The sequence below is a fragment of the Leptosomus discolor genome, chromosome 10, assembly GCF_034619465.1.
Source record: "Leptosomus discolor isolate bLepDis1 chromosome 10, bLepDis1.hap2, whole genome shotgun sequence".
NCBI classification, from domain to species: domain Eukaryota; kingdom Metazoa; phylum Chordata; class Aves; order Leptosomiformes; family Leptosomidae; genus Leptosomus; species Leptosomus discolor.
Window position 1 is genome coordinate 3,495,691 of NC_141400.1, and position 576,716 is coordinate 4,072,406.

At 42.6% G+C, this 576,716-nt stretch overlaps 5 protein-coding genes across 10 annotated transcripts in view; 1 reads left to right on the forward strand and 4 right to left on the reverse strand.

The window, feature by feature from the left end:
* The window catches only part of RANBP17 (RAN binding protein 17), a 163,072-nt gene extending 84,779 nt beyond the window's left edge, over positions 1-78,293 (reverse strand). Inside the window, exons 1-14 of the mRNA XM_086470933.1 lie at positions 78,276-78,293; positions 74,152-74,298; positions 73,083-73,173; positions 71,710-71,876; positions 68,305-68,370; positions 67,672-67,776; positions 64,775-64,940; positions 62,785-62,858; positions 62,221-62,340; positions 61,818-61,964; positions 60,536-60,708; positions 57,858-58,051; positions 53,294-53,399; positions 51,595-51,730 (exon numbers count right to left, since the gene is read on the reverse strand). Coding sequence (XP_086327059.1) covers positions 51,595-51,730; positions 53,294-53,399; positions 57,858-58,051; positions 60,536-60,708; positions 61,818-61,964; positions 62,221-62,340; positions 62,785-62,858; positions 64,775-64,940; positions 67,672-67,776; positions 68,305-68,370; positions 71,710-71,876; positions 73,083-73,173; positions 74,152-74,298; positions 78,276-78,293 — 1,710 coding nt within the window. The remainder of the gene's footprint in view (positions 1-51,594; positions 51,731-53,293; positions 53,400-57,857; positions 58,052-60,535; positions 60,709-61,817; positions 61,965-62,220; positions 62,341-62,784; positions 62,859-64,774; positions 64,941-67,671; positions 67,777-68,304; positions 68,371-71,709; positions 71,877-73,082; positions 73,174-74,151; positions 74,299-78,275) is intronic.
* Positions 78,294-84,747: 6,454 nt separating this feature from the next.
* LOC104350789 (kazal-type serine protease inhibitor domain-containing protein 1) lies at positions 84,748-93,748 on the reverse strand. Its single transcript, XM_009956715.2, has 4 exons — positions 93,292-93,748; positions 87,504-87,664; positions 85,792-85,936; positions 84,748-84,878 (listed from the first exon to the last, which is right to left on the reverse strand). Exons 1-4 carry the CDS (start codon positions 93,746-93,748, stop codon positions 84,748-84,750), a joined length of 894 nt encoding a protein of 297 aa, XP_009955017.2.
* Positions 93,749-107,524: 13,776 nt separating this feature from the next.
* Positions 107,525-120,133, reverse strand: GABRP (gamma-aminobutyric acid type A receptor subunit pi). Of its 2 annotated transcripts, none has more exons than XM_086470882.1 (9): positions 120,078-120,133; positions 118,562-118,671; positions 116,443-116,510; positions 114,206-114,423; positions 113,514-113,596; positions 110,993-111,130; positions 109,545-109,697; positions 108,823-109,016; positions 107,525-107,839 (listed from the first exon to the last, which is right to left on the reverse strand). In XM_086470882.1, exons 1-9 carry the CDS (start codon positions 120,131-120,133, stop codon positions 107,525-107,527), a joined length of 1,335 nt encoding a protein of 444 aa, XP_086327008.1. The 2 variants fall into 2 exon arrangements, with proteins under 2 accessions (XP_086327008.1, XP_009955029.1); XM_009956727.1 differs by having other exon boundaries at positions 118,562-118,674.
* A 30,026-nt stretch (positions 120,134-150,159) lies between these two features.
* KCNIP1 (potassium voltage-gated channel interacting protein 1) lies at positions 150,160-429,052 on the reverse strand. 5 transcript variants are annotated; one of them, XM_086471285.1, is made up of 12 exons: positions 209,546-209,633; positions 204,375-204,388; positions 197,666-197,674; positions 191,894-191,928; positions 176,666-176,709; positions 167,882-168,006; positions 159,223-159,292; positions 156,538-156,608; positions 154,271-154,378; positions 153,338-153,442; positions 152,697-152,759; positions 150,160-150,207 (listed from the first exon to the last, which is right to left on the reverse strand). In XM_086471285.1, the coding sequence occupies exons 4-12, from the start codon at positions 191,899-191,901 to the stop codon at positions 150,160-150,162; spliced, it is 642 nt and encodes a 213-aa protein (XP_086327411.1). In that variant the 5' UTR covers positions 191,902-191,928; positions 197,666-197,674; positions 204,375-204,388; positions 209,546-209,633. The 5 variants fall into 5 exon arrangements, with proteins under 5 accessions (XP_086327411.1, XP_086327410.1, XP_086327409.1 ...); XM_086471284.1 differs by lacking the exons at positions 176,666-176,709; positions 191,894-191,928; positions 197,666-197,674; positions 204,375-204,388; positions 209,546-209,633 and adding exons at positions 176,293-176,325; positions 428,992-429,052; XM_086471283.1 differs by lacking the exons at positions 176,666-176,709; positions 191,894-191,928; positions 197,666-197,674; positions 204,375-204,388 and having other exon boundaries at positions 209,546-209,654.
* A 112,911-nt stretch (positions 429,053-541,963) lies between these two features.
* On the forward strand, positions 541,964-551,275 carry KCNMB1 (potassium calcium-activated channel subfamily M regulatory beta subunit 1). The gene is made up of 4 exons (XM_009955707.2): positions 541,964-542,036; positions 547,379-547,548; positions 548,995-549,190; positions 551,006-551,275. Exons 2-4 carry the CDS (start codon positions 547,412-547,414, stop codon positions 551,273-551,275), a joined length of 603 nt encoding a protein of 200 aa, XP_009954009.1. The 5' UTR covers positions 541,964-542,036; positions 547,379-547,411.
* Positions 551,276-576,716: the final 25,441 nt, after the last annotated feature.

The following is a 576,716-nucleotide window of genomic DNA, read 5'->3' on the forward strand; positions in this document are numbered from 1 at the left end:
TTGTACTGACTAACATAGCTGCAGGTGTTCCACATCTCTCAGGATCAAGCCTTTAAGCATACAAAATTCAGCGATATCACATATTTTAAAAGGGTTTTGCACCGGGGTTGTACATGAGAGTGCTTTTGCACATTTATCCCACGGCATAAGGAGAGGTGTTACAGCCACCACAGCTAATACCAGCAATTTGAACAACCCTCTTTGGCAAGCCAGAAATAAGATAATTGTTCAACATAGGCTGGCTCTTCTGAAATACTGGAAGCATTGCCTGTAATTATAGACATCTGTCATTGCTAGCCACTCAGTAGTAACCCTGACATCAATATACAACTATAACACTAAACTGCCTGCAGGCACAGCAATGGAAGCCAGATACGAGAGGCGGGCAATCATCTGCCTCATCCAAACTATCTGTCAAAGGTTCCTAACCACAAATAGCTCTTACGTTTTGTATCCTTAGGATAATATGTTGATTTATTTTAGATCCTCTAATATTTACAGTCTAGGCCATCTACTAAAATAAAGAAACAAACCTTATGGCTAATGGAGGCAGTTACCGTTCAAAACCATCACGGAAGGCCATAGCTCACCAGTCCAATGTTAAACGCGGATGGCTGCTTTGAACACGCACCTGTGTGCAAACTTCCCCTCCTCTCTCCAAAATCATACATGCTCATTTCCAGCTACAAGGTACAGTGATTGTTATGCTCTCATCAGCCAACATTTTATCAACAAACCCCAAGGAATATTTACATTTTGAACCTCCAGAACGTCTGTACAAAAACGTGCACAGTCAGTTCCAGTGTCCTGGAGTTCACCGTGTCAGTACAGAAACGAGAAGTGCCCTGCAGAATTATCTTCAACGTACAATTCCGAAAAAGGAATTTCATTAAGGATATAAAGTACGGTTATAGATTAAATACTTTACTAGTTCTTAGCGGGAAGCTGACACACACTCCTAACCAAGTAACAGTTTCTTGAAATTTACAAATAAACGTGGATAATTTCTTTTTAATTCCAAGGTGAAAATCATGCCGAAACCCTCAGTCTCTATTTTGTCTTCGTTTGAAAATCAATCTCAGAAAGGGGCAAAAAAGATTGTAGGTTTAAACTAATTAGGAATTAGATCCTTACAATTATCATAATTTGTTATTAACAAAACTGAGATTTCTTAGTATGATTCACAACAGCCTCTGCTGAAGAGAAACTATTAATTACTAGACAGACAGTTAGCTTACAAGCGAGCTGCATTTTAAAAACCTCCTTTAAAATACAATTGCTAAATGCCTTACAGTGCTGTAATGTGAGACAGGTTCAAATCTTATTACTTCACTGAAATTAAAACCTAAGTTTTAATACTGTTCAAGTCGAACAATGATTCCACACTTTATTGCTTTTGAAATCCCTTGATGATCATAGGAAAAAATGCCCTCGAGAAAAAGAGACTCTGTTTTCGATAAACAGAAAATACAGTTTGCACTCTTAGCCTCTTTGTCATCACAAAAAAAGGATTTAATGCCAATTCTTTAAAAAAAGACTTTTTTCACAAAATGTGCACCTTGTGTGCCATTTGTAAAATCAGCTCACTTTCTTTTATTTATTACTGCAGCGCGGCAAGGCAATAAAGCAGCTACTGATAGCTAATAAATTACATGCCTTTTAAAACAATTCTCCAGCTACAAAAACTTGTAACTACAAAGGCTTACATTTACATGGTACATCGTGTGAAACGTCTGTATTTATGTTCTATTTAACCACATAAATAAAATCTGACCCTTTATTAAACAGCAGAGTGTGAAACACGGGCTACATGTGAGATTAAACAAAGGGTAACTTTCTAAGGCTTTTCTACAGATTTACATAATTAACCATAAAATACAACAAAACTTGCCTAAGCAGTTCAGGTGCAAGGTATTTTTAAAATAATATGCATTTTTAAGTATGCCCTTCAAGCTACCTTCAGGAAAAAAGTAATCACCGGTTTTTCAATTATTGCATGACAACACTGGTTTATTCCTGAATCTAAAAATTATGTAAGGTTTCCAATAATAATTTCAATTATAATTGCAACATATTACTGTAATATAAAACAATAATTCTCCATCACATACCATGAAAACCAGGATTTGTATTTTTAATTAAACTAAATATCAGAGCTTTGGGAAAGCATTTTTTGGTTAAAATGGATTTAAACCAAGAAACCCCCTGCAGTATTGTCTTATCATGTATCTCCCTGCAAGAAATGCTTTAAATCTATACATATCTATTAAACTCATTGAACTGCTCTCAAATAGTTTTTCTTCATGGCTGGCCTAGCAATCATAGCTCATCTGCACAGAACGCTGAGGTGCATTGTCTTTTACTTTTGTACTGCATTATTTTTAGGCTGATGTGCTAGACTATTTTCATACATTTGTTCCTTACCATTTGATTGTCTCATAAATCACTAAACTAAGCATTACATTCCTTTTAATTGTTTCTATATCATCATGCATCTAAATTTAAGATGTGTAGTTCTAATACTAATTTCCTCCCCTCGCAGTTATTTTTATAGCATCTGTGGCTTCGGTTTTGATTTGCTCGCACAACTTTTCCTCATTGCTCTAGTTCCAAAATGGCAGTTCTTTAGTTGAGCATGAAAACAAACCTTAACTCCTCACTAATAAATGAAAACATTTAAAATATTGTTATTCCATTTTAATATAAGAACCCATGACATGTTAGTAAAGATGCTGCATGATTCCGAATTCCTCACCAAGCACACCACCACTATGACTATCAATCATTTTGAATGGAGATGCTGTGGGGCAGATCTTTCAGCCTGACTGAGCATTGTTTGATGCAAAATGAGATGGAAAATAGTTTTCAGAGACTTTTCTACTCCCTTAATCCTAGGGCCACCTTTCCCTATGGTAACCAAAGGTTTACTTCGGTAACATGTGTCTTTTTATATTTCGCAGACATCATCAGCGCTTAAAATATCAAGACAAAGAGATTTGCTATCTAAAGCGGCTAAAAAGGAGGTTTAACCAACGAAGTGGCCAGGACAACAAACAGAGCAAAGCCCATGGTTTCCTAATCCAGGTTAGTCTGTCTACTTGCGGGGATGAAATATAGGTGCAATTTTAAGATGGTAGAGAATAAAGAGTAAATGAAGCCTGATGTGTCTATACGAGGAGAGTGTCCTTTGCGTAAGAGGATGCCCAGAGAGCACTGCAAAGAATGGAGAACGTAATAGGACTCTCAGAAACAATGGTTTGGTTCAAGAGGAGTTACAGATACATTTAAATACAAAAATAAGTAGTGATACTCGGACATTGAAAATTCAACAACTCCTAATTCCACTCAAGAATTTAAGCTAAAACACAGGACAGTGAAAACAAGCAAGAGCTGAGGAGAAAGGAGAGGAATGGTCTGACCTATGAACACAGAAAGTATGCAAGAGACATGTTTTGAAAACGAAGTTGTCAATATCAAGCTTTTGTTGAAATCAAGCAGCTATAAATGTAGCCAAAATTTGACAGAGCGTAATGTAAGTTAAGGAATTCCAAACACAGACATATTGTACAGATAACACAGAAATAGATCCAACTCTGGATCCCCAGCAGTGAACAGAATTATAGTTACATGAGTATTTATTGAAAAGCTTACAAAACTAATAAAAATGAAACTGATCAACCAAAATTGGTCACGAATCTTGATCGATAATTATTCTCAGTAACATGTACGAAGCTTCGGACTTCAGCCTCAGCTGTTAAAAGTCTTCTGGAAAAAAAAAAAAAGGGTGACACCCTTAAGTTGTACATTGAAAAAACATACAGCCTAAACTGTCTTGGCTCTGGCTAGAGAAAGCCAGACTACCATCCTGGCTAAAAGGGAAAAATACAGAACAAAAGGAAAAAAAACCCATGTCATGCAACACAGGGATTAGTCACACTAGAGCGAATACAGCAAAGAACACAATGGTTCATGTTACAGAGCCAAGCAGCAACACCAGCTGACTTACCAGGCAGCACCTACCACGGCCTGATGTCACACACGCACATCTACGGGTCCTGCTTGACTTGGAAGCGTGACCATATCACCTACATTGTGCATGCAGTCCTTCATGTAACCTCATCTTTTCACAGTATGACTGGTAGTAATGGTCTTTAATAATATAGAGAGCAATGTTTTGGTTCATTTTGCTGATCTCTTAAGCAAACAAGATAATCAAATCTATGCAAACATGACAGATCACAGAACGCTGTCAGACATGACTACTCGCTACAGTCAAAGAATCTGAAACACTTCAGAAGCAACGCAATCTGGTAAGGCGTACTATCAGGTGCTGACTCACGCTTATCTTAAGGCATATTGCAAAACAAAGTTTTTAGCGCCAACAGCACGTACATTTAGATCATTACATAAAAAATAAATAATATTCTAAATGTTATTGCTATTCAGCAGATTAGAATGAAATTGGTTATTAAAGAAAATGCATAAACTAGAATATACTTGTGCTCTTAAAGGCTCATTCAAAGATGGTCTATTATATTAATGCTACTTAAATCATCAGTTCCTGTGCATATTCTTACAAAATCTAAAATAATAATACGATTTTATATCAACTTACTTGTGTAGATGATATCTATACAGATAATTTAATACTTAAATTGATATTAAACCCCTGCTTCAGAAATAAAACTTCCGTTCCCAGTAGACTTCTTTCTCAATAGAGCTACATGCCTCAAGAAACAACTCGTCAGTAGTGAGAATGCTCTGGAGAAATAATATGGAACCTTCCTCATGGCCTTCCTAACTGCAGTTCTTTTGATACAAATTGATGCCAACTACCGTCTCTTCCAACAAAGAAGACAGAGATGAAACCTATGTGGAACAGATCACTGAAACACTGGGGGTTTTCTTCCTTCTTGCTTCAGAAGAATGGCAAGTGGCAGAAGACGGACAACTGTTTGCATTCCTACGATGTTTAACAAAAGTGCATTTAAGTCTCAGAAGAGTACTCTAAAAATATTTTCCTACATGTGAAACAGATCTGTATCAGGACAACATTACTAAACAATTTAGCATTACTCTATAAGCACACAAAAGCAAATGTCAGAGAGAGCTCAATAATCTGATAAAAATAATTGTGGGAGGATGTGTGTATCTAATGAAATACGAAGTATAGCCCAAATGCTGTATGTTCTGCAAATTTGATTTCAGGGTATGGAAAATGGTTATCCACAAGATAACAGTCACCACTGACCCAGCCCTTGCACTGTCTGGGTGAGACAGCTCCTTCACCGGTCAGATGCACAAAGATGAACTAGTTGTTCTGCCTTCTACTAATCCAATTAAGTGCTGACGAAGTCTGACACAAACCTGAACCAGACGCTCTCGAGAAAATGTTTATCTGCATTTTGGTTTGAACTGAAATACATGTTTTCACAAGGGGAAAACCTCCCACCTTCCTAGTTCAAGCATTCCACATATGAAACCAAGTCATACTGCTTTAAACATTAAGGTTGTCAGAGTCTCCCATTTAACAATTAACCATGAATTAGCTCTTGACTTTGCCGTATGAAAGAAATGGAGCTCTGACAGCTTTAGAACATCTGTGAATAAAGGAGACAGTTGGCCTTTAGGTGCTCCTCTAAGTCATCATAAAGTATGTCAGTAATACTCAGAAAATGTTTTTCCTTTCTCTCACCCAACTTCATATTCAATGCTTTTGGCAAAATATGTTCAAACAAGAAGAATTTCCATACTATTATTTATTACCTATCTTTACTCATCTGTTACCAACTTGAAGACAGCTAGAGATTTTTTCCAGGGTGGAAATGCTGCTATGATGGGTTATATTCCTAAGGACTGCTGAAAGAAATTTATGAAATGTCTTAATTCTGCCATTTTAGTTACAGAACTATAGATTAAAATTAAGAAGTGGATATTTTTCTTTTCTGGCCCAAAATAAACACACACAGACTCTTCTCATCTCACTCCCCAAATCTATTCCCAGAGCCGCCATTATATTAACAATGAGCCAAGACTTGACTTACGTATGAGTAACATCACAGTAAAACAGGCGTAACTACAATTATCTCAATTCCCGCCTGACGAACTCCAACTCAAGTTTGCATTGCACTCTAAACCCCAGAGTAAGAAAAGCTACCAAACTATGTAATATAAAGTAGTGGAAATGGAACAGCAGTATCATGCCATACTCCACACTGCTGTAGCTGATGCCTAATAGTGTGTGTGATTTCAGCTGAGGGCTGTGCTTTTTAAGAAATATTTCTAAGTACTCTCTTCTCCTTCCCAGCAGCATCACACTGTAATTTAAGATGGCTTTATAGGCATTAACTTGAATATCTTTTAAATGGCCCATACCATACGTGAGCCAGCACTGTGCCCTCACGGCAAAAAGACACACAGGCTGCTGGCTGCATCGGGCAGAGCATCCCCAGCAGGCTGAGGGAGGCGATCCTTCCCCTCTGCTCAGCAGTGGTGAGACACATCCTGGTTTGGTGATAGACTTGTGTTTTCTTGTAATACTTACTTTTAAGGTAGTTCCGTTCTAACTGTTAGGAATTTTAAATTTAAATCACTAATGTTAACCCAAATTTAATGTTAACTCAAATTTAATTTAAGTTTTCGCTCTGAGAATTATTTTAATCACTAATTTATTAACCTTTACATTAAAAATGAACAGAGACAGAAAAAAATGTCGATATGGATTTTTTAGCAATTGAAAATACACACAAATGAGTAAAAAGTGGCTTTCCCCCCCCTATTTTTAAATGTAGATTCACAAGTAGCAAGGTTTTACTGGAGGGTTAACCTGAATTTTCAGCTTGCTAGCATCACCAGAAGGGCACAAAGGAACTGAAGGAGTATTGCTGTATCATTTCAGAAGTCTGCATTACTAAGAATAAAATGAAATAAAATAAAAAGTGAGGGAGGCCCGTTTTACACAGCTGTACTTTCAGGCCTCCCCCATATGTCCCTGCTTTAATTCTTCCAGCACTGCCAGCGGGACTGAGGAATCGGCATCAGTCAGTCTTCCGAGTGCCAGGGCCCAAGCCAGAACGCAGGTACAAACCTGCGAGCGGTGCAGGGACAGGACAGAGCTACTAACGCCACAGGACACACAACCTGTCACACTACTCTCTCTCTTACTATTCAGTCTTTACAACCACAGAGCAACGGCATACAAAGGCAGCGTAAGGGAAGGACGGCAGCTAGTTAACTCTGACACTCTAATGAAACCCCGTTTAACAGTCCTGCCTGTAGCCTATGGACACCCAGAAGCTACACTAAATTGTTAATGGCTTACTCAAAATCTACTTTTGTCAAGCTCAGCCTTTGTGCAAAATTTTTTCTTTTCCTTCACAAGAAGGTTTTCTTGGTTTTAAATCTTTTAATCTTTATGCAATGTAACTTTTAATATCTGCATGGTAAGTGCTGCACCTTTCGATCTAAATATGATCAAATCGTGTCAGATGGGTCCTAATAAGCCCATTTACTGTATAGGCAAGACTCAGCTACTGGAGCCGCTTAGTTTTACAATTTTTCCCCTTGCAAAATATAACTCCATCAGTATTAAAAAATTCATTGCAAACATCTCAATTGCCCCAAAAGCTGCAGCAGAAGCCTAGTTTCTGGCACAGGGCTGTACCAAGGCCAGCAGGCTGCCCTCTCTCTTCCTTAGGCTCCTTTTCACAGGAGGGTGGTTCTGGTCTGCTGTTCGATCTCCTGTTTAAACACGTGCACTGCTGTACACTCTTGTACACAATTAGCTATCTAAACTTCAAACACGGAGAATGCCACTAGAGGGCTCACATATTATTATAAAGGTATCACATGATATCTATGCGTTATGGAAGTTTACAGAATCTGCATTATTCCATTACTAGAATTCTATTAAACACAGAAAACCATTGTGGCCAACTATGTTATTGGGCCATTGTCTAACTGAAATAATAGACTAAAAATGGTCAACAATCGTGTAGCTAGAGTGTTAAGTCAGCAGAGGATATCTGTATTTTCTGTGAAAACCAGACAGTTGCAGTCCTTGCTTTCTGTACAGCACAATTCACCATTAAATGCGGGTCAGAGCTGGTGTTGTGCTATGTAATGGAATACTATAATGACATCCTATAGATAGCCTTACTCACTTAATGGTGACTTAACCTTGATATTTTTTTAAATGTAGATTTTATTGGAATGATTATATTCAGTCATTACAAATGTGAAGAGATGCTGTCTCTGAATCACTTCATTAAGTGAGAACCAAACAGAACTCCATCCTGCAACCTGATGATCACATCCTGTGCTGTGCTGTTAACTGTGACAAGACTGGATGGTATAAAGCCCCACGGCGGGTCAGGCCTTAATTGCCCAGCATCATCAGTTTTCCACTTCAGAGGCCAACTTGCCCAAACCAAGTGCAGCAGGAGAGTAACTGTTGGGACTAACGTTACGTTTCTCCCATGGACAGAGTAAGAAAGGAGATCCAGCTAAACAGGAATCAGTAGGAAGGAAAAGAAATGTATTATGTATGCACTAGATATACACAACACATTTTTATCCCTGTCCACATTAAACTCTGCTTCGAGACAGAAAAACCAATGGGAATGAAATCTATCTATCAATTATTAATTGAATTAAGTTGAAAATATTTTGACGCCAAGTGATAAGACTCTAAACAAGAATTTAATTTTAGAGCTAAACACCAACACTATATATTTTAGACAAAAATATTAGTTGACAATGCACCCTGCTTGACGTAAAAATCAACTAAATAAAAAATTAACACAACAGTGTGAGAACAAAATTAACAGTCTATGGCAGATGAATCCTCCATTGCACCTGTCCTCCACTGTGCAAAGGAACATCAGCCTGCCACTGATTATTTCTTTTTGACATGATTTATCGCCTACTATTCTTTAAACTTGATAAAGCAAATTAATCTTTGATTGCAGGAGCCACTGGAGGTTGTCATTAGTCATGTAGTTTGGTGAGGCTGCATGTGTTTCATTTACCAGTCACAAAGAAATGAAAGCCCAGCAGCCATCACTGGCTGCTTCAACTGTTTTCCTCATCCACCCAAGAGAAAAGACAACAACAGAATTCAGTACATCGGATTTTAAGCAGCTACTCCAGAACTGACCCATATAAACAAAACAGAGTATTTGCTTTTTCAGAAAGAATGCTGATGCCCTAAAATGTATGTTCATAGGAAGAACATAATTGTTAATGAACAACAATCTGATGCAACTAACATCTATTTCAAGCTAGCAGTCTACTGCGTTGTATGAATTTTATGTATTAAAAAAATGAAAAATTAATCCTTAAATAATTGTGTACTCATCTAGAAGACATACTGGAAAAATCTGAGCAAGTCTAACAAATGCGTACAGACTCAACCCCCCCCCTTAAACTCCTGGATCCCTTAGCTCTCCTGCCACAGCACATTTGCAGCTATCTTTGAGCATGGTTGCAATCTCATCCTAGCTTTCTAAGCCCAACACCCTCTGCGCACACTTCCCCCCTACAGCCCCAAAGCCACCCTCCTGCCTTCAACTGGTGACAGGGGCAGCACCTGAAAAAAGGGACAAATGACAAACTGGAGTGATTTTATTGACCAGTCCTCACAGCATTGAAAAGAGTAATTCTCGAGAGAAAACAACTCTCTGGGATCTGGCTCCCCAACAGCAGGAGCAGCTGGGTCTGCAAGGTGCCTGCGATGGCCAGTAGAGCCCCAGGGTGCGTCGCAGGAACAGTCCCAGTGCAGTTTGGGGAGCTGGTGGGGGGGAATGTTGGTTCCTGAGCTTAGCTAACCAAAATGAAACACTGTACAATGCTACCTGGAGAGATATTTCCCCAGAAAAGGTCTGTATTTATTTCAGTGCAGAAGCAGCAAGGAAGAAACAGTTGTCCGGATCAGAGGAACTGTTCCAACCCAAAACGTAACTGTATGTCTGGTAATCCTACTTTGAAGTGCAAAACTGAACCAAGGATGCAACAAGGGGCTACTGGTCACAACTCCAGATTGTTAAATGACCCTTGTGAAAATGTAACAGAGTTTCAGACACCACAGGACACAGATATCATAAAGACAACACTCCTGTATTAGAGAGTAACATAGTGCAGTACATATATGTTAAAAAATTGTTCAGCTCATTTATTTCTGAATGACTATATTTAACACAAAACTCTGTCTAGGGTCCTTCCTTCAGCACCTATTATAACTGCAAGTTCTACATTTGAAAGTAGTTTATTAACTGGTGATGCACAAAACTGGCTATTTTTGAAAGCAATCACAATTTTGATGTATAAACCTCACGCAATTATTGGGCTATGCTGTCCACATTCCTTAAGTTACGTATTCAGAAAAAATAGCTTAGTCTGCTAGGAAGTTTAGAGAACTAGGAAAGGAAAGGAAGATGATCAAACAACTCTGGGTGCTCCTAAAATTCAGCATGCATTGCCATCATTATTTGTATCAACATTTTATCATTGCAACTTCACATGTTGCAGAAAAAACTCTTGAGCTTTTTGTTCTAACTGCAGCTTGAAAGTTAAATACAGATTTACAAATTGTAGTGGGGTGCTTAATTTGATGCACTACTGTAATCTTTTCATTTTTAAAATGAGTAGTTTAATTTGGAAGTGTTTATACGAAAACTACATTTTGCTACTAGAGATGAGATTCGTATTCTAGAATGAGTAGTAAGAAACACAGACAGCAAATGTAGGAAAACCCTCAAAAATATCGCCATAGGATTCTCTGTAAATATTTGAGAAAGCAGAATAAAAAGAAAGTCACTGACTGAATTACAAATAGTAGTTTCCGATATAAAAATGCATTTTAAAAAAGTGAAAACCTCTATATTCAGTAGATGTTCTGTTTTTTCCTTAGTTGCACAGATAATTCTATGTTTATTTAACAGAAATATAAGTACAATAACTTACTATTCATATATAAATACACACTTACTGTTTGGCTCCATTGAGAAGCTATAAATTTCATCTATTGAACATTAGCTAAAAAATTACATGTGTTTATCATCTGGATTATTCTCAGATTAATAGAGATAAATGACAAAACATAATCAGCACCAACTCTGCAACTTAATCATTGCATCTGAGCTATAGGAAACACTTAATTACTCTCATTTACTAGGTGCAATCTAATGAGAAGACATTAGCCAAATGAAAAGAATGCAGTACAAACAAACAAAATAGTTATACCATCATTAAAAAGAAACTCTGACAGTGCAGGTGACAGCATATGCAGGATAAATTACCATAATGTCCTAAATGCTGAGCTGTCAGCATGCTAATGCAGTGATCAGATACCCTGGGAATCTCAGCACTATAGCTGTCAGAAACAGGTATCATAAATCACCTCTCTCTACTGTACTGCTCATTATCACAGCTTTCTTATACATGTTTCTCAGCACAATTCAGTACAGACAGGAAAGAAACAGTCACCCTCGTCTAACACTAACACACAGATGCTTTCGGCATCCTTCAGAAGAGACGGAGAACACTTCCACACAGAAGTCTATGTGCTAAAGCATCCAGCATCTACCTGTGCCTTTGGACGCAGTTTCATAATAACAAACTAAAATATCTTATTGCAGATTCTTCCCTTTGCTTAAACCAAACTACAACCATCAAACCACAGTGAAGGAAAGGATATTTTCTCATTACTTACACATCCACTTGCTTCTTTTACATTAACAGTGTTATTTGCACATATTTGTATGTCGGAATCTTTAAAGGAATACTCAAATTAGGAAACAACCGTGCTAGAATTGCACACCCAAGCATGCAGCAGTGTCAGTTCTGCCTGCATGCATTCCCCATGTTTGCCAGTTATGTGAATGTAGGAAACAGCAAGTTTCTAGTGTTCTTTATGTTACATACACATAAAAAATATATTTTCTTACAAAATATATTTTTTCCTCCAGCACATCACCGGAAATACAATGAAAGGATGAAATCAGGAAACATAAAGGTATGTGTTTGTGTCTCCCACAGATACTCCTACATTTAATGCTGGGTAATGCACACATCCACTGAAGCCTTCATCCAGGCTAGAGGACAGCTAAAGAACATCTTCAAGTGGACCCCACACTCACTAGGAAAAAAAAAAAAGAAGATACACAGTACCTTGGGCTGATGAGCATATGTAGGTTAAAATATGCTTCAGGTTCTTTCCTTTTTTTACGTTGAGAGATGGGCTGATGTAACATAGTCACAGCTCAAACTGTAGATTATGAGAGATGACTTCAGCAGCTGGGAGGCCAACTGCTTGGTGTGAGAAGCACGCTGGGCTTGCCACCAAATCACACCTTTAACCTCAGATGCTGGTTACGGGATATATGAACAGAAGGCAGTAATAGGAGAACTTACGGTCATCTTGCACTAGTACCTCGTGCCTTTGATAGCAGCAGAAACAGAGTGAAAGAATTTTTAAGTCTTACACAGCTTTGGAATATGTGCATGTAACAAAAACCATTAGAAAGCAGACCTTATGAACAGGGGAACTTGCATATTCAAAATCTTCTCAGTGATGGCGTTTTATCTGATCTCCAGAACTAACTGAACCCTCAAATATTACTTATGATTACACTAAGTTTGTGTTCCTCTAAATGCGTGCTGAAGTCAGCTGTACTAGCACAAGGGGACAATTTACAAACACAGAACTGTCTCTTGTGATTTTTCTACAGCTATCTTCTACAACAGAACATAGCTTTTTTAAACACACTAGTAAGTATACTTCAAATACCTTCAAAATTATAACTTAGGATTGAAAAGTCCATTGTGAGGAGCAAATAAAGAAAAAATATAGTGCTGATTTCTCATAAGAGAATGCATGCACATCTGCACAAAACACTACCCAGTCACATTTTGTGACGCATAAACAGAACGGTGGTAGCAACCACCATTCCGTAGGGGTTTGTATAGCTCCCAGCACGGGAACACCCACATGAATTGTGGATAAAGCCTCTTGGCCATACAGAATTACAGGTGGAAAGTAAATTCCTATTCACAGCACAGATGCTTGAGTTCAAGTTTAGGGGTTTTACTTTCCCCTTTCTGTTTAATGCCACTTTTGACAAAAGTTTGCTTCAGATTGTTTTACACAACACAAAACCACAGTATCAGTCACAAATTTCTGGACACAAGTATTTCTTTGTTTTGTTTTGTTTTTTACCAATAGTGGCACAGCGATGAAAATCAGTGAAAAAGGAGGGGAGTAATACTTTTGTTTTTCATTTGACCTTTCAGATTTGCTATACCAAGCACAATAAGCTTTCATTAAACTTTGAGAACTGTAAAGTTTCAGATACCTGTGGGTGGGACCGATTTACAGTTCTTAATACATACACATTCGTCTTATCTCGCCTTTATTTTGAGAATCAAAGTCTTCAATGATAGAAATGCTAGAGAAAATCCAGCAAGTTTGAAAGATGAAACCATTTGATCTATAACAGAGCAATCATAAATCACCCTCAGATTGAGGGAAGAAATCAACTTCAAGAGCCCGAAATGATAAATCTGAGAATTAAAGAATTTTTAGGTTCCCAAATGCAAGAGAAGAGATCCTAATTTTAAAGCAACCTGATTTTCAGGTGTGTTAAATTCCTGCTGACTTCCATGACTAATAATACTCATTGCTTCCAAAAATTAGGCTAATAGGCTTTTCCATTCATGTATCTTAAATATTGTAGCAGAAGCATGACACAGGAAATATCGTTCAGATATGGAAGCCTAGTTTGTATTTTATACATTTATACTTGTGGGGAAAACTCTTCTCCTTTCCTAATTAAGATGTTGGGGAAAAAAAAACAGAAGCAGCACATTAAGGAATGCTGTTTATCCAAGATTTTGAGCTTGTCTGTGCAAGCTAAAAAGCAGCTGGAATTTTTTTGTTGGTATAATGCAGATATCACCTATACGCAAATGTGTTTGAGAGGGATAATTATTTTAACATTGTGTCTTATAGTATTACTTAAGCAACTCTTCATAGTATCTTTTAGTAAATATATTATGAAGCCATTCATTCACCAGAAAGAGAGAAGGAGAGGACAGAGAAAGGAACGTCAGAGAAAGAAATTCAACAGGTAATAAAATAATTTTGAATTCGTTTCAAAGACTCAGATTTGAATTTGTGTGACGTTTCATGCGCTAGTAATTAGTAACGGCAATCTTCTGTGACTGTCTCCACACAGCCCTTAAGAATTCTTGCTAGACATATATAATCTAACAAATACCGATTTCCCTCAACAGACTTCAGAGACACCAGTTCCACAACATACATCATTGTGGTCATGGGCTTAATGTGTTTCCTTTAAAAAATAAAGCAAAACAAACCCCACTGAATTTACCCCGTCACCTCATTCCCAACGCATCCCTTCATTTGCTCAAGAACTCCTGCAGTACCTTATGCAAAGTGTAATACACTCCTAAGCGACAGAGGACAGAGCTGAGGTTGGAAAAATAACACTCAAGAGTGGGCAGTGAACTTCTGCAGAGATAGCAGAGCATGAAAATTTACATCATTAAATCCTGACCGAAAATAAAATTAAATAATTTTCTGGGTTTTTTTTGTGTTGGTGTGTGTTTGGTTTTGTTTGTTTGTTTGTTTGTTTGTTTGTTTTCCAAAAGTAAAAACTTCTGTTACTTGAATTTCATAGTTCAGGTGTTTTTCCTATGTTCTACATAGGAATCAGTAATTTCTTTCAAGAGAATTAAATACATTTTTTTTCCCCCAAATCTAACAAGTAAGGATACAGAAAGAGATGTAACATTTTTAAATCATTTACCGTGAATGAACTACTCTTACACAAGGTTCACACTATTTTTAAAGTACGACTGTGTTTAAATTGTGGGCTGTTAAAAATACCCCAACTTTACACGGCTCCTTTCTTGTGAGGTCAGATTGTCTTCTAAAGGTCTCATACTTGTTTGCTGACGCACATCCTTAATCAAAAATATGACCCAAATGTCTTTAAACTGGTTAACAAATACTTATTGAACATGAAGTAAGGAAAAAGATTAAGGGAAGTTTAAAAAAAAGATTGCTCATGCATGGAATATGGGTATTATTAGTATGTAAAGACAATAATATGTGAAAGACTAAAAGTGTGTTACAAGTCTTCTCAAGAAAATAACATTTATTGCCTTTCAAAGATGACATATTCTAGTAATTCTGTGTTTATTTGTTTAAGTGGGTTTTAAAATCAAATTTTCAGCAGTAACAAGAGAAAAAAGTGAATAAGAATTATTGAAGCGCATGCTAAAAATCTTCTATATATTATAGACATGTAATAGGATGTTTTTCTCTATCATAAGATATTGCAGGGGTGGACAGATAAATTACTGTCTATATTCACAGAATAATAATGAAAAACTACTCTTAAAGGGAAATCCTTCCAGATCTGTAAAACACTGGTGACAGCAGCAATCAACCTAAGAAAAAGCAGTCAGTCCTTGACTGATAGCCTCATTCATTTTTACGATGAATGATGTGTATTACAGGGAAAACAAATGTAAAAGTTGGCTTACAAATACTCTGCATATTCATACAGTACTGTGGAACAATAAAAAATTAAATCTAATCAGAATATAATTTTCTTTGGATACAACAAAGTAGCTATAAAGCATTATCACTGAGTACTAATAGAAAGAAATGTAACAACTTCAGTTTATCTGAGGACAGTTAATAGACTTGAAGGATAATAATCTCAAATATTGTTTATAATTAATGATTTTGTTTAAAAGCCACAACAAATATATGGACTCTGAAGTCCCTAAAGTATGTAAAACTAGTTTTCTACAGACTGAAGGGTTAAGCATTTGCAACACGGATCAAGACATTTATATTAAAATCTCAAAACACTGTCAATTTTAAAAAAAATGTGGATTTCTTTTTATAAAACATTTCCTAATGCAGGTTTACAACAAACATATTTGTGAGCCCTGTTAAGGACAGACACACAGTACTGCCCGTGACCTTCTGTGTATAATGCACCAAAATAAGGTGATATTAAAGCTATGAATTAGATCTTATTTATATTTATTATTTAATGAATCATAAGTACTTTTCTTACTTTCTGAGGAAATGAGCAAATTATAATGTCTTTCTCTTCATAAGAAACCCTCTTTGGGCAACCATCAATTGAGTGTGACTGTAATTGATAACCTAAGCTCATTTTACATTCTGTTACAAATCCAGGTTCAAAAGGTTAATGATGGCCCAGCCACAGCTCATCCGGAAGCACGGAGCTGCTTGCTGCACGCCTGTTTAATGAAGATGTACGGCACGGATTACAGCGGCGCGCTGACAAACGAGCGGGACCTCTAACATCCCTGCAACAAGCCTTAGCATCCACTCGGTCAGTTTAACTGCCAACGTCACAGTTTACAACCCTGTCACTCTTCCATTCAGAAAATAAATTGCTCTGTCCTTTCAGATACTTTTTGCTTCACTTCTTTATTCTGTTAAATTCAGGGATCGTTAGTAGCGTCTCAATACAAAATGCGTTACCAATTAATATCCAACAAAATTAAAACGAGGAAGGATCGACCCTTCGCTACTTTCTCAGTCACTTCCTCTGTAACACTGAACTTAACCGTGCACCAAAGTAGTCTCAGCGCCTTTTAATGATACGCATATGCAATAAATATAAACTTAAAGACATCATCCAAAAATTACCGTAAGAAAACATTTATAAGGCAAGCAATGATATAACAAGCACTACATTACAGAAGAATAGTTACATGATTTCATCCAGAAGTCCAGCGTAAGACCCTCTTACACATTCGACACAGTTTCTAGTGCAGAAGAAAGGGGCTTACAACTTAACAAAAGTCTAAGATGACAGAGCAGAAAAACCACTGGACCAAAGGTCTCACTTAGCACCGCAGTAGCTGTACCAAAACTCACACTTCTGGCCACACACCCAATCCCATTACTCAAAACCAGAAGCAAGCAGAAATCTACTGCGGATGCATAGCGGGCTTTTTTCAGTCTTTCTTCCCTCGCAAATCGAGAATGAGGCAATGCAGTAATCTCATGGAGATCCTTAGCACCACAATTACCTGTTGGGGTGCACTGCAGAACGGTAACAGCATTTCCAAACTTGATTTACATTACAGAGCACAGATTAATAAAATCCTCTTTTGACCTACTGTATTGCGCTCCTTATACAAAAGGCAATCGTTGACAGTAGCTCGGAAAGTAAAACAGGCAGTGAAAAAATCATGCCAGTCAGTCGCATTTTTCCAGCTAACTGACGGAGGATGCTCCATCTGCAGAAATACAACCACCTTCTGAAGCCCTACCTTCTTTTTCTCTCCAACCTGAAAATCTCCGAGTTAGAGATTATTTTCAAGTTTTGTTTTCAGATAAAAAAGGAGAAAAAAATCTCATTAGTTATACTATATATTCATAGATTCACAAGTATTAACACAAGATTTTAAAAGGGAAATCTAAAATTAACTTCTGTACCATTCAATCGTGCTAAAGAACGGTTAAAGGACATAGAGAGACCTAAAATATACAGAAGGGACCCTCTGGATGCGGAGTACAGTTTCTTACCAATACAGGCAACCACGTCACTTAATCCTTTTATAAATCGCTCAAACTTCATTTTAAAATCTGTTAATAATTTTCCCTCCATAATTCCCCCTCTGGGAGGCTGTTCTGGAACCTCGAGCTTTGGATGAGTAGAAACCATTTTTGAATTTCTAGCCAAAGGTTATTGATAGCCATATCCATTTGTTCCTGTGCCAACAGCATCCTTAGTTTAAAAAGCTCTTTACCTCCCCAGCATTTTTAGCCCTGTCCCTTCCCCCGTGCATATTTATGGCGATCAATCACATCCTATCTCAGCACTCACTTCCAGGGCTAACCAAAGCAGCACGACAAGGTCTCCATTTCACGTTCACAGCCTTTCTGCACACACGTTCTATTTTGAATGGAGCAGACGTAACAACTGCAGTTATGACAGACTCTCCGACGTTCTGTACAAAGGTGATTAACGTTCACACATTTTTTACTTCACCTTTGCAACAGGACAGAAAAGTCTCAGATAATAGATTGCGATACCTCAGGTGCTGAGCAATTAAGCCACTAGAACACAATCTTTTGTCATCATCTCACCATGCCACTATTACAGGAACAAGCCAAATAAAAATTCTGAACCTCCAGGCCAAAGGAGGGGAAATTTTTAAAGATAATATAATCTTCATAAATGGATGTAAAAAGGAAGAAAATAAATAAATTGAGAAAAATAAAGTTTGCAACTTGCTACTGAGGCATTCCATGGTTAATCAATCTACAGAAAGCTTATTCATCTTTAGGTACAACTACATAAACTCACAAAAAAAAGGGCTAACAATCAATATTCAACATTAATATATTGCAGATACTAAAATGCTAAAAAGCATATGATGCTGAAAGGTTGAAAAACATTGAGGAGTGCTTGCTATCCAGGGAGAACCTCCAAAGAAGTCCAAACTTCGGGCCCTGAAGAAGTCTAGATGTCTCTGGCCCAGAGTCAAGTATCCATGCCTTTTCTCTTCAAATAATGAAAAAGAACTAAAGGCAAAACTTCAGCCTGTCATCACAGAGCAAGAATCGCCTGAATGTATAAAAATCTACTACAAGTAAGCAAAATTATCTACTTAACAATGGCGTATCTAGGACCTGGTCAGCTAAAATACTTAACATGAGCTAAAGAGCTGGCATATTATATGCATATTTCCCTTTTCTATGCTTCTTTGCTGTGTCTTATTAGTCATTAAAAATAGCGTCTTTATAGTTAAAGACTTAAAGTCATCTGAAAATAAGGTTCCACTCTTGAAATATCACTGCCCTTTCTGTTAGAGTTTAGTTTTACGTTAAATGAAAGCAAGACGACCTATTGCCATCCAAATCCACATACTGGAACATACATAGGAAAACGTCTATAGAGCGGTCCTGTAAGGAAGATTTTCCTTATCTTCCATGCACTGCTCTCAAATATGGGTTGAGAACCCTGTCACGCATTCGCTGGCTAATGAGTCAACATAAACGCTCACTCTACACACACACACACAGACAGACTCTTCAAGCAGGCAAACAATCCCACAGATTTCAGGAGGACTACAGCTGTACGTAAAAACAAGCACACGCTTAAGCAATGTGCTGACTGAGGTCAGATTTCTCAGCACCCTGCAGAAACGACACGTTAATCTGATCCGGCTGTATTACAGCTCCACCATTGAGCAACGCAAGGAAAAGCACAAAGCTAAACGCAATGCAGGCAGACGGGCTGCTTCACAAGAAACAAGGAGGAACTGCTTTAAATGTTTTTCGCCACTCTGTACTCAATATGGCTAATCAATTGAGATAAACTACTGAAAATATTCCATCAGTGTGTACGTAATAACTCCAGTTTAATAATTATTGAACACAGTTGTAGCCAAAGTACTGCAACCTTAAATCAAAGATCACTTCATATCAGGAGGTCTTAAGGGACGATTTTGTCTAAGAGTATATGTGGCAGGCTTAGATATTAGCATAAAACTAGAGACGCTACAGTTATTTTCAATATAAAAGGTTGTCTACAAATCAAAATTAAATCCCCTTCACTTTATTCAGTGTAAATGGCTGCATAAGGATGCAAACAAATTAACTGAAAGCTTGAAAGTCAAGTTCTCAATTACTATTTAACAGCAACTTTACTATATTTTAATATAATTTACTGTATACTTAGCTGTCTTAAAATGGAATCCAATACTGTATAATAAAAACCCAAATAGCACAACAAATGATTGATGATGATGCAAATGTATGAATACTTGGGTCTGAATAGTGCTGTCTGTGGATATATTGCTAAACACTGTACCATCCTAGGGTCTAATAAATCATTCACGAAAAGCAAAACTATACAATTTGTTGTGCAACTGCTCAGAACCTGCATCATTTCTAAATGGCTGCTGATGCAATCACTTTAGAGTAGCTTTTATTCTCGGTTATTAAAAGAAGTTGAGAAGTCTCACTTAAATAAGGCTATTTCTATTGACATGGGGAAAATAGCTAAAACTGAAAAAGTTATAAACAGCAGCCATTATAATGACAGAATAAAGACGTGAGTTCATCAGTTTAAATGCTATCAAATATACCTAACATTCTGCTGCTGACCTACACCATCCATTAATTAGCAACATTATGAAGTGGCACAACATGTCTATATGTAAAAATACGAAACATCTGCATTATCGTAGAGAGACATATATAACATCTTCTTTATAATAATGATGAAGTGTTCTATGCAGAGTGTTCTATTTGCAGCGGTGATTCATTGTGCTAGAGGAAAAAAATGCTGACACTTTGAGAAGATATTTTCCCGTAAAAGGTTGAAGTCCTTAAGCAGCAAAAAACACCAACGTCCATCATCTTTAAACTCTATTGATTTCTGGTGAAGATTTAAAAGGCTGTTTACTTATTTCCCATCATTTCTGTCAGAGCTGTAACAGTTCTCTTCCCACTGAATAAACCTCTCATGATCCTCTTGGTGATTAAGGTCAGACAAAATGTCAAACTCCTAATGCTAAGTGCTTTCACATTAAAAATTAATACCAAATCACCAAGTAAAATCCAAACAAGAAGTCAGACATGTAAACAGTACACAATAAGGGTAATACTGACCATTACAAAAGAGAGCTATAATGCATACATGAAAAAACACTTGGCAACAGGTAAGAGCACATTCTTTCACTTTTGCATCTTTAACCCCCTTTCTTATTTTAGAGTTATTGTACTATGTTTGACACAATCCTTTTAAAAATCCTTTTTCCATTAAAGCTTGCAGTCATCTCCTCTATTTACCCCCAAATGCCATTTACTGTATGACTGAAGTATTACAAGGATTGTTTTTATTTTATTCTGAACTTCATCCAGGAAGCAAGTATTATTTTTACAGCTGCTGCTGAATACAAAGCCAGTACACAGGTAACCAAAGACATCCAAAGGATACCCTAAACCAAAACCAAATTAACTGCTAATTATCTATACAGTATTTTAAACTAGAAACCATTGTACGCTTGAACATAAACATTGATGAATAGAGGAATACAGGACACGGCCCTGAAAGAGGCTTCCCATGGCTTTTTATCCAGACTGCTGCTACTTCAGGCAACCAGACCGAATTAGTTCATTCATAAACTTATCAAGTTCAATCCTAAAACTAATTACTTTCTCCAACCTTTTAAACAGTTACTCGTATCCTGAGGAAAAGCATGAAACCAACAAGTCTGGAGCCAAACTTTCACGGTGATTGGAAGCCTGCAAGTAACGATGTAAGTGACTATATAATAAACCATGAAGGTAAATCTTAAAGAAGCTACAAAGACAACCAAGGGTGAAAATACTAGTTTTGTATAACTAACTGTGAGTTTATTTAAGTAGATTAACTTCAAATTTTTGGTCCGGCTTGCCAATGTAATGACAAAAGATTGCTCTAGTTCAGAACACAGTAACAACGTAAGGGAGATATTCGCAGGCACTAGGAGGATGAAAGAATCTCTTTATACTCAAGTGGGTTCTATATGACAAAACTTCAGCCATTTTTGCTTTTGTCATGCTGTCTATAAGCAGTCAGGCACTGCGCAGTCTTGTCATCTTTGAGCTGATCCACCAAGCGCTTACACAGTATTCCCAGTTTGTAGTGGAAATAGCTTGATTTATCTACGCGTTCTTCTAACCTGTGTAACTATGTGTGTATTTTGTGCACATGCCTAGAAATTGATGAAGAAAAGAGTATTGCATGTGGACTCGCATAAGCAATATGGACTTACTTAACCCTTAGAAGAGTTAGCTCACTTATCAGCAAGAACAACTGATTTAAGACCCGGTCTTGTCAGAGCTGTGCTATGTATATGGATAAGCTACCTAATGCTGCCTGCAATTTCACTGTACTGACAGATAATAGGAGGTATGACAGGATGTCATACTCGGGGAAAAGAAGGATGATTCTGTGATAGGCTTTAATATCAAGCTAGGAACATCAATAAAACGCAATCAGTTTTCACTACAGATCATTAAAAATCATAAAACATAATAAAACCTATGTTGTTACTCTTGTAATAACCAACTGGTTAGCTTTAAAAATCAAAATAACTACACGGGGAATTAGGATTGTTACATGTCAAATTTTTTTTTTTTTTTTTTTTTTTTGAGTTCTACCTTGTTCCCACAAGACACTGAAGGGTCACAATTCTTGACTGTAAAATACCACATTAATGCAAGCTGCTCACTTCATACGCTTTGTTTAGCAGACAGGAAAACAAGGACAGATTATTAGACCTGCTTATGGCCTGGCAGTGACAGAACAGAGAAAGCAGAGAACCCATAAGATCTCCATTAGTTCTGTGATATATTTAATGAGGAATTATGTGGTCCCATAAAATACTTCCTGGGAAGCACAATGAGCACCACAACGCTACCTAAGTGTGCGTTGAAACTTGTACCTGAAACTATCAGAATAAAAAAAAAAAAAACACCCTAAAAAAAAAATCTCCATTACTTTCGCTATACATTATGGATGATACGTTAACTGCAACAGCAACATGAAATTTTATACGTGGCTATCTAACTATACACAGTATGGTTGGATAAGTATATAGATTACAATGTTTAGCCTGTATCACACCTTAAGAATTTGTTGGTCAGTGAAGTGAAACACGCTTATTCAGAATACTGAATACGGTAATGAACAGTGTATAACCCGAGTTAGGCATATTACACATTTCTCTTCATTACTACGACTTTAAAACTTGATCTGCAAATTTTATTTAACCTTGCTTAAAGGTTAAACATTATAAAATATAAGCTTAATGTAATTTTAACACAAATAATTTTCATGCTTTAAAGTACTTTATATATTTCAAGATCACTTCCTATGTGTATACTGTTTAATATTTCTTGAATACTCATTTTAGATATCAACACCTAAATGCTTTACGAAAAACCTTGCATTTCTGATCCAACTGAAAATTCTTCTATGATTTGTATTTGTTCTCTTTTTTATTGAAAATCACTAGCTATCCTGAATCTTAAAGGCTTTCAAAAATTTAAAAAAAAAATATAAAAAAATCTTTATTTCCTGCCTGTAAGGCACAAATTGCATACAAGGTGGGGTTTTTTTAATTTTAGAATGAGAAAAATTCCTAACAAAATATTGATTTGCATAAGAAAACGTTATAGTTTACCTACAAAAGAAATTACTGCTAAGAATCTTTAAAATTACAAACATTAGTTGGAACTGCTATAAAATCTTGCTATACTCTTTTCCTTGATGTTCTTGCCTTCCACGATTGGCTAGTATATTAGTTATGATCCCTATCTCAGGATCATTTGATTTTATTTGTAAATCAATGAATGTTAAATATAGACGAATAAGTAATGTGCAGTGCCAAGATGACCTCCCTCCACTCCAAACAAGATGACCTCTATGTACAGAGGTGCTTTCTTGCTCTCCTTCCAGTCCGTCATTCTTGTTTGCGTAACGGCATTGACTGAACAAGAGCAGCAGAGGACACTTCAGCACAGCCCAACTGGCAGTCCAGCCGTTGGGGCACCCACTTCACGGGGAAGAGAGGCAGACCTGGTCCCCCACCAGCCTACCACAAACTAAATAGCACTCTTCCACTTCCTGGGGGAAGCACCTGTTGGTGCTTCCAGATGGTACAGAACATGCGAGGCTGTGGAAGAAATGCGTGTTACAAGGTTTTCAGTGCAAAAGTATCTACTAAGGATGGATCAAGGAGTCTAAACGGCAACCGTAATTTTTACACTACGTGCTCATTAGGAAAATCAACGGCTGCCCTGTAAGAAACCCTATTTCCTTTGTTTTCCTCACTCCCAGAGTCCTTGCAGTTTGATGGTCTCATGCTACTGTAGGCTGTGAAGACTTCTCATCTTTTGGGAAAGACTCAAGCCCCTGGTCGAGTTTTCTAACACGAGATTTAATGGCCCAGGAGGAGAGGTCCACATAACACAGTATTTACAGCAGAATGATGTTCATGTATTCAAGAATCTGACATCTGGATTTGACTCAGTGGCCACACGGTCTCACTACCGCACTGTTGAGTCACAGCAGGAGACACACCAGCGGGTACAAGGAACAAAGTTTACGGCATCTTAATTAGCGCATACTTGATGTTGATATTATAAAGAAACCAAACCAAACCAAAATTTAAAAGATGGCATGATGATTTTTTCCAAAAGCCACAGGAAGAAATTCAGTTGATCTGAGCAGAAAAGCAGGGAGTTCTGGATCTCCAAAATGAGCACAGAATTCCTGTACTTCCCGGGGTGTGAGAAATTCTCCGGCCATCACAAACAATGAGATGTGCCACGTAACAGGAGCTCCCCAAATCCTGAAGTGAAAATGCTGGCTCAACCTCAAGTAGTTGTGAGACTCTTGCTTACCTTAATGAGATTTAACTGATAAAGTTTGATACGAAAGTAGTGTCCAGGGATTTGCTGGACTCTACAAGTTTATTTTCATTAATCTACAGTACTCCAAAGACTACTATATATTCTCAGTATCTTGCTCTCAAAACCCTCTTTGAGACTCACAGAGTCCTACTAGTGATGAGTGACCTCCTAAAGAACCATCTTTAGATGGCTAGATAACCAGGAGATAAAGTAAAGCAACCATATATTATTAGACAGAATTCATGAGAATATGTTAATTGATAATACCAAAGTTTTTTGTGTGATACCGTTTCCACTCCAAAGATGTGCCTAACTTGCCATTTTGTAGCACCTTTCTGTCACTCAAATAAATGAGACGGGACAGCCATCTTCATAGCAGACATTTATGCACACAAATCTTTACTTTTCAAAGTCAGAACACAAACCTTCATTCAATGACTATACATAGACAAAAAACAAAAAAAAAAAGGTGTTCCTTATTTCCTCACTGGAGTTTTAGATACCTGTAGTTTCCTACATTATATAAAGAAAACTAAGGTAATGGACTGTCAAAATGAAAACTTCATGTATGAGAAGAAACAATAAAACAGATTAATTCCTGCTTTTATAAGCCCAAAATTAATCAAGAAGGAATATAATTAACACCACCTAAATTACTCTTCACTAATAATGTTTTGCTTTCCACAGTTAGCTTCAAACAACAGCCCTCTCATGTACATTTTATATGAAAATCTTGCAAACCTTCTACAGATGTTTTGAAAATTTTTTTTTTTTTTTTAAGGAAAGAGAAAATTATTTAGACTAAATTAACTGGAAGCCTTTAATATCAACTCTTCTTAGTTTGAATGTGTAGATTTTCATCTACTAATGCAACTAAGTATGTGCTTTACCTTTGAAAACAGTGGAATTTAACTGTATTTGTGTTTTACATTATACATGGATAATCTACTGATCTGGAACCTCAGGGAATTATGTTACTCAATGATTTATGGCTAGTATGACCCCATCTCTCAGGAAAACAAAGTGTTTTTTCCCTCACTTGACAAATATTCAAAGGTCCTGAACCACATCAACTTCTCTGAAATTGTATTTTTCAGAAAAAAGTTACTCTTCCTCACATTTCAAACATCTTTCTACGCCAAGAATTTCTTCATCATTGAATATTTTGAAAATAGAAATGTGTTTTTCAGAGAAAACATTATGAGAATTACAAAACTGTTGAAACTGTTTAAGTTACATATTCTAATTAGTTTGGCAGAGCTAATACAAATTACATTTACAGACTAACAATAATAAAATTGAAGTACTAGTTAAATATCTAAAATAATTAAAGGAACCATTTTTAGCCTGGCATAATTAGCTAATTCACTTTACAAGCATTTATTAAAATGAATTCACATGTTATATTCCATAGGTAGTTACACAGTAGTGTTTATACAGGAAAAATATAATGAACCAAAGTCTTTGTATCCAGCCCTCCACAATTAAAACGAAGACTCCCCAAGTAATATCAATCTAGGATAGACTAATTAAGTTTGGTTTGATAACCATTCATTTCTTCTATTGCCTCTGAGCAAATTGTTTATTAGAGAAAGTTATTTTACACAAATCAAATCAAACTGGGTAAACCATTATATTTGAGAGAAACCTTAGCCATCAGTCAATTAATCCATCATTTTCTCCAGACACTTTTGTTTAACGAGCAGATCATATTATCAACAATTTAGATATCCTATGATTCAATTATGACAGAAAATTTATTGACAGCTTCTCTAATACTTTTGTTATGAATAAATATTAAATGTTCTCCACTTTCGATGAGCAAACCAAATGCAATCATGTCTTAAATCTAATAGTCAAAACCTCAGTGATACTTCCAAATGAAATGTTTTAGAAAATATTTTAAACCAAAATATTTTAAATTATTAAAAAAAAAAAATCAAACGTACCTCACGATTTCTGAGAAACAAGCAAACAAATTTTTTTCCATTAGCTGACCATATGAAAATACTTACATAAAAATATCACCTAGTATGTATGAAAAGATGTAACTAAATAAAAATAAATGGCTTCCCATAGCATGCTAGAAGACAAAAGGCATTATTATGTAAAAATGGTATTGCCATAGCATAAAGTTAGAGACTCTTTCTGCAACTACACGAAAGAATTGCCTAAAAGTTAATAGAAACAGATTCTCCAAACCTAATATGAAGATATTTGCTGTTACGAATCACGTCTATTAAAAAAACAATTTGGGAGATATTTATAATTACAGCTGTCTTAAACTCAAGAAAAGAATATTGCCTAACAAAGGTTACTCCCAGAATATCCAAACCTCGTGACAGACATCCCTCTTTGAAGAAATAAGATACTGACTCATTTAAAATTGAGCTAACCAATTCATGATGAAAGGACCAGAGGACAACGGAAAAGCTCTATCTAAACTAATGTCCATTAAAGAGATAATGGAATTACGCAAACTTCTATCAATATATTAGAACATCATTATTACTTCAAAGTATTTTTCCTTGAGACAAGGAAGTTGCTTTTACAATGAGGAGGACTGTAAGCAGGTTTACAGCTGCAAAGGAAAAGTGCTACAGCTGAATATCAGAGAGGCAAGTATCCACATAATGAAAATAGAGCACGCACTTACTGTCTGTCAGCATCTGAACAGTAAAACCTGCTTAACAGTGAATAAAAGACAGAGGTGTTCACATGAACCTCAGACAAAAGCTCTTCTTCAGATTTTCCAAGTCTAACGCATTCTACTCATAAGAAGCAAACACGTTTTTGTAGATAGATTCCGTATCAGCAATATGCTGTGACCATTTCTTAACCTGGAATGCTCTTGTTGTATATACCCTAGTTAAAAATATCTTAAATAGATATTTATGGTCAAGCATCTATAAAATACAACAAAACCATCATTTCCTCCCCTATCCTCATCTCCTATTTGGACTCTATATAACAATGTATTGTGGGTTACAGACATTGCCTCTACTTCTTTAAGAACTGAAATGACATTGTGAATGTATGCCAAATGGAAGGAAAAGCAAGGTCAAATGTACTTCATTAAAAAGCACACCTTCCCGAAACGCCCGGCAAAACTGATTTCACACCAAGTCACTTGCTGCCTGTCAGTAATTGCATACTTTACCCTGATGGTTTCATTGGTACCTATTAAGAAGTCCAGAAGCTATCATGTAGAAATACAGAATATTTCTACTATTTTATGTTCTGAAACTTGAATTGTCAGGTACACAGCAGTACATAAACTTATACCAAATAAACTGTTTCACAGAACTCAGCAGGACTCTTCAGGCACTTAAAGGCTTTTACTTCCATATAGATACAAAAGTCCTGATGCATCACTGCTGTAGCACACAATGGGCATCTCAAGATATTTTTTGTGGCAACAGCTGCTCAGCTGTGATGCATTCAACTAGAAGAACTGCATAAGTTCTTTCAATATAACTCCCGAATTCAGATGTGTTGCTTTAATTGGAAACCTGTAATTAAAACTACAAAGAAAGTTATAAAATGAGTGCATGCATTTTAAAAATTCCTTTCTGACAGCAGCACATGTGCCTGAGAATACTAGTACAATATAAATAAATAGCAAAGAAGAACAATTAATCAACATGTTTTTTCACCAGACTGCTTGCTAGCAAGACAATCACATATATGGTAGCTCCCACTTGCTTTCTTGCACCGACACTACCAATTATGCAGTCAGGACCAAAAGCTACTCCTAAAAAGAAGAAACAGTAATAACCAGGCAGCCGTAAATGGCAATGACAATGCAAGCAAGACATAAAAAAGGGCAGAATTACCTTTTCAGAGCAGCAGAGTGGTTTTAAATCAACTTAAGTGGACCACGAAACTGTCCTGGCAAACTTCACTAAGGGTGATTCCTGGAGCTGCGACATCTACACCAATTCCCCTTCCAACAGATCCTGTTTCTACCATAGGCGCATTTGGAGCACAAAATCAGCTCTTTAGTCAAATGAGACCACTCACGAGTACCCAGAGCTCCCTGTAAGTGTAAGGTCCACTTGTGTGTCTCACTGCAGTTGTAAATACAGCCTATTACTTAAGGATAGGCTTTTTCCCCCCTTGGTAAACATACTGCATCTACAAGATTAAACTTAAACCCTGACTGCTACATGTGTGACGACTATTTAATGCAAAGTACGTCCAGCACCATTTCACTAAGTGCTAGAGACAAGGAAGCTTAGAAAGGGAAGACAGACAGGAAGCCAATTGTATTTGGACTATGCATCTCAAAGATTCCTTTTACTGGTAATTCATTTTTTTTTCTTTTATTTTTTAATAATAATTCAGATGGATATTCATACAGTGAGAAAAGCCAAGTAGTAATACAGAGATTCTTACTTATGTTACAGAAAGCACCAGGTAGCTGCTCAGCAGATGAGGAGAATAAAGAAACTTTTCTGTGTAGGCACAAACGTAGATTTATCTCTGGAACAAAGCATTGGGATAAACAGACGAGGCTTCATTTTGGTAACCTCCAAGAAGTTTTAACACTGCCTGTTACCTTTTTCAGCAATCTCAGCATGAAGGTAACCAAGCCCTAAGGAGTCTGCTCTCCCAACACCTCGGCATCCAAATGCTTACAACCCTTGCTCATGTAAAAATGCAGCTACTCATAACTTCCAGAAGCAACACGTTTCTACCTTCCTAAAATGAGAAAGTTACCACGCTTTGCTGTAATATTCTAAAAAAGCCTAGAAGGGAAGAATCAAATTTTGATGAAAGATGGCATAGACTATAGCACAAATTTAGAAGAGTGTAAAGATTTGGATGCTTCTTAGGAGGCTAGTAAAAATGGTGTTACAACATCACGGAAGGATGTTGACACCTTCTTGTCACCGTAACAGATCATTATGTGTTTTTCTCTTTCAGAACCTATCTTTGAAATCTCATGGTAACAAATAGGAGTACAAAGAGAATCTTCTCTCTCAACGTCTCATGGCTGGAAGGCCTAAGTACCAAGCACCAGTAAATAAGGAGGACTGAAATTGATTTTGCTTTTTGACCTCGTCACGCCAAGCCAGGTAGGTGAAAACACATCCATCTCCATCCTAAAACACCTATCACAATCAATACTGCCCAAACTGGCTTTGTCAGGGCTCAGCTACCAACCACCACGATTTTTCAGGAAAAGCAGTGGGATATTGCAAGCTTAAGGTCTCGGATGGCAAAACTTTTCTGATTAAAGATAGTGGAGAGTATCTTTTGCTGTAACCCGCCACCTGAGAGAGCAACCAAAGGAACACAAGTTCAAGACCTGGATGTCCATGCCTGAAGAATTATGAATGAACCTACATACGGACAGAGATTTCAAGAGTGGAGAACCACATCCATGTTACAGTTTGGACAGCGTGGAATACAATCCACTGTAGTGATGATGGGGAAGGATTCTCCTAGAAAACAGAGAGGTCTTTCTGTATGAGAGGAACAGACATTATTGTATAAGCAGATTAACAATAATTTGATTTTACCAGAATGTACAGAGCTACTCTCATTTTTTCACTTATCTACAGTAAAGTATATCAACACTTTCTGAAGAAGAAAACCCTAGATTCTCTTTCTGCTCACAGGAAGGATATGGCTTAATGGACATGAAGATTTTAAACACGCTAAAGAAAATGCACTTACATTTCAAAGGATATGCCTCCTACAGAATGGGCAGATAAAAACTGCCTTCAGTTGCATCATCAGTTCAGGAGAGGTGACCAAGCTGTAACACTTTAATGATACGGAAGGCCAGAGGTTGAATTGAAAGAATACATGAAAAGCTTTGTTATTAAAAAAAATTTAAAAAAGAACTTAGAGCTAGGGGTATTTTGCCTTTACACTCATGCGGTGGGTTTGACAGAGAACAGGGTGTGAGCACACATACACCGATGTTCTACCTGTATGGCTGTAACAGCAGAGGTACTGTCATGAACTGTTCTGGTTAGAATATACTATTTGTTTACAGGATAGCAACACATGCAGAAATGAGAGAAGTTAAAAGGCTATTTACACTTTCCCTCTTTAATAACAAATTCATAATGAAAATGTTCTAACATCTGTAAGGTCACTGACTGTAAAAGACTTGCTTACACAGTCGAAGCTTTATTCACACTTGCAAAATCTAACTTTTAATAAAAACGGGTCATGAGTCACAATTAAGTGGTTGGCAGGTTAAGTGTTATTTTACTTAAATAAACTTAGCCAAAAGCCTTAAGAAATCTCATTTATCTCCAGAATGTACCTACCTGAGCTTGGCTGTTCGAAAAATTGTTGGATTGCCAACGCTTACATCAGAAATATGTTTGATAAAAGTGAGAAATCAAGCAGCGCTGTGTGGTAAGAAAGCTCTGAGTAAAGATATATTTGACCGTAATACATTATATACTTAGTAATCTGACTTTGGCTTATTTCTCAATTATACTGTTGGCAAAGCTAATTGGAATATAATTTAAAATGGTTAAATATCTACATGAACAATTGCATTAGCGTTTAAATACTCTCACTCATTCTCTCCTGTAGCTTTTATACAAAAAAAACTGTATTAAAAAAAGTCAACATTTATTTGTAACTAAGCCTTCTGACTAAAAAGTTAGACTATTTTTCAAACACAACAAGCAACCCAGGAAAATTGGAAAAAATTACACATATTTATTCTCTCACACATTATTTACATTAGACCAGCAATACAGCTTTTAAAAATTAACTTTGTTTGATTCTCTTATTCTCCCAACTCACTCAGTTCTGCATATCTAATGGGACAAATTATAATAAAGTTCTTGCATGATAGCAAGTATTACCACTGCCCAGTGAAGTGAACTTCATGCCTATATTTAGATGATTCCTCCAAAAGAAATATGTTAGATGTCTGTTTTTAATAACAGTTACTAGAATCAATGCACCTAATGCTACTTCAGACTAAAAACCAGGAGCTGGGAGCGCACAACTGAGTCCCTGAGATCTCAGCTGAGCTACAGTAGGGTAAATCTGAAGATTTATCATCACTCAGTTTTGTCATAAAATAATACTCCCAGACATTGAATCCCACTCCCAGACTGTACAGGGGTATACAGTCGTATTCTTATTTTCCTTTCTATTTGTTGTAAGGATCCCTTGTCTCTCACTGTACAGTGAGAGACAAGCTCTAAGAAGCAATAATTACTTTTTCACTATGGCTGGTAACGTCCACTGTTAAAGCAAAGTATGTTTCTACCTACCTTCTCAAAATAGCACTGACACATGTGCATCGCTATTTTGGCACCTGAACACAACCAAAGCTTGTAGGTCTTACTGAAATGCAAGTAACTGATCATCGTAACAACCTGAAACCACTTAAAAAACTTTGAACATTTCCATTACTCCTCAGCCAACAGTGCCTACTCAGCCTAGTCAGAATAAGCCCTGTTATGGAATATCTGAAATTCTACACAAACAAAACCCCCCCATGGGATTATGAATGAGTTATCTCAAATGTCACTTCAAACTCACTGAAGACATATATCACAGAAGGAACTCCTTGTGAAAGAAGCAGCAGAAAGCGAGCATGAGCAAGCTGGGAGAGAAGGGTGTGAGCAAGAACGTAGGAACAGATGTGGGAGAGAGTGAGTGGGCTTGAAGTATCTCCAGAAGATATAAAACTTCTTTAGAAGCTCCAGTTCTACCTCTGTTGAGCCTTTGGGATTAACACTGAATGACCTACAGTCCAAAATTCACTCTAAATTTTAGAAAATTAAAGTAATTTAATTTTCTAAAATACAATCTATCCTTGTAGCTAGAAAAGTAACACCTTGAACATACCCTGCAAGTCTTGGTGTGGTACAATAAAGCCCCCAGTTCTGTCACAAGATATTGTTAAATTCCCAAAGTCCAAATACAGGGTGTTTTCTCCTCTTTTAAGGTCAAGATATCATGAACTCTTTCACTACAGCTCCTAAAATTCCTAATACGTGCTTTGCCTCTATTTGTTCAGAGAACTCAATCACTTCTTAACAGCTGATGTCTGTTGACACAGTTTTTCTGCTCTGTTTCTTTTCAGCAAAATACAATCTAAGTGTGCACTGCTACGGATGTCCTATTGCCCACCCCATCACCAACACAACCACACCAGTACGCTTCAAAAGCTGGCAATCTGTCTCTGGAGTTGAATGTTGCAGTGCAGTTCCCGGGTTTTAAAAGCTTAAATATAAAAGAAGGCCATCAGAAATATGAAAAGTGTATGATTCATGAAATAAGGAAACAGTAACTCGATCATAACAAATATATTTGACCTTTAAAGTAGTAACAACGAACATTAAAAACACTCAAGTTCTCCTTTGCTGCCAAGTTTATTCTCCTCCTAAGTTGTGCCCCATTATGCTTCAATAATCCTTCATTATTCCAGTACAATAATGCACAGTCTATCGTCTACCTATAGTTGTCTGGTGTCTATTTAGTTTTATAGCAAGCAAGCAATTTGAGAATATGGTAATAAAGCCTCAATCACAGTAATGATGTATGATGGGCTGTAATTTCTGTGTGCTAATGGTTTACAAACAGTATCACAATGATGACGGGAATCTCATTGATTCATTATATGAGTGCAATAATATCAAAATGACTTAATATAGATCACTATTTACTCATGCACATACTGATAACAACCTCTATATATTTCTATATACAGATATACAGAAATAAAATTAGTATTAGTCTTTCCACATAAAAGTTCACACGGCACAAAACATTTTGTGTTGAGTTTCCTAAATCAATGTTTAAAGTTGAAATTACTGCATTGAACGGGTTCTTTGAAAAGCAACCCATTGATTTTAATCTGCTTGAAGCAATCAATTACTCCCTGTCCTCTTTATTCCAAACTGTAATGAAAACTAAACTGCGTTGTCTTGAAAACTAAATGTGAAGATGATCATAAACAGAATTTAAACTCCATGGATTATTCATATCTACCCATTTAGATTTGCCATTTCCATTATGAGTACATTTGCCATGAGCATTTAATGGACATCTAAAAGGGAATTCATTAAAGCAGGAGCTGTTGGCAGCACTTATGGGCTTCAGACTGCTTTATGTTTGCCTTTAATAGCTCACTATTATAAAAGTGATATATTGTGTTCATCCCATTAGTAGTTTGCAGAAAGGTCTGTAAGACATAACAAATCCTTTTGAGTATTGTCAGAATCAAAACTAAATCACAGGGTAATTTTTTTTCGAGCAGCATATTATGACCCCAACAATGTACCATCTTAGGTCATCTAAACTTTGATGATCTTAGCCAAGTAAGAATTTAATGACCCGACAAGACAGTTTGTTCTTTTTTTAATGAAACACGCATGAATTATTAATGCTTTCTCAAATGCACAGATTTTTAAAAATTTGTCATAACTATTAAAGTTAAGCATGCTTAAAAATGAAACATGTTTTCTCAAAAGTATTTTCTCACTTGTTTTGGGCCACAGTAGCATAAAGGCAAGTAGAAAGCTTAATGCCGTCAATTTGTAGATGAAGACACTGAAAAGCAAACAGTCTCCACCCACCTGCTTCCCTCCCCCCTGGCCCTCCGGAGATGAACAGAAGGGATATATCCGCACAAGGTACTTGCTTATTGGCAAATCAAGAAAGCAAAAGGCAAACTAGAACAAAGTTGAACTGCCTCATAATAAACTCCTAGAAGTAATCCAAGGTTCATAATAGAAACACCCCTACATATAGCTCACATCTACTTGACAGTTTTATGCCTCTAGAAATAACTTTATGCAGTTTAACATCTAAGTGTATTCAAGCTGGTAGTATGAAAGCATTACTGTGATTAAATCTCTATAGAATAGAAAACAAACAAGTATTTGATTATTCACTGCTTGTTCACTAGAACCATTACCACCACCAGTGCATCACACTGAATACAATCCTGTTTGTTAACTTGTGCTCCCTCTGCTGCCTTTCTGGTTGTAAAACATACTGTATCTTTCCTAATAGATGCTATTCATTTATTTATTTATTTGTAAAGAAAATGGTGGATATCCCACGACGTACAATTAAAACTCTCTACTTCTAAAAGTCTTACCACAAGTACTAATAAATATGAGTCATAAATTGTCTCTCTGATTCTAGATATATACTTTGCAAATTATGAACTGCATTGAAATTCTAGTTGTTTAGGAGAACACCTTCTCTCCTTAGTTACATACATACTAATATAGGCATCTGCAAGGAAAACTAAGAGATACCCGTATTTATAAGATACAAAGGTAGAAGGAAGCACGATTGCTAATGAATTATTTCCTCTGTGGTTGTTGTCTAGTAAAAATTCTAAAATCCCTTCCTTGACCTAGGAACGAGTAATTGACTTCAATGAGTTGGCATGTAATTATTTTAGATACATGTTCCTGAAATTACTATTCTTCTGTAATTCACAGGATGTGTGTTTGCTTAAATATATATAGAAGAATCACAGAATGTATTGGATTGGAAGGGACCTCTAAAGGCCATCTAGTCCAACCCCCCTACAATAAGCAGGGACCTCTCTAACTAGGTCAGGTTGCTCAGAGCCCCATCAAGCCTGACCTTGAATGTCTCCAGGGATGGGGCTTCCACTACCTCTCTGGGCAAGCAACTTCCATGAAAATGTGGAAGTCTAAAATGATGAGCTAGACATTTACAAGCTCCTCGGGTCTGTATTAGATCATTAGAAAACCCGCATCTTGCACTTATGTCTCTGTAACAAAAGATGTCATTCTCATAACAGCAACAGGAAGCAGTACATCTTATCCTCATGCAAAAGAACAGTAGATTTAGCATGACTCTCAAGAAGTCTTTGAAGGGCCTCACTTGGATGTGTGGCTGAACATGGGCAACAGTGTATGTGAGAAAGAATGATGTATGTGCGCTGCAACTACTACAAGTGCTGCAATCTCTAGTTCGTGGAAACTGACTGGAGAACTCACTTTCTGCAAGAAAATTACAAACTATCATAGATTCTACTTGGAAAACTATCCAGTGCCCTGTATAGCCAAGATCATGGACAGCACAACCAGAAAAAGTAGATGTATCATTTTTAATCCTGATCTCAGCTGAAATCATTGATTTCACAGCATGCTATAAGCACCTTCAAGAGAGTGTCATTAGTCAAAGTTAGAGAATCCAATATTCTGTTTGAAAGAAGAGCAGAAGACTACATTTAAGGAAGACCATGGGAATTCCTGAACTTCAACATATTTAAAATGGTTGACAAGACATGTAAAAAGGTTTCCAGCCTAAGCAGTTGGCCTTGCAAACATAAGCTCATGTCAATGCCTTGAAAAACTTTCGAAGAAACAGGCTTCTTCAAAATATCTATACTAACCCTACTACAGATTCCTAAACTGAAGCTCCTCATCTCTCGTGGCTTAAAATAATCCTCACTACTTTACCTTACTTGGACGGAAAGCACATTTAAAGACACTGACCTGTCACCTAGACTTTCATGAGCTGGTCCTGGATCTGAAGGTGACAGGCCAAATCTTCCCTAAGGAGGAGAATGACCCAAGGTAGGTTGGTCTGCCACAAGACCTCCCAGAAAGATGTCAATCTTCTGTGCAACACAAAAAAGGAAGTAACTCAGTAGTAATGGGTTCATTTTTCTTTTCCTGGAGAGAAAAATTATGTATGGGTACCTCTAACATCATGCCTTGTATGCTCTTTTGATTGGGACCACCAAAGCAAATCACATCAAAGAGAAAAGTCTCCATATCTATTATTTTTAAAGTATTTTCCCAGTTAAAATTGGAATTCCTTAAACTTCAATACAACAAAAAGATCTAGTCTATCTGAAAATCTTTACCGCTTTTCCCAATGTTACAATAAAATGGGAGGAAAAGTGCAAATGATCCAGATACTTAGTTGAAAGCCGGGGGAAGATCAGATTTCATCACCCAGTCAGCCTGCCTACCTTCAACAACCCATTTCTGAATAGTTTCAGAATGCTACTGGGCTAAAAAAACTCTCATACCAACTCCATTGAACTGCCTTGGTCTTTCAGTCTCTAAGTTAGGTAAACTTTTATCTTTAATTTTTGCTTCAAATTTTCCATGGACATGCAACCTCTCTCTCAAACTTTCATACCAAGAGCCCTAATACAGAAACTTCAGATAATGCTGGTTGGTTTAGTTTCTGAACTCACTAGGTCGAATCAATAGAAGATAAGGCCTTCAACAGTAACTCACAGAAAGTTGACCAAATTTCTCAGAACTGCAAAAATTCTTCCTAACATATTTGGAAGGAAATATATTTGCCAAAGGAAAGACAACTTCCGAGTATACACTTAAGTAACTTACGAAAAAGAAACAGTTCTGTTCTAACGAATACTTGCTCTGTACATTTTCTACACTCAAAATTATCTCATCACAAAGGAAAAAAAATCTGACTTTAGAATGATCCAATATCTTCCTCCCTTCTCCCCCATTTTTATGATGGTTAAGACTGTGGGAAGAAAAAAAACATCCCTATCCCACTTTTTTGGTGAAAGACTCTGCTGCTGAATCTCAGCAAATATTTCTAATGAGCACTGAAGCAAGAACAACCTAAAAAGGATGAGAAAAATAGGTTTACAATACCCAGTTAAAATTCAGATGTCCACAGAAGTCACTCACAATTTCTCCGCAGAGACTTCTGCTTTTCTGTTCCTCATCATTTCACTAATTACTTCTAATGACAGGAACAGAAGAGAATTCAGTTTCTGAACAGAAGAAAATTCAGTTTGTGAACTCCCTGGGCTTACTATAGAAAACGTAAAGCTTAAAATAGTAACTAAGAAGAAACTCACCAAAGCAACTGACTTAAATTAAAGATCCCACTAGTATATAGAAGGAACCCGCACTTAATTGATTTTGGCTAGACATTTTGAACTGCTGGTTTCATGTGTTCTTAGCACAAGAAGTCCATTCTTTCAGAAAAGTATGTTTTAGGGATTTCATGTGTCTACCATGTAATCAAAAGAAGGACTAAGTGCAGCACCCAGAAAAATAAAAATGAAGTTAGAACTTTCTGTCACTGAGATTCTCCAATTACAGCATGAACCTTTACAACTCAACCCAGAAAGGGAAATTCCCCTGCACAGAATTAGTGATCATCACCTGGACACTGTGTCCTCCTCTGGAGTCCTCAGCACAAGAAAGACATGGACCTGCTCGAGCAAGTCCAGAGGAGGGCCACAAAAATGATTAGATGACTGGAACACCTCTCCTATGAGGACAGGCTGAAAGAGTTGGGAAGGGACCTATAACAAAGATGGGGACAAACCTTTTAGCAGGGCCTGTTGCGATAGGACAAAGGAGTAATGGTTTTAAAATAAAAGAGGGTAGATTTAGACTAGATATAAAGACGAGGTTTTTTATGATGAGGGTGGTGAAACACTGACACAGGTAGAAGCCCCATCCCTGGAAATATTCAAGGCCAGGTTAGACGGGGCTCTGAACCACATAACCTAGCTAAAGATGTCCCTGCTCACTGCAGGGGGGGTGGACTAGACCACCTTTACAGGTCCCTTCCAACCCAAACCTTTCTATGATTCTATGATCTCATCACCAACTATCAATCAACTTTATTTAGTGTCTTCTATTCCTATCAGGAATTTACCACTATTGTTTCTTCAGTGTTGTTAGATCTCCTCAATCAACTTGAAGCATAAGACTGTCTATTGCAGTCATGCAGACCAGTACAAAAATATTTTCAATATTCTGGAAAATTTTAAAGCACTGAAAGACTGCACTGAGTAGCATTAAAGGTCAAGCAAATACCTTACAGGTAAAAAAAAAAAAATCTTACAGGTGGTGACTAGTAAGTCCTCAAGACTGCAAGGCCACGGCTGACCTCCTAGTCATCAGGAAGCAATGCTGCCAAAAACATTGATGTAAATTCTAAACCTCATTGTGCTTGAAGTTTGATTTATTTATTTGTCCAGAGAAGCTGTGGCTGCCCCCTCCCTGGCAGTGCTCAAGCCCAGGTTGGACAGACTTTAGGCAACCTGGTCTAGTGGAAGGTGTCCCTGCCCATGGCACAGGGGTTGGAACTAGGTGATCTTTAAGGTCCCTTCCAACCCAAACCATTCTGTGATTATATAATTACTTGACATTAGTACCAGTATACACAAGGTAGGTACATAGTAAATGAGAAAGAAAATATTGGACTGTCCACATTTATATTAATGGTATATGGCAGGAGCAAGCTAAAATCCCCTAACATCAACAGCAGAGACATCAAGAAATACCTCGTGGTTCAAGTCTTTTTTCTATATTTGCACATAATTTTCACTAAGTCCAACTTTGCCTGGAACATCTTAATTCACTAAAGTATATACATAATCTGCTGAAAGCACTGGGAAAAGAAAGTGCAGGCATTACCAAAATCTTTGTATGAGCCATGTATTTACACACAAACAGGAACAGGAGCGTGTGCTGGAAGTCCTTTCCTTGACTGAGAAAAATGCAGTTTCTGCAGAGGTTTCTATGCAAACTTTTCTTGGTAAAGTTATTTTCATACAAAAGCAAAAAAGACAGACATACGTACAACATCTCATCTGTCTCAGAGGAAACCTTTTACCTAATTCATCGTGAAGCATTTTACAACGATGTGGATGTTTTTACTACGATAATCTCAGCCAGCATATCAGGCCATTTACATAAGGTATGTGAAGCCAAGGGCAGTCTAAATAAAATAAAAAAAAAACCAACTTGATTCAGAAATCTGATGACTTCATCAACCTGGAAAGTTTCCAGATCAAAGGAACTGCAAAATAGAGGAAGTAGCTGAAGCCTCATTTATATCTCAAACCCCCAAAGGTTTCTTATAGTATATCCTGGATATGACTGCTGCTGCTCTGCAGGAAACAGTCTTTAGCAATTCAGCTCCATTGACTTTATCTCTTCCAGAGTGGAAGTGATGTATTGCTGGTTAGACTGGATGGTTAGGTGACAACAACTTGATGAAGAGAGACAAAGTTTTCTGTATACGTTGTTCCACAAACACTTGTCTTCATTTTTAAAGGATCAGGACAACATTGACCTTTCAATACAAATAACTGTAAGTCAGTCTAACAAGGATGAAAAAGAAATATGAATAAACGATCGTAACAGGAATGCAAACTATCCAATCCTGTTTCATTAAAAAACCAGGAGTAGTGATATGAGAGGAAAAGGTAAAAGGAGAAACAGAATGTTCTTTGCAATTCTGGATTATACCAAAACTTGTGCCTGTAACAAAATAAGCAGAAAATACTCCGACAGACTGACAGTTTACATGCAACATTTAACACAGGTCAGAAACTGCCCTTTTTTATAAGGTCAAAACCAACTGACTTGAAGTCACAAAGAGCGTAATTTTGTCTTTATCTCCTCAATTATCACATTTGTTTCACATGTAAGAATAAAAATGTCAGCACATAAAGCTACCTGGAAAGATTATTACTTGGGTTAAATATTTTCTCAGGAAAAAAAATATCATTAAAACCCCCAAATCTTTAAAATGAACTTGTTAGTGCTCTAGAACAATTCCTATTAAGAACAGTGCTATATAAATACATATTCCCCATATAAATCTAAAATGACAACACCTTTTAAAGGAAAATCTAGAGAATCATCTAGAGGATTGTTTTAGTAATATACCAGTTGCTGGTAAATAAATTAAGTTCTTAAGTCATTTTGAAGGAGACACTAGACAGCTGATCAGCTAAAATCAAACAAAAAGCTTTTTAGCATTGCTGACCAGTGCGGATACCGAACACAGTACCTAAACTGAATGATGTATAATTCAACCAGTATCAGCAAGAGTAATCTAACCTCCGAGGATTTTACTGTTTTGTTCTTTTTTGACAGATGTACTTATCACATGTTATTTTGCATATTTTTCCTCTCTGAATTACACAAATATGCAATAAGCAATTTCATAATTAAGTTTAACTTGAGTCATAAAAATTGCTGTAGTCTAATATTAAAGAATTATTCACTCTGCTCTGAACTCTGATGGTTAATTTACTTACTGCAAGGCCTGGGAAATTAATTCATTAAGCTACTTAAATAATGAGGATATAAGGCCAACATACAGCAATAAACCCAATATATTTTAGATGAGTAAGTCACAAGGTAGCCTGAGCATTTTTCCCCAAGATGCCCTATCTCCTGTTTATTCCTTCTTGCTAAGTTGGTATGGCATACACAGCACAAGCAGAAAGGTCCAGCAGTTAGAAGTCACTCAGAGAAGAGAATCTGTGTGAGGTGAAATAATAACTGAACTATTAAACAAAGAACATAATCAAGATAATAAATACAAACACCACAATAAATACAAGTAGTATTTAGTGATGTGGACAGAAAACCTAAGTAGAGTCATTACAACCAAGTCCAGTCATGAAAGACAAAGCAGAGGTAGGTAAGCCAAAAAGCAGACATACCTGAATGCAAAATTTGAAACTACTTTTTTAAAATAGAAAAAGGAATTATATTAAACTGTATCAGATAAAAATCACTAAGCAATGTAATAGTTCCTCTGTGCTACAAAAATTTTAAATACACTTGCATTCAAAATAAGATGAAAAGTGCTGAAGGACTGATTCTCTTTAACATTTATTCCCCCTCATCAGCATTCCCTAAGTTTCAACTTCTGAGCCAGGTAAGCAAATTAAACAAACTAATGGCTAGCACTCACATACAAGGCAACCAAACAGAAAATTAATTGATGCAAATACTTCAAGTCAACTACTATCATGCCTATTTTGTATATAAAAAGAAAATGTGGGAAAAAAGGGCATTTCATTATAGATCCAAACATCTCCACATGTGTGGAATTACTTACGGGTGACTTAATGAACTATCCACTTAACTTCACAGGAAATATGTTCTTCTGTCAGCATATAGAAATTTTCAAAAAGCAAACTAATGAACAGACTCAATCTCATTCCTCTTTAAAACATACTTGTAACGTTATTAGGAAAGCCTTTCCTGTATTCTCTTCTTAGCATGCAACAGGGTTTTTTTTGTAGTTAAACTGCTATACTAAATTGTCTGAAATGTAACTCTGCTACAAGAAAAATCAATCATGTTTGCAGCATGGACATACTGTACCACTGTTTCATCAACATTTTGCTGTTATCACAGCTCCTCTCTTGTCCTGCCACCAGTTCAATTTGTTCTGGGCACCGGCTATTAGAAAACAGTAGTCTCTCTCAAATCACAAATTATACTCACATCCCAATAACTCAATAATATATTTGCCAAACACTTAAGAAGTCAATAATTTGAAGTGGAAGCAGGATTAGTTTTTAAGTCTGCAAGTGATGGTATCAATTCTGAAACGTTTAAATATTAGTTTACAAATATTGCTTATAGCTTAATAGCATCATAGACGTAACTTCACAAAGATATTGGCTCTAGACAGTAATTATATCCTCAGCCTAATGTTGCAGTTAATGGACATACACATTTCAATGATAATTGCAACGCCTGAACATGATAATGTGCCTTTATTAGCAGCCACAAAAGAAAGCTCAGTTACAGCCAAGTGCAGAACTGAACTATGCTAATTATTTATTTTTAAGATTGCCTGATTCATGTTATAAAATTCTAAAATAAAACAGCACAGCGCTTAAACCATGCTTTAATTGCAAACACGGTTAAATAATATCTATTTAAACAATCATACAGGTTTTAGTTGTCATAAGCAATGAGCTGAAAGACAGTAAGTTAGTAAGGTAAAGATGTAGGTAGCTGAACAGCAAATACACTGCACTTAAGAAAAGGAGAAGGGGGGGTTTTAAGGATTTAAAGATTCTAAACAGCATTGCAAGAAAAGGAGGAAGACTAGAAGCATATACTGTAAAATTTGGGAAAGAGAAAACAAAACAAAAATTCTCCAACAGCAGAAGAGAAAGTGCTGTATAGTCCAAAAAGAAAAACCTATCGATTCCTGCATAAAACAACCAAGTAAAGAACTCAAGAACTGAGGATATGTAAAATGAAGAATACTTCACAAATCAACCTGATAAGGAAACAACTGTTTATGACTCTGCAAAGTTCTTAGTGTTTGCCTTTATGTCCTGATAGTTTCTTGCCTGTACAGAATTTCCAAGTAATGGAGAAATTCAATAAAGGCATTTGTAAAAGTAGTTAAAGAACAGGCATGGTGTATTGTGATTTAAAGTTTGCCAAGGCACTGTAACTAAGAATCGCCGTCTAGTCCCATGAATTAAAATGTCACAGATTCCAGCTCACTTGTTTTTTGTTTGTTGTTGTTTTTTTGATTTTTATTCTGCACTAAATACTTAAAGAATCCTTCAAAGTATTAGATTTCTTCAAAGGAAATCCACTTATTTTTCACATGAAGCAAGATGGTTGCCAGTGCAAGCCCCAATCCAGAATTAAAAATAACTACGCATTTTTATAAGCAATGGCACAATTAACTTAGCTTGTCCAATCTTTAGGCAATTAAGTAAGTTCAAATATTAGTTCAGGAATATTTGCTGAAAGCTCTTTCTCTTCGCGGCAGGATAGGAACTATAATAGAAAACATGAAAGGAGATCCGTCTAAGTAAGATTTACTTGAGTAAATCTTCTCTAGCTCCTAAACTTCCTAGAAATTGTTAAGTCAGTCACAACATGAGAGCCTCAAAGACAGAACCAAAATAATTCAGATACATATGAAGCAACATTTTTTCTGAGGACTACAATAAAAAACTCCACACCACCAGTTCTTTTGTCCAAAAAACCTGATGAATCCTGAACACCCAGGTGCTGCAAGCCAACTGGCAACTCCAATCCCACAAAAAGATCCTATACTTAGAGAAGTCTGAGCTACAGACTTGACTAGTTTTGTGGTCGTCTCCATGCTGGAAGACAGATGTTTAGTTCAAGAAACATCAAATGTTTTCATCTCATTTTTGCTCTTTAACACTTTGGAAACAAAAATTCTTCTTTAAAGGTAGGACTAAAACCACCAGGGAATTACTTGACAAATAATACAACTGTATTTGTCCATTTCAGTCTTGTATTTCCCAGTATTTTGACCATCCTGAATGCTGAGTGTATTGAAAACGCTTGAAATCTCTTTGAAATTTAAGTTAGTACCTTGTAACCTCGTAAGTTCTGTGGGTAAGCATAATATCTTACTTGCTTTATTTTAAAGCTAAAAATGTTTAAAAGAAAAAGTTTACAAAATAGTCATTAATAAGATTTCTTAGGAAGTTTGTACCAGTTCTACAGATTTGGAAAAATCCTGCAATACTTTGATCACTCACCATACTAATATCTATTCATTTTGATTTCTGTACGAGCAATTATATTCTATTTAATTCAGCACGGACTGTTACTTGAATTCGGAGGCTTTTATGACCAGCACTATACAGCGTTTCCCTCCCATCTTCTCTCTGGAAAAAACACATACCTGTTGTGTTTGATAAAAGAAACCCAGTTCTGCTTGTGACATTCCTTTCCCGCACATAGAACCACAGAGGGAACGCTCAGCTGCCTCAGAAGGAAAAGAATTTTCCAACAGCTGTTGAAGCTTTTCATCAGTACCAGATGGAGCCAAGCCCCACTGAAGTCAATCCCTACGTTCTTTTTCTATAGGAGCTGCAAGGAGATTGCATGAGGACAGTGTGGCAGCCATCTAACACAGTTAAAATGAGATTGGGCCCAGTGAAGTAAAAAATAGCAGTGACAATATTTTTCTTCTGAAACATTCTTTATTCTTCCTCAAATATGCCACAGAAGTAAGTTGTACCAAATCCTCACTGTGATGCTTCCTTAACAAACTCTAAATGTTCAACTTAAATGAGAGGCATTTCATGCAATCTGAAAAATATTCAGTTCAATTAAAAATAATTGATGCACAGTGAAATAATTCTTCCCAAAGCTGCTGTAAAATCTTCAAAAAATAAAGCTACTTAATAATTTTCATCTCCTACAGGCTAGAGAGAAGCATTATTGCATATTAAAAATTGGAGTGTGGTTTTCCCAGAGGTAAAAGAAAGTTATTAAAACAACCTATTTATTGTTGATATAACTATCCATTTGCGCTACACAAAAAGTAACAATTTCAGTACATTAAAAGAAAAGCTAATTAAGGCATAATTAGTATTTTCTATGTTTTGATAATTAAGGGTTAGTTGGCTATTTCTTTTGAAATTTCTATTTGATGTACCCCAACAATGCCTTTAATGAGCAGCTAACGGTATTGAATCCCTGATGGCTGAGGAGTTTAGTGACCACTACTACATTACTTTCATTTATCACTGCCTCTTTACCTATAAATTAAAGTAGCCCTGTAGCTATGTTGATCTACTTTATATCAATTTCTTCATCCATATCAGCTGAATATGTATGGCATTAACCTCATTTACTAGTTTGGAAAAGCTGAATTAAAATGAGATCTAATTTCTAGTGCACAGAACAATTTCAAAACTGCCTGCTAATTTCCAGCACCTGTCAGTGTTGTGATCTTCACCTCAATGTAATGAAATAAAACAGTATATATATTTTACAGCTCAGAAAAGGATAATCATTCATAAGTGTTAAGATACCATTAATCATGAAGACGCTAGGACTCAGGATCTTTTATGAGACGGACGCAGATCAACACCTTTACTTGCAAAGATCCCCACTAAAGTCAGTGGGACCGCTGCAGATCTCTGGGTCTTGTATTGTGCAGGGTGGAAAGTAGTCACGTTCTGCACCACAATGTATTTTTTTTCTCCTAGGTCATGCTTTGGTGTCTGCAGGCAATGTAATCAAAAAATATACATCTACTGAAGAAATATCAAAATAACACACAGTCAACAGAATACCCATTACACACTAGAAGACAAGCCTGTGCTCAGCGGTTACATGATACCTGGTTACATGCGGATTTTGCTTTCAGCTACTGCAAACAACATACGGCAAGGGAATTATGTTTTTTCCTCCCCTCTAAACACACTCTAGTCTAAATTCTAAACCCTCCAGATATTTTTTTTATCATAATGCAGATCTACCTCATATGTCAAGTCTATAATTTAAAAGATTTAAAGACACGTATAGATGCAACCCTAAATGTTAACACAGTAACTGGTTTATATTGACCACACAAGCAAATAAAATATGCCCAGGACACAGAAAGAAATCCCATTTGCATCCCCTCCACCCCACTTTATAATCATCCTTCAACTTATATTCATCAAGGCTCTTTATGAAACATTACTCCATACTCCTACTTCCTCCCTTCACCTGCCCTGGGCTCAAAACCAAACCGGATTCCCCTGATCACTCAACTGATGCACCTACAGCAGGTGACAGGTGTAACTCTTCACTTCTGGAGGTATCCCTCAACTTAGAGCCACCTGGTACAGATCACAATTACCTCCAGACTTCTCTGAACACATTCCGGGCTACTGTTTGATTAGAAACAGCAGACCAAGGAACCATTAGCTCCTTCCCAGTGGAGCAAAAGAGTTGACCTAAATGCATTTTAACTAATAAATTCTTTTTAATGCACAAAACGAACACCAACCTTGCAACCATAACTGTTCTGGTTAAGATCACGGGTGTGATTTCTTAAAAATTGCTCTGCTTATAAAATCATAGATTTTAAAAGCTGAAAACAAAACTCTGGACCAACGGGCACAGCTCAGTCTCAAACTCTTGCTGTTACTGATGTTGTTTTCACCACGCTGCTCTTATCTAACATGTGAGCAGGTTCCAGTTCTGAGCTGGGTGTTTCAGGAATGGCAACAGCAACCTGAAGGATAATTCCAGTTAAATAGCGCCACATGCTGTAGAAAGTAAACATGACATGTGCAAAATGAATATAAAATCTCTGATCTCGGTTAGAATGCCAAAAACTACTCGAAGTGTAAACAAGTGATATAATAAACACTTCTATACCCTAATTCTGAAACCTACTTAACACTTATTAATTCCATTAATATTTTTAATGCAATTTCTTTCTCATATATAGGACCACTGTAATTGTCCACTAAATACTTGTATTTCAATCACAAAATATTTAACATTCCCCTCAAAAACTGAAGATGCAAAGGCACTAACAATAAAAAAACTTTATTTCTGCATGCATACATTTTTCAAGAGCACACTATTAGAATAACTCTTGATCGTACCTCAAGAGAAAAGCTTCAACCAAACCCATCTTTTTCATAAAATCACCTAAGCTGCATAGATAAAAAAAACTGAACTGAAGACTGTTAAAAGTGTCAGGACTCTAGATTATGAAGACACTTCAGTGTTAAACTTGTTTCAAGTTTAAGATACAATTCTAAATTAACTTAATTCATTTTAGTAAGTAACTTCACTAAGTTGTATTTCCTATGATATATTAATTGGCAAAATTTATCCAACAAGTTACAGTTTTGATTTACTCTTGGCAATCTCTCGCTACCAATTAGAGACAGTCAGAGAGCCAAACATGCCCGCCCATGCCATCAGCTGCTGACCCAGCCTTCCCCCGGCGGGAGTCTGGAATAGATACAGTCTGAACCACTCTAGGGAAGGCTACGAAGGACAAATCTCTGATGTGTCTGGAAGCATGAAAAGGTCCAGGCTAACAAGTCTTGCCTTTTTATCCTTGTTTAGCCTAAATGAGTGTCCCAGGTACAAAAATGTTAAATTATATTTATTATCTGTGTTAACAAATACACTCTGCAGCATTCAGGCACATGGAGCAGACCTCAAGATCTGGTCTACCTGCCACAGCAAGGTAAGAACTTGCATTGTAACTCACGAAGCACCTTCTCATTAAGTGACAACTCTGCTCTAACCCACAATAAAAAAGGCAGCTAAAAATATATGCTTAGCACCCCCAACTAATTTCTTGCCATGGGAAATTATGCAGCTTAGCAGAGATGTCACCATAGCCTCTCTAAACTGCAGGCTATTCAGTAGAAGCCCCACTTGTGGCTGGATAACTAAGAAGAGATCTTCCTTAGCACAGACAAATGAGGAGTGAACTCACGTTTTGCACTGGAAAAGGAGTCACTCTCCTCTGCCAACTCTCCGTGTTCAGAAATACCGTAATTCCTGCCACTCTTAGTACTCACATTCTTTTTCCTTTTAAAAGGGCGGTAATGAGTTACTTGAAACATGCCAGGCTAAAATAAAATCCTGAAATAACAGAAAAATTCCTTATTGGTGGCTGACCGACACAACACACGATACAAACAGGGGGGCTTGCTAAGCATGCTTTTCACTGGCTAAGCCACAGCAACCAACCATGACCATTTATAACAGTCTTATTATGAAGCATGAGATTAGACCAGCAGGACTTCTGGTTTATTCTGTACTTATGGAAGAATGAATTAAGAATACCTGGACATAAATCAAAAGCCCCCATAGCATTCTGGGTAGTATGCACCAGTACTCCCTTACTGGTACAGTTAAAAAGCTTTCCTTAGGTCTTCCTTGCCACAAATTAAGCCAATTACAGCCTGTCTTTCCCTTGAAGGACACTGAAAACACCCGATCGCTAGCATTTCTAAAACAACTCTTGACATCTTTGATCTCTGTCCCACCCCAATACTCTATTTGCTAAACCAAACCGAAGCGGTATCTTCTGCATCTTATTTGTGTTGCCGTACTGTCCCATCTGCCTACAGTTTTCTCAAAAGCGTGGTCCTCAAAACTGGACACTTTTTCTCCAGCTGAAGCCCAATCAGAACCAAATACTCAGAACTGAGTAAGAAATTCCAGCACCTGACACAATTTCCCTGCTACTTCAGCCACGAAGATGTTGTAGTTTTCTCGCGTGCAAAAACAACACATGCTGCTGAGTTACCCTGCTTACTCTCCACAGCTGCTGCCTGGTTAGAATTTCCCAGTGGTAGTTGTAAGAAGGAATTTTCATTCCTAATCATGGTGTTTCACCAACATTTTAAACTTTCACATTATTTCTCCAGCTTATGAAGATCTTCCTGAAGTCAAATCCTGTCCTTTGTGATCATTTCCTCCCACTCCAGTGTCCCTTGCAAATACAAATAAATAATTGTACATTTGTTGGTATGTTAAGAATATGGCAAAGGAAAAGACTCATTCAAAACAGCAATGTTTTTTGTCTAATAAATAACACTGATGTCAGGAATCAGATTTCAATGCATATTACGCCACTTACAGTAGCGGCTAACAGTGGCACACTACAGTAATGCTCCAGCTACCACAGACAGAAGCTGAGACTACATCAGTAAAGCACAGCACAGTGCCTTGCCAGCCAACTTATTTTCTACTGCTCTACCAGCAGCCAAATCAGAAATATACCACAAAAAGATGACTCTACAAAGGCTAAGTCATATCAGCATTAAAACAAGACATGTATTGATAGACAAATAGATATTAATAGTGCTGTACAGTACCAGAGAATCCAGTCTAGTATTCAACAGAAATGTAATATATATATTCATTCAGAGGTCTATCTGATCCAAAAGACATTAGCTTGATCTATTATTCTTGTATTGGAAATGTAATGGTACTAAAAGTATATTATAGTACCATGGAAGAGATCTCCAAGGTTTTGCTGTTCCTTAGACAGCAAGCCCCAGTGACTGCTTAATAAGAATGCATTAATTTACCCAGACAATTTTCTTTTTCTATAATGAGTTTCCTTTTATTATATGCATATACATAAGAATATGAGTTAATTAATGAACAAAATTTGTATATTTATACAGAAGACTTCTTCTACAATTTCAGACTATTCAGCCTTCTCTAACCATTGTCCGTTTTTCTGTATGCAAGCGTACGATCAAATAGAGAAATATTCTCAAAAATTATTTCAATATGGTTGAAGTGTGCAGAATTTCCATTATCCATTCTGTAAATAAAACAACTCAAGCAATCCTGAATATTTATATCAATGTATATTAACTTAGTCATTTGATATACGTCTGATTGTTCTGCTTCCAAGTGCGAGCCTTTTTATTGCATATTTGTAGATAGCTGCCAGCAAGACAGTATCAGAGGATTTACAACTGCAAGAGTAGAATGCCATCTGCTGCTATACTTGCTGCTACAGCAGGATACAACAGAAGAATCATACAAGTGCTGCCTTCTGCCTTCCCCTTAACTGTAAAATGTATAGAACCATCTCATTTTGTTTTATTAAAAATTTAAAAAAAACACGCAAACTGGGAGCTCAGATGCCTTTACCACAGCTTTTGTTACAAGATCTGGTAAAATAATGGGATATGGATGATGGGATGCTATCAACGCAAACAAGAGGCTGCTGTATCAGGCCTACTAGAACAAAACAAAAAATAAAGTGTAATTTGATTGCAAACCATGTAATCAAACCATAAAAAACCCAAACCACACTTTGAAAATGCATTTGCAGTGAACTACGGAGTTGCTAGACTGGGGCTAGAATTTTGAAACACGCCTTGAACTGTTATGCCCCATGAAAGCCTTGCAAAATTCCCACTTTCCAAGTCTGGTTATAGACAAGACACACGTCGGCAGCAAAGGCAGTATACAGAGTATGATACGTTACTAGTTTGATTCACGTTCACTTATCGGAGCAGGGAGGGAAAAACCAAAATGATGTCACAAAAGAACACAAAACTGTTTTCTTAAATTCACCCTACAGTTTTCCCACATGTCCTTCTGGTAAAAGTCAATTCTTTCTGTGCAGAGTGCTCTTCAATAAATCAAATGGAAACATTAGCCAGCATTTTACTCGGTAATTAACCATCTAACCTTCCACACACATCGCAATCGCAGAGGCAGTCTTAGGTTATTCAAACACATTGCTGAGCTGGATAAACTCATAGGTACTGAATTCTGGCATGGCTGGCAGACTTTCAAGTTTCACATTTTTTTCTACTGACAACGGAGCTGCAGGTGAAGAAGTATAAATAATGCACTTTGGTTTTTTGCCTGCTGTTTCACCCAGACGCAAACACTTCTTCCAGCTTTCTATAGGGATGCACATAAAAAGCTTGGGTATACAATCTCCTATAACAATCTGCTATAGCATACTATACACTGACAGGGCTTCTCCACACAGCTACACCTCCATCAGTCAGAATATAAGGTGACATGAAAACTCTCAGAATCAGATAGAAAGAAATAATAATCCAGGGATTACAGATCAGAATAACAACTGCTGTACAGCCATGTTCCCTTTGTATTGCCATCAGCATGAGTTTTGCAAGAAAATTCCAGGAGCATGAGTACATTTTTACTGTGTACCTTCTGTTACTTAACATTAGAGCAGTGCACCATATTTAAAAATAACAAAACAGCTTTGACAACTGAAAGGAACACCTTGCTTTCATGAAAAAGTAATTCAGCATAGTGTAAAACTTTATTTTTAATATTAAGTGAGGAACCATTCAATAAAGTTGAAGCACAGTTCAAACCTGAAGGGATAAAAGAATCCTTGAGATTGAGAGCGCTTACCAGAAAGCAAGGATAGAGTACTACACAAGTAAAACCAAATCTCAGTCACTGTCACAATTCTTGCTGAAGATTTGCTTGGGGCTCCAACAGAATTCTTTCAGTCTTTCTCAAGATCAATTGATCTCATCTTACTGACATTCTCTTTATAAAATCTATATTATGACTGTCCCCTACAGTTAAGGTGAATTAACTGCTGCTTCTTCAAAAATGCATCTTACTTTTCCCTCTTCCCTATTTAAAATGCAGAAAAGCCAAGTAATGTGAGAAATACAGTGGAAACCACATAAATGACTAACTGTCAAAAGAACAGAACTATTAAAAGAATAAATCTTGTGTACCCAGCTGTGAAATATAACACAATATAGCAGAACCCAGCTAAATGTTTGAGATAAAAAATTGAAATGCAAAGTAACCTAAAGTTGTTTAATGAACATAGCTGTTAAAATATTAACTCCTAGAGTGCCAAAACTCAAAAGCATACATGGTAGGAAGCCCGCTCAGATGACGCTGCACTAATAAGTTATCTATCTATCCATCTATCTCTCCATCTGGCCAATCAGCCCCCAGCTAAGCTCAACAGCTTTTAGGTGTAAGATACATTGGCAGGTCACTCTCTGCACAGGCTTTTTTTCATTTCAAATGATGTGGTTTACAGCAAGTATTTACCTTTGAGGTGTGCTGAAGCTGGTCTCCCACATACGTTTTACGGAACTGATCCAAGAACCACAGAATTGCCAGTTCCACTTTTTCATTACTAGACTGTGGTAACTGGGCATCCATCAAAGATATCAGCTGAAAAACGCTTAATGACAGGAAAAAAATATTTTCAGGAAGAATTCTCAAATGAAATTATATTGTCACAGCTAATTTCTTTAGGTACCCATCAGCCATTTTTTGTCTGCCTAAGTTTCTTCTAGGATTTTATTTTGTTTGGACACTAATTATGCTAATTGACCACTATTAAACATAAACATCAACATCATACTTTTCTAATTACTTTGTCACTTGACATTTTCTCAGATACCTATGTTATACTGTGGTGAGTTTGCAAAATGTTTTTTTTCTTTCTTGGAGAATCAATTCCACGATGAAAGAAACAAAGAAATTTGAGAAGCATGGGTCTCAAACTGCAAGTGCAAGATTAGTAGAGCTGTTCAAGTTCCCTGGAAATTGAAACTATTGCACTCACTAGAAGTTTACATACGCAGTATATAATGCACTGTTTGCCTCACTTCTTCCCACTGCTGTCCCTCCTAAAACATCTGAACAAACATGTAGTTTCTGACCTAAATCCTTACTTGGTATATACCTCCATATCACCAGGACTCATATAAAAAAAATCAATTTCAGCCTTTGTGAGGTAAGAAAATGTAATACCTTTTTTTTTAAAAAAAGGAATAGTCCTTTATTTAATTTCCCATGTTCTTCTGCCATCTATTCCTTGAAATCCTAATTCCCTAGCAATTCAAAAAATTATTCTCACCTTCTGTCCATTCTGAAATATTTAGTCGCTGGATTAGAAGTCAGTAGGTACTTCATCTATAAGTCTGTATATTAAAACCTCTCGCTTTTAATAAAAACATAGTGGAAGACTTCTAACACCACAGAGCCCCAGGGTAGATTAGGAAGGCAAGAAACAAAGACGAAAATGTAAAGCTTTTTATCCAGTTCTAAGTTGTATGCCCTTTATCATGTCTTAGCTAGCGGATGTAAATAACAGGATCAAATATGCAAGTCTTTTTAACATACTTGTGGGTGAAAACAAGGATTAAGGAAGTGTTTGCCACACAGAATACATATCTTTCATAATAAGCCCTAGCTTACCCCTTGCCCTAAAACTTGCAGAAAGAAGACTCTAGCACAGACATTTTTATACCTAGAGCCTTCTTTTATATTTCAAACTCTAGTCTAAAAATAAGTCCAAATTTTCAGTAGTTGACCAGCAGTTCCTCTGCACTTCTTCACCTGCAATAATAATATAAAGGGAGTAGTGCAGAAAAAGAGCCATAACTCACAAGCAATAAAATTAACACTTGCATACAAGTATCATGCACAAACGAAAAGAGGTAGCTACACGGACATATCTAAACACTGCTTACAGTAAGAGACATATTTGCCTTTAATCCTCTTCCCTTCCTCTGAAATATAGTTCTGAAATTATAGCCTTAATAACCCCTTCACTGCTTAGAATGATGAATCAGGAAAGATCAAAGCCAGTGCAATGGTCTCAGTCCACAGGAAGTCAGTATAGTCTTTGAGCACTCACCATCCAAGAACCGGACAAAACCTGAGATATTTAAATTCAAAATATCTGCTGATATTAAATGTCATTTAAAAAAATCAAATTAATTCAAGTAATACTTACCGACAGGATAATTCTCCATCCATGGCATCGTGTTCATCAGTACTAGTGTATGTTAATCGTCCTCCCACAAAAGTACCCACAAAATACACAAGCCATGCCAGACGTCCTAACATTAAAAAAAGAGAACAGTTAACAATTAGAAACCATTATGCTAGTACAATACATTTCCATAAGGTATCAGCAGTCCTGACTGTGGAATGCTGTCAAGAGAATGGTTAAGTTTCTCCCTTTACCAGACTTAAAGCCTACCCAGACAAATCAACGAACAAAAAGTTCTGAGCAGAACTGACAGATAAAGTAGAACAGCCTATTAACGCGGACATGCTTATAAATAGAACAAAAAGAATTAACCTAAAATACAAATTAAGCAAACTCAGCCTGGGAAGATGAGATATACAATTAATCTAGTATCCTCACTTGCCTCCCACAAGTTACTTCAAGGCATGGAACAATTTTATCTACTGTGGAGCTGTTACCTCGACTTAGCATTACAAAGTAATTGAGACTCACTACAATCTACTTGTTTCTTAGTTCTATTTAAAATAAAGAATTCCTTGTAACATTAACCTACTGTCTGAAGTGATTTGCACATCAGAAAATATTCATGTCGCAAGTCAGACGTATTTTTCAAGAAAAGAGTTTCTGAAATACTGTTTCTGTTCTATAGGTAACTGGACTGTTCTCTACAAGGGTTTGAAAGACAGAGCTCATCCATTTCAAGCCATGCCTTCCGATCTTCCAGAGTATTTAGCTGTCAGTTTCCACTGAAGCACTTATAGGATCCACTGGCAAAGTCTTGATTGAACGAAGTACAATGTAAGGATCATAATTTCTGTAAAGCTAAGGTCCCATAAATAACTCCTTGAGTTTGTGCATGTAGTGTATTTTGTACAGACTTTCAAATACTGAAATCCCGCTTTATAAATATGGAACACTTAAATTTACCAACACTGAACTCGGGGGAATTCTTCTGGCCTCTCTCTGCTGCCATGTTGCAAAACCTGGATTATTTTAATCTCTCTGGCACATTAAGGTGAAATATCTTTAAATTTGACCTACTGATACCTACTCAAGCCATGCAGATTCCTGCTTCAGCTTTTTAAGCTGTGAATCCAGTAACTAATGTTATCCTCTCTCAGCAAAGATGCAATGTATTTCCCTAAACTAAGATCAAAACTAAGACCTGAATAGCAAAGTAACATATAGACTTGTTAAAACTTCAGGATACTGCTAAAGGTTTCTTCCTCAACTGAAATGCACCAAGACTATAGGACCAAAAAGCTACTTTTAGACTCCATCTTCATTTGGCAAAACATACTTCTTAATAAATTAAAATGAATTGGTTGAAAGTAACACAGCGAAGACAACTTAGGAGAGTTTCCATTTAAGTTAAATCAATGTAACGGGTCTGCCTGAGGTGCAGCCCTCACCGTGCTGTGCAGGGGCAGCTGGATAACACACCAGTGTTTCGACTGCTGCTGAGCAGGGCTCACCCAGCACCAAGGCTGTTTCCCCAACATTTCCCCAGTAGGCTGGGGGTGGGTAAAAACTTGGGAGGGGCTATAGCCAGGACAGCTGACCCAGACTGTCCAAAGGGATATTCCATACCAGTGATATAAGCTGGGGAAAACAGGAAGAAGGGGGGGAGACACATTCATTTCACGTTTGTTGCCTGGAGCAACCGCTACCGGAGCCCTACTTCCCAGGAAGTGGCTGGACATCGCCTGCTGATGGCAAGTAGAGAATAAGATCTTTCGTTTTGCTTTTGCTTCATTAAACTGTCTTTATCTGACCCACGTGCCTGTTGTTATATTTTCTCTCCCCTGTCCAGCTGAGGGGGTGAGAGTGATAGAGTGGCTTTGGTGGGTACCTGGCCAGGGCCAAACCACCACAATTAAGTTACAAACAAGGCTTCTCAGTGAGATATTTACAAAAACTAGAAGATGTCTTGCCCTCCTTACTAGGATTTTACCAAGTGACAACAGCATAACTTACAAGAGTGAAGACAGTACCCTGATGAATAAAGTATCTTCCGAACTCATTTTGAAGTTTGACATAAGGTATAAACTACAGATAAACAAATAAGGTCACGTTATGACTGTGAAACTATAATTTATGTTGGACATTTCTACATAGGTATCAGGACACGCACAGTATCTACCAAAAGTCTTGAGGCTTTATTTTGTATTAATTTCAAATCTCTGATAAACTAGTCTTCATTTACATAACATTAAACTTCACTTAATTCCCCTCCTGTTTTGCATTGTTGTATTTTGAAAAATGCAGAACTGAGAGAGCACTGAACACTCTACTTCCTAAGCTCCTTCAACCAGAAACAATTAACACTTCTGAGGTGTTCTGGTATCCTTATGGCCTGTGCCTAGTGACTAAACATCGTAAGTAATTCTGTTTCAGTCAGAGGTATATAGTGCAGTGTGTTCTATACATAAAAAAGACGCTGAGATCAAATATATACAAAAAAAAATGCAGAGTATGGAATAACATGCAGATGCTTTCAACACAAGTACAGGACAGCATTCAAGTTTATCTTAAATCTCTGTCTTATTTAAAAAAATATACCACATCAATACATAATACAGCCTGAGATCTGTAACAGGAAGCACTTTGTGACAGGGAACAAATGTTGACTTTTTAGACAAGATATCTAAATATCTTCTCATATTGTTCCTGTTCCATTCCTAATGATCTGGAAGGACAGTATCAGTTATCCACAACCAACATATTTCCCTGTTTCAAGACCTGTGCTGCTTCACAAACAGGACACTTCCAAGGAAAACCCCATCAGACACATTACATGTTGCAGTGCAAACACCTGTTAACTTAGGACACTAAGAGATTGCACCATCATTAGCAAAACACCAGGGAGCTGAAGTGTCTAAAAGAACAGACATTGCTCAAATGAATTTAGCGGTAACAGCTACTAAAGAACAGCCATTTGAAGATGGTATCAAAAAGCAACTGCAAAGCGGTGCGAGTTAGTTCAAAGGGCAAGACTCACCACTTAGGCCAACAGCCTTTTTTAAAATAAAAACTTGTCTTCCTTTTTACAAATTGCAGTAGCTCATTTTTAAGTACATAGCTATTTTTCTGTTGATAGCCCTCTTCTCTTAGCCCAATACCAGTTAATAGGTATGACTTCTTTGCCTCTTGTATACCTTCACTATTAAAAATTTTCAGTGCATTTGCTTTTGCAATTACTGAGGCAGACTTCTTTTAGAAAATAATTATTGGTGTAATAATCTGTAATTATGGTTTATAACAGCAATAATCCCAAAGAAATCAGTCATTACCATATATCATAAGTAATCATTAACTACTGTTAATGACCCATTTCTTGGGGATTATTGTTTTAGTAAACCATGACCGCATCGCTATTGATACACAGAGCAAGACAGTATAATAAAATGAGATCTTAATATTACATTAACTTATTTCGTAACATTAAAAGCCATTAAATGGCTAAATTTAACTATGTATATCTAGGGGATATAACAGTTATTGTTCAATACGTGCACAAATGTTTAGTTTGCAGAAAAGAAGCACAATATTTAAACTGCATCAAATGTTTTCTAATGCAGAACAGCAATCCCCAGAGCACTGACACTGTAAGATTCCAGCAGACTCTTTCCCTGTGGCCCCCCCGTGACTGGGGAATGGACTATAAATTCAGGCTGCAGCTGGTCAATGAAAAATCAGGCCATTAATGAAAGTTCTCCCAAATAAAAGTTGATAGGTGCATGGAAGAAAGTAGAATTAATAAAAAAAAGGTAAGTAGGCGGTCTTATATAAATCAGTGAAAAAAGGCTCCTACATAGAAAAAAATCAGCATATTCAAACCCAATAAAAGAAATAAATCACAAACATTTAATAGCATGCAAAAAACCAGCTGTATTATGCAGTAACCTGTCTCACCTTTTCAAAACAACACCATTTATCCATGTAAAGATGCAACAGCCATAAGATAACTATATTAGGAAAAAGCCAGTAGTTATAAAGACAATTTAAGTGAGACACAGAGAGGACCAAAATAGGTATATGAAAAAAATATATTAAAAGTACTTATTGTTTTTACAACTTACACTACAATAAATAACTTGAGCTTCTTGAAAATTAGGTAATACACCTTAACAGAGTTGTATAAAATAAATTAAGGTTTTTAATGTTACATTAATTTTTACAGACAGATAAATGCAAAAAGAACTAAAGAGAACATATTCATTTTCAAAAAATGTTCATCAAGTTGCACCTGGTCCTGTGAGAGCACCTGAGGCACTAAAATGTTGATTTTCAGACATCAACAGTTTCTACAGCTCTCATGCTTGTATTCTAAAGATGTAACAAAATGTTAAAACAAACACATCGACTGCCAATATATCCTACTTAATACAAAGACAACTAGTGATCATGTGGTGCAAGGTGACATGGATCATTAATTCCTATTTTGAAACAGGTCTAGTTACATCTGCCGTCAGATCACCGCTCTTTTTCATATGCAAGTATATGGTCATTGGCACACAGTCTAAAAACTCAATTAAATACTAACCTTCCTGAACTGTGATTTCTAATGGATTCCTACTAGAAGAGTGCAATAGTTTTTGGTAGTTTTGTGCATTTTGGTCAAACAACTGTACAAGAATTGTACAGGTCTTTTCGTATTCACACCTGCTAACTGTGCACAGTTGCTCCAGCTGTTGGAAAACTGTAGCTGTATCATCCAGGGGATCTTCTAAGCCATCTCTGGAATAGAGAGGAAAAAGTAACCACTTAGCCACTGTTGCTTAAAAGCTGTTTTCCCATCCAGATCTTGTACCAGTGTCACTGAATTGCTGAACTATAAAAGCCTTAGCAGCTGCTGAATATAACAGACAGACATAAGATCTCATTTTATTTACAGACATACCCATACACATCCACACAAACACAGAACAGTATTCTATTTGTGCCTTCCTCTTAAAGTGTATTTTAAAAAGCAGAGAAGAAGTTGGCAGTAGGAACACATAAAGGTAAATCCCGAAGAACTAAGGTCCACTGCGTCTCAACAGAACACTAACAAGCAGCATCTTCCTCACAAGATGATGGGAGGAAAGAATGGAATACTTAGTAGAACTGGGTTTTGCATGAGACCATGATCCCAACGCCAACAAGCAAGCTTCAGCAAAATTCCATGCAACTGCTTTATAAATCTTTACTTTATTCTGCTGTGAACAAGCTGTGACTCTGTGGAATGCCTATAACAAAGAGACCAACAGCTCTTGCCATAAAGTGTAACTACACTTATTACACAAATCACAACAGGAAAGGTTTATTCATCAGGTTATCCTTTTGTTGCACAGGAAACAAACAATCTATAGATAAAGATAACATTCAAAAAGCTAACGAAACTAACAGTGCTAACATCCAAACTTTGAAAGATATACCGCAGCCGAAAATCCTGATGTTGAAGACAGACTGACACAGACCTCAGGTATTTTAAAACATCTGAAATTAAAGTTCTCCTTCTAGTTTGTAGAAGACCATCCTCTTGCAGACCCTTTGAAGAACAATCATCAGTTCCTCACTCATCCTTACTCAAAAGGGAGAATAGCTATTCAAAGTCCCCAAAAGGATAAAGGTGATTTTCCTTCCATTGTTCCAAGCTACCTCTTTCTCTGTCTGAAGGACCAGATGGATGGCTCCTGAATGGAGGGCGACATTAACAACTACACTGGTTTGTTAAGAAAAATGGTTTCAATTAAAAAGAAAAAAATATTCCAATTAATCTTGGAGCAAACAGAAGGAATCTTATGAAACCAGCTCCCAGGCATCCCATGTTTCTCAAGAATGGTCTGGATGTTTGATATTAAAAGTCTACATTTGATACAGCTGTCTACAGAAATGCTTCAACTGAGGATCTTCATCACATAAAAGAATACGACAATACAACAGTGGTATACGAATCACTTAGAGCTAGGAATGGATACATGCCAACAGCATGACCAAGATTGTCTTGAGAATGATACAGGGGGGTAGAAGAGAAGATCAGTACTTTCCTCATCTTTTCCCTGTCGGCTTTTTTCACAGACTAGAAAGCTTGCTCCTCCACAATGTAACAATGACATCCAGAAGAACCTCTCATCAGTTCCAAACAAAGCAAATGAATTCTCAGTGCTGACAGTGATGCTCACGGAGACAACAGTACATTTCAGTGGAGCTGGTCATGCCATACGGCATGCAGCTCAGAAGCTCAGCCCTACTGAGTACTTCAAGTCTGGAAGCTGATACGGAATGTACCACTCAGCGGAGAAGAAAGCTGAGACATGAAGGTTCAACACTGAGATTCCATTACAGAAAGGCTGAACAGAGAAGGTAACTTAAAAACGCCAAAAGAAGTGTAGGCCGGTTGAGAAAAGGCTGCCTGGTGATAACATAAGGCAAATAACACCAACTATAACTTAGTCACTAAACAGTAAAATGACAGACTACACTATTTGCAGACTATTTGAGATTTCGGCTAAATTGAGACAAAAGGACGACAATGGTGAAGTTTAACGCACTTCCTCAAACAAACTGAACAAATGACATCTCGTTAACGTAAAACTGAAAAGGAAAACCAGATGTGGCTTGTTCTGCAGTCCCACAGTCTGACAGGAGATCCTACCACCAGGAATTCATAAAAGCCCTTGAAGAAAAGCTCTTTGGCAATCTAAACACATTTTTCTTATTTGCTGTATTATAGTACGGAGTGTAAGGTCACTTACTTAAATGATTAAAAAGAAGATTCGAACCATGAAATTTTAAATTGGCCCACTTTAATCTTGCCACTTTCTAGCTTGTTCTATTCAGTCTCACCCTTTCTTGTGCGTGGGTTTCATTTTGCTTTCCCCGATTACTCTACCCTCCGTGGCCCTAGAAAGTGACTCATCAAGAAAGCATGTCACAGCTGAACAATACAGTTAATTTAGACAGCCCTAAAAAAAGGGAGAGGGAGAAATAGGCTTTTTTTCCAAAACACAAAGGCCCGTGAGAGGAAAAAACAATTAGAATTTACATTTTATTTTAGCTTGGATTTAATAAGCAAAAAGAGTAAAATGGTATCAGCCAATTAAGATAATCTAAAGAAATCGCCATGGTAATCAGAACCAGCGTACTCAGATTTTAAACACAACCAAAATATAATACGCCAACAAATCAGAAAATTAAACATTCAATAGTACAGTTTTAAAATTGCAATTACATGTTTACCTTATAACTACAGGAACACATTCCAGTCTAGAAGTAATATAAGCTTTTGTTATCTCAGGTGCATATGTATCTAAGAGGTGGGGTTCTGCCGTTTTCACAAAAGGTACAGATGCTACCATTCTTTGCCACAGAGTTAGCAAATAATGAACACTATTTGGAGCGAACTCCCAGTGCTATAAGAAAACAAAACATACTTCTGTTAAAGCATCCCAGTGTGAAATTGTAGTTGAGAAACATGATGCTTTTATCTTAAGTAGTCTTATTCATTCACATAACTACTGAAGGACTCAGTCAGAACTGAGACATACTATGGTACACATTATAGAGTAGATCCAGAATTACTTGTAGGCACTTTCTCCTCCTTCAAGTGAAATCCACAATTCAAAACTCAGAGTGAGGCCTAGATTCTTACAAGTGCATGGTGAGATTCAAGTGCTATAAAAGGGCCATTCAAAAACCCTAAATCGAGTGGGAAACTGCCTAGAGCCACCTAACAGGAAATGTAAACAACAGAAATGCATCTCAACTTTCTTATCTCTTCCAAGCTTATGGAGCTGCCACTGGCAACTCAGGAATTCAAATCTTCTCCTAAAGGTCACTATCTTCAGCTGTTATTCTGAAGACCAGAGAAAGACTCTGGAGGAAATGCTAAAATAACAATTTTGAGTATTACTCGAACAGTGTGCATGCCTTTATCTTGGTGTGTTTCAAATGTAAAATTTTTAACACTAAGAATCTTGAGCCTGTGATGTATGTCCTTCTCATACAGAGGTGGGTCCCTCAAAAATTTAGACCTTTTTCCACATAGCTTCTGAATCCAGCTCAGACAGCAACTTTGCACTCAGCAGCTCAGCATATAGGCAATGGCGTGTGCATGTGTACGTATGTATGCACACAAAAGCAGAACTCAAGAACCTGGTCAGTGTAGGCACTTCAAACTGAAGTGTACCTGGGAGCATAGCCATAAGTATTTTAGGGTTGGATAAAGTCTGTTGGATTTTTTGAGGGTGAGGACTAAGGCTGGAGAATTAACATCCACCTATCTCCTACCTCAGTTGTCATTTTCTTCTTTATATCTGCTCCCATTACAAAACTTAATAGGAAGAGCAGGAACCAGTTCTAGAGAATTTAGAAATCTGAGTCACATCACTGACAAAATGTATTTTTACGTAAAGACAAGCCTCACCACCTCCTCAAAAAACACCAACACAGAGAACCAGGATCAGTCTTCTTTGTCATTCAAGAGTTGAAGAAAAGAAAACACTTCTGCATATATTCTTACCTGTAGGCTAGTAATAGTAAAATTCGCTATAAGTTGGATGACCTCTGGATAATCTTTCACCATTACTAGCTCTCCTAGTTGATAGTTTGTCTTTAGCCGAGCCAAAAACCGACAGAATTCATGGTAATTACCCGGATCAGATAAACCCTAAATTTGAAGAAGCAAATTTTTAAAAGTTAACAGCTTAATCTAACAGAAATTTTATAAGCACTACTGTTATTTGGGCATCAATTTCATTTGCATAGGAATTTTGCTTTGTTTTGAATAGAAAATCAAAGCAAACAGACGTCTGGCTGAAAGCGGTTTTGATAGATTCAGTAGATTAATGAAGACTGTAACTGGAAAAACAAATCCACAGCTGTTTTAGTATTTCAAATAAATAAAATAAAAAATAAGGAGATACCTGTGGATTTTCAAGTATTTGTTTGACTCCTTTGATTAGGTTACCAAGATATTTGGCACGTTCTGGATTGCTGAATAAAGACCTCCTTGTAGAAGCAAACTGAACTAAACAAGAAAGTGCCTGAAGAATAAAAAAAAAATACTGTAAGATTAAAAAACCCCCTTAAAACTCTCAGCATAAGCATCTCAACGTTTGGAGCAATCCAACCTACTGCTGTGGCTGAAGATTATTTTTGCAACAATGTCTATATGATCATTGAACTCAAATATGGTTCTCTTAAAATTCCCTTTTACAACAGCTTCTGAGTTCATCAAAATAATTGGGTGGATGTTTTCTATGCGGCTGAGTAGTGCTGAACTGGAGGAGGAAGGATTTGAATGCTTTCAGATTCCGAAGTGAAAACTGGGGCTCAAGTTCAAAGAAAAGACATTGTGATGGGGCACTGAGCTGGGGAATCATAACATGCTAATGCACAGAATAAAACACGGTCTTCTGGACAAACTATAGATGTAAAAAGACTATTTTCCATAACTACTTGAGTGCAAATAACCATGTGTCACTTACTAACTGAGACAGCATTGGTGGAAGGGAATGATACAAATCAAAAAACAGGTCCAAGGTCTCTGGCTCCAGAAAGACTACGGAAAAAGATAAGTTGGTTTTATGACTCTCTATAAGCAACAATTAAGTATCTTTATTTTAATAGAATCAACCTTTTAACAAAAACAGCAAGAGTGAGATATCACTGTAGTCAAGAATAAACTTCGAATAGATTAATTATTTTATATGTATTATTATTGTACAATATTAAACAAAGCACTATTCTCTTATCACATTTAATCTATGCTATAGCTCACAAAGAATACTTCCTTTAAACTGCATATGATGCAATACTTTGTCAGTTGCTTACAGAATGCTGTTCTGTAACAGATGTAGGTAAACTGATTTCTTCAGGTTACTACAGTAGCACACTGAGACAAAACAGGTCCCAGATACTAAGGATTAGTTTAGTCTGTATTTAAACAAAGGCAAGTTTTGGACCAAAGTTCCACAGACTATCCTGAAGTCCACAGACTGATAAATGGAAAAAAATACTTTAAACACCGAGTTACCAATTCACTGTGGAATCACATCAGATGAACTCTCACATTACCCTATCTCATGAAGGGTAATGACAGGGTAGAAAAAATTCACAAATAATTTGTAATTAAGTAATCCCACAAATTAAGTACCATTTCAAAGTTGGTCCATTTATAAGTATTATTTTACATGAAGACCTCCGTAAAATAAAGTGTCACATAACAAAGGTTAATTTCCTTAGGCTAGTGTTTAATGACTAAAGGGAGATTCCCCCCTGGACAATTTAGAAGTATCTAAACCAAAATCTTGGGAAAACCTACCCCCTTCTCCTTCCTAGAGTATCTTGGGAAATTGCTTTCCCTTGCCCAAATTCAGCCTTTTGTCAGTACTCCCCTGCTTGCCATATATAACTGCTCTTCATCCTTCACACTGCAATTGGAGACTACTGTACATTAATGGAGAAGGAATGGAGTTATGCATGGAAACTGGGAGAAGGAATGGGGTTATGCACGGAAACTGACGGAAGAAAAGTATCATTGAAATAACGATGAATATCAAACACTAGAGTGTCATGCTATACAGGTAAGCCAGATTTAAACCTCGCATCTTGTGTACGGGAAACTGCATAGCTGCTTTAGCTAGATGGAACAGACTTCCAAGCAGGCTTACTTTGCCAAGAAGCAGGAAAAATTAGCCTGTAAGGACCTCTACGCTGCTAGTGCTGCATCCATTACCCAAGGTGATTTCATTAAAGCTAGCCTGGACATTGTACGGGGTTTCCACGGCGAGGTTCTGGTAGTGATGGGGCTACAGGGCTGGCTCCTCTGAGAAGCTGCTGGAAGCTTCTCCTATGTCTGATAGAGCCAATGCCAGAGGCTCGAAGACAGACTTGCTGCTGGCCAAGGCCGAGCCCATCAGCGATGGCGGTAGCGCCTCTGGGATAATATACTTAAGTGGGGGAGGGAACTCTGGGCAACAGCAATTGCAGATGGAGAGAGAGGAGTGAGAATATGTGAGAGAAACAGCCCTGCAGACACCAAGGTCAGTGAAGGAGGAGGAGGAGGAGGTGCTCCAGGCGCCAGAGCAGAGATTCCCCTGCGGCCCGTGGTGAAGACCACGGTGAGGCAGGCTGTGCCCCTGCAGCCCAGGGAGGTTAACAGTGGGGCAGATGTTGACCTGCAGCCTGTGGAGGACCCCAGGCCAGAGCAGGAGGATGCCCGAAGTTGGCTGTGACCCTATGGGATTTACTTTTTTACCATGGGATTCGATTTACTGCAAATATCTGTGTTACAGACTACATAACAATAGGAAAAGCGTGAGAGAAATGGCAGAAGAGGTTTATCAGTAACTCACCAGCAAAAAACTCTACTCCACATTAACAACTATTTTATATTTGTAAAGTATTGTGACAAAAGAAATTACACAATCCACTGGGTATAGACTTCAGTCTGCTAAACTTATGAGCCTTTCTTACTTGTTCTCCAGTTTGTTGGAATCTGCACAGTGCATAGGTCATCTGCAGATTCATCAGCTGAATTTCCAATGAAATCAAAATTAAGACAGTTTAGTACAAGCTTCAAAAGTTGCATGGCTAGACTTTGTTGCTGTTGGTCCTGAAGGGTTAAAGGTTTTGCCAAAAGCTAAGGAGAAAAGAAATCTTGTTAGGTCACCCGCACAGAACATGCTTTAAAAACAATTTTGAACAGGAAAATGTTTGCATATAAAACTGCGAAGTTCAGAGCAAGAGAACACACACTAAGAGAAAAATAAATCCTTCAATGATAAAAGCTATAGTCTTTCCTTAAAGGCAATGCGAAAATCATCATTACCACCTGAGAGACACCTTCCATTTCAGGCTAAAGCTCCCAGACTTATAAATAATTTTTAAGAGCCTGGTGAAATAATCCTTTTGCATAAAATACTTACAGGTAAAACTCAGCATGTCACTGACACTGTTTGTTAAAACACCACTGATGTTCATCGCAAAAATTAAACAGTAAGGTTTCATGTTTTTCTCTTTCAGTTACTCCAGACCAGCATGGAGTATAGCTCATATACACTGTATAGCTTAAAAAATCTCAACAATTGGCTATTTTTGAGTTTGATGTCCAGGCTGCTAAACCGCCCGAGTTTCACAGTGTGCACACTCAAAGCCTGTTGCTTTGATAAGTCTAGGAAAAACCTGGCATTAAAAAAAAAACAATGAAATGAACAGTCTGTAATCTGACTGCAGCTATTTACAACACCTGTACACATACAGCTGTCAGCATTTCTACTGCTTTATAACCCCGGTAGTGTCAGAATAAAAAGGTACTTTGTAAGCAAAACAAGCTGTTGGGATTTGGAAGTCTATACCCAACAGATTGTGAGTAAGAACACATTTTTATCTATCCCTTTCTGTAATTACAATAATTTAAATAACATTTTCTCTTAAACAAATTACTACCTCAAGATTACACCATATAAAGGTACTGAAAACAAACTTCAAATTCATTAGTCATTGAAGAAGTTCATGAACATTAAGAAGAAAACTGACATAATTTTGTCTAGAAAAACAAAAAAATAAATGCAAAGGCAACAAATTTATCTAGTTCATTTGCTCCTTATTTAGATTCAAAGTCACATCTCAAGTTTATTAACAAAAAGTTTTTAAATTCAGATGATAGCAACTAAAATCAACTGTGTGCCATTAGATGTCTCATTAACCTTGTAACTGTTGCACCACATTAGAATTGACACTAAAACACGAATTCAGCTTTAAAATCAACATTGAATTTCTGTATGTCTTGTATAAACATAACCTGTTTTGCCACCAATCCTCTCTGTAACTGTTGAACTCTTGGAATTATTTTAGTGACTCCACATTTGTTAGTTGAGTGTATTTTTCAGGGTATTCTAGACACTGAAATATTCCTCAAACCAGCTTCCTATACTAAGGTTAGCATTATAAAGATACTAATTATAATTTTCTTCAAATTTCTTTCTGGAAATCTGTGTGATGTCACTCAGACAAACCTGTCAACACATGACAGACTAAAAAGAGCACCGGTAGACCAGCTGAACTCAAAGAAAGCTAGAAGTGGCTGACACAGGATACAGGTTCTCATAGACATCTTTATTCTTTTGACGTGTAATGAGGTTTACTATATCGAAGAAAATTCTTTCAAAAATATCCAATTCTTTTAAATTATATATGATTTCTCCATTAATATGCAATTCCAACACCGATTTAAAACATCCTGCGTACATTAGCAGGGCATTCCCTCTTCAGAGGTGAGGGCTTACACACTATTTAATTCTTCTATATATTAAAAAAAACACATTGCCTGTCACCTGAGCCCCGGTAGCTGATCACATGTGCCCTTTAAACTTATTGCAAATATAAGGTATAACACACTAATTAGACTAAAAACATACTGTGAAAGAAATTTAAGCTAACACAGTTTATCTTTTTTACAGCAGTACCTCAATCGCATCTCTCAACCTTGAGAATGACACTCAGCCAAAAAGTAACTGCTACCATTACCTACTGACCCACTGTGATGGCATCCGTGTTTAAACTCTTAGCTTAAATGCTGTGTCCAAATTTCAAGACCTAATTAATTTGGTGGTTTTCAGAAAAGCTGAATAAATCAGCACTCCCAAAATAAGTCAAACAATAGAAATCAGGCAACATTTAAAAAATGAGCTGCTCTCAAAAGCAAAGAATTCCTTGAGCTTAAGAGAAGTAGAATGGTACCTCACAGTGCCACCTCCACTGCTGTGGGGGGTCTTGATCAGCATAAAACAGAAAGGGCAAATTCCAGCTCTGATCTCAGGTCAACCTACCTGGTCCTGAGAGACCTAGCTTACAGCATGCTGTTCTGCCCCATCTCCTGTCAAGGCTCTTGAGAGGCTGTAGCCTGAATTACCCCAAAATGTTACAGAGAGGATAAGGGAACTACTGAAGGAGAAAAACACCTTGGCCAGGTTTGACTGCACTGGCATACCACGACAGAGAATTTGTCTTTCTTCTTCGTCGCTCCTAGTTAATAAATAATTCTTTTAGCAAATACTGAGATTGGTAGGCCTACCAAAACTGAGATATAATTAAATTAAAAAAAAAAAAAGAGAGAAGATGAGCTCAGAATTTAGATAGTTCATCCCTTACAGCAGGATATAAAGAGAGAGAGACAGGACGGAGAGAGAGAGCAAGAGATGTGGAGGAGGAAGACTGGACTTTTTGTCTTTGAACATTTTTTTGGTCACTTGAGCTTAACTGGGTGTCATGTAATCCATTTAAGTACAGAATTCATCCACTCAGAAAACATTAAGGACTCAAACTGGGACAATTATGATGTTAACAATTTAGTTTCATATAGAGAGCCTCACCTCCTTCAAAAGAGAGCACGCAAGCATCAGTATGTCCTTTAGAGAGGTGTCACGGAATGAGGTAGCTATTTTACGATGTTTTGCTGAAGGTCTTGAATAATCAACCTAAGAAAAGTTAGGACAGAATAAACAATGCTCCCTTCTTTGCTAAAACTAGATGATAGATATATCTGGCAGATTAATTGACACTCGAAATGAAAATTATGGTCCAGCACTAAATACAGATCTTGACAGATCCCTGAAGCGCCTCCTTTTTTCCCTTCAAGATTGTCTCTCTGGATGGAAAGGTCTGAGAGACTTCCCCAGGTTAAGATGTAGGCAAAAGAAAATCATCAGCAGAAATACAATTGAAAAAGTTGGTAAGTCACTTTGTTTTACTAGTTCTAGTGACTATAACAGAGAAAATTAACCCCATATAAGATATGGTATGTATCTGGTACAGGTAGAGTCCCTGCACTAGGAACATCTTGTCTCTTTATCTATCTTGGTGGGAGGAGGAAGATGTGTTAATCCCTTCATGTCTAACAAACGTTTCTCCAACCACTTTTATGAAGGGCAGAAACTTTCCACACACTGCTTTCTCAGCTATACATACATCCCTTGCAGAAGAAAAAAAACCCCAAACATGCTTACTAGATTCATTTCCTGAGTCAGTTCTGAGAGAATCATTACTCCTATTATATAATGGTCCACAGTGCCCTATGGAAAAAAACAGACAGGATTGCTCAAACATCACACCTTATGGTTAGTATTTTCCAACATTTCTAGAATCAAGAGGAATTTTCAGGTTGAGATATCCAAAGCTGTTTAGGATTTTATGGCAAATTCTATCAACATTAATAGAATGAGACCTTCGAACTCCCTAATTAGCTCTGAAAAAAACCCCTCAGCATAAATTTTAAGAACTGTGTAGTAACAAAAACCTGTCTGAAAATAGACTCTAAGTAAACGCAATCTCTAAATCCACTATTACACATTTCTCAAAGGTCTGTTCAGTATTCCAGAACTGGTAAGGCAAGCTGCATGAAATTCAAACCATTAAAAAAAAAAATTGAACTGTACATGGATGAAAAAGATCATGGGGCACCCTCAGAAAAAAAAAAAAAAATAATGCTACCTATCAAAAAAAAACTAATTCTCTTCCCTCCACAGTAGTATACACTGCATTAGTTTGATTTGAACGATATATTCCATCTCTGAGGACTTGTGTCTAAAAAGCCAGGCAGTAGGTCTCAAATATTTGTATCTGAGGGTGCAATCTGATCATCAGTATTTAAATTCCTTGGAATGTTTATAAATTCAGATATAATGCAGAATTTTGCATTTAATTAATAAAATATAGCTGTCTGTACTGAGCCACTACAAAGCATTTATAGAAAAATTAAATCTGCTTTGTTAAAACCAATTAAAATCAACTGCAATTAGGCCTTGTCATTGGGTCAGGGGCAAGATCCCTACGTCTACTTTCACTGCTGCAGTCTGCAGCCTCAGCTCCCCTGGTACGCAAAGAGCAATGTCATCCTTGTCAAAATTTTCCTGTTATTTGTCAGAACCACACTCATTTTTCCAACTCTCACTATCACCCAAAGTTCAGCTAATGAATCTGGCTACTTACCAAGGGGCTTAACTTTTCACTGTCATCTATTTTGTATTATCACTTGCACCAAAGCAAAGCAAAAGAGAAGATTTCAGAGAACTCCCAGACAAAATCTATATTGTTGCCCCACCTGCATTCAGTAAGATTAAACATCCTATACTGTTAATTTGAACACGACTTTCCTTTACATTTCAAATTCTTTAAATAGTCTGTATGAATATTCCTTAGATCACACAAACCTGCAAAAAATGGAAAATGCAACCTCCCCTTTTTTACAGGTGTGAAAAGCTGTGTGGTGAATTATGGAGCTGGGAACAGAGCTGCAGACCTAGCTGTTAATCCCTTTTTCTATATTAAATCACACTCAAATTCACCCTGGATGAACTTCAGTCTGGAATGCCAATGCATATGTATTTGAAACTAACATATGCGAATTATTAACACGTATTAGTATTGTTCAGGGATTATTTTTTCAATTTTTATCTAAAATTTAATTCACTAGTAGATCTATGGCTTAATTTTCTTTTCTACAGGAATTCTTAATTTAACTAAAGAAATCTCTCAAGCTAAATTTTGTATTTAAATCTCTACTTTTAATGAGCTACACACTGAAGAGTCACACTGCAATCATTTTAATAATAAATGCAAAATCCAATTACAGCACATTCATAAAAATAACTGCAAAATGGTGGAGAGGTATACTTGAGTTTGTTTTTAATAAACAGAATATTGCAACTTATCTTTTATTAGACATTCCCAACGTACCTCAAGAACTACATCAACGTGAACAGTATTATAAACAAAGTAAGACTGAAAAACAAATGAGAAACTTACTGGCAAGAAACATAAACTCTTAACTTCATATTTTCTTGCTGAGTTGCCAGGATCACCAACACATATACACATAATGAATCATTTTGGAAGTAAATCTCCAAATACCTTAAATTTTCGGATTTTTTTCTCAAAGTAAGTATTAGGCTTTACGTTCAGACAGACATTCAGGAAGATTAAGCTGTACTAACTTTTAAAGCAGATAAACCATCTCCCAGAAAACTTTTTAAGAACCTTTTTATACATGTTAAATGTATGAAATAACCAAGTCTGGCTAACAACCCTTTCTCCAAACTTACTTCACAGAAGATGCTGCATATCCTGTATCTTTAGCCTCTGTGTCTGACAGTACTTACTCTAGATTTGATACGTAAATTTGCACAGTGAACAGTCCATAGCGAATGACTGCACTCTGGCCTTAGGAGAAATCACTGCCCATTTTCACATACTATGTACCAAGATTCCCGCTCTATCCTGTAACGCATCTTTGTTCTAACAGTGACCAGCGCTGTGGGGGAACAGCAAATAATGTAGAAGGAAACGTCAAACAACATTCCTGTCTCATCCAATTATTGGAGAGTGAAGATGAATGATCTTTCCTCCCGAACTTCCCCATATCCCTACCTAGAATTAATAATTTTTGTCACACATTAGATTTAAATGCATATGCTAAAATAGGTAAAGTTATAAAAACTTCAGTTCATTTATTATCTATCTCCCTATTTGTACACCATAACCCTAGGAGAGATAGCATGTCCTTTTTTTTTCTTTCACTCCTCTTCACACGTATCCAAGTACCCATGCACACAAATATCAATCATCAATTTCTCATAAAATGAATAAGGAATGGAGCAAACAAGGACCACGACCACATAACAAATATATACACTGTCTTGCAATTTTGTGCGCCATAGCTCTGTCTTCACACACTCTCCTCAGTAGCTTCAAAAGCAGGGGTATCAAGTGACCTCTGCCAAAAATTAAAGTGCAGGTGTCCCACTGCTTATACAGAAAAGCAACAATATAAGACCGTAACAGTGACCACTCCAACAGAGTTTATAAAGGTATCTTTTTGATCAAGCCTCCATGACAGGCACTTGAAAAAATACATTTGAACTAGTCCTAGAACTGAACAGTTCGGCACAGCTTTAGTGGTCATTACTACAAGAACCACAACCAGACTCGTGCTTTAAAACATTTGACAGTCTTACTCTTCAGATGGTGCAGTACCAGTGTTTCTAACCAGGTAACTGGAATTAACACTATCAGAAATGTTTCTCCACTTCAGTTGAAAAAAATTAAGGCATGATGAAATAGAATGGCTTGACAAGAGGGGCTGATGTTTTACAACGACACTGTGAAAAAGTGCTTTGGAAAAAGAAAACCAACCAACCAAACATGACAGCACTATGGATGCAAACCCCACAACCTAGCACAAGTATCAAACCCACCCTGGTTCTTCATCGTAGGGCAATCTTCTGTTTTAAGCAAGGCTCTTCACACTTTCTCCACCCATGAGTATAACAACCAAGTGACACAACATGCCAATCAATAAAAGTGAAGAGGTCCAAACAGAAAAAAAATGGCAGAAATGAACGATTGTTTCCTACCTGCAAAAATTTTTTTACATCAGCAATAATGTCTCTGAAGATGAGCTGATCTTTTAGTACCTCAAACCATCCTAATTTTGTAATTTTAGCAATGACTTGAACAAGAGCTTGGATGACAAAATGAGCCAGTTTGGGTTGAGATGCTACATAGTTCAGAATGTAATTTCCTGTAAAGAAGCATTTTAAAATCAGCAACACAAGTCTTCTGTAAAGAAAATGAATTCAATGGTTCTAATACAAACTGAAGGCATGGATTTAAAAAAAAACCACCTACATGCTTATGGTCAGTACAATAACTGTAAGTTACGTCAGATCATTAAATACAGCTAAACATTTAGTAACACAATTCCATTGCATGACCATTATTCCAGAACACATGACAACAGCTTGTGAGTTCAGAGAACACTGGCAGGTAAAACAGAGTAATTGTTCATCACAGTCCCATACACTGGGCACTGGTTATTTCACTGTGTAACAGCAGCTCTCACAGCCAACTCAAAAGCTCTTTCAGACCGGAGTCCCTACTGAATGTTCCCAATGCAATCTAAAACGTCCCTTCAGGTAATGCACATTGCAGCTGCAGAAATTCCTCTCTAACTAGAGGGAAGCTAACCTGTTTCAAAAGCTGTTGGAATGTATACAATTGCAGTTGATTTTTACCTAAAAGAACACGCTTTTATCAGAAGCAGATTCTCAGCCGTGCATTTCAGAGTACTGTTACCCACAGAACGGATACAACAGTGCACACCCTCTAAAAATCCAAACTGAATCACACGCTCCTCATGCAAAGCCTTTCACTACTAAAGTGACTACTACTTCTTTCACTACTACCCATACTTGCTTACTCTTTTAGGATATAGCAATGACTTTAACGAGGGTCCCAAAAAGTAAGCATTTTGTAGGATCTTAATCCTGCAAGTACGAACCCGTCCTGGCATGACTTTTACAAATGGTAAGAGCTGATCACAAGCAACGTCACATGTAAGTGACTGGCGAGGGTACTAGCAATAGCTTAAACTTTCAGCCTTTACAAACATGAACTAAATCTCTTTGGCGTCTTGCGGGATAAATACAAAGTCTATCTTGAAAAAAAATGAGAGGTTTTTTTGAATATGAAGTAATCTGAGCTAACATATCTATTTTAATTTTGAAACTAGGAAATGTTATTTGTAAGCTAATTGCAGAGAAATTATGAAATATCTCACAATGACCTTTATGTTCACTCTCTCACAATGACTACCTTACGAGTAACAGGCTTGGTAAACGAAGAGAACTAGAGAAAAAACAGACTATCCACTGAATGGTTACTGTGCTAACTTAAAAGTTTTAGATCCAACTAATAGAATGACATTTTAACCACAAACGTTACTTACGAATGTCAATCCTTTGTTCAATAGGTAACGGAGATGCCCTGCTTACAAGCTTAGACAGGCACGTTGCTGCTAGAAGCTGAGCATAGGATGTCTACAAAAACACATCAAAATATATAATTAAAAAAATAAGCTAATTAAAGGGAGGGACAATAAGTAAAAACCTGCTAAATAATCAACAAACCAGATTGGTTATTGGGTTTTGCTTACGTTTGTTAACTGTACCAAAAATGGATAAAATACGTGCTTTAGTAGTATCTTTGTTTCATTATAAATAAGCATAAACTACAAAACTCTAACAAAAAAGCAGAGACCTAAAAAAATCATCCCTGTTGTTGGAAACCATCCATCTAAAAGTAATTTCACTATTCAGTAGAGTCATTTAGTTTTGAAACCTGTTTTCAAATCACTTGAAAATTTAGAACCATGAGATGATTACCACGGGTCCAGCCCTGGATTAAAGATATTTTTAAATGTGTTTCCTCTTTTTCTTTCTCTCTCTTTTTGAATTATTTGAAAAGCACAGCAAGAATTATACCAGACTCAGGTTGGACTATGAAATAAGAATCAGCTCCTCTATCACTTTATCTAGAATTAACAATGAAATAAAACACCAGGAATGAAACTGAGTAATGATAAGAGAATAGTTTAAACGAACAGACAACAGACAAGCAGTGCAGGGAATTTTTTTATAATACCTTTTTTTTCACTTAGCTCACAGCTAGAAACAAGGACAAGGTGATGTTCAAACACCAGGTTATACCACACTGTGTCCCAACACTGCTCTAGAGATGATACAACCCCTGACTACAACCCTTCTCAAAGCACTGAAAGCTAAGATGCTTTCCCTTTTTGTCCCTGACATCTCTAATGCAAGGTACTGCCACTTCTACAAAGACCACCTCCAAATGAAAAAATTTCTAGAATAATGTCTGAAACAGTGTATGTACACAAAAGAGAAAAGCATTTTGCCTTCACCGTACAGACATGATAATGGCCCATGACTGAGAAATTTATGTCAGTACAACTACAACTGCTACATTTATGGATAACACATCTTTCAGCTACTCACCGTTCCTTGTTCCAATAGCAGTTGGCATTGGCTAAGGCATTCCGGGCTATCAATAAGCTCCAAGAGTACCTTCTCAGCTTGCATTCGCTGTGCTAGATCAGTTCCTTCATAGAGGTGGTTACATAGTACTTCTAGTTCTGCCAGACTCTGTCAGGAAAGAACACAACTGAGACTTCCATGAAGACTTTTCAACCACATAAGATTTCTATACATGTTTATAAACCTAGATACTACACCAGCAACACGAACTGTTACCTATGCTAAGCTTTCCAGTTGATTCACATTTAAATTGCCAAAAAATAGGAGGCTTTCTACGACAAGAAGCCAAAAATAACTCTGAAAATTAAGTTGCCATTTCTTATTCTCTCAGCTACCAAAGTATTTTTTAATACGGTTCAATCCATCTGTTTTTCTAAGTCTTCAGATGGGAAGTCCATGGCTTTTCCGAAGAGAGACGGAAAGATAGAGAACAGTGAACAGTTTGAGCTATGCTACTGGGGAAACTTCTGGCAAATTTCATTTCAAAAGCTATAATTACTCATTAAATTACTACACCTGGAAAAAAACCCAGCATTTTCTATATCTGTTGATGCAAATATCAGTGAAAGATGGGACAATTCAGAAGCTACAGTAGCAACAGAAGAGCTAAAATTCCTCTCCACTTAGAAGCTGAAAAAGTTCTCTTTGGTAACAAAGGTGCGTGGAGGGAATATCTCTCACCTATGTGAGGGATATGATTTATGTCTATTAGACACTCTGCAACAGGAGAGATGAACCCTTTGAGCATATTATGGCATCATATCACAAACAGAAGTTTTAGCATCCATCAGCTTCCCAAAGCCTACGTAACTCTCAGCAAGAACTGGCCACAGCATTACCCAGTAAATATTTCATGACTTGAGCGTGGCCTAGAAAGAAGAGGAAAAGAGAACACGCAGTATTTGACCAGCCTCATTTAAAAGTTTGAGTCAAAATCCTGTTCATCAGCCCTTCCAAAAAGATGTTTTGTATTTGAAATAAAAGATTTGGTTCAGCACAATCTACCATCACTTATACCGTAGTTCAAATGCCTTTTAAAAATCCAAGACAGTAATAGTGCTTTTCGCAACCAAAGTGCATTTGGTTTTGTCAATCAAAGCATGTAATTTCCTAGAGAAACACTTTTATTTAAAAAAAAAAAAAGGTATTTTTATTTTATTTTTCTTTTTTTTTCTTTGTTTGTTTGTTGTGCCTATGGAATCCGTGGCTTTGATCAGCTTTTTCTGAATTTCAGTAATAATGACATTTTAAGAGTCCCTGATTTTCGGTCCAAAGTAGCCATGTACTTGTTCCTTTGGAGAAATTTTAAGTAATAGCACATCTGCTTCTGGAATGAACAGATCGACTATCTCAAAGTCTGAGCTCAACAGAGACATCCTTTGTTTTTGTTTTCTTCCCCCTATGTTCAGAGAGAGTTCAGGAAGAAAAATAAGGAACAGGTAAAAATCCCAGTAACACAACTTTAAATGAAGCACGATCCATGCCAATTAAAGTGAAAATTAAGACTCATAAAATGCAAGCATATACACTAGGGAAAACATAATATTAATACAACACAAACCCCACATAATCAGGGTAAAACACAGGAATAAGGACATCTAGCAAAGATAGTCTTCAGACATAAATTACAATGCCTCTCTCCATAATGGAACAATTCCAATACAATCTGAGAAGCCTGAACCCAATTATCATGTCATAACCAGCAGAAGTTACAGACCCTCCTCTATTTGATCTGAAATTTGACTTTCAAGTCTGGACAAACTTGACAAGTTTGAGAAGTCCAGAATAAAACTACCAGCCCAATCACCAAGGTCTAAATCATCTGATTACTAATTGGCAGTAAAATAGCAAACCATTCATAAGCTGGCTAAGCAATAATTTATGCACAAAGTATTGATAGTGGATTTCAAGAACAAATGCACTTTAATGTTGTGTGTTAATATGTTAAGGTTACACCAAAATTTAGAAATTTAGGCTAAGGATCAGAATGAACTTCTTGTTGACAAGTTAAAACTGTAAAGCACTTCATCTGAAGGATAATGAGGGAATTTTTAAAGCAAGCCTGAACAAAAACTAGGCGGTGATCTCCAAAGAAAAGTTGGTTTAGCCAATATTGAGACTGATGACCAGCAGCACTTTGAAATGCTTTATCTGGACACGTTTGGCCTCAGAAAACCGTTATAACAAAGTTTCTTATTGGCAGGCAGGAGGTATGGCCAAAAATCACTCACAATTCTCCAGCTGCCAAGGAGCTTGTTAGATGTCCTCTGGGTTATATTTTATAGTTACAGTACCAAGGAAACGTGCTGATTTTCCTCGATTCAGACAGTGAAACCAAAAAACACAACTTGAAATCAGCAATACAACCGTATTATGTACAATGGCAATTCAGCTGAGCCATAGAGATATATTATTTAACTTTATTAAGAAAAAAATACTTGGAGAAATCAATGAGAAGTCAAAAACGAGCTCTCTATAGGACATAGATATTTTCTTCAAGAAAACAGAAGACTGTCACAATCCCTTTTTTATTGTGAGACAGAACAGGTGAAACTGATGCCCTCAGGTACCTCCTTTACTCAAACCCTTATCAACAGCTGAAAGACGATTCCTAAGGAAAAAAAGCAATCGTGTCCGTGAAGAGTATCTAGCAGTTAGATGCTGGCTGCTTTAAGTGAGTCAGGAGTAGAAACAGACCTGTATAAGCGGCATTTTTGATCACAAAGAATTGCAGCTTTTTCCAAGACACAGACCCACATCCTAGTGAAAAAGGTTAGATGCTGTGATTTTTTTTTTTTTTCCCTGCTTGTCACCCTTTCATAATATTCAAGAACAAGCTAAATAAAGTTCTCCAGATACTTCTGGTCCCACCTCTCCAGAGCTCAGCTCTCAGAAGTCCCTGGCAGCTCTCTTACTAGCCTGTGAAAGAACTAAGGGCCAGAAATGCTGGGGGCCCAGCTCCGCAGCAACCCACCGGGCAGGCAGCCAAGGAGCCAAGCAAACTGGCAGGAAACCAGGTAGGTTCCTGATTAAAGTTTTGCTGACACTGACAAATTCCCACAGACATTTTCATTTTAATCAGCATTTTCTGACCGAAAACATTTTATTAAGAAAGTTCCACCAGCTCTACGCAAGAGCAACGGGATGGGCATAACCGCTGAAATGGTAGCATTTAAAGAAAGAAAAAAAGCCATTTGGGTACGAGGTGATAAAAGATATTTCAGTAGTCCTTTTACGCAGGATGCTGGTACCCAAGTATTTAAATAAATGCCTAAAATGGCCTCTCTAACACTGTCAAAGCCTGCTGCCACCAAGCCAGAGAAACGGCAAGGAAACCCAGATGAATGCTTAACATCTCAGCAAGCGTCTCCCGAGGCCCTTTTCCCGCGCCCCCCTTCCTTCCTCCGTTATCTGAGGCACAGCTTCATCCCGCACGAGTCCTCTCCGGTTCTCAGGGACGCGGCGCAAGGAGCCCGCCACGGCCTGCGGCAAGAAGCGGCAGCGGGACAGCAGGTGCGGCGAGCTCACCCCGGCCTGGGGCGGCCGTAAGCCCGGAGAGGGTCCGGAGCGAACACACGCCGACTCGCCGGGAAGCGCCCACCGCAGGCCAGCCGCCCGCCACCGCCACCCAGCCCCGCAGGTACCGGCACCGCGCGCCGCCACATTACCGCTCCGGCGACCCAGCACCACCCTGCACCAGCCCCGCAGTCCCCGGGCAGGCGCCGCCAGCCCAGCCCAGCCCGCGCCCTCGGGTCAGCGATCCGACCGAGCTCCCGCTCGCCTCAACGCCGCCCGCAGCTCGCCGGGCACCTCTCGCCCGCCTGCCGGGGCGAACCTCCGCGCTCCACGCTCGCCTGCCCCGCTCACCCACCGCGGCCGCAGCCCCACACCACCCCGAGCGCTCCCCACCCGCGCACCTCCGAGCCTCCCTCCCCTCCCTGTGCTCTCCCGAGCTCCCGGCCCGCCGCCCCCCACGACAGTCCCATCGCGGCCCCAGCCCCGCACGGACGTCGCGCCCCAACGGCCAGGCCAGGTCCCAGCGGCCCCGCCGCTCCGCCTGCCATGCCGCCCCGGGTGCCACTGACCTGGACGCGCAGCGCCATCTTCCCGAGCGGCGGCGGGAGCGGGCGGCGGGGAGGGGCCGCGGGCCCGGCCGGGGCTAGGGGGCAGTGCCGAGCCGCGCCGCGCCGGGGCCGGCCGGGGGCCAGGGGCGGGGCGGGGCCGCAGCGGGGGCGGCCGCTGGGGCGGGGCGGCCGTTGGGGCGGGGCCGCAGCGGGCGGTGGCAGTTGGAGCGCGCGGGCGGCGGCGGGAGGGGAGGGGCGGGGCGGGGCGGGGCGGGGCTGGCAGTGCTCGGGCGCGCGGCAGCGCGAGACACCAGCCCCGCCTCGGCCGGGGCAAAGGGTCGCCTCGCCCGGGGGGCGCCATTTTGTCCGCGCAGCCCTGGGGCGGGCAGCGGCCCTGCGGGTCGGGGCTGTGCGGGGGCTGCCTTCCTCGGTTGGTGCCCGCAGCCAAGCGGCGGACTCTCTCCTGGCTGAAAAGGCCATGATTTTCAGTAGTTACCGTATTTAAGTGCTGCTGTAAATCTGTGTTTGGCTTTGCATAATGCAGATTGAGGTACGGTTTCCACGCGTTTACTCCCAGACTGCGACAGCACCACCAAAAGGAAAGCTTTCCTTAGTGAACATGGGAGCTTCGGGTCACACAGTCCATGAGAGATTGTAAGAATATTCCCATTTTACAGCCAGCAATTCACAAGTGGCATGGATGTAATTCAATGTGGCATTGATTTCCTACATTCATAAATTGTCAATAAAGATGGGCCAAGCCATCATGATGCTGCTCTATCTGTGGTTCTTAAAAGGTCCAAACCAAAGCCCGTGGTGCTGAGGTGGTTTCTTGGACCAGGGCAGCAGCCAGGAGTTTCATTACGCTTTGGAAAGAGCTGGAAGGCTGCTGAGAGTGGAAAAACCCAAGAACGCTGCTTCAGTCCAGAAGGCCGAAGAGTTGGTGCCCAGGTGGTTACAGCTGCATCTGAAGGGACAGGTTGCTCGGTTACCCCAGAAAGGGGGGAATTCCCCTCTACAGGTATCTATAAAGGATGAAAAATTAAATTTAGAGACTAGAGTTGTCTCAGTTTCCAGTTGGATGAGATGAATCCCATTTTTGCTAGCCATTGGTACAGGGAAGAGGTGGAGTCTGTGACAGCAATTGACAGATATTTTACTTAAGTTCAAGCACTGCAAAGAAGAGTCTGATCCAAGACACTCTCTTTTAGAGTTAAAGGAATAATTCAGGGTTAGTGAGGAAAACACGCTGTGTAAATCAGAGGCAGAAGGTCAACACAGAGGTTATCCAAGTTAAGGACATAAAGTGACTCCAACATTGTCTACAAGTATATGTGTGGCAAAACCCTGTTTTAATGCAGCCAGCATCTTAACTTCAGAGGAAACGGTGTAATTGATTCTAACCACTATAAACTGAAGCTGAACAAATTCAGAACAGAAATAAGTGATGCTGTCAGTTATCCGCTGGAATAACTTGCACCAAAGGATGGTGCATTCCCTGTCACCGGATCGAGAGTAGTTGTTTTCCTAAAAGGTGATGCTGTAGGTACGTGAGCTGCTCTCTTGGGCAGAAATTGGTGAGGTTATCACGTGGGTTACAGAGCCTGTCACAGACTGTACGTGCATACAGCTTTACAACTTCTATCACCAATGAAGAAACCTAAGAAAGGCCAAAGCAAGAGAAGCATCTCTGTATTTCTTGTCCTGCTGAAGGTGAACAGTGGTACTGTACGGCATGGAGCCAAACAGAGCCCAGGGTAAAACTCACTAACATGTACTAGTTCAGGCTTCACAAGACACCTCTGGAGTCAGTGGCAAGGGGAGGAAGGAGGATTAATTAACAATAAATAATGTGTGATGGAGGAGAGGCAGTGAGGACTGCTGCTATAGCCAGCTGACAGCATTTATCAATATTGAACCCAAAAAGCTTGAAATTTTTTGTGGGCACACTGCTGTTTGATGTTTTAACACAGAAAGAATTTTTGCCTTGACCTCTGCTGCTTGGAACGCCATGGTGATGGAAAGTCCATGTCATTTTTATTCTGGTTAACAGATGATACAGGGCCTGAGCAGTTTGTGTAAAATTACTCGTGTTTCCTGCTGCTCCACTGCACGCATTGCAAAAATTCCCTTGTGAAGCCTGGTAGCCCCAAAGAGGAGGTCCAAGCTGGTACAATTCTGCTAGAAATGGATGCTGCTTTAGACCTGGAATGAAAAAATGAATGGGTTATATTCCTAGCTGGATTCACCTTCTAGCAGTGGGGTTGAGAAACAGTTATGGCACTCTAATTGGGGCAGGAGAGTAATTTCTTTGTACATGAGCTATCACAGTCGAATGATGATACAATCACTGAACCGTATGCTCTTGTACAAAATACGTCCGTTAATTATTGAAGAATGACGCAAAATCAAAGTGGAAGATGGTTTTAAATGGAGTTTCTTGTTCTCTTGCCCTCACAGCTCACTCTAGTGGCTGGCACTTCCAGAAGTCAAATGGATCGTTTTTGAAAAGCTGGCTTGGATTACCCTGCCCCCAAACAACTGCCTCAGTCCTGGCATATGCCTTAACCCAATTTTTCATCCTTCACCCTGTGAAGAAATAGAATCATTTATTTATACCATAGTCTAAAAGAAGGGAAAAGTCACCAAACAAACCAGGAGCAGAATAAAAGGGCTGGTGACAACACACAGAAGCAAGGGAACGGAAAGGATTTAAAAGAGCAGAGGGACAGATCAAAACAGAGGAATCCTCAGGACTGAGGAATAGGGAATGAAATGGTGACTCCGGAGTGAGAAAAGTCAGCCATGAATTATAATGCAGAAAATTTGGGAGGCTTTCTGATGCAATACAATTACAAGCTGTCTGAAGAGCCAGAAGCACCTCGCCACCTTCAACAGGTAAGAGGAAGCTCTTGCATATCCTTCAAAGACGTTGACGCGGCGAGCAGAGCGTCAGCTCTGGCGCTGACTGTGAATCCTGCTCCAGGTGACGGGCCATTGCCTGGGCTGTGCCGCTGGGGTATGCAAAGACGTGCAGAAACGAGGTTAATAAGTGAAATAGTTGGAGCTGAGCATAATCTCTGCTTGTGCCTTCTGCAGCAATGAGCCAGGTGCCGGTTTGTGCATTTCTTCTTGGGCAGAAACGCGCGTTGTTCCCCTCTGGCCTGGGTCTCCTGTCTGTGTCAGCGGATGAGCAAGGACAGAAGTTGAGAGCACGATGCTTGTACCACGAGGTAGGCAGGCAGCACTTGCTCAGCTGTGTGCTCAGCTGCACAGTGCAGCCATGTGACTATTTGTACCTTATTTAATCATCAGTTGAATCATTTTAATCTCTGAGACACAGGCAATTGCATTTCTATATCCGATTTCTGTCAACTATAGCCTGATTATTTTAAGGGGAAAAAAATTGGTCTAGCTAAAGAATTAATGGATTCCTAGACTAATACCTGACAAAACTCCTGAGATTTAAGACAGCAAGTAAAAATGTTAGACTGTGAAACTACCCCAGACTATGTTATAGAGTCCTAGCCCAAAGGACAAAGCTGCATCATGGAGTGTAATTTGTTTAGGAACTTTTATACAATTCCTTTATCTTTACATGGGAGGGGGAAATGACACAGTGAAGATGCTTGTGTGACAGGCATCGACAGGAGGAGGTGGTTGTGCCATGAAATTCAGACTTGTTTCCATGTAAGATAACAAAATGCTTGCTGTGTTCAGTGGAAGCTGAATTAAAGAAGGGGTTTAGGTCTGCCTCACAAGTTACGGTGGTGAGACCTCCCTGCAGTATTAATATACAGTTTCCAGCTCAAGTCTGTCTCATTTTCTGCTAGGTGGAATAAAATCAACTTCCTGAATTTGCTGTTACTTTGGATTGAGTGAATAGATCTATTGCTACAGGCAATGCATTCTCAATTAGATCCATTCATTTGCCATGCTGCTTAGAGGGCTGAGTCTTCTCCATGCCTTTTTTATTTGATTTTAAGTAACTTGATTAAAGCATATAAACAAAATCAGCCCTTTCTGTCGTATCGTGTCACACCCCCCCACACCCCCCCCCAAAGAACTAGCAAACGTTCAGGGTATCAGTGTGTCTTCTTTTTTTTGCGTCACTTTGGGATTTTTCCTAAAATGTTTTTCTCACTGAAAGGAATAGCTAATAATTTACAACAAATTATTAAATAATTAAAAATACATACAGAGACAAATGCAATATACATTTAATTTAGAACCCTTTGTTCCGGGAAGGTTAGCTTTTTTAAATAGACGTCCATCAGGCCAAACATTCGCAGACTGGTATTTTATAGGATTCTGCTACATATTTTCTCATTCAAACGGTCTTTTCTTTCTGTTTTTAATTTTACATTAACAACGGCAAAAGGCCCTGAAGAATACTAATTTATTTCTATGGCTACTGATTTCAACATTATTTTCTGTGAGATGTACTAGTCTATGCCAGTATATATTGCCACAATTTAGTCATTTGCTTAGTAATCTAATTCATTCATTTGCAATGCAGATCACAATTGATCTTTAATATATGTCTGCAGATTAAATAGTTCCAGAAAAAAATTCCCCAAATTCAGTGATTTCTACCAGACAATTTTATGTTCAAGTTAATATGTGTTGGATAAGCAAAAAAAAGTTATTAGACAGATCATTAAGACGACCAGGAAGAGCCCATAACAACAAAATCAGTAGTTAAATATGAAGCCATTTCGTACCCCTAATTAAACTTACTAATCTTTTTTCAGTGACACAGTGGCATGCTTTCTGCTCATAAGTTGACAATACTCCAGGAAGTCTGAAACAAAATCAGTTATTCTTTGCTTGTTTGCTACCTGGACAAAGATCAATAATACCTCAGGGCAAACGCAGTCTATAGCCAATCTCTTAATGTAATTCAAATTGAAAGGAAATATCTGCCTAATGGCAAAAAAGCCCAAAACAGCACATTGAAGGAGGAATTTTTGATGCACCGTATGTACATGAAAAAATCTATGCAGTATGTGTATGCATACAGTAAAATTGCCCTTAAAGCTTCCTTAACACCATTAATTTAACTTCGAATCACCCCAGTGTGTGCAGTAATCACTACATGTTACCGTGCATTGGATAAAGAAGACTGCAAATACTGAGGCTTTACGTGCAGATGCCTGAACGTTTGCTTCCTTAGTCATTAGTGTTGTTCAGTGATTTACTCCTATTCATCTGTCCTCAGCCAATGGGAAACCATAGGTGTAACTGCCTCCCAAAAATGGTTTTCATAGTTTAGTATCTTCCATCACCATTAATGCAGAGCGAGCCTTCATGTAATTAGTTAACAAAAGCAACTGGAGAAATTTTGGGGGGTGATCACTTTACACTTTGAAGTCTTGTGTTTTTGAACTGCATTTCGTTTGCTGTTTGGTTCATGCTGATCAAGAAGGGGTTGAGAGAGTTTGAAAAATTTGCACGTGTTCTGGTGGTTTTCAGAAAGAAAACGGTGCCTGCTTTTCTGCCTGCCATTTCCAGAAGTGTGGCAATGCTGAATGCACTTTAGTCAGATGTAGTATAGATGGGTCAGACACAGGAGCAAGTCTTGGACAGTCCAAGACAAAGGACAACTACTGGCTCTGCGCTGCCGATCTCTGTGTTTGAAGGGCATGCACTGACCTACAAAGCAGCCACCTTCTTTAAACTGTAGTAATTCTCACCAAACAAGACGCTGTTCAGAGTGAAAATAATTATCCCAGACCTTGAACCGTTTCCTGGGTGAGTGGGAAGAAGCTGACACCGTTAGGAGTTGTGCAAGAACTGTCAAAAGATGTGCTGATCTGTGGGAATGCACAAGAAATCTTTCTAGGTATTTCTGAATTGCTAGTAAAACAGCACTTACTTGCTTTAGACTGTGATTGCTTCATGTATCTATTAGAAGTAAAGAAAATAACCCCCCAAAAGACAGGTAATTCACCCTGGAGGGGACTAACCATGCAAAATTTCAAAGAAAGAAGTAAAATCTTGCAGAATCTTATGAGAAAGCATGAACTAAGGAGATTAAAGACTGTTTTGCCACCTTCATACTTAGGCTTGTTGCCATGTGAACAATCTCTTGGTATTTCATAGTACATTTATAGAAAAAAGGAAACTGATATGAGGTAAAAATTTTGTTTAACTATGGGCATTTTTGCTAGACAAATCAGAATGTTTGAAATAAATTATAATTTACGTTTAAAAATTAATATAAAATTTGATCCCTTCGGTATACTTGGTAGACAGGTGTATGTTTAAGAATTTTATTTAACAATCTAAATGTATGGATTACAACTGTTCTTATTTCTGGTAAGTAGCGTGATACACTTTCAGCCAAAGTTGAATTTCAGGAAGGTGGATACACAAGTGAATATGTGCGTTATCAGAGGAGCCATTTACAGCACAGAGACTACTAGTAGATACAACAGAGTGTGAAAGGTAATGGACAACAGATGTATACAAATTATTTTTCAGAGTTGTTTCAATTTTCATAGTCCCCGGATTCATATTCTTCCTCATCTTCATCATCAAAATGGTCATAATAGTCCCCATATTCAACGCTGTAGCTTGCACTTCTACTGCCAGCAGTAAATGCAAATGCAGGAGATGAGCCTGCGAGACATAATGGAATCCAGATTAAATTAGTTGTAGATGGGAACACAGAGGAAAGTGTGGGTTTGGATCTGTACGGCGAACTCAGTCTTTCTGATTGCTTTTTGTGTATTAAAAGGAGAGGGGTTTTATCCATTGACTTGACCTTGTACTACTGAAGCTCACGATACACGAGCAAATTTCTGTATCATTCACATTTTAAGATGTTGAAAATGCATTTAATCCCTAATACTAGTAAACTATGAGTTCAGATCTCTGCAGATCTTATGCACCTGAAAATATGACCAGAGCAAATAAAGCTTTGAAAACCACTTGCAGAAACAAGGTCAGTGACAAACTAGAGCAGTGACAAGCTCCTGTAGACCAGAAGGCAAATACAAGATAGTGCATCCTTATCCTGCATTTGCCAGGAAACCCAGTTCTCCCCAGAGGAAGACGGATATTATTCTGCAGGACTGGGCCCAATGCAGGACAAGAGTAAAGCTATTTCTTACATCTTTCCAAACACTCTCGTTAAGGAGCAACAACTGTTTCCTTCCTAATTTTTTGAAAAAACAGCTAAGCAGAACTGCCATGGTGCAAAGACTCCCTCAGCTACAACAGCTGTTGTTCTGAGTGCAGAGTTCCTGCTAACATCAAAGGACTTCTGTAGGATAAGGATAGTGGAGTGGCTCAGGTCCATAGCTATAATCCACAGCTTTCTGTTTTCTGGAAGCTGATATAATTTACACCAAAATATTACAATAGTAACCCGTGAGGGGATAAAGTAAAAGAAAAGCACACAGAAAAGTTAAAATACAGACATCTTTAGGTAATTTCTCATATCCTTCATTTGCATTCTGACAAACCCATCCTTTGCCGCCTGTTTGTATGCATTTTTATATTCTTTACATCCAAATAATAAAAAAAATACCATCAATGACTTTCAGTCTTGCAGAGGCGTATGTTGCACCGTGCTTATTTTTGGTGTGGCAGATGTAAACACCTTCATCTGATTTTTTGAGGCCTTGAATCTGCAGCCAGCCTGTCACACCATACTTCTGAGGCCCGCCTCTTGCCTTTAGAAGAGAAAGGAATAGTTGAAGTTAAGTAGCTAGGAAACACCATGATATTTCTCAAAATAATTGTGGATGGATTAAACATCGTTCCAACCTTTGCCTTATGTTTACTGCCATCATCCTTTGATTCTGTTTGTTCCTGCTGCCCTGTGTTTTAACTTCTTATTGCTCTGTGCCTCTGAGTTCATGTTTTCCCATCTCTACTCTTGAAACTTCATGGCCCTTCACAGTGCTCTCATTCCCATTCCTTATGCTACTGATTCCCAGCACTCCTCCTGTCTCTTGTCCCAGCACCACTTCTTGCTGCTGCTTCAAAGCAATGCGACCTGTTCTCGAGCTCATAAATTTCTTCAGGATGAGAGTGGTGGGTAGGTCTGGGTGAGCGGTTCGGGGCTGACACTCAGCATCCAGGGTTTGATGGATTGGCATGGCATACCATGAGCTTTTACACGTCAGTTACAACTGACTTGGGCTGAAGCCTCTTAAAGGGGTGAGCTTTCTTTTCCAAACAAACACAAACCCCTTAACAGAAGTTAACAGATCTGCTGAATCTAATAATGTGATAGGTTTAAAGGGTTCAGTGTAGGCTCTGAGGTGGCCAGCATTTGGATGGCTCCTTGCACCATCACTTCTGAGCAACTTCAAGTCCACTAATCCCACTTGTGTTTTTGCTGCCTCTGGAAACATTTCTAAGTAACTTAGTCTCTTAGTACTTCAGTACTTTTAGTACTTTAATTAGCTTTTTCTGTGCTTTTTGCGTCTACCTTTTTGTTCAGGTGGTGCCCCGTGTCCATTGGTTCTTACCACTCTTGGGTTGGGTATCCCAGAAGGCTAGATTTGCCATGCATTTCTCTGCATAGGCTCTGTTCCTATTCCTTGTCCACTGGGGAAGGCGTGCAGTCTGCCTGTACATCTGGCTTTGTTAGCTCATCTCCCCAGAATGTTATTTCCGTTTAAAAGAATTAGCATTTTGATTTGTTTAATTTTAGCTCAAACTTTCAGCCTATTTCTGGGTTTGCTTGAAGCCTATACTGATGCCGTGCTACTCTTTCCCCTCAGAGTAAAACAGTGTCCTCCGTAAAATGAGCAAGTTTCTTTGCTTTCCTTTTGAATGCCTCAGGGACTGGACCCAAATGGCAGGTCTCCAGAAACAGCATCTTGCAAAGGAGAAGTTTAGATCCCTGCCAGAATTGTGCTTCTGCATCAAGAGTGGAAAAATTGGTGCCAACAGCCACCCTTCCCAGAATGCACCTTCTTTTGGGTAGCAGCCTAAATGGTTCTGTTTATATGTTAATTCAGTTTTTCCAGAATCATGCCTACGTAAGGAGAATCTTCCATCCTTTCTTTCCCTGACATAGGCCAGGTGGTACCCTGGTGGTTATTTCTTCTGCTTGGACTACCAAAGCAATGGTCCTTGCACGGACTGAAATTGTAATACTTTAGTAGTCAGTGGGCCCCTATTTGGAATCCCTTTATGCAACAGTATTGTATTCTGTAGGAGAAATTCACTGATTAATCTTCCTGCTCCTCATCCCAAACCCTACAACATGGAAAACTCAAGTTTTACCTGCACTGAGATGTGGGCATCATCTCCTGGCAGGAACATTTTATTCCCCTTTTTTTTCCATTCAAGGTGTGGCATAGGATAGGCTGACACCTCACAGCCAAAAATGACATCGTTGCCTGTGAAATTCTGGGCATCTTGAGGTGGCATAGAAATAACAGGAGCTGCAAAGAACCAACAGAACGGTGCTTTAGAAGACAGTGAGCAAAAGACAACGACAAACACAAAAGCATGTAACGTTAATTATGACTTTACGTGAGGAAGCCAGGTTGCCTTTTGCCATCTCAGACATTACGAAGAGCTACATGGTTCCAAGCAGCGTTTAAAGCTCAGAACACCTTGAGTCCCATTAAAGGGTGAGCAGGCTTTTTAAAAACACTTATTTCAAAGGACCCGCCTGTCTTTCCCCTTGCACATGATTGTGAAAATTAAGCTGAAATTAGAAGTTTAATTTGTGTCCCGTGAGCTGTCATCGTGGACTAGGCTTGAGGCCCATCAGTTGAGCAGCAGTACTCGACTAGGCCTTGAGAGGAAATTACAAGAAATTCTGTAGCAGACAATCACAGAGTAACTGGACTGTACACGGTAGTTGTTCTTAATTTCTGTCACATTTTGGTTGGCTTAAAAGCTAAAGTACTGAGATCGCTAGCTTGTCAAAATTTGTTTTCTGAGTACATCATTGCCTTGATCATGCTAAAATCTCATCCTCTTCTGTTACCCATGGAACTCGTTGCAGCAAGTTGCAGAATAACAGCATTAACACTTTCACATTTATCCTCTATTGCTATCAATTTCATCTGATCATCTTGTTATGAGACAAGTACTAAAAGTGACTGAAATCCAACTATTTTTATAAGGTTTTGTGTTATGTTTATTATAATTATTAGATTTGCTCTTACTTGTTTCCTATTGTTCTCTTACCCTCATCCCCCTCCACTGATTTTTTATTGCCTTTGAATTATCCTCTCCCACTTTTTCCCAAAGAAAAAGCGGACGTTAACCACGAGAGGGAGCCAGTCCAGGGATTTGAAGACATTGAAAAAATAAACTATCACCTGATGCATTCGTCCACGATTTAAAGACCTATCCCTCTCTAAGCACGTATGAACACACTAAGTGTTAACTGGAGATGATGATCTTTAGCAGCAGAGAGCAAAATAACATATTTACTGTTATCACAGCTTTCCTGTTTTGGAGATGTCTGCTTTTTTGCCTGATCTATTTGTCCTCAGCAAGAAAAGTTTTTCCTTCTAAAGTCTGTTTTCTTTCTATTTCCATACCAGTTTTCAAAAATGAATGCATTTTCTGGGCCATTAGACTTGTATTTAATTATTACTTTTATTTTTCTACAGATCCCAGATGCTTGGAAATCAAAACTTGTAGTAAATAATTAATATGTTTTTACTTGCAATATTTGAATCAATGTGTAGGTACAGTATGTATGCTTCAGCATGTAAAATTGTAACAGCCTGTTCCAGGTTTTCAAGCAAAGTTTCTAATACATTTATCAGTTTTTCAGGATTGGTATCTGCAGAAAATACCAAGTACATACTGATTAAAATTAATTGCAAACCAATTATACAGCAAAGTGCCAATTTCCCATTTATGAATGCCTTATTGAACAATCCTGCTACTTTTCAAAAGTAAGATTTTCAAAGTAGGATAGTTAAACCTCAAATGCTTGTTCTTTTATGAGAACTGTACATTCAGAATGTGTATATTATTTCAAAAATCTTATATTCAAATCACCATTAACTGAGTATCTTGGAAGAGAATCTTTTCCCTATGAACTTATCACATAGGGTCTGATATTAAAACACACTTTGAAATATTAAAACACAGTGCAACCACACTCCTTTTAATCATACATCCACTGTAATTAAGCTTAAAGTGTAAAAAACAAACCAAACGTCTACATTGACTCACGGGTTCTTTAAATTATTCCTGTAGCGAGACAGCATGAAAAACTAACTAGGCAGCTGTTGGCTGGTTAGTGTTTCTGTTCTGCTGCTGACACGGGGGTCTGCGGGTACACTGACACTGCTGAAGTGTTGCCCAGAGCCGAGTCCTGCTTGTGTGGCTGCCCACAGAGGAGGCTCAGCCACGCGAGGCTGAGGACTCCGGCTTCACCGCGCCACATAACCACCTCCTGAGCCTCGAGGCTGCAGGGTCTGCGTTGCAGATCTGCATTATAGCTGCTCATGTATGAGAAGTTTGTCTAGCAGTGTCTACATACACCAAGCTGTAATTCCACACTGGAAATACCCCTTCCTCCATTACCTGTAAGGAGAACACAGATGATCACTTGGAATTGGCTGGATACAGTCTGAGTCCCACCCAGCTTACAGAGGAAGTTAAAGTTTTGCTGGACCAGGACTGACCAGGACCGGCATCATGTGAGATCAGACTCAGAGTGGAAGAACCACAGTTTCGATCTAATCAAACTGCCTTTTCAGAATCTGAACATACAATAAATACTTGCATTATTTACTCAAACTTGAAGTGCCTCCAGAAATAAAATAATACATCTCTCACAACACCATTTTGCTTTATTTTCGTAAGAAAATTGAAGTAATGACGTATCATTTTAACAGAAATCTACAAGCTTCATTTTTGAGTGTTTCAGATTTTGTGTTTGGCCAAATCCTCACATGCATATCTGTGTGTATTTTTTTTTTTTTTTGCATAACTGTGCCTTTAGAAACAGATCTTTACTGTCATTTTGATTCCTGGAGTAGATAAAATTTTTGATAGCTATAGAAATCATTCTGATGTCTCAGTGTCCGGAGGTGAATGTGCAGTAGTTGCTCCTTTTCCTTTTACAGTCCCAGTCACGAATTATCCTCGTGTTACAGAAGACATAAACAAGAAGCCAGAAAAGTCAAAATCCTGCCTCACTTTTCACAATCAACATTTACCCAATATCACTCCAGACTAATGAATTCGATAATATGTGTGGGGTTTTTTCCCCTCAGCTCATACTAATTTTTGCTAATCTATGTCTGATTTGATGAAAATGGCAGAAAATTTTGTGGCTTGTTTATTTGTTTTTTGCTCCAAAATTTACATGTAAAATAAATCATGTGACACAGCTAAATAGAAAGAGAATCACTGCTAGATTGTTCTGTTACTTCGTTAAATCATCAGCAAGAGAGGTTTGAATGTGAATGGGGATGGATTAAGTGTGGAGAATCTGTATATAATCAACGTACTTAGTAACCTTGGTAAATTATTAGATAAACTGATCAAAACTAGCTTTCAGGAAAAGAAAGGCTTTTTCAGTGTTTCTTTAGGGAGCTAGGCCTTTTTTCTTTGCCTTTTTCTGGTGATAAGCAGAAGATAAAAGGCTATACTCTCCTGATGAAAGGAGTTTATTGTTATTTATTTATTCATTGGTTGCTGTATATAATTAATCCATTTGGCATCAATAGGAAACAGCAGATGCTTTGAAGGAGAAATAACAAAACAAAGTACTCTGAGTTGAGTGAAGGTTATATTTATAGCTTGGTACCAAAACCCCACAGCGTTCAGTGTTTGTTTCTCATGCAAATTGGAGTCAGCGGAAAGTGAGTGCTGCAGCGCGGTTGCTACTCTTGCAGCCAGACTCCCTGTTGCCTTTTGTCATCAGTCGCAGCCATGAAACATCAGTTTAAATCACGGAGCACTTTCACTTGCCCGCTGTGCTGCTTCAGCTAGCTGCCGTGGCAAAGAGCAGCCCTACTGGTAGAGTCTTACGGGCGACGGAGGCACGGTGCCCCCGTGGCAGCACCTCTGTGCCCTGCTGCTTGCCGAAAGGCCCAGGCTCCTTCCAGGGTCTAAAACACCATCTGCAACCCCCGCATGGCCAGCTGCTGCTCGGGGATGTTGAGGAGCACTTGTGCTCCCCCGCACCGGCCAGCCCAGCACCCACCTCAGGCTCAAGTGCTCTGCTGCAGCGGGGCGCGTACGCCCGCTGGGCGCTTTCCTTGGCAAGAGCCTCATGGACGAGCCCCCGTTTTTCTTAACGAAACTCCGCGCAGCGCCGACGTGGCGATGAACTTTCCCCCAGGCTCCTGTGCAATTCAGTAAGCTGAGCAATCCTAGGAAATTTCTCTGCGTTCCTGGAGAGAGGGTCCAGGCTTTCTGGGGACCCAGGGAAGCAGTGGGAAAGCACTGGGGCGATGCCTGCATGCAGAGCAGCTGAGCTCATTCCTCCTGCTTGATGAGGGGTGTTAGGCACCTCAGGGGTGACTGCAAGGCCTGGTAGATGACAGCACCAGCAATTAAGAGTGGTCGTACTTCCAAATGAAAGCTTTTTGTACGTGGCCAGTTCTGTTTAATTAACTAGAGCGGACCATTGCTTTAGGCTTGTGTGCCTGAACAGCTACCTCTGCTGCAAAGTTGACGTCACTTGCTACTAGCGTGGGACTTCTGACTGAAATCTTCCTGAAGGGGTTTTGCTGCAAGAACTAGCGCTATTTCAATCCCCAGTAAGAACACCTACCCGAGGGCTAACAGGCTTTCAGTCGTACTGTGGGCTGGTACGCACTGAGTTTTCTGAATGTCTCTTTACGGAAAAGCCTCAGCTCCCAGCTTCGTACCCTAATGGCAAATAAGGGATTCTGTAATAGAGCTTTCTCTTGCAACTAGAGAAAGAGGAAAGAAGTATGGTATTAGCTGTTCATCGCTTTTCATTTTAAGTATTCACTACCCAGTGTTCATTCAATATAAAAGCACAGCATACAGTTTAAATTGGAGACAACAGATTGCTAGTAAGGAGTCACTAAAATGTACCTGAGTTACTCTCATATGTGGACCTTTGCTAGAGATGCAATTTCAGATTCCCAGAACCGTGACCCATTTGTGACCAGAGACCTCTTCTACTTACTTCATTTGAGAAAATATTTCACTAAACAAAAATAATAATTTCTCATTCAGAAAACAAAAGCCCATTCACTTTTTCATTTTATATTCATGTGACTTAGGTGAAAGATGCCCAGGAATAAAGGCTTGGTAATAATGTGAAGAAGGAGAACAGCATATGAACAGGAGGCAGGATTCCTCTGTAAACCCAGCTAAAAGAATCCTTCCAGCAACAGTCATTGCAGACAACTGTTCATGCACTGCAAGTGTCTTTACAGAAATTGTTTCAGTTTGATTTTATTCTAATATTTGGATTTCTATTTCATGGGTTAGGTAGATTTTATCCAATTTTGGATTATTTTGGATTTTTTTTATGAGAACAGACTTGTTAATTAAGCCCTGTCATCTTCTATTGCTGCTGCTTCACTGCTTACCATAGATACACACAGGTGGACACACACGTGCATATACATATATATACATACATACATATGTGTGTGAGTGTGTGTGCATGTGTGTATCTATACATATACATGAACGAGCTCTGCCTTGCTACCACCACTTTAATATCAGGTCAGTCTTCATATAATGATTATTATTTGTCCAGCCCTCCCAGACTATCCCATCTGTTTACCTGTTCCCAACTACACATACAATTTTTGTAGAAAATATCTCATACTCTGCTGACTCAGAGCAGAGCTGGTCTGTTGATCTATGGCTTATTAGTCACCACGTGATTTAATCCACTAGGCTAATATAGAGGCTTATAACGTACAAGATTAAGTACCAGCTACTGAACCACATGTTTAACACAAAGTAGTATTATAACAAAATAATGGTAATTATAACAAAAATGCAGTATTAGTTTAATAGACTAGAGCATCTAGTAACATATCTGAAAGTAAGAATCAGCTCTTTTTTCAGTGTGGAACTGCTCCATACATATTACCTGATTCACACGGTCCTTTATGTTTCATGCTGATATTTCTTTTCGTAGCATGAGCCTTGTTGAATTGACAGATGTTCTCATAGGTTTTCCCTTCAGGTCCGCAGATGCTCTCTTGAGACTTGCACACACATTGGGGTTCAGGGACTTCCCCAAACCTTGTTTCATCAGCATCCAACCTGCACTCAAGGTTGTCCCCACATTGCCCGTAAAAATGATTGCCCTGGTCCAAGTCGCAGATCTGACCCTCCACATTTCCACATTCAGGACAGCAGCCACAGCGGTCCAATACAGTCCCGGCTGGACAGTCTTTAGGCTCAGAGCAAAGTGCCAAATCGCATTTTCCGCAACTATCTCCTTCCCTTAACAGCCTCCACCAGCCTCGGTGGTACAAGGCAGGGAAACTCTGAGAAACCTGCACCAGTACTACCAACACTGCTGTAACCATCGGGTGCTTCATCTTGAGACTGTAACGAACAAGCAGAAAAGGTCCTTGGAGTAAAGCCAGCAAGGAAAAAAAAAGAAAAGTGTGAGCTAGTAAGAGAAAAACATCACAATCCTTTTTTGTTTTAGTATAGAAATTCTTCTGCAAACACAGGCTTTAAGAAGAAATTAGCATCAGATTCCTGATCTGGAACTGATAATAAAAACGCATACAAACCCACCGGCTTTTCTCTAATGCAGTTTGGAATGCGAGTATTGCTTGCACAGAAACCAAACTGCCCCTTCTGACAGCTGAGTTGATGCTCTCTGAAAAGCTGTTTGCTCAGTGTCTCCTTGAGCCAAATTTGCAAAGCATTGCTCTACTGAAACAACATTTATATTGCAGCTATTGTAGAACGGGGAACAGGGTAAATTAGTGTAAAATGAGGAAATTAACTGTTATGAGGGTTTTTTTTCCTCCCTTACCAGTTGAAAAAGGTGATCATAAGAAGATAAACGTGGGTATGAAGTAGCACCCAAGATACCAATACCCTAGAGCTGAGCCAGTGTGCTAGAGACTGGAGCAAGGTTTAACACCAAATTTCATTCATTAATGGTCACAGCTAGGGGCTTCTGAATTAACAATTTACTTAACAGGCTCTTTGCAAGCAAGGGACAATCCAGGACAGCTAGAATTGACTCTAAACTCTTGGATTTAAGATGAGAGATGCCTAGACCCATTAAAGAATCCATTGTTCTCTCTACATTTAGCTTCTTTTCAGTGTTTATGGGCGTCTGTGATCTGCAACCCAAAATAACGCGGTCCACATTTGGCTCTAAGAACAAAATGTGAAAGGTTTAGAACACAGACAAACATGAGCAAGCCGCCGCAGCATCTTCAGACACCCTAGAAGGAGGTTTTGCTGAAGTATTAGATGCATCGCTTGTCTTTTCATGGCACTTTTCTGCCTTTGTTTCTTAAGATATACTTCCGCTGTGAGTTATGAAGGAGGATGAAAGAGGTAACTGATTTCTTTTCCCGCCTTTTCTGTGCATAAATTTCAGCCAGTTCAGGAGATGGGCTTGCAGGGTCATTCGTCACTAAGTGTGGCACTTTTCTTTGTACATCTCAGGATTTAGGCATGGTCCCTATAATCCTACTTCATACCAGAGAGCTCTTCTCCTTCACAGTGCTGGGGAGATTCCTTGTTTATAGACCATAGGCTGCTGTTACCACCGTTCAAACCACGTGCAGCTCAGTGGAGATTCATCTTACTGTCTGTTGGAGGTGAAAGTGAAGCAGAGTGGACTTACAAACCCTGCAAGTATGGCTCAATAGCACGGGTCAAGGATCACCACTCCCTACAAATAAAACATCTTTGTGTGTTTATTAGCTTAAAATAACTCAACGTGCATCATGTTTTCAAGTTGTGCATAAGACGCTGTTGAAATGAAAGAGAAATCATACTTGTGCCTGCTTGTCCTGAAATCATCCACAAGCTGCTTTTTCTACTCTTTTATATATTCATGGTGCTTAGCTGCTTACATCAGCTCAGCAAAGGATGCGCTCTGTTGTACCAGCCTCACATCCTCTGGGCACGTGCACAAAGGGAAGTCTTTTGAGGACATGTTTACTTTCCATCCCAAACATCTCCACGGCTTTTCTCAAGTTCAGCTTCATACCTTCTGCACCAATTGAGATTACGTCTTGCTTTGAATGAAGTAGCAGTCTGCTTCAAAATAAACTTCCTTCTCCCAAACTGCGTATAATGTAGTTTCCCTCTGGCCTACATTGGTGGAGCACTTCTTAAAGCCAGCCTGGAGAGACCTACAGGGCACTGCTCATTTCCATGTGGTGGCTGTGCTCATTCATATTCTATAATGCATGTTTTTGCTTTGAACACAGAATCAGACTGTAAAGGAGTAAATTATGTGTGTAATTGATGCTTTTAACATTGAGAGTCAGGAAAAAAGTAACCACTGAATTTAATGGGAAATTGATTTCTTGTCCCACCTTCTTACTCTATTTGATGCGTTTTATTTCACACTTCCTCATCAAATTCTAATTGGACATTTAGTTTAGTTTTGCATTATAGGGTCTACTCATCACTGTCTATTTTATTGGTTTTTTCCTCCAGCTGTAAGGGATGAGTATCTGGAGGACAAGGATTTGCCATGCTCATATAAAGTAAAAAAAAATTGTTTGTAGTGGTGAAACCATATATTCAAAGTGGAGCCAAAGGAGGGAGGGAGGGCTGCAGGACAGCACTGCCCCTGTTACAGCTGAGCTTTGCCTGTTGTCTTCCAGGAAACATGTGATTTGAGGGCTGTAAAACAGAAGTATGCAAGGAAGTACCTCCTGTGTCCTGGCACTGAGGAATCCCATCATAAATATCCTAGAAATCATTTTTGGCATTTATATGACTAATGTAATCTGAGTTCTTGGTGGGTTCAGCCTCTAAATTAAGAACTGGGTGTGCCTGTGGTCTCGCTTGAACAGCTGCCCCGTGGCAGGTGACCTACAGCTGCAGGTTGTTTGGGCACTGATGCCTGAGCTCACCTGGAACAAAGTGGGGCAGGGACAGAATGGCCTGGTAGCTGTCTAAAATGTCTTTCATTAGAAAGCCGGCTGTGACAAGCCGAGAAGAGCATTGCTCTAACTCTCCACACTGGATGGATAGCGGCAGGGTCAGAGCAAGGGGGGTAAAGGGGGAGCAAGGAAAGAGTGGGATGTCCAGCTGGGTTTGAAGCGGCGCATCTAAAGGCATAGTCCCGTCTGGTTCAGTAATAAAATATGCATTACTCCAGTAGGTTTCTAATCCCCGAAGCTTGCTTTGGTGGTTAGGTGGAAAAACCATCACAAACCTTGAATTATCTTAACCCTAAATATCTCCCAGAACAAGCAGCAGTGGGTTAATGTCACTGGTGGAACAGCAAGACAGTCACCAAAGTACAGTCTACTTTTCAGCCACCATCCCCTAAATGTGGCTTGGAGAGCCGAAAGGCAGTGCAGAGGAGGCCTCCACCCCCCCTCTAACGGGAGGGGGGGGGGGGGGGGGGGGGGGGGGGGAGGTAAGCAGCTGCAGTGCATGAGAGGAGCTTTCTACCATCAGCTGTGAAGTAACTTTGGTGAATAATTTCTTTAACAGGCAGGCTGGACATCATTAGTGTGCCGCTGCCTCAGCAGTGCTAGCCGTGCAGCAATTCCTCTGGCTTTTTCTAGGTAGTTCCGTACGGTGGGATCAGTGCAAGGAGTTCTGCCACCATTGCGTGGAAGGGGCAGTACCCGGGTTGGATGATGGGCAGTGAGGGGACACGGCAAAATGGCCCAGCGATTCCCGTACCCTCAGACTGCATCTTCGACCAGGACATGGGCAACATCCTGCAGAGTAATTCCTGTAAGTGAATTGTTAAGGAAATTGTATTCCTATTAATTTCCTGCCTCCTTCTTGGGGCCCGGTGTTACGCTAAGCTGCTGACTTGCATTGCATTACTCTCCTTTGCATGTAATAGATAAGGTACATGGCTGATGCAATTTGAAATCCTATTGCTAGTGATTCCAGAGGTACTGCTCTTTCAGACAAAATGTGGTTCAGCTCTTCATTCTGTTTTTATTTGTGTCAATGTAAGTTTTACTGAAGTAAATGTTTCTGAGTCTGGCTCCTGCCGGACTTGCAGATCTGGTTCTTACACAGACACACACAGCAGCCCTGTGAGGGGTAATGACAAAACGCAAAATCTTTGAAGTGTCCCTTTACCTTCTGTGTCTTGCAATGGTTCCTGTCCTTGAACAGGTGAAGTTTGGAAACTATAGTTGTCTGTCTCTTAGGTTGTATTAAGCACCTGTTCTTGAGATTCCTTGAGAGGGAGTACATCTTGTCTGACTCAACATATTTCCATTCAAGAATCTTTATACTTGTATCACATGTATAAAGGAAGCATTAAAGAAAATTAGTGTTTAGTCTGTGGCACTGGGTAATAGCAGACTACAGGTGGCTGTGCCTGTTGGGTATGTGCTTTGCCCTGATTCTCTACCAATCTCCTAGGACAATTCCCCCCCCCCCCCCCCAGTATCCAGATTTGAGCTTCAGCTGAGATGCTCAGCTCACCTGAAAACAGTATTTGGTTTTGTAGAAATAAGTGGAAAATGGTGGAGATTAAAGACAGATGAGGCAAAAATGGTTGGATGCCACTTGCGTTTCCTAACAGAACTGCTGACCGGCAGCGAGACAGGCACAGGCAGTCCTGGGATCTCCAAACATTGCTTTTTTTGCTGCCAGTCCTATTTGCTGACACATTGCTTTCATGAATCTCATCATTAGTGCTGTAAGCACATGAAGTATAAGTTAATTCTACTGTAAGATGATTATTAAATCTATTAATCAAAGGCAGGAGATCCGTAATTAACTTATTCTCCAGCATCAAGTAAATGATTCTACTGTGAGCTTTAAGAAAGCAATTGTTCACTAATATGCAAAATACAGTGGGGCTATTAGACTATAAGGCTCTGTATTTGTATAATTAAATTATAAATTTTGCATATTTTAATAACATATTTTAATTATTTTCTTCGTGAAGTTAAAGTGGAGGGTCATTATTTTTGCCTTTTTTTTTTTTTTTAAGGTTTTACATGTAACTTACCAAAACTGAAAAAAAGAATTAATGTGTGTTTCCTGCCTGTAAGTTGACTGTTTTCATGTAAGGCTTTGGCAAGGCTTTGGTGACACAACTTGCACGTGTCTCCAGCAGTGGCTTACTATAGATTTCTCCTGTTTCAGCATCATCATTGTTGGTGACTGTAGGCATTCGAATTTTAACTTGCGAAGACAAAAGAAGGGCCTGCTAGCACTAATCTAGTACCAAATGCTTGGGTTTGATGTCATACAGACTTACTGATTCCTTTTCACACAAGTAAGTCTGGAAATCCCTTTTCACAAGCTAATATTTCCTTCCAAGGGGCCAGATATTTGACAGGTGCCTTTAAAGCCTGCTTCACATCTCTGCTATCCTTTGAGCAGACCAAATGTCAGAAAGCTTTGCAGTTTTACCCAGAAACACCTGAGCCTCCTGTCCCATAACAGGAAGGTGATAGTGGAAACATTCAGGGAGTCAGCAGTAGGTAATCAAGCATTTCTCTTAAGCCATTCTTTTGAGAGGCAAGAGTTAGAGTGAGGAGACTTGCATAGAAAGCATCACGAGGGCATTTTCCCCCACGTGTCCAGCCTGGCAAATCTTAGTGGCTCATCTTAAGCTTCCTCCATACACTTTAATCACAAGCGCAATATAGAAGCAATAGCCAGCATCGTTCTCCTTCCTTTTGAGGGAGGGGGAAGAAGGTTTGTCCACCTTCTGCCTTAATTTGAGACAGAGCTAATGGAAAAGCAGACCACAGTATTTTCAGGTGTCCTGTTTTACTGCAGAATATGCTACAGTTTAATGCAGAGTGAAACAACTTGTGCGTCAAAGGCGGTTGCTGTCTATATCAACAGTGACACAGTGGTGCTATCGGGTACAGCAGGGCTACAAAGACACAGGAGCTTGGGGAAAACACATCAAACCTCGCCACACAAAACCAGACAAAAAATGAAGAGCACAAGAAAGCGTGACTTGCACATGCACCCAACTACAAGCAGCAGGATAGCAATGGGGCAATGGGCTGGGGGTCTGGAGGCAGCGAGCAGGAAGAGGTGGGAGATATAGGTAAGACCCTCTGAAGCTTGCAAACAATGAATATAGAGTCATTTTTCTTGGCAGCCTTAATGTTGATGGATAGGACAGTTTGCCTTGTCCAGTTTATATAAGAGCAGCTGATATAAAATGACTTCATAGCTGGATATTTATGAGAAGTTTCATTTCAAATAATATAGTTTTTGCCTCTAGCAGTGCTCTGGTTTAGCCCTGTTATTACTGGGAACTAAATCTTTAGGATATTCTAACTATAACCGCAGGGCCTGTTTGATCTACCCAGCAAAGTTAATATTTTCCAAAGCAATGGAAACTTTATAATGGAAAGTCTCATTAGCAAGAGCTACCTGTCCCTAAAAGCAGCCAGGAAATCAGGCACAGAGAGGAAACTTGGGGGATTTTCCTCCAGCTTCACCTGCTTTCTCTCACACAGCAATACTGAAGAAAAGTGGTGTTTTCCATTACAGTGAATGTACAGATAGACCGTAACGATCCTTCTCTAGAAAAGCAGCTAGAAACCAATTCCTGATATAAAACAGAATTCTCTCAGCTTGTCTCTGCTGCAGATGGATCTTACATAAAACGCTCTTGAGGGAAATAGGATTCACTCCCAATGCCAGACCCTCTCCCAGGGCCAGCATTGCTCTCAGATCTATGCAAGAGAAGGGCTAAGGATGAGGTACTAGTTCCCCCACTGAAACTACCAAGGCTGTTTTTTAAAGTGTGAGTCTTTCCTGCTTTGTGCCAGAGAAGTGGTATAAATGGGATATTCTCAAATGATTCACTCACCCCTTTGGAGCGTGCAGAGCTAAGGGCTGCTGTCAGTGATGCCTGCATGGTGTTGGTAGAGTCCTTGTAGTTCCACAACAACCTGGAAAGGCTGAGTGGGACCTCCTGGAGCTGTCAGCTAGGCTGAGGCTTCCCTTTCCTCAGGCTAAACCATAGATGAGACTCCAACCTCTTCTTCCCGTATTGACAGGACAAGGGGCAACGGGTACAAGCTGGAGCACAAGAGGTTCCATGTTAACATTAGGAAAAACTTTCTCACTGTGAGGGTGACAGAGCACTGGAACAGGCTGCCCAGAGAGGTGGTGGAGTCTCTGGAGACAATCAGAACAGCCCGCCTGGACACGTTCCTGTGTGACCTACTCTAGGTGGTCCTGCTCTGGCAGGGGGGTTGGACTAGATGATCTTTCGAGGTCCCTTCCAACTGCTAACGTTCTGTGATTCCCATATCTCCTTCAAAGACACGGTTAGCTCTGACCTTACAAAGGGAAGTAAGTCTGCAACAGACATAGGTTCAGACTGTGAGCTCTGGTAATACAGCTTCCAAGTAAGTCTTGCAAAAGCCTATTGCCTCGATGATGGTGATCAGATCAAAATGACCCAGCAAAGAAGAGAGCAGGAATATGCCTCCCACCACTGTGCTTCAGTTGGAATTGTTCCAGAAGTCAACACCTCTGACGAACATTTATATTCACCCGTGACCAGAGAGTTTGAAAAGAGATACACAGTGCTGTCCCGTGGAGGGGACATGCAGGTTGTGTGTGGGGAGGGGAGGCTTTGCTGGCTTCAGTCTGGGATGGTTTCGGCACCTGTGAGTTACACAGCAGTAGGAGGTGGAAGTTGTGAGAGGGGGACAGGAGGAAGCTTCAGCATAAATAAGGACAGAAAACACCACTTGAGACCAGCTTGGAGGGGCAGCACTTACCACTGAAGGAAGGGCTGAGAGCACAGGTATTTCCTCTTGCTGTTAGACTTCCTGCTGTTCTCAGGACTTTGTGGGTTGTCTACAGGCAAACAGGACTGCATAGAAGAATCCTGCAGATTAGCACCCCTGGGCTTTTGGGCTCATGCCTCTGGTCAGGAGTAATCTCCAAACAAGAACGTTTACCTAAATATTTGGAGGTTAAAAAACAAAGAAAAAAAAAAATCAATGGTGGATCTCTATCACAAATGCTGAAGACCACACTGCGCCCCTAGGAAGATGAGGCTTGTCTAGGGATATTTGCTACTCCTACCTTTCATTAATTCTATGCTCTTGGGGTCAGGATGGGGCAGGGCTCTGGGTTGGATTTGCCAGTTTCTAGGCCCCTTTGCTGTCCTGCTGTTTCTGAGGGTCACAGTAATGTGTGTAGTTCATCTGTGATAGCTCTTAGCTTTGCATGTTTGTTCCTAGTAAAAGGCATGGAAGCTGGAAACAGCATAAAGTGAGGGAATATGAATGAAAAATGTGCATGAGTTAAAAAGTAAAGGCCTGAGTCCATTTAAATCAGTAGCCAGACTCCCATAAAATTAAATGGGCTCAGGATTTCACCCAGTGCTTTTAGGTTAGCTGGCTTCCTGTTTGAGTTGGCAGGGCAAATGTTTTTGTCCCTGTCCAACAGGGCGTACTTCAGATTGTTTTTCTGTCCAGGCTGATGGAACAGTCTTAGAAGACTCAGTCTATTCCAGCCGCAGTGTGGCTAGAGATGCCAAACACAAACATCTTGCATGCACGGAAAGTCACAATGTTTTTGCATTAAATGCTGACCTACTTGTGCTAAAGTAGATGTCTGAAAGCACAAGCTGTCTTGAAGACCTGGTCTGGTCTTATATTTGTCATTACATTTCATGACAACTGACACAAATCTAAATCTGCACTAAAAAGGCTTTCTATGAAGTGACTGCCTTATCTTGTAGAAAATACCAGTTAAATGGCATCCATTGATGTTGGAGTGGATTACGCTTATTGAATCAGTAGCGTGAGAAGGGTATTGCTGTCTTGCTGCTCTCCTGTACCACGGCACATTGCAAAGGTAGAACCACTCGTGTTTGTGCTTTACAGCCAGAGGTTGTGGGCTGCAGGGAAAGAAAATGGCAGGATATCTCTGGGAAAATCTGAACTGATAGTATAAAGCCAAAATTTACTGTCTCATTGTGGGGGCAGGGGAATAATCGCTATATTTAGCAAGGCACTGCAGGTGGGCATATGTCTTAAAGTGGATAAATTTAAAAATCTGGAGTGGTGGGAGGACTTGGTCCTGCAGCAAGTGATGAAAGCCATCTGCATGGTCTGACCCTACCTGTGGAGCTTTAATTCCATGTTCTCTCAAGTTTGAGGGTTTGATTTCTGGGTGTCTAAATCCAATAAAAACATTAGTAGAGTACCAAATTAATAAAACTCTACATGTTTTTTAATTTAGTGAAACTAAAAAAAAAAATTGAAACAAATACAGGCCATTTCCATCCAAATCCCTCTTGGGGGATCCCTCTGGTAGAGATTTGGGTAAATGAAGGGACTCTGCAGGGTGACTGAAAATAAAACCCCTACGATGTACTGCAAAAACCAAAACCAGGTGACTTCTGGATTCACAGGCTTCCAGAGGGCCAAGATCTCAGGTCATGCCTCCAGCCAGTTTTGTGCTAAACAGAGGCAGCTGCCCAGTGGACCCAGCTGAAGCCCAGTCCCTGTCAAGGCAGGAGTCAGGGCCTCACTGTGCTGGTACACCCTGAATCTGAAAATCACTTCTCTTTCAAAAGTGTGCTAGTATACACGCATCTCTGCTTAGGATCTGGGATCCCCCTGTGGAGTACACTGACAACTCTGTATCTAGAACTAAATTTGCTTCCTCTTCCCAGATTTCCCACAATTCAGAACTCTTCTGTTCATTTAGCTTACTAGCAGGGATGATCCCTCAAATGTTAGCTCCCAAAACATGGAGTTCTTGTTTGCAGTTGTGAGTAACTGCACTGATCTGGTGAAGGAAATAAGACATAACACAGATTTTTGTGCCCAATCAAAGCAGCTTGCACTTCAACGTTGAATTCTCCTGGTGAACTGCCAAGTGAGTAAGACACAATTAAAAAGAGTTTCAAACCACAGGAACTTTGAGGAAAACTGCTGTTTGAGACATGGATCTCAAAAGGGGGAAGAGAAGGAAAGAAAATTATTCATTACAGGCTTAACACTCACCTCATTAACAAGCAGCCCATTGTCTGATCCCAAGTGTAACAACTGGTTGTAATTTAAAACAGCTTTTATTCATTAATGAATAGAAAAGTTATTTCAGTGAGAATTTAGAGAAAACCTATGCCAATTACCAGCACTAAACAGTCTTGTAAAGATGTGGCTTGCTGGCTGGCTGCATGCTGTGACACTAAATACAGTAAGCAAGTGAGAATGGTTTCTGCTACCAGTTCAGTCACTAGGTTTGAAATGGAACTAACCTTTTAAAAATGCAAAGTATTCCTTACAGCAGATGGTAGTGTTTGCATATGCAAATGCCTTTTGGAAATCATAATGTAAACCACATGCTCTGAAACACAGTAGGATTTCTGAGCTGAACCCTTCATCCTTGTGAAAATGAAAAATAATGCTCTCCAAGCTCAGACTGGTGGCTGCTGCAGGAGGACCAGCTCCTGCTTATGCTCGGGTGAAGTCGGCACAAGAAGAGTTGGAGGAAAAGTGGGGGGTACGTAGAAGGAAGCAGGGAGACGTTAGGATGTACTAAGAGGTGCCATTTCTCTATTGCTCACTGCTGCGCTCTTAGACACGTATATATTATGTGTTAGCCTGTTTTAGCTCTCCTCTGTAGTGCACCTCCTTCATGTTTTAAACTGGATAAATTAATCCCCCAAACGCTTTATGCTGCTGTGGCTAGGCTGCTTTTGGTCTCTGTGCTAGCTAGGGCGACTGTCCATTGCATATTATGAGGCTTTACATTCCTCTGGGTTGCACCAGATACAAGCATTTGCATCTCTTGAAAGCCCCTCGGGTTACCCACGTTGCCTGTCTGCTGCTCACTATCTACAAAGCTTTCCTATGCTAACACACGTTCACAAGCATTTGTCCACAAAAGCTTAAAGTAAGTGCAAACATTCTTAGAGAGACAAGGATTCCAGAAGCCATAGCTTTAGGAAGTACATGGAAGGAAAGGTTACAACAGACCAGAACATCACTGCAAAGCAGAAACATCTCAAAAAGCAAGTCAGTCTTTTCCTCCGTACATTCACGTTCTGCCAAGAGCACAAACGAACTGGCACCATGGTAGAATAGTAAACATCAGGGGTAGCTTTGTCCTGTGGCTTGTCCAGAATTGTGGTGCCAAGTTCCCTCAGAGCTATAGGGCAGATGTGGTCAGTGGGAGGTGGAAGCTCCCAGCTCAGGAACCACCAGCCTAGAGGCTCTTTCAGGGGGTAGGCTGCTACTCAAACCCCTGAACCCTTAAGCAAGAGAGCTGTGTGCAGCTCTTACCTGTGCCTTGTTCTCACCTGTTACACACTAGTCCTTTATGGGAAAGGCTGATTTTCCGTTAGTGTCCATCACAGTATGGGTGCTTATCTTTGCACGCCAGTAACATGGAAGCTGCTCTGTGCTCCACACCTATCAGGATACAAAAGTCTCATCTTGAATTCAGTGGTGCTTCTAGTTTGTGTTAGACAACACCTGAAAGAGACAGGAAAGACTTGAGATTGTGCAGTGCGTCATCCTGACCGCTCTGAAGAACGTATCTGGACTCACGATGCTCCTCTGTCACTGTCCTCTGCCCAGCGTCACACGTGGGACACCAGCAACACAGTAATAACACCAGGCTGCTCCAGGACGTCAGTGCAGCTAAGCCGACTTGCTTCCCTGTAGGATGTATTGGCAAAACTCAATTTTGGTCGCTCTGACACACCCGATGTACCTTCAGTAGGCTAGAGGCTAGGTGGCTTGCGTACTTTGTCTCTTACTTTCCGTATCTGGTCCTTGCTGAGCATCAGTCTGACCACTGAAATGGCCTTAGAACCACTCTGTGTACACTCCACTGAGGCCAGAGTTACAGCAGGGCTATATAGGGAGACAGTCACGTGAGGTGTATTAAAGTGAAGTCCATCAGTGAGAAAGAAAATTCTGTGTAGGAGCAAATAAAGCAGGAGTCCATACTTGCTAGCTTTAAGAGTTTCTGAAGTAAGATGTTTCCCCTGGCCAAGCCAACAGCTCTGCAAGAATAATCTCATCAGGCTTCTGAAAAAAAAAACCTCCTTCCCCTACTACCTTCTATCCCTCCCCTCCTTCTTGAAGTTACCAAAATCAGCAATAAGTGAGCATAGATAGAACTGACACTTTCCAAGACAACATGCTGTTCGCTAGGCTGGGTCAATAAAAACCATTTCACTGCATAGAGGTATAACTTAGAACAAGTCCCGAGCAACTTCAGAGCAGCAAAGTTGTAATGAAAGCGGCGTCTAATGAAAGCAAGCCTTGAGAGTGGCAGTCTAACATACAAAGAAATTCCTTTTGTTAACATTAATATTTGGTGGCTGGTGTAGAACACATGAGGGCATTTCAGTTGGGTTTTGAAGAAAGAAATTAACACAGAAAGGTGGTAATGATTTTTTTTTTAATAGAGGAGCTCTCTGGGGGTTTGTGTTCATATCGCAAACATTCACTTTATTACATTTTATGGAATGGACTTTAAATGCCAGTATATACAAGCCAACATTTCATTATTGGAGTTTGTGTTTATTCACTTGCCATTGTCAGTTGGTTCCCCTTTGTCTTCTTGTGCTGCTCTGTGTAAAAGCTATGATTTATGAATATGTGGTTTAGAACCTTCACAATATAGCGTGGTGAAGCGGTTCGATAAGAAGTTATTAAAGTAAAAAATCAATAGTTTTGCATGCTTTGCCCACCTTCTACAGGAGCCCCTGGTAGGAAGACTCTTACACCAAGCAAACACTGTATGCGTGAGACTGTAATAAAACCTACACGCTGAGAGGCCTCACTCAGCCAAAACTCCAGCTGATGGTAGCCAGTGCAGGCAATTACAGTCCTGCCTGCATAACTGCAGGATTACGCCCTCAAAGTTATGAAAGTTGCATAGACCCAAAAAAAGGGGAGGGAGGAAATCTGCCATAAAACGTTCATTTTAAAAGCAGGAAATAAAGACTTCTAGTAGCCTTAAGCTACATAGTACCAAATGGCATTTGGTTCTCAAACGTGCTATGTATTTCGTATATCTTTAAAACAAAGCTCTCAGCCCTGGCGACTGCAGGATAAACAAAGCTGACTGGCACTATCCAGAGCCCACTTAGAATCTGAATTTCTGCAGAAACATCACGCTGTTTCAGCCTAAAATAGAGAATAAAAGGCTGATTTAGATGATCATACCTCAGCCCACGCGTGGGTTCTTCACCCAGCAGCCCTGCTGCTGACTTGCCACAGAAGAGTGGGTGACAAACTGGCCACTCTTGCATATGGCTGGCAAGACACAAGAGCTGCTTATAGCAGTGACAGCTGAAGGAGGCCATCTCCAGGGTGAATAATCATCTCTGTGTGAGGAAGATATGGAAGGTAGTAGTATCTGTTCAACTGCAGCACCACAGGAAGAGTATAAGAGATGGGTTGCAAAACAGTTTTGCTGCCTGTATTTCATGTTCCCGAATCTCTGAAAAAATGCAGCTCTACAAATAAAAAGCCGTCTGCCTCAGGGATGGATATCTTCAGCAAATGAGGATTCCCTCAGTGAGCCTGACAGGTGTTAAAAGCAATGAGGTGTACCATTGTGCCGATGCCAGCAGCACCAAAATCACCAGTCTGGCATTGCATCACCCCCGGGACAAGGAAGCACCGTGCACGGGAGCTGTTCCTCTGCGCACTGCACGCTGCTGCCTTCGCGCTCTCTTCCTTGAACAGAGGAGCTATTGAGACAGCACGGTCCCTCTGTTACTGCTATCTCTGTCAAACAAAGAATAACAGCTTTAATTCTACATTCTCTTGGGAGATCTGAACTAGAAGGTTCCAACCTGCTTCGGACTACGAAGATAACTTTGCCACCTGTAGTGCTCTGTGACCTGCCACATGCAGCCCACGCACTCGTCTCCAGCCAAGGCAAGAGGCTGGATGCTGGAGCGAAAAGCGGGTACGAGCACAAGAGCCCAGCACAGCCGCTCAGCTGAACAAGCGGTTGTCCAGAGTCAATGCTGCTAATGCCGAAGCACCAAGGCTTTGCATCTTGCGTACCTCGCACACTCTTCCGCTCTGTACCTCGGGAAACACACAGAGCGTTTTGTCCACGTTGGATTCGCTGAGGTTAGATACCGAGATGCCCATTGGCAAGATTCCTCTACTGCTGAAGTAGGAGAATGAAGCAACTCCTTTCTACTAAAAATATAAGTAATAAGCCCAATAAAACACATTGACCAGCATGAAAAACAAAGGGAAAAGCCATTTGGAGTAGTGGTCTACATTGCTGGGGTTCTGAATTGTGAAATAAGCAATAATCCTGTGCATTTTGTTTCTCAAGACATTTTTGATTTTCTCATGAGTTTTCATGGTCAGGTCACTGCAGTTAACGTTATCACTGGAAATCTCAATGCTCGTAAAGCTGATTTTTCGTTTATAGCTGGTGATGGAGCTGTTGAGGATGTTAGTGATGTTGACTTCTTCCATCTCTTTAGTGAGTTCATTTGCAGCCCCCTAGGAAACAAGATTGTACAGGTAGTTTTAGGGTTTGTCTTCTGCAGAGGAAAATTGCTTTAATCAAGGATACCATAAGAATAAAGATAAAAGAGCACAGCTTCTTATGTGTTTATCCCAATATTCAAACATGCATTTCAGCTGCTGTCTGTTTCAGGAGCGCCTGAAGTCCCAGAGATGCCTGTGTTTCCACCACTGTACTTCTAGAGTTATCTTGAGATCTTTGAGCAAGCCTTGCTCTATGTCACCAAGCAACCCAACATCCATCTCCTGCAAGACATCCATCTCTTCATGTCTACACAGTAACTTAATGGCTGGGGAACTCAGTATCGAGGTGTGAAATCTCTTTTCCCTCTGACAGGATTTGGACTCTCCATGATGCCTGGACTACAATCATACTTGACTATTTAATTTTTCACACTAAAGCAGAGCACCTTGAACAATTCAGTTTCTCTCACAACCGCCACAGAACATTGTGGGACTGATGTTGTTACTGTCTTCTGAGAAGGAAGGAAGCAATGTTCAGCCTTCCTCTGGTAGAGGAAATTACCTTCCAGATCAGTGTCCTAATCAGCCTTATTCCGTAGGAGAGCGAAGAGGTGCGTTATACTGGCTCTTCTTTGGCTGCATTTTGAAAGGAACAGAGGTGCTCCGTGCTCTCACATGAGCTCAGCTCAGGGCTACGCACCCGATTCTAGTGGTAGGCCAAAGTGCCTTCCTGAACGTGGTCCTGCCGATCTAAAGTGACGGTCAGCTAAGGCTGCTGCTCTGTTGGCTGGTCTGCAGAAGTCTGCGTCAGAGCCACAGCAGTTTAGTGATATCTATGCATTTGTTGCACTCAAAAATTTAGATTTAGTGACAATTAGGAGAAACAATTGTTACTGTCTCCGTAACAGAAAGACCATTTATCTCACTCAGTTAGTGGAGGACTAATTATTGTCGATCCAAGATAACTAGGCTTATTAAGGTAGATCAGGCCTTACCTCTTGAGGTGCTTTAGCTGCACACTTTTGGGATGAGCTGTAGTGAGCCACTGCATATTCCACAAGGGCACCAAAGATAAAGCTGAAGCAGATACCGAGGTAAACATCAATGGCCTTAATGAAACAGTTGGTTTTTGAAAGTGAACTTCGTGAGCCGATCATCAGAGTGGTCATAGAAAGCACTGTTGTTACTCCTTGGAAAGCAGAAAAGGAAAGACTTTCTCTTGTGGACACTTTGGAAAAGGCTTGGCCCATCCTGCTGCAGATGTCACTCTATTGCTAGCCAGATAGAGCACATCACTTCTTACCAAATCATCCCTCAGCTGAAATGCTTTTGTAGTGCCAGCTACTAGCTTCCCACAGGCTCTCTCTGCCTTTGACAACTTGGCTCCAATAGGCACTTGGCTCTTGTTTTTTTTCTTGCTCTCAGTAAAAAAATCCCCCCTCCAAAGCACATCACAAAGAACATGTGCTCCATCCTCTACTCTCTGCTGTGAATCTACTGGGAGCCTTGGCCACTCTGCAGGCAGGCAAGTGTGCCAGCCACAGCATATCTTCCACACTTCACACTGCTAGCCCAGCTCTGCCACAAGTGAAGGCAGAACATGGGAAGACCATTTATCACTGAGCAGAGAGCTCAACAAAACTACGTTTTTTTGTCTACCCAGCCCTTGGAGGCTCCCCTGCCTGCTTAAATCTCTTTTCCTCAGGCAATAACTCACCAATGCAGGTTCTTGCAGGCACTGAATCCAATGTGATCCAAAAAGAAACCCAGGACAGCATGACAAGCAGAGTGGAGGGCACATAGGTCTCCAAAATGAAGTAAAGGACATTTCTTCTCAGCTCAAACTGCAGTATCAGTCGTGGGTAGCTGCCTGTTTGTGAAAGGTAGAAATAGTGAACGTGAGATTCCCAAGGCCACTTGAACTGAAACTGGGACAGCCCAGCAGCAGCCCTTCGGCTGATGTACATCAGCAGAGCTGCGCTGAAATCGTGGGAGATGCGTTACTTGTACTCGCCTCAGAGGTCTGATTTATCTAACGTATCCGGGACGAGAGGACACGTACAGGCAGCATGGCTGGACAAGAGACATCTACAACAACGCGTGGCTTGCTAAGGGGCTCCTGAACCTAATTCTCGGTGGAAACATTTTATACCATGTCTTAACTCAGAGTAGAGAAGTGCTGGTGCTTTCGTCTATTTTCTCATACTCAGCACAACACATTTTTCCCAATAACTGCTTTGAAGGGGCATTGCCAAGTTCAGTCTTATCTGATGGCTGAGAAATAAACAAAAGATTTTTCTTTCGATTTCAGCAGGCACTGGCTCACGTCCCAAAGCATCCCAATATCTTATCATCACACGGCATTAGACCCCCTGTATTCATTAGCAATTTGTGATCTTTGATAACTGTGTCTTTTGGTGCTCAAAAAAAATTCAGTCAATTTTTTAAAATCAATTTGTCATAATACTGACATAAGGGTTCTGGGGCTGGATTGCTACTATTTTCAGGAGATATTTCTGCTGTTGAAACAATAGTTCCCTTTGAAATGTAGAAACAAACCCCATGTTGTTCGTGGGCTGTGTACACTACAGTAAACAACAAAACACTGTTATTTTTAAAACCTGGTCATTCAATGGAAGTTTTGCCCCCTTTCATAGTATCTGTGATTGGAGAGAAGAGTATTTACACTGATAGCGAAAAAGACATTGAATTCTGAAGTACAAAGGGATCTTATTCCATCATGATAGAACTGTAATTTACAAACAAAAGTATATGTTAAAAGTTAATTTTACTCCCAGTTACTGTAAACGTGGCTGGCTGCAGTATTTATAGTCTGCACACGTGGGTGGAAGGGAGAGAGTTTCTTCAGGTACGTGTGGAGAAGGAAAGAAGTGGAGAATTATTAAAAAAAAAAAAAAGAAATTGGAAACCCATCGAGTGAATATAGAGTATCAAAACCCCCATCTTTCCCTGGATTTCCATCTTACAGGATATCCTGATTGCAACTAATTGTATTTCACCATCTTTCTGCCCATCTCTTTTTGTGAGATTAAAATTTGCTAAAGACTTCGCTGGTTCAGGCTTGAGTCTAAAGTGACTGGCCTACAGAAGGAAAGGGAGGTGGGAGGGGACGTACTGGAGAGCTTTTCTCTTTCACCGATTTACCTGTTTCCTGCTGTGACTTCGAGACCAGGGTACAGTAACGTTCCACTGTGTACTGAGAGAGCCGCAACTTTTCTATGCCATGCACAGAGTCATTTCCTCTCAGCCATGTGAAGATGACATCATTTTCATCATATCCCCCTAAGGAGAACACAAAGACCCACATTACTGTGGTTCAGCCAGTAAAAGCCCAGCTTTGCCCTGCCCTGTCTCCCGAGTAGGAACAGAAGCACGATTCAGGCATTGTAGGCTGGACAAAGACCCTCTTAACTGCATCGGACTATGGGTGGACCTTGGCTGTTCTGTCAGTCAGGCGGCTGGGTTCAGGTTTCAACAGGAGCACACGCCACTGTGAACGATGCACAACATGCAAGGCTGCCCAGACCCTATTTCAATCATTTACATGGGATATTTCTATTTTAAAATTTTAAAAGATACTATATTCCTGTCATCTGGAGTTTGATTATGTGCAGCAGGATAAAACTACTGCAGTGATCAACCCTCAAACGTAGTCTTTTCCATCATGAGAGGAGAGCAGGAGAAACGCAGTGGTTAGAAGAGGAGAATACAGATCCCAGCGAGCCCCTTACCAGGTAGCAGGAGCACATTTCACCAGATCATTTATTCAAGTGCTTAACCATACCAGAAGAGGCATTTTCAGTTAGTCAAGAGCCTGGAGCTCAGACTGCTATGTGGTTACGAACTAGGCTCTTCTGGCTGGGTATGCATTGTCCAGAGAACTTGCTCATAAAAGCAGCTTTTTCTACAAATCATTCCTTCAATCCCCAAAGCCTTTAAATTGCTGAGGACAAATAAATACATCCGACATTTAGGCAATGCTGAATTCCTGCCTCAAAATGGTGGGATAGACGAGATCAACAATTCAAGCAGTTATCAGTAAACTCCATGTGTGCCAGCTGAGTAATTGCCTCCAGGAATGTAAATGACAGTATAACGTGACCTCAGGTTGGACTGAGGGATACTTCAGTCTGAGGGATAAAGCTTGTACTCAGTCACCAGCCTGCCATTCACTTCAAAAATTTCACTTAATTTAGGAAACAAGCCCATCAATCTCACTAATTTGATTCTTTTATTAAGTGCCCTTCTTTGAGAAAATGAGTAGGGACGGTTTGATTCTGATAATAACTTGGTCGTCCTGGTAGAAGGAATAAGATGCAGTTGCAGCTCTGTGTTTATCTAATTGTGTTTTCTTATTAGACACAAATTACCACAGCTTGAGTGTGATGAACTCCTAAATTAGGTGTCCAGGGTATGAATCCCTGCGTAGTCTCCTAAGCATATGACTTTTCAAAGTTTCTAAGCAGTTTTATAAATTGTGGTTACTCAAGAAAATTATATAATAAATGATAGATTGTTGTTAATTTGTCTGGCATGTATTTAAATAGCATTATTTCTGGGCACTTATCCTAATGAAATCTCCAGTGGGCAATGTGCCTGTAATTTCATTGGAATTATAAAGCAACTGAGCATGATGTAGGACCCAATCACTTTTAAAACTGGCCCAAACAAGCTATGCTTTAGCAGAAGAGGCCAATCATTATTACTTCAGGAGCTAAGTTAACCATGGTGAACTAATATGATTTTAATGTGAAAATAATACATGCTTCCCTAGGTGCTTCATGCTAGTTGTTAAAGCTAAAATCTGGTCTTTTCAGTACTGAGATTTTAGGTGTTTCTTCTTGTGACATGAAGTGGAAGGTGGTGGTTTGCTTGTTGTGGAGCTTCACAGATATGGAAGAGCAGCACTGCTCTTGCTGAACTCCTGGGTAAAAGCCCTATAGTGTCCTAAATTTTCCTGGAGTCTTTCCCAGCCAGCTTTGCCATGGATGAGCTGTTAATATAATTGAGAGCAGAACTCACTGCTTATTCCTTTTCCTGAGACTTCCAAGGCTCAGACTCCTCCTGTTGAGGAGGGCCCCATTATCTGCATCACTGTAACAGACGGCCCTTATGGAGAAGCGTGTACCACACAGTTGGGTTTGGCCTTGGTTTCAGTCCATCACTTTGAGAGGCAGGTTCAACTCCTATTCTAGCAAGAACCACGCTTCGTGCTGTCTTGTTACAGCAGAGGGTTGGGAGGTGCAACAAGTGGTAGACACCTAAAAGCATGAAAAGTTGTTCCTTGCTGTACCCCATCCTATGCACTTACCCCACAAGTTAGTTTTGAAGAAGCTGTGTGTGCAAAAGGGACCGAATTTGCAAAACCAGCCATTGTGACTTCATCCTTTCTGCGCAAAATTGAAGTATCTACACTTTAATAAAAATATTACTTATTACCACTCCTTATATAAAGTACACAGTGACAGGAGTTCTCTAAACTGTGGATTACAACACAACCGTTTTAAGAATGATGAAGCCAAGTTATTTTCTTTTGGACATTGGTATTTGCAGGAATAAAAATCTACTCCAGAAAGTCACTATGATGAATCCAAATATCCAAGGTGCACAGTTACATATGAATAAACAAATTTAAAGCTATTTTTTCCCCGAATGTTATACTTACAGCTTTCTAGCTGCAGTCTGCATGTTTGTGTGTCCATGGGGTATTTTGACAGGTCCATGTTACAAGCAACAGTAGTAGTGATTCTGTAGGAAGAGAAAACTCTGAAAGTTGTAATAAAAGTATGTAATGAAATATCTCTCTTTTTCATAGCAAACTAGACCACAAAGACTCCTCTCTGTTGTTTAGATAATTTTGACCTATGAAATGCATAGACTGATACAATCTCCTTGAGAAGATACGCTCTGTGCAGCCACACTGATGGAAATGTAACCCAAGGAGGAAATTTGCTTTGCTGTGGTGGGAGATGTAGTGTAGATTCACAGGTTTTCCAGTGCCACAGTTTGCACATCTTAAGAAGTCACCACTTGTCAACTGAGGCAGAGTAACTAACTGCACACATACTCTGGCTTGCTCTGATGGGGTGGGTAAATGAGTTTTACTTTGCAGTTAAGGTAACTGGGACACAGCTCTGTGAGCTGAGAAGAAATAACACCGTATGAACCGCAGGCACCGTGCTCAGGACACAGCACGTACCGTGATGGGGAATCCTGATCCCTGAATGGCATTTCCAGGTGGCCAGAACAGGGGATAAAGGATCAGAAGAGTATGACCCCAAACTCGTTACCCGTGACAGCTGGTATCTGCTCCTGGGGGTCTGTTCTGAACGAGCAGCGAAGCTAAAGGTGATTTACCTTAAGGCATACAAGATGGTGCCATTAGAGAACAATCTTATGAGGCGGTTCCCAACAGTGACATCGTGCAGGAAGGACCTTTTTGACTCCACAATGTACGTGTCTGGTACCCAGAGCAATTCCACTAGACGAGCATCTAGAGTGAAGCTCTTGTTGCCGTGAAAGACCAGTCGGGGGTCTGTCCAGCGCTGCCGCAAATAGATAGTAGCTGTGTAATCCTGGGAAAGAGGGGAAAACCTGTGGGGGTGCCCGTCCAGCACACCTGCACAGCGTGGCTTTGCGTACGCCATGTGCGGCACGAGGCAGAGCATACATTTGTTCAACCTGTCACAGCTCAGCTTCAGGTGCATGCAGTAAATCTGATAAAACTATGATGAAAATCCGTTTACTGTATTACGTTTCTCATATACCTACGCTTTAAGGTGTAGTGTTTGAGGGCTAAAGATTATACTCGTAGTACTTTTTTTTTTTTTTCTTTAAACGAGCAATTATAGTAATTGGTATTTCTGTGTCCACTTTGCAGGCCAGAAAACAGATGGGAAGTGCACACTTGAGGCTGCTCAGCAAGTCATTGACATTAAAAATCAGACATTGTCTACAGTTGGAAAATTACACACGAACTATAAATGTGATCATGAAAGAGACATGGGCACTTTAGAGAAAAAAAGGTAAGCAAATCCAACCTGTTATTTCACTGAGGTGTTAAAAAAAAAAAAAGCAACAAATGAAAACCCAAAACTTGTAGAATCTTTTTTAACAGGAGTTTTGAATCTAAGGACACTGGGATTAACTTGAGTTTAGCCTGCCAAAATCTACGATTGGAGTATTTTCACAGTGCCCCACCTTAAAAGAATAAACAGCACTCATCTTTAAAGACAATCCTTTACTGAGCCTTCTGGACCGACACAGGACACTGTTGAACTATTTCACTTCCTTATAGAGGAAGTAAATGCAACCAGTAATGCCTTCTGTTTTCAAAACATCTCTGTCGCAGACAGACCGATACTGGCGAGTGTGAGGTCGCTATGTTTCACCACAGATATGCTGCCTGCCTGTGGAGGATGAAGCAGTTCTGTTTCGTTCGAACTATTATTTGTGAAATGCTTTAAGAGAAAAGGTCTAAGTAAACATCAAGTATCAGCGTTAGCTTTTGCAACTTTTAAAACTCTACTTTCAGCCTGTGACAGAGGAAAACACACGTCAAAAAAATGCACTGTTAGGGCTTTCAATACACTGAATTATAATAGTGACAAAAGCGAAGAATCCTGGTTGGTTTTCCAGCTTTATCAAGGCACAGAGTAAGCCTCTGCAATGTTTTCCATGTGATAGGAGCAATTTAGGTGCACCATCAAGAAGAAAACCTCCATAATAGGAGCTATTTTACAAGGCCCTTTAATGAAGTTAGAGGTTTGTGAAGAATTGATTTTGTTGGTTCTGTTCCTTACCCAAAATGAATAGCTTTATTAAAGTTACAATACTTATTTAGTAAACTTGTTTAATTTGTTGGGGAGAGAGAAAAAAAAAAAGTCAGTAGTGTTCTTGAAAATGCTGAAATTAAGTGTTGAGATTGTTCCTAACTGACCTTCTGACTGTTTGGACTGAAGCTATTGGCTGAATTTACGCAAGCTGCCTGTAGTTTTGGTCAACCTGAAATAGGAGTTTTCAACAATCAGTGTTTGAAATGCAGCTGTTATCAGAAGTGGAGGGAACCAGACTTATCAGTGGTGGGAAGATGTTCTCTGTATATTTGAAAATGGGGTGGGTTTTTTTTTTCTGGCGATGACCAGTCCTTTGAGTCTCAGACTGTGTCGCAGCTCAAAACCTCATTTCTTCTCCTTGAGAAGAAACCCGGCCTGTGTCTTCCGCCAGCACCAGCGTGTCCAACAGAGGCCACCCCTACCCTACACAGAGGAAAGGTAAGGGAGAGGAAATGCCACACGGGATTGATTTTTTTCCATTTCCAAGGGGCTTGACTTCCAGGCGATGCAGAGTTTTTGACCAGCAGGACCTTTGGAGCCATCTCTGTTTACTTACAAGCCCACACTCCTACGGCATCTACGTGGTCTGCAGTCATAAATGAGCCCTGTTCTCATCACATCTCTGAAAGTGGTCAACAGACACAGAAAAACAAAGCAGCTTGAACATGACTGTCGCTGTGCTGAGCACGGAGGAATATGTGACCAGTCTCTCAGGCAGATCCTATTCATCTCTTATAAAATACAAATTCTTTCACTTACCATGTCACTCTCGGATATACTAGAAATACTTGCAATGTCCAGACTCATTGCAATTTGAACAGGTTCTCCTGTGGAGGGAAAGAAGAGCTTGAGTAGAGAGAAGGGAAGACTGAAAGGCACAGTAAAGGCGCTCAGGATGCTGGGTGGCGTGGGCACTGCTCGCAGCGTCCCACGCCGTCTCTAAAACCGCAGATGCCCAAAGGGTTACATGTAGTTTCGGAGCGCTGGACAGACAAACCACATCACTATCCAAACTAAAGTTGTGACAGTTAGGGAGCTGGAGTTCTGCATTTGGCCGTGGTGGCAGAGAGCAACCGCCGCCAGCACTGGCTACGAAGATCAGCGGTTTAGATAAGCAGCGTTTCAGCGGCACTTGCCGATGGGCAGGCAGCCAGGGCCAGCTTGTCCCTTGTGCCTCAGCCCACAGTGCCCGCATCGCGGCAAGAACGGCAAACTTTGCACAAAGTATTGCTCACACCCAGCTCTCGGAGGACTCCCCGCAAGCAGTAGCGATCGGCATCGCTGTTTCTCAGAGAGGAACCACTGAGAGGCGGAGAAATTAGTGAGTCCTGACACCATGCACTGGGGTGAAACACAGAAGTGCAGCAGCCTTTGCCTCTTTGTAGTGATTATATTACTGTTCCATTTACAAGCCAATTTTCAGCACTCGAGTCCCGAATGCCGACAGTGCCCCATTTTCCAACAGTAACTCCCAAAATCGCCACGAGAGGGCAGCTCCTCCCCGGGAAACGTCGGCGCCGGGGGCCGGAGAGGGCTCGCCGGGTCCTGCCGGGAGCCCCAGCTGGCTCCGAGGAGGGGAACCGCTGGCCCCGACACGAGCTTTCCCTGAGGCTCTGCCCGGTTTGTCTCACCCCCAGTATGAATTGGGGGCTCTGAGGAGGGCTTGGCGCTTTCCAGGACAGGCACCTCCGCCCAGGTGAAGACACAGCCACGCCTTTCCTTGTGGGACTTGCTCAAACTCCTTTTCATCATCTAAACTACGTTTAGAAAAGTCCAAGGGACACAATTTTGAGCTCTCCTTCCGGGTGGTTTTAGTTTTTTGTTTGTTTATTTGTTTTAAACTGTTGCAAAATCCAAAATATATTTCACTTGCAAAAGATGTATATTTTTTAAAGTAGCTGTCGTTCCGTGTCCTCCAGCTTGTTCTTAGATATTCAGACACTGGAAGCCCGCTCAAATTAACGACCTGTGAGGACTCAGGGCCTCTAGAGGACATCAAAACAGAGTCCTGACCATTTCTGTTTAACATTTATGGCTCTGATAGGCATAGCCTGGTGTAGCTGCAGTTAATCTCCGTTACGTTATTCAGAAGCAACTGTTCACTGATGTGACAGGATCTAGAGGAGCTTTTCTGTTTTTCTGTTGAGCACAGTTTCATTAATGGGTTCTGTCAGAAAAGCAAAATTAATAAAAATAAAATTTTTCACAGCTGTTTTTTAAATTGTCATTAATATTTTTCAGGTGCTGAATGTCATTCTGAAAAACCCTTTCGCCGAGTGGTTACAGCGCTCACTGGGAAGGTGGGGGACCTGACACCCAAATCCCAAATTGGACAACAGCCTCAGGTAAGTTCCTAAATACCTGACTGTCCATCAGGTGCTCCCTACTCCCTAGAGTTTCACGAGGGTTTAAAGCAGATTTACTTCATGTCTCAGTGTGAAGTGAGAGCATGTGTCAGAAAAATCAATATTTCTGGCAAGGAGAATGGCTTTATTCCTCTATAGCTGCAGTCTACTAAGTAGATATACGCGAATAAAAAAAGCAGAAAATCACAAGGGTCAGACTCAAAACAAAAGCATGTACAGTTAGAGCAGAATTTAGTTACTCTGTCCAGTCTTTCACAGAAGTATTGAAGTTTACAAATTCCCTGTTCTTAGTCTCATAGATGGACATGTTCTCGTGCCCCACACATGCACGGACAGTCTATTCCAGACAGCAGTGGATGCACAGAATGGAGGGCAGCCTTGGCTAGTAGCTAATTTAAAAGAAACACACCTTTTTAACCGGGACATCCTGAAGAAAGCTGAACCATGCTTTCCCCTCCACACAAGCCTTACAGACCGTTTTTCAAAGGGTCAAACGCACGGAGCCAACATACCGCCAAAGTAGGGCCTGAGGTATTTGTTGTATCCCATGGTGAGGTTCTCAAAGCCAGGGAGGGATGTTGCATCGCTGCCGCGCAAGTCGGGTATGTGACCCAAGGAGCGGCTCCTGGGGACACAAATACATACTGTTACGTGTGGCCAGGGGGGCTGGGCACATCTGGTGTGCAGCTGCAGCTGGGTTTCCAGCTTGTGCTCACACAAGCAAACACACTGCATAAAATGCTTAGTGAAAATAAGTAGATCACTGAAACCATGAGCACTTCCCACGTTGCTTATCTTGGCTGAATAAATGACACCTTGAAGAGGTGGAAAAATGGCAAATTACCCCAGCTGATAGCTCCAGGTTTGCACACGTGGTAGCTTAAGGAGATTCTTAAAATGTCCCAGACGAATCAAACAAGGTCTGTGTATTACAAGTCTTAATAATAACCCACAATCTCCCCGTTCCCACCCTTCATACAGTCTTTATAAGGAAGATGCATTTCTTTTTTCCTCCTGCTTACGGCAACCTGCGACAAATCTTACTGACCAACAGCTCCTCCTCCCTAATCACTAGTCCCCTAAAGAAGCTTTTATCCTCACACGTTAGTGTCAGGCAGTGTCCCTACAGCTACTGTCAGGAGTAAAACCGCTGAGTGTGCTGCAGGGGGAAAGGTAGAGCACTGAGCACTCCAGGGACACCACAAAGCCATGCGGGTTGAACCACCCCTACCTGCTGTGCATACAGAGGGTTCAACTCTAATTTACCACATCAGAATTCACGTTTTGGGGGGGGATGGACAATAAAGCTAGTACCTGGCGTTACGAGGCTGATGGATATATACCATCCTACAGACAGCCAGAGAGACACGGGGTTTGGACTGTGAAAAGGTAAGTTTTATGGTGCAGCGTCTTCGTGTGGTCATGGGCTCACTTAACGAAAATGTAAATGACTGAATTGTTAAGAGTTTGTTATTGTTTTGTGAGGGGCTGAAGGAGGTGGAAGGCAGTGCTTCTGCCTCTCCCCAGAGTCTCAGGACCACTGGTCAGTGCAATAAGAAACTTAGCAATGCAGTTACTCAAAGCTTTTATGAATTTTTTTCTTCTGTTCCCTTTAAAGCTGGGTTAATAGTCCCTGGAGCTTTGCTGCAGGTTTTAGACCAAAAAGGACCTTACAGCTGAACTGAACCAGTTTGTGTACAGCATAAACATAAACCATTCCAAAAATTTAGGACTTGTAGTTCCAGGGATGGTGATAACACAGCTGGGAGCCCTGTGTGGGGCATTTTGAGCGAAAACTGCGAACTGTTCTGGTCCTGAACAGGAAATCAGGGGTTGCACTGTTAACGTACGTATTGCATTTTGGGAACCTGTGCAGGTTGCTCTCTTCTATGCCACATCCCTTACTGCACCCAGCTTTCTTTGGATGGGCTGGATAATTAGAAGCATAGTTTCCTTTTGACCCACGTTATTTACATATGAAACATAATTCAGACATTCCCTGTAAAACAAAACAAACAGTCTGCTTACCTTTGGGTTGGGAGGAAAAGACACAGACTGAAGAAGGAAAAATATCTGCAGAACATCTCTGGAGATTAATTCTGTATTTGCTCTGCTTGTCTGTGAAGCAGAAAAGAAAGGCAAAGTTTTGTGGTTTAAGACAAACTATTTTAAGGGAAGGGGAAAAAAAATCCTGCACAGTCAGAACCACACACAGCGTGGTGTTTAACATTCCCAACCCACAGCGTCTCCTGCCCTTTTTTCTAACTTGTGTCACTTTTCAGCACTGTGCTATCTTAACACTTTCCACATAAAAGTCACTAGTGACAATTCAGGTCCTGAAGTCCTCGACAAGGTCATCAAACTTTAGCTGCTGCTTTGTTTTAGATAGGGCTTGCCTTCTTTCAGGACGGGGTGGCGATTAGCTGATGTTGGGAATGGCACCATGGGAAGGGATTTATTAAATAGAAAAATGTTTAGGTAGTTCCTAAGGCACTCAGGCTCTGAAGCCAAGTGAGATCCCGCCCACACGACGGATTCAGCATCTTTTACTCCAAGGCTCCACTCATCAGCTATGCAGAAATGCTGTAGCTCTGCGCTCCATTAGCTTGTACCTGGGATAAACCCATGCTATTAATAGTAACGTTGGCAAGTCACTCAGCATGCAGTACAGGATGAAATCATTCCACTTTAAATGGGTTTCGTTGACTTTTCTGGGAGTGGAACCAAATCTTAGGTTCTGGCCTGAGACTCCCACGGGCTCGTGCTGGCCTTGGAGCAGGTGCCACGATGGGCAACTCTTAACTGTGCACTGCTCCGCTCTGCGCTTGTGCTCCCTGCCCGAAAGGCTGCATCGACTGCACACCTTTTCTGGAGCGCTGCCACCCACCTAACGTGTGTTGCCACAGCAAGCTGCTGCAGCACGGGGTGGCGAGTACGACGTTGCTACAGCTGCCAAGGGGAGGCTGTTGCTCACCCATCGTTAGTTTGAGCTGGAAACACAATAATGCTCGGCCTGCTCCGCTACGCTCTTTGAAGTGCACCCCATGTGTCAGAGTTTTCCTGCAGATACTGGCAAGGCAACATCAGTCTTGGATGGATACGAGTCTTCCCGTAACGTTACAAATTGGGAATGAGTATGCAAGTCTTTAGTCCCCATGGCTTGGCAGCTGTGAGAGCAAGATCCCAGGTTCAGATTCATCATGCGTGGCGGTTAGGGCCTCAACCTCAAACCTCGCTGCTCCATCATAAAATATCAGGAATTATCTGCTTGGGTTAGATTCTTCCTGTGGTAGCTCATCACAGCCCCGAGGACACTCTGCCTTCTCAGCTAGTTGTAGGGCTCTAGTGCCACACGACAGCAGGGCTCCAGGCAAGGAGACCATCTTTGCCCATAAAGAGCCAGTAAAAACACTTTGACATTCAAGCACCACAAATGGAGGGCATCCCACTGGAGAAAGGATGTTTTTGAAAACAAAATACACTCTAGTATCTGTTCAACATCTGAATTCCTAACAAGGATTTGCACTTCTAGCCCTTTCTCTGAACACGGTGTTCAGATGTTTCCAGGTGTTATTGAGTGCTCCTCACTGTAACGTGATCACGCAGGGCTAGAGAGAATCATTTGCCTGTTCATAGCAACGTTAGACCACAGTTTTGATAGGAAAGAAGGAAGAATAGTCTGGGTAGTTTAAAGAACAACTTCTAGGAAAGTATAATTTTACAAATTAGCATCTAGTTACAGTATTTAACAGTTTTTTTGTAATTTACAGTTACAGTAATTGATGAACTTCAGCTGAGGAACCCCTCATAAGCATCCTTCACAACCATCTGTTTTGCACAGGGGCTGTGGTTGCTAGCGTTTTGGTCCATCAGAATAAGTTTCTAAACAGTTTTATTCTAGTTACTAAGACCTTATTTTGAAAAAAGCAAGCCAAATTCTATGTACTTTGATGACTGACTAATGGATGGAGACCTCTTACGTAGTAAAAAGCCTTCTTGGGGCCCTGTTGTGTCTTCAGTTAATGGAAATGAAACAGGCACTGCAACATGTGCTACCGCTGTCTAGTGAAGACAGTTGAAACAAACCAACTTGGATAAATTTATAGCTGCTGCTGCTGCCAGACCTGAGGGAACTGCACAGTTTTAATTTCACTTTGACTCCTCTAATTCTTTACAAAACAAGGAAAATCTTGTTTTCCTCCTTCAGAGGATGGCTGTGAAAATAAAGACTAACAAGAAAAAATATCAAAGACTGCGAAGCAGTGAAAGTGGGATCTGTAAGTACCAAAGAGAGCTAGAAACCAGGCACACCGAAGTACTCATGGGCAAGGAAAAGGTGACACCAGAGCCCAGAGCTGAATATAACCAAAGCACTTCTTCGCTATTCAGTGTATCAGTTCATACCATTTCAGTTCTGCTTTTATAGCACAGGAACTTTCATCAGAGGTTACCAGCTTCATTAATACAGTATACTGGGAAGAAACTGTTGTGTATTTATGTTTCTCTGTCCAGTAAAGGATTACCGTTTACTCTAATAGGAAAAAAAATAACCTTGAACACTGTTTAATCTGGACATTTTTCTATGGTCATTGTAGAGGCAATGCCAGAACAGCAGTAATCACAAAGGCAGTACTAGTACAACCGAAGGAGAGATTGCTTCCAGTGCCAAAGTTACACAAAAATCATTCATTACGTAGACTCAGACACAATGAACACCTTGAGAATATAACAGCTCACTAAGCTCTGTGTTCTCCCTGTTGGCTGTGAAAATTACACAAAGATGTGAGTATTACAGTAAAATAGATCCAACTAGAGTCCTCTGTGGAAGCCTGTGTCTGCTTCCAGAGGGTTTCATGAAATAATGCTTCTTTATACCGACCAACAGCAGCAGTATGCGTCTCCCACTGCCGCTCAGTCTATGCTTCCTAAACTCTACTTTATTCCTCTGTCTTTGGATGGGTGGAAGAGTGAAAACACAAAAGGAGGAAAAAATCACTGGCAGCTTCAATAATTCTGTTTATAGGGAAGGAGGTGTGAGGTAAGAGAGATGTCACTGTCACCTGACGGGGCCTGAAGCGGTACCCAGTCTCCTCTGCACCACGGCCAGTGTAACCCTTCGCGACAGGCTACTTCATCCTGAGCAGTAACGAACTGCGAGGGGAGCCGGCAGGAACCGCCGCAGTCCTGCGTTACCTCCCACCCGCCCTCTGAAAGCTCTGCCTGCGTCTCGCTGCGCAGAGCAGAAGATTAGCATATTCTCCCGTTTTCTGCTGGCTGATGACTTCCCCATGCCAGGCAGTAGGAGCATTTATGCGAATCTAAAAAGCCACCCAGAAAACCAAACCTGTAGACCAGTTCACCAAGCTTAAGGTAGTAAGTCACAAGGTCAAATTGCCGTGGCTGCAGAACACCCAAGACAAGCACGTGTGCATCTCAGTACGAAAGCTGGCTGGGGAAGATCGAGAAAACAAAATAAACACTGAAATAAAACCAGATTGCATTTAATTTGCCCATTTAGGTGTTGCCTTTATTTATTACAGAAAGTTACGATTTTCATGATGAACTCGGGCACGAGTTGTCTGTTCTGTTTCCCTTGCACCGGCAGAGCGCTCTGCAGGGAACACCGCAGCTGCCGGTGCTGCGGGCGAGGGGGGTGTCATGGGCATCGCTAGGGACAAGCGGTCCAAGGACAGCCCATGGCCCACATGCCTGCTCCTCACGCAGACCCTGCAGCACCCGGGACACCCTGGCACCTGAAACCTCAGCCTGCCTGAACCAAACACAAGTAAGACCATATCGGAAAATTTTAGGCAACCCTTTTCACTGGGGCGTTTTCACGAGCGCTTCCCAGAACGAGGTTTGACAGACGTTACGTGAGGATGCTTATTTTCATCTTGGACATGGAGAGATTGGACTGTTTGGCTTTGCTGAGACTTGTCTGTGCCAGAGGACCAGCGCAGCCCCGGCAGCAGCGTCACCACCTGTCCTCTGCCCAGGCCCAGCTGTGTAGCACATCCAAAGTCAACACGACCGGCACACAGGAATGGTGCTACGGAGAGAGGGCGGGCAGAGTCAGAGACTCCCCTTTTGCTCCCTCTATTCACTCCTGCAGAGTAACTTCCCAGGAGAAAGCATCACTACACCATCACCAGGAGTTTCCAGCTCCACGACCGCCCTGTGGCTGCCCCATTCTGTGCTGAGCTTTCTCTGCCCGCTGACACGAATGCAATAGTTGCCAAATACAATTGAAAAATGATGAGAGAGGCAAAAATCATCATCCACCCTGGGATCAGACTTCGCTGGCTTTGCCAAAATGTCACTTCAAGGTCAACGTATTTGTTTACCTAGAAGAGGTTTTGAGTGATTTAAGACAGCTATAATCTGTCTTCCCTTTTTTAATGTTTCTTTTTCCCCCCTGCCCAGCCTGAACTATGAGCAGTTGTCTGATCTTGAAAGACGAATACTTTGGGGATGTACGTGGGCAGGGGATTTTGTAAGGAAAGGTTCATGGCATGACAGCTGCTGTGAACAAGTCAGGTATTCTGATGATTTATTATGACAGCTGTTCAAATTTTAACTTACTGACCAAACAAATCATTAAAGGCTTTCATTTTCAGTTGATCTAAAATTATTTGCCTCTCAATTTCCACAACTTCAAACTTTATCTTGGAATTTTTTTTTTAAAAAAACCACAAACTTTAAAGCTTGTTCTTCCGAAGAGAAAAAAAAAAATCATTGTTATCTTTTTAATTTTTGAATGTTGAAAATCTATTTTGGCAGGCCAGGAGAAAATCTGAAGAAGAAAATGGAGTTAACGACAGAGAAGCATTTTTGTGCAACACTTGTGTGCAAGCCACGCTTACTGGAAGCCTTATTTGACAGTAAAATTAATTTATACCAAAGGAATACCATTATTGCAGAACTAAAGAGCTAGAGAGATCCCATCATGTGCCAACAGATGCGTAAACTCACTCCTTGGCTGGTCAGGCCAAAAAGGGACATTAGAGGCTGATGGAGGAACAGGGAATGGGAGAAACTGGACACAGCACTTGTACTGATTGTTGATAATACTGAAATTAATTGTTTCTGATCTTTTACCTTCAAAAATCTCTTTTCTTGCTTATCGTATTTTCTGGCTAAAATAAGAAATTGAGAAAAGACTTCAAGTGTGTTAAGAGAAGGTAAAACAAAGCACATAACTTTTGGATTGAAAGGAATTTCTCATATTGACTTAAGGCTGTCAAGTTTTTCTATTCTGTCAGAAACTCAGGAAGTTTCTGTTTTGGTTGGACCTGAAACTTTTTCTGTCCTGCTGCTTTCGCTGTTTGAGAAAATCCAAATTCAACCAGGTTCTTCAATAACTTGACCAAGTCTAGAAGGTCATTACTGGCCCAGTTTTTGCCTGGAAGAGCAGGAGGTGCATTTCAAAGCAGACGCTGCGGGAGCCCAGGCCCCAGCCAGGCACGTGCTGGCTGTGGCGAGGTGTGGCACCAGTGCCGAGGGCTGGCTGCCCAGTGACAGGCACCGACTGTGGTGGGCTGCTCTGTTTTTTCCAGTTGCCTCGAGTGGCTACCTGGAGTCACGGACAGTTAAACAGGTGACTTTGTGGTACTCGCAGGAATCTTTCAAGAACTTCTGTGAACTCCTGCTCGTGGTAAAGAATAGATTCTTTCCATCCACGTCACCGTCATTACATCACATGAAAAATTACCTCTCAAGTCCCGAAACAGCAGGCACGGCCGGCCCCCAGCGCCGTGTAGGGACCAGCCCCCCCAGTGGGTGACAGGGAGCAGCGCCTGCACCCACAGCCCGTCAGCAGCTGCCCAGAGGGAGTCCCAGGCTGCGTGGGACAAACCAACACCAGGCAACTTGAAAATACAGAGCCCACTCCCAGTTTCACAGGTGCTGGTACCGTGAGGGGTCCATACATTTATATATACAGACTTTACACATAGGGCTACTCTCAGGGTAAGAGAGGGGAACCAGGCCTTTTTTTTGGATGGCATCCCGTAAACTACAGGCCTGATTCCCATCTTTCTTATTCCAACGAAAGACAGAAGCAACTCCAAGATACAAGAAGGGTTTAGATAAAATTGGATTCAGTCTTTATGTAAGAACGTTAAAACCACGCCTGAGTAACGCATTTATGTTTTCAGGATGTAAACTCTCATCCTTCAAGCTGCTTGTGGGAAGTGGCAGCTTATGCTCACATCTGCCCACCCCATGTGGCCCACAGGTCTGCCTGCAGCTTGCAGGTCTGGATTCTTTAAATACATACAGAAAGTCTTAAATTATATCAAAATGAAGGCTTTTGAGATTTACTTACGTGAAATAAATTCCTCCTCCAAAATGTCAGGTTTGGCTTCTGTTTGGTTAATGCATTTACTCTGAGCAAATACAATTCACATAAACTTTATGAATAATTACAATTTTATACAGAAGTTTGGCATGCTCCAGGCAGGTCTTTTTCTCCTGCACTAGATGCCTTAAGTCTAGCTCTAATCTAAACTTGCCTGAATTGTCAGTCTCCTGCGGCTGCAGATCCGTGAGCTCACAGCTGTCTGGGCTCAGTCAGGTTGGGCAATTACTTCAGGTTCCATTCACTCGGCAAACCTGCCCCTCGCTGCAGGCAGGGAGCCAGGGCTGGGTTCATCTTCCCTCCTCCAACAGGCAGACAGATCACAAGCCCAGCAACGTTGCTGCCGATGATTCTGCTCTCCCCTTGCCAGCCCTGTGCCTGTAGCCCTATATATATGGTCCCGCCCACCTCAGCAGTTCTGCTCGCTGAGTCTCCTCCATTGTGTATGTGCAGGTATTTTATGTGAGACATAATTACTCTTGTTCCTATCAGCCGAGACAAGCATGCACAAGATTAACTCCCTCGCGGGACACAAAATGGTGCGCCCCGGGTACCTTCCGAGCTGCATATGTAAAGAGGAGGATAATGACTGTAGGTACTTGTTATGTGAAGGGTAAATGAAGCAAAGGTGGTTTACTGAGGATCTTTGCTGACTGCTCTGCTCAGTTCTAGGGTGTGCTAGAGGAGGAACTGGGAAATAAAAGGTAATTATTATGGAAAGAAGGAATGAGAGCGTCTCTTTTAGACGGAACGGAATTAGAGGGGCACAAAGATAAAGGAATACACAGAGAAAATACATCAGACATTTTGTTTCTGATTATTCTCACGTTATATCAGACCATGGGCATGGCTGATACGTCAAAAGCCCACAGCAGACACACGGACACCAAGTCCACAGTGAACATGTGGAAATTTTTCTTCCAAGCTTCCAGGCAACAGGTAAATATAAAATAGGATACCTACAGATGCACTGGGTCACTTTGGATTGCTTCACCTGGTCATCTCTGGTGGCCAAGACAAAGGGAAACCGTATCCCTTGCAGCGATGTGCTGGCCAGTCTCCATCGCCGCCTTCCGTGCCATCTCCTGAAGCGTGCGTTGTCGGCAGAGCCGGCGGGCTGTTAAGCGACACGTGTGATTTAGTTGAGCCATTGCTACATGCCCTGGCCCACCCCTCCAGGAGGAGAAGCAGGAGGAACTCGCTGACCTCTCAGAGGAGGAAAGGAGTGATGGACAGTCACTTGATTTTGTCTTCATTCTCGCTGAGCGTCTGCGTGTCGTGGTGCGCCAACCTCAGCAGCACCTTGCCGAGGAGGGGAGAGGACCCAGAGCGGATGAAGGGAGGAAGGGTGAATAGAGCTGCCAGTAACTCATTAACTGAAGGCTTGATGACACATTGACAAATGAGCATGTAAGAAAAAAATACCATATGGGGCCCCAAGGAGCACAGTTCAGATGTAATCATTCATCTTACACATATATTAGTCTGAATTTCTGTAGGGCAGTGAAACACTCCTCACCGCAGTAAGTTTTAGGGGAAAAGCACCCATGTAACGTCTGGAATGTCTCCACAGCCCTCTTCTTCCTGACACATTTATGTTGCTGTTGCAGGCAGCACAGTCAAAGCTACACTGCAGCTGCATGTCCATTCATTTTTCCTCAATAAATACTCGATACCCACACTAAAGCCACGTACATAGAATCACAAAATGCCAGCATTTGACTTGGAGCAGAATTTAGCTTTTATAGAATCATAAGGTTGCAATAGACCTCTGAGATCATCAAGTCCAACCGTTGACCTAATACCACCATGCCCTAATACCACCATGCCTACTAAACCATGTCCCCAAGTGCCACACCTACACGTTTTTTGAACACCTCCAGGGTTGGTGACTCCACCACCTCCCTGGGCGGCCTGTTCCAATGCTTGATCAGTTTCAGTAAAGAAACTCTTCCTAATGTCCAATCTAAACCTCCCCTGGTGCAACCTGAGGCCATTTCCTCTTGTCCTATCGTGTGTTACTTGGGAGAAGAGACAGAATCACAGAATGGCAGGAGTTGGAAGGAATCTCTGGAGATCATCTGGTCCAACTCCCCCGCCAAAGCAGGTCAGCCTAGAGCGGGTCACACAGGATCGTGTCCAGACGTGTTTTGAGTATCTCCAGAGAAGGAGACTCCACAACCTTTCCCGCAGCCTGTTCCAGTGCTCTGCCACCCATAATGTAATGTTTTTCCTCATGTTCAGGTGGAGCTTCCTGTGTTCCAGCTTGTCCCGTTGCCCCTTGTCCTGTCACTGGGCACCACTGAGAAGAGCCTGGCCCCATCCTCTTGACACTCAACCTTTAGATATTTGTAAGCATTGACAAGGTCCCCTCTCAGTCTTCTCTTCTCCAGGCTAAAGAGCCCCAGGTCCCTCAGCCTTTCTTCATAGGAGACCGACCCCCACCTCGCTACAACCTCCTTTCAGGCAGCTCTAGAGAGCAGTAAGATCTCCTCTCAGCCTCCTCTTCTCCAGGCTAAACACCCCCAGTTCCCTCAGCCGCTCCTCACCAGACCTGTGCTCCAGACCCTTCACCAGCTTCGTTGCCCTTCTCTGGACCCGCTCCAGCACCTCAGTTATTAGCAGATAAATGCTTTTACCTATTGCATTAAGAGGAATAATTTATACATGAATAAATAAAACTTTATACTCAAAGCCAGTGGACACACCCACAAGAGGCCGCCGCAGCTTCCTATGAACAGTTTTGGTCTTTCTTTACAACCACTGAAGCTGTCACAGCGCTTTGGCACGGCAGGTTTGCCTGGCTGCAGCGACCGGCAGGCTGGTCCCCGTGTGCCTGTTAACGGTGTGACCCTGCAGCCACAAAGAGCTTGCTGCAGGGAAGAGTCACCGCTGCTCAGCCATCGGAAGCAGACGCAGCGCTGGAGAAGTGCCCGCAGTAGCTGCCACTTAGAAAACCGGATTTGAAACCACGTGGTTGCCTTTGGCTTGCTCCACGTAGCCAGGGCATCCCCGGAGCAGAGCTGGGCCCGGCCCAGGGCCACCTTCGGACGCTCTAAATTTTACTTGAGTTCCTGCATTTAATGCTTCCCACCGACTAGGCACCTCTGTGGGTTATACGAAAACGTAAAAGCTAGTTCACCCAAAATACCAGATGGGAGGTGACAGACTTTGAACCTTTCAGGTTTGTCAGCTCTTGCCAACAGTTTGGCGGCAGCTTTGCACCACTTGCTGATGTTGTCCCCTTCCCAGGCCACCACACTGCCACGGTTTGGTACCCTCAGCCTGGGCTGGGAGGGTTTGAACATGCCCCAAACTCTGCCTGGGCCTCAGTGCTCCTGTTATCCCTTCCCTGAGACAGGCTCTGCCTAAAGGTATTTAATCTGGCTTCTTCTTTACGTTATCTTGTTTTTAAAGGCCATTCAGCACCACATTTCTTAGTGCAATGTGCAATTTCATACAGCAGTAAAACAAGCAAGAATGTTTCTTATTTGGACTTTTCTTTTATATCACTCAAGAAATAGCCTAAATGTTCCCCATTTCTAAGAATGGAGAAATTGAGGAACTCGGAGGTCAAGTTACTTGTCCCTTAACAATTATCACTAACAGCCAGACTATCTGCCAAGATGAACAAGCCTCCTGCAGAACACGTGCCAGCACCTCCTCGCTCAGATCAGTGCCCAATTTCACATCTCTTCAGGACATCCTGATCGACAGCAAGACTGCCGTGCACACGAAGCCGTCGCGGGCTTTCCCCACGCTGCTCTCCGAGCCCGGGGCTGCCGAGGCAGCAGCCACCCCACAGGTCTGCACTGCGTTATTTTTCCTCCTCGTTTCCTTCGTACCCATGAATCCCCAGGCCCTGAACCCCCTCCCAGCCGCCGTGGTGATGCGGCCCTGGGGCAGGCGTTGGTCTGCGGAGCACCAGCTTTATTTAAGATAATCCTTCATAGGAGCGATCGTCAATAACTGCTAACCTACTCCCTAACAGACACAGATCAATTGACGGAGTGTTATAACCCCTTCAAATATTAATGCCCTATCAAGGAGACAATTTCACTAGGCCTAGGGACGCTTCCATTATTAGAAATTATGCCCCAGCCTTAAATAAATTAACTCAATAAATGTCTTACCATGAATACAAATTCCTGCTTAGGGCTTGCAAATAAAATGATTTAGAGCTGTTCTCTGAGGAAAGATGAGGTGTTTAAACTTGCAAAAGAGGAATGGCTATCATATTCATTAGTCTTTTGTTTTAAATGGACTTCTTTTTTTAAACTGAAGGCATCCCTTCCAGAAGGGAGGAGGAAACCTTTGGAAAATTAAGTTGTTCCATTTTCTTACACCGGGCTGCACGATTTCAGTTCTGCAAACACGCAGATCTCTGCTCACCTCCCAAAGCAGCCCTGGGGCCGAGACCCCACCAGCCTCGGGCAGGGGCTGCCCAGCGCCATCAGCACCCCCATCCCCGTGGGGCGCAGGGGGCACAGCAAAGGACACGAGGAGGGGTGGGCTGGTGTCCCTGGCCGGCAGCGCTGCGCTGCTGCCTGCTCGCATCGGTGCTGGCAGGAGGCAGGGCATGCTGGCAGCCTGGGCACAGGCCAGTGCTCTGAGAAACTTCATCTGCATCCCTGTGGCTGGGGGGGAGCTGTTCTGCCACGGCCCCGAGGTTGAATTTTGGCAAAAAAGAGCTCTTTTGCTCACTTCCTTCGGCCGTGACCGCACGCTGCTGGCACTGGGAGGGCACTGGGAGGGCACCGGGGCTCCCGCGCGGTGGAAGCCAAGCTGCTGACCTGCAGTGCAGAGCACACTGCAAAGGGCTGCCACGCAGCGCCCTGCGCTGGGGAGGAGCCCTGGGGTGCTCCCAGGGCACTCTCGGCGTGCAGCAGCAGCCTTTCCAACCTGAAAAACTGCTTTTACGCTGTCCCTAGCTCGGGTGGCCATGGCTTGGTCAGGGTTAGATAACACGAGCAACGCTTAGTGTAGCTTTTTCTGTAATACGCCCTTAATGCTGAGACTAGGTGCCAGGCCAGACCACTGTGCTACTGTTCTCTCACCTGGCCTCAGGTCACCGAAGCTTCAGCCAAGCCCACACCATATAAAACCCGTGAGGCCCGACACGGCGCTCGTTCGTTCAGTAGGAGCCTTTCAGCCTGCAGCCCCTCATCTTCTACTTACGTGTGCCTGAAAGACCCCGCAGTTCAGAGGGTGTCTGTTAAAGCTTCAGCCTTAGCGGGTGCTTGTGATCTCAACAAAACATAAAGCACGTGCAAGCCCATTCATCACGCCAAGCCCCCTGTCAAATATTTGCCCTCTTCAAAGTGATGAATCGACGGTAGCAAAGTGAAAGCCACACCATCACGTTTAATTAGAGCTGCATTTCACACCAAAGGCCCCTGGTGTTTCAAGGAGAGTATTACAGCTTTGCATCCTTGTACGAATCTCTAGCAAGACGACCCCAGAGCAACAGCAGAGTAATACCTTGGCTGCCTGTTGTGTGTACTCCCACCGGTTGTATTTCTGGCCACAGATTTTTGGAGAAGTTAGACACAAGCACACAGTCACCGAGCCTTTTCTGTGCACTGCTGTACTGTTACAGTGCATCGCTTCAGAAACTGATTTCTCAGGTGAGCACAGCCTGTTTTGCTCTATCTGCGTTGTCCTTAAGGACAGGGCAGGTAGTCTGCAACACCAGGACACGTGCAGGTAGCACCCCACAGCTGGGTTACCTGCCTGGCAGCAGCTGCCTACCTGAGGGATGTCCAGAGCCGTGCCCACACAGCAAGAGAGGTCTGCCTAGGTCCGTGCTGCAGCAAGAGACAGGCACGACAGCGTTTCCCCAAAGGATATGCCTTATCTCAGAACACAGTGTAGAGGACAGCGCAGGCAGTAAACAGATGCCTTCTGCAGATAACAGTCAACAGGAATAGCACGGGGGAAGATAAAGTCTCTGTCTTTTCTTTGCATTCAGGTATAAATTTGATGAGATTTTGATTTTTGATAACCAAAGCGCTGCTGTTTGCTGGTTAAGAGCTCACATGACTTTCTCAGTCCTGGCTTAAGAGGATCAGAGCGTGCCTCAAACATGGATGCAATGCTTCCAGTTCTTACTTTTCAATTTGTACATACACGGACAGTTCAGTCCTGAACTGCAAGATACACATAAAAGACACAGGATGAAAAAATAGCCACGCTGATTCCACTTGACTGAATCAGAAAGGTTTGTAAAAGAGACCATAGATTCAACTTACTGCTTTTGCCTTACATAGAAATTCCATCAAAAGCCACCCACAGAGGCACTTAACCACAGGGAATGTTACAAGCAGCTCAGGGAGATTGCCGTGGCAGCAGCCTGCTCCTCAGCACTGCCTTTGCACTGTGCCCACTGCATTCCCGGCACCAGTAAGCTCTTGGGCTGGTAACAGGGAACACTCCCAGCAGGAACAGCCTCTGAATTCGCTGCTTCGCGCCTCGGAGGGCTGGGATAAACATAACCCCAGCTTACACAGGTAGGAAATTGAGAGAAAGGGAGTGTGCGGACAGGGAGCGGGGGTGCAGCCTGCCTGGGGGTGGGGGCAGGCAGGCAGTGGAAAGAGCAGCTCCCCCTCTCCCCTCCTCCCACCCTCCCTGAGCCCCCGCATCCCCAGGACTGAGAGCCCACTGCTGTGCCTTTGGGCACCCACCAGCCCCTGTGGGCTGCACTGCCACCACCACCACACTGCTCCCAGCTCAGAATCATCCCACCTGCCTCAGTTTCCCCACAGACCTCACATTTCGCAGTCACGCAGCCAGCAGCTGCCCCCAACGCGCGATGCCAGCCCCGCTGCCCAGCAGCCAACCCTCATCCGTGGACAACCCATGCAGACGCCATCAGCCATCAACCACCAGCACGGGGCTGCGTTACATTTAAGGCCACTCGGCTCTTAAGATAATGGGGAAGTGTCTCTGCGCAGTAATAACAAGCTTCCAAGCAATCTGGGAAAAAGTCAGGCTAGAGCAGTGACTTCCCAGCTCCGTGCAGGAGGCTGCAGCCTCGTGGCTTCTTGGGCGCGTGGCTGCTGGGTGGCCACCCCCTCCCAGCCGCCGCTGTCACCTCCCTCCCGTCCCCGGCACCTGTGGCTTCCCGCTCTGCCTCCAGCCGCCGGCCAGGCTCTGCTGTGCCGCGGCGCAGCCGGTGAGGATCCTCGCTGGGGCTGGCTGATGCTTGGGGAGATTATTCCTTAATAGGCTGAGCTCCGTGCTAGCGAAGGACGGAGGAAGGCAGGAACGCATTATCAGCTCTGATCTGGCACGACAGTGCGCTCGCTGCTTCGGTTCTGCCTCCCAAAAGCAGAATTAATTGCTGGGCTAGAAAACGCACATAAATCAATCAGCTCGTACCGCGTTTATGTTCTGTAGTTATGTGCTGGGCTCCTGGCAGCTTAAAACAGCAGTGACACCCCCTCTTGCTACAGAGAGGTAAAGGTCAGGCTCTTGCCAAAGACTGCCTGCAGAAAGGAGCGGTTGCCCAGCGTGCAGGCAGGGCAAGGTGGCGGCACAGCTACAGCACCAACCTGGAGCCAAACACCATCCCGCCAGCAGTATTTCTGCACCATTCCAGCATTTAAGGCGACTGTCAATCCAGACCCATTGCATAACTTGTATTTCTAGCTTTTCTAAAATAAATGCGTGAAAGACAGGATAGAAAGAGGAGGCAGAAAACTTACATGTTGAGGAAACAAGTGTCATTTTACACTGTGGACTTATTTACAGCAAACTCCATGACTTGACGACTGCGTCTACAGCAACAAAGCAAATAAAACACTCACTTGTTACCAGTATACTCTTTTGGGGTGAAATAATAAAAGCCGACACAAACCTCAAACCTGGACTCCTCAGTCTGCACAGGAACCACTTCCTGGCCTGTGTTTTCCCAGCCGGGGTCCTGCTCCCTGGCTGTGCTCCCCAGGCCGGGCTGCAACGCGGGTCAGCCAGGACCATCGGCCGAGGCCTTTTGCCAGGGAACGTGTAATAAATCTTCCCACTTCCCTTCACCAGGTGCCTGATGCAACAAGAGCAGGACACACCAACACCCTCAGTGCCCGGCTCCTGTCCCTACCTCACTTCTGCTCTGGTGTTTTCTCCTGCACTAGGAAAGGAGCTTTAACGTACCAGGTCCCTGCCACAGCTCAGAAAACCAAAGGTCTGGGAGATGTACCAAGCGTGGTTGTTTTTTTTCCTATTAATTACATGGCCGATCCAACACGGCAATTTTTTCTCCCCACCTTTTGAAGAGTTCTTAATTGATGAACTGGAAACCAAGCAAACAAACAGCCCTTTTCTCCCTGTGCCTCGTTGCCAACGTGAGCAGCAGGAGGAGCAGCTGCTGGGCTGATAACGGCTGCCTGCCCCCCAGGGCACCCGCTCCCCTCGCAGCCCCGGGTCCCCGCAGCGCGGGGCCCTCCCCGCCGCCCAACCCAGCTCCCTGCCGAGAGGTGCCCGCGCACCCTGCGCCCCAGCACAGCGCAGGACAGAGACACCCTCCGGAAAAAGAACGGGCTACAAGAGGGACACGAGCTGCTGAGCAGCGTCAGAGGTTAGAGCGAGCCTCTGTGGTACTTCCAAAGATTCCGTCATTGCTCCATGCCTCGGCTACCCACGTGAAAAGCAGAGGTCACAGCTGTTCCCACTGGCTCCCAGGGACCACTGAAGACCAAGATTCACGGAAACATGCTTTTCTGTTGATCTTCTCTTCTTTTGACTCACTCACCAGGATTATTGTGGGTTTTGGTGCCCCATCCAGCCTTGGCCCGAGTCCAGGCTGCCCGCAGACGCTGCCCCCAGCAGCACGGCATCCTACGCCGAAACAGAATTTGTGCGTCACAGAAGTAAGAGCTGACATCTTACTTTTTGCCCGGTGTTTAAAACCCTTGTAACTCTTTATGAGCTGCCAACGAACAGAGACACAGGGCGCAGGGGAACCGGGCGGCGGGACGGCTGCCCGTCAGCGCCGCTTCCTCAGCCGACGTGTGCCCGAGAGCAGCCGAACGCAGCGGGGCAGCCCCGAGCCAGCCTCGCAGCAGCCTGGCGTCCAGCACGCTGCCAAACCTTACCCAACATCCTCAGTTGTTCACAGCCTGGCCGCTATTTGCTGTAAAACACACTTCAGGCTCCAGCTGCTCTTTGAGAAACAAGCGATGCTAACAGGAAATTCTCTGCCACCAATACTGTCTCATTCTTAACAGGTCTAATGTGCCAATACTGCTGATATTTAAACCAAAAAAAACATTTCAAGTAGGGACAAGAGTGCTGGACTAATACCAGGCATGTTTTTTTTTTCCAATCTGAAACCCCATTTAATTATTTCCATTATGATGTTGCCCGTTACAACCTGCAAACATTATTTTATCTGTGTGCATATCAGCACCCAGTGTTCATGCCTATACTCTTGTGCAGCTCTCTAACTTCACGTTAAAGTTAAAACATACACTTTAAAAGTAATAAAAGGTCAGTGCAACCTCTTGCCAGGTACGGGAATGAGTCTGGGAACAGACAATGAATTGGACACGCAGTTTCAGTGCACAACATTTTGTAATCCTCTCAGATTAATGCACAATTGTGGTTTAATCTTTGGCCCAAACTCTTACCGGATAGGATGTCATACCTTTCTGCTCCCTATTTTATTAAATCTATATTTCATCCATATAAGTGACCTGAGCTGTCAAAAGCTGGGCAGATATTTTAACTGGCACTAGATTAGGATCTGCTGGAAATTATTGCTTATTTTTATGTTAGTAGGATGAAACACACTTTGAGACAGCAGGTCAGATCTAGATGTACTTACTCGACAAGCTGCAGTAAGGACAAGTTTCTGGTTTGCCTGTTCATGAGAAGAAAAGTTGATAGTGCATGTTTTTTGGAACTGTTCTGAACACCATATACATAAAAGAAGCTTAATTAAAAATTAAAAGGTTTTTTTTTTTTTTTTTTTAAATCAAGAATCTTCTCCCCAAAGGACCTCAGGCTATTATTACGCTGTTTTCTTTCCTTTTTTTGGGTAGAGGGGGTGGGATTTTTTTTTAAGAAAAAAAATTACATCCCCAAATCCTTGGATGAGTACTTTTAAGTTGCTACATGAATGCTTTATGCTTCTTTCCAAATGAGATGGCACTTACCAGCGGGACTCATCCCCTCCGCGGCACAGCAGCATCTCCCCTGCAGCAGCCGTAATGCCTCGAGGAGGGGACGGTGCAGCAGGAACCCTCCCGGCACCTCTGTGCACCTCACGAAGCGCTGCTTCAGCAACGGGCCCAGCACAAGATCTGTTGGCTTTTCCTTTTGTCCCGAACAGCCAGAGCGCCGATATGGACACACGCCGGTGTTTTGCTTCGGAAGTGGCTGGGTGTTGGTTATAAGAAGACACTATGTTGTTATTTTCACTATTCAAGAGTGATAATTCTTGCCTTAGGTTATTTTTGAGCTGAGGAGTTCTGGATAGCGGAAGACATTAGATTCTAGATTCACGTTATCCGTGTGGGATGTGAAAGCAGCACTGTGCACTCCCAGCAGATGAGTGAAAGAGAGCAGATAAATGTCCTACCTGAAGCTCTTCCCCTCTGTTACATGCCGAGCCCCAGTCCCACAGCCACGTGCCCGAGGGCAGCTCCAGCACAGCGGGCACAGGAACTGCTCCTTGCTGAAACGCCGTGCAGGCACTCGCTTGTCAGCTGCATCGGGCCCAGATGGGCGCGTGTTCCACATCTCCGCGGGAAAGGACCCCTCTGAAAAGCTTACTCCTAGAGCACTGAAGTCATTTCCAACATTAATCTCCAAGGAACAAACATTTTTTGCTTTTGGGTGAAACAAAACGAGTGGAATAATCACTTTGAGGTTCGCATGGGTTTAGCTTTGTATTTATCTTATGAAATAGTAGTGGCAGGTTTGCCACCAGAAGGGCTGGTCTCATTACCTACAATAGGCTTAGCAGTCTTAAAAATGTCTCAGCAACCGGCAACGCAGTACAGAAACATATTTTGTGTGTAATAATAGTCTCAACTGCTGTTAGAAGGGATTAAGCAATGGGTTTTTTCCTTTATCAGCACAACAGAGCAGTGCGGACAAAGCGAGAGGGTAGCAGTTGTTACTCTGTGAATGAGGAAATACTGTTTTATCTAATTTACTGCAGCCCGAGGTGAAACATTAACTCAGCTTTGAATTATGATGGGATGTAAAGTAGCCTGAACAAAAACATTGCTGGGCTTTCTTCTGAGAGCATGAACTTGGAGGCCTTGCAGTCTCACACCACACACCTTTCATTTTACTGAATTCTTCACTGAAATGTTTACCTTTGGAGTAGACTGATTTGAGCACTGCGGAAATAAGGAAAAGAAGTTTTGTATGAGGGGTGTTTCCCAAAGGACTAGGAAAGTATTTTAAAGCGATAAAAATAACTGATTGCAGACTCACCTTCAGTTTTGCATCTCAAAAGATATAGAAAATGTCTTAAGAGCGTTTACATAGTTCCATACGTGCTACCTGCAGAGCTCCCTGCCCCTTCTGTGCGTGGTGGAGCTGGCGTCGGCTTCCCACAGGCTCTGGGTCGGGGCCAGGTCGATACTCCTTGCGTGTCTGGGATAAAGTAGGTTTCAGACCACTCCTTCTCAGGGTCATTCTTGATCTTTAAAATGTGTCTGGGACCTATGCCTGCCTGCCAGGGAATGCACACACCGAGCCAAAAGGGAAATCACCAAAAGGAGGAAGAAATCTGACATTTTTGCTTATGTGATTATTCACAGTTTACGTTTGTTGCAGCATAAAGCACCTCCAGCCCTGGCAGAAATAAAATAACAAGGTCCTGTTACCAAAAATCACTGAAACACTCGTGAGCTGATGGAGAACCTGACCTTTGGTATGACACTGATGACTATCTGACACAGAGAAAACGTCTGGTGTCCTTAAAGGCCCTACAGCCTATTTACTGCTACACCTACGGTCACGTCAGACCGTCACACGCCCCTGAAGAAGTTATGTGGCATCTGGAAAAGTACTGACCAGCTTGTCCCCACGGGACCGCTGGTACCCAGGTGCCCTGGCAGAGCCCCAGCTCAATTACCAAAGGGAAGCTGCTTATGTTAGGGCCACGTATCCGCCTGCCAGCGAGTGCGCGTGCTGTATCGAACGGGAGATCGCCAAGAGAAGGAGAAAACCTGACGCTGTCACTCACGCAATTATCTGCATTTTATTTCCGCTGCCACATTAAAGGAGTCACCACTCCAACAAAAACGCCTAATGAGAGAAGATGCACCACCCCCCCAAAATACCCTGTGTGACGCTTTTGTTTCAGCCTGGCAACCTGGTGAATTGGAACCATCGTTCAGAGCTGCTGGACTGCGTGACAAGGTATGAACAGAGGTGACAGCAGCGTCCCCAGCCGCTCCCGCCAGCGGCTCAGGTGCCACCCTGGTTCGGCTGAGCTGGCTCTCTCCAAGTCTCGACTGCTAAAAGCGCTCTGGGGAAATAAATAGCTGCTTTGGGGAACGCTGCGCACTCTTCCCTGTGGTGCCCCACAACGCACGCTCCTGAGACACAGACCTGATGGCGGGTCACACTTGCAAGGGAAAATTTCACTCTAATAAAGATTAATATGTGGGGACGCACCATGACATTTTTTCTAGTTGCCTTTCATTAACATTCTCAGAACCTCGAACAAACACCAAGGCCTTTTGGTTTTCTGACTGCCAGGCTGGGACTGTACGAGGCACAGCCAGCACTTGCTCTATAGGAGCAGAACGTTTTCACTACAGACCCCTGTACTGAGGTGCTCCAAACCCTTTGGTCCTCAGAAGTCCTGTGACAGCCTCTGCTTCGCAAAGTCAGAGCAATGCAGGGTGTTTGTGAGAAAGTCTGCGCAGCGGCAGCACTGGGTCCGATTCTCATGTTGTTAAATCACTCCCCTACAACTTTTCAGCAAAAGCCCTGTCATTACTTCTTATGCTGCTTAGCTTTCGCTCTTCAGATCCTCCCTCATCCATTGCTCTAAAAGCTAAAATTCATTTTCATAACTTCCTAACAGCCCCTATTCATGGCCAAAGGCACTGGCATGCCTCTGCTCCTTTACCTGACTATCGAACACCAACAATGTCCCAAAACATCCCCGAACACCAGGCGGCTCAGCCACGGGTACCTGGTGGCTGTTCCTGTAAACTCAACGTGAACGGGGCAAGAGAAGGAGCCTTCGGAGGCTGTTTTATTTTAGTGGATGACAGTTTGGTGTTAAGGAAAAAACCACTGTACTGACACGTGTGGTGATACTTTCTAGACAATGCTGGTGACTGGGAATTGCCCAGCTCCATGCAGGGAGTGAGGGAGCACTCAGAGGTGCTTTGAGCTATGGGAAGGGTACAGCCTGTTCCCCATGGAGATGTCAGACCGTTTGCTTGTTTCTGTGCCAGCAACCCCGATATCTGAATGCCAGCCGTCTGCTGGGTTAATCCCTGACTCTGCATGTGCCGTGGGTGGAAGCGGAGAGTTTGGGAGAGCTGCAGTGCTGCCTCTCACTGAAAACAAGAAAGGAGCCTCCATGGGCAGGGCCCAGGTGCCCATGCATCAGTGCACTAGAAATACCTCGAGAGCGAAACCACCGAAGACCAGCCAAACAACATCTATTTCTCCCTTCTTTGCCAGGTGCTAAAAAAAGCCAAAGCAGAAAAATCCCAGCGTGGGGAACAGGTTTGACCAGCTTTGTCACATTTTTGTGTTCCCCCTGCTCTCTAATACAGACCCAGGCAAGGTTTTGTCCGTCCCTTCCAGATTTTGTCAGTACCGTGAGGCACCTCCGGCCCCTTCCCTGAGGGAGCTCTAGCCCACTGCGGTTAACTTTCTCCAAACCCCTACAACAGGGCATCTTCTTACGCCCTAGACTGGTCCCTAGACAGAAGGAACAGCTAATGCACAAGGACTCATCCAGTATATGAAAGACTGGTTTGGTTCCCAGCCCTGACAAAATCACCTCCACGACCCTATGGCTTTTCTCAGCTCCCACACAAACGCGGGCACAAGGCAGCACCTCCCAGCCTCACCGGGGGCTCTAGAGATTCACACAGGAGCTGGCAAGGTGTCAGGTCCTGTCCGCACAGAGGGCACACAGACGCTGTAAACCCCGCACGGAGCCCGTAGCAGAGCTGCAGTAAAGAACAGCACACCTCTCCTTGTCTGCTACCTCCTTGAACACGGCTTTTACTGCATCTAAAATTACTCCAGGTCTCTGCAATGTCACACCGATTTTTGCAATGATCTTTTTTTCCCCTCTCTGAGCAGGTCTGCTCGAGCCCTGGAATATCTGCTTCGCAGGCTGTAATGAGATTTCCATTCCAAACAGGGATTAAATGCGCTCTCAGAAATGTGAATTTTCAAGGTCTGAAATTCTGTTTTTGGACTTCGAAGCTGCCAAAATCTAGACCATATTTTCCTGGTTTTGTGTTCTTACACATTCCTTCATGGCATGCACTAAATATTCACTGCTACAGTAAGACATAAACTAAAAGCTGAAATGTTCTGTTAATTTTATTTTATTGCTCAAATCACTGCAAGGCATTGCTCTGATTAAAATCTCTTACCTTCTTTTAATTTCAGTGTCTCTTGTTTACTTGTGTCCAGCTGTTTCATTTGGATACAACAGGCGACTCATCTAGAAAGGAGTTCAATAACTCGTTTGTGGCAGATGTCCTTAAAGATCTTAGCATTATGATATCACAGCTTAGTGCAGAATAAAATAAATGTAAGGCAAATTAAGTACTTTAAGACAAATTTTTAAAAATTTGGAACAAAAATTGAGAACAACCTAGAAGCATTTTTGCAGCTCAGTTTGTCCTGGAAACACACAGGTTTTTCCAAAGAGTTCCTCTATTTATCAATTACAGCACAGACAGGTCTTCTCTCCCATCAGTCCAACGCTCACTCACTGAAATTCATATTATTTTTCCGACATACAATTTGTTGGTAACATAATGGCGAATGGTTTTCCACAACAGCTCATGCTGTGCAAAGGAAACAGAAGTCTCTAAACTGAACGCTCTAAAATTTAGAAGATCTGATCGGACAGAAAACGTTATCTTGACCTCTGTCTCCCTTGTATACTGACATTGTTCTATATTTTCAATTTATATTGATTTATAAATCAATCAATAAAGTAATTAGAACAAAAAAATTGGATAACTTTCTGTGAAAACATCAACCTAACCCTGGGATTCTAAGATCAATCTTTGATTTTTTTTAAATCAACACTTTCCAATAACTTGCTAACCTTCTGGAAGGTTCTGGATCAGCACTAACTTTTCACAGACATTTTAACAAGAGACTGACTGTACGTTACCGACAGTGGTCCTTTCACCTCCATCCTTTACCCCATCACGTACACGCTCCTTGGCTCTCCCTGCAAACGTAAAGACTAAATGCACAACCTAAACAACCAGGCTTTATCGTTCTTACAGCCCCTTCAGCTGCCGGCAGAGGAACCCAAGCTGTGGCTTGGGTTTTGGAGACACTGCGGACACGGTCCCAAGAAATCCTGTGGCGTAGGGAAGGATGGTCACGGGGTGTCATAAGGAGTGTTCAGGCTGACCAGAATGGCCTCGTTCTTATGGGTTTTTTAACCTGGTTCCTGGCCCCGGGCGAGGGCAGTAACCATCCGGGCTGGTTTTCTCTGCAGCTAGAGCCCAGAGCAGAACGGATTCCTACCAGTGAAACGTTGCTCTGTTGTGCTGCCGCCCCGGCCCCGTTCGCCGTTTCACGAGAGCTGAACGGCAGCTCCACCAGGCCTGTGGTTGCAAACCCCAACGAGCAGTAACTTCCACAGTGTCTCAGGTTCGGAAAGGAAATACTGCCCTCTCCCCCGCACCGAAGCACTAGCAGCCTCTTGCAGGAGCCCTTGTCCCAAGCGGGGAGCGCAGACTGCCCTAGGCCCAACCTTGGCTCTTCCACGGGCCTCTGCGTGCAGCCTGGGGAGCTGCCTGTGCTGGCCGAGTGCGACCCGGGGACGGGACAGCGGATGAGGTCCCAGGGGAATTTCACAATCGAATACGGCAACTTTTTCTGGGCTGCCAGGAGGCACCTTCCCGCCACGGGGGTTGCCAGCCAGAGCCCCCCAGTGATTCTGAGTCCCTACAGTAACAGATGGAGAAAGACACACTCTTCTTTTGCAAGACAAAAAGGAAAGTTTAACAAAACAGGCTGGAAATAACCACATCCATTGAGGATCTGGAGATCCTCCGGTCATTTTCCACCTCCTGGGAGGTGGGTGGGACAGGTCTCTTGTTTGCAAAGAACCAGCCTCTCCTGGCCAAGCAGCAGGGGTAGCTCCATCGCCAGCTCTCTGATTAATCAGGACATGCAGGGTTTCTGCTCATGCAGCTCCCATGCCTGGTCCCATGCAGGGCAGACCTGATGTGACGAAAAGACACAAAATTTTGCTTCAGTTCTCTATGAATTAGAAATAATTCATTTCCCCTAGATTCTGTTCTTCAAAGTTCACCTTCCCTACTCTTAGATCTATTTTTGGACATATTTTTAATGACCATGTTTATTAAAAAAGTATTACATGGACGTGCTTTTTTTTTAAGGACTCCTCAAAGCCAGCTCTCAAAGGTGTTTGTGTATGAAGGCGGTTAAGTTCGCACCGTGTGACACCCGATATCTGCCCCTCGGATAATTAAACGCGATTCATGCTGGAATCTGGCCCTGGCCGCGCCCACCAGGAGGGATCTCGGCGACACCCGCGGCTCCCTGCGACAGCCCAGCGGGCAGCACGCGCACCGCACGCAGCCTCCTCGCTGCCCGGACGGACCTTCGCTTCGGAAACCCAGACATCTACTTATTTATTGCTGCTTAAACACAAGGTATTTAAGCAGCGGCTGTAAATTACGATGAGGATAATCAATTTTTAAAGAAACAAACCTATTCTCTTAGCTGAAAGACAGCGCGTGGGGCAAGTGCCACCCACACAGCACCTGCCCATCCTGAGAAGAACGAAAATCATTCCTGGGGCAGCCTCTGTTAGCTAACCTGGCACCAGGGTCTGTGCTATGATGATATACAAGCAGTGCTAAAAATTATCATGGTAATATTGAAAAAAAAAAAAAAAAGGCAGCGTAATTTAGAGAAAACAGGAGGCTGCTCAGTTCCATTCGATTGTTATTCTTCTCTTGCCCAAATCTAAAATCAGAGCAGTACATTACATACAGACATGAGACACCTGGATTTGTTAAAGGTGAATGCAGGTGAAGGATCTAGACATAGCAGGACCTATGAACATACAGATTCACATCTTAACCTCCCTTTTTCCTTTTTTAAAATATTTGAGCGCTATCCCACAGCCAGGTTACTTCAAGGGCTGAAAATGGGGCTGACTCTTCTCAGAGGGCAATTGGTACATTTGTGCAGCGGAGCACCATGGGGAGGTGACCGTGCCTGACCCCCCCACCTAAATCACTCCTGACTTGCGTGAGGTGCACGCTTTTGGGACAGAATTCAAAGAAAGAAGCTGCCCCTGACCATCTGTATGTGTTCGCCTGTGCTGCGCCGACTGGGGTGACTGTCACCTGGGCACGTCAGGATGTGTCACCTCAGCTGGCCTCAACGCGGTCGGCTGGAGACAAGCCAACACGGGGCTGCAGCTGACCCCTGGGTCCAGGGTGATCCTGCGTGGGTCGTTTATGACGGGACGCCTGTCCTTGACCGGCCTGTTGGGGTTGTTAACCTCCCGTGTTAACCTGATGATTTAAATACGCTGAGGATCTAACATCACTATTACCGATACCTTGACAATTTGACTTTTAACTGCTTTTTTATTATTCTTTAACCTTTAACTAGTGTCACACAGACAATTAGCAGCTGTGTCTTCAAATTTGTCTGGTCATTCCTGTTTATTTTTAATAACATTTATTTATAAAGACTCCCCTCTTTCTTCCTTTCACTTGGCCTAAACAACTGAAGATCTCGCTAGGTACGTGATCCCACGGCCTTATTCGTGTTGGCTGTACTTGCCTGCCGTCACTCTGTTGCCTGTCACTAGTTTGAATTTCCTTTGCAAAGGAGCTTAAATAATCCTGAGCGCTGAACCGAGGGGCACGTGCTCTGGTTTCAGGCAGACGGCAGCTAAGGAGGCAATTCAGGATGGAAGGCAGAAAGTTAACAAGCTGCTCTCTTTCCAGCAGGAGTGCTCAGCTCCACTTGGGCTTGGACCTCCCAGAACTGATCCTGGATATTTGCCTTTAGAGATAATGATAACCTGGGATTTCTTCCCTGAAAAGCAATTCATTAAACTAAATCTAGGTTGCAGACCAACAGATAGCAGTTACCCCACCGTGCTCCCAGACACATCCGTCTCTAGCGGGATACAAGCCTCACTTTCTCCAGCATGCTGCGCGGTTTCTGCAAGTTTGTCCACCTCAGATGCATCTTCTGGCCCCAAATGGAAGAGAACCAGGCAGCTGATAACTTCTACTTGTGCAGAGAAGTGGATCTTCATGTGCCAAGATATCCAGGCCTCTTCTCTTTCCAGCTTTGCTGCACCTGCGAGGATAAGCAAAGATTGCAGAATTAATCTTGCAGTACGAAAAAGCTCTTACTGCATTCAAAAGTTACCTTTTCCACACGCTGAGATGCGGCACACGCTCCAGCTTCACCCTACCGCTCTCTGGAGGACGTTCCCAGGGATGCTGTGGGGACGGCCCTTGCTGCCACTGCACGCCCACCCTCTTCCCCACGGGCCCTTCAAACCAGCGGCTGCGACGCCCCAGACCACGCAGGCAGCAGGATGAGACACCCGGCCCGCAGTGCTGACGGGCTGAGAATAAAATCAGAGGTGTCCAGTACCTCACAGCAGCGAGCAAGGCTTCCGAGCCGCTCGAGCCAACCTGATGTTGAAGATACGTGAGCAGCGTACGCACGTGTGGGTGAGCCAGAGCGAGCCTCGCCCAGCGGCGGCTCTTCGGAGCTGAGCGGCGGCGTCAACGCCTTGTCCTTGCAGGGACGGCGAGAAGTCGGGTCTGGCATTTCCCACAGGGAACCTCCGTCCGAGCAGGCTGTGCCTCGGGGGCAGAGGCGGCTGTCCCCAGGCGCTCGCTCCCTCTCTGCGCAGCCAGGAGCGGCCGGGGGAGCCGTCAGCTGGGCAACGCGACCTGTTTAGGCACCGGAGCGAGACCAATACCACGTTTCACACAGACATCTTTATTTTCACATTTCTGCACGTGTGCAAGAGAATGTTGTTTTTCCTGGGATGTGCTGGTAGACATACTATACCCTGCAGAATGGAGTTTAGCAAATTTTAAAATATATATATATGTACACACATATATATAGTCTTGCAAAATTTCTTCTGCATTTCTCCATCTGTCAGAATAGGTGCTTACAACAAACCAGAGCTAAAGGGACACTGTGAGGTTTTGTTTCATTTTTCTTACCTCTAAAATAAAATAGTGTTTGCATTTTTCTTCAACTCAATTGTCTGTTGTGGTTATACTTAAGCAAAAATGCTGAAGAGACAAGACACACGTCTACAAGCTTTCAATTTTTACTACTCCAAGATACTATCAGTGGGGCAGGTAGAACATTTTGGAGCTCTTATTTAATCTTTCAGTTAGGTGTATGTCACTGCACCCCTGAATCAGCGATGCAAATAAATCATTAGCATGTAAATGCACAGTTCATCAGTTTATCACCCTCTATGCAGACAGATACGAGTTTGTAAGAGTCCTGCTTTTAAAAGTTACACTGTAAATGTTTAACCTGACAGCGTCCCTTAAGAAAAAAGTACATACTGGGCTTAAGAAAGGACACCCTCGTACAGGTATTTTCTTTTTATTATTAAAACCATTCAACAAAATTCCATACAAATTGCCATTGGAGAATAGCATTTGTAAGAGTGAAGCTGTGCACTGCTGCTCCATTAACATGGCTTTAGTTATCACAATTTACAGTATTTGCACATTTCCTTAGGTCTTTCATAGCACTTCCATGAAGAAAAAAGGTTGTTACGCTGCCGCTACCACCTTATCAGAGGTCACACACGGACACAAACGTGTTTGTTCTCAACGTGTGTCGCAGTCAGGCAATGCCAAAGTTCTGCCCACAGTACCTGAACCTTAGGATATCCATAGGTCAGGTTTACAGCTTGACTGGTGTTTACTCACAATATTGCAATGCATTCAAAGTAACAGGGAAACAAACATTGACAGTAACAGGCACATTACTTTTTTTTTTTTTTTTTGCATTATCATTAATCACATTCCTATTTTTCAACAGATTGTTGCCTAAAATGCATGTTAGAAAGGCTTATTTTAGAAAATGCTGGCATGAAGATGCAGACTAATGTTTGTAACTAACGAAACAGTCAGACCAGTGGTTCAGACATTATTTAAACATTCACAACTTTGGGAATATTTGCACAGCTGATAGCACTGACAGATAGTCCAACTGTAACTTCGAAGCCAGCGCAGTAACTACCTTCTGCATACTGGCAGTAGGATTTATGATGGCATGAGATTGGAATAGCATACTATGTTTTATTTAGGAAGCTGCAGTAGTATTTGCCATAAATATTGCAAGCCCCATTTATGAGCGACGCGAGGCTTTGCAAGTTTACAAAGTAACATTCACGGAAAACACAAAAAATAAACCCAAAGACATTTCCATGCAGAGTACGGTTCTCTCACAGTCACTGGATCTCTGTCATCTGTTGGCTGGAGCACACGTGCCGTACACACGTATGCTGATCACGGAAAACCCAGAGGCCTTCTCCACACAGTGATGCAGAGCAGCCTCTGGCTGGTATCAGGGGGGTCAGAGACAAAGACAGGACAAGAAATGGTTTCACAAAGGCAACCACTGCCACGGACAGAATTTACCATAAGAGCTCTGTAAAAATACCACCGTTGTGTGTCAGCAAATCCTCCCATCTCAGCGACAATGGGCTTCAAGTGGAGCAGAGAGGTAGCAACCCAGGGCTGAACATCAGGTAAGCGCAGGCAGGGTCTGGACTCCTGCGAGACCGAAACTGAAGCCACTTCTGCCTCAAGGGCAGAATCGGGACCAGCACGGCTGTCAGCATCTCCCGTTCTGCCTCACGCACCCCCAGGAGCTGAAAACTGACTCGGTGGAGCAGAAAAGGGGATGCCAACACTGCAGGGTCGCTAACGACAGCCTGATTTCAGCAACGCACTCAGGCACGTCCTGAGAGCGACACCCAAGGGTTTGAAGAACGTTGCCAAACTGGGGCCACGCTCACCAGAAAGCAGCGACAGCCCCTATGACACGGGCAGCCCCGCACTGCCCGCGTAGCGCTTCTGCTAGTGGAGACACAGAAAACATAGCTGAGGCCAAACTCACCACAGTCACTCCAGAAATGCATTGAGCTTCAGGGACCGTGGTATCACCCAACTAATAATGTTTTCTTTCTAAAAGGGCACATTCCAAACTTTTCAGGCTGTATGTGCCATGTCACAATGGGAGCAATGCTGCTGGAGGACGCAGGCACTGTGCCAGCCCAGTGCAAATCCTTGTTTCCCATTACCTTGACCACTTTTCCCTCAGCTGAGACTGCTAACAGACAGATGCTCTTTCGGCGTGGGGGAAAAGGGCAGGCTACGTATTATATTCAACTCTGCCATTCACTAAAGCGATCGCAAGAAGAATCTCGAAGGAACAGTATGAACATTACGCATTGCTTCAGCTACAGCGGATGTGGCTATCGAGTGCCTGTTCAATAACAGCCACACCGACAGTACTGGACAACTGGAGGACAAGGCTACGCTCGCAGCATTGCATCACCTCAGCGTTACTGGAGTTGCTGTGCTCTGTACCACTGCTAGGCAGGAATTCATTAATGGTGTTTGTATGAAAGGCAATAAACAGGAGAGACTAGGCTGTCGTTCCTGCATACGTGTAACTTCACTCACTTGAATGGCATTTTTGATGACAACTGGGCAACTCAAAGAAATAAAGTTAAGACTACACAGAAGAGAATGGAGGAGCACAGTGAAAGGGGAAAACATCCCATCTTGGGGAATTAACACAGCATTACACTGATCAGACCTACTTCTATAATCAGGAATACTTTGAGAGATTAAATTTTTATAAAATATAGGGCTACAGAAATGAGACATTCTATATACTTTGTATTACAAAAAGCTTCCACTTACATAATTTTTAAAATATATCTTCACTGCTAACAGCATATTTGTAATATAGTATCTGATATAATAAAAATATATGCTTACTGCATGGGAGTGATGTAGCACTACATCAAGGACTCTCCTTCCTGTGTGGTTTAAGCAGCTGGAAAAGTTGGCTGTTCCCTTCTCCATTTGCTTTCTCAGCCATCAGCTGCCTGGAGACTGCAATGACACTCTGGTGCATTAGCCTTCTTAAGGTCTTCTACAAAGCAGGCTCTGACTTGTCCCTCAGCTGACAAATAATCTACTGGGCAAAATCCAACCTCGGTGTAAATTCACTGCATGAATCTTCCTGTTTTACTAATTAAACAACACAAACCCCCAAACCAACACTCCGTTTGCCATTAGTAAGGAAATGGGACTTGTACAAGTCATGCAACTGCCTTGTAAGACAAATGATTTTGCTATAGAAAATGTTAAACTACCCAAAGGGACATACGGGCCTGGCAGCTGTTTCTGAGACTAATAACAGCTAAGTAGCTCCTAATTAAACTTACAGGGCACTTCGTGGGTGCCTACATCTGTGTGTGGAAACACAGCTGCATCGTCTGGGCCCTCTTCTGCACTAAGTAAAACTGGAAAGATTAAATAGATCCATACAGTGGGCGACACTTTACTGGAACATCCAATGGAAAAATACAAACGTTCAAATGATGAACCCAGGAAGCGTGTGCCAAACTACACCAAAAGGACCACAGCGCATGACCATGGTGCTGCCAAGATGCACCCTGGAGAACCACTTGCTGCCCCACCACGTGCTGCGACTGCAGAAGGTGGCTGGGATCACAGTGGGTATTCCTGTGCCAGCCCTTACAAGCCTGCCCAGTCTTGCAAGAATTTACTATCATTGAACAGGATTTGTTCTGTAGTTTGATATCTACGTGCAACGTATGTTTTGCTCCTTTCTGGCTCACCCTGGCATGAAGGTCCTCTGGTTAATGTGTTCAGGAAAAATTCCACTAAACTCAACATGGTGGCACCAGTGCATGTGAGAGGAAAAGCGGGATCTCTGCAGAAATGAGGATATTGGCTGCACAGGCTGTCTGCTTAATGTCCTAGGTACATTTACTGTTCGCTTTTTTTGCAGACTGCCCTGGTAGATGTGACCTTTTCCAAAGCAGATTAATGGCAAGGCATTCATAAAGTATTTTACCATATGGTAGTATAGACTGAGCTTTTCACTTGCAATAGATGGCTGAGTAAGCTATCGACATGTGCTATCGTATGTAATCAAGCTTGCTAGATTAAATGCAGGACTTGTGCCTAGCAAACAACGCTGTATATTACTCATTGAACTTTGAGCAGCAGTTCTCTCCTGCCAGGATTTATTAAAATATTCACATGCTTCCAAAACGAAACAAAGGTCCACCGGCGTCTCTTGGGAAGAAGAGGTGGGATCGGTTGCATTCAGTTGCCATTTGGTTGGAGATGTCGTACAAAATCCTCACACACTGAACATGGCTGAATTGTAAAAAGCTTTCATCCAGAAAGGAGATCTTTGTTACACAGAAAGTCTCTTGACTCCTCCAGCACTCGCCAGACACGGCTACATGACGTTCTCAAAGAGCTGTAAGGATCGCATGATATTGTCGTCCTGGAAGCAACGAGAAGATATTTTCACAAAACCAGCACTGACAAGCACAACTCCTAACTGTGCATGGCACAGGAGGGGCTCTGCAGCTGCTGCTGCAGGCTACAGCCTCGCTTTCATAGCGCTCTTCATCCTCCATGAGCTGGAATTCACTCAGTGATCAGGCCCTGATTCAGCAAAGCAGCTGTCTTTTACTTTGGTGCCTTGGTTTGAGGCATGCAAGCACAGGATCTTCGCGTAAGCTTGACACTGAGCACGGGCTGTGCTTTACTGAAGACAGCCGGACACCAGCACTGAGCTGGCGACTGTACTGAACCCTCAGACTTCAGGGCCCAACTGCGCTTCGTTGATCCTGAATATGCAAATACACACTTGGCTAATCTGCTTCAAAAGTCCAAATGAAATTGCAGGTTGTGAACTGACAAGCAAGCTGCCTTGAAGGACTGCTTCATCCCACAAGTACAACCAGCTCAAACCACTCAACCTCTCCAAAGCAATGCTAGGAGCTCACTGCCCATGGGCCATACCCTCAGAAACGGCAGAAGTAAACACTACAGCGCACTGTGGTTTGCTTTTCATAAAGAAAACAAACCGAAACATCTTAGTGTTGCAGGGCTTGCTCCCATCTGCCAGGAAACCACAGAGGACAGAGCATCAGTCAGCACAGCTCCTAGTGCCAGCACGTCCACGCAAGGAACCAGAGCATTCAACAAACTCGAACAGTCAGAAGTAAACTAAAGCTGCTTCAGTGCTGAGACCGCTCATCATACACACACATCCAGCCTGAAGGCAAGTTACGAATGTGAAGAATAATACACCACACAAATGATCAAATTAAAGAGGCAGTCAAAACCAAGCTAAACAATCAGGAGGGACCAAGAATTAACTAACTGGAAAAAAAAAAAAAAAAAAATCAGCCTTGTATTATGCATCTGCTAACAAGGATTTTGCCACCTGAAGTCCCTGACTAAGAACTCATCTGGATGCTGCCAGAGCCAGCCATAACACAGAGCCAGTGCGGAGCCAGTCTAACCCTCCACAGGGAGCATCTTCCCGTTGCTCAGGTGCAGAAGAGCTGTCTGACTGCAGAACAGGAAAGATTTTTCCAGGGAAAGTAAAATACGCAGGAGGGCTGGTACAAGACATAAACTTTCTGAAAAGCAGAGGCCATTATTGTCCTGAATAAATATTAGGGACATCTCTGAGCAAACATTCACACAGTCAATTACAGTTTAAGACAACAGACACTTGGACAATTGGCAGATGCTTCTCTTTATGCCTGTGCTGAAAGCACCAGCATATATATATTACAGGCAACCTAATGTACTGAATTTGCAAGAGACCTTATTTCCAAAATGCGGGGGGGGGGGGAATCATTACTGTGATGACAGCATTTTCTTTTAATGTTTGAACACTGGTTTTATAAGTCAGTGCTGTAATTACAAGATTTTGTGAGACCTTTGGCTCTGGGCAGTTCCACCAACATGGTACCTGCTAGTGATATCCAGGAGCAGCATACAGAGGTAACATCAGCCTCTTGAAAAATCTCAAAGCCACAAACACACCCCACCCCCCCCCCCCCCAAATCTCAAAAAAAACCCAAAAACCACAAAACCCCCCACAACTAAGGAAGTTTTAAGGGCATTATGAGCTTTCTCTAGTGTTATCTACTTGCCTGCAGAATCACAGAAGGGTTTGGGTTGGAAAGGACCTCAAAGACCACCCAGTTCCAACCCCCCTGCTATGGGCAGGGACACCTTCCACCAGACCAGGTCGCTCCCAGCCCCATCCAGCCTGGCCTTGAGCCCTGCCAGGGAGGGGAAACCACAGCTTCTCTGGGCAGCCTGTGCCAGTGTCTCACCACCCTCACAGGGCAGAATTTCTCCTAATGTCTAATCTAAATCTCCCCTCTTCAGTTTGAAACCGTTACCTCTTGTCCTACCACTACACCCCCTGATCAAGGGTCCCTCCTCATCTTTCCTGTAGCCCCCTTTCAGCACTGGAGGGGCACTGTAAGGTCTCCCCAGAGCCTTCTCTTCTCCAGGCTGAACACCCCCATCTCTCTCAGCCTGTCCTCACAGGGGAGCTGCTCCAGCCCCCTGAGCATCTGCGTGGCCTCCTCTGGACCCGCTCGAGCAGGTCCATGTCTGTCTTGTGCTGAGGACTCCAGAGCTGGACGCAGCCCTGCAGGGGGGTCTCACCAGAGCAGAGTGGAGGGGGAGAATCAGGTACTGCAAGTTCACTCAGGAAGATAAAAACACTGGCAATGAAGAGGTCCTCTCCTGTGACCAGCCTGACCCTGCTTTGCTATTCTGTCACAGGCTTCACAGAGCACCACCAGAAACTCAATCTTGAAGCTGTTTTTTTTTCACAGAGTAAAGGAAACCTGGGATCCTGAGCAACATTTTGTTTCAAATGGAGTTTGTCCAAAGGTAAAGCAGATGCTGTGGCATGAGCTAGACCTTTCATTGCAGTTGTAACTTTGTTCTTACCTCCTGACACGATTCAATAAACTCATCTAAAGTTACAACACCATCTTTGTTTTTATCCATTTTCTGCAAAATAAAAAAAAAATAAAATTGTTTCCATAGGTAACACTGCAGTTATAGTATGTCATCTTAGTTGACACAACTCGAATAAACCTAGGACACTTTACAAGCTTAGATTACAGTCCCAGTGTCATTGGGTAAATTTGCCAACCACTAAGGACTTCCTTACTCCAGTATTTGGAGCACTTTTGAGGTCATCTCCAACTGTTTCTTCCTTGACATACACAGCAACCTCTGCCCTTAATACATTGTTTATTCATTCACTGCCTCACCAAACAGCAGCCATATTCCTGTCTCTCTTTATGGGCAGCTGAGAGAAGCAGCACAGAAGGGCTGCAACACATGCAGAGGCTTCAGACTTGCTGGATGTGGCACATCCCAAGACAACAGGTCGGGCTAAGGGACAAATGAGATACCATTGGAGCCAGGAAACCAGCAGACACGGCAGCGTTAGGCCGAATGGCTGCTAGGGTTGATTTTGGGATATATAGTGCAGCATAGGGTTGAACTCGGGGCTAACTTTACAGTAAAGCATATCAGTGCATAGCTCAAGTGTTAAGAAGAACACATCAAAAATCAAGTACCTGGAAGAATACTTCTACGTGCTGCCTCGGTGCATCTTCCTTGAGCACTGGATACGTGTACTTCCCCATCATATCATAAATTGCCTTTACGATATCCATCATTTCCTGCGGCAGTGGCACGCCAGCACAAACACAAAAGGGAAGTTAATAGAAATTATAGCACATTTCTTACTTTTACTGCCCTTCTCTTCACCATCCTTCTCCTATTACAAAGCAGATAATGCCTATAACATGTGCACGAAGACAGATGCGTGGTCAGATACAAGTTCATCTATAAAACACAAGTGCTTCTTTCTGACTGTGCCATGACTTTGCCACAGCCGCGTCGGAGGCTCCTGCAGTGCTCGCTTCCCTCCTCCGGCCAGGCAGCACCGCGGGACGTGTGCTCTGACACGGCCCCTGCTGGGGATGGTGCTGGGCTGCGACGTGCTCGGTCCTGAGCACTGCGGCACTGACCTTGTCCCAGAGCCTCCTCCTCGGCCAGGGACCTTCACAGCAGTCACGGGGAACTCGTCCCTTCTCCACACCTTGCACAACTGCCACACAACTCCACGACCGGTAGCAATAACCACAAACCCTCCAGGTACGCATGATAGTTTTGAGAACATAGACCAAGATGTATTTGCAAAATATTCAAGGTTACCATGCCAAAAAACCAAGGCTTCCCCGAAAGGAAACAAGCAATACCAGATAAGGGTACTGGGGGCTTCTAGTGCTTCAGGTGAGTCCACACCATACCCCCCAGTGCAGCCAGAAACGCCTTGCGCCTCAGTCACCAAGGAGCTATTGTCACTGTCCCCCTCCCTTTCGCAAAGGTAATGTTGCTCATAGCTGTAGGTAAGATTTTGCTCCTGGCTAAAGCAATCCATTAAAGACACTGTAATATAGGAAAATACGTCTACAAAATCATTCAATATAAGATTACAGCCTTACCTCCTTGTTTATATAGCCGTCCTTATTGATGTCATACAGATTAAACGTCCATCTTAGCTTTTCGTGAACAGTTCCCCGCAACAGAATGGACAATGCCATCACAAAATCCTGGTTCAAGGCAGAGAGAGAAGTGTGACTTTTCATAACATCATTTTCTAAGTCACCTCCCTTATACAAAGCCAGTCAAAACACTTTTTAGGATGGAGCACATGGTTATCAATCTCTTCTGACTCCCTTTTCCAAAAATGTTTCCTCTCTGAACTCAATGGACGCAGCATCCGCTAAGATGACCTGAGTACTGTCACACTAATAAATGTGTATGAGGTAACCAGGAAAATCAGAAAAGTCCTCGTGCACTCAGCTACAGCCAGTGCAAAAGCCAAGCTTGTGATACAGCTTAGGCAGCTTAGCAGGGCTGTAAGAGCAGGAAGACCTAATGGGTGCTGCAGCCTTACACTGTCCTAGTCCTGAGGTGGGGGTTGTGGAGACAGCATGGGGTTAAGGGCAGATCCAGTCCCAGACAAGCAACCTTAGATCCTGAAGTTGATCGGACAGTAGCTGCTCTGGCTCCTCAGACTTGCCAGGAGCAGCACAGCATGCTCAAGGCCAGGAGCTGGGACACCTTCCTTGCTACCCATCCAAACTTACCATGGTCTGAACTCCAAATACTGCACGAATATAAGCACGGCAAAATACACGTCTGGTTTTTAAGAGCACTGCCAGATGCTCCAGTGGCCATTCCTCTCCTAGAAGGTGTCTTCTGCAAGAAGGAGTTACTCAGGTTGCCACCACCTGGTTAAACACATAGCTGGACGCTAACTGTGGAGGTAGAGGCTGATGCTTTCCTACCTCCAGATCTAGGGTGCAGGCAAAGAAGGAAGGAAGTCCAGCATTTTTTCTGTGCCCACCTTGAGAGAGATGGAAAGATCTCAAACTCCTCTAACACAGGGAGCCTCAGGTTTTGTTCTCTGGCAAAATCTGTCAGACTTGACGAGATGCGATTCCCATCACTAATCGCTCAGGCTGCGACACAGCATTCTAATTGTACGTTTGGTTTACAGTAAAGTTACTGCTTCCAATATCTTTGATTCATTGTTCATACTGCACGGTGGCTCAAGCACTGTAAGTAGCATCGCTACAGGGCTCTATTAGTATAGGCAGAGCTTCAAGCTAACAGTGATACAGTTCCTGATACCTCATTAAATGCACTTAGTCCCTCCTATGTTCTCTCCATCAGCTCTGCATGGGGCACTGCATCACTCCTTAGAAAACTTTGCTCCTTTTCCCCAAGGCTCCAAGGAATTTGAATTTGCTGAACAACACGAAAAAGGGGACAAAATGCTTATGTCTGACAACCATTAAAGAGACAGGTTTGCCAGGAAGGAAAGCTCAGCATTTTTTTTTTTTTTTTAAAATACTTATCTAAGCATTTTCCTGTGCCAGTCTGTTTAGGTTTCTGTAAGCCTCTTAACTACCGAGTAGCTGCCATATGCAAAACTCTCACTGCAGCCACCGCTACAGAGACCGCATATACGTACGGTAACATTCCCATTTTACATCTGATAAATGAACAAATTTCTCAGTCTTACCTGGAAATGACCAGAGTTCCTGGCAAAGGCAAGACTGCCTATGATTCCTTGTTTTTTAATCACAGTGAACTGCCTTCAGAACTGTGATGTTCATCCTCCACCAGTCTATGACTTAGATATCCCTTTGCTGTACTCCTACAACTGTGTGTGTGAGCCTGAAGTGCGGCTATTTGTAGCCACAGCAACAGGCCTTTTAGTTAAAGGGTGGATTTAGTTTCTATTGGGTACCAAGTACCTGAGGTGCTTGTTCAATATATCAAATAAGCTTAAAAAGCAACCCATATTCCAGCAACATACAAATGTCACGACTCAATCATGCAATGCATGACGACTGCAGGAGGCACGAGACGCAGTGGCTTTTCTTTGACATCCAGATTATGAGTGCCACTCATCTCTTTTCACGTGGGACTGTCCTCAACCACTCCTCTCTGCTACACAAATCTCTGCACTTTCTCCCTGTGATACAACACGATCTATATGCTTCTTTAGTGAAAGGAAACATGCAACTCCACCTGCATAAACTGAAGTGAACCAGATTTTAAAATACCAACTGATTTTAGGCTGAAACTTAACCCACAATCCAACAAGTCCTACTAGTTTACAATGAAGAATGGATGGAAAAATCTTAAACACACAAAACTGAGAAAGGGGCATCAAAGGAAGATGCAAAACAATTACCTCAAACTTCACGGAGCCATTTTGTGCAGTGTCAAACGCGTTAAAGAGATAATGTGCATACATGCTAGCATCTGAAAAACACAAAGGGAGGTTGGTACAACAGTTCACAACTAACGGCTCTAAACAACGTTCCTGACCTTATTTTCCTTTTGTATAAAAACCAACCTTGCAGCATTGCCAGATATTCTATGAACCACATGGACTTGTATAATCCCCATGCCCTCCCTTAAAATAGCCTTGAAATGTAAAAGCTTTTGTCACAGCAGAAGTGATTTGGATTATGGGGCTGTACTTGAAAGAATGAGCCAAAAAACCCCCAAACTGTCCAAGAGCGTCTCTGAGGCAAACAGAGTATTAGATCTGGTGGGAAAAGCAACAAAACCACCAACAAGTGATCGCAGCGCGTGCGCTTCCTTCCTCCACCTTTTTGCTTTGTGTGCGATACAGCAGAGATCCCCAGGGACTGCCCAACCTGAGAAGGGTCCAGTTCCAGTGACTTGAGTTTGGCCCATGACTGTTGAAGAGCAGTCCCATCTGAGGCATATTTTGGTCCTTTTGAATCTTAAGCTGCTGGTTTTAGAGAAATCTTTTCTATTGAGAAGAGCAGTTTAGGATAGTGAAGGATAGCTCTTAACTGGGAAAACCAGTTAACGTTATGCAGAAAAAAAATCAAATAGATGTATGACCTGAAGACCTCCACTGTCCTGTTCTCTGCTCTGGAGGCAATTCACACAGCTCTCTGTATTACTAGAACCCAACTTTTCAAGATGGAAGCAACTGACACAAAATTCCCTTAATCATTTCATTGCTATTCTAGTAACCATGCACTTTTTTGTCTCTTCTATTCTTTGCCTCTAGCACACAGCATTAATGAAGCCTGAGTCTTCATACTCGATGTACAGGTATTCAGGTGAAGCCTGGTGCCCTGTGCTATGCAGGCAGTCAGGTGGAATGACCCAGCATCTCTTTACTCTGATCTCTGTGAAATGATTAGATATTTTCACATTATTCAAATCCAGAAAAGTGTAACAGTGTGCAGAAAAATCAAATACTTAAGTTATTGTTACACCTAAGGATTGAATACACTGAACTGTAAGGAAAGAAAATTGTCTACTGCATTTTTAAGAGAAGGATTCTGAAATAAAATAGCTCCAGAAGAAAACCATAGAATTACTTATGGGACAGTCCTACTAAAGGCTTCTATTAAGCTAAACTAAACAATGAACCGAAAGTATTGAACTAGAGCTTTTATTTCAATAGGGTGTGATGAACATCAAGACATTAGGGCCATACACACAGTTTGGAAACTAAGTGAAAGAAAACAGTGTAAAATACGAAATTACATCTGCTGTTAAACTAATTTATTATTAAGCACGGTTGTACTACCATCATCGTTAACCAAGGGAGAATCACATTTCAAGGGAATGGGACACAGAAAAAAAAAAAAAAAAGGGAAAGTCTTCCTCAACTTCAGTAGAGGGGAAGAAAGTTATCTGTCCATGAAAAGGTGGAGTTTCTGTGCCTGATTGGTTTTCACACATGGGAAGGAAGGAGTCACCTGAGGTGTGTCACTTAAAGGAGGTACTGCAACTACTTGGGGGTAACTGGAATTCCCTGGACTTACATGAACATAGGTTGAAAACACAAAACACATCCAGAAATACATTAAGATGACAAATACTTATATTTTTGCATATTTGTTAAAAAAAAAAAAAATTGACTGGTTGCTTTTTATAACAAAACGAAAAGCAATCACAACAGGAAATCATCAAGTCCATACTGAAATTCAGTGTAAACTTTTTAAAGGTGTACAACGTTGAGGTCATATGCATTGCAAAACATAAGCGTAACACGCTTCGTCTTGACATTTAGTTGAAAAAACACTTGTTAACGACCTTCGTAAAGTAAACGCACACGCACACACATGCTCTTGCAGAAACTTCAGTCATCATTCCACAATGAAGGCATTCTGCAGCTACTACAGAAGGGAACATATTTGCAAAGCCTCTTTTTTAAAAAGTCACTTAAACCCATGACTCATTTCTTTCAATTTCAGAACAGCATCCCCAAAAGACATCTCTGATTAGAAGACTATCGATTCTCCATGTTTTTAGAAGGCAAGAACGGACATTATTTGAAAGGTTGAACACAATACTTCAATATTCCAATACATGCCATGACCCTTAGTCACACAAACACCAAGAGTGGATCATTCCAGGAGGCCAGGAGTTCACACATCAACTCAGAACTGTTTTAAGAATTTTAGGGAGGTTTTGATTAATTTGCAGGCCAAAATGAGATCTGGGAGTCCTCTGTGCTAGATACTGCCTGCACAGCGGTCCATCAGCAGGGAAGCAAAGACACACTCAGAGGAAGCAATTCAGCTTTCTGCCATCCAGAAAAAAAAGCATCAATCCCCAGTGTCGATTTTGGACTTGGGGAGTGAAGAGCTGGCAGCTAGAGGCAGTCTTTAACGTGGGTTCGTCTATATTCTTGTGAAATAACTGTTTAAAAGGGCCTAACTGAATTATATTACATGAACGTTTGTGTTTCTGTTTAAGATCCTGCAAAGCTCAATTCCCACTTCTTGCACAGATTACCTGAAGTAGTTTTGCAGCCAGCTGGCAGTAACAAATGTTAAGGTATGCTTCAACAAACCCCACAGACACAGAGGACTCCACTTACCTCCATGAGGAAAAAACTGTGCATAGATCTGTTTGAATGTTTCTTCATTAACAACCCCACTAGGACATTCCTGTTGGAAAATCAAAAAGGAAAAAAACCAAAAAAAGTCAAGAAAAAACCCCGGCTCTTTAAAGGTTCATTTGCAAAGCTGTACAAGCCCGAAGAGAGCAATTGAACAAATCACATTCCTGTTCTCACAGTGCTCTGGACACACAGGCTGTGCAGCTGAAAAAATTAAAGTCATTGAGACTGCAATTTCAGCTTAAGCGTCTCATAGACTTGATTCACCATTAATAACATTTCTAACTGTTTTTAGCAGTGTTTAATCGCGGTTTTATAGGAAGACCTAGAAAGGCAGCTCGTGTCTCCTGTCATACGAAGCTTTCATCTAATAATTACAATAATGTTAGTGCCAGCTAACACTTCCCTGTCTGATGCCTCCACATATATGAGTTCATTAATCCTCAGCAGAAGACTGCAGCCAGATCCCTGACACCAGTTCCGTAGGGACTAACGGTACATACTATACTAGTAAGTCCTTACCAGCAAGCATTAGCATCAGGCTGAAAAAGATTAGATAACTTAACCTGTTCATCCACTCAGTCTTCTGTGAACTTCTGAGACACCAGACTGTGCTCGTGCTCATTTTCTAACCTGGCAACCTGTGGGGTTACTTGACTTCTAAGCTCTGTTACTGGAACGTTAAGGCATTTCGTCTCCTTTAGACAAACCCTTAGGAAAAGAGCAGATTTTCTGCCCTGAACCTCCTGGCCTACTAACTAACTAGCCCCACAGGGCAGCATTCAAGAAGGGAAAAGGGGATCCCTGTCTGGAGGGCTTGCACTTGCTTTGCTACAGCCAAGCAAAATCCAAGCCGTTGCAGTAGTCTGGGGTAGGAGGTGCAGCCTGGGCAATTCCGCAGAGTCTGGACAGCACCAGTGAAAAGGCAGACAGGGCAGGTATGAGGAGCTGGGCCCCCAGGGGCTTTACCCTGGAAGTGGTACCTGAACTGAGGTCCTCGGATCTTACCCAGCAGGATGCGGGGCCACAGGCAATGGAAGAGACAGGTGAAAAACAGCACAAGAACTGCCTCCGTTTTGTGAATCCTGTTTCCTTACTCTTAACTCTATTTTAAAGCTTAGATTACTTGGACAATTCAAGTAAAATTCAAGAGCAAATTTAGCTTGACCATAGTGCTTTACCACTCCCCCCACAAGCTCAGAGAGGCTCCAGCACTGCTATCTGACTATGCGAAGGTTTCAATTATATAAAATATTTCCCAGTTGATGACACTCTTCTTCATAGATTTGCCTATCATCCAATTTTGAAAACTAAACCAGAGCAAAGATAAATTCTTTGACCCCATTCCCATCAAGTTAAACTCCTCAGCCCCAGTTGAGGCAGTGTGTCACACCAAGGGAAGAGGGAGCAAGAGCACTGCCACTCCTGGTAGGACATGGTCAAGACAGAGGATCTCCATCTGAGAGGTTAACTCAGAATCTCTCACGAAGCTGGTGCGTGTATCTTGGGTTAATGCTTATGATTAAGCTGATGGCCAGATCTGGGATCAAGTTAGTTCGTCAGTTACTGGCAGTATACTCGCTCCATGCATTCTTCTTTCTGTGGTACACCATGATTGCTGTCTCATTTTAATACAGGTCCTTCAGCAAAGAGTTTCACAGATCTATTACCCTTTGCTGCAAGGAATCACCAGCTTTCAATTTTTGGAACCTGACTCCTACCACCTTGCCTGATAGCCCTGAATTCCTGTATAGAAGAGAGAGCAAACAGTTCATACCAACGCTTTTTCTACCTGCTGCTTGTGATTTTGTAGCTCTTCCCTTTGTTATCTCTTTTCCAGGCTGAAGCCTCCCACCCTGAGAAGCACGGAAGGCATTGAACATCCTTTGAGCATCCCTTCTCTGCATCTTTCTATTTCCACCGTTCCCTTTTTGAGACAGCAGCCCAGGATTGCAAGCCTTGTTCAAGATGCTGGCACACCATTCATCCATCCTGCAGCATAACCGTGTCCTCTCCCTGTTTCTCTGTTCTTTTCCTAATAAATCTTAATTGGAATTACTGGAGAAATGGGATAGAAACTGTTTTTCATATTTTTTTCTATAATGCTAACGCTAATCCAGTCTACTGGCTCACCCTGGCTAGTTTTCAGGCAGCATATCATATTTTCCTCCTGAATTTACCTTTTAAAGCAACGGAAATTCGTTTAAGAGTTCATTCTTCTGCACTAACACATCTAGGAGGGCCATGCCTCTGTGCAGACTGAGATGCGGTGGTAGCACCAGCAAGCTTCAGGATGAACAGAAAAGGGTTTGATAGACCACAGAGCTGCACAGCCTTTACGCTGAAACACACAACTGCCACATTACATCCCCTGGAATATGCTTGTTACACCACATGATGCTGTTAAGGTGGAAACCCCCGTCATCTCCTCATAACTCTGTGCTTGGCCTGGGCTTCATTAGAGATCAGGCCTGGGAGGGCGCGTCACGGCCCTAGGTAGGTTTTCAAAGCAGGGCAGACGCCAGTACTGCCACAGTTACCCGCTACTGGCAGCCTGGAGCTTCCATAGATGCATACACTCACTACCTGTTACACCCCACTCTGCAGATCCGAGACAGACAAATGCTTATTCTGGTAGCATTACAGGTTGTTGAATTTGAGATGAGTAAACTTAGGAAATATAAGAAAATCCCTTTGAATTGGTGACACAAAAAGCTGAAGGAAGATTCAGGTCTATGACTTATTCATTGATGAGTTCTTTAGATACCTTTTAAGAACAAAAAGGACTTTGACAAGAAATTCTTCCACCATGAAAAGCCTAGAAAGGAAAAAGAGGCATTTTTTTCAAGTCTCTGATCTGCCAGCTTTGCCTGCTGATGTGCATTCACTAACCACGGAAGAGGACAGAATGAACAAGAGAAATCACTTTGTCCTGTGCAAGTCATGGAAGAGGAGGAAGGAGGGGTACTTCAGGTAACAGAGAGGCAGTTCCTTAATGACATGCCTGTTTGCTATTTAAATTAGGGTGATTAGATGCCAGTTGCTTCCTTCAATGCAGCAGAAATCCTGCTTTCTTCTACCCGCTATTTGGGTAGAAAACCACAAGAGATTTGGGAGAGATTTGAGCTAAATAAAGGATAATTTGTTGCTTGAAAAGCCCTGAAATTATCTTTTACTCTGTGTCTTCAGGTCCTGACAATTGTCCTTCCACTGGTCATGTATCCTAATTAAAACCCAGACCTGGCCCTGTGGTCTTGACCTTGCCAAGGCCATCCCTTCTCCAGCGTCAGTGTTCAAGGCTTGTTCCATAGCAAGGGGTTAAAGAGACCAACTGGACTATCTAAAGCCAGTGGCTGTAGGACCAGACCTTGTTTTTTCATTTGCAAACAAAACTAACAAAACTTTATAATTCTGTATGCCACAATTCCTGGTGAGATGAGTATCCTCAAAATGTTCCAAAGCTCATAAAGAAACAGCCGTTGCCTGGTTTCTTTGTCACGAGAAAAGTGGTTACTTTTTCATCTGTTTGTGCCACTTCTAATAAGCTAGAAATCAGTAAAAGGAGAGTAATTAACAGAAGGTAACAGCTACCATAAAAGTATTACCCCAAAGTTCATGCTTCCTAAATCTTGCAATTTAATGTACGTTAACTAAATAATCTGATATTTATTTATGTTATCTTTTAATCATAGAGATGACGAAGTACCCTGTCAACAGCCATTCTTGGGCAGAAATTTTCTCCTCGTTCACTGGAGTGCTGCTGCTCCAAGACCCACACTGGGCCTTTGCAGAACTTCAGAGTATTTGACCAAATTGTCATTCCTTTACAACTAAGCCTAGCACAGTACTTACCCATCCCCTCCAGCAAAGTGCTACTGGCCAAACACACTAAGTGAAGACATATTTCTTTCTCTCATCTTGATAAATACAACTGCTACATTCACTAAGAACTATCACTTCACATGCTTAAAGATAGTTTATAAGTGTAAGGACTGCTCATTATTTTCTCGACACTTTCCACAACTGCAGAGTCCCTTGGGTCTCTTCCACGCTCTAACAGCCTGTGTTCACTGAGCGCCAGCCCACCACGAGCAACCCTGATAATGAAGTTTCAGTCTGTGAAGGGCAGGCTGCTGCTGCAGGCACTCTCCTTGCAGAGGCAAGGTCTCCTGTAGCAGTTCTGGCCATTGCGTCTGATTGAGTTTCCTGAATTTCCACATGATCCTTATTGCTTCTGATGCTCCATCTGGAAGCCAAATGCAAGTTTGCATCACATCTCCGGGAGTGCCGGGGAGAGGCAGCGCTGGCATTGATCAGCCTGTTTAGCTCTCTATAACTGGATTGCTTTCAGACACAGATGCTAGTACCAATTCATTTGCACTTAATTGATCACACTTTTGTTTTTATAAGAGTCGAATAATGCTCAAGAGGCTTCATTAGTGCTGCAGTACTACTGAATTCAGCTGACTCGAAAGAAATCTCTCTTGTGAAAAGGAGCAGGTAAGCTTAGTGCCAGTTTAAATCCCGCTGAAGAGAACAGGTTTAGTCATTCAAGAAAAATTCCTTGGCAGTATGAAAAAGCACAGTCCTTCACCATAGCATTTGTAAGGCAGGGGTTAGATTTCAGGGAAACACCTCTCACTTCTTTAACCTATTAATTCTTTTACAATGTCTAACAAGAACAGTGAACATTATTCGTATCGTTGTCAAGCACGGAAACAACCTCTCATTTTCAAAAAGCTAACTATGGGGCATCGACAGCAAGCGTCATGCATTTGAGTCTACCCTCTCAGACTTCTAAAACACTAAACCACACAGGAGCTGAATCCGCATTAAAAACCACCAACCACACAAAAAACCCCAACCAAAAGTTGCACTTGGTGTTCTGCTGCTGTGGTCAGAAACTAACTTACTGCTTTCAAAGACACGCCACGCGGGCAAGCAGGAATCAGCAGTGGAACTTCAGTGGGGCTAAACATAACCTGCCCATCAGACTGTTCTCAGCTAACTTGGCCAGAACATGAAAAGGAGTACCTGGGGGGTCACATTTTGCTAAATTAGAGGTATTAAATTAGGTGACCACCGACAAACTCTAATGTAATCTCCTTTGGGATCCACAATCCAGGTTTGCATCCCTAAGCATTCACACACCCCACGTATTTTGTTGCTCTTACTACGTTCTCAGTTTGGAGATACGGTTGGGGACTATTAAAGTATCAGGACATTTCTACCTTGCTCATAGTGTGCGCTTTAGTGTCCAAAGACCCGTTTTGTTACAGATGATTACATCTCAAACTACACTTCATTACAGATTTGCTAAAATATTCATGCTAAAGCAAGACAATGTCTCCAACAGCCCCTCAGTTATTTTGGTTGTCTGTTTTCTGATTTAGTATTAGAAAACAACCTCTTGCGGCTAACAACCATTTCATCTAACAGCACAGAACCACCCCAACCCCCCCCAACCCCCCCCCCCCCCCAATCCCTATTCTTTTAAATCCATGCACTCAGTTCCAAAAAAACTGTAAGTCATTAGAAACATGGTCTAAATGGGAGGTACTGAATTACTGAGCTTCAAAGCTCTATCATTGTTGGTCACTTCATTACTCATAATTTTAGAAATTTAATCTTAAAAGTAATTTCTTGTTCTCCTCCCTCCCGTTCCATAACTGTTCCCCAAACTTTACTCCTCTGGGGAGTGGAAACTTTCTTCTAATTCCAGCCTATACCTATTCACGGCCAGTTTGTTCCTGTGCCAATACTGCCTTTTAGCTCAAGCAATTCTCTCTCCTGATGTATTTATAGACGGGAGGTATCACATTTTATTTTGTTAAGCTAAACCAAGACAAGATCCGCCAGAGGTTCTGTTGGTTTGTGCTGTCTCTGTTACCTTGCTTTTGCAGAACCACAGCAAAAGAAATCGGACCAAATGCCTTACATTAACCCGGCTCCAGTCTGACAGCAGCTAACTCCAAGGTGCAAAGCAGACTATTCCACATAACAGAATGCACCCTGGGGGCAGGGATAAACGCTAAGATAAAAGTGAACTTTTGGTCCTGGCATCAAGAGATGTTGGAGGACAGCACCCTTTCACAACTGGAAAAGACGGCGGAAGGCAAAGAGAAGGGGGACACTGGCCAGGCAGCAAGGACACTGGCCTGATTAGCGTGCTCTGCTGCTCTAGAGTGGCAAAGGATCTGAATTTAGTGAAAGCCTCCATCAATCTGGTGCAGAAACACCAGATCTGACCAGCAGAGACTGGGAAGATTTAGAAGCAGTGGGGAAACAGATCTCGGAGATGAAGAGTACTGAGAATTAGGACCCTGGTCAGCCAGGACACTAGTCGCGAGGCTGCCCCAGGCTGCGTTGAACTGCCCTTGGCCAAACACCATCCACCTCCTGACGACTGACCCCTCAGCTCCTGTGACTGCAGCTGAGCGGGGCCTCATTCGCTTTGTGTCCCTTGCAAGTGTCTGTAAATGGCTCGGTGATTATCCAGGTGTTGCCTCATGATTAAACAGGACCTGGGCAATCCCTGAGAGCAAGCAGTAAGTACAAGCCGGAGAGAGGAAAATGCGTGTATTCCCACAGGGATTTTGAATCTCCAGATGGCACTGTAACGCCATCCCAAAAAGCAGACGGTTTGGTACAATAGCAAATATGGTAACAGCTGAGTCGGTTTGCCTGCTGTGCATAATTACTCATCCCATTGAAACCATGATTTACAGGCTACAAATGCTAAAGCGGCCCTTTCATTTAAATTAAAACTTTAGATATTAAAGCTTCATACACATCGGGTGCACAGCGGCTGGAGAAAAACAGCCGGCTTTGTCCTAACAACCTGATCTAAAACAAGATCTTGCCAGCACTGCCAACGGATGCCGAGACTTTCAGTGAGGTCTTCGGGAAGTGTTTATGTCACAAACTAAATGCCCTATGTCTATCACTCTTGCCCTGGGAGGCAATGCTTCTGTACTGCAAAGCGACAGCAATATTGGGAGGGGCAAATGGTAAATGTCGTATCAGCTGAAAGAGCCGCAAGGCTGCCTCTCTGTTTTGCATTGTAGCTGCTGGCACTGCCACTCCTCCTCTCAGCATGGAGCAATGCTTCCCACGAAGGATTCCCACCAAACACAGCCATACAGAAAGCATTTTAGAGATCTTAGCAAAACTGTGGTTAAGAACTCTGAGTTTAGTCTCCTGCTGTAGGCAGTCATGTCATATTATGCCATACGTTAACCTGTCAAGCTTTGTCTCAAACGTCATATGATTTCTTGCCAACTGCCCAAAGCACGAAGAGGTTTCGGAATATCAGTCTTCAGCGATTAGAAAACCTCACGCATGAAATGACCTCCTCCATGCAGCAAAGGCTGTACAAATACAACACACACCCCAAACAAAAATATAGAAAGCTGAGCTGTGCCTTGACCCACTTAGGTGAGCAGTGAAATAATGGATGAAACCACCTCACTCCTTGGAGAAGTCAAGTATACACTGGAGATGCGATTCAATCAAATTTCAAGAATCTATCAGAAAGAAAGGCCCTTCTCAATGTCCAGCACTTTTCCCTCAATGCCGCCTGTATTTAAGGTAGCTCAGCTTTCTTTTGGAAAGTTTTTACCTAATAGACTCGACTTTCTCTTTCCAAGTTTCAGCATTTCACTGCGACAGTAGCTGAAACTCTGGAGCTGTCCTGCAAGACGACTTAAAACCCCACACTGTTTATTAAGCTAGCTCAATACCGATCAATTAATCATCATAAAAACATCAGCTGGCACGAACCACCTGGGTGACAAAATCCAGACCCTCAGGCAACCATGTAATGAGTATTCATTCTTCAAGGTCTAGAAGACATCTGCTCCACGTAGCCTCAAAATTCCCTATCTGTTTCTATTTATTATGATGAGTCCCTAGGAGGCAGCAGGTGATCTAGAAGCTGAGGCTCCTGGAGCCGCAGACTCCCGGCTACCAGGGAGAATATGGCCGGAGCAGCGGTTCACAACGAGGAGCACGGTGCTGTTCCGTGCACCCAGTCACGCCAACTGGCATTTTCCTGCCTTCACCTCAATCTGCTGCCTCTCTTTTGTCTCCTCAGTCTTGAGACCTGTTTACTTTTGATTTCTTTTTGGCTCCTGCCACTCCAGTGTTATTCCTTACTTATGCAGGACCTTATAGTTCTAACGGCTCTAATAACATCACACTGCCAAAAGAGCAAGGTTTCTCCAGCGAGAGAAAGGATAAAACCCCCACATCCTGGGCGGCTAATCACAAGCAAACAGTACTGCTCATATTTGAACATGAGGAGCTGACAGGAAGAATTAAGTAACCATAAAAACATTGTCAGGTTATCTTGAAGTAGTGGCACAGGTGAGAAGATGGCAGCGTGCTTACTGACATTTGGGGAACAAATTTGATGAGACTATTACGTGCCAAATATTCATCCAAACCCAGTTTTAGGCAGATTATGGTGTCATAAATGTTAGATGGAGAGGCAGATTGTGCTCATTTTGCTGTTGTAGGGGAGATCTAGCACAACACAACTAACGTTTAGCAGGGGAATGATACAAAATGCAGCTGAGCAGTTGAGGCTGGTGGGGACGTACATACTAGACTTGGTTCACTGCAGTATTGTTCTTACATTTTTAAATCCTCTGTAAAGCACTTGAAGTTCTCTTTTAGTGAAATTGGTCTGTGCTTCAAGCTGTTCCAGTCCTTCGGGTCTATGGCACACTGTAGTCATTTCTAATTCATCTTCAATTTTATCTGAAAGAGAAGACAAGAAAATATTTGTTTTGGTTGTTAACTTTGCCCTATTAACACGATGGATAGGATGGACTGGATTTCAAGAGCAACAAAGTCAAAAGAAACCACCAAGAGAACTGATCTGTATAACTGTTTTCAGCCTCTTGAAAGCAAAATAAAAGCCGTACGAGTAAAGCAACAGGTCACAACTCTTACTGGGCTGCCAATTAACTCCCCGTTCACAGTGCCGAAAGCAGTGGTGAGAACAGAAGGTCAGGCAGCAGATACACTGCTCCAAAAGGCAACACCAGATATTTCTTATCTAAATATTGAAACAGCATGGAGGAATAGGCCTTTCAAAGCACGAGCTTTAAAGAAAGCTGTGCAAATATAAGCAAGAGAACAGACACGCTTAAGCATATTAGACAATGACATTATACTGAGGGTAAACAGCGAGGGAAACTCTGCATGCTAACCAAAACGCCTGCTACAGAGACACTAAAGGTCACTTTAATCCTAGGAGAAATTCAAATGATGTCCACAGTTGCTGAGTCTGGAATGAATCCAGCCTGCATTTGCATGGACTTTTGGAGGAAAAAGATAAGAAATGAAAAAAAATTATGTGCATTTTATTCAAGAGAATGCTCTCCCACAAAGAACAAAAATACTTGAGACATATATTGCTGTAATCTGACCTCTTTTCTGATGCATGTTTTTACCTGTCAAGCCCATTTCCCCAACAATGTAGGTAATGCCCAAATATATACAGATACTTCGTGTACATCAGTTTGAGATACTCTAAACGTCAAGGAACAGATGCAGGTCCCAGCTGACATGAAAGTCCCATCTACATCCAGAAGTTGCTTGGCATAAAAGATAACACTCTCCTTATTATAAAAAATGCACAATTTATGCCCTGTAACAATATTTAAGGCTACTGGGATTGAATATAATACAGCAATGCCTGCTGAAAACCAAGGATTTCATGAGAAATGTGCAAGGAAATGGAATCCCTCTGAATAGCAAAAAGGCATGAATTTAGAGTAGACTGTCTTAGTCAAAGGACAGACCAGACTAAAGCTGTATTTTTGTAAGTTAATTAATTCTGTACATATATATATGAACCTTAGTAAGGGAGAATGCACGTGGGTGATAACAGTTAATTAACAGTGGTTCGTTGTTTCAGTATTAAGAAATCAGTTTGAAATATCGGTGAACTCAGCCATCCTCCTAATCCACTGTGTCTGAAGCTTCATAGTCAGCATTTGTGGGGCTTGAGCTGTGAAATGCATGCCTAAATACGGTGCTCAAGTCACTTGCACAGCAAGGGAATAAAGGTAAGAGACTGTAATAGCATGGGGCAGAAGGAGAGTATCACAACTCTGTGATGCAGAAAAAATTACTGAACACTGGCAAGTGGCCAGAACAGGTCTGAAGCAGCCATCTTCTTCACACAAAGGGAAAATGAAGAGTCTAGAAATGATAGCTCCTGTTAGAAAAAAGGAAATGAAAAAGGAAGTCTGCTACAGGAAAAAAAAAAAAAAAAAGAAGAGAGAATATGAAATAAGGGGGAAAAGCCATTTTCTTTGAAAGAGAACGTATGCTACAAAATGAAAGAACGCAGAAACTGTAGAGAGAGAAAAAAGTGGGGAAGAAAATGAGAGAAGGGGAATGAGTGGTTGAAAAAAGGAGAGGAAATCCATTTAGAAGGGAGCCAGGTTAGGGAGACTCATCACTAATCCACACTCCGTACATTGTACAGGAAATATCTTTTTGTTTATCTTTGGTTAACCATAAGCTACCTAAAACCCTTTACAAAACGCACGTAACCCCAGACTGCTCTCCTGCATTTCCCTGCTGTCCCCCTGTGCAATAAGCAGTTTACAGACAATCTTGACAGTCATTTCGTTTTTCCACAGAGCGCCATGCGTTTTGTGCTGTGCAGTATATAAGCAGGTTAGGCTCTGGGCCTTTCTCTGCTCTGGAACCGGTTAAACATGTCCAGCTTTTCACTGACATTTCCTATTGTTTGACTCACTTGAAAGTTCTTTACAACTTCAGTAAATATAAAATGTAAGTGTAAAGTACTGGCCATCTAGTCTTTATATCCTGTCATATTATTCAACAGAGAGGGGAAAAAAAAAAAAAGATCTACCCAACCTCATGAAAGTGGTGAGGCTAATGCGGGAAGCCAGTGTGTTGGAATACTGTGATACTTGGTTTTATTTACACTCCTGCAATGTGGAGATTCACGTGGTTTCTACAGAGGCAGGAAAGAGCCAGGTGAGAAAAGCCACACTCTTTGCAAAAGCATCTTGATATGACTGGGTTTTTTTGAGGGTATTTTATTTGCCATATACTTTCCCCAGCTCCTTCTTAAGCAACCAATTTTCCAAAACGCTTATTGGAATTTGTATTAGTATTCTAAAAACCAAGTAACTAAAGAAAAAGGTCTCACTCATGGAAAACATGATCTATAGTTCCATGATAGCTTCAAACAAAATCTGCAGAATTACGGCTCAAAACTAGTAGTTCTATGGCTTATCCAGATGTCCTTTATATAAGCAAACCCTAAATTAGTGTCTTGGAATTATTTTTTTAAATATTCTTAAATAAAATATTAGTTGGTGAACACTGTAATTTAATAACGATATACTGTCTTTTGACAATACTGGTCTCATTCAGTGAATCATTACTTCAAGGGAGTGCAATTCATCTTCTTCAGCTTGTCCTGCAAGGATACGTTTTTCCAACAATCAGCTCATGAGCTTTGGTCCCACTGGGCAGATACTTCTATGTTAAAAATAAGCCAGATTATTGTTGTAGATTTGATTCTATTTCCCATGCTGAGAAATGTGGCTTTTTGCTCTAAAAAACTGCAGAAAGGAAATTATGAAAAATTCATCCTTTCAAAGGGATGCTCTATTTTTTTCTCTTCTATTCTCTATTCCAGAACCAGCACTAATCTCTGCCTCTGAAGAGGATCTGATGGTTCCCTATGGGTTAATCCTTTCATCTGCTTCCTCTTCCTTTCCCAAGGGAAACATTTTGAAACGTAGCAAAAAAACCCTCTGAAGCTGTAGATCTGGCCAAGGGAGCACTCAAAATGACATCAGACCAACGGTTTTCCAGTAAACATACTCTAAAAATGGTAGAAATTGTTCCTTCAGTGGAACATGCCCTGACGCAACAGAGCAGTCCTGGGCATTTCTTGGAACCCCACCACAGAAAATAAATACAAGACAGGCTTGTTAGGTCATTTTGTCTATCATTTGCCAACAAACGGCTACTTTCCATAAGATTTCACGATAATACCTGTTTTAAAAGATGAAACTTATTTCAGGAGTAACTCCTTCACATTAAGAGACCTCACAGATCAAACACTCCCTTCCCTTGTGTTCATCAGATACTAATCAGATATTTACATTTACACTTTTCCCAGCTGTCATCCCAGATTCAAAGATTTCCCTTCAGCAACACCTCTGCTCATCCCTCCTCCCTTCCTGGCAAAAGGAAGCGGGTGGGTGTAGCACAGACCTTGGAGCAGGAGGTACCTGGACCCAGACACCTATGGACACAAACTGCTCTTCTGTGCAAATCAATCGTTTCCAACTCAATTTGGAACTCAACGAAGTTGGTTTTTTTTTTTTGTCGTTGTTTCTTTCAGTGTTTTTTCTTAAGCCAGCTCTTTTAAACTTCTTTCTTCCATTCTCTGACACCCTATAAATCAACCACAGTAACCTCAGAGGCAAAAAAGGAGATTGGAACTTCCTCATATGCCCTTGCCTTTTGTCACGTATATTGTATTTCTCTTATTTACATTTTCATTACCACACTGGCTCAGTCCCTCCCAGCTCTTCAGGGGTGTCACTGTACGAAATATGAGCCCTTGCATTTATAAACACCGCAATTTTATTAAACTGAAGCTCACTTTATGGTGGTGAGTACAAGCAAAAGCATATATATATAGATACCCACATGGAAATTTAAAGTTTTATTAGGAAAGCATGACGTTAAGATATTTTATCTAATATAATGTTCTTCCCTGAGCGTGGGAAAGAGGCATGCCACTGATTTTTTCGACTTGCAAGTGCACCAACAGACCTAGAGACTGACTGCAGGCACTGCACCAGCTCAGGTGAGGAGTGAGACAAGCCGCTGTCGCTTACAGCATCCCTTTTGAGCTGGCGCTAAGCCCCTGCCCTGCTTGGTGGAGACACTCACCTCAGGGTCTGGGTACCATAGAGCTGATTAGTGAAAGCCTGAACCTTAGCAAATGGGTCCAAAGTTATTATTCTGGATCTAAAGCGTGATTTTTATGGTTTTGTTTGTTTGTTTGTTGAGTTACCGGTGGTTACCGATTAGGTGGACTCAGTAACTAAAGCAGGAGGTTTCTGCTTGCAGGGATTGATAAATGATAATTTATTCTTTTTTTTTGTAGCTCCAGCACTTGTTGAAATCTTCCCTGGATTAATCCCTTCCAAACCAGACAGCTGCAGTGAGTTGTGTCCCAGGCTTAAGATCACTGCACTGTTTAGCCGGTCTAAAGACAATTTCTTTAGAAATTGTCTCTGGCCACAGTTTTACGGCTGCTTTAATAGCAGGGTATGAAGTCTGGGTCTGGTAGAAGTGCCTGCGGTAATCTTACTCCAAAGTAGGTCCAGGTTATAATAGTTATTAGCTTTGCATTTTTGTGCAAAACAATCTCTATTTGCTTAGCCCACAGGATAGGCACATTTTGTATATCAGACAAAATAAATAGTGGCTTCCCTTTACAAAGAAAAATAATCCTGACAGACTTGCATGTACATGCATATTTTATAGATTGTTGCTAATGAAAGATATTGTATTTCATTTCTCTGCTGCTTTCTCAAGAACAGAGAATGAATTTTCATTAGAGTAGGTCAATATTTTAACTGAATACACTTTGGAAATTACTTAACAAAGCTTGGTTTATACATCCTTTCGTATTTGTTCTAATTTTACCTTTTGTTATCTTTACAGTTTGAAGATTTCCATACATAGACTGCCTGCAAATGGCCCTGTGTTTCACTGCTGTAAACTTTGCTGAACAGAATTTGCATTTCTCCAAGTGATAAACTGAAGTAATTTAAGCCTGTTCATGTAAAAAGCTGTCTTGTACATCTACATGCCTATGGACAAAATTGTTTCATCATTATGGAAAGCAGGTTTTCGACCACAGCTGACTACTACACTCCATCACGGAACCAGGCAGAGGGACTCAGTCCTTTCCTTACCCGTTACAAAGACAAGAAATCCATTGATTTTGAAGGAAAAAGACCAGCTCCAGTATCTTACTTCTCTAGATCATTCTGTTCCATTGGACACAAGCACATTTATCTGCCATGTTATGGAAAACATTGTTTCACCGTCAGTTTATCTTAAAAATGCATAGGTAATGCAATGTACACACAAGACAGCTACATGAACCGAGGCACTGCCCAAACCCAACTCCTAAATTGCAGAGACCCAGTCACTGCCTTGCCAGCACTAGCAGCCGAGGACAGACGACGTGCTGCTCTCAGCACAGAAGCTGAGCCCTAAAAATCTTCTGCTGACAGCACATCTTCTAGTATTTTCTTTAGCGACCTATTTCCATATCAAAATGCCCAAGCAATATTCTTCAGATCCAACAGTCCTTTCCTCATAAACAAACGGCTTAAATTGGGCACAGACAATGCCAAAGTTGTAGCTGTGTACTATAAAATAGGAAACAATTGTGTGTTATTTATTAGCTGCTTCCTCAGCTCTGGTTTTGAACAGCCCTGGGGCCCAAATTTATTAACCTGCCTGTCCTTCCTCTTGCTGGCAGCTGCCTCTACACAAGCAACATCCTGCACAAAAGCACAGGGCTGGTTTCGCTGGGCCAAACTCCATTGTGAAACACAAGAAACATCAAACGTCTTTCCCACAGCAGCCACCTAAAATATCGCCGCGTTTCTAGCCCTCCAACGCATGTGCCTGGCAAAAAAGCAAGAGCAATGTCTCATTACGTTGTCAGGGCTGGCCAAGGACAACCCAAGGCCTAAAACACGGTTTAAAGGGAGAGTGTAAATGATGATTTAATAAAAATGCAAATGACTCTGTCCCTTGCTTCCAAAGGCTGCAAGGTGAAACCGTGTAACGCCAGGCTCTGTGGCTAATGGGAGGATTTTAAAAACATGTTGCTTATAAATTCACCTTTGTGTGACAGAAGAAAAATCAAGATGTAAAACACAGCTAATGTGCCCAGTGTTAATTGTAAAACTGACAAGCATTAGATCAACTGGGTAATTTTACAAATACAGAAGAAGGGGATTAAATTATGTGTAAGAATTATTAGACTGCATCTTATTTTTTATTAAAAAAACATTAGCTATATTTTCAGAGAAAGGACCTGAAGAAAAAAAATAACTCTAGTTTATCCACAACATCTTTGAAATTAATCTCCAGACAGAATACTTGCTTGGGCAGATCTCGCAGGAAATAGATCCTGCCTGTGGGAAACCAATTGTGAATACTTGAAAATTTCATGAAAAGAAATAACTAAAGACCTGAATCCGTAAATACTCATTACGGCAGAAAGTTGTGGGAATGGGAGTCAGGCGAGAGCTGCATTACTGACGCAGACCCTGCACATCAGCTTCAGCGTTCCCTCCCACCGGTGTAAGCGGGAGCTGGAGGAAATGCTGCTTTTGCGAAGTCCTGCGAGGTCTGTGGTTGCAGATCCCCAGGGAAAGGCAGGTACCAAGTACAGCTCCACTATCTGGAACAGTCAAAATAGTTCTGTACAGTTCCATGTGCTTCCACCAAGACAAAATCTAAGTGTTAGCCTTTAAGCGACCCCATCTGGCAAATACTTGCAAATCAACAAGGCTAGCGTGGCAGAATGACAGCTCAGCGAGAACTTAAAGACATGTACATGCACATCTGTGGATCCTAAAAAAGGAGTAAGTAAAATCTGCTCATGGTAAATATCAATAGAAAAATGTCACTAAGACACCTACTGATGTATCAAATATGAAATCCATTTAATTAAAATGGATCAGTCCTTTATTAATAAATTATTATTATTATTAATATTATTGCCTGGCCGGAGATCAATTTCCAAATCAAAGGGACTCTTTCCAGCCAATAAAACAAAAGGGAACTGATGTCTCCTGATCCACTCCCTTTTCCTGAAATGATTTTTTGACTCCTTCAGGTCCATTTTTCACCACTGAATCAGCAACATCAAATTCATTACACAGACAGCCAAACTTAGCAAGGTTGTTCTGCCTGTGTGAACCTGCAACACTACCAGTTGCAGAGAAAAGCTACGTGAAAACCCAAAAGTGTACAAAATTGAGATCTAATTAAAAAACCAGAATTTTAAGACTTCTTGGCTAATCCTTGCAATGATCTATGCAAAACGTCATGTATAAATACTTTCCTCTGCCTCTACTCTTCTAATGAGTTTCACAGTTGTATATAGGGAAGCTAGAACAAGGTTACACTCTGACAAAGGAGGTGCAGGAACAGTCAAGTGGCCATGGGTACCTCCAAAATGTCTTTCTGGCACACAACTAAGACCAGAGACAATGATCTGAACATGAGCTACAGAACAACATCAAATTCTACTTTAAATATTTCTGCAGGCACCGTATTAAGTCTACTCATCATTAGAAACAGCTTTCCTGTGGCCATTCCCAGAGCAGGAGGCAGCAGGGTGTCCTTCCAGTGCACTGGACCTTACCTGGGACAACACTTTCAATTTTCCTTGCACATTCCCACCTATCAGCGTTCATCACCTGGCAACATTTATAAGGGAAAGTGAAACTGAAAACCACTGGAAGCTTGCTGGGTGCTTTGCTGGGGGATGCTGCAGAAAACGTGCTTTTGGGACAAGCGCTTTGCACCAAGAAGCTGTTCAAAGGTGAATTTGCAAAAAAACCCACTAGAAACATTAGAAAAATCATTTCCCTCTGTCGATTTTTGGGAAATTCCCACTAATACCACCTCAAAACTTTACGTGGCGAGTACCTGAACTGCTAAGTACTTGACTTAGCATGTCATGCGATAAAGAACAGCACACAGAAGGCCTTGGAGGTTAAATAAAAGCTGAGACTGCCTTCATCAGAATAGACTCGGCTGCTCCCCAGGCTGCGGCCTTACCCAGGAACTGGGCAATTTTCAAGCACCTTTAATTTTGTTGCCAGCATAGAAAGTAAGAATAAACTCAGCCAGGAGGAACCTCTTTTCTAGCTTAAGAAATCTTTTGCTACAAAAATTATATGACCGATAGAGTCAAACTGGTTTAAATTTTACCTCTCTGATACACGTAAAACCATCGGGCAGGGTCTAGGAAAAAGTAAGAAAAAAATTTAACAAAAAGAGAGTGACAACGATACACAGCTTTGTCTTTTGTTAATTTTAGGGTGACACTGGATGTGTTCTGCAAATGCTGCAGGGTCCCCTTTCCCAGAGACTGTAGGATTGTTTCCAGGTGTATTTTCCATTTTATTCCTGAATTGCCTCTTCCCCTTACTCCAAGGGGCAGGAAAGGAAGGCAGAGCTTGCTGTCCCCTGCATGACCATGAAACTCAGGACAGCATGTGAAGGGAAGCATGCATGCAGTCATGCACCCATGCAAGCATCCATGCATCCAGCAAGACAGCAATGCAGCAGTCATCCTAGCGACTCTGACGAAGGGGCAAGGAGGACTTAGCATGCAATGTTTGAAGCCTGCTGAGGGGCAACAAGAACAGTCCACAGCCTTCTACTTCCTCTCCGTGGCTTAGCTCTTTGACAGCTCTAGAAATAAAAAAAGTGGTTAGTAAGAGTGAAGAAGTCTCAGGTGGCCTGGAAGACTCTAACTGGTGCTCTTTGTAGTCACATCACTTGCAATATGGTCATTTCGTACTATCCTCACGTCCCCTGGGAGAAAATTTCATTAGTAAATCAGGTAAAAAAAAAAAAAGTATATGGCTTCTGATGGTACCAGCTTCTTTTGACGTGAGAACCGGGTACACAGGATGATCTGCAATAGCCTGCAAAAGGCACAAGAGTTTTGGTCTTGCAGCTCCCTGGCCCTACCTCCAGCCTGGGCAGCTCCTGCCCTCAGTCCATCTGGCATCTATTTCCTTCATTTCCACACAGTCTGTGCCTCCAGCTGCCCAAACCTTCCCAAACACCCTCTCACCACACCGTCGCATCTACAGTATCTTGCCTCCTGCTGCTGTTGCCTGGGAAGAATCAGTGAGCCCACCTGGTTTCACGTGCAGTACCTTCCCATCAAATAATGAAAAATAAACATGTTTAGAAGTGAGCATGCATTTTCCTTCTGGCACATTTGAGAAGGAGGCTTGCATGCACCACACGCATTGCAACAGCATTAAGCTGTGGGAGGAGATGAACCTCCTTTCATTATTCTCACTCTGAGCTTTTTATTTTCAGCTTGCTTTTAACAGATGCAAAGCTAGACGAAATGAAAAAGTCTTTGGGTCTGGATAGTAAACTGGTGCAGGAATGGAGAGAATTTACTCTCCATTAGAGAGTTTCATAAAGTATCTGCACACAGACAAAACTGGCAGAATACGAGAACAGCATCACCTACACGATGAGGAAATGCCTGGTCAGACAGCATTGCTGAGTTGTGGTGCTTGGCCTCGCTAACTCTGGCTCAGCTGTTCTTGGCCTGAGGAAGGATCAATTAAAGAAAAAACCAAGACCAACGCAAACGAACCACAGTGGATGCTCCAGCTGGCTGCTGCAGCACAAGAGTGATGATGATACTGAGGACAATGACAGGAGATAATCAATAACGGAACGGAGTCCTGAATGACTGACTACTCACACACAGATATCATTCATAGACCAACGACTACAAATACCTCCAACACTTTCCCTTTTTGAACGGAAACTTCACGAATACTTCCAAGAGAAGCTGGTCTCAAGAGCAAAGAGCCTACAAGCAACCATGGATTTAAGTCATATACATAGACCACAACACATACTGGAGACAGAGCAGTAGTACATACTAGGAGCTTTACTGACAGCATATAAAAACAACTAGTTGAATTTAATAAACACCACATGTGGTATGAACACATTACTTCTTAACCTTCTTGATCTATCAAGACAGGTTTGCAACAAATAAAGAGAATGAGCAGGTTGCTTAAAAAGGCCCTGAATCTCTGCTGAAGTAAAAGAAGTTGAACCATTAGCCCTGAAATCACCCACTTTGGGAAATCCCACTTTGCTGGGTAACATGAGGACAGGAAAAAAAAATTAAAATCTCCCACTTCAAGTCTAATAAGGATAGTTCTAAATTTGCATGTTAACACTGGCTGCAAACTAATTTCCATTGATGAGAACAAAGAGATGTAAATGCAGTCATTAGAGATAGCGTGATAATAGCATCCTGATTTAGTAAGGGTGAAATCAATGAATAAAACGAGCTAGAGTACATGGAGAGGTCCCATTGTATACATTGGGTTGAAAAGATGAAGATGCACCAGAGATGATTAACAGATAGCAGGGAGACAATAGATGTGCTGCAAAAAAGAGAAGGATGATCTGTTTTTCTGTATTGAGTAACCTTGTGGGTTATCAAAACTTTAGACTGTAGATAACACCTTCTGGATATAAACAATGGTTTCATCTTTACAGAGACAGGAAAAAAGCCCTTAAAAGAGAAATAGAGAAAAGCTTCTTGTAACAATACGTTTTTCTTCATTTGTGAAAAACTTGATAGAGTCAGCTTTCAAGGGTTCAACTGAAAATTAATTCCCTTCCAGGTTATTAAAATTATAACTAAGTTTTTTGGTTCACAGTCTGTATTTTTTATTTAACACTGAATTGCTCTTTGAAAAATGGCACTTCTCAATAAGCTCAACAGAAAACTTCTTAATCATCATCTCAAGTTCATACGCTTACGTCTACTTAGCGTATTGAATAGTACAAGTAAGAGAAACTACAATGTTATTACAACCACTTATAAAACCTCTTCCTAAAACATGCAGAAGCAGTTACTGAGGCCTTGATTATTTGTCATCTCTTCCAAGAGGAGTCTTATAATTTTTTTAAAATTTATTTTATTTTTTTTCCTAAAAACCCCAGGTTATGGATTACTCTTTGGGCAGTGAAACAGAGCAATTTCTGAGCAACTACAGACTAATGGAAAGGAAAAGCAATTGGCAGTAACTCAGTTCACCATTTCCGAGGATTATTTCACACGTGCCAGTTGTTTGTTTACAAACAGCGGGTAATGCCATAACCAAATCGTCAGGGCTGTGCACGTGGAACGGGACCGTCCGCATGAACCTGACCAGGGTGACCTGCAACAAAACTGCAGTAGCGAAGCCAATGTAAGACTCCACTTAAACCATATAAATCCAGTTTTTTCAATGTAATTTGACTTAAAATATTTTCTTTCCTTCATAGCGTAAAGGAAGATGAAGGAAAACCAAACACAAACCTTGCACGTGCCAAAACAAGATGCAGGAAGCAGTGACAGGAAAATGGAGAAAGAAAGATTGAATCTGCAGCTACATAATCCTATTTCAGCAGCTGCATGCTAATGCTAACCAGATGTTCACACGTCCCCTGTGACATCTGCATGGCACTTTTTATTTGTGCCCATGCCCAACCCTCTAAAAGTTCACAACAGTGGATTTTATGTCATCCCAATTGTGCTGGCTGGGAAGCCATTACACACCCCAACGCTAGTGTTTGACTTTGCTCCCATCATCTGAGAAAATAAACAGGGCAGCACTTATTTTAACGCAAAGCCCAGTCCTGTTGTGGAGCAGAGTTCTGGTAAAAGGTATAAAGAAGATATTTTCCTTTTTGTTTCACTTTCAGGAAACCAGAGTACTAGAGTGCCGTAGGGTGCGATGGGACATACAGCTGGCCAGAGGTACATCTGCCTAGATCTCTTTTTATCGAGAAGGCTTTCAAAATTAGAAGGCAGTTTTTTTTAGTCTCTAAACCAGAGTAATTGTTTAATAGAATGAATTTAAATGAACTCAATAGAATAGATATAAAACAGCTTTATGCACAAACCCCTCACTGCCAAACATACTGAGTGGATGGGTCCTTAGCTCCAGGTTTGTTTTCAGCCAGCTCTGCTGTTTTCTCAGTTACAGGACCCCCAACAAAACCTCCCTGCCCTCAGAGAAAAAATAAATTTGTTTCATAAACATAATAGAGCTGGTGGAAAAACTACTGCCCTGCAGTTGTGTCACATCTCTTATGGAGGTGGCAAGTAAAAGCCTAAAACAGGAGCTTCTTTGCCCTTGGCAAACTCTAGTTCAGTCAGCTGAAAAACTTCCTCAAATTATGTGGTCTGCTGCTCCTCTGAGCAGTTGGGGGGGGGGGGGGGGGATTAAAAAATAAACCTCAGTACCTGCCTAGTGGCAGTGGAGGGCAAGCTGCATGGTTGCTGTGGTACGGGAAGAAGTAAAGGCTCCTCTCGCTGCATGCTCCCAGGCAGAGCTGCTCCAGCTCCTACGCCTCCCAGAAAGAAGCCTCTTTGTTTACAGACCCGAGTAGCACTACCATCGTGTCTGCTGAAGGTACCACTGGCTGGGAATGTTGAGGTGAACATGGCCCCCCCGCTTAAACCAGACGCCTCTCCCTCCCTCCTCCTGCTGACCTGTACAAAGAGCCTCTCGGGGTTGGATTTTGTACACTTCAGTCTTGCTCACTTTTGAGTGATCTGATGAGTAGCCTAGTATGAGCGCATTCCACTTAGAGTCACAGAACAGTAGGGGTTGGAAGGGACCTCTGGAAATCATCTAGTCCAACCCCCCTGCTAAAGCAGGGTCACCTGGAGCAAGTCACACAGGATCACATCCAGGCGGGTTTTGAATATCTCCAGAGAAGGAGAGTCCACAACCCCCTGGGCAGGCCGTTCCAGTGCTCTGCCACCCTTAATGTAACAATTTTCCTCATGTTCAGGCAGAACTTCCTGTGCTCCAGCTTGTGCCTGTTGCCCCTTGTCCTGTCACGGAGCACCACTGAGAAGAGCCTGGACCCATACTCTTGACACCCAACCTTTAGATATTTATAAGATAAGGTCCCCTCCCCTCTCAGTCTTCTCTTCTCCAGGCTAAAGAGCCCCAGGTCTCTCAGCCCTTCCTCGTAGGAGAGATGCTCCAGCTCCCTCATCATCATCGTAGCCCTCCACTGGACTCTCTTCAGTAGTTTCCTGTCTCTCTAGAACTGGAGGGCCCAGAACTGGACACAGCACTCCAGATGTGGCGTCACCAGTGTTACTCCTTACTGTTTAAAAAAATCACATATCCTTACATGGTCATAACACAGCAATTTACACCACAAACAAAGCTTCATGTGAGAAGTGAGAAGTTTACTCTTGATTCTTTTCATGCTTTGTAAGAAACATAGTACATCACTTAGCATTGAAGCAAGACCTTGAAATACCATTTGGTACCACAGAGATTCCCAACTGAAAAGAAATACAAAAAGAAAAATATTTACATAGTTGAATAATTTTTGTATGGTTTGTTAAACAAATATATTTCCTGCAATACATTTTACAGGCCAGGAAACCTGGCAGCACTTCCCATTTCACTCTGTTAATATGAACTTGTGAATACATTCAGCATCACTTCTCCAACTTCAAACCTATCAGCACAAAAGACAGCTCAGGCTGACATACGGTCACCTTCTGAGAGTAATTCTATTTTGTGTGCTTTTCTGGGGCGTTAAAGGCTATCTCCCGCAAGTATAAACAATCTAAATTCAATAGGTGGATGTATAGCTTGCAGTCTCTTAGGTCGGTGGCAGTTTGGACACAGCTCTAGGTAGTGTCTAATGAGTTAAGAGGTGTGCTCTTTCCCACACTAAAACCCTGGAACATCTGCTTGAACACCTTGTCTGGTGGGTGGCCGGGCTGGGGTGTACTGAGGGGCACAGGCGCTATGTGCAGAGCAGCACACAGACACGGCACTTCGGAAAAACAGTTTTCAGTGCTCCAAGTCATCTGCATGGTGCTCGACCTCAAGAGCTCAGGGCTGGGCTGGAGTTAGGGCAAAGGCACTGCCTAGAGCCATGTCCAAACTACCACCAACACTGCTTGTGAGTTGTGCAATGTTTTCTGCTGTTTTCCAGAAATCCTTCAGTTGCCCCAACAGCAATCCAGGCTTCCGTTTGTACAATTTTTTTTCCCAACCACCAGTAACGAACTGGAAGAGGAGATCCTCTACTCTGTCTCAAACACATTTTTATATCCATAGAGGACCTGAAAAGGTGATCTGAAGAGTTAAATCCAAGGACAAACACCCACAATCAATCCTTTTCAAACACTAAGTGGCACTTAGTAAGTCATGGCTATGAGTAAACTGTAGGACTGCAAGGGGACAGATGATGGAGCTTTTTCCCCGCTCCCCCCAAAACCCAACTCTCTGCTCCTTCTCAGATGCCCTGCAGAATAAAACCTCAAGCCCAGCAAGAAAATCCTCCCAGCACATTAATGGCCTCGCAGCAGAATTCGCAATAAGTCATTTCCCTTTAGGGGAATCAAAGAAACAAACATTAGAACACGCCGTTTCCCCTGAAAGGGGAGACTTGCAGAACTTGCAGTATCTTGCTGGAAACACAAAACAGTTCATGCAAATCAGTTCTTGCATCCTTAGCAGGACTCGGCCTGCAGAGCCCAGGTATTTGAAGAGGAATGTTTAACACAAATTGCAATGCAACCTAAAAGCCATCTTGCTTGACAACACCAATAGCTTCTTTCAGCCTCCTAGTCATGCTCACCAACAGCATCAGCAGCGTTATTTACTCACAATAATGCATTACAACCAGGAGTGCCGGTTTCACAGCATTCAGCAGCTCATGAATATGCTGCAAGCCCTTAGGAATGGATTGCACCTCAGTAGCTCTCCAGGAAGGAGTACAGGCAATTTGTAAAGCCTCATCAGTAAAATGGAAATAATAATGCTTATACATCCAGACACACTTTCCAGAGCTCCATGCAAGCCCTCTCAACTTCATTAGCATTCAGTCAATGCATCTGCCTTCGTGCTTCGGTTCTGTGCTGTCACGTAAGACAAAGCTCTACGCCAGTTATAGCAAAGACTCTCTCAAGACTTGAAGTTTTTTAGGTTGCTATTTAAGCAGTGCTTAAAACACAGTATTTGCTGATAAACCACTCCAAGTACTTCAAAGAGCAATCTAAGGAATGAAGTCAAGAGTAACAGAGTGATGAGGCCAAAAGATGACCAAGAGAAAGAGCTGATGGCAAGCACGCATCTGACTAAATAAACACAAGTGACTTATCTGAAGGAGATGCACCGGATTCCTTTGCCATATTCCCAGAGCTACTGGCAGTACATGCTGCAGAGCTTCCTTTTGACTCTAGCACTAGTATAACAAATCAGGTTTAATGTGGCTGATGGTGTATGAACACATCTATACATCCATTGCCTTACCCAGAAAAGTGGACACGTGGCTTCCGAAGCAGGGAAGCAGTCACCTTTCACGCCATGCTCTGTCACAAGGCTTCCTAACAAGAGCAGTGAATCAGCCACGTGGAAAAGTGTAACCACAGAAAAGAGGGAGACTCAGGGCTGGTACAACAGGGAAAACCCCAGCTAGCAGAGGGTAGAAAGCACTTAATCTCCCTTACCAGCATCAGCCTGAGAAAAGTGAAGTGAACCCCAGGGAACAGCTATGAACCAACATGCAAAGTGGTCGCTAATCTTGTTTCCAAAAGCAACACCACTAACTTGTCCTGAGTTGTCCGTAGTCTTTCACAGAGCAAGCTGAGCAACCCAGGGCGATTTCCAAAAAGGAGATGAGCATTCATGACAGAGGCATGTTAATCCTGTCGTTAGTGCTGCTCCTCTTCACGGACTTTCACCTCCTCAGGCTCCGTACGAGAGCTCACACTAGAGCTGTTTCCGTGCTGCAAAGTCAGGTGCTCTCTAGATCTGGAGCAGGTGCTGAATTCCAGGTAGCAAGAATCCTTTGCTGTGCAAACTAGCAGCAGAACTAAAGCCAAGTACTGACCCGTCTGCAGACCAAAAAAAAAGCACAGCATTTCAAAAAGCTGCAGTTCTTGGCACTTCGGTCTAGCACAGCATGCCCTGGGAATAGCCTTTCACAGCATTATTCTCACCTAATCATTTTCTCATTTCTATCAATCTATTCACACTTTCCAGTGTTTTCTTATTGGAAAAGGTGATACATAAGAACGGCTGTCTTGGGTCAGACCAAAAATCCATCTAACCCAGCGAAGAGAAAAAGAACAAGATGAACATAGAGTGATACTCCCAAAAGCCCCATTCTGGTCTCCAGCAATCTGAACTCCATTTCCCAATCTAGAGCTGATGGCTTTGCACCCAAGACACCTTCAGTAAATTTTGAGCCCAAGTACTTTCCTAATGTGCACAAGTATAATATAACAAACTTACTTGCTTGTTATCTGGATATGTAATCTGGATAGCGCTGAGCGTCATCACAGGGAACAATAATGTTCATGGCTGAGACCTTTACACCACCCAGCTGAGCTCACAGAGGGTAATTCCCCTTCTGGAGCTTGACTTGATCCAGTTACACCAGTGATCCTGAAGTCAGGGCCCCACCATTGCACAAATACATAGCAGGGACAGTTCCTACACCAAAGGTTTGTCATCTCAGCAGGAAACAAAGCATAAAGACCATTCTTTCCTTTTTAGCTGTCAAGAATGCGTGCTCAGAGGGGAGCAGAGGAGCTTGCCCTGCGTGCTAAAGCTGTGGCATGCCTGGGCAGGCCTGGCTTACAAGCATTTGGTTTACAGCTGCCCCTCTGCCAGGAGAATTGCAAACAGGGAGCCTGGGACAGAGCTGAGGTTACTCTGAGATACTTGCAGTCACACCTGGGTAGAGGAAGAAATCTGCTGTTAAAGGGCATACCCTATTTCCTGAAAAATTACTGTCTGGCTAACCGCAGGGAAATGTCCCTTCCCCTGACAGTCTAATAGCTGGAGATGTGACAGGCAGCAGCAGAGTGGCAGCCCCAGCTTCAGTGAGGGGCACAGAGCCCCACATCCTGAAACACCAGTTTTGCAGAGGACCTATTTCTTATTAACGGGTAACTAGCCCAGCAGAAAACTCCTACCACAGCTACTCACAGTATTAATCTAACAGCTTAAACGTATTACTGTACTTTCACTAGACTAAAGTTTAGATCAGTAATTATTGCCTGGGGGAAAAAAAAAAAAATGGTGGAAGCCTCCCACACATGTTTTGGTAAGGTGCGAAGAGGGAAAATAAAAGATACTGAGGCAGTCATCTCCTCAAGTAAGCAGCACCAAGGCACTGGCCTAAAATGGGTTTCCCCAGCCTGGAAAATGGAGGGTGAGCCAGGACCAAGGCAAGACTTTGATTCCAAGGCAGCAAGGGAAGAGGAGAAGCATGAGAACATGTCAAGCCATCAAACTGTGCTGCTTTTTCAGAAGAAATATCAGAAACTCTTTAGAGGGCACTTAATAAATGAAGTAGTCACAGGAGACTTCTGAATTATAAATGAGGTAACTGAATGTAATATTTTTTCTTTTTTGGAATAGGTTATTCATCAAAAAACCTCTGATGAGCCAAGACAATGCATTACAAATGGACTTAGTCTCTCCGAGAATTATTGCTGCCAATGTTTTTTTTCTCATTGAAAAGCAAATCAGACACTTCAAGTCCCTGATTTATTACTGCACTGATTTCCATGAACATTGGTTTGCTCTAGCTTTGAGTTAGAAAAAGGCTTTTGGAAGAACAATAATCAATGAATATATAATGTAGGGGAATCAAGCAATCAGAAATAGTAATTAGCTCAGTGCCTAATTCAAGGACGTGTTATCCTTGAGTTACTATGGGAAAAAGAATTTTGTATTTGTGCATTCAGGCAGGTTTTAACTGCAGTGTAAAAAACTAAGTTGTTTTGTCCCTCAGAGGCACTCTTCTGAATAGGTGGGATTGCATACACTTGGCACTGGCTGCAGAACGAACACGAGAACTAAGCAGACATTTGGAGGACGAAGGTGAATAGACAACGGTGCAAGGACAAACACAACTTAAACTACATAAAAACCTTATTATGGACCCTCTCAAATCACATACACAGTGTTTAAGGTCGTGATTGCAGATGATCACAAAGCTGCAGCCTCATCCGAGTTGGTTTTTTCTTTCCTGGACTGGAACTTTTCTCCTGGAGCGAGAGAACGTGTGTGTACATGCACGAGTGTGTGCGTGATCTTCTCACGGACAGCCTCACCGTGCCTTCCCAAAGGCACGCCTGTGCTCAGCCGCTGCTGCAGGCTCCCGGTGCGAGCATCTAAACGCAGCCACAGGTACGCAAGACTGCTGCAGCAGCCTCCGAGGAGGTCAGCCAAAGCACGCTGGGTCCGTCGCTGCCCGAGGGCCGGTCACTGCTGGTGCCAGGAGGGGCAGGAGGTGTCTGAGCCACCCTTGGGTGCATCAGCAGCGTGGGCTGAGCTCCCAAACAGGGCACTGGAGCTGTTTGGAATTCAGATTGTTCTGTGGGAGATGTCACTCTCCCAAAGGTGACGTTTCAGACCGGGAAAATAAATTAAAAAAAAACCCAGCCTTATTTTCCAGAAAATGGAAGTTTTGATTGTGGTTTAGAAAACTTCATTTTGCAAAAATCTTTCAAATTCCATTTCTCATAAATGTTCACATTTCATTGTAATACAGGCAAGAAGCCTCCACCATGTTTGTGGTCAGTTTGTCTCTGTCTACGGGCAGTACAACGGCTCTTTGCAGCTTTTTTTCTGTTAAGTTACCCACTTTTCCAAATTTTTTATTTCATTACTGGGGAACTACACAGTGAATGAGCAGAGCTGTAACATATATGCTTATAGCCAGGCACCTGCACTGGAATTCTGCACAACAGAAGTTTCACACTAAAGATCTTTTAAAAAAATTAGTTGCTATTTCTACTTTGGCCTTAAGTTTCAATTTCTTACAATTGGTTTGTTTGTTCAGTTTTTAAAATGAAGGTTTATTTGTCGGCTTTGTTTGTTTAACAGAAACAGAATTCTTTATTTTCCCAAGCTGAAAACATGTGGGGGTTTGCTCACATTTATTAAGCAAAAAAAAATTGTTTTGTTTTTTAACATGCACTTAATCTTGTTTGGAAACAGCAGTGTGTAAAACAGAATTTGCCATATAACTATAAGGCAATGCTAGTTTCCCCAGGAGGAGTGAATTTGGGAGCAGTTTTCATCCTATAATAGCAGACAGGACAGCTTACCACCACATTATGGCAATTCACCTGTCCAGAGACTAGAAAAAGTACAAACTGTTTTGGTTCAGGTGGAATTGAGGAGTAAAACGCCACTATTAAATACACATGCTACAGATCCCACCCAAATGAGACAGTATCACCCAAAAGCTTATTTCTTGCCATTTCACAGAACCGGTGTTTAAATTGAGCAGATTGCTCCAAAATGTGAAGCATAATTAAGCAAAATATAAGTACCAATTAAGCTGTATTTGCACAGAAGAAACTGCTCAAAAAATATTGTCCCAATACAGATCTAGATTATTCCACAGGACATGGGAAAGTTTACTGAAAGGCATTTGCTCATGTAGGAAGGCTTTCTGCTGAAATACACAGCATACAACTGTGGGGGAGCTGACAGCCAGCAGTGGGCACGGGTTATATTTCTGTAGATACGCTGTTAGAGGGCAGCACCTACACCTCAAGCATTTAAGTCGATCTGATCTCAGGCAATAGATGGAAGCAACCAGTAGCGCCCAGACTTCTTGCTCATGAAAAACACTAGCGTCCCAATTTCTGTTTTGCCAAGAAGCTGAACAAGAAGTGGGTCTTCAGAACATCCATGTAAATGGACAGTGCCCAGAACACACTTCTGCCACTAGTGTCTCTTTAAACACAGCCTACGTACTTCTTTCGGTCCCAGAGACAGAGCTGCTTTATTACCTATGTATTCATTCAAATTCTTCAGCCACATCTTTGATTCTTGTACTTAAGCATTTTGAATGCAGACAGTTAAAAATTACGTACTTGCTTTTACACATACACTGCCCAGTACTAAGGGCATTAACTCGCTGAAACTCTTCATCCAAATAAATGTCAGCTCCTGATGTTAATTAAAAAAAAAAAAAAAAGCCCATCCACCACACTAGATTCGTTGCAGTCAGTAAGACTCCAACATGAAAGCAGTAGTTTGTTTCAAGATACCAAATAGAGATTTTATTTCCTTACAAGAAATCCTCTTGCCCTTTCATCAGGGCCATACCAGTCAGTGTTGAGGCTCCCAAGAGCAGCTCTTTCAGTCAACTTGGCTGCTAACCCCTCCCCGTCCTTCCAGTTCCTCTTCTCCCCTCACCTTCCCCTGTGTTCCTACCTCTGAACTGCAGCACGAGCGTCCTCCAGGCTGAAGGCAGGCTCTTTCTTATTCTCCCCGGCTGTGAGCTGCTCTACAGAGAGGACACGATCCAGAGCAGCACCGCGCACCCACTCCTCCCAAGGACGGTAAGCGCACGCTGGGCTGCTCTGCAAAACCTTGGTCATCCACAGCCACGGGTACAGCAGGCAGCTTCAAATTTTGTATGGAGGCAGAGCAAATCTCACCGGAGCATCTTGATCCAGTTTTAAGTGTTCAGAGAATTAGCAGAAGATCATTTAAAACATCTCCCCTAGGAATGAGGTGGGAGTAAGAATAACTAAAAAGTGGTTTCTTTTCATTAAGAGGCAACACTCTTCATTAAGAGGTAGCACTCAGGGGAGCAAATGGCTTCCAGCTAAGCCTTTCCCTTCAGTCAGGAGTTCAGGCCTCAGCAGCCTGCAGTGGTCTGCTGAAAGCCTGCAGGTAACCATTAAGTGGTTCAACACGGGGAGGAGATCCCTTCTGGAAGTGCCACGAGCCGCTTGTGCCTTTCTTAGTGTGAGCAAACAGAAATACACGCACAGTGTGAAGACGTAAAGATTTTTCACATGGGTTTCTATGTCCTACTGAGAAGCATTGAAATCAGGGAGGTTGGGGGTAGTAAGGACAAAAGACCAGACACATTGGTACCAAGCAGTAAGCAAGTCCATAAAATACGAGCTAAGACCCAAGCCTGCCACACATACAGTGACAGATCACTCTGCTACAGTCAATATACCAAATATACCACTGCCATATACAAAAGCAAACAGGCAAGAAGCTGAAATCCCATTAGGCAAGACAGGAAAGTTTCAGGAAACAGACAATAGCTTAATAATTTCCAAAGCTTGCCCCAGCTAGTCGTGCTGGAAACCTTAAAACTTTGTTCCTGTGGCAAAAAGTTAATGAGATAAGCCCAAAACTTGCCCCTATTTTTCGCTGTCTTTACTCTGCTTCTCCTGGAAGTGCAATAGGAAGTGCCATGAGTCTCGACATTGTAAGACTCACCCTGCCTAGGATGTAGGTGCAACCAACTACAAGTTGCCATGAAGTCAAAATACATAATTATTTAAAGCTTTACCATGCTAAAGTTAGAAGCTTGAAATTCCACTGATTTGTCCAAGAACTTTCTGCTTCTGAAACATACTGATTTTCAGCCTGGAAGAAGGTGGCCATGAGGTTTATAGCTACCCAGGCTGGGACCTGACCTTGATCAGCCCCCTAAAATTATTGGCAAATTCAGAGATCTGGTCTGTTTTTGGAATACCACCACCAGAGAGTGATTTGAGGCTAATAAACATCAGTGCTTGTAAACACTGGAGCTGTTCTGGTTGACAATATCTGAGGACTTCTGCAGGCAGAAAACAAATACACAATTGAGAACATGACCAGTGCCAGAACATAGCTTATTAAATTTTCATGCTGACTCTGATTACTTTCATTTAGCAACACAGATGTGCAACCAGGATGAGGAGATATAGAGCCCATGAGTACTGGGAAATGGCTGGCAATATGAGCAAGATTTGGAAACCAGTCACTTGGAGCAAATGCCGCTCACGTGTGGGCTTATCAGCTCTTAGCAGTGACTTGATTTTAAAGAAGCCGTGAAAACATTATAATGTATTAGATTTCATAATTTGATTCTTCCATTCTGTTTTAAGGAAATCACACAGTAGCCCACAAATGAGTACAAAACAAAGATAGGAAAGCATTGCTAAGAACAGTGTAAAAAAAATAAGTTATAAAGCCACTCCATACACGATCACGATTAAACTAGAGTATTTTGTCTGAAACATCATCAACATATTCTGGGCAGCTCTAGCCTAGTTCATTTGAGCAAAACTGTAACAGAGCAAGGGGCACCAGAAACAGGTTTAGATGGACAAGCCATCGTGGGTAAGCTCATCCCAGTATCAAGCAGAAGAGCTGCTTGTGCAGACGAACCCTTTGGTTCTGTCCCTTGTGCTCTGGGCTTTGACACCAGGGTGTCACGGGACCACCAAGAAAGGGAAGAGGTAGCCAAATCCCACAACCTGTGTGCTGATGGGAACTTCTGCTCTAGGATCCACCTAGGGAAGCCTGACCTGTCTGTGCAAGTGCTCCCTCCTATTTATTTTAGGGAGGAAGAAACATTTAGCTTGAAATAGTTTAACTGGAGCATGTAAAGAACAAAGAAGGAAAACTTCCCTTTCTGAATGCTTCAGATTTCATCTTGTAATTTCAATTCCCCTTTCAATCATCTATGAGAAATTTAATAAAGCGTTGGCCTAATCCCAGAATAATAGAAAAACGGAGAGCTAGAGCTTTGCACGTACCAAGACACAAAGGGAGCCTCTACAGCTGGAGTCGGAGTGTGCCACCAGCCCTGCTGGGAGCCCACCCTCCTGCCCTGGTGCAGCCGTACCACCCTGGAGGTGCGGGGACAGGGCACCGCTGCCTCTCCTGGCCTTCAGGGACCCGTCTGGCAGCTTCGCCCTTCTCTTGGGGTATTGTGCCTAAGCAACCCCCAGCTCCCTGTCAGAGGAGCGCTCAGCCATAGCAGCAGACCCAAGGACATGGTGCTGCCACAGACCCACGCGGAACCGAGCTCAGCGCTGCGGGTGTAGCCACGGCCCCTCATCGCCTGTGGGCACCGCGAGCGGCTGCTTCGCTTGCCGGTCCCACTGCCAGAGGGGCTGACGGCCTGCTGCAGCATCGCTGTCAGCAAGCGTGGTGGACATCAAATGGACAAGTGAAATGTTTTACTCTTTGCACAGTGTGAAATCTCCTTCTAGGAGAGAAAGGATTAACTGTTTAAGTAGTTAAATTAATTAGGACTTAATTAAGGTACATTTGGACACGCATCCTCAATTTGAGGTTCCCATGTGTGGATTTAAGAATCATGGGAGAGGGATTAAGGTAATGTTAATTATGTTCCGTTTATATTGACTATTTAAATAGCTACCCCTTTGCAATTATGAGCCTCTACTTCTTTCAAGAAAAGCAGCCTTACCCTCAAATTCTCAAGGATGTTCTTCAGCCAAAAAAAAATGTCTCCCCCTAAAACTGTAAATTTATTTAAACCAAGTGAAATGATTCTGGATTTCAAAACATGGCACTTTAGCTCTCTTGTGGTTCTCGCAAATTTTTGAAAACAAGGAGACAACCAGGCAAACTCAGGCAGGTTAACGTGTAGATGAGTGATGCTTCATGTCAGTGCAAAGAGGTTCAGCGACAATGCAAGAAGCTGGCCCACAACTTTCATTTTGAGACTTACTAATAACAATGTGTCCGTGATAAGTTGGCAAATCAGTGAAAACGATGAGCAAGTTTTAACACCCCACCAGAGCAAAGCCATCTCAGAGACTGCCCTGGAGCCAGTGCGGGGATGCACCCTCAAAACCCAGGTAGGCTCTTAGAGAGAGCCTTCAAATTACCAGCCTCAGGTCACACTTTTCTTGTTCCTCCCACCTTAATGCCCCCTTCCCCTCCCCTCCCCTCCCCCCTACTGCAGATAAAGGTAAACCTCCTGCCACAGCCGCATGCATCGCTTCGGGACTGCTCTGCTGCTCTCGGGGGCACTGCGAAGGCTGGTACTGCTCGGGGTAACTCATTTCAGGAGTGAGAACAGAAAGCACAGCTGACTGCTCTTTTCTGGCTGTATTAAAAACGTTTAAAAAAAACCTGTTCACAAGATTCCGAACACCTTTTGTGCAATGACAAATCTAAGTTATCATTAATGATGGAAGTCAAAGAACTTGATTTTTTTTAACCTGGCTGTGTCTCTAAAATGAATGCTGTTTTCACACTCCTTAATTGCTATAATTTAAAGATGCATGGAGAGGGGAAAGAAAGAAAAAAAAGACTTATTTTCCCTTCTGCTGCAATGAGAAACCACATTTATTACATATAAAAATTTACCACCATTATTTATTAGCAGGCAGAAAGCTTCTGGGTATAATAAAAATTTGGTACATAAAGCTGCAGCTGCCTGAGGAGAGAGAGGGAGAATTAACTGTAATGAAACTGGTTTAAAGAGCCTCATAATATCACTTTAAAAATACCAAAAAGAAGGGGGTAGAAGTGAGAGGGGAAAAAAGATCTTTTTTTTGCAAATCACAAAATATTATCTGGTCTTTCTGCTAAATTCTCATATGAAAACAAAAGACAAGTTTTCTTCTCATCTTTACATTGAAGACTTATATCTGGAAGGAGCATTTTCTTCTCCACATAGGCTAACATTGAACCTCTTAACAAGCAGCAGTCTTTGATGATGATTTTTTCCTGAGTGGCAGATTTATTTATTCCTAGTTTAGAGGCACTTACTGGTCATCACACACAAGTGGCAGGCTCTTTAAGCACAACTAACCTCCCAGTTACTTGCTCCTTGGAGATATAAGGGGCCCAGCTCACAAAGCTTCACTTAGGAAAGTAATTCCAGTAACATCTAGAAATGGAATAATTTCCATTTGCAGTGCAGTGGCAGGACTGAAAAAATCAAAACACATGAAGAAGTTCAGTTATGGGGAGACTGTACAGTCACTTGTATTGCTCAAACCTGCACCACAAAGATAGCTTAGAGCAGGGTATCTCTCCTGCCCAGCTGAGCAAGGCAGGCAGTGATGCCACTTCACTTAAGGTATTACATGTTCTTACCATGTGCATTTTCTTTTAGATACCTGGCTGTATGTAGTTTTTGTGAGTGCTTTGGTCATCTCAACTTTAGCATTTGGTAAACAGCTTTGGTGCAAGTAACATACAGGTATTGAAAGTCCTCAGTGCAACAGCTATACAATTATGCAAGATCTTAGAAAGATTTACAGCACTTAAATTCTGTGACATTATAAAGGGAAAACTTTTGCACTTAAGAAAAATTATTTGTTTCTCATGAACTGATGGAGAACAGTAGGTGTCTGTGAGCTAGACCTTCATATTACCTTGTCAGACAGGCTCCACAGGCAGATTTTGCTGTGCAGCCTGTGCTGTGGTGTGTCCAGCCTGCTACGTGGCCTCATGGAGCAGGGAACCCCTGTCACAAGGTTATTCATCTTGACCTTTTTAATGTATAAAATTCAGGTCATGGTATGTCAAGCCAAAATACACTGCTACTATAGGAAGCAACTCGGACTCAACAAACTGCTGGTTTCTTATTTGGCTACTCAGCAGCTAGCCAGAGCTTTGCATTATTGAACTCCCCTATAGGATCACCTTCTAAGGCTGAAAGATAAGCTGCCAAATTTCACCCTGAAATAAATCTGCACAGCTGAGCTATAAATTAATAATCAAAACCCACTAGACAGGATCTCCATGTTTTTATATTTTTGTTTCTGAAGGAATTTTTCTCCTTCACCCTTTCCCTATGGAAAACTGCTCAGGTTCACAGCAAATAAATAAAAAATGAACTATGGACCCTGTTGTTTCAGCAACAACCCAGCTGCTAAAGCTAGCAGTAAAGTGGTCGAAGTACAGGTAGCTTTAGGAAAAAACCAAAAAATCCCTATACTATGATGAACGTTGGTGCATGCTACTACAGCACAAGACAACAATTACGTGGCAAGCAGGACAGTATTTAGATTACTGTTGCAAATGACGCCCATTGATCACAATGACCAGCCCGGATCCTACATTCTCCAAGATAAACTTAATTTTGTTTCCTAATTCTTTATTATAATTAGTATTAAGTAGTTGTATTTAGTCTACCACAGAGCCCAGACAAAGACAGAAATAGCCCAAACCTGTCACATAGTACCAGTATGAATTGTTACACATTTTGCCAAAAAAAAAGACACTAGATAAGTCTCCAGGAGAGGGATAAACATCATTCATAGCTGATTTTGTTAGCAGTTTTCCCCCAGAATCTAAAAGGATGAAACACAAAAATACAGACTAGAGATTTCATTTGAAGTGCAGAGAACAACCCCAAACCATACAGGAGGAAGTGTCATGACAGCACTTTTCCTTTAGCTCCCCCTGTATCCCAAATCCTTGATGGAACTAAGCCAAATCCTTCCTCCAAGATTTCACATGAAACAAAAAGATTTCACGCTAAACAGCTTCAGTTAAACAGCATTCAAAAAGGTATCTTCACGCCTAAGTCAGCTACTTCGATTTTCTTCCAGCTTCTACAGCTCCTAATAGGACCAACGGCACTGGGCTCTGCTTAACTTTGTGCTGTGCACTGTTATCTTCACGGTGCTTGAAGCAAAGGCAGTAGAACCTGCACCACTATTTCCACTTTTTATGAGGCTAATTATGTCTCTCCATCAGGGGAGTCTATCTCAGTAATCAATGGGCAGGTTTATGATCGAGAAAGCTGCAGAATTTGAGGATAAACTAGCTGGATAGCTTTGTGCAGACTACACAGCGTCAGAGGCAGCTCGGTCATGATCAGCACTACCCCAGCTGACTGCTCTCCGGCACCTCTCTCAACAGAAAATGGGTATTCATGAGGTACAGAGAGCTCAAAGGGACAGATACTCTTCTCACTAACATAAATGAGAAACAGGCAGAAGTCAGAGGACTTCAGCTAGAGCCAAGGAAATGCAAAGCAGGTTTTAAAATAAGACTACATCATTTTCCACTTATTCAGCAACACTGCGATTCCTATTGTTGTTGTCTGAAAGGCAGCGAAATGACAGGTTGGTATTCCACCACAGGAACCCCCTCTTCTCACAGGTGTAGCACTGTTCTCTGCTCTCAGCACTTCTGGACCTGAATGGAGGGGGCACACGGAATTCAAGAGGGACGAAGCCTCTGCGTGTACTCTGCATTTCAAAGCGGTTCTGTAGTCCGCAAATGCAGAGCCTTGCGTACAGAATCCATTTTCTACGCTATTGACTATCTTAGAAAGTTTATATTGGTGTTAATATTGCAGAGTGCTTTGATTTCATTCTGAAGGAGGTACAATTTCAGGGTTGGTGAAACGAATGTCTTTTGGCATCTTCCAGACAGCTAATTGGTATATATAAATTATTTATATTCTTACAGAGTTGTGGGGATACAAATTAAGTTTGCAGCAAAAGCAGATAAAAATGGGGGAGGGGTCTGCAAGAACAGATACATATGCTCAGCCACAAATAGTCTATATTATCATCATCACACCCTGCTAGAGAACATACTAAGATTTTCAATCATTTATACATTAACCTGCAACCAAACAATACCTCCTCTTGTGCTGCATATACCAAATCTGCACAGCTGCTACGCCTCCCCCAAACTCTATTATGTTTCAATTCCACCTGAAAAGCCTCGATTATCATCTTGCAGCTCAGTATAAATGTAAAAACGCATTTGACACCAATAGAATTTAAGACCTTCTGTATGGGAAGTATTACACTTTTCAGGCCTTGCACAGATAAGATCCATTTTATTTTTTACTGTTGCTTCTGTAAAACTGTTGATGCAAGGGAAAGAAATAAGCATGGAAATGGTGCTCTGAGAAAACTTAACTAGTGACAAACAAAATAGTCAAACTATAGTCATTATTGAAGTATTGTACTTCCAGAATAGAATGAGAAGAAAATTAAAGTAAGCTCCATTTTGGCTTCTGACAAATAATTCCCTGAACACTTTTAGCAGGGAAAGAAGTTGCATTAGAAGTTTGTCTTCATCACCCAGACCTTACTGATGGGACTGACTTCATGGCAAGTCACCCAGCAGCACAGTAGCCAGACAGGATTAAAATCCAGATCTTTTCAAGCCTCACCCCGAATTTCACCTGTCAGACAGCATTTCAAGTTACCTGCCCCATTAGAATGTAGGTAAACACCATAAATAGCTGGAGCAGATATATTCTGCTAGTTTGTTGGATTTCTAGATTTGATAAACACTCTTTTAGCATCCCCTCAGTGACAGAGCTCTCGTGCTACTCCAGTGCCTCCCGCGCAGGAGGAAGTCACCACTTCAGATACATTAAAGCAGACAGAGCACAGTATCGTACTGTGAGGACATGCACTAAGTTACCTCCAAACACACCAAAATAAGATCAGTGTATTGTTACAGGAGCCTTTAAGGCACACAAGAAATCGCTCAATTGAAAGGATGAGAAAAATGACATCACCCTGCCAGGGTCTATGTGTCACAGAACCTGAAGGCATCTGAAGTAGCTGAGAGCGCTGAAGTATCAGAGATATCTGAATTCCTTCCAAATAAAACTGGCTGACATTTCAACCCCTTTAGAGATATTCTGAAGTCTTCTCCAAAGCCAAGTCTGCCCAAAGAAGTTTTGCAAATAGACGTTTAGACAGATTTCGTGTCACAAGATGGCTTCCTTAGAAAGCCTGCCCTTGCGCTGGTGCTCTCCATCCACTCCAGCCACAGTCCACCACTTCCACATCATCTTCACCAGTCAGAGGACACAGACCAAGACTCAGACATCCATTCTAACCCCCTGCAACGTGACAAACTCACACTGCAAGGAAATAAAACCTCTCGGCATCTAGATAGACTTAGCTTTTCATGTAAAACATCTTTAACTTCCGTCTCTAACATGCCGATACTTTTTAATCAAATTTATCAGCAAAGATGTGCTTCACAGAAGATTATATCTATCCGCCTGAGGATTAGTAGATAAGAACAAGTAGAGGTTAGACTGGATCCTTCACATGTGTTGACACTACACAACTTTGCCGCTGTGATATATTTGAAAGAAAAGAAAAAAAAAATCTTCCTGCAGAAATGAAATTCCTACAGATTAGACTTAAAAATTCTGCTTTAACCTTCAGGAGGTTGCGTTGTTTTGTGTTTTGTTTTTTTTTTTATTATGTTGTTTTGGAAATACTCTCCTTGCTGAACAAAGTAACCTGCATGGAACTGATGCACAATCCTGCCTGAATCCCCCATCATCCAACTCCTCTTCCAATCTGAAATACATAGAGAAAGGTCATGAAGGGGAAGAGACAACAAACAGGGAGAGAACAGAAGACCAGGCTCATCAGGTGTACCAAATTTGACCTGTACCGACCCATCACAGACACTATAACATCCGCCAAGCAGCCTGACGTCTCTAACTTCTGTAGCCTACACTTCTACAGGTTATAAATTAAGAATAGCTTCGGCAGCCTCTCAGTAGAAATAAGCTTTGCACAAGGACAAACCCATCTTTGATGATGCCACCATTCAGTTTAGAAAATGCTGTGCGCATATTTTTCTTAACCCATCCTAGCTTTTCCTCAAAAGAAGCATCTGCTTGGCAGGCACCACGTTTCCACCCTTTCTCCACACTGACGGCATTTACCCCCACCGCCGTTTGATATGATGCGGATCCACATGTACGAGCGCCTCACGTGGCACCAAATCTCGCCTCACACGCTGTGTTGCTGAAGCGGCGAGGCTAGCTGGAGCCTGCTATCTCACAAAATGGGTGTGATGCAGCATGTTACAGTCCACAGTCTGTCCTGAAGTGCTAGAAAACAGGTACAGCATAAGCTCCTCTTTAGAAACAGGGCTTATCATCTACATGTTTTATGTTGATAAAAAGTGAAGCCAAACAAAAACCCTTGCAATGAAACTGAGGATATCCATCGAGTTTTACGCAATTCTATTCAATTTATTTTAAAATAGTCTACAGAATATTAACCTCTTCTAACATCCTCTTACCCAGCAGATAAAGTGATGGATTCAGGGAGGGAATCTGAAGGAAGAGAGGCAAGATGCAAGGGAGGATACGTAAACAGGTACAAAACTCGTGTACTATTGCATTTTTATACACATGGGGAATTCACAGAAGTACAGCAATCATAGAATTATGGTGTGTGATATGTTAAAGGTTTTGCTGTGGTATATTGGTATATTCTTTTTGCATGCCTAGCATGTTTTTTAGAAAAGGCCCAAACAGTCCCCTTTGAAGTTATGCTGAGAAAAATAACTAATTAAGACAGTTATCTAGCTGATTCATCACTACCACAGAGGTCTGCACTTTTTAAACCATTAACAAACGTCTAAGTCAGCTCAACACCCAAGTTCTTCAAACACTAACACATAAAGCACAATAAGCACTTCTACTTCACAGAGTAGTTCACTTTTTACCTCCCCCTCCAGCACTCTTGTCTATCCCACTGAAAACACATCCCTTTCTTCTCTTGGCCATCTGCTGCAGAATGTCATGGAGGGCACTTCTATCCTTTCAGTCATGCTTACTCATCCAAAACACTCCGGTGCTGTCTGCTGTGCTCTGGCTTTCTGTTGGTGGCACACACGTTGATTTGTTAACACATGTCATCTGTGCTTTCAAAAAGAGGTTGTTGTGGCCCTGTTTTCCTACACAACCCTATGTCATTCCTGCATCCTTCACCACTACACCCTGACGCACTCTCTTCACCAGACTATGAATGAAAATTTAAAAAACATTTCTTAGCCTCTATGCTACCACAGGTAAGTATTATGCAAATAGCACTTTTTTTTCTGCAATGCTTTTTGTTGAAGAAGGGTCTGGTGATGCTGAGACACTTTCTGAAGAGGAAGGGTTGCCATGCTGCACATGGAACAGCTATTGTACAAACAGACTAAAAGTAAAATCCATATCTATTCAAATCAGATCCATTAAAGCTGAAGGGGAAACACAAACAGAATACATCCTGAGGGATGACTGATTGAATTACGCCCCTGCCATAGCCCCACAAAATGTTATTGATCTCAGACTGAATGCTTACATAGTTGATTACTTTGGCAGGAATTGTAAAACACATGTAGTGTATTTTTGTCGCACGAAAGAGGAGGAAGGGCATTTTCCATCTTCTTCGTATTCCAGTTGTCCTGAAATTACCTGTTAGTAATTTTGGATGGAAAGTGTGGACCCCCAGAGACCCACATCAAAACCAGATCAGAATTAAGCAGCCACAGAGTGATGCAGCTCCTTAAGAGCTACACCAGCAATTAATGAACACGACTTGGGGGGAGAGCTAGCCAAGGAAAACGGAGCGAGCCAGCAGGCCCTGCTTTCAAATTTCTCATACAGCATTAGTACCTTGCTGTAATCAACACAAACCAGGGGGTCTGGACTAGCTGATCCTGCACCCCCATGTGATGCCTGAGGGGAGGTGACACTGCACCACCTCTTTGCACTGCCCAAAAACAGAAGAGGAAGAGAAGAACAGTATCAACCAGAGCCTCTAAAAGACAGTCCAAAACACAGGGCTGGGTAGGATGTCTCCCATCATATTCTCATCCTGTTTTCCTTCCTAGCTTACCAGGACTGGTGATCACTGTGTCTTCCCTACCTTCAGGAAACTGGGAGACCAAAGGCAGGACCTTCTGTTTTGTCCTGGAAGGAATGAACAGCTAAAGGAGAGAAAAGGATTACAGGACCACACAAGTTTTTTTATCTTTCACTTCAGCTCTCAGGAAATACTGAGCCACCAATGATGTACACTTACAAGCATGCATTACCGAGTTGTCAAAACTGCAGTGGAATAAAACTCAATTGATATAGCACACCCTTGTGCATGGGAGAGAAACAGAGAATGCATGTCTTCATCTGAGTAATACTTTTTGGCCCTGTCTCACACATCATTCTCCTCTGGAAGCTGGGGAAAAGAATGGTCTATGAAACTGCCATGAGGTAGATGGAAACTGGCTGGATAACTATTCAGAAAGCAGCTCTCAAGAGGTTCAGCATCAAAACAACAGGAGGGATCAAGCGCAACTCCACTGAGGTCTTTCCTGCATTTAGTCACGGTCAGTGTATTTATTACCGAGCTGGACGATCAAACAGAATGCGTAGCGTCACGTTGGAAAGGACTGTGGGAGACCTTCACAAATCTGAGGAAAGGCCTGAAGGTAACTAGATGGAATTCAGGGAAGACAAATGCAAAGGGCTAAAAGCTTGACAACAGAATAAACCACACAAATACAGCTAGCCAGGCTGGAGACCTCTGCGTTATGGTGGGTCAGAACCTGAACATAAATGACTGGTCTCATTGCTGCAAAGACAACAAACGCTTCATCAGAAGTACAAACAGGAATAGGCTTTGTCAGCCACGTGAAATAATCCCTCTGCCGTGCTCAGGGGCATTTCAGTCACAGCTTGAAGACAGACGTGAATTGACAATAAATACTTCAAGTAAGAGCAATGAAAATTATCAGAGGCGAAAGTCACATAACAAGCAAGGAAAGACCAAAAGAATTAGAGTTATTCAGACTAGCGAAGAGGAACCTGAAAGAACACAACACTCTTTACAAGGCTCATACGAAGATAAAAGGAATCAGTTTTCCACGTCCATTGGTAGACTGAAGACAACATAATACTTGTCGTGAGTTTGCCATGCTGACACAAACAGGTACAAAGCTGCTTTGAGACAGGAGGATGGACTAGGAGACCTCTTCACCTTCCACATCTACTTTCCTGTAATTTTATGAAGCATTTACATACTTTTCTCATAAGAGCTTTTTTCCCCGAAACCCAACAGTTAAAAGCTACAGCTTTGGCTCTGACCAGGTGAGTGTAACACCTCAGACTTTCAGTTTTGTGCCTGTGCATTAAGTTATGGGGTGCTTGTGGGATACTTGTATCTACTGATGCTAACCTTGAATTTGGGAACTAAATGCTTTTAAGTAACTGAATTAATTGTGATGTCTTGCTCAAGGAATTTGTTAGATAACAACCATGAAAGTGTCAAAGCTTTAGCATTACTGAAGATCCCTGAAGAAATATGTTTTTACTGAACAACATTTTGCTGCAAAATATTAACTGCTTTCTACTCAATTCTTTGCATAAATTAGTACAGAAGGAAGAAGCTGCTAGTCTCTAATTCAGGATTAGTACCACAGTTTATTTTGCTCTCCCTTCCCCTTTAGAAAAGGTAGAAAAAGCAATACTGTCACTTGGGAATTGGGAAAATATGATTCTGTCTGTAGAAATGTTACGATTTTTGGCAACAGCTTTAATAATCTTTATAAAAAAAATCAGAACCTGCTGATATAATTTAGGAGACATGATAATCTGCCACTTTCCACTTTTGAGTAATTAACTGTCCCCTCTAGAGTGACAGATGGATAATGTGAGCATTAACAGAGCTAGAAAAAGGGTATTGCATTAATTCCACTTCTTAATAAAATAATCAAATAAAAACAAGCTTCTGCTTGCTTAAGCAGGAAGTCACTAATCACAGTAAAAAAGGAGACACTAACACTTGCAGGGAAGACTCTGGACCAACCTATATGCTCAAGTCAAAGTAAACGTTCAGGGAAGTCTACATGGGAAAGAGAACCAGTCAGGAACTTCAATATCACTGTTTCTGTACACATATTTTGTGTTAGTCTCGCTTGAACACAGACATTCAAGTAAGCAAAAAGAGTTGATTTTGGTACTAAGCTGTGAGGACGTGGTTGCCCTGGGGCAAAGGACAAAAAGAGCAGAACTTTAGGTTCAGTCACAGGTTCTGTAAAGCAGCGACATTTATAACTTTTTGATAAAAGGTGGACGGACACTACCATGATGCAGTGACAAGGGCAGCATTTCAGATTGAACTCAGCCAGTCAACACAGCTTTGGTCCCTGAAGAACTGTACCCTGCTGTCATATGGAGACTGGGTTTGCGAGCTCCACAACCCCGATCAGGCTGCAAGGGTGCTGAGGGACAAAACCCTTCCAGAGTGCAAATGGAGGCAAAACAGCAGCTGCAGCAGCAATGGAAACAGTGTATGTATCTAGATTAAATATGAAAGCCAGGGAAGTGTGACATGAAGAACAGAGATAAGTTGATAAGCCACAAGGAAAATAAAAATTGGTATGCACGTGTCCAAACACACAAGGCAGTTTTACACAGGCACAAGGGGACACAGGACAAACAGCTCTAAAACATGGGAAGCTTTACTACGACGTGAAGACAAACGAATAAGAAATTATTACATCAAGAGAAAGGTTAGCAGTAGAGCCACTGTGATAATCAGCAAAGTATAAACAGCAGAGTAGTGCAATATGCTCTGGTCAACAGCCAGCCATGAGTAGTTACAGCTACTAACTGAAACTCCACAGATGCAGAGTGTTGAGGCAGAATCTCTGCTAAAACAAACCCCTTCTAGTCAAAAGATTTGAATTGTCTGTCTGAAAGAGTGCTGGACGCGAAAAGCTTCAGTGTTAAGACAGCAATGGCAAATTAATTTTCTCGGGGAGTGGAATGACGGCTATTAATCCACAACGTCAAAACTCTCCTACTCCTTAGCAGAGCTGAGGCTGAGAGAAAAGCCAAGAACATCAGAAGCAGCTGCCAAAAGCTAATCTACAGAGACTCCTTAAGCACTAGCAAATGCCACCAGGCCTGGGATATCAGAAGATGGTGTGCAGTGAACAAAATTCACTTCATCCCCAACTGGGAGCCAACAGCTCAGGCTGTATCAAGGCTACAAATCTTCAGGACTTCTGTGACAGACTGTATAATGAAGCCTAGGGGCTATTCTAATTGCGTGAGAGAGGAAATTCTGAAAGCTGAAAGTGCTGATGCAAATTCAGAGATTTCATTGTAGGAAGCCTGTAATAATTAGATGGAATAACTTTTAAAAAGCTAAATAGAAATAGATTATAAATGCACATAGGGCACTTCCCCAGATTTACATGGACAAAACTGTATGCAAGGGCAGCACAGACAAGATATCCAAAAACAGGAACCCTCAAGCTAATTTTGGCTGATTAGCACTAGTTTTGTCCCCTCATGGGTATAGATTACGCAATGTTGTTTTACCATATGGACATGAATATCCTCATGAAGCAAGACCGTGCTGAGAAGGATTAAGAGTAAGCAGTAGCAATAATTATTTATCTTTTGACCGCTGCCCTTTGTAATGCGGGACTTTGTCTTGCAAGTTACCCATGTCTCTGAACGAGCTGCGTATTCGGAAGTGTGGTACAACTATGCAAATGTGGACATGTGAACACAGTATTACCATGATACATCCCTGGCCAAAAGAAAAAGCGAGGTTCTGAAACCGGTAATCCACCACAGGTTTGTTGTTTGAGTTTTTTAAAATAGATTTTTACTACCATATCTCAGTCCCAGGGTCTCACTGTTTCCAGCTGAACAGTAAATAATTGCATAAACTCACTCAGACCAATATCCCACGAAAAATTTGAGATCTAGCAGAGACGCTGGGATTCAATAGTTGCAGTAAGAACCGTAGCCCAAAATGTTTACCTACCAAATTGATTCAGCTCCCCACACTCCCATGAACAGGAAAAAAACCACTATTTTTGCAGAGTCATGAAGATACGGGACCACCACAGCTCATGCATAGCATCAAGGCTAAAAGCATTCAAATCCACACTGCTGCAAGACATGGAAGTAGATAGGGCTGAGAGGGAAGTGGGGAAGCTCCTGTGCCCTCAGGACTCTTCACACAGATGGGAAGTGATCCAGGATGGCCTCATCAAAGGTTCCTCATAGCAAAACTACCGATACTTGTAACATAACTAGTTACGTGACTTCATGCGTGAGAGGAAAGCAGTTTACCACCTCGTATGCAGATGACCACATACACAAGAGCAAGAGGAAAGTTTATCAAAGAATAACATCCAAACCTCTGTCCCAGATCAAACTCTGCATGGTTTCTATCAGAGTTTGTACCGAACCACACACAAGACATCCCCCTTTCCTTGCAAAGAGCAGTCCTTTAGAAGCCCAATCGTAACAGCAGGGCCGGTACAAGGCTAACGTCACCTGAGGACGTAGGGGAACATCCTCATGGCAGTGGCATATCACAACATATTATGTTCTATTATGCAACTAACTGGGGTTTTCAGAAGCGCGATCAAGCAATCCTTAAGGCTAACAATTGTTTTCCTTAAAATAGTAGAGCGCCTTAACTTTGACAGTTTTATAGGTCCCTGCCTTTCCTATTAAAAAGTTGTGTAGGTCTCTGCCAGCAAGGCAGGTACATGAAATAACAGAAGTCACGGTCAGGAATTTTCACAAACATTTTATTTTTCACTCCCATGTATTTAAATGTAAAATTGTTTAGTTTCATTGTAGTTCTCAGCTCATCTGAGTGAGCACGACAAAGTCAAGGTAGGAAAGTCCCATACTAGAACACAGTGCAGAAAACCTTAAGAAACAAAAAAAAAAAGCAAGCAGACAGCAGCTGTCATCAGATACACTGTTTATTTAATAAAAAAAAAAATGGCAATTCATGTTGGTGGGAAAGAACAAAAGAGAAACTGCATCAAGGAACCAACAGAAACAGGATCCTGCAGTGAGAGTAACTGAGGACTGGGGGATGCAGCGCCCAGGCTCAGGTGCCTGTCACCCTGTGTTTCAGAGAAGATGTACTGTAATTATAGATTGCATTTTTACAAGACCTCTCATTTAAGCCCTTTGAAGAGAATGAATAATATTTATTCTTATCTTCCCTATGAGGTAAAAATAATTGCATGAATATAACAAATGGAGGAATTAGCTTAGTGGGGAAAGGAACTGGACTCTTGTATTTGTGTACTGCTCAAACCTCTGCCAGCACCAACACTCCTGAGGCACTTCAGAAGTGCCTCCCAGCACAGCACCCTACACCCAGGCTGCCCACACCGCTTCACGGGGGCTGAGGCTACCCCTGGCTGATAGCCAGGGAGGTTCACACCAGCTTTGTCTCTGAACAGGCTGGGGTGGCAGAAAGAAAATACGTGTTTTCTGCCTTGGATGAAGAAAAATCTGTACAAGGGTCGGAATAATTGAAAAGAAATCACTGGGAATGATGTAAAGAAATGGGCCAATTCAGCCATAATACAGTCTTCTGCACCATACAGCACTAATGGGATGAAACCAGCATTTTCGGTCCATATTACCTCACAGCTGACACCTTCACAAGGAATACCCTGGAGAATAAAGAGATTCCAGTTTTTAAATCTGCTCAAACCTCTGCCCTCTTTCCCTCACTCTAAAGTGGGGTTGAAGTTCCCATCTGTAGCTAGAGGAAAGAACATGCCTTCATGAGAGCTTTTATGTATAAGAGTATCCCTATTCCACACTTGGATTAATCAATACTTTATCAAATAGTGGGAACAAGCCATAATATACAGTTCACTGCAGGCTGGCTAGTAGCTGTAGCAGCTGGGCTCAGTGAGCCAGAGCGGGAACCCTGGTCTGCCCCTTGGGCAGAACTCATCTCCTCTTCAGAGGCTTTAAGCTTCACACACTATTAAAACCATACAGCACCTCATGAATCAAACCAATATCAGGTATGCCCCAACACTTGCAACAGTAACACAGGCAATAATACAATTTGAGGTGACCAGGTACCAGATAATGAATCTTACCTCTCTGTGGTCACTTAGGATCTGAACTCTGGCAGAGTTCTCGCTTCAGGATTCAGCTGGTTTTGTTTAGAACTCGGCCGCTGACAAGTAAAGGCACTATAAGGAACAAGCCTTTAGGTCTGAGGTCTGGATAACCTTAGGGGTCACTTGATACAACAGTAAATGTCTATCTCCTCTCCCCATACAACATCATGCACTGGACATGTCACAGAGAGACTTGGAAACACTTATTCTATTGAAGTTACAGGGAACTGGCTTTAAAACCCCATTCCATTGGCAATCTTACTGAAATTATTTCTCTCAGTGGCAACTGAAACCTACTGGTTGGCAGTATATTTTTGACACACTGTTGGATTATGTAGACACATTCAGTAACAACCTCTGAAGCATCTGGGAGAATCGGTTTGGAAATTTATTTATTCAATCAAGACAAATACTTGAGCACCTGCTTCTAATCTTCTGTCACAAAATCAGTGACTACAACTAAGGAAAGCAGGCTGTCCTGCATTAAAAAGCAAAATCCCTGACAATATACTTAACGGTATATTTTAATCTGCTTATTTTCAGGGGTTTGTACCCTGACATAGGCATTACCGAATCAATACTGAACTAGTCCAAAAGCACAATTCGTATTTACTCTGGATCCCTCTAGTTTGAAGAAATATGATCTATGACTGCTTCAAGGGTACCTGGAGGATGGATGGATGTTCTGCAAAGAAGCTGAAATAAAGCCAAACTCATAAAACAAATGTACAGCCAGAATTTATCCTCATTTTACAGAGAAAGTTTTTGGTCTCCAACCATAAGTTAGTACAAGGTTTCACCAGATGTTTCCCCAAGTTATATGCAATACATGTAATTGTTTGTGGATGCACTGTTGAACTAAAGAAAACCAATCTTCAGCTCTTAGCCCAGCCCTTTGGATGTGGTTGTGTGTAGCTCTTCAGAGCTGGGCACTAACCTAACGAGACTGCAGCAGCTCTCTGTCAAAGCACAGAACGGCAGCAAGGACACAGCCAACACACACAAACACAACAGTGAGAGAAGCAGAGAGAAGTGTTGATGACTTGTTGCTTTATCTATCAGGGCCACAAAAAACCGACTGCCCCATGTAGAACATTTCCCTGTAGTGAAGCAAATCTTGCTTCTTAGCTATATGTAGACAGTACCCGCCACTGCAACCCCCTCTTCGTTTTAAGCAAGTAGGAACATTTTAATAAAGAACTTGGAAAACACACACAGCGCAACTGAGAGAGGTCTGATCTTACCGGAGCTCTTCTGTTTAGCTGAGTTTTCGGGGAGCATTTCACATAAGCTTGCTCCAACCGCATTTCAGGTGGAACAAAAGAAATCAGGAAAAAAAAATTCTTTCCTATTGGCTTAATATTTTATTTAAAAATGCTCAACACTCTTAGGTGGCGCTTGGAGACTAAAACTGCCACTAATGCCTCTGGCTTTGGTTGTTTCCAGTCAAACACCTGAATGAACAAATAGCAAGAATGGGATCTCACCTCTGAACATAACTAACAGAAGGTGCAACGAGCAAACACACGTTCAGCTGCAGCAAATTCTAAAACCACATTTTCATATTTTCCAAATTACTGTCTACACTCTTTCCCTCTCCATAATTATTGCTTCTTATACGAGCCTAATGAAGAATCAGCACTCAGGTCTGGGAGGTTTGCTGTTGCCTTTTTTCTTTATCCTTCTTTAAGCAGGACAAAAAGAACACTGTTTAGGTAAGTCTGTTCCATCTACAGGAGACAGAATAATTCTAGTTCTAAAAAGAAATAAGAATACAACCAATTTTAGTGTCTTATTTCAGTGTTGTTTCACACAGCCCTGAGGAAGCACACAGAATTTCTAGATGTTAATAAATAAAAAGCAGTTATTTATTTCTAATGAATACAAAGATGTTAGAAATATTTGTTGCAATATAAGCACCCACTGTACCTTTCCCATCGCTGCCACCTAGCTCAAAGAAAAGTTTCATGCCACCTTTAAAGATTTCTGAGTGACTGAAACCTGCATCGCACTACATTAATGATCACCTGCATTACATTAATGTTATTATTTACACATATAAGTAATTCTTAGCACAGATACAGAGTCAGGAGGAAAATCCACAAGCTCATGTAATTTAACAGGTACTGAATAAGTGTATCTCGATCTCCAAGTGAACTATTTTGCAGCCAGAAAAAAAAAAGAATTCCAAGAAATATCATCCAAAGCTAAAAAGGTTTACAGTATCATGCTCCTACACACTGTCAGATAATCCATCAGCAATCAGGAACTTCTTGTGTCAGTAATTCTGACAGCGTTCCCTGACAGAGTTAAAACAAAATGTTACACCCTTCTACACTTGTAGACTGAGTGGTTATTGACTGATGACCACAAACCAACTGCAGCAATACAAGTTGAGGCTATTTGCTCACTTTTACTCATTTCATCTTTGAATAAACAACTTTCTCACCTGTCACGTATTTGACTTTGCTTGGGAAACACTGGGGAGACTCTTCCGGGGAAAGCAATTGCTTTGAAAAGAGCAGACACTGGAATTATAGTAATTAGGTCTGGAAAGAAAGTGTAAAAACGTTCTTGCTGTTAAATAGGTAGCAATGCAATTGCCTCAGCATTTGACTTGACAGCTTATTTTTAAGGTGAGCACTTCCGTTGCCATTATTTGAAGTTAGCTGCCATTGCTAGAGATCTTAATTTATTTGTAATTATTTAATTGAACTCCAGTGATATTCTAGGAGAAACTAAAGTCTCCTGTGATAGTAATTTTGCAATAAGGAATATCAACATTCATGTAATGACAAATACATGCCAATTTATATCTTCTCTTAGTTTAAATAAAATAAATCTTTTATTTTATCAATTTTTCAAATTGGTTCCTAATCCTGCAGGGGGATTTCTAGAATTACGTGACAGCACTGATTTTACAATAGAAAGCTTAAAATTTCTTTTCTTGCTTTTATTATTATCCAACAAAATATATTTAATATATAAATTTCCTCTACTGTTATTCAATCAGTCTTACATAACTGATATTTTAAAGATAATACTTGAATAAAGTAACATAGGTGTTTATGCCAATATTTTAGTATTGCAATTTCCTTTGCTAGATAAAACTTGGCACAGTTCGTGATTGAAGCAAGAATACACTCAGTGATTTTGGGGTCTCTTTGTTTAAAAAAAACCCCAACACCTCATTTGCTTCGTCGAGAAGTTATTTTCTTTCCAAATGCAGTGATCCCTACACCCCTTACACCCCTTTATGAATAGACACTATGATCCCCAAAGCTCACTTAATTGTTAACACACATGTGCTTTACTCAGCCAGGAAAACCTTTAAGAAAAAAGAGTTCATTACACTGGTAAGATGAAGAGAGACCGAATCTTCCAGTTCAATAGGTGAAAACAAAAATACTTGTCCCTAGGTTATTTTGCTTCTGGTTACTTTGCTAAAGTTTCTGGAATAGCAAATACAGAGAAGTTTTGGTTTATTCTCATTCATTCCATCATGTCTTTAATCTGCAAATGTCACAACAGAATTGTTTTAGGTAGCCATATGAAATCATGCACCTAATTATCAGCTGTGCTTCCATTATCCCAAGAGAGACTTTCCTTTTTCCAGGCTAGTACTAAGAGACAAAAAGAATTAACAATAAGAAATATTAATTAAGAGAATCTGATAAAATAATACACAGGGAAAAAAAAATAATCACACCTTCAGATTCTGTCTGGCTATAGTAATATACCCAAAGTAAACAAAAGTCTTCACTAAAGCATAATTTCCTCTCTGCAGCCTGTATGATTCTTGATAAAGACGAAGACAACACTGAGAATCAGTGCACTGACAGACAATGCTTTCCTTCCCACAGCCTATCTGCTGCCTACAGATTTAAACAAAAGTAAACAGGAGCTGGAAATCTTGGAAGTTCTCTTACCATCTGACAAGTCAATTAGCCCGAGGTAGTGCAAAAGTTTCAGAGAGGAGCACACCACCACCACAATCCCTAATGTCTGGAGTCCCTCCGACTCGCCTTTAGTCCACATCCTTTAAGGCACCACACAGATACGTACTGGTGTGCCTGCAAACAACTGGCAGACATCTAAAGCCGAGAAATCCTATTTGAAGCTTTTCTTCCGGCTGCTCCGCTAAGTGTACAGCACATTTCCCTCTCCCCCGCCTCATTCTCACACTCCCTCTGTCTCTCAACCTCTCCCCCTGTTTCTAGCTCTCCTCTTCCCCCATCTCTGTCACCTGCTTTTTTTTTTTTTCTTTTTTTTTTTTTCCCCTCAATATGAAAGCAATTTCTGCCCCTGAACAGCTTAGCACTATGCTGCTAACCTCAGCAACATCTCACACTATTTATGGTTTGGGTTTTTTGTTTGTTTTTTAAAGTACCTGTGATACCAGTCAACTTTTACATTTGGGATTTTCTCAGTAATTTTGCCAATACAGATGCTTTTTGTCAATGCCTCCTCTGTACTGCATAAGGGAATATGGCACATTGTAGGGGAGGAAAGGTAAGGTCTCTCCCTGTCTTACCCCCCCCCTCCCCCGATATGCTGAGATATACACCAGTGCACTTCCCACATGTGTGTCTATACCTGTATAGAGCCCAGGACCTACACAGCAACTCTCTTTGTAAGCAACAGCTCCAAACTCTGTGTTAGCTCCTGGACAGCAAAGAGTGCATTTTGCTGCTGTTTAACGCTACCCCGACCAGAGCTGGCCTGGAACAAGCATCCTTTGCAGGCAGCTAAGGAAGACAGACCGATGCACTTCACACTTGTTCATCTTCGCAATATTTCACCAGGCTGCTGGCATGGGGTAGCACTGCGGGTTGCTCTCAAGTTAAGCCAATTATGTATTTTCTCCATTATCACCACAGACGAGTAAACACTTGGCAGGTTGAGTGTTTTGTCAGGGTGGCAGATGCAAGATTGCAACACCAGTAAAAGCCGGATTTTTCAAGCGTGCTATTAGTGGAAGGTGCTGATATGCCCCATGTGCGATGTTCAGGAGAACAGAGATAGCCAATGCCTTTATCTTACAGGACTCGGAGGCTGTCATTTCCCCCCCCCCCCACTGCTCCCACACTCCCACCCCCCTCCAGGCAAGCAGTACCTCCCTCTCCCCACAGACCCAAATGATCAGGGCAGGCTGGCTTTCACCCACCCCACTGCTCCCATAACCTCTTCTGGTGCTGCCTTTGCCTTAAACTACTGCTGAACACTAACATCAGGTGCAGAACCTCAAAGGGGTTTTGTATATCACGTTAACCAAGTAATGCACTTGAACTGCTTAGAGATGTTCACACTAAAGCCAGGTTGGAGGTGCAGAGTGCTCATACATACTTGAGCGATCAAGTCAACAAGTAATGAACACTTCAGCTGAATTTGAGCTTTGTTTCTGTATGCAGGTGGCCAAGTGTGATCACTTGCAAATGTGTTATTCATGAGGGTTCTCTGTCATTGGCATCTACCTATCCAGAGCTCAATGGCATGATATCAAAGCCACTTCTACTGATGAACACTTTAGACCAAAGGATTTTATTTTTTTTTTCCTGTACTCCAGCATCTGCCACATTAAGCTTTCATTGCCCAGGCTGTATGACTGGCTACAATGCAACATTATGGTTCGTATTTCCCAGATTAACACATTCAGCTTTAAAACTATCAAGAAACTGAAATCACTGCACTGTCCGGATCTCTCACAGACAAGGAGAGGAGAATCAGGAGATAAACAGACCTCAAAATATTTAGATAACTCCTTGGTTTATCATGTCCTCTTTCCATTAAAAACCAAAAACAAATAACAGAAAAACACCCCACCAATCCCAAATGGGCAAACAAAAAAATCCCACCACATTAAGTCTGGCCAGGTATGTTGACCCCAAAACCAGCCAAGTTCCTTTGTGTCTATAGAAGAGATGTTTGACAGATTTACTTGCTGCCTGGTAGGCTTTGCACTGTTTTCTCAAACCACTAAGTTAACAGATCTTGAATAGCACACAGAATGAACAAGCCCACCTTACTCTGCCACTTATTCCCAGGCACATTATTTACTCACAGATACATCTAATCACAAAGTTTCTTCCTAGCAGTGCATGGACCTCCTGAATCTAAAACAAACCTCAAAAAAAAAGCAAAACTAAAAAAAAAAAAAAATTATATGATGAGCAGTGAAACTCAAAAAGCCTGGCTTCCCACAGGTATGCCTTCCTACACTTCTCCCACCGTAACGTCCCATCTCCGCATGTTCTAAAGCCCTGCAGCAGCACCTTAGCAAGAAACACGGGGAAGGGCATGAAAAATTGGTAGTTCCATTGTTTGTGTAACCACGATTTTATGCCAAGTCTAAGATTTTTGATTCTTTAGATGTTCCTGATACAAGCAGCTGCAAAAGAAGATACGAGATGTTCCTGATACAAGAAGCTACATTCGGTTTCAGTCCCTAGAGTCCCCACTGTACGAAGTCCTCACGCATGCCAGAAGCTCAGAATCCATTAGACAGGGCATCTAATGCATGTCAAAACCAAATCATGATTTTTGTGAGGTTGACTCACTTTTTAAACAGGCTTGGAGGGAATGCTGAAGGAAAGTTTTTCCATTCAGGACCTTCAGGCTGGTTTGGGATCCAGCAGTTCTTCCTGGATGCTGCTGCTTCTCCCTCATTTCCCAAAACAGTCATTCGGCTCATTCTTCGCTTGGTCGGTACTGCCCTGAGAACCAGGATTTCTTACGTACGTCCAGGTCGTGCCGGTGCCATGGTGTGCTAACCTCTTACGGAAGCTGCTGCTCGCTGCCTGACGGGCAGAGCACCAGGTCCCTCCAGCCAGCCAGCTTGGAAGCCACGTACTGATCTATTGTTATGGTGTACATTCATTAAAGCAGCCTTCTGCTGCTATTTAAACATTCAAATCATCAGGAGTGACTGCTCAAAGAGCTCACTACAAATGCCTTATGGGAGGCCAATCCTATGCACCCAAATGCTCATCTGCGTTTTCCTCACTATAACAACTAAAAGTAAAAGAGAGCATCCTTCCTCAAAATATTACATCCTGCCTTGGCCTGTTAGTTACAGCAACACTCATTCTTTACTGTAGTACTGAGCTAGTGAGAGAAATTGGTTCCATGATTTAAACCAAAGCAAGCTACTCAGTTTAGCCCTCCAACAGAAAACTGCACAGAAATAGCGGATCAGCTCTTAACAAGAGGCAGAAGTACTCATCAAGAGTTTATTAGGTGTTTTATTTGAGTCACTCCTGGAGCAATGGGGAAAAACTCAAACCAACGTCAAATAAATACTGGGATTAAATTTTTTTTTTATTTCTACAGAATAAATATTCTACAGCCTATAAAACATTCTGCAGCTGCCTTTGGATCGATGCTTCCCAAACATTCATAAATCTGCTGCGAAATACATACTGTTATCCTCAGAGAGGGCAGCTCAAGGGACTAAATGATTTTAACTAGAATCACATGTAAAAATAAACAGCACAAACTAGAGTGCCTGGTTTTCTACCATAGCCACTGAATAACAGATTTCATAGAACAGCAACTGGAAGAACATTTTTCTAGTTATATACAGTTGAGGCTAAGCTCACCGGTGAAGCAGTTTTGCCAAATCCTAAAAAAGAGGAATGTAAAAAGCCAAATGTTTAAAATACCAGATGTCTTGATAATAGAGATACACGTTCTTGCTAACACCTAGTGTACATATCTCTCACGTGCAGCAAAAGTGGGTTGAATGCCTCAATTAACTGTGAAAAAGGTTTATGCGGGGTGTGCACAACGTGTGCCCTCTGGGAACATAAGTAGGAAATTTATAAAGATCAATCAAAATAACATGTAATGAAAAGGATTTTCTGGTAATAAAAGAATTGCTATGAGGAATCATATAAATGATTTATGTAATCTATAATCAGCTTTTAAAATTGGTTGGGGGAAGAAATACATCATGTGAAGGTGCAAAAATCACAGCAAAATAGAGAATAATATTCCCCACAGCAGAAGCTTCTCCCAGTGACCAAACTATCTGGAATACATTCACACTCTCAAAGAGGAGGATTTGTCTCCTCGCTGTGTCTTAAAACAAATGCAGCATGACATGTTCTCATTACCCGTACCTTTAAGAAAAAAACGGTAGTATTCTATGATTAGCCTGGTATAAAACCCTAAATATTAAATTTTTGTCATTTTGATTAAATATTCCTTTGCTCTTGTGTTATGATAAAGAATAAACAGGAACATCTGATTGATTCTTCTTGTGCAGTTCATTATTTCAAACATCTCTAGAACCCCTCTGTTTATATACCTTTTGATACTTAGCAGTCCTGAACAGTCTTCTCACACAGCTATTGTCCATACATCTATTTTCATTGCAGATCTCTAAAGCCCTTCCACTTCTCTTGTATTAAGAAATGCCATAATGAGATCATTCACAGATTGCAGGTGGCTACAGCATCAAAAGTATGAAATTACTCTTCCATACATATTTATCCAATATGACATGCGCACAAAGTTATCAGGTTTGATTGCTGTTTCCATTTTAAGCTAAATAAACAAAAAATGAAAACTAGGCCTTTCTCATGAATGATTTTAACTTACCTAGTCCAAAGCAATGATCTTAACTGCTTAAACTGCAGCTTTTCATCAGCTTGCCTTGGTCAACAGTCATTTGTCTGCCCTGTCTACCACAGGTGATAAAGCCCCTTTGGTGTTTCTCAGATTTCTCTGGATCTGACTAGCCCTAAGTGATTTGTGCCATCTGCAAATTGTGTGGAGAGAAAACCATTGATTGACAACTTCTGACTACAATTCCAAAAAAAAAATGCTATCAATAAATTAGTAAATCTGATATTCAAGCAATTTATGGTTTAGGGCACCATCTAAAGTACAAACAATTTCCAGATAAACTAACAGCCATTTGGTGACAATTAGCTCAGGTCCCTTTCCCATTTGCACCACTACAATTCCACCCTGACCCCCCCTGCCTACAAATTCATCTGGCTTCATATCACACTTGTGTTTCCCAGCAGTTATTCACCAGCTAGGAGTGTTTTTCAAAGTCCTGGCTAATTACCAGTTATTATTTTTGTCACTAGAGATACATTCTGTACAACGGCAGGTGAACTACAAATGTCTCATTAGTTGGTCTAGAGAACACAGAAATTTGGATGCTTTTCTATTACCACTGCACAGGGAGCCGGGGATAAGGAGCTCAGTTCCTCAGTCTGCCATTTCCTCTCTGTGTGAGGGCAGGGACATAAGGGGCAGAAGAACCCTTGTCCTGACAAAATACAAACTGTTCTGCTCTAACAAAACCAGTTATCATTCCATCGAAAATGTTCCCCTTAGCTCAATTCTTCCGATTCACATGAAGGAGCTACTATCTTTGTTCTGTCAACGTCTCCCAGCTTGCTGGCAATGGCAGGATGTTGTTTGGTCTAAGGATCCATGGACAAGTTATGCAGAGAAGTTATTTCTCCCCTTCAGAGGACTGTTTTGAGCTAACGATTCCCAGCCTTCCGTGAGCCTATTAGCACAACTCACTTTGCTTTGAAAAATGCAGAAATAACTCTGAAAGACTCCAGAAGTCCAAGATATCATCACTGACTTTTTTCCAGGCCATCTGGAGGTACAGACAAGCACATCCTACCTTGAAGTTACCACAAACCGCTGAATGGAGGGCTCTGCTTTCCTCTGGACCTCATGGTGGCAAAAGCTGGTGAGTGTTACTGGTGCACACGGAAGTCAAAGTTAAAGCAAGCCTCCTACCAAGCTACAAATCACGAGAAGACCAGCAGCTAATGAAGCAGCCACGTAACTTTGAAGGACTGACTCGAACCATAGTTTACATGCACACTGTCTGAAACTGGGTACTACACAATTCAGGCAACATAATTTAGTGAAAGATTAATAAAAGCGTCTCCCAACTATTAAATACCATTCGCAGGAATTGAGACTGGGTCTATTGCAGTTTTTCCTTCTAAACTCCTTTAACTGGTTTTCACCTATTTCTCTAGATTTTTATTTGTAAACCAACATAGCTGCACAAACCATAGCAGCCAAACCAAACCCAGCAGCCTCCTCTGAGATCACAGATCACCAGACTCGCAGAAGTGCAATGGCTGCTCTCAGGACTGACCTGAGGAAGTTCTCCAGCATCAAACTTACTCTTCTCTCAGTGCTGCTGTTTAGGCTGGATCAACTGCTAGCAACTGCTTAATAATCTCAGCTGCACTAGGAGGGGAGATAGGGAAAGGCTGCGGGACTTTTCTCATTGTCCTAGTTTTTAAACAGACAATGGAAGATGAGGAGGACACATGCTGTGAGGAAAAGAAGAGTAGGGGAGAGGAAGTGAAAAAATAAAGAAGAAACAGAACAAGAGGGTATTTCAAGTCTGAAATAAGGAACACTGAATAAGGGGATGTAATGGGAAGAACAGATCTGGGCGGGACTGGAATGGGGCTATATACAACCTGAATCTGTGCACAAAAATATAAAACCTGATGTTTCAATTATACTGGAGGTTCATTCCCTAAACGGGGAAAACGCCATTGCACCAGCCCGTGCAGCCAGCCTGTGCTGAGCCCCACATCCAGCCGAGCATTTCTGCTGGAACCCATACTCAGAGGTGAGCACTCTCCTCACCAGCAGATACACATAACTGATGGCAGTAAAAAGCAGGCAAAAGCAGCTGTTAAAACCACAATTACCAAAACGATGTGCTTTGCTGTGGCAGTTTCTTGCTTGCTGGATTTTCTGCTACAAGCAAGAAGAGATGTGACCCCTCCCTTGTGGCACTGGCGATAACTGCTTCCAGACCCTGAACAGTAAAGAAGCATAAAGCTAAAAGCCTCTGTTATCGAGTCAGGCTGCAGTAATTTTCTCATCACGGGTGGATTTTTCCTCATATTATATATTTCCCACGGGCATCAGCTTGTCACAGCTTCATTCCCAGTTTTAATAAAAGTGATAATTAACAACGCAGAACCTCTGCTCTCAGACTTTTCTTTCTAATGGGCTTTGGTTTTCCACATTCATATTGAATTAGGTATACGAGAATGACAATTAACAGGTAGGTTACCCCCCTCTGCTGCCAAGGACTTAAAGATCCTACTCGTCACAGAAAACTGATGCGGAATTAATCACGGGTTAAAAACAAAATTAAATTTGCCTAACATCAATCATGCCCAGTTATTTGACACAGCTGCATTTATTATGACAGTTTCTACAGTGTCAAGTACCTTGCCTTTCCAATGCACGTCAACTTGCTGACAACCGCCAAGATGCTCCTTCTGACCAGGTCTTTTGCTTACTGCAACCTTATTGGGAAAGGAAAATCCCCTGAAGGATAAAACCAGTGAAATCATCCAGCACCACATATGCTTCACTACTCCTACTCCTCTCCCTGATGGATCTTCTCTTGACATCAGTCACAGCAAGAGAATAGGAAGCTGATTATTGGTCATTGTCACTAAAATGACGTTACTCTACCTGTGTCTCCAGCCACTTCATAATTTTACAGAAATGTTAGTTGGAAAGACTTAACGCATCATCTACTCCAACCTGCTGCCCAGAGTAAGAGCTGCCTCACTGCCAGCACAGCATGTGCCAGACTAGTCAAGACTTTAAGACCTTCCAGGATAGTGAGCCCACCACCGCTCCAAGAGAGCTGCTCACTCCAGTGCTGCATCACTCTCCCAGGGAAAAGGTTTCTCCTAATGTTCAATCTAAATCTCTAAGGCTGCCACTGCCTCTTCTGTTATAAAAACACATATCTTTCAATAGTGCATGCACAGGGTCACCTGTAAGCCACAAGCCTTCCTCCAAGCTGTCCAGCTTTTGCCCATGGGAAAAAAAAACAACACACAAGCTGCTCTTTGCAAGGCAGCATTTAAAGCCAATGCTTTTCAGTGCATTCTCTAGAAAAAGCCCTTAAGCATGGACCAAGTCGTTTTGCTGCAGTCTGTTCGGCTCCATTGCTGCTAGCCAAAACCTTTTAATCATCCCAAGAAGGGCTAGACTACAGGTTGAGCACAGGCTCTTCCCCATCTTATCAAAGCACTTTCAACTAAGATGCAGTGAGTTTAGCTTCCTAAATCAGTGGGCCGGTCATAAAGTTATCTATTATTTCAAAGTTCAGACTGTGAAGTGTATATAAAAGGGCACATTTTCTGCAGAGGACACATCAAGGCTATCTTCCGATCAGCAACCAAGGGAAGTGCTGGTTTGGATCATAGCTCTGAAGGCTGCACATCTGACTGCAGAATACGATTAGAAATATCAGGAGCTGTGAAATACTTTCTGCCAACATTTCACACATTGGATGTGTACTCAAGACTTCATATGTGACTCGGTCCAGAAGAACACGCAATGACAGGAGGGCGGCTTTGCACCTTTAAATCAGTGGGATTTTGCACTAGCCTTGAAGGCAACAGGATCCAAGTAATCACAAGACAGTAAAGAAATTTAAGTTTTGGAACGCCGAGAGGTTTGCAGGAACAGGAAGAAGAATGCCAGGAAGCATGGCCTTCACGAGCAGTTTGGATGCCTTTTGAAAAGCCACGGAACTACACTAAGTGTCATAAGATACATCTCTGTTGGTGACACCTGTGCCAAGCAGATACTAGGAACTCATTTCTTTGCCTCATTAAAGGTCTACGTAGTTATTTAAGGACCATGATTACATTCCCCATCACTCCACTACAGTAACACATGTATTTATTCAGCCATACAGTCACCAGCTCCAGTAGTCTCCAATCAAGATGTTAGCTTCTCACCCCTTACTTACCCCTTTCCCTTTATTTTTAAGTAGTGAACTGAAGCGTCAGTCTGCTTGGTGCATTTTTTCCTCATGCTTTAGTGGAATATTAAAATACGCTCTTATTTTTGCATGAGAATGATGCAAAATATGGCCCAGTAATCTCATACATTTTTCCTTAGTTACAACATATGTACTACAGGCTTAAGCACTGAACAACACTGCCCACTTGAAGAATACTGGTCCTTTGCCTATCATATTAAACCATGTTTTCTCACCACTTTTTGTGCTGGTCTGGTTTTCTCACTTTTAAGTGGCCTCAAGCAATGAATAGATGCACATGGTTTTCTAAATAAGCCTATATTTCTTCCACTTATCTTTTGTATAATGAAATACCTTTAAATATTCTCACTGACTTTTTACTGGCATCTCATTTTCATTGTATAATCTATGCATTCCTTGCACCTAAGGTTTTATTTTATCATCTGAAATTTGTATTCCTGTTCTACCCGCAGCTTGAAAGATTTAATTTAATTAGTTATTTGCATAATTATTCTGAAAAAGATAGTGCCACAAAAAATAAGGTTACTACTAGGAGATCAGAGTAATAAATTCATGAAGGAATTATGAAACTGTAGAAAACTAACTAGTTCGGACACATCAAGGTAAATTATGAAATAGTACCACACTAACTATTTTAGATACAGTCTCAAATCACGCTGTCCCGAAAATGTTTGGAAACCTGGTCCAAGCATCAAAACTCTCGGCAATTAATGCTTTGCAATGAGACAGAAACCAAGAACAAAACGTCAATTTATAAAGCCAGTGCCTGAAGTTTCTTTCTAAAGATGAATATCAAAGTTTGTAAAGTAAAACATAGATAAGAAAAGCTAAAAAAAAAAAAAGGCGGCAATTTATGCCGTAGTTCTAAATACACGGAAAATAGCAGAACTTTCAGAGGGATGGTTTTGCTTCTGCCACCACAGCTCTATTAGATGCATGACGGCAGCTTCATGTAACCTGCACTCAGTATAGGGGCTCAGCTCTCGAGAGTTTACCAGACCGCTTCTGACTCATGAATTATAGTTTAGCTGCTCAATGATTTAAATTCTTCTTCTCAGTGCAGCACAGGTAGGTTTACATTTATGGAAACATGAAGGTCTGACCAACAAAGCACTTTACGAGCTGCCATATGGGTGCACATGACAGAACTATACTCAGGATGTTAAAACTAAGCAGTAGCCTGAGATAATCAATGTCCAAATAAGCCTCTTCCCTTATGTGCACCTAAAAATATTCCAAGCAAGCTGGACATTGGTGATGAAGCCAGCATCCTGCTCACTCCCACGTTGCTGCGACCAGTCCTACAGCAGAGGAGAACAAAAGGAAAACAGTATGGCAATGGCATATGCTGTCTGTACAGGGGAACTGCAAGGGCAACAAGGGAAAAAGGCTCAGCCTCAGATATAACCTCTTCAAGAAGATCAGGAAGAAAAGTAAAACACTGAAAGTACAACAAAAGATAGGAGATGCATGGAAAAAAGCAGCAAGAAAAATGAAGGTGCCAGGGGTTTTCTGCAAGCAGATTTACATTCAGAATTTAAGCTGAAAGTCAAGGGCAAAAGCAAACTGAAGTAGATTTATGATCATAATGTCACATCTGGGAAAGGGCAGCACAGGCAAAAGAATGATTTGTACACAGCACACCTCAGGTCTGTAAATATTCATATTTGGGGTGCACTATGTATCATACACACTTCAGCAGTTAGAATACTCCCCCAACAATCCACAATCCTCTTGAATAACTATGCGTATTACCGTTGCATTTCTATGGTTGAAGATTGTGTCTGAAGTATAGCTTGAGGGAAAAAAAAGGTGAATTTCTTCAAAGTCCTCAACATGCAGAACTTGAAACATAACTTTTTTCCAAGAAAGCATCAGACACTTCAGAGCCAGCTCTTGATAAAAGAAACATTCATCTGCAAGAAAAGTTTGTTGGATCTTGTTGCAGAGGCACTCAGCTTCTGAAGCAAGAGAGCTGTGTGTCTCTTGGGCTAATCATCCCAGTGTCAAATGGGACAAAACCAGGCTCCAGTAAAGAGCGACAGAGTTCAGTGCATTTTAGAAGCGCTGGACCTTGGGACTGGAGGGTTTCTTCCGAAGTCTGCAGAAGAATGACAATTACATAGACTCCTACCACAGAGGTCTCCAGGGACAAACACTACACTGTAGCACATTTTACATTTGTACTACGCTATTTCTTAACAAAAATCAAATACACAGCATGCAAGGTAGGAAGATGAAAGGCCAAATCCCATTGTGGATTGTGCCCGTCCAGTTCCAGTGTCAATCTGAATTTTGGTCACTGCAAGCACCAGAAGATTATTGCTCTTCAGAACATTTTAACTGACTATCCAAAGAGCTTTTTAAGGAAGAGTTGATTAAATATGTCCATCCCAATTAACTAGATATTTTCATGATGATCCATAGTATTCACTGGAGATTTTGATAAACTTCTATTTCTACTTAAATATTCCTGTCAGTTTGCTGACTGGAACACATTCTAATTAAAGAAAAAGAGTACGATAGAAGACACTTCTTTTCCCATCCCTCCCTGCAATTTAATTAAACAGTGGCTTATTAATTGCAAGGTACAGTCTTGTGAAAAAAGTGCAATGCTTAATTGCCTTTATTAAACTAAATATCGGTTTGGATACAGCAGCGGATGCTTCACTGCTGCTCAAATACATAGCTCAGGCCTAGAGGGTAATACATTTAGATGAAATGAGAGGGTATTTCAGTTGTTGGTACTTATTCTGGTCAGAGCTCTTTCAGGCAAAGAACAAACCCAAAATCTAGCAATGATGCCAAATTATGTCCGGAGGTATCGGAGATGATAGTTTAGTTGATCTAAAACACAAAACACTCTTCAGTACATTGAAAAATTCTTGGCTGGAGCTTTCTCTATCCTTAAGCATTTTACATTCACAGTGAGTAGCTAATTATGATTAACTCTTTTGTTAATCATCAGGAAACCGTGCACTACAATAAACTTGTTTTCATGTAAGATTTATCCTCCAGTTATAGCTTAAACATTTTGAGCAAAAGTATTGATATGAATTCTAGAGATATCTCTCTAGATAAACCTCCGCCATTTCCAGAGAGAAAAAAAAGATGGCACAACTCCATAAGGAAGTACTGAGCAGTATCTGATTTCCAGCTGGTCTTGAAAACTGAAGGATGCTTCTCTGCAGAAGAAAAGCATGCAGGAAAAACCTTTGGGAAATTAAGGCAGGCAGAAGTTTTTCCAATTCTGGCAGATCATGAAATTGTTCTGCCAGTTCAGGCTCCTTAGAGAGAACTATAGCACTTCAGTGATGTAAATTTAACCATTTAAGCAATGGTATAAAGGTTTAGATTTCCTGAGGGAAGCTGGACAATCTATGCTGAGAAAACACCCTATTTTCTGCCCTCCATTCCCACTATTTTGTGCAATATTCAGTTCTCAGAAAGACAGCCTTTACAGACTTGCCATTGCCTACAACTGAATTGGAACAGAGGCTCAGCAGGCATGGTTAGCATCTTCCTGCACAGTTTCACCATTTCAGATGTATGGGCTACTTACAAGAAAGTTTGTTTTTAGATGAAAAAAAAAAGTCCATCTGTGTCTTAAGGCATCACAGAAAAACACATACATCATAATTACTTTTTTGGGGAAAAAAATCCATAAATATATTTCAATACATGAAGCTTTAGGAGCCTGAACACTATTTGCAAGACACTCAAACCACCCATTTCCACAAAGTGCGCTAATCCTGATTCAATTGCTAGCTCCGATATCACCAAAACAGGGAAGTAGAAAAAACACTTGCTTTCACACCTAAGCACACAGGTAAATCGGCATGGATTCTGCTAAATGATTGTTGACTGGATCGCAAAGCTACAATCTCTTGTGCTAACACGCACAAAAACTCGATTCCTGTGTATTTCTCCTGAATACCAAGTAGGTAGCCTGTAGCTGTTGCGATACAAGCACCAGGAAGCATTAATAAACTTAGGTTTGTTCAGACCCAGGTATAAACTCTTTTCCAGTGGGAGATATCTATCTATCTTCCTGAACAACAGAAGAGAGCCTGGAGAGTCAGTTAAGAGAAAAATAGCATCTTCACAAATAACAATCTCAAATCTACTAAAAACTTTGCTGTTATAACTCCAGAAAGAGAGGGTGAAGTTAGGATATTTATTCAATACACTCAGTTCAGTTTATACAGTAATTGTGCTCGGAGGGGGCATTAGACAGCGCATAGACTTGGAAATGCCATACGGCAGCCTTAAACTAAGTGTCAGCTGAGGATTCTGGTTAATACTTGTTTAGAGTGCTGTTAACTGCACAGACACTCAACTGACTCGAATGGCACAACGTCATTTCAGGCTTTGCTTTGGTCTCCAAACCAAACTCCAAATCACAGAAACAGGGGAATTAATTTTGCCACAAAAGCTGAACAGACAAATCTTAAACAGGGGCTTTACTTGAAAGCAAAGCTGCACCATACACAGGCGAAGGACTGCACTTTGCATTGTGAGGAATTGTCAAAGCTGAGCTTGAGCCTTCACAGGACCAATTTCTTCAATACCTCTCTCCCTCAGTGGGCTGAAAGAAGAGTATGCAGACTCCCACACACAGAGCGAGGCAGCAGCAGAGCAGGATAAACTCTTCGTGCTTTGTTTCACAGACATACACAAATGAATCATCTCTGCATCAGAGGCCCCACTGTGACTTGGTGGGGGCTGGCTGCAGATACACCAAAGCTGGAAATACAACCTCCATGGGAGGTATGTGAAGCCCTTTTCTGCATGCCTGTATTCTGCCTGACTGTCCATTAAATACCTGTTACACTAACAGCTGGGCTTTGGGAGTAGTGCTCTGTTTCTATTGCCTTTATTTTTCTCTCGGGCACACCTAAGTCAACACCACTTTGATACTGGAATTGACATTTTCTCCTTGATCTTCAGTCCTGCTTGGCTGAAATGTTGTTCTGCATCACCGCCATCATGGTACTCCTTAGTTACTACTAAGTTATCACTCACATAAATGCTATTAATGGTGTGAAGCGATAACCAATAGCTGGTCAGTGTCATGCTTTGCTGGTTCCTAACAGGCTACCGGGAGCCACAAAAAGAGAGAAGAGATGGATGTTAGCCCCAGACTTCAGAAACCTGGTTGCCCTGCTGGGGAGAAGTTGTGAAACCACAGCCAAGTTACAGAACCAAGATGCCCCAGTAAGGAGGTGCAAATCCACCCTGAGCTCTGTGCTTTGCTCCCCTGTTTACAAGCAGGCTAGAGGCACTGCCTCAGCATACTTAGTCTCGTTAGAGCCTTCCAAGTGCTGTGAAACACAAGGAAGTTACTGTATGGCAGCATTTAGAGAGTCTCGAAGCAGGCGATACACGAGTAGAGGAAAGGTCAACGTGAAACATACAATACAACAAATTGAAGCCATGAAACATCCATTTGTATCAACATAGGCCTTAGCCTAAGAACATAACTATATGTCACAAAATCTTAATAACCTCTTTATATGAATTTCAGCACCTCTGAGCTTGGCAAATCATTGCAGATTTCCTCACAAGCAGCCAAGGACACTTGTCTTCCAGGAGGTCATTTGGGATAAGACTAGATCCTTTCCCCAAGTCTCACTGGCATCATTTTGAAGAAAGTTTCTTGGAAAAAATAATTCTGCCCTGCTCTACCAACAGATCAGAAAAACACATATTTTCAGCTCACTCCATTTCAGAGACTGCCCAAACCGGGTCCCGTTTATGTCATGATGCTCAGTAAGACACCAGCTGCTGGGCATGTTGCGATACAGGTTTGCTGTGACTACAGGAGAGGCATAGACCAACATTTCCATTTTAATAAAGAAATCAGTTACCAAATATGCCATCAGGGGAAGGTAGTTCCAATAACGGGGAATTAACAAGTTCCTGTAATTAGCCAATTAATTATCTTGAATCTAATTCATTAAGAAGTTGCAAGTTCTCATTTCATTAATTTCTCCTCTCGGTCTCCACTTCCCAGCTACTTCTAATTGCAGAAAAAGGTGGGAAAGGTAAGACTCAGCAAGAGACATCTAGTTCAACTGCTACAGAGTCTCCATGCACACTCCAAAGCCAACCGACATTGCACAGTCATCCCTGCTCCAAGGAAAGCGGAATGGCCTCCCAGCAGTTGGCAGGTTTGCCTAGAGGTGCCTGCCATTACACAGAACACAGATAATTTTCAGTAGTTTGAACATGATCTTGAACTATTGATGAACTGGCCCAGATCAAGGCAACACCTGGCAGCACAAACCTCTGTGCAGAGTAACCCTTGCGTATCAAAACGTTCAGGGTGCATTATCTAGAGGTGTCTGAAAAAGCTTCTCCAAGACCCTGCTCTGCCACCGCAGCATGTGCTCAACACTTAGCAAAAATCAGCAAAGACAAAGGGACAGGCACAGAAAACCTTAAGTCACACCTTTCTATCTGCCCATTGCTGGATTCAAGCTCAAATATTAAAGCCTGATGTTTTCAAAGACTGTAAGTAGAGGAGCACCTCAGCTGTGCCTGAAAATCACTGATGTGAATTTCCTGAATTCACAGCAAATTTTTTCTAAGTTATCAGCTCAGCTCTCTGCCTCCTTTCTTAGCATTAAAAAGAAGGAAAACCACAAAATGCTGGTTTTGCTTCCACTACTTCTTATAAATCAAGCTACAGAACCTGTCTTAGCCTCTGTCTGTTAACTAGGAAAACATTCACTGGCTGTATTCTGAACAGGCACTGTAATTTGGTAGTCTTTTAGCATTGGATTATTTCTGGAGAAGCGAAGCTGATGCAAAGGTCTCCTTTTCCCCAGCTATACCGAAACGGAAATAAGTTCTGAGAACCTCCCTTTTGTAGTAAGTCTGCAGATATTTTTTCAAATTCTAGATGATTTGGTTTGTAGACAAAGTTGCTTAAATGGGCTTTAAACTTATATAGTGCACAAAATTTCAGCAAATTACTAAGAAATGGGAGAAAACGTCCACACAACCTATGAAATAAATATCTGCAAAAGAAAAAACGTGTGCAAATTCTTTAGGTAGAAATTCACCTTATGTAAACACCAACGAGGAGACAATTACCACTACTATTCTAGAGATTTCATCTATAGTTTTCAAAAATTTTAAAGAAAACTTGAATAAGGAAATGGAGAGAAAGCAAGAGAACATTTCCCAGAGCTCTGAAGGGAAGCCAGGGCCAGAAGTCAGGTTTCCTTTTTCAATCACCTTAGTTTGGTACATCGACCTCTTCCCGCTGTCTTACCTGAACCCTTTAATTCAAATTACTCAGGCTCAGGTTTATACATGACTTTGCCTTCATTTTGCTCACTCCTAATTTTAATACTGTTTTCAGTTACTAAAGTCTATTTTTCTTTTGTTCCTACATCCATTCAAAATCACCAATTTGAAAACTTCACTCTTCCTTGGCTGCCACTGAACAGTCCTATCCCTTAGAAAGCTTCAAAACTGACGAATATGCAGAGCGGGAAAAAAAAAAGGACAAAAGACAGGAGGAAATAGTGAAAACTGAAAGATAAATTGAGACTAAAAAGGAAAGAGGAGAAACATCAGATAAAAGCCAGTTTACCCACGCCATATGTGCCAGCCAAACTTACGTCGATTATTCTTCTAATCCTAAATAGAGATGCCTGCCTTTGTTATGAGAAATGTGTCAATTTACTGAACTAACCTTGAAGAAAAATGCGTTTCAAAGTCAGAGAAAAAAAGCTAAAAATAAGGAGATAGCCTACCATAGCCTCAATAAGCAGCTCAAAAAATGGGATGGATCTAAAGCATTTATCTGCATCCAAATACTTCTGGAGAAGCACAGCCTAGTGTCAGGTACTCCTTGTTTAAACCTGCAGCTACCCAACGAGAGCAATTCTGCTACCCCTGCAGACAATACTGGGCATAGACATTCACAAAGAGGAGGTCAGCAGCAGGTTCTCCCAGGAAGATTTCATTTCAAGGAGCAATTTCACAAGCTCATTTAAAATTCTGCTGAACAAAGATCATGCTTGGACTCAAAACTGAGCAAGACACAGGCAGACTGCAGCTTGTTAAAACTGACAGGGCAGTTCCTGAGGCCCTTTGTTTTCACTCAAGCAAATAACCACAAAACCATTTTGACTTCGCTGAGAGAAAAAAAGGACAAATCATGGGAGGGGGGGGTGGAAAACAACGACCACCAAAAAACCTCACAGAAGCACTAAGGCTGTAAACTGTTGATATTAACACTGAAGGAGAAAGCAGTATTATATCTGTAGCATTTGGGGGTTTGAGCTAATGCAAAACCCATAAATTCTTCTCTGAACAATAAAAGGTTTAACTTCTTTGGGAAGCTACTCGTTTCAGTGAAACAAGTAAACAGAATTTGCAAATTCTATTTTCTCTTCAAAAGACTCCTTTGGAGTGAACTCTGGTATAATACAGGAAAAGCACATGATAAGTGGATTAGCAATAATGATTCCTTTAGCACTAACGACAAGCAAATACTGCATTTGGGCTGAGAACTGTACCAACACAGATCGCCCAGAGAGCCGAGAGCAAGCTCACTTCATTTCAGAGGAAGACCAAGATGGCCAACAGACACCTCAGCGGAATAAAGAGGTTGTCTTAAAAGACAAGCTTTTTTACAAACTACTGGATATTATGCCTCCATTGATTGTTTTCTTTTCTTCCCTTGGAAGCAGCAGCAAGGGCATTCAGAGGCCAAAATAACAGCCAGCCAGCAACAACTGTGCAGGGCGGGAAGCATGCTGGGGGCCATTGAGACAGCACAAGGCACGTGCGTAGGCACAGGGGATTCTACCTCCCGTCTCAAACACCCCAAGTCAGTTTTCTAACCATTAAGATACTGTTTAGGAGAGCTGTCATGTTTGCACCAAACGTACCAGAACAGTCATGCCTGTGGGGTTTAATACGGCAGAGTTGAACTGGAGGAAATTTGGCAAAAAACCCCACAAAGGTATTGCTAGGCATCTCAACAAGGTTTCTGTTGTCTGCTTTTTATTAAATATTTGAGAGAGGGAGAGAACACAATCATCAGGAGGAATTTAAATTTACTTAAAGATAAACCAATGGAGTATTCTCAGCACTGTTACAAGAAAGTCTAAAAACTGGTCACTTTGTTTATAGTGATTCAGAATTTCCTGTCTCCCAAACTATACACGTTGTGATGGAATAGTTAGTTCTGCCCTGACACCGATTACATCCATTCAATGCAGATATTCAATAACACATTTGGAAAAGAGTAAGTCACCTTTGGGACAGAAGATCAGAATTCTCTTGCCTTTGTTCCTGAACCTGCATGTATTTTTGAGCATCCCCAATAAAAAAGTAGATTTAAACAGATTAAGTTATTTCCTTAAAATGAATCAGACCTACTCTCCCAGGCCAGGCCCCCTCCAGAAGTCTGGATTTTAAGTGAAATCTATTCCACAGCCCAGCGGTCTTCAGCACTGAATGTAAACTAGAGCTTCAGAAGCACGCTGTTAAGTTATATACATATGTGTAAGCTGTTTGTTTTAAACCACACTGAATACTGCTTAAGCCATAAGAATTTTAAGATGGACCCCTGCCTAACACCAGCTAATGCACTCTTTGTAGATACATAGAGGTATTTTAAGTTCCTTTCCAACAATATTTTTTGCTAGTAACGTAACAGAGACCTTGAAAAGCCATCCATAAGACACCTGCATATTACGCCATTTACTCAGTAATGTACAAGAAAGAAAATTTTTATGTGTCTTTTTTCTCAGAACTATGCTGGATCACTTTTCTGAGGTCATTTGTAATCACAGTCTGCAATGACTGCAATGCCTGCAGTGTTTTTCCTTCCAGGTCTTGTCTCATGTTTTCCTATACTATCCTAGGAAAAAAAAAAAATTGGTCTTTTCCAAGAAGAGATTCTTTCACTAGTACATCCTATTCTAAATTCTTATGCAACAATATTTTACTTCAACTTTATATCACCTTTATACCAACCCATAAACCAAGGAAATTCATCCTGGACTCTTAAGTTACAATCAAGAACATAACAAGGCAGGTTACAAATAGACAAAGGTGCTAATGTTTCTGAAGCCACGAGCTTTGAGGAAGTAATTTGAAATACATAATTTCTCACTGCTCAGGAGAGTGCAACAATTTTAAGTACAGAAGCAGGCAATCTGTAACAATAAGGAGGCATTTACATTTGGTGGTCTATCCAGAAAACCATTCAAGGGCAGGCACTTTATAAGAATTTCTCATTAATTATGTCCAGCATCAATACAAATGGACACTTAACTAACATGTATTTGGAAAGCAATACTTTTCCTTTTGCACAGAGAATTTTTAAAGTCCTATGTAGAGAGAGAATAAAATAGCTGTAGCTGAAGAGCTCAGTATAGCAGATTTAATAACCTTCACTCAGATACATTATAAAGCTATTAAATGTCTGCCATTCAGGTAATTATTGGAGGTTTGCCATATCTTTTACTGTCTCCAGGCCAAGACGTGAGGAAAAGGAAAGGAAAAAAAAAAATCAGGAGGGCAATTTAATGCATCCAGCCAAGGAGCTTTTCTCAGTAATTATGCCTGATTGGAAAATTGTCCGCTTCAAAGAACAGAAACCTGAGGCTTTATTAGTAATGAGAGATCTCAAGTTTCTAATTAACTGAAAACAAAAGTACCACACATTTCACATCATACGTTCCTGTCACACATAAGCCCCCGTTTTCAAATTACTCGCTGAAGGACTAATTTGCCCACAACATGATGGAGAGGGGGATGTGGAGTCTTAAAAACAAAATAAAATAAATCCATTGCTTCAGGAAATGGAGTTTGGCTTGTCTAGAAATCAAGCTGTTTAACTGACTGGCTAACTACTCTAAACCTGCCCAAATTCAAGTGCAGATGTACACTACCTTTTATGCGTACCTTCATACAAGAGGGGAAAAACCCAGGCTCACTGTGGAGCAAACCAGGAAAACTATTTGCATTACATGTTTTTCTACATAAGTGGTAAGCTGGAGCTGCACAAGGCTGGGGATCGCAGAGGGCTAACTCCTGTGCAGGTTATTTTCACCTGCACGTTAACACCCCTTCCCCTTGTACCGTAGGAAGAGCATAAGCACCTTCTTTAAGAAGCAAGTCTGTTCTTACAGGTTCCTACTCAGTGCACTGGGAATAAACATTGGGAATTTCCAGCTGAGGCCAGAAGGCCCACAAGTGAGAGACCTACTGTGAGCACACACGATATAAGAGCTTCTGCCCACAGAAGCCAAATCCAGCACAAGTATCCTCCCAACCCTTGATTTCTGTGGGCCAAGAGCTATCCTACACTTTCGCTGAGGCTGGCAAGGCAGAGCTAAAGGGCAGGACCTGGAGGTCTCCATAGAACCAAGGTGTCTGGAGGACACCTGAACTCAGCAGAAACTGGACATTACAGGTGCCTCAAACAAACCTATTTCCAAGTACCTGGTTGTGAAATTCTGTACTTGGTGTTCAATTTGCATTTGGCAGCCTCACTAGCACCTTAACTGCAATAACGCTTGGGAACAGCAACAGCCCTTGCACCTATTCACACAATGTCCTGACTTGACCTAGCTCCTAGTTTTTCAATTTCTACCCCACTTTTGCAGGTTATTAGGACACTGTCTGTCAGCATTAGAAATGGCAGAAAAGACACTACTTACATTTTCTTGCTAGATAAGACTTCAGGCAGAAAGCAATCTCATCAACAAGGAATTGAAAGGAAAAATTTAAATGCTTCCTACTGAGCTGGGCTGCTCACCACAGCCCAAGTGATGAGTTTAGCCCATCAGCAAGCACAGGAGAAATGTCCCATACTGCTTACAGTTAGTGACCTATGCCGATGGGCCAGGTACATGTTTCAGAGTCAGAAAGTTCATCCTCTTGCAGGTGAAGACAACATCTTCCGAGGCATCTCCCTGCAGCCTGGTGTTACAGAGCACACACTCAGCTAGCAACACTGGCCCTTATTTGCACACCCACATCTAGTTAGGAAAGCTCTGTACTGCACTGGACACCCTTGTCCTAGTGTGCTAGATTGTTCCCGTGGGGTTTACAAAGATGCTACACCTACTCGCTTCTGACGTCGACACCAGAAACTGCTTGAAAATCGGTACCAGATACTGCAGACCTGAGAGACACAGACAATGCAAAGCGAGTGCCCCCATTGGATGTGTGGCACAGAGCCAACGCCACTTCTGAAGCCACGTGCTACACTTCTGCCGTGCAAAACAATACAAAAAAAAGTGGTGTGAAAGAGGGGGCACTGAGGTCATCCAGAGCTGGAATTGCAACCCAATACCGATAGAGGGATAGACAATGCTGTTTTGAATCCCAAAAGGGCAGATACAGACCTGCTCCTATCCTTTTAGAGCAGAGGAAAACACAACAACAAATATCAGGCTGGGAAGACTGAACCCAAGACAGTACATAGATAAGGGTATATGGACTTACCACAGATGGAAACAAAGTGCTGGTTTCTACAAATTCATGCAGGACAGTGGGGTATGTTGAAGACTAACTGACCATGACTGGATTTAGATTAGAAAGTTCCATATGCATTTAAAATTATGGATCATGTTAACAACAGAAATTGTAATTACAACATTGCCTGGGGAAGGAAATCACGAAGAACTGCATTTTCCAGAGCATTTGGAAGCAGCTGCTGCGTGCAGAGGCTCTTGTAACACAACACTGAGAAAGACACCTCTGCAAGACTCCAGGGCTCCAAGTGATCACTGAAGGACACAGTTCTTCCACTGACCTAAAAAAAATAACCTGACAACTCACTATTGCAAGGCTAATTGCCTGTCTTTTCAGAGACTGTCCTCAGCCTGCCAAGGGATCACAAGCAATTCTGTCCCTGGAGAGGAGCTGTAACATGCAATTTCTCCTTCAATCCAGGTAGCATGGTTATTTAGATACGATATTTTTTCAGCTTTTCCGATCTCATGCAACAGGTCAAAGGAGACCATAAAGTACATGCACGTTTCAGCTCAAGTCCAACTTTACAAGGTTTACAGCACTAAACACGAATCTTCCATGCTGTTGAAGATGGCACTGGTTAAGTCTTTTTGAAGAACCTCGCTGAAATACCTAGCAAATTCTGGGCCAGGATATTTCCATGCTTGATCTGTACTGATATTATCAACAAGAACATGCATTACATCCAGCTGTGGAAGCAGACAGAGAAGAGCTCCCCCAGCCAGTGACAACTGGAGTAAGACTGCCTTATTTCACAGATGGTAAGTCCAACAGTTATTAGCTGGTAATGACAGAGCCAACATTTAATCTATCACCTACGAGGACAATTAAAGCCAAGATACCCGTCTCTACTACATGTCCAATGGAAACAATAACTACATGCAGAGAGGGCAAATCTCATTCCCCATTATATGCAGCACACAGTATAAGAGAAGATTGTAAACTTTGTTTACCCCCTGCTGGCATGATCCTGAAGTCATCCCCATGCTTCTTTCATCAGAATAAACCAGGAAAGCCTAATTTATTCCAAGATAAATATAGCATTCACTTTAAGAGATTCAGGGTCTCCTCTGGTAAATATTTGGTTTTGCAGTTTCATCTCCTCATTCTTCTAGTGTAACTTTGAGACATTATTTTTTTATTTTATTTTTTCTTGCACAGAATCACAGAACAGTTGATGTTAGAAAGGTTGGAAGGCACTGCTCAGAGGAGGGTGTACGACAGTAGGTTGCTCAGTCAGGTTTTGACTGTTTCCAAGGGACAGAGACTCCACAACCTCTCAGAGCAACCTGTTCCAGGGTTTTACCTAAAACCTGCTAGAGTCAACAAGCAACCTTCTACTGACTTCAACATGTAGCGAGTCCCTTTGCACAACCCCACTCATTTAGGCTCATAAATACTCCAGAAAGATCTTGGAGGTTTTCTGAAATCAAGTGCTTTGGCACTCTACTTCGTAAGACAGTTTGATGCAGTGGGGTGGGAACAATATATAAATCATTCGAAACAAACTGGAGTTAAATAGCTTGATGTCTGTATATTTATTGATTTTCCACGTCTCATTTGAAGATGAGACCAATGTAAATGTCTCAAATACACTCTAGTAATTTACAAGTAAAAAGCAGCGAACTGTTTTTCTCTTTTATACTGAATTTATCTAGCTATTTTGGCTTTAAGGACTTGTAATAATATCAAATAAAAAGACCTTGGCTTAAGAACAAATTAAGTATCATTGCAGTAATTGACTAACTGAATCAAACTTAAAAACATAGCAGAAAGGCTACACAGTTTATATAATCATAAAATGAAAACAGTGTCTTCAGAAAATTGGAACAGTGCTGTTTCAGCTGACTAAAAAACCAATCCACCAGCTTTTCATTATCTAGAACCAAAGCCTAGGGAAGTGTTTTAGTGCTCAGAAGACACCACTTTATTGGAAAGGACAGTAGAAATAAATAAAAAAAAAAGTCAAAGCAAATCAGTACTTAGGAGCAAACAGATTTTGACAGAGCACCAGTATTTTCTCACACCTCCCTCCACATTTAGATATTTAAGTCTATAATAAAGGCAAACCTTAGCTAAAGGCTTTTTTGCTGCCCCCCCCCCCCCCTTTATTTTTTTTTTTTGAGTTGTCCTAGCGCACACCAATAAATGCATCAGTACCATCAGAAAAAGCTAACACTTTGAGGCTAAATCCAGGCAGTTTGGACGGGAGAAGTGAATTACGCAGGGGCAAAAAGTGGCTTTGTGTCCTTTTGCCTCTGTTGACAGACTATGGAGACAAGCATGGGCTTGTCGAAGTCCCTGATTCTGGCTGATGACACCACGAGTCCAGAGCAATCTGTTTCAAGTTTCTGTTGACTCAATATATTAATTCTATTCTCCACATCTTAAGGAGGGAATAAATTCTACTATCTTTAACAAAAAGGAACTACTGTGAGATAAAAATATTACCTAAAGTATTCAAAACTGAAAAAGTTTCCGTCACATTAGCTGCAAGCTGGCTGCTTTGTCGCTAGGCTCAGCAAAGCCGGCAGTGCATTAAATCCCGTTCTACTGCAGGTGTAGCGTGGAAGGAAACAGTGCGCTTTCATTCCTTGGGCTTGCTACGTTTTGCAAGCAATCATTCCACACTTGAAGAAATGACTTTACCAGACCTTCTCCCCACCCCTCCAATGCATTATATTCCTCCCAACTCCTATTTTGCAGGGGGATTTTCAAAGAAACTTTTTACTTACTTGTTTTATGACAATATAGTATGAAAACTGTATCAAGGATAAAACCCAAGCGCAGGAACAAGATCTGGGGAAGGGGGGTGAGGGAGGCGTACCAACAAGATTTGACAGTCTGTTTGTACAGTTCTTTATTATTCACTTGGTATCCTGTGAGCGCTAAGCAATGCGCAGCATTAGCTCTTTCCCTAATGACAAACCAAATGAAAGCGATATTTTCTAGAGGGATGATGGTTTAATTAAAAAGAAAACATTTCATAACTAAGACACAGCCATGAAAAGCAATTACACAAACCTTCTGTGGTCATCCTTTTTAGCAGTAAGGCTCAATTCTGGAGTCCTTCAGCTAATTCTGTTAGTCAACATGCACTTTCTTACATAAGGCAAACTGCTTCACTCATGGTGGACTGCTACAAAGAAGTCAACATTAAGATCATCTTTTCAGCTTGGGTAGCTGGTTTATCCATTTTTCCTTAACACATCACATAAGCATCTAATAAATACACAATATTTTAAAGAGGGTTTTTTTTGTTTTTAGGAAAAGTGTTCTGCCTCAGCATGTTCAAGTTAATTATGCTGTAACAGTCAGGGCTCAGAAAAGAAACATACAGTAGCATGATTAAAAGTCAACATGATAATAGTGCCCTGCAAGTTGTAGTGCTAATTAGATTTCTTAATTGGATTGGATTGAAAGTGTTCAGTTCTATTTTTGCTGAGGGAAAAAGAAACGAGAGACAAAATGAGAAAAGAAAGACTGATCCAAATATCTAGATACAGGTTTTACTCCCAGTTTGCCTACTCACCTCACAAGCAATGTTGGACAAGTCCCCTGAGTCTCCAAGCAGCTCAAACCAACTTAGATCCTGACAACCCCTTAATGATGCAAAACATTACTCTTGGACTGATCTTCACACCGTACAGAAATTTTGCCAAAACCTTCACTAAATGAAAACAGACTTCTGTTTGCCACAAGAACGCCACAAAACCCGAAATACCAAGATGCAGTGACGCCCAGCAGGTGTAAAGATATGAGTATAACAAAATGCTTTAATATAATAAGTACTAGCTACTGTGGTCACAGCCACTGTAATGAAACTCTAAAGACGCTGTTTGAGTGATACCTCTTTTCTGACCCTTCACCTCAAAGCTGAATCTACACTTGATTGTTTATGGATAAATATCTGTAGCTCCAGCCTTAAGTTGGTGGTACAGGAACTTTCCATTTCTCTCAGCAGGTCTCAGCTATCAGTTGCACATTTGGACCTGCAGACCTGAACTGAGACGCTCCTTCTGCAGTTCTTTATAAAGGAAAAACCTAGCAAGGCCATAGCAGGGCATTGGTCCATCTGCAAGGACACAGCCACTACACCTTTGTCTTCAATGCATTGCTGTGAGCAACCTCCCTGAGCAATAAATTAACCTCATGTTGTAAAGGTGAGGGATTGACACTTGGAAGGAGTTTTAAAAGGAACACAAGGTCTCTAATTTAATCCTTAATCTTCAGAAAGATTTTGCAAGCCACAGTGAGAGAGGCTCTTAGTTCCCACTGTTCAAATGCAGGCTCCCCTGCTTTTCCCCCAAACCCAAAGGAAAGCTGCTGTCATCCTACACTGTGGCACTAGGAGTCAGCCCCTGCTTCCTGTCTTTCTGGAACTGAACTGGTATCCAACAACTGTGGGATAGCAACAGCCTAGCACATCCTTGAAGGAAAGGATTTGAAGATGAAAATGCTGACAATCCTCCACCCTAGTACAAGTTGCTGAGTTATCTCTTTCCATAGAAGGAAAATAAATACGTATTATCAAGCAGGCTGATTGATTATTAAAGTTTTGCTAAACCAGAATACACTAGGAATGAGTAGGCTCAGTTGAACAGAAGTCATGCTTTATTTCATTCAGGATTGTATTATTGATTTTCCTGAGGTCCGTGATTAATGTGAATACTGAATTATTTGATGGCACCAAAATAAGACAGTTTAAATTATTAAGTTACTTGGTACTTATGGTCACAGCCGAACTGAGATTTCAGAATGTTTCCGTCCATTGCTACAAAGACAATAAGCTTCAATTTGCCTTCTGATCAAGTTTGCAGAAAACATACATTGAACAAAGGGACTTGCACCTTTTGAGGGAAAAGAGAAAATGTGAAGTGCTAAGAGAAAACAGAAGTGAAAGCTCTAGAGATTAAAGGTCCTTCATTTATCCTCGGAGTAGGCACAACAGCACATCTCTGCTGCGTCTCCGTCCCCAGCTGCCCCCTGCGCCAGCCCTGCTCTGCAGCGCCCATCATGAGATTTATCTACCTGCTGTCTCTGGGCAATCTGTTACATTACCCGGGGAGGAGGAGGATTTAGCTACCTTCATTCAGCTGCAGCCTTGCCATTAAAAAAAAAAAATTAAAAAAAAATCCATGCTCACTAAATTGGTAAAGGAAATTTAGGACAGATTTTAAGACAACAATCAGGTCACTGAAATTCCTACCCCCCTGCCCCCGCAGTGAACACCTATGGGATTTGGTCACTTCCCCTCTTCATTCACTGAAAACTCAAAGTGTGTTTTCCTTCATGGCCTTTCTGGTAATACACGACCACCTCACAGGGGTGTTTTCGCCAACTGCTGTACGGACAGGAAAACAGCAGTTCACATGGACCACCCACCGCACGACTGTCCACTAGTAGTCAGCAACTGAGGAGTCGGGCTCCGTGCACGCCCACTCACCACAGCCCTAAGAACTGGCATTTGTTAGGCAGTGATCAACTCAATCGGTATTACTGGTATTTCATACTGAAGCCTTTCTACCACCTGAAGACCACAATTACAATTTGCTGCTCTCATCCTGTACACTGTGCAACAAGCACTGAATGCATCCAGCTCAACCACAAGCCGTACTAGAAAATAACAGGTGCAGCTTTCCCTGCATCGTGCTTTGAGAGGTGCTCCACGTTGCAAAAGTAAAAATGTTAAGTTAGGAATCAGTCGAGCTGGCAGTTATCCACTGTTGTGGTTCAACCCCAATCAGCAACTCAGCCCCACACAGCGGCTCGCTCACTCCCCCCCAGGGCATGGGGGAGAGAGTCAGAACAGTAAAAGTGAGAAAACTCACGGGTTGAGATAAAAACAGAGTCATAATTGAGTAAAACAATAATAATAATAACAACAATAAAATTGCAATGAAAAGGAAAATAACAAATAGAGAGAAATAAAACCCAAGACAGACAAGTGACACAAATGAAAACAATTGCCCACCACCACCAGACCAATGCCCAGCCAACCCCCAAGCAGCAGGCCCCCATGCAACCTACCCCCTAGTTTTATTGCTGAGCACGATGTCACACGGTCTGGGACATCCCTTTGGTCAGTTGGGGTCAGCTGTCCCGGCTGTGTCCCCTCCCAGCTGCTTGTGCACCCCCAGCCTGCTCGCTGGTGGGGTGCTGCGAGGAGCAGAAAAGGCCTTGACTGTGTGCAAGCGCGGCTCAGCAATAATGAAGACGTACCTGTTATCAGGACTGTTTCCATCACAAATCCAAAACACAGCCCCATACTAGTTACTACGAAGAAATTTAACGTTATCCCAGCCCAAACCAGCACACCCACAGAGGCAGACAACTGGGGGCTGCTGCCTCCATTGCTAAGGGGTCAAGAGAGCAGCTGGCAGTGAGGTACCACCACAGAGGGCAAGAACTTGATCTCATTTGCACCCCATACCATTCCTCTGGGTGGGAGCAGCAGCAAGCCTGGCTTCCCAAGCCGGCTGCTCCCCCTCATCCTTCTCCTCCCACTGGCCCCTTGCACCAGGGCCACACTGAAAGCAGAGGCTGCTTAGGGAGACTACCTGCTCCTTCCCAGATAAGAAAAGCAAACTTGCATACAAAATACCCACCTGTTTCCCCTTCTTCTCCCTCTTCCTCAATACATTCCTTTCTTTTCAATGACGTCTACCAGTTCAGCAGAATTTTGAGAGCAGCTCAACATTTCACTCCCTGACAGACATTCTAATCCCTTCCAACTCTGTCAGCCCTGAGAAATCACCACCTTGAAAACATTTCCTGCGTATCCAACACACAAGCTTTAATCACAGCACAGCACCCCCAGCATCAATCACTGCTTTGTAGCCCAGACCTGTGCAGGCAGCGGGGCTGTGGGGGGTGTTAGACTGCAATGTGGAGGGACGGCTTGCTGATGACTGCAAACCAGTACGGACTGGGAGAGCTGCACGGCTCTACTGGGCACTTGCTTCAAATGAGCCTGGGTAAGAGCAGGTCAATGCATTATTCACATCTCCCAGGCACTGTGCACTGGACCTGCAGAAGCTTTGAAGAGCGACAGCAGAAGCCGTGAGAGTCGGCAGCTGTAAACCAGCACAACCATTTCCTAGGCAGAAGGTCCCAGTCCAGAGAGCCTGGGGAGCAGCCTGCCAGCTTGTACTAGCTCTGCTGTTCCCCAAGGGTGAAGTGAGGGACAGATGAGATTCCGAGTTCACGAAGTTTATCCCACTTTCTTCCCAGCTATACCAGATCTAACGAAGGTAATCCTTTCCCTTACAGACTTTCTTCCTCTTTTTAACACCAGCACAGATAAACAGCGCTATATTCAGCTGGTTGTCATAAGAGTTTTGTATCAATTAGAGAATGACAATTTTCCCAAAAAATTAATTGAAGCAGGCTGGAGTGTGGCTTTAAGATGCTCCTCAATAGGTGGAGACAGATGGCAAGTGTTACAGGCACTGTACGATTTGAGAAACGACATCAGTGATGGACATCACGGCATTAGGCTTCGCAAAAGATTTCCTTCCATAGGTTGGAATAGTGCTTCCTCCCAATCCTAACTCCATTTTTCTGGCTACTCTAGAGCTGGAGTAAACCTGTAACCAGTGCATGAAGTGGTGAGGTGATGCTGGCATCTACCTTTTGAGCACTTGCAAGAAGCCTAATGAGGAAAGGTTCAGTATAGATTCTTCTTTTGCACTCGCACAGACAGATGCAAAATGTAATTCACAAAATGGTTATTTTTTAGAGGATTCCTGAAAATGCATATGGACAACAGTACATTCAGGAGAATTCTACTCTATGTTTGTGAAAGCTCAGCTATTTCATGTTCTGTTACAGTTAAATGGCACTAGTGTTTGTGAAAGTTATTGAAGCTGGCATCTTACATTTTGGGCCCCTGATGTCAGCTGAGCTTTGTCAGTCTCTTTAAATGCTAGAACTGGCATCCAAGAACAGGAAACGAGTGCTTTAAGGAAACTTTTTGGTTATGTTTGCTTGTACCCTATCAGAATTTCACTCAATTTCCTGATGCAAGTTATTTTACACACTTACTAGAACAAGTACTTTTCAGGAACTCATGCAAACACATATGGGCAGTACTGAGCTGTCCACCTACAGTGTTTGTATTGTGTGCATCTTGGCTAGAAAAGTGATTCTACTGTTATACTACTTTCTTGATGTTCAGGAGATTTTACCACACTCTTGACTAACCATGAAATAAGTTTGCTTGGAGATGACTCTGTTGCAGTATTTGTAGTGCCATTTGCAGGAAAGCTTTCCTTATTTTGCTCAGACAAGCCATCTAAGAGCCAAAACTTTGTATAATTCTGAAAGGGCATCTGGCCTAAAAATATTCAAGGGGTATTATACCTGCAGCAAGGAAAACCCAAGAACAGAGGATTTTCCCACACACATGGTTGTGGAGGAGGGGTCAAATGTCAAGCACCATTAAAATAGATTTAAAAAAAATGTTCAGTACAGGAGCCTGAAATTCTAAAGATAAGACTTACTTCTCTGCAGGAATAAGCAGTGTGATACATTTTAAAATGGAAGTTGGGGGGGGGGGCGGGGTTTGATGTAAATTCTCGTCAAAAGCTTAATTCTCAAATACATTTCACAGTTCATTCATGCTGAGAAGCACTTCTTATCTTCTGAACCTCCAGACTGTTGGGCTGAACAAAATGTGTACAATTTTCTGTTAACTATTTCAGGGCATTACGCAGGTACCAAAGCAGAATGCCAGAGGGATTTCCCCAATCTGAGCAGCAGCCATTTAAGCTGAGAAACCCAGTAAAAATCCAAGACATTTCATCTTCACTGCTATTTAAATCTAAACCAACGACCTTAGTTTGGCCATCATTAATTAAGACTCTCTTTTCTTTCTGGAAATGCATCTATCGGCTGTATTACCATTCCAGCTGTGGATTAAAAAAAAGTTAAATCGCTCACTGTAAGGCAGAGACCACAAAGCATATTGCAGTTCTACCTGTTAGGAAATGTAATCAAGACAAGGCCTGGACACTCTAGAGAAGAGGGACAATGACAGATTTTAAGCAGAGACAGAAACAGAGGAAGGACTTTCGCTCTACTCAAATTCCTCAGTCTCATGTAATATCTAGCTAATTTTACAAAAGCAATGGATTCTGGGAGATTAAGAAAATAAATCTCTTTTTACCACACCATTTTTTTCTAAACAAAGTATTGTTTACTTTGCAAAGGATGACCGTGCAACTAAGTTTTGACCTCAGTTCATGTTGCCCCCCGCCTTTATATCCCCACTATATTCTTCGCGGACAGAGTAAACAAAGAGACCTTCAGTACGGTTGCTCAGAGCAGCCCGCTGATTTATAGAGTGGCTTTTGCAGCTCTGCTTCCTCTCCCTGGCACAACCCAGATTTTTGTAAAGATGACGCCATTTTATTGTGAGAGTTTTCCCAATCAGCTGTTCTCTGCAACATCTAGATTCTTTGTTTTAATTAAACAGTTAATTAAGAAATCATTAATTTCCTTACAAGTGAAGTAACGTAGTTCCTTTCAATTTGCATGATCTTGTAAGCGTAATTTAATACAAACAACTCAGAGATCCATCTGGATATTCACACAATAAACCACGAATAATTGGTTAAGGATTGTAAAGCACTTTGAAGACAAGAAGGGGCAAATACTCTCTTCTATCCATGCATTTTCTTTAAAATTGCCAGGGGCTCTAACAGCTGAAGCACCTTACTGAGTGAAGAAAATTGCTAGTTCCTCTATTAAAAAGATGTAAAATGTGACTCTAGAACAAAATCAAAACATATATAAATTTGGGGGGGAACAAAAAAAAACAGGAGGGGGATAAATCCTGAGCACTTTTGCTGCCAAATGCCACGATGGTTAGCCTTTGTGTTGTGGGTGGTTGTTTTTTTTTTTTAAACAGTCAGACGCTAAAAGAATATTAAATAACAAAGAGATAAACCCACATTTTTGTTGAGAATGGCATTTCATCAGGTTCCTGGATTCCAATAGACACTACGAAAATACTGGTTTCTTTACAGTGTTTTAAGAGATACCTACAATAGAAGTCAGGCTTTTAAATAAGCACTGAAGAGGAGAAATTGGCTTGCTTTCAGGTGAGCAATGCTGTCCTGGCAGTCCTCAGCTCCTGGCCCATCAGCTGCTGGGCTGGTAATCCTCCAGCCCTGTGCCAGGGTGGTTCCCATCTGAACAACATTTGGGACACAAGCCAAGACCAGGCTTGACCTACCCTCACTGCAGGCCCAAAAAAGCTGGTCCTTGGGCAGCGTCAAGGATGAAAACACATAGGGCCATTCTGTCATGCTTCCGGTCAAGGGCTCATGAAATTAAGCTAGGACACAGATTATTTCTGCAGCGCAATTTAAAGCCTCTTTAAGCTCCAAAAATAACATCACTTTCTTTAGGGCATTAAAGTCCTCTACAAAGGCAAATGAACACTTTCTCTCATGCCTTGGGCCAGCAAAAGCAAATGTTCTGTCTACTAGAACTACTAAACTTCAGCACAGTTGGGGTCTACCTCAATTTTAAGTGCTCTTATTTATCTAAGCCACGCACAAAAAAAAAAAAAAAAAAAAAAAAAAAAAAAGAGTTCTCTTCAGCACACCACATGGACCCTAAGATCTCACACCTCTTCTGTTTTCATCCACACGATAACTGTCTACCTCGTATTATTCACCTACCCTTACACAGTATTTCTGCCAGTTATCTGCACATCACCCGTTTTATATATTCTGTGAGCACAGACACACATTTGTTTGTTTATGAAGTTCCTTTACCTTTTAGGAATATTTATTCCCCCTTCCCCCCAATAATACACACAGAAATCTTCCTAACCAAGAAAATATGAGTCTTTCAGAAAAAGAAGTTACAAAAGAACAAATTCAATGCACAGTTGCTGATTTTCAGTTCTCACCTCTCCTCTGGCTCTCCAAAAGCTCTGCTCCTCTCCTCCCACTTCAGAGAGACTTTTAACAGACAACATTTATTCCTGTGGACTGTATTCTATCATGGCAGCCATTTCCCTTATCATCCTTTACACTTCCCTGCTTTCAGTTTTAGAGCCTGAAGCCTCTGTCTGTATGCTAAGGCTTCCCCAGGAATTCTTCTTTTAATCCATTGAATGGAAACCTACTTGAAAGCAAATTCAAAACGATGAAATCTCGTTTCACAGTCGCTGTAAGAACCAACTACGACAATGCAGATTTAAATGCTTTGAAAGCATGGACTGGATTTGCCCTCCAAGGGCTGCTCTGCACTAGGGCTCTGCCTCAGACTAAGTGCTGGCACTGGCTGTACTGCAGCCCAGCACTAGCCGTGCTCGCTGCTGTTGGAACCAACGCGGTAACCCACAGCCACCCCTTCACTAACAGTTCCACTGGGACGTGCTCCAAACTCATCACAGCTCTGGCCAAGCCAGGGTCAGCCCCATGCAGCAGGTTCTCCTGTAAGGCTCTCGATAAGAGTCTGCTCTTCCCAGTGAGCCTCTCCCTCCATTGAGATACCTGCTTTCCTCTTCATGGGTGACAGAACAACAGAGGCAAGTAAGGCAACGGGATGGGCCAACTCTAGCTTTTCTAGGGGATTTCTCCAGCTCAGTCCAAGGGCAATAGCATTCCTCTCCAGGTCCTCTCCTGAGCAGAGCTCATCCACTGCCCCATCAGCTACTGTAAGCACCGTTCACAGTATTTTCAGCAGTCAAGGTCCATTTCTAGGATGAAAACGCGATCTCTGTGGCCTACAATGTAAGCAGTTAGGCAATTTTATATATGACAGATTGACGGGAACTAGCTTATTAACATTTCATTCAGTAGAGGCAAGCTAGCTAAAAATTACTCTAATTAGCAACTTTCTGGATATTCAGTTTTGTTTTGTTTTGGTTTTTTTTTCTGATAAAAGCCCAAATGACCATGAGTTTATAGAATAATTAAGTCTTCAGACCAGAAGAGAATCTCACAATAAAATGGTGTCAAATGATGTTCCAGGTAAGACAGTTTATTCAAAACACATCTGTCCTACAGTATTATGTTACTTCTACTGCAAACACAGCGTATTCTAACATATCTGGCACCTCAGAGATTTGTGAACATGCCCCTCTGATTTAGTCCTGATCTTTCTAGTGACACAAAGTGATAGTCTGCATTCTCTGACCAGGGCCAAACACTGAAGGAGGGTCTGTTAGCAGTTCTGAGAAACCATTCTTGCTCTGAATCCACACAATAAGGTATGAGGCTTATTTTAGAACAGAGGTTGTACAAAGAGGATTCAAGAGCTTAGGATCGAGAGGTCCATCATACCCGAGCATCTCAGAAATTTATCAAAAGCTTTTATTAGATGAGGATATGCAAATCATAGCAAGGTTAGGCCAAACCTTTTTCCACTTACAAGCTTGTTTTCCTGTAGCTCATCTAATAGCACCTAAAATAAATCAAGGTATCCAGGAAATCTAAGAGAGAAATTTATGACAGTATGAATAGCTATAGCTGGAGCTTGTCTTAGCCAGTAATTCTGACAGATACATATAGTGCAAAGTGCAAACTTTACTCAGTCGTTATCTGGATGCAAATATCGAGGTTTAATTATTCGAAAACAACAATCTTTCACAAAAAACTTGAAGAGGAACAAAGCAGAGGAAGGAAGGATAAACACACACACATTTAGACATGCACCATTTTAACTGTTGGTGTAAGTGAAACAGAACCAAATTTCCCATATTTTTTTAAATTCCAGTAATATTTCAATTGTCATGATTCAGTAACGGTTTAACAAATGTTAATTTGAGAGCTTACACACACACACTTTTTTCTTAAATGATTGCCTTCTCTTTCCAGATGGCAGAGCCATGGGAGCTGTTTGTGGCCACACAGAACAACAAACACTTCCTTCTGTGCTTCAGGGAAGGGGAGAAGCCTTACAGAAGCTCCTATAAAGTCGCCTGGTGAAAATCCTCTTATTCGTCTGTGTCACTATCCCTTTCAGAAAAAACAAACCTGAATGACATTCATCTCAGTATTTATTGTTAATCATTACTGATTCACTTTGGGTGCACTGCATTACCATCGCAAAGCCATTCAGCATCCCTGCAGGCCGGGAACATAGGCTGAGGTCTTTGCACGCTGGCCGAGAAGGATGCAAATGTGGCGGCTGCCTTTTTAACGCGGAGGTTTGGCTTTGTGCCACAGGAGCAAAGAGCAAACTACGCTGTGTGCAGCGATGCACTCTCTGCTCGTACACACCGCCCCAGAAAACAGTGCCTTGGGGAACAGGACAAAGCTTGGAAATCCGAGCACTCGTGCACCACATTTCACCTTCCTCAAAGGCTACTCAGTGGATTTTGAACAGGACAAGGTGGCTTCTAACAAGACACGTGCTGCCCAGCGGGCACCAGTCACCTTCCACCACTGTGTCACTCCATGCCACCACACAAGAAGTCTCCTTTATCTTCCCCACAAACACTGGAACAGGGCATTACCTCAACTGATACAGGGAAACAGAAACGAGGCTGGTGTCCTCCAACGTTGGCAGCAGGGCCTGACACCCTACTCCGCAGAGCAGCTAACAGTCTCCCCCTGCTTGCGAAGTCTTTTGCCCTTCAAGCTGAGAATCACAACTTTAGGTTGATTTCCACCGCCTCCATCTCACTCACTGCGGTAAGAGCAACCCCGTCCTTCCGCAGCAGATCACCTGCAAGCTACAGCCCTGTGTCCATGCACAGGCGCCCAGCACTTTGGTTGTATCTCTGCAAGGGAACAGGACCCCCCCTTGCTAAAAAAAAAACAACCAACAAAACCACCTCAGGAAGCTGAGTCAAAGGCTCTCTCAAAACTCCTTCTGAAGTCACCGAATCTAAGTGTTGTATGGCAATGATGTCATCACCCTAAGCATGAATTAACAGGGCTTACGTTGAAAGCTAGAGGGGAAGGATCCCCTTTCTGCATTCATTCCCAGTAACAAACCTGTGCTTTAGTTCCATACACCATGACTCTCCAGTGAGATCCGGCAAGAACTAACATACATTCAAGGTTTACAGTTTTCCCTTTTTTTTTTTTAAAAAAAAAAAAAAAGAAAAAGAGCTATGTCTGCACCACCATATAATTTCTACGCTCCCTCCCCTCACTTCATTTATGGACGTGACAAAGGAAAAAAGCCTCACGTGGTACAGAAAAGACAATTCCAGAAGAGTTCGTATTCTGCTTGTGCTAAAAACTCCACACATAGCACTGACCAAGTATTATGCCTTCAGTAAAAAACAAGCATCACAAAGCTAGTTTCTGCGATCTTCTGACCAAATATTATCAGCTTTCTAAATACTGCATCCTGAGTGACTATATTTTCAATATAAAACTCCGCAGCTCTGTTTTTAGAAAGTGGAAGATTGATCTCAGTTCATTTTAAATGCAGCCCGCTCTTGGCTATGATATTGCTTCACTGACAGCAATTAACTAAGGTCAGCAATATAATTTACCCCTTTTTAAATTACAGTGTGGAAACATTGCATAGAGGAGCACATAAAGCGTGAGATTTAGCAGTGACCTGGGAGCTGGATCATTAAGCACACAAGGGGGCATATTCTCTTCACTCTGAGTGCATTTCCCATTAATGCTAATGGCACGTTGAGAAGAAAATATACTCCATAAACTTTCATTACACACTTTCTCCCTTGCTCTTTGACAAACGAGTTGCTGATGTAGACTTGGAGGTAGGTAATACATCCACTTCTCTCTATGCCGGTGCTACAGAAAACCTTTCCTTGCAAGGAAAGACACTCCTACATCTCACACTGTGGATTTGATTAAATCCTGCTTTTAAGCCATTCAATTCCAGTCGGCATTTGGGTGGGACTCACGGACACACTAACAAACAGTGCCAGAAAGGACAGTCCTCTTGCTTCCCTTCTCACCCACTGTCCTCACACTCCTGTCCCCTGCATTGCACCAGCTGTGGTGTTTGTCCGATCCCTTGGAGAGTCAATTCACCCCACTAACTGATCAGAAAAATAAGAATTTGTCTTCTAGCCTAGCAGGAAACTTTGGTATCTCTAAGAGGCTATTTTTTTCCACAATCAGCTGGTATCCTGGTGTCATTCCAAGTGTATAATTATGTTCTGGCTGTTCACATTCCCATAACACTTCCCTGCAAGATTTTTTTTATTTTGTGTCCTAAACCAACTGTGAAAGAGCTGCCACGTATTTACCAGCAGACAAATGTCATTGATGAATAAGGTAGCTCTGAACAAGGAAAAATACTGGTCCAAGAAGAGGGAAAATTGTAGGTGTTGAAACATCCGCTTTGGGTGTCCTTACACAGCGCACACACAAATGGGAGATCTGGTCATTTGTCACAGGTATGAGGGACCTGTAATGGGGAAGCTGTAACAACCTCTCAAGGAGGACCATTCAGAAGCAGAGGTAGTCATCGGATGAGGCCGTCACCAGAGCTGTAGACAGAGCAGCAGTTCCTGCTGGCAGGGGAAGAAAACAGAATTGGGGGGGTGCTACCCGGGATGAAGGCATCCTGCCTCCTGCAGCTCCCTGCGACACCTACAGCCGCCGTCAGAGCTCGGAGCTGAAGCTGTCACCCTTGCGCTGTCCTTGGGGCCCAGGGCTGGGCAGGACACTCGGGGCTGGCCCAAGGAAGCCTGTTTGCCCTATCTGCCTGTTCTCTGCAGAGGAAGGGGAGGTGCAGGCAGAGGCGATTTGCTCCATGGTGCTTCTGCCAGTTCTGCCCCTCACCTCCCCACATCTGTTCTTGGCCTCAACCTCATTTCCTCTTCCCTCCTCAGCCCCTAATGAGATTGTTTTGGGGAAAGAGAGGTGGAAAGAGCACATCTGGACTAGATGCCCATCAGCATTCGCTTTATATAAGTGTGTGCTTTTGTTAGGGTGCAAATAACACCTTTATTTCTTTGGCTGCTGGATTTTGCAGAGGAAGGAGAAGAGGATGTTTCTTGGAAAACTGACTGGAAGTAAAAGGCTACAGGGACAAATGTGGGTACGTAGAGGTCACAACAAGCAGAGGAAAAACCAAGCCTGAATGTGCCTTAGCAATAGTGTCCCAGCTCTTCCACCACCCCGAACCCACATGGCTCCTTCCTGCAAACTCACAATGGCCCCACAGAGTTCAATTTGCTAAACCACAGCAGTCTCACATCGACAAAATCTAGTTTTATCCACAGTAAGGGTAAACCTTGAACCAGGTCTGACTTCATGAACCTCATGGCCCCCTTTCAATCCACATTTCCACATATTGGAAAAAAAAACCCTGTGACTAGTAAAATATAGCAGAAAATCCCACCCTCTCCTAGAATTTGTTGCTTTCTAAGCCTCAGCCAAGCCCCCTGTGCAGCCACACCACAGTCCTCTTCCGTGGAAGCTCCCAGGCCACCAGTTCATAAACTATGCCCAAGTCCTTGACACAGTGCCTGCACTAAAACAAAACAACAGAAACAGATTACTTACTTTCAACACATTTAGAGGGTTCAAAACCCTCTTAGTTCCCTTCAGAACTAAGAACAGTTTGAGTCACGAACTCAGTGTTTAAAACGTGCAAGTCTAAAACAACTCCACAGCCTTAGACAATCGATCTTTATTCTTAAGTAATGTCCACAGTCCACCAGGATTTGTGCCAGGCTGAAGTCTGGCAGGGAATCAAAACTAAGCAACACATTTAGTTCAGCTTCAGAGCACTCCTGCCCTCTGCAATCCTTACCCACCCTGTGCCGCTACACAAGCTCCCTGGCACGCAAACCAAAATTTTTACTAGGCTAAAACAATTGGCAAGTCCATTTACAACTAAGTAACCTAGTGAAGAAAAAGCAATATATAAAAAAAGGTTTCAAAGGCACTCAATACACTTAAAAAAAAAGTTTTGAAACACACACGAAAATCTTCAGCTTAAAGACATCTGGAGGAACAAACAGACGACTAAATAAATGGTCTTGCTTGAGAATAAATAATACAAACAACACCTGAAAGTACTCTACTGATTCTGAGCGTTCCTGTAAGCCATTCAAGGGTGCCAAGGTGGACAGACATTGCACTTACCCTTTTGAGCCTTTTCTTTTCTTGCCTGGTATCCAGTCTTCTGTGCCTTAGCACTCAGCTCAGGTGCTCACCTAGCAGCAAGAGCCACTCCCAACAAGGGGCCATATTTCACATAAAACCACATATTTTTTCAAGCAGCAACGTTACATTAGAAATGAATCTCCACAATAAAACTAACATACTAATAAACATAACCCTAGCGCTTAGCAGAGGAGTACCTAGACCCCCCAGAACACGCTCACACTGAGACACGCCGCACTGCAGGCACGTTTATTAACCTGCAGGACCTATCCCAGGTTTAAGGGAAACAGCTGCAAATAAACTACAAACAGGTGGGCTGAGTTACGGGCAGTTTGCTCACGGGCAAACCAGTCTGCCCCTCACAAGGCTCTGCCTGGAGCAGCTGGAGCTGGAGGGGATCCCAGCTGGGGCTTGGGGGTGCAGAGCTGGGGCAGCGGGTGAGGAAGCACGCTGTGCAGGGGGCCCCGAGGGCCCCTCCTTCACCCAGCCACGCTCCTCGCAAGCAGGTCTGCCAGTCACTTCGCTTTGCCACCAGGCAGAGCCCCTGTCCCCCTGGCTCTGGCCTCCCTTCCCACCCCCTCCCAGCCCGACCCCAGGCTCCCACCAGTGAGCATGCCCAGCACCTTCTCATTTTAGCAGGGCTCACGCCGTATCAAAGGGCAAAACAGGTTCCTTGGAATCAAAAGCTTTCAGCAGCACACACGGACGTCCAGAAAAGGAAAGCTTTGTGGAGGTAACAATTGCTGTCCGTTACCAGAATCACACATTCCTCATAAAATTCACCTGCTATGCACCAACTGGCAGCAGGTGTTGATGCTGACAGGCGTGCGAAACCACTGCCTACATAAGAGCTTTTTGTATTAAGCAGGTCCTCAGAAACCACCAATAAACTAGAATGAACTGGTGCTGCCCGGTGTTGAAAGCCAGGGTTGTTGTGTGTGTTCATTTGTTTGTTCGTTTTCCTAATTTCCTAACCAAAATTAGTTGTTTTAATGAAATAACTTGACTTTCGGAGGTACCGAAATCCATAAAATCTCTGAAAGGTTCAGGACTTCAGAAAACCAGGTTATTCCTTTTCAGGCCTAGCTATTAACATGGATAATTTTTAAAAATAATTTTGTTTATGTTTCTTTAGCAGCTATTTTAGGACACATTTCATAGTCTATCCTGACACTTGATCAATTCAAATCAGTGTTAAATCTATCTCTTTCACCATCAGTACATTCACTCCAAACTAGAAAGTGAGCATCTTGTATATTTAATCACTGAGCATACTTCTTGTAAGGTGATGCTTTGACTTGTGATACAGCACGCGTGCTAGAGATTAACTGGAAACTACTTTTAAATATTCAGTATTCTGTGTGATAGTATCAATGATCAAAGATGCAGAGAAATTCTAGTTATTAATTAATAAACCAGGCTTTAAACCACAGATACGGAGCAACCAGAAATAGGAAGCCATCATTCATGAAACATAAATCAGCATTTTCCATTTCTTTTCTCACCTAGCTAATCACAAACAGTAATCAACCATGGACAAAAAACTTAATGGCTTCGTAGGGAAAAAATCAATGCCAAAATGGCCTATTTAACCAATTGATAGTAATTGCCTAAAGAAAACTATCTAAACTTCAGTCTTCTGACTAGTAATTAGTCAGATAGGGGAACAGTAACAGGGAAGACATGAAACTAGGAAAGAAAAGAGAAAGGATTCATGATATTTTTTTATGGCAAGTCCTGCAAGGGAAAGTGAAAGTGCTAGTCATACTTCTATCGGTGTTGATATACACAGCACATTTTCCAAGCTGTATGAATTTTTATCACAGATCACTCACATACAAATATTTACTTTCTTAATGGCCACTTTTCCTTGAATGAGTGCTAAAATGTGTACTGAAGCAGAAGGTTATAAGTTAATTGCTATTGTCATTTCTACTCAATTACTGCCTACACTAAAGCTGTCATGCAGTAAAAGGCAAGAGAGAAAGAAACACACCGCTAATGGTGAATTTCCTGGCTTTTATCACTGTGTCAAAACATTATCATTCTGTAATCACAGGCTTTCACGCAAAATAGCTCAAATGGCAGCAAAATCCTGATGCAAAGCATTTTTAAATATCACCTTAGTGGTGGCAAGAAGCAGGATTAAGTACTTAAGCACTACTGAAATTTTTAGTAAGCTCGTACTTGGAGGAACTCCCAACCTTCCCATTGCCCAGGGAGACAGGTGCCTCCGAAGGGCTTTTGAATGGCTGCGCTCTGCATAGGCAGCAGGAGGGTGGTGGGACAGGCAAAGAGGACTGATCCTGTAACACAGGGAATTTGGAGCTTCCCTCCGATGGGCGGTCACTGGCATCAAGCCTTTCCTGGAACTCAGCTTCAAAGGGACAAGGAATCCTCACATTCATCAAGAATGCACAAACCCAAGTTTATACTGCTTTCCGTGACCAAGGTTTCTAAACCCAAGTTATCCTTGGAGTGCTGTTGCCAACAGACACCAGGGTTGCTCTCTGGCTTTGTGAATATTAAAGCCATCTCTAATTACCTGATGAACCTCTACTAAATATGCTGCAAGAGATCTGGACCAGAGTACCTCTTGGGGTGAGATACATTCTCCTGGGAAAGGGGAACACACACTCAAATCTCACTTCATAAAGAAGGAATTTCACCCCTAAACCAGACCAGTGCTCCAGCCTCTTGGGAGAGGCGTTTCCTCCTCAGACTCCACTAATCTAGCTTGTGGTTTCCTTAGCACCTGCCTAGACTCAACTCTTACTCTTCTGTCGACTACCTTAACTTCTAAAATAAGCTCAAATGAAATGTGTTGCGTATACGCTTCAGTAGTTTACTTTGGGCTAAAACTAGTTATTTAAAGCTGTCAAATTTATGAGTGAGTTTGACCATTCTGCTGCATAAATATTTCAGTACAAATAATTCAACACCAATTCCACAGCTGAATTCACCAACTTCCAACCCCAGTGCAATGGTTTCCACCCTGTCACGGTTCAGCCCTGAAACAAAGTCATCTCAGACATACAGAGAGCGCAGGGGAGAAGGCGTCATAGTGTTAATGGGCTGTGACAGCAGACAATGACACATCAATGTATTATTGTATTAATAGATCCGCAGCTGCAATCATTAAACAGCAGTGTAATCTACCTACCCAATTGTGCATGGATCGCACACTTTCAGACTCAGACACTTTTGTATGGCACTTGCAAACCCCCTAGATGCAAAGTCAGATGAGCATTTGTTACGTTTAATCACATCAGGGAAGCACACACACTTACCGTACCTCTGCTCATGGGTAACCTTCACTCCACACAGGAGGCTCTGCTCCTGTCTGCAGACTTTCGTACGTCCCATGTCGTGGTGGTTTGGTGTCTGGCGGGGTTTTAGTACCGGGCAGGGGGCTACAGAGGTGACTCCTGTAAGAGGCTTCGAGAAGCTCCCCTGGCTCCAATTTTGAACCAGCCTCTGTCCAAGGCCAGACCAAAGGCACCTCTACAAACAACTACTGAAAGAGTGAAAGAAGCTGTCGATTGTGTCTTTTTGTTCTGTTTGTGTTGCTGAGTGAAGGGGGATGGGAGAGAGACAACCATGGGGACACCCCGGTCAGTGAGGCAGGAGAGGGGGAGCTGTGCCGGAGCAGGGGTTCCCCTGCGGCCCGTGGTTAAGATGGCGGCTGAGCCCCTGCAGCCCCCGGAGCCCAGCGGTGGCCCAGAGGTCGCCCTGCAGCCCGCGGAGGGCCCTGGGCCGGAGGAGCAGGGACCGGGCCCGGAGCAGCCGTGGCTGCGGCCGCGCTGGAGCTGCCGGTCGGTGGGAGGGCGGCAGCCCCGGGAGGGCCCCGCGCTGGGGGGTTCTGGGGAGCTGCGGCCCCGCGGGAAGGACTCGTGTTGGGGCGGCTGGCGGGGGAATGTCTGCTGGGAGAGGGACCCCGCAGTGGGGCAGGGGAGGGCTGCGAGGGCCTCTCCCCGAGGGGGAAGGAGCAGGAAGACCCCTTGTGCCGGCCGGGCTGTGACCCCCATTCCCTGGCCCCTGTGTTGCTGGGAGGGGAGAGGGAGCAGAGCTGAGCCCGGGGAGACTGGAGGGGTGGGGGGGGGGGGAAGGTGTGATGTATTTAAGACCTGGTTGTATCTCTCGTTATCCTCGATGGTGGTGGTTGGTTGTGTTAAATGTGTGTTGTTATCCCCAAGTTGAGTCTGTCTCTTGCCCATGACCATAACTGGTGAGGGAGCCCTCCCTGCCCTTTGTCTCGACCCTCAATCTTTTGGGTTGTATTTTCTCCTCCCCACCCCTCAGGGGATGGGGTAGGGGTGAGCGAGCCTCTGCGGGGGGCTTTTGGAGACAGATGGGTGGGCTTAAACCCTGACACATGTAGATTTGCTTTCTGTAGAAACCACTAGTGTCATAGCATGACTTCCCCGAGACACAGGCCCACTTCTAAGAAGCAGAGTTTATTATAGATATATTTATATGCCTCAGCAGCTCTTTCCCCTTAAGTCACTCAGACATGATTCTTTCCCTGGAAATGAAGCGTGAAAGAGTGGGAAACTATTCACAGCTTGATGACTGCATTTCCTTAGGCCTGTGAGCCAAATTACTAGGAGTGTGTGAATACACAGAAAGCTCATTTACAAATTAGGCTGTTGGAAAACTTGGATCCAAAAAGAGGCATCTGTGTATTCTCTGAGTTACAAATACTCATGTTAGGTTGGCTAAAACTACTTGTTTCTTCGGGTACAGGGTGATATCAATTTATGAAGATGATTTCTTGTATACTTGTATCTAAAAAAAAATTGTTAAAAAGCAATTTACAAATAATAATTTCTTTTGCTTCTGAAATGTCTGAGGAATATCACTGGGTCAAACCATGAAACTGTTGTCAGACTCCCTGGGTATGGAAACCAGAGCAGGAGGGAAGAGTGTGCAGTACTGTGAAGTTCCCAGATTGGGTGTTGGAGCATGTCCAACATGGACCATTTCTCCTTCAAATTTCAGGATGTGCCTCCCCATCCCCAACCAAAAGGTAACGATAACAGAGCTGTGTGACTGATACCTTCCCCCACCGGTCTTACAAGCTGTACTGCCATTTTCAAAGTACTTGCTGTGGCACCAAAGAAAAACAAGCCTCACAAACCTAAGAAAATAATTCAGTCAAATGGCTGAAGTCTTGCATTAAATCCAGCTAAGGAGCAAACTTCCAACAAGTGTTAATTTATGGTGCTTATAGCAGTGACTACCAAATCCTCTGAGTACTCTACACACAGCCATTAAAGCCTGCCAAGCCAACCTGAGCTAGGGTTTAGTTACCGACTCACTAAAATACATGGAATGGACATGGGTGAATTTCCTTGTCGGCTGTCATAATCCCAGCTTTTATGTTTATGCTACACAAATTTTACGCACGACTAAACAAACATCAAGTCTAAAATCCAAGTTTTTAGACTTTTTTTCTTCACTTACGATCGGTTTACAGATGTATTACAGATCATGGCAAGACAAGTAGCTGGAATAAATTTTATTGTAAGCACCACTTCTTTGAATTAATTCTTGGACTAATAAGCAATTTACTTAACTACTAGAAGGGATGACAGGCACCAGAACTTGCAATAAAACGTCATTAAAAACAACAGATGTTTTATTCCTGCTATCGAAGAAAATTTAAGCCTAATGTATCTGGGTGAAAGCCAGGCTTCCACTGGGAAAACAGTAAAATATGTTTTCATTGAGTTGGTCCCTTGCATTGTACAGGTCTATGCTGGTGGTACATACTTCCCAAAATTAGGACTAATCTTCAGAGATAAAGAACAACTGAATTATATTGTTTGTACCATTTTTTTAAAAAGCAAAAATGTTTTCTCTTAGTTTATGTTGTTAGAAGAGCAAGTATTTTCATTTAAAATTTGGTAACAAGCCAAAGCCAGGTATAGCCTGTTGTGGAATCCCATACTGACCTCATGTTTATTTGTTTAATAAGCTGGTGTTAGGCTTCTCCCTACAAGCCAAATCCCATCACCTGGGAAGCTCCCAATCCTCACATCCTTTCTCAAGTCAAAGACATAAACATGGTCTGGGGAGATTTTGTTCACGTGGAATAATAGAGCGCTCATTTAGAAATTACTACACTGCAATGGATATCCCATTACACATTTTTCAAGCAAAACTCCTTTGGTTAAAAACTAAGACATGTTTTGAAAAGTACCTTGCTTTTGTGGAAATTAGCGGCAAACTTTTTGGTCAGGAATTTTGGGACTCCATTTGGAATAACTGAAACTGAATTTTCTTTCCAGCACTATATCCTGAGTTTCATGTTATTTTATGATAAGCACTAACTACAAATGCCTTTATATTATCTTTAAAATAAGGAAAGCCATTGCTATCCAGAAACAACTGAAAACCTCTTCAACTTACCTTCTTCTAGATCAAAGCTTCGCTTCACTGCATTTTCACAAGTTCCTTCCAGGTGGGGACACTGTGTTCTCTAAGCTCCATCTGACCCGTTGTTCCCCAGGCCAGTCCTGGGCGAGGGGGGTTGCAGCTCCTCCTTGCACAGGGCCGTTTGATTTCCCTCTCGCCCACTTCCCATTTTAGCCACCAAAAGACTGAACTCTTCCCAGGACATAAAGCAGAAATCCTTTTTGAATGAAGTAGGACACACGGAAACTAGAATGTCTATCGGTGCCTTGGGTGTTGGTGCCCAGGCACTGGCAGGGGGGCTGCAGGGTGGGCTCTGCGAGGAGAGGCCGGGGCTGCAGTGGCCCCACCGCCCAGCACAGCTGAGCCCCTCAGCAAAGGCGGCGGCACCTCTGGGAAAGCATATTTAAGAAAGGACAAAAGGCTGCCTGGGATTGAGGAAAAATATCTGAGAAATAATCCTGTAAGACCAGGAGGGGGACTGGGAGAGCGGCTGGGTGGGCGGCTGGCCGAGGGCAACCCACGGCCACCGGAGAAAGTCATCAATTTTTGATGAAGAGATAGTGTTGTGTGTCATTTTTCTCACAGTTGGTGTATTTAAGAACAGCAAAGAGAAGAGGAGGGGCAACAATCTCCTTACAGATATATTCAGAACAACAATGTATTTCCAGTAATAGACAGAGGTTCATACTACTGGCCCAGTTTCACCCTAGCAATGAAAAGGAGACATATTCTTTCCTGATGTCGCTGACACTCGTTTGGATACTGCTGTTAGGCTTTCTCTCCTGTCACGGGACTCCCTCTCAAAAATCCCCAAATAATCCCTGTAGACAAGCATTTGCCTTTCCAGGTTCCTCCCCATCAGGAGACATCAGGCATGTCATCTGGTCTTGTTCAAGACTTTCTCATCAATCAGCCACTGGAAATGCACCACCTCAGCCCAGACAGCAGGTTGGACCTTAACCTTTTAAAAGTTCTTCTTTTAATTAGTTGGCTCATCTCTCTTACACAAACGCTGCCAAGACTCTAAACTGGGGAGAGCAGGAAATGCCCATCACGCTGCAGAACACTGGGAAGGTCATGGAAGGCTCTGCTGCTACCCTCAACGGGCTCTAGAAAAGATGTGAATGGTCGGGGTGATGGCAAAGGCTGCAGCAAAGGTGGAGAATGGCACTTCAAACTGGTTTTACGACAAGCAGTGTTTCAGTAAACAGAAACATTCCTGCCTGGAAACACACCATGTGGTCTTCCAGCATGAGCCCTCTTTGCTCCGCTTGCTCACGCGAGCTGGCGACAGCAAGATGAATGTCTGCCCGGGCAGTAGCTGTGCATCTTTGCTCACGACACAAACAAGTTCACTCTTAAATGGCCCACTCCTCAATGATTTGATCTTGCCTCAAGAAAAAGAGATCCAGTTATGTGCATGGGAAAACTGAAGTGCTCAGACAGAATGTGTGACAGGACATGTCCTCCACCCAGCCCTGTCCTACCACTTCCATATGAGGGGATACGGTCCATCTACAGCAAATTTATAGGACCTTAAAATGCCAGAAGTCCCTTTGCCTCCGAGAGAGCCAAGCTACGGGAGGCATGGGTGAACCAACTGGGCAGAGACTATCAGGGCTAAGCAGGGAACAGATTTTGCATTTTAACAGCTGGAATGCAAAACTTCTGAGTTAGCTAGGAGTTAATCTAAAACCCTTGGCTTGAGTCAAAAAAGAAGTGACTGGGTTTTTTTTTTGCTTGTATTTTTTAATTTTTTTAAAAACAGTGCTTTAAGTATTTAAGAGAAACATAATTTCTAAATCATTCTTTAAAAGTCATTGTGAAATGCTTTAATATTTCCAAAAGCTATCTATTCGATGTTCTAGTCAAAAACTATTTGCTTAGTACTGTCTAGATTTCTAAAACTGTTGGGAGTCTCCAACTACTATTCAGGTTTCACTTCAGGCTTGGGGCAGTGCAGGGCAAACCTGGCTTCACTGAACGGCCCGCAGCTGAGTGAGGACAGGGAGGCGCTGAGGTGGGAGCGGCGGGCAGAGCCGCACTCGCAGACGTGCGGTAACACCATGTCAGTGAGGCTCACTTACTTTTATTTTCTTCACTGTTCTCTAAGGACCGAGGTATCACGAAGGTCTGTAAACTCCAGTTTGCTCATTGCAATTGCACTGTTTTCCTGCCATGCATGCTCAGGAAGGACAGAAACTCCCGAACCGTATTTTCACAGTCACTCTGTTTAATGCCACATGAATAAAGGTCTCAGTTCAGGCTTTGCTGATATTTTTAAAAGCAGATTTAATTCTATGAATTATAGGTCACCTCTCGTAATATATTTAGAATTATTTGAGACTGTCCTAAGAAACTGAGGCGTTTAGGTAGAAAAGAAATGACCTTGGTCTCTTTATGGGCTTCTACAAAACCTCTTAGAATCTCTCTATCTATGTGTTTAAGCTGTATGAGTATCTTAGGAAAACAAGTATGTCTTGGTAAGGTAGAAACAATTTCTCCAACGTTATATGCGTATATATCAAATGCAAGTGGGTTGGTTTGACTGTCAAAGACATATGTATAATTTTGGGAACCTCAGCCATTCCCTAGTCAATGGCTTTGCAGCACCAAGACAGTTGTGAAAGCTTATTTATGGCAAAGCATCAACATGTTTGCTTTGACTTTGCACAGAGAAAGGCAGAATTGCTCTGGCTATTTCTTTTTTTTTTTTTTTTTTTTTTTTTTTTTCCCCTAAAGAAGAGTTGAAACCAGGAGAAACACTTGACCAAGAAATTTCATAAAGGTAAAAAATCTACTGAAAATTATCTTAAGAGTAATGCCAAACACCAGCCCTCACAACAAGTACTGCCTCTGGTACGTGACACTCATCTAGATATTTTGTAATATGCACTGGAAAATTTTACTTAGAAAATTTCAAAGGTAACAAACATTTTATTACCCCACAATTAAATAGCAAATTAGTTGGGAAAAGCATTAAGTCAAATACTACCTTTTAGCAAGGCCTCCTGGAAGGTCTAATCTAGAAGAATTGAAAGCATCAGTGGAAATGAAAGGTTCTTGTCCCAAACGACATTTGTTACCAAGCCTGATTAAATCACATCAGAAGTTGGGAACTAACTAAGTGCCCGTTTTATGACATCTTAAGGTCAGTTTAAAACTCAGCTAAATCTTATCTGAATGTCTAAAATGTATATCTATAATAAACAAAAGCTGACAAATTACTTCGGTGGTTTCTGCACAGAACCTACACTGGTTTATGTATCACATCAGTCGAATCGTTGCAAGTGATATGTAAGCTCAAGACACACACACAATTTTTGTTAATTTCTTAAAAGTGATGTTTAAAGAAAAAATTCTAGACTTTCATGGGAGCAATTAAATATGTTATGCACAATATCTTCCTAAAGACACAAGCAAAATTCATTAATTGATTTTCATATTTGCATTGGACTAGATGATCCTCGAGGTCCCTTACAACCTGGCATTCTGTGATTCTATGAATATCTTAATTTAATTAAGCTCTTCACCATTGAAAGCTGTTAGCGTAATCTCAACGATCTAGCAGTGAAATTGGAAATGAAGCGCAAACTCAGCTTTGGACTGACAAACACATATTAAATGGAATAAATTGTAACTCCTATGATATGAGTCAGAGACCTTTAGCTGCAGCATTGTATTTCTTTACTAGTAACCGCTGACAATCAATAGTATCTGAGAAGGAAGCCGTATTACGTATGTGGGCCCTGCATCCCTCAATCCATCCGACGCTCTCTCTTATCAGACTGTGTTTTTAATTGCTCACAGCTGGGATTTTTAAGGATATGTGCCTGCATCAGGATGTCATAAAAAAACAAACGGAAAAAGTCTCCAGACAAAAAAAAAGCCCACACGCATTCGATCATGGGTAGGGTTAAAATATATTGTTTTCTCTGTTAAAAGTCCTAGAAAAGTAAGGAGGCAACATCTTGCCGTGCAATAAAGGAAACAGGAGTGGGTTTGCTTATGAAGTGTTTGCTTGGGGCACTAGATTAAAGCTCTGCTAGTGAATTTAATTATAATATTTTCTATCTTTCTGAGAGCCTGGTTTTACGATTTATGCAATTTTTGCATTGTGTCACACAGCACGTGCTCACACAAATGCTACAGGCTGTCATCGGCAGGGTTCAGAAATCACTCTTCTGAGGGCACCGCAGTCTTCATTCTCCTGTCTAGCACCTATGGAACCCTTTGCTGATGGGTGACACAGGCTTCCCCCTGCCCACCCCAGCAGGCCCCTGCTTTCCCTTCTGTTCCCTCACATGGTGGGTTTTCTCCACGATCTTTGCACAGTGATGCCTTCCAGCTCCCGCACCAGACTCTTCTCTAGCAGGTCTTCCTACCTCGGGGTTCCTTCTTGTAGATTCTTACTTTGATATTGCCTCCAGTTTAGCTCCTGAATTTAACTACTCGCTAGATCTTAGCCATTTAAATCCTCAATCTACCTCCTCCATGCCACCCTCGCCCTCACAGCTCTAGGAACAGCTCAAGCTATGAAATTTCTTTTTCTCTTATGAGTTAGGCAGGCTTTCCTTCTCCCCAGTCCCAGCCACGCACCTACCCTTTTTGCAGCCAAAGCCCTAAGTTTTGCCTGCTGTCCAGACTCTGTGATCACGGCAGTACTGAGCCCAAGATAAAGAGCAATGTCTAATGATTCACACTCAGAGCTTTGCTACCCATACGCTACTTCCCTGAATTGCAGGGACCAAGCCTCGTTGGTAACACAGCCCTGCAGTGCGGCTTTCACTGCAACAAGCATCTTGGGGTGGGTGGCCTCTCTGCCCCTGAAATACAAATGTGTCAATTCAGACAGACCAAAAATAACCCAGCTCAAAAGATAACCTTTTTGTCTGAAAACATAGCTCTTCACTTTTAAAAGGCACAGGTGGCATAAGGTTTTTCAAAATGGAGTTGCTACCTAGCTTCATTTCTAACATAGTAAGCCTAAGTATATCAGTTCTCAGTGAGTGAAATGAGTGACAGGGTTTAGAAAGAATGTTAGCTCTGAAATACTGCACTGTCTCATGGTTCAAAGAAGCAATTAAACTTGATATAGTTGGGAGAACAAATAATCCCAAAGCAGAAAGCACACTTTCAGTTTTCAATGTAAACCAAAAAAAAGTGAGAAGAATGTTGTAACAAACATACAGATCTAAACTATGCACACTGTTTCTGCTTCCATATAGTTCTGCTGCATTGCTTAATAGCAAACATTCGAAGTGAAGAGCTGTCACCAGCTGACACTGAACCTGCATTTCATCCTTTCCCATAAATTAGTGGAACTGTAAAGCTGCAACCATTACAAGCCTTTTAAACTCTTAAAATAGGCCATTTATTTTTTTCTCCCTTTGGCCAGCAAGTTAGTTCTGCAAATACTGCAAATTGATTCCAGTAGCGAAAAGTGAGGTTGGTACTTCTTTGGTATGACCTTGTCTACTTAGAAGGGTTTTCTTTGCAGCAGAAATCTGACATCACAGCACTGGTTCCAGCTACTGTGCCAGAATATCCCATTTCCAGCCAAAATATCACATCTGTACTTTTGAATTAACCTTCTTGGCTTAATTCAAGGTCACTTCATTGTCTCCTCCAGCATCATTTAGGCACATTCCTTCGCAATCCCCAGAACCTCATAGTGCTTCCAGTTCCTGCCATGTTCCTTTTCCCTTTACACCTCCTCAATTGCCCTTTCAGTCTTTTCACATTTCTAGTCAACTCTTTCCTAACTGGGCTTCTGGTTTGTGGTTCCTGTAGGTCTTGATTGAGGTTTTCCTTCTGCTTACGTCTTTCATGCTGGAGAAGGCTGTGCAAGCTCTTCTGTATCACTGCTGAACTGCTCCTGAAACAGGCCCATGCACAAAGACCACACCTCAGATCTGCACAGGGACATGTTGCCTGAGAGGGGAACACCCAAATGTGCATTGCCAGCCTCCTCCAGGAGCTGAGTGTCCAGACACAGCCCTGAGGTCCCTTTTCCTTTATCCTCCCTGACAAATCTCCAGAGCCAAGGAGGACACGACAGACTGAGATCTGATCTGCTCTGCTGCTATAGGCAACCTCTTGGTCCAGAATACAGGAAATAAACCCAGCAAATGTGGGTTTTTTTTAACATGTTCTTATCGTGAAGAAAATCAGTTGATGATGTATCCCACCCCTTCCAGTTTGGTGTCAGCTTTCAGAAAAGAAAGTTTTGCCAGAAACTTCTTTTCAGCTAGAACCGCCTATTGGCTTTTAACCTTTTCTGGTAGAGGATGGCAGGTCTGATATAAAGTTTGAATGGTGGCTAATTTGACTATTTCAAAGTAAAGGAAAGATTTGCCGAAGATATCCCCAAAGTAATTTTGGACTAATTTATTTTCTTTTCCTTGAAATAAAAGCTTGCTGTTATCATAATCTGTCACAGAGTTCACAGTAAATGCCAGTGAATCCTATAATGAAGTCCGCTGTATTTGCATATGCAATGAATACTGCATATGGTAGCATTCAGTTGTTAGTTATCTCTTTAAACAGCGTTCAGTAATCTGCACTTCAAGAAGTAACACAGCATGCAAAGCTTTTAAAGTGCTTTACAAACATATTTCATTAATCTTCAGCAACTTCTTAAAGGTGCCTTACTCCACCAATGGATAAAACTTTGCGCAAAGAATTAATGTACAATTTTTCAGAGGCATTTTGTGCTTAACCCTTAATAAGACTTAAAAACCTGGTTGTATATCAAGGTCCCAGAAGGAAACTGAAAAGGTCCAAACACTAGCAATAGAAACAACTACTGGGAATATTTCCACATGAGGAGAGATCAAATAGAGTAGAGCTAGTTAAAAGGGAATGAACATATGGCAAAGGATGCATAAGCAACCAGAGCACAACTTGCCAGCGCCTCTTCCCTCTTCATCAGGGTTTAACAGAAAGCTGCAGGTGGGGATGGACTGAAATTCCAAGGCCGATCATTTAAAAAGGAAACAACACTGCGCACAGCTAATGCAAACCCACCACCACAAAGCCTCTGGAGGGCAAGAAGGGGCTGGGGGCTGGGCCAGACCTAGGGGGACAGTGCCAGGCGCAGTGCTGGGCAGCAGCATCTCCCCTCCGCAAGGCTGTAGCTCTGGCTCAGCCTCTCCATCGGCTGTGGGAGAAATCAGCATGAGCAGCAGCTCTCATCACCCTGAGCATAGCTGTTCCCTTCCGAAACACTTGTGCTCCAAGTAACTGCAGCATGCCTTCCTCCTCCACCGCCCTGCGTAAGGGTACAAACAAAGCGAAGATACCCAATCACGTTTGCTAAGGTGCATCTGCTTCAGGTTATTAACAAGCGATACACCATGCAGAGTCTGGGAAGTACCGCCCAGGTGACAACTCACAACCGCTAGGGAAAATTTTATACTTTTCTTTTCGACCCTACCACTTCTCTTCCACTGAGGTTTCCTGCTCCTGCCTCTGCAGCTGTCACTGTAAGAGTCATCGGATCACCAAGGAGAAAAGCATGAGATGACTGACTGCATCTGTGCCTTTCAGAAGAATAGTAGGAACACAACAGGCTTGCAGCCAGGGCTGAGTGGCCCTCAGTTTGTGTGCAACTTCTCAAGTGCTCTGAAGAAGGTAATCCGGCCTGCTGCCGTGAGAGCTGTAAAGGGGGGAATTATTTGATTACTGAAAGTATTTGGTTTCTGAAATCAACAGGAAGACTACCTCATAGATGAACATCTGAAGTCCATACGGTAGGAGAAGGTGCTTGGCTGCTATCGTAGTAGAGAGTTTAATAATCCAGACTGCCAAATCAGGAAGGTCAGGGGAATGCAGCTTTTTGTGGGTGTGTGAGCACGTGAACAAATGACCTTGAGCAACAAAGACAGCAGCCTCTAGAAAGTAGTAATATACAGACACGCCTGGAAAAAGCATGATATTGCCAACAAGGCTGTCAAATTCGGTAATTTTTTTCACATAGGGGTGGAAAAACCCAACTAGAAAAGGAGGTCATCCAGACTGGATTCTAACCAAAAGTATGGAAACTGATAAAATCAATTACATGGGACTAGGTTTTTAATAGGGAAAGAAGAGGTTAGAGGATACTCAGATAAGCCAGAGGTTTTGAAATTGGCTGGGTCTGATGTCCATTCTTGGCTGATGAAATCTCAGGGCTGTTAGCAGTTATTGGCAACCCAGCGCTGAAGAACAGGAATGACGTGCAGAAGACTGAAACAAGATAAATACACTTCCTGTCTTCACAAAAGGCAGAGGATGAGGAGATGGGGAAGTAGATATCTATCAGCTTAGCTGCAGTTCCTAGAAACAAATAAAACCAAACAATTGGTAAACAGAGGAAATCACAGGAAAATGAGTGGCTGCCCGATGGGATCTGTTCAGAGTAATTGGTGTCAAACCAATCTCATTTCCTTCAATAGCAAGACAATAGATTTTGTGTCACATCTTGATTTCTCTAAAGCTGTTCATAGTATTTCATCTCACTTTCTTGTACATGAGCTAAGAAAACACGATCTGGATGAAAATACGAGGGGGTGGATGCTTGATAAACTACTCAGAGTAGTGTCAAAGGTTCATTCTCAAAAGAGAAGATATAAAAAACCCTGAGCCTCATGGGGTGCTGTCTTAAGTCTGCTATCAGTCATTATGAATGGCAGATGAATTAGTGTATTTACTATTTACTGCAAATAATACCAAGCTGCAAAAGGGGGAAAGTAGGTTGAAGATCAAATGTAGAAACGTAAATTTAAAAGTTATCTTAAAAGTTGAAGCCTGGAACCAAACAAAACCACGTTTCTATTCACTAAGAACAAACGCAGACGTCTATACCTTCATATGCACAAATGTAGGGTGGGAAAGAATTTTGCTGGTATTAGAGCTCCATAACAAAATTCAGGAGCTATAAAGAATCAAGAAACATATGTTAGAAAAAACAGGCAAATGCTCTTCTAGAAGTAAAAGCACAGAGATAACTTAGAAGACAAATAAAATAGCTCTTCTGCTCTTCTCCACACTATCAAGGCCTCGGCTGCAGTACAAGATCCAATTTTGGGTCACGTACACCCAGAAAGATATAAGCCAATTAGAGCAGAGAGAATGATCAATAGTCTAATAAACAAGCCCTAAATAAATTGAGGTTGCTCAGGAAAGGAGAGACCAAAAAGAGATGATAAATACACAAAAGACCAGTGCAGGGGGAGAGGTTAATCTATTCTACGTGTCTTCAATGGATGAGAGAAGTAACAAGCTTCAGGTTTAGCAAGGAAGAATCAATTTGGTACAAGGAAAAACTTTCCACTGGAGAAGGTAAGAAAGCACTGAAATGAATTGCCAAGAGAGACTGTGGAGCCTCCATGTTGGGAGGGTTTTATGAACAAGCCAGAAAACAGCTGCCAGAAGCTGCCTTGGGGCAGATGTATGGATCAAATTGGGTCCGCAGGAGTCTACGCTCCCGCAATGCCTCTGCTGCCTTGTGCCTGCACTGCAGCATGCCACCTCACTTTCATACAAAAAGTATGGGAAAACACTCAAAAGCAAGCAGATATTCTGTATTTGGTACGGAAACTACCTACAAAGGGTACTTTTACCTTTCCTACTGAAGTCCGCCCACACCTTAATACCATGCAATTCTGTAATGCCCTAAGCGCTAAAGCTCTATACATACCTGTAGGTATTAAGGGACATTAGGAGATGCGACAGATAGAATTCCCAGCAAGAACGTGCAAGGTCACACAGAAAGGCAGTGACAGAGTAAATAACACCTTCCTCTGGCTCAGGCATCCACGCTGTCGCCAGCTGCTCACTCTCCCCACAACTATTTTAATATGGATGTACAATATTCATTAACCTTTCTCACCAAACCAGAAAACTAAAATCCAACTCCACTTTCCTGAGCTGCTGAGGAACTTATTGCTATCTTGTTCCCATGCATAAATTTAGCACCAATTTAATTTTCTGGACAGTAAATTGTTAATTATCAGAGATCAGGCAGGCAGTAGAGCTAGGTGTTACAGAATTACAGGCTCTGTATCAGCTCGTTGCCACGGTCTGGGACACATCCATCCTGACTACGCTCTGCTAGAATTAGCACTCGCTTTACACCACAGGAAAAAAAAAAAAAAAGTAGCTGTTTGCACCTCTCTGGGCCCGGTTCCCCACACAATGTCTTAGCACAAAACCATGCTCAGCAATGAATTGATGCTGGGTTGCTGCTGGTGCATCCCGGGACACACTCCTGGGTTGCATCTGGAGGTAACTTCCTTCTTCTGCAGCACGGGCTGTGGCCTGCTTCCTGAAAGTGTCATTTATTAACCACCACCCTGCTACTGCACAGACCTCAAATTCAACGCAGTTACAGATTTTTCCTGCTTTTCTGGCTTTTGGTACTTTACTAAGTTTGCTACAGAGAGTCCTGCACGTATTCTGGAGAGTAAATGCTCTACGGGGTACCTGGTGGCCTGTGACTAGAAAGGGCTGGACTTGACATCAGCATTGTCCCTTCTCAGGTCCCTTTAGCTGTGCTCCTGGCTAAATCTGGAGCTGGCCAGCAGAGCCCCTGGGTGCTGACTCTGTGCTCATCTATCCCGCCCACCTCCCTTTTCTATTTCCATCCTCTGTGTCCTGGTTTGTGGTGGAGGGTGGCTGTCATACTGCTTCATTTTACCGAGAGATTTCTTTATAATTTGCATGCATGTGTATTTGCGTAACGGCATGCTGTGGAGTTCAAAGCTGTTTTCTCACTTTCAAAGTAGTCCTTGTGTGTAAGTTGTCCCAAGTCTGATGTGCACCAGGCTTGTATTTTTGTTCTTGATTGAGTACTGCTGCACTACATTCTTTTTAAAACTCTAGCTATTCTGGGAGAGGTGTATAATTTAATATGTTCAATAGATTTCTTGTCAAGCATTCGCGTACAACTTCCTTCATCTCGCGCTCAGACGTTTGATTTTCCACAGTAATTGGATTTGCCGCATCTGTGTTTACTTTTATGACCTATGGTAAATGCTGCTTTTTTAGCCGAGGACTATGAAAGGGTTTGCCAAAGCCCGCAGTAGCTACCATGTAGGTTTCCTGAACATTACAATAGTAGTTTTCAGGCAATTCAGAATCCTTTTTGCACAGGGTATTAACGTACAAATTAATATAGCCTCAACACTACATTAAGCAAAATCTCTCCTGTACAGCAGTAGCTGTGGGCATGCTAACATTATTATCCTGCTCTATGGTGAGACGCACAGCAATTCAGCACTTTTGCAGCGGGCCAGCCCCAAGTATCGAAGCAGAGACCAGGAAGAAAACCTTTTCTCACAGGTGTTGCTCTAAAGCCCATTCACAGGCGGGACTGGCCTCCCCACTGAAAGCAAAATGAGAAATCTGAAGATGAGGTGCAGCGGAGACCATCAAAACCTTCTGCAGGGACAGAGCCAACGGGCCAAGGAACTTAGAGCCACGAAGCTGATCTAGGACTGCAGAAAACAAAAGCTGTGAAGATGCGAGCTGTGCGACATCTGAAGCCTAGTCACACCATCTCTGCCTCTAAAACCAAACCCAAGAAAAACAATCTCCTTTGCGAGCGTTATGAGACCTTCTAAGGACCAGTGGAAGACTATTACTACGGGGATGGAGGAGCTGCCACCTCCTAACTAAGCAAGCAGGCGCTTTGCTTCTGCTGGCTTTATTAGTACATTACCTAGTGCTTTCTTTTGGAACCAGTTTCCTGTCCTATTGAATAGACGTGGGGGGGTCAGAGCTGCAGGGATGAAGGCAGGTAAGGACAGAGGCCAGGAGTAACGATGGCTTAAAAGATAGAGCTACAGGAAATCACCCACAGGGCACGCTTTTTAAGTTGTCTCTTATGCTTGCACTGGTGGTCCTCAAGTTCTTCCTACAAGTCCCATCACATTTGTTGTCTTTCTCCTTCTCAATAATATGTGCATGTGCTATCTGGGGTTGTCATTTGTGCTCAGTACTCAACGGTAGCTGCTTTCAACCTTTTCCTTTTGTATTTAAAAAGCCCAGCTGGGAATTCTAAGCAGCTGAGCTCAAAAAGATGCTTTTAAAATCAAAAAGCAAAAGTGCAAACAGCTGCAGGGAGCACTACTGAAACCTTTGAAAGGTGCAAAGGACCATAAATGCTCCAGTACAGCCTGCTGATTCACCGCTTGTTCGTGCAAGTTGCAAACCCCCCAGAAGTGGCTGCGCTCTGCATGGCAATCCTGATCGGCTTGTGCTGAGCAGAACTGACCTCAGGTTTTTCCTGAACACCTTTGCTGGGGCAATCTGGTGGTGGGAACTTGGTCCTTAGGGCGTTCCCCATCTATTCATCGAACTCTCTGGTCTGCAGGGAGGATCCTGAAGTTTTATAAACATGAAGAGAAAAATCAAAGAAAGCAAGTGTCCAGCGGTAGGTGAGGGACAGGGGATGGTGAGCAGATGGACGGCAACAGCCAACGCTCCTTCTGACAAGGAAAAACAAGCCAACATGCAATCCTGCTAGGAAATAAACTTAGGTCAACAGGAAGCAAGTGACAGGTTCGTGTACTTGGGAAAGAAAAACAGAGAAAGCAACACTGGAGCTATTCTGACTTACAAAGGGCAAAAAAGGTCATAGGGTGTGGTAGAGGAAGCAGATAAGTGATAGCACAGGCAACAGCTTCAGGTCTCCCAAGTTCCAGTACTGTGTAATGATTTCCTTTTATCATCCTAGTAAGTTTTCCGGTTGTATTAGACTGATAGAACAGTTTGCTTGCTGTCCTAGACCTTGCACTGAGTTGCAACGTATCCTCCCCTGCTAAAAGAAAGCCCCAAGATGTGTCCACCAGCTGCTGCTCACGCAGACACATCAGCCTGCCTTGTGCATGAGCACCAGCCCCACACAGGGACACCCTTGAGGACTGGCCATGGACAAAGCGGGAGTGCAGAAGGAGCCCTCTGGTCCATAACATCTCTTTGGTCCACTGAACCAGGCCCTGTTCATCCCCCAGCCTGTATTTAACCTCCGGAGATGCCATAGAAGTGCTTTTCAGGCTATTTCACTCCCGTGGGATCCCTTTCTCCTTTTTTCTGGTGTGGGAGGATACTCCTGAAGTGGGATGCTTGAGGTCCTCCTCCTCATTTCTGGGCTGTGATTTCACCCTGTGCTTTTTGGTTCATACAAGGCAACAATCCTCCACCCTCAAAAGATAACTCTGATTCTCCTATACCATATAACACTGTGATGTTTGATAGAACTACAGTGTATCACCACTGAGGTAGAAGAAAAAGATTTACCTATATTTTTCATGAAATATATTAATTCAGTGTATGTTAACCAAGGCTCTGGAAATTGGTGACCATATGTGAGACTATGTGAGCTCAAAGCATTGAAAACTGTGCTGTAGAAAGCACAGTATTTTGAACTATATGATAAATGAAAACTAAGATACATCACAATTTTATGGAGTATCTCTTTTCCTCCTCCTAAAATATGCATATTGTACAGTAAAATTTTCACAAGAATGAAGTAAGGAAAAAACCACACCTTTCTGAAGGTGTTGGAATTAGGTCATCTCAACATTCTTGGGATGTTTATTGAATTCATATTTTTCCACCTCATCAAATGACTCAGTAGAAGAAACCCTTTAAGAATAGTAACAATTCAGAGGTCAGGACAAAAGGTAAAAAAAGGGGACAATTTCGACAACTGGTAAAATCCTTTGAATCCAGGAGAACTGAACTATGAAGCAATTTTAAGCACAGAAGCATCCAGTTAGGACAAAAGTGGGTCAGGTGTTTCATAGAAAAGCACAGACTAAAGCAAAAAGTTTTTTTCCACTTCAGAGCACAGCAAACTTGGATTAAATAACAAGCCCAAAGCTAGATATAAAAATAAAATTGACATTCTGTCAATATGAGCCTGGTGTTAGAATCCTGTGAGTGCCCCAGAAAGAGGATGTCCACCACAGTGGACTCTGTGGGAATCACAGGGCCACAGAACCTCCCCTAACCTTTCAGAAAGGTCTGAGATGATGAAGCTGTAAATAAGAGACAAGCTTTCATATCAGCTCACCGTACCTTGCATCCAATTTCCACCTGCCTTGTCCTATGGTAGGACTTCTCAGCGGTACGTATGTTCCCTGGTGAATGGAGGTACAATGCTGAGACGGAGCCATGCACCCTTACGGACATGTTAACAGCAGCTCCACCAAACTCAACAGCTCGCAGTGACACTCAGAGCTCACCTTTTCTTGTGCTGATACAATCTCTCCTGGGGACACGCACATGCTAGCAATTCCTGCCTAAGAAAAGAGGTCTCATAACTTTCTGGAGACCGATTAGGCTGATAAAACCTATGCCGTTCCAGCTGTAAGCTTCGTTAAGTTTCCCCAGCTCCTCCCGAGCTTTAAAATGTTCCTCTAGAGCCTCACAGGGCACTGTCTCCGAGGATGCCCACTCCTGTATCACCATGTATTTGTAAACACAATTTTTTTAATCCAGTTAGGAGAAGAGCATGCATCGCTAGCGCGGCACTGAGCCCGGCTGTCCTCGCTATTTATTAGCTGCAGCTCAACAGCACAAATACACTCTTTACCCTCTAGCTCGCGGACCTTCTTTGTCTCTGGGTCAGAAGTCATTTACACAACTGGAGTATGAAGTGTTGTGCTATTTGTGAGGCTTTATTTATTTATTTATTAATATTATTTTTAACGCCTTTGTTGGGTGTTCAGGCAAGGAAGCTGCCTGGTGTGCACTTGAATGGACAGCGTACCAGTGGCTCATAGTCAGAAGACGCTAAGGTAAAAGCCAAAGAGGTCGTACGTGCTTCTGACTTCTCCAACATGAAGAAGCAGTGCCTCAACATGGCTGAGGGAATCTTCTACAGTTTTCATCATGTTGAAACATATAAATCTTTTCATAGTCTAAATTTTAGTGAATACAGGAAATAGTGTAATTATTAATGTGAATGTATCAACATCTCAGAAGTCTTCTCTCAATGGAAACACCGAAGAAATTAAGTGAAAAAGATTAACGAAATACTTGTTTTCTTTACAAAAGTTCTAATCCAAATCATGATACAAGTGAATTTCTGGTTGCACAAGCATATTTAAAGCCCCATAAAACAGGGTATTTTCACTAGCCCACAACAAAGCCACTCCTCATTCCCACTTAGTGACAAAGATGAAAAAATTGTTCAGCTTTCCTTAAAAACCAAACACACACAGGCACCACGGGGTATCATGGCTATTCACGCACAACGGCCACTTCAGTTCACCTGCAACTAAACCTACTTCAAGCTAAGCTGAAATAAATTATTCAAACTCTTTCGTTATCTCATGAGATAAGAACACAGAGTGGTCATACCTGTATTAAGTGGGATTTTAAAGGCCATAGAAACTCTTCAAAATATTATTTTAAGGGCCAATAAGTTAATCTTACATTGTGCAAAAGCTGCCTCTGCCTTTCAGCAAATACCTATGCCTATAAAACCCAACTGAACAACTGGACTTTATATGCAGCTTGTGCAAATATGTTCACAAAAACAGGGCAATAATACAGCATTTCCAGTTTCAGGAGAAAACCTGTGTGAAGCACAGCATGAGAATTCTGCATTATTCTTACTGAGTGACTGTTTATTTCCCTGATTTGCACAATATGTTGGATGGGCTAACTTCTGCCCTGACTTCTCTATCTAAGAAACAAGAGGAAGCACGATCACCCAGAGCACCACCAACGTATGGGCTGTTCTGTAACTCCGCACTGGACTGAAACCCTCAGCATGGGATAAGCAAGTGTGAAAAATTAAGGAAAAGGCCTTGGAATTCTGTTTAAAAAGGAGCCTGGATGAATGGGACAAAAAGGACCCAGCTCCAGAGGGCCTTCAGGCTCCATCTCACAGCCTGGTGCCCACAACTGCTTGGGCTAAGGTGGGCAGGCGACTGATCTGGCCAAGGAGAAGCCTGGATGTTTAACTAGAGGCAGTCATACCAGCCTAACACGTTCATTAACCTGGGTCTTTAATTGGCATGCTCTGCAGGTGGGTACTGCATTTCTGAGAGACTCAGCTATGTGCAAATTCCTTCAGTAGAGGAGACTCTTGTCAGGAACTAAACAAAACCCTTTCAAGTAAAGGATCCAAGGGAAGAAACGACAGTGCTAACGCCCCATGCTCTTGGATCTTCCCCAGAACACCTCAACCCAGCGGCACCCTGCGCCTGCCATGGTTCTCAGCCTCACGCTGCGACGTGTGATAGCCCAAGGAAGGAGCATGATCACAGTGTGAAACCCGCAAACACATTTCCAAGATAGGGTACAGCGTTTGAGCCTTGCCTTTCGGGAGGAAAGAAGGAAAGACCACTCAGTACTGGTTAAAATGCCTGCTTGCCCTTAGTGCTGCCGAGATCCATTTGAGTTTGTCGCGCTGCCACATTTGTCCTTAGCTACAGCTTACCCCTCGGTCTCCTCTGACACGTGAAGCAGGTTATCCCCACTTATATCTTTTCTCCCTCCACACTCTGAGCTGCCTGATGAGGAGATGTCAGGCACATCTAGCTGATGTGTAAGAAACAGACCTTATCTCTCCCAAAAAGTCAGTCCCATTCCTATCAGAATTATCAAATCCTCTCACCCTCTTTGCTGATGTCCTCTATCTAGGATGTTTGGTAAACTGAAATAGCAGCCGATACAAACACAGACTGTCTGCCAGAATAAAAATAAGCTTTTTTGCTTGATACAGAGGAAGGCTAGGAACGACAGCAGTGTGCCAATGAGGGAAATCAATGCCACTCAGCCACTGTGATACAAGACAACACTGAAAAATGCATTTAGAAGACAGAATTTTTACAATGTTTTTAGAAGTTCTCTTATCTTATGTAGTTATACGAGTCAGGGGAAGTCTATTCTTGCCCATCCTGCTCTATCTGCAGTGCTTGCTCCTCCTCACCTGAACGAAGAGGTACATTCTTCTGCACTAAACTGCTTTGCTGCCTTCACCTTGACAGCTTATTGGGAATTATACACTAAGACAGAACCTTACTTTGTTACTTTCGACATCTGGAGGAAGTGTGTATGCCTGAGGACTACACTGCATGTGAGAAAGGTGCAGCTGCGTATTTACCTGGAAAGCATCAAGCATTTTCAGTGGAAAGATTTTTCAGGTGTAGGTGACAAGCAGAGATGTAAAATATCCAGCTGATATTACAAACCAAGAACAATGTAAGATTAGCGGGAAAAAAGTTAGGATCCTGATTCTGCATTACACCCACCAAGTCTCCTGTGACGATCTCTCACCCAACTTCTAAGGAGTGAATTAGATGATCACTATGATGAGTCTGTCAGTGCTGGCAGAGCAAAGAGAGAAGTTTATTATGTGCACAGCAGTACATAATATCACACACTGCTAGATTCTTAAGGTTTAAAGTCTACTGATTTAACACCTTTCCATTTAAAGTTCAAATTATTTTATGGCAAGGTTAAGCTTGGAGGAAAGTGAATCTGATTGTTACTTTTAACTCCATTTTACATATAAATAAATTATGGAGAGAAAAAGACACTCTATCTGTCCAAGCATCATCTTCGAGAAGTGAGACGAAAACCTCTGACACTCCTGTCATGGTTAGGGTGTAGAAAACTATGGCAGACAGTAGCAAACAAGCTTATCTCTTTCTGCTCAGGAGGTCCCTGTCCTTTCGCTATTCTGTGCTCACAAACAGTGGCACAGTCCTGTTGGTTTACACGAGCGTGCACACTCAGGTGTGAGTTGCAGGCCAGAGCTCCTCTGTAGGTATAATGTTTTCTAAAGATTTCATCAGGCTCTCAGAAAGCCAAGAACATGCAACAGCTAAAAATCCCAAAGCTGGGACAGAAAACCAAGTACTTGCTGCAAACAGCTCATACAGCTGAAGCACACACCCCCAAACTAGGTTCATTAATGACACCAAACAACACCACTGAAACTGCCCATTTTTAGAGTAATTGTGATAACTTGGTGCGGACCAAAGCAGAGGTGCTGACCAAGAGCCGGGGGCTCTCTTGAAGGCACGTTGTAGTCGTGCTGTGGGCAAAGGAGTCAGCGTGTGCCAAGGGTGTACCAAGTACCAACACACATGAGAAGAGAGACAGCAAACAACCGTGCTGTAACTGCTAGGGTAACACGAAGAAAACATTACAGCTCCGATAATGATTTCCTTTCAGCCAGCGAGCATGTGACAGCTGGCCAGCTCTGTTGCCTTTTGCAAGCACAGTATGTGTCTCACAGTTCACAAAGGCAAATACATACACGGAGTTGTCTTGTTTGTTATTCTGGAAGGTGCTGCTTTGGCTCGGTCTACCCACAGACAGTCCTGTACTATTTGGACACTCAAGGACAGCCCTCTGAGCTCATTCAGGGGCACTGGCATGATGGAATTTTTTTTAAAGAGGAAGAGCAGTCACAGATGGGCCAGAAAGGAGATTAGCAAAGGGAGAAACCTGAGTGTGGGCACCGGAAAACATAAAATCAGTGGTTTCAGTCTATTCTGTGACTATATATTTCTAGCCTTTTGTTGTGTAAAAGTGCTAGTGCAGTCCGAGATGTCCCTGCTCACATTCACACACTCCATCCAGTCAGCCACACACAGAGCCACGTGTACTGCAGCAGCGTCATTCGTACCACTGCCTCAAGAGCACTGCAGCTGGCTTTTCTGAAGAACCCTTGTCCAACACCCCAGAGCTGCCAAACAGCCAGGCCAGAGCAAAACAAGGTACAGGAAGTGAGCCAGGGCCTAGGCTTTAAAAGGCACCTTCTCAAAGAAAATAAAGGAGGAAAATGAGAAGGAGCTAAAAGATTTGAGGAACAGACAGTTAAAAGTTCGAGATTACATGCTACTGGCTCCCCAAAAGATGGGAATTAATATACAAGTGTTCAAACCAGACCAAGACTGCAAGGTCCACATGGAGATTTGAACTTTGGTTGTCAAGAGAATCATCTCATCGCTCTGCCTTTCTCCAGAGACCCTTAGCATCCCTTCCCTTTTCCAACACATTGCAGCTGTACGTTGTGCACTGCAGACACTGTACAGTCACTCCTGTGCAATGTTCCCTGTTTCCATAACGTCAGCTGTCACTACACAGGGAACAACTAGACACACGCTGCCTTTCACAGGGTTACTCTGTACACCCAACACAGAGCTACACCCTTCAGGGAATCGTTTTTTCGGTACTCCGACCCCAGCAGCTCGAGCCCTCTGCGCCCACAGCGTGAGTGCTGCTGCCCCACGGGTTCCTCCCCGGCTCGAGGGGGCTGCTGCGGCGCGGGGTCGGCCGGTCTCAGGGCTGAGCACGAGCCCGGCCCCATGGGGAGCAGCTCTGTGAAATCAGCATGCAGGGATGGCTGTCAGCGAAGACGACTCCCGGCAAAGGGCCTAGACTTTATGTATTAAATGATTGTTACAAATAGTTACTGCAGTGGTGGTAGGGCCGACGGAATACGCCAGAAATGCAAAGCAGAAGACGGATTCTGGGAGAATACTGGGTGATATTATAGACCTGCCAATTCATGCCCCATGCTGATCCTTGGTGCAGATTATCCACATCTGGTCCAGACTGGCCTGCAATGAGCTGCTTTTGTCTTTAACAAAAGTGGTTTATGAGCCTGAATATTTATTCAGTAGCTGAGAGAGGAAATAAATCAGGTGCACCGTCAGATCACTGTACTTTCCAGTGGCAGAAGAGATGAGCATTATGCTAAATCAAAAAGAAAGTGTAAGTTTGGCTTTTAACAGCCCAGAATGAAATTTCAGTTTGATATTGCATGCCAAGTCATGGCCAGTACAGGAGGATTTGAAGAGGAGCTGTGGCTCCTCATCACTAAGAGACAGCAAATCTCATATCTCAGGGAAGATGGAAACTGCCTCCTGGTCTGTCAGGGGAAACATCACTCCTTCCCTTTACCCAATTCCGGCCAAATTCTGGCACCTCATAAACCACAGGCTGAAGCTGAAAGACAGTAATTTTCCCCAGGAACATCTAGTGTCGAGCAGCTGCTACAAAAAGTGTTCTCCACTGTATTTTAATACAAACGGAGCAGATGGGGAACGGCATGGAAGGATTTGTTTCTTGTAACTTTTGTGTGTTGTTTCAAAAGCAGTTTTGAATACAAACAAAAGCTCCGTTAGGAAAACTCTGAAGTCCTCCACTTTGCTCAGTTAATGACAGATGCTTTGGGCTAATGCTTTCGCAAAGCCCTTTGTAAGTTTGAGTGCTCCACATGGTGTTTAGACAGAGGCACCTTCTCAGGAGCACCAAGTCTTCTCAGCTGGCTCTCCTGTCCAGATGCCCACAAATGTTAGGTTAGGAGCAAACGGCCAGCCAGAGCCGAGAACTCAAACTCCAAGGCTGGAATACTCTTTTAGTGATGGTGACCTTCAGAAGAGCCTATTCATTACTGGCTGGAAGGGTGCAGAGTTTCAAGAAGTTTGGCATGTTTCTTCCCATGGTAGTTCTGATAAGTTTTTAGATTCTGTATTTGTAAAAGTCACTTTGAAAGTCTCTATATAGATACTAGCGATGAGTTTAAATAATGCTTACAGTGGTTTCAACATGCAGACAATACATTAGCAGTGTACTTCTGTGAGCTGTTCAGCATAAACAAGGTCCACAACTGTTTCTGGAAGTTGGGACTGCAACTATGAGTTATCTAGGCCACAGGCACCTTCCAGCTATTTCAGCTGTTGTTTGCTAGCACTCCGTATGCTGTGTTCAGATTTAGTACACACCTTTCTACTGCTGTATGTATCCGATACCTATTTTCTTTTTGTCTAACCAAGTGTGGCCACAGAAACTTGTTTTCCTCCTAGGATAACCCGCACTTGAGGAATTTATACTGGATGGGCAGTGTAGATTCCTATGTAGCAGCATAGCCTAAGTCCTACAGGGTCAAGCACAGCTACTAACATTCACAGAAGCTAACAGCAGTTAAAACTTTTTCTCACAAGAATATTAAGTATAATTTCTTTGTATAGCAACCAGCATGCAAGCATTAAGAACTAACCTATTGTAACAAACAGACAATAGTTTCTGCTGGAAAATAATGAGTGACAACATCACTTAAGACATCTTACCATTAAAACAAAGCAAGTGGTAGATTTCACAAGGACAAGAGCGTCATCAAATTGTATGTACGCTATATGTTCTTACACGAGGGTGGACATTGCAGAAGCAACTGTAACGAAGCCGTAACTGTGTATGCGTTCAAACTAGAGAGTCTGAATGTGTCAACTTCACTTGAAGTTCTAACATCTTAATATAAAATTTACTTTTATCCCCTTTTTTCAGTATAACTCACAAAGTAAATCCAATCTCCTGATCAGTATTTTAAACTTCTTCAGAAAACGTTAGACATAGACGTCATTATGATCCACTCTGAATTATTCAAATATCCCAAACTTTCTCTCTCGTTAGGGGTTAGTGGAACCAAATGTGCAATTCCCCCCTCATGAGTGTAGCTCGTAAGTATGTGAGGAGACTGGGCACTGGGAAGATGTGGCTACCCTAACCCCAAAAGTGCTCTCCTCTCTCCTAAAGCTTCCTTCTTCAATGCTCTTGTTTTTTCTTTTTTTTTTATTTATTTTTTTTTTTTATTATTTTTAAGCAAGTTGCTAAATAGCATCTGCTCTTTGAATGCATTCAGGCAGACAACAAAAGGATTCCAAGAGCAGAGGTGCTCAAACAGACCAATTCATAACGGACTTTGCTAGAGCTGGAGACAGGAAATTACCTGTACGTTGGGCACCATACAACACTTTTCTGTGACAGGAGCACACAGACTTCCGAAGGCTCACAAAAGCCACAATGAATGCCTTTTTCTGTTGGTACTGTCTTGCTTGCACAATTTGATCACTCCACTAGACCCTGTAAAGCTAGAGCTGGTATGTAAAGCAATTGCTAAAGAATTTGTATTACTGCGCTAGCATCAAAATGCTGTGCAGCATTTATCACCAGGCACCTCTTAATTCATCCAAACATATAAGACGTTAGGAAAAATAATCAAAACAGCAGGAAGGACGAGAAACAAGTACATGCATGGGAACTAAAATAAAGCAAACAACCAATGATCCAAAAGTTTTATAACTTTTTTCCTCCAGTAAAGTACTTGCTGCTAGTCTCCAAGGTTCTCTGAACCTTGTACTAAATGTTGTCAAGTAATTAGTGTGAGGCCAGCCACCTCGCCTTTTCCAGGTTGTCATGCCTCTGAAGCAGAAAGGAATAATTGTTTGGCATCTGTGGGTAGCTGAAGGTTATTTTAATACCTGTGTACTTCTAGCTTACCATGAAAAACGACCCTCAGGTTTCTATAAAAAGCAGCTGTTCAATGTGTATCGTATTCAGGAACATTTGGGAACACTGTAAATCTGCTCTTCCTATTAAACAGTGAGGCTATCTGCACAGACAGGTTTTGATTTATAGAGCTCACTGTCTAAAATTCATCCCTTCTGACTCTATTTAATATTTCCATGTTTCTACGCGAATTCCGTTGTTTATGAAAACAGAGAGGTAAGAAGAATTAAAGTATCTTTAGCACTCAGCTCCCTCAAACTACCTTCTACAAAGCATATTTACATTTCAATCGGTAGTGTTTTCCTAAAATATACATGAGACTAGACAGCAAGACCAGGCAGATTTGTTAAAGATAAATATTCTCAAAGAGGGCTAAACTGATTATGACCGAAATATTCATCCAAATAAGCTCAGTAAGGTTTTTGGATTTTCTGTTAATAATAATAATGGCTAAAAATAAGCCATGATTTTTCCAGCAATTAGAACAAACTGGGAAGTTACAATGATAAACTTACTAAAATGTAAACCCTTCTTTCATTCAGAGCTTCAGGATGCAAGCTGCAGTTTAGTAAAGCATACAGATCTGTATTGAAGTTCTTGAAACAATCTTAAACATGGTCAAAGAATAGTTGAAGATTATGTCACATTTATTTTCAGAGCTGCAATGAGAGCTACAATACTATATTGACATTTAAATACGTTTCATGTATCTAAAGAAAACATCTAAAGTTATTTCGGCTATTATTCAGCTCCTCTCATACTCAAACACTGCACATACACATACAGATTAGAGTATAATGCTCTGCAGCAAATGGCTTTCAGAATAAAATATTTTCTATTTCTTAATATCCTACCTTCATAATTGCCTTCTAGGAGACCCAGATGCTCAAGTGCCTTCACAAATCCAACAATTATCACCAGTACAACAATCATTTCAAGTCCCTCCAAGTTCATCTTGAAAAATTATTCATGTAAAAAGCATCTTTTCTTAGGGAGCGTCCTGACTTCAGAGTTAGACTTTAATTAAAAAGCCCTCCTAGTCCAAGGCATGCCACACAACCAGATAAATACAATGCTAAAGAAGCCCAGCATATTCCCACCATAAAACATTTCTATTGACAGCAAGATGGAACACAGGAATGTAAGGAAGTCAAATCTTACCATGTCTGCATCACTTGCCTGCATGGATACAGATGTTTCAGTCTCTAAGGCAACAGAATATACTGTAACCACTTTGTTTAGCATTTCCTCTCTGTCACAGCCAAAATTCACCAAATCTGTCTGATACCTAGTAAAATCTGATGCTCCCTTTTCACACTGAATTACAGTGTTAGAGAGATCCCATAGTTTAACAACACAGAGGAAAAAGTCCAAACACATGATTTGCTTGATACTAAAGTGTACTTCAGAAAACTTAAAGCAAAATCATTTCATTTAGAAAATGACCTATTGCTGTGTTTCCCTATCGAGTGAAATACAATTACAGAAGGTTAGCTATATGCTCGAGTACCTTGTTTTCCCACACTGCACACACATTTTACATCAAATACAGGAATCTAGTGAAATATTAAACATGGTAAGAAGAGGCTTCTTAGAGGGAAATCAGTTTTAAAGTTTGAGGAATATGTGAAAAACAGAAGCCTTTCCCTCTTGCTGCACCCCAGGGCTCTGGGGGCTCTGAGCAGATGGTGGAACAACTGCCCTTGCTGTAGGTCAGCTGCTGTTCCCATGGCAGTTCCAGATGAGGAAAGGCAAGAAATGGCATCAAGGACACAGTATGCCTGTGGCCAGATTTGCGTGCAACTTGCTGCTCTGCCTCAGGAAGCACTTTTCCAAGCGCTCAGAAAAACTGAAATGGTTTCCAAGTCCTTGGACCTGACAGTTAGGAACAGATTCTCTGAAGGACCTTATTCTCACCTGAGCACCTTAACAGCAGACATTAGCAAGCGCTTGTCTGGCCTGCCTACTAACCTTCACTCGGCTCTCCCTACCTGCATGTTCCAGACACGCACAGAAGTACAAGAAATCCCCACCCTTTCCAAAATCTGGCCACTTGTCCTGGCAGCTTTTGATTATTCAGCCGGCAATGGCTGCCACTTCTGTGCACAGCGTCACCTACCACACGCGTCGTTCTTTTGACTCATTTTGTGATAACCTTACTTTGAAAGCAGGATATCTATATATACACATAGAAGTCTAAACTTACATTAATATTGTAATTATTATAATATTACACTAATAATACTCTGAAAGCCTGAAATCTGACCCACTGTTTTCAGATATTGGTTTTTAACCATTTGTGGACTTCTATCTTTAGCTGACACTTTACGTTAGTGTCTCCCAGGATATTGCTATCCAGGTGCATTAAGTACTTAAAAGATGTTTCGAGGACTTGGGCCCCTGCACCTTTGAGTACCAGGGCCTTCTGAAGGCGTGCTCGCTTACCCTCCTGCAACTACAAAACGGACCCCGCATTGCTGTATGCAGCAGAATCAGTCCCCCAGACTCTTTTGAAAGCTGATAAATGCTTTCCTTATTGACTCCAACAGTGCAACGCCCTGTTGTGTAGGGTGTTGCTAAAGGCCTGAATGAAGCTGTTTCCCATATGATTATTCTAATGTATTAATATTTTACAGGTATTTGTTCATTCTCAATGTAATTAACTTCATCAGCATCTACAGCTTTTCTCAGATATTCCCATTCAAAAATAAATCTTACACTTTTCATTATTGAACTTCATTTGAGGAGCTCGCAGCTCCTTACCAGATTTCTCATTGAGCCTGAACATTCCTGAGGGAAGGTTAAGAATTTACTGAAGTATCAAATCCAATTACCATGGAAATGAAACCGCCTTCGGGACAGTCCAGACATAAGGTATTACAATCTACAACAATAAACAACGTTTTGGTACAGAAAACAAAAGAAAGAAACACTACCTGGTAGAAATGGACTGGGACAGAGGGTAAAAAGAAGAAAGTTAAGCTTAATTTTGGTCAAGTTTGAAACCTCTGCTCCTACTACAAGAGACACGAGCTACGTGATGCCAATAAGCATTCAAAATTAATTTTATTTCTGTTTGGAAAGGGGACTTCTCACAGTCCCGTGCACTTATACCACTGTTCTGGTTTGCTGCTGCTCTCAGCTGAGCCACAAACACAGCTAATTAACAAACACATAATTTCTTGTCAAAAAAAATCTATTTTGTAGAAAATAAAAATGTTCCACAGAAATGGATCTTTCTGATAAAAGCCGCATTTCCAGAGCAGTCCAGCTCCTTGACGTGTGGAGACATCCCCCCTCCCTGCTTGAATTCAAGAGGCAAAGTTCAGCTTCAGCCGAGGCAGAACAGAGAGCTGCCCTTGCTCAGTGACAGAGCTCCAACCGGGGATGGCCTCTCCCACCCCCAAAAAGTAGAGAAGGGACTTCCACAGACCCTACCTTCCTCGTGTGACACTTGTTATTGAATTATTGGTTGCTCTCCACCCTACTTTGTGGAAGCTATTTGAAAGGTTTCCTTTTTTTTTTTTCAGACAAAAAATTGCAATTTTTAAACCTTCGAGTACTTAACAGCTGTTTTCTGGCCAGCCCAAGCTACCAGTAATAGTGTCTTTGGGGAGACCGAAAGGGAGCGAGAGAGAGAAGAGGAATCTACTCAAATATACGCCAATCAAAACTTATTTAGTTTGGGTGAGCCGACAGAACAAAGCTGCAGGCTGTGCATTTCCTACTAGTTACTTCCTCATAGCAATATATCATATTTGTAACAAACTCTCAATATAATTTTCAGTTGTTCTTTTTTGAGCCTCAGCAATTCACTGTGAAGGAAAACACTTCTGTCAACAGAGAAACACAGGAGTGTTCTGGGAAGAAAAAATCTTGTTACCTCTGCCCGTGGTATCTGATTATCCATTCACCTACGTATGTGCAGTGAAGAGGTGGGCATTGCTACCTTAATTCCTCCTCTCTGCTCAAGGAGGCAGGCTCACTGCCCAGCCAACAGTGTGCTGCAATGCCAGGGGGCAAGTTATCCAGCCAAACTTCCAGGCCATCACAGAGCACAGGAGGGACACAGAATAGGAAATCCAACTCTGTTTATCACTACAATACGCACACAGAATCCAGCATGTCTGGGGGTTCATCATGTGTGGACACTAGCCCTGAGTAACTGCTTAATTAGCACCTGCTTTGCAGTTAGCTTTCACAGCAGGAGGTAAAAATGAAGGAGCCTGAAGGATAGAACAGAAAGGAGAGAGAAAGGGGAAAGACATGGGTAAAAAAAAAAAAGCAAAACGACAGGCAGCTCTTCTCCAGGCAGACTCCCTGGGAGGTGCTCACGTACAGTGCTCTGATGTTGGAGACAGTTTGAACTGGTGCAGAACTGGGCATCCAGATGGGTCTGGCAGGTAACATGTTGGGTGCAAGGCTGGAAACCACATGGATAAACGGCTTGTGCCAGTGTCCTCACCACACTTGTGAGGAACATCACCCTTCCATTCCCAGCAAACTAGGAGGGATCTCTAAGCTAACTTACACGTGCAGCCAACAGCAGGAATCGCAAAAGCCATCAGAAGAGCACCAAGGCAGTATCTATTTGTTAGTTAAATTTTCCTGCACAGTTACCCTTAAGGGCATGTCTCAGATTTGGCCCCACTGTGTCAGTTCACAGCCCAGATACACTGCTCCTCTCATTTCCGTCTGTCATTCCTCCCCTACACAAACTTTTTCTTTTCTTATCTTTTTCTTTAAACCTTGGAAGCTGGGCCAAGTCCAAAGAGGAGAAGACGACCCGGTCAGCCTCCCAGCAGCACTCTGATTAGGGTAGCAACTGACAGCAAAGCCCCCGAGATTGCCCTGCTCTGACCGAGGCCAACCGTTCCCGATGGCCTCAGAATTACATCTGCCAACCACCGAAAACAAGGCGGATCACTGCAGGAAACCTCTGCAGCGCTCGTGGGGATCCACCCCGGGATGGCAGCAGCACAAGCAGAGCTGCAGACCTTCTCTCTGCTCCCTGGCCCTTCACTTCACACGAGAAATAAAGAAGGGGACAGTGCCAGCTGTGACGCGAGACTGTCTTGCAAAGTCAGTGTATTACACAATTACACGGCTAATTCAGGACAGAGATTCCCAAGCTAGTCCATATGCTTCTGCTCCTCAGTTCTTACATTGCTTCGTTCCTCTAGACAGTAACCAGTCTCTCAGCTGAGTTGTGTTGCAGCAGACGCTGGCTGATCCATCATTTTATTAATAGCATGATTACGGTATAAATATTTCATTCCTGGTGTGTGTAGGAGGTTTCATTATGCCTCAGTATCTCTGCATGCACATCTTTTTCAAACACAGCTCTGTTAAACTTATGGCAAGTGTGTCAGTTCCAGCTCTTTCAATATTTCCTTTAAAGCTGTCAGTATTTTCTCAAATGCTAATAATGATAAATTCCAGGGCCATTTATGCAGTGAATAAAACTCACAGGCAGTAATACAATTTGTTTTCTAATACAGTCATACAAAAAGATGCAGTAAGAATTTAATGCAAGTAGGAATTAAGTCTTCAGAAAAGAAAGTTGTCATTTTCCTACTTTATGTGCTGTATAATGAAACAGTACAGTAAGTATCAGCTAGGTGTCCAGGGTGGTGTTTTCACACTTCACTGTTTCACAGATAAACTTTGCACACTCTTGGTTTGTTTTTTTTAAAGTGTCCTAGTCATATCCTTAGTATAGACAGTGTCATCCTATTTTTTGCAGGCTACTATGTTCTTAATATAGACACTAGCAACAGTGTTCAGTGATTTGATCCAGGAACAATCAGCAGGATGGACGCTGAATTACACTTTTAATACAAGCAACTGCCACATTTCTGTTTGCTGCTCCATCCCGGAGCACACTTGCAAAATATGTTTCAGTTTTCCCAGCCCCCAGAGTCTGCTAGCAGCTCACAGTGTAATTCTTTATTCTTACAGTTCTGATTTCAGAAGCAATGTGGGACTTTCTCAGTTTAAATAAATGACAAAATACTAAATTAAGATATCTCCAATAGAGATTCAATTTTCAGGCAAATGCTGAGGAGAAATTCTAACTTACGTCACAAAATGATGCTTTGATTGTGGTTCAGTGATACTTGTGATCTCCACAGTGATTACGAGGCACACGTTTAACAGTTAACATCCATACTAAACTTGTAGTTACAGCAAATGTCCTGCAATCTAAAGGGCTGCTACCTACTGCGTAAAGACTCAGGTTCATTCTGGTCACTGGCCACACCTACTTACTGGTCTTCTGCCATTCTCATGTCTGCAGCCGCCGGGGAGGTGGCAGCAAACAGCACCCTGAGGCCACAGTATGACAACTTCTCCCTCCCAGCCCTTCAGTGAGAGGTAACCGGAGCGCAGCAATGCATGGGTGGGTAGGGCAGGAACGAGCTCCTTCCCACTCCCCCCTCGCCGCTGGGCACGTCCTGGGGGCACGAGGGGCAGGACGTTCACTGGGTTCTGCAGTTGCTTTCCAAGGTCTCCTCCCTCCCTGGGAGGGATGTCTACACCAGGTACAGGCTTGTGTTCAAACTTCACTCATCCAAAGTATTGGCAAGAGTCAAGGTTCTGTCTACAACTTCACCATGAAGAGCAGTAGAACTAGGGCCTGAAGCAAAGCTTCTGACTTGGGCTGAAAACGAAGCATAAATCCGGTATCATGGCACAGGCGCCCTTTCAAAGGCACCGCTGTTCCAATGCATCAATAGGGTTTTGCACGGAAGTCTCTGCTTCCTTTAGATTCCTGTCTCATTCTGTTTACAGACTTCAGAAAGTTTCGGCACTGGATAAAGCCATTGAAAAGCCTCCTCTACACCATACTTCACTAACTTACTTAGTATCTACAGTTGCTGATGTCAAAGGATAGAGTGGTTACCCACCAACATTATTAATAACCTGTGAAAGCATTCTGCTATCACCCAGTCACCTATTTAACTTAATATTTAAATTATATATTCAAACGATATATTCAAACCTAGTGTTCAATTGATAGCCTATATAATGGCATAACGTTCCCTTTCTAGTGGATAAAAGTGAACAGGTTTATAGGTGGAAATAGTTCTTTCTTCACCCATGACTGGTAGATATTTTTATTTAAATTGCACAAGTTCACGCTTCAAACAACTAGAGAGAATCTTAATGCAAAAGAAACAACACAGACGATTCGAAATTGCCTACGAGTAGATCTCGATGTATGACTCCTCAAAGCTGATAATTACTTGTGCAAAGCACCCTGCATTTGATTAAAGTTTGTCCAATTTATGGCAGAAGTCCAAAAACTGCTGGAAACTATGGGACTGTTATCACAGGAGGTCCTGCCCTTGCCCAGGGAATCTGGAAACCCTGCCTGCCCAGTGAGACTGGTATTCTGGACATACTGGTGCTTGGGAGGATGAGAGGATAAACCACTGAGTATCCAAGATTCAGCACATCTCACAAAATATATTGCTTTTAGTGTAGTTTTAAACTGGCACCAAAATCAGGACCACAAAAATACCCTGAGAACTATCACCATTGTTCTGCTTCCAGATCCACTGCAAGTCCCCGTGATTCAGCTTTATCAGAGAATCCAAAATACCACTTCCTTTTTGAAGGAATCAAATCTTATACTTAATCACTGCTCTCTGAAATAGCAAGTTTAGCCTTTATCATATCAGATAACGTGTATTAAGAGCTTAGGAAAGCTTATCTATTAATGGAAGAAAACACTAGATTGGTTTTGAAGCAGCGTTCTGAAAGATGTATCTCGCATTCGAAGGCAGCCTGTTACGTTAGCAGCTATGTTCCTTTTGTCACAGGCCCAAACAGAACATTTAAGAAATAAAGATGCAACGAGCTGCTTGACAAGTGGAGCATGCAAAAAGTTACCTTGCTTGTCTTACGTATGGAAGCACTCACTTCTCCTATAGCATTTTCTATCAGACTTAGTAAGAAAACCATTTCAAAGTTACTCAGTGGTGAATCTTAACTTTCCCCCCTTCTCTCTCAGGAAATTAGAGGTGTCAATTGAGCTATGCAGAAGATACCAAAGTATGACCTCTGCAGCTTGGCAGGTCACAGAAATTCACATCCCAGGCTCACGTGCCACGCAGTAATTGCACCACCATGGCCCTGGACAGTTTCCAGCTGCTCCAAGCAAGACTCAAGCTGAGGGGCTGATCCTGTACATCAGCAGGAATGACAAAGTTGAGTCCACACGGCTGCTGCAGGTGACTTATAAAGACAGATTAAAAAAAAAATATTTATAACTTGACTCAGGAAAAGCTGTTAACTGTCCATTTATATTTAAAGGGCATAAATATGAAGGAGGGAGAGAAATTGTTGCGGAGGTTTGCAGAGCATAGCTGAAAATAATGGGATGAAACAGCGCCAAAGGAAAGTGCAGGTCTGACCCTGATTTTTATATGCAGGCAAGACTCCCACTTAGACCCACAGAATTTCACTGCTAGAGTTCTCTGCATCTGAGTTGAAGATTTCCTGAAATCTTCACCGAAATCTGCGCTCTGATGCAGATCATCAACAACACATTTCACTGGGACAGTCTGTTCTCTGGGAGTATTTTCAAAAGGCTGAATCATCTCTTCTGGTCTTCTCCCAAGTGGTGCCAGGTGTACTTTGAAGTACAGAAGTGTGCAGTGGAGATGCTCTCGCTCCTGCAGATGCCTGAGCAGAACCCCTGGGAAATGAAAGACCTCATCCCATGCAATGCTTACCAACACACATCCCTACGGTGTGAGGGAAAATGGATTGTGTTTTTTGATCTATTTCAATACAGTTTAGTGGGTAACACGAGGACCTGATAATGCCTGGTCTGTATGATCACCAAACAAAAAGTGTGTAAACACGGTCAGCAACCATATTTTACCCATATTTGACAGAGAAACTGTAGTTGGGTGGACACCTGCAAGAAGACAGCAGAAAAGCAAAGGGATGTTGATGCCCAAGACCACTGAGGTTTCCTCTTCAGGCTCACGACATCCCACAAGGGGGAGCTGTGAAATGTCCTTAACAAAGAAATGGCCACTCTAAAAAAGAAACAGCGTTTGATTCAAAATAGACTGCAGAATCAGAAAGGTTTATAAGGACAAAGGTGACAGGAACGGAAAAACTACAAATATAATTTTCTCATCTCCAAAACCAAATTCAACAGGCTTTAGAGATCTGAGAAACTTCCGACTGTTGTGTAACGCAACAGTGATCAAGTCAACACAGGAGAAGGACTCGCTGGGATTCTCCAGCTTCACTATTATCCACAGTTATTCTTGATGATACCTTCAAACTCCCCCATTCCCTCATGGATTGATTAATTCTTAACTAATTCAAAAGAAAATTCTGCTTTCTCCTCCCAAAGCACTAGTTGGCCTCAACTCTTTAGAGGTGCTAATAACTTTCTGGTAGGCCAAGTGCCATTCCCTGGTCTTGACTAAATTATTAACGGGCTGTAAACTCCGAGTGAAAATATGCTTTTGAATTTGGTGCGGCAAGGTGTTTAGTACTTCCATACGCTGTGCTTATATTTAAGAGACACGTCAACAAATAAACTTTCCTGAGCATGTAGATAAACACATGAGGCTAATTGACACTTCTCAGATCAAATACAAGAAAAACCAATGACTTTGGGACAACCATCTCTGAGAGATACAGAGACAGACATCCAGAAAATCTAGAAAAACTACACAGAATTAGGAAATCCTGTTTTGTCACGGTGATTGCATCATACTGGCAAATTATTCACCTGATAAACTAACTGTTTATGGCTCTAACAAGCAAGGAGAGATGAAATATCACAGACCTATATAAAGAAAAATTATGAAGATCTGCAAACTGTGGTAACACAGTCAGGTGGATACAGCAAGAAACAAGTTACTGATGAGATACTTGAACACGCAGAAGACAATACACTCCAGCCATGGAACGGAACAGATGCATCCTCTCTTAAGGCCTTTCTGCTTAAGAAGAGAAAAAATTAAATGCATTGAATTGTGGGGTTAAAGTCAGCTGGGAGCAAGTTGAAAGCAGGAAGAAAAAGCTGTTTTACATGCATGAGTCTATCTGGGATTGAGGAATTTACGCGTCGTCGGAGACTTCACAGACAGGCTGCCTTACAGCCACACTTCCCAACCACAAGACACATCGCTTTGCTTGGTGTAGAGTATTTGTCTTTTCACTGTCAAACATTTTCCCAAAAGCAAAATATTGCATTTATTGTGAGCAAAGTGTTGGTGATCCAGACACTCATAACAGCTTGAGTGGCATGAATGAATGTGTAGCTATGCTCAGTGTTTTCCATTTTTACAGGAAATAACATTATGACTGAACTAGAAAGCAGATGGGCAGTAATCTGATAGTTTTCAATCATCACAGATACATATCTGTCGGTTGTACGGATGTTGCTTTGGCATACAGGAGGCGGCGGCACAGAAAACATTTTCTTACAAATGCACTTTCCTACCTTTTTTAGTAGTGATAATTTCAGACAACAAAGATGAAAAGAAGAGATGCTGAAAGGTCTGAGATACAGGAGCCCCACTTGAAGGCAAAGCTGAGCTAGCAGGATAAGCAAATCTAACAAAATCAGAGACTACCTGATTTTGTGTTACTGAGGGGAATTTATATTCTCCATCAGAAAGGAAGGCACTATCACAAAATATGTAGCAGGGTTTGCATTCTTATTATATCCTAACACCATGAGAGAAAGTTGCACCAGGAACACAAGGTGCCAGGTTCATTCTCCTCAGAAGACCAGAAGTAATGCTGTGAGCTGAATGTATGTTATCCTGATATAGAAAGCCTTTTTGTCCTCAGAAATTCTGGTGTAACCCTACTCTCCTTGTGAATAGGACTAAAGTTCCATAAAATCTAAACTATGCTTGAGAAGGCCACAGGTATTTGCAATTTTACATTGCCACAAACACCAGAGAACAAAACAGAGTCGTCTCTGGGTTTGACGGGCACTGAGCTGTGCCTGTGTTCATGCTGTGGCGCTTAATACACATCCGTGCACTAACAAGACAGACATTATTTTAAAAGCCTGTGTTCTCCTTGCTATATTAATGATCACTGAGCATTCAACTTCCACCTCAGGAAAGAAAATGTTTCAAGAACACACGGTGAAATGGGGTTCCAATATAAAGCTTCATTTTTCACATACAATATTTAACAGAAATCTTAAGACATTCTTTGTCTTTTGGACACTTCTTATTGCAGAACCATGTTGTGGGCTTCAGAAATAGGTGGGTTATCCAGACACCCTGGTGATGTACCACTTTCCGCCATTGGTACAAGCATCAGCAGTACAGAAAAACAAGAAACTCAGGGAGAATTCTTCCACCAGGATTTTTTTCTGACACAAGGGAGACATCGTTATGGGAAAAGGAACACTGAGAAATAATGTCAAACAGTGCAAGATAAAAAAACAATCTCCAGAAAACAATCCAAAAAAGCCTTGTTTTTCTCCTCCACAGTCTGTTGCACAATAAATTTAAGCCATTTAGCTCCAAAGCACTAAGCATCTCTACTTCAGGCGGTAAGTCATTTGGTTCCAGATAGCAGTTTTGTTTCAGGGGAGATAAGCTTCTTCCTCAGCTACTGAATTACAGCAGAAAACCAAGAGCAGCCTGAGGTTTCCTCCGGGTTTTTAGTAAAGTTGGGTACTTTATATTTCAACTTAAGGTTACAGGCTAAAACATTTCCACCACTGCATTACTGCTCACACAGTGTCCGTGACAGTGGTGTGATTTTTCAGCTAGAAAGACATCAGGGAGTTGACCATCATTTCAAGGACCAGAATGGCTGAGCCTGCTTAAAGGAGATTTAAAGCACTCTGCTCTTCAGCAGCTTGCATCATATCGGTGCTTTCAGGACCATGCCTGCCAAACACAAAGCTACAGTAGGAAAAGAATGAAACTCTGACTCTATGGCTAAAGCTGAGCAAACAGGTCTATCAGTTCAACACAGAAGCCATATTTCATTTCACTCAAAATCAGAGAAGTCTTTATACACAAACACGAGCACGATCCGTTCCCTAGCCCATGGGTACTTGGAGAACCAAAGTAAAAGAAAAACTGCAGCAAACAGAACTACAGTTAAACTACCATTGCTGCTTTATCTGGGCTTGTGAGTACCACTCGGGTTCCATAACTGCAAGGTTTAAAGAACACTAAGTATACTTTCAATCTCACAACCTTTATCTTCTTCTCCTCCCAACCACATCAGCAATTTCTTTTGCAAGCGTGCCTAGCAAGCTCAATAAATCATCAAAAACACCTTTTAGGTCACATCACGCTCAATGAAATGTCTTGCATTGTGCTGTGCCTAATCAAGTAGGCAAGACTGAAATTGAAGTTAACGCTGCACCCTGCAAGGCTCTTCTAATCCCAGGACCCCAAGAAATATATTTAAGAATATGTTTAAAAATGTATTTTTAAATGTGTTACAGCTCTGCACTCCATTCCCCTAAGAACGGCGCAAAGACCCCAAACAAGCAGAATTCTCTTTATAAATAAACATAGCCCAGCCTTTATAAATATTCATTGGATATTAAACATCAGAAATAAACTCACTCATTTTTCACACTAAAATCGCATCTATCTCAAAGTAGGAATCCTCTCCACCCCTTCTTTCTGCTGAATTTCCTTGTTGCTTTTCCACTGGTGGTGTCCCAATAACCTGCCTGATCCCAAGTCTAGTCACAAGCCTCTCCTTCCTACATTTTCCAAGAGCAATAGGTTCTGACTCGTTCCCCTTCTCTACTAAAACAGTGACAAGGAGGATTTCAACATTGACGTAAAGGTATAAATCACAAAGTAAAGGCTGTCACAACAGATTTCAGAGTGCAATACCGCGCTCAATCCTCAGAGCACAGCCCACCAGGTGAGCTGGAGTAGATGCTTCCGATAACAATTCTCTTTCATATGAAGGACTCCCACATATATATACCTCCCAACGCTCCTTCTTTTGCAGCCTAATGCAACAGTGCAGCTTTCTATAGACACTACACAAGCTAGTTATTACTGAAGATAACTGCCAATCGTAGTCTTCTGGGTTTCAGGATTCATCTTCTTCTAAGGCAAAATATTTTTCTTTGTCTATTATCACTAGCCTGAGGGCAACGAAGGAATACTACTCGTTATGTGAGGCTTACAGAAGAGGTCTATTTTTAACAATGAAATTCAAAGCCTGATGAAGTCTACCACAGTGTTGAGTTCTGAGATACTCTGGGGTAAACGATGGCTATATACAGACAGCCTTTTCAAAAGCATTTGTTTTTAACTTACTCCTAAATCCATCAGCATAATTTCTGCAGCCAATGTAAGGACCATACGACCTGAATATTAATTTTTACTTCAGTGGATCTGCAGGAGGTTATTTTTTGTGTATTTCTTTAAACTGGAGCTTCTTTCCAAAACGCTGCTTATAACTTAGACTACATCTGATGTTTCTTTTTAAGGCTTTATTTTTGATTTGTCAGTATTCATGTTCACATCTAATAACTTTTCATCTGCTTACATCTAAAAACCCTTTAAAGAGGCATTTATAGATTTTAAACAGAAATGCTGAAACACAAGCCTGCTTTTGGTTGCAGCGAGGCATGACGGATGGTATTTTCACATCCAACCCCTCTTCCATTAATAGTCCCAGAGTTCCTTCAAATATGAGAACTACTACACAGCCTTGTTACACTACAGCATATTTATTCCATGGATAACGTGCAATGTGCCTGCTTCAGAGTGACACTTATTGCTCTTGAAGGCAATGAATAAATTGGTTTAGGAGTGTGGAGACTGGTCCTTGGCCAGAACTCCCCAAGCTAAGGTTGATGAGGGCATCTAAGGGAGGTGGAGGGGGAATACAGCTGGGTACCTAAGGTATGAGCTCGGTACGTCCTGTAGGAGAAGGCACAGAAGCCTCACGTGTCATGACAGAGTCAATGCTACACACACGCGTTAGTGGCTGATCAGCTGCTGCAGAGGAAAAGAATCTGCTCACCCAGGTTTTGGAAACCAAAGTGATTTCAAAAGCAAAAAATGGAAAGTTGGAATCAAAAGGCTTCAAAAGGGTCAAACCTAAAGTGTAACCCTTTCATGGTGAATTAGTTATTCAGGTGATCATGACCAAAATCACTGTAATCCTTCAGAAATAAAAAATACAGCAGCTACTACAAAACTATAGGTCATTCAGAGACAGAAATATAGCATATGTGAATCCAGTAACACATTTTGCTACCACCTCAAATCTCAGCTTCACTCCAGAAGTGAGGCACTCGCTTGCATGGGAAAATACACCCTTGTTATTTCATCCTCAAAGTGGTAGTGGTGATATAGCTGTAAAGAACATATGGCCCCTTTTCTCAGTTGATAAAAAACATCCTAACATCAGTCAACAGAAGTGCAAAGGAAAGGAAAAAAGCCAAGGATAAAGTTTCTCAGCATTTATATAAAATTCTGCTGGCTGATCTGAATGGTAATTGAAATGAGATAACAAAATGCATGAAATCCAGAGTAGTGCAGAACTAATCCATGGCTTTGCGGACAGTGAGCAGTTTTTACAGTGTCCAGATGAAATATGAAAAAATCTGCATTTGGAAAGTGAACAATTTTAAGCTTCACAAACGACTGCAAGAGAACGTGCCTTGTGTACCATTTCTGTACACTGATCATCAGTATCTGTCCTGCAATTAACACTACAATAGCACTGATCTGAACAGATACCCCAACGTGGGCGTACAGAAATATTGCAAAAATATTTTTGTTACTAGTACTGGTAGATGAATAGGAATCAGAGATTAGGACAACAGAATGCCTTGTAGCACGCACTTCTAAAGAAGCCACAGTTTGGTTTGCACAGACAACACTTCAAAAGAAAGCCAACACCAGAATTTGACAAGAGGTGAATTTAATTGTTCCTGGAGATAATGGGAGAAGGAAAGAGAGGAAGAAAAATTCAAAGGAAATAATTTTCAACTCTGACACAATAAACACAACACCATCTCCATGGATTCTGCTCATTCCAATGCAAGGAAGCTTGCAAGGTTAAGAGGTTTCTTACTGCTAGCAGGAGGTGTCAGAGCAAGGGTTAGGTAGGAAGCAAAGCATGCCAGTCCAATAGCAGTGTCTTACTGACTTCTAGCAAGTTCCTACTGCCAGGTGATTAGTAAAAGATAATCAGTTCTGAACGATCCACAAAGTAAGCTTTTCAGCATGTGACCTGTTAACCTGGCCCTGTTCAAGAGGAGGCACTGAAATTTTTATACCTGGGAATCTATCATAACTAGAGAACCCATTTAAATGATCAATGAATAAATATTATAAAAAGCTCTATTTCCATCTAGAATACCAGTAACGTGAATATTTCCTATTCTCTCCACCCAATCTTGGTTTAAGGATGAACCAGAGAACCCGTAGCCTGCATAATAATTCTCAATACCATGTATTTGTTCCGTGGCATTCACACCTGACATAAACAGGAAGATTGCATTGTGTCTGCATAGCCGTATCAATCTGCAATTTTGTTATCGTTTCCGTTTTCGTTTTAATTTAGAGCATTAGAGCTCAAAAATAAAGACAACACTCTGACCTTGTTAACAGGCTGGGACAGCTTGAAGAAGGCTTACTTTGTTCACTTACGTTCCCAATCTGCACAGTTCAAACAGAGCAATCCAGACTTACCTGCAAGAAAACAGAATACAAATTTTGGGTTACAGCTTCAAATTTAATAAAAATCTGTCACTGAGAAGTGAAAATAAATAATGGATCCCTGAAAAATTTCACAGTGCTTAGAGTTAAAATAACTTTTTGCAGTATAATTAATTACTTGACTCTACTTTTTTTTTCCTAGCCCTTAAATAATTAAGATTGGGTTTTCCATCCCAATAATTTAATTACAAAAGGTTGCATTGCCAAAGGCAAAACATAATATCTGTTGACTTTCTTATTAGAAAGCACTGTTCTGTCTGTTCGTACAGCCTTGCCACCCACCCCCAGCTTTCCCTTCCCCTGCTGCTTCACAACACAACAGAGTGTTTCAGCATTGCTTAAAACAACATGACTGAGCGCAAGGATGAGCAGATTAGGAAAGGTGGGGGTTTTATGCTTTTAATCAAGCTTTTAAACAGAAAACAGGTAATAAGCCACCAGCCACATGGTGAACTTCTGTTCCTACAATGGAAGCAAGTGCTTGGACCTCAAACTCTTGAGTGGAGTCAGATGAGCTTTTATAGCAGTGTCCTTACAGCAGTCTCCCAGGAGATTTGGGTGAAAAAACGTTTGTGAGAAACATTTTTTCCACTTCCCAAAGCACAGTAAATTCATTAATGGTGGTTTAGTAAGCATCAATGAGAAGGGCCTCGCGCACGATGGGTGGCCGGCTGCCACTTCCAACTCAAAGTGCTCCATGTGGTTTATCCCACCCTGGGTTTCACAGATTTCCAACACCACTGGCTGCCCAATGCACCAGTATGACTTAGACACCAAAGCACAGTGTGCTCCTTCCTAAATCCCAAGGATGATAACAGCACGAACAGCTGCTCCGTGCGCAAGGTCTCCACACCCCGTCACACTACAGGCCCAGGTGCTGCAATACGCATTCTCTAGCACAAGCCACACGGCAGCCACTGCCACCCAGCAGCCCTGGGGTTGCAGCCACCACTGCACGTCTCTGAAGAGACTAGTCTCCAGTTTTTCACAGTAAAACCTGATTAAGGAGATGTTTTCCTGTCCCCAGCGACAGTGTACTTGGACAGCTCTGGAGGAAACATCAGCTTGTTTTTCAGAAAGTACATTTCTGAACTACCCAGAGTGTGTTTGTCTCCCCATGGCAGCTAGGTACACCTGGTCTCCTTTCTCCTCCTCCTTCTCCTCCCCAGGAGGCAAGCCCTGCAGGGAGGTAGAAGTGAGTCCACGGTTCTTCAGCTCAGAATTGCTGGGGGAACACAGGTACCTGACATGGGGGTCTGTTTCAGTGGGGGTAGTGGGATCTACCAGGAGCCACCACCCAGAGGACAGCAATTCTGTCACCAAAATGAGAAGGGACAGGTAGTCCAAGAAATGCTCCTCAGCTGAAAACTCAACTTCTATATAAAAAGATCCTGAAACAAAATTACTTCCAGGCTCAGCACTCTGCCCCTCAGACTTTATGACAGCCCCACGCACCCGGTACTTATTATGGCGGAAAGCAACAGGTACATGTCACATGGTGCACTCCAAGGGTGTTTCCACTCCTTGGCTGATTGTGGAAAATAATTATGGCCATCATCTGCCATAAGGAGGGTGGTAAAAAGGGAAACATGGCTTTCTGGGAACTCTACTGGGAGGAGTCTGGAACAGAGGCGTGGTGAACCCCAAGGACCTAAAGAGCAGCATCCTCCACTACAGGGTGGACTGCTCCATCATGTAGCTTTATTGCAAACAGCAAACTCCCACCTAGCTGTGAGAGGAGGAGCAAGAAAACCTCAAGGAATCTTCAAGTTCAGTGGAATTTCTGTGTTGCACTATAGCCATTAATGCATTTCAGAGCAGTTGGTTTAAAGCTAAGTCAAAAAGCGGGTGGTTTGAAGTGAAGCATCTCAGCTACTACTTTTTGATGCTAGAATCACGGACACTCCAGACATGTGGACCTCCTCATTTTGCATATACATGGGCTGCTGAAATTACTTAATTGCTAAACCATTCACTTTTTTTTTTTACTTTAATAACTTTGCATAGAGAGCCTCCTAAAACCATGCCTAGCCAGCTATGGAAAGCCAGGTGTTCAGCTAACATGACATGACAATGAAATATTTTTTTTATAAAAGATTTTAGGACAAAGAGTACTACACTTTGATCTGAGTGTATGGAAAGTAGAGCCAATCAGCCTCATGTTGATATTTGGCTATACACTATCCTTCTACTATGAGGGCAGCAACTTAATGCAACTGTTTGTGGAAATGTTGGCATAAACTGTTAAGCAATTTACTAATAAAGACAAGTCTGCAGAAGCCTGTGTCTATCTCCCATTGAAAATACTGTTTCATGTTATTCTCTTGCACACTTCCAGGATATTTTTATTTCCTTAAGTTATGCAGAAATTATAAGATTCAGCATGCCTGGCCGCTGACACTAGATAGGAGACAATCTGTTGGTGATATTGCTTATAATGTAAAAAAAATATATTATCTGCCATTTTCTGAAAAGAAGAATGTAAACATTATAATCTCAAGAATAATTTAATGGCCTAACAAGCTTGTACCCAAGTTCCTGCTGTGTATCTTCTCACCATTGCTTTCACAGCATGTGTGTGGGGCCATATTCTGGTTGGCAGTTGCTATGCAGCAATTCACATTTCTGTTATCTTTCCATCTTACATTAACATAGAAAACAACATCTATGCAAGAATCCACAAAGCAAAGGGTTTCTTGGAAAGTGGGGCAAAAATATAAGCATATGCAAATCACTCCAGCAAAGGAGCTCAGGGAGGGTGTTGTGGTTGAAAGGGCTCTTTGAGAAACAGGGAGAAGTAAACAGAAAAGGATGGGTTTATACCTCTCTGATAGGGGCTCAAGAAATAAAAAAAAAGAGAAAAAAATAATTTGAAATAATATCAGGCTAAGCCTTCTGTCTCCATTTGGTGGTAAATCATTGTTTCCCTCATTTTAAGAGCTGAAATCTTTATCTAAACTCAGGAGATACACATATATATACACACAATAGACTGAAATATAACTGATTTCATTTACTGCTGTACAGAACCTGGTACTAGGAGGCTCTGCCAATGTTGCCTGGACAAATACTGAGTAATAACTACAGCGTAGTAGGAGGATAGGAGACCGGATGCTTTTTTGACCAGGTGGATATTCAGTTCTGAATATTATGGAAAAGGACATCTGCATCCGCTGATATGAAAAATGAAATATATCTAGAGATAATTCAGAAAGCACTGGAAATATTTCCCTGATGTGGTACAAAGCGTTCTTTCTATTTAGGATATGGCCTTAGTTAAAGAGATGCCGAAGGATTTTGGATTAAAACACATGAATTTCTACATTATTAGCCAATAAAAATATGTTTGTATGGCGTCAGAAGCATCGGAAATAATCAGTCTCTCAGACCTGCCAAATCCAGGTTATTCAAATGCAAACGCAACACATTACCCGCGGTAACTTCAAGCCCTGGAGGTCTCAGCATCTGCGGTAGCAGCTGGAAGGGAAATGACTCCTTCACTAACCAGCACTGAGCTCCCCCAGGTGTGAGGAAGCTCTGCCTGTTGGCTGGGCTAGCAGAGACTTGCCACATACTTCTGATGTCACTTTGGGTACATCTAGCTTGCTAAAACTACCACCCCCTCAGTGCTCCATCCACGACGAAGAGAGCACTGCCCTGCCTCGAGAGGTATTCTGAGGTAGCCAGCTCAGTGGTGAGTGAAAGCTAAACACAAAGAGACTTCTCTTATTCTCTTGGCCACTCCAACCATCAATTAAGTTTCATTTATCTGCTTTAAAATATTACCCCTACACTGCTGCTTCAGGCCCTGCCTTCCAGAGGGTACTGGAGGACGCTGTGGGAGCGTGGTCCCTCCGGCAGGTTACCGGCTGGCAGAGCTGTGCCCAGGCACGGGCAGCACCGCCGAACTCACCGACCCACCAGCGCTGTGCTTAGACACTGCTGGGGCACCCAACCCGAGTAAATAACCGGGAAGGGAAATCCAATATAAATTTTAAAAGGATCTTATCCCCACCTGGTGGCATTGGTATAATTGTCAAGAAAAGGAAGCCAGGAGCCAGCAGCCAGCCTTAGCTTGGAAATACCGTTTTCTTCAAATCGCGTGTCAGCGCTGCTGGGATGGAAATACATCGTTCGGTATTTGTCGGGCACTGACAGGCAATGGCAGACGCGGTTAAATCAGCCTCAGGTTCCTGGCGTCCGCACTGAACGAAGGGCTCGGCCATCTGGGCAGCCCTCCCCGCACCGCCCGGGTGCGGCGGGAGCCGGCGGGAGCCGGCGGGATACTGCTGCCCTCTGCTGTCACCGCTCCCGCCGGCAGCGGCACTACCCAGCGCCGCAGGGCGAGACAGGAACGCGCTCACCGCTACGCAAATTTAGGTTTACCTCCGCGAGGAATTCTCCTCCTTTCCCGGTGAATCAATGACTCCAGTTTGTGCTCCTCTGACTTCGCACACTCGCACTCAAAATTTCGAAGGGACTACTTGGCAATCCTGCAACAACGTCTTGTAGCTGTACAAATAAACTTTGATGTTTGTATGTGCAATCCTTGAACAATCTTGCCTGCCTTCCTACAGAAGTTCACAGTTGTGGCCCAATCCTCAATACACACACAACAGCAAATATGCCTCAGTGGGGGACAGCAAACAGAAAAACGTGAGCGAGGTTTCTAGCACACGCACTGGTGTGCACCTCCTGGAGCAGGAGCAGAGGCAGCCTGCTCGCCCAGCCCGACGCAGGGTGACATTAGCTGTCGCTACGAAGGTGCTCTGCCGCTGCACGGGGCCAGGCAGTGGCGGGGTGAGCACAGCCAGCAACAGGTAGAAGCCAGAGAGAGGAACGTGGAAGCCAGAGCTGAGGAAGCAGCAGGCAGAAGCAGGCAGGATCTCTCTCTTTTTGTTTTTTTATTTCATTTATTTCCCCAATCCCCAGCCAACGCAACCCCAGGCAATGGTAGGCAACTGCTAAGGCAGAGACTGCAGCCCCAGTGTAGCTCTGGGTGCCACCAAGCTGGAGCAGCCGAGACTGGCGGGCCTGCAGCCCAGGGAGACGCCAGCTCCAGCCAAGAGCATCCTTTAAGGCTTGTTTCATACCACAACCTTGCCAGGCTCGAAGTCAAAGCATTTGTAACTTTCATTCAAATGAAGTCAATGCATGTTGAAACATGCAAATTCAGTCATAAGCATTCCATCTAATTTGCATTATTGAATTTCTGCCCTTAAAAGTAACTACTGGCAATGGGGTGCAGAAAGGTGGTAAGAATGTCACAGTGCCTCTCCCAGCCGCAGGGCACCTCCTGGACCATGCTTGTCTCTGCCGTTAGCAGGATTTAAGTTGGAGCCTCTTCCAGCGAGTACAGAAGGGTAATTATCACAGAGAAGAAAGGACGAGGGTAAAAGATAAGACAGGTATAGCAGAGAGTGCGATTAAATGTAAGAAGTGTTGGTTTGATGGGGATGTGTCTAGATCAGGCTGCAAGAAGATGAAAGGATAGCTCTTGAAAACATGGATGTAGGAAGAAGATAGAGATATAAAGTCCAGACTGAAAAGAGCGAAATATACCAAGAAGCCCTCTGTGCCAGCAGCTGGCAGCATCCACAAGGTCCCTTTATGGCTCTTGCTCCTTGTCCTCTTTTGTTTAGCACAGCACTGGAATGACATCCAAGTCAGGACTATTAAAAATATTCATTTACCCCTTAAAGTTCATCTAGTCCAACCCCCCTGCCATGGGCAGGGACACCTCCCACCAGACCAGGTCACTCCCAGCCCCATCCAGCCTGGCCTTGAGCACTGCCAGGGAGGGGGCAGCCACAGCTTCTCTGGGCAGCCTGTGCCAGTGTCTCACCACCCTCACTGGGAAGAACTTCCTAATGTCTAATCTGAATCTCCCCTCTTCAGTTTGAAACCGTTACCCCTTGTCCTACCACCACCCTCCCTGATCAAGAGTCCCTCCCCACCTTTCCTGTAGCCCCCTTTCAGCACTGGAAGGCCACTAGAAGGTCTACCCAGAGCCTTCTGTCTTCCAGGCTGAACACCCCCAACTCTCTCAGCCTGTCCTCACAGGGGAGCTGCTCCAGACCCCTGAGCATCTGCGTGGCCTCCTCTGGACCCGCTCGAGCAGGTCCATGTCTGTCTTGTGCTGGGACCCCCAGAGCTGGACGCAGCCCTGCAGGGGGGTCTCACCAGAGCAGAATCCCCGCCCTCGACCTGCTGCCCACGCTGCTCTGGATGCAGCCCAGGATGCGATCGGCTTTCTAGGCTGCGAGAGCATGTTGCTGGCTCATATTCAGTTTTTCACCCACCAGCACCCCCAAGTCCTTCCCTGCAGGGCTGCTCTCAATCCACTCATCCCCCAGCCTGGATCTGTGCTTGGAATTGCCCTGACCCAGGGGCAGGACCTTGCACTTGGTCTTGCTGAACTTCATGAGGTTTGCATGGGCCCATCTCTCCAGCCTGTCCAGGTCCCTCTGGATGGCCTAAACTGAACACCTTTAGCTTTGATGGCACCCTGGGGAGCAGGAATGGAGAAAAAAAAACCATCCCGGAGTCCAGGAACTAGCCAGTTTAAAGGGCATAGATGGTGTGATGAACACACAGTTCAACTCAGCATTACTGATAGCCCACTGCACCAAAGACAAACTGTCATAGTGCAAATACTACCGGATGGGTTATATTCCACATGGTTCGCCTCTATTTAGAAAAGCATTCAGGCATATGGGTATTCCCATCTTTATTCAGAGTGCTCAAGGATATACTTAGCTCTCTAGCTGATGAGATCTAAGCACATGCCTAATTACTGATCTGAAAAAGGTCTGGAGATGCTGCAATGATGGATAACACAGAAAACCCTAAGTGAAAGCAAAATTTTCTGAGAAGTGAGTGGCTAAATTGAATGAGCTACACCCCTTGTAGCTGCTAGGTCAGAACATTTTGCAGAGTACCCAGCTGTAAATTTACACATTTCAAGCAAAACCATACAGGCCCTAGCTTTATGGTATCAAAGGCTGCCCTTAATATTGCTTTTATTCAACTAACCCAACACACAAACCAGGTCTTTTCATTATCAGCAAATAATTTAAAGCCAACAGAGACGTAAGTGTTTGGAGACTGCAGTCCCCAGAAACATCTTTTCACCCATACTCCAGGGAAACTCTTCCTCCTTGGACTGAGCCAGTGGGTAGAGGTGAATGAGGAGGGACTATACCGAAGGATATACCTGCAACCCTAGTGAAAACCATATAACTCAACTGTGCCTGCAACACCATTTTTGTAACGACATCAAACATTACAGTACAAAACACTTCCGAAAAGCATAAAGACGTGTCTGGGGAGCTTTGGAGACAGTGTCCCTCAGGTCTTTGGCTGTAGGCAGGGCAAGGCCAAAGCTATAACACTAGCTTTTCTTTTACTCTAGTCCTTCTCTCATAACATATATGGCAACAATTGCTTTTACAGAAGACCCAAACAATATGACTTTCTGTTACAGATGTGAGAAAAAGAGATAAAGATACATTTTGTCTAATCATTCTCAGACATCATTTTTGCCAATATGCAGCTGAGGAGACTCCAACCACAGAGACAAGAAATAAAACCTAGTTACCTGATTATTTGCACGTTGTTTTTTAAAAAATATTTGTGATAAGGAACGTTAAAAAAAAAAAGAGGAACAACAAGATAAACCCCCACAACTTTTTCCCTTACCCAGATACCAAGCGCAGCCCAATCTACAGTGATATTTGAACAGACTGGGAAATCCTCCTTTGAGTACATTGCTCCCTTGGTTTTGTGTGACGGTTAAAAAAAGGCTTAATAAGCAGCCTGAGAACTCTTACTGCCACTTTTTCATTTCCTGTGTTATCACAGGCAGTTGGCATAGCAGCTGATAATCTTAACAGACTGAGAGAAACATTCTTATAGAGACTTACAGGAACTAACGTATCTCCAGTGAATTCATTTCCACTTTGAGTTTTCTACAATCTCAAAGGCCATCCCCATTTCACACTCTTGGGCAGCTCAGATGATGTAAAGTGTTCTGTTGTAATAGCATCAAAGCGAGAAAAAGTATTAAATCTCCTCTCGGGTACATAGATGTTTAAAGTTCAGGAGTTTGCAGTAAATGTGAAGTTTCTGGGGTTTTAATTTCCTGTTTTTTTGGTTTTTTTTTTTTTTTTCTTTTGAGTTACTGTGCAGTAGCTAAATCACTCCCTGATTTTAAGCGGTTTGTACAGCCTCGTTGCAGTAAGATTGCTTCACAACGCGGTACACACAATTCAAGGGCCCAAAGATGAAGCCATCCCAGTGCTTCCTCTTTCGCAACCAGTGTAAGGCACCTGGTGTCCCTCTCGCCTGGGAGCCCCGCGGCGTCCTCACCCACGCTGCCGTGCTGGTGACACACCGGCATGTCCAGCAAAATCACTGCTTTGCCTCAGGTGGAATATGATTATGCCAGTGGGTGGAAACTCAGCACAGACTTCTTGACCTAAAAGGCAACTGCGGTCCTGTGGATGGCTAGATGCAACTAGTGAAAACAACTGGATGTGATGACATGTGGAAAAGAACTTTCTGCCTCAGACAATGAAGTAGTGGCTCTCAAGGACTAACCCTAGCGATTGCTGCAGGAAGGAAATGAGTAAAAAGCTAGTGCCAGGCAGGCAGAGACAGCAGAGGCAGCTGACTAACTGAATTAGCAAAACAGCTGGTCCTGAGCCCTTTCATTTAAACTTCTGCGTACAAATCAGAAGCCAAAAGATTCTCTTTCTTTCTGCTATATCGGGAAATACAGCTCACAAGAATGAAGCATGATTTTCAAAGTGATAAAGCGCACAATAAAAGGGGAGTAATTTGGATATCCTACCAGCGTGTTACAGTAGTCCACCCACAAAGCTGACTCTGGAGTGAAAGGACTCACAACTCCCATTAGCCTGAAAACATGAAATTGAAGTTGTTCTCTGCCCTGCAGGGATGGGGGACAGTATTCTTTTCCATTTTTTAAAAAAACCCTTAAAATTACCAACACTTCAAAAGTCACAGTGGAAAAAAAGAGATAAAAATACAGTTATGCTTACTAGCTCGGGGTCAATATGATGTGTTTCTGACTGGTACCAAATTCAATAGCTAATTCCAACTTAAAAATAAAAAGAAATATAAAATGTTCCAGTGTTCTGGCTTCCATTTTGAAATGACGTTGCATGACAAATTTGGCTGCACTTCACGTCTTATTTTAACTGTTTTCTCCACAGTAGAGACTCCCCTACCCTAGCCCTTCAGTGAAATTTCAGTCAAAACAATTTATTGGTAGTTTGCTTTAACTAGTAAAATTTGAATCTATCATTAGATATCTCCGGTCATAACAACAGCTCCACAGAGCTGGTATTTTAACAGCCATGTACCTCTCAGTATTTATCACCGCACGCTGGCTGATAGGCCACTAGCAGCGTTCTGTTATGCCTTGCCGTACTTCAGGGAAAAGCCACCCACCAGGTGTTTCAGAGATTAAGCTCTAATCTTACATCCCACAGCCCTGGTTCTTCTGGCATCAGCATTCTATAATGTTGCGAGTTTATTCTTCGTAAGGCAGGGATTGCATCCATTGCTGCTGCTTTTTGGATGCTCTTTTGATCCTCAGCACATCTCGCCGAGTACACAGGTCACAAGTTACTCTCATCACGAAAGCCTGCTGATTTCACGTGAAGTTGAAAATCACGCAGTGAGCCAGAGGATGGATGTTTTCCATGATGAAACAAAATTCCAACGTAGTGAAATGAGACCCCTTTCACTACTGCCCAACCTTCTAGTGTAATTCATGTGAACCAGAGCCCACTTTAAACACCCTTTTCTCCTGAGAGCCTCTGGGAGCAGTCTAGTGCCTAGAGGAATTGGATGCCCACCTGCTTCATGACCAAAAAGTGCTGTCCACCCACTGCACACAGCCTACTAGCCCTCTCCTTGTCCACCTCTGAAAGACCCTCTGTAAAGAAGAAAAACTGGACAAACCTACCACTAGAATAGGTCTTATGGCTCCTAACAGAGCTGATGGGACACTGCTGCTCTAGTTCTTCAGGTCAGCATGGGAGTGTGTTAAACTCCAACAAAGCTGTGCCTGCAAACTAGGGCAACAGTCCTGTTTTATTCCAGGTGGTGAGAAAAGCGGAGACCGGTTTCCCTCCTTTTCCAGGGCTAGCGTGACAGCTGGCAGTAGATACCCTGCTTCTCTCATTCCGTGTCCCACGGCATGACCAGCCATGTCACAAGGCCTTCTTTCAGAAAGACAGATTCCCAGAGCCTGATAGCTGTTCTTTGGGTGTGAATTTCTATAAACCGTAGCTGTAAAGTACCTAAGGCTCTCCTTGGATTTCACACCCAGGTGTATCCATTTTTCTCTCCGGAGAAGGAGGCTATTACAGCGATCAGCAGCTTTCACAGAATCATGGAATCATTCAGGTTGGAGAAGACCTTTGAGATCGTCAAATCCAACCATCAACCCTACTCTACCAAGTACACCCCTAAACCATATCACCAAGAACCACAACTAAACGACCTTTAAACACATTAAGGGATGCAAAAGTCCTGCTTTTGCAGGGGTCTCTGCAGATTCCCTCTGTGGTAATGATGACATTAGGAAGTATCCCAATGACTCCCAGCTTCCCGGCTATGTTAGAAGTGCTCATACTCTATCAGAGGCAGAAAACAGCCCATGCTGCAAGAAAGATCACTGCATGTGATTAAGAAGAATAGATGAGCACTCTTTAGCTAAACTGAGGTCTCTGTGGCTCTTGTCTGAGCTACATTTACCCCACAGACTGGCTAGGCTACATACAGACACCGTCATTTTCGTCTCTGCAGAGCTGTTGCCTTTGGAGAAGAGGAGCACCCTGCTCAGATAATTCCTTTCCTTTCAGAGAAAAAAGGTAGCAGTAGACTAAAAGCATATTTTTCTTTATGTATAGGATGCGTTATCTCAGTCTGTTGAACTGAGTCACAGGCTGCTAAGTGCTCGTGGCATCCAGCGCTGTGGGTATAGCTCCATGCAGGAATTACAGTGTTTTGGACTAGCAAAGATGGGTGGTGGGGACTGGAACGGGGGCATTAGTCACAGGGGAAAAATAGCACTGTGAGACGTGACCATGTCTGGCACATTTCTGAGGAACACGCACTGAATTACTGTCATTACTTTTCAGTGGGAGGTATTTCTACTTCTCTGCCTCCAAAGCAAGCTGTCTGATGCTATGCAGAGCTTTTTGCATAAGTCCAACTAAATTTTAAATGCAAATACCTGAACTAGGATTTATATAAAATAAAAACATAGGGATTTGCAAGTTGGATAGGTCTGAAACAAGAACAGCTAAATATAGAGATCTGGATACAGTATTTAAACTTAAAATCCTGTTTCAGTTGCTAAGCATAGAATGATATCCCTCCATAGGGGTAAGATGGTCTATGCAAAACTGGTGATTTGATATCACTCATTAAGAAGAACTGTCACTTCATATTTAGGATGAAGTAGTCAAAACAACTGCTATTTTAAGTGCAGTTCTTCTAAATTATTCTGCAAGGTCTGTGGGAGTAAAGCTAGGCCTATGCTGATTCCAGATCAATATTTGCATGGCAAGAAAAGAAGCTGTGAGAACAGAGGAAAAAAATGAGGTGACTCCTTTTTGTAGGGTTAGAGATAGGCTTGGCTAAAGCAAATTAAGGAGAATCATTACCTGCAGCAGTCCAAGATGAAGCTGAATGCGGGTGATCCCCACTTTGGGCAGAAGATGAAGCTGAATGCGGGTGATCCCCACTTTGGGCAGAAGATGAAGCTGAATGCGGGTGATCCCCACTTTGGGCAGAAGATGAAGCTGAATGCGGGTGATCCCCACTTTGGGCAGACTAGCACACAGAAGTGTGTGTAGAAATCCTCTCAAATCCAAGGCTGCCAGCCACACATTTCTGCCACAGACCACCTTGACTTTCCAAAGGCCAGCGACTGTCCCTACCCCAGCACCAGAAGGTATCTCTTCCTCTCAGGCTCTTACACTATGACCTCCTGAAGCAGCCTGTGTGGTCAGGTGGGCACCTATCCTGCCGCCTTCTGGATATTTGGAAGCAACGTGCCACTGTCCCGGGCTCTGCATAAGCATCTCTACAGGCATCACAACAGAGCTCTCCTGGTACTTCAAAATAACCCTTCACTCAAGTCAGTTATCTTAAAAATAGGAAATACGTATTTTGAACACACACATTAGGCAGAGTTAGGAAAAATGTTGCGAAGACACAGGTGCTAAAAAGGAAAGAAAAATTACACTTGAGCTACTTCACACAGCCTCATACTCAGAAACCTGCCTTTCTTTCTCATTCATCAGCTCCAGAACTGCAGACACTTACCTCAGCCTTGGGGCTTGTCCTGGCCAGCAGCCTGCACGCCTTCCCCAGCAAACTAGTTTCCATACTCCCTCCCTTTTCAGGGTTTGCCTCAGTTGTCATCCAAACATCGCAAGGCTTCCTGAGCCTTCAGTCCATCGGGAAGCAGTTTGAACACTCCTCCCTCCGCAAGGTCCGTCCTCCCTTCTTCAGAAACAAGAATATCCCTTTGGCAGACAGTCACCAAGTGCAGGACTCCCCACCTGCTACTACATTGCTACTACATAGAGAAGAAAAACTTCTTACTCATCCTGTGAGGCAACGGGTGTCTGCAGAAAACCTTTTCATACAACAAATTTATACTTTGCATCAACATGTAAATTGAAACCATAGTTGGCATTTAATATATGCAGCTCATCGCTAGCTCTTGATTGAGATGAGACAATAGCAATCAACAGCTCTGGGAAGGAACGGATTTGAGATGACCCTTATCAGGTCCTTCACTACCATTTACATGTGAATGCAAAACACACAGCGTAATCAGCAAACCTTTCCCCATTTCAACCTATTCTGATGGTCTGTTTTAGGAAGTATTCTCTGGCCTGCTTTAATCAGGCAGAGGCGATGCTCATTTGTGACTTTATTTCAAGCAGTCATTAGTCTGCTGGGATGGATAAAACCTTCCTGTTACAGTTGATGCAGAAGGGAAACACCTACCAATGTAAGTTTTATGAAAATCAGGTCCTGCTTGACTAACCTGATCACCTTCTACGACAAGGTGATCTGCTTAGTGGATGAGGGAAAGGCTGTGGATGCTGTCTACCTGGACTTTAGTAAAGCCTTTGACACCGTTTTCCACAGCATTCTCCAGAAGAAACTGGCTACTTATAGCTTGGATGGGCATATTCTTCGCCAAGTAAAAAACTGTCTGGGTAGCTGGGCCCAAAGAGAGGTGGTGAATGGAGTTCAATCCGGCTGGCAGCTGGTCACAAGTGGTGTTCCCCAGGGCTCAGTACTGGGGCCAGTTCTGTGTGACATCTTTGTGAATGATCTGGAGGAGGGGATTGAGTGCACCCGCAGTAAGTTTGCAGATGACACCAAGTTGGGTGGGAGTGTTGATCTGCTTGAGGGTAGGGAGGCTCTGCAGAGGGATCTGGACAGACTGGATTGATGGGCTGACGGCAATTGTGTGAGGTTTAACAAGGCCAAGTGTCGATGCACTTGGTCACAACAACCCCACGCAGAGCTACAGGCTTGGGGAAGAGAGGCTGGAAAGCTGCCCAGCAGAAAAGGACCTGGGGGTGGTGGTCGACAGCCGGCTGAATACGAGCCAGCAGTGTGTCCAGGTGGCCAAGAAGGCCAACAGCATCCTGGCCTGTGTCAGGAATGGTGTGGCCAGCAGGAGCAGGGAGGTGATCGTGCCCCTGTACCCGGCACTGGTGAGGCCGCACCTCGAATACTGTGTGCAGTTCTGGGCCCCTCACTGCAAGAAGGACATTGAGGTGCTGGAGCGTGTCCAGAGAAGGGCAACGAAGCTGGTGAAGGGTCTGGAGCACAGGTCTGGTGAGGAGCACCTGAGGGAACTGGGGGTGTTTAGCCTGGAGAAGAGGAGGCTGAGGGGAGATCTTACTGCTCTCTAGAGCTACCTGAAAGGAGGTTGTAGAGAGGTGGGGGTCAGTCTCTTCTCCCAAATAACAAGCGATAGGATGAGAGGAAATGGCCTCAAGTTGCACCAAGGGAGGTTTAGATTGGACATTAGGAAAAATTTCTTCACTGAAAGGGTTGTCAAGCACCGGAACAGGCTGCCCAGGGAAGTGGTGGAGTCACCAGCCCTGGAGGTATTTAAAAGACATGTAGATGTGGTGCTTAGTGACATGGTTTAGTGGTGGGCCTGGCAGTGTTAGGTTTATGGTTGGACTTGATGATCTTAAAGGTCTTTTCCAACCTAAACGATTCTACGATTCTATCCAGCCGCAGTGGATATGAATTCTGCATGGTGTTTTCCAAAGTGTTCCATATAGTTACGGGTGAGTCTGTGATCTTCCTTTGTGAGCTGCCTCATGGAGAGCCAGGCTTGAATTGGAAGCGTTGCCAAATTAATTCTGTAATGCTGTGGATGGTACTACAAGCTACACACATTATTGAGCTAAATTAACTTCTGCTGTACCTGACCTGCAGCTGGGGAATGTTGCTTACTGGGTTGGGAATAGATTGTTTGTTGGATCTATAAAATATTGTTACTTTAACAGTCCAGTGAGCTCCTCTGACACAAGTTCTCTTTCCCCTGAAGGGTTTTCTTTCTAACTGAAGTTATTGATCCCCTTGGCTTCAGAGGAAATCATCACTGCATTAGCAACCACCAAAGCGGTCTTCAGTCCCTAGAGTCTGTTCGCCGACATGTCATCGATTTCAATTTTTTGAACTGGGAACGTTAAACTCTTGTCTGATAAAAAGCACAGTAATTTGTAATATTTTACATTTGACTTTTTGATCTGAAGTTTCAAAGTGTGTGTGTGCGTGTGTATTACTCTTCAAGCATGTCTCAAGAAATTGCTGCTAAATTCTGCCTTGAAGCAGTGCTACTTTATTTGATAGGGAGGAAAACACAATCAGTGCAAAACAGACATCTCCAGCTTCAGCATGCTGGGTTGACTTTCTTAAACCTCCTGCAGAGGATCATAGCAGTTCATGGGCTAATGTTAGATTCCCTTTAGTGTCTGCTCCTTTACGGAGACGTCTGACTTCAGCTCTACCAAAAGACCATAAACATCTGGAAAAATTTGGAATTTCCCACATACTGCACTGCAATGTTAAATTTCTGTATTTGCCACATAAATACAAAATAATCACTCTTGAAATGGTATCATAGTGCTTCTACATTCACACGGTAATCTAAGCCTGGCTTCACCACCCAGTGATCCAACCACAACAGCCTGCCCTGAAGCGAGCGTATTATTTACTCTTATTCAACCCAGATAGGGGCTGCGTTTAACTGGCGACTACCTGTTTAACAGGCACTACCAACCCTGGCGCTCTGTTTCCAAGCCCTGGAATGCAGCAGCCTCTTCCCAGCATTATCTCCCAACGCAGTGCCAGAGCCAAGAGAAACATGGATTTGTTTGGTAAACATACCCGTAACTCACGTCTTACCAAGTATTGCAATGCCTTGTTTATATGATATAAAGGGTCAAGGCTGTTGATGTCAGCACAACGTAGCGGAGTGTCCAAGCACGTCTGCGGGTGCCTCAGTGTGCCGCCGGGTTGCAGGGCGCAGCTGGGTGCCTTGCGGGGTGCAGTGCCCACATTACCCTTTTGGCAAACCCATCCTGCTGGATTTGATTCTGACGCTGTACGCAAAACCAGAACAAAACAAAAGAGTTGTGCCAATCTGCCTGCAGCATTAAAGCAGCTCTTAGGGTTGTCTGATGAGCGCCCCAAATCTAAACCAAGAAGATACTCAGCGGTTTGATCTTTTTGTGGGAAATAACAGTGCAATTTTTTTTTTAAATGCCTTTGCAAAACAGTGATGTTATCTGTCCAAAGAGAATTTAACAGGCAGCTGAGGCGTAAGGGAGTATCAAATGGTCTTTATTACTGGCAGTCAAAATTACATTGGGAACAGATTCCCAGACAGCTAATCAGGTGAAAGCGAGAGTTTTCGTTCGAAGGAGATTGCCAGGCTAGTACCAGAGGTGCAGAACATGGCCACGTTCTCAGCTAGGAGGGGTGAATCTCACAGGTGTCCAGATATAAAACTGCACACACGTGCCCCCCTGCTTTGGGAAATTGTTGTCTTCATGGTGTGACTTGCTAGAATGTCTGTATACCTCTGAAAATGGAAACTGCTGGTGCTCATGGCACAAGTTTGCTATGGGAGCCACCTGCTGGATTTCAGGTTGTGTCTAGGAACCCGAAACAGTCCCATGAAGTTTATCAGTATGCCAGTACGGAACGGATAAAGGAGGGAAACACATCTCACGTGGAAACCAGAGAGCTTTCCAGAAGAGTTCCCTGCCTGTTTTTAAGACTGCATATATTTTTAAGGACATTACTAAAGAGTTTTGCTCTAACTTATCAGTACACAACTCTGTGAATCCACGACATTTACATTGGAAACATTCATTGAAAAACGTGTGATTGGGGCGCTAATGAAGTACTCTCTTGAGCTGCAACTTCATTTATGGAGGATGCAAACCATTAAAAATGGCTCAGCTTTCACAAGAACCTGCACGACCATATTTATAGACAAATTTAAGAAAATGTTATTTGCAGGACATGACTGTCTTGGCAAAACACAACAGCATCAATACTAAACTACAGCAAGGGCTCAGAGCTTTGTGATGAACCCATGTTCAACATGCCTGGCTGAAGCTGTCTCTTCTAGTATTGATGACCAGTATTGGTGAGTCAGTGTAGTTCAAAGACTAGCAGTATCTATGTTTTTCAAAGATTTGTCCTAGCAAGATTAATTACCAATTTGCTGATCTCAGAATCAGAAAACTGACCTCAATTTTCCAGTCTCCATACTGTATGTGGTACGTAATGTGAACTTTTTGAATACACACTGGTCAAACTGAATTCCTGGTGAGAGACTAATAAGCTGGCTACAGCATAAGCCTCCAGATCTTCAAATGTTGATATGGAATAATCTTTGTGATTTATTTTAAAACAGACGCTTTCCCCATGTGCGGTGTAGTGAAGCGACTTGAGCATTAGCAGCAGCTGCCCTGTATTTAAACTACCGTTGTGATGTCTCGACCGTGATGCTGCACAGTTGTCTTGAAGCAACGTAAGACCAAAAGGGAAATACCCATAGAAGCAATTACACTTGCTTTTACAAAAAGAAAGAATTTTTATGGGACATTTTGTAGATAGCAATAATTTCACGAAAAGAAGAAAAATCTTGGTTTAATCTAAATTTCACAAAACCTGGTTCCACTAGCCAGCTGCTCTGACCAAATCTGCTATGGTCTTTCTTTTTTTTATTATTACTATCTTCAGTTCATTTTAGCATCTCAGTAAACAAATGTAAATTCAAGTCAGCAATTAAAAAAAATGTTATCATAATACACCACCTCCATTAATAGACAGCAAAGTGCTGTCAAAATCCAGGCTAAACGTCAGCTTTCCTCCAAGATCAAAAAATGTCCAGTGTAGCTTCAGACACACATAACACTAGATAGCACTTTTCATACCTATCTTTTTAGGCACATACATTATTTTACGTCTTCTTATTAACGAACAGTTAATTTCCACAAACACTTGATTTAGAACCTGCAGCAGCAGGCCTAACAAGCCGAAGTCAAAACCCTGTCAAACTCCCATTTCACATTCCTCAGGTTTACACAGTAAACCTCAGTAGCCCAAATTTGTTACGGAGATGTTAAGAATTGGCCATCAAGAACATTAGCATGCGGATTTTCCCCTCTTATGCCATCTCCCCACTGTTGAGGCATCTCTGCCACTTCCCCGGCAGAGCACAGGCCCGAGGAGCAGAGATGGCAATGGTTTGTTCAGAGCAGAATGAAAAACAAGTTCAAAAGCAAAACGCACTTTTGGCAAAGCAGCAAATTTGGTTTCCGTCACTGAAAAGGGCCTGAGGCTCCTGGGGAGGGAGGGAGGAAGGAACATGCGTGTCCCAGCAGGAGCAGTCCCTGCCCAGCCATTGCCTCCTGCTGCAGCCAGGGATGGCGGGAAGGAGGGATGGTGACGGTCCTGCCCCTGGGCTGCCGAGCTCCTGCCATCCCTGTCAGCCCACATTCCCCAGCCACATGACCAGAGGGGCTGCAGCTCAGGCAAAAAGCTGTCAAAAGTCTTTTCGGAGGGAAATGTACGGTTACACAGGAGAGCAGCAAGGCCCTGCATCAATCCATCCCACTGCCTAACCCCTGTACCCCGCCAACACAACCCCTGGGGAGGCAATTATCCCCTAAATTCACATATCTAACTTACTACGTCTGAAGTGTAAATGATATGCCATGTGGGTATCACTTCACAGTGATGGCAGGGGAGGGATGTGGGGGTGCGGCCCCTGAAGTGGCCATCGCCCCACCTCAGGGGCTGCTGGCACCCCCAAGATCTTGGACGCATACTGCCGAAGCAGCCCAGGTCGTGGGAGCCTGGCAGGACCCCACCTCACACCGCTACCAGCTTCAGCAAGAAGACGAAAAACTGCTTCACCCTCTCACGAGGCAGCCTAGCGTGGGGGTGACAGCACGGACCCTCGAGTCTACAAACATGAAGCCTCGGTGGTCAACTCTGCTGCAGCATTTTTAGGCCTACAAAACAAAATGAGGATTTGTCTGTCCATCCTGCGTTGCATCACTTGCTACAGCTGGCCACAACCGTCTTGCTTTTGTCTGACTTTCTGCTAACAGGAAGGAGAAACTGTCACTGCCTGAGAGCATCAAGCAACTGCTTTGGGAAAAGCTGCTTAGCACAGCTATCGGGGATTTTGGGCTATAGTTCAGTGGTTACTCAGATTTCAGCTAGTCTGAGACACTGAGGGTCCCCCCACAAGACACTTGTAAAATTAACTTACAGCAAACAGGCCCTTCTTCCCCGACCAGGCATATCTGCGTTACACCGTATGGCAGTGGTATCTGCTAGTCTGTTCTCACCAAGGCAGTCAGCATGTTTCCAGCCAAAATGAGCTCCTCCCTGGGTGATGTTTCAGAGCAGATGAGGGCAGCTCATGGAGGGGTTTCATTTCTGAAGACTTTTTAAACTGCTTGTCTGAAGCTAGTGAGGAGGAGGGAAGAATTCTCGTTGTCCTTCAGGTCTTTTTTTCTGCCCAACTCAAAGTGATCAAAAATTAAGATCTCTGCATCTAATGAAGGAGGAACAGAAAAATCAAGCCAGCTATCTATCCTATATTAGTGCTGTTGGCCTCAGGTTTCTTGGGCTCAGTCATCTCTTTCCAAAATGAAATATCGTTCCTCAGAAAAGTTCCAAAGTTTCCCTTTTAGCTTCATGTAGGGTGCAAAGCACTGAAACTTTCCTAATAACTACACAAGAAAGATGGTTTTTGTCTTCAGCTACCTTAATTCTCTCTTATTCTGAGCCCTTATTAGAGACAACGTAACATATAAAGGACTTCTAAAGCTTTGGGCAACTCTTCAAAATTAGTTCATCAGTTTAACTTCTGGAAAGTCTATGCAATACATCAGCAGGCACTGGGAGCTGGAAGATACCTGGTGATCCCAACAGATAAAAGTCACCCGGAAACATAAGAGTTTAAAACTTGTTTTTAAAAAAGATTTCTTAAAATCTTGCTGCTTGGTTAAGCACTGTACCACTTGCAGTGAGGGGCTTTGTGAAGATTTAGCAGGATACAAATGTTTATTCCAAGCATAGGGGAATGGTCACTATCAAAAATACTGCCTTTATATGCAATTAAATGACCTTTCTGCTCTTTCATTGCCTGACACATCGCATAGAAACCACAACGATGACTAGTGGTTTATAATATTGTATACAACATTCTCTAAGTTACTTAAATGTCAAAATGAATCTACACTGCGTGTTCTTAGCATTACCCTCAGCCAAGTAGTTCTTATACACAGGAGTTTGATGAGGAGATCATACAGTTAGAAAACAACCCTGTAACCGAACAGATGTGTTCTCAAACTGTGTTTTGAAAAATTGAAGAGCCTGACATTAAGTTGCTTTCTCTCTGCAGGCTCTTTAGGCCTTCCTATGCAATTAAACACATAGTTACATCCTGCTATGAAAAATACAGGTTGTTATAAAAAAATCCTGTTGAACGGCTACTGCCCCTGATTAAACTCTACAGGGCTTTTAAAGGTTAAGACCTAACCTCAGCTTCTCTCAGCTCACCAGCTTCCACAAGAAGTTTTCAGCCACACTAATCTGCATGAATTAATGAGACTGCGAGAGGGAGCGTGTGATTTCTTTATTTCTTCTTAATTATCATTTAAAATTTTAATGTCAGGAATTTGACAAGTGTTCAAGCAAAAAGAATTATTGCCTCAACAGCAGTTAGGGTCAGGCAGAGAAATGTGCTTAATCTCAAAGAAAAGCAGTGAATTTGTCCTGTAACAGCAATGCGATTCAAATCCTCCTGCTGGCTGCTGTTGACAGCAAACGAGCTGTTTCAGAAGCCCAATGCTGCTTCCAAAACAAGTGTCTCTGGTCTCCAGCCAGAAGTAGACCCTACCACAGGGCCAATTTTAGTAACTGCCAGGCTTTTGGGAAAGGAGCACCCAACCCCACCCAAAGGGAATATGCTCCTACGACGTGAGCAGAAATCACTGGGTTGCGTTGCAAGGACATACTCCTGCAGCAGGTCACAACGTTGGTCTTGCTGGTAAGGAAGAGGCAGGAAAGGCGCTCTCAGACCTGGCACTGGGATTTTTCTCCCGGCCAAACAGAGGTCTTATCCCTAAAGTGTTAGACTGGAGCTGTCTCAGCCCCAGTGGGAGATCATGCCAGCGTGTGGCCCAGCCTGGGCAGTGAGGACAGCACAGGGTCATGGTTTAGATTGTTCCCAGGACTTGGGCACTTGTCACTGTGACTGCATGAGACCACTACATGTGTGCAAAGCTGTGTACCCTAAAACATGGGGTACTCTGACAGCATGGCCTAAGGCCAGTACTGCTCCTTGGACACTTGGGTAGACTGAGAGCCAGTGTCACACTGTCTCCTTTTCTCGCTTGCAGCACATCACACTCCTTAAGCAACGCATAACATCTTACAAAACCGCTTATTTTGACCGTAGAGATTCCAGGCCAGCCACATCCACTCATTTGACAGCCTTCACAACAATAAATGAATTCCTAAAATACTGGGGTCAGATTATATAGGGCATCTGAGGCTCTTGGGAGGAAGGACCAGGCAGTATTGATCCAAGAGATTTAAAAGAATTAGTAGAAATTAAAATGAAGATGCTACCTAGGGAAGTGGTTTACTTGAGAAGATCACCACAGCTTTCTAAAGGGGAAATCACGCCTTACAAGTTGACATTATTAAAGACATGACAGAAACTATCAATAGAGAAGAAGCTCCCCCAAAACAATCTGTAAAGTACTAAAAGAAAGAAAACAGTTGTATGACAGCATGTGTCTCTGCACAGCAGAAGAGATTTCAGTTCCTTTAGCAGCAGATCTGTTTTCCATCTAACAGCACCTTTTTGAAATTATTTCTTATAGGCAGGGTGATTAATAATATAGGTGGGAGTAGAGCAGCGTTATTCCCTGGTAGCACTAAATGAGCAGCTGCCACAGGAGATAGGCATTACTGTGTGTACTTAACCAGGGCTAATAAATGGTATTTTTAAGAACAAACCTTCTCATGGTGAGTTCTTTCAAGAGAGAATATGAGCAGGAAAACAGTCTGTTAACTCATTTAGTTGTAACTGTCTATAGAATTGCAGTGCATTTATACCACTAGCACAAAAAGCACAGCCTTTTCTTGATGGAAACAGGGTTTACGCTCAGGGTTTATGCTGAGACAGCTGGTATGACGCCAGACAAGGGGGAGAACTAAAGCTAGTGGATGCAGCAGGATACCTGTCTGGCTGAAATTCGGAGCAGAACTTCAAATTGTTTCTCTAAGACCAGGAGAACCACAAATAAGCTCATTCTCCATCTCAGCAATAACCTAAAACACCTTTTTGGCAGCGCCACCAGCATCGCCATGAGGCTGCATTAGTAAGGTATCATGCACTTCCTTAATTCTTGCTTATACTTGGGTTAAGGAGCTAAGCCATGCAATGTGCATTGAAGTCTATTAAGAAATGGCAGATTCACAGTGAAAAATCACTACCCCTCGTTTAAAACTGCCACTACACAGGCTGTGATTTCGTTAAGGCAAACCAAAGTGCAGAGCTGCAAAGACGTGGCACTCAAGGGAGAGGACAAGCCCAGATTATTCTAACACGGCCAGTTCCCCCCAAGCTGGTGTCAGTTCTGCCTTCAGTATCACCACCTGATGAGCAACCTCACGTGGACCTCTCCATCAGGTTAGGCCTTCAGCGCAAGAGATGCTCACCTGCTGCAGGCTGTAAGTGGGTACGTGAATTATGGACAGGAGGTTGAAAAGACAGAATTAGAATGGAGTGAATGTTATAATGAGTAATTTGAGTATCTCATTGAATCAATGAATAATTGAGGTTGGAAGGGACTTCTGGAGCCAAAGTACTTAATGGAGGACTAACTGACATAGGTGTATTTGTTTTCCATGGAGCACAGTCCCCCCTAATAGTTTAACTTCAACGTTTAGCGAACCAATGGGTTTATTTTTCCAAAGACAAGTATTTCTACTGTGAATTTCACACTCAGAATCGAAATTCACCCCAGACTACAAAGGCCCTGTGCTCACACTCCGACTCGGCCAGCCCAAATTTGGCTGCAGCCTCCCTGCCCGTGTCTTTAACAGCCTGAAGCCAGCTGGTAGCAAATCCTGGGAGCCTAATTACACCACTCGCCCTGCGCTGCTGCTGCAGGGGCCTCACCCCGGCACTGGTCTGCAAGACCTTGCTGCACGTACCGCTCTAGCTCAGACAACCCCAGACCTGCTACAGATAAACCATAGAGAAACATCTGTGAAAAGTTTGTAAAGGAACTGATCACTTCTGCAAACATGACTGCACGGTTCTGGGCCTATGAAGATCTATTTTAAAAGGCTTTTCTCAATACCTTGCTTCTGAAAAACATTACCTTGTGATCACAGAAGATTTTCTAACCCTTTTTATTTTAAACAATTACTCTTCCAGGTGAGAGTATTCCACTAACCCTTAATTGAGACACTTGAAACTCAAATAGCCAGATTTGCACAGCTAGATATAGGAACTTTGACTAATGACAAAAGGGATGGTGCACAGGGTCTGGTGTTTAAAACCACAGCAGAGAAAACATTCTGCATTGGCACAACAGCGGGTCCAACACTAGATTAAGGAGCTCAACATGCTATACTGAGCCCTCATCATTTGAGAACGCCTTTTGAAATAGGACAACGCAACGGAATAACTCTCTGCTGTTTTCTGCTGCCTTCTCGTTGTTTTATGTTCAGTGAATAAATGCAGCCTCACACTGTACATCTTGGGGGGGATTTAAAAAAAATTAGCAAATTGTCCTGCAGATTTCACTGAACTGGCACATAAAACAGTTCAGATGTTGTGCCAGCACTCCTGGAAAACATTTCTTAAGCATAAAGAAAGCACTTCAACTGTTTTCTACGCGGTACTGATTGATGTTGCTGTTTTGACAGGACCAAACTGGCTTGCTTCTGCCCGCTTCCCCAGGGGAGAGCAAAGGCCCTGCCCAGCTGGTAGGGGAGAGCTTTGCCCCAGGTTTGTGTGGGAAGGTACCTCAGGGCACACGGTGAACCCCACACAGCCAGAATTGCTGTGACATCCATGCTTTCAGATTGGAGTGGTCTGGGAAGATTAGTGAAGAATTACTTCTTATTAACTTAGGATCAAAATCTAGTGTAAAGCAACTGTCATTTTGCCACAGAAGTGGTTTAAATGAACCCTCAGCATTAATTCCAGCAGGCTAACCTCATACACAAACACTCTTACTTCTCAAGGTGTCCACTGAATCTATTAGATACCACATTTACTTGTCCTTGGTGCTCTGGATTTCAATCTTGCCCACCCTGAATTGTTCCAAACACCATTCTAGCTCCATAATAGCTCTAAACATGAGGCAGCAATAGAAAGAAAATCTCAAATATGTAAGACTGTGATAAAGATGTAGCTGGAAATCTTCCCTGAAATGTTATCAACAGAAGTGGTTTGTACAAACCTACTGAAAGCATATGATGCTTTAATACACTTTCAAATCATTTAATCTGAATTTCTATCATATTGATAGCAGCAAGCATAGTATATGTCTTATGGATTTTAATGCCTATTTTCCTAGTTAAGTCCACTCTTTGTGTGCCCAGTAGTATACAATGAGCAGTGTTTTAATGATCTAATCCCCAAAGAGATGCATTTAATCCTTCTTTTTTTTTTTTTTACTAAGGCTGTACTTCAAAGTGAGCCATATTCCCTTGTTACCTAAAAACTTGGCTGGAATTCTTGGGAGCAGAGAGTAATTCATATTTGAACAGCCTTCTCTCATGTTTGATCTAGGAGCAGTACAGCAGCTCAGCCCCTGCGGCCCAGAATCCGTGCTGGGGTGTGAGAGAGCAGCGTGGAGGAGCCACAGCCATGGTTTGGACACTGGCCACCTCTCAGGTTTGGGAGATGTAAGGTGTGTGGCAGGGAAGGAGAACAGTACGCATGGCTTGGAGGACCTCTCCACAGGAGATGCAGAGCAGGTGTTGCTGCAGAGAGGGTGGTGTTTAGCATCACATGAAAAATTTAGAAAGCATCTCCAAAAGCTATGAGGTTTAGCTACTCCCAAGGCAGTACACCCCATAGTACATCAGAGTCATCCTTGTATTTTATGCCCTTTGACTGTGTTATGGCTCTCCTGTTATTTTAAAGCTGTCACCCATGAGAAAAAAGGTCGTTTGTTTAAGTATGAAATTACTAGCTCCCTTATAGCAGAAACTTAGGGAAAACGAGGCTTGCAGGGCTGATTGAATTTGAGCTATTAAAACGATTACAGATTTACTGGTGATGGACTGGAGTGTGCTTGTATTAAAGAAACAGAAATTCTAATGAGACTTACTTGTTAAGATGTGAGTTAACCTTTGTATTTAATTATATTTTTTTAATAATTTTTATCTTATTTGGCTGTTGGCTTAAGCTCCAACAGTGAGATGCCTGCAAATGAATTAGTAGGTTTCTATGTGACATATTACTTACATTGTCTGTATTTTAAGTTTGAGATAGGAGACTTTAAAATATGCAGGAAATTAATCGTTGAACTTCCCTCTCCATATTCTATGTAGTGTAACTATAGGGAAAATAATTCAAAGATTTTACTGACAGGTAGATATCCAACTCGATGGAAACGACTTCTGTGCAGAATCACCTCAGATGAGCAAAGAGCGTGAGAATAACGCCAAATGATCTGTCCCCTTCCACAGTCAGCTGCACACTGAGACCCCACACTTTCACAGTTGTGGGTTTTGCCCCACTCACCACGATCCTAGCAGCACAGATGTGCAAAAAGTACAGGCAAGGCAAAAGCTTCAGAAAGAGATGCAAGAACACGGTAAACTAGAAACTCTGTCATTCCCTGGAGACCAGCCTTTCATGGGACAGAAAATCTGTGCTGCAGGGACCCTGGGAGCTGTACGGACATGCATTTTAACACAATAGGTAGATATAAAGTCAATCCAAACTGGGGACGGACTAGAAGAATCCCAATTTGCTTATTTTCAAGACTAGAAGTTGAGCTATGGGACAAGGAAGGAAGGACTCAGAGTGGTGCCTGCCAAAGTGATGCAGTTCACATGCAAAAAGAGATGCATGTAACTAGCATGTGTAAATATCTTTTGCACATGGAAGGAAGGTGTGGAAAATAGGAAGATATAGAAATATTTTAGCACACTTGCTATTTTGTGAAGCTGTTCTAGCAATTTTGCCTTTCTGTGCTTCACATACATTAACGTTGATGAAACATAGTTCCTTCCCAGGAACGGTTAAATAACAGAATTAAATAACTTAAGAAGAAAGTAGAAACTGTCATTTCATTTCAAATGACATGAAAATTGAGACTGGCCGAATTTATGTGTGGAAAAGCCTTGCCCCTTTTATAAAATTGCCTTCCCCAGAGAAAGAATAGACCGGGCACCTCGCAGCACCAGAAGCTCCCGTTGCCGACAGCAGCGGGGAAAGCTCAGGGCCTGTGCGTACCCTTGCAGCCAAATAATCAGCCAACTGTCTCTGCTCTGGGCACCTTGAATGTCAACATCCACAGTGAGATAAACCCTGTCCTCGTACTGAAGCCGGGACAGGGAGGGCAGCTGCTTTCCCTCGGTGTCTGCCTGCTTTTTGCCAGATGAGGTCAGCATCATCCAGCTCCGCTGAAGTTTCCAACCGGCATCTCCACGCACAGTGGCGCAATTTCGTCTTCGCAAATGTAAACTCCCTTTTGCTGGCTCATCTGCTATGTTTTAGACCATCGTTACATTATCCAGACTTATCAATACCAGGTCTGCAGGAAGAACAGTTTTTGCAGTCTGGCTTGTGGCACTTAAGCACGCCTAAAAAATGCTTAATTTTATTCGGAATCTCTTTTCATGATTTTTTGATCCTGCTGGAGCGTTGGTTTGCTACCCTGTACAAGCACAGAGCTGTCGCTAAGAGGAAGGGCAGGGGTGGCGGAGAGACAAAGCAGGTTAGAGCTGCAGTAATCATTTCCAATCTGTGTTTACATTTCAACAGCTGAGTGCGCTTAAAGAGCTGTTTGTTTTGGGCCTTACACATCTGATTATTTTACACCATCAGGCATAGTCTTAAAAGCCTTTCCCATTTACCACCTACTGTTCCTCCTGTTAGCAAATCTCGCACTTTCTGTCCCTTGGCCCGAAATGCACTCACTCAACATGCCTATTTCTGCAATTTTAAGACAGCAGCTCTCTTTCAAAAATATTTTCCTTAAAACAAAACCTTTAGGGCCACTGCAACCAGATTTAAGCGCCATCATTGCATCCCTGCACCACACACCTGGAGAAACTGGCCTACCTTGACCTGCTGATCCTGTTCCTCTAGAGACTTTCTTCCCTTTTCGTTGCCCATTGCACCAGAAGTGCTGGGTTTTCCCTGGAGGTACGGCAGCTCCCTGCGAGGCGACCAGTGACACAGGCAAAACAGTGTGACACAGCTCCCGGACAGCCCTGCCTACTCAATTGTTTAATTCCTTAGCTCTGACCCTTTTTGTGCAGGCAGGCACACACATACCTACTGAGCACCCCGAAATAGGCACTGAAGTAACCAAAACATTTCCCTTAGTGCCAATGTAGCTCTATGGTTTGGCTGTGCAAATCATTTGTGTTTGGATTGTTACCAGGAAAAAAAAGCAAATATTTCAGCTTGATCTCAGCTTTGGTAGAGCTAAAATCAATCATTCAGTCTGGAGGGAAAAGTCACTTTCAAGCACCTAAGAGTGTCTGGAAGCAACACCCAACTGCTGGAAGAACGGGACAAGCCGAAAATACTCTTGCAGCCCTGCAGTCAGAGGCAGGTCTGCCACGCCATCTCTGACACCCTCAGCAAGTGTCCAGACCAACTATTTCAGTAGCTGGCAGGTACAGCTGAGTTGCTCACACTGGTGATTTGGATGGTGACGGAAAAGTAATCATATAGCTTTTAAATTATATAATTATGCTATAAAATGCAGATTACAGATCTCTTGCTGTTGCTGAAATTAAATGCTGCCTCATCCTAAGCAACGTGATTGCTTCAAGAATTGTCTGTTGAGTTCATTTTCAGGTGTCTTCACTGCCCTTTACTTTCAGTTATATATATGTATACAAATATATACATACACACACACACAAATATTTCACATACCCTAAGTTACTTACAAAAGACAGCAAACATTTCTTTTTCCGCCTGTACAGTCCACAAGAAGCTGATGAAAAGAACAGGGACTGAGAATTACATGCCATGAAAGAGCGCATCATCTCAGATTGAGACAGCTTCCACCCAGTCCCAATGCTGTCTTCTCCAAAGGCAGATTTTAATTTCCCCCCGGCAAGCCAAACCCATCCAAACCAAACGCCTATATGCGGACTCCTGAGCCCGACGCCAGCGCTAGAAGGGCCGGTTGGAGCAATCAGAGTCCCCTCACGCGCCAGCACAGCCGCCGCCTCAGGCTGCGCGGGAGCTGTTTGCTGCCTTTGCAGCTCAGACCACTTCTGCACATGTTTAAATGTGCTTTTAGAGTCGGTGGCTTTTAAACACGGGGCTGCGCACATGAAAGGCACGAGAGTGACTGGGAAGACTAAGCAACATCTGCCATGAGAATTTAGGCTCCTAATACCTCCGAATGCTTTTCAAAATGTTGACTAAAATCTTGCCTGTAGAGCATCATCTCAGAGCTGAGATTTACAAGCCTCTCCCAGGCAACAAACTTTCAGTCTCACAGAATCACAGAATGGCTGGAAGGGACCTCTGGAGATCATCTAGTCCAACCCCCCTGCTAAAGCAGGGTCACCTGGAGCAGGTCACACAGGATCACATCCAGGCAGGTTCTGAATACCTCCAGGGAAGGAGAGTCCACAACCTCCCTGGGCAGCCCGTTCCAGTGCTCTGCCACCCTCAATGTGAAGAAGTTTTTCCTCACGTTGAGGCAGAACTTCCCCAGTCTTCCCGCCTGCCTAGCATCGCCAAATGCATCCAACTGGTGTCACAGAAACTAGAGAGGAACAAAGTGAAACACTCCACTTCCCCACACTGTTCGTCACATTAATTTCCATCCTTCGCTGACCCACCCATCATGCCCTGCCGAGTCTTTTATCTCAAAGCGAAACACAAATTTTGAGTAATTAGGCCAAAGCGCCTCACTGTTCCCTGAAGCTGCACTCTTGCTTATGCCCCCGCCAATAATAAAAACACTATTTTTGAAGTACATTTTTTTCCACTGCATGAAGCCATAGATTTAACCTTGTTAGAGGCAACTAGCTGCTTTTGAAGGATACTGCTTTCCGCTGTTCAGACCTAATGACGTGGGACATATCAACAATGTTATCACCGAGTACAGGATGCCAAACTGCTGCTTCCGCTGGGAGGAACAGTCGTGAGAATTTTCTTTTGAACCATCAGCTGAAGAATTAACACTAAAACACAGACTGGGCTATTGAAACATCAGAGGAAAACTGGAATATGTTGTTCGCAGGTTGGGGATTACCAGTGGAGCACTAAAATAGGAAAGGGTTTGACAGTTACGATTTGCTCCTTATGTGCTGACAATATGGCTGGCACTGTGAGAGAGAGGAGAGGGTGCTCTGCCCCCCCCGCATTCACAAAATAAGGAGTGCAAAAAAAATAATCAGAGAAGACACCCACACAGTAGGAGATCTCAGAGTAGATATAAATCCCTTTCCTTGTAAACTGCAAAGGTAATGACATGATGTATGCAGATTAGTACTTGTGAGCCTCAGAATAAATGCGTTTTCAGAAGGGATTTGACTAATGAGTAAGTGAAACTCTTCTGGCAAAAGGCATTAATGCCTAAAAAGCAATACTTTAATACTTTTTAAAGCACAGAATTCCTTTTATTTATTTCTTTGTAAAGACTTTGATATTTTTGGTGTCTGCTGTTAACAGCAAAAGCTGTTCCAAACCTGTTCATAGCTGGCTGGAAGGTGCAGCGGGCACCCTCCGTGCTGGCTGGACACAGGCAGATGAAGATGAGAGAGCATAGTGCTGGGTCCGTACGGTGCCATGTTGCAAACCTGGCAGAGGAAGGAGGGTGAAACACTCCGGCAGCCCGTGGGCAGCCTCCAGGACTGCTGCGGCTGCAGGCAGGGGCCTGGGGTTACGCGTGCCCGGAGGAACAGGAGGGTCAGAGCTTGCCTGGCGGCTGTGCTGCACAGCATCTTCACAAAGGAGAGTTAATAAAGCCCCGTTGTAACTATCTGATTTATGAGACCTCATCATTTGTAGAGCTTAATGGGGTTGTAAACAAGGAATGTGTTTGCACCATATGGCAGGGGAAGTGGTTGTAGACTTCCACTCCAAACCTGCGGCTGGAGCATCACGGTTTCATAGTTCAGTTCGATTCCTCACATTTCTCATTTTATCATCATTTTTTCCCCTTCAGTCTTCTCTGCATACAACAAAAATAACAATGTGAGAGGCTTTTCCACTAATCTTTGATCATGACAAATAATTATATTTAATTATCTCCTCTTAGAGCAGAGAAAGAACAAGTTCTCCTCATTTACATGTAGGCTAGGATTTTTATTTGTTAGTCTGGGTTCTTTTGGAAAGGGCATACTTGAAGAAGATTTCAAGGCAGGTGGAGTCTGATTTAACATAACACAAAGGACCCAATTTCAGCCCCACACATAGGCACTTCCCTAGTGCGAACAGCGCGTCAGACACTGGCTTGGAGCGCTTCCTTCACCTTTGCACCAACAGAAATCTACGCAGAAACTCCAGCGGTTCCCACTTTGCATTCTGCATGTGTCTACATACCTAATGGTTACGTTCCCTGCACCAAGCAACAGCAAATACTAAATCACAAGAGGTCAGAGGCTGTCGCCGTGGCTGGGGTGTTACAAATCTATGAAGCAGAGTTACCCGGTGCCAGGGAATGCCAAGGATGCAAGCGAAGCTGATCTCCCACTAGCAGGAGTTGGACTAGGTGGTGCCAACAGCACCTTCAGAGCCTGCAAGACTTGGGAAAAAGCTGAGCTAAGGTCTGCCAGGAAAACACGGGCAGCTTTCACTGGGGACAAGGGAGCTTTCCAGCCTGCCCCTACTCAGTAAGTTTTATCAGTGCGAGGCAGCGCACGGAGGCTGCTCCATCAGAGATGGGTGCTTCCCTGTCACCCACCCGCAGCCCCTGTGTTGATCTCTGTCGTGCCCAGAGCAGCAACAGGCAGGTTACTGGGGGTTTACGGCTCGTGCCTTTTCCTGTAACTCACAGTTGTTAAAAGCTCAGCTTGCTGTAAGTCCCCTCTCTCACAAAGTCTGGACATGGACCCAACTCTTTCAGGAGCCTGAGGTGGGTAACTACTTAAGAAAACAAGATGTGCAGAGAAGAAGGTTTCAGCCCATTTTCTCCATCTTTCAGGACAGGCAAACCAACCGCTGTAGCGCACACAAACCTCACATTCAAGGACTAAAACTCGGTGACATTTGACTTCTCTTATTCCCATTGTGTATTGCTTTTCCTCCTCTTACCACTTGGAGGGGAAAGCACAAAGGGCCACACAGACGGGCAGCAGCAGCAGCTGCTGGGAAGGAGGAGGCAGGGGAGCTTATATCAGCTGAGGGAGGGCGATGGCAATTAGTCAGCAGCACACAGCAGGGCCACAGTGTCTTAACTGCAACCCCCCCAGTGCACACAGCTATTTTAGGTACAAGCTTTTAAAAGCTCATCTGTGAAGTCAATGAACTGTGGTTCGAGATGGCTCCCTCATGAGGCAACGCCTGGATTCTTCAAACAAAAGATCAGCAGAAGATTTTCTTTCACCACATGAAGTTACATCCCGTTCTACGTTTAACTCTTGAGTAGATCAACACCATTTGCAGTCACAGCTGTGGAAAGAGTCACACCATACCAAGCACAAAAGACCAGGAAGGATCCGAGAGACTCAGGCTCCAAGAGACACGCTTCTCTAAATAAAAATCCTTTGGCAGAAGACTGTTGACGATCAGAAACTGTCTGAAATGTCGATTTTGTATCTTAAATCCTAAGATATATTATATCTTTCTAAAAGAAATCAATGTTATGCTACTGAAATCTGGTCAGCTAATGGCCCTGAAATATGTCTCTATTCCAGCTGTCCAATGCACCAACCTGCTGCTCCCTCCCTGCTGGTGGCTGTGAAGGCCATAACCAGAAGATTAATTCTCTCCCTGCTGTCACTACAACCTCTGCCAAGAAGGATGCCAAGGATGAGGGGCACAATGATGAGGACATTGGATATATACTGCCAACATATTTTTCATAAATCACTAATGAATAATAAGAGGGAAGGACCTTCCAGCAGCAGAGTCAGAGAGCACGTAGTGTCAAATAGGTGACCGTAGGTACTGACTGTTCTCAAGATAAAGTAACCACTATACGGGACTGTACACAGAGCATCAGCTTGCAGCTAGATGTAGGGCTGGTAAGAAATCTTTGGGCATAATAAATGCCAGTTTACCAAGCCCCAAACCTGCTGCTGCTGAGCACCTCTGGTCTCTGGGACACGGGGAGAGCTCTGCAACTCTCACTCAAACTCATGTTCATGCCAAGAGTGCCCAGAGGCTTTCAGGTTTGTGAAAATCCGGGTTCAGTGTGTCTCAACTGAAATCAATCAACTCCTCCACCCCAAAATCTAACACTTTGCTTCAGACTGGAAAAACTTGCTTATGAATCAATGCTACCTGTAGCTATCAGCAACTGAAGTATGATACAACTAGCACGAAACCTGCTATGAAAATGGATAGAAAATACAAAACCATGAAAACCTGGGCATCTAAATTATTTACAGGAGTCTGCTTCTGTTTCGCTAAGCTGTGACACCCAGAGGAGAACAGGGGAAAGGACCGCGAGAGCAAGGCTGTTCTGTGTCTGCAGCACGCGGGCCACACGCTGAAGGATTGCTCCAAATCCACGTTGAGTGCACAGTAATTACGGGAAGGCAGCATGCGCCCGCATTGATTGTGGCAGCCAGCCGGGCCAGAGTGATTCACTGCTCTTCACGGAGCCACCGCCACCGGCAGCCCAGGAAAGCCTTGAGCCATATAAAAAGTGAAGCTCTTGTCACAAGTTGCTGCTTTCAAAGACACTTCAAAACAAAGTCCCTGTAAAGGTAAATGTGATTTGTTTCCCGCCCTGACACAGGCAAACCTTTTCCATTAAGACATGGGTGTTAATGCCATCTTGCAAGCATGACTCGGAATCCAAATAGGGCTCTTAATTGTGTCAGAGAGGGTGGAAGAGATGGAATTGTGCTAAAAACATTTATTGTATGTAGTAGCACAGAAGTCTCCTGCAGTCTAGCACTTATATGATACATCTCTGGTCACAAAGTAGAAGGAAAAAAGCAGAGGTCCTTTAAAAAAGGCCTCTATTTCCAGGTAAGCAGCTGCAAAATTAAATCAAACCAGGATGGAAAATGTGAAAGAAATAAGAATCATAACACACCATTCTTGATCTGCAGATTTAAGTTTTAAATTGTCTTTTGATTGATAATTTTATTTCACTCTGTGTCTTTTTATCACAACCAAGTGATTAAAAGCCAGAGAGAGTTCTGTAGGCAGATGATCCTGATATGATTCACTGCTGGCAGCAGCTCAGCTGCAGGAGCGGTGCCCAGGGAGACCAGCACCCACAGCTGCCCCATGAGTTGCTCAGCCTCATTCCTGCTTGGGGGCATTGTGGGAGGGAGCATTTGGGGTGCAGCACCCTGCTTTGCCTCTCAGGTTGTGCCCCAGGTTCAGCCATTTCAGAAGTGCAGCTGAACCCCAGTTTTAGGCAGAAGAGTTCACCTCCATGGCTTTCTGCGAGCAGAAGCCTCAGCCTGCCGTAAAGCTACTTGCAGATCTCCCCAAGGCCTCACTGGTGAATGCATCCAGTACCTTGAAGAAGGCTTATCCTGTGAACTAGTTGCTGAAGTTTCACTTGCAATTAAGATTTGTGCAGAAGGAGTTGAGGCCCTTGTGATTTCTATTCATGGCATGTCTTAGAAGCAGCCAAATTAAAATCCTTACCATTAAGGAGCTGATAGCTCCCATAATTGCAGGCATCATTCTGTATTAGCTGGAGGGAGGAGCATGACTCACTGGCTAACAGAAGTAGATCTGTTCATAAAAGAGGAAAACTTCTAACCAAAGAGATTTTCCTGAGCCACGAATTACTTTAGAGAAAGTACTAATTTCAAACAAATTACTAATATAATTTGTGCTGTCAATATAAGAACTTTCCTCCAAGTAAAGAGGTTTTTTGCCATGTACTGCTCTGAATTGCCTTCCTGGCTGACCTACAGTGCATCAATTCATGATTCAAAAGAAAAATGTTCCCTGAGGCTTGAATCACGGCTCTCTACTGTCCTTCAGGTTAAACCACATTTCCCTTCACTTTCCACAGAGTACATGTTTTAAGACTTGATGAGTTCAACATTGATATGTTGATCCATTTGCCCAGAATAATCTTAAAACAAATATTACAATAGTCTCATTCCAGGCACCTGTCCCCTATGTGGCTATATTACTCTGTGAAAGAATGATCTGTCATTCAGGGAGAAAATCCAGGAGGATACCGAGCTAGTGCAGGTTTAAACAGGATTTTTCAGGTCTTTTGAGGTCAGAAAAATAAAACTGAAAGGTAGAAATAATTGCAACATGCACTAAGGGGTTGGCTTGCCTCGCAGAGTTCATTTCATGAGGACCGCAGTGCTAAAATGGGGTGGTTTTGCTCTAGGAAGATGCTGCAACATGCAGCCAGCCAGCCAACCAATTTAATGTAAGTGGTGACAGGTCAGAGCCCCGCAGGAGAGCAGCTAAGCCACTGGCAAGCCTGCTGCAGCTTCAGAAAGAGCTCCATTTAGCTACAGGCTTGGTCCAATTTGGAGACTTTAGCTCAAGACTAAAATGAATAACTGGTCGGACTGGATGAGGTGACTCTTCTAACCTGAGGACTGCTTAGACTGGCGTTTAATACAAACGTCAGATCTCTCATTTGAAAGATTTATCCTAACACTGGGGATTTTTAATGTAGCTGTGAGCTGAGATATCCAGTGTCCGCCACCAGAATTTCAATACCTTCTCTCGCTTCCCATAGGGCTCCGTATTAAAGAACGTATATTTTTAATGCTCTGGAGTCTTTATGCTTCTTTCTCCTTCGCAGCATGTGAGTGCACAGCAGCACACGGAGAGGGATGCAGCCCAAACATGAGCGAGGAGGAGAAATCCCCCAGGTCTGCAACGGGGCAAAAGCAGGACCAGGCCCTGGGTGTGGGATGGGGAGGGCGTCCACGCAGCCCCATGGCTCCTTGCCCACCCGGAACCCACAGCAGCACCCAATGCTGGAAGTCATGGAGAAACATGAGTGGCTGGAGCAGTTCTGGTGATGGAGTTTGATCTTGGAAAACACCTAAGAAGGGAGAAGAGAAATGCAAACCCTGCCGACACGGCCAGGAGCACCCTGCACCCCGGAGCAGTGGGACGGCAGCCGACGGTACGTACAACAAGAAAGCGAGCGTGCATCCTTGTTGCAGCCCTCTTGCAATCAGCCATCTATCGGTGCTAGATTAAATCGTTAAGTCATTTGGAAGACAGGCATCAGGCTTTTCTGTTAAGATGCGTAACAATTGCCTTTTGATTGGAATTTAATACGAAATGGAGCAAAGACCCCGTTGGATTGCTGCAGAGCACTGTTTTACTTGAGAAAGGGAAAACTAAACGGATTAACAAAACTGTTCTAATAGTGAAACGAGTCCTAGATCAGTTAGAAGCATGAAGAAGCCAGAAGAAAAAGCAGTCTGCATGAAACATAAAAAAAGGAAAAACCAGCTCTCAAAGCACAGAATGAGTGAGAGCACTGAAGAACAAGCAAGCAAAATTAAAGCCCTGGGATGTGGCACACAAAACCTGAAAGACAGAGGACACGTTTCTCTGAACAATTTGCCCCATCAGCCTACTACTAACTGGAGCTGTGAGAAGGCTGGGCATCGCAGCTGCATCCAGCTGTGTGTTGCCAGTACTCTGCTCCCTGCATGCTGATTTCAATTATTATTTTTTCCTTTATATGACTTTTTTCAACTTTTCCAGGAGAAATGTGAGAGATCTCACCTGCCCTGGTCCAGAGCAGGAACAGTATCTAGGGTCTCTTGTTCCTACAGCTGGCGCCATGCTGTCAGCGATGCTGTTTCCTCACTAAGTTTTCCTTGAAGAAGGAACAGCCTCATAAAAACCAGTTCTCATGCAGGATAGAAAAGGGGTGGGTGGCTTGTGTGGCTTAGGCTCAGTGAGCCAAATGCTCAACATCAACCCTGAATGTCAGGCTTACCCTAATATAATCAAAATTACTGGAGGACAAATACCTGGGGAGTTCCTGACGAACCACGGTTTGTGGAGTGCTTCCATGGAAAACTCAAGAGAAATCTGAAGAAATAGAACAATTGAAAGATTTGGTGATAAGGCATGAATTGATGCCTTTAGCTGGGCATCCCTGCTGACAGAGCCTGACTCCAGCAGCTACCACTCCAAATTCCCTTGTGTGACAACCTTTATGGAACAGACGTGCCCATTAAAAGAGAGAAGAGTCTTGGCAAAGAATATCAACATACCAGGAAATAGAGGTAGTTTGATATTTTAGGAATGGAAAGAGGAAAACACATACTATTTTACACTATTACATGCTCGAGCTCTGCAATTTCCATATAATACACAGTTTACTTCCCACAACTTAAGGAAACTTCATTGACGTGAAATAATCTTGATCAATATTTGCAATAGTAGTAACAAACGGCGTAAGATGACACTAAAATTAACCCTTTTCAGATTACTTGCACGCTGTTTTATTGTGGATAGAAGTGTTTGGTTAAGCCTACACTTTAAAAACCCAGAACCAAATGCAGCACACCACCTAGAGCTGTATGGTCTCAGGGACTGCATGTCAGGACTTGCAGCTTTATTTCGTATATTCTGCTTCCAAAGCCTACATCTGAGCTAAAATTTCCCTCCTGGTGTCACTTCATATCAGCTTGCTTTTCAAAAATGTCCCTGCTCAAGGGAAGATGATTTGCAAATTCCCAGAAGAGAGGGTGGCCTGAGGAAAGAAGCGGGAAGCTTGTATGAGAACCCAAACTTGCCACAAGAGAGTGGCAGCACAACAGCAAACAGAGCAGCTGCCCTTTGGGAAGTAATATCCCAAATAGAGACAAAATGCTTGGGGAAAGCAACCAGGATGGGTTCCCGTTGCGGCGCGCTCACTGATCGCAGTTATCAGTATCACTGCTGGAACGTCAAGCTCTGGGCAGGAGGAGCCACGGGTAAGGATGGAGATGGGTTTTGCATACAGGCACAGCTACGTCTCTCACAGTCACAGGAGGCATTGCTGCACGGGTCACAGAAAGTCAATGAGCAGCAGAGATTTTCAAACCATAAAACTTGAGTAAGGCACATATTTTGCGCCCGTAGATGCACGCTAAGGACTAGGTGTCGCTCTGGATCTCCAACCTGTAACGGCGTGTCACCCAGCAGTCACCCAGGGAGCACGGCGCTCTCACCCCGTTTCCTCTGGCCTCGTTCCCCAGGGAGGTGCGGAGGAGGGAGCCCCCGTGGCACGGCCAGGTTCAGCCCCTTTCTGCACGGGACTGCTTTGCCCAAAGTCCGTACGTGACGCCTGGGGCTGTCAGCAGCTTTTCCCTGGCATTGCTGGCTAGTGCACGTTTTCAAGGAGTTTCAAGTGCTCTGGATGTGAAGCCTCCTCGTAACACCTGACCCAGGACTGGGCGGCCCCAAGGCGGCCCGGAGCAGCGGTGCAGGGCTGTGGCACCCCAGAGCCTCTCTGCGGCATAGGATGTTGGATGAGTGTCCTGCAAGGAGGATTTTCTTGGGTTTCTGTCTTTCTATTTGGACTTCACAAACTCAGGGGTTTGAACTCGGCCCTCCCACAGCTTGCAGTGGAGCTGCACAATTTATCACAATGCGGCGGTCAGGATGTTTCTTTTCCCCATCTGCTTTGGTGAAGATGGCGTTTCTCCGCTGTTAATGTGGAATGGGGACCAGCTGCCTGTGCTATCACACAGTGCTAGCACTGAAATACTTTGCCAAGCTTTAAAATAGGATTCAGAACAGCACACAAGAACCCTTGGGCTCTCTGTGCTCTCCCCAAAGCCACAGTGGCTCTGCCTGATGTCAGGAGAGACCAGCTGGATCATGCTGGTGCTGGCCACCTTCTCCAGGCTTGCAGGGAATATGGGGTGTGAAGGCTAAGCTGAGTCTGGCTCACCAGGACCCTGGAATGAGGGAATCCCCAGGAAGCATCAATATCTTTGCAAATTCTAGTGCTAGACATTGGCTCCTTACTCCCATACTTCCTACTTCGTCCAGGCAAGGAATCACAGCCAAGCAGGAACAAGAGTCTGTCTCAATGCACATGAACAGCTAGCTACAAAAGTACCAGGGCTTTTACATATACTCAAAATTATTTATTCCATTTCTCCTGAAAAATTCTGTACAATCAAACATCAGTTCTGAATTTGCTGTACTGTTAATGAATGACCAAATACAGCAGTATTCCATTTCAGGTGCAAAAATATATGGCTTTGTGAAAATATTTATGCTTCAAATTGTACAGAGAGAGGATCAGAAAGCAGAAGTGCTGATACTCTGTTCTGGCTTCGCAAACATCACAGTTGTTGTCTAATTTTAAGATTCTCCCATATTGAATATTCAATGCCCCACCTTCCTGTCTCACTGAAAACGCAGTGGTCCAGCTCTTGCCACATAGCCCTTCGGGGCACTCCACTGCTACCGAAAACCAAAAAGTTTCTCCAGAGCCTGTTCTCCCCCTGAGCCTGGGTCATCCACATTCCCCCCAAGCACTTGAAACGGCACACTCCTGAGATCTCCACAGCAGAGGCTCCTCTCCCGATGAGTATCTGGAGCTCCTGTGAAGCCCAGCCCCAGGCTGGCTCCTGACTCCCATCACAGCAACCCCTTCTCCCTGGCAAGCATCACCACAGGGGGAAGTCTTGCAGCTCCTGCTAAGACATATTCGGACAAGATTTTGATGCATCTTGTTATAGGGCTCTCTCGTATGGCTTGTCCAGGCACATTCTTATCTATGTTAATTTAGTCTCTTCCAGGCTAATTACAACTGAATGTATAAGACAGCCTCATTAAGATCTTAGCTTAGGTTGGATATTTATATTCTCAGTATCCCCAGCAAAATTTATAAGAAAACTGGTAACAGGCACAGACATGCCTGCAGATAAAAGGGCACGTTCATTCCCCACAGCAGCAGACAGGTAATCATCAGAAGCCCAACACACGAAGGCTTGAATTTTTTGTGCCTTGCACTTGGGGGAGTTAAGTGCCCAGTTCCTCAGTGTTAAGGCTATACAAGCACCTCACTCTCTTTGAAAAATCCTGCTTTCATTTTGGTGCAAATAGAAGATTCAGCTGCTAGCAAATACAAAACTGATTGAACACCAAGAAGTGAGACATGTTGAGGTTTTGACTAAGAACAAGAGACTGTAACACTACAAATGCTTGACGGCTGAGAGCTCCTGGGGAGACAGCAGGGACAGCTGGTGAATTCCCACCGCCTGAAAGGGTTTGTAGAGGGAGGAATGCACAGGAGAGCATTGTGGTGGAAAATAAGAGGCCAAACTGAAGTATGAAACCTTTTGACCAGGTTTCCAAGGTAGAAGTCCAAGATTTTAGATTTTGAAAAATCCTTTGTAATGACTGTGATGCTGATGAAGTAATAAAATAATTGTTTGCTGAACCAATACAGGAGTGTTCTTACTCACAGGAACATTAGTCATCAGTTGAGAAGTCTGAAGAGTATTTGGAAGAATACTCACGAATTTCGTTCTTGCACAAATTAATCTCCCTCCCCAACTTCACATTGAAAACCGCTTTGTTGTTACCGCTCCACTGATGGAGCCTGAGATTTCAGAGACCTGCACACCAAGAACAGACATCACCAGGTAATTAGGTGACCCATCATTGCAGCAAACAGTCAAAAAACCCCATTTGGACTAAGAATTTCTCTCCTGCGAGTGCTTAGAAACAAACAAATGGTTTCACTGAAATCAGAACTGATTCACAAAATAACAAGGAAACTAAGAAGAAGGAGCTAAATCTGAAATAATCATTGAGGCAACTCCCTTTCACTGCAACCATTTGGTATTGAACAGCGTCCTGTATCATTGCAAATACTTGGCTTGCTTGCTTAAATCACATCCAAATCTGGTGGTTTTGCATATGAGGAGAGAAGGTTTGGGTTTTTTTTTTCCCCTCAATTTTTCTAGGGAAACAGACTATAATGAAAAATATTCAATGAAGCACAAAGGAAACAACAACAAAAAAGTGCTATGAGACCTTCTAACTTTTGAATGCCTTTTTGTTTCCATAAAACCAAAATGCTGTTTATTCACTAAAAAAAAAATAATACAAAAATAGAGGTGTTTGTGTAGCCAAACAAATGGTGAGAAATTCCCCAGAAAACACAGTCTGCAGTGACTAAATGGAATGACACCAGGAACTGAGCACACGTGCTGCAGCCTACAGCTGCTGCCAGGCTGCCTGGTGTCACGCGGGAAGATGGAACAGCAGAGGTTCGGTGAGCATATGCAGGGATGGGAGAGATTTTCTGCCCAGAGACCATAACGGCATTCGCTCTGAATGCCCAGGTAAGGAAGGTCAGGATGGGAGAGGATTACAGTTGAAAGCATTTCTTTTTCAATTGCAAATCAATTGTTATAAAACCTGTGCTTCCACACGTCTCGGCTGGTGTTCCCGAGAGCTCGGTTTACCCTTGTGCCACCAGCCAGTACAACCCCGGGAGCAGGTGCAGTCCCAGATGCAGAGGAGCCTCCGCGCCACTCTCCTCTCCGCGAGCCCCACGTCCTGCCCCACCGCCGTCAGCCGCGGCCCAGCGGGCAGTGCCTGGGGCCGGGCAGCGATGGGAGCCGGCACGTGCCCCGGCCGGGCAGCCCCAGCCCTCGACGGACCAGCGTCGCTGCCCGCAGCCACGTGCAGCCCCTCTGCAGCCTTTCAACCAGGCAGCTGGGCCAGATCAGACACACACCGTGCAGGGCACACCAGGAGTTATAGGCACATTATCTACATACAGACCTTAAACCCTTCCTCTGACTACAGTCCAATGAGCAGGTGTACAAATTGAGGTTAACTGAAGATTAAAGACTCCAAAGCAGCACCTACGTGGAACATTAAAATTAAACTTCTGTATTACTAGATCATTACAGGAGAGGCTTTCTCCGTGGGAAAAGGGAGAAGCAATCTGACCAGCAGCACTGGATCACATGCAGTGGTCAGTCAGGGACAATTGTGCAGGTGAACAGGTTACCAAAAATTCTTTGATAAACTGAAGAACAGTTTTACTGAAAAAAAGTTTTGCTTTAAGTGGCTTTTCTTGAAGGTGAAAAATAAGTTGTTAGCATAAGTAAAGGCCACTAGATTTGCAGCAAAAGGTACTATCTTTTGGTAGACTAAATGAAACAATCGGTCTAAAATAGAAAAGGGATTTGAAGTGCTTAAGCCTTCAGGTTTTGCCTTGTTTGCTGGTTACATTGGTAATAAAACATAAGACTCCTCTTTTCAAACTTTGCCACCTTGGATCATCTCAGGTAACAGCTGTAGAAGCTGCATTTTTACTGTTTGGTGTCATGATTGTCCGGGATGTTAAATTCCGTTCTCCTCTTATTTTAAAGGGAGTAATAAAATGACTTAGTCTATAGGTTTTTCTCCAGACCAGAAGTCCAATTTTTCATTAGATTTCAGTTGCCATGCTGTATATACAGCAAAAGGTAGCATTTTACTGGCTGGACTCACTTTCTTTCCCCTTCCACACATACCAGGTTGGCAATGGAGGTGGGCAACTCTGACCAAACCACAAGGGCAGCTATTTGGGTTCGCTAAGAGCAGGAAGGAAAAAGGCTTTTGCTTAAGCCATAGGAAAAGGGGCTTAAATCCTGAAAAAGTTTTCATACCTCAGGCAATGTATTGATACATCAATAAAGTTCAGCACAGGCATGTCTGGCAGTGCTGAGCTCGGCACTGCCCTCATCACAGAGCAGAGAAAAAGGATGAATCCTTCTGGATTATCAGGTTAAGCATCACCTGGAGAAAACAGACTCCTGTCACAGCCTTTAATAACGATCCTTTTGAGCCACCATCAATCTTTACTGCTCATTAACTGGATTTGCTGTTTAGCTGATAGTGCGCTAGGTGAGCCTGGGTGCACACAATCCTTTTTCATGTATTCTCTAAAGCTGAAGGAACTTGACCATAAAAACACGGCATTAGAGCGAGCAGGCAGCTAACCCCTGTGGCTGCGCTCTTCGTGTGGCTGATGCTGGGAGACCAAATGGCAGATGAAGGAAAGGAGCAAAGGAATGGATGAAAGCAAAGAAAGGCGATTCTGCCGGCAAAATGGCACCGCAGAAGTATTTGATGCTGTCTGTTAGCTGTGGTGGCATTCCCCTGGTGACAAAAGAACCACACACCTCCCACCCGGAATCTTTCATTAAACCTCAAAAAGCGAAGGAAGCCTCTGCTCTCCTGCAGACATTAAACAGGGTAAAATTTCATGGCACTTGTCAGAAAGGAGAGGCTTCAGGCAGGCTGGCTGGCACGCAGCATTGCAGCCTTTCACTGGAGCGTGGGTCTGCCCGACGGGCTGATACCAATGGGAAGCGGCTGGAAGACCCGATTGCAGGATGGGAGGGGGGCACACGCGCTACCGAGTGTGTCATACGGTGTGTCCCAAGAGTTGTGAGGCAAAGGCTCAGCGGTGCTAAAGGCATCAAGAGGGTAGTGAAGCAGGACCAAAGCTCTGTGGACGCTGATAAGAAACATTTACATTTGGAAACCTTTTCCCAAATGCGGCACAGAGATATTCGGGAGCTGCATCACCTGCACGCACAATGCAAGTGTAGGTGGCGAGAGTGGTTTTTAACTCATCAGGGAAAAAGCTTTTATGAATGAAATAGGACCTTCCATGGAATGGCTCCACCTTCTATAGCTCCTCGGAGCTACATGCAAAACACAAGGTTACCAGTTTTCAGATCAGAAGATGGGGATTCCTTTTTGCTTTTCTTTGCTTTCTATACGAGACAAAGATTTTTCTAGGAGGAGAAAAATATTCAGAAACATTTCACAAATATTTCTTGGTTTAACCTTGTGCTAAGAAAAGAGCCAGCTATTTCCAGTCCTCTATAGCAGAGCGTTAGAGGTAAAACCTTTCACACCAACATGACATACTGCCAAAAGCACACGAGGTTCTCGATTTACAGGCATTTCATAAAAGAGTGAAAGAAGAAAGAACGCAGCTAGCGGTACCCCTCCATAAGCTGTCCGGGCTCTCTGACAGATACAATTCCCAAACCTCTGCATTCACTGCCCCTTGCTGCTGCCTCCCTCCCTGGCTCCCGCTGTCCCCTTCTATCCGAAGCAGCAGCCTCTCACCGAGGCATCCTGCAACCTTGCATTCTGCCTTGCCTCTAAGCAAACCTCCCACCGTGACTGTAGGCGCGGGATACAACCATGATGCCCAGCAACTGCTCTTCTGTCAACTCCATACAGAGGGAATTGGGCAGCAAATCCCATTGCACTTAGCCCCGTAGTTTCCTCAACACCATCTAATGTGGCTCAAGGCTTGTACCTTCAAAAAAAAAACAACCAAACCCCACACCCTGCAAGAATAAAACGTAATGGAAAACCCTAGAAATAGTCTCCTAAAGTACCTCACGTTTGTACAAAGCATCAGAAGGTGATCCAACACAGTCCTGTTTGAGGAGGTATGGTGCTTAAATCTTTGCACAACAGCAAAGTTCTCCTGTGTTTTGTAACTGAAGGAAAAAAACCCCATTTTTATGGTGTGACAGCAGGAATAGCAAAGATTAACCCTGACTGCACACAGCTGAATACAAACAATCCTAACACATCCCATCCTTCCTACACAAGGTTAATACTGCTGCAGGTATCTGTCCTTCCCTAGCCTGGGATTTCATTAAATATGCTTCCATTTAAGCAGTCTTTTTTACTATTATTATTTTAAAAGAACATGGTGTGCCAAAATAAACTTATTGTTGCATAAAGATGATGTAGCTCAAACTGAAACGAGAGGAGTGTTCAAGGCCTATAAATGTTAATACTGTATTTTCCACAGAACTCTGTTTGATAAACTTCTCTATGAATATTCCAGGCATGATTTCTATTACAGCCACATTTCCGCACTCAATCGTGGATTTCATTTCACTATGAATAAGTAACTATCCAGGGATTTTTGGCAGCTTAGTGTTGTTCTAACCCATTGGTCTTGTAATTAGCTCCAAATGTTGTTGTCGTGAAGCTGTATTCTTCTTGATGTATACTAAAGTCCCCAGCTATCTTCTGTACTTAGCCTATTATATTAATGCTAGAGAACATTAATATATAAATAGCATTAAAATTGCAAAAAGCTGTTGCCTGGGTGTTTGCCAGGTACATCTTTGAAAAGGGAAGCTTTTCTAAATGTTCTACACCTGAGGATGCACCAAATCTTTATCTTCTGGAATATATTTGTAGCTTGGTATTCAGAACCACTGGGGTTTGCTCCACAAGCCTTTCAGGCAGAGTGGCTTGAGATGGTGGAGCTCATGGCATAAACAATGATCAAATCTTGCACAAATGAGCTATTCCTGAGAGGCTGTTGGTGGGCATAGCATTATACTTGTAGTTTCACCCTTCTTATCTCACATCCCGTTTTTCCACCTGAATGTCCTGCTGAGGTAAGGATACCAGCAGAAAACGTATTTTAAGACTGGTGCTGAAGTATCTGAGGGGGTGATTTCATCTGTGGTAAGGAGACAAAAGCCCCAAATGCCAGGGGAAGCTATTCACAGAGCAAGACTTGACCGGCATCCAAGTTCATCAAGGGGGTTCTTCAGTCTAGGGATCCAGACCGAACATTTATGTATTCTTTTTATATATTTATTTATTCACGTCTGTGTACATCTCATACGTATGCGTGTGTATATTCTCTGGACCACTTCAGCCTGAAAACCAGTTTTGCCCAGAAGGAGAGCTAAAGATTAACGAGTACTTACTTCAGCTTTTGTCTTTATTGTCCCCTTATCAGGTGATGCCAGGCAAGAACTGCACTTTCTGGCTGTATGTTCACATGGGGAAAGCAACCTAAACAGCAATTACACTGTGGGAGGAGAGGTGGGCGGGGAAGGGTCTCTCCATCGCACACAAGGAGGGTGAGAAAAAGGTTGCTATGGGCAAAGCACCTTACTCCGCTCCTGACTGTGACCTCCCTCTGTGGAAGCACATAAAATGATTATTTAAGGACTAATTAAGGTGAGTGGACTTTACTACTACCCAATACTGGAAAGGGCCTGCAGCCCAGGAGAGATAGGAGAACAGCATCCTCCTAGATTCCGGCAGCAGGTTACCATCAGCAACAGAGCCACCAAAGAGCATTCTTTGTGATTTAGCCCGTTGTGTCAGGAATGAGTGAAAGCATTATATCAGTTAAATACTGTTTTACAGCTTCATTTGGGTTTTCCTTTCAAAAAGGCCAGTAACCTACATGAATGGATCCACTTTATAGCAAGGACTACTCTAGCATCCCCTGAGGTGATTGCTGGACAAGTGCACTGGGTCAGCAAAAAGGCGGTGCCCCTGGAAGGTGCAACACGCTGGTGCTCAGTAGAGCTGGTCGACTGGTCTCCTTGTGTTTGGCAGCTGCCTGAAGTCACTGGAAAGCTGTTAGATGACTTTAATTTGTAAACCTATTGATGAGCATTTAATGTTAATGCAATGTTACTACTGAGTAATTCTGGCAGATGAAACTCAGTTCATTGTACATCTAATTTATTTAGTGCTAGATGTTTGCCCTTATTTTCTTTACACACAGAAAAATCAGATTTGGATAAAAACTTTGCATCTCAAATAAGACAATGCTTTAGCAAGTTAGGCAAATTTCTATGTAAATGCTTATCTTTGCGTTTCACTTAAAATGCTGCTTAGGGGCATATATCCTGCCAAGATGGAAATGGGAGGTGCAGGCTGCTCCTGGTGCCTACATACTCATAAAAGCCACAATGAAGGAGACAGTTCTCATCTCTACCAAACCGTTTCAGTAAATGCAACGGCAGCTAACAACTGAAAGAGATCTTACATGACCCCACAGGTGGGGAGGTTTCTGGCTGTGCCGACGGATCAGGAAGAGTCCGATTCTGTCATCATCAGGTACCAAATTCAGAGTATCTGTGGTATCCTGCACCATGACCGCCACAACATCCTGACCAGCCCATTTATTACATTACACACAACATATTAATTGTGGTAGCCATCAGAAAGAACAGACCACCTCAGTGTCACTAGGGAGGTATATCATGTCCTGCGCACCCGTCCTGGCATGCAGCACAGGGCACGAATGCCTGTGCACGGCAGGAGCTGCAGGAGCTGCAGGAGCTGCAGGAGCTGCAGGAGCTGCAGGAGCTGCCCTGCTCACACACACGGCTCCTGTGCACACTCCGCTGCGGTGTTGGCAGGCGATGGGATAGGTGAAGACAATCTGATATAACATTGTCCTAGGTTACAGCGTAAGATGTGCCCCCCCCCAAAAAGTATTCTATCACCATCTTCAGGAGCTGTTGAGACCAGGTGAGGCGGTGCTCCCTGCCTCCCCCCTCTGGACTATCTTGGCCCATCAAGGAACTGCCTCATGACTCCCCATCCCATTGTGAGATGCTCTGCCCGGGGGGAAGGAGCCAAGCAGTCCATACTAAATAAAAACTGAGATCTCCAACACCCTAGCAGCCTTCTTCCACTGGATTCCCAGAGGAGCTTTTCCCCCCACTGGAGTTCCAGAGGACAAGAGCTACCGGCCTACCACTGGACCTTCGGAGGAAGACCAGACCCTTTTACCTGATCGCTCCTTCCACAGAACTACATCCATCGCTTCAGGAGGACTGCAGCCAGCATCTTATCGGACTGCTACTGCCACCCTAACAGGGGGTCAGGTTGTATTTCTGACTCTGTCGGTGTAAACCAGTGGGTTGTTTTTTTTCTGGCTTGTGTTATTTATATATATATATATTAGTAAAGAACTGTTATTCCTATTCCCCATATCTTTGCCTGAAGGCCCCTTAATTTCAAAATTATAATAATTTGGAGGGAAGGGGGTTGCACTTTCCATTTCAAGGGAGGCTCCTGCCTTCCTCAGCAGACACCTGTCTTTCAAACCAAGACAAACATCTTTCAGCGGCCTTTCTCAAAGAAATATGATTGGAATAGGGCATCATTAATATTTCCCCCTGCCTAAGAAAAACAAATCCATTTTTGCTAGCACATTGTGCTATAATCCCGTGTTTTACCAATACTTTCTCTGCCTTCTACCGGCAAATGTAATCCTGAGCTAAAGAGATTTTTAAATTATATTTATTTCTAAATGACTGAGTAAACCTAGCAAAATAGAAAAAAACCTGCCCTATTGCAGATCCCTGCACAACTGCGTGAGGAATGGTTTCCAATTTGTTGTATCTCTGCCTGGGCATACTGACCCCCATTGGGAGGCCGGCAGCCAGGAGGCAGCGTGCCGCAGCCGGAGACTTGGCTCTCTGGTCCCTCAATGCTATTCATGGGCTTTTATAACGCTACTGGGACATGGCTCCATAGCAAGGTTTGGGCACACGTCCCTTACAAACTTCACCTGGTTTAAGCAGTAAGTTGTGCTCAGGGGAGAAGGGAGGCAACCCGAGGGAGCTATAGCTGTAATTTAATTGTTAGATGTTTATATGCAGCAAATCCCTAAAGGGCGATACGCTACTGTGCAACGTGTCAGCCATTAGCTCGACTCATCCCGCTGTCTTACAGAGCAAGATAAAGCACTGATGCTCCCAGCAGAGGGGAAGCTGGTTCGGAGGGCGCAGCACCTCTAACCGTTAAGCTCAGCACAGAACAAGCCAGCGAGTCCGACTCCTACTGCCAGCCCCGGCTTAGCAAACAGCTCGGTACACGGAACGCTGGAGCATCGGCATCAGCGTTACAGCTTTGGCAGAGGGTGCATCGTGGAAAAGCCAATGTTGAGGATCCTTTAGTACTGTGGGGATGGGATTTTTGCCACAGCCCCACCCCCTCACGCCCCCACCCCCAACCCCCGAAAATAAGCTGTGCTTTTCTTTTTCCCTTCTTCTTTCTCCTCTTTTTTAATAAAGGAAACATTTCATGTAATCAGAATAGCTGAAGACTTACAAGGAGAGATGGACATTGAGGCAGAACATCTCTTCACCATGAAGGGTGAGAAATAGAAATAACACGTAGTGGTTTGTTTCTTTCTTTTTTCTCATGTTGGCCAAGGTCGTGCCTTGGAGAGCCTGGACACCCTGCAGCAGGCGAAGGCTCGGGGGACAGGCACTCCCCCAGCCACTGCTAGGACGGGGCAAGCACTCAAGCACGTGGCTGATTTCCCGAGGCATTCTCTGCAACGTTAGTGAAACTTTAAGCTCAACCAGCAGCTAAAATGAAATCAAGACAATAAACAATTGCTCTGGAAAAAGAGATACCCGTGCCTGGTTGGAGTGAACAGAAAGGAGTGAGGTGGTAGGAGGCAGAGAGCTGGGAGCGCTCTGCAGGCTGGAGGGGACTGTTCGACGTGTTGAACAGATGTGCACAAAACTGAGATAACAGACAAATATAAAATTTGTTCCTCTCTGAGATTCCTTCCATATTCTTCTAAATGCAAATACCTAAGTCACCACCTTTTCTATTTGGCGTGTCTGTGAAAAGAAAACAAGGCTTTCTGCAGGTTTTCATTGTCATTCTTTCTTGCTTTTCCCTTTGTTGTGAATGTTTCTGAATGGAAGGTAGCAGGTTACAGTGCCGCAGAGAAAGGAGTTAACAGCCATGCATCCTGTGCAGGTAAATAAACAGAGAGCTTTAGCATAGAGAATGAAAGAAACATTGCACTTGCATTCCTCTCACGTTTAGTCCCCCAGTGAACTTCAACCGACATTTGGTACCAGTTTATCAATACTTTGCTTTTATAGTTGAGTGATAAATTATTAGATTTATCTGATGTGTAGCAACTATCAGTCAACTCTTTGAGACAAGATTAATTGATATGCCTTAATTTCTCTGTTGTTTTCTTCTAGACATCACTCCTCCAGAGATCTGAAATCCCTCATCCTTTGAATGAATAGTATTCTTCATCTCTGCTCTTGCGATGCCACACACAGGGATGGATGTTTTGGCAACGCATTTATATTCATTCGGTTTGTCACAACTGCATTCTGCGCCTGAGACAGCCTGAGGTACGTGATTGATGGTCCTGTCCTTTAAAACATGATCAACTTTGTGAAATCAATCAATGGAAGCTACTCTAGCAGAGAAAACAAGGGAAGCTTTTCTCAAAGCAGGTTGTGCAGTGTCATTTTATTATTTAATGTTTTGTTACTGGTACAGCAATTCTGAAGTCTCCATGATGAGCACTACTTGGCAACACCTCGCCTATTTGCCAAACTTCAAAGTAATGCCTGTAGGATTAACTATGGAGTAAGTAAGTGTAAAACCAGTAGATATAAGAAGGCATACGTCATGCAAATATAAATCACACAGCATAGATTAAATCTTTGTAATAAACTTTTTTATGAAGTGCAGGTGGGGCTGGGAGCAGGCTGTTAGTGCTGCTGCCTGACACTGCCCACTACAATGTCCTCTGCTCAGTTTCCAGTTAAAACTTGACAGAATTTGAAAAATACGTCAGCCTAATTTTTTTGTTGGTTTGGAAATTCAGCCATAGCGATTCAGCTAGTTTTGTAGATGAAGCTACAGAAAATCACCTGCTTTTTCTTTTATTAAAATAATTGGACAATCTCTTTGGCTGCTCAGCCTGGGCTTTTCCTTTCCCTTGGCTCCTGATGTGTTTCTCCCCACTAGACCTGCATTTCCAGGATTTACAGACAGGACAGCAGGGTAATTTTGTACAGAAAATATTCATTCTGGCATCACTGTGGTTTGAGTGCTTAATTTGGCAACATTCATGTTCTGCTGATGGGAAGTACCTGTCTGCATATGATGGAAGATCAACGTGCAGCCAGTGTCCCTGCTAGAAGGACCACCACGTAAGAGGGAGCATAAATCACACTTTTCATCTTGCTATCACAGCTCGCAACAATAAAGGAACTTTCCCAACAAAACCGAGGATAAGCGAGGACTGAAGGGTCGCTATTGGAGTCAGCTAGTTGGAGCGCAAACACAGGCTGCCCCTTACTTCAGATAAACTGCATCCAGTCTGTCAAGAGTGAGCATTACACGCTGCAGACCAACTCAGTGGAAACGCCACAGGAATCCCTTTATAGATACTGTTGGCCTCAAAAAAGGACTGTTCGGGAAAACTGGTGTGAATGCTTACTTTCAGTATTCATGTTTTTTACATTTGCAAACCCACCTGCTGTGCTCCCTGTTACGCAGGCTGCGCGCCCTTTCGTTGACGGCAGGAACGTTCATAGCAGGGGGAACATACGCACCACTTCATCCCTACCAAGACAAACTAACAGCTGTGCGGTGCCAGGGAAAAGGTGGACGTTTTATCTCCCTTATTCCTTTTGCATTTTTATGACAGATGCCGCTGGATTCCCTGGAAGGATTTCCCATGAGCTCAAGGACAAGGAGCAAGCCACGAGACGCAGCGTGAGGACAGACCCTTGTGCTGAGTGCCCGGAGCTTGCTGGGGGCCTGCACCCTGCCCCACCTGCACCCACGCCCATGCAGCTGAACAGGTCTGGCCTGGCTTTAGACTGTCAAAGTGGTCTCATGTGAGGTACTGGAGTCACCATCCAAAGGTTCCTGCAAAGGTACCCTGAAGCAGACACCTCATTTTTGGACAGTTGAGCAGGGAGAACCTCTGTGCCTACAGCCATGGGACAGACAGGTGCCATGCATGGCTGCGTCCCTCCTTGCTGCTCAGGGCGAGGAGGTGGTACTGGTACATGCTAAACATCTCACCAGGAACCATGATAAAGCAAGGGTACGTAAACAACGCAAGAAAGTAAGCTACATAAACATTTTAGAGGTTTATTAACAGTCACCACCTAGTTACTCCTTATATCTGGCAAAACAAACCACAGCAAACTTTCAAAATACCATTCTTTTCCACGACGCCCCCCAAACGCGATCCATCTGGCAGCACACAAGTGCCTGGCTAGCAGGGATCCTATCCAAGGAAGAAAGAGGATTGCTGGGGGTAAGTATCTCCTTCCCCTCCAGGGCACTGGAACTGCCCTTTGTGCCCAGGAGCCAGAGATTGTCCCGTGGCCCTGCTGAGGCCAGTGACAGCCCAGCCCTGGCCAGGGGCTGCACCAGAGCCCTCCCACCACAGAAATTATTGTGCACATCTCCAATGTTGTCCAAACAGTAAGCAAATAAACAACTAATAAGCAGCAGTGGAAGAAGCATTGCTGAACAGCAATTGCAGAACTGTGAATGAGATTCATGGCTGTGTTACTCACAGTCGTCTTACTACGTGTTCAATATTTTAACTCAATGGCATAAGCATGATTTTGTTCATCGCAAAAAGCCATTTGGGGGTATAATGAATTATTTATTGTTTGAAGTGTCCAAACAAACTGTTTGTCAAAACAGATTTTAAATCTTAAAGCAGAATCCCAAGTAATGAAGTGCAGTTTAAAAGGCGCAGGGTATATCCTCCACATTAACTCCTCTCTGAAAAACTGGGCAAAGTAGCTGCCTTTGAACGTTTAATTCCCAGGTACTGGTTTCTCTCAGAGCAAGCATGTGGTTGCACACGCTGGAGTGCTCCCATCTTGAGCAACAAGGGCTCTCCAGCAGCCCAAACACCGTCCTGCAAGGCACTTGAAGCCTGTTCTAAACTAGGAGTAAGTTTTTCTGCTTGACCCATCCACAGTCCCTGGCTTTGCAGAAGCACTGGAGTATCTTAAACACTGATTGATGGGGTCTGGGGGATCTGGCTTTGCAGAGGAGCTGCCTGAGTCTTTTTTAGCGTGTCAGAGTCAAACACCAATTTGCTGGGCTTGGAGCCCCAGCACCTAGGTAATAAGATTTAAAACCAACCAAACAAAACCTTTCCCATCTAAAGGTGGGTAAAGCACACTCCGGTCAGCACTCCCACCAGAGGCTTGGCACGCACTGGGGGAAGCTGCTGCCCTTCCCCAGGCTGCTCGCGGGGCACAGCCGGCTGCGGCTGACGTGCCAGCTACCGGTGTTCCTCAGCAAAGGACTGGGACACCAGGCTGTGGTCGCAGACGGGGCAGAGAGGGACGGTGTGGCTGGACCAGAGCACAGCTTCACTGGGATGTGGCACTGCTGGCAGGCAGCGGCTGCCTCCAGAAAATTCCCAGCCCTGGTTCAGTCCCAGCCAAACTCTCACTCACATGTACCACACCACTGGTATGCAAGTGACTCACTGAAAATTGCTTTAGTTGTCTCAAATCTTGTTACAGAGGCTAGCATAAACCACATCTAATTCTTATTGCTCACTGTGGCCTTGAACCAAATGACTGTGACAGAGACTAATGTAAAATGAAAGCAAAAAAAAAAAGCTTATAGAATTTTGCATAAACTATGCCAGAACATACTGCCCAACTTCTTAATTTCACTAAATTCAATTAACACACTATTGTTTACAACACGAGCTGGAGATAGCTCTCAAAGGACCAATAAGTTCATGCAGGCGGTAGGTGTTCATCTGGTTCCCACACTGAGGAAATGCCAGAGCAGAAATGTTGGCCACATACAGTGCTTTACACAATTCTGAGTGTCGTAAGGCATGCTGCACGCAACGCCATTAACCTGGACAACGGTCCCCAGTCAAATCATACCAAGATGAGAGACAGAGCAACAGGATGGGGGAATACTTGACAGCGACCTGGATCAGCTATGGGGCCTGTCTTTTTTTTTTTATTATTTTATTTGGGACTGTCCAGGAACTGTATGTCGCTTTGCAGTACAGTTCTGTTTATCTGTAATATTTGTGGTTTATTATTCTTACACTTTGTCTCTAGGTGATGAGCTTTATAGTTCTAAAGATTTAGGAGAATAGACAACACCCACCTGCAGAGCATCTGCCCAGGGAGTGGGATGGATGCTGGGAGCCTGTCTCACAGGACTCACGCTGAGGGGAAGGATGGAAACCTGCCCCTGCAGCATGAAGTCAACAAGAAGCCCACCATCAGCTGCACTGAGGGTGTTTGACAGATAAACTGAAGATCATGAAATGTGAAGCCCTGCCACATCTACTCCCTGGGGCTTCTGGCACTCCCGTGAGTCCACAACATCCTTACTGCGAGGGACCGATTCTTGCATCCGCTGCTGCGTGTCAGCACCGTACAGGAGGCTCAAGATGCTCTTTGAGCAGCACTTCAATTCTACATCCTTGTCTAAACATTCATAGGATGCTGGTCTTTCTAAAGCACGTTTCAGGCCAATGTCTACAAGTCCACCCAAAATAGCAGAAAATCTGAATATATCAGTCAGGTTTGCAAAACTGTCCCCAGAAAAATACCAGGATCAGCACCAAACCTGTTAGCAGCTTTTTACCCTGAGAGCAGTTATTCTGCAAGCTTTCACATCTGACATTTTAAATTTTATTTACAGTGAAGATTGCCAGAGCCATAAAAGAAACAGGAAGGCTTCAGCATTAAACTGATTCCTGCCGTTTTGAAGACTGGTCAGGTAGTAGAGACTTGAGTAAACAACAGCTTTTATCTATTTTCCCATTTCCCTCTTGTTACCTAGCTAATGTTTAAACATTGTTAGTAAAAAAAAAAAAAAAAAAGAAAGAGAAAGGTATTTCCCTGAATTTCATTATCAAATAATTTACTTTTCTGCTATGAAATGATCATGTTGACTTTTCCTTTGTACCACAAGAGAATAAAGATAGGGGGAAAAGAGTTTCAAAGGTTTCTTAAGAACACAAAATATTATGTCAAAACTGTGCATGGAGATACAAAATTACAAAGCTCTCCATCAAGAGGTTTTCATACCTAAGGAAACATTAAGCAAGAGGTGGAAGATCTCTAGGTGTGTTAAGACGTATGTAAAATTGAAAATAAACTAGTGAAAACTATTTTCCTTCATCTCCTGCATGCAGAAAGAAGTCATGATTTTGCAGAATCTGTATTTAGCTGAATGCAATGTTTCCTCTGCTCTACAGACACAGCTTTTACACTAGGGGCTTTTTGGACCACCTGGCATGGAAATAACAGCCGTGATTTAGCATCACTTTTTGACATGAAGGAAACTGTTTGCCAGTGTGGTCTCAACATCTCAGCTGTGTGCCTGTATCACCATTCATCATGAGATATGGCGGAAGGAGCATATGTTACGCCTTGGGGTCGTTTTGATCACAAATGCATTTTCTTCCAATTTGTTTCAGACTATTTCCTATTATACGCCAAGTCTTGGAATACCATTGGGTTCAATTATTGTCTAAAAAAGAACTGGAGCTGGAGGCAAAAGCGTGTATTGGGGACTGGGTAATAATGTGGAAAATGTGGTTTGAACTCTCTAGACCAAAGGGCATTTTTTTCTAAGTATGAATATCAGAAATCACGAGCTCTTCAACAATGGTGGGGAATGGTAAAACAAAGAGCAGTCTCAGGTTGTGGGACATGTTCTAGGAACATTTTAGAAACTTTAATGGGAAAAATAAGCAGATCCTGCACCTGGATGAAAAATTGCTCGTTGCCAGCTCAGTTTGGAGTGAGGTGTTGGAGAGGACTCTCCTGTATCTCCAGGACGAGGCTGGGCCAGTGGGGCTGTCTGGTCATGCAAGCTCTTCTTGCAGGCTGGTTGTCAAGAGGAGGAAATAAAATGCAGAGAGCTAGCATGCTCCTGGAGAAGGGTGTTACAGAGAGGAGGTTGGAACCAGACTCTCCCACGCCCTGCCAAGTGCTCTAATCGCTTGGCTAATGGGCTTTGGCAGGGGAGAGGTTATCGCCACCACACGCTAACAAAGCACCTGCCTCTCTGCTACACTGGTTTTATTATAAGGGCTTGAAAATTAAACATTGTTTACATGACAAATGAACAATTCCAGCATTTTCAGTAAACTAACTGACAAAAACCATTCCCCCGCTCTGCCCATCCTCTGCCTCCCCTACTTCCAAGCAGTTCTGCTTATTCTCTGCACACATTGCCTTTACTGCATCTAGAGCTCCTGTGAAGTGCAATTCCTTAAATTCACTGCAATTAACCCACCTGGCACCAAGTGAGAATTTAGTCCCTAGACCATCATTTTGCCCTATACCACCTAGAGTCAGCAAAAACTTCAGTCCCTGGGAGGTACCATAATCCCCCAAAAAGTGTTTCCTGATCTTGGTTGCTTGTTAGTTGCTCATCTCGCTGGCTGCATAGCTACTGAATTTCAAAGCAAAAGCCAGGCCATTTTGCAAAGAGAGAGGATGGTGGAATATCATCTCACAATGACACTGGACAAAAAAAAAAACCCATTAGCACTAAGTCATCTGCTCCCAGATAATTTCCCAGATGAATCACCATAAAAAGCTCTGAAATCGTCTCTTGCTCTTTTTCTTTGCATAACATTTCATTGTACTCAAGACTTGAGGAGCTGTAATTCATCAGGCTTTTATCTCCATCAGGACATTGTTTTTGGAAGAGTCCCTGATCACGGGAGAAGTGGCAAGGCCAAGTTTGCCAGGCTGGAGGATTAACCTGTAAGCAGCAGAGCACAAGTCGTGGATCCCCTGTAAGAGGAGGGGACTCTAATAGAGAGTAGAGCATAGCTGGGTGCCAGTGATACCTCCCATCACCTCATCTGGGCAGCACTCAAGTCTTTTTCCTTTATGGATGATCATTCATCAGGAAAGGGCATGGCACGGCATGGCACAACGAGTCCCGGGCACTGGGCAACTGCATAGCTGTTTGCAAAGCTCAGAGGGGCCACCTCTGTCTCCCTCTTGAACAAAACCGAAGCCATCATGGTAACTGCAGTGATCGGTATCGTGAGATTTTTTCCAAGTCAGACTTTTGCCTGCTGTACTCTTCTCCCTGTGCCAGCCCCCTCCCCACCCTGCTCCAGCACTGACCTCCCACACAGCCCCCAGACACCCTCCCAGCCCTCCCCGTGGCAGCTCCCCCTGAAGGCTCAGTGGCTTCTGGGGAGCAGGGTGTCAGCTGGGCTGATCTCTCAGCCAGGCCATGTCCTCCTCCACAGCAACGTCCGAGACATAGGAGGAAGCCAGCCCCGAGCCAGTGGTCCCCGTACCACGTCTGCTGTGGTAGTGGGGTGAGGTTTATTGCACTAATAACCTCTGGGTGCTGCCTGTCAGCATGAGGCCGCGGTGGCAGCAGGCTGGATGAAAGGGGACGGGACCCTCACATTGTTACTTTGCAAGCAGTACGTCTGGAAGCACTGGAGCCCAAGCCGATCTCCTTAGCACCTTGTGGTGCTTCCTCCCCATGTCCCCAAGGCTACGCTGAGCTGCCACTGCCTACGGAGATGACTGTCCCCTCCCTGCCCACCCACCGCTCTCGAGGACGCCTCCCAAAAACACAACCCTGCGCCAAAACAGCCCCACGTCCTTTCGTGACTGGCAGAAAGGAATTAAGAAAACAAGGTCTTACCATCCACAGACAGGTGGGAAAACAATTAAAGAGAATAACTGCCATGGCAGCGGGCTCCATGTCATGCAAGAGGAACGGGCCTAATTATAATCTCCAAGGCGATACTGAGCACTGCTTGCTAAACGCACCGTGTGAAATTCCGGCTGCCTCCTCAACAAACAGAGAGAAAGACACAAAATCATTTGCTCCACCTGCATGTGTGTGGTTGTTTTCTTATTCAGGGTAACAAGATGGCTACAAAGTTTACATTTTCCTGTTTACTAAAAAATTTGGCCAACTCAATAGTTTTTGACAAAAGCAAGTAACAAAACCTGTAATAAAACCAAGTGATAAGTAGATATTGTGAAATAAAACCAATTTGTGTAATTCGTCATCGCGAATGTTCTCTCACCTAATGTGATTTTGGTTGGGGAGAAGTGACACAGTGACAGCTATTAAAAGAGGGCTTATCAGATTTTTTTTCAGTGTGCAAACCATGCTGTTTGGCTTCCATGGCGGCATTACAGCTAGCTGGACCCACAGAGCCGGGGTGTCCCAGCTTCAACCTCCGCCCGCACACCACCAGGGAGCCGGCAGCACGAGTTCAGGTTCCTGCCGGCGGCTCACAGCCCCTACACCTGCCGGCCACCCAACACTGGGTGGTTGGCTGCACAGTGCTGAGTTTTGCCACTTCATCCCCGTGTATTGCCAGTGCCATCTGGCAGCAGCTCCTGCACTCCGGTTTCTGTGCAGTTGTAAATGGATCAGAGACCTGTCAGGCTGCCAAGCGAACCATCATTATCATTCAAGATATCATTTAGCACACACTCCACATGGCAGTCAATTGTTTGCGTTATAATCACCTCGTAAAACTGTGACTCCGTAGATATAATATCCCTGTGAGACAGCCTTTACCTGTTACATTAAACTTACAGGTATTTAAAATGTCAGATAATCTTTTATCTGAATTGCACTGCTGTCTAATACAGTCAATCAGCCAGCGATGGCGAGCAGAGGTTTTAGTTCTCAGGAAAGAGGCAGGAGGAAGGAGCTTTTCTACATTTGCTCACAAATGTCCCATTTGTCTTCAGCTGCAAGAAACTAATTTCGTCGTGTGTATCCCTGAATCCTTTGGATTTTACACCACTAAGTTTCAAAGATCATCTTTCAAAGACAAGGCAGCTTGTCGCGGTGCAAAGTCTTCTCTTTTACATTACCTTTGCTTTTAGCGTTGTATGATAACCTTAATTTTAAAGTAAAATTATGCTAAAAAGGTATAATAATTGTCTGTCCATTTTTTTAAAAAAGTGTTTTTCACTGTTAGTATTTAGATTTCCAGAAGTAGTATGGTTAGTAAGCTGTTCTGTGTTTCTCAAAGGCAAGACAACAGAGTACTCAAGGAGGTGAGAAGCATGGGCCCATCCCTCCTCCACAGCCCCCTCCCGCTTCAGCCAGGGTCGCTGCTCTCTCCGGCCTCTTCTGGTACAAGTGCCGCCGTGTTTGCAGAGCCACGCCAGCCCTGCCGCCCAGGTCTCTCCGCTCACAGGCAGCGCAGCAAGCGGGGCCATCACACCACGCGCTGCCGGAGGAGCCGAGCTGGCCTCTGCTATGCCCGGAGGCCACAGCTCTGGGTAAAAAGTCTCTGTGCTGGATTTCTTACTTGACTACCCAGCCTGCCGATACAGGCCACGCACCGCAAGCCGCAGTCCCCATACGAACCACAACCACCTTTGGGACACCGTGGCCTCAGCGAGGTCACCCCAGGAGCTGTGCCCGAGCCTCCCTCTGCTTATGGGGCAGGGTCACTCTTTTCAGCTCAGCCGATCTTGCCAAGCCCACACAGAAGCTGCAAACCTTCCTCGCCCTTTCCTGCCCGACTTTCAGGGGTTTTACCCGACTCCACTCACTCCTCAGTTTAGTCACCAGGACCGAACTAACAACCCTAAGTCTAAGCCCGGTGAAAGTCAGTGCTACAATGCAGATCTAGCCCTTGGCCCTCGCTGTCACAAGACGCCAGTGCCACTTCCCTTGCCATGTTCAAGCAGAGGAGATCATAGAATCATTTTGGTTGGAAAACACCTTTAAGGTACTCCAAGCAGCAAGATAAACAAGCTCAGAAGCAATGTCAATATTTATAAGAGTTCAACTCTAATCCTTGAACACGCACCTTTGATAGCCACAACACGTGCGGCACGTGGCAAACCCCGAAACCCCGCAAGCAGCAGCACCGTCCCCTACCACAGAGCCAAGGTCACTATTGCCTGAACACTGTTAGGAGGCAGCAACTGAGACAGGCATACGACTGCTGAGACCAGGGGAAGGTGGCAGTGGGGTGCTCAGCGCGCAGCAAGGGCCGAGAGTGCCCGCAGGGTGCCCAGGGAGCTGGGGCAGGCTCCTGGGTGCAGCAAAGCTCCTGCTGTCACAGCCTGCTCCCCCGACGCTCGGCAGGCATTTCATTTCTATTCCCCAGAAATGTCAGCAGGAGTCATCTCCGCCTCTTCTGTGTAACTCAGTTTACTGATAATTGTGTTTATCGCTACCGTGCTGCAGTTTACATGTCTTTGTTAGTAGCTTGCTTTGCAGGGAGCTGGTTTAATACAACATTCGACACCTGGGTTTAAAAGACTCTGTGAGCACCAAAAGGCCAACCCAAGAGACACATTGTACACTCTTGTCCAGCTCCTTTTCCCAATTCCCAGAAACGCTTAATCAAGTTAATGTCTCACTGAGGCATCTCCAGATCTGTTCTGTATTTCTTTTATCATGCAAAACATTTCACATTGGCCGCAGTGTTGTTATGGCAATACAGCATCGTAGATTTGGACAAGAAAAAGAATTCACATGGCGAGTCCCAGTTTGAAACATACAGGATTCAATTTCAGTGGATTTTGGGAAATCATTCGCAATTATGCACGAAAGCAGAAACTGTGCTTAGAATGAACGCTGGAGTTGAGCGGGGTGATGTTCTACCACCAAATTTCCCCTAAAGCTAAGGAAACGCAGGGGTGTTTAAAGGACTACGTTAATTACTGTGTGTGCACATTCAGTACTAGAGTTCACGAATAAAGCTGCTTTTTGCAGGAGCAACAGCCATTTACAAAGGAGCCTGTTGTTATAATGTCTCCAGCGCATTTTGCAGGTGGCAGGCAGTCAGCAAACCCAGCCTGAACATCTGCCCAACGCCAGGCCATGCCTGAGCTCCCATCACACCTCGAGCTGAACGAGGCAGGTCAGTGGCATTATTTCCGATAGAAATTATGTGGGGTTTGTTGCCCTTAAATAAGTAAGAATTAAGACTTCGATGTGCTATGGTCACAGCAGACCAGCGTAAGAGACTATAATTTCCTTTCTGAAGGACAACTACTATGTACCTGCAGCAGGGTCAAAGTCACTTGACTTCAGTCTGGGGGGACCATTCTCAAGCAATGCATTTCTAGCTCCCTCTCCTTTACTTTTCCACACACACCTTTCAGGCAAGATAATGAATAGTGTAGACATTCACACACTGAACCATCTCAGAGTATCATCTATTTGTTATAAGAAATAGTTTTTCTATATGCCAAAACAAAACAACCTAGTGGAGCGACAGTTCTCCTCCTCCTTTTTCTTCCCAGCCTGAGCCAAGCACTGTTAAAGACCTACACGCTTCAAACAATAAATTTGACTTCATATTTCCCATTAGCAAGGTACCTGGGAAGCTCCAAAGCCAGGCAAGAGAAGTCACCAGGCACAAGGATCTAGCTCCTAATATTTTAAAGTTCAAAACGAACTGGTGTATAAGCACGACCCAGCCTGTACAGCCTTTCTGCTCCTGGACACAAGTTAGCAGTTCTGACCTCTACATCTGCTTCCTACAGGCAATGCTGAGCCCCCCATCTCCCAGTCATCCCCATTTGCTGCATGGTGGTCTTGGCCAGGCACAGACCAGCAATGCAAGCATCCACCCAACCTCTTGGCTATTTGTTTGCATCTTTTTAGCTCAGATCTGTTCTGCTCTGTGTACAGGTCTACAGAAAGCTTGCGGCTCCATCCCTCCCTCTATTTCGAGCAGATGGCTCCTATGAAGTGCAGTGGGGCCAGCTACAAAAATCATCATTACAAGCACGGTGGGATGAGCACAGCCGTCTCACACCCAGAGTCCGAGTCCATCCTCATTTGCACTGCTGCGACGTGCTGCAGTGCTTCGTCTTCCCAAGCCCTAACGAGGTAACACGCGCCCAGGCCGCTGACTAACCTGTAGCTCCTTTGAAAGGAGTCCGGTCTTTGCACGTGCTACTTAGAGCTGCACCATTACACAAAGGACCTGATATACCCTTTCGTACGCTCTTCTTGTAAAAATCCTCCAGTAAGACGAGGAGAGGGCAGCAACTCCATTGTGGCTGGAGGACAATTCCTCTGTCATGTTCACCCCACGGATCTTGGAGAACAGATCACACAGTGACCATAGCCCTTCCACCGCAGCATGAGACAGCAACGCTGTGGCTCTGAACGTGGGAAAGCACACTGCCAAAATGAATGCTTGTAATTATAAGCTTTCCAGGGAAAATAGAGAACCAAACCCAGAGAGCTGGATTTTTGAAGAGAGATTTCTCTTCCCATGTTTTCTTTTCCTCAGAATATTCTGGCACAGCTGCACAATACTTTTAACTGTGGTTACACATTTGCTTTAAATTAATACTGATCTATTAACAGTGGTACTGTTGCTTTAGTTATTGTGTGCTCAACATTTAAATACTTCCTACAGCTGTACCTCAACAGACAGGCCTTGAACACTGTATGCAATCAAAGAATTAAATTGAGTAGGAGTCTTCCAAAAACTTCTCCAAGCACTCTGGGAACACTGCATTTTCAGTGCCACAAAAATTCCTCTTAAGTTATGAAGGCATTTCCCAAGACAATTTTCGTCACGAGAACAGGATTACATTGCTTAGAAAGTTCATTTCAAAGTGGGTGAATTCTCCAAATGCAGAAATACTACAGGTGACTGCTTCTACTGCCAACAAAACTAGGGCCTAAGGAAAAAGGAAAAATAGTGTTATTAAAAAGAGGAAGTGTATCTAAAAAAAATGATCAGCTTATTGCTCCAATATCCACTGTAAGAGATATGTTTCAATCGCAGAAGCACAATGGGTGAGGGAGCGGGCTTATTCCTCGGACTGCGGCAGTACCAGCACCCACATGTTTACTCAAACATGGACTCGGTGGCTCAGCAGTGGAAAAAAAGTGATGCTTGGTCATTTGGATCCCGTGAGGAGGCATTAATATCAGCTATGTCCAGCCGTAGAGCAGCCACTACTAGGTACCTGAGTAGATGCTCTATAACAGACTTTATTAAGCTTGAGGCTCAGTTCACACTTTGTACGTATTAATAGAAGGAAAAAAAAAAAAGTTATTCTATATCTCTCTTTCCTGACAGGTACATGAAAGTGGAATCAGCACAACGTAATAGGAGGACTTCTTAAGGAAAGGGTTAGAATTAGACACATTTTTACACCATGCCAATGGGAAATTCCAGGTATGGACCATCCAGCGCCCGTAGCTCAGCGATGGGTTCACCAACTTCAGTGTCTCCACTGAGCCCGCTACCTCAAAGAAGCAGAAGCTACAGATATATTCTTGCTTATCCAAATAATTAAGTATAGACACTATTAAAGTCCCTGGTAGCATCTTCATTTAATTGGTAATGTTTTTCTCAAGGGACATGTGGACTGGAGCCTTCTATCCAGTCCCTTTCTGGTAGCAGCATTTTCCTTGCTCCCCTGCATCATTAAGCAAGAAAGGACAGCAGTGATGAACTGCTGTTAATACTTGTCTGTATTGGCTGCAGAGAAGTCATTGTCAGCTAAAATAATTGTCAACTGCCACTATTCTTGCTGGTAAGGTCTTTCTCCAGAATGTTTTAATCTTACTGTGGTCCTTGGCACACCCTGCAGAGCTCTTATCCTGACTTTTCACTTGGGCTATTTCTAATTACTATGATGCTTATTTATAATGTCCCCGAAGGAAGACATGTGCAGACATTAATAGCAACATAGCAAGAAAGATATTGTAAAGCTCTATGAAGTAGATTGGATCTTTGCAATAACCCTGATTTTGGGCACAAAGCGGACATAGAATGAACTTCCTTGGACCTCACTGCCAAAGTCTGCAGAGCACAGAGCTGAGACAGCAACCTCGGGCCACCTACCCCAGCTGTGAGAGCAGCCTGAAGGCTATGAAGCCCCCCACAGGGGACAAATCCAGCCCCACCACCAGTCAGAAGATCAAGACACAAAAATTTCTCGTCTCCCCAGCAACAACACAGCCAGAGAGACAAAACCCCTCAGGTCTCTGAATGACCCTTTAGGCTTTGTGCTAATGAGGAACCTGTTAGAGCCTTCTCAAGAACTGATTTATACCTGTCGTGCTCGCTATCATCCTTGACAGGGAGCTCAGCTTTACACAGTGGCAGACTGCCACCTTAGACCAGCAACATATTAAGCACCAGGGCAGATCAAGTCCTTGAGTCATTTCCAAACACCTTCAGTGGGAAACACATCCCGAAGTTTATCCAGGAATCTATGTAAAGATGGGGAGAGTCTGACCCTGCCAGATTATTTCTTACAGATGCTTCCACTGATGCTAAACCACTTGCGACTCATCCCTGTTTTGTAATTAATCAGTGAAACATTAAAGCTCACTTTAGGTCTTCGATGTTTAGGGAAAGCCTCTGAATGTAAGAGAAAGGATATGACCCCCAATGGCTTTGCAGATGAAGCAGAGGGTGACTGCCCAAATCTCCACCTGTTTGATGGAGATCTGAGGACTTCCTCCATCCAAGGGACCCCGGTACAAGGCCTGCTCACCAGCTAGCTGCTGTTCCCTTCACCAATAAGGTTTGGATCCTTAAATTCGAGTGCTGGAGCCGAGTGGTGGCCCAGGTAATTGGCTTGGCAAAGGCAGGAGTGGGCAGGAGCCGGTGCTCCAGTGGACACAACCTGCAGTTTACGAAAACTCCCCCGAGGCCTCTCAGCCCCTGCACTCCACGCTGCCTGCACCGCTTTGGAGATCACAAAACCAAGTCAAGACACTCCTTCCCTAAAATGAAATTCGACATAAATAGCTATCTGGGTCTTCGTCAGCAGCTCCTCGCTTCCTCCTGCCCAGGGGCAAAGCCATAAATAAGTTTCAAGCTCTCAGGAAATGTGACAGTTATTATTCAATAACTGAATTATAGGCTCATTCTTGGAAAGGAATAACGGCAGGCGGGGAAGGGAAGGGATGGTAGCATTTTACTTCACAGGAACTGAAATACCTCAAAGAAATATTAAATCCGTGATAGGAAACACTGGTGAGTGCTTTGTACTTTGGCAACTTTCTCTCATTTTGGCATTACTGCTTTCAATTTTTAAAGCTGTTTGTGATGTACAGAGTATAGAATAGCAAATGCATTAAAAATGCATTTCCCTGTCATGTTGTATCTTTATAACATGTAAAAGAAGTTGGGAAGGCTGGGAGCTGGTGGGAGGGTAGGGAGTGCAGGCACCTACAGGGGCTATGTCCCGCACTGCCTGCGCCCACCCCAGCAGCAGCCAAACTCCAAAGTAAAGAATTTCACTTCAAATACAAAATTTCGAGGTGGGGAGCAGGGAGCTCGCTCCATTATTTTCTTGTAAAGGAAAGGACACGAGAGCAGTGAGCCCCGCACTTGCCGTGGGACGATGTGTTCAGAAACACCTGTCAGCTGGAGGGACGGTGCTGCAAGTTGAGGCTTTGCCTTTGAAAGACAATTGTGGAAGGGTGACAAACATGGGAGAGGACCTGTGACTGTCACCGTGGCACACAAATACACAGGTTTCTCTTGTCGGATCCAACTTTTGCCTGAACATATCCAAGCAACAGGAGTCCTGGATTTGGGAACAGCTAGTCAGCCCAGGGCGCAGAGGTGCACGTAGGAGTGTGGAGAGTTGGACCCATACGCCAGCACACACAGTGTCTGCCCCACGTCATGCCGCGTTCGCGTGTACGCTCACCAAACAACACACTGATTCACTCGGTGTCTGCAGGGTTTGTTTAGTTTCATTCATCATGAAAAATCTGTTCTGTGTTTACATCTCCCTCCGAGGAACACCACCTCACACCCCAGCCATTGCCTGCTGAGCCCGCCAGCATCAGCCCCCCAGTGTGCTCAGCAAAGCCTTGGCTGCTCCAGGTGCCTGAACCAGGGTTCCTGATCCCGCCAATGTCTCCTGGACAATCAAAGCCCACCTGCAGGGCAGGGGGCCAGAGAGCACAGACACCTGCACCCCACTTCCCACCAGCCACGTGGGGATCTGTGTTAGCAGTCGATGATTGAACGACAGGAGCTAAAAGCAAGCAATATTGGAAATACTCCTTTCGCAGAAACAGTAAGTAGTGTGGTGTTGATCCCTCCAAAGCCAGGGCTTGTCCTGGGAGCCCTTCAAATGAAGGCACTTCCACCCTGGGGTGCAGCCAGCCCTCCCAGCCGCAGGTAGAAACACCGGGCAGGCAGCGTGCACCCGTGGAGGCAAACAGCAGAGTGTTTGAGCTCCTGAGGAAGTTGTTAGTCTGTATGCTCCCACTTCACTTCCAATTAACAACGAAGTTCGTGGCTTCCACAGCATCTCTGTAATAAGTCAAGCTGTTTGGAAAGAAATGGGCCATACTGAAGCTCCTATTACCCGTAGAAAGAAATGATCCAGCTTCAACAAAATGGATAGTGAATTTCCTTAAGTGTAGAAAATAGCATTGCTTTAGATAGGGGAATAGCAATGGGTCTAAAACTACACGGTATTGTTAGTTGTGAAGTGATCATTACGGGGAGAAGGTCTCAAAAGGCACGGCAGACAGAATGAGGAGGTCCACAGCTCTTGAACTGAACAGACTCATCCAGACAGAACAGCCAGAAAGAGAAAGTAGGAAATGAAAGGTGTCCGTAAGTTACGAGGAGCACTGCCTAACGACTGCGTGCTAATTAGCCATTTGGAGTTGCAGTGAATCAAATTATGTCAAACAACACTCCCCTTCTTCCATCAAAGACTGTCCTTTTTCAAAATCAGATGTTTTCCAATAAATAGTTAGCATATGTTTCTGTTTTTATCCAGTTTTCCCTCTCCTCATTAATTTTGTGGTTTTCATTTAGGTCTTCCCTTTTTGGACTTTTTTTTTAATCCTTTGTAATTGCTTTTGGAAACAGCAGAGCCTAAGGCACAATTTACAGCTCTCCATTTAAGCACAAAGATTCACAAAGCAATGTGTGAGTAAACCAGATTTTTTAAAAAAAAGAAAAAAAAAAAAGAAGGAAAAATCAGAACAATAATTTTCCAAAAGGAAGGCAGGAGGAAAGCATCGTGCTTTCCTGCCGAATGCGTCACAGATTTTAGCCCAGTCTATCAGGAGGTGGCGCATGGGACGGGGCCCTGTGCCCTCAGGAGCAGGACGAACGCTGTGTTCAGTCACGACTCATGGTCTATGTCACGACGTATCCAACACAGGCACTTGCACAAGGGACCAGCGCAGAGGTGTGCGGGCTGAATCTTAGCCCCAGCCCTGGTGATATTTTGAGCTTTTTGGTTTGTTCTCCTTAACATTTTTTTTTAAATTTCTCTCTTAAAATACAATAACAATAATTTCTACAGAGCTAGGCATGGGTATTTATGGCAATAAGTAAATGAAAGCACAATCCCACTGCTGCCCCTTGCTCTGCAGTGCCTGGCAGCACAAGGAGCCTGCCCTGGGCAGCAGGGAAGCCCTGGAGCACTCGCTGCTCTGGGGATGGTGGCACCTGCGCCACTGCTGAACCTCCCGGGTAAAGGAAACCCCATGATCCTCCAGAGCCTCGTATTATACAGGTCCCTATGTCTGATTTTCTAAAGACACAAGGTGTACTGGAACTAAGTTCCAAGTCCCAAAGCCTGTCAGGGAGACTCAAACTCCTAAATCCTTACAGCCCTTCTGAAAACTGCTTTGACTGCAGGTTTGCCAATCACAGAAGGGTTTGGGCTGGAAGGGACCTTAAAGACCATGAAGTTCCAACCCCCCTGCCATGGGCAGGGACACCTCCCACCAGACCAGGTTGCTCCCAGCCCCATCCAGCCTGGCCTTGAGCCCTGCCAGGGAGGGGGCAGCCACAGCTTCTCTGGGCAGCCTGAGCCAGTGTCTCACCGCCCTCACAGGGAAGAATTTATTCCTAATGTCTAATCTAAATCTCCCCTCTTTCAGTTTGAAACTGTTACCCCTTGTCCTACCACTACACCCCCTGATCAAGAGTCCCTCCCCACCTTTTCTGTAGCCCCCTTTCAGCACTGGAAGGCCACTAGAAGGTCTCCCCAGAGCCTTCTCTTCTCCAGGCTGAACAACCCCAACTCTAACTACCTAAAGCTGCAGCTGGGTAACCCCATACCCCCCTCTGCCAGAGGTATGTACCTAGGCCTGGGGGCAGTGCTCTCTCCTTCCAGGTATTTTTTTTCTTTGATTTTACAAGCGCATTTTCAGGCTTGACTAAATCTCTGCATTTTCAGAGTGAAATGCAAGAAGCAGGATCCGTTAAACTTAGGACCCTCACCAGTTGTTCTGTGCTTTTCAGATGGGAAAGCAGCTGAAAGAACAGTAGCACCTGAGCCACGTGGTAGCATTTTGAAGCATCAGGTGCCTTGTCGAGCGTTACTGGGTACATCTGCCCTGAGCTGCGCCTTCTCCATCTGTGCTGCCAACTCAGCTGACTCTGCAAAACAGTGACTTCTGTCGAGCTGGGAGTGGTAGAGGATAACACCCGCTTCAGCACTCCCTGCCCCCCTGCACGTGAGACCAGCTCCTCCAAGGTGGCATCCCTCGAGAGCGGCTCTCACTCCCCTGGGACGCCGAAAGCCATCCCTGCAGAGCCAGAGTGGGAGCTCAGCTCCCACGTGCCACGTCTGCTCCCATTCATAGCAACTTCTGCTGCGGCTGGGTCTGTATTTCCACTCCCATGAATAATGCTGAAGCGCTTTTAGTGGAAACAGAGAGAATTATTGATGGTAACAGTAAAATTATTTTATCTACACAAGCTGGAGGCAGCTTGTATAGTCTATCAGGTGCATTTAGCCTGCCACAGAGATTAAAATGTTTCTGTTAGAAATAGCATCTAGAGCGTAATGGAGTTGGAAACAATATCTTGAATTGATCTACCACGATAAGGGAAATGCTTTCTTCTTCATGTTTGCCTTCTTAAACTCTACTTACTTAGTGGAAACAGAGTTTCACAGGCAGTCATGAAGTCACTAATTGTGCTTTGCATGCTACCCAGGTTCCCAGGGCAGGGAAAGGAAAGCACTGCTCCTCCCAGAGCAGTGTGCAGATGCAGACCTACTATGTTTTTCCCTCAGAGGGGCACAGTCTCAAGATAAATTCCAATAATAAAGAAGTCACATCAGAAGAGAATTGCTTCCTTGGTTGCAAGGGAGATAACTGGACGGGAGCTGCAGAGGTGTAAATCAGTGCGATCGGTTTGACAGAGAGATTACAGAAGGCAAATCCTAAGTTGCAGTGCAGATGCAAACGGAGTATGGTGGCCAGGATAAAATAAGCAAAACACCTTTGGAATTGAAATTCTCTCTCTCTCTCTCTCTCTCTCTATATTTTTTTTTAACAAGCTGAAATGAATGAAGTTCATTTTCCTGAGGGACTGCAGATTGCTTTTGTGGAGCTTTCGCCCCCTCTCCTCCAGAAAAGACGTTCCCTTCGCAAGCCTACTTTCTCTTGAAATGATGTTGTTAATCTGGTGCGATGGATTTTGTGCTGTAGTGAGTACACCCTCCAAAGGTACTGCTTTGAGCAAAAGAAGATATTAGCAACCCGACTCATTGGAAAAACATAAATATCTGATTAGTATAGCTTTAAGCCAAATCCTGCTGATTTTCCTTCTGCCTGAGAGTACAATCTCCTGGCTGTGCCTGCTCAGCGCACAGGAATGCTGTTGGACACAGCGTCAAAACTCCAGGACCCCACTGCTCCTGCCCTCCCAAGCACCCCAGTCCTGCCACGGGACCTTCTTGAGAACAAACGACAGATGTGACCAGAAAGCAACCTGTAACTGAGGAATATATCAGCCTTCAAGCAGCTAAACACGGGGAGTCCTGAGCTATGATTCAGTGGGTCGATGTACAGCAATAAGGGAGTTCCAGCTGGTACCTACACAACATTAAATGCCTCAGGCCATTTTGGCAAAAGTGTTAACATTTAGGTCAAAATTACTGTAAAATATGTCATTTTTATTTGCCATAATAAAAATGAACTTCTGGGAAATTACTTTATTTTCTGGGAACTGCATCTTCTCTTAAGAAAATTGCTCGAATGGGAAATTCTCAGCCAGCTCTCCCAAAGTGCCCTTATTCAGTAACAACTTGCTGAGGCTCTTTGCACACCTGCAAGGGGACCATCTTTACAATGAAATGTAAATCATGGCTTCCATTTCCTAAATTCATTTGTTATATTTTAAATTCACTTCCATCAACCCCCTTCCAGACACAGACCGCTGTGTTTCCCTTAGAAGCGGTTTGCTGCCTTTTCCATCAGCTGTGAGCTAATCAAGCGGAATGATGGCTATTCCAAAGCCAAATGGAGGAAAAGTAACGGCGAGCATGAAGTAGACAAGCACAGAGTCTGTAACCTTCCACGGCAAATACCAATTTACTTATCAAGCCACACAGCTGCTTGGAAATACTTTAGTTCATCTGTGATAAAGTTCTACTTCAGGCCTGGGAAGGAGGTGAGGAGCTTGGCCCAGAGTCCTCAGAGAGCTGAGGGTTCTGCAACAGGTCCTGCCCCAGGGACAGGAGCTCAGGCATCTCTCAGCAGCAGCAGCGCTGTTGAATACTCCTGTTGCTTTGGATGTTGAAATGTTTCTTCAGCGCTCTTAACTAAAATCTTTAAGGTAAGTATGGGTTGTAAAAGGACCAATTATTTTAACTATATTTGTAAAGAGAAAGGAGTTTATTATAATGAGAGACACTGGGGTAGAAACCATGAAAAGAGCAGGGAGTTTTAGCAGAATATACCTACACCTAAAAGGACATAAGTAATAAGAATGGATGTGTCTGGGAGATTTTTGGGGCTTCAGCAAGGTTAAGACATCCAGGACAAATGTCATGATGAAAATACAACCTGAGATTGGAAACTTCCTTTCAAAACTAGCTAATTCTGTAACAGCAGCAAGGTACCCAAGGGTGCCAACACAACCTGCCCCACTGCATCAGCCCCACAGTGGCAATCACCGTCTCCTGCTGCCCCTGCTCAGCAAAGCACTCAAGCATGTGTTTTGGACCTCCAACCTCACCCGAGTTCTAAGTGTGTTTAAAATCATTGCTGAAATAGGGCTTCGTAGTACCTATGTGGCAACCACAGCCTCAGATTTCCTTTACTAATATATTTAGCAGGCAATAAATGAACCAAAATGGTCTTTGTTCACCTCCTGAAGCAGAGTGTGCAAGGCGGGGCTGAAGAGAAAGAAAATGATAATCCCATACTGCAGCAACACGGGAGTCTTTCTACCCACACCACACAATCCAGGGGGTCCTCGTAAGCCTTCCTTAGGACTAGAAAGGGATTTTATGCTTCAGCTGCTGGGTTTGTGCTTGACTGGATCAGTACCAGGTTCAGGTGTGAGGCCATTGTAACCCGGGGCTCACAGCCCATGCTGCGGTGCACAGCCCCAGCCTCACGCGACACAGGGCTGAGGGCCAGGCCTGGGGGGGACAGCCCAGCAACGCCCCAACACTGACACCAGCAGCAAGCAATACTCCCCCTTGGTTCTCCTCCAAAACAAGCCAATCGAGCTGGTCTCTGAAAATACATGTTTCTGAAGGAGCTTTCATGGATGAGCTTAACCAAGATATCTAACATTTAAGCACTTTGCCAGGGTCTGTGAGTCATCCAGGTTCTTTCTACTCAAAGGAAAGGAAAAGCAAGTGATTCATCTCCTACTAAAATAGGTGCCCAAGGGAGGTGGGATGGAGACTTGCGTGGAGCTGCCTCTTCCAGGGAGTGCTGAGAGCACCTTCCTCACTAGCCCAGTAACAGCTCAGAACTTCTACATTTCTCATTTATGTAAGATTATTTATGCAGAATTAATTAATACAGCTACCCCTAGCCTTTACAAATTATCATTGAACAGCGTGGGGAACCACGAATAAAATGAACTAACAAAGAACAAGGCAAATAAAAATCCACCTATGTTTTAGAGAGGAACTGGAAGAAGTTTAGCAGACCTCCCTCTGCACCTGCACATGACTGGCAGAGCCAGAAGGCAAAGAGTCAAAAGTCTTGTTTTTGACAGCCTCTACTTCTGAAGCACCAGATGTTTTGACTGCTTTTGAGCTAAGTTCAGTGGGAGAGATCAAACCTCAAGCTTCAGTGGAGAAATACAAAAAAGCAGCTATTTGGTGGGACAGGCTCAGAACCAAGGTTAATTTAGTCATGGCTCAGAGGAGCAAATTCTGTGCATATCTCTGAACTCCATTAATACTGCAGGCTATTTGCAGTAAAATGCCTTCTTGTTCCTTGTTTTACTCCCATCAACTGGAACACAGCTGGATTAACTCTTGGGTCGACATTACTAGGTCTGCTCCTGAATTACACCTTTAAGGTACCGCTCACCGGCGTGACGGCTGACCTGGGCCCTTAGCCAGGATCCAGGTGACAACAGGGCAAATCCCAAGGCAATTCAAGCAGAACCAGATTTATACCCATCTTCCACGGTGCAGCTGCTTGCGCCGCCCACAGGGCTGCTCTGCATTTTATAAATCTAACCATTTTACAGAATTTCTCAATTTCATCCCAACATAAAATTAATTTGAAGGCTAAAACCTCATTGTTCTCTTGTTATACAGTCATTCCCCTATTTCTAAATATTTCCCCCCGACCCTTTCCCTCACAGCAGTAGATATTGCCAAATTAAAACCACACACAGTTGCTAACAGCACTAATTATTGTTGCTAACGGTAAAAGTAACAAGATGATGATTAAAAAGTATAGAGTACTGAGCGTTCCTTTCAATTGCCTTCAGGATAGTGATTTGCATTTCTGTTTAGCATAGACGGCACGAGGGTGAATAGTTATATTTTAATAGTGCTTATGCAAAATATAATATGGGAAAAGAAAGGTGCATAAGACTTACTTGCACTGTCACCGAGAAAGGGGTGAATATTGATCACATGCAAAACTGTGGCTAACTCAGTAGAGGAGGTAATAAAAAAGAATAACAGTATGAGTAAGGCAAAGTATGTACTTTGAAAGCTCAAATGGTTGTGGTCTCAAATAGATCCTTCTGATTTCCTAATTACCTTGATTTGCTTGGAATTTTTCTGCAAGACTACATAAGCAGGGAGCATAGCGCAGTGTGCTCAAGTTGTAAAAATGAATGGGGCATCGCCTCGGTCCCTGGAGACCAACACCTCTAACTTGCCAGCATGTGCCAATGACTTGGCACAAATTTCTTTACAGAAGCATTTTTAAACAAGAACAGATGATATTTGCCCCTGGAAGACACAAATAAACTGGGACTTTTTTAGACATATTTTTGAATCAGGGTGAGGAAGATTCTTAGTCATGCGCTAGCAGGCATTCATGAACAGACAGACCGAAACTCTAAGGAACTGTCTATTCCACTTTCCTGAGGATCCCTTTCAGCAAGCAGAAAGAAACAACCTTTAGAAATGTGTTTTTAACATTAATGAGTTCATAGTGAACTCTGCTCAGCACAGTGCCCCAGTAAGAAGTGATCTCTGATCAGCTGACTGTAACCCTGAATGTACAACAGAAATGGCCCAGCAGCACCATTACCCCGGACACAAACAGAGGCGCAGCCTCTCCCTAAGTGTACAACTGGACAAGCTGAGCCTATCAAAGTAGTCTGCTCAAAGTGAACCTCAATCAAAGCAGATTTTGGAAGTTCTGGGTTAATTTCCTTGGTTTGTCTACTTTAGCTTGCATTTTATATCAGGCTTCTTCTCAACCCAACCCAACTGCTCTTCTACGGAAAGGGAACACAAGATCCTCCTGAGATAAAACAACTATTAGAAACAGGAGTTCACACCTATGATCCATTTTTTTCTTCCTAAATTTGATTCCAAACCTCAAACAAAGATATTAACAATCATATTATTACTTTATTTATTACCTCAGAAAGAACAGTTTTGATCAAGTACAGCCTATTTTTTTTAGATGTTAAAAGCAATTTAATTAATTTATAAAGGATTTCAAACTGTCAGTACCACATCTAACATTATAATCTCAGACTTGAAAAAGACAGATGACATCACTTGTCCCCCACCAAATGTGCATACATTATTGATTATTCCAAAGCCTTATGAATAGGGTAATTTGTAATCATTAAAAATTAAAGAGAATGCTGAGGAATGGAAAACAAGAAGGGCAAATTTTGCTCTTGACTCTTACTGCCATTCCCCTGCAGTGGAGCTGGAACCGTTTTACCGCGTAAGAGAAAGAGGACGAAGGAACATTGCCTGTCTGCGTGGCAGACAACAGCTCAGGGTCGCTCAGATGGCACTGCCCAAAGAGAAACCACAGGGGCAAAGGATGTGTCAAGCCCTGCTGGCAGACCCATGGCAAGGCGGCCTCCTGTGCTCAAGCACAAAGACTCCGAGCAGCTCTGCAAGCTGCTCCGTGTTGGTTGGTGGCCCTCCTCTACCACTGCCCTCCTGCCCTGCGTTTGCCTCAGGCACAACCTTACAAAGGTAATACAGAGCCACCAACATACAGGGCATTTGTGGCCTGTGGTCACTAAGGAGGTTTATCCTATGGTCACAGCACAAACTGCTGCAGTCCTTTATTATTTCCAAGCAGATTTTTGCTCAGTAGCAATTTAAGTGTTTGGAAAATAAATGCCACTTTCACAATTATTCCTGGCAGTATTTCATAAGAGCGTCATGGTTGTCCAACACAGTCAGTCAAACCTTCCTGGTACCTGTCCCCACCTGCCTGTGCACACAGCAGCTGCTGTACCAGTCATTACCAACTCCATAAGTTATGTAGAGCCTGGGAATAATTAATTTTAACTTCTTTCTTTGTAAACACAACTGTGGCAAGGACCTGAAATCACAGTCACATTATCTAGCTATTTGTGAGGCCATCCCAATAATGAAACACACGTCCCTCTGGAAATGGTACCAGCTCAAGAAAAGGCTTTTAACTCACATTTAAATGTCAAGGTACTAGGTTAAATGTTATGGGCATTTCATTGTTCAGCCCAGGAGAAGCACGAACTCATCAAAAGCTCCTTAATTATCAACCACATTAAAAACTGATGGGCTTTGGCAGCTGGAAAGACAACTACAGATGACATGTTTAACTGGGGCTGATGGATATCTGCCTGATTCAGCTGCATGAACGCAAACCCAAATACATCTTCAGTAGGCCACAGGGAGTCTATAAAAATAATTATTTCAAGGATAATAAATTAATTCATTCTGAAAAAGCGCTATTCCCAGTCGTATTGATTCTTTTTGCTCTACTTACTGTGACCCTGCCCTTATCCTACTGGAGCCTTAAGGGCTAAAACCAAGTGAAAACTTGCTCTGTTCATCTTAAGAAAGCAGTAGCTCCTTGTCCACAGCCATATGTTTGCCTAGAAGACGGTCAGTGGTGCTACTCCTTTTACAATTTACATTTATCTGAAATCATCCATTCTCCTTGTACATGTAATTCAAAGTAAGTACTAGCAATAATCTCTCTGAATTAAAGTAATACAATGCAGTCCAAAAAATTCTTTAAAAGGTAGAAGCGGAATCAGTCACACCTGCCAAACCCAACAACATGTCTTTCAAAGCTGCAAAAATGGGCTAAACAAAGTTAAGAGTAGATAATAGACACAAAGTGCCAAAGCCACCAAGAGAGTCATGAAAGATTCAGATCGATACTTAATATTCCCAAACCCATCTCCTGAGAGCCTGCCACGGCTGTTAGAGAGTGGATCACAACAGCAGCCGTACGCGTGGTATTTGCTAGTGTTTGTTACCATTTGTTAACATTGCACAGTCATTTCTGGCAGTGTACGCAGTGTGTCAAGTTTTAATTCCCATTAGTCAGCGTTGCGTTATCGCAACCGCTGGCCCAAAATACGAATTTCTTGAGCTCACCTAGAATTCAAGCCCTCTCCCCTGGATACAGCAGGTGTTCAAAATACAGCTACTAGTGTGGGAGGTGGGGAATCAGCTCTGGAAAGGATAGGCTGTGCAGCACTGATCTCTACAGTCTGCCCCGTTGGAGAAAGGCTACCAGTATCAGGGGAAATCAGAGGGGGACAACCATCAGCAAGTTCGCGCTCCTCTAATTACCTGCTGATACTGCTACTGAGGTGGTTAGCACCCAAGCAATAATCCTGCTTCTCTGCCCTTGCCTCTTCGGTTTGACAGCTGAAGTGATGGAGGATACGAAAACACGCCAAGGTCCGCGGCCAGCCCAGACACCCATTGCTGTGGGGCAGTGGCTGTTTCACCAGACACCTTTCCTTCTTGTCCCCATTCTGACGCCTGCGGGCTCAACCAGGTCTACATTCTTTCATTAAAAACATATTAACAAATACCAAAGATTGGGATGTTATCTGAGAAAGCAAGCTGGTTTTTTCCTGCCCATCTCTAAGAGTACAGAAAAAGAGAAAATACAGAATATAATTAAGACATCTAATCTTCCTAATCTTCATTGCTATGCAAATGTAACTCCTTTCAAATTAACAAGAGCCATATATGCACATATTGTTGGGTGAGTGCCTATGTGAGGATTACATTGTGATTAAAGTAGTAAGTTAGACTTGTTTGAAAAAGGGCTGAACTGATATTAAGAATTATAGAAAGATGTAACAAATGACTTGCTACCAGGCAGTTGACAGTTCTCCCAGCAACACGCAATGCTCATCTCAGAAATGGCAGAGGTGCTGAATTTAAAAACTGCTTTCAGTATTGTCACTGATAAACGATCGTATCATGATGAACGCTGAACCGTGCATCACTGGGGATGTGAACTCAGTGCATACTCTGCTCCTTTCAAGAGCCACATGACTAATTTCTATATATTGTATAGGATTCAAAAGTTATGGAATAGTCTTTATGGTAGAGATTATTTGGCTCCTGGGATTCATTACAATATCCTTGCATTATAACACAGCTGAGTAGCAGCACAAGCCAAGAAATTTAGCAGATTTAGCATGGAGTTTCTGTCAATAGCAGGACTCGGCAGTTGTCACATTGGCAGATTTAATGAAATTCGTGGCTGGGGCAGAAAATCACACAGCTGCCATCAGCCATCATCTCAGTTTTGACAAGTTAGGCAGGATTATTATTTTGTACCTGTGCCCAAGTAGATAATTAAGCTGTAATTTTAATGATTACAGCTGATATTACAGGGCAGAAATGCCCAGAAGATTTATGTAATCCACGCATACACATCACTAGCTTTCTATGTTCTGGCTTTCTTATGAAACTGCCCTTTATGGAAAGCAATATCTGGCCGTTTAGGTCTCTGCTATGAACTCACCTACAAAGTTCCCACATTGTAGCACTCTTGCAGACTTGTCTTTAGACCTGGCTGGTGCCCTGGCTTTTTTTAACCTGAGCAGCAGGATAAATTGGTCCTGCCTCCTTCCACTCCTGGTTGTTAGGCTCAAGGATGCCAACGGGACACTCCTCCACACGTGGAAGGTGAAAGGACAGGGCGATGCACTGAGCCTTCAAAGCCCTTTGCCAGCTCTGGACCAGGGTTGCTCCCACGAGGAGCTGGCAGAGGACAGGCATTCCCCCTGTGCAGAAATAGGAAAGAAGAGAGGAGGAAGTACAGGTGCATTCTGCATGTGCTGCCGAATATCTGCCTGTGGGTGCATTTGCTGCTTCATACGTTTAAAGTTAAGAGAAAAATAGGCTCTGCAGAACAATATTGCACTCAGCCCTAACAGCCACAGCAGCTGGAGTAAGAGGACCAGGACCTTTGTGTCAACCAAGCTATTGGGGATTCATTTTTGTACAGACTAGGGCCAATATGGCATGTAAGCCCTCGATACTGTGACTGCTACCTTCTTGCTCTTAGCTGGCTTTCTATTAAAATTACCACATCACATTTCAAATCTGCGCTCAGCGTTGCACGGAAATAGCTAACAGTGGGAGCTAAAGATCTCCCTGCCTGCAGGATGCCTTTCTATGTTTTGTGCAATAATTCATGCTCTCTCTAAAAATCTCAGTGGAGAAAAGTATTTAAAAGGAGAAGACGCAGACCCCTTTTCTCACTGATGCTGCCTGCGAGACACATGATCTGTGCACGGCCCCTCTGAACTAAGTGCGAAGCTGTTTGGGGTGGGAGCCTACAGGATCCCTCCTACAACCACCTTCCTGACCAGATAAACTGGATAGAAAGTCGGCATTTGCCAGACCTGATAAATAAATTCAGTAAAACTCACGAGATGCTCGTGTTAATAATAGTTTCTTTTTTGCTTGGTCAGCTTCATTTTCATCATGTTAATTTTCTTCATGCTTATTAGCAGTCCTCTTCACAGGAAGAGGTTTGCTCTTAAATGGCTGTTCGAGACTCAGATTTCCCAAACTGACTTCTAGCATGGCTATGTTGACGCCTTACAGACAGACCACCTTTCTCTATTTTAGTCCACAACAATAAAATGACACTACAGAGATGCTTTCTTTGTTGGCTACTATATTTATGATGATTCTCTTGTTATAGACAACTCTGGTGCTGAATCACCACTGGCTATTGGAAATTTCTTGTCTTTTAGAACGAATGCCTTTGAAAGGCATTGGAAAGTCCTGTTCAAAACACGAAAGAGAAGCCCAGCCCTTTTAAGGACAACCAACATTTCCCCTTTGTTTATCTGTTCAGGACTACTTCAGGACTAATTAATTCAGGACTAACATAGCTTGATAGAATAAAAAGGATCTAAAAAAATTGCAAAATTAAAAGAAACATAGCTTGCTTAACATTAGCATATATATTTAAAAACCCATAAAGATATAAACCAGTCCCAGTACTGACTGCACACATCTTTCTTAAATTCTAAAAACTATGTATTTTTGATTATAGAAATGTAGTGGCAGGCACTAATATTTCAGGCATGTAACTAACTTACATATAACTGGATTTGATAATAACCTTCTGTATCCAGGCAATAAGGCTGTGATGTAGAGGCATAACATTAAGCTGGTAATAAAACTTTTTTACTATCATGAAGCCACAGTTTCAGTTAGATAAATGTGATAATTAATTATACCAACTGCGGAATATCTATTAGGATTTTAGTATCTTAACAGAACATTTTAATTAATGGTTAAAAAGCAACTCTAGCACTATAGGCACTCAAGCTTCAGACGCAGGGAGCACTTAGTTTCTGCTGAAAACAACCATGCCTGAGTCCTGCCAGCAGAATTTAGAGCTATTAAAAGTTTGACCATAATTATCTTACACTTTATATTCTCCCCAAATATCATTTATGAATTTTTTTTTCCTCCTAACCTTACAAAATATGGCGATTGAAACAAATTTTAAATATCCTGTCCAATGCATACAATAAAGATACCTGATGCAAGCACTGAGAAGTAATCATATTATACTTGTAATCAGAGCAGAAAACATTTAAGGTATCTTGGTAAATCCAGCACCAGTTTTGTAGCTACAGTATCTTGTCCCTGGTCGAATTTTGCTTATTTCTGTCTCCAGGAATGGGAAGAAAAAAATATTGATCGCACAATGTGCTGTCTCTGTTAATCCAGTTATGTATCTGTTGTTCCAGATTCTGCACAATCAGTCATTTTCTAGTAACATGAGACTGGAGCGCAGTATGCAGAGGGAAGAGAAAAGCTCCTCACTATGTGGGCACCAGGTCATGGGCTGAGACATCGTTAACTGCACTGGGAAAGACCGGGCTGCCAACGGTGGGCGTGACTCTGCACTCTGCCTAAGCTCCATTAGATGTGCGGATGATACTACTGAAAAAGGGGAAGAATTGGTTTTTACACTCTCTTCGTACTAGCAGAGTGTAGGTGTCCTCCATCCCCAGTCCGACCAGCTCCCAAGTAGCGCTGTTCAGCTGCTGAGTTTCCCTTCAGCACGATGGGCTGGGTGTGGAAAACTGATCTGTCGAGGCTCAGCCCCTATTCTCTGCCTGCATGTGCCCACCTTGGAAATACACACCTTTTCAGTCTTTAGACATTGCAAATGACCAGAAAGAAAAAGGAAAAGGGTCCTGGTTTCCTCCAGAAATGAACCTTCCAGGAGATATCACTCTCTACCCTCCCTATCACCCCTCTGTAACAACTTCTGCACATTCCAGCTCAGTCCAACCAACTCAATCTGCTGGTGAGGAAAACAGAAGAGTCTCAAGGACAGTTAAGCTCCTACAGGTGCCATGAAATCAGGTAATATCTGAGCAGTAGCCAGAGGAGAAAATTCCTACAAGTACCTCCACGGAAAGAAGAGCCCCATAATCAGAAACCATTAGAGACTTTGTGTGAGGAAGACGTGGTACCGGTATTGTGGCCGAAAGTAAAGCTCTGTTTGTACCACCCCTGCAGCTCACAGCCCAAAGCAGCTTTTTAACCTGCCACAGGCTGGCGGGTCCACCAGACGAAGAGCAATCTCGCCTCTCCTGAGCACCAGCTCCTGCCTTGCAATGCGCTTCTCCTCTGTGCTGGCCTTAGCCGTTGTGCAGGTGGATCCTGCCTTTCTTCAGGGAAATGCAGGCACACAACCGAGCTAAGTTTTAACGTAGAATGTTGTTTCCAGAGGAGGTGGGAAAAATTACTGCTGCTGCTTTAGCTCCAGACGAAGAATTATAGGGAGTACTGGAGGTAAATAGCACTCATCTGTACTTAGGTTTTGGTTTTCAGTCAATTCCATTTAAATTTTTAAAGCACCCTGAGCTGCACTGCAGAGTTAATGAATTCGGCAGATAACAATACCGGCATGAGAAGCTAAACTCAAAACGCACATCTCCGTTTCAGCCTGATCAATGGTAATTGCGTTCCTCAGGAGCCAGAGCCTTTCGCACACGCATACCTCCCACCGCTCTTAGTGCAGAAACATTGCCTGCAACGAGGCTGCAGGTCCTGGCTTCCAGCTCAGGAGAGTAAGGCACGAGACAGCAGCGCTGGGCGGGCTGCTGGCACCAACAGAGGGGCTGAAACGATGTGTGTTTGGGGAGAGAAGACAACCTGAGTGGTGAAAGCCACTCTCCTGTGCTGTTCACTGGAAAGCAGAGTCTTCTCGTGAGCTGGAGGCATCCTAGTTTCTCCGGGTGCAACATAAGCATGGGACTTGACCGCCACAGAAGGCTACTGCATCCTCAGATTGTCTCAGACTCCCTAATGGTCCCTAAAAACTGGTAAGGTTAATAGCCAAGACTAGTAAGAAGCTAATGATTAATCTGAGTCATCAACAAGGCCAGTCAGGAGCTTGGCATCAGAAGATGAAGCAGCCTGTCTGGTGGCTGAGATGGACACTGATAAACTGACTTTCTGCTCTACCACATAACCCCATTTGAAGCTTACAAGAAAGTTACTCTTTCTGACATTAATATCTTTAAAGCTTTCAGAAATAATTGAAATCAATCTCTTCAGTTCACCAGGCTAGAGGGTTAAAGAGATCCTTCATGTACTGCTTAATTGGTAGAAGTTGTCACAGCTCCATGGGACCGTACTCATCTTAACGAAGCTCTGACAGTCGCCAGCAGTTGATTATTGTTCCCCTTGACTCCAAAATCAAAAACCACAGAAGGAATGAAACACTCTGGAAATTTTCCTGGAAGACGAAGTTGGCACAGGTTACAAAAATCCAAGTTTTCATTTCCAGTTGATCTCAGGGAATCTGAAATGCCAGGGTGCCTGGCTGGTCACTGCGTCAGGCAGCACCCACTCTGCATGTAAAGATTTGGGGTTTTTTTCACCTCAAATTGAAAACCATGTGAGCTTCCTGCAGGCAGATTTGGTAACCGAGGCCTTAATTCACACCACGGAAACTTCAAACATTAACAGACAGGCTTGCTTACCGTTACTGTGCATTGAAGGGTGATGTGTTGTGTCTTATCATACAAGAGCCCTTTCTGCCTGGAATTCACTTTAATTTCTTGCCCATTTCATAGTGTACTCAAAGCACTTTTCATTCAGCACCCAATCTCTCTGTACACACGGTCACTAAGGGAACTACTTATATTAACCACAAACACTGGGAATCATGTTCCCTTATGCTGCCTGGGACTGGTGCAAGTCCAATACCCTACAGGTGGATTTAGAGGATGAGGAATGAGAACTGGAGCTTCGTAGCACCTCCCACCCTGCTCCTGGGCCGGGCAAGCACAGCCAAGCTGGGCTCACCGTCCCGTTCCAGGACAGACGTGCTCTGCACAATGTGGCCTCCTCCTGATAATCCTGCAGCGCATATCCCTGGCAGAGCCGGCTCACGTTTTGGTGAGGAACTTGAAGTGGGCAGGCAATGGGGAAAGTTTGAGTGATTGACATAATATTATTAACATAACATCATTAACAAACTGCGTAGCCAAGTCAGGAAGACAAGTGTTATCCTTTTGAGTTCTTACAAAAATTTGGTCCTGTATTTTTCACTGCAGGTGCAAGAGGCCTCAGATTAGTGCAAAGAAGATGTGACCGTATCTGGCTATTATCTGAATGAAAGCTCAAATTCTCTCCTGTAATAGAGATCACAGACAATCAAGCAAGTTTTGTTCTATACATGGATAAATCCTGGGTTACCACACTGAGCTGTCACCAATGGGTCTGAGACCTGAAACCAAACCCTCCACAGGGAGTTCTCAGATTTAAACAGCATTCACTGCAAATCATCAGTTCATCTCATTACCCTGTTAATTGTTGAAAAGAATTCAGAAAGAAGACATGGATGTAGAAGAAAGGTGCTGTATCGGGCTGTTGTACTCCCAAACACAAAGAGAGAACTATTCCTGACACAGTCCATGTCTCTGCTCTTTCAGCATTTGTGTAATTATAGCTGAGTCTTTTGAACATCCAATGCATCTCACAGAAAATGAGACATCCACATATTGTGGCTTAATGAAAAGAACTGAAGGAAATGTACCAAATTATTGGTTAACAGGCAGCTGCTTCATAAATGCTTTCTCCCATCTGTTTTCTCCTTCTCCTTATATCAGCTCATTCAGCCTAATGCCTATAAAATGCTGAGCCCAATGTTTCAGGGCTTCTCTAAACTCTCCTGCCAGTGCTCATGGGCAGCTTCAGCAACCGTGCCCTGGATTTGGTAGCTCCCACCGCTGCCCACACCCTGGGCATGGCCGGGAAACGCGTGCTCGTGCAAACACACCCCACCGTGGAGGGGTGTGCCGAGAGCAGGGACAGCTAACGCTGCAGCCAATACCAAACCATAACAATTAAAAAAAAATATATACATACATATTTTTTTAGTTAATTCAGACCCTAAGGCTAACAAACCTGTCAAAACAAGGTTGAGTTCTTCCACCTTTCTCTTAAGCTCCCTCGTTTGTGTGGAGTCACTGAGTGATTAGATAGGGCCACATTGAGTAAAAGCTGCATTCACGAATGCCTCGCACAAGTCTACTCCTGGGAGAGTCACTAGACTAAAGACTTTGTTTTGCAGGCTGACAACAGACGGAAGATTTCCAGCAGCACAGCCAGAGCAGGTCCTTCTGCTCTCCTGTGAGACCTCAAGCGTTAGCCACCAGTAGAGGATTGCTGCTGGATCTAGAGGATTAATAATCTTATCCAGTCAGACCTATTCATTTCCAGCTTTTCAAGCAACACGAGCAGCAGCAAATGGATGCGGCATAGGCCGTGTCCCAACCTGTCCAAAACATCTGCCATGGAAGCCCTTGTGCAGGAGCAGCTTTGGTGATGAGGGGGCTGCACTGAGGCTGTCTCGGAAACAAGCCTGCTCCGCTCTCCAAATTGCTTTTCATCTCCTCTCACATCATCTACCTGCTGTCACACGTGGCATTAAGATCAACAAACATTGATAAGGGCCAGGTTTGCTCAGCCACAGGGGTGTCAAATGGATCAGTGGAGGGTGGGTACGTTGGGCAAAACCTCTTCCGATGTCAAGAAGATACTTGAAAATCACGCCCAAACAGTCAGCACGTTGCCTAAGGAAGGGAAGACGCTTTTCTTTTCCAGCCGTGCTCTACCTCTCACACGCAGGGCTACATCCTGTCCTGCTGATCTGCCTTAATCTAACATAAGAGCAGGCGATGGAAATCAAATCCCCCTGGCTCCCCGAGGAGCACGCGAGAGCAGGTGTCTGCAGAAGTGCGAGCAGTGAGAGCCATCAGCTGACTCCCGCGCTCCCTGCTGTGGAGCTCGGCCCAGTAATCTGGATAATATCAACACTAATTCCTTCCTAATTTACCAAGCTAGCAAACCTGCAGCAGCAAACAGGTGTGTGTACTTGTCTGCTTTTTTTTCCCCTAGCAGAAATTGTGATTATATTTCTCTTCATTCCAGCTAGAGCTGCTATCATAAAATATTCAGCTGAAGCCATCCAGTTTCATATTATAATTACCTGCCAAAAATTGCTAACAGATCTGCTTCTGCCATCAACATGAAGCTGGCTAATCCTCTGGGAACCTCTTTTTAATTAAACACCTAATACAGTATGATAAACATTGAAAATATTCACTGCTCCTCCATTAAGAATGTGGCTTGATTTGTGAAGTGCACCTAATCAATTCAAGTGTAATATTTACTGTGGCAGCAAATCTTTAGGGCTTAATATTTCAGGTACAGGTTGTTTCAGCAATTCTATTAAGAGAAGGAACGAGTGAGCGCAAATAAAACACAAAATCCCAGTTCAGCTTGATTGTTTTCTCCAGCCTTGGCTTTCCTCTCCCAGCTGCTTGCGCTGACCAAGCAGGCAAGTTTGGTGTGCTCAGCTCTGGGCCTTTCCTTTCCCCTCCTGGTCTGAACTGGTACGTTTAGGTGGTAACATCCACCTAACCTGTAAATGCATCTTCCACCCTTCACACACCATGGCAGGGGGCTGTGGATACCTCATGTAAAGCAAATTAAGATTCCTTAAGCTCTGGCTCTGTAGCATCCTCATCTCTTCTTTCCTTCGGTCCAACTCTCACCTCCATCTCAGTCTCAGAGTCAATCCTGTTACCGCAACCCATGTCACCAAAACAACCTTGTGGACCCTCTGTCATGATCGATTTGTTATTATCTATTTACCGGAAAGGCTTGGAGTGCATCTCTCTACCTGGTACATCAGAAAAGCCTCATAAATATTTTGACAGCAGGGATTTTACTGCAAGCTGCTGCTGCAAACCGCTGTTTGCAATACGTAGGGATGCACACAGTGCTGAGAGCATCATCCTCGGTGTCCAGCTGAGCAGGGATGTAAGGAGCCAGACCCGCTTAACCCCCCAAAGCAAGATGTGAATATAGTCCTAGGGAACTCCCCTCCACGGGTATTCCTGGCAATACTATTGAATCCAAAAGTCCCACAGAGGAACCGGAGGTAATGGATCTTAAGAATTAAACACCACAACCCCTGATGACAAGGGATAGCTACAACAATTAACACAGGTCAGCTGTAGGAATTGTTATACGAAAATCTTATTTTCTGGTGAAGAACACAGCTCGGTGCAAAGTCATGAATTATTTAAAAGCCATGCAAGCCGATCTGGTTATTACTACAGTAAGGATTTGAACAAATAGCCATGTTACAGAAACTCCCTGTGTTTTGGAGGCAATTCACCCAGTATAATAAAACCTACTTTTGAATGAAGATGTACAGCCTAGGCATACTGATCTGTGCTCCTTGAAAGGAGGCACATTCATGCCCGTGAATGTGTTACTGTTCGTCTTAAGGCTCTGAGATAGATGGAGTGAGATTGACACTTGTCCTCTGACTGGGAAACCCAGCTCCCAGCCCAGAGATGGAATTTTCCACACACAAGCTAATTTCACAAACCACATTTTTCCTGGCATTTCATAATCAAGGTTTTCATGCATCTGGAGACAGGGAAACAAATGAGGCTGAGAAATCCCTTTACTCTCAGCTACTCCAGAGCAACCTCCACAGCAAGTAGTTTATGAACTGTAGCAAAGGCAGGTGCCCCTTTTGCCAGAATAGCAAACTCCCAGGGCTTAAGCCATAGCTGCAATGTCCTGTCTGCAATAGGATGTTTAGTTATAATGCTGCATATACTCATGTAATAAGCAGGAGTTTTGGTGGTTTTTTTTTCGCTCCTCTGGAAGAATGAGTTGCAGAAACAAATCAAGCTGTCAGGGAAATGAGGACATCTCCCCTTTGCCAATAGCTGAAGCCCCTTATTTCTGATTCAGTTCACAGGTGTTCTCATGCATCTATCACTGAAATCAATAAGACTTGAACTTATAGATCCCAGTGTAAATTTATGGATTGAAACAATTCTGAAAAAGCACTAAAATACCATGAGGCCAAAGGCTGTCTGAAATCACATTCACATATTTCTTTGTAACTACATCAAGTAGCAACCATAGTCAGTGTCCCTACGCCGGGACAAATAAAAGTACCCAATAAAATAAAAGAATAAGAAAATGTCAAGGGAAAATATATTATAATGGCATTTACATGCATTTCTTTTAATCCATATTTCAACTTCTGCACAATCTCTCCTAAGTGAGACCAAGACAAGCTGGCTTGCAATCAAAAAGGCGCTATTGAATGCATTCAATAAAGACCATCTCAGCTCCTCAGATACAGCCCATCGACTGATGCTAGAAGCTAAAAACCAGAAAGCTTTGCAGAGGGGATTTGCTCATAAACGATACATGACTTAAATTCGTCCCATGCTTAACAATACTCAAGCATAACCAGTCGAGAGTCTCTCTGGACTGCCAGCCCCACAGGCTTGCCAGTGCAAGAGTTTGAGGCGGGTTTCAGAAGCCACAGCTACTGACTTTATTTGATACCAACTCCTGGGCGTTATTACTTGGAGGGCAGGGTCTCTGCAAGACATCCTCTGACTGCCAGCCCAACCCCTGCATCACCGCAGGGGCTGCCCTTACTGTCCCCTTGGTGCTGGAGAGGGTCAGCAGGGCGCGCAGCCGTGAGCTCGGCAGTCTGCAGCTTTTCTCAACGCATCAACACCTGGCACAGGGAGCGAGACAAGACGCTAGACCGCCTCGTTCCTCCCGCAGTGCAAGGAGGTGGCACTGTCATTCCACCTAAAACCAATGCAAAGAAGGAATTAGCTGCTGTTTCTTGCTCCTTAGTTACAGATAGATACCTTATAGATATAAGAAACACCATAAATGTCAAGCTCTGTTTTCCTGACAGGGTTTTCGAATGGCCGTTAGTAGTGTCAGATCTGCCTTGGCCTCTCCAAGGAGGTGAACCTGCGAGAGAGCAGCTTGCTTTCCACCTGCTTGTTCCACAAGACATTTGTTCACACGTGCCTGACCCAAACCTTGCAGTCATTAAGAGCAATTGTAACAGTGGTCTGCCTGGAGGGTTACACTCAATACTGCATCCCGCTGAACTCTCCTCTCTCCTTTCAGAGCACATACCTGGCTCTGAAGATCAAGCCCTTCAACAAGCAGCTCTCATCCCCAAGTCTTCGCTGTTGGTTACAGGTTTCTCTGTAACGTCTGCAGGAGGAGCTACTTCCCACCTTTGTTCAATCCTCAGTGTCGCCATCTCAACACAGAAAAGGAAGAAGAGCTACAATCTTTCCCTTTGGTGGTTGTTTCTAGGAAGAAATAAATTTTTTCAGTCCTCTTCCCCCAGCACCTTCAGCCCAAACGGCAGCACTGGAGCTGAGCTGGTCCCAGGGCATCGCACTGCCGTCTCGGGGACGGCCAAAGAGCGTGTGAGCCGGAGAAAGGTGCAAGGCAAGTAGTCAAATGTACCCACCAGCCACTGAACTGCAGTGATCTACAGTGAGTATCACACAAGCTCAAAGGCCCCCGAGCATTTTTTAGAAGCCTTTAGCTGCTATTCTGATTTTTTTTTTTCCCAAAGAAAAACTAATATTCCAGGTAGGCAGAAGAAAGTACTTTTAGGCTTTTTATATATATTTTTTGTTGTAGTTAAATAAAACTGATGAATAAATGGATCTGCTTAAGTCAATACGGGACCAACCTATGGAGTGTGCAATGAATAATCATATTTATACTGGTGTTACCTCGGTTGATTGAATTAAACTAAGACTGCATAACCTACCATTATGCTTTAATCTGTGTAAGAACCACCATGCTGTCTGCAGCTGATGCCAGCCAGAACTTCAGAGAGAAGCAAAGCACCCGTTCAGCTAAGAGTCATACTAACCATCTAAAAAAAAAAAAAGTAGCATTTAGTAGCAGAGAGAGATGATCTACCAGGCCTCCAGAAATCCAGAAAAGCCTTTGCAATTCCTTTTATATTTATGGAAATGAGCACACAGGGAAAACGTATGCATAAATAAATCATTCATCAATTAACAAGAAACCAGAAGAATTTAGGTCACAAATATAAACTTCCAGGCTCTCAACAGACTGAAATCTCTATTAGGTTCCTTATAAGTTTCAGCAAAACAAAGGGGTTGATATCTGTTTTTCTGACCCTATTGGTTTCACTAGGTTATCAGTCCAACAAGAACTAAGCAAAACTTACAGAAATCATCCCGTTCCTGCACTTGCCAGAAGAGACAGCAGCTCTTTTGTGTGCCATGGCAAACACATGGGGCACCAGAGTGTCTCCCGATGATTGCTCCTCTGATGCTACAGCAGCTCGTGCTGAACCACAGCAATTTGGAACAACCAGGTATTGACTAAGGGCAATGATAAAACCCCTCCAAAATCCAATAATAATTCAAAGAAGGGTTTCTTATTGATATCTGTATTTTTCTGGCTTTTTCAAGCTTTAATGGGAGCAGATTTTTCACAGAAAAACACAAGGAAAGCCAATATATGGTTTTACCTAAACGCTTCTCTGCAATTTGTGTGTCTCAAATGTGGAGAATGGCCAGAGTCCGTGTGGGGTCAGGCACACAGAAATAATGTATAAATTATGTACAAATCGATGTTCTCTGTTTCAGTCCAGGATTGTGTGCTGCCTTTTCCTGGTAAAGTGATGCTGACTTCCCCATGTTCAAACAATGATCAAGTATTTAAATAATTTGTCAAAAGCAAAGCATCAGCAAAACAAAAACAAAAAACAGAGGAGGGGGAACTTCACTATAAACTTTTTCCTTCAGGCAATGTCTCAACAAAAATAAAGCAGCCCTGAAGGACTCCATGCTGCTGCACTCATCTCTTCCTGCTGCCAGGACTCACGATCCCCAAATAAGCCATGTGCAATAAAGCTATGCTGTTGTCAGTTAATTATCTCTGGTCATGTTGTGACAACAAGTTTTAAAATTAAATTTTCATCAAATTAATGGGTACTCCCCAACTGGGATGAGCGGATACACCGGCTTGGGTTCGATCAACAGCAGTCAAGAAAAAAACAGCTGAGGTTTTCTAGCAAAGCAGCACTGATATCACTTTTGGGTCCTATAAATAATGACCTAATTCAGGCTACCCTTACACCTGGAGATCAGGGGTATACCTACAGCAGGACACAACATGCAGACTGTGGGACAAACGCAAGCGTGACAAAAGGAACTCTGGATCCTGAAGCCAGATAGTCACACAAGCATGGAAGCTGCTGCCACGGCTGTTAGCCACATGGAAAATGAATGCACCTTTGCTCAGGTACCGTGTCCTGCTAACCCACGCCTTCCCTGTCTTCTTAAGACCACTTGGGATACCTTCACATGGCTCCACGAAGCGCTCTAGTTTCCACTAGTTTTAGGAGAGATGGTTTAAGTCGAGATAGCAGCTGCGAGGGGGTACACCCACCCATACAGACCAGTTTTCCCAGACACTGAGGTCCAAGGGATCGTGGCCAGCCCACTCTTGGCATTCCAGCACAGCACAAACGTCCCCCAGCAAAAGGTAATCGTTTAATGGCTGTGTCTTTCCATATAGTGTATTTGGAAGTGTTCATCATGTGTCTTTCATGAACTTAGCTTTTGAGGATGAATCTTTCTTGCTAGTGTGGCTTTTGTACCAAAAAAAACTTGCACTGAATCAGCTTCAATGCCAAACCAAGCAAGGAAAAACAAACTTAAAACCCCCCCATGTCCTACCACTACCATCACCATAAAGTCCCATACCTGAAAATTTATGGAAAAGGATTTGACAGACTCATTTTTTCGCTGACCTCCCTTAGCTGGACACTGTTGGGATACACATTAACAAACCAAGCTTTGGTCTCTAAACCAAGAGAAAAGTTGTGACTTCTCCCTGCCTCTGACCTCCACATGGTTTGCTAAGGTGGTAACTCCTAACCGGTGCAATTCCACCCGTTCTTCCCAAGGCGATCATCATGCAGACATGAATGTCAATGCCCCATTTGTAGCCCAAGCCTGGTTTTCTGTTTCTTGGAGGAAGTTAAAATATTGGGCACTGTGCAGATTTTAAGCACCACTCTTCAATCAAGTGAAATACTAAAGCCGAAACTAATTCAGTGGCAGGCAGTAAGCATGGGGGGAACCTGCCTTATCTAATTTACTGTCATCTGCAGTAATCTCCGCTATTAATATTACCGTGAAGAACATGTCAAAAGCTTAAATTCATCACTTCAGCATGGTCATTCAGGGAACGTGTGCCAGCAGGAGTGATTGCTCCTCCTGCCTCTTCAGCCTCCAGTCTGAATATTGAAACCCCAACTGCAGTGCAGCGACTGACATAAAAATAACCACCCAAATGACTGTGCAAGGTGTACGGCCATCAGAGACTGGTTATAAACATTCAGCAGAGCTCGAGGAATACGTGGGGGTCTAAGCCCTTCCGGGCACAGCTACCCATCATCAGTTGTGGGATATGGAGCTTCTGTGGTTCCTGATCACAGTACAGACCCGAAGGACAGAGACCAACCACCGCTCTTCATCTGACTATAATTTGCCTTTTTGGTTTGTATTAACAAAACCAATTAGAATATGAACTGACCAAGGGGTTGTTAAACTCACACAACGTGGTTAGCTGCTGCACTGTATATCAGAGATGGTACGGTGGCACAAAACCAACTAGTTTAGAGACTGTCATGGCTACAACCTTGTGAGACCAAACCCAGGTCTCACGCCAGCTCGGCTGGCAGGGTCTCCCTTCGTACACTTGCAGTAAAACTGATTTGCTGGTTCAAGAGGAGAAAAGTGGGAGGTGGATGGAGGGCACCACAGGTACGGCCGCACAGCAAGCAAAGGTGTACGTGGTGTCAGGGGAGCCATCCCTGCCCTGGCTTTAGTCTGGCAGCACAGATGAAGGTAACAGCAACGGTAAGGACCCAGGTGCCCCATGTGCTGCAAAAGCCTACCAGGGCTCCCCTGATCCCTCCCCACTTGCTCTGTTATTCTGGAGCCACACCGACAAGACTGCGCCGGCACACACCGCAATAACCTCCACTCGCTCTGCAGACATACTGACAATGCTTCAAATCAGACACTTATGCCTTACCCCACACCTTTCTGAGCATTGAAGTGTGCTGTACGTTCTGAAGTTTCCTCCCAGTTAAACCTTTCTTCTTACAAAGTACACTTTTCATTTGATCTCATTTAATCTTTCTATTCCTTATTGAATTCCTTGACCTAATAAGATAGCAATACCTTATAAAGCTGAGAACAGCTAATAGCAGTTAAATAATGTTACTATTATATCAAAGGGAACTGAAATATGGAGAAAATACTTAAGATGATGAGAAGAATATGTCTAAAGCTATCTCTGCAACAGAGTCGCCTATTGTACGTTAAATATTTTGGACAGTATGCCCCGTGCTGGGGGGGCAGAGGGAGGACATTTTCCTGGATCAGTTGTAATCAGAAGCATCCCCTGCCAATTTGGGCACCAGTGCTGACAGATGGTACGTGATGCTCCTCAGCACTAACATAGCTGGTGTAGGGTTGGAATGAGGGATAGGAAATACCGTTCAGCATTATTCAGCTGCTTTTGGATATAATCCAAGAGAAATAACCCATTGCTTATCTCATGGTGAAACTACACCACCATCGACCAACCCTATCTTTATCACAGGGATTTTTCTGGGCAAGAAAACCCCCAGCAGAATCCCAGCTACATTTCACTGACATCTAAAGACCCTCGCAAATTGTACTTGTACTGACCCCTTAATACCTTTTGATGTTATTAGCTATGGTCACTGATTTGTTGCTGTTATTCAGACTAATAAATAGTACAAAGTATTTTATCCCTTCAGCCAGAGCTGGAAACCACTCAAATGTAGTTTTAAAAGATCAGAGTTATGCTGCAGAGTGGCAAAACACCAATCTGCTGAAAGAAGAGCTGTTGGGAGGGAGGGAGAGCCCCAGCAGTGCCTGGGCAGCCATTAGCCCCGCTGATACCCACAACACAGCTCAGCTTCCACTGCCAACCCCAAATCTTGTGTTTTATTGACAAGCTTGGGCACTGCTAGAACCAATACAGAGTCTAACCACTAGTCGAGGAAGATATTAAAGTTTTATGCAAAGCAAATGCACCATCTTCCCATGGGGATCCCAGTATGCACAGCAACAACAACAAAGCAGGAAAATCAAAGTAAACCAGAGCCCAACCGTATGGTCCCAACCGTGAAAGAAAGCCCATTTTGTGCGAAACGCTACTAAGTTCTGCACTATTTTTTCATGGTTTAATATTTGGTTTGTGTTTTGTTTTTTTTAGCATTCAGGCTTTAAGCAAATCAGTCAATAACGAGAAGTCAGCACAGAGGACACTCCTCTCCTTGCTGATGGAGTCTAATGCTGACTGATTCATGTATTTATTAGGCACATTAAATAATTTATTTTTTTTTCACTTTTTCATTGTCTAGCTTTTTAACTAATGAATGTATTAATCTGTTTACCACCAGCAGCAAATAAGAGTTTGTGGGATGGTATTTTTTTTTATCCATTCCGCTACCCCACACTGCAAAACTTGAACCACATCTCTCCCTGACATTGATGAGGTTTTAAATTGTTTTAATCAATAATCATCATAAGTCTGAATGTATCCAGAGGGATGAGATGGGGAAAGAGGATTAGTGTGGCTAATGTGTGTTACATTCCCTCGAAGAAAAAGAATCCAAAGAATAGTAAGAACACAAAGTAGGCTGAACCTTCATACAAGATGTCTGCTTTTCCACATTTTTCACATCAGACATGAAAGCAATTTTTGCAGATTTGGATTTTTTTTGTTGGTTTGGTGTACTGTTTTTTTTTTTTTAAACTTGATGGCATTCAGTAATATATAGAGCTTAGACTGCTCCTGAGAAAAATGTTTTCTCCATCCTCCCACAGATATTTTCTCCAGCAGACTTTCAATGGCTTTCCTATCTTTATAAGGAAAGAAATACTACAAAGCTGAGGCTGATTAAGATACTTTATGGTATAACGGTAGGCTCAGAAAATAATCCAGAAATTTTCTGGTTTGGGTTTTTTACTGTACTGTATATAGTTGAGAGAGAAGGCACCGAAAAAAGGCAATCATAAAAACCTACAGGATAAGTTTCCAGAATGAGAGACCTTTCACTGATTAACTAATTGGAGATATTTATGCTCCTTGCTTGCCATCGGGACAGTGCAGACCAAGTGCATCCTTTTCCAGGGTTTACAAAAAAAAGGACATACTAGTTCTCAGGAGGGAGGAGAGGAAGAGAAGGTCCCCTCAAAATTATTCACACTTGAGAAACAGATGCCACATATTCATTGATGGCAGATGCTGAGATGAAGGAGTGAGACAATGGATCAGGTGCCTGTTGAGCTCCCTACTCCCAGCCAGGCTGGGGCAGAGAGGCTTCTTCCAGCTGCCTGCGAGGGCTGCTCGGCTCTCCCTGCGAGCAGAGCGTGGGTGCTGCAGAGGGGAGACCGGCATGGAAGAAACAATCTGGGAAACAATAACTGAGACCGAGATCCGTATTCAGAAGAATTTGAGAGACTGTAACAGTACGCAGTAATTATACGCATCCTAGTAGAACCCTCCAGTACAGGCTTTTTCCTCTCTAAACAATTGCCTTTTTCTAAAAAAAAAAAAATAAAAAAAATTATTCAGTCCTTTCTGTGATATGCAATGCACTTTTTTTGCTGTTGGTATTAGTGGCTCAGGGCTGCCATTCGGTAGAGCTTTCATCAACACAAGATTTAGGTACACAGAGAGATGCTGGCAGGTAGGCTGGAGACTTCAGCAAGCCGGCCATATGCCAAGGGAAGGGCAGCGTTTGACCCTCTCATTATTGTTTCATATTCTCTTCTGCAGAAAATATCAAACAGCAATTCACTGGAGGAAGGACGATCATTTTTCAGATACCACATGACAGAACTACCAGCCTGGTCTGCACTAGATTATGCGGGACAATATGTAATACATTGCTAGCAAGTTATGACATTGATTCATTCCTTGTATTGAATTTGTTCACAGTAATGAATGTATTACTTGTTTCCCGAAGGCCCCAGTCTTTTCTCTCACCTTTATTGATCAATGGTTTATAACTTTGAAACTATTTGCAAAAAAGTGATTAATGTAACTTACTTTCTAGTCTTAAAAACAATGTAAGCAATTAGGGTTCGTACAGCTAGCCCCTGCCTACCCAGGAGTCAAACTGCTGGAACCAAGTGGCATTATCTGATACATTAGCCTATATTTCAGCACAGAAAACAGTAAAAGGTTGCATTAACACTAAACTGAAGCACATCCATCTCTCTGAAATCACTCTGTAAAACATGGAGGACGGGCTAAGAAGAATTAATGGCTACGGCAAAATCTCTTTATAATCTTTAGCAGTAGTGCATGGAAACACCGGGAAAGTGTGACTGTTAATCAAAAGCAATGGCTTAAGTCTCAGCTTCTGCAAGACAACCAAAGAATTAATAAAGGCTTGTTGAGGTGGGAGGACGAAGGAAGGTGAGCTGAACAAGACTTCAGGAGAGACGCACAATGTAGCTGCAACGTTAAAGATGAGATTGAAGGATGCACCTTGAAGTAGATAACGCCACCTATGAACCTTTCAGTAATTTTTTAAAACAAACCAGTTAATTGTATTGCATTCTGTAATAGAGATCTGCTTAACCCATTCCTTCATCTAAGCTCTATGCCACAAAGAAGTGGCAACAAACCCTCCAACAAACTCATATAGATAACTCGCCTGGCAAAGCCGGCAGCTACTGGAAAAGCCTGAACAAAGGCAGAGGGAGGGAGGGCAGGCACAAAGCCTGACCTGAGACAAATGTGGCCACGCCTGGAGCTCTTTAAAAAGCCTGAAAATGGAAAAGAAGTTGCACTGAGTCATGCTAAAATGGTTCTCTCTAAAACGGCTTCATTTGCTCTCATTTGCAGAAGGGCAACAATCTTCAGATACTTAATTCACATAGGAAGCAGGCACAGTGACATTGCCATAAACTGCTGTAGGGTAGGAAATAACAGCTTGTCTCTGCGTAACATCTGCTGATATGATTAACTTCAAGGAATACCTGTTGCCATTGAAGAGTGATAACTTTTATGCAGTCCCAAACAGGGCTGGTTTTTTCATTTTTAATAAATTGCAAAGGTAGAAAAATTTGTTTTGCTGCCCAGAATTCCAAAATTACTTTAATAAAACGCAGTACATTTGTAGAGCAATAGCCATTAGCTGGACAGTCACTTCTAGTCATAATTACAGATAATCAGGCTGACAGTGGTCTCTGAACAACAGCATTGACGACTGTAAGAGAAAGGAGTGAGAGCAGCACAATGAAAGCAGTGCAACAGAGAGCGGGAGGGTGTGAGAAAGCACACTTCTCTCTTCAGCAAGTTTCTCTCTGATCTGGGTCCTAACCCCAACGTCAGCTTTCAAACTCTGTCACTCCACCTGAAGTGACAATAGAAAGCAATCAATATAGATGCCAAACGTTAAAATTGCCCCAAAGCCTGGATGATCTCGGTTCCTTCAAGGGACCTGCAGTCCAGGGTGCCTGGGGAGCCGGTTCCAGCCTGGATTCAGGCAGAATTTTGCCAAGGCTTCAGGCGTGGGATATTCCTCTCAGTTTTGTACACACTTTTCAATGCAAATGCTTTCTTTTAGGGACCAATTACCAAAATTTCATAGAATCATAGAATCAAAGAATGGTTTAGGTTAGAAGGGATCTTAAAACCATCCAGTTCCAACTCCCCTGCCACAGGCAGGGACACCTTCCACTAGACCAGGTTGCTCAAAGCGCCATCCAGCCTGGCCTTGAAAAGTTCACACTGTGTGTAGCGAGTGGATACCAAGTTGGTGTCCTGAAAACCCTGAGCCTGTGCTGCATGGAGCTAGCAATGCTACCGACGTAATCCCCAGGAGAAAAAGCAGCAATCTTGATGAAATTATCCAGAAAACCCTGGTGAAGTTTGGGAAGCTGAGCAGTAGATTGTGAATGTTTCAAAGCTCTTTGACATTTTATCTCTCTCTCTGTCTGAACACACTGCGCTGCCAGAGCAGGGCTGCAGTGCCGCGTGCTTTCAGACAGCAAGCACAGAAAATGAAGGTTTTAAGTGGGAAGAAGAAATAGAAAAATGATCTCTTTATGGACAATACTTAATCTGGAAAAGACATGTTTTGATAGAGGATGCAGTTCCACTGGAAATGCTTCACCTAGACACTGTATTAACTTCACGCTCAAGGAAATCTGTTGATTCAACGGCAGACAAGCAGCAGCACGGCGCCCAACCCAGGGCGTGCCCCTGTAGCACAGAGCTCGCCTCTCATTCTCATTGACAACAGCAAACGATTCTGTGTAACTACGAGTTCTTCTACATCTCTAAGTTCAATTTGGCAACGTGTCAGACTGACCTAGGGGCTGCACTCCCCCCAGGTTTCCCCCAGGTTCTCCACTAGGGAGACACAAGGCGTTCCCAGAGCAGAAGAGGGACGGGCTCGCTCGGCAAGAGGCACTCAGGCACCCTGGGAGCCTCATGGGCTTCCTCCTGCAAAGCGTGCCCAACTGGGCCAGCAAGATGTGGCACTATTTCATAGATCTCCTGGAGAAGACAACCCAACTACTGCTGTTGCATACCAGAAGCACAAGAACTGGGCTCGGGCTCTACCCAGCCAAAGCCCTTGAGACACATGGGATGGGGCCAGCAGCCATCCCACAATGTGCTCCTGCTGGTGCCAAGACCTCTTTGCCCTTTTCTCCTCCCAGGTGAGACAGTGCTCAGATCACCTCAGTGCTGCTCCTTTGCCTCTGAGGATATGCACCTACAGGAAAGCTGTTCTTGCATTTTTATTCATTATGCTTATGAATTATCAGTCAGTGAATAAAAATATTCACATCTCCGAGGCTCTGTACATGTCAGGAGAAGGAGCTCTATTGCCCCAAGGCTTCTCCTCTGATAAACCTACATTATGATGTAATTTAAAAACCGTAACAACAACAAAATCAATCCAGTGCCTGTAGGAAAAAAAATTGTGGCCTACTCTCACAGGTAGTGTGAAAACATAATGTAACCATCATTGATCTAGCAGAGTACCATGCAAGACACTGCTCAAAAGAGCAAGATTTTTGTTGATTTTTTTTTAATAAAAGTGCAAGTACACAATATAGCCAATTGTCTCCCTGCAACAGCCTTTTCTTTCTTGTGCTGTATATAAATCAGAAAAATTCTAATTCCAAATTTATTTTCCTGACAGGTATGTCCAAATCCTCACAGGGCAAATTAGTCATTAGCATAGTTCTCTTTATGTTACTAGAATTACACCAACATGAATAAACACTACTGTGTCTCTAGCAGAACAAAATAATTGGAGGAAAATCCTCATCTAAATAGAAACATTGGACACTACCGCATTCAGTAAAAATAAAAAAGGCTACCTGAAATCTCATTTCAAGCACTGGTATGTAGGTCTTCTGTAATAACGTACTGTTTTCAAGAAATCTAAGATTATTTACAAAAAACAAAACAAAACAAAACAGTTGTGAGGTTAGAAAGGTTTTCCAAATTAGCAGTTTCCTGGGGTCCAGAGTTTTGTCCCTTACCAGGCAGTAACCACATCCATTTTGCTAGTTTACAAGCTACCAAATTATGAAAACTGGGAAAAGTGATGAACCTGAGCCTGAGAGAAGCAACAGTATCATCCTCCACATGCAGAAATCCTACAAAGTGAGATTTGGAGTCCAGAAAAGAAGTGACAGGAGTCAAGGCAGCAGATAAAGATGGCTGGAGTGCACTTTACAGTGGAGGTGAAGATCATCATCATCAGATAATAAGGTTACAGTCATTGAAGACGAGTGGGAGAGGTGAGTTGAAAGCAAAATCGGGGAGCAGAAGGACGTGCTAGAGAGTTACTGCTCATGCACAGGAGCACTGGTTTCTTTGTCTGGTGTTGTGTTGCCTATGAAGCCAGCTTGGAGCACAGATATGTGGCATGACTATTTTCTAACAATACTGTAATGCAAGTCAACAGGAGTGATTTATCGCAACGTGCGTAGTAGAAGTCAAGGCAACTCTTTTTAAAAAAAAAAAATAATCTGTTTAATACTAAGTAGAAACTGAGATCTGAAAATTGCCTTTGCTTACACAGACATAGGCATATAGGGGCTCCCTTCTCACAGTACATGGCATGGTTTTTAACGTGCTCCTTCTAAGACGAGGCCTATGCAAGGATCAGGGGACAGCCAACTGCAGTAATAAATGGGACTCTTTTGGTCAGCATTTTTGAAGCCATTTAACAACTCTAAAGTTTGTTCAGCTGACCACAGGACTCGTTGCTAGGGCATATGGGTCATGCGACTTCCATGGGATTTTCTTGCCTCCTATTCACAGGGATGCACTAATCACGATGGTAAAACACACTTGTCCCAGGGAATGTCCCTAAATCAGGAGTGTGTGTGCCTGTGGGACAACTGCATCCTTTTGACTAAAACCAGATGCTTCTTAAAAATCAGGCCAAAGAAAACATACTTTTTTTTAATGTTTTGAGAACTGAGACCGGTTTGAACATTAGCACAGAAACTGCAAGAAAAATCCATTCTCTGACGCTAACATTTGACACACGCAAAGTATTTCTGGTAAGAAACACGTGCTTGTGATGCACCTTCGTCCTCCAAGTCTAAGTTTGAGACCACTCCCCACTTTGGTAAAGCAGTTGCTAAGTAATGTATCACATGCAAGAGAATCAGCGGTCTAAACAGCTGCTGAATGACATAGTACTGAGCAAAAACTACATCAAACCATTAGGAAAGTGTTCAGTACGCAAGAAAAAAAGCCCTTACGTTTTACTATATCTGCATGTTTAACTGAGCTTTTCTTAAAATTTTTTAAGATACCCAGGTCAAATTGTACTGAGTTTTTTCCAAAGTCTCTCAAAGCTTATGTACCTTCATATTGGTTTGCAGGAAATTTTGCTTTAAAAATGAAGTCTGTGGTTTAGTTACAACCTGAACACCCAACCCAGCTAAGTAACACCAAATTTTGAATGAGTCAGCAAGCAATCACCAGTTGAACAAATAATTGAGACTCAACTGCTGCCAGAAAGAGCTAATTTTCCTACACACACATAAGAGAGCTGCCTGCCACTCCAGCACAGGGCCCTACAGTTCAATTAGTAGCTGCTGCAGTTACTAAGTGAGTTCCTAAGCAAGGCATCCTACCTCACATTTCCAGTGACAAAGAGAAATGGTTTTGATTCGAATCACTAGTACGTCAGGAGCTCTGAAATAGAGCTCTTCTGTACTGGCCACAAAAGAAGGATCCCGAAGCCTAATGTTAGACACTGCTTTTTTTTTTTTTTTTTTTTGCCCCTGTACTCAGCACTGGTGAGACCACACCTTGGGTACTGTGTCCAGTTTTGGGTGCCACAGTATAGGAAAGACCTCCAGTGGAGGTCCTGGAGTGGGTCCAGAGAAGGACAACACAGCTGGTGAGGGGTCTGGAAAACAGGTCTTAAGAGGAGCGCCTGAGGGAGTTGGGGTTGTTTAGCCTGGAGAAGAGGAGGCTGAGAGGAGATCTCATTGCTCTGTACAGCTACCTAAAAGGAAGATGTAGTGAGGGCACTGTTGGTGTCTTCTCCCAATGACTAATGACAGGACAAGAGGAAATGGCCTCAAGTTGCACCAGGGGAGATTTAGATTGGATATCAGGAAAAATTTCTTTACTGAAAGAGCAGTCAACCATTGGAACAGGCTGCCCAGGGAGGTGATGGAGTCACCATCCCTGGAGGTGTTCAAAAGATGTGTAGATGTGGTGCTTAGGGACATGGGTTAGTGGTGGGCTTGGTACTGTTAGGATAATGGTTGGACCTGATGATCTTAAAGGTCTTTTCCAACCTAAACGATTCTATAATTCTATTATTCCAAAAAAGGGAAGTAAAAGCAATCGTCACACCTAGTAACAAGCAGAGCAGCTACCTCAAGGACAGGGAGACACATTTCCATACTTACTAACCACTGGTACCACAGAGTGGGGCCACAAACATCCTCTGTCACATTATTTTTTTGTTTGGGATTCATTTTTGCCCATCTAAAATCTAGGTATCGAGTCTAGTCAGTGAACAGCAATTAGCAATTTATCCCATTTTCTCTTTGATGGACAGATTGTCCTTTGGAGAGACAGATCACTCCCCATTGACTGTAACTGGGCCCTGGAGTAAAAGCAGATCTCAACATCTACCTTGCAGCCAGCTGGAGGTAGGGGAAGTGAATCACACGGTGGGTAGTCATACAAATACTACAGTGATAAAAAAAGGAAGAAGAACCAAATGGCTGCCACTTAGAGGTAATAACCATTTGGGGGCTGCTGCAGCTGCACACTTTATGTTCAAGTGATAGACACTTGTCTGAAATTAGTACCTAACATTCAAATGCAAGCCTGAATGGATAATACCTCCAAGATGCTACAGGCAGTATGAGTTTGGAGTAGAAAGTTAATTCTTATCTAAAGCCATGTTCAAATAGGGTCAGGAGATCCAAAAGCCCCAAGGTCTACGTTTAAAGGACACTTACTATAAAAGACAGGAATGGGATGGGTGCAGCCAACTGCAACAGTACTTTGTATTTTGCATTTTCTAAGGGAAGTTGATCCGCAGGTTTGCTGCACATCAGTGACGAAACAGGCAGCCTTGGGAGGGCACATGGGGCTGAGCCCTGCACTGGGGGAAGTGGGGCTGGGCAGAATACCCCGACTTCCACCCACTGCGGTGATGGTAACTGGGCTATAAAGAGGGTGCTGGAAAGGGTCACCTGCGCACATTTCACCGTTCTAATATGTAATGACAAGTTGATAAAACAAGGTATGAAAGGGATGTAAACAAAATTACTACAAACAAAAAACCGTGAAAACTACAGTAACACTGAATCAAATTGACCACTACTTGGGTAGTGGAAATTAGGCCTAACTAGCATTAGAAATAATGAAAAAAAAGGTCTATGTTATCCATTGGTACTCTCAGAATTAAAATAGAACTCTAAATACCTCCCCCCCAAAGGCCAATAACTCCTGCTTTACCACACAGGCTCTGTCCCTCTTTGCCAAGTTCCCCAGTTTTGGCCACTGAAGTGCAACCAAAAGTAGAGAGTAGCTTTCCCTCCCTTGTCCTCCAGTCTGTTTCTCCTGTATGAGCTCCATCTCATGGGCTTTTCATGCTCAGGAAAGCTGATAAGAAACGGACACTTTTTTTTCCCACCAGGAAACAAACCGAAGTACAGAGCAAGGGCTGTTGTAACTGACCTAGTCTACAGTCTCTACTTGCTACTGATGATCTTTCACCACAGGAACTTTTGAGAGAAGCTGTATAGTCTCACATTTACTCTATCTCCTCTCCTGCTGTTCTTCCAAATTGTCAAAAGCAGAAGGATAAGCACCATTCTCGGTCATCCAAATAGTCAACTTTGGATCCAAACCTTTCTTCATAATGAGAATGGCAGCTGATGACTGGTGTCAAGCACAGAAGAAAAGCTGTCTTATTGCTGTCAGTCTATGTAGCTCAGATGATCTATTACTTAGTGGTTCAAACAGCATCTAAGTACCAAGCAATTCAGCAAAAAAGGCTTCCTGGCCCCCAAATCATCCAACTTTAAAGAAATGCAGATGCAAAACACATTTAAATGAGGGGAAATCTTGATTTTTCGATCTAGATTTGTTTCTGATAAGGTATTTTCAACTCATTATTGAGATCGTGATGTGGCTTTTGAGTTCTGCGCTCATATGAGTAGTAACTAAGGCATAGGAGGAACGACTCAAGAATTTACAGCAAGTCAGCTCTGCAGATTACAGCTTGTTTAGCAATCACACAACATAGGAAACTACAGGAATTTCCAAGCAGCAGCATCTCTCGGAGTCCTATGCAACAGCTCACCCCCAAACCCAAGTCATTAAAATGACAAGTCAAATAGGATTAAACAAGATTCACATGTCTGTTCTGCACTGATTACAAGCTCACTCCATCACTCCCAGGGAATTTTACTCATTGACAGAGTACAAAATAAGGGATGTTCAGGACTGACCTGATTCTCCTTGTTGACATACCTGTTCTGACATTGCTTCATTACCACCCCACCTTTTTTTTCCCCATTTGGACGCAGTCATGAGATTTTAGTATAAGCAGCACAGTATGGCAGAGTTTCACCCACAGCTCACTTCCAAAACATAACTCCCAATTATTTACAGGACACAACTCTGCAAACCAAGGCCAGTTTATGTCACCTTTACCAGCGACAACAAACAAGCCCCAGAGCGGACACATGACACATCTTACCTGAACACGGAGGAAGAAAGCAGCTGTGCAACTCTGTGCCCAAGCCCTGGCAATCACAAGTCGAGCCAAGGACGAGAAGCAGCTAATCCCACCGGTTTACTGCTTTTCCACAATGAAAACTCCACACCAGTTACTGCCAACAGGGTGAGTTCTGGCATTCCAGGTGACTGTCTGTAACATTTATTATCCAGTCTGGAACAGGGTAAGTATCTGCAGAGTCTTTGGTGTTGGCTTTTTTGTCCAGAACCTCTCCATGAACTGAACACGTTCTTTTTTAAATTGCCATTGACCTTTGAATGCTTTAGTATGCAATACAAAAATTGTAAACTCTTTTGATTAGCAGCATAGGATGCATGAAATGTTTCTTTGCCTATTCAGTTTTGTAGCCAGTGGTTTTTATGGATTTAAAATGTTGTTCTTGAAAACACTTTAAAATATTTCCTTAGCTTTCCTTTAGACTATTGGAACCATCACTTACATGGTCACATTCAACCATGATTCACCTGAAGGCCTCATCTGTTTGTGTTTCTCCATTTGTATGACAAAAAAATAATAAAAAAAATTCTGCTATCTGCTGGTGCAGCCTGGCCCTCTGAGCTCTGGCCCACATGGGGACACAGACACAGAGGCCCTCAGGCTGGCTTCTCACTTGTGACCATTTGCCCTAATCCCAGAAGTGTAACTCGCACATCGACTTTACTCCTGATGCAAATGCTTTGATTTAGTTCTTCTGAGTGACGCTGAGCACAAGGCTGTCCCCCGCCTTGTGCTGAGGCACAACCACACAGACATATAAAGCTTAGTCTGCTCTCCAGTTGAGATTTTTCTGTAGGTGGAATGATGTGTCACTTACTGGGCTCGTGAGCTGTCTGTTTATGTGGGACAGTGTTGGAACGCGAGGACTTCTGCACTTCACCTCACAGGCCCTGGGTGATGTGGGGACAACCATGTCTCTTCCCCGTGCACCCAGTGATACCAGGATGTTTGTATGGCCCTACAGGAACATATTAGAAGAAATTAAAAAGATGGGTTCTATTTTAAAAAACCCCTGAAACTGTACAACCGCAGATGTATTACCACGCATAGGGCAGCAAAAGAGTTCTTGATAACACTGCAGGCACTGAAATGAAATAGAGTCACTAAGAAAGGGTTTGGAGATCTGTAAATGGAAGGACAACCTTTCTCTAGATAAACAATTTGGAAGGTTCTATATAAATACCCTCAAGCTACAAAGTACATAGCTTTTTATTACCATTTCAAACTTAACCCAAAGATATTACAAAATCCTGCAGCTTTATGTTAACATATGACATACAAACATCAAAGTCATAAATGATCCCACTAAACAGGTTTTCAGGGGTTTTGGGGGGGTTTTGGGTGGGGTTTTTTTTGTTTGTTTGTTTGGTTTTTTTAAAGTGAAGTCTTTAGAAAAGTTCTTTACTGGTGTCAACAGCCTTATTTATAGTTACAAGAGCAAAAGAGCATATGCTGACTTTTGATGGATGCATTCTGAAATGACAAAGCCACAGAGATGCACAAGGGTAACACAGCCAAAGGGAAAGGCCTGGTTTGCTGCTTTTATTAGGCACTAGCTCTGGAGAACGAGAGAGTTTGAGAGCTTGGTATAAAAGGCTTATGGCCACCAGAATTTGAAAATTCTATTAATGCCTTCTGTTTTTACCAGGGCAAAAGTGGCAGGACAGATGCTGAACAAGGAGGCTGGTGAATAGTTTGCATTAGTGGTCCTTTCTGGACAGAAACTCTGTTCTCTTGAGGAGGTGAAGAGTGAAGGAGTGCCTGAACGGCATCAGAAAACTACTGGGAGGTATTTTTCCAAATATTAAGCTTTGATGCCACCACAGGAGTCATAACAGCAATGAGATCATACCAGGCTCTAGGATTTTATTCTGAGCATGCCTATGGACTGATTTCTTTCCTAAGCTCATATGTCAGTTGTCATCTTTGTGCTGCTACTGAACTGACCTGGTACAAAGGTATCCTCCAGCATCAGTTATTTTTTTCTAACCAGGAGCCATTGCATACGTCAGTAATGGAGTTGCAGGCACCAGAAAGATGCCTGTAGCAGTCACTGCTGAATACCTTATCTGGGTAATAGACTCCACAGAAATGTCATATACATGATCCTTCATTATTACCAAATAATCCTCATACCTGTCCTCACTGTTAGGAATTAACCTTGTCCTTTCTGAACCATCCCACTCTATTTTACCGAGAAGAAAACAAACGGAGTGTACTATGAGCTAAATTTTTAAATGTATTTAGGTACCTGCAAAGGCAGTTAGGCACCTGCTTGGATTTTAAGATGTGCCAGAGCTGGTTAGGTGTTCAAATGAGATAAAAGGCAACTGAAACTGCTCAAATACTTTTAGGGGAAAAAATATTCCCAACCTCCTGTCCAGTGCCTGCCTATCTATATTAAAACGTTTTAGATTTAAATCCCTTTGATCATGCAGACCGCAAAGGACTTGTCCATGCTCACAGAGGCTGTGTGTGGCTCCCTGGAGATCAAAGTCCCCACCCCAGCTGTCTGAGGCCATCCATTCCCAGCTGTGGGCTCACACTTCACAGCCATAGCCCCACAGCTCTGCTGTGGCATGTCAGCCCGAGCCAAGTGAGTCTGTCTGAAATGGGGGTGATGCGTCCAGGAGCAGAGGTAGCTGGGGACAAAGGAACGCTTTCCTCAGGGGACCTTTAAACTAAGATCAGAGTTTCCACAGGCAGCAGATCTGCTCTAAAGTATGCCCCAGCTTTTATTTTTCTTGAGAAAAATATGAAGAGGAGAAAGGCAGCCAGCGAGAGCAGCCTTTTATCATTGCCATGGCAACAACTGTACACAGTAGGACTTTGGGGATAACGCCAGAGGGAATCCTTGCACAGAAAGATCAATTAGTCAGTTCTGACATGGGATGATACCTGCCTCTTTCAAATCCCAGTCCCAAAGGCAAACAGGGGCTTTTGCGGGAGCCCCCTGACAAAGTTGCTGTCTCACAACATTCAGCTGCACTGGGCTTGAGCTGCCATCAGTCACGGCTGTCATAGAACAATGTGCTATAAACTGAGCAACTGACCACAGACCAACTGCACTATTCTATGTTATTTTTTTAAGAAACCATATTTGGGAGCATCTCTTTTTCTAGAGATGAAGTTCTGCCGAAGTATCCAACATAAGTTAATGAGTTTCTGCTAGTGAATGCTTTGATTTGCAGCTTAGCTCTTCTCTGTGAAGGGCTGAGGCAAGCTGGGAAGTTGGAAGAGAGATAATAATTCACCACGGAGGATTTGGAACTTTGGCGCAGACGGTATTTTCTAAAAGTAGTGGCCATGAGCTGCCAAGCTGCTCGCAGACGAGGAGCCACCTGCATCCTCCCTTGCTCCAGGCAGGGATGCAGGCGCAGGCTGAGCACTGCACTGTGAGCGCACACCCATCCTCTGCTGCGTTGGGAACCTCAGTGCATCCTTCTTGATGGACTGAGATAGTTTTTCCCCTTCATCAGCACATACAGCAAGAAAAGAAGTCAATCTGTCATGTAGCCGGAGGGGGTGGGGGGAAACCCCCGATTGAATGTCAAATCCTAATGTAAAATGACCAGGCTATTGGGAGTTAATCGTCTCCTAAGAGAGAGCATTGGAAGAGAACTCTGCAACAGTGATCCTGTAGTTTTCATCCAACCATGAGCCAGTCACTTCATTGCAGCAGGTGAGAAATCCTACAGTGAAACAAACTGGAAGTCCAGAGCATTTTCCACAGTAGCTCGTAACACGTGCCCATTGCAGCTGTGCCCTTCCTCCTCCTCCGGCCGCTTAGCTGATGCGCTGGGGGATGACCCAGCATCACCACAGCAAACACAGCCACTTACAAACAACCAGGGCCAACTCCTCCCTGAAACCTGCGCTCCCTTTAGCACCCTAAACTATATCTGTTGAAGCAAAATACTCTGATTAACAAAAATAAACCTTAAGGTGAATGTCGAAGACGAACAAGGTAAATCAGACTGGATGAAAAGAGCTGAGGTCGGCAGCACAAAGGTGCTGCAGGGAATTACTCCAGCACCACAACATCAAGGTGGCCTAACAAGATACACAAGTGGTTGACCAGTACACGAAAAGAGGTAGGGAGTGACTGTTTCTAAGAAAGGAGTAACAGAAGAAAGAGTCTCACAACCACCAGTAAAGACATACTGAGCGCTGATTGCCCATAATAGACATATGGCAAAAATCTGCACAACTGACTTAAGTCTTTTCTGATCTCACATTACTTTTCGTATGCTCTTCTGAAATACTTCCTATTGACTAACTCCATTTTTACCACAAACGCCTACAAAGGTACGCAGAATTGAAATTTCATCAGTTCGTGTGATCATGAAATCCAGACTTCTATTCTTGTTTGGCCCCAAGCCCCAAATTCACAACTGAGCCTGAAAATTAATCCAGATCGTAACTGGGCCACCTTCTGTCCATGTCTAGTTGCAGGTTACAGCCCTGACTCCACTCTCACTTCGAGAATCCCTGTCACAGCTAATAAATTAAAACTCAGGGGAAAAAATGGTTCGGTATAGTTTCCTTCACTGTTTAAATGTTTCAGTTGGCTATAGACAATTTTGGGGGAGAAAAAAAAAAAAAAAAAAAAAGGAAAACTAAGAGTTTAAAAGGCGGCCATTCCTGTGACTCTAGAAACAGAAATGATAAAGATTTGTTAATAACAATCTGTATCCCAAGACAACTAGAAGTAGTAGCTTTGAAGTAATAGGTGGATGCTTTGACGACAGTCAAATTTTTGTAGCAGAAAGTACAAAATTTTTGCTTTGTTGTTCAAAGACACTGTTCAAATCCTGGGCACTGTAGCATCATTTAGAATGATGAGTATCTTTTATTTAGAGTGTCATACCATTACTTTTTATTTTCTTATCGAAGTGTAAACCTGAAGTTCAATGACAAATTGAATATACTGAACTTTCTTCACTGGTCAAACTGAAATCTCTAATCAAATGAAGGAATGGATGGTCGAGAAACCACCCTTTTGCAAACATCTGGTTGTTTCTATAGTTAAAATAAACAAATCCCAGTAAATTTTAACTTCTCCTCTATTTAAAATCTACTCCAAATGGTTTCAGGAGGGTGTAGAAGGTGAACATTAAGTTCATCATTAGAGTATCTAATCCTCTAACAGAGGGGCCGAGCAGACATGCTGCCTCATACACCGCACAGGAAATCCCTTGTAGCCTTCTGATGAATGTGGTACATGTACAAGATAGAAAATGATGTTTGGGTTGATCAAAACTCAGTTCCAGCCTGGGAGGACTCCCAGACAGCCCCAGAGTTAACTGAGATGGAGACTTCCACATGCTTCCCTTCACTAGTGCCGCAATCAGCAAGCGTCTCCAAACACGCTATTTTAGCACGCAGCAGCAAGCAGGCTCAGTATTTTGCCATTACTGTGACAGACAGAGTGAATTTCTGAGACAGTCAGTCTTTGGCATCAGTTATACTTTTCCTCATGAAGTGTCTCCCCGCAGTGCTGGCAAAGAAAAGCCGTAGTTAATTAGCAGCTATACAAGCCATTACCGTTATTAAAAATTGCCAACATACTATTATTATTATAACGTATTTTCCAAAACCCCACCAGTTACGGTAGGTTTTTAATTGTAAGCATCCTTGTTCGCATGTCTAAGAAGGTATATTTTTAAACAGATGCTCTGGAGCATCTCAGGCATTCAGGTACTTCTGCCTGCAGGTCTGGAACACCCTGGAAAAGGGGAGAAGTGCTACACAGGCAACAGCAACAACTCAGGTACAAAACACAGAGCACCATCTGCCAGGGGGAGATCATTCAGAAATATATTAGGCCTCATCTTTCAACGTTTTCTGGATACATGACTGAATAGAAAGAAGAGAATAGAGTAGGAGTATTCTTCTGGTTTGACTAATACTAGAGAGAATGTTTCTGCCTTTTAAGACAAGGTATAAACCTACCTTGCTAAAGGTGGTATTTGTAAACTTTCGAAAATTCTACGGAAAACAGGCAATACATAATCACTGTGTAAGGATTTCATATAAAATAAGTGCCTGGTTTACTGAGTTCAAGGACAGCAAAAGGGAATTATCTCAGGGCTACACAGAGTTTGGTGGCCAGAAGCACCCATCAGATTCAGATCAGTCCCACCTGCCTGGGCTGTGGCAAAATGGGGAGTACAGCAGCAGGAATGAGCAGAGGCTGCCGAGGGCAGAGAATTAGGAGATGATAAAAAAGGACTCAAACTTCGCCTGCGTCTATTTTTCTTCTCAGCAGAATACTTTTTTTCCCTGCTGTCTTAGGTACAATGCACCTGTCATCGCAAGGAGGCACCGTGAACAGTTGGGAGCAAAACACAGTCGTGCTTAATAGAGATGTCACCAACCCCAGGCAAATCGTGAGGGAGCTCAGTGCTGCGGAACGTGCCTTTCCTGCCCCTGGATGCACCATGGACCCTGTGCATTGTACTAGAGAATGTCTAAAGAAACATATAACGCATATACCCACCCCAAAATTGAAGCAGCACAATAGGCTATGGATAATCTACTGGCTTGTACTATGTATGCTAGCAGCAAGGTATATATATATATATATACACATATTTATATCTATCTCAGTTTAAGGGTGGCAGATGAAAACATGATAGATGTACATCCCCAGAGGGTACAGCCACCAGCCAGCAAGCGAGAAGTGTAGCCACCAACTATTTAAAACACGCAGCTGTGTGAGGACAGGGACAAGCATCAGCCAGAGCTATTAGTAAAATTGGGCAGCAGCAAATGGCCACACAAACCATTTCTCCAAGTGCCGCTGGCATGGTGACCCCTGCCCACGCGTCGCAGCCCAGCTCCCACACTGCTCCTCGCCCTTGCCATGCTCGCCCCTGCTCACTCCCTGGGTGCATCTGCATCCGTCAGGAAACAGGACAAGGTTTAACCATTCTAATGCATTAAAGACCGCTATTGTTTCTGGCTACATCATTATTCTTAACTCTGCGATCTTTTCTAGATATAAATCACTCTTTTCCTAGGCTTGCAAGCTCAGTCAATGTTAAAGATCAAATATCTGCCTGGCACACGCTGGAGCTCTGACAGGTCTATTTATAACCTCATGAACAAACTATCAACTGCAAGCAGTCTCTCACGATGCTCATCGAGCTATTTGTTAGCCTTGGGTATTTAAATATAATTAGAGTTCTTCCTAAAGCTGTAGCTAGTGTGAACCTCGTTGTATTAGCTCTTTCTGGAAAGTAATATTAAGATGAAGCATGAGAAATCTTGTATACAGTAAAAAAAAAAAAAAAAGGAAAAAGCAGATTGAAGGTTTCTCACTCGACATTATTTTCTGAAAATCTGTGATTTGGCGTTAGTTTTAAACCATAATTCTGGATTCTTCATATTCCTGGAATATTACAGAGAAAAAAGGAGTTGGAGAGGTAGAAAGGGCTCACGTTCACTTGACAACCAAGTAAACTGAAACATGACTGGAAAGATTTCCCTCAGACAGCAGCAAGTTGGGGCAGATGGAAGTGGCAACACAGCCCCTCCTGCACCAGCTGTGGGTCCCTGCCCGGACAGGCTGAGCTGGGGCTCTTGCCACCACAGTTCAGGCAGGGTCCTGCTGGCCCAGCTCCTGCAGGGGCTGCCCAGGGCACCAGGGAGATGCCACCATGTCCTTGTGGCCTCTGTGTCCCCCCTGCACATTGGTGCACTCGCAGATGGCTGCAGTGGGACATGCACGTCTGTGTAATGGCATCTGCAAGGGATGCACTGCTCTGCTCAGTGTCACTGTCACCTTCCCTCTGCCAGCACAATGAAAACAAACTGGGATTTCCCTTGCCTTTCATCTAGAAATGAAGATGTTGAGAAGGAAACACACAACGAAGTTGGTTCAGATCTCTGCTGAGATTCTGTAAACTTTCGCATTTTCTTTCAACAGTTTGGATGAAAATTCAACTTCAACTCAGTACACTTGAGGCGGAAATAAACGCGGGAGGTAGGGCACAAGGGATGACACTTAGAGGCACGTTCCCCAGCCTCAGACAGGAAACTCCAAATCAAGTAAAAGAGAGAAAAGCAAGGTGTGAGCTATGTAAGGCAGTACATATCTCAAAAACTATTGCTGTTTCCCAAGATACCGTACAAGCTCGTATTTAACCAGTAGTGCAACAAGATAGGTATTTACAGAAATGCAGCTTGTTTATAGAGTTGCTGAGCAATACGGCACTTGGAGAAGCACTGCTGAGGGCATGTTCAGTGTTTGGTTTTGATCCCGTTGGAGCCTCTAAAATGTTCCAGAGTGGCAGACACATGATTCCAGCAATACAAACAGCCCAAAGAATGTTGTGGGGCTTTTTTTCTTTTTAAGTAATAAATGTAAATTATTTCAAAAATCTCTTTAAGAACTCTGGTACTGTCTTAGAAAACTTGCTAGCTTAGTGGGGTGGTGAAGGTGCAACCTGAATAAGCTGACAGAAAGACTCCCTTTGGCTTTGGTCGGTTGGATCCAGTCTCTTATATAAACAAGCAACAGCACCATTTAATAATGATAAAATCAAACAACACCACACAGGAGTGGGGAACAGACTGCCTGGAATATAATTAAAATAGATTTGATTCAATGAATAAAGCGACCAGATAACTTTTTATAGTATAGTTGGGGACCGAGTGCCTGCTTTTTGGTGTGAGAATTACTTTACTCATTTGTTTGTTTTGTCTAACAGTTCACTTTCCATTAGCAGCCACCTCCTATTTCATTTCAAAGAGTTTCTATAGTCTAATCAGTCTGTAAAACGTTCCCCAGCCCAGGACAGAAGTGTGATTACAACTGCTGTATTGCTCTGAATTACATCTTTACGACTCTGGCAAGCCAAACTTGGTTCACAGAGCAAAGAAAATTCAAAAATGTTTCCGTTTGTTTATAGAAAGTGCAGAGGAATCTGAATTACTGCACCAGACATGAATGTTAATCGACCAGTCGTGAACTGCTGGCGACACAATGCACCGTGGCAAACATTGCTGCTTTTCAGCATAATTGAGAATGATAAACTTGAAGCTACAAAAAAGTCCGTCTCTACTTTTATTCATGGCTTAGCTAGCAAAGTATCTGAAAGTGGGGCTGCCCTGGAGGGGGGAGGTTGACTGGTGGTGTAGCCCTTCCTGAGCACCTCCTGGGGTTCACGGCTCTCATCCTGGGTCAGCCTCCTGGGATGTTCAAATAAGACCAAGGGTCATGGCCTCAACCTATTACACATGTCAGATGTGCCCTTTGCCTTTCCAGCAAAGCCTCCGAGATGGACAGCCGCTCGCTGCGCGGAGCTTGGCCAGGGTGCTGGCACGGGCACTGGCTGCCGCTCCCATGCCCTGAGCAGAAGCAGCTCTGCACTTTGCACTCGCACCCTGAGCATGCAGACAATGAGCCATGCAGTTAACAGCCAGTTGTGAGGTGTGGCAGAAGTTACCGAAGATCTGTCACAACAGGAATCTGAAAGAGAGACTGAGGCAGACCCTGTTTTCTAACGCAGACGTTCTTTATGTGAGCAGGAAAAGCCTCCTTTCTTTTTGGCCAAAATCCATCTCATTTACCCCTTGCTACCTACCCTGTACAGGAGGTACAAGGTGTCCTGGCCCACCAGCCTCAAGTCTGTCCCCACAAAGCATGCTTCCTACACATTGAGGAAAATAAACACGATCCTGTCACTTATGCCAACAGGGACTTTTAACCTGGCTGGACAACGACTGCCATACTGCTTCCCGATCTAAGCTACTAAGTACGGGTTCTTCTGACGCCCTCAAGCTTGTTTATATCCCTGAAAGGGAAACGATGCCCGTGTCCTCACAGGTGACGTAGACATTACTGTAATTCTTAAAGTAATTGTTAAAAAGGCCACCCGATGACAGCAGCGCCATAAATTATCACTCTGGGGTACACGAGGCTCCCTCCTCCTGTTGTAGCACTGAGCATCAATGTCGCAAAGCAGCACAAAGTTGTCCTGTTAAAAGGAGCTCAGAAAGGGCAGGATGGACTAGCTGGATTCTGCAGCTAGTAAGTACTGGGGCAAATTCCACTTCTAACACAAGGGCACCAGCTGAAAACGACAGGATGGATTAGCCCAGATACAGATGCAAGAGAACCCAACGTAACTGGTTAATAGCAGAGCTAACCAGCGCAACGCAATTTTGTCAGTCCTCGTTAACGTTAATCACCCACAGAAAAAGGGAGCAGGGCAGAAGCAAGGCACAGAAAGCGTGTTGGAGAGCAAGGCACGTTACATTGGGAGACTATTCTTACCTTGCTTTCTAGTCATGACTTCCTAAGACCAAGGTTTCCTTAATAGATTCCCCCGAGCGATACTGTATAGCTGTATCAGAGCCCTATAAACTGATAACTTCTCCACCACAACAGTGTCAGTGCCCCAGAGAGGCCCGTCAACCTCTTTATGGGCTCTGAGCCTGACTTTGGAGACCAACACCTCTACTACCCTTTGAATGCACTCTGCAAAGCCACGACCTGGAAAAGGTTAATGGTTTCCAAGGACCAGGTTTTAATACAAAGTTAGATATCTATCTATAGAGTTGACAGAGCCTTTACCACATGATCACACACCTACAGGCAGCACCTGCAAGGTAAGCTTTGACAGAAGGAAAAACTTTAGCTGTTACCCTGTCTGCTCATTTTGTAGAAGGCAGTTGTGATATCAAAGGCATGTTGATGCTCCATCATTTGAATGACAGTGTATTTCCAGATAAGACTTGGTCCTTTCTGCTTGATATTTGGCAGTTTAAGATAACTTAGACAAAAAGGCATGATAGGAAAATAATCGCTACACTGTCATTTCATCAGAAGTTCAAAAAATCGCAGAAGAAATGTGTCTGTGCAATACGATTCAGAATCTGCATATGCCTCACAAAATAAACATATTATTCTTAAGTAGGACCCTGGTTTTACCCCTTCAGAGGGGATGTAGGAGTTTTGGGAATAACCCCCTGGGCTGTAACGAGCAAAGTCGCCATCTGCAGGAACTCTTGAGTTCTCCTCCAGTTCAGGAGTGAGAGGTGGAGAGAGAGAGAGGGAACTGCAGGAAGGGAAATGGATGGTCTCAAAACTGGGTAACATTATTCTTCTGGAGGATGGGGTACACCTCTTCTACAGAGGTCTTGTTAAATCACTAATTGCAGAAGTAGTTACTGATTGCAGGTTCGTTGTTCTGTGCTCAGAATGAGAGGCTGGGACTTGACTTGTAAAATGCCGAGTACTCAACAGCTTCAGCTGAAGCCGACATGAGCTGTGCCTTGATCATCTAAAGCACTACAAAACGGAATAACTTGAAAAGCGTGGCCATAGGTATTCTCCCTGCACGGCCAAGCCCGGCACGCTGATGGTCCATGTGATCACAGACTCATCGCAGTGGAGTGCTGTCAGGATAAATGCATTCAGGTTTACAAAGCTCAGGAAAGCAAAGGCATAAATTGTTTACTTACACTTTTAGAAAACATTTTTCTATGGCATTTATGAGAGTTCAAACATACCATCCACGTTAGAGGTTGTGCTACAGATGCGCTGAGCTATAGGTACACACATTAAACATACTAAAGATTTTTACTGCCAAACAATATACCTCCAAGCACAGCCCAGCATCCTGTGAAGGTAACAAATCTCTCACAGGAGTTGTGTTGCTTTACAGAAATGAGCATTAATCCCTCTGGATCCTGTTCCAGGTTAACCCCTAGCTGGCAGCTGCTGCAGATGGGAAGAACCACTGTTCTCAGAAACTTCCTTCTCAGCAACAAACTGATTTCTCATGAACTGTTAGAACAAAACTCTCAGAATAATGTTGCAGCCTTGTGTTAACCACGATGGCGGTACAGCCTTGAACCAACCACGAGAGCCTGGGCACCGCAGAAAGAGCGATAAGCTGGGAAAGAGCCTGTCACCTCTTCTGACACCATGAGGAGTGCGTACAGCATTTCCAAACTACGGATGTATTCCTCTCTACTCCACTCTCCTTTATGCAGGGCAGGCAGGTAGGTGGTTTACCTTCACCAAGTAAAAGCTGAAGCACAAGAAAGCACCTTTTCAAATACAGAGGGCTTTCAACCTTTTACACCTTCGTACCCAGACTCAAGTATGTGCTTGTGCAATGAAGACAGGAACCCTTGCTAGGAATGTAGCTGGGATACATTTCTAAAGGATTCAGAAGAAATTATGCCACAGAGGAACCAAAGAGTGTTGCCCGTGCTTTTAACACATACTAAGTTTTTGTATTATTGCTTTAATTGACTAAAAGTTAAACCTACCTCAGCACAGACTGTTACCAAACTGGGGCAGTCCGGCAAGTTTTAGGAGCAGGAGTGACATGCTGCGTGTCTGTGCGGCCACCCACGTCCACCACGTACCCTGGGAAGGGAACCTGCGCGCCCTGGGAGGAAGTGGCATAGACTGAAGCTGCAAAGCACAAGACAGAGCACACGGGTGGGAATGTTTCCCCAGTTCCCTGAAAATGTGCCACAAAGCATTTCGCCATCTTTTTTACTAGATTTTGCAGAATATCGGTATTCTTTTCACCCATTACCGACACATCTATTTTTGTTCCCATACAGATGCATCGGAGGATTTTTGGACTAGGCTTCTGTCCTTCAGGCATGTTTTTCAGACAGGAACAGTAAACAGAGCTCTTTCCAACCTCAGCCAGCAGAAACGCTCCTCCCAGTCTCCAAAAATATCCACTACATTTTCCGAGTTCTTTACTTTGTTCCTTTATTTAAAATATAGCCACAATAATTATCCTACATTTTGTCGAATTCACAGCAAGCACCTGAGAGAGCGCCCTGTTGTCATGGCACCTCCAGGGACTTGCCATAGCAAGGGCAGAGGCGCTTCTGCTGGGCAAAGCAATGACTGTTTTAGGGAACTCACTTTGAACAGACCTAAATGCCTTAAAGCATCTCTGCCCCACTGTGTAAGATGTTTTTTAACTAGAAGCTGGGTTGTATAAAGTGGATGTCACACACACAAATAATCCCTACATGTTTGCAGCACAAGCCACCCAGTGACACAGTGCTCCTAGCAGAGCTTTGCGTTTGGAAGCACAGGTAGGATGTCATATTTAGAGCAGGTTGAAATTCGGTTTTAGTAAGAGAGTTTTTATCAATTTCACTTTTAAGTCGATCCCCAGAATTTCTGGAGTTTTGTTTTATTTTGTTTTTAAGAAAAAACTTTATAGATTCAGGTGCAAAATACAATTTCAGGCTAAAACACACCTGAGCGAGCCTAGCCTTTCCCGCAGAGAAGCCAATAGCTAGAAGCTGAAATTGTCACTTGGGCAAGAGAAGATGCAGGTATAGGTCCCCATCCTGCCTGCTTCAAACTGAGGTCTCAGCCCAGACGCTGCCAGGCCATTGCTCTGGTTGCCTCACAACCTCATCTTTCTCCTTTATAAAAACCCAGTTTGTCTCAATTTTATCCTTATGCGGAACAAAAGTAAATGCTGTGACGTTCTCAAATCCTGCTCTATGCCTGAACAAGTTTACCACCAATCTTCTCTGGTTTACAAGTCTTTTGAGATGAGATGGTTTGCATGTGGAGAGTTACACGACACAAGAAAGCCAGGGAAAAGTGACAGAGTGCCAAGCAGAGCTTTAGGAAGAGCCTACCGGAGAGGGCGTAGCTGTGCCCACCAGCCACTGCCACAAGCTCAACCAAAGAAAGAGCTACGCATTGTCTCCTGCATCCTCTGCCTCCTCCCTCAGAACTGAGCAACTCCTGTCCAGAGCACACGACAGAAAGCCAGATGCTCTCAAGCTGCAGGACTAAAGCCTGCTACAGAAGAGGAGCAACCCACTTACTAGGTTTGAAAAAACGGATTTCATACTTGCCAGGTGACAAGGTAGGAAACGTGTATCAATGCGGCAAAAAAAATTGTTTTGACATATCCTGCTCCTCTCTAACGGTGCTGGAGTACGAGGCAGCCCAGCAGGCTCACTGGCCCAAGCCTGTCGTCTGCCCAGCAGGCTGGCATCAGCAGCACGCTTTCAGGACTATCCGGCAGTGCAAAGCTGTTGGTAAAAATACAGGAGGACTAAGAAGCAAGTGGCTTGTTAAACACCATGCAGGCTACAGGAGATGAGCTCCTGCAGCTTCACAGACAGCAACACAACTGGCATTTCCCTGGGCTCCTCTGACATGAACAACCTTTAATTCTCACAGAGATATGCAATTACAAGCACTTTATGAAAAAAAATTGAAATATATTATTAGAGACAGGAAGGGATATGACTGTCACTATGCAACACAAATTACACAGAAGAAAAAAAAAAAAAAAAAAGACCTTTATTACACATCTGAAGCTTTCAATAATTACAAAGACCATCCGCTGGTACGATTGGCTGCAAATTTGTCAGCACTGAAATCTCTGAAGGACTTCAGCTCTTTGCAGAACTCAAAACATTGCAGAGCTCTTCTGACGCCCACCTACTCCTATGCTGCGGGCTTAAGTTTTTCCCTGGTACAGGCCACAGGATCCCAAATGCAGAAGGCTTCTGTACTTCCAAACCACGTAAAAGCACCACAAAACTGGTTCAAAGGCTGCATCTTACATATGACTAAACACACCATTATGTTCCTAGATGTTTCCCAAGTGCACTCACAAGCTTTAGACAACAAATTCTGAGCGTGCTAGATATTCTGCTATTAATTACTGAGCAAGTTCAGCAGCTCCCAAGTACAGGTGTGTTACCCAGACTGCCCCTGACACCAGCTCAACTTTCTTCTCCCTGACATTTGGAGTATGCCGAAAGTACTTGCACTTTCTTTTCAGAAACACTGAAATCCAGTTCAAAAGAAGAAAAATTACATAACGTATGTAGTAAATCAGACAACAATGAGGCTAGGAAATGCTTTGGGAAGAGTCTAGGAACAAGGGAAATACACAGATATGTCTTCCCAGGCTCCAACTATTTGTGACTTGGGGACTTCTTGACCTAGAAAGTGCCATCTTGGTATTTAAGAAAGCCTGTTCAAACACATGGTGTGCTTGGAGTTTCATTCTACCACAGAAAACTCTCACTTAAAGAAGCAGCTGATGTTTGATGTGGAGCACAAGACGACACGCAGCATCATGCAGTGTCCTTGAAGCTCTCATTTGCTGTGACTCGGTGTCCCCATGTTATGTGAACTGGACACAAGCGACACTGAACAATTCTCAGGCTAAATGTCATCTGAACATCACAAGCCAATTTAGTAAGACAAGTCAAAAGTAAAAGTCTCCCACATTCAGAATGTTATATTAGGCATGTAAGAAACCATAAAATTAAGGAATTAATCATTAGTATGGGAAATGTCAATGCCATGAGTGATTATATTGTATTTATAGAGAATTAATTTGTCCAATCCTGTACAAAGCAGGAACACCAACCTCCTCCGCTGCGGTTTTAGACCAAGTTGGAAAGGTATGTTTACAAAACCCTCATCAGGGATAAAATCCAGCCCCCAAAAAGCCAGAGCATAAAGCTTTTATACCCAACACAAACCACAGAAGCCCCTTTGTGAGGTTTAAGTGATCCAAAGGCTTTTCACTGTCACCCAGCTGACTCTCTCCTCAATGGCCCAATGCTTAAAACTCAAGTAGTGCAGAAAACGCTTTTCAACAGGTTATCACAGACGGGAGTTTGCAGGGGGAATTAGTCTCGAGTTCATTACTGGTTTTGTTTTGTTAAATACTTAAAATCCCATTAAAAAAACAGAGTTCCTGCAGTGAGGAAGAAAACAAATCTGCATAAAGGTGAAGCAAGAAGCCATCTGAACACTGCACAAAGGGAGGGTGTGGAAGGAAGCAAGGACAAAAACATAAGCAAGGAGGAGAAACTTGGTGTGGAAGGGAAGTGCAGTAGTTACCGCAGACATCTGTGAAGTGGCTGACAGATTTAGAATGCCTCGAACCCACAAGCCACCCAACTGGCCCACGGAGGGAAGGGCAAGGGCAATCAGGGTCAGAAAGACTTTGCAATGTTTTTGGTGATTGCTCTGCTTTGAGGAAACCAGAAATACCTAGGCCAGGAGGGCAATGGTAGCTGAGAAGGGGGATCCTGGTGCTCACTCTTTCTCAAGTGTAATCCACCCCCTTTCTTCCAAACCACCCACCTTCGAAAGAAATCACAGCTCTGCACAGTGTCAGAGCAATAAGAAGGAGTCACAATTACACACACCACACCCCCCCCCAGCAGGAACAGAGAGGTGGAAAGAGGTAAAAAGGAGACAGCAAAACATCGAGAGAAAGAAGAGAGGATTTGGAATACAAAAGGGATGAAAAAGAGGAGAATCACACGGCAGGAAAAGTAGAAATTTAAAAAGAGGTTTAGAAAAGAGCAGGATGTTGAAATCAAGAAGTAATTAAAATAATAAGTGCCAAAATGCCCTGGAGACCAGCCCAGAAGCTTGGCAGCAGGACAGCACACTGGCAGAATCTGCATCAGGAATAACTTCTTCACCAGGGCCCTCTTATTATTCAAAATACAGCAGTTTTGAAGCTGGAAAGGAAGAGTAGACAGTATTTAAGTGCTTTGTTGAAGGCCTCCAGAGATGCCCTATGCAGATACAGACTCACTAATCCTATACAAAAGCCAAAGCCCCACCTGAAGGGTGACACTGAACTTTTGCCACAGCAAGGGAAACATCCCACCACCCAAAACGCTGTTTTACCAGCCCATAAACCATTCCCCCTGTCTACATGGACAGTGGCATTCTCCACAACATCCAGAGAGAAGTTCCCTTCAGTTATTTTTAGCTTTATGAGAGAAAATCTGAGTTTTCATGACCAAATTATTTGTCTCCATTTGAGCTGCTGAGGAGATCCCCACCCAGTTCCCTGGATGGCTGCTTCTCCAGTTGGACAAGGGGAGGGAAACGGTGCTGCACACACTGCCCATCAAGGTAAGCAAGTCACGATTTTTAGGTATGTATCTCTGAAACATCATTGTTTAAGATACCTGTGCTGCATCTGGAGCGTGGTGCACAGGAAGGGAATAAAGCAGCAGCAGAGGCAGGGAGCTCTGCACCACTATCCCAGCAAGTCCTCACTGACCCGTCTCACCTTTGAGACTTTGGATGAGAAAATGAGATTAAAAGAGATGTATGCGAAGGGCACACAGAGGTGGTTGAGTTGAGGAGGAGTGTTAATGTTCACGCTTTTGTGTTGCCAGTCACGCAGCATCTGAGATCCTGTTCTCCTGCATACACTTCGGCACGGCTGAAACGGGAAACATCAGACTGAAGTTCCCCACCTAACCCACTCCAACCCGGCTACGCGCTGGAAACCCTGATGCCTGCTGCTTCTTGAGCTATTTCAGCCAGCCTGGACAAGGCCTTTGGTAACATCCTGAGCAGAAAGCCCATCCCACGGACGGCTTTTTATCCTGTTCCTGCTTTCAAAGACCATCTCTTCCCCTCCTCAGGTGCTAATTATAGCAACAGATATAATTCAGCAGGTTGTTGATGCAGTATAACTGCTGAAAATAAGACACAGGAGCCATGCCTACCAGTGATCCAAAGCTGAGGGATTTGGATTACAGGGAATCTTTTTTTTGCACTAGCCTAAGAGTGGGCTGTATAATATGTGTTCATCTTTCCCTATTTATTATAGCCATACTTAATTAGCAAGCCATGGAAAACATATTAACGCCCAGAAGGAGCACAGGTCATTGCTGTGCCCAGGCAGCTGCTGATGCTGCAGAGCTCCTGCTGCTATCAGTCCCTGTCCCCACCTGTCCTAACTCACGTGGCTTGTGACAATCACAGATCTCCAGGTTTCCGAGCCCCAAACTCTCTCTTTACGTACGGGTGATACAACAGCCCGGGCTGCATTGGTCACTGCCTTTCCAAAGAGTTCCCGGCTTCTGGTGCATGAGACAAAGCGCTAAGAATAACACAGCGTGAATAAGCAAAATACCTATTGGAGGGGTCACTTCTTTCTCCAGCTGAAATCAAAATCTTGGAGCAGCTTTGCAACGCTTGGTTTATTAGGGTTTGATCCAAAAGCTCGCACTGACTGCTCTGGGACGTGCCCTACCTGCCTGCATGCTTTTACAGCCTTGTTCAACAGAAGCAAATTGTTCCCCTGCCTGAATTAGATGGACCTTTGGATTCCCTTTGCCGTCTTGATAACATTATCTGCTTTCCTCGTTTTAATTTTTTCGCTCTTTCTGCATTTTCCTTTTACAGACTGATACCAATCAACTCTTCCCTTGACTAAGACTGGGGAACATACAGAAACAATGTTGACACTAGAAATTCATACCATTTTTTAATAGAAAAAAAAGAAAAAAAAAAGTCTTGCTTCTTCCTTGGAGCAATTTTGCATGTATCCGTACAGGAATACTAAGCTGGCTTTGCATAGAACTTGTTTGTTATATTGTGTTTAAACTTACAAACACATATAAACCCTGGTGAGGCAATTTTGACTGTCCTAGCAAGAGATTAATGTCATATCTAAAAAAATAAACATGTAGGCTACTGACATTAGCTCGTACACTCCTGTTCACAGAGATGCTGTTGCTTCTCAATGAATTTTCATGATCCATTCTTCATTCTGGTCCTAACCTCTTACCACACTCCTTAAGCAAACACCAATCTACCCTGAGGGTATACAGGGCTGTAACTCAGGCTGGAACTTCTTGACCTTCTTCTCATGTCATTTCAGCCCCAGCTCCCAACAGTGGCTTCCCAAGGCAGGTTAGCTCCCAGCATGGCTGTGAGCGAGTGAAAAGATGCATTTTGCCAAGTGCAAAAAACCTCATTTTCTTATATTCTTTTCTTAGCTTGTCCCTGAAGCTCAGGAAGCAGTGAAACAGTGAGGACAGCCCATTATACAAAGTAAGAGTTAGGACTAGACCTTGGACTGCTTTTTAAGAGCTTAATAAAGTGAACCTTCGTCTTTTGAAGGCTTAATGGCTTTAGTTCAGACAAAATCTAATCTGCTTATTTGAAAGGATGAAAAGAAGAAGTGGAATACTCAGAGACAGGACGTGTACTTCTGAGTTTGGGTAGCTGCAGATTTTTTTCAATATCAATCACTCCTATTCCTGCCATGCTTGATTAAAATAAAAAAAAAAAAAAAAAAAAGAAAAGAAAAAGCTACAAACTAGGACAAAGATTAAAAACTTTGTCACCACAAAGGCTACATTACAGATAGGGAAGATCTTTGGATGAAAACAATATTTTTTTTAAAAATAAACAGAAGAACCCTGCATTTGACTTTATAAATTTATTACCTTAACTCAACAATCTTTCTCTGTAAGAGAAGGTGTCGTTTCTAAGCAGCACACAAACAGCTTTCTGAACTCTATGCACGATCTCACCAACCTCACAGTGGTACCAGGGAGCTCACCTCACACCAGTATCCTAAGGCCATTAAGAGCAGGAATGGTATTTACAGACTCAGGCAATGCAATGGCTTTGCTTAAGGTGAAACTATGGATGCAGCCTAGTTTGGCAAGCCACAAAGGAAAAATGTGTGCCCATACATCCTGTCATCAGGGAGGCTTTCTCTACAGCTTGCTGATCACAGCACTGCTATGTACTTGTATTTAGGACTACTGAGTTGTAATCTGTTTAGGGAGGCACTCTACAATTTGGGTGACAATTATTTATTAAGCATAGGTGATGATTGCGTTTGGCACAAACTGTACATGAACACAGCTGTAGGTACAAGATCCCCACGCGCGCCTAACGGTCAGGGGGGAAAGCCGGTAGCTTTCAGCTTGTTTAAGTATAACAAACTGCAGCCCAGTTTTGCCAAAGCCTGCAACAACAGGATGGAAAAGCAGAGCTGGGAATGAAGTGGATCATGTGGAGGGCAAGTCAGAAAAGAGCAGGGTTGGGAGCTGCGACAGCAGACGTGGGTGTGTACAAAGGCAGAGCAGGAGCCCTGCCCCGCCAGTGTCCTCTTGCAGAAGATGGTTAAATACTGGATAAGTTCGAAATAGATTTCGTTCAGTAGTTTAATGACTTTTTTCTTTAATGCAATTTGCCTGGGCAATGGCTAAACTGCTACAGGCTAATGCAAGAAATCTACTGAAAAAACTACTCTAGAAACGCTTGCCAGATGCTTTGGAAAAGCAGGCAGCACCAAACCCCTCTGGTTTCCACAGGTCTTGGTGAATCTGCAAGGTCCAGTTCGAAGCTTTCTCTGAGGAACACCAATCTGCATTTCATGCATGCATGCATGCAGCACAGCTGCCTTTGCCAGCTAGAAACTCGCTGCTGAACTTGACTCTGAACACCTACTGCTACTGGATTTAATGATCCAATCCAACACTTGGCTTTTAATGCTATACTGTTTGCTTGTCACTTGCCAAAACGGTGGCTCCCTCCCACTTTCCTACAGTAAAACAATCCAAACTGTTGCTGCTGAAAATAGAGCTAATATATACAATTAATTACTGAGAATATTTTAACTTTTGTGGATCCTTCGGTGAAAGACGACAATTCCAGATAAATTTACAATACAAGATGTGAGTCATAATAGACAAAATTCCTTGGAAAGCTGGTATCTACAGATATTTAAATCATTCTGTAAATCATATAGACACTGTACATGCAAAAGGCTCTTTTAAAATAGCTGATATGACGACTTCTGCATCATGCAGTAGAAAATGGATACATCAGAGCGAAGCTGTATTCCTCTTCAACCTGCACAGGTGCCAAGGCTGAGGTTGGGTAATTTATCATCCCCCACACTTGCTAAAACTCCTTCAGAAGACACTAGCAACGTGTGCTCAGTTGGGCTGGTGACACTTTTTTTTTCTTCTTTGGGCTTTAGAAATGAAAAATGTCTTTTTGAACAGTATCTTTCAGGGAAAAAAAAAAAAAGACATACTGAGTTCAAGAGGTTTTAACCAAGAGTGAGTTTGGATTGTCCTTTTTGCCCTCTTTTCCACCAGGGAAGGAAAGTATCAAAACATGCTGTGTTTTACACCAAATACAACATTAGCTGTAATGAAAAATAAATTATCTCCAAAGTTTCATCATATTTTTAAAAGTTTCTGTATCTTTTGGTACACTTGTGTGATCTGTATTAATAGTTCAAAAGGACAGAACCCTGTCCTACTTCTGCCTGCCACCCCTGCACAGGAGGACATGTCCTATTTGGCTTTAAAGGAACTTGTGAAGGCTGCCGGAGGGGAAGCTCTTAAACAAAATACATTTCTACCCAGAGAACAAGGACCACACCATTGTTATTACACGAGCCTCTTCCTTGCTTTCCAACTACTCTTGTTGCAACAATCCTCAAAAAATCAGAAATGTGGGGCTCCACTCGCCCTCCCTGAGCAAGAGAGGGTTTCCACTGCTTGCAATGTAAGTGCATTTCTAAGGTGGCTGTTAAAGACGGGCCCTACGTCTCCTACACACCCGTAAGTGATAGTGGTGGTACATGGCGATGGAGGCTGACCAACGGGGACACTGCTCTTCAGGGCAGGTGCTCCGAGCCCAGGAGAGCCCTTGGGGGGTGTTAAGTAGCCCCCTGGCACTGAGGTCTGGGGGGGTAGCATCAGGACGACAGCCTGCATGGGCAGGGGCTGCACTGTGGGCCCACTCCCGGGGAGGTGACAAGAGAAAATCCCTTCCCAGCCCTCTGCAAAGGTTTGGAGGAAGCTGCAGGCTGCGACTTAGCTTCTGCTCCTTCAAGTAGGTTATTGCCACCAAGGGGAGCAAGAGCCTGTAAATTAACCTGTATGTTAATCTTCTCCGCCCACCTGCAATACCAAAGTGTGCAACCCCAGAATAAATAGGAAGGGACTCACTGAAGAGAGTTGCCTTGGTGGCAGAGCCAGCCCCAAACATCCCAGGCTGAATCAAGCTCGACAAGACTTCATAAGCTCCTGGGCAATTAGTTCATGCCTTCAAAATTTTCTCCTAGACTCAGAGGACGCTGTAAAAGGCAGGCTAACAATTTTCTTATACTTGCTGAAGTTTAAAAGCTGAGGCTCAGGGAAAACAAGACACTTGCCAGCTTGAGATTTCAGATTGAGAATCCTGCCTATGTTCCAGCTGGGAAGCAAGGAGATTTTGGGGGCTGGATTTTACAAATCCGCCTATTTTATGGAGGTGTTAACAGTGACTAATTAGAGTGCTGCAAAAATAACACTATCCAGCTTATTCACAGTGTTCCCCTACACTGCCATGTGTCAGCAGGTTTAGCACCCAAGACTGTTATCCGATAAATCCCTTCTGTAATGTGATGTCAACAGCAAACTGCATTACAGTGAACATCAACAGAAAACAGTAACACAAGTGATTTTCCTCGCATTTGCAAGCAGTTTCATTCTGTAAATATCTCCCTTCCTATTGCAATTCAATGAATACCTCTAAGATGAAAGCAGGAGGCAGCTGAAAACTCATCTCTGGGTTTGAGACTGAACTTATTTACAGAAATTTAAAGTCACTACTGTTGTTCATCTAAATTATTTTTAATTCTGCAAATATCTTCTTCATGCTTTAGGTCCTCTGCTTCAAAGCTACACAAGGCTGCAGACTCCAGGCATGTGCACTCAGCTGCATGCTCCAGAAGTGCATGTCCCAGAAATGCATATGCATGAAACACAGAACCAAACAGCAGGGAAAAACGTTTTGCTTCATTTTCTGGAATGCCTACAATGAAAACAGAGGAGGGAAAGAGACCATTTTGGCAGCATCTCGACATTTATGTGGACCATGAAATGCAAATCAATTTGAGGCTCTCTTACTAGTACAAGAAATATTCGGCTAACAAATGCGTTGATCTCTGGGAACCAGACCTAGAAACCACCTTAATATTAACGTTGTTAGAATTTATTTAAGTCATACTCTGCTGTCTTTTCCAGCACAGACACTAATACTTCCATCTCTCTGTCTGAGCTGCTCTCCCCCCCCTGCAGGTTCCTTCACACCACTTTTCACAGCAGCGAACAGGTTAAAATCCAAAATACTGTTTACTGAAAGATCAGACTCAGAAAATCAGGGGAACTGGAGGAAAATAGAAAATGTACATTAGTTTGCCCTGTCACTTAGCTTGAGGTAACTTCCACTTGACTAAGGGCACATTGCCCTAAATCAGAATAAGGACACATTTAAAAACAAACAGAGAATTTAAAACCCAAGGATTTGAGCAGTTACTGCTCAGTTCTGTTCACTATGTACAATGTTTTATGGGAAATAACACAGATCTCAGGAAGGTGATGCTGATTTCCATGCACATGCAGACCAGCCTGGCTCTGCGGGTTCCCAGCTTTCTCTGTCCATTCCTACACCAAGCAAAGGACACACTCAAAACATTCCCACTTGCTGATGACCACAAACGTTCTCGTTGGTGCCCTACATCCACTGTCCATAAGTATTCCCGATCTCAAAACATTACTGCAGGAAAACCCTTCTCCTGTGCAAGAGGCACCTCCTGCAGCTGTTCAGGGTGTTGCAGAAGTCTCTCTTACCCCCACCCTTGAGGACATCTCACTTGTCCTCACTCCAGATTTGGAACAGAGGAGCACAGGCCCTCACCACACCTGACAGGTAGTGATGGCAAGGCTACGATGATGATGAGGGGGCTGGAGCATCTCTCCTATGAGAAGAGGCTGAGGGACCTGGGGCTCTTTAGCCTAGAGAAGACTGAGAGGGGACCTTATCAACACTTCTACATATCTAAAGGGTGGGTGTCAAGAGGACGGGGCCAGGCTCTTCTCAGTGATGCCCAGCGACAGGGCAAGGGGCAATGGCCACAAACTGGAGCACAGGAAGTTCTGCCTCAGCATGAGGAAAAACTTCTTTACCCTGAGGGTGACAGAGCACTGGAACAGGCTGCCCAGGGAGGCTGTGGGGTCTCCTTCTTTGAAGATATTCAAAACCCGTTCCTATGTGACCTGCTCTAGGCTGACCTGCTTTGGCAGGGCAGTTGGACCAGAGGTTCCTTCCAGCTCCTACCATTCTGTGATGAGAGACAACCAATCTGTTGCACTTCAATGTTGCTCAATCTGCCAGTGTTACAAGAACCACCATGCTGTCCCGGACTCTTTCAACTACAAAGGATAAAACCGGTTTGTACTCTTCTGTCTGCATATCCAGTAAAAGGGTTCTTAAACCCAAGAGGTGCAGAGGACATGAACTCTTCTGAACTGTTGGAAAGGGTCATAACTCCCATCCATTCCAGATGGGGAACAAACATATCCCTGCTCATCCTGGAAAGAGACCTGTGTCTGTAGCTATCTCAGCATCATGTACCCTCTCTGTCCACAGCATTGTCAGCTTCTCAAAGCGCAGCCTTGAAACCACCAGCAGCATCAAATCTACTGGTTGCTTGCAGAAAGCAAAGCAGGTGGTGACACTACAGAAGACAGTGACTCTGGGCCAATATCTTCAAAAGTGGTCTTTGTTACTCCAGCCATCCTATTGCTGCCACATAACAGCAGTGACTACTAGTTGACTGAAACCAGGAGTGTTGCTCCACAGAGAAAAGTTCCTGCAGGTGAATACCGTGCCAGACTAGCTGCTTAATGTTGTCCTTGCCCTTTGCCCCTGGGAACAGCCACAGCGAGCTCCTGAGCCAAATGCCCTGTCCACAGCAAATCCACGTGCACAACATCTGCCTCACGGTACTTGGCAGGGTGGTCTCTGTGCTGTCTGACACTGGAAAACAGTGCTCAACATGAATAACGATGCCTTAGCTTTGACCTCCTGCTCTCCTAAATCTCACATGGTTGGGAGTTATCTCGTAACGCTTAAGAAAATACAATAAAACTAAATCACAGCAAGCAGGCGAGTGACAAGCAATTAAGTTAGGCAAAACTCTACAGCTGTAGCAGTTCTCGCCCAAAAAAGGACAGCAAGCTGGTGAGGATGACCAAGGGCGCTGACGCTCTGCGGCTTGGCAGCACCGCATTCCCGAACTGCAGATGGACCAATTCAGAGCAGCGGGTGCTGCGGAGACACAGACCCGGCACCTTGCACTAGGCCACAGGGAAAGCACAGATGGAATCAGATCTCCTGCAGCATTGCCTCCACCTCATCCTGCCTCAGGAGTTTAATTTATAGGGAAATGAAGCTCTTCAAACAGAGTGCTTTAAGTCCACGGCTAACAGGACAGAAACACACCCATTAGGTAAATGAGTACAATTTGTGCGGGCTTCTGCAGGGAAGAACTTCTTCACAGAAACACAGGGAGATGATCAAAGGCTTGCTCCTTGCTTTCTGTTCTCTCAGGAATTCAGTAGTTTGAAACGTTCTTACTGGTGGAAAACATTATCAGATATACACTCGCCTCTAGTCTTTGCTTATATTTGTTTAGTTATTTTTACATACTCAATTCGGGCATATTAACTGAAAATACAGGGCCTGATCATAAACTCCACCAAGCATTTTAGGGCACTGATCTCCAAGCGGGAGCATGTCCCTCAGAAATGCCAGATGAAAGCAGAGAAGCAAAGCTGCAGGTGTGCTTCCCAGCTCTGCCAGAGCCATTAGCTGGGTTTCAGGTCCAGTACTGCCAGAGCCTGAGCAGAAAGCGAGGTGAAAGCAGCAGCACAGAGAGGTGAAGGGGAAGCAGCTGATGCAGAAAGGGGGAGGTTTTGTATTTTCTGAGTGATCAGAGCCTGAGATGTCAGAGGCAGTGGGGGGACCATGGGGGTGGGTTGCTAACTTCACACCCCAGCAGCTTCTAACAACTGTCTGTCTGGTTTTGATCCGGAAGGAGGTTAAAAACATTTACCAGCTAGTTCCCAACTATCAATAATTTCCAGGCAACAACTCTAAAGGGGCACAGTTTTGCTAAAACCAAACAATGCAGAGAGACGTGGCAAAATTCATACCAAGTCAGAGTGTTTCCAAAACATCTCACAGACTCCATGGGGTAAAGGAAAGTTTCAGGTTTGGACCAAACTTTTAGTCAAACTTTTAGTCTAACAACTAATTTGCTTTGTAGGTTTTACAAACCACAAGAGTGCATTTGTTCCAACAGATATGGCCCTACATTTCATTTACACACCCTTCACCTAGGTCTGAGTTGGGCTGTGGATGACATTCAAAATGGCACGTTGCCATGTTCTCTCTCGTGCATTGCTGAACAGCAGCAACAACCGGCCCCCGAGGAAAGCACAGAGTGCTCTGATTCCTGAACTGCAAGTCCTTTACCTCCATCAATAGTCAGGACAGAGGAAAGAGAAAAGGCAGCATCAGCTAAAAAAAATGCAAATGTAGCCACATAAAATGCTATAGCTGATGGCGTTGCCCAGAAAACGCCTGATCAGAAAATTTGACAGTGTACTTTTCCAGAAGGCTGCGGTGAGCCACATGCAGCCCAGTGCTCCATTGTGGAGGTGATTAGAGATGATAGGGCAGTAGCTCAGCTGTAATGACCTCAATTTCCACCAAGTAGGGGATGCCGAATTTCTATTGTAAACAGCTCCTTTTGATGCCTTAAAGCCCTGGAAATGAGAGGCACTTTCCTGAAAGATCAGTCTCTGGTTGGCTTGCTGTCCCAGCACCCAGTCTGCTCTGGGTGCAGGGCAAGTTGCTACCTACACAGACAGGAATGGAACGTGTGAGGTTAGTTTTTCTTTGCAGAACTGCACACGCTTGCCTTTGCCCATCGTTCAGTACATACAAACGTCCACCTAGGCAGGATTTTCCTCATGCCCTAACGCAGCTCTTTATCTAGATGCCTGCAGCCTGGCTAATTCTGTATGCACAGGCCTGCAAACAAGACCTTCTGTCAGCTCACGTGTTAAAATATTAGATAAAAGCAAATACCGTGTTACAGGGATTCAGATCCATGCAAGGACATGCTTTCAATTCCTGGGACACCAGCACCACAGTTTGGGGTCACGTCTGACTCTCCCAGCGAAGCATGTAAACTAGTGTGCCAATTCAATTACACTGGCTTATTAGGATTAGCAGACAGCAATCCCCTCTGCACTGACACAAAAGTTCCCTGCTTCCCATTTTTATTTTTCATGCGCTGCCCCCAGTCCAGACAGCAATGTGCACGTCCCTGGAACTGTGAGGGTTAAGAATGCAGAGGGGTTCTGATGGTCCCTGTCACATCACGGGGTTCACCTGTATGGGATGAAAGTTTCCCTAAGGGAAATTTTCCTTCCCTGCAGACGCTGTGCTGGCTCCCAACATTTTGCAGTCGGGGAGCTAACGGCGTTATCCTTTACAGGGCTGTGTGCGAACCCTACAGAGAACAAGCCTCAGCTCATGCCATTTGATGTGCTAAATCAGGGGCCTTGCCTGAGGTTTCAGCTGATAATCAAAAAAATCTGTGGGGCTGATGTGTAGCATCGCTCACCAGAAGAAAGCAACAGCAACCTGGGAAAATGTACCTGGGAGCTCGGCCCTGAGCTGCAGGCAGGCAAAGTTAGAACCGTTGTCAAAACGTTTGAGCTCTGCTTCTGAGACCATGCCCTGACTAACTAGCTAAATCTTGTGAACATGGCTCATTTCATCCCTATTTTCCTGCATATAAATTTGACAAGCAGAAACATTTATTTTGTCAGAGCACTAAAAGCCCTTGATGTTCAGTGCTGATCTCTGGCACACCATAATTTGGCTCCCCCCTTCCGAGGTGACACTCTCCCTTTCCAGTAAGGACCCTTCAGCAGAATGATGCAGGCATCTCTCAGGTTTCCTGGAAACCTGCCTCCAGCAGCACAACGTGTATGCTCACAGCCATGTTCTCCATTAGCTGTTCTCAGCCACAATATAACATGTCCTGTGCCTTCCCACTGGCTTTTAGAGACCGTAGCTGTGGCCATCTATGGAAATTCTGGGCGCTTCCCAACTAGCCACCCACAGGGTGAGCTTGAGGGGAGAAGGGTTTTTGTGAGCAAGAGAAAAGCAAACAGTAGTGTGTGTGAAGAGCTGCAGTTGTTGAATATGTCAAGAAAGTAATGTTTGGATTGAGGAAAGCCAAACAGATACAGAGAGCTCTGCCAGGAAAGGACGGCTCTTACCCAGTTCATGTCTTCCTTAAAACTTCCCCGCACCACGGCCGGGCTGGGCCAGCTCCCCTCCTGCCTGGGCTGGCTCCCTCAGCCTGCCCCGCAGGTACGAGTTCAGCCTCCCAGGCAGCTCTGCTGTCCTGCGTCTCTCCGCTGGCACAGTCCTTCCCTGCCTCCCTGCCAGCCACGCTTACTCCCTCTGAACTCTGCCTCATTTCTGCTATGGTGTGTTTAACACCTTCCTTATCCCGAGCAGTGCCAGCACAGGTTACATCCTCAGGATTTTTAATAAAACTTAAATGAATATAAAATTAAACGCTTTGACTGTAGGTTTGTAAGTAGAGAAATAAAATGTTTTTATTTTTCCCCTCATATCTGACCAAAATCAGCATGAGTTTATACCTTGCTTTGGTTCACATTGGTCTGCTTTTTTTATAGATAAGATTTTCCTCTAAAAATTTCTACCACCCTAACTGACTCCTGTTTACATATTTGGTGACATTAACAGCCGTAAAGCTGGGAATTGCCCAAAACCTCTGCTAAGTATTAAGTTCCAAGTTTTTCACATCTACAGTGTTAAATATTTTCAGTTGCAAAAATCCAAGTTCTTCCTAGGGCACATTCCAAACATCAAATATCCAGTAATTCACACTGGAAGAGCTGATGACGATAAAGGTTAGAAGATTGCCAAGGCTGGATGTTAAAGGTTGGAAAATATTTTCTGTTTTATCCTTTTGGATTATCGTGGAACAAGAAGAAACTTCAACGCAGTGCAGCCTACTGGCATGCAAAGCTGAACTTTCTAATCACCTCTTTTGTGGTGGGATTTCATGGCTCTACGTGGATGCGCTGCACTTTGAGTGGCCCATAGTACCCATACCCAAGGGCAGAAAATAAGCACACACATATGCTAATGCAACATAACATATAACACACTACATAATGTAGTTTTCTCTATTGATTTTTCTTTGTTCCAAACTTCCAAGCTGGGTCTGACAACAGCATTTCAGGCTGGCGCTAGATGCCTGGGGGAAGCAATCAGGGACGCACATAGCTTATTTTAATTTAATCAGTGCTATCCACTCTTAAGACCAGGTATTTGAGATCCCTCTGCCTCACTGCCAGGATCTGTATTTATAGGGAAGGAAGCAGGAAACAAAGCAAGAGGCAAAGGAAGAAATTCAGAGTTAGCAACTGCATGGGAGCTAAAGTTTTGGTTGAAAGATGGGGGAGTAGGGAATGGAAGCAGTCACAAGTGGATAAGTCTGACCCACTTCTAAGCAAACCCCACACCCGCATAAGCTTTGGCACCGGGTTGCTGAGGACGTGGGGAAGCAGGGTGCAAACAGCCCCCTCGCCTCTGTGCCACCCATCACTGGCGCATCCCAGCCACGTGGCTGGAGTGTTTGGCTACTGCGACGCCGAGCAGCCTCCCATGTACCTCTTTGCACTTCGTAGAAACCAAAGCGTTTCACGTAAAGTGGCATATTCTGACAAACACTTATCGGTCATCACAATTTTTCCAAATTGCTTCTGATTGAGTGCTTACATCAAATAGTTTTGCTGCTGAGTGCTGTTCTGTACACCCGTTACAAAGACAATTCCCTAGAAAAAACTGCCCGTCAAACCCTCAGTTTTCAGTGCAGGCAGACAACCATGTACCTGACCTGCCAGACTGTATCAGATGACAATCAGAAAAGACTAGAGAAAGAGAATGAGATGTCAGTGCCATGCCTTGGCTCTTGGGCACAGCCAGGAGAAATCAAATCAGCCATTTCTTCCATTCACTCCAGCACCTGCAGGCTCAGGTGCTCTCTGACCAGGGGGAAAGATGCTCTCCTTGCTCTAGAAGGCAAATGGGTAGGGAACAAAAATCTTCTCTCTATTAACAAAATACCCAGGACAGAGGGCTGTACAGTCCAACTCTTTAGGACACACACATTCATGCACAACAGGGGCAGGCTGTCAAGTTTCTTTGAGGACCAGAAGCAAGAGAAGAGCAACTTTCAAAGCTTTCCTTTCTGCAAAACATGAACAGATTTTTTGAGGGATAAGGGCAAGTCTCTTGCTCTTCCTGCATGAATTTCAAAGGCCTTTTGAGAATAAAGCTGCCATAACCAGCTTACAAAAAGTTATTTTGTCATGGTACGTTCTGGCAAAGTAAATACCAGGGCATCTCCTCTGCCCAAATCCGTCCCCTCAGTTCTGCAGCTATAGGTCTACGACTGAAGAGGACCGATTTCTGGAAACACTGTTGAAACACTTTTTCTCCTTTTGAGCAGAGAAACAGATTATTCTACCATAGGGAACTGAAAGGGCAGAGACACGACCGCCAATCTTCGGAGCTCAGGTCGGTCAGATATTCTTATAAAGACTAACAAGTCAAGCAATGTTGAGTGGTTTCTTGGCAAGTAAAACGCTTGAAAATACAGCTGGTCAGACACAAAATCTGATGCTTTTGGACAATAAGCCATTTCAAAGCAAATTTTTGTTCAAAGCACAGTCTAGAAATTGCTCACTATAAAAATGGCAAAACTGACATTTTAAGCAAAGTGAATTCCTGCTGTTAGGTCTTGCAAAATTAAACAACTGTGCCCGTGTCCTATTGATAGTTTAGGTTTGGGTGGTCTTGGATCAAAATACTCACATTCAATAGACTGGTTCCCAGCTGAAAGCGGTGCTGCTTTCTGCTGGTGCAGTCAGAGTAAGAGCTGGGGCCTGTAGCTCTAAGGCCAACAAGATGCAGCTACTGAGAAACATTTGAGCTATATTTCACTTTCACTGGGGGCACGTGTGTGCAGAGAAAAGAACAAACATAGCTAATCCCTTATTCCTCTATTTTCCTCTTCTGCTGTAATTGAATTTGCCCACAAATGGCAGTGTAACCATCCCCACTGCACACTGCCGTGGAGGTACGGAAAGCAGTCACAAACAAGAAATTCCCCCTGCTTTAGCAATCTGCTAATCCGAATGTTTCCATGACGAATATGGAAATGGATGATTCTAGTCACAAATTTGGTCATGATTGGCTGCAGACTGTGAAAACACATGAAAAATCTCTATTTCTGCAGCTAGTTGAAACCAGAGCCGCATTTGTGTGTGCATTACCTGCTGTGCTGGCCCTCTACCTTTGAGTGTTGTGGTTTTGGTTTGCCTTTGAGTGTTGTGGTTTTGGGTTTTTTTCCCCTAACTCATGTATCATTTTTAGTGCTTGTGTCTGCTGGAGTATATACAGGCAATTTGAAATTCTCAAGTCCATCTTAATCTTGTATCTAAGCACTAACTGCTAACATACCAAGAGAGGACCAAGCACTCCTATCAGCTTTGTTAGCGTTTGGTCCGTACTGAGCTCTCAATATTTCTTCCTAGTACTCCCAAGTCCTTACATCTTTAGTGCTTTTAATGTGACAGTAACCACATTACTGGAGGGTGGATGAGGTTGGAAGGGACCTCAGAGGACTGTCTCTCCAATCACCTCCTCAAGGCAGGGTTAACGACAGTACGTTGCTCAGGACTGTGTCCAGTTGGATTTTGAGTATTGCCAAGGATGGCGACTCCACAGTCCCTCTGGGCAGCCTGATCCAGGGTTCAGTCACCCTCGCAGAAGAATTTTTTCCTTATATTTAAGTGGAATTTCTTGTGTTTCAATCTGTGCCTGTTGCTCCTTGTCCTGTCAGTGAGCACCACTGAGAAGAGCCCGGGTCTGTCACCTCTACTCCCCTCACCAGGTATTTACACCCAATAAGATCCCCCTAAACCTTCTCTGCTGCTGGACAGTCCCAGATCTCTTCCCGTACAGCAGATGCTCCAATTGCTTAATATTCCTCGTGGGCCCTCAGTGGACTTAGTCCAGTAAGTCCCCATCTCTCCTGTACTGGGGAGCCCAGCACCGGACACGGCACAGTGAATGTCTCACCAGTGCTGGGCAGAGAAGAAGCATCATCTCCCTCAACCTGCTGGAGATGCTCTGCCTAGCACAGCCCAGGAAGCTTCTGGCTGCCTTTGCTGCCGGGACACAATGGTGGCTCACGGTCAGCTTGTCCCCCAGCACCTCAGCCAGGCTCCCCCAGGACCCCAGGAATGCTGTGCAGCTTTGCTGGGCTGAGATACAAGTGAAGCCAACATGGCAGAAAGAGGTGTTGTCTTATATTAGGCCGACGCAGAATGCTGGAAAAGGCAGACAAGAAGAATCCCAACAGTGAATGAAGTTAAAATGCCATCAGTTGACAAGATCAGAGGAAATAATTTCTGATGAAATGTGTAAATAATCGGTGGAACTGCCCTGAGCCACTACCAAAGCAAACAGCACAAATCTCATAGACTACCCAGGGACATTCCAGCGAAGAGGGAAAGCTTCTGCAGCTTTACTGATAGGATTGCAAGCCTAAGAAGTAGAAGCCTTTAACCCTCAGAGACAGGGCACACGGCTCATAACCTTCCTAGACAAAATGCCCAATTATATTAAGTTTTCACATTCAAGCCAAACAAATTATCTCCTCCTCTACAAACCCGCAAGATGGCCCACTCCCAGAGACAAGGTCTTGCACTTGGTGGACTCTCAACTTTAAGGCAATTTCTGTGCTATTCATGCCTTTATTTATTCAGGGTCTCCATTCTCATTAAAACAAGGGATTAAATCTTGTACTCTTAAACAGTGCTACAACATATCTTCCAGCATTGCTGCTCGCAGCTGGAATAACTGAACCAGCCACCAGTCCCCCTGCCAGCACCCCGGACCCAGCCACAAGCAGGGTGAGAGGAGGAGCAGCACAAGCAGAGCCATGTCCTGCACTGAACCTGGAAGGGTTCAGCATGGGCCACCTGAGCCCACTCTGCCAGGATCTGCCACGGGTTTACTGATATTAACCAATTTCTGGAAACTCCTCGCTTCAGACATGACCAGTTTATTTTACCTATTCTTAAAACAATATATATGCATGGGTTTTGCTTTTAGTGTATTACTCCAAAGATATATAGCTTCAGACACACGTGAGCTGCTCAGCTAGAAAAGGCTACACAAATTGTCTTCAAACAACTTGGAAGAGCACGCACCTACCAAGATGACAGTGTATTTGCAGAGGTATGGATCTAGCCCTGTTATAACTTTTCCTCAAGCCCTTGTTTTAGCAGCAGTATTCAACTCCTACATAAATCCTGAAATATTCAAATAAACACACAGATAAATATAATAAATAACAGTAATCTAATAATAAAATAAAAAAAAATAAACATTTTACCTAATAAAAGATAGATACAGCAATATCAAAAGAAGAAGTTACACCAGGCACTGTTAGCAAGCTGCCCTCTGGCAGAGAAGGCAACCCCCACAGCGGGCTGCATCAACAACCATGCAGCTGGCACAGGGGCAAGTGATCCTTCTCCTCTGCTCAGCACATGTGTGAGCACATCGAGTGCACTGTGGCCACTTTCAGGCTCCCCAGTACAAGACAGACATGGATACACTAGAGCACGGGCCAGCAGAGGCCACCAAGATGGTCAGGGGCTGGAGGAGATGCTGAGGGAACAGGTGGGCAACACTAAGGAATCCATTGTGTGGTGACCGACTTCTACTGACTACTTAGCTCACAAAGAACAATTTCAGATTATGTTCAAGCCCAGCACATATTAGTGTTTTGTTGCTGACAAAGTGAAGTGCTCACAGTCAGTATAAAGCACACCAAGCAGCCCAGAGGCACGTGGGGCAAACATGCCTCTGCCACTCCTGTTTGGAGATCTGAGGTACCCTCTGGGCATTGGTCTAGAGGAATATCTGCAACTGGCTGAAGTCAGCAGAAACCAGCAGCGTCGCTCTGTAGTGCTCTAAATAGCATCTAAAAGGTGTGAAATTCTGGCTTTGAAAATAGCCAAGAAAATGAAAGGAATTATTTCCAACTTGCACTCTCCAACTGAGTGCCCTACTAACCAGCAACACCACATGACCAACACATCAGAGCCAAGAGCAGATAACTATGGACACACAAGTTTTGATGAATACAGCTGGACAACCACTGCCAGGAGGCATCAGCAAGACTAAATCCCACTGTAAATGTTCAAATATGTGACCAGATGCTGGATTTTTACCGCTCATGACCTCCAACAAAAACCAATTTCTTCCATCCACTAGAGAGTTGAGCCAACTGCAAGACAACGGAGTAGTAGAGAACAGATACATTCAGCCAAAAACTATCTACGGCAATGAGATCCAGCTCCCAGGTTTCTGGCAGGTGGATAAGACACCCCTTGGTGTCACAGCAGCCACCATGCCCAGTGTACTGGTTCAGCTCTCCTGTGCTTCACAGTGCCTAAATGTGACTCTCACAGCTTCAGGTACAACTCAGTGCTTAGACAATTATACAGTTATGCTTGCATTATAACTACTATCATACACATCCCAAATAATTGTATAATTGTGGTTGCACTATAACATCATAGAAAGGTGAATTGTAAACCATGTACACATGCAATTTTACCCTACCCTACCTGTCTCGTACCAGGAACGCAGAATTTTACACTTGCCCACAAACTTGCCACAGTGAAATCTCCTGCACAGTCCTTCCCCATTTTTTTTTAGATTGATACTTGATGTCTGATATTTCCTAAGACAATTTTTGATTTAAATTGCTAGAAAATCCATACTTACTTACAATTCAAAAATATATCTATGAACTAAGCAACAGATCCAGTGGAAATAGAGACATACACTAGAAATACTGAGAGACTGTTAAATGCAGAGGTTCTGGCAGGAAATATTTCCAAATAGCAGATAGACTTGCTAAAGTTACAGAGTCTTTCTTTCTGTTTTCTAAGCAACACTCATTCTGTATGGTATGGTGATGGCCCTGACAATGCTTTCAACTTTCTACTCAGCAGTACCCTGGAATTTTTTAATTAACCCTGAAGGAAATTGAGCAAAGCTCAAGCAAACACTACACAAAACAGACCTCCTGAAAAATCACTGTTTCACAGCCAACATTTATGGATTTAAGGATTAAAAATCCCTGGGATTGCTGCTTACTTTCTCATTTTTCATGAGCTTTTCCTCCTCTCCTTCTTTACGAAAACATCCTAATTCCTTTTTCCCTCTCTTGATAGTCTTTATAAAACACACACCATTAGTGCTGCACACTTGGTGTGGGATTACTGAATATGCAGCACTGACTAACAATACTTTCTGAGAAAGAAACCACAAGGTATTGGGAAGAATTTGCTGTGTATCTACATTTTATTCCCTCCTCAAAGGATTTATAAAGCATGGGATTTGGAAATAAACAGGTCTCTTCTGCATATGGAGACACCGAGTTTCTCCTCCTCATACACGCCTGTACCGAGGATTACAGTATTTCAGATGCTTTTTACCCCCAAGCCCCTCCACAGCAATTTCCTCATGCCCACACGTTTCCTCCACCACCTTGCATCCCACTCTCCTCTGCAAATTACACCTCACATAAACATTGCTGGGTTACTTGCAAGTGACACATGTTCGTTTTCTCCTCCCTTCCTAATACAAATTTCTCTCCTAGCAAATATACAGAGCGGACAGGAAAAGCAAAACAGGAGGTCTTACCTTTTGATGGTCGTCTTTGTTTCGTTTGTAGAGAAGAGAATGTACCCATTACAGCACCCATTGCAAAAGCTACTTGTGAGTTTTTGGGAAGGATTTCTTTTGGCTGTTGGTTGCTTTTTTTTTTTTTTTAATCCTTCTCACCCCACCCCCCCACCGCCAGTGAACAAAATCTATGTGAAATGCCCCCAAGAACAAAACAAAACAGAGGAAGTCAAGAGAAGAAAAGAAGAAAGGAGGAGGGAAAAAAGCAAAGCACTGCAGCTCAGTGTTCAGCAAGCGTTAAGCTTTGAGGGTTTTTTTTTTTTTTTTAAGTCAACACACATGCACTGACTCACAGCCGGCTGCACTGTTATTATTCAAAACAGCTCCCCATCAAAATTTAAATGCTAGGTAGATTCCCTCAGACCAGAGCTGGCAGCAGATGCATCAAAATATTTACTGGAGCACAGCCACATAAACACACAGGCTAATTCTTCCTCCCATTCCCTTATGGCTCCAACCAGCAGCCTGTAGGTCTAGCGAGGGAGCATCAGTGCGTCTCTTCCAGTGAATACTAAACTGGAGTCCTGTAGACACGCCGAGGGTCTCGGGGGGGGGGGGGGGGGGGGAGGGGGGGGGCGGGGGGGGGAAGCCAGGGCTTTGGGCTGGGTACCAATTCGGAACGAACGGAAATCTTCTGAATGGGAAACGATAGTGAGTGAGGCATCAAAGCCCCAGCTGCACGGGCTGCATGCTCCTGCTAATTAAGAGTCTGACAGAAAGGTAGGAAGCAGCAATCTCTAACAGTCTTCTCAAGTAGAAAAGTCAGCGCAATGGGGGAAAACGAAAATTTCACCACAATCCTTTCCCTTCGCATCCTTTCTCACGCACCAGAAGCATGTGCAAGATAGTTGTTAACTTATTTTTCTGCAAAGTATGTACATGCACATCCTTTTTAAGGATATTAAACCAACAAACTGTTGAAACGAAATTCTGCAAACATCCAGTGGCTTGGAGGAGGTAGGACAATTTCTAGCATTTTGTTCAGTTCTGTCGTATTTAAAAAAAAAAATCAGCTACGCATCTTGTTATGTTTTCCCAGAAGGTGAAATAAGCAAGTGCTCAGATACAGAAAGAGTTAAATATACTGAGGCAGCCATCGGAACCTGAATTAATTTGCTATTTGCACACGATGACTGAGATTAAGGCAGCACCTGTGCAAATACTGTATTTGTCTGAAGAAATTCATTCCTACACCAGAGACCAAAGTACCTTGTTCTCAACAGGTTTCCCCAGCTTTCCTCTAACTTTGCAGTAAAGATTTCATCAAACGCAGATCCCAGAGCGCCCAGGATCAGAAGCTGCACAGCGTCAGTGTCCCTGGAGGTAAAGTCCTGTGTTACCTTCTGCTCACACACTGCCAGCAATGCTGTCTTTGCATGTGCAGGTGTATTTGCATCCCTAGTGCATACCAGCAAGGAACTTCCAATTAGCTGCTAGTTGCAAAAGGCATTACACAAAATAATTTTGTTGTTATTGTTGTTTTTCTCTTGTTCTACAACCCAAAACACAGCAACTGAACTTTTCCTGAGGAATGTCTGTGAGGTGAGGTCCTGTTTAGATACCGAAGTCCTGGACTGAAACATATCCGTTTGCAGGCAGAAACAAGTACCCGAGACTCAGGGCACATGGTGCTGCCATTGTCATTGTGGGGAGAGCCTGTCCTGGCTTGTGCAACACTCTCTGCACCCCCCCCATTCCTACCCCAGGCTGGCCACAGTTGTGGTCCCACAGCCCCTGGGCTGACAGGCTTTGCCAGCCACCCAGATCCAGATGGGGGGGTCTCTCAGATTAAGGTGATCTCCCCAAGACACTGAAAAGCTGTATGAGATTATTAAGCTCTTTTTTATTCAAATACTTATATTTATTTTATGAATATTTTATTTGCGTTAACACATGAAAATATTAGGCTACAGCGTGCATGTGGAAAATCACCACTCTCAGTATCTGTGCACACAACAAAGGCTGAAGGGTGACCAGAGGCCACGGCAGATGTGCCCTCACATAACAGCAGCTGCTTCACACCACGGTTGCCAAGATGAGAAATCAGCAGGTAAGGATGTGCCTGGATACTTCATTTCTCAGGCAAACAGGGAGCAAAGAGTGATGATGGGGCTCCTGTTCGACAGGCTGGGTTTGCACCTCCCTTGCCACCTCAATGAGACATCATTACACTTACTGGTTACAGGTGCCATGACAGAACCTCCACAGGTCTTGGGGCAGGAGCTGTGCTCCTGCAACTGAGTGGTCACCCCTGGATCAGGCCTTCACCACCTGTGGTGGCCCTGCCTCCCCACAGCAGGAGGTCTCAGCACCATCTCTGGGCTCCTCTGTTGGCGTCAAGAGATCTAAAATCATCCTACCACCAAAAGCTGCCAGTGGGATGCTATGCCCCCCGTCCTCTGCTCCCAGGCATGATGTCTCCAAAATGTCAAAAATTGAAATCTTCTCAATCTAGGCAAAGTTGTTGCTGGCAGAAGTCAATAAGCTGCAGCTCCTGTCACATCACCCACTCACAAAACCACGTCAGTTGACTTACGTACTGGAAAAAAAAAACAGTGTTATGCACCCAAGAGCTCCAACGTAAATGGTTGCGAAGAACTACATGGATTATCATAGAACCACAGGATCATTTAGGTTGGGAAAGACCTTTAAGATCACCAAGTCCAACCATAAACCTGACACTGCCAAGCCCACCACTACACCATGTCACTAAGCACCACATCTACATGTGTTTTAAATACCTCCAGGGCTGGTGACTCCACCACTTCCCTGGGCAGCCTATTCCAGCGTCTGACAACCCTTTTGGTGAAAAATTTTTTCCTAATATCCAATCTAAACCTCCCTTGGTGCAACTTGAGGTCATTTCCTCTTGTCCTATTACTTGTTACTTGGGAGAAGAGACCAATACCCACATCGCTACAACTTCCTTTCAGCAAAAAGCACCTATAAGTAAATGCCTTCAGGATTCCTCCTGATGTCAGCTGGATCACAGCCACGCAAAAAGAGCTTGGCCTGGGAGCAACAGATTAGGCTGCCCATATGGTGAGATACCCTAGAAAAAGTAATTTAGGAAGATAGAACTGCACTGATGCTGCACTGTTGTTCGTCTGAAACAGCATGGTATATGAAGGCAGAGGGAAAAAGTGAATATTTGGTTTTCTTTGAAAGTTGAAAGAAAAAAAGCTGTGCCCTGGCAGAAAACCAGTACGGACAGACCTGTATGAAATCACAGGGATAAATGGTTACATGCATTTTTGTTTGCATGACTCAAATACTCAAGAATGGGAACAAAGGAGGGAAGATGTCTCTGCCGGGGCAGTCAAGCACAGAATCCCAGACCACCAGTTCAAAAGCAGCCACTTTCTCTCACAGCTGAAAATCAAGACCTCAGAGGAACAGAAGCATCATAAACACTAATGAATTAGGGGATTTGCCACAGCAGGCAGGAATCCTCTTTCCCCAAAGATGACCATCCAAATTTATCAGCCTAAAAGATAACACTTGAGACATAACAAGTACTGATGGCCATGCTCTATCCAAGGAGCTGAATATTTTTCAGAGTATTTCCTTTAGAGGTAAGATGAAGGCTGAGCTCTGTTATGGTGGAATGCACAGTGGGTACCTAAGCCAGCATCCTGGGTGAAAGCTGCTATCAAAGGATCAAAGCCCCTCAGGGAAAGGAGATACCGTTTCGCGCTGAACCTGACTGCAGCCCCCGGTACTGACTTGCAGCCCGCTCCAGAGCCCAGCCGCTGCTCACTTCCCAGGGCAGTGGGAAACCCCAGCTGTACCACACGGGGCTCTCACAGCAGGATCCACACACAGTTCTCACTTGCACAGCTGAAGGTATGCACTCTGCTTGCCCAGCTGGTGTGTACCATCCACCTTCCCACAAGACATTCATCCAACAGGTGACTTGTGTGACCGTCCCAGCAGTCACTACTGAGTGCTTCATGCAGGCGACAGGCGGGCACACGCTGGGCACGCATGGGTGCAGCAACCCACGAAAAGTGTCCATTGGAGTATGCCCCTGCCCTAACAAAAGCCTGTGTCCATACTCAGCCAAGCACTCGACACTGGGTGCTGATCTCCTGAGCTAGGTCAGTGGGGCAGACATGACCCCGCAGGTCACCACTAATCTATTATTATTGTCTCCCAGTGATTACACCCCATTCCAACCTTTTACCACTATTATACACCATATCACAATAAATTCTACCTACTGACTAACAAAACCATGACCTAATGCTACTCACTGACCCTCTTCCTGATTTCTTTCCGCCTCTTAACCCTATACTATTGCTTTTAATAAGTATCTGTAAGACTTTGAAACATCAGAGCAAAGTAGGCAGACACTGGCAGTGATGTAGGTGCTTGTTTGTTGGATGCAGCCAGGTTTGGTCAGAATAAGTACTTTATTATTTTTCACAAATGCAAATATAGCATCTTCAATTAGGGAGTCGTACCACCAGCTAGCTAATACCGGTTCCAGATGGAAACCTCCTGGGAGCAAGGTCACTGGGATCAGTACAGCTTCGCTCCCTCACGCAGGATCAGGTGCTCTTCCCACTAAAGACAACAACTGGTGTGAAATGAAGCCAGACCATGCTTGCATTGTAACTATCCTGAACTACGCATTCCTGGTATTTTTGTGGGTATAGACAGGAAAGTAGAGGGGGAGGCTGGTTTTTTGCATCATGCAAAGATGTGGACCGTTGCCAGGAGAAAACACTCTCCCTCAGCACAGTATCTAGGGACATAATCTCTGGTTCATCAGCCATCCTCCCCTACAAGGCAAAGCTGGCAGTGGCAATCTGCAGAACTAGCAAAGGAATGCCTCAGACATACCCAGATGTTAAAACTTAGGGCATTGGTGAAATTCATTCTGATGTTTTTTTTTTGTCTCCCAAAGTACAGCAGTGAGCATTTGCATAATAGGAACACAGATAAAACCTGAAAACTGTCTGTTTATAGCAAGCTTTTGTCATTCACTCTGTATCTATCAGCTTTGAGTGGTTCCACGTAGGTTCTGCTTTAAAAAGCCTAAACAGAGCTGGAAGTAACAGATTCCTTTCCCTTCTGGATATTTTAGGAATGAGATCTAGGCAGCATTGGCCAGAGTTTCTTTCTATGTGCTTAAGACTAAAGGAATTTAATTTTTCATATTCCAGGGAATGTTTCAGGGAAACATTTTACATTTACTCAACAAGGAGTGCTCCACTTTAAGGCAGAGGTGACTTGTAAGCCAAGCCCTTTCGACAGGCGAGCAAGAGCATACGAGCAGCAGGCTGGGAGCTGGGACGATGCCACATGAGCACTGACACAGAAATGCCAGGACTCCTGCTATCAGCTGCGCTTACTCAACTGTAGCCTGGTCAGATGTTCGTAATTGGGACCCACGGACACCAGCGCAATTACTGCTCCGTGCTCTGGCACAAAACCTCCTCCAGCCATGGCAACAAGCTGGGTCCCCACAGCAGCACAAACGCAGTTGCTCTGGGCATGGATTCCTCCATGAGGGATGGCAGCCGGGGGGGGAACAGGAGGCATGAATTCTGCATCGATTGCACCAGCACTGATATGGCAGCTCCCTCGCAGAAGCTGCTTGTGCACCATGAGACCTGTCCACAGGCTCTTGCCCTCTCCTCCAGCGCTCTGATATTTAAAGCAGTTCATGAGACACTGAAACTTGTCTATCTGGGGGAAAAGTAAAAATCAAAAGCAAGAAGGAAAATGTTCCTTTTCTAACAGAATAAAATGAGAGTTTCTGTTGCTTAGCAAATTTTTAACCAGTTGCTGTCCTCAGCTGTCTGTGCTAGAACATCCTCTGCCAAGCTCTTTGCCAAACCCTAAGCCCAAGGCTTCACAGAAGACCTAGCGGGAGTATTTCTGAGCCACAACCTGCCTAATTGCTGGAGTCACTGCTTGCTTGGGTGAGGAGTTACAGAAAGCACATCTACACTACCATGCTGGAGCACTCCAGATATTCCCCCACCATCGCTGGGGGACTCATCCTTCAGGTCATGGTGCTGAGGATCCAGGCAGCAGCACTCCACACCATCACAGACCAACTAAGGAAGACCAAGGTGCAAGATCATTGTAGGAAATGAATAAAAATAGCTCCAGCTGGACCTTGAAGAGGAAGAAATCATCACCATCACAGCCATGTGCATAGGAGGAAGAAATCATCACCGTCACAGCCATGTGCATAGGGTTCGGGATGCTGACAAACCTCGATAGTGCAGTGCCCCCCAGACTGAACCCGCGGGACTCTGAGGAGCAGGAGAAAGGTGAGCAGCACCATTTCTCTTGCAGTTGTATTCATCATTTTCCTTTTTTTGATTTCTCTGCTATTATTAAAAATAGAAATGATTCTTCAATTAGACTGCTAAGGCTTCAGTTACACTAACCATTACACTTAAGGTGCATTTCTTTACTACAAATCTATATTCTTAACTCACTGAAAGTGTCCCAGTTCAAAGCAGGAAGGCAGACCGTTAAGAAAAGTCCACCTGCTGAACAAAGACACGCAGCCACGGCAAAGACCTACAGGGATAAACTGAAGCAGCATGTGACAATCTGCTATGCCACTGGAAACAAGATTGATTGCAGAGAGACCAAGATGAGGCAGTTTTTTGCTGGTCTATGCTTGTAGAAAGTATTTGGGGATCTTTGTGGGCCATCATTTACCTTTTTATCGATGTAAGGACATATCAGGTCTTCCTACTCTAGTTTATCATGAAGTCAGAATTCACCACATATGTATTTTTTTTCCCAGCACCTATGTTTTGGAAATGTTTCTTCAAAAAAAGCAACAACACACAAGAGCCTAATTTCATCCTGATTTTCTCCACTCGCAAGCCATTATAATAAACGCGGATGTTTTCAAAGACATCTTTTGCTCTCTGTAAGGACAAGGTAGCAGAACAGGAGCTATTAAAAGATTCATTACTGCACCTCTGCAGGCCCAAAGCAAACTCTCACGCTAGCTGGCTTTGCCAGATCTTAAAAGCTAGATGTCCTCCCTTCCGTTTTGATGGAAATATATTTTTCATGACATGAAACCCAGTGAATAATAATGCTGAGAAATCAGATGGAATAGATGAGGCTCAAAGCTTTGGGATCATGCAGATTTTCATGTAAGGCAGTGACAGTATTAAAGTGTTGGAAAGCCACTTGCTTTCCAGTCTACAGCAAACACAGCTATGCAAAACTAAACAAAATGAATGCAACAGTCACTTATTGCCACCAAACAGGGAACAAAAAGCCCGGTGTCGAGGTGTGAAAAATAAGGGATGCTCCTTTAACATCCTGAGAAGGAGAGTAGAGAACAGAGCTGGCATTTTGTATCTTACTGTCCAGAGCAAGCAGTCAAGCACAGGTCTCCTGAAATCGAGATCAGATGGCCCTGCTCTGCTCTGGCCTTCTTGCAAATACCAAAACAGATCACCACTGTGGCTGCACATAGGTATGCATGGACATGCATGTTTGCGTGCTTACAGGAAATAAAAAAAGAAAGAACAAGGTACTGTTCAGCCTATATGAGGCAGCACAGTGAGAGCTGAAAGTAAAACTACATTATTGTCTGCTGGTTCTTCTTTGTTGTAGTAATAAAACCAGGCAGAACTCCACAGAGCAGACCTAATGTTTGTCCTAAGGATGGCACACTCAAAAATAGAAAGCTGAGAGCTCAGGAAGGGAACACTTCACATTTCTAGTGACAATTTCAACAAAACATGAGGTAGGTACTGGTTTATATCTTTGGTTGGAGCATTTCTTCTGTAAACAGAACAAAACTTGAACGAATAGGAGAGAGATGAACCCTGGGCAGAGCACTCACCCAAAAGGTGGCATGGAGAAATGCCCAATGGCAGGGAAGGAGGGATGCTGCAGGAGCACCGAGTGGGGTCGCCCTGGCACACCATTGCCAGGGGGAGGGAGCGAAGGCTGACAGACGGGCAGCAGGACACTGTGCTGAACCCCGTAAAGGTGATGACAAGGAACTGCAGCTAGGCAGAAGGCGAGAGAGCCAGGGGATAACCAGAAAAGACTGATGGCACTGGTGTGCCAAAGCAAAAAGGAAGTCTGTGAACAACAGTGATGTGAACCCTCTGGTGAAGGGACAGAGCTGAGGAGAGGCCAGGAAGCAGGAATAGGAAATGGCTGCGCTGCTCCCCAAAACATGAGTCTTTGGCAAGGAAACTGTCAGTAAAAGGTGAGGTTTAGTCATAGGGAAACAGAAAAACTGGAAGAGTTTCATAATGGCATCTGTCTGGGAGGGGAAGAAGTATAGGGGGTCAGTCCTGAAACCAGGCTGTGGAGCCAGAGTGCTCAGAGGAAGAACGTGTCTGGCACAGCCAAGGATGCCCCGGGAGGAGGCTGCATGCGGAGGAATCAAGAACTGCAACCTTTTGTTCTCAGGATGCTGTTACAGTAATGCCTGAGGATGAAAAAAGCTCACATTTCAGTAATGAAAACCATCTATTACCCCATGAAATCTGTTTGAACGTTGTGCCAAGTGAAGCCTTGCCTTTCAAAATTCTCAAATCCATAAGTGAGAAACTTCAAGATGGTTTGAAGCAGAAAACCCGGAAGATATTATCCAGAATGATCAGGCCACAGAGAAGGCTGAGAAGCAGGACACCACTGCTGCACTGTGGCAACCGCACCAAAAAGAGTTTATGTCATTTGAAAAGTGGTATGTGGATGTTAATGCAGTGTGTTAAGGCATCTCTCGCATACAGAATGAGGGGAAGGTTTTTAAAGGGAATTTTGGCAGCCAATGATAACAGAAGGTCCCAAAAGTCTTTTCCCTTTGCAGGAAGAGAGGCTGGGCAGACATGCTGCATCACACCGTGCCCCACAAAGCCCAATCAAGACTGGCCTGTGTAAGGGGAGTATGGTAACCTGGCTGCCAGGTAAGGATTTAGTCCTGGTCCCTGTGATGGCACCAACAACACCCATGGCAATATTCACAAAATAGGCACTTGGCTGTTAAAAACATCGCAGGGAACATGAAGCAGCCAACACCAAGTACCAGGTACACACGCACACCCAAAGCTCAACAAACCACCTTTTTATCGTGATACACAAGCATTTATCGCATCCACAGCTATCAACATAGCAGAGGAAGCATTCAGCTACGTTAACGGGCTCAGAGTGACATCTATTGTGACCAAACTCACAAGAGCAGCCCAGGGAAGTGTGTCCTGGTTGTGCACATGATGACAAGGACATCTCTCCCAGCAGCTGGGACAGACAGTGCCAGAGCGTGGCACATACTTGCTCCCTCACTCACACACCCAGCGTCAGCTCAGCACTGTTTGAGCTTACGAACCAAGCAAGCTGAGCGACAGACAGGGACTCAATGGTGTTTTGTTCCCAGAAGCACTAAAAAGAATATGTCAAAACTATACAAAGAACGTGAACAACAAATGTCAATCCAGGTTAACAGCCAGTTTCATTTCTGTCTTGTGATAATGGCCAAAGAGGCCTCACTGAGAAAGAAAAAGTAATTTTTAATTATTTGGTATTTCCATGGATGACTGACAAATTGACTCCAAATAATTCTACACTCAGTGAGTTTGTTTCAGGAAAGAGAAGAGGGTAGAGAAGACATTGAGATGATCTTGGATCTCACCTTTCCTTTTGCTTTAGTGCACTTCAAAGAAATGTGCCAAACTAACCATGTATAATTCAGGTCATTGAACAAATGCACATACCTCTGGGTAATTAATGTGGATAGTTAACCAGCTATTTTTGTTTCACATTTCACTTCTCACCATAGGTTCTCGTAAAAGAGAACAAGAGCAGCCATTAGACACCCCTAGGTAAGTTCCGCTTGTGTCAAGTTAAATCACATCAAGTGAAAAGTATGCCAAATGAGAGGACATTGTGTTTGTACATAGAATCATGGAATTATTTAGGTTGGAAAAGACCTTTAAGATCATCAAGTCCAACTGTTAACCTAACACTGCCATGTCCATCACTAAACCATGTCCCTAAGTGCCACACCTACGCATCTTTTAAATACCTCCAGGGCTGGTGACTCCACCACTTCCCTGGGCAACCTGCTCCGGTGCTTGACAACCCTTTCAGTGAAGAATTTTTTCCCAATGCCCAATCTAAACCTCCCTTGGTGCAACTTAAGGCCATTTCCTCTCGTCCTATCGCTTGTTACTTGGGAGAAGAGACAGACCCCCACCTCGCTACAACCTCCTTTCAGGTAGTTGCAGAGAGCAGTAAGATCTCCCCTCAGCCTCCTCTTCTCCAGGCTAAACACCCCCAGTTCCCTCAGCCGCTCCTCATCAGACCTGTGCTCCAGACCCTTCACCAGCTTCGTTGCCCTTCTCTGGACCCGCTCCAGCACCTCAATGTCTTTCTTGCAGTGAGGGGCCCAAAACTGCACACAGAATTTGAGATGAGGCCTCACCAGTGCCAGGTACAGGGGCACGATCACCTCCCTGCTCCTGCTGGCCACACCAGTTCTGATACAAGCCAGGATGCTGATGGCCTTCTTGGCCAGCTGAGCAAGCACATTGGCACTGTTTCATTCTGAATGCGCTAGGAACGCACCCCAGGCACAGATGTTCCCCTGGCCATGTCCTGATAGAAGGTGCTCTAGAAAAGTCAGAATTTTTAGTTTTCTAATCATTAATAGCATGACACTAACTGAAATGATGTACAACATTCATTGCATCATTTCATAACTTTCAAAATAAGCACAAATTTCTTAATGAAAAGTCACAGTCTTATGTTTATGCTGTAATCTTTCCTGCTGGAAAAAAACTGAGAGGATACTCCACTAAAATATTTGCTGTTTAAAGCTGGATGAGAAACACTACATTAAAATGGAAATCGGCTTGGCAAGTTTCATTAAGACAACGTAAGCACCAACACCTCCCAAACTCATATTATCCTGTGCACCAAACAACCAAGTTTGCCCCTCTCTGAATTTTCCATCCTGCAAATGCACATCTTCTGTACAACCTGCCTGCAGCAAATTAAGAGTTTGGGTTTGGTACAAAGGTGCCCCTCGGTACATTAGCGGCAGTCTAGCACATTGCCTGAGAATATTTTGTTTGTGGTTAACGTGTACGGAACTACGCTGCTTTGTGCAAGATGGAGCAGACCCCTGCTAAAACCAGACAATGCCTGACGCCTCGCTATAGCTATAGCAATCCCAGAGAAAAGCAAGCTTAGGAATAAATGTCAGAAGTGAGCAGGGCAGTGGTTTACCAGTATCCAGGCACACAATCATGGGTGGTCACATTGTCCCTACAGAAACCTCAAGGTCTGTGGCATGTCCAATGATTACTGTCAGCAGTTAATATACTGAAGTAATTCACTGAATTAAAACAGAGACCCAATTGCACCAGAAAGGTCGTACTCCAGCTTACATATACAAGTAAATACAAATCAAGTGGGATTGGGGATGACTGAGAAAGTAACGTAATAGCATGATCTTTAAACTAAAACCTCCTTACCATGGGGCAAAATCAAAAAGGTTTGTTCTACAGTGGGTTTCACAGGAGAAAAAAATTTAAAAAAAATAATTTCAGGCAGCTCCCAAGTAGTTAAAATCAATGACATTTTCAATAAACATTTTCAAGATGGATGCAATCCTAAAATCATAATGGGAGCCAAATCCTACCTTCCTTTTACCAAAGGAAAACAAGAGTCTTTTTGGAAAAGGAGGTTTGGAAAATCTGTTTCTTAAGAGCTAGTTTTTATCTAGATTCAGTCTCATTGTTACATGGCAGAACTACATAGAACTAGAGATATGATGTGAAAATACTTGACAAATGTTGAGGTGTCTGCGTTTTGCAGATAATCACCTGTTTGGTGGAATAACCACAGCGTCCCTGTAATGTGTTTCTCTCAACAGTACCAGTGAGTATTTCCATCTGTAACTCCATCTTAACTTCATTTATGTGAGAGAATTCACATTAAGGTCGCAGCAGATGAAGAATGCTTCCAATAAAAGGGATATATGCCATTCCTATAGTGCTAGCTGGTGGACTGAACTATTATTATTATTACAATTATATAATAACTTCCATCTTGATGCTGAAGTGCTCCCCAAATCACATCATCGGTGACAGTTATTTTCAAATTCTTTCCAATACACCAATCCAGATACCCTCTGGAGTTATTAAGTAATTAAAAATATTCCATTTCAAGATGTAGGAATGGTAGGATGGAGTCAGCTCCAAGAAACTGCAGCACTACTTCTATTGCTGGCAGCACATTGGCGTGTGCAATAACCCCAACTAAAGCAAATAGACCCAACCTCAAATGCAGATATTCAGGGCATACAGAATACTTGTATCATTTTTAATTTCCCCAGTCAAAGGTATCTTCGGAACTGAACGCATTGCCTTTAAAGCGCGAGTTGAACAAACCTCGCTGGCGGACTATGACTTCTCTCAGCCACAGAAGGGCTGCTAGGGAAGCAGCGTCCCTGCTGGGCTACCAGGGCTTGCCCCTCAGCTGGAGAAGGGATCAGCACACCATGCTGCTTCTGGAAGCCACGCCGATTTCACGTGCACACGAGTTGGCCAAATGCTTCCACACCTTGTGCATAGCCCCCAAACAGATATATATGGGCAAAAAAAGAAATTTCTCTTTGCAAAATGAAATTTCCAAAGGAAACAGAACTAGTCTCTTGTCCATCGGGTGCTTTTCACACACGCAGAAAACTGTACTGTCATTTTTGCCTTCCCCAACCCCCCCGTCATGCCCAGAGCACACCTTCCAGCAGCCTAAGCAGCTGACCCACACTACATTAGCTCAAGTAGTATGTACAACTCTGTTCTTTGTCACATTGCAACTCACAGCCACAGACTGCACGTACACCAAGAGTGGGCACTGATCTTCTTTGGGCGCACCAAGTACCCACTGCAGCAAACAAGTTATTAGCCAGCTGTTGGCCGACCTGTTCGGGGCTCCTGCAAGGGAGCCGGTGGTGTACTCCTATGCTGGACAATGGGTGAGTGATTAACGTACCCACAGATCCCCTCCTCAGTAGAACCCTGCTGCTAATCTCTATGGGGTGGGAAATTTTGCATCTCTGCAGAGTAGCAGGGTACAACTGGGAACGCCTCTCAATGAAAGAAAAGCTACACAAACCTCAGCCGTAACACAGAGCGCACATTAAACACCTAGACAGCTACAGCGCTGGCAATTTTCTCACGAAGCTGATAAGTAACTTCTCATGAGGTGCAGATCAGTAAATTCCAGTCAGCGTTTGTGTTTTTTCCAGGTCCCCTCCACTTGGCTTCTGCAGAAAAACTTATTCCTTGCTTTAGAGTTAATTCTTTCCAAAGGGATGACAGCAAAAAATTAATAGCAAATGTGTATGGAAACAAATCTTCAGCAATCTCTCTTTTATGACCCACGGAGATTGTCATCAAGTTTTCATTTGTCTAGTGGAAAAAGCCCTGGCATAAACCAGCCATCAAGAATCTAAAAGGTGCAGGTTGTTTCACAGCTGTGGCTGCTGCATGCCCGGCTGGGGAGTGGGCTCTGCAGGGCCCGAGGGCAGAGGAGATCCTCACCCCTGCTCTGTCTGTGCCTTTACCCTCCCGGGTTACAGAAGCCCCGGAATCAACTGTCCTCTCAGCAGAGCCAGTTAATACAAATTGCAAGTCAGTTCGTGTATGAACAGGGGCAGAGAGAGACAGGCAGACATCAGCTCCACGTTAAAGCTGCAAACTCTAACTGGACAAACACAGGGAAGTATCATGCATGATAATTCTCCCCATGACATTCAGACTACACTACTTTCTTAAAAACTGAAATACATATTATCTTCTCTCCTTAAAGCATCTAGATAAGAAAGTCCAAGGTTTTCCTGCCCTTCCACATGGAAAGATTAAAAAATTCCAAATTCACCAAACAGCACCAGAAAAAAAATGGGAATAAAGGTTCACTGTTTCTGATCTTAGTGGAGTCACTGGCAGTAAAAAAATACACAAACAAAATAATTCTTTGTTCCCGCCGTGAGAATCAGAGCACTCCAGGAACACAAATTCAAGACTTACCTAACCACTTAGAATAAAACACCTACTGGGATGCATGGACCTTTCCTAGCCTTCCAATATGGGTCGAGCAATCTAAACAAAACAGAGTCCTGTGATAACTAGGAATTATTTCCAATGACACAGGAAGGAAAAAAAGAAACAAGGGAGAAAAAGAGAACCCTGTTGCACCAGGGTTGGCTCAGTTCTAACAGAGTAAATGCTGAAGAAAGTCACAATGACGACTCCATAAAACTGCTGAATTTGAGTGTTCCACAGAAGTTGAGCGCATTCTATATTTTTTTGGTATGAATCTACAATGTTCACTCTAAATACACATTTGTGGGTAACAAAATGATCTCCTCAGCCTCCTAGTTAGTTTTCTCCTTGCTGTTATTTACATGAAGAGAAAGACTTGGATCCCAAATTGAAATCCAGATTATGCTTTGCCAAGTACTTAGGAGATACCTAAACACACGTATAGCCATTGTTCTAGAAATTGGATACAGAAAAATACACACAGCTGTAGCCGTGCCCTCGTAAACAGAGTTCTTGCACAGATGCTATAGTGCGAGATAGTGGACACAGAGGTCTGCTTACACGTTTACATACCCACAGTGCTGCATAACATATATATGTGGAGGTAGCTCCTAGTCCCCAACGCCTGAAGGAGCTGTCTGCAACATTAAGTGGAATTAAAAGTTTAACGTAACCAGCCCGGGATCTGAATGACGTATAGATCCCAAGAAAGGTTCTTTCAGCACTGAGCTGCTACAGAAGAAGTGCTTGTGTCAGGGCTAAGCCTGACCTGTTGCTGAAGTTCTCCATCTAAAATAAAAGCCAAGCCTAAAGGACTGTTCCACTCATCTCTGCTTTGCATGTCAGCTCAATGGGACAGATGTTACAAACTCACAACATGATACATTTCGCAGCAGCAGAAATAAAGCATAATAAAAATGAGTAATGAAAAGCATTCCTCAATTTCATTTCATTTCTTTCCTATTGGCAAAAATGCAAACCTTTCTGGCTGCAAATCCATACTGGTTAGAGAACCGATGCACTGTAAATCTAAAATTTGGGACTTGTGTTCTGGTTGTTATATAGCCATTCAAAAGCAATTTTGTCGTTGTTTCTTGATTACAAATATTTGTTAACATTATTTTTCATACCTTCCTGTCGCAGGCAAAATAGCTGTGCCTAGCATTTAAATTATGGCATTCAACAACCTTGCTTATGCTAATTGATACTAAATATATTAACAAGGCATGGAGTAGCATAACATAAGTATTCACATGTGAAAATGACTGGTCCAGAGAGAAGTAAAAAAGATCAGCAGCAGCATATGCATTTGGAATTTTTCTATCAGTACACCCAAACCAACATCAATAACATTTAACAAGGGATGTCATATATAAGATGTGCTGCGCCGCGTCACAGATAAACCTGAAAAAGAGCTCACTGCTTTGGTGACGAGCAGAAAATCTCTCCATTGGATGAAGTTACAGAAATTCACAGGCAGCGAGGGCAGAGACTAACTACTGCTGAGAAAAGCTGTTTTCCAGAAAGACCTTACATGCTCTGTCCCTGCAAGATGCTGACCGCAGCTCAGAAGTTGGGAAAGGAAGGGGTCCAGCTCTAGAAAGCAAACTTCCTAGGTGAACAAACCATTACCACCAGCAAACTTGAAGCAATTTTAGATAAATTCTACTCGTGAATAAAGGCCTCCATATTTCACATGCACCAACACCAAATCCTTCCTCCTTTACTAATCAGCATCCAAATATCTCACTCTTTACCTTGTGCTCAGTCTAGAGCATAAGGTCTAATGTTACCTTACGTCTGTATTCCTGGTGTTTATTATGCCTCAGTTGCACTCTGTGTCCAAGGTCACACAGCAATGGAATTCAAAATGTACCAAAGGCAGCTGAAAGAAGGAGCACAGGGCTGAGCTGTAGGGCACCACATAGGAGGATGAGCGAGATAAACAAAATACCCAACATGCTTGTTAAAGCCAGCCTTTGCCTTTAGTCTCTCACAATCAGACTTGCCCACAAACGGTAACAGCACATTATATATTGAATTGGGCGGGGAGAGTGAGCACACACAGAGAATGAAAGAAAAAACAGGAGAGGAGGATTAAAAGTCTTTCCTGTTCGAAATTATTTGATCCTTGGCCCACTTGAAGTTGATTAAGCACCACTTCATGGAAGTTGTCTTCCTGGAGTGCTGGGAGGCATCACAGACTCGTTACATTTTGGCTGATCCTGGGTGAGTATGATTTCCTCCAGCATTTCCTCCTTTCCTTGTGGCAAGTTTCTATCTTTCTGGTGTCTGACCTCTACCTTGCCAGGTGAGCATTGAGGCTGAGAATTCATCAAATCCCTCTGAGAAATGTCTGCTGCTTTTGTCAATAAATTGCTTCTTGAAACCCTGCTGAATTTTTCAGTGACCTCTTGTTCCTTTTGTACCTGAAAAAATTTTGAGTTCTTTAACTTTTTCTGCAATCTTTTCTCCTTTCAGCTTTGCTTTGCAGTCGTCTTCTATACTGTGCTCAGTGTTGTGCTTTGATCTTCTGATCCTTCTTTTGTAATTACATCTGATGCCTTCACTCACCCAAACCTTTATGAAGCTGTTTTGGGAGGTTGAATTTGAAGGATCTCCAGGCAGAGGGATTTCACTTCCCAGTAAATACAGTCTTGACCAGCAGTTATACTGTAACAGGCCATATTTTCCCTCCTGATTGCATATGTAATCACATAGTCACTCTCACTTTCTGTTTAATGATGGTGGCTCCAAAGAATTCAAAGAGCTATTTTGGTTGTAATATTTTCTAATTGTTTCCCTCGGGAGGTGGAAAGACTTTAACTAGATGTTGTATCACGGCTTCATCACTACTTTGAGTTAGATAATATGCAACTTCAGAAATACCACAATTATTCACTGCAATTAATACTTTCCTTGAACTTTGTGCCATTAATATAATTTTCGTACAGCCTGGTTGAGCGCTGTAGCCTGCATTTATGATGCACACTAAGACCGCTCTGGCCAACCATCCATTAAGATGCACACTAAGACCGCGCTGGCCAACTGCCCCGGGCTTGTTGGATCCCACTGACATTTTCTCGGGTGTGATTAGGCAGCAGCATAGACCTGCATTTTCAACAGACATATGATGAAACCAACGTTCACCAAGAGACTGAGCTCTAAAATCCAGTTGAAAACCGCAAATTTGAAGACCTTCACTCATATAAAACAGTAACAAATATCTCAGACTTGCAGAAGCTGAGGATTAATTAACTAAGCGTAACATTGGTGCAGTGCAAATCTAGCATGTTACCAACCTCCAAAACAAGGAGGGCTGCATATCCATCCACCCAACACTGAATTATCCCTTAAATAATCAATCAGATCTACAGCAAATTTCTTCTCCCTGAATAACTGCATTACTAACAGATGGTCTTCAGGGCTTGCAAAACAAGATACAAGCAAACTGCAAAGCCAACAAGGTACAACTATCACCCTCTTACAATTAACTAATCACATCTCAGAGCAAAAGGTAGAGAATGTTTTGCCTAAGCAAAGAAACCTGGAAATTCATTAATTCTGACATCCTTCCAGAAAAGCTGGGCAATCCAAATCTTATCATATATCTATGTTAGAGACTTTGGACAGTACAATTGCCTTCGGTGTAGGACATACTTTTATGGTTGAAATATTAACAGAAACTACCTCTCAGTCTTAGACAAGGACTCTCAGAAATGTGCTGTGTTTCTCCTCACTGACATTACTGCATCTCAGTCTTCTCAGAACAGAATTCTTCAGTAAAATGTACCACTTTCGTATAGCTAATGCTAAGACACATTTCAAAGTTAGTCATATTTGCAAGTAAACACAGTTTATGAATTCAGCTAGCATTAAGAAAGATTTCACCCAGGTTACTTCAATATGCCACTTCTAACATTCTATTAATAAATACCTTGGTGTGGTTACGTTCTTTGATTTCTAAACTTTAGTCCATGCTGGTAAAAGGTCCAGAAGTGCTGTGCACATACAGTTTGTACTTTTCTCCAGAAACAGTGGCACAGGACAGAGTGTTACTGAGTCAGGTATATTTATCTCAGAATGTCTTTCAAGAGAAATCAAAACGTAAGAACGAGAATCACATTGCCATCAGCTTCAGCATCTGTATTTGATATAACTCAGTGTGAGAACTCCACAGGAAAACTCACACTATTTACCCCATTTATTGCGCATGCAGATTCTCTGCTGAAGCTTCCCCGTCCTCATGACAGTGGTTTTTATGCAAGTTGACCAGCACTTCTTAATGTGCTTCAGAAACACAGCAGTAGTATCAGAGGCAGCACAACCATGGCATGCCTACAGCCCAGCTGCAAACAGCAGCCACAGCTCTGCTGAAGACACTGCTGTCCTTCATCGCTTCTCCCCCAAATCCACATTTCTCCAGCAAGGCTCTGCAGAGCACTGTCCAGCTCCAGAGGTCTAACATGAGGGCACTGCATGGGGAGAGCCTTGGGCTCCAGTGCCCAGCGTGAACATTATTTTTGCGTAGCTTCTTCTCTGTAATTATCAAAATGTCAGCTCAAAATCGCATGGCAGAATTTCAATTCATTTTTAGTTCTGTGGAAGATGACTGTGGCTTTTTAAAAGTTCACTGGATAGCAAAACAGCCTAGAAAGAGCAAATGTAATTAAAATCTTCCAGGAACATTGCGGTTGATTAGAAGTTTAATCACCAGCAGCCAGTGAAGGAAACTGCAAATACCACCTCCACTGCCATTAGAAAAACAACTCAACTGCTCCTGGCACATATAGCCAGCTCCTGATTTGATAACATCTATATTTTTACAGGTCCTTATTATTGCTATAAGCATATGGGAATTTCACCATATGCCCATAGGTACACCATAGAGCACAAGAAATGGGATATGCCTAACTTCAAACACGTGTGTATTTCCACAGAATGTCTCGTCAGGCATTTGGGCTCAAAACAAAGCTTTCAACTCATACAGAAACTTCACACCATAGCTGATGCTGAGCGAGATGAGAGTTTGCAACAAGCCTACAACAGACTTATGTATTACTTAGGCATTACATACAACTCTAGCTCCTTTCATAACAGAGATTGGAAGGTGACTGCATGGGCCTCGGGATCATTACTGTTTTCAAGTTATGTGGGAACATTTCTAGTAAAGAAGTACCTCGATGAAGCCAGAAATAAAACATTTGTTATGCTTTTTCCATCTGTAAAAAAGGAAAATGCAACCAGTCATTGGCCCGCTCAAGCTTTGGTAAAAAAAAAACAAGCTCCATGTAGTACATGAAGGAAGCAGAGGGAGATCAAAATCATGTCAGCTTGTATCATCCAACTGTTACAAAAATATAATATTTTTCCCTGATTTTTGTGTGAGCTTGCAGAGTGTGAGCACTGCCTTGCAATACCTGAAAGTCACTCATGTGTCCTGAACAACTAAGGAAGACTGACTGACAAAACCAAAAGAATAACTTTTAAGCAGAGTTACATCTATATTTGCACATGGAAAGTTTCACAATGGGTAATTTCAGTATTGGCATGTTCTTTTTAAAAAGATTTTATTTTAACTTGCTGCTTATACACACTTTAAAAAAATCCAGGTTAATTCTCTCCTCCCTTTTTAATTTTTTTTTTTAAATCCGAAGCCTCCTTTTTCAAAGTAGTATATTTAAAGTATTTCATCACAGCATGTTCACAATCCCATGTTAGTGGTAATCTTTATCAGCTGTTTGCCACATATGCTTGTGTATATCAGATCAGAGTAGATTTGCAGGCACTTCAGTGAACACAAGCTATAAACTAATGGGAAAAGTACCCTTAAAACAGAACAGAAGGAAATTTGAATTTTGATGGTCACCAGCAGCAAATGCAAATTCTTCTTAGGTTCTATTGGGGCAGTGCTATGTATCTGTAACACTGTTGGTCTTCGTACTAATAAAATTAATCAATGTTTTAATAAGCACAGTTATCATGCACTGATTACTGATAGCAAGCAATAACACTTGCTCTGGCATTGACTCAGGGTGAAGCAGAAGTTTTGTTATCTTGAGGATGGAGGGAAAGAAGGATTGGAAATAAGAAAAATACACTTTACAGTTTTCAGGAAAAAAAAGAACAGGGCCATTCTGAGTGTAACACTTATTATGGGTAACAGGAGACACCACTCATGGGAGAACATCTGCTGCAATTCTGCCGCCTTAGCTCCATGTTGCAGTGGATCCTATACACACACAGAGAACCTAACAGTCATTAAATCTGGATTGCCTTTAGGTATGAAGGTGACGGTTGATCTTTTCTATAGAGCTGCAGAAAAGAGTATTTATTAAAAAATAATTTCCTAACGAAGGAAACATCAATAACAGATAGCAGTCTTTGCAATAAACTATTCAACCAGTGTTGCTTTTCAACAGACCAGGAGCCACAAACTTTGCATGCAGCCTTGCCTTAAACACCAAAGTCAAAACCCCACAAATGTGCAACCAAGCTGGGTGTCATTGTCCTTCTACAGATGGGAAACTTGACAAAGGCATCAAATAGAGAGGAACCTTTCACCTCCCTCTTCAGTGTTACATATGATAATCTTCCTTTAGAAATACTCTTTTTTTTTTTCCTAAAATGAATCAGTTCTCAGTAGATATTCCACTCATTTTTCTAACAGTCATTGATACCTTCTAAATTTCTCTCTCTTCATTGGTGTTCCAATGCCTTTCAATTCAGTATTATCTGCAAATTTCATTAATGTCCTGTTTAACACATCTTCCCAACCAGCAATGAACTTGAATCAAGCCCTGCAATTGATTCTGGCAGCTCTCCACCAGAAGCCTCCCCACGTCAATGCGCTGCCTTTGTGTAAAACCCATGAGCCAGCTGTCAGTCCACGTGGCCGCAGTCCTATTTAAACCAACTGGGACTTTTTTTCTTTTAATGGAAAACCGAATGAGGAAATATCAAAGTTATTATGGACTTATTAAAATCCAAATATATCACATTAGGTGCATTCTCTTAATCCACTGAAGCAGTTATGGCAATAATTAAGTGACAGTAAATTGGTCAAGATCATTTACAGATAAAACCTCCAGACAGAGCACTGGGGAGCCATTAAAGCAGGTATCTGAAGAGAAGAAATTTTAAAAATGCAGTGCAATCCAGCTAAACTACCTCAACAGCAATCACATAATCAGCCATCCTAGACTAATTAACATTTAAAATAAAGAAATAAGGAGACAAATATTGTTAAACTGGTCTGTAAAGACCCAAGGTGGATCTCAGGCAGATGCTCTTCTGATTCAAGCGGTGGCCATGGCAGCCTGAGTAGAGGTGGCTACTGGACAGGCTTTAGTGGTGGAAAGCCCTGATCAAGTAACCTCCCAAGTCATTATCCGGAACACAAACCCAAGATTTGGAGCCATTTGTCATTGTCTAGAAAATCCCTGTTCGACCCTGAGCATTTAATTTCCTCAGGGCTCGTTTGCGTCTCAGCTGTTTAATAAGTTACAGGTTACGATGCTTAACGATGGAGGCTGTGCGGGCTATGAGTTCTCCAGGCAGGGATACAAGCAGTGAACAAAATCAACACAGGCCGGGCTCGCACACCATGCACAAAAGCACAATTTCTGCTAGAAATATGCAGACAGTTCTGTCACCCGAGCGGCGCTGCTGGAAAGCACAGGACAGAGGTGGCAGCCGGAGGCAGCGTGCCTCTGGGGAGCCTGTTAGCTCCCAAGCTGCTGTTTAACAGCTGGCTTTACCTATCCTCATGATCCTGCGACTGATTTCCAAGAGCAGCAATGTGACCACAAGTCTTAAGGGACTTACAGTAGCTCCTTATAATTGAGTATCCACATTTCGTAAACACTCTAAAATATTTAACAGAAATTTTCCAAAACATGGGACTTGCCAGAATATGAATTCAAAACACCAAACCAGCAGTATTCGTGAGGCTCACAGCCAAACGACACTGCAAAGGGAAAACTACTTCTGCCACATAAAGCCCCTTACTTGGGGCACTAACTGAACTCCCTCAAGTTCTGCATTGCCCCATTGTGCACAAGAACTTAAAAAATGTTGTTATTTTACAACTCCCTCTTTATTTTCAGCACTTAAAAAGGCACATCTCGCTCTAATGTGGTCTGCTTTCACTCAGAGCTAGCACTTCGGGAAAACGCTAGAAGCACTGAATACTAATCATCAAACAATATCTAAGGATAAGTAGTAGCCAGGCTGTCAAGATATGCTAACAAGTACTGATTTTGCATCGGCTTCCTCAGAAGTTGGACTTTTTGAAATACATCACTATGCACCCTACACTGGTATTAGTAGAGTCTTAAAATCATCACACTTCAGGGAAGACTTACAGCCAGTTGCTTGTATTAATCAGTTTGGGACCTGACTTGGGTGCAATCCAGGCTTCTATTATTTACTACTGACATATGCTCAGTTGAATTTTTTCTAACATTTCTGCCTGATTCATAAGGACTCTAACAAGAATATTAAGTATGAGCCATTAAATTTATTTTGACTTGACTAGGTTGTCTTAATTATTAAGAATTCTATTTAGATTAATACAAGGAAATCTCTTGACATATTGCCTTGCAGCACTGAAAAGATTATGGGAAATGACTGCGTGTAAGAAGGCTTCTCTTTGAAGTACAGTATTTGGGTAGAGACAGCTTGAGCAATGCCCGCTAGGCGAGCTTCACATTCCACTGCTCAGGAGTGTGTTAAAACCACAAGGCTCAAGTATCTAATGTGCTGCAAGTTCAAGCACCCGCAAAATGACAGCGTTGCCATCGTGCTGCCAGTCTAGCCGTGCCTTTTTCTCTCGTGTACGAGCTGTGCAACACTGGCCGGGTGAGGAAGGGTGGGTGGTTTCCCCTCACAAGACAATTCTAACACCGATTCTCAGGAAGGACCCCAGGGACTGTTACTGCAGTCCTTGCTGAGGACACCCTTTGTCTTCTCCCTCATTGCTCCCACACGCATTTTCGGCAGACAGCTGCTCAAAGGAACCACTCTCTTCTTAAACCAGTGTCTATGGCTGGGCTGCAGTCCCCTGCATCTTGCTTTGCCTCACGAACCTTGCGTCAGAAGAACAAATAGGTTTTTGTGGCTGCTCTGAAAATAAGTGAGCCAAGATGCTTTCGCAGACGGAAAGAAGCAAATTTCAGGTAGGAAGTCACTCAAGAAGCAACTCTCCATCTCTGACCACTATCTCAGATACTGGCAGGAGACACCTAACAGCCCACAAAGAAGCTCAGATACTATTTGCATCTATAGAAGTGCGAAAGTACAGATAATTTATTTCCCAACAGAATAATTTCAAAATCCTGCTGAAAACTGATATTTTAAATCAAGAATGAAAAATGCCTTCTGGACCAGCTGGCATTTTTGTCTTAAACCAGCTTCAGTGGAGAAGCTCCACTAAGGTTCTTCATGATGTTTAAACTGGATGCGGAACACAAATGGTGCATAGGTCTTTTTCTAAACCCACTTAATGTTACAAATTTTGCCCAACAAGATCCATTAAAGATCCCTTACTGTACTGTGAACGTTAACCTCTGTTGCTAGGCTTTAAGCGTCTCACTCCTATTCTCCTCCCAAGTCATGTAGGATCTTTTAGCCAAAATTACCGGAGATGCGTTACCTCTCTACAAAGCAGCCCTCACGAGAGGTGGCGTGGTACTGCTCTATTTGCGTTTGGACTACGCAGACTTGAACATGAGGAGCACAAAGAACCAATGTGTTATCTCTTTCTGTGTCTCATTTTCAATCCCTTTCTCTCCATCCCAAGACAGACTCCCAAAACTCACCTCATTCAAAAGAATTGCCTACCTTCGATTACAAAATAAAACAAGAAAGCCAGCAAACGTGGCCCTCTTACAGACACACACTAACCATTTGTCACCCACCTCTATGGGTGACTTGCAGGGTCTCACTGAAGCACCTTTCGTTCTTTTTTTCAGAAAAAACCCACCTGTTTTTTCTACAGTGTTTTTGAACTTCTGTTTAACTTACTTTCTGGCTTCCCCCATCTAAATCTCTCCCCCAGACCTCACCTGCTGTGTTCTTCCTCTCTTTCTATTGCCCTCATTTCTCCTGTTGACACGTCCATATGGACTTCTCTCCCTAGCCAGGTTTTAACCTTATTTTTCTTTCTTCATATAGAAAACATCCTGTCCCCTAAAATTCAGTCCTTCTAGGGCAGGAGAGCATTTCTTACCTTGGTATATTCTGCTCCTCACTTTGATCAGTATCTGCTACTTTATGTCCATCTGTGCATCTCACCTACAAGCTCTGACTCTGTTCTTCGCTTTGAATCCTGCCAGCAGGTACCTGCTGGTAGGTGAGCCAGGGGCATTTGAAATGCCTGCAGGAATGCAGCAGAAGTCTCTACACCACAGAGGACCACAGCCAGGTCCCTCCTCCCAGCAAGCAGATGGTGGCTGCCAGCTACCTCTTACTGGGTCCTTCGGCTGACAGAGCCACATCTGATGAGTTACTGGTTTAGACTCAGTGCTTCACCTGGAGGTAATTTAATTCAGACTCTCACTGGTCTCTGAATTGAGGATCTCCTCGGTTCTCTCCTCCCTTTCTGAGTACTAGGATCACAGTTAAACACTCAGTTAACCTTGCAGGAATCTCTTGCTACACTACATCAGGGAACCGAAGCCAGTAACGAAATCCTTTCCAATGCTCACATTAAATTTCATAGATAAGATCAATCATCAAATCAAAGGCGTCAACTACAGATTTTAAGCAAGTATCAAGACAGCTCAGCTATACATTGGTTTGAACAGACCCCAGCAGTAATAACTGATCTGAGAGGAATATAAATGTTGGCATTGAAGGAGGTAGCAAACTAACAGAGTCTGGGTGTTGCCTCCTTACCTGCATAGCCAGTATTTCATCACAGCACATTACAGGCCACCCTCCAACTGTGCTACTGTTCCTGGCTGCCGCCTCATCCTCCCAGGTTTGCAGACAGTACAAGAGGACATGCTCCCTGCAGGGACTGAGACAAGGCTGGGTGGAATTCTGTACCCTCAGTCCTCTCCCTTGCCTGTCTTAAACATGAGTGTAATAATAACAACCTTTCCTCAGCCATCCACAACCTTCCCCAGTTGCCGTGTTTCTTCACAGATGATAGACAGCTCCCCCAATCACTTTGACTAACATTTTCTAATCACTTTGACTAACATTCAACACACCTTTCCTGTTCCTTCCCCGCTCTGCTACCCCAGTCAAGGGTTTCCTAATTAATTGTTAATTAAAATGCTGATCTTCAGTTGCGCAGGTGGAACATCTTCTGTGTCTGTATGTTTTAACAGGTTTTCAGCTACAGCAGAAAGAGGCTGGCACTCTCAAGTTGTTTACAAGACATCACTGTTTTTACACTGCTCTAGGGATAAAAGCATTGAACCCAAAGCACACATAAAATACAAGAGTCATTGAAAAAGTATACCACAAAAGCTTCAGAAAGTGTCGAGAAGTTGTAGTGTGGGGTACAGATGCTTTTCAAAAGCACACACGTCACTGCTGGAATCATGTGTATGAGGCAGAGGCTTGGAAAATTATCAATATTTCTTTCCAAAAGCCATTACATAGTTGAAAATCAAAATATTAACACGGGAAAATTCTTCTCCCTAAGCCAAGCTCAAGGCACAAGAATAAACTACAAAGAGCTGTTTCATCATTTAAGCAGGCAGTGGAGGGATAGCTGAACATGTTTCTCTTCTATCTAGTTTTACTTTTCTCTAATTAAACACCTCAGATGCACACAGAGATGTCACTTGGCTCCCACGCCAAAGCAGGCTCTGTGTAGCTCTAGGGTATTTATATTATTATTCCAAAGCAGCATTCTCAAATCATAGTTTTTGGATTACTTTTTCCATCCTTTCCGAAGACTTTCAGTCTCCCCAGAAATAAAAAATTTCCATGGAAACACACACCCATGAGATACACGTGACTTGGCTTCCGAGCTGGTATATAAGGCACTTGGCTGCTGGAGCCCTTCTCTGCAGAACAGAATCATTGGCCCGGTCATTACTAGTTCTTTTCTCCTTCCTATCGTCTATGCTTATAATGAAATTTGGACTAATTACACAATTGGGTCAGCTTACATTCCAGCCTTCCTTAGACTTTATACTTAATAGCTACTCAAAGAAAAAAGCTAAGACATTTCTTACAAACCTTTTTTTTTTTAATAAGATCTGAAGTTGTGATTTTACTGTGCTTGCTTCATAGGACAGATTTGCTCCTTCCATTTTGCTTGCAAGCTCTGGGATGACAAGATGTGTGGTCTGATGATGCAAATCCCCCTCTGCCTGCAGTTTGTTCTAACTGGCTGCAGCCTGTTACTGGACAGAGCAGCATGCACGCTGCCCATGCTGCCTTCCTCCTCGCTGCTACTCTTTTCAAGCCCTACTGGTCTTGAGAAGGACAAAGAAAGCAAGTGACAGACAAGACGGGCATCACAAGGGAAAGATGAGAAGAGAGAAAAGAAGAGCTTCAGCCCAGAAGACACTTTCTGCAAGAACATGCAACTGCTCTCACAGGCCTGACTTCATCCCCCACCTTTTTGAGCAGAAGCCCAGTTGACAGGAGAGCCTCAAACTTGTTGCAGTTCAAGTGTTTCTTTCTTTTCATTTTTAGGTTTTGTTTCCAAAAAGAACACATTTAATTAGGAAGGGAAAAATAACCCAAAGACCTTCCACCATCTTCCTCCTACAGCAGGTATCCTGACATCACACCCCCAGCACTGTGGCACCCCAGAAGTTGGGGCCAGGCAGCCCTCCATCCCCACTGGCTTCTCAGGCCACCTCCCCACAAACTCCATCATTGATTTTTCTCAACCTGTGATGTGCTCACAACCTGAGGGGTGATTATATCCCCCCAAAAGGGATCTCCAAACCACAAATAGCAGCTGTGAAAAATACTTAGCCACTTCTGAGTCTAAAAAACAGCAGCTCAGCACAGCAAAAGGAAAACAGAGGGAAAGATGTCACTCTTGGAAGTCTCACTTAGATTATTTTTTTTCCAACTGTCACAGAAATATGATTTTTTTTAATAAATAAATTTTATAGGCAATAAAAAAGAAGCAGCACCACCAGGCAAAGAAGTATTTCATAATTCAGATTACCATCATAGCACGAGTTAAGTATCACGGCACATAAATAAATGCTGTAAACACACAGGATCCCCGTTCTGCCTCTTTCTTTATAACGATCTCAGCAAGCAATACTTTCCTCTGAAACATTTCTCTGTTTTGTCTCAACCTGGATACGCCTTTCTTCCAAAGGGAGAATAAACCTTTTAAGTCTCCGTAACTCAACTGTATAAAATTGTATTACATATAACATTTTTTGTAAAGGTTACGCATGAACCGTAGAATCATTCAGGTTGGAATAGACCTCTGAGATCAGAATCCAACCATCAAAAGTTGGGTTTCTTGATTAACCACGTTATAGGGTTGAGACGGCCTTGAATTATTACTGTTGCATTTAAAGACAACATTGAATATCTAAAGAAAAAACCTCTCTTGTTTTACTGATGACTAACAGTATTTCCAGCTGTTGAAAAGTTGCTAAAGATGCTGTTAATTTTTCATTGGGTGGAGTAATGCGAGGGCAGAGCCTTAATTCATTTCAAGGGAGAAAAACTGATTTTATTTTTTTCCTTTTTTTCATACGTGAAATTCATATAGTTCAGTGAAACATTATGATCAAAAAAGTTTATATTTACCAACATAGGTACTCTAAAAAAAGCAGCAATTGTTTTCAACCAGTTAGTCATTACTATGCAGAGAAATAAGGTGTTTAAATCTAGGTTTTGATGTGAATATTTTTCTGGAACTCTTTTTTTACCCATCATGTTTAAAAACTGAAAACTGATTCTATGAGGAAAAAATTTTGAATAACATATTTTGTTATTTGTTACATTTTACACGTAAAGCACAGACACCCCTTTAACAGCCACTGTAGTTGTTGAATATGAGTCTCACCAAGGAAATTCCTCCCAGAAGCAGCAGAGGCTCACTCTGTGCTGCAGGAGACAGGAGGGGACTCGCCTGCTGTCATTTCAAGACCCTTTGAAGAGTTTGCCTCCCCTGCCCCTCCAGCCTCCCCCAGGCACAGCCGGGCAGCTCTGCCAGCCTCCACGGGGAGGGCTGAGCCAAGCTTTGCGCTCTTCTTCCACAGGTCCTGCTGCGGGCAGCCTTTCCCCTGCTTTACACGCCATGGGTTTCAGCATGCACCATGCTGGCAGGAGATGATGCTATTCCCAGTTCCCTGCCTGAGGCTACAGAACAGTCTCTGTGGAGGGACTCACTTGCTGCCTCTCCTCCACCACTGCCAGCCTCAAACCCGTCAGTTGAGCTGCCACTCAAACCCAGCAGGCCCCAAAAGCCACCACGAGTCCATGCACGCAAAGCCGCCCGGACCCCATTAACACATCACATTGCCCTCTCACAACACTTGACATCCTGGAAAAGACACCATCAGGTCTGCAAGACACCATCCTCAGCTTGCAAAAACCATAGTTCCCTCCACTTTTTCCAGCAGTGCTTACAGCTAACATGCTCCAAATGCGCTTTGGACAGATGCAGTGTGTGCAGCAGCCAGGTTAGCTGCAAGTGTGCATCCTACTGGTCTAGGACATCCACCGAGAGTAAGAGACTCCTGGGTCCACACACAGCAGAGACGCACTATAATCCACTCCAAGCAGACCTCATCCCACACATCTCTTGGCAGACCATGAGAGAAGGTTGCCCGTCTCCCCAAGTGCTGAGGCTCCCACTAAGCGCCAATAAAACCAAGAGATTTATTTCTGTGTTACTATCGGGTATTGCAGACAGCGAGTGCTGAGACTGCTCTACCTTTGCCACCCTAGAAATGTCCCCCAGGGCAGAGACAATGAAGCTGCAACTTTCAACTCCACCAATCATCACGAAATTGGCCATTAAGTTTTCTTCTTGGGATTACAGCTGGCGAATAATGTGGGAGAAAAACTGTGGGTGTCAAAATTCTTCCTCCTCGCTCTCGTTATCATTGCAAGAGATGCCCTGTTGAAATTATCCTGATACCACTCTGAAGGCAGAGCTTGAAAGCAGGGCGCTCTGTGCCAGGAGCTGCTGAGTTTTGCAGGGGCGCATCCTCAGGGAACTACATGCAGGATGCCTCTCCCTGCCATCAGGCTGCTTGGGCAAATGAGATTAACTGTCCTCCCCCTCCCTCTGAAAGAAGGCTTGCCAATCAATATACCAAATTAACTCTTTTCTAGAAGTAAAGGCAAACCCCAGCCTTACTGATAAGTAAAACGTGGCAGTGCAGGTTTGGTACCATTTAGAAGAATTTAGAATCAAAGCCATCAGGGTTAGTGACGGAACTGACACCAAGAGCAGGGGCTGTGACAAGACCAGTGGGAAACTTTCCTGCCAAGGGTCCCACCGAGCTCTTTGAGGAGACACGTACAAACACATAGATTAACTGCAAACCACCAAAGAGTGCACATTCTCCACGTAGTGTGTATTCACATTGTGATGAAGTTTGCAAAATTATTCCCTATTTTGAGGGCTTTTAAGAAAGAAGCGGAGTGGATAGGACGTACACGAAGCCCAGAAGCAGGCAACTTTGTTAACACCTACACAGGAGACAGAAGGAGCTTGAATTCAGAGCAGCAGTTTGGATAGGTAGGAGCAAAGGGCATCATATATGGGAGTTGCAAATGATAAGACTGTTACCTCAACTTTCCTCTTTTTTGGCTGCCGGGTTTGGTAAAGGGAGTAGAAGTTAAATAAAATCCCCACATCAACAATCCACAAACATTCACTTCGGTATACAACAGCGGTCACACTTTCATGCTGTCGAACCCCTTCAGGCTTCTAATCCTGCCATTGGCATTAGAATCTGAAACGGCCAAGCCAGACTCTTAGCTGGACTTCGGGTATCAAAACAGCTCTAGGACATTACTGACATTACAGTCGGTGGGGTGAGCTAGCAGAGAGCGATGTGTGATGGCTGTCTGCGTCTCCTCTTCATTAGGAACCACAGAAAGGGGGTTGCCTGAAGCAAAGGCGAGCAACAGAGTCAAGCATTGACTTTGCATAGGACAAATAGAATTTGTATTTCCCATGGACCACCAATAAAAGGACAGAGAGGCAGCTGAGTTAATCATGTTCGAAATTCAAATGACATACTCAATACTAGACTTTAAATAACATTTTCAATTAATGTCTAAATACACAGTGGATTTTACAATGAAATTAAGTTACCACAAAAACATATGTTACTGTCAGCTGAACTCCTTCTGCTTACAACTATATATGCAGTGTTATTGATGACATAACGTACTCGCAGATTTACGACATCATTACTATCGGTCTGACTGCTGAACAGCTTGCACGCAGCTCCTGAGCGTGCTGCGAGCAGCGAGAGCCTCTCGCGCGCACACGCAGGGAGGCTCCGAGGAGGCTACAGCAGCACCCAGCTGAGGGCAGAGGATGTGCAGAAACCGGCTTAGGGGCCACGTGGCTTAAGAGATGAGCACAAAGAGAAATATCGAACATGCTCAAGCTGCCATTCACTGAATGGCACCCTGTGGAAAAAAGTACTGTGTAATCATGTAACAGAAGGCTGTCATAATGCAGGCTCACAAGGGAGGGCAATAGCATTGCACATACACTATTAATTCTGTCCTTCTACTTCAGAGCGCTTGACATACTTAAAAAAAAAAAGTGACTGATCCCAGGGTATTGCATAAAATTTCCTCTTTTCCTATAAGAGGAAAAAAAAAAATCCCATTCTGTGTGCCCAGAGGAGGCTCTGCACACCACAGCACACATCTCTATCACTCGGGCTGAAGGTCAGACTGCAGAACAGACAGGAGAGGCAGGCAGGTAGTTATCCCTCTGTGGACTGGCTGCTCTGAAGACAACAATACAGGCTAAATGTGTCTGAATAGCTCCATTTTACATGTGGAACAGACAAGGATCCAGGCACAGGGGATTTTTTTCTAAGGGACAGACAGGTTATCTTTAGCCTAACAAGGAGGCTCCCTCCAGACTCCTCTCCGCAGCCGACGGTCAGAGCCTGGCTCTGGAGGGTGATTCACACCAGCTAAATTGGGCTCCTGTTCTCAGTCCCTCTCCAGAGGGGCTGCTCATCCTCTGCTCTCTTTACAGAGGCCCCTAGGGAGATGAGCCTCACCAGGCTGAAATTAGCCCTTGCAAATACCTTCCTGTATCTAAGCAGCACAGAGTCACACTGATCTTCAAATTTGCTGCCAGCAGGGATTATTTTCATTGTACCATGTTGGCAGGGAGCATGACTTTATTGCTTTCTTCAACCAGTGGAAACACTCAGCCACGTCTTACCTCATTGGTCTTTTGCTATGGCAGGACCCCCAGACACAGGCAGCTCCCGGTCTTACTCAGTTCCAGCATGTGGCACATTGGTACGCTATCCTCTTGTTGAACAAAATACTCCTGGTCTTCACCACCAATTTCTGACAATGAAAATTGTCTTCCTAGACGTGACAATGCTCATATAAGCCTCCAGTTGTGAGCTTTTAAGTTGCATGAAAAGGTGGAAGAGCTGCATTCTTCGCTTGAAGGCCTCCAGAGATCAGAAGCACATTTTAAATATTTCTGCCTCAAAGAACATCCAAGGGATAGAAACCCCCCTCTTGTCCAGTGCCCTACAGTGAGTAATGAAAAGTAACACAAGCAGATGTGTCCAGAGACTGTGCACATGAGGTTGGCTCTGTTCGGTGAATTAAGGCAGGCAGCCTGATGTGCCATGCATTTCACTTGCTTCACATCCATGTGTTTGTTAAAATCTTCACTTCGATTTGACTGGCAGGCTGATTATTTTTCCCCCTCTTTGTTGGTCTGCTTCCCTCACCCCTCCAACTTAGCCAGGCAGTGCTGGAAATTAATAGGTACATCCGGATTGATCAGACAAAAACAAAGTGCAGAGTTTCTGTAAAACTAAGTATCAAATACCTTAAGTATTTGATACTCTCACGTCAGGAATTGAGCTGGTTTCCAAAAGAGAGTCGGCTAGTTTAAGCTGCCCCTTTTCATGAGAGGCAAGGAATTTTGTTCGGCAGCGAAAGGTATGAAATTCAATTCTGTTAGGAAAGTTAATGAGAGTTCACAGGCAGTAACTCATTTGTATGGCCCCAAACAAGTCACACAGATCAAAAATATCTTGCTCTATACAGTGGAAACTATTAAAAAAACCTATGGGCTTCCCACAGCGACAGCTTCTAAAAATTCAAAGAGGTACCCCACTACAGGCAGCAGAATCCCTATTTCAAACACAAATATTCTAGTCCTGTATGGCTCGTAGGAAAGGCAGTACAGTTTATTATGCAGCAGACGGAACATGCAATGGAGTTTCAAAGAAGAAAAAGTAACAGTCCCTTCCTCCTGGCTCAGCAGCCACAGCAAAGAAAAAATATTAAACCCTGTGAGAGGCTCCACAGACTCTCTTTTAAAGGCCAGCACTGAGTGTAGCTGCCTGGGGTTTGGGGCTTCAAGAGTTTACCCTCGCAGATGCCACAGGAAACACCCAGATGAGTGGCTGGTGGTTGCACAGACAACTGACAGAATCTCTGGTGGGCGATGCCTTATCACTCATCTGAGGTTTCCTCACACAGAGAGAAACATGTTAACTGTCTAAGAGGACACTGACAGAACAATCCAAATATATCCTTGACTTTTAATTAAAAAACCCTACTCTTTAAATCAAAAAATTAAATGACTCTGAAGCAGTGCCATGCCTGTGCAGATGAAGTGAATCATTAATACTGAACAAACAGCTGGGAGGCTATTTAACTTAGCTGTGCTATGAAATAACCAAATACATAACCTTTACCCAATTGCTATCAGCAGGTTACAGCTTCCAGCATTTTTGACAACTGAAGCTGACAAAGACCCTTACCCCAGACTCTGGATCTATAGCTCCACAAAGTACCTGCCCCATCATCTTGCCAAACAAGATCCTGCTGTGTCTGCAGCGAACAGCCCCCTCTGACAGGTATGGCTGTGGAGTTGTTCTGTTACTATACGCCTCAGTCACAACTATCAACACAAATTATATCAGCATTGATCTTCCCCTCTTGCTTAAAGTACGATTTTTCTCAGAAAAGAAAGGGCAAAGCTGACACCCCCAGATATCAGAGCTGATTATTCATAGTCCCTCACAGAGCCTTAGTTACTAGAGGTGCATGAGCAAGCACAAGGAAAAGTAGGTTGGACTGGAAAAGAAGGAAGGAATTTGCTTTTACTCTTTTAAATTCACCTGTCATTGTTACTACACGAATAAATAACAGATGTAAAAATTACCTTTTGGGATTTTCTAGCAGAATTTATTCTGTCACTCTAAGAAAGTGCACAGATCGCTGCTGAAGCTCACTGTGTTTACTCATGTTCTATGACTGTTACAAAGAGGGACTGTTCAGTGGCATGTCATCTTGTGGCATGACTTACCGCAATTAGTACTGCGTGCACTTAACTGGCTTGTTTCTTTCCTTAATTTCACATTAACTGTTGCCCAGCTCTTTCATTCAAGGAGGTAATTTTTAAGATGAGAATTTGCTGAGATCAAGACTCCCTTACAGGTAAAACTGTCACATTGCCTGTTTACCAAGTACGAAAAACGCAGCAAAAATTAATGCTGGAACATAAAGAACATTACATAATCTGAAAGCCTGACAACTTCTTACTGAGGAAAATCTCGGAAAATGTAGAAACAAGGCTGAGAGGAAAACAGGCAGTGAACACCAAGCTAACAAGATACAAAGCATGCTTGTACACAAACCTGTACAACATACAACTATACTTGCTTGTTAAATAACCCCACGATTACTGGTAAATGAAAGATTTCTAGCATTGCAGTCTGCTGCAGTACAACTTATTTTCTCTTGTTTCTCCCTTTGCAATTCCCACAGCAACAATGAAGAAGCAAAAGCGTACAAATTTTGTCTGACTGTATGCATGCATACATCCCCATACCTCCTCCATAGCCAGCATTTCCAAAGGGGAACGAGCACTGGATTTTCTTTGAGACACCAAGTCTTATTACATAAAGAATGGTTACGCAGATTAATCTAAAAGTCTTGTGTTTGGCACGTAGGAAAGACAAACTTAAAGGGAAAACCAAGCTTTAGCTGCACGAAGGCTTCCAACGGCTGCGTTCGGGAGCACACGTACAGGGAAGCCAGCGACACGGGCAGGCGCGTGTCTCCTCGTGTCCCCGCAGCGGCCTGGCTGCATGCAAAGGAACAAATGAATCTTGCCTTACCTACACACCATCAACCTGTTTCCCTTGATGATGGTGAAAAATCAGGTAGTTTATCCTCTGTCAGCTGCACCAATTGGTTCATGAGCAGCACTGGCTCCCGGGAAGCCAGAACTCCTTCTGCAATGTGCATTCACAGAGTATTTAATCAAAACTTATCCCTCCCCCCAAGCTAGCCGCCAAAGAGTGGGGAAAGATTCTTCATGAAACATCAAAGCAGATCATCAGAACATTTCTTTTAGAAGGAAAAAGTGATGAAGTCCATTCAGAAGGCAAGAACCACTTCTCCAAAACAGTGACCATCAGAGGCAAGTGTACAGTTAATTATGCAGCAACAAAGGCTTGTGATAAAACCTCATCTCCAGATGGATGCTGACCACTTAATGCAGCTCCTAGCATGCTGTTCATCAAACGTACGGCTCATCTGACCTCAATTACTATGCCTCTCTTACAAGCCTCTTCTGAGAAACTATTCCAAAGTTTTGGTGGACCTGTGAACAAACGGTTGTAGTAATAAAACTTCAGATTTATATAATTCTCTGCATAGTCAAAGTGACCTCATAAAGTCAGGAAAACCATTTCGGTACATACCCGAATGTTCGTGCAAAGATTTGAGCATCTCTGCAACTCCTGTGTCAACACAGGCAGTTCTGCTATTTGTTCATGGCAATTGCAGTGCAAATAATTACCAAAAAAAAATTGATACAACTTGTGATGGAAGTAAACACGCTAATGTTTTTCTTCGGAAAAATCTGATCCACTATAGACGTATATTTTTTCCTTAAGTATCAGCTTTTTCACAAATGAATGCTAAAACACAGAAACAGATAATCAGTTGCTGAAATGTAGCTATCTCTTAGAAAAATATTTTTCTTCACTTTGTTTACAAAACAGAGCTCTGTAAATATTTATGAGAGTGCCCATACAAAGTTACAGTTTTTACTAAACTTTACACAACTGCATAAAGAGACTGAAAAACAGTTTGACCACCTGACATGACACCTGTAACGTTACTATACTCGCAATTCAGTACCATTTTCCCACCTACCAACCTGCATCATCTATTCACATCTGAACATCCAAAAAACCAGTCTAACAGGCAAAACCCAACATTGGCAGGTTTGATTCTGATACAGGAGTGAAAGCCCCACTTCATTGTCTCTAAGTAGCATTGAAACTGGTAATCTCATAATAAGTTTTTAAATTTCCCCTCATAATAAGCAGCAAAGTGGTGTTCTCACCATCCTGGACCCAGGTACAAAGCAAAGGAAAGCCATTAAATTAATTCCCAGCCTGTCCATTAACATTCCTCCTTGCCAGGCTGCGAGAGCCCTGCAGAAAGGGCCATCCACAGGAGGTGACGTTAGGCCAGGGGTTTGAGAAGTTCCTCGCTGCCATCAGCTTGCTGGGGTAGAAGACCAACATGCTCCTCCTTGCTCTGCTCTGGAGGGCTTTACAGCTCCAGCTCAGAGCCCCTCTGACCTTGCAGGGTAAGGGCTAAACCAGCCAGCGGGCACCACTGCCATGGAGGCGACAGCACAGCAGCCATGCAGACAAGTACTGGCTCTGCACAAAACTTCAGCAACCATTTATTTTTATAAGTTCATGGAAGAGAGTACGAAACCATTAAGGCAAGAAACGTGAGTGAGTGACGTGAGGCTGCATTCATTGAGCTGAGATATCTTTCCTGGCCCTAAGACATAATACGGTTCTTGTGTGAAACTGCTAAAGAAAAAGATACAACAAGGGTGATACTGCTCTAAGCTATCAGAGGAGGGAAAAAAGGTGGAAAAAAATTAAATGAAAGCCCATCTTCAAGAGGGTTGGAGCAGAAACGCTGAGGTACTGCTGGAAAGGTATGGCGCTGCCGGCATGGAACTGCTGCCCACCTGCACGCGGGGTGTCGCTGCCCGCACACAGCCCCGCGAGCACAGCCCCAGCGCGTGCCTTCCCTCTGCCAGCCCTGCTGCTCCCGGAGGAAGCCCATTGCACTGCCTGCTGGCAGAGGGCAGATTCCTGGTATTTTATCAAACGTGTGTGTGGCATACTTGGCCATTGGACAGAGACAGCGTCCTGATGCTGCTTCTGGACGCGTTCCTGTGTGACCTACTGTAGGTGGTCCTGCTCTGGCACGGGGCTTGGACTAGATGATCTTTCGAGGTCCCTTCCAACCCCTGACATTCTGTGATTCTGCCCCACCAGAAAGCAAGTTATTAGTGCGTCTTCTGAAATCTGCTTTCTGTTGTAGTGGTGAAATGAAAGATCCATTAACTTCAGTAACAGAAACTCACATTTACCTGTTTATTCAGCCAGCCTTCAGAGAAGATTCCCTAAGTACGTGAACTCTAAGTTTCAACAGATCCCAGGAGACCAGCACATTTTTTTTAAATCTAAACCACATGAAATTCACAATTTAAACTAGTCAGTTTAATTCTGCAGTTTCAGCTAAGCTCTGTGTTGAAATTTAGATGAAAACTCAAACCAACACTTAGTAGCTTAAGCCATAGAAAGAAAAATTAGTATTTTGGGGGCAGTTCCCACTGTCACCAAGAATCGCTGGCTTGGCACAGGATCCAAGGTCTCACTGTACTTGCTAAAGGAAACTTAGCTACTTTCTAGCTTTTGGATATGTTTTAATACTCACCACTTCTAACACCTATTATCATCCTCCTCATCACATCACTAAGATGGTGAGCACGAGCTGCTTCACGTCGTGCACCGTAGCAGGGACTCACTGATAGGGATACAGACCACACAGGGACAAGAAAATTGTTTTTCTTCTGAGACACGTCCTTGATGCGTTCACTCCTGTGGACTGGAAATTGCTACATTGTCCAGGTGTGAAGCAAAGACAGGGAAAGAGAGATGAGAATATCAGAGACTGAAAAGCAGAAGAGGAAGCGAGAAGCCGCAATCCAAGACGTACTATGCAAATCTGAAAAGTATATTTGAGAAAGTGTATGTCACTTTCCATACTAGTGTTGAAACAAGCTGGATTCATCTTCTAAAAACTGCTTGTCATTACACTGATGTTGTTTTCTATCCCAAAAGACAGATTATTCAGGCCTCATATATATCAAAAAGCATGATTACACAGGGAACGTAATCTTTTTTAAAGCTAAAATAGTTAAATCCGCAGCTAGTATAGCTCTCCTAGTGACTTAGAGCAGTTCAGCTCTATAGTCTCTTGCATGAGAGCAGATATATGTCCAGAAACGTGGCTACGCTGATATAATTGTATCTGCCATGGAGGGGTTTTACTGTCTTACACTGGAAGAGAGTAAAAGCAGCACAATTCTGATGCCTCCAGGTCTGGTTGTGCTAGCAAGGGCGAAGCAAGACCAATAACTGAGGTTTGGGTAGGCATACCGTAACGCTTTGAAGATTGACCGATATCTTCAGTAGCACTAGCATCCCTCTAAACATCCACAGAGAAGCTGGTCAAAAAATTAGTCATCTTCTAAACGTGTCTGGTGGCACGACCTCATCCAGCTGCCACCAACTGCTTCTGAACTGAAGAATTCTTACCAGCAAACGAGTTTTCATTTCCAGTTGCAAAGTGAAGGAAGTGCATCCAAAAGATTTACGGAAACAAGTTGAATTGTCTAGGCCAAGCTGTTGTCATCATACATCTTTGTAGAGCAGAGAGGGCATCTGAGATCTGGCATTTCCAGCATCACAGAGTAGAACTGGGCACAGCAGCAACCACAAAACCAACTGCAATTTCTAGCAATACACCAGGGCTTTGCGTTTTCACAGTTCTCCTCCCTGCCCTTACTGACCAGAGCAGGTGCTTTGACAAGTCCCTAGCACACTGTGGCAAGACAGGCAGGATCCAACACCTTTAAGGCAAACTAGAAAATATCTCTCTTTTTTTATTATTATCTACTATGTAGATGTCTGGCATATGCAAAGCAACTCAGCTACCTCCCACCACAGCTGCAGTCCCAGCCCCTTCTACTGCTGTTGCTTACACACCAGAGGTACAACTCATTCAACAGGCTTTCTGGCTTTTTTGCATTGAAGCCTTGATCATTCAACACACAAAGTAGTTCAAAATTTTTGGCAGCAGCCATGTACAAAATCTGTATTTCATTCCCTACACCTTGCCCTCAAGCTTCATTTTCCCCCCATTTCCTTGCAACAAGTTAATATCACCCCCTTTCCCACACCTACCTTCACACCCACACACACACGCTTGTGCGAGGAGCAATGACGAAACATTTGGCTGTTACAGCCTTTTATCAGTGCCATACTCAGCAACAGTGCCGGGAGAGGGCTGACAGCTCTCACCCGTCAGCGCAGCCATGCCAGCCCCGCACAGCCCCATAGCCCCGTCTGTCCCCGCTGCGGGACTGCCTTGCAGCACGCCAGCCAGGTGCTGGTTTCCACTGTTCCTCCAGCCGTAACCAGGCTAGGCTGGCAGCCCTCTGCTATTTGCACCTCTCCCTTTTATTTACTTGTTTTTGGGGTTGTGTTTTGTTTGTTTGTTTGTGGGTTTTTTGCGGGGGTTTTTTGTTTGTTTGTTTTGTTGTTTGTTTTTTTTTTGTTTTGTTTTTTTGTTTTTTTTTTTTAAGGAACATACAACAGGATCTATCTCTCTGAGATGAGTCAGAAACAGGAAAACGCAACACGCAAGATTCCCCCTGTGATTGCACTGATGTGAAATGGTGCAACTTTCCCCTGTGAGATCTAACCATGTAGGTGAATCTAAGCTCAGAAAATAACTCACCACAGCTGCAGAAGAAACCAGCACGTCACCTGTTAATACCTGCCTCAAGGAGAAGAGAGATGAGAACACGTTACTACTTACATATCTGCAATGAGAGATCAGTCCTCCTGGTCTGAAGGAGCTGTGAGAGCAAACACAACCAAAAAGCACATTTGGGGAGAAAAAAGAAAATGCAGAAAAACTAAGACACTTTATGGATTCCTATTTGCTGGGTTATTCTGAATGAAAAACAATTCTACAATGCAAAGATTATTTCTGCATGTTCTAGTGAAATATCCAGACTTTCCTCCCTGCAACTACCAATTCCATATTTCTTGGTATTTTAATCAAGGCATAGGAAAAACAAGATTTAGAGCACCAAAACTCCAAAGAAAGTGGCACAAACACAGGACAGAATCCCTTTGTATTTCCAACTTTCCCCCTCCTGCTTTCAAAGTGCCACTGTGACAGAAACTCAGTTATTGCCCAGCCCTGACCCAGAGACAGCTGCTTTGGGGGAGGCACCCAGTGCACTCCCTGCTTTCAGTTATCACAGGAGACCTTGGAGAATCAAAGGCTGCACGCTATGGAGTGAGGCTTCTATGAGCACATCACTATAGCTGGCTTGACTGAAAAAGTAAGCTGCCTACAAACAACTGCCTCGATGTTCTGAGTTTCAGCATGTCATACACAGCAAGTGGGAAAGATGCATCAGGGTATAGATTTAACCTTAGGAAGAGAAAAAAAACACCCCAAACCAAAACTGACTCCAGCCTGTGAGTTTTGATTAGTCAGTTCTCTTGGCTGTTGTATGTTGGTGTAACACCATTGGTTTCAGAACTGATCTCTTCCAGTTAACAATATGACCAGATGATCTGAGAATGATGACTTCCCTCCTTCTGCTAAATTTCTGTATTTCTACCTATAAATATACTGAAAATAGCAGTATTTTCCACTTGGTAGGGAACTGAGAATGGACTGGTATTTGCCAGCATGCCATAACAAGAGCTCAGAAACAAATATCTCCACTTTAATTTCCCACTGCCAGACTAATAGCTACGTGCCACGTCAGGCTTCCTCCCTGCCTCAGCTACTGACCTGTGCTGAACCACCACTACTGCCCGCCACCATTTCTTGATACATTCACCACTGACAATTGTCCCAAAGAGCCCAAGAATCTATTTCTCATCCTGATGAGGGAGCAGAGCTTACACTGCTTCCTAGACTGTACTCTGAGCCTAACCCAGGGCGTTACCTGTGCACAGGGGCTCAGGAACCACTCACCCCATGATTTCCAGACCAAGCCAGCTGATGTAAGGCAGGTGGCAGCTTTGGTGATGAGAACTTCCATCCCCACAGCTCCCCACTGCCATCAATACTTGCCCCCTTACACTTAGCTAGTAACGAATTAACATCTTATACGACAAACTTGTTCTTTCCCGTACCCATTTTATTTTGTAACAAGGTGCTGCTTTTCATGGCAGCTTCGTTGAAGTGTGCCCTGCGTGCTACCCGAGCCGTACAGTGGGCACTCTGCAGGGGGAATACTTCACCTCTTCGAGGGTGCTGGGTTTCACAGCTCAATCACAGCAACAACTCTATATAAACATCAGGTCTTGTTTTAGGAGATTTAGAAGCAAGTTACATCACAATCTTACTGCTACAGGAAGGTTATAGAGTAGGAAGGACAGGACTGAAACAGATCTCAAAAAATAAGAAGCATTTGAAAAAAAAAATTCAAGACAGCCAAGTGGCACTTTATTTCAGTTCTATGTCCTTGTTGAGATAATTTACTGAGTTATTTAAAATAGTTCACCATCAAATTCTGCATTAATCTCCTAACCTTGCTGTTCTCCAAAGGATTATAAAATTCATTATTATGGCTATTGAAACCAATCCTGTAGATGCAGAATTTCAAAAGCACTGGATAATTGTATAACTGTGAGTATAACTAGTTATCTAAGACGAAGTAATGAGGTCAAAAAAGTATCATGCTTGAAGGCATACATTAGAGGGGTCAGGAAGGAATTACACTGTGTACAGCTTTGCAAACCTGGCTACACTTTTTTCTCTGAGACGGAAGATACTGTCATCTTTTCTGTAGAAGAAAAGATGAGAGTTTGCTGCTCCTTCACATTATTCTTTTGAGTCAACTAGCCCCTAAATCCCATTGGGTTTAGGAGGTAACATACAGGAAGGACAAGAGATCCCCAGCTGGTGAGGTCCTTTGTTAACGAAAGGCTGAATTACAAAAATACATTTAACTGTACTTTTTTTTTTTTTTTTTTCTTCTCCAGTCAGCTGCTGCAAGTCATCCCACTAAGGATTGCTAGATATCATCTAAAGTTTCCTTAAACTTCCTTAAAGTACCTCCCATGGAGCCTTCCTGCCCCCTGCAATGTTGTGTTAGCAGCTCTGATCGTGCTGACACTTTTCAGCTCTGTGCTTGGGAATGGTAAAATAACGAGTATGAACCAAGTGCCTTGGCCACACAGACCTGCTCCAGGGCTGGGGCTCAGCGCTGTGGAAGCGTCCTGCTAGACTACTGCTTGCATCTGGGGGACTACAGCCATGTCCAGGGGCAGCATACTTTTTCAAGTTTTATATACATACATATACGTATATATATATAAAAAAAAATTAAAAAATACACACTTTTCCATATAATTTGGGGGGGGGGGTGTCCCCAGCTGTAAATATGACCTTATACAGTCCTTGGCTGTGAATGTTTTGGTCAGGACATGATATTTTTGTGAATGTTTTTAGGGCTTCAAACAGACCTGATACCTTGTCAAAGATGTCTGTCTTATAGCAAACACCTACATGAGAAATTATTTTAGCACAGATAATAAGTGACAGAGAGGACAGTGAGTCAAACCGGGTGTTTATCTGCAGATTCACTCACCCAGCCAGTCTACCTGGCCCAGGGTGTATAAAGTCAGCTCTGGTTCTTGCAAGTAGATACCTAAACTTGAAGGATTTCTGGAATAATCACAGCAGCCATGTAGCAGCCCTACCCCGCTGTGCTAGAGCAGCTTTAAAAATGAGAAAGGCTTTCCATGAAAGACTATTAAAACAACCTTTGTTTCAAAAGCACAATCTCCTAACAATTGGGCATCTTTTATAAAACAAAATTATTTGTTCCTTTTTTTCTTCCACTGAGAAAAAAGCAAGCATGCATACAAGGGAAAAAAGGTAGGAAAGGAAAAACACACACGAAAAGGTCAAAACTCAGATGCTTATGGTTGGTCAGACACAGACCTTCTTCATGAAAGATTCTACTAGCTTTGAAAAATGCATTTGAGAGAAGAGAGGAAGGAAACAAAAGCAGCAACATTTTCTGACCTGCTCTATAAAAAAGGAAACTATTCTGCATGCAGAAAAGTCCCTCCAGCTCACCGTGCTGCTGCTCCTCTGGGACAAGACACCCCCTCCCAACGTCAAAATTTGCTAAACCAGAGCCCTCCCTCAGCACAACATTCATGCAAAGGTGCAAAACCCTTTGTACAAGAGTGCAAGTACGAGGCTTAACCTTAGTTTTGAGCACAAGCCTGCATCCTCACTGCCCCAGGCCTCATCCAGCAGCCGCATTGCTTCCCCGTGACATGCAGCAGAAGGGGCCAGCACTGCACATTGGCCAAAATCAAACTGTTTTGTCACTCAAGTGTGTTAGAGATTAACCTCATCCCAACTGGTATAATTTATATTCTGCCAGCAAGAACTCAGAGCTACCATTACAAAGTTACTTTTATTTTGGTTGGGTTTTTTCTCCTCTCCCTCAGCCCTAAGTCAGTGTCTGTCACTTTTTAAATGTTTCCTCTGGTTGCAGTAACAGAAGGAGGTGGCACTTGATATGGAGGAGAAGCCACTACCAGCAGTGGCTCTCCACTCTCCATATTACATTGAGACAGAATTGCCAGGAACTCAGGAACACCCCTTCCCACCGCCACCTAGGGAGCTCGCAGGAACCAGAGCTGGGAGGCAGATGATGCACATCACAAAACATGTATTTATGAACATCACACTTCAGCAACACACTGGCAAAAGCCTCTTCTTTCCCACTCCAGTTAGTGGTTATAACACCAGTGCCCAACAAACTGCTCCTTACTTGCCTTGTCTAGGACATTTCCCGGGATGGCTGGGACGTTGCACACCACCGCAGCAGGCTCCAGGCGGTGGCAGGCTGCCAGGGAAGCCCTCTAACACGGCGCTTGTACACCACTGACACGCACAGCTTTGCTCTGCACTTCATGAAACTGACCAAAGGGAACAGAAGGGCCTCAAACGTGGTTTCCAACCTTGCCACGAGAAAAGGCAACCTCACCTTCCAATCTCTTGTAGAGGAATGAAAAGAGGCCAACCCTGCACATGTATATAGCAATGCTCTTCAGTGAGATGCACACAGAATAAAGATACATTAAACCAAGCAGAAAACATTACAAGAGTTCTTTTCCCTATCTATCCATCTAATGTTGTGTAGACAGAGTAATGGATGTATAATATTATATAGCCAGATAAATGTATTACACAGAATCATAGAATGGTCGGGGTTGGAAGGGACCTCTGGAGATCACCTAGAGCAGGTCACACAGGAACACGTCCAGGCGGGTTTTGAGTACCTCCAGAGAAGAAGACCCCACAACCTCCCTGAGCAGCCTGTTCCAGTGCTTTGCCACCCTCAGAGCAAAGAAGTTTTTCCTCATGCTGAGGCAGAACTTCCTGTGCTCCAGTTTGTGCCCATCGCCCTTTGTCCGGTCTCTGGGCACCACTGAGAAGAGCCTGGTCCTGTCCTCTTGACACCCGCCCTTTAGATATGTAGAAGTGTTGATAAGGTCCCCTCTCAGTCTTCTCTTCTCCAGGCTAAAGAGCCCCAGGTCTCTCAGCCCTTCCTCATAGGGGTGATGCTCCAGTCCCCTCATCATCTTAGTAGCCCTCCGCTGGACTCTCTCTAGCAGTTCCCTGTCCCTCTTGAACTATACAGTCGAACTTCTCCAAGGTCAGCCCTCTTGGGTACCTACAGGCACCTGTATTCCAGCCCTTGCTGGCTCTGCTCAGTGTACGTGACAGCAGCACTCGCTGCTTTGTTCCAGAGAACTGGCTGTTCACATGTGGATCGTGGGTTGTCATTAAACTCATCTCAAGCAAGGCAAGCATTTAACATCATTGTGGCAGGCAGCAATATTTTGTGGTAATGTATTCTAGTAACAGAAACACAAGGTTTTAAACACTTAGTGGGCAGAAGGAAAAAGAACACGCGGTTCCAGCCCTGACAAAAGGGTAAGTCACACCAGACATCAGGCGGCTTCACAGCCAGACCCCAGTTACTGCAGACCAAACGCCTCCAGCTGCCGTCACTGCAGGAGCACTCCTCACACTTACCGTGTGGCTCACCGCTTGCAGCCCCAGTGCAGCCTCTCCCCAGCAGCACCTTCGTTCATCACATGGAAAATGCTGGTTAGGGAGGCCTTTTCCTAACTGTCGTTTGTCAAGCGATCTGCACTAATTGAATCTAATTATCCACTGTGCTTCAAGTCTGAGTACAAAACACACTGCAGTACCACAAGGGGTATAGAGTATGAGCATATCAGTCATTGTATTAAATAACAGTAATGTTAAGGTGAAGAAAAAGTTTTAAATTCCCAGATGACTGACTTTGTCTTAAAGAGATGGTTTTTCAACAGTTTTACACTATCTTTTAGAAACATTATTAAAAGACAATTTCACTTTTTTCTTGACAATTGGGAACTTCAAAGAGGATATAATAGCAGCAGTGTAATGAAGATTTTGATACCAGTAAGACTTTTGCCTTCATGGATGTATAACTTAAACTGCCAGACTTTTGGAACATTTACGATACAAAACATAGTCAGTCAGTAATAATTGTGTCCCTCAAGACATCTACTAATTTGTTTTATTGCCTTTTTATTTTTGTTCCCTTTCATTTTCTGAAATATAATCATAGTTCAGTGACTTCATCTGCAAGGAATCCAGCAACAAAACTTTTGCTGTAACGATGTACAACAAACCAATCACAATTCCTTAATCACCCTGTTCCCTTTACTGTTGCCTCATTTGAATTAATGGATTCCCCAAAAAATTAAATTATATTTGCAATTTCTTCACAAAAATTACATAAAGAACTGAAAGCAAAACGGTCCCTACACTTTCTGAAAAATAAAGCAAAAATAAAAAATAATCGTAAGTTACTGCAAAAATAGAGAGTATGTTTTCAGACATCAAAGCTCTCTGCATCCTCAGAGGAAGAAGAAATGGCACTGAAGAACTACATGTTTTTTTCTGCCATGTGATGCTACACAGTGCACAAAAGCAACCTTCCCCATCAGAGTAAGACCAAAGGTGCCGTTACAAAAGAATCATGAGATGAGATTGGAATTAGAGTAGGGGTTTTTTTATTCCCATTTAATGGCTAACAATATACTTCACAGCAAGTGGAATCAACACCCTGGACATAGAACTGCTGCACGAGCAGCCAGACACACGTGGCTGCAGGGCCTCATTACTGACTAAAGAATCATCTTGAAGGTAATTTCTTAGTATTTGCATAGAAGGAAACACTTGCATAAGCATTTTTATTTTTTTCTTATTGTCTCTTGCTGTCATAATGATGAGAACAGTAATGAAATTCCCCTATGCTGTACCTCAGAAACTGCCTTTCTCTTGAAGGACATGCTCCTGCCTAATAGCTTTCATCTTCCTTGGGAATCTTTTTGATTCAGAGCATGTCCCACGCCTCGTTTACTTTGGTATTCTCGTGAGATCCCAAGATAAAAGGCCAGCTTCTGTCATACCCTCCAAAAGACTTTCTGCAAGCCTCAGGAGACAGTTTTTAAGCATTTCTAATGGATCTAGTATCCCAGGGACTTTCAGGAGTGAGCAGAGATCCAACCCCCTGCCCCATCCCAAAGCAAATCACTCAAAAGAGGGGAGCTGAACAGGCTCAACCAAAGCCTGGTTCCAGGGCACAAGCAAATGCCCCATAGCCAACTCCCTCAATCTGCTCAAAAGATAAATGAGAAACTGGCGTGTACTTGTTCTTCCTTTGAGACAATCATCTGCTGTTTCAATCAGTACATTTTCATATTTCAGGTTCCTAGTCCGTATTCCCAGAAGTAATTTCCATGTAAAAACTGGGCAAACAGATGTCCTTCCATGTGATCAGAGCAGACAAATGCTGTTTGTGCATATAAATTACATTTTTCCTATCCTCAGAAAACTGACACACTAAACCAAAAATTATTTATCTCTAGGCAAGTCAAGAGATATCAAGAATAAATATTTAACCATGCAACTAACTTTAGAAACAAAGGGATCTTACAAAGATTATCACATTAAAAAGAATCCTTACCTGAATTCGGACCATTGTACTTAAATTGGATACTAATATTGAATTCCTACATTGAGACCACTCGAAAATTTGTCTGAGGAGCTAAGGCCGTATCCAGTCTTACTGATGCTCTCATATATCCATTGACCAAAGGAGTTTATATTTTCACCCAAGGAACGGTAATTTTGACACATACTTGTGTCAGTTTTGTTGGAAGACAGGCATTGGAGATGTCATATCCCTCTCTCATTTAATTATCTATTTGTTTTCTAGAGGAACACTGTAAAATCCCACCAGTCCAAATTTCAGAGTGTTCTCTTTATGTTGGGAGAGGAAAAGACTTTACGCACACATTGATATAACTATTTCCCATGAGCTCTATGCAAATCCAAAGCTTTATTTATGGAAGGTGAGGAAATGTTGCACTTCCAAAGCAACTACCCCAAATTTAATTTTGCAGAAGCAATTAGTTTTAAACTTGAGAGCAAGAGAATTTAATTCTTCTCCTAAGAGACAGTAATGCCCTTTTAAATATACGCACAGGCATTTAGATATTATATCTGCACTAGAAGAACAGTAACTAATGAATAATGTTATGGAGTTTGCTCTCATTTTTCCCCATGGCCTTGGCTTTCAGCCCTGTGAGCCCAACTGCACTCCCAAGGCCAGAGGGAAAGTAGCAGAAATCATGCTGTCCAATTTCTCATTCTACAAACCCATCAATATGCCCAGCTCCTGCAGCTTCACACAGAATCAAAATTCAAAGCTACAGACCGAATCTTGGGAGACTGTCGCACAAAATTCTGAGATTTGTAACTAAGCCTTTTTAACATTCAAGTTCCTGACAAGGAAAGGTATGATGATACACAAGCTTCCAAGCATATGTCAGGTTGGCAGAATTTAAAGAGGAGCGGGAAGGATCTGGGAGAGCCAGACCCACTGCCCAACAAGCTTCAAACTGATGGCAAAGGCAGCTTAAAACTTACTGAAGAAGTGCAGCAGGAGCCAGGCCCAGTCCTGCACAGCAGCAGTGACTTTAGGTTCAGTGGTGATCGCCCCCTTTCAAAAACTGTAGGAGGACTGCCAGCCCAGCAGGCTAACCCCCTCCTGAATTATAATTACCTAACCCGTTCTGGGCAAAGTGAAATGATTTGCCATTGATCCTTGAGAAAATATCGATGTCCCATTCAAATACATCTCAATAACTTTGGTCTTATTTTCAGCGTTCTAAAAATGTAGCTGTTTCTCAAAAGGCTGGATCCTCATGGTCCTTAATGTCCGTGACAGCAGCTCAGGCCCCTGTCTGCCCCTGCGTCTTCAGTCACTGCGAGCCAGTTCACAGGGAAGGACAAGAAATAAGGAACCCCAACCTTATTCCCGTAATTTACTGTCATGATAACTAGTTGGAGATGGGGAAGGGCAGCCCAAAACAGAAGGAAACAGATGTGCATGGGTCAGAGAGAAACACCCTAAAGTCGGCTCATGCATATGGGGGTTATGAAACAGTGTTTTGCCCAAGATTGACTGGCACGATTAAAACCAAATCTCTCTAACTCCTTTCCATTTCTTTCCCTTGTAGCAATGCTGCCTCAGATCATGACTCCATGTTGGTGCTCAGACTGACTTGATTGGAAGAAAAATTTTCTGCCCAAAAGTAAAAACAAAACAAAAAAGGTACTCATGGAATCAGATGGTAACCATCCATCTTTTTCTTATTTCTCAGCAAATTTTTCCTTCTGCCTTTTGCTCATCTATTGCAGAATCAACTGAGCACCTTCATCTTCAGATTGCATTCAATTCCCAGAAGATGGATAAGCATTCAGAGTAGCTCAGATGTCAGCAACAATTTAAATATAACCTGCTCACTTAGATGACCACCAGACTTCCAGATATATAAAAATCCATTTTGAGAGTCTAATCGTATAAACTGGTTTCAAACGCAATACCAAATCTGATATTAAGATACCAAAATGAGGATTCAAACACAAAAGTAGCTCTTTTTACATGCATGAGTATCCAGTCAGGAAGATAGGATCATCCTACAGTGTGCTTATATTTAAAAAGTTAGGTCTTTTATATCTGGTAACAAGATAAAAGTATAAAAATGTAACAACCCACTGACTTCTTGGTCTGAAACTTCAGTGAAAATATTTAATACACAGGGTAGATTTCAAAACTGAATTGATTATAAGAGGACCTGCAAAAAGAAGAGCTGTTCTCTTACGTGTAGGATTACTTTTGTGAGAACATGCCTTTTTTTGCCCAGCTGTGCAAATTAAAAGTTTTTCACCTGAAGACTACACATTCACATTAACAATCCAAATTAGTGTGAATTTTCACGGAAGCAACATCTCACTTGCAAGATTTTGTGCTTTGTTGTGCTCAAAAAGTGCACGTACAGACATGGAGGAAGCCTGCAAACTACTATAGAGGTTTAAAACCCCCTTGAGTCCCTGGTCCAGCACATCTGCTTTAAGGACCTAAATACAAAGAACATAACAGCAGAGTCAAGACAATTCACTGCGATTTCCTTAACTCCACCTAGATTACAAAGAGTTTTTATTTAAAATTACACATTTGTCATTTAAGTCCCAAATACTTCTAATAGCAGATTATACTTAAAATTGCTTTAACAGGTCTAACTCCCACACAGTGAACATTGCAACACAGAATGGGAACGAACCCTGGGGGAATTTGTTTCCCAGGTAGAAAAGTTCAGACTGTGAAGCTGCACAAAGAAAAAGAATAACAAAACACTTGTATGTGGAATAACTCAGGGAGTAGGCTACCCGAATGAGGTAGGGGATTATTAACCTCTAACCCTTTGATTTCTACTTTGGCACAGCTCTTTTTCTTAGCCGACTATTCACTGGCAGTGTGGAAATTCAGGGCAGCAGGATAAGTAGCACCAAAAAAAAAAATCCGAATTGTCCTGAGACTTTGCTACTATTCTGCTTCTCGACCGTTCCTAAAGGTTTCAATCTTCAACCTTGCTTTTACATCATGAAGTTCCAGCATTAGAGCTATACACCTCCCCTTTTTTGCTACCGTGCCTCACACACTTGTAAATAAGCACATACTTTCATATCTCCCAGTAGCCTCTGTCTGTCACTGCCTTCTGTTTTAATTCCCTGTCCTCTACCACTTCTATAACATTACACACTTTTTTTAGCAAATCAGAACCACTTTTGCAAGTTTCTTCATAAAAATCATAGCACAGAAATCTGGTTGTAGAAAAGTGACCAAGTGAACCTGTACAAGTCTACTTAAATTATTCTCCTCCAGGTGAAACCACTCCCTTCAGAATTACTTCTATCAATCTTTTCTTTCACCCCAGAAAAATGCCATTTCCAAAAATGCTATGAAGATAACAGCAAAATACTCACAGTTATTATATGTTATACGATATGGAAAATGGAATGTATGCACTTGAAACCTACAGTCATCTATGCCTGCACCTGAGCCACTACGTGCCGTCCCTCCATGCACCGCAAATGGCATAGCTTAAGGTGACGTGAAAGTATCCAGCAAATATTAATAACACAAGAGAAAAATTGAAAGAAGACATTTTGGCATATCTACTTTCCCCATATGTAAGAGAGGAACAGCAATTGTTTGCCAAAAACGTTTGCAAAAGTATCAGTACCCTGTGTTACTGTGCCTCCCCAGCATCTTCACTGGACTGTTCCCATTTATTTCATACTGGCAATTCTCAATAATACATTAGTTCAAAAGCTCTGAGAAAACTTATCCCCCCAGGTTTGCATAAGCTGCTCCCTTTAACAACACATTATTCTCTGAAAAATCCCATGTGTCTCCAGGTTTGGCGTGTTTCACTCAGGAGGCTAAAATAAATTATTGCAGAGTAAATAGCGTTGCTATTAAAACTACAGTCACTCTGTAGGCACTTGCTTTGTATTGTGCTCATACAAATGCATACTGCATCCATGAACATTACAACAGTCAAAACCACACAGTTACAAGGAAGTGTTCTTGAACCACAAAAAAAAAAAAGATACAAATTTTTACTTACTTACATATGCATTCATATTTTAATTTGAAGCTTTGAATAGGCTGTTTTAAAAGATGCATCTAATAAAACCTCAAGGCAAAAATGGTTCTGAACTAATCTCAAACTATGACCTTTGGAAGCATTTGTATTTGAGTTCGCTAATATGCCCAGTATGACAAATACTTAGGCATGCAAATAGCATTGTGGGCTACATATAGCCCATTCCAGGCTACAAGAGGAGAAAAGAGACTACCTAGAAGCATCTCCAGAGTAGTCTTCACTGCTGACTAGGGCCTTTTCTCTTGCTTTTTCTCTTCTTTGCAATGATGAGGCCTGTGTTAGCAAGAGGAAACATAAGAGTTTTGAGAAATTATCTGAATACAAGAAGAGATGTCACGACCTCAAGCAGAATAAAAGCTACAGAGACTGCCCAATAGAGGTAAATACGCTCCACAACACAGACAAAAAGCCCATTCTCAGTCTCCTCTCGGTATTTACCAAACGCCAAGAATGGTTTGCACTGTATCGTCTCAAACATAGACATCTCTCCTGCCATGATGAAAGCTTACGCTGCATTTCATGGAAGAGAGATCACTGCAAACTACAGAAATACCCCAGTGACTGGTCGTTCCAACCAGACATCATCCCAGAGAGAAACATTTCCCATTTCTGTCAGGAGGACAGAATACAAGCACAGGTCTGCCGTTAGTCACCAACAGACCTTTTCATACAATAAAAATCTACCCCTAATATTTTTCAGTGACTAGACCAATCTGGCTGATCACTGCTTTCATTTTGGATGAGTCAAACTGTAACAAGGCACATATTCAAGCAGGCTGGGTTGTAATATATCTACACCCTCTCTCTAAATCTAAGTCCCTTAAGGTCTTCTAGCTTGGGGTGAAACCACTGAAAAGAATCCAGCAGGATATTGCTCTTCCTACCTGTCCCACTCTCAAGTTCAAATAAATCAGTCTATTACCTTCTCAAAAGAGAGAAGCAAATAGACTAGTAGGCATGAAATGATCAATAGCTGAAGTCAGGACCTGATAGTCTGGAGGGAAGAAATCAGCTCCAGCCTGTTCATGGTTGAGTTTGCCAACTTTTCCCCCTCCATTTCCAGAATGAATGATTAAATTCACTATAGCCCAGGTCCAAAGAGAGCCCAGCACATAGGAGCAGGTAGCAGCAGCAGTGTGCATAGCAACACATCCCCGAGGTGGAAGAATCACCAGATGGCTACACAACTACAAATGCAAACTCTAACACAACTTTAGGCATGAAAGGCAACAAATCTTAAGTTGTCACTAGAAACAAGCTTCTTGAAAACCCAAGGCACTCCCTTGATGACAGCTTTGTGTGAATTGCAATAAGAAAGCATCTTCAGCAAACATTTTCCTGTCAGTGTTAAAACCCAAAGTTTGCAACATCATGTTTGTTCTCTGATCAAAGGTGAGTTTATTTCCAATATCAAAGCTGAAAGAAAAGCAATACTAAGCAAGCAATTTACAAAAGAAAGAAAGAAGATTGTTGAAGTCCTTTTGCTCTTAATTACTGAAGATTTCAAAGCCAAAGGGAATTTTGTCTTCACATTTCACCCAGAACTTTGCTGAGATTTACTACATCTGGTGTCCTTCCTGGTATGCATCTAAAATGAAAGAGGGAGTTTACAAGGAGACAACAAATTACAGTATTTGTATTTTGGGGCTGTCATGCCCTACTCTTCCGAGGAAGTCTTTCCTGGTTCTACCACAGAATACCTGGCTACACCAAGGCATCCCATTATATGCTGTAGTACTTCTGTAGATTGCTGCTGTGCTGTTAAATTCCTGTAAGATGTAAATTTAAATGAAAGGCAAGATCTTGGAAGGAGAGATGCAAACATTGCTACACATTGAAACATTTACCTACTTTTTCATCAGCCAACGTCTCTGTATCAAATACAATCAGAGAGCATTACGCATACGATTGAGTTCAATAAGCAAGGCTTTACTCCTTCCTGCATTACTAATATGCAGTAACAGACAGGTAAAGAAGGATTCTTCATATTTCCTTTAAAAAACCAAAAAATGTATGAAAGCTGAGGTGTAAATGACCAGGCTAGGAGGCACCTGTCCTCATATAGAATGTTTTCTTGGCAACCACTAAGAAAAACCATTCAGGCCTCACTGCGGAACAGAGCAGGGAAGACTGCATCACCATCAACATTAAGCAATTCTTTACATCTGCTCAGCCGAGGCATCCTTGCAGCCCTGTGCTTTGTTAAAGGGAATTACAAATTTGCAACCAGGTAGTTTTCATCCAAGTTATAAATGTTCAAAAAAAAAAAATCTCATCTTGTACGTGCTCAGTAGAGACTAGTTACAGTTAATTAATTCCTGTGTTTATGTGTTCTTCCACACCAGATGGCTTGGTGAGCTATTCAAGCACTCCCAGACAGGACATTTTTTGGCAAGTTGCTTACGGAGACTGGACACCACTGGCAGTTTGGCAACGGCTTCGTACTGCTATGAACAATGAATAAATAACGCTGACAGGCTCAGCTGTTCCTCTGTTCCAGGAAACGTGCTTCTGTCTTGATAAAGCAGCTTAGCGAGCATAATAAAAATGCAGATCCAAACGGGCTTGGACTGGATGTTTATCTGTAACCTCAGTACATGCAGCCTTTCTCCAGTAGAAGCCATTTCCATGGAAATTCCAGCAAGACACCAGTACAAATTAATACCCTGGTTTTAGATCTCACTACAACTCCAAGTGAGAAATCAATGTATGTCTTCTGTACATTCCACAGGAAAATGAGGCATCCATTTCACAGACGGCACATACCAAGATTTATATTTACCAAGGACATTTTAAAGGCTTAAGGTGACTAACAGCTAAATTTGGAGAGCACGTAAAGGTAAAATAGGGCAGAAAATTGAACTGCCAAAAAAATCAGTGTTCTATAATTTTTCTGCAGAAAAGTTAAATCTATGTCAGGGAAAAAGGGACTATTGCATTCAGCAGAGGCCACAGGGAGCTGGTAAATGATCTTCCTGGATTTTTTGCATATTAGGAGTCGGAAGAGGTGTACTCGCCAGAAAAAAAATAAAAATTAATATTCAGGATGTAGAGCTTCATGGAACTTCCCATGAAGTTAGACTGACCTTTGTTAAATTTAACTGAAGTTATATCTGGCCTTCTTTGAACAAGAGCAAAAGTCTGCCCCAGCTGGTTTCCCAACATCTGTGAAATGGGCTCCGATGCTGAAAGCTGTACCTTCAAACAGGAGCACCTCAAACAACAGCCCCCTGCAGCAAACTGAACAGGCTGAACTCGTTATGAACAACCTCTGACTCACCCAGCAGTAAAAACTCGGCATTGTTACAGCCAGAGTTGGTTAAGTATTTATTGCCTGGCAATTTTAGCCCTTGCTTACGTGTTATCCGCTAAGGGATCATAATTATAACACGTTTATAGCTTATTGTTTTCATGTATGTGCGTGGGTTTTCAACAACCTGAAAAATCTCATATCCATCCAGACTTAACTGTTCCTAGTTTTATACAGGTTAATTGTAAATGACTCCCAAGAGTTGCCTCTGATTTCATCACTGACTGTGACACGGACTCAGCATAGTTCCCAAACCACCTCATACGGGGAATGCAGAGCTGCTGCTGCAGGGTCAGCCTCGGTCACAACCCTATTGCTCATGGCTGCAACCTCATCTCTTAATGCTTAAGAAATTGCCTTTTCATAAGTCAATTTTTGGGATATCATACAACACATTCAAGAAGCAGAAGGAGGTAAAATGAGAAGAACAGATGAGGGAATATTTTAAGCCGTACTATTGCCAGTCTTTCACATTAACTGTTTTCAGGATACGGCTATAATCTCCAACTCAAAAAGACATCAATCATAACCACGCTGTGCTCCCAGCTAGCCATCCACTAGAAGGAAGAATGACACCTTAGCTCTTGCATGTTGCTGCAATATTCAGACTAGAGAAGACAGCTCCTGCTGCGCTGCTGAAGCGGTACTGGACTGTTAAGAAGGCAGTTACTGCACGAGCTCATCTGGACTGCGCTCCTCCCAGTGGGGAAGGTGGAGGCTCAAACTTTCTTTAAGCTGTGCAGTTGGCAGTGAGCCCCACCAGAGTGACCCGCGGTGCAACAAAGATATCCCAGACCAGCAGTGCTAAGGAAGGACAGAGCAGGATAAGGACAGACATCCAACAGAGTATCAGGTGTTGGAAGAGCAGAACAGAAACAACTGGTTCTCTAGGACTGAGAAAGGCAGGTTTGCGCTACCAGAAAGCAGTTTCCCCTCACGTATACATACATAAAGAGCCAGAAAAGCATTTCACTCTTGCAGAAAACAGAAAGGCGGATTTCTTTTCTAAGCTGAATTCTGAAGCAAACAGCATTTTGGTGGCAGACAGCAAGTGTCAGTCAGCATTTCCAGCTTCAAGGAACTATCACCCAACTAAATCTGGGAAAACTGTAGTCCTTCATTACAATTTTTATTTCCCAGCCTTCAAGCTTCACCTCAAAAATAATTTACAATCTTTGTGGCAGACAAAGACTCCCTTCTTTTTAAAAGGAGTTACTCCCTTCTGCTAAAAAAGCAGCACTAAAATGGGTCCTTTGTTTCATACATTTTTGTAACATTCACCTCATACACATCTCTCTTGACATACGAATAACTAAATTATGCATGACAGAGATGCTTACGATTACTGGATCCAGTTAAAAGAATATGAGACCCCAGGGAGCACAGAAATCTCCATGCACTGAGGCATCACCTCCCTCTTCTGTTACTATCTGAAACTGGAATAAACTAATTGCATTGAGAAGACAAGACTTACAAGCAAAATACTGAAAAGTGAAAACAGAAGGGAGGAAAAAAACGAACCACTGTTGAGCCTGAAAGAAAAGAAACAAGAAGGGGAACAATTAAAGCTCCTAAACAGGTAACAATCACTGGTGAAATTTCAAAATCCTGGAAAGTTTAAACAGAGCCCTGGTATCCCCAAGGACAGAGAGGGATTCGAGTACAATGGAGACACACAGAAAATAGTGATTTTTCTTAAATGTTGCCCTGAAGCCCTGAAGATATTGATCTCCTAAATATCATTTAAGTAAACCAGGATGAGAGGGCAAGCTATTAACCTCAAGTTTGCAAGTCTGAAGAATATCAGAATCCAAACCACACCTGTTAGGAGATATGAATATTAAAGATGCCTGAAGAAAGGAGAGACCACTGAAGCATTTTTGACTGCTCTTAACGAGCCAAAACAGAACTGTGATACTTTAACAGCTTTTCTTACAGAACAGTGACTGTGCTCAAAGAAGAGGCTGCTGACAAATACAGATCTATAGGCAAGGCTGTTTCTGCCTTCAGAAAAATCATACTATGTTGAATGAAAATGTTATAGTGAAAGCAAGGTTAAACTAGACTAGAAACTTACCATTTAGGGAGGAAACTGAAAATCAGAAGGTTGTAAGAGTAAGAATTCAGAAGAGATTTCACAGGTCAAAAGGCAAGAGAAATGCAAAAGAAAGCATTGCAAAAGAAACAGCAAAAGTGCAGCCCCAAATAATCCCCAGTATGTCAAAGACACTGTACCAAAGCTACAGAAATAACCATTAAGAAAAACGGAGCCCACTAGTAGCAGGTGCAAAGGAGACCACCGCACAGGCGCCCTGATAGCACAGGGGACTGCCATCAACAGTCGGTGAGAGCAAGAGCTGAGACGATGCCTCTGTAACCCTCAGCAGATGATGATACAATATTATTTGATACAACCTTTTGAATTACCTATCAGCACTCATGGTTCAACTTCAAAATGTTGTGGAAATCTGAATGAAAAACCTATAAAGAGGTGCAACCAAAAATTTAACATAAGGACAGTTCCTATGCAAGACTGAATCGAATACAAGCTACAGCGGAAAGTTTAAGATGTGCAGCTAGGCTTGCTGTAATTACTGGAAACACTAGGATTAAAAGCATGTGTATCTTTGGGCTTGATTCAGTGAACAGACACTATGAGACAGAAAGCAATTACTCAGTCCTCAAAACAATGTGGCATACATTTACAAAGTCACAGGAAAACATAAAACCTCACAGAAAGCCATGAAGGTTGGTAAGGATTACGAAAGCAGGACAAAGCCAGCCCATACTAACCCAAGCTGGAGCTCTGCACACAATCACAGAGCAGTGCTAGTGGGGTAATTACTGCTTATGTGCCAGTGAGTGTCTTAAACTTAAGAGAGTTTATGGTATTTATTTGAAAAGGAATGCGGCCTCAAAACCCTTCAAGCTGTTCTGAACATCTCAGGTCATGATTTCCTCACCCTAAATACGCATGTTTCAAATTCACCAAAGAGACACAGCAGCTCGTGCTCTGTACTGCTCTCCTAGGCTCCTGGGAGCAGTACATCACGTCACCGTCGTGTTTGTTATTTGAAAATTGTGCTTATACACATGCATTTTGGAAAACTCAGGCCAGATCCTTAGAGAGAGACTTTGATATGAATAATCAAATTTACACAAACAGGTCATCTGATGTAACCCTTTCAAACATGGTCATGTTCATACAGCAAGAAATGACATTTCTCATAGCTGCCACAACACAGTCTGCAAACAGACATCATCATGCACAGCTATGCAAAAAAGAAGCTTTTAGTGGTTTTAATTGGTGCTGGCTTTGTACTTTCTGTTTTCCATTACGGGTGTGAATGAACCCGAAACTTCAAAACAAAAGTTCCACTGAAATTAATGAGTTCCACATGACAAAAAGAGACTCGCTGAGCTGATATAGAAGCCAGCAAAAACTGTTGGAAATGACTCTGAAGTTCAGTTGAAAAGTTCATGAGTTTCAGTGAGCCCAACGATTAATTCAGGTTCTGAGTTTCATCGGTACCACAGCCCAGTGGAACCTCAAGCAGGACTTCACCCAGAGAAAGCGGTAACCTGAATTCCAAGGAATGCAAGGCTGGAGGAGACTGTGGAAATGATGCGTAGCTGGTGGCATAACTGTGCCTTTTCATTGTATGAAGCAGGGCTCTGACTAGCGTCCTTACCATCCTTGATTTCATTCATTTATGCCTTCTTGGTGGAAGGAGCACGGGGAAGTACAGTACCTGGCATCCCTCTTCATCGTAGTAGAACTTTAGAGGATATAACTGCTGGAGTCAAATGGAAGAAATTATATATTCACAAAGTGCAAAGTGGCAAAAGAATTAGAAAAAATGCCCTGCTTGGCAGCTAGGCACCAGACCACAGACAGGTGCAATTAGAGGCAGATGAAAGTCATCCAGAGCAGCAGGCAGTGACATCTCTGGGGATGGTTTGCAAAAGCATGTTTTTCCAAGGACCTCCTCTGGGCAGCTGGGTTGTTTAGCCTCTCACATGAGCTTTCTGACCTCCTAGCGATAATTAGCAGCTTTGTTCAAAACTCTGCAGATGAGAAGTCTGCTTTCTCGCTTGTCAGTGGAGAAATTCCTCTTTTGCGCCGTACCCAAACCGTGCAGAAGTGAGTGAAAAATAAAACAAATGTGGAAAGGCATGAGCAAATCATCCAAGGAGCAAAGCAGAAGCACAGATCAACAGAAATCTAAATCCAGTTAAGCACGTTGCTGCTTTCTTGCACAAGTAGGACAATCTTCTCCCTGCTGTTCCGGCAGAAGGGAACCATGAAGATTTTCCATCAGTGATTGCCCACAGAACTTGTCGTTCAGACGATTTTTTACGCTCTAGAAACACACAGAGAGATTGTGGTTGCAATACTCCGCTGGATGTCTATGCTTGGCTGCAGAGCCCAGGGCCTCCCACTATCTCCAGCTGTAAGGGAGCAGCTCATCACCTGAGGAGTCGGGCTTTATACAGAGCAGGCTCCGCTGTTCCCCACGGTAAAACTTCAGAACTACAGACCTGTCTGTAGGATTTGCTTTAGGTAAACAAACATTTATCTAGGAATAATTACATGATGGGTACACACAGGCACTAGCACAGTCAGCAGTATTTCCAACTTCTGAGCATTCTTTAGAAAACAAAACAGAAATCCCAGCAAACCAGGCCATATATTGCTGCGTCACCTGCATTTGTGTTCATTAGCCATCTCAGTTCTAGCACTTAAGACCTCCTGCACCATCAGCACAGTTCTGTTCCTACAGGAGCGATAAAAATGTCGTTCATTAAACAACTTTCACTGAGAGATGTAACATACTTCAGGGCTTTATGCTAAAATTCCAGATCAGTTTGGTAAAGTACGTATTTTTATGCCACATGTCAATGGAATAGATAAACAAATACACACTGAAATTAGAAAAACTGCAGCAACAGCTCCCACCTAAGACTCAATGCAAGAGCATTTACAGATGACAGGCTCCAAGTCATAACATCAGACAGAAACATCTCCCTGGACTGGCAGGAGCAGAGAGACGTGCAAGTGCGCATGTGTGCTCATGTTGATGGGTGGTGGGAAAAAAGTATATCCAATGTCACCCTCCCTTTGGATGCAACGACTGAAACATTCTTCTCTGATTCAGTCTTGGACTGAATTGGATGAGTATGACTTTGTATCCCTTTGTTAGTATCGCTGCCATTTCATCAAATCTGTTTTCTTTTCAAAGAATGAGTACTTCTTGGACTGAATCAGACCCCCAGATCCAATGTCTCCGGGCTTCCAGAGTGTCTAAAACCAAACTGGAAAGTTTATTTTTAGAAGCTTTACCTAAAGAAGTCTTGATCTGGGCATTGGAGAGATCTGCAGATCCTCAAAAGTTTGGTAAGGATGGCACACAATTCTGCAAAATTCAATAAAGTACATCTCCCGCCATCACAAACTGAAGCTTGAGTAAGGGCAACAAGAGCAGTCTTGAACTGCCAGGTCAAAGCAGCACTGGAGACATCACCCCAGCACACTGCTCTCTTCCCAGAGCTGCAACTGGCCACTGATGAGCAGCCCTCCTCCAGCCGCAGCCAAAAACAATTCACATCGCTCTAGGAACAAGCCGCTACTGCAAACCATGCTGTGTAAAAAGGTCTTGATCTTTTTCACAACTCATTTTCATAACTATTGCAGTGTAGCCATGCTTGTCTGTATCCATATGTGTCAGGAAAGGGGTGTGTACATCTGCATGAGGCTGTATTTGATAATTTGTGCATTCACTTAACTTCAGCATTCCCAACTGCCCATGTGCTGGTTTCTGTGAGAACAGATCACGTCATTATTATTGCCAACACAGGAGGTGACAGAGTGTTTGCACCTCTATCTATCCTGAAGCTGGGTGCTCCTTCACAACTTTATGAAGCCATATACTTGAGAAAAAGTTGCATATAAAGTGGTCTTAAATCTTAATACCAAACTCTGCAAGCAAATCTCAAAGAAACTGGCACTTTAAGGAAAGCGAAGGAAAAAACCCACACCAAAAAAGCAGCCCTCAAAAAGCAACAATTCCACACACAGATCTCCACAACTGACAAATACTTTGAACCAACATAACATTTGAACGGAAGAATTTTGATTCTCTATTCAGCCTGGTCAAAATGGTTTATTTTAGGAAGGCTGAGTTACTTGGCTCTGACTCTCTGCCACTCATCTTATGCCAAAAGTAGTCATTGTTTGGACAGGGTGATGGTCTCCCAAAGGAAAAGGCACATTTTACCCTGTAAGAACTTGCCACAGAGCAGACAGTCAAGTGCTCAAGTGCTGTGGAAAAGGCCCGGGAAGATCAGGCTCCTACATCTACCAGCAGAGACAACCTATCAACGGAATTCTCAGCAGGGCCACAGAAGCGTGATTTCCCCCCTCACCCCCGACATCACCTGCAAACTGTCAAGCAGGCCCTTTGGCAAGCTCCGCTCAGCAGCCTGAGCGGGCGATCTCTTCATTGTCTCATTCACCGACTTAACAACGGATTTGATGCTCCCACAGCACGTATCTTCCTTCCTCTCCAGACAGACCTGTGCGCACCACCAGGAACGTGGCTGGCATGCTGTTTTTCCACAGAAAAACTTAAATTATCTATTCTTTGGAAGAACAACTCTAAGACATAAATGAACACAGGAAGATGTATTTCTTGCCAAGAATGGTCATTTTGGGTTTTTTTCTGATTAGAGTCCCATTGATCATTTATTTTTTATATAGAAAATAAGTAACATTTGTTTTCACTACACACATGAATACATGGATAAAACACGCACACATTAGTTTTTCACCTGGTCGGGCTATTATATGCTTAGTGGGAAATTCAGTAATTGCCATATAGTCTTAACCTGCTTGAAAGGACACAGATTTTTATGTAACTTATCTCTTAGTTACTGTAGTTTAAATAGTGACTAGAACATGGAAACACAAGAATAAAAAAGTTTATAGGCTGTGGTAAGTCTCAGGTAGGTAAACTAACAAACTCAATGGAATCAGAAAAAGGAGCCATCAGACGTGCCCCTGAGAAGTGAGAAACCAACCAGGCCTTTATATTATTATCAAGACTAAAAAAAAATATGACCTCAAAGAAACAGCTACATCTGCTTATATGATGTTCATAAATACTTATTATACTTAGAATAAAGAAGCCTGAGCTGTGACTTGTTCCTTTTACTCTGGTCTCAAGTCAATGAAGACGCCTGCCCTGAAGCCCTGTTTATGGTGCTTCTGAACCCAAGTCCAACAGTGATCTCCGAGGCCACATTCAGAGCTCTAGAGTGACAAGACATTGGATTTATCTCCCCCATTGTACTTCAGTCCTACATGATCTCCTCATGAAATACTGTATTGCACTCACAATAATTACTATTATATTTATTACTGCACATCAAAAACTTGGAAATAGTTTTCTTACAACCGAGTTGGACTCTCATTTGTGCAGAGCAGGTCCCTGAACCCTCTCTGTTCCCAGCTCAGGTTCCAATAGTCAACAAAATGCAGTGTGCTTTCCAGAGCCATGAAGTATTAGAAGCTTCCCATGATCACTCTTCTACAATATCACACAAATCAAAGGCATCTTAGGTCTCTACAGGATTATGTCCTAAACAACAGCAGGTGGAATGCTACGGTTTACAAAAAGTCTTTAGGTAGCGTTAGGAGGTATTGCATCCTGCGGTTAACAGTTCACAATGCCCGCCACATAATATTTGAGAACAGGTAGAAAAAAAGTCTCTTAATATCTCAGGCTCTGCAGTTACATCATACTTTAAGCACTACAAAATTTTCTCTCAGACTGGCTAAATGTAGCCACATTTAAATGAAGAACACGTTCTGATTTTTTTTTTTTTTAACAGAAGCTTTATGATTTCACACCCAGTTTCTTAATCCAGGCTAACAAAAACTCTCAAAATTCTTTCTACTTAAAAAAGATCTCCTTGATTGGAGCAGCAGCAAATTTACCACCCCTTTGATTTAAAGATCATCTCCCAATACTTTTAAAATGACATTTTTCAGATGCTAAAAATCATAACAATGAGATGACCTGTCTGAAGAAATGAGAATATTTGCTATTTAATGTAAATAATTATCTAAATTATGATAATAAAATCACAAACATTCCTGTAAGTGAGTGTATTTTTCTAGCCCTTACTCACTCCGGTATCTGTTACAGTTCAATCCAACACCTGATCCACTTTCAGTACCATAATTCATTCATCACACTGAATCCCATAATTTTCATCTTCGGTGGCACATACTGTTAAATACATGCTCTTTCTTACACATGGTAATTAATTTGGAACTTTGTTATTTACTGATGACTTCAGGCTATATTTTTAGAAAGGATGTTTTTTTCTCAATTGTAAGATCAACTCTTTCTTAATAAGAAAAGTTTTGACTTCCAGGCCCACATGCACAACTTGCAGCCCTGATGCTAAAATTCACAGTGCCTTCCTATGCTGAAGTATAGACGTATTTACACAGAAGCTCAGCAGAAGCTAAGCAGGTAGCAGATAGCAACAGCACTGGGAAGCTAAACTAATAAACACATAGTCTTGAAGTTTTCTCACAAGAATTAAAAAATCCAAAGCAACGAATGTGTTGTACTAAAGAAAAAGAGAGCACGTTGTCTCTGCAGAGAGCAATGTGCATTCTAGGTGCTCCAGCTCAGAGCATCAGAGCCTTTTGGGGAAGCAAAACAATCAGGTCTTAAATCCCTTCTTTGTTCAGCACTAGACATCCCCTTTCCCAGGATTCAAGATCAGGCTGTTTCTGTGTGGAAAAACTTGCCTTATGGGAAGTGATAGAATCAATTTGCTGGTAAGTAGGTTTTTCAAGGTTTTGTTTTGTTGTTTGCGGTGATGGTTGTTTTTTTTTTCTCCCCCCCTAAATGAGTAGCTGTTGGAAGTTGCTTGAAAGCTTAGACTGGCCAGAATCAGTCCCTGTAGGAGCGTATAAGGGAGCAGAGAGTGGCAACAGAAGTCAAAGTCACATAAAATACGTGAATTATGACAATGCTGAACATGTTCCTCCAGCCTGCTCTGGGGAGCAGCAGTTTACCCCTGCAGGATCAGCATACTCATCTGGAGCTCAACAGAGAGCTGCACCCCAGCCAGCAGCACCAGTTCACTGAATAAAACTGTACCAGTGACTCCTTGTCCTCCAGAAGGAGAAGATGATCAGCAGCCTCCAAGGTGGAGAAGGTGGTACAGGCAAACAGTGGGGGGAGAAAGACGTGGCGAGGGAAAAGGGTGGTGGAAGGACAGAGCAGATGAGGAGCCCAACAGGAGCAAGTGGGAGCTGAAAACTAAAGCAGAAGATGAAGTTTGGGGGCCAGAGGTACGAAAGAACTGGCACCAGAACCAGCAACTGTGTTTTAGCATGAAGGCATCATTATGGCAAAGAGGAAACAGGAGCACACAGCGGGGCAGAGATGTACGCCAGCTCACCAGGAACAAGTCACTTCCAGCCCCAGGAGCTGTATAACTGCATGACAACATATCATGTAGATCAATCTGCACCTTAACTCAGTGCTGTAGGCTGACCCGACACCGTGTACGCATAGCCCATGCGTGTCTAACGAAGTAGAAATGTCTTAAACAAGGTTTACAAGTTCTTCTGCATCGGTGGTTTTTGGTTTTTTTGTTTGTTTGTTCTGTGGTTTGGTTTATTTTATTCTTTTTAATTTCTCTTCCTCTTTATGCAGAACAGTGTTTAAAATTCAGCTTTTAAATGTGAAATAAGTAATCATGTCATCAGAGGGAAATATGCAATTGTATAATTACAGTTGATAGACAATATCGAAACAAAAAGCTTAGAACATGATGCCGACTTTGGTGAGAAGCAAGTTAGTTTCAGCAAGTAGCAATTTTTTTTACATAAAAATAAGAAAAAGAAGGTGAAAGGGCCAAAAGGGCAGGAAGAAAGATAAGAATATATGAAGAACATATGCAAAACTGCATAAGAAATATTTGTTTAAAAAGTGATGTTACAATATCAAAACTAAGAATACAAGGAGGAAGAGAAAGTCAAAATACCTTTTAAATCTTAAGTGCTAATTTACAATACAAATAAATGAAGCGTATCAGCATTTCCTAAGTACTGTCCTTTGACATACAATTTAAAAAAATCTCACTCTTGCAGACTTGCACAAAGAAGACAACCCCAAACATCTACAGGTTCTTCAGCACTACAAGTGTTTGCGGTGCGTAACCTTCGTAAAGCACCGTGAAGTTGCCAGAGCTCATTTTTTTAACCTGAAAGACAAGTCCTAAAAACTATTATGAAATTAGATACTTTATTTCTGAACACAGAATCAGTGTTGTCTCTGAACTGGGCAACGTATATGTGTGCAAAGAAGTGCTCGTGCAGCTCTGAAGCAATCTACAGATGAGCGGACTCTATTGAGGACACCCTCCGCTCAAGATTATGTTCCACCCTTTCCTACCCAACACTTGATTTATGGCATTAAAACATCCCACAGAAATCATTAGCAGGTTTGTGCAAACTCTCCTCTCCCCACAGCTGTGGGGCAATATTGCTTCCAAGCAAACTATCCGGTACAGAGAAATCACATCTAGGGATGTCTTAGGAAGTTCAAAATAAAAGACAAATCAAGCAAACAATTGCCACGCAATGATTTGCCACACTAGATCAGATCAAGAGCTCAGTCTGTCATCTTTCAAAGAATCAAGCCAAATGTCAGCACTGTGGTACAGTTAGAGAGCTAGTGGCTTGTCTATTTGCTTCACAGAAAAAACACTTCCAGTAAACCAGCAGAGATGTGTACATACATCTGCTATAAATGTTTAACACCCCCACGTCAGCTTGGAGCTAGCCAACTGCACACACGCCTGCTGCTGAACCCACCCGCTCCCCTGGTGCAGGCCCAGCCAACAGTCCCCTCCGCTGCAGGGGGCCACGAAGCGCCGCCGGGCACAGCCGCCCGCCCCCGGGCACAGCCACCGCTCTCGCAGGGGCCCACGGGCGGCCCACGGTGGTCGCTGCCCTGCAGCCGCCGTGCGGGGGGGATGGCCGTGGGGAGCTTCAAGGTGCCCACGGCTCTGGCACACGTCGTGCCCTCACTTGGCTGGGCAATCGCCTCGAGAGCGGGGGAATCACCCCGTGGCTGTGGTAGGGGCTGTCAGGGGTTTTATACAAGTGCATTGAATTACATCGTTTAGAGTGTGTCTGTACTCAAATACACTCACTCAGACCTTTGTTCTTCTTTATATTCATTTATAATTTATATTACACAGAACTAAGTTATGTTCAGTCTTTTACTACCCTTTTCCCACGCCACATTCTGTTCCCCGTTCAAACCACAGAGGGATCTGACCCAAATATTTACTTCCTAGAAGGGCAAAAAGGAAATATAGTTGCTCTGCTGCCATCAATAACCTAAAAATCAGAGCCTACAGCTCACCCTTTGCCCTAAAGAGCATGGACCAGGACTGCCGAAGCATCTCCTCCTCTAGAGTGCTGAAGGGTCTCTCTTAATCCCTCAGGCACCCTCTTCTTTCCATCAGGACAGCATACAACATGCAGACAGCAGAGAGCACCATCTGCCTTACAAACCCAAGTCTGAGAAATTTCCAGCTCCCAGGCTGAGGACAGGCAAGAGGGGTTAGCACAGAGCTGGATACGACGTTCCCTCCTGCAGCAGCATCTGCGGGGAAAGTGAGGAGAAATGCGACCGAAAAGGGCAGCCGTAGTCCCAGTCCCTGGAGCTCCTCTGGTAGAAACTGAAGCTATACTCACAGCCCGGGCTAAGTTCATGATGGCGAGGACCACTCTGAGTGGCACTGATGGAGAGAGGCCCAGAGTGTGCCCCCTCAGGCAGTCACACCTCCCCGGCCACACAGAGAGGATGGAGCCCAGCTCCCTTCCCTCTGCAGGGGAAGCACAACTCAAACCCATGAAAGATTTGTTCAAAAAGAGGCGAAATGGAAAAGGCTGGGACCTGGCTTTCAGCCCAGTAACCCTCTGAAAACAACTACTGTGCCCCTGATACTGCTGCTGCCAACTTCGCAGAAAAGAAACAGGAGTTTGAGCCAAGGTCAACTTTGTGGGAGGAGTGTGATGCTTTCAGTGTTAGACACTTCAGAAAATATTACAAAGACAGATTGTATAAGTGAACTTGCAGCATCCCTACCTGCACTTCTCACAAGACAAGGCAGCTAGACTGCAGATCACGGTTCAAGCATGAGGTTCTTTAGTCAGAAGACGAACTTGTATGTTGCAAATTGCATCAATAAAACTGCAGCTTCTCTTTTGCAAAGACCAGATTAGACAGAGCAATTAACGACTCAATACATTCAACAAACAGGACGGTAGATATGGAGCTTTCCAGTAGCCCTTCAACACCTTTAATCACGGGCAAAAACACCACCGAGGTGGCACTGTTAGTGGGGCTGGAAGGGCTCGTGTAAGGACGACATACAATGGTAGCAATATTGCACCAGCATCAAATGAAAGTGTGAGACAAACGAGAGCCCTTGCTTGCACAGATTTATGTCTAAACTCCAGAGCAGGGGCTGAGACCTCTGAGGTATCTAAATAGTATCTTAAGTTGCATGAAAGATACAGTCACGTTATCTAATAGTCTGTTTCTCTAGCAGCTCCTGCAGTGAAGGCATTTGAAACCGCACACCTTTACATAGGTCAGGGCGAAAAGGGATGGCACCACATCCTCCTCAGTGTAAAGGAGGTGGGGGAAGATACCCAAACAGAAATTTGCAGCTAGAATGAGCCATCAAATGAACCTACTGAGCCTGGAGATTGAGCACAGGGAAACTATTTCACTAGATAATAGGTAATTAAGCTGAAGAAATCCTTTCCACAGATGTTGCAGGTTATAAATTCATAATGTTTCAAAAAGTGACTGAAAAAAACCTCATGGACAAAAAAAAATAATCCAAGAAGCCTTATTGAATTCAGATGTCTTCTGGAGTTCACCAAGTTTCTAGATTACTGATCTCTAAATATTAGGAGTTTTAGGGAAGTACCTGGATTTGCTTGCCATGCTTCAACAACCTTTCCTTAGCACCTGATACCCGTACCACCTAAGACAGGCCACCGAGTCTAAGGGGCTCTTGGGCTAACCCAGTATGGCAGCACTTGTGGCCAAGAAAAAAAAACAAAAAAAACCCCAAAAAACACATTTGGGGAATTGCACAGCTAAAAGAAAATTAAAAAAATTGTGCAGCTGCAAGGTTTCTGTGAAAATAAGCAAGAGTGTTTTTCCGAGTGCCAGCCTTAGGCCTTATCTATAAAGAACAGTCAGTAAATGACATTTGAATTGCTTTAAAAAGTGGCTTAGTTATTTTGCAATACACCCACTTGTTTCAAATGCTGACAGTCTTTAGCCAAAATTGAGGCACCCTTTGTTGGATTCAGTTTATTTTATTTTGAAAGTGAAATAAAAGGAGAATTACGGGTACTTGAATCCTGAGGAAGAGTATCAGCAGCTCTAGGATTTAGCACACTGTAACAAATACAGAGTGGCTTCGCTCATTAAGTCAGTGTGCCATAAACAGAGCTAACCTAAGATAGGAAACTGAGGCAAAGATCTGGAAAACATTGCTTCAGAGCCTGAAGTAACCAAAGTATTACGGCCACAGGAACTGAGAATTTCCCAGGGGATGAGTCAAAGGCTCAGCAACTTGGGAGGGCCAAGCTGCCCCCCTCAGGAACAAAATTCCTGTGTGTCCATTTAATTTTCCATCTGTAATGCAGACTTAACAGCATTTCCTCTTGTCACAAATGAGCTTGCTAAAGACTGAGATGTTCAAAAGCTGTGGCTACAAAGATCAGAAAAAGCTGAAGTATATCTACTGCACTTCAACAGGGAATTTTCCTAACTTTTTTTTTCAGCTACCCAATAAATACCTTGTCTGAAAGACTCTGAAGAACATCATTTCAGTCTCAAGCAAGAGGTCTTCAGGCAGACAATTCTAGCACCAGGAAGGAAAGAGTAATTCTGTGTAGGTATCTGTGATACCAGAGCATGCCCCTTACAGCAACTAGGCTGCTCTAGTCTTTTAGCAAGAAACTAAGCTCACAAAACTCACAGGCCAGACTGTACGTGGCTCCATTGGTTTTTTAAAGACCCTTAAAACAGCACTGCTAAGCAAATTATAAACTTACACATCTGGTTTCATTCATTGTCTGTAAAACCACCCCAGTCCAGAAGGTTGGTGGCATGACACTTCCCCAGCTCTGCTCCAAGAGAGCAAATCTGAGCTCCACGCTGCAGAGCCTGAAAATGAATTCAAAGATGTGGCACACCACAGGCACTGCTACAGCTCTTTTGCTTACGAGTAAGGTATAAACCAATAACACCCTCAAATGATTGCTGTATCTGACTATGGGAGTGCTTTTTAATTCTATTATTTTCCATTCAAGTTTCATTATTGAAGGAAGAGGAGGAAGAAAAGCAATTAATGGGAAAAGATAATAAACAAAACCCATGTAGATAAAGAATCACCCATGCTCACTTGATCCATTGCTGCAGGCAAATTAGATAAGGAGAGAGGCAGGCAGTTTTCTGAATAATATGTTCTATTGCAAGCTCAAAATCTTAAAAATCAGACCTTGAATGTATTGAAACAATTACCGTAATAAATAATATTCATTCTAACAAACACACCGCAGCGCAGCATGCTGTTCTCTTGCCCACTCATACCCAGCAAGAGCCAAACAAAGGGTATTAAATGCTCTTAAGCCTGGCTACAAGGCTTGGGTCTTTCTGTTAGAGATTTACACCCAGTTTTGTTGAAGATACTCTTTCTGACCATGGGCTCATTTCCTTTGCTGTGTCCCTTAGCTTCTACATTTATGAAATAAGAGTGAAAACCCAAAGCCCCCTTTGGCAATAAGCCCTGTCTTACTAGCTAGATAGCATGGAACTCAGGACAGGCTTTTCCGAAGGAACGCCTCAAGCAGCGCACAGCTGAGATATGAGCTGTGCCATGGCTATACTTCTGTCATACTGTCACTTCACCCAGTCTTAATGCATGCAGAATTAAAACCAGAAAGACCCCACCTGTCTTCACAACAGCTCTCCTCTCTAAATATCTAGATATCCTGCATGCTTTTGCAGAGCTCTTTTTGGATGAGAAAGCTTAGTATTGCCTTGTTATTTACTGAGTAGGGAATTCTGTAAATGCTGCCACTACAAAAAAGCACAGTCAACCTATTTACCAAGGGGAGGGTATAATGTGGGTTGAAATACTGCTTAACGACAGAATTTGACATTGCAGAAAATATATTCCTGCAAAATCACAAGCAATTATCCCCACCACCACCCCTGCCCTGTTATCTTGTACCAGCAGCTTTACATAAATACTCACAAAAATTGACAGAGGGCTGCAGGTTATTTGAACTGGCAGGTGAAAGCAGAGCACTATTAGGACAGCCTGGTAAGGGTTAGGGCTTTGGCAGCTTACGATTTTCACAGCATTTGTCAGCCACCTCCACATTCACTGCACTGCAATGAGGGAAGTGGGTCCCTGCGACAGACAGACCCTGTCTGCACGCACAGCTCTAAGCCTTCTTTCTGAATGCAGTCCGCAGCAGTTGCGTTGCTCGGGGGACGCCAGCACTGCGCGTAGCTGAAAGTGCAGCCTCCAAAGAGTTCACGAATAAGGACTGAGGCTCAACTCACCTCCAGTTTCACGACGAGTGGAGCAATATGAAACGCCCCGGATAACATTGCTGAAGTTGAATAAAAGCAGTGGGAGATGTGCACAAATGGGGGTTTCAGAAGTGCCTTTTGTTGGCTGAGCTCTCTCGCCTTCAATACGAAGTGGAAAAGCAGTTACTGGGGGATTACGGTTTGAAAAGCTGCAGATAAACACATTTTCCCCCAAAGCCCCCACCAGCTTTGTAGTTCACATCTACTTTCTCTGGAGCTGTTGCTCTCTGCTGTTCTGCTACAGAAAGAGGCTGGGTGTGAAGCCTCGCTTGCATATAGCTCCGGGCTTGTGGCACGAGGGTGACGGGAAGAAAGAAGCTAGTTCTTGTGTAACCCACCAGACACTGTCCCCTGCATAAGGTTTGCCTGTCACCACACTGCCTGTCCCCTCATTTCCTTGGTATCTCCTCATTTTCAAGCATGGAATTGCTTACCCACTAGACACAAGCTGAAGCTATCCCTCTCCTAGGCCATGCAGGAACAGCGAGCTTGGTGCTGAGATTCCTGGGAAGAAGAACGTCAAAAATCAACATGCAAGATATCCTTTTGGATTTTGTCCTAGAGGCATTCATACACCTTCACATTCCTGTGTAGGCCACAGATCAGCAGTGCATAAATGGTGAAGGAATGTAAGCTTCAGAACAAAGCTCTACAAACAAAAAAAAGTGATGTTGTACATGTTTTGAGACTGTGGATTTCTCTTCAGATAAAGGAGGAGTTATTTTAATGGCTTTATTGAGAATCAAGGAAGTGTTTCCTATAAGTCTTTTTTAAAGAAAGTTACAGGAAGAACACTAGCACATAGGAAAATCCACAAACTCTGTGTGTTACTTTGTGTTCATACATTTCAAATCACCCCTCCAAAGACAGCAAGCACCACACTCCACTTACAGATCGAGAGCCAAAATACACAAGGAACCCAAAAAGATCTCGGGGTCAGCAGCCTGCCTGCAGCAGCAAGGGGACACCACCCGAGAAACTCCGCTGAGCTGTACCACCACCGTGTGGCACGAGTGTTACAGCATCACAGTTACCGATGGTGCAATACGGACAGCCTGGTACAGTCATTAGGCTGTTTCCTGGTCAAATTCAATCTCCATCACCTACACGCAGGATGTGTGCAGCATCCAAACCCATGTCATCCGTTATCACAAAACAAATTTTCATTCATGGCTGCTCATTCCCCTGTTTAAGGTTATTAGAGTAGTTTGGTAGTTCACTAAGGTAACGCTAATACAGATGCTGCACCACAGCCAAATGGTGTAAACATTAAAAAACATTTTTTAAAATCCTTGTTTGCTATTAGTTAATTTGCTTCATTAAAGCAAACTACTACCAAGCAGCAAATACAGAACACATGCAAAAAGAGTCCCCAAACAAACAAAGATTCAACATTCACATGCAGCATCCATAATAATTCACAATTATTCGGTAAGTATTCATGAGCATCCTGACCACTTCTGGGAATGAACTTCACACAAATTCTTAACACCATAGGATTTCTCACTCCACAGTGGCCCAGAGCTCTTTTCTGAGAACAAATTTGGGAAAGAAATTATTTTTATGAAATGCTCTGTCATGAAAATGCAAGCAGAAATTACACTTCGATTGCCATAATGCCTTCAATTATTTACTTCCTATGCAATGGTTACAGAGGCAACTGCTACATTTTAAAGCGTCATGCAGACAACATGAAACATTTATTTAAGTGGCTGCACACTGCAGAGAGCTTGATTTAACCAGACTTTATTGCGTTCCTCACTGAAATGAAGACTGGCAGTTTGATAGTCAGCACTTTTCATGGAAGCTTGAACCCATTCAGAGACACTGAAAGCAGAATTTTTACTCTGGCAATTAAACAAATATGCAGCTTGGCACAGCACGACACAGCCAACTACATGCAAATCTGATAAACAGACCATTTATGAGTAAGAACCGTGACTGAGCCCAGAGGTCATATGAAACTTCCAAAATCCAAATACAGATGAAGAGAAAAGTCAGGGCAGAAATTCCATCTCACAGCCAAGTTCCTAGCATGTCTTCTTTTTTTTTTTTTTTTTCTTTTTACTCTTTTCTACTCACATTTTATTATTGAGTGTTCTGTTTAGAAATCTTGCTGTAATTTTGCAGATTAATTGGGACTAAATTAATTGGACTAGACTCCATTATTTTCAATGGTGCAAATATGTATTTCCCATATATTTTCCTGCATCATTGGTGCACCAGTGTTTATTTTTATTCAAGGGTTTATAAAATTTATTTAACCCTCTGGATTAGAAGATCTTAAGACCAGACTCTTTGTTAGTTTACGTCATTTACTCAAACAGCAGTATAGCACAGGGGACCTCATGTTCATACGACGGCCTGTATCCCTTCGCCAGTACTTCTGCTATTGAGAGTAAAGTAATTTCTCAGCACATGCTGCTTTTTTTCTCCGTGAAAGTATTATCTACTGTACCCAGTAAGAACAATTCCAAGAATCAAAATCAAAACACACTCTGCAGGTGACACATGCTCAGCGCTTGGAAAAATTGGCGTTCCAGGTAGAATGAGACATTTCTGCCCAATCCGGAGACTTCACACGACACAATCTGCCTATGTTATGTTTTTAGAGCAAGGAAAAAAAGTGCTTTTGCCATGATTTTCAAACACAGTCACGACAAAATTGCTATTTAGGATTAAGAGGCCCCAAGTCACCTACTAGGTTGAGAACTGGCAGAGCATAGCAATCTCATGTCTATTATTGTATCGATATACAAGAGGAAAATATAAAAACTACATGTGCAAGACAGATTGCAAATACAGAAACTCAGATTGTACTCAACAATGAAAAACAAAAGGGCAACAAGCTCCATTTGGACGAGACATCCTCCTTTCTGCCCAGTCTCTTCCTCTCTGCATTTACACTGCAGACAACAAAAAAAAAGGAAGCGGAATACCTGCAACTCCAGCAGTTTAGACAAAGCAAGTGCCAACCAACAGAAGGAACTACCTTTATTTTGAAGAGTTAAGTACTGCTTGAGAGAGACGTAGCGATTGCCTGAAGCAGGCAGCCTGGCTGAGCCCAAGCGTAAACCCGGAGGGTTCCGGGCAGCAGCGGCACAGCCTCTCCCCGCCGGGGGGCGCTGCTGGGCTGCGGCAGGAGAGCGGCTCTCGGCCCGCCGGGGCGCAGGCCGTGCTGACAGCGCCCCCCAGCGCCGCCCGCCGCGCCCCCCAAAGAGCCGCCCGCCCGCCCCCCCCAAAGCACCGCCCGGACTCCGTGCACGGCAGATGCTGGCAGGGGTCAAGCAGCGGCTGGAGCGGCAGGAGCCCGGAGCGGCAGCGGGAAGGCAGCTCCCCCACCAGTACCGCTCATCCCACAGCAAACCGGACCTGGGACTCGTCCCAGGCACATCCCTTTCCTCTGAACTCAGCCAGCCTTGAGGCTGGCGGAGCTGGTCAGTGCTGTGACACTGCCACAAATATAGACCTTGCTTTCTGCTTGCGCATTCAATAGTTCCACTCATTAGCCATTGTGCACGTTAATTAAAAGAGAAAGCAAAGAGGGCAACGGCAGCCTATACTTTGATCGAGGACTGTACAAGGTCTAAAGTCGGCTTCCTTTCAGAGAGGGAAAAAAAAAAAAAAAGGAAGAAAGATCAATGCTGTTGCAAACATTTCATGCTTGAATAACTTTGCCTTCCTCAGCAAATATAGAGCCAAACCTCCAATACGGCAAACGGGTCTTGATTCAATAAAGCCAGCACAGGTTTATGCCACTACAGGCTTTGACCCTTAGGACCCAATTTATATGCAGAACACACACAAGTCTGTCAGCAGAAAATCAGTGGAAAAGAATAAATTCCAAAACTGGATACCTGAACTTTTTATTCTCTCATTATAATATATAGTAAGAGGAACCGCTCTGTGTAGTACTGCAGAACGTAAGGAAGCACATTTAAGCTAAGGAGAAAGCCTATCACCAACCCTTCTCACTCTTTCACCTATTACTGGTATAAAATCATCACACTCCTGGCAGGCATTAAGAAGAAAAGGGACCATGGTGATTAACACGCAAAGTTTTGTTCCTGTGAACACGCTCTTGACAGACTTTCAAAAAGACATTTGCGTTTGAGCCTCAACAGCTGCTGCTGCACTCAGGACACTAAAGTAAAGCCAGGACAGAGACAGTGAAGCCTCAGATTTCCGCTTGCAAATTACTACATAACAAGAACGAACAAAAAGACCTTGCACAGTGGGTTAGAAAGATCATTTACTAGCTCTGCTCTTCATTTATTTCGAAAGAGAAGTGGTAAAAGTAATCAAGGAAGCCCGAGCCTTTAGACAAAACACTCAATGCATTTTGAAATAGAAATTACACACCAGAGCAGCAATGCAATGAAAATGGAAACATGAATTTATCTAAACTGCTGTAAGATTCTGCATCTACCTGTTACTTTCTTTTACCTATTCAATCCTCACTTTTCAATTCCCTCACAACTCAGCCTCACCCTGGAGAATAAGAAGGGCTCCTACAACCATGATACCACATCCAAGAACCCCTACCTTCACTCTGAAACAGCAACATCTTTGCTGGTCCTCACAGCTACGAGGACAGGCGCTATGTGCCAGGTCTGCAGAAACGCAGACAAAAGCCTGCGGTGCTGAGTGTGCCCTGCAGGGCTGGTGCTCTCCCTGGGACCCCAAGGCTGTCCGTGGGGAAGACGCTGAAAAGCAGCTTAACTCACTGGCCTGGGGCACTGCGTGTGCCCAGAGCTCCCTCCCTGCCACCACCACTGCTGAGCACGGCCAGGTCCAGGGCATTGCTGCTTCACTGAAGGATGGGACAAGGAAGCTCCAGCCCTTTCAGCGGTTCCTGTTACCATATATTATGATGAAAGAATAAAAAGTTCAGGTATCCAGTTTTGGAATTTATTCTTTTCCACTGTTTTCCTGCTGACAGACTTGTGTGTGTTCTGCATATAAATTGGGTCCTAAGAGTCAAATCACATCCTCTCTCCCCAGCAGGCAGTGACAGGGGTCACAACCTATGTGTAAGGGAAGACACATTCAGTCTTACTTGAACAAGTTCAAACAAAGCTGACAAGACTTCATCTTTGTACTTTAAAATTACCGAGTAGCGTGCCGTGTGGCCATAAACCAAACTGACTACCATCAGGTTTTACTACACCATATATAGTGCATACATAATGAAAACACAAACTACTGCCCTAGCCCACAGGAGGGGACAATTTGTTTCTGAGATGAAGTTTGCTCGCTAATAATGGCTGGCAGCAACTGCTGCTGCTGTCATAATTATAGCGCTTTCTTATTTTTATGTCTCTACTCCCTGCAACAATCTAGGTGCCTCACCGTGAACTACTGCTGCCATCCAATAAAACATTAAAAAGGGCATTAAGTACAGCACCATGCCGAAAGCTACTGCAACTACTAACAGAAGTGTCTAAATAACCCTATTTAAGAGGCTGGAGCATAATAAGGAAAATGTTTTTCTTGCTTACATCAGGATGTCCACCATACATCCCTCACTGAAAGCCTAGGTTGATGAGATCAGCAGGAGGTCCCCAACATGTAGGGATGAAGACAAAAATTTTAATCTTCATACCAGTACAAATGGCTAAGGGCTGCTCTAGTCCCAAGCACTGCTATAGATCTTGCATACCTCCCCTGGGTTCTTATATCTAGGTACAAGCCTTTCGACTGCTGTGCTGTACGCCCAGAGCAGATGAAGAAGCAGCTCTTTAAAATTGCTGCTGCAAACTATCATTTGGATCTACGCACTCTTAAAATGTAGAGCTGAAAGAACAGAGATATGGTGGTAACAACTTTTCCTCTGTAATCCTCTGGGATATAGGAGCAGCCTTTATGCTCAGAACATTGATGAAGGAGGAAGATATTACTTTAAAAAAAAGAGCAGATGCATAGGCAAAGCAAAGTGCAGAGCTGACTTTCCACTGCCCATTCTCTGAGCGGTGGTGCTCCTGGTCCAGGCACCGTATAGCCAAATCAGAGCAGAACCAAGCCCATCATTACATGGTGTATTGTTAGGCCACAGCACGCCGGCATTTCTACAGATAAGCATCCTTTGCACACTGTCCCGTGCCTACCTATCAGTCACTACAGAATGAGCCTTTGCATCCCACAGGGCATTAAAGTTTTTGAGGAGAGTTATTAGCCCATAAACCCCAAGAGACAGCTGTGGCGAGTGCTGGCCAGAAAGATGGCTCAACTCAATGCAACCCTGACACCCCTGCAGCAGCCTCCAGCAAGGAGTCAGGCTCGCCCTGCTCAGGGGGCTGCCCAGCATTCACAGTGAGTTACCCACCCCCAGGGTGAACCTCCATGACTTGGCCAGACCAGCCCAAGAGTCAGGAATGGCTCACCTGGGATTCTCAAGTCACATGTAGCTCTGAAACATGAAAGGCAAGGCCTGTGCCATAGCTGTTTCACACCATTAATGGCATGGCTGTGCTGGATGATCCCTGCTACCATCTGTCAAATGGCTGAGGCTAGCAAAGCCAGCTTGGTCTTAAGCTGACAGCCTAGCATCATCCTGAAACAGAGCAGTAGATCTATTGCAATCATCTGCCACGGTCTTCCTGGGATATGTGAAAATGGTATTATACTGTTCACCACACAGAGATTGTGGAGTGCTGATCGTAGCCTAGGGGTTACTGATCAGGAACTTCACTGACTGTCTGAGCACAAAGCACTAAACTCTTTCAGCCTCTGAAAATACTGTTGTTTTCCCACCCAGTCTTAGCCCAAGCAGAAAGTGCAGCTTCTTGTAAAGTCAGCTGCTGACAAAGCAACTTTTCGAAGAGCTGGTTTAGCTGCGTGCAGAAGATGAAGCAGTGAGAAGCTGGGATACGGGAAGTGCTTTCTCCACCATAATCTCAACTGACTACAGTTCTGATTCTCTCCAAGCCCAGGGCAAAGATATGGACATCAAATGCAAGTAACAGCACAGACAAGGCAGACAGAAAATAGAAAGGGTGATTTTATTTTTTTTTCTTTTATTTTGTTTACTAGTTTTAGTCTTTTCTGCAGATTAACTACCATGCAGGTCAGTTACAATAAGTAAGTAAAAAGAATGGCAGCTGACAAAATACAACCATAGTCAAGTCCAACCACGCAGCTGGAGCCCCAGCTACTTCCCTTAGCTGGGGACAGAGTACTCGGAACCAAATGCTGCAACCTCAGCACTCTTCCTATTTTTCCCCAAACAAATATTGAAACTGAATATTCAAACTCGCTAGCATAGCTGAAGGGATACATTATTTTAGCAGACTAATAATTACCATTTCCTTTCTGCACTGATACATTGTTACAAGCTTTAGCAATACACAAAAGGAGGAGAATTTCCCCCAGGCTGTATTAAATATAAGAGCCATTCATTATAACAGAATACCCTTTTTATTACAGACTGCACTTGGCAACAGCTGGCAGTTGTGGTCAGGTTAAGAGATTGTCTCTTCACAAGTACAGTGAGTTTCTTTAGAGGACATGTTAAAAGACACCACTCCAAAGCTAGTAATTTACAAGAGGAAAAAAAAACCACCAACACAGAACAAAAACCGAAATACCAAAAACTTTGCTACCTACTCAGAACATCTATTAATAAAGTCCTGAGGTGTAGTTATTTTAAGAACATGAAAATTATTTCCACGCTATTGCTAATAACCCTCTGACACTTTGATAAGTCCCTGTCTCCAGAGAGCTCCTGCCCTCTCTGGAGGGGCTGTCAGGAAAGCAACTTCAGACCTTAAAAGCTCCTGTGTTACATTTGCATTGGGAGAACAGCAGCCACAGAGCACCTGGTAAATATTTGCCATAAGAAACACGGTGGATACTTCGGATTAGCTCAAAATACATCTATCTCAAATTCCTGAAAATGATACTATATACACATACTGGTATTCTTTTAAAAAAGATATGGATCTTGCCTGCTCCCATTTATTTTTTTTTAATTATTATTCATAGCCAGAGTATAAGTGTTTGACAACCTATTTCTTTGCTTGACTACAGAGACTGTTTGTTGATTTAAATTATCAGGCTGCTTTTTAAGGAACTGGATTTATCACAAGCAAAGGGAAGAAAATTCTCAGGTATCCTTGCAAGAACAGGGTACAATTCCTAAGCAATGGTGTCAAACTTAAAAAAATAAACCCCTACGGTTTAGATCCCCTGGTCTAATTTCTATTAGTACCTATAGATAGCTCCTACTATTACAGAATATCCCTCTCAAGAGGGTGAGATGAGCTGACCAAGCATGCTGATGAAAATCAAGGCAGGAGCTCAGGGTGAACTGGGAGAGTTCCCACAGCAAAACCAACAGGAAAAGTGTCTGCTGCTGGCTCCCAGAGCAGACTCCGTCTTCAGAAGTTCAGGCAATACTGCTGCAGGAGACATATGGCCTTCTTTAAGGTTTGCTGGGACCTTCAGCCTTTAGCACTACTTGGACTACTTCAGCAAAGAGTGCTACAGCAAGGCTAAGCTAGCTGAGTGAGCCCCTGCTGCGGCGGCTCCAGCTCCCGGGGGCTCTCGCCTAAGCGGTGGGGGCTCTGGGAGCCGAGCAGGTAGCCACAGCTCCTGCACAGCCGTCCTGCTTGGCTCAGTACATCTCAGTTTTCCCTGTGCAAATACAAGGGAAAGCCAGCACTATGGAAGTAATGTTAACGTGGCTGCTAGTGCCTGGAAGTGATGACCTAACTTAGGCCTGTAGTAAACCATACTTAGAGTTGCTTGGAAAGAAAGCAAACCTTCAGAGTGCTGTGGCCCAGCATCTTTAGGAGATAAGCTTTATGCAATTGCAGCGGCTCATCCCAGATCTCTTGCTCCACCTGGCCAGTTTCAACTACATTTGATAAAGGAGACGTGATCCCCAAAACAATAATCACCTTCCAAAATCAAGAAAATGACAAGTAGGTGGAGGTGAGATGCCACGTTAATGCCCACCCCCACCCCCTCACCCCCAGCAAGGTTTGGTCATTGCCATGAATCAGAAAATCCACAAAACTGAGAAAGATATGAACCCTTCAGTCACAGGAGAAACTTAGCTTTCAAGTTAGACACCAGTCAGCTCAAACATGAGGCAAAACTAGATGAAACCAGGAGATCTCTGCTACTCAAGGAACTACTTGCCTGGTTTCACACTGTGATAGGGTCTCTGGAGGAATCAAACTGTACTAAGCTCAGCAAGCTTGAACTCCAGCTGTACAGAGTCAGCAGAAGTAAATGTAAAGTTTTTAAATTATTTTAGCTGCTGCTCAAAGCGTCTCTGCTTTCCATAAATCTGGTGATGCTGCAAAGCACAAGGTGAATGAATACATAACGCAACCGATTATATCAGTGGTTAAAAGTGATAAAACATCAGGCTTCACAACAGAAGACCTAAGTCTATTGGCTTAATAGTGGCATTTCATCAGAGGCACGGTACTGCTTGCAGCATCCAGCTGTGGGAAGGAGGCCAAATACCCTGAGCTGCCACTGGGCTCCCAGATGGAGACACCCGGGATGGAGGCTGAAGAGAGGCAGTGGTTGCCCAGACCCTAAGGTGCAGCACAGCTGAGACGATCCTTGGTGAAAACTGTAGATGGCACTCAAAAACCCTGCGCTGTACTACAGCCAAGCAAAACCTCTCCGCAGCCTTATTCCGCAGGCTGTGCACCATTCCCTGGGCCACTTCTGCCAGCGCTATGTTGCTTCTCCAACAGTTTGCTTTTCTACCCCGGTCTGGCAGCATTTAGATACCATGCTAGAAAAAAGGGCCACAATCCAGACAGCAGCTGTTACATGGTTTTTCTGTTTACAACACTGTTACGCATGTTTTCCTGACAGGGTATTTAAAACAAGGAGAAAAAAAAAGAAGTCTAAATTGAAGCAAACTTCTACAAAGAGTGTGAAGAAACCACACAGCTGCGCAGATAATTGCTCTGCACAGCTTCTGCCTGCGGGGGGAAGTAGTCTTCAAATATTTACCAGACAGAATATGCTAACAGGGCACTATCTAGTACTTTTGCTCACCATATCCTGAAAATAATGTCACTTATTTCTGCACTAATTATAAAAAGTGATAATATATTTACTTTCAGAACATACAGATTCCAGATTTGCTGGTTTGCAGACTCTTGCATTTGTGTTTCAGTTGCAGATGACAGGAAATTTGCTTCCCAATAAAGACACTACAGTTGAAGTAACACTTCTCGTCTCATTTTATGTAATTATAAGCAGTAATAACCTGGTCAGCTAGGTCACACCCAAGAAAACTTTTTCCTGTAACTGTTAGCGTCACCACAGAAGTGTAACTTCAGTTTTCCAAAACCACTTAAATTTAAGTCAAATTCAATAAGAAGTTCCAGCTGAAACAGCCCCATTAACCATTAGGAACAACCTGAAGAGACAGGTCAAGAAGCTGGTGGTGCCTCACCCTGTGCTCAGCTCTGGTTTGCACTAATACCTGCATTCATGGCACCAACCTGGGAAAAGCAACTCCTGGGTTGCAGTCTCTATTCTAAGAGACTTCTTCATTCAAAAGCACATTTAGTAACTAAGGACGTAGAGGGAGCACAGCCTCCCATCTCCCTGTCTAACGAACTTTGTCTCTTGGCTGTTCTAAAAAGTAAGAGATGAGGTTTCAGGCACTCAAAAGTCCATCTTGTTGCTTTTGAATCTCTCCACCCTAAATGTATGCTGTCAAAACCCTGCAATATTTGGTAACCTCCCTTTCTAGATGTTTCACTCTATTTTGGTCATTTATTCTATACGAGTTCACAGTAAAACTCTTTATTCTGAAACAAAGGGAGATTTCCTTTTAAAAGAAGAAAAATTTGCCAGCCTTATATTTGGCAAGTAAAATGCAAAAATTGCATGTTTACCCCAGTCTAAAATGAATACCCATTTGCCAACCCGGGGTGCAGCTGTGAAACTGAAAATCCTTTCCATAGCCCTAATCATGGCATCTCCAAAATCATGGCAAGTTAGGACGAAAAGCAGAAGCACATTCCAGAATTAACACAGTGAGGAATTAATCACAGGAATTATTTTGTTTGCTTAAGCCCCGTTTTGCCATAAAATCTCAGTAATTTTGGTAATCCACAAGCTCCAATGCACTATCCTTTTCTGTCATTCACGGTCATGCATGTGTTTGCCAGAAACAGTTAATAAGACCTGAGGAGGTTGGAAACTTGGCGTAAGCACCCTTCAGCAATGCGACACTTCAGTTAGAAAAGATACCAGACTAAGAAGAAAAATCGTGATTTTGTCTTTTTTCTCTCTCCCCCCACCCCCTTAAACTGCTGTTTCCCTTGTACTTTTTCCTTAAGAGCCATCAATCTTACAAACCGTGCTTTCTCTTGAGCTGGAAACTGTGCTTCAAAATCAAGTACCCACTTGTTTGGGGAGTTAAAAGGCAATAGAAGCCACAGGACTATGATCTGTTCCTATTTTGCTCTCGGTGAAGGTGCAGCCTGTAAGCTGGAAGCGCATTCCGAGTGATGACTGCCTGGGTGCCCGCACGGACAAAGCCACAGGGCATCGTGCCAGTCCATGGCAGGCAGCAGGGAATCCCATGCAGAAGTGTCCTCAGGTTTTCTCCCTCTTCCCAAGACCTCACAAAATTTTGCATACATTTTTAAGCCATGGACGATATCGTTGAGCGATCTACGTACCAATCACATCAGTACCGCAAGTAAACCATGCCCAGCTTGCTTAACTGTTCCTTGAGATGTTCCAAGAACACAGGCAGTCCTTGCTGGATGCAGATGGCACAAGAACTCCCTGTGCCAAACAGCACCCTGAAATCCACACTTAGTCCCAATTCCCACAGTCCCTGGGAAACACTAAGAGAAAACTGAACACTGGGACAGTGTTTATAGAGGAGGGCTGCTCGCCTGGCTTTCCTTCTGCCCACATTGCCGAGTTGTTTTCATGCATCCGAAAGGGGCCTTTTACACCAGCCGGTGCAAGAAACCACAGGAAGAGCAAAGCAGTGAGCAATGTCTTACTCCTGCAGTCCTAAGGCTTTCCAAGGACTTGCGTGCAGATCAATGTGCTACTTGGTGACAGGCAAAGGGACACAGCAAGCAAAACTACTCATTGCTGCAATTTCTCTTTTATTCAGACATATTATTTAATTCTGAAGATCAGATCAAATATAACCACCAGGACAAATGCGAACTCCCCTGGAAGAAGTACTACATCCTGCCCCATGACTTTCAGAGTGCTGGGTTCATAGCTGGTGCTTGACAAGAACAGATAAACAAATATATTAGAGCAAATGCAAACCAAAAAAAGCCCTCTCAGTCCTATGCAATGAACATGCTTTTTGATGGATGTGGGTAGGCCTAATTTGATCTGAAATCAGATAAAACTTGAGGTCAAGAAAAAAAAAATTCTAAATGAAGACAAACCAGTATATCATTTCGCAAACAGGAGAGAACAGCTTTGTGCACGGCACAATATCTCCCATTGCTCTCAGAGCAACAGTCAATAGAAATGACTGAGGGATCTGCATCCTTGGTGGTGGCCCAAGGAATGACGAGGGGATTACACAAGGCACTAGGAAGAACCGGGGTTAGGGGAGGCTGTGGCAACTACAGAGTCTTCCTCGGGGAGACCTGTCGCTGCAGAACTGCCTGAACAGCAAACACATGGCATCACTTGGTGGCTTTGTCCCTACCAGTCTTGCTCACATAGGACTCCTCCAGCTACTGTGCCTCGTCTGTTAGGAGATGGGAGCTGCCAGTACCGTATTTGGGTCACAACCTATTTTTGTCTTGTGGGCATTGACAAAACTTTAAAGAAAGTAATAGTGATGAAAACCATAAGGTTTTGTGTGACCTGAAAGAACAGAGCAGAGCTAATTGATCCCTCACTGTCTCTGCTCTCAGTTTCTAAAAGTTATTTTGATGGCTTTTGACAAGATACTATTTCAGCAAGCTGTACAGATAGATAAATGTTATCACAAGTCTTATCACCAAAGGCCAAAGCAACCCTGGAACAGAATCTCCTCAGGAAACAGGTTATGAGAATCATTTTTGAGAAATATGACTGTTTTCAGCTCCTACATCCCCTGATTTCCAGGGCAGCACAATCCAACCCACCACACTTTACAAGTTTTGCTAGCCTGAATAAAGAACGAAAGTAACAACTGCCATTTGGAAGAGCATAAAATGCAAAGAAAGTGCTAGGGTTTGCAGAACTATTTCTATATAGCATCTGTCTCCCTTTGCAAAGTTTGACATTAAGTCTGCAGCTGGACAATATTTCTTTTTATTGCTCTGTGCAAAGCCTCACATGAAGCTCTTTGGAAAAGGCAACTATTAATTAGTCATAACGAGGATACAATTTGCTTTCAGCAGGCTTACTTTATTGAAAACAGCAGAAACAATTGAGCTGAACAACAAAACAAGCTGCAATTAGAAGCTGAATGTCCACTGGCCCTAGAGCAACATGCACAGCTGATGGCTAATGACAAATTAATGTATATCTCCCATACTAAATTTTGACCATAACGTAGAGCATGGAAGAGGTATGGTATGTATCCTATCAGGCTTGAACTTCTCAGCTGAAAGTCGATAGGGAAAAAAAGCCCTCGGAGCTATTTTTATTCCATGACAACTCTTTATTAGGAGCCAAAATGCATCTGAAAACTGCAGCAGTAGATCTGGGAGGGCATCAGGAGACTGTTACCTCTTTGACATCCTCCGACACCGAGAAGTCAAAAGCATTTCTAAATGCTGAACTCAGTGCTGTGTGTGGAGGGGTATCAGATTAGATGAACCACTGTTATACACACAAACACAAATTGCTGAACTGTTGAAGATTATCATCTCAGAAATGCATAGGGAAGTGATGGAGTCGAATGCTTTAGATTGCTGATGATTAGTAAACCGAAAAGGTATCACTGAATCATAGGTCTTTGTGACAACAACAAACCGGTATTAGTTTTTCCAGATGTCTGGTGTCCAGGCCTATTTTTCAGTTACTGTTCTCCTTTCCTTGCCACCACAGAAAGTGGCATCAAACTAGAACTACCTGTGGGGAACAGTGATACAGGTGATCCCCAGCAGCATGCTGGCAACTTCACATTCCATTTTCCTAGTAGTCAAACCCAGGAAAGTAAAAGCAGATCTATTCCTTCTCTCCTCAGTTCATAAACCTCATGTTCTTCTGAGCTCAGATTTAAATCTTATTAATGGTTTGCCATTTCCCTTTTCTTCTCCATCTCTCAGTCTTTCACTCTCTGCACTTCTTTCACTTACACATTTGCCTATGTGCACATTTTGGTGCGTGTGGGAGCCTGCACACATTTGTGTGCAAAAAACCAAGAGTGGAGAACAAAAGCTGAAAACATGCCTAGAAGCAAGACCCTTTCCAACAGCCTTGGAAGGTTAATGACTGAAGAAGAGATAGACTAACCCGAGAAAGGAGGAGGACAAGGACAGAGAAAGGGCTCCTTGGGACTCCAGATGAAGGAAGATGAGAGGTGAGAGAGCTCTAAGAGGTACAGGGAACAGGACAGGGCATTATTGCTGAACTGAAACTCCTCCTTACTGTTCAACTGCCTGTAGTGTTTCGGCAATAGTTCTAGGATCTGTTTTACTTCTAACAAATCAGCCACTTAGTACTCCACATATACACTACTATTTGTTATCCTCACTAATCTCCCCTAAACTATTCCTGTTTAAAGTTATCCAATATGATTTTAGAAGACTATTTAATTCATTAGAGATGGCTTTAAAATTTCATTTTACCTTTTTCATCCTTCCAGTCATTTCCATTTCCTCACTTCAGTAGCTTAAAATATAGAAGCAGAAGATCATTTGTTTTCAAATCACTACGGTTTTCATCCCACGATGCCCTTAGCTGTGATAGACTTTTCAAAAAAACCCCAAACCTTTGAAAGACAGTTGTCTCAGAATTCTTGTCCCCCAGAGTATCTCAGAAAAAGGCCTGTATACTGATCTGGTTTAGTTTCTTTGGCCTCTGTATTATCCTTTGTACCCCCAGCTGATCCTGTTTGCATCTGGAGAGGCAATAGAAGAGACACCAACAAAAAACCTAAGCTTGACAGGTGTCATTAAGGCTATAATCTGATGTAACAGAGTTCTACAGGAAACCTTAAAAAAAAAAAAAAGAAATCTGATTCCAGCCATTTCCACACATGCTTTTTCTCCATAATTCTTATTTTGCTCCACAGAATGTTATTTTCCATATTTCCAGTAGAAGTTAATCCGTCAAACTAATACAAAAAAAGGCTTTTTCAATATCTCTTGACCTTAGATCATGACCACACTGAGTTGAACACAACAACTATTTATATTCTGTTCCAAATACTTTAATGCAGCAAGGACTATTCTAACACTCATTTGCTGAACCTTGGTTATTTGTGGTATTCTGCGTGCTTGGGGAATACTTTAAGAACTATAGTCAATTTAACTTCCACAAGCAATCAATATTAAGATTTTAAATAGCTCCTACTATACCAAAGTGACCTTATGCAATCCAAAAATGGAACTGAAATGGAAAAATATATAAGGATTTAACAAAGATAAAAACCTGTATAGACAACTGTACATGCCCACTTCAGTGAATAAAAGAAACATCACACATCAGAGACAAGCAATACTGAACAATATTAAAAGTATTTCCTTAGTACCAATGAAACAACCTTTTCCCATACTCTTTTTTTTTTTTTTTTTTTAATTCAGAAATATATAAAACATGTAGTTATCAGAAGCCAAAAGAACTATGGCTTGACCAGTCTCCCAAAGTTTGGTTACAAGGGCACCCTGGAGGCAGTCCAGCTCACCAAAACCCAGTCTGCCCTCCATACCACAACCTACTACTTGCCTTCTCTCAATCTAGAGATCACAGAAGCCAGGCAGTGAACCCTGTAGTTACTGATTTGACTGAAAATTAACCCTGCAATGAAACAAGTAACAGGAAAGATGCCCGACTTGCAGTGTGCTCATGGAATCTTTGGAGCCACCACAGAGGAATGATAGGAAAACGCTACATCCCTGTTATATCATCAACAGGGAATCTTGTCCATTGTGCTTGGCTGCTTATACACTTTGCCTCAACTTGCAGGACTAGGTGAAGGATAGACTTTGAAGGAGACTGGATTCAGAGAGTACAAAGATGGGCTTGGATGCAGAGCTCCAAATGATGAAGGGCCACTGGGTTCTACCAAAATCCCTTGGCTTTTTGTAGTTTGAATTCTCCAAGCTTCAGCCTAATCTAAATCCATAAAATCCAATTTGTCCACATTTAATGCCCTCCATTCTTTTAAGGCATTTGGCATTGAGAAATAGAATTGTTAAAAAAAAATCCATCATAAAACCACAGAACTCAGCCCTGGAGAGACTGAATACCCTATACCACTTTTCACTTAAATGCTTCAGTTAAGGAAATAACTAATTAAATAAATACTAAGAACACAGGAGATGATTCCCAGATGACTTTCACCACAAAATGTGAATGTTAGAAGGGCAAATCTTGTACTCATCCTAAATTATTAATGAAAATTCTTTTCAGTTTTCTACAATACATACACATACAGACGTTTAAATAAGGGTTGTCTGCATTTTTTTCTACTAATTTGTTTTACAAAAGCTTTTCGACTTACAGAAATAAAAACTAATTAGTATATTTAACCTATGAACCCTACTTTCAGAATGGCTTTGCCACTGGTTTTTATACAGCCTTTTTGGTATAACATCACTGAAATGAAAAGTCCCACCAGTTTACAAGTTCTGAAAACTCAAGACAGTCTCTAAGGAACAGTATTAGTGCATGAAATTAAACTACATATAAAAGTGTTCCACTTGAAATATTTGAGCTTCATCCTGTGAAAACCAGAGCTTTTAGGGGAATGCAGAAATGTAGTGCTAGATGCTCCAAGGAGACAAGGAGTCATTTTATGGTTCCAGAAGAGTGCACTACTTTCAGCATATTATAACCCTTCCTTGGACCTGGCACTACAACAGACATTGCTGGGGGAAACTTCTCTGGGTGTTTACAGACCCGGTACTGAAGGCAATTACCACAGCGGCTACCGTTACCCACAACGTGTCGCCGGTAGCTGACATCACGCCTAGCCATCACTGTTCCCCGAGCCCAAGCCTGCTGCTTGCAGTTGGCATCAGACTGACCTGTTCTTTCACTAACTTAAACCCTAACATTGCTTGCAGCTTCATGTGCTTGTTTCATCTGGAGTGGCATTGAGGGATCACCAGAACGTTTTTCACACTACTCCAGCCACATCAGCATAAAACCTCTCCCCTCTGCGATGTTTTGAACTTGGTGAATGACCACTGTCTTGCACTTTCAAACCAAAAAGTTCCTTATAAACCGCCAACGTCTCCATCTGCAACCACTGGAGATTTATCAAGGTCAAGTACAGAACCATTTTCCTGCCTACAAGTAGCCGTCTCTCCAGGGGGGTTATCCTCTACAGTCACCTCATTTAAAGCGGAGGTTTGGCAACATTTCAGTATTCAATCAGGTGCTGACTCCACCAATTTTCTGACCACACACATGCAAAACTTTTTTGAAAGATATAAGATTTTGTAATTTTGAAAATGCAATATTTGATTTCTTTCTCTGAAATAACTTTCTCTTACATAACTATAGAAAGTTTTACTTCTTGTGCAAATAGTTTATCTTTGTTTTGCAACTTGTTTTAAGGTAAATCATTTGACACATACTGAAAAGCATATATCTCTCCACAAGTTTATAATATCTCCCCCCCTATCTTTTCAACCAGGAGTGTAGTGGTTTCCCTATGCAACCGTATCGACAGTTAGAAGTGATGCTCTGAAGCAAAAGAAGTCAGACATGATGTCCAAGCTCAGTATGCATACCTAGGGTTGGGAAGTCAGAACAGAATAGTCATTTATTTTCTCTGCATTTCAGCACCTGTAGCAAATCTAATTATACTTTCACTCTCCCATCTTGTGTTTTGAGATTTATTTTCTGAAAAATTTGCAACATCCAATACGTCATGGTCTGTCACAATGAGGCTACAATAATAAAAGCATGAATGAGTGGAACATACAGCACGTATGCTGCAGGGAGTAGCTGAGAAGCAGGCTAATTACCTAATGCAAAATCTAAGGGCCCTGTAACAGTTTCAGGCACAAAAGAAGATCCAGTGCATTCACAAGGAGCCCAAGTCAACAGCACAATGCTGTGCTCCCTCATCCTACAAAGTTACAGCACAGCATTGGGAGCTGTAATAAATGGTTCAGTGGTTAATCCAATTGAACACTCGCCTGAAAGCAGCTTCCTGCTGATTGTCCTGATTTACACACAACTGCTGTCGTTGCCTACACTGCCAGGTACCTGTTTACGTGAGTTTCATGCAGTGGCCACAAATTTGTACTTCAAAGCTACAGTATTTCACAGCAGTATGTCAAACATATAGCCTCGCTGCATTGATTTTGCAAGTTTATCCACAGCAGCTTAACTCTGAAAATACAAAAGACAAGTTTTACTATTGAAGACTGTGTTTCCGTTAGGACATGCTTTAAAACTATGTTAATAGAGATGTACAGAACACACTGAGGACTTTTTCCTCTGATAGTTAAATGGTATTGAATCACATGGTAGCTGAATATTCAGGAAAGAAAATGCTTGAATAAAATACATGTAGTATCTCACTCTGGAGTGGTACCATCGACTTAATGTCATCTATAGTTATCAATATTAATGAAAATTAGCAATGATTAGTCAAGGACATCCATTCAAAGGTTAAAAGTGGTTTTGCATGAATATGTTACGGCCCAAACTATTTCTCCTCGGAAAAAACAGGGAACTTATGATTAAAGTACTTATTTCACGTAATAAAGCCATATAACCCAGGGGAAAAAAAAAAAAACAAAACAAAACCAAACCAAACACCCAAACCAACAAAAATTATGTCATTTGAACTGCACGCTTAGCAAGTTCCACAGCCTTCAACAACAAATTCTTTACAAAACTCAGTATCTAACTCAGAGTGAAACATAAGTCTTCATTTGAAGGAAAGAAACTGCTGCCAAGAGCACAGGATAAAGCTTAATAAGTTCAAGCTCAGCCGCTGTGTTGAGGCCCACTGCAGCCCTGGACAGGGTAGCTAACACTTGGGTGGATTTTATCCTTCGAGAACTGCCTCAGCCAAACGGCATCCTCCACAACCAAAGGACCTGCCAAAGCAACGCACTAGTGCAGAGAAGCCTATACCCTGTTTCTGCAGGTAAGAAAACATTCTACATCTAACATTTATTACAGTACCAGGAACAACCTGATTGTAACCCCTCACCGCTGTCCCAGACTTCTACAAGCTTCTTACTATTGCAGAGCATATACTACCAAATGCCTTTGAAGGAGGAGGGATTTCCACCTAGTAGCTGTCATTGCCCCCAGCGTGTACAGATCTACCAGGCACCAGAAAAGACCAAAGCATACCTAACCATATCTTTTCCTAATAAACTTTTCATACAAGTAAAATTCATTGAAGGGAAAAAAGAAAAGAAAGGAAAAAAAAAAAAAAAATCAGTCACACAAGCTCGCCATTCCTGCATTTGCTTGCGGATGTTCAGCTAAAATATGTACATACGCTGCTGCAATGGAGCCCTCACCACAGATAAGGCTCTTGACAAAGGCTGTGAGAAATAAGCACACTGATAACACTCGGTACACCTTGCAAGCTCCTGAACACCATTCAAGAGTCACCATCCAGCTGAGATCTCAGACAAAATTGGTGCAATCAAGAAACTTTTCCTCGTAGCAAACAGCTTTGCAAACAGCACTGCGCATACGACATGTTCATCCCTGGTGGAACAGCCTAAGCTTCGCCTTTTGTCAGAGCTGCACCCCATCACTTTTGGCCCTTCCTCTCCAGGGCAACCTCAGCCCCGTTTTGGAAATAAAACATGCTTGAATTGTCTGGTCACTGCTCTTACCTGGGGGTTGGGGTGGTCAAGGAAAACAAAGAGAAAGGCTCTGCTTTCCTCAGCATAAGTTGCACAAAACAACAGTCAAAGGAATCACTCTAGAGCAAATGTTGATTTCTAAGAGAAGTCCACCTTGAGGGTTAACTTCTGCTTGTTTAAGTCTCAAGCCCAGGAACAAGGGACCAGTTCTACCAGATTGCCCTGGCTGTGTCTGCATACACAACTGTACCTCCAGCACGCAGCTAGGCTGTGAATCTCTCCCAAAGCGGAGTCACCTTGTACCTAGATGACATCAGGTGTAACAATGCATGCTGCTTTTATTGCAGCCTTTCAAGGATAACAGAAAAGAGAATGAATTTGGATGAACAGCATCTAAATTACAAAATCTGAACAAGCCTGCCGGCATGTTGCAAGCAGGTGTTTTACAGCTGCTTGTTTCCTCACTTCCAATTGCTATTCAGACAGATAGAATTTACTCATTTATTAATTAAAGGATTCCTTTTACTGCTTCCTCATGAACAGGCTTATTCTCTCATGTACTTGCAGAGACCTTGAGTAAATAAGCTTTGCCCAAGTACCTAAAAGAAAAAGATTTCTATTTCCCAACTTGATGCACAAGGCACCAGGAAGATTCACTGACCTCATGTGGCACATTGCCTCCCAGTGCCCAAAAAAAAAAAAAAAAAAATATCAGGGTGACAAAAGGACCTAGGGCACAAAGGCCCTAAATTATGAACTCTAATTCAGTTCTTCCCCAACCCTTCCCGGTCTCCTCGTGTCCTTAGTCACTCATCAGTAGGAAAGGGCTTGCCACGGCTACCTCCTTGGTAAAGCACTCAGAAATAACCAGTTGAACAGCCTGATGAGAGTTGTTACTGCAAATCATTTTCTATCACTCTGAGCTACAAATCTATTAAGACAGACCACCACAACTGAAGTTAATGGAGCTTTTTAATACCTTTTTTCTCTGCACCCTCCCTTCTAAAAGACTCAAGTTTAAAGATTCCTGCATGCAGGGTGGGATTTTAGCCAAGCAAAACCAGAGAGCTGCAGAAGAGGAGCCTGTTAGCAGGCTGCAGACAACAGGGACCATGCTGCAGCAGCACTCCTCAGGTGGGTGTTTCCTCCTCTGCCCCCACTCCTGCACCAGTTATAGCAGGTATGGATGGGACAGGTCTCAGTTTCACCTTCCAGGAACACAGAGAGAATGAGAACCTCAGGGCTGTGCTATTCCTCTTCCCTCAAATGCAATCCACCCACAGAATGACCTGTTACAGCCAGCTCTTCCATTTATAGCTTTTGTTAAAACAAACAAACAAACCAACCAACCAACAACCCCAAGCCCCAAAACCAAAGCACTCCCCTGCCAAAAAAAAAAAAAATCACTACATCCAGCCTTTTGACTGATTATTTCTTTTACCAAAGAGTGGCTGTTCCTCAGCAGAGCACACTGTATTCGCAGTTGCTGACCCAGACAGGCAAGTCCTATTTGTGTTCCCCTGCCTGGCTCTGACAGCGCATGGCAGCCCTCAGCCGCGGGTCCCCCAGCCATCACAGCCATCTCCTAATCTGCAGCACTTCCCTCAGCTCGGTGTGTGGCACGGCACAGGTTCCAATGAAAAATACCACTCCTGAGGAAGCTAATGCTTAGAAAAGGGGCTAACAAAACACTGTCTCCTTTTTCTGAGCATACAGAGTGAAGCAAGCATCCTGTGAAGAAAATGAGTGTTATTGGACTATCGTTGGGAGAAAAAACACCCACACATGATCTTACCTCGACACCAGCCCTTCTTCAGGTGCCACACAGCAACCCAGTCTGGGGTGTTTGCTTCCACACTCTGAATATATATATATATATATATATATATAAAAAACACACCAGAATAGCAGAGATGGAAATCAAAGGTCCATGCCCAAAAAGGCTGTGAATGCAGGGCAGGGGTTTACTGAAGCAACCTTCACTCTGTATTAGGCTCCACCACAACAGCAAGGGAACTGGGGGAGGAAGACAGGACATTAGTAAAAGCTGTGCTAATTCCTTAAGGACACTGAGGTCACTAAGGCCCACGTAACTGCATCTCTCCACTAATCATACTAGCTGGTATACCTACCGTGCTGTTTGCATCTTCTGCCACACACACAGTTGTACAATAAAAATCCTATTAATAAAAATAGGCTAGAAATCTTAAAAATGAAATTAAATACACCAAAGTGATGTTTCTCCTCAGAGGCATTGATCTGCTTGCTTTTAATACAGGTATACTGCTGCATGTAAAGGCATGTGATTTGATGACATTTTAAAAGAAAAATATTTGAAATGCAGAAGAAAGATGATCTTTACATGCCTTAGATATGAGAAGACAAAGAAATGTAAATAGGCAATGATAACATCTGCAAACAATGTCCTACAGCACTGACTTGACAGTAGCTGGGCAATAGTTTGGCTTATTCCTGTAAAACTAAAAAACAAACAAAAAAAGCAACTGTCCCTTTCAAATACCATTTGAGATTTACTGTTGTAAGTTACTACTCGAAGCTTTAATACATGCTAAAGCCAAGTTTCTGCAAAGCACAGGAGCACACGGAAGTTTTTACTGCCATCGTTGTCTGTTGAAAAATTAATCATGTCTCAGTGGGTAAACACATCCCCATAAGCAAAACCACAGAAGCCATTTACAGCATCCTCCAGATTCCCATGCTCTTCTACGCCTAATTTTCAGCACCTGCAAACTTTGCACCTTCAGTTACATTTACTGTTCGTCAGCTACTTAGTTTAACATTAAGAGTCAATTAAAAAAATTCAAAGCAAAATTTCGACAGAAGGTTTGAGTCCCGGCAATGTACTCTCAGGATGGGCAAATACACCAGGAACCAGACAAAAAAATGCTTCTCTTAAAACTTGTTTCGTGGTTATTTGCACTTTCTGGCGTCTAAGCAGCAACACTCACTAGTTTCTTAAAACTTCCCTTCTGTTCTGTTCAAGTTAGCTTGACTTTCAGTTGCCATGCGCAGTACAATACCGTCGTATCCAGATTTCTTCTGAAGTGCTTGAAATGAGGAAAGTGATACACTTGTACAGCACACAGTACCATACAAACATTAAGTCAGTCACAATTACACTTGCATTCACTCTTCCAATTTTTATTCAAAGTATTTTATTCATTCGACCACCAATTACTCTGTGCATATTTAAGCAGAGACAAAGTGTTTTAAAGTATCTGAACACAAAGATATTTAAACTAATTTAGCCTACACTGTACTACCATACTGATGCAATATTAAAACTTAAATACTTCGTTTTCAGAGGATGGAGATACTGTTTTAAAAGAAGCTGAAACAGATAATGGTACACACTAATAAGATTAAAATTAAGTTATAATTGAATAAATATTCATGAGACTTGCTGCTCATCTATTATGTACATCAGAGCTTCGAAGCAATACTGCTTAATGGAGGTTTGTCCTCGCAAGCTGACAACAGGCCTTCAGCTGAGGAGAAAACATTCTCAAAAATTTAAAAAAAAAAAAATAAATCACATATTGCCGATTTTTTTCCTCAGCGTGAGGCTGATCAGCAAAGTACAAGCTCCGTTCTTAAGTAAATTTTTACTTTCAGCAGCTGGTTTTAGAAGCAGAGTTAATCTATTTTACATTTGGCTTCCTATTTCCTTGCACATGTATAAAATGCAATCTGTAAATATTAAAAATTCATACAGAAAAAGTCATCACTATAAAAATTGTATTAAGCATGAAAGCATTAATTCAAGACGTTAGTCACTCAGCAAGAGAACAGCAGATTATACATCTTTTTCTCCTTTTCAATTCTTTTAAATGGGCAAACAACCCAAAGCACAAGAGGAAAGCCAGCCAATTCGTTGAAATTAAAATGAAGAACACTGAGAAAACCCCCCTACTTCTGAAGCCCTGCCCATTTTTAAGTCAATCCCACCAGGGGCAAACACCCTAATCTGCTCCGGGTAGCCACATGTTCACCCTTCCTGCCCTGTCTTACACCGGGGCTCCCCAAACCTGGGGGTGGTCCCGGGCAGCAGAGCTGGGCGACGCTCCAAAGGACACCAAGGGAACGGAGCCTCTGCTGCTGGGACCCCTGGGTACCAATGGGCTCAGATACGAGACTCTTCACATTCGGTTTTCTACTGCATAGATGGGCATTTATTTCTCTTTTATAACCAGTGTTTTGTTAATTAATTTTATGTGGGTTTGCGTAAGCCTACATCTGTGTGTTCCTCACTAAATAAGGCAGACCCACTGAAACAGGTGCAGGATGGTAAGATGGTTTGTTGTTTCAATCATCCCAGCTTTTCGTTGAGTGGCAAGCATTTGTACCAGCCTGTAATAAAGCTTCTGACCCACAGAGGAAGAATATAACTTCAGTTCATACTCTCCTAGTGCCTGCACATCTTCATGGTGGAATTTCAAGATATTTCACCAGTAGGAATTTCCTAAAGCAGAAGCGGTGGGGTTGTTTGCTGGACAGCTAAGGAGAAAACTGACATGAAAGACACCAGAGTTAGTTTGTCCTTCATCTCCTAAAAAATAAACACATGCACAACTTCTGTTCCCAGAGCAATACTGTGTGCTGAAGAGTCTCTTTCATCCAAGCACTTGAAGCCAGGTGGAAGCTGGGATAAAAGGTGTTTTCCTTTCTATGGAGATGAACCCTGCTACCAAAAAGCCTGGTTTTGGAGCAGAAAGACTAGACTACCATTTCACAGGGGCTGAACAAGAAGTATGTTTCTGCTAGACTTTTAGATGATGCATACTGCACAGACTCTGCAACTTAAAAAAAAAAAAAAGAGTGCTTCCAATGTCTAACTGGAACGCCTGCACAACAGAGGGTAAGTTTACCTGCACAGTCTTGACAGATTAGTGCCATGTGTCCTCAATGTAGAGACAGAAAGGATAATGTAAATGTATTGGACTAAGACATCAACACAGTGTTAGAGACAATTTATTCTTCCAGCTCTGTGTCAGGCTTTCAGTACCTGAGCAAGGGAACTGCTCACATCTCATAGAATCATAGAATGCATTGGGCTGGAAGGGACCCCCAAAGGCCATCTAGTCCAATCCCCCTGCAGTGAGCAGGGACATCTTTAGCTAGGTCAGGTTGCCCAGAGCCCCATAAAAATCTCGTCACCACCTAATGACTTCTTCTATTTCCAGAAAATTGGGAAGAAAGAAAAGACAACCACCAAACAAACTCCAAATCAAACACATTCATTAATTGCATCTTCCAAACCACGGGTGGAGAAGGAATTCTGGTTTTATCACCTGCTGGGATACTTCCATGTGTTTCCACACACTTGGCTGGTGCTGTTGCACTGTTGACTACATCATCAAGGCAGTCGCGATAGTTACCTACGTTCCTATTGACCAATGTACAACAATCCTAAACCTCACCAGATGGAAGAATAGAGATCCTAGTGGGGGGTGCTTGCTGTTACACGCTATGTTCTGCTTTTAATCCTGAATAGCACTACAACATCAAAACTGCATAGGAATTCCACTAAAAACAAGTAGATAAAGGGCATATGTAAATTCTATCAGGAATTCTCTTATCCAGCTGATTTTAAGGAAGAGGCCAAATATTTATGTTTTCTTCTTTTTCAATGGAGAAAGGCATATGTAAAAATTAGAACCAGATTATAAAAAGGAAAACTTTTCCACAAGAATACTGCAAGTTATACCATCTTCAGAAAAAATGGCATGAAAAACCATCAGAGACAACAGCAGGGTTGTTCTTTTATTCTTTTATCATTTTTGAAGGTAGATGTATACTATATTTATGTTTTCATTCTTTCATAACTTTATTTTTTAGTAACACCACATACTTTAATATTGGCTAAGATGGTAAGTTTTGTGACATATAGAATTTGAAATTGATCCTGCTGGAAGTACTTGAATAACAAAATAAACCTACATCAAACACTTGGATGTCCATGTGCATACTAGAATATTAATATTTTAAAAAGCAATAAATATATTTTTTAATATCTTTGTGAAGGACTGTCCTTGCTTGAAAGAGTCTTAGGAAACTCTCAAGCAAGCTTGTAATCCTCTCAGTGTTATCTCTTCTGAGTTCATACGACGGAGAGACGCTCATCCTTCACCACTTGTGAGGATACTAAAACACTAGCGCTGCCGTGTTAGCCATGACTGAAAAGCCCTGCAGCTCCACAGAGCTAAACCGCTTGGGCCCAGGGCCTCACTGAGGCAGCTGCACTGGTTTGCTTGTAAAGCAAAGGAAACTCTGGCTAGGAAAGATTTATTTTATTTATTTATTTATTTTCAGCTGCTCTACTATACAGCACACCACATCTTGAGCCAGCAGCAACACCTCCTGGCTTGTGGGTAGCACACTGCCAATTTGTATTCTCCAAAAATTTTAACCGCCAATGAAATTTTAAAAAACGGAGGACAGGTTAAGTGAACTCTCATGCTGCTCACAGCGTACCGCTTGCTGTATAAAGAGGAAGACTGCAAATCACCTTACAATCATTACGTCCTGCTGGTTCCTTAAAAACAGCCGTATCCTCGCGTAGTGTAGCAACAACATGGCTTATATGGAATGGGATCAGGCCTGTTCAATTCTGAAACAAGGAGGGAAGTGATGGAGCCCACATCACGTAGCAAATCTCTGCTTAGAGAACATGGGTCACCGCATGCACAAACCCACTGATTGCCCTCTCCTCCTCTGCGCAACTGGACTCCTTCCTTTCCTGCTTGAGCTCTCCTATGCCCGCTGATATTTTACAACTATGCTTGCTTTCTAACAACTCCTTTGCTGACTTTTCTTCCCATTTGTTTAAAATGACAGCGGAAGAAAACTAGGCGTGTTTTCACAGACAGAAATACTGACATACACTTCACTGCAAAAAGATCTATTTTTGCTTCTTTTGATCCTCAATAAATAAACTATTCTTAGAAATAAAGTGCCAATATAATTAGATAAGCTAATTTTAGAGATGCTGGCTAGCTGCCTATTTTCTTGAGAAATCTTTCTCAAGTAACACAGATGGTTAAAATAACAGCAATTAAGAATGTGTAAATCAAATCACACAGAGCTCAACCTTAAAAACAAACAAACACAAAAATATTACTTTAAACAGTTTGATTATACAAGAAAGCATTATCTGCCCAATTCAGAGGCTAACCTCGTTTCAAATTTCAAAAGCTGCACATTTTGCAAGTTCAGGAGATCAGTGAGCCATGCTTTAACTACAAGGAACTGCATAGGTTTCTGCCCTTCATGATGAGGTTAATTTGAAGTACCTTCCTCATCAGAGAGTCCAGAGTCTGGACGAAGATCCCCAAGATTTGAGAGGGCAAGAGTTTCTGCATCTCAGTTGTTCTGAAATGACCTGGTGTTTTCACAGTATAATTTGTTTGTTAGTTATATCTATGCTGAACGAAAATCATCACATAAAAATCTAAATTGTGGGGATTAAAGAGATAACTTCCCGTAAGTGTTACATGCAGCAGCCTACTTAAGGAAGCTCAGTCTCAAAATAACGTGACAAAAGAACATTTCCTGGGGGAAACGCGAGTAGCGTAAAACAGAAGCCAAGGACAAAGCAGAATAAATTAATGTGAGATCTACTGAGTGCAGCAGATGTTCACACATCTAAGACTGGGTTTGTGCCATCGGTATCCATTAGCGCTGTGCTCTTTGAGGAGGGTATGTTACAAACACAATCACCAATAAAGTAAAGCAACATTTGCTGGTTTAAGAGGTGGAAGAAAAAGAGCCACAAGATGGGTTGGGGGGGGGTGGCGAGTTGGAGAAAGAACAATGCAAACAGAAATGACACCAAGACATCTTTCAATATCTATCTTACAGAAGAGGTAGCTGCAGTAACAGAAAAGTGTTCTGATTTACATTAATCAGACAACTTTCATGAGCAAGCTTTTTGACCTTAACTGACAGACACAATCATCTTCTTGAAATAATAAAGGTACACACATAATTTCTTTAAAACTGCTGAATTTAATTAATACGAACTAATGGCCATTAAAAATATAACTAAATTATAATACAGATTAGGGGCCAAATCTCTGCAGACCATTTTGCCCTTGAGGATTGAAAATCTTTATGAATAGACTAAACAACTTTCAGAATTTCCCTTTTCCTTAATGTCTGAAGTGAGCAATGGCAGAGTTAAAAAAAAATTTTTAAAATCGCACAGTCACCTCTCTACTCCATTTCAGCAAAAAGGAGCTTTAGAAGTATTACTGCTTTGCACTGAGGCTAGAAACGTGTGCACAAGTGCGTTAAAGACACGATCATGAAAAAAAGCTCTCCCAGTTCTGCGGAGCTGTTTCACAGAGCCTGCTCCATCCTTATAGTTTTTAACAGCTAACAATACTACCTTGGGGACCAGAAGAGTAACTTTTGCCCACCTGGGCTGTGTGAGCAGCCCTTTCTGTACTGGTGCTCATGGTCAGTAAGGCAGGAAGGATACTTCCTTGAGGAGTACTAACGTCCCCACTTTCTGAACTGGGCAGGGGCCATCAAGGCAGGTGATGTATTTCAGCAGACTGCAGCTGCAAAGGCACACAGGACTCCACTGGTGCCTGACGAGCTCAGAGCTGCTTCAGCATCTTTCACTTTCTCACTCCAGGTACCACTCTGTGCCTCTACAGACTTACATGTAGCATGCTGTGGCCCAGGAGGGGGGTGCTGCTGAAGTACCTCACTCGACTCCATACTGTATATGACGACATTTGAGACTCAAAAAGGCTACAAACCAGTTTTCTACCTTGGCAGAGTCTCATGCAGTCCAACTCATTAGATATTCTTCAAGCATCCGGAGAGCCTGGGAAGAATCTAATATTGTTTTATAAATGCTTCTGAGGAGTTTTCCCTGCTAGCACAACCTCATGGCTTAGCATCCTCAGCACAAAAAGTAACAGCCACTGCCTGAACCTCCTCAGGGCAAATCATACCCCTACAACAGTTACATCATCTTTCCTTTCTCCCAAACAATGAATTTACAAAAGGAAAGCAAAGAGATACTCATAACCACACTGTATCTTATACAGCTACAGGCAAGCCAATCCATCTTGTATGCTCTTTTCTGTAATATTTAGGTAACAAATTTTCAGAGATTTAAAATTAATATTCAAAACCAGTCAAAAACCTGTAGGCTTTCTGATCTTATCTACTGCTAGCTGCCTCAGCCAGTACTTAGATTCCTTTACCTCTTGTAAATCAGCTCTTTCAAAGGACCAGCACTGCTAATCCCAGACACGAAGGCAAACATTGTCATTTAAGTTATATGAGCCAACTTGGCTTAAAATCCCATACCTAAATCAAGTGACAGTGATAGTAATTTATAACCCTTGTGACATTTAGCTGTGGTTTCATTTAGCAGCTCATCACTGCTCCAGGTAATAATGGGGAAGGAGTATTTCTGGTTGTTCTTTGTCATTGTTGAATCCACTCAAGGGACAGAACATTCTGCGTCAGGTACATATGCTCATCCAAAGTCTTGGCTGTGCTCACAGAAACATACCATACCTTCCAAAATACAAGAGGCTCTGTGCTACTCTAGATACAAAATACCAGCTATAAGCAGATATCCTAATCTTCCTATACTTGCTGCCAGTCCATGTGTATTTTCCTCATCCTACTGTAGTTTTTAAGCCACTTAGAATTTGCTATTCTTAGTCATTGATAAAAATACTGTCCACATCCCTCAGTGAACTTGGTATTTTGACTCCCTGCTCCATCCCCATGAAAGCTGTCAGTTTGACTCAGCAAAACTCATCCTGCAAGTCAAGAACACGCTTACAAACCAGGAGGAATTCAAAACTAAAGTTCTAATTTTCTCAGGGAAAAGTTAAGGCAGTAAGGCAGGAGGTGGGGAGGAGGAAACAGACTGTCGTATTTTGCAATTGGTGTGTCACAGGGAAAAGTAATAATTTAAAAACCCACTTTGAGTACTCCCAAAACTCAGTCAGAAGTCTGTCCTAAATAGGCTTTGAAAGAGTTGTCCCCGTATTCAGCTTTACTGTTTTCTCAGAAAGAAAATAGATCTTTAAAGCAAACCATGGAAGTCTAAACATTAGTCAGGATTTGCTTTTACCAGCCATCTGTACAACAGACCAGTTCCACTTAACTGAGGCCAAAGATGCCATCTCCATCTTACCCACAAGTAATCCTTAATCCTCAAAATTGGGTTCTCTTATTAAGCTAACAGTACCTGTCCACAGCTATGCGTATCCTGCCATTACACAGACTACAACTGTGATAGAAAGACTTTCCACCAAGGTACGTAGCAAGCAGTTTGCCTTGCAATTGAAATGGTTAAAGAAAAGCAAAATTTAAAAGGTTACACGTATCAGGAAAATTCCCGAATTCACACTTTGCTCCTGTTCTTTGCTTTAAAGAAATATGAGAGACCAAATGTATCCCATAAAGTTTAGCTCTACCGCACAGTAGAGAAGGATCAGGGATGTGTGCTAAGCCCTGAAGCAGATGGAGTGATGGATGACAAAGAAGTTCTAAAGTATTTCAGCTTCTTATCTATCTCTTTGCAGTATACTGGGTAATAAAAATAAAAAAAAAAACCAACCCACCCATGCATTTCCAAAAGCTATTCACAGGCTTAGAGATAAGCAAGGCTAAGGCTGAACGTGTACTTACAGAAACATCAGCTTTCAACAATGTCTTATGACAGATTTTGGTTCCTGTTACTAATCTTCCTAGCCAGATATCATCCCCACAGAGTCATGATTACTGAGCTCCACAACTGTCACAAGCATGAAAAAGGAAGCTGAATATTGCTCCTCATTTTTTCTGATCTTTCTTATCATCTTCTATTTCCCTCTTCAAGTACTCTCTTCTCAATTTCTCTTTTTTCCTATTTTTCTTTTTTCCTTTGGTCTTCTTTCTGTTTCTCAGCAGAATAGATAGTGGACTTAATGGCGTAACAGAAAAAAGCCATTTGGATCTCTGCCATTCTGGTTCCCATATAGCTACGAGTCATAACAGTTAGGTTCAGTATGGCACGTATTAGAGCATTAAAAAAAAAAAAAAAGGCCAAAACACTGACTGCTAGTAGAAGAAAGTAACAAACTTTTCCCCAGCTAGAAGCGTGTAGTCATCAGAGAGAAGATATGGGTGTACCAGTATTAACGCATGCTTTATTTCACTGTGGAAAGGATCCTTCACCACTCAGGTTAGTAGGCTGCAGGTTAACTCTCTTCGGGTTAAGTACATTTGCTATTAAGGAAAGGTGTCCTGGCATATTTACTTGCAAACTTTTTCTGAAGACTATTGGCAGGCTCAGTGGGCGTAACACATACCAGCACCCTGTCTCAGTGCTGCCTTGGAGGCATCACCTCTTCTAGAACCTGACCGTATGTATTATTTTGTGGAACTACTATGTTAAATGTAAGAGTGCCTTCCCCATGCTGGTAACGTCTGTCTGTAAAAGACAAGGGATCCAGGCAGCTACTTTCAGAAATTCTCTAAATCTTCGCAGTCCACACCAAACCCAAAAGTCATGCTTTCTCTTATAAGCCTGTTGCTGGTGTTTCAGCATCCCACTAGGATGCTATTTAAAACAGAAGCCGCTGAAGTACTCAGGTTGTTTTCCATCTAAGTTACTTTCAAGAGAAGCACCACAAGATTTGATCTATTTTCAAGCTGGCTGCTGCCACCAAGAAAAGTGTCAATCCTTCCCCCTCCTCCCCCTTCCCTTTTTTAAAAAAGGATGGTTCTGAAGAATTGCAGCAAAATGAAAGTACTCCAGTCATCAGGAATTGCGTTACTAAGCTGTTCACAAAGTATATTGAGAAAAGCTAGAACTTTGACTGTAAACAGAAATGTATTGATAAGAAATGCAAAAACGAAAGGCAAATTGTGACTTCTGAGATAGTATGAAGTGTGGGAAAGCTGTTTGAGGGACTCGTGAGGCTGACTTCAGTCTCAGAAGCAAGTCCAACAGACTCAATGTGAATATGATCTACCCAAAAGTTCGTAGTGTCAAAAGCAAACAAGAGAACTAAAGGAAACCAGAATATTTAGCACAAAGCATACTGGCTGTTCTGCCCAATCAAATGTCTGGTTTAGACCTCTTTTTGCACGCTTAAGCCCAATATCATGGAACTCAAAGTTGAAGTAGTTAACCACATGAAGCCTGCTTGCCAATGCTTTCAAAGTCTTCCTTTCTACATACAAAAATGAAAACGGTGGGAATTAGGAAAAATAATAATCTTTTCCAGAGCACCTGCTGAGAGTACACAATCTTGTCTCAGCACCCGTGCTATAAATAGAACACAAGGAAACTGGAAGGGACTAGGATACATCTTGTGGTAACATCGTGCAGGCAAATGAGGCAATATGTTAGAGCAGCTGGATATTGTGTCATCATAAATTTTTGTCATGTACACTGTTCTAGTCCCTGTGCTATCTCAGGTCTCTAGCACCGATCTAATGAGTAGAGCCAGAGTTTGGATTTTTAAAAGTCTGGATGCATTTGCTTTTTGGCCTGTGAAAGAAATCAGTATGGCATCGTATGAGAAATTTGTGCCATTTTCTAATGTGGGCATCACAAAGGTCTTATCAGGTGAATAACAGGCAGACACGTGCTGCGTGTTCTGGACCATGAGCACACAATATGAATATAAGTTGCAGCTGCCCTTTTAGTTTCCATTATATTCATTTATGGATTGTTTTGATGTCTAGAACTTGGCTCTAAAATCCTACAAGAAGTTTGCAAACCCTGCAAAATATCCTGATCCATTCTCTTGCCTGTTCTCACAGACAGACACCTGCCAATTTCTGCAGATTTTGAAGAAGTTTTGGCTAGCATGTCCGTAGTTATTTTAATGAAGAAACTATGGAGATGTTCCCATGTGCAGCTATTATCCTGGTATAATTACCTTTGCAGGAATCTGATCTTGTTAATTCAAACATAAGATGTAAAACACTTGATATAAAAGGCACCTTGTACACACAGCTATTTAGTATGTGACAAAAAACCCCAAATCATATGCAGGAAGCCTATCACACTTCCTGCGCCTAGCATGTCAGTGCCTGCCATCTGTACGCTTTTGGAGAGCACCTGCATCAAAAGCAGGGGGGTAAGGGGGAAAAATATGAATACATTATTGCCTTTTGTTTTAATCAGGAGTCTGATTAGCCTCAAACAGTTTACACAGTAATACTTGATGACTATTCGCACTTTAAGAACTCCTATCAACCACAAAAAAAAAAAACTAGACAGCAGGCCACATTTATTTTGTCAAGACGAAACTTAAATCATGGGTCTTTAACAGGAGTATTTATTGGAAATGTCCAGGATCAGTATCTAGGCACTGCGGGCCAAATTTTAGCCATATATATGAAATTGCAGCTGTATACCACAGACACTTAGTCTATCCCCTCCTTGTATCACCATTCACTACTCCTTTAGCTCCTCTGCCAGATGAAAAGATACCCATACCCATACATAGTTGGAGAAAAGACACTACCGACATCAGTCCAGTCCAGTACTGCTTCGTGGCTTTGTTCCCTCCATTTTAATTCTTTTCGGCAAATTGCAAGAAATACTACAGGAACAGATTCTTCTATTTGTCAAAGTTTTACTTCAGATGCTTACACCAAGTTTTAAGTAACACCACTTAAGGCCTGCACAGGCTGTCAGTGTAGATCCTCTTCCCACTGAAGAGTCAGGTTGTGAAAAATCTCATCTTAGAGAGTCAAGAGGGAACAACATTTTGCTTTTTATCTAGTATTCTTCACCCACCCGTACATGTTAGTGTTTTAAAAAAATCCAGCTATTGTTAGAGACACCACCATCCAACCCATATCCACCCCCCAAAAAAATATCTAAAAGTCAAGACCATTGACTTAAGGCTCAGTTCAAAGCCTACTACTGCAGAGTACCCATCTTTCACACACCACCCCCATGAGCACTGCAGGTTTTCTATACCTGATCACACCTATTTTAAGTTCAGGAAGCAGTTTTCACCTTTTCTTTCCTTTAGGCTGAAAAAAGCTTATTCACCTAGAAATTGAATGAGAAAAGCCACAGACTGAAATAGCCTGAAGGGGATGAAATAATTTTGCTAAGAACAAAGAAATCCACGGGGAGTGCAGAACTGCTGAGCAAGTACAAGAGAGATAACAAAGATTAAACATTGCCACTGTTTATGCCCTAAAGTAGCGAGCCGTAACGTTTTATCAAGAGGTTTCCAAATCCTGTAAATTGTCTCAGAAATTCCTATTAAAGCGCATAGTGCTGTTAATGAAACTCACTAACGAACGGCTGGGGCTTATAAGTTTGTTTTGGATGGAGACTGTGTGTTGAGATCAGTAAAAATTTAACATAAAATGCTTGTATTTTAATAAATTCTCTTAAAATCTATTGAGAATAGTCACATACAAACAGTGGATATTTTAGTTTGGAGGCTGAACTAATAAGTTTGATGTAGATTTATTTCCCAAGACCAAGCAGAAAATCTTTCTTTGTTAATACAAAGCAAAGTTTTGAACAGAGGTTGCAGTTTTGCCTGTCAAGTCTGCACACATCCTCCTATTCTCTTCAGTTTTACAATGTGACAGATGAGCACCTCTCATTTTCTCATTCATGATGGAACTTTCCTACTTCAAACACAAATAAACCCATGGGGGGAGTCTCTCTGGAAGCATCCACATTCTGAGATAAGGTCACTGACTTGAGGCTGGGATAACAGATTTCTCCTCTCTTCGCCAAGGCATCTCCAATTACTTTATATCACAAAAATCTCCCCTAGGGATACTAGGAAGGATAACTTATTCCATCATACTCAAGGGTTAGGGAACTGTCCTAAAATTGCTTTTGGTTTCAACACCTTCTCTGGTTTAGGCAACCAGAAGTATGACTTGAAACTAGTTTTCATATATTCTTGTTTATTGCTCTCTAATTACAGTACTGTGAGACACAAAAGGGGATGAGAAGGATAAGGAAAGTAACTTTTTAAGTGTCCAACTTGCTTCCTCTGTAAGCAAAAGCAAAATACACACTATTGGGATCCAGTTCTCCAAGTATTCATTTTTAAGTGCAACAGAAACATTTCACTCTACAGGGGACTCTGCTCAGCCACAAAGGTCTTCCCTCTTGTAATCCCCTGCATTACAAGAAATTGAGTCTGGAAAATGAGGCTATGAACCATACAAGCATCAGCACTCACTGCATTTGAGATTGAAAAAAAAACCAACCACCCCTCAACCTGGATTTATGGGAATAGAAGGAATGTCTTCATTGTAGTCTGGCATTCATGGTTAAGACGACGAATCAGGGCAAAGCAATTCACATCCTGGGTCAGATGTCCTTCTTGGAGGCTTGTTAAACATGTGAGCCCTCCAGAGAACAGAACATCCTTTCCTGAAAGAAAGGACATGATGAAACATTTAGGCTCTGATAGTTCGATAATTTTTTCTTTCCACCTGCATTTTTCAAACAAACAGAAAACCATACTATACCTCCTAAACGAAGCACTCATTCTTTCCACTTCTAGCAAAGCCTCCTGGTATTGCAGGACCTCTTTTCCTCCACAAGTGCTAGCTCCTGCACATGGTATGCACAAACATCAAATTCCTCCCAACCGTCACAGGTTTCTATCTTGGTTCATCAGTCCATTCCTTCTCACAACACCGCAAGGTCAGCAGCAATAACAAAGAAACCAAGAATCTAAACACTAGTGAAAACAGTAGGGTTCAAGGGAGAAATATAGTTAAAGTAAGGAAAGCTGACAGTTACAGAGTAAGGTCTGCTGGTTTCTTCTCTCCACAAACAGAATTAGTGCTATTTCCTCTAACAGCACACGTTTTATTCACATCTTTGAAGACTGACAACTCAGACTGAGACAGATGGCAAAACGAAATCAAATTTCAATTTATTTTCTCTACATTTACATATAATCATTGAGAGGAGGAAGAATTTACACATTGAAGCACGTTTTTATCAGTGAAAGGGAAGCCAATGTGGCGTAATTGAACCTAGGCAAGCTGAATCACTCAAGCAAGTATACTCTCAAACCGGTAGGGAGAAGAACTCAAGACAGAAATTGTTTGTATGCAAATATAGCCTATATATATTTATATATGTATTTCCAATAGGATATATGTCCTAGTGGCCCAAATAATTTCTTTTGCTCAGCTTTCCTTCCCCTTTTCTCTTAGAGAAACTTAAATTTGCGCATTGTTCTCTGCAGTACAGTACGTGGGTGTTAGGTACTTCCATCAGCTCTTTTCTCCCTTTCTCTGAGATGCAAACACATCCATGCAGCACAAGAACCATTTGCTTCACTACAGCTTCTGGCAACCAGGACGTCACAGTGCCAGCCTGGTGTTGCACCAAGAGTTGACAGCCCCACAGTAAAACTGGGGGCAGAAGTGACACCGAAATGACAAAGGATCACATAACCTTTAATCTTTGCCTGCCCTGAAGAATTGCTCCTCCTGCCCAGCATCCTTGCCTTGATATTTCAAGTCTTCAGGTATCAATAAAGAAAGCAAGCAAAGAGTTGTACTAGAAGCACAAAGACCAGGATTACAGAATAAAAATGCAGCCAACCAAAAAGCATGACCCGTTGGAAAAGGTGGAGAAGTCTGAAGGTTACCTCTGTTTCTGCCTCTATTTCTATCAAGATAGCGAGTTAGGGCTTCTGATGTGTGAAAAAGACCATTTCTCAGCAATTCTCTCCACCAAATTCCTGCCACACGTCTCCCTCTAACACTCCCCCCTCCCATTCTCCACACACAGGGCAGCTGGGGCTTTTGTTTCTCTGCACCAGCACGGAGTAACCATACCTCAACCAGCAAATCTGCAAAAAAACATATTTCCCTGATCTGCCATATACGTCAGGCACTCTTCAGCTGAGACCTGCCACAAGTCACGAAGCAGTCCAGCACCAGGCTGCTGTAGTAGCAGCCCGCATGCCTTCCTCTTTTGCACAGACAAAAATAATGACCTGTGCTACTAATGGCTCATTTGAGTTTTTAGTCACAGTGGAAATTGCTCCATAAGCCTAAACTTATCTGCCGTTAACTTCTTAGGGCAATGTTACTTTGGAATGGATTAAACTTCCCCAAGTACAGGAAGAGCTCAAAGTAATCATGTTACATTCATGAAAAGCGAAGCGCATGAAACGCCTGGATATTGGGACTGCACTGCAAAAGGAAATTTAACTGCTTCAGGGAACATAAGATCAACGCTGTTATTTATAGATGACAGTCTCATTTACAGTAAGTTTCTGCAACAAAAGAATAATGTTAAGGAAAAGAATATTTACTTTAATTCTTTATATCAATCTGTCTTCGGGCAAAAGAAAGAAGAAACAAATTATGAATGTTTCTATACAGAACAGGTGTGGAATAGAAACAAAGGGCATTTCATAATGTATTTCCATTTGATTTTTTTTTTTTTTTTTTTTTTTTAAATCCTGCCTTTAAGCAATTTAATTCTGGAAAAAGAAGGAACATTGTCCTTTCCACCACTATGTTTCTTATCTCTTTTCTGGAGACTCACTGCAGCAAGGCTGATACACTTACAGCATCGTGCATTTTGGGAGTATAGGAAGCTGAGGTTTAGCACATCCCCTCTCAGTCCCCCTCTTCCAATAGAGGAGAGCAGTCAAGGTGTGACAGCAGTAAAGGGGGTCTGTGCATGGGCATGGACAAAGAGGTAGGAAGCATCTCACTCCCAGTAACAGCAGCAGAGCTGCCAGCAAAGGGACCAATGGTATCAGGGATCATAGCAGGTAGCAACAGGCTCCTCCAACTGTAGGATTTCAACCGGCAGTTCACATCAACTATACCAACCGCCCTGACTTCAAAGCATTATTTGATAACCAACAACACAATACCACCTGCGCTACATGCCTTGTACTAAAGTTATCAATATCCAGGCTTCCCAAAACATGGAGGTTCTCCCTCAAGCCAGTAAAGAAAAAAGTTTCTCGTTCTTATATGGCTCGCTATAACCAGACTGTCTGATGTCCAGAACTTAAGCAGGAAATTAAACCATGCAGAACATGCTGGATTTGCTTAAAGTGCTCATCTGCAAATCGCATACGTAGCAAGTCTGACATATCTAGAACATGTTGGACTGCACATATCCATACTGCTACCTGGGGTTTGTTAGACAGAAATACAGGAGCTCTATTTAGTTTCAAAAAGTAGAAAGAAAGAAGTCGTAACAACTCTCTGATCTCTTCTGCTATACAGTACTATGCAATTCTAGCGATCTGCTCAGAAGCAACATTCGCATAGGTTTACTTAACATCACAGACTGTCATGTCTAAATATCTCACTTTGTGAAACCTTGTTTATGCTTCTCCTCTTTTCTGCCTGCATTTTGTCAGCTTGGTGAACTATCCGATGCTGAGGGAGGACGGGGGACAAGAACAACCACAACAATTTTCTTTTCATTGGTCAGGCTACACACGGAGTAATACCAAGCTAATATACTGAGTGCCTTCCATTACAAAATTACATTTCATTAATGTGTTTGGCCTCAGGATAGTAAGAGGGGTAATATTGTTCCCATTCTATAGATGAGGAGTTGAAAGCCCTTCTTTTAGATACAAACACCGAACAGGCAAGGTTCAGAAACAGAAATTTACCTGTTTCACTGCAGAAACCAACTTCACAGGTGAACAGATGACCGCAGAGACCATCAGCAACACTACCAGTCAGCCCTCCATCCTATCTTGAATAAGCAACTGCCCTGATTATTTGGCAACACTTATATCTCCCAGCACGAGCACATGGTACCTGTATAATACATAACATACTTTATAGTATCATAGAGTTGCTTTACTAAGTTTGCAAGCTCAGGAAAGGCACTATATTTGCTCCATGTTTTAGTTAACCTGAATACGAGAAACCGAACGTGACCCCGTGTTCCTAGGAGCTTCTGTTCATCCGAAATCAGATACTACTCAATCTTTGCATAAAGTTCCGATCAGCATCAAGTGTAACGCGATATGCATTACATGCCTGAGACACACTTTCAGACGAAAGCAGACAACACCAATTCCTGACTATGCTGAAAATTTGTTATTCAGGTTTGCTTGCTGCTGTCAGTACAGCTGAGCATAACAGTGAGGTAGCACAAGTAACCATGACAGATAAAAAGAGTAAGGTGGAAGAGGCCATGGTCTCAGAGCAACCTCCATGCCTCCCCTGTACTTCTAGATACAAACTGGACAGAGCACAGTGCAGAAACCCTGCAAACCCAGTCATCAGATTGCCTCTCATTTTTCAGGCAAAGGCATTTATCTCCTTGTGCCCATCTAAAACAGCAAGGGTAAGCAATAATGACCACTAATGTCAGTGGGGTGGACTGAGAAATGGCTGAATGGCAGAGCTCAGAGAGTTGTGAGCAGCCCTTATGAAACTGGGGAGTTATCAGCAAGCCCAGCACACAGTTTGTTAATTTAGCTACTTAAAAGGAAGCAGCTGTGTCCTAAAGTTTGCCTGTGCCCAATTTAGACACATCAATTCTTAGGACATCCTCCTCCTTCTAACTTGCATCATTTTTAATATGTGACTGTTCCTTATTCAAGAGCCACAGCTTCTCTTTATGATGCCCATTAAAAATGACAATGTACTACACTATGAATATGTTTCAATTAGGAAGGGGGGAGCTAATAACTTTGCAGGGCTCTCTGAAGATCCAAACAACTGTTCTCATTTCACAGCTCACTGATTCTTTAGAAGCACCAGAAAATCCTGGAAATAAAACGGCAATGCTTGTTAATGGCCCTGTCTCACAGCCATTAACTTTTTCTTATGCCCCAACATGAAAGCAACCCTTATGGATGACCAGAAGTATGGAATAAGCAGTTCTGACCAACTAAAAGATACTGCTGCTTCTCCCCACCACACACACTTTTAACTCCTGGACTGTTCTTTACATTAGAGCCAAAAGGGAGACCACGGTTTGCAAATTCACATCACTTCTGCTTGCCTACCGACACCACTGATGTAACCTGACCAGGACTTCCAGCAGGATCCACCTGTTACATAGGACAGCCTAATGCCTAACAGGTCATCTGCAACACAAAATAAATTTAACTCTGTCATGTCACAGCAGTGAACTGTTCAGTAACATAGAGGGTTGAACCAGACTCTCTTGATCTTCCTTGAAGCTTCAGAATCACAGCAAAGTCAGTCCGATTCCTTGGGTGTGTTAAGGGTCCTCTGAACCACACATCTGCAGTGACCTGGCCCTATCAGAAACAACAGGGAGCTGGAACGAAGCATTCTACAGTACAGATGGTGCACAAAGGATAATAGTTTGAGGACTCATTACAGTATAATACAGCAAAAAAAAATACCACAAACTTTTCCCCTGCCACTGCTGCGATGTTTATAGTTCCTTCATATTTTTATTTACAGAACAGAGCTACAATCCTTGTATGCTAATGTTTACACAATTTCTCTTCCAGAGACACTTGCCTTCTCTCCCACGTTTTTTCTTCCACTAGCACTTACAGAGAAAATAACTCCTCAGAAATATTTATCTTAATTCTCTTTAATTTGTCTGATAGCTTCTTGCAGTTCTGGAGACTGCTAATTGTCAGTGCACATACTTTGCTAACTTATAGACACAGCAGTTTTTTCCAAGCTGAAGCATTGCTGATTTTGTAAAGAATCATGGGAAATTAGTCCTCAGATTTCATTTACTTTGGCCTTAGCCCAAGGGTTTAATACATTGGACTAAAATCTGTGGGAAGCAAGACATTGGAAAGAAACTTGTTCAGATTCGAACTAGAGTATTTGAAGATCAGAAAAGCCCACTCTGACATTGTTTGTCTTCCCTTTTTCTTCCCCCAATCATACTCAGGGATCAAACATCAAAACAGCACTTCAGGTAAAGCTTGGGAAGCCCTCTGCAAAATGTATCATCTTGGTTAAAACTACTATTTGCAAAAGGATCATAGACCAACAGGGGCTGCTGCCTTCAGCTCCAGTCAACCCTAACTGGCCTTGGTTTGTTCTGCCACCCATACTCAAAGAGCACTCAGGAACGTGGCCTTTCCAGCAGTGACCCCACACTCCCTCTCTAGGTCAGTGTAAGGCCAGAGGAAATCGTGCATCACCAGTCACGCAGCTTACAAATAAGCAGTGAATTAGCGTTCCAGCAGCAGATCCTCGTGCAGAGGCTACAGCTGGTTCCATGCCCCTCTGAGACCAGGGAAATCCTGCCTTGAACAAGCAGGTAAGTTGATTCATGGTGTCCTACCATGACAGCCAGGAGCAAGGCTAGTGGAGGAGTGAGTGCTGCAGCTCCTGCAAGGAAAAGGAGCACCAGGGCAAAAGGGCATGGTGATTTCAATCACCAGATTGTGCCCTTTCTCCTTCCTCCCCTCTAGAGTTGCAGAAAAAAAAAAAAACACCAACCCAAAAAAAACCCACCCCGAACAAAAAAACCCCACACCTACAAAAACCCCAAACAAACAAAAAACAACAAACAAAAAACCCAAACAAAACCCACCACAACTCTGTGATTTTGAAAAGACAGAGGCTATTTTAGACTGTAAATACAGAATTACAGTTTATAATAAACATTTGCCTTGCGATTGAGAACAGCTCTCGTGCACACCCATCACTCAGGACAGGTCAGCAGCACACTGAAATACCCCAAGGTTAGAAGTGGACATCAGCACAGCGCCTCCCTTTAGCACACCCACATTATTTTATCGTGTTAGTTCTCCGAAAGCCAGCGGCCACTTGGACTTGCACGTCTGCAGAGTACATGAGAGGAAAAGAAAGAAGCAAAAGGTAACGCGTAGCACCAGACTTGGAGCATAGCTTCTGTCTACTCAAACAAGTCACCAGTGCACCTGAAACTGAGCCAAAGCACTCTACCACCACCACCTACTTCAGTACACTGAGAAACTTAAAAATTTTGCTTGTGGAATCCACAGGTTTTGTGTTAATGGCGCAGCAGAAGCCCCCGGCGCAGCAGAAGCCCCCGGCGCAGCAGAAGCCCCCGGCGCAGCAGAAGCCCCCGGCGCAGCAGAAGCCCCCGGCGCAGCAGTTAAAAATTGGTCTGTGTGTAGTAGCCATGCGGGTTAAGGAGAGCAGACAGAAGAAACAGCCGGAGTTGAAGATTCATGAACTTCAGTCGGCAGGGGTTACCTTGTTTTCTATCTTGACTCCTGAATCACACAGCCCAAAAATCACTTTTAATAAATTCCTAATTAAAAGCATGACTTTTGCTTGAGCCAGTGCCTGCATCTTTGAAATATCCAGTCTTCTTTTCTAAGTATCAAAAAATGATAGAAAACTCCACTCAACCAGATCACATTTTATCCTGGAATAAGTTTTGTTCATAAAGCTCTTTTTCCAACCTTGAAATGTCATTCTTTAAAATTTAGCTACATCACATCTCAAATATTAAAAAAGGACTATGATCATAAATCTTTCCGATCAAGATGATAGTAGAAGGCTTCATCTTACTTAGCGTTAAGTGTCTAACAGACAGTTATCTAAATCCAAGTAGCTTTGTGTGCTCTCTTCTGCATCAGTAATAATAGAAAAGGCCCTTTTGGGGGAGATTCATCTGTTATCTTCAGACAGCGTGAACTCTCTGAACATGTCAACTTCCGATCTTTCACCAGAAACAAGCCCAAAAGACCAGCTTAAGCTGAAACAGCTAATTATTAGATACCCAAAAGCAAGGTAGAAGGGATCCTACCCTTGTTTACAACGCTCACAACACTCTTAATGCTTTCACTGGATTAACTCATTTCAGTTCCTTTAGTCTCCAAGAAGTGTTTTCCTCTCTTCACAAGAAATAGTTTTAGCTCTTTTCTGAATCTCTGTGATAGGAGTCATCTGTTTACATGTCCCAGACGCAGACTTCGTTCTTTGGCTAGATGAAGAAGCTGGACATCAATATGTCTATGGCATGATGGATACTTTGTTCTTGTGTACAGGGCTTTGATGTACAGTCAAAATTTTAGCATCTGTGGCATCCAAACTCACCAAAACTAGTAGCAACAAAGCATTCACACACAGCTTAGGTATTAAAAATTAAGAATTGGTACCACTGGTCATTGATACAGCCAACTACTTACATCTTACCCAAAAGACCCATCAGATTTCTAAACTGAAAAGCCATACAAAAGTGTAAGACCACAGCTTAAGACAACTCCACCGGGATATGTGTAAAGGAGCCCGAGGGTATAAGAAAACTCAGTCTCTTCAGCCGTAGTTGGTCTTAGCATTGTGGCTTCCTGGTTTTCAGCAATTAATCTCAAAAAGCACACTGCTCTTTCATACCTTACCATTTATGGCTACAGAAAGCTTCGTAATAGGGGGACTAAGTTAGGAGTTCAGCCACAGCAAAGCAAAAGCAGAGAAGTACAGGAAGGGAAAAAAAAAAAAAAATCATAAAAGTTCCTTTTAGCTCTAAGTTCCACTACTATCCCAAGCCTGTCATGTAACAAAAGTTTTTCATCAGAGAAAGAAGCACTTCATCAAAAACAGTAAGTATATTTCTAAGTAACTGTTTTTCGTTGGGAGCATGTAATAGTTTAGGTTTCAAAAAGCACAATGTTTTTGGAAGCAACAATCTTTCTGAATCTGCAGCACTATGGAGGACAGCCCAGATAACTTTTCTGACTTTCTGTAGCATGTGGGTTAAGTTCTTCTCCTTTGTAACTAGATGCAATCTGATAATTCTCCATAATTATTACCAGTGATAACGGTAATATTTTCACAAACTAGGAGTCTGCAGCCCATATGAGATCATAGCTTTTAATAATTTTAATGGTAAATACACCTTTACTGTTAGGAGTTTCAGTGCTTCGGGTGTTCAGCATTCCTTTAGAAACTATGTTTGTCTAGCTCTAATGCAATCAGAGAGGAACCAGGCACTTGAACTCTTTCAGGCTTCCCTGAAATCTACTGTTAAATTGATTCGTTCTGTGCAGCCCTGTACTGCACAGAATCCAAAAGAAGCACTCTAGAAAGATTTCAGAACCACTGAACTAAGCAAGTGGCTTCTTTTTTTTCTTTTCTTTTTTTTTTTTTTTTTTTTTTAAGTATCACCAGGTTTAAAAGCTAACAGAATTACTCTTATTTAAATAAGCTAACTTTTTTAATTCACTCTAGTGTCACATCAGGCAAACAGTTCGTTAATAAAGAAAAATCACACAGCATATTTCATAAATAAATGAATAAATGTAGTTGTATGATGTTATACAGTCAAAATATTGCTGCTCCAGGTTTCCAAGACGGCTGCATGAGTACCTGGCAGAATCTTCTTTTCTGTACCCACTTCCATCGAGGTTCAGCATCATCTTATTCTGTAACACACTCAGTATTTGTGGTCCCAGATGCACAGAACGTATTTTAAGTAATGAGTTCTTCTTAATTTGCAAAGAACAAACCCAGTGTTCCCTGGCCTCAGCAGCCCTGGCAAAGGCAGACCTGTTACCAGCAAGAAAGGCCTATAAATGCTAGAGCAGTTAATGGAGAGCAGGGAGAGGGGCATTGCCAGTTTATTAGCTAAGAAAATGAACCCTGTGCTCCTCTTACACACCCTGCAAAGCCAGCCATTTTTACTTTGTCCCCACAAGGTGTTTTGAGAACAAAACAAGGCCACTAAGCTGGCGCTTGATACGAGAAAGCAAATGGCTATTTTGTACGCCAAGGCAGCAGAGGCCAAGGGGTCCAGGCCTGTTTAAAACTCATTGCTTTAGAGATGGGGATGACTTGCATCACTCTTGGTGTGATATAGTATTAGCACTCGATGCTCATCTGAAAGCAACACATAAACGCTCACTGGAAATTCACCATATGGTGTAGGATAAACCAGCTTAAAAAAATTACTGCCTCGCTGTTAATATTTATGCCGAACTTAAATTTTAGAGAAGGGTTTAGCACTCTTTTCTCTGCAAGAAAGCGAGACGAATTCATCAGTGTTATCGATGCTGACATACCCACGCTAAGAGCAGCGTGGGATAGCTTGAGAAAGAGGTCCCATCCAAACTCAGAGGTCACAGCACTGGAAACTCCTCAAGAGACGGGGGAGGAGGTGGCAGAGACTTCCCGCCGAGTATCAAACATGTCTACTAATCGAAACGGGGGACTATTCCAAACCTGAGCAGATGGCATCCCTAGGATTATCACCAGCAGCTGTCAATGCAGTGATTATACATTGAAATCGCACAGCTAATGTACTGTATAATTTAACAAGACTGAAGAAGAAGATTAGGGAGAGGGAACATTATGAAAAGATTTGGAGCTTATATTTTCCGAATAATTATGGAGGCACCCCACAATCTTCAGTGCAAAAGATACATTTAGATTTGCTCTTGAAGGCCAGACTAAAACCCACATTATATACTTCAACATCTTCCAATTCAAATATGCTCAGAGACTTCCTGGGCCAATCAAGGCCTCTGCAGTGCTTCTTTCTTCAAAGATTTAATGATTTTGTCAGAGGAAGCACTTAATTAGCTCTTTCAACATTCCTCCTAATATATGTTGACAGAGTTAGGAGACAGAAGAGTTTTTAATCCAAAAAAAATTAACCTTTTAAACAGTGAGGAAATTCCAAATAAATATGTTTTTCTATGTGCATGCAGCATTGCTTTGTCTTGAAAGCCAGAAAACGCAGGATGCTTAGCACAACTTCATAAGAAAATTTACATATGAAAGGAAAAAAAAATTGCACATAGAGTTTCCTTCACTGACTTGGGTTTCCTCTTAAATTATTCTGCACATGCATGAAATAGCGTTACGGGTTTTTCTGGTCATCTAAATTTTAAAACATTAAAAAAATGCAGCAGGAACTACGTATTTCAGTTTTAGGGACCACATTTACAGTTAATCTGGTGCAGCAACACGACAGTGACGTGAGCACCTCTGATTTACACTGCCTGAAGACCTAGCTGCTTTTTATGTTTATAGAAGCACTCAGCGAGATATTTTTAGATGAATCTTTCCTGTTAACATTCTCTGCATAATTTACATGTCCTTATTCTCTTTAGGGTGGAGCAAACATCTGAACTGGGGGAGTAGAGGCAAACACCTAGCAGCCCACACAGAGAATCAGGGTCAGGCAGCCCAGCTGGCATCGGGATGGGGAACAACACTGCACATAATGCTGGGGAAACCTCTTGGCCACTTGTGAAGATTTCAAATTTACACGTATAAATTCTTTATGTGTCTAAAAGAGGTAGCCTGGCAGTTTAAGATGATTAGGAAGGATGAGCTTACTGGTACTTCTGCCACATATGTCGTTGACATTCAAGCAGACTGATGGAGTAATTATATTTCTTATTTTTCCTTGGTAGTCCCACAGTTGTTCTTTTCCATGTATCAAGAGGCCCAATTACCCCACTATTTCTCAGCGTAACTGGGACAGCTAAGTAAACATTATGGCTCATCAAAACCTCAAGACATTAACAGCAGTAGGCCACTAGAAGTTTTCCACAAGTCATGGTGGCAGTACCAATCTTTCACTTTTCAATTTCACACAGAACTAAAAGATTAATCGTTGTTACTATATGTAAGAATCTCTTGCTAACAACACAGGTTTTCACTTGTCTGTCATTAGCTTCCCACTGTGCTATAAGCAACTGCCACTAGGGTACCACATGGCCTCAGGGCCCATGCCTCAGGACGGATAATGTCCCTTTATTCCATTTTCCCCCCTGACCAAGCTGCACAATACTTAAAGGAGAGTCACTTTAATATCAATTAGTCATAAGGTACTGTGTTGCACCGTGTTCCAGTATTTTAAATATTTTGGAATTAGTTGTTTTTTTGAAAATGCTATTTCCATCCACCCCCCCACCCCTCTGAACTAGAAGAAATGACAGAAGTTTCCAAGGAACAGGCACTCCTGATGTTTACCCAAGCCTCCTTGCTGGGTGCACGTGCCTCTGTGCATGGTTATACACAAGTATGCAGTTACAGCGCAAGCACACTGACAGTGCTTGATGCCACATGTTCTATTTATAACCCCATAGATCAAGAAAAACAACATACAGCCTCATTTAAGGGCATTAGCTCACATTCTGTATTAAACTCAAATGCCATTAAGCAGGGACACATCAGAACAGCCTTTCATTTTGATATCACATACTAGCAACCTCAGGATGTACACTTAAACATTCTGTAACTAGCCCCAAGTTATGCTAAACGACCAAAACAATTTTACTGTCCATAGATATCTATTTTTATTGTTAACAACACCAACATTCAAGTGTTCCAGTAGTCTAAAAACAGTAGCACTTCAATGTTCAAATACTTTTTTTTCTTTGATCAGCTAAAGTAAGGCACTTTTACCAGTGGAAAAACAGATCTAACAGGAAAGAAAGCAACATTCAGATTATATTCACATTCTTTCTTTTGAGAGCTAATTGTGTCTTTATGTCATTTTTTACCAAACTCAGAGTTGTCCCCCACCCCCAGTAACACCACAGGTCTGCCAGCCTGGGGCAGCTGAAGACCATCTACCCATGGTTAACCTGAAGAGCCTATTTGCTAACTTTGGCTTTTGCTTGTCTCATACCATATCTTCTATCCTGGTATTTGCTCCATTGCTTAGCTGGTCACAGGTAGATTTAGGCAGGGACCACACTATCCAGAAGGCTATCCAGTAAGGCTAAACACTAGATAGTTGCACACACATGAAGCTGAAATACTGAAGCATACTGTACAAAGACACTGCACAAAGCTGCGTTGTACATGAGACCAGGACTGAAACCTGTTTCAGCATATACATACTTTCCCTTTCTCCTTCTGCTCTGCTTTCCTCCCTTCTCCCCAAAACACCCCCCACAAATCTTGCCGGTGTTGTCATTTGTCGTAACCATGGCTTGCACCAAATTTTCATGAAAAAACAAAACCCCACAAACCTTCAGTTACAGCTGCCAGTGCAACAGATCCTGGTGATGGGTTGAACTCACGGTGACTGTTATGGTTCATTTATATATTAATCCTACACGTCAGTCATAATTATTTAATGGCATATGGATTCACAACAATTATTTTCAGATTCTCTTTATCAAAGCATTAGCAAGATAATTTGAAATGCTATTTGGCAAGGGAGTGGGGGGAAAATGCCAGTCACTCCCGAGCTCAGGCTCAGACAGCTAAGAGGTCCCCTGTGTTACACCAACGCTTCGTAGTTTGTGCTCCCCTACTAGTGCCGGCAGCAGTCCTGACCCTGTGCCTGTGGTGAAACGATAGCTGTTGTAGCTGCTGTGTTTTACTAATCCTGTTCCATTATGTTTTGTGGCATCATACTGCTACTGTCTAGAAAACGCAGCTTTTCTCCACTATTCGACCGGACATCCCTGAACAGGCCAAGCAACAAACATACAGAAGTCAGAACTGGGCATTTCAAATGCTAAATTTTAAATTATTTCAACCACATTCAGAGTAATGCAGAGGAAAAGGCATAATATAAAAAAAAGGATTCTACTGTGGGAAGATTTTCTCTTCATGCAGCCTTTACCAATGCACAACATAGTATCGCTTACTTCAGAGAAGCAGCAACATAAAATAGACCGAATTAAGGCCTAGGACAATCAGGCTGTTAACAGAATTCTCCCCCCCAAATAATCACATTTTCCTACCACATCTCCTAGCCTCCCCACGCACATACACTTTTTAAAAGTACTATATGTTAAATATCAGAAGGTAAAAAAGGAGTCTACTGATAACAAAATAACCTTTTTTTAATTCTAGTTTTTGCAAAACTGGGACTGTTCATCCATGGGATATTTCAGAAACTTGTTACACAACTGCAACACCTGTAGCCATCCTAGTCATGTTTTCTCTCTCCTTCTTGTATTTTATTCCATACCAGAAAGAAGTTGTTCAGATTTCACAACTCTGCACCATGTTGGGAAAAAAGCTGGTGACTGCACAGAAGCGAGGGGAGACAAGAGCCCTGTGCCTGGGACTGGGAATGGTTGCGTGCTCCATGATGATGTACTTTTTTATTGGGATCACCATTGTGCCCTTCTACACTAAAAGGTAATAGCAGCCATTTGTTTAGGAATACAAAGCTAATTCTTTTTCCTACTGGCATCAAATACAATTATTAAGACAGTGCTGAAATCTGTTAGTACATTTTACAATAAAATGACATGTTCTTGAAGAGCTCATAAGAATTTAAGACAGAAGAAAAAGAAAAAAAGTGAGCCAAGGAATCATCAGGCATTTCCAGGTAAGCACAAGAAAGAAGGAATGATCAACCTCAGGGATAGAATGAGAACAGACTAAAACAAAATGTTTACTATGAAAATACGTAAAATAAGAAAGCAACCAAGCTTATTGAAGCTTGATAATGGAAGGCTGAGTTTTGCCTAAATGGAAAAAAAAAAGAAAGCTTTTCCATGTGCAGGAGGGTGTTTTGTTTTTAATAAAACTATAAAAACTTGAGCAACAGAAGTCATCGTAAAGTTGTTTAGTCAAGAATCTGTATATTACTTCCAAATCAACGATAATGAGAAACTAGTACCTTCAACAGTCCCGTCTACCACAGCAAATGTTGCAGAAAACAATGAATGCTGAAGTTACTATTATCCACATTTTTATCTCATTTTGCGGTTTTTGCCTCCACACACAAAATCAATTTGCAAAAAAAGTAACAAAATGAAGAACATACCTCAGTTTTTCATTTGATAGAGCAAGTACATCCACCTCATTCTTCTAGCTAAGAGCACCTTCAAGCTCAAAAATGTTTGAAAAACATTCTTTAAAACAGAGTAATTCACTTTTACTTATTTTCCAGCCTCCTGACTACAAGATATCGCACATGAAAAGATTAGTTTAAGAGCTAGAGCAAAACTATTTTTTACTTTTTTTTTTTGCCACCAGTGTGTACTGCTATAAGCAAAAGCTTCTTAAGTTATCACTAACAAAAAAGTAACTCTTGAGAAAAAAAACATAAGTAGCAGCAAAACATGAACTTTTGCCAGACAAAATCCTGCTACTTCATGCAAAAGGTCCATGTAATAAAGAAAACGAGAAGGGAGGGAAGACATGGGAACTGATCAGAGTTCTGAGAATTATTGAATGAAATTAATCGAAAACTTTCTGAGCCATCAAGTGCACTGCACTTCCAAATATTTATTACCAAACTTTAATATCCATAGCAGCTTTTCTTTCTTGAATAACACTTAGAGTTGATTACAAATGGGGTTAGATTCTAACTTGAAACCACAGAAAGTGGATCAAACAACAGCAACAAGAACAAAAAAAAATGCTTTCCTGCACCGCTTTCTTCTGTCAGCCCCTCTCCAGGGGCAGCCGTCGCTCCGGGGTGGGCAAAGTTCCCCACACACAAGGGCTGAGCAGCCATGAACTCCACCCACGCCGCCGCTTACAGCTGGCACACACAGACCCATCTCCAGCGTGCGACTCCTAACAGATGCTGCTAACCATTTGAAAGCAACACCTCTTGTTTTGTTTTTGTAGTGTTTGGACAACAGAAGCTGTGTGCAAGTTACTCAAAGCCAACATCAAAGACCAAGTTCTCTGCCCAAACAGCGAAGGCTCAGAGGATGAGGATATCTTTCCTTATCCCTGTCTACAGGTGTGGGTTAATCTGACAGCCTCAGGACAAGAGGTTATGCTGTACCAGACTGAAGATACTCTGGAAAGAAATCCTAAGGTACTTGCAACACAGATTGATTAATCACTCTCTGCTGCTGTCTTACACCTCTGAGAAGGGGTGGTTGTTTTTAAACCAAGCAGCAGAATAAGAGTAGCAGTTATTCATCTTTTACATGTTAACATCTGTGCTTAGACCAAGGCATTTTAAAAATATTCCAGAATATACAGCTTTGGATTTTGTTTTAAACATTACATCAAATATTAAGTTAATACTTGTTAAGGGATCACATAAACTAAATATGAGTATTTAACATTTATGAACATTTAAAAATGTGTAAGTCTCCAAGTGAAGACCAATGGTAAGAAATAGTTTATAAGCTGTGGTTTGCTCAGTTGCTTGTTGAATTATCACAGGAGAGATCTGAAGTTAAAAACTGGCCAAGGTAAGAGCATAAATTCCAATTGTATTTCCATTTTAGTTGTGGAATACGAAGCACAGAATAAAGAAAGTGGGAAATAGGGAAATGAGGGTGCTATTGGGACCATGATGCACGTATTAGATCAAAAGGAGAAACAAATCAGTAATTTTGAAACATGATCACCCAGAAAACTCATTTGTCTTTGGTCTGGTATGCAACTGTTTCTGGCCAGCGTGGCAGCAGAAACCTGGACTCATGGAGGAGGCAGCAGCACTGTAGGAAGCACCTGGGTAACACAGAAACGCTGGGTATTGAGGTAGAGGTCCCTTGGTCAGTCATTTTAGGGATCTCTTCCCCAGAGGATGAGCGTAGACCATGGATGGGACAGAAATGTGGGTGCACAGTATTCATTTAGCTTTAGAAGCGTGTAAAAGATTAGGGAAGGAGAAGTAGTAGGGTGTTATCCTTTTGTTCCTGCCAGTGTTTCCGCTTGGGAATCAAAGATCTCCACATTTTTAGGCTTGCTCCCCCACAACCAGAAGTGCTCCTACAGGTACGCTGTCCCAAGGCAGGTCAGGTTCAGTTCAGTCCCAAACCCACAAGTACATCAGAGGCTCTGCATCAGCACAACACTTTCCAAGGGGCCGTAAAGTGAAATTTGGATTTTGGATGCCCAAGACTAAAGCACTTTCAGAATCTAAAACAAACATACTTGGACTAGAAGTGCTCATCACCTTAAAGAAATTATACAGATGAGAATTTTACACGGTACAAACCTGGCAGCATAAAATGCTTAAGCTGAAGAGAATTTTGCTAGCTAATCCCTGCCTTTACAGTGACTAGCTCAGGGAAAGCTACATACAGTAGAAGTGGCAAAAAAAAAAAAAAAACCCAGGTCCTTCAAAGTCTAATAGTATTTCCACTGAAGACTAAACAAACTTTGCATTATTACTACAGGCCAAAATAGTTCTGTGTTACAAGGACAAGTAGGAAGCCTCCAATAGCCACGCTTTCCTCTTTTTGTTTTTATTAGTTACAGAGATACACAGTGAAGCGACTTCATTTTCCTGCACACTGACAAGCCAGTTGTGAATTTCTGCACAACTAACACATTTCTGCTGTGGTGGTGCCTAGAAACTGTTAGGAATCTGAGCTTGGCACTGTAAAAGCAAAGTGACAGTCTTAAAGACTGCAGTTTTATTTCAAGCACAGATGTATTTTTGGTTTCCAATAACGTTACTCCAATCTGTAAATCTGCAGACTGGTGACATGGACAGAAACAGGGAAGCATGGCAAATGGGTTATGGGCATAAGGAAACCAAGAGCACCTCCAGGGATGCTACCAAACCACAGGAACTTTTGTCAGTACTAGCATTTTTGTTTTAATCTAACTTAACTGCAAAACTTGTATTAGAGTATCCATGATAATGAATCACTTCGATTTCTCATTCCAGTGCTCGTACGTCCCAGGCAAGTCTGAGAACTCTAAAGAAGTTAAAGCACGAATAGAAACAATTGCAAGCAATTTCAAAAAATACCAGACTTTCCCGTGCTACTATGACCCAGGAGGAATGCAGAACAATGTCATTCTAAGCAGACTTTATCCCCCAAAAGGTCTCCTCTTTGCTTTCCTTTGGCCTACACTCATGTTTACCGGTGGATGTCTGATTATTGTTCTGGTAAAGATTAGTCAGTATGTTTCCGTTCTTTCTGCTTGGCAGTAACAAATAAATATCTAGCACAGATTGTTGCAAGATATTAAAGTGTCTTTTTTCTGCCTGTCTTTATCTGTATTTTGTGACTTTTAATATACCAGGTGATAATCCAAGAGCAGGCATTCCGAATGGCACCCACTATGGAAGGCAATCCATTACATGAGGACAAAATATAAAACTGATTCCCAGGAATGCCTGAAAATACCTCCTAAGAACACAGACTGCGTTATTATCTATTGTTTCCTTGGGCTTTCTGAGGTACAGTTGCTTTACAGAGCTACAATTCCAGTTTACTACTAAACTCTTCTTCCATGTTTAGACAGGGTCCTAATTTTCTGTCTGGTTGAGGCCAGTTGGTGCCAGACCCACGTACATCATTACTGGCAGACACACCCTTTATATACTTCATTACCGATACAGGATGTATTCGTGGTATACTCTTCTTGTCTGTCAAGAAAAAAAGCTTTGTTATGGTCCAAAGGAGAGGGGGAAAAAAACACCTAAAACCAAAATACACACACAGACATTACAAAGCCTGCACTCTAAACATCCAACACCCATTGTAATAACAAGATACATGCATAAAGTACAGAGTACAGTAAAGAACTTTATATTAGAAGTTTTTTTATTTAACTCAAGTTTTAGCCCTGCTTTACTTTGAAAAACATGTACCATTCAAGGAAGGCTACTTGTCTGCGAGTTGCATATATTATAAAACTGTTAACAAAAGGAAGTCACAACAAAAAGAATATGATTACGTAGCAGAAAACATCCATGATGTCTTACTAAATACAGTAATCTAATGTAACCACAGAAGTTTGCATGCTTAGCACAAAGATATTTCACAATAGAGACGTTTGTTTCCAGTGTCAAGACTCTGATGCACATATAGACACATTTTCTGTACTCTGAAAATAACTGTTTCTCTCAGCCAATTCTCCAATTGCTAATGAGCACAGGAGGACCACAAGATACTTCCAGTGTGCTGTATTTGACCGGCACTTGGAACACAAGTAGTACAAGCTTTTTCATCTCACAGCTGATGAACCACTTCATAGCTACCATCCACAGGAAAATTTCAGGGCTTCGACACAAATTCAAATTCATTCAACTGTAATATTAAAAAGTTATTCTCATTAACATCCTACAATTCTCCATTACTTATCATAAGAAAGAGGAAGGTTGAAATATTAACCCCTTATGTTCATTTTCCAACATTACTATTGGAATAGTGTTAGATTTTGCTTCTCATTATGATCAGAAAAATCAAGATTAGACCATGGTAGTACAAAATAGCAGTTGTTAAAATCAGCAACACTGGTTCAACATGCAAAATCTAGCCAGTTATCTATTAGAAATCTGCAAGAGGAAAAAAAGACCTGCTCTAGTACTTATGATTCAGGCAGTGCAAGAGCAGCTGTTAAAAGAAAAAGGAAATGAATATAGGAGGTGAATTATTTCCACAAGAAGGAGGAAAGTATTTACATCTTCATACAACACTCCCATGAAATGCAGCTGAAGCTGTGCATACATATGATTCTAATCTTTCTCGTTCAGGAAAGTGAGAGCGCAGCTGGCACAGGTACAGGCCTTCTGGGTGATCAAAAGCATTTCCAGTGGGATGCGACGTGAAGAGGTCCTGTTTTCTTAGTTCACCAAAAGCTGAGGCAGGAGCATGGTAATTGCTTAAAAATACAGCAATCAGACAGGGAGGATACCTGTTGAAGCTGTGCTGTACTGATACCAACAAAGGTGAACAAGCTAGTTATGAACAGAGAGGTTTATTCAATAGAATCTTTCAAAGCTTTACTCCAAATTTCACTTTTCAGCAGTTTAAAGAGTCTCCAGTTTGCAAACTAGAACTTGCTCATGACTACTTTACACTCAGTCCAGCAAATCAGTAACCATGCCACCTTGCTCCCCTCTCAGCTCAGCAGAGATGAATGACGGTTGGATGTTGCATCCTTCTACTGGTAATCCCCTTGTCCCACTCACGAATGAGTCAGTAACTTGTCTCTGAAGAGCAGAAGCTCTTGATCTTGCTGAGCTCAGAACTCAGCATGAAGATCACGAGTTCCTGTTTCTAACTCCCATCTTGGCTTCCCAAGACCACCCCCTACAACCACATCCTCCTCACCTCCCTGCTCACAGTTACCCCTGAAAGCAGTAGATGAGAATTTATTCAGCGTGTCTCCAGATTTACCTCTACCAAAAATAAAGTGGATTATTGCATGAAAACAGTTATTTACCTCCAACATGTACACATTGCAAGTACATGAAGGAAAATACCAATTTTCTTCTCCAATAAAGCAACATTTCCTATTTGGGCAGGAGATATTTCAAGTGAAAACAGACAGTGCAGGGGAAAAGCCACTCACAAATTAGGAAACTCCATTGTTTTGGACTCTCAATCTCAGCTTCCTCTTTTGCCCAAATGAAATAGGGAATTTAAATGCAAAAAGCCAAATATTCTAATGTAGAAAACAAATACACAAAATGTATGGGCACCACAGAAGTCTGTACTTGTTTTTAAAAGAATGCTTTGCCCATGTATGGTGTTGGTTATTTTCTACACTTCTGAGAAAGTTTAGTGTTAAAGTCATAGATATTCTTTTTCCTTCACAGTTTTACTGTCTCTTAAAGTTGAAACTAAGTGTTTTAACTGTGTGCCAGGTTGTTGAATTACTCCCAAGCTTTTGAAAACATTTTCCTATTATTTCTCCATCTGCAAAATTTGTAATTCACTGAGAGGGAAATTTTAATAACACTCTCCATGCTTCTTACAGCAGCACACAAGGAAGCTATATAGCCTTTAGGGGGTTTTGTTGTATTGGGGTTTTGTTTGGTTGGGTTTTTTTTAATATTATTGGATTATACCATCAAGTCTACAATAAAACTGATAAATAAAACATTCTTTGTTCTGAGATCCAGCAAAACACTTCCTATGAGAAGTGCTTCACTACAGGCAGTGACCATTGCAGTGGCAGATGTACACACCTCACTTTCTCAAAGCAGAGTAGATGATCAAGGTAAATATTACAGCATTAAAACTCCTGCCAGGGGAAGAGAAGTGGCAGTACAAGCAGCTGGAGATGAAATTCATACTTCAAATCTGTTTGATTATACACAGTTTTCACCAGCATTGATGCTTAGACCGCAGTAATGGTGCTTGAGTCAACTCAAACATGCAAGGAACAGAGGAAGAACAGGGATAGATTTTAGACCCTGATGAATAATTCAGTTGTGCAGGCCCTTTATAGGTATATATGAATAATATTGTTTTGCTGAAACTATTAAAAGTCCTATTTTTCAAGTGCTGGACACGGACTCTCAGGAGCATTTTTTCCTATTGATGCCAAATAAGGCTTGGACACTGCAATTTTGCTACTGGAAGATGGAAAAGAACAAAACCTCTGTCACTGTTCTTAAGGGAACTGGCATTTCTCATAGGCAGAGGAAAACCTAGGCAAAAGGTCGTAAAATGAAGCTTATCCCATAAATGGGAAGATATTTTTTTTCTGGATGCAGTAGATTCAGCTTTCATCAGCTTTTAATAAGATCACTTTTCTCCAACTTTGACAGGGTTAACAACAATGCAGCATAAGAGGAACCTATTGGACACCAATCACTAAGAAGCCACCTATGAGTCACCAGCATGTTTTTAATATACAAAAAAAAAAAATATATCGAGTACCTTCTGGTGACCTCTGACAATTTTAAGTGTCCTGCTAAGTAGTGCTATTTTTATTACTCAATCCTCAAAGCGGCAACAGGGCAGTTAACATTGGGAAGATTCTGGTCCCCAAAGATTCTTCACTCGCTGCATAAACCCACTGGACTTAACAAAATACCTTCCAACTGAGTTTTTGTATTTTGGGGGTTCTGTTTGGTTGGTTTTGTTTGGTTGGTTTTTTTTTAAACAAGGAAATGAAGAAAAACTTAACAAAACCAGTTTGAGGTCTCCAGACTATTCACTATTCACAAGCCATACAAAGTAATTCAGGCATTTTACTTTTGGCAATTACCATAACAGAAAAAAAAATAGCAATTAGTTAACTGGATGAGTCCAAATGTACAAGTTGGCTTGAAGTGAGAAAACACTTTAATACAGGAAAAATTATTGTAAGTATTGATTAGAGGCAGTTATCCTTCATTCACAATGAAAAGGGTTAGCGGCTGGCACAATGGGTGTAGGCCAGCCATGCAAACCCCATGCAAGAACCCAGTCTGGTGTATAAGCATATGGCTGTTCTTGGTCAGAAGGTGACATCAGGAATTCTCAGAAGTTCTTCAGAAGCTCAAGGGCACAAGGGAAACATCAGAGGACCTGCAGAGCAAACTTCAGTTTTCTTTTTCCCCCTAGAGTGTTTGTAAGCAGTAAAAGTGCTAAGAATGCACATAGGGGGTTTTGTTGTTGTTTAGTTCTCCTGGAGTAAGCTTTCTCTCATTGTGCTGCTATAAGACTTAAGGGCCAGCTTTGATTAATGTAAGTTATACTGGGGAGTTGCAATATTAGATGTTTTTCTCCATGTTGACCCCAGGTCTCCACACTCTCAAGAGCTTAACAGAAAGAAATAAGATAGCAACGATCAGATAGAGGTGGCTATACTCAACCTCCACATAAAATAGTGAAATACAGATTCAAGAAAATGTCTATTTATTATTATGTTCCACTAGAAGAAATAGCAACAACAACAAAAAAAAATCTTGTCAAAGTTGAAAGACTGGCAAGCTGTTCTTTCAAAGCTTCCTAAAAATATCTATACAACTCTTAAATAAATACAAGTAGTCTCATTACACCCTGCGCTTCTTTCCCTAGAAGTGTCATATGACATCTGCAGAGAAATTAAGCTGTCATATGGGTAAAACACTCACACGCTGCCATACCCAAACCAGCACAGGTATGTTCCCTTTTCTCTTTGATCACGTACTTCTATCTATAGTAAGTCATAAATCTGATGTTATCTTTGCTAGGTACATGTTACTGTAATTGCCTTATCTAGGAAAACCAACTTTTTAAAGATGTACTTCCTACTTCTTACCCCTTATAATTCCAGGCAGATTTTCAGAAAGTCTCAGTATGCTAAACAGTTATTCTGCATTCAGCACCAAGAACAAGGAGAGCACCTGAAAATACTTCAACTGCAGCAAAAGGGTAACACAAGATTAATACTACAGATGGGGGCAGGGGAGAAAGTCGTTTGCAAGGCTCCATCTCTTTACTAAAGTACTTGTACATGACCTCAATGAAGTAAATACAGGCTGTTTACTCCAATCAAACTCAAGGCCATTCTTATATAAACCCTTTGAACAGTCTTTAAATATTTTCATTCATATGCTTAAAATCTAATGAGAGAGAACAATATATTAAAGAGGTGTCTCCAAAAAAATCTCAAAGACAGAGTTGAGCAAAAGAATCATGTCTGATGCACCCTTTGGGTTATAGTACGCTAAAGCACTGCATAATTTTCTCTCTGCTGGAACATTTCAAAACATTGGACATGCTTATTTGTAAAGTAAATAAATAAAGAAATCTTGACTTCTTTTTGGAGACTACTCTTGATAATCGTATGACCACTAAGTCAACAGGGCTGTCAGCCTCAGCAGCCTGAAACCATAGGACCAGACTTTAAGCCTGGTCTGCAGAAAATATTTACCACCTCTTGGCTTATGAAATGCTTTCAGTGAACAAATGCCTGCAATTAATCATTCTTATGCTATACATATTAACTGAAAGATGATGATTGGACAGGCCTCAAAACCGAATTACCCTTTGATTTGTGGGAAGGAAATCCCCACAACCACGGCTCAATCTTGTGTTCCCAGAGTAATGTGAAGCCTGTCTCTACTGCAACCTGTAAAACACACAACTGGAATTAAACAGATAGACAATGAGAGTAAATAAACTATCTGGCCTGGCTCGAGTTTTGGCACCACAATTTTTGGCCTTACTGCACTTTTATTTTTTTAAAGAATATATTAAACTTCTTACATATAAGTACTGTTGTGTGACTAAACATCTGCTGCTTTCCTTAAACACGCCATTTTTTTTTTCTGATCCTGAAGCCAGTAGCAGGAATAGGAGAACCAACACCCATTTATCCATGTCTGTCAATGGCTGAAAAGCTAGGGAGTTAATACTTCAAAACCTAGATGTCTGGCTAATCAAGGGAGAGTTGAACTCCTAAAGGTGAGGGGATTGAGATGCTTCACTGCTGGCACAGAGATCACAGCAACAGCTGATCAAGATTCCTCTTTCTCCAGCTCTGACCTTACCGCATCAAACTTTTTGCCTTGGACTTGACATGAAAGAACAGCTAGCCCTTTAAAGGAATACTTGCGTGGATGTTTTGGGGGCAGTTGGTTTTGGTTTTTTAAGCGTTCTGCAAATGCACGTTTACCAGACAGACTGTGAAAACAGAAATTAAACCCGTATGAAAAATTCTGTATCGAGAAATTCATTCAGAATACAGCATTGAGGTGGCAGCTGTATAAACTTACACATTAATAGAAGCTTTGAAACAGTTTACAGAAGTTTTAGTCTGCCTTTTACAAATAAAAATTTGAAAAGTCTCCGTTGTTCCTTTTACAGCTACTGATATTCCCTGCCATAGCCACTAAAATGGTTCTTCATGCCTCACTAGAGGTTCTTCATGCCTCGCTAGTGGACAAGAAATAATTCATTGCCTTCTCTTTTAGTAGAGCAATGAAATAGTACCAGTTTATAGAACTTTTAAAGGTGTTAAAATATGACACAATCAATCAAATTACCTGAACTTGAATTACATATCATTTACTCTTCAGAAGTAGCATGCTAATACGGAGACTCAACACACTTTAAGCAAATTCAAGTACATCCCCACACCTCAAGAAAAGAATCTGGAGTTCTTTATGGTCAGGTAAAAGCACTATCTATTGTTTGATTCTTACACAAGTAATTTAGACTGGAAGAATCCAGCAGACCTGGCAGGACTGAGGTTATGGACCTACGCTGTCCTACCTGCACCCACAGAGCAATCTCAACTTCCCAATACTCTTACAGTGTACTTTGAGGCAGACTAGCTGGCCTGAGACCAAGACAAAATTGCCCACCCAACTGTAATGCTTCTTGGCAGCTTCTGTTTTGTAAAGTTGCAACAGTGCCGCACTCAGGAGTCTCTTCCAGAACTGCAGACTATGCTGCCAACATCCCCCAAGTAAACACTGAGCGCAAGTTTAGGAACTGATTTAAACAAGGGGGCTTTATTCCCCCCAAAATGGCCACCCTAGGGAGCACTTGCACATTTTCTGAATGAATACACTTGTTTAAGTGTGTCTTACTGTCTGTGCTTTAAGCACAGGACCTCTGGGCTTTGGTCTTAGTGTAGTAAAGTGTATTAAAAGACTGAGTCTGCCATTAGAGATGAGGAAAGTGGAGTGAATTTTTGCCTCAGATGTGAGCCACTTTTGTAAGCTGCTCAATGCTGTGGCTCAGCCTGCAGCATTCTGAGCACTAGCTCAGGAAAAGCCATCCATCCTACACTACAGTGATGAGAACTAATAGTGTCCAAGGTGCTGGTACTGCTGATATCAGCAGAAGCATCAAGTATTTAATTGACTCGTAGCTGACTCATTGGCTCAGTGGCAGCTTCAGGCCAGGGCTGCTCAGTGACACCTCATTGTTACCACAGGTCAAGGAGGCATTGAATGCAGATGATCAAATTCCAGTCTTTGCCACATCTTCCTCCCAGAAGTCACATCCTAAATTGGGTTCAGAAAACCACTAAACTAGTCTGTCTTTTTAATAGCTAAAATATCAGTTGTTTTTCCAGGGCATTTAAATATGCACTATATAACTAGAAAAGGAGAAACCTGCAAATAGAAGGGAGGTTAGAGAGGGAGATATAGAGTACTCTGAACCAGTGAGTCAGTCCAAAGCTGAGAACGGAATTTAAGGCAATGGAGGCAAGAAACTGGTGAGATATCATGACACTATTACTCTCATAAATAGTGCTTAATGTAAGAGGATAAAAAAAAAAAAATCAGATGCTATACCAGTAGATATTACTACAGTATAAACAAATTAATGTAAAGAGATAGCAACATGTTTAAGTTACGGACTGTGGTGAAAAACCCAAAATATGATGAATTTGTTTCAGAATGTCAGTTATCAAGTTTGCTTAAAGCTATTAAATAATCCTAAATGTTTCAATTTGTACTAAAGAATAGCTAAAATGTATGTGTGCTGACATTAAATGTAACACCCCACTGACAAAACTGTTTTGTTGGGTTTTTTCCCAAACATTCTCTACACAACACTGTGCCTAAGAGCCAGCTGCCTTCAAAAGCATCAAAATATTTTGGCTGGACTAAAGAGTACATAAGCACTGTGGAGGTTCTGGAACTCTTCAAAAGAAATACAAGGACCACAGTCCTGACCATAAAGGTCTTGTAACACCTTCACCAATACACTCCAGTCTCAGAAATGTGCCCTCTCATGGATGCACAAGTCTGTTAAAATGAAGGAGACCAAAATGCAAACAAGATAGAAGAGTCTTTAAAAAAAAAAAAAAGCCAAAACACACCACCCAAAAATGTCAGCCAACCAAAAAAAAAAAAGCCCCCTACTATTGGTATTGGTAGGTGAACGTTTTAAGAATGGACAATTTAGGAGAGTTTAAAGCGAGTTGGGGATTTTTTGGTGGTGTTGTTTTTTTGTTTCCTTTTGTTGTTGTTGTTGTTTGATTTTTTTTTTTTTTTTTTTTAAAAAGAACATTTCAGGAAAGATGAGTCAAAAATACATATCTCTTATCACATAATAGACATTTCCAGTCACACTTTGTGAAAGAAATCAGCAGGTCACTGGGACGACTGACAACTGACACAGGCACAGCCCACTCCATAAGTGAGCCACAGCTGATCGCAGGCTGGGCACCCTATGCACAAGCGGATCCAAATTCAGATTGCACCATGTAAGCATGTCGTTGTCAGCATGGGACACCTAATAGCTGAAGCTCTCACAGTTCCCTGCCACTTAAAAAACTTCCTAATAAATGAGGAGTTCCTGTAGACTCACAGACTCTTTAAAAAAGTTCAGTGAATGGATCAGTACAGGAAGCCCGAAATCCAGCTGGATCTTCACTGGAAAGCAGGATTTTTTTTAAAGGTTATGGATAAAAACTTACAGTAGCTGTTTTGGAACAAGATTAACAACCTGTCTGTTCGTTATTTTATATTCTGAAAATCAGCACTATTTAGGTTCATGTTTGCAAAGAATTTATCTATGGGGAAATGCAGCAAATCACCCATTCAGCTGACATTTAAAGTCTCCCAGTGTTAAGAGCAAGTACTTTATACAGCTTTAAATTATCGAGACTCTACAGGAAGGTAATGTTAAAAAAAAAAAGAAATTTAAAGACTCAAACTGATGACACTTCATGATCTCAAATCCTAGCAATGTACAGGAATATACTTATGCCTATTAAGATTAGAAAAATTATTTCTCAGAGGATAAAAATGAATTCAAAACAAGAAGAAACAACAGATCAAGTGTAATTCTGTTGCCCCTGTCTTCTCAACTCAGCCTAATTCCATGTCAAAGGCAAACACTGTCACCTGATTGCAGTAGTCAGAATTATGAATTCAGAAATTAAGAATTTATCTTACTGCAAAAAAATGAAGGTACAGAACAAGAGATTTATTTTGCAGGAAGTGGCACAGTTTAGGGGGAAAGAACAACAACAACACAAAGAAACAACAAGAAAACAAAAAAAACCACACCCCACTCCAAGGAAACACACCCCCCCCACACCCCCCAAAAATACCAAAACCTCCTAAACACAAAATCATAAACCCACCAGACACCTCACCAGATGCTCCATGTAATCACTAACAAGCTAGGGACAAGGAAAGGTTAGGAAAAGTATGAAAAATATGGGAGTACAATTATCACTAGTAAAATAATCAGATAAAAACACTTTGGAAAGCTAGTTGTAAGAGCTCAGACATCTCCAACAGAAGCAAAACCAATCTAACCTCCCTCCTGGAATACTACTAATTTTTGTACGGAACTGAACATTAACACTTACTCTATAATGCTGTACAGAGCTGTCATACTCCGAATCCCAACTTCTGCCAGTTTAGCTCACCAGCACACACTCACCAGAGTGCCCAGCCACACACACCTAACCAGAGCGATATACCACCAGATTCAGCTGACAGGAGATCTGAGTGACACCTTTAAATGGATTTTTTTTTTTTTTTAAATGGACTTTTAATAGCAATTTTAACTGTATGGCATTTTCTTTCTTTGGTTATATAATATCAGGTACAGTAGTTTCAAAACCAAACCTCATAAAGCAGCACTGCATCTCCTGTTTCCAACATTCCCACTAGGAAAGTTTTGTTGTGGGTTTTTGCATGTTTGATTTTTGACAAAATAAAGCTGACCAGATGAGGAGGGGTGTATCGGCTTTTTTTGGTGGGCAGAAAATAACGAAGAGGAAATAATTTCAAAATTGACTCATTTATCAAACAGTTGAGCTTTTTTCTGTAATTTATTCTATTATCTTTCTGTTCAGGACAGTTAGGCTGGTTGGCCTATACATTCTATTTTCCCCCCACACTGTGCTACAGATACAGCAATCCCTCTTCCCAAATTTCACCTGTTCTCAGAAATAAATTTTAACAGCTGAAAGATTGCACAGATTTAGCCCTAACAGTGATTTTCATCAGGCAATACGAACTCAATCATGTTTGATTTATCTAAATACTTTTTAGCCATTGTTCCCATCTGTGCTTCTCTTCTCTTCTGGCAATTAATTGTGCAAAGCAACAAGTCACATGAACTGTTTTTTGAAGGCTAAAGGAAGAATCAGCCATCACTTCAGCCCTGAGCTACTCAGCACTCATCATCCTTTTCTGTTGTCTCTCTCATTTCCAGGGTATTTTTAGCATCTTTTATTGCCATCTCTTAAGTCCCTTGCCAGCTGTAATAACTCATTTTGCACCTTGGCCTTTCTGCTCTTATCCCAACATGCTTCCACTATTTCATCTGTATTAGTCTCTGACAGTGCTCATCTTCCCATACAACCAGGATCATTGGCTGCCCTTTCCAGCAGTGACCAGCTTTCTTAATATTATCTTCCCAGAAGACTACAGATCAGCTTCCCAAGCCTGCTGAAATATTTTTTTGAAGCCCATTATTCTCATACTGCTATTGCTCTCCATTCCTCATGTAGGACTCTGAAGCCTGTCATTTAACAAATGCCTTCACCTAACACTGCCAACCTCCCTCAGCCCATCCTAAAATCACCCTGTTCTTAACAACAAACAAACAAAAAAAAAAGATAAAGTTTGGTTTATTAGTAAATTATTTAACTTTACCTGAATCTGGTATTATCTTTTGTACCATACCATTAAATCCACTGCCTAACTGACTGATATAAAGAGCTATTTATTACCCTTAATACATTTATGGCCAGTAAAAATACTGACATTTGATGCAAGACAAAACAGAAATACCAAAATAAAGCACGTATTTCAAAGAGATCTGATGATACTGCATTCTGGCAAAATAAAATTTAAGGGCTAAACAATGCAAACTGCTGTTTAGCAATCTTCTTGGTTTCATAATGAGAAAAAATTAATAGCCACTTCAACTGATGACAGGACTAGTCTGCTGTCTGATCCAAGAGCCTCAAGATCCAGCCAGCATGCAACTAAGACTGAATTGAAACTTTTGATTCCCTTATCTATACCTGTAGTAATAAATGTAATATTTAGTGTTTGAACATGGCAGAACAGTGTTTGAATATTGCCAGTAGCAATCCTTCAATTTAACAACATGTTTACACAGATGAAAGCCCGCACATTCCACCTCCCCAGCCTCTCTGCACCTCTCATCATGCGACTGCAAACAAAAAGAAAAAAGAACAACGTTTTAGCGGAAGTTACAAGTGGGCTGTAAGACATATTTGGTTTAAATAATATTAATTTGCTTTGCAGTCCCACTAAAACTATGGAAACAGTTGCAGAGATAAGCAGAACTAATGCTGAGTTTTCATCAGAGATTGAAGAGCACAGCCTGTTTTTCAATACTTCTTTTTAATCATGAAAATAGCGGGAATTTTTCTTTTCTGTTTACATGCAGCTCTGGCAGAAACACATGGGAGTCATTCCTTCCCTAAGCAGGCGGGACTGGCACTATCTGCTTTTTGCACATATTTTCTTCTTTCTGCTCCGATTTGTCTTGCTCTTTTGTGGGGTTTGCTTTTGCACCAATTTCTTGTTCTGTTCTCCACATTTTCTCACTTCAGTTACTTCCCTCCTGCACAACTCATTACATAAGGAAATTCAGGCTGTAAGTTCCAAAGGAAGATATCTGCAATGCTATTTAGTTGTACGCAAAGAAAATAGGTGAACAAAGGGCGCGTGCAAAAGAAAAACTGCAACGAGAGAAGTTTGTATTTCACATGGGCATTCTTCGGGGAACCTGGTGGAAATATATCATTTACTACTTACAAACGATACCAAATCTACTTCAGTTTCGTCTCTCTGATCTTTTATTCTTCATTAAAAAAAGGTTTTAAGAGATGAGTCAACACGTCTGACTCGAAAAATTCTAGCCAGTTCAAATTAAATTTAGGAAAACTCTATTGCATTTAATTCAGAGAATAAGAAGTAGTTCACATTTTTATAGCTTTTAACCACATATTACCATTTTAAGAATAAAAGACTTACCTCACTTCAATTCACTTTGAACATAGCACTAGTGAATCCCAGTGAAACCCTCCTCTGACATTTTACTCAGTAGGAAGGGGTCAACCACATGGGTCAGACAAGCGATGCAGACTCCTGCCATATGATCAGCATTATTTTTCTTTTGTAACTCAGGTCATTTCCTTTGCTCTCTCCCCCCCAAAACAGAAACCCAACAACTACTGTACCTGCTCCATGTATGATGAGACTAATCAACCCAACGGATGAAAATTCACTTTTCACCAAAGCTAACCTTGATGCCTGTCAGTAATCTTTACTATTTCCACATTAAATCTCAACTTCCATTTATAATCTTTTATGCATTTGAAACATATTACTGTGTGGATTTAAATTTTTAGTGCAATACATCTTCTGACAGGCATTTATAGAAAAATGAGAACTGAAAGGAAGAAAATTCTATGCAATACCATTAGGGCAAAGAGCCAACATGCAACATAAAAAAAAACCAAAAAAAACACCCCAAACTTTGCTCTTCTAAGCAAATAGTTTATACACTTTATGTCTGGGAAGAAGAATTATGATGAACCTCTTCCTCCATAATACAAGCTATAACATTTCCATTTTCTTTTTCTACATCCCATCAAATTCTCAGATGTACTACATCCTACCAACCCTCTGCACAAGAAATAAAGCTACTCTGAGAACAATCTACTGCTTTAACATTCTGTAACCTGTATTTCAACACTGTCAGTCAACTATCGCATGATCATATAGTGCTCCTGAGAATCAAGAGATCTTGGCCTCAGAAGTCAACTCCTACCTAACCCTGAGAAAGGGGTGAAGGAGGGCACTATTGGTCAGACTGCTGAACAAGCCCCCCGTTCTGAAATGGTCCTTAAAATGCTTGAGTGTGCCAACAGGGTGAAAGTTATCTGTCCCAAAATACCCAAAAGCCCAGTTACCCGAGTACTCTGATGGCTGAGTCAGTGTTATAGCTAATTCAATTTAACAACTTCTCCTGAGACCACAGACACATCTCCCCCCTTCTTCCTACCTGTGCAATGTTCCCTTTCATCCAGACACTGGCTCTCAACTCAGCATTGGGACCTGGCCCACAGAAAAAAGACATGCTGTCCTTGTGAGGTTAGTTTTAGGCCAGTCTAGCTCTTAATTTAATAGAAGGGTGTCGTGGCATTCAACAGGCTTAACAGAAGTGAAAAGTTGTCTTTCAGCATGGACATTAAACACCTACTGCCACTAAAGCCCAGGTGAATATTTTCTACAGAAGTCTGGGAATTTCTGCATTCACACAGAACCTCACATCTCACCCTAAGATAGGTTAATTAGGGAAGTAAGGACCTGCTGATGTCTCCTTCCCAGTATGCACATGTTGCCAAAAAACTCAATTAGTTTAAACTAGCAGAGGACATTACTTATTATTAATCAAATGGATGACAGGAAAAGGCAATCAATCAAGGCCTGGGCAAGACTCAAACAAAGATTTCATTCAGACATTAGTCAGCTCCCTTCACCAAAGGCTGCATCCAAGCAGAACATTATCTGTTAGATAAACACACGATGCTTTACAAAGCCCATAATAAAAAGGCAGCCTTTTAGCCTTCATTTCTCAAGTCAGCTCTAGCTGACTGGTATCTCTACAATTTATGTCTTAATTCACTCTGAAAACCATCACGTAATAAGCCATCCTGACATGTATTTACTGGGTGCTCCTCACAGCACAAATGGTATTATATTGCTTCCTATGCACCAAACTTTTCACCATCACCATTTTCAAACGGCAAACGTGAAGGTCCTGCAGCTCTGAAAGCTCCAAGTCTGTACCATGTATATTAAGCGTACACTGCAATATAGTCTTATTGCAATACATGGTAAACTTTGGTAGAAAGAAAATTGCTGCAAACTAGAGTGTAGGACATTCACAGTATTTTAAAGAACTCTTTTTTTTTTTTTAGAGAGATGCCATTTGGAAATGGGGCTTTAAAATTGTTATGAATAATTGCATATAGCATGAAATAAAGAACAAAGTGTGTTAAGAGCTGTATTGGAATAATTTCTTTGGCCTGTATAACTTGCAGTGTTTGCTATTTGCATAGTAGGAAAACAACAGCACTTTTATATAGAACACCACATCCTCCTTTTTGCACTTGCTGGACAGTGCAGGAATAGCAATAAGCATCTATCGACAAGCACAGCTCCATCCTGCCCAAAAGCCAGGCCTGGAACAAAAGTTCTTTCACCTTGATCGTTCAGGGATTCAGTCAGAGATACATCAAGTACAAGATTCTGGTAACAAAAAAAAAAAAGAAAAAAAATTGTTTCCTGTGAAAAGGCAGATCCTCAATACTTTAAGCTGCAGCAAAAGGTCCTGGTCAGTGGCTGGGATATTAGGGAAGAAGTACACGTCTCCTCTTTTCCATAGCATGCTACAGGAAAGCCAGACAACAGGCACACTAATACAATACCTCCCGAGAACTGCAGCTCCCAGGCCATGGGGAACACAGGGCCTTTAAACACCGTGCAGTGCCGAGGTAACGCTGTTTTCCTAATACTTCTCAGCAGGCCTGACTACAGAAGCAGCAGACAAGTTTTTATTAAAATCACTGAGGATACTAGGGTGTTTAAATGAGACTTGCATTTACAACACTTCATTTTGGATGAGTGAGGGCAGTACAGTCTGAAAAGTTTATTTCCATTTAATTAATTCAATAAAATGTCATTAACTTTTTCTTCCTTGATTTCATTAACTGTTGAAATCTTCCTGTTGCAACAGAGCCCAGGAACCCCATGCAGAGACCAAAAGGTCCCCCATTGGAAAGTTCCATGTAACAAGCTTTTTTTCCTCTTTTTTTGTTTTCCTCTGTATTACTACTCTGAGCAAATGACTTTTCACATACAGCTTGAATGTCTAAAGTTCTTTTATTGCTTGAACCCTCAATATGCTGTGAACTATGCTTCTATTCAAGGAGGTCACTGCCAGGATGCCAGCACACTACTCTTCCACGGTCTCTATAGACACGTGCAGTGCTGCAGGCACAAACCTTCAGTGCAGCAGTTTCAAACTGCATTATTACTTGGTCAAACCAGTCCAAAAGTTACTTTTATCTGACAGTGGAATACTGCTGCAGCTGATACTTACATACACACAATGTCAGATCTCGGGGGAGGATCACAGCTATACCACAGTCAGCAGATTGTAGCCCAACGTACCTATACACCACCATGTGAACCCAGTAACTCTGCTACAAACTTCTTCATACCTACTTCATTCTGCACCTGCAATTACTTCAATAGTTAAGCTGCTTCAGATGCGCAGGCAATACTAAATAACCTGGCTGTTTGCAGTCTTGGTTTTTCTTATTTTTTAAATACATTTTTGAGCTGACTCAAATCTAAAATGTGAAGTCTTGCATGAAGGCTCAGCAGCAGCATTTCTGACATTCTCTTTAAAACTTTCAATCCACAAGTGAATTTCTGAATTTCAGTGGAAACAAACATAGCATCATCATCTGTGATAAAGTCATTACCACATTTCACATATTTAAAGAAGGGGGGGGGGGGGGGGGGGAAGCCTTCTTTCACTTCTCAACCCAAATAAATTATGACAGATATCAAAAAAAAAGTAATCCTTATTACTATTACTACTATTACTGTCATTATAAAATTTTGTCTTCAAATACAGATTATTCTCAAATCGAACAAGAAGAAACACTTCCTGGGAAGAAACCATCAGGGAAACTGGCTGAAGTTTTAACTCATTCAAAATGTGGTAGGTGAGAGAACAGCACTGAAGTAGGAATTTCCACACAGACCACTTGTAGTCATGACCACAAGTTTAAAAAAAAAAAAAAGGGGGGGGTGGGGGTGGTATTGATAATATGTAAACATGGTGCTTATCCATGGACTAATGGAAAACACATGAAAGGATAAAACGACACTGTAAAGTAGTTAACTATGCAACCGGAGCTCTGAAAGGACTGCGACTCTGGAATAAGGTCAGAGACAGCACCAAGTTCTCCTTCAATGCCAAATCCACCTCTCCCTCTCAAACCTCAGCTCGTGGGGACAAGATTTCTGCTAAGTGAACTGCGTAAGTTTGCTGCAACCTGATACCCTGAGCAAATGGATCTCAGCTGTCCATCTGCCCGCCCAAGGGCCGTGCAGTACTCGTCTCCTGCGTGGCTCCAAGAAGAGCAGGCTAGCGTAGCTGGGAAATGGGGGTCACTCAACTTGCACTTCTCTTCCTTAACTGGTGTAAGAGAAATTTGGTTCTTAATGTATAGCAAACAAATTAAAAACAATCAATACTCATTACAATTAAGCATTCCATCTTCCCTGCCAAGTGGCATGAGATAGGTTTTCCTGTAAATCCTTCTTACCAAATGAATTCTGTGCAGGGGCATAGAGGACTAATACAAAATTATTCAAAGAAATGTCTCCAGCAGAGAGTTTTCTTGGCTTTCTCACGTTATATTACTGGAAATTTGACAAGAAGCAAGGGCAAAAATTAATTAACTAATGAATTTAGAAAAGAAACACACACACATAGGTTGATATGAAGTTTAAGTTACAGATAAGAGATGAGGCTTTGCCATTTCAAACTGAAGGACTGAGAATAATGAGGAAGTTAAATTATTGTCCATGTAGCAACAAAGACAATCCTGCACAGGGAGGACTTGAAACTGAGCATAAATTTAGCCCATTCTTTAGTTGTGACAGGGTCTTCTCCATTAAAATGTAGAGACCAGCAGCTACATTTTCCATTTTCCTAGCCCCCTCCTTCAACATCTCAAAACTGAAATATCCTTTTTATAATTCTAGCAACATGAACATCTCATGCAATTATAACATGGATATTGAAAACGAAAAACTTGAACGTTCTGCAAGCTGAAAATCTCTGAGGCTATGACACAGTATTTTCAGTGTGATATAGCACTGCAGCAAACAAGTTAGAAAAAGCATAACCTTTCGTGAAGATTCTCCTAAAAACAGGACAAGAAAACAAAAAGAAAAGCTCCTTTTTGAGATTCCATCCCATGCTGTTGCTGCTCTCATCAGAAAAAAATGCCAACTTCAATTCCTAAACAGAAGATAGAATGGAGAAGTCTGCATTACTGTGCTTCCATACACAAAAGCCAGCTGATTTAAGCTGAAAAAACATTTTTACACAAAGGACTTCAGAAAGGAGAGTAAAGGCAGCTTACCTTAATTGTTTTATAGTTCACTAGGGCTCCTAATTCACCTGAAAACAAGTCTGATTGTTGGCCTGTAGAAATTGGTTTCTCCTCCTGAACATGGAGCAACAAACTTGCTTTCAGTGGATAAAAATCCTACCTAAAAGCTGCTTCACAGAGTTTTATTTGGCATGCACAAGTTTGGGGCGGTTTTGTGTTGATTTGTTGTTGTTTAAGAAACTCATAGGGGACCCCTTCCATCTCTGTAATGCATTGTTTAGTATTAGTGTAACACTGGAACACCATGACAACTGCTTGCATAGAGTATTTTTTGCCTGGCTTCTCTGTGCCTTTTCAGGCTTACAGTCCTTCCTCTTCCTTGGTCCCTTAGGCAGCTTCATTCTTTACTTCCCAACACTGCTGTGTCATTACAGCGTATTCCATCATTTAGAGCCCATATGACTTCCACTGTGGTTGGCTGGTATATACCTATATCAGTTTACATACAGTTCCACTGGAAAAAGCAGTGAAAACCACAACAATTGCCAGCAAGTGCATTTCTAGGCCTGGCTAATCCGCATCCCAGTAAGTATTATAATTGTGCTACATTATGAACTGGAAGACGTTTCTGATGTCAGAAATGGTCAGATCCAGAAGTATATCAGTGGCTGGTTGATTGCTTTCTTTATCAGTATTAGAAGCAAAAAGCAGTGAGAATGCCAAGAGATGTTGCTGTGGATAAGTGGAAAATAAGTGTCCCTTGCAACGCAGGGCTTGCAGAGAAAGGCCTAGCAGATGCCAACCACAAGATTTCCAGAAGTTACTTGCCTGATAAATGAAAATAAGAAGAGGGACCTGTGCAAAAACTTGTTTAAAAAAGAAGTTTTGCATGAAACACATAGGCCGCTCGTACCATTATCTCCCTTTCCCAGTAGTCCTAAACTAATGGCAACATCCTCTGTCACGAGAAGCAGTCAGGAGCAGTCAGAGCCTCTTGTGTCTCAGTTCTACTCTTCTGTTTCATTGGCAGCCCACTCTGCTGCCCCATCCCTACTGCCAGGCATCAGTTTTTTCAGACCTCTTAGACTCGAGATTGTTCCTGGATGCTGCACTGCATTTATGTCCTCTCCTCCGGCAGTCTGATGTCAGAAGGTAAGTCCTCCGTGCAAGCCTCATGACTTGGGGACAGGAGGGCAAAGAGAGCTGGGTGCACAGCACTCTCACCTTGCAAAAGCAACTCTTACCAGCTTTTACCCAACCCTCATTTGTTTCGTTATAGCCCCCCCCCCCCCCCCCCCCGCATGCCTCAAGACAGTATTTTCTAATGCTACTTCGCTGACTCTTTGTAAACACATTGGCTTCTGTTAGCAGCCTTAAACCTCTTACAACAAGTCCCATTGATTTACCCGAGTAGCCAAACATGTTTTGAAAAACAAGCTGGTTTTAAAACTGTAGTTTCGACAAAATATAATGTGCTTGGCTCCCAGTCCCAGAGTGGCTTCAGCCCAAGCAGCTCAGGTTACAGATACCAAAACGTGGCCTTGGCTGTATTTGTTGAAGGTACAGTTTTATAACCAGCTTGTTTTTCAAAAGATGTTTAGCTACTTGGGTAAATCACTGGACTTGTCCTAAGAGGTTTAAAGCTGCTAACAGAGGCCAATATATGTACAGGAAGAAGCATTTTTTACTGGACTCAATTATGTTATTGCAGTAGTGGAATTCAATTTAGCTTAATTCTCTGCATTTACAACTCTGTATTCATGCCAAACACCATGAAATAAAAGGGGGTTTAGTGTAAGCTGGCTTATGAGAAGGTGTTTTAGAGCCATGTACAGTTTTCCAATTCCTGAGCCACAAGTCCATCTATCTTTTTTTACTTCTTTATACTTACAGCATCAGGTTCAGAATTCAGGGCCCAGGATCTGAGGTCTTGGACAGTTGCTTCCCTTTATCCTCTCACAAAAAACTATTGCAAGTAAACTTGGATTTTGCTGCTGGGTTTGCACAACACAAGGCATTCGTACGGCAACATTAACAAGTTCAATTCCTAAAGAGGAATGGATCAGCTTGCAAGTGCTATTTGTACGTACAGTACTAGTAGTTTACTTCACTTCAAATTTAACAGTGCGCCAACTACTCGGTGCTCTATATATGCACTAGTACTATATACAGGTATTTGTTGCCAAGAGGTTGCTATCAACAGTTGTCATAAAGAGCATGCTAGCGTAATGCATATTTAACTTGCTTAGAAATATCTTTTTATAAAGTAGGATGGAGATTAAAACACAGACCACCTCACAGCACCAGTGCAGCCTTACAAAGGCATATCAATGGGAATAGACGAGATACTGACTGCAGAAGTATGTACAGCTAAAAGCAAGAAAACAGATTGAGAACTTGACTTACACAACACCAATAAAAGTATCTTGAAGTTACAGATGTTAAAGTTCCAGTCCAATTCGGTAAAGAAAAGTTTAAGGATTAAGCTAAAACCCTAAATATTTACAGAAATAAAATCATCAATAGGAAGAGTTAATGAGAACAACCTCATACAACTTCTATCAGAAATTCACTTTCTACTGATTTTCTGCTTCCCAAGTGACTTCCAAGTTAGACTCTAAGGAGTTGGTTTGATGCAAGAAGATAACTGGACCCCTCCAGCAGTTCAGTACACAGACATAGTGCTTTTTCATTCTAGTTGTACATAGCTAATGCCTTGTGGTGGAGTTAAAGTGCAATAAATACGTAAGGAACTAGACTGTTTAAAACCAAGGGATATTCTACCTTAAAGAGGGTGTCAGAAGCAGACCCTTGGAAAATAACTGCTTTTAGATGGGATACAACATTTTGGAAACAGATGCTATAGTATTTTTTCCTTCCTGTCAACCTGACATGTACATTGGCAACCTCTGGGATGAAAAGGATGCCTACACTGGAACAGCAAGAGTTAAGGTATTTATAGCCTGGTTTATTCCACTTGCTTTCAGAACTAACATGTTTCATCTTAGCTCTAGCCTAGAGACACAAACAAGTGGAGGAAGTTGCCATTTTGGTGTTGTGCAAGGAGGGAAACAAATCTCTATTTTCCCCCCTCCTTCATGGGCCTTTTCTCAAGTTTTCATTTTACTCTCATTTTATCAGTTAACTGATAAAGGGTAGAATAGGGCTAAATTATAGCTCAACTGGAGGAGAAAGAGGTGAAAAGGGGGTAGTAGAAAAGGTACAGTTAAGTACTTCAGTACACTGTAAGGAAACGTTTCGGTTTACAGCAAACATGATTTACTGCATACATCAGAAAGTGGCAGTAAGTGGCAGGCAATCAAAGACCCTTCTGGCCACTTCACTTCGTACAGCTTGATGTGTCCTGGCTAGAAGGCAAAGAATAGAGATTTGACTAAACTCTTCATCTCTGCCAGACGTGGCCCTTGAAGCAACACTGGTCAAGTTCATGAGCAATATCTAAACGTGTTTTGCTCAACAGGAATATTTGCTGCGTACTGTTCTGCAGATCTTCTCCATGTCCATGAGCTGGGTACCTCTTGCTTTAGTCCAGCAAGCAACAGTAAGGGCTGCAAATCTAAAGTTCATTTTATACTGTCAACTAGGAGAACCACATGCCAAACTGTTCCACTCTCATATCTTAAGAGTGTTTATGGTAGTTTGTTCTTTAACAAAGCAAGCACTTCTAGGCCTTGTAGTCACACTGTAATATTTACAGTGTTCCTTGAAGAGTATCAGATTTTTTTTTCCCCCCTTTCGAACTAGAGAACAAAGGCTTTATTAAAAATAAAACCACAAAAACTCTACATATAAATTAAAGAATGTCTTGCCAGCATGAACAGTGCTCACTGCATCCTCTTCTACAGCTCCTCAGTGGGGTTCTGGGACTACTTTTGGCTCATTTGGAACATTTAAACCAATACAAATGGTCATGAATTTACCAAAAGGAATTTGCTTGAGTGTTATCATTTTAAAGTGCAATTCACCAGTTTATTTTATCTTGGGGAACACGGTACTTCAGACAGCAGCATGGACCAACTCTAGAGAATATATTAGGTTTTTGAAACACAATGCTAAATTTTATTTTATTTTCTTCAGCAGTAGCATTCGCCAGATTCTTCATGCGGCATTAAGTGCAAAAATTATTTTTATGTTACCGTGAAAACGTTGATCTGTGGTTTTTAAAATCTGCTTTATATATCTCTACACGGAGAGGGTCAGAAATTTCAGTCAAACAGAAGTTTGAAAGAACCAGAACCATATTTACAATAATTTAGGAACTCCTCTTACATATTCTCTTCCTTCTCTTCTCTAATGTAAGATATTTAAGAAATACTCTGCAGTTTAGACATATGAAATTATTTACCTAAAGAGAGGCCAGATTTTCACAAATTGCCTGACATCTATCCCTTAGGACCTATAAAACACTAGACAAAGCATGTGAAAATACTTTCAAGGGATGAAAACTTAAAGAAATTATACTGCCCTTTTCAAATATACACCCAAGATTCTTGTACTTTGGAAATATAAATACTTACCAAACATATTATGCTTTTCCTGGGATAGCATTTACAAATCCTCATCACACAGAAATGGCAGGTTAATTTTGCCAAGGGTAGTGTTTCTTTTCTAGCAGATCATCACGTACCAAAACCAAAAGGTCTGATCTTGAAATGTTGCATGGAGTTGTACCACTTCACGTGTGCTGGATTTTGGACCACAAGAGAGCCCCTTTCTGGCAGATCAGTGCTCCAATATTCATGTTACCCCCAAAAAGGAGAAAAGTGCACCTCCAGTAAACATCTAAATGTCTATGGATCCATAACATCAAGTATTTACTTCTGGAACAGACTTTATAACACAGTATCACCCAGCTTTAAGAGCAGCTGTCATGAAGGACACCACCAGAAAAACACATAGCCCAGGAGTAAGCCCCTAATTACCAACAAACCACCACCCCCTGTAGCTCTCAAGTTTTACAGACTAGTCTGTATTCAGGTTATTCCCCTTAGCACAGAAAAACATTAACTATTTTTAACTATATTAACTAATATTAACTACTGCTCAGCTTCACACTGGATATGACGTCTATGCGATGGAACGCTCTGTGGGTCAGGTTTGGGTCACCTGTCCGGTTCGCTCCTCCCTGCAGGGGCGACCTTTTTCGTGCTTGCGACCCTTTTCCCTCCCGGCACCCCAACACGCAGGACAAGATTCAGCAGTGACCTTGGTCACTGTAAGAACAAGTACAAGCCAGGGCCTCTCTGCATCCCATTCCTTGGTACGAACTATAAACATCAGGCCTTAGCACTGCTGGGAGCAGTCACTGTCTGGAAAAACAGGCTGTTGGTTTCAGAAAGTGCAGTTAATTAGAAAAGACTTAACCAAAAAATAAAATTACTAAAACAGATTTAGTTCTGGTTTAGCCCAAACCAGGACAAGTCATTCTCAGATAAGTTATTTTTCGAAGCCCATAGATAGTCCTCAACTAACTAAAGGCAGATTTTAGCTGGGCTGAAGGAAATACTGTAAGCACGCCAAAAATGCCCGGCTTTGCCACTAGGTCTGTTTGTTTCTACAGCTATTGACCAGGCATTTTACAAAATTTCTCATAGCTATTATTATTTAGGTAAAACACTCCAAGTACACAGAGCACTTTTCTTGGAAAATATATCAAAACCACAGGAAAGACTCACTGCATGTCAAATCCATTGTTGGACTAACTCCGCTGAAGGTAATAAGCTCACTCACACAGTGAGTTGTTTGCTAAATCACCGTCAGAAAAAAAAAAAAAAAAAAGTAAAAACTCTCACATAGAGGTCCTGAGCAGTACAGCTCACTATAGATTCTATGACAACTAGGTCAAAAAACTCATCCTGAAAATTGGTTGTAATTTGAGTGGTGGGGGGGTTGTGGCTTACTGTAGTTCCATAGATCGCACTTCTGCCCCGGTATTGAGTCATGAAGAGCAAAGCAAGTATTTCTGCTTCACGGAAAAAAGAGGGTCTTTTACAAAATTATCTTGTTTCTGTTTCTGATTCCTTGTAAAGGGATTTAACCCCCAGCTTGTAAAATTCAATAGAATTTAGAAAGGCAGTGTCAAAATAAATCCCAAAATGAATGTTCTCAAATAATCTTTACAGTTCTATGCCTGACAGGACACTTTTGGTATATCAACTATAAACAAACAAGTAGAAACCACAAGAAGAACTTTTGCTTAAGATTTTGTTCTATAAAAGCTGATCCAGAGACTCAACCTTGCAAGTGCAGACTACTACAAAACAACAGGTTGTTCCTTTCATTATCTGAGGTTATCCAACCTGCAGATGATGTGCTATGGAAAATCCAAACCGAACCATAAGAAAAAATCATAAAGTTCATTCTGCCCCCGACCCGCGCCTTGCATATATTGCATCTCAGTTTTTATAACTACAATATAGACACCTACTTTTGTCACACATCGAGGGCATAGCAAAGCCAGGTAAGTCTGAAGATGGTCTAAAACAATTAAGCGCCTACAAAAGCATTTAAAAAGTGCTAAATTAGGCTCTGTAAGACTGGCAGCACGTCAAGTGCCTCTGACAAAACAGAGATAGACGGAAGATTTGAGTGGGCTCCAGCTCTCCATACCCCATTCTTGCTATGCAGAATTACTTCCTACAGATCTATATTACCAGATCCACATCATCTCTTATGGTCTGATTTGCTGTACTCCATCTGAAGCAATTCCTGGTGTAAATAACATTTTCTTACTTGTGCTATTAGCTGCATGAGAATTAGATACAGTAATATTTAATAAGTATTTAAGGCTTAATTCCCTTCTCCCCCCAACTTCAAAAAACCCAGAGACTGTTAAAAGCAACCTTACTTCTGCGCAGCCTTTTTCTTGCTTTTATAATGTTTATTTGCATAATGCAGATTGTCAAATAAGTTTGTATAATATTGTCATTTCTTACTCTTATAAAGACAAATGCACAGCTTGTTTATCACAGCTGCCTTCAGAAGACAGTCTGTAGTCTTGATGTTTTACCTCTGCATGAAATACTGCAAATATGGTCAGCTTGTAATAGTCATTTTGCAGAAGAAATGTTCATAATGCAAATGTTTCTCCTGTTTTCCTGTATTTATAAGAAGACAGAAATCTCACAGTGTGCAGAATTACTTCTAAAATGAACACAGGGCACAGCACGAGATATTACCCCATAAATTCAAGTGCCGGCCCTTGATGCAAACAGCCCTTCTTTCAGTTTCTGAAGGGGTGATTAGCATTTACTACAATTGCCTGGGTGAGACCTTTTGAAAGATGAAAGGACCTTACTTATCACAGCTCACCACGCTGCCAATAACAATCACTGCAGCATCCCCAGTTACCACATCTGCAGAACAGATTACATTTATCAGTGAATCTCAAATTGCTTCTCATGAAACAAGTGATACAATTCCTTTCAGGGCATCAACATAAACACTCAATTCCACAATTGGGGAGCTTGCAAACATCTCTAGAGCCAAGTCAAAAACTCCCCGACATTTATGAGTTTCCCTAAAATGCGTAACCTAAA

What these genes read in the sequence shown, in the direction of transcription:
- LOC104350789 (XM_009956715.2), bottom strand. Translation starts at nt 93,748, where the DNA reads ATGAAGCACCCGATGGTTACAGCAGTGTTGGTAGTACTGGTGCAGGTT. An exon ending in ATGCCCACATCTCAGTGCAG is followed by an intron (nt 85,937 to 87,503) that starts GTAAAACTTGAG and finishes TCTCTTCTAAAG; the next exon opens with GCAAGAGGCGGGCCTCAGAA. An exon ending in AAGACTGAAAGTCATTGATG is followed by an intron (nt 84,879 to 85,791) that starts GTATTTTTTTTA and finishes TATGTCTCGCAG; the next exon opens with GCTCATCTCCTGCATTTGCA.
- GABRP (XM_009956727.1), bottom strand. Translation starts at nt 120,133, where the DNA reads ATGTTCTGCAGATATTTTTCCTTCTTCAGTCTGTGTCTTTTCCTCCCA. An exon ending in GAAGTCACAGCAGGAAACAG is followed by an intron (nt 109,698 to 110,992) that starts GTAAATCGGTGA and finishes TTTCACAAACAG; the next exon opens with GCAGCTACCCACGACTGATA. An exon ending in CAGCTAAAGCACCTCAAGAG is followed by an intron (nt 107,840 to 108,822) that starts GTAAGGCCTGAT and finishes CTTGTTTCCTAG; the next exon opens with GGGGCTGCAAATGAACTCAC.
- KCNIP1 (XM_086471283.1), bottom strand. Translation starts at nt 209,654, where the DNA reads ATGTGGACTAAAGGCGAGTCGGAGGGACTCCAGACATTAGGGATTGTG. An exon ending in TTTACAGAGGATTTAAAAAT is followed by an intron (nt 159,293 to 167,881) that starts GTAAGAACAATA and finishes ATTTTCCAACAG; the next exon opens with GAATGTCCTAGTGGGGTTGT. An exon ending in ATGGCTCCGTGAAGTTTGAG is followed by an intron (nt 154,379 to 156,537) that starts GTAATTGTTTTG and finishes GCCTTGAACCAG; the next exon opens with GATTTTGTGATGGCATTGTC.
- KCNMB1 (XM_009955707.2), top strand. Translation starts at nt 547,412, where the DNA reads ATGTTGGGAAAAAAGCTGGTGACTGCACAGAAGCGAGGGGAGACAAGA. An exon ending in GTGCCCTTCTACACTAAAAG is followed by an intron (nt 547,549 to 548,994) that starts GTAATAGCAGCC and finishes TTGTTTTTGTAG; the next exon opens with TGTTTGGACAACAGAAGCTG. An exon ending in CTCTGGAAAGAAATCCTAAG is followed by an intron (nt 549,191 to 551,005) that starts GTACTTGCAACA and finishes TTCTCATTCCAG; the next exon opens with TGCTCGTACGTCCCAGGCAA.